General features: G+C 45.0%; 5 protein-coding genes and 1 pseudogene across 7 annotated transcripts; 2 read left to right on the forward strand and 4 right to left on the reverse strand.

The window, feature by feature from the left end:
- Window positions 1-19,586: 19,586 nt before the first annotated feature.
- LOC146178704 (multidrug resistance-associated protein 1-like) lies at window positions 19,587-95,785 on the reverse strand. The gene is made up of 26 exons (XM_084580013.1): window positions 95,630-95,785; window positions 93,432-93,566; window positions 89,030-89,170; window positions 86,024-86,155; window positions 85,642-85,709; window positions 82,736-82,852; window positions 80,837-80,965; window positions 76,065-76,221; window positions 73,722-73,979; window positions 70,976-71,179; window positions 70,222-70,368; window positions 67,984-68,077; window positions 65,750-65,946; window positions 59,506-59,682; window positions 57,759-57,926; window positions 49,412-49,590; window positions 47,923-47,998; window positions 46,400-46,607; window positions 43,970-44,280; window positions 40,276-40,623; window positions 39,505-39,606; window positions 28,438-28,644; window positions 27,477-27,635; window positions 23,433-23,599; window positions 21,617-21,811; window positions 19,587-19,755 (listed from the first exon to the last, which is right to left on the reverse strand). Exons 1-26 carry the CDS (start codon window positions 95,783-95,785, stop codon window positions 19,587-19,589), a joined length of 4,401 nt encoding a protein of 1,466 aa, XP_084436139.1.
- A 13,627-nt stretch (window positions 95,786-109,412) lies between these two features.
- LOC146178705 (uncharacterized) lies at window positions 109,413-110,696 on the forward strand (annotated as a pseudogene).
- A 15,548-nt stretch (window positions 110,697-126,244) lies between these two features.
- On the reverse strand, window positions 126,245-269,077 carry LOC146178706 (multidrug resistance-associated protein 1-like). 3 transcript variants are annotated; one of them, XM_084578467.1, is made up of 27 exons: window positions 268,922-269,077; window positions 265,939-266,073; window positions 258,685-258,791; window positions 256,706-256,742; window positions 253,438-253,569; window positions 252,213-252,280; window positions 244,865-244,981; window positions 244,046-244,174; window positions 228,696-228,852; window positions 224,791-225,048; window positions 222,592-222,795; window positions 219,871-220,017; window positions 218,549-218,642; window positions 202,916-203,112; window positions 201,720-201,896; window positions 197,591-197,758; window positions 188,770-188,948; window positions 180,990-181,065; window positions 157,165-157,372; window positions 154,847-155,157; window positions 152,626-152,967; window positions 151,886-151,987; window positions 143,555-143,773; window positions 143,248-143,406; window positions 129,379-129,545; window positions 127,978-128,172; window positions 126,245-126,413 (listed from the first exon to the last, which is right to left on the reverse strand). In XM_084578467.1, exons 1-27 carry the CDS (start codon window positions 269,075-269,077, stop codon window positions 126,245-126,247), a joined length of 4,410 nt encoding a protein of 1,469 aa, XP_084434593.1. The 3 variants fall into 3 exon arrangements, with proteins under 3 accessions (XP_084434593.1, XP_084434594.1, XP_084434592.1); XM_084578468.1 differs by lacking the exon at window positions 256,706-256,742 and having other exon boundaries at window positions 258,651-258,791; XM_084578466.1 differs by lacking the exon at window positions 256,706-256,742 and having other exon boundaries at window positions 253,438-253,590; window positions 258,651-258,791.
- Window positions 269,078-285,844: 16,767 nt separating this feature from the next.
- On the reverse strand, window positions 285,845-386,339 carry LOC146178707 (multidrug resistance-associated protein 1-like). The gene is made up of 27 exons (XM_084579791.1): window positions 386,205-386,339; window positions 375,581-375,762; window positions 374,482-374,613; window positions 369,933-370,073; window positions 365,838-365,969; window positions 364,821-364,888; window positions 357,728-357,844; window positions 355,641-355,769; window positions 353,025-353,181; window positions 351,763-352,020; window positions 349,125-349,328; window positions 342,912-343,058; window positions 336,032-336,125; window positions 332,213-332,409; window positions 331,192-331,368; window positions 321,192-321,359; window positions 316,638-316,816; window positions 310,507-310,582; window positions 306,701-306,908; window positions 303,765-304,075; window positions 301,133-301,474; window positions 300,357-300,458; window positions 294,236-294,454; window positions 293,929-294,087; window positions 289,829-289,995; window positions 288,391-288,585; window positions 285,845-286,302 (listed from the first exon to the last, which is right to left on the reverse strand). The coding sequence occupies exons 2-27, from the start codon at window positions 375,734-375,736 to the stop codon at window positions 286,134-286,136; spliced, it is 4,404 nt and encodes a 1,467-aa protein (XP_084435917.1). The 5' UTR covers window positions 375,737-375,762; window positions 386,205-386,339; the 3' UTR covers window positions 285,845-286,133.
- Window positions 386,340-441,077: 54,738 nt separating this feature from the next.
- LOC146178708 (nose resistant to fluoxetine protein 6-like) lies at window positions 441,078-485,701 on the forward strand. Its single transcript, XM_084580015.1, has 15 exons — window positions 441,078-441,288; window positions 450,475-450,686; window positions 452,536-452,647; window positions 454,489-454,573; window positions 457,195-457,286; window positions 457,834-458,013; window positions 460,303-460,396; window positions 460,909-460,995; window positions 464,004-464,169; window positions 469,710-469,792; window positions 473,255-473,380; window positions 476,086-476,206; window positions 477,724-477,913; window positions 478,092-478,234; window positions 485,489-485,701. Exons 1-15 carry the CDS (start codon window positions 441,078-441,080, stop codon window positions 485,699-485,701), a joined length of 2,115 nt encoding a protein of 704 aa, XP_084436141.1.
- A 14,354-nt stretch (window positions 485,702-500,055) lies between these two features.
- On the reverse strand, window positions 500,056-555,450 carry LOC146178709 (nose resistant to fluoxetine protein 6-like). The gene is made up of 15 exons (XM_084580016.1): window positions 555,063-555,450; window positions 544,510-544,721; window positions 542,222-542,333; window positions 541,223-541,307; window positions 540,061-540,152; window positions 535,071-535,250; window positions 528,151-528,244; window positions 526,155-526,241; window positions 523,838-524,003; window positions 522,188-522,270; window positions 520,570-520,695; window positions 514,787-514,907; window positions 505,436-505,625; window positions 505,122-505,264; window positions 500,056-500,276 (listed from the first exon to the last, which is right to left on the reverse strand). The coding sequence occupies exons 1-15, from the start codon at window positions 555,430-555,432 to the stop codon at window positions 500,169-500,171; spliced, it is 2,169 nt and encodes a 722-aa protein (XP_084436142.1). The 5' UTR covers window positions 555,433-555,450; the 3' UTR covers window positions 500,056-500,168.
- Window positions 555,451-570,723: the final 15,273 nt, after the last annotated feature.

A 570,723-nucleotide genomic window follows, 5' to 3' on the forward strand; every position in this document is an offset into this window, starting at 1 on the left:
GCATCACTATGGAGTGCGGGAAGAGTTATTCCAAAGAAATCGATACATCACATCACATATAGATGCCTGCTGTTAAGGCAAGACAATGGGAGCCTATCATGGTTATGTTGAAGCATGTGAACGTGCAGTTCCTTGTCTGCACATTGGACCGGGCCCATTTATTAGAGGTGTGTCTGTGCCTCAACTTTTTTGAGGCCGAAGCGAGAGTTTTACCCTCAATATCAAGGGAATAGTCCATTATGAAGGGTACTAAAATGAAAGCTAGCTAGAGAGGATGAGGCTATATCTTAAGGATAAGAAATGTCTGTAACCAGATGAGGAGGAGAATGATCAAGAAAACGAACTTTTCTTGTTCACTGCTCACCCCAGAAGACATCAAAGTGCTCAAAGGAAGCCGTACCAGACTCCTTCGTGCACTAAATAAGGATGAGAGAAGATTTGACAATAGTTTTGATGGAGACGAGGTCAACGATGAAGTGGAAGAAGACGAAAAGGATGAAGATGAAGACTCCTCACAAAAAAGTCTCAACCTTCCTCACATGATAAGGAAAAGCTCCCTAAAGTCAAATCGTTATACAACGATTCACCATAAGGGGAAAAGCGCACTTCCTCTGCACCTTCAACTTCCCCGAAGAGCTTTCTGTGAAAACGAAACTCAAGAAAAACACAAAGCTAATGTGAACGTGGAAGAAGAGAGAAGTTACAGGAAAGAAGCTGGAGGGTATTATCTGCACCGCCTAGCGGCTCAGCAGAGGCCCAGTAGTCAAACCTGGCAATATTGTGTGAATGTGGGTGGGAAGCATTGCCTCGTCAAACCAAGGTACACCGTACTGTCACTTCTGTGTGACAGAGGAACTCCTCTCTTGGAATGTAGACTGAAACCTCTATATATCGAACTATTTCCTGATCCGTTTCAAATTATAAATAACCTGCATCATACTATGCGAAACCACTACCGCCTGCCATTGCTGGCATGTCAGCGGTCAGTTTTGTACTTCTTCCCCCCAAACTTCCCCCAAAGAGGCTTCTGTGCAAGAAACTCATGAAAAACACGGAGCGCAGTAAAAGTTCTACTGGGCTCGGAGTTTGAGAATCACCGAGCACCCCATAATGGACACATGCAAGGAAAAAAAACGTGTTAAGGACTGGAGGTTGTTGGTATTGTTAGCACTGGTTACCGGGTCAGCAGTTGACCTATGGTCCAAACTGGCCATAATGTATGAACATGGCAGGAAAGCTTGGCCTGGTTAGTCTGTGTACACCATATTGACACCTCTGTATTATAGAGAAAATTCTCTTTTAATGTAGGTCGATATATCTACATATCGAACTATTTCCCTATCCCTTTAGAATTAGATATAGGCTGGGCTTTTGCAGTACTCAAAAGCACTTCCTCTTGTCATTGCAGGCATATCGTGGCCACAGTTTTGGTTCGTTGCAGACTGATCGCACACTGTGCTATGCTGAGCTGCAGTCTATTGAGATAAGTCACAATGTATAGAAAGCCGTTCTGGAAGACTATGTATTTTATTTATCCAGATATGCCACCAAAGAGTGAAAGCACGAGCAAACCCTCACGGTGCAACTCTACTCTCCGCGCGGCTTCAGCCGATATCAGCAGCTGGGGAGCCTAAGCAGGCAACCCTGCAAACAGTTAGAACCTGCGTACACACATTAGCTCACCCACCTTGATGGGACCTGCTCAACCTCTATATTTAGAATAAAAACATCAACGACAGTGCCTCTGAAAAATCATTACAGAGTACTTGAAGGAACGTGCACATGAAGTAACATATATAAAATATTACTGCATCATGTCGACTACTGATGTTTGGGTCATGAACTAGGTCAAAGGAGTTGTTTGTCAATAAGCATGTTACGAGGATAGCTGGAGAGTTGGACGGTGCAATATGCCGGGCTATAGCGTTGAGGAGGAGGAGGCGAGCACAATGCACTGCCTGATTTGCAACCAATGGAACATCTCGGCATTGCTGGACTGTCCTCGCTAGCCACTGTTATGTCGGACGGTTCGGTGCTGATAGTAGCAGGGTTGGCTGAGCAAGAGACCACGCTAGCAAGGACAACCTATGTACACCTGTGAGCTCACCCACTTCATTAGGGACATGCACTACCTCCACTCTTAGTATGAAACATCGAGAAAATAGCCTCTGTTTAAAAGTGCTTGCAGTTCCTAAGGGCACCTGCACACACTTTAACCAAATTTGCAGAATCATGGCAACGTGTCGATTAAAGCAATCCTGCAAGTGAACGAGTGTAAAAGTTATGATTGTCGACAAGAATGAAACTTAGGCGACTGGAGAGTTGGGCAGTGCAATGTACTGGGATACCGTTACTGAGGCGGCCGCCACAACACACTGCCTGATCTCTACCTCTATCGGCACCCCTGCTGGCTAGCCAAAATGGTGTGTGATGGAAAGAAGTTTTAGGACTCCAAGAAAGTTTGTACTAACAGGTGTACAAAGCATCTCTCGGCAAAAGGAGAAAAATCTTGACCAGTGCTCAGTCTACCACGTATACAACTGCCTGCCGAAAGCTCATTAGGTTAAAATGCAGGAGTTCATTGATGACCGTCACTGCACAGTTCGTTTATAAGAGACACTGCAAAGGGACATTGAATTTTTTGCAGAAATGCTTGCCTCTTGCAAGGAATTTCGGTAGTGGTTGCAAGGGCTATTTATGGTGAAAAGCATGGAACATCGAACAGATTCAGGCACTCATTGTATCTCACGTATGGTTGTATGCGATTTGGTATTTATTAGAGACCACAATTGCCTCTAAAGAACCTAGCAGTTTCGCTTGTATGAACTGGACCACCTAGTCTCTTCTTTATTTAGCAATGAAGATAATGAACACAAAGAAGTTGTAGACAATATCTGACAAAACTCTGCATTCTCAAGTCTTTTCTCAAGTATTATATTATTGTTAGCATTTTAAGTTGTTCTCTGCATGCCTGTATATTATTTTCTTATCACTTTGCAGTAAATTACTCGCAAATTTTATTAATTTATTATAGGTCTTCCAGACAGCTTATACTTCGTGACCTACTTCTGTAATACTGATAATCATGGAAGAGACCTACGCGATACGGAGGCTTCAGTTGGGATTGACCTGACTTCTTTCAGGACAATGCACACCAAACAGTCTTTTTTCTGCTCTGCTGCCATGTTACAACTGACTGCATGGAATTTGGAAAAATATTTAGTAATAATGAAGACTGAATATTTATATCATTTAGGGCATTAGCTCTACATCGTTCATTTCCGTGTTTCACTTTATTCTAACACCTAGTACCTATACGTTCCACAGAAGGCGTTGCATACTAGTGTGCTCCATGCTGTTTCATTTAACATTGCGCAGCAAGCATCGTTCTCTTAATCTCATTCTGCTCCGCAAATGTCGTCATCCTCGTCATCGTGCCCGTGTAGAGGGGCGCTATTCTCTCGCTGCAGCCGATCGCGCTTCGTGTAAATCTGGAAAACAATCTTATGTGCATTGGACATCGTTGCCTTCATGGAATTCAATTTGCACTGCTTCTTTATTTAAAATAGATAATTACGCCATGCTCATATGCCATCTCACTTAAGAAGAGGCCATAGCTGTTCCAGGCAGGCTGCTAATGAGAAGCCAGCTATTGGCGAGTTGGTCACCAAGTGCGGAAGTGGCCCAAGATTGAAGCGGTCAATGTCTAACGCTCGTGACGGCTAATGTACATGAGGTTCATGCTGGACATTACAATCTCCTTCATTCTATTTTTCGGTCCATGTTTTGATGGAAAATGCAATTCTATGTATGTGAGCGTGTTCGCGCCAGCAGGTGTTGATGACGTTTATACTGTGTCCATGACTTCCGGAAATATATTGGGGCAACTAACTTCAAACGTCAGTCAAACAGAGTGCCTCGAAGGTGCGACCTGCTCTATTTAACAGCGCCCGTTTCTTGTAGAAGATGCCTTACAAGATCATGTGCAAGTACACGGCAGTCAGCATTGTGCCGCTAGTCACATTGGATGAATCCTGCAACTCGTCAATAAATGAGCTCAGCATGGACTGCTGACGCGTGAGTCTCATTTCTCCTTGCGGCCGCCTCATTCCTAACGCTGTATTAACAATGCTTCCATTGAGCTGCTTGCAATCCCTGGTTACAGCCGGAAGGAAGGAGACCATTGTGGATAACCGGCCATATGATTCATGGGAAAACTTGCTGTAGAAGTTTGCAACATGCAAGCGCTTGATGAAATACCCTGTCAACAGCTCGAAGAACTTGTTGTGCACACGTGAGGTAGTCTGTCGCTTGATGCTACGTTGTCAGCCACTCTGACTAGTCAGGCGATTGTGTTAAGCCTTGTAAATTATGAAAACAGGTATTCCAATGCGTACATCAGGATGCAGATATCTACACAACAAATGCCTGCGACCATTTCCATACCAGCTCATTAGCCTTAATAGGCTCGCTGTGATGCAGGACCAGGAACTGAATGATATTCTTTCTTATGAAATGGGCCTGGTAAAACTATCTATGCAATTGCATCATTGCCTTATTTACAGGAGCAGGGAGAGGCCAGGCCACATTTTGTCGTGGTTTCTTCCACCACGAAAAACTGAGGAAGTTTCCAATGTACTGTTCTTCTCGACGTACTTGTCGATCACGGCAGTTAGAGAGACCAGCGAGAACTGAAGCACAGGATTCTTGCAGGCAGAGTGGGAAACTTCGATGTCATCATACTATGTACAACATGATTTTAGGATATGGGGACAAGGAGCCTTAATGAAATACCATCTACCTGCTATGTCATTTTTGATGAAGCCCACATGCTCAAAATAATGGGTTCAAAGTGCTATGGCAACCTTGGCAAGATCAGCGCAAATCGAAACATTCTGCATTCTGATACTCCACTGCCAAAAAACCCGGATGAAACCCGGACACCGGACAAAACTGAATCTAGGATAGAATGAAACAAAGTCCACTCTAAAGTCAGCCACAACCAAAATGTAACACATACATCACTGCACGTTGAACATAACATTCTGAATCTGAAATTCTCCATACATCTAACTGTAGCATGAGCCAAAAGGCAAAGCAAAACAAGGGAAAGCTCCAGCTGGCTTTCACGTTCATAGAAAACATTGGACACAAACTCTCATCCCATGAGATTGCTCCAGACCCGTGAAAAATGATAGCCACTGAATCTATGTGTGCCATCAAACAAGCAAGAACTGCAGAGGTTTTTTGGATTGGTCCTTGCTTTACATAAATCATTGCTAATTTCTCGAAAACCCATGGACGCCTTTTCGTGATCTTGTAAACGGGGATGTCCTCTGGCATAGGAATGAGCGATACACTGACACCGTCAATCTCGTGAATTTGAGGTTGATTGCGACACCTTGCTTCGCTATTCAGATTCATAAAATCCTGGAACCTTTATATGGACGTTAGTTCTTATTGAATAAGATCACTGTTATTGCAAGGAATGCGTGTGGTCTATACTTCAGCAACTCTGAGTGATCCTGCAGCTATACACACATATTGAGAAAGAACTTATAGCCATAGAGCTGAGACCTGCCTTAATGCCATCAGACACCATTAGGTCAGTCAGCGCCCCTACTGAATTGACCTAGCCCGGATGTAGTATGCTAGGTATGTTTTCACCGTGACGCAAACTGAGCCCATGTCTCATCCTTCCTTTTTACTGCATTTTCAAACCTTTCCAGGTACTCAGTCTGGGTGAGTTTTAGCTCAGTTAGAACCACTGCTTTCACTGCCGCATAGTCCATGCATTCCGCTCCGTCGAGGTTACAAAGCAAGTACCGGACTCGCTTTGTCAGTGCCGGCATAATTAAGTGCACTCTGTTACTGTACGGCACACTGAAAGTGATGAACAACTTCTCCACTTCATCAAACCATAGTGGCACATCAGCATCGCATGGCATTTTGTAGCCTTTCAGGACTTTCGCTCATTATGTTATTGAATCTGAGCCTAAACTTTGCTCATCACTCCGTCCCGACCCAAGCGGTGATAGTCGACCACTCGACAGCCCTAGCTCCTAATGCTAGTCGCTCCTGAGATTCAATTCACGCGTTCGTAGCTCCATTCCCATCTTTAACTCCATACAGCGAATAGCCATCCTTTCTCTCTCAGTTCCTGTCGCGTCTAGTGACGTCTGCCTCTGGTCGCCGGCCTGTTACGTGCTCTCCACACTGGGATCACGCTCCATAGTCATTACCTCACTCTGATCAGTAACCTTTTCTACTCCGACCTCTAGCGATTGCTGCTCCTGTTGAGGATTCGACCTCGATTTACTCTCAGGATTAGATTTGCTTTCTTTAGCGGCTAGCATTCTCCTCGTCTCAACCAAAAGCGTCGCAAACCAACCACCATGCCAACTTCAATAAACGCAAGAAATCCTACTCAGCCGGCGCAGATCTTTTGCTGTCTGCTGCCCAGAGCCCGGAAGATGCATCCGCTCCAACAGCGTCGGTGGCAACCGAGGTAGTCGTCCCTTGACGGCTGCTCGCTGCTCCGTGTTGAATGGCCTGTGGTTGCTGGTGCGATGCTTGACCAATTAGCCGAACCATGTCAAACAAGAACACTTTACTCTTCAACCTAACTGGTTAGAGCCTAAGCAGAACAGCCGCGTTATGTGCCTATGCATGGAGCCCCAGCTCAGACTGGACTGAACTCTCTTAGATCACGTCCCATTTTACACCTTCACAAAACAAAGAAATAGGGGCAGTCATTTTCAGAGGCCAGCCCCACACATGAAACTATCCGGTGAGGGTGTAGAACCCTCTCCTGTCGGGAGACTTTCTTCCCACTTGTCTCCCGCACACTGCTGCTGGTTAAATCTTTGCCACAGTGCATGCTCCGCACTACCCGTGTTTACTGCTACGAACAACGACATGGAAAGAGAAAGATCACCCCAGCTGCCATGCTGAAGGCCCGGTGCCATATTAAAGGGGAGCTTCTGGTTTGCCCACTCTCAGAACAATGCCCAAGTCAAATCCTGAGTGCTTCTGCGGGCGCTCTTTGTCGTATCAGCGGACAAGATAAACGACACTGCCTTTCGCACTGCTTAAAATCGCAGTGTAAAAAAAAGGCTTAAGGGTCATTTGGGTGCTCGTTACCGGCCAGAACAAAGGGTACCATACAGGCGATCACCCAGCAGCGCGTTCCGCTGCGATGGTCCGGTCGGCCTTCCCCACGTGTACCGCGTGTAAAAGGGGGACTGCATCCACAAGAAGCAAACAGGCGGGTGGCAGCAGCAAGCAGAGACGCGCACCTGGAAGTGATCAGCCTCAAGTGCAACCCTACAGCCGTCCTGTTTACATATATAAGTTTATATTCCTACAGCTCCGCACGAGAGGTGACTCATAGTCAGATCACAAATCACCAATCGGCGTTCTAAGTAAGGAGCTGTAAAAAATGCCACTTCAAATTCAATTATTGCAGTACATTTTCTTTTAATCTCTCATGCGCCGACTGTCTCAAAATTCAAATTTTCACGCTGACCATGCTGGTGAATGCAGGCATTCCCTAGAGCATCAATATGGCTCCATTTTATGCTACTGCCCACAAAGACTACGTATAGCACACCTGCTCGCCGACATGGAATCTGTTGAAGTGGTCACTGCATGGCACTGGCAACCGGTATCGGCAGCAGCAAGGACTAACCTCGTAACACAGGTGGCAGAACTAACTTTCGGCAAACAACTACACGTGTTACTAAAGCGCCATACAAAGGAAGAAATTTTTGCCACAAAACATTATGCAGCGACTCACACTATAACATGTTAGCCTTCAAGCAAGAGTATGAGGCGAAAGATGTCCGCGGCGATTAGGACAGGACATTCGTAGCATTTCCTCCGCTGTACCATTGATGACAACAACAGCTGCAACGTCTCTGGGGCACGCCGCTCTAAAAGACCAGCTGTCAATATTTTTTTCGCTCTGAGCAAAAATAAACACAAAAATGCTTCCCTACCCATAAAGATTCTTCAGAATTGGGGGGCTATGGAAGTCCCAAATATGGGCTGGCAATGACAAGCTACTGGTAACTATGCTATGGTAACTACCTGCCTGTCGATTAGATGTGAATATAATCATTTTTAATGGTGGACATAAACATTCTGTGGTTGCAATAAATGCATGTGCTGTAGTGTTATGAGGACACAGCATGAAATGTGTACCCGGCTTAACCGAGCTCTCCAAATCCCATGATATTTTGCATGATTTTATTCCCTGTTGTGTTATTGATGCTGTACAGTTGGTTGTGTCTTTGTTATGGCTAGAAATAAGCCAGAAGTTATTTTCTGCACGCTACATGTTTGTTTTTGTGTAAGTTCTATATGCTTTTATTTTATTTTCAAAATATTCCATATCAAGTCTGACATATAGTCTATTACTATGACATATAGTATATTTCTATTAAATATAACATGATTCCAGTGTCATAATTATATATTGTTACCTGGATTGTTGTGAACTTTTATTGGGCTCACAATGAGCGACTGGTTATGGAACCCAGAAGTTATTTGTACATTAAGAACTGCGGAATGAAGGAAAGATAAAACAAGTGTCGTCAGTTTGTCTGACTGCATTTGCAGCCTATGTCCCTGTGGCTCACCTTTTTAGTATGTGGTTAGTGCAGATGGCAGTCGATGTGTGCACTAACGAAGCGCGTCATAACGAAGAATCTGTTACTGAGTTGTGGGCATGAACTCTTGACCTGTCGGCTGCGCTGCATAAGCAATTTAGTGGGAAAAGTATTTTGGGCGCCATTTTGGAGAGCGAGAAATGTTATTCTCGGATGATCGACAATTCATATCACATACTATGGCTGCTGTCAAGGCAGGACAAGGGTGTGAGCCTGTCATGTTTGTGTTGCAGAATTAGAAGGCGCAGTTCTCTGAATGATTGAACCAGGCCCATTCATGACACTTGCATGTGGGCATTAACTTTCTAGAGCGCGAGCAGATATTTTTACCTTAATATCTAGGGAGCTGTGCACATATGCCCTGCATCCACATACATGGCTAGCATTTTTATCAGCGTTCTGTTGACGCGCTCAGTCAAGCCATTTGTCTGGGTATGGTATGGCGTCGAATGTGGGGACGTTACGGCACATAAACGCATGAGCTCTTCAACAACATCAGCAGTTAATTGTCGACCCCGATCAGTGATGGCAATCCGTGGCGGCCCGTGTCGTAGGATGACTGAGTGCAGCAGGAAAAGCGACACCTGATGCGCCGTAGCAGATGGAAGGGCGGCCGCATCAGATTTAAGGGCATGTTATCATCCAGAAACAGTGTACGCCAACTATGTGCTCCAATTTTGAAACTTAGTTTAGGGATGGGCTATGTGCGCTGCAGCGCAAGAGTGTTTTTTGGTTCAAGAAGCAGTGAAAAAATGTGGAGAAGATTATGATAGCTCGGCCCCGATTACATCCACTCTTATCACAATGTAAGGCGTATGAAACAAGAAATTGGCAGTCTATACAATGGATTTTGACGACAACATAATTACAATGGGATTTTCTTAAATTGACATGCGCGCAAGTGCTCGCGAAACGCGCGCGATGTGCTTGTGCAGGCCGGCGCCGCGTGCTTTTTGCCCCTTGCAACATGGCCGCCGCTGGCTCGGGCGGATTCATCCGCTCGCATTGGCGTCCATGGGGGACCGCCACTCTAGCTTTCTATCTCCTAGTCAATCGAGCGTGTCAAGCTAGGGCCGCACGCACTTCAGTGCAAGCGTGGACACTTTATACCACACAACCTTAGTAGTGAGCGTGAAGGCTTACAGCGCGGGAGGAGAGGACCCCCTTAGTTCACTGTGTCATCAACTTTTATGGCCCCCACAGCCCAAGCAACGTACGCCGGTATCCCATACGGCTTTCCCGTGCTCTAAGTTGCCCTCCTATTGCACCCATCAACTCCTCATAGAAGTTGATGTGGTCTGCTGGCTCCTCTAGCCAGCTTGCAACCTCCTGCAACTCAGCCTCGCTTAGTCGTCCTTGAAGCCATCCCTGAGGTTGTCTTCGCCTCCGATGTTCGTGTCCAAACACCAGCCGGATCCGGTTATGGTCACTCTTCAGGTTCCCCTTACCGTCTTCATCTACCACAATCTTCTCAAGCGCCTCGTACAGCTTCTCTGTCATGAGGCAATAGTCAATCGAGGATTGCATATCTTGAGCTGCCCATGTTATGCACCCCTCACACTTGTCCGAGCCATTCACGCAGACTAGCTCCGTTTCCTCTACAATTCTTATCAGCAGCCTGCCATTTGCGTCTGTGTGCATGTAGAAGTCCTCAAAGTGGGCATTGAAATCCCCAAGGACCAGAATCTCTAAACACTCCCGGAGCGTACGCATATCCTGTGTGATGACATTTCATGCCAGGGTTGCCTGATTTGGCCAAAAACGGCTGTCAAGCTTGGTGGGCTGCTATGTTCCCCAGCTTGCGAATGGCACGCTTTGTATATACAGAACCAGACTGAGGTGAAAGGATAATTCAGGCGCATTTGCTGATTAGAAACCTACGTGCTTTTTTTGGAAGATCATGGCTTTGTAATTAACCCAAAATGACATTTCTTAGTAGGAAATATTAGACAGTTTTAGTTTCACGTGCGTACAGAGTTACGCACGCAAACGTGAGAAGTCTACGTGCGCTGCGCGCATTTCGCCAGGACTACTTTTAGTTTCACGTACGGGGTGTACGTGAAGCAAAATGTATGGACCTTTCAACAATCCTTGAAAAACTGCGTACGTGTTATGCCGCGCCATCTAGTACAGATGAACAAAACTAATTTTGTTTAGTCGAGATGCCTTGAGCCTAGCCACGCTGCGGCCGTAGCCAAGAGTCGGTCGGATTTGAAATTGCTGTTCGCAACGTCGTTGCTCTACAGTATAGTGAACTAGAATACTATCCTAGTGGCGCGACCGGGGATGCCTGGCCGTGCTCTTTGGCGTAGAAGGCACCAGATGGCGCCACCGCAACCTTTTTTAGCGGCGTCGTTGGTGCTGCTTTGGGAGCTCGCGTGTGTTTCTCCATGTCGTTGCCCGTTGTGGTGCACTTATACACCTTTAATAAAGAAACTGCATGCTGCTGGCTTCAAACAGCTTCAGTGTAATTATCTACGCCTTTATTTTTTCTTGCCTCGCCCTTTTAAGCAGTTCGGCAATGATGAAAAATCCCGTTATACCATGTCATCTGCTACCGATACAGGGCGATGTGAAATGCTTGTTTTGCTGGTGGATGTCAGTTATTTACATGCACATCTCGGGCTAAATTTGTTTACCTGCGTATATGGTGAACTACACCTGTGATTCATCTGTAAGTGCGCTCTACTTATGCGCACTTTCTTCTTCTGAAGCGGTTCAGGGGCCTCAGAAACCCATTTGATTCGCAAAATTTTACCCACTATCGTAGATATTTCCAACCGAATTGCCGGCAAGTCTTTGCAGCGTGTGCAGATGTTGCCAGGTTGACAATACACGGGAGGCGAGCGTTTTATTGTTTATTGTCAAATGCAAGGAATTTGAAAATAAATATTGAACCAAGACTTTGTTTCATGGGAGGCAGATTATTGTTGTAACCAGCTGAAATTTGGTTACATAGAAATTTCATGCACAGAAACAAGGAAACAAGGCTGGGCTTCTAGCCACTCAAACAAGGTGCTTTGCAGATCTAAGTGCACTGACTCATTTTCAGGTACTTAGAAGATTGGCGCTTCCTGTTGTTGCTGCTATTGATACTCTTCATGAAAAAGTGAAGGCGGGTTGTTAAGTAAAAGGCAGTGAGCTCAGCTGCCACATTTTCACAGTGGTCAGGACAGCCAAGTCTGAGCTCTGTTTTTGCCTTAACTACTTCCACAACATCAAGGATACTGTCTGCATGTAGTTCTAGGAGGCTAAAACATGTCGTGAAGGCATTTTCCAGGTCAGATACAAATTTGTAAAGGGGGCAGCGGGATACAGAAGACCACCGTTGTCTTTCATGCGAGTGAACTGGGCTAGGTTTAAATTCCCAGCCGCTTCTTTGGTGATTAGAAGCAAATTCAGGCAGCTTTCGCAGCCAGTCTTCAGAACACATTTTCTGGCTACATAACCAGCTATATAGAAAATTAGCCGGCTGTCGCTTGATGCTACAGTGCAAGTAGAATGGTCTGGAAGTACTTTCAGGAGCAGTGCGTCTGCTGCATCTATATTGCCTGAATCTAGCAGTTTATCAACAAGTTCCTGCCTTCCACTCGGAGAGCTTTGCTGGCCAGCATCTGCATCCAAAAGGGAACTGAGGATGCCAGGCTCACAGTTTCCCGTTGTGGGGCCCTGCACCACATATCCGTAAGGCCCGTGTGCACCGCGCATTTGAAGGTCGCGCCACTATCACAATGCCCCCTGCGCGGTGCCTGTTTCCCTCTCCCCGCTCGTTCGGGGATAACCGGTCCCGCGCGAGGGGGCTATCAAGGAAGCCTCGCTCCGCCGTCGCTCTCTCTTGGTCCTTGGTCCCTGCCTCCTCGTTCCTGCTTCGCTCCTGGCGCTCTCCACAGAAACGACCCGCAGCCACCCAGACGACAACCTAGCACCGACTTCGACGATCCCTGTGAGATTAAAGATGTTTGTCATACGGCCCACTGTGTGTTTGTCATGCGCTTCCCTCGGGCAGAGAAATCGTCCACAACTGGCACCCAACTGGGGCTGAATTAGCACCCATGTGGACAATTTCTCTGCCCCGAGGGAAGTGCACGACAAACACACAGTGGGCCGTATGACAAACATCTTTAATCTCACAGGGATCGTCGAAGTCGGTGCTAGGTCGTCGTCCGGGTGGCTGCGGGTCGTTTCCGTGGAGAGCGCCAGGAGCGAAGCAGGAACGAGGAGGCAGGGACCAAGGACCAATAGAGAGCGACGGCGGAGCGAGGCTTCCTTTATAGCCCCCTCGCGCGGGACCGGTTATCCCCGAACGAGCGGGGAGAGGGAAACGGGCACCGCGCAGGGGGCATTGGGATAGTGGCGCGGCCTTCAAATGCGCGGCGCACACGGGCCTTACGGATACGTGGTGCAGGGCCTCACACCGTGGACACGGAGTGGGCCAGGTTATTAAATGCAAGGCAGTTCACAGTAACTACGAACTGCTGAGGTGTTGGGTGGGTATTGCAACCAGAAGACTGGCACACAATCCCAAAAAGATGCTCAATCGGATCTTGGCTCAGCCTATTGGTCATTAAGTACTTGAAATTTACACGTTCTGATAGGTACTCCAACAATGACAGCGCACTAGACAGCGTCACACGTAGCCCTGTGGCTGTTGACTGGCTTAAAAAGCCCTGCTTTCCATTTATGTGGTTTTCCCATGCACTCAGGAACGACAAAAAGGAACGGAGCTTGTCAGCGGATGCAGAATTTGGACATAGAGCCTCAACAGTGAAGCGAGACGTCATCACATGGATAAGGTCACGGATGTTCCTGAAATAGAAATAAATTCTTGAGCACAAACCAGGAAACAGTCTACAACAAGGAGGCTGTCTTGTGGTTAGGTTACGATGAAAGAATTTTCAGCAGCAAAGAAATAAGTTTTGCTACTTACTCAAAAAATTGGATGGTAGCTGAACTGTTCCCACAGGTCTCTTCAATCCCAGTCCTGTGCAGCTGCAGTCCCTTTACAACTTTGTCGCTGAAGAGTTGAAAGGCTAGAGACACCCTCTTGAACTTCAAAACTGTTTGGATTTGTGTGGCCGGACGTGATACCATACAGGGCTTGCAATGCCACATTTTTGCCATCTAGAGCAACGGCTCTGTGGACACTATTTAGGGACACCTGAAACGTAGAAAATCTGTAACATAATTATTCTCTATCCAGAAAAAAAAAAGAATATGGTCATAAAGAATGTGGTTCAACCGGAGTACAGCACTTACACGACCCTCTGGCAGCAGGTAGTCAGAAGCCAGCAAGCAATTGCGTAGACACTTTATCAAGTGCGGGAAGTCCGACAGAAAATATAGCCGGCGTTCTGGATCAACAGGATGTGGTGCACCACATTTTGTGCTTGTTGGAGATGCACGAACGCCCATCATTGTCCACATCTTTCTATTCCAAGCGGCTCCGTCAGATGTGATAAAGTCTACCTTCAAGCCTGCCTTTTCAGACAAAATCACAGCTTCCAGCATTATTTTTGTGAGAAGAGTTCCTTTTATGTTTCCTTTCGTGGCAAATGCTGCAAGCACCCGAGTCAACTTGCCAACAAATGGGACGAACATTACAACCATCCCATGGTCGCAGACTGTGTGCTTATCTTCTTGTGATGTAAAGGGGCCAAGATTAACAAAACCCTCAACGTGACCTGCAGTATTGATTGTCAAATGCTCAGACAATTTCATCTCGTCTACAATGAGACCTCCATGTCGTCTGAACTCATCCATTGAGCTAGTCTTTTCGCTCAGCACGTCAAATACTTTCATGTTGAAGTCAAAACCCGTCTTGTATGACTTTAAGTACTTCCTGAGAGTTGTTTTGCTGGGGATTGCAAGTATGTTTTCTTTTCTAAGGTGCTCATACAGTGCGGGGCTCTTCATTTTCATCATCAGACACTCAAGCACCCACTGATTTGAATACCTCATGCCATGACTACTTTTACGCGTCGAGGCTTTAAAAACATGATGCACTGCTTCACGCTGTTTGGCAGGAAGACTTGCAATTCTTCTATTGAAGTCATCTTCGGAAATCGTTGCGTTTTTGGCCTCCATTGCTGCAAGCTGGTCCTGCATGGCTGATGCACGCCTTAGTAGCCGTGCTCCCTTTTGTTTTTCCAGCTTTAGTCGCCTAGCTGTGACTTCTTTTTTTGACACATGAAGCCTAGGTTTTAAGGTGCGCGATTTCCTACTCTGAAGGCTTTTTCGTGTGGATTTGCACGCTTCACAAATTTCACCTGAAAAAAAAAAAACGTGGTGCACATGTATGACTTATATGTAAAATATAGGCACAGAGAGGTCAAAAGCAGTAAAGGTTGCAATGAACAAATTACCTTGAGAGGAAACCTTTCCCAGGCACTTTGTGCTGAAGGGGATACCTCCAAATGTAGCTGTTGCAGACCGCAGCTTCGCAGTCAGAATCCGCGACACGCCACTAAACTCCACACTCATCATGGCCCCTTTGCAGGTTGGGATGGCATCAGTTTCCAGCAGCACGCGATTTGCAGCAGTGAGTGAATCAACAGTATGGTCTCCGCACAAGACGCCCCGGATAAAAATTTATGCAGACACTTTGTCTTCATTCGCACAGAAGAGTGCGCATTTTTCATGGAGAATTTCAAGTCCCATGTCTCTTCGTACAGTTGTTGTTGCGAAGAGCACGCAGGCGTCACTGCTGCAATTCAGCCGGCACCAGTGCTTTGAAGGAAGCGCCACTCCTTGAAGCACATCAAGTGTAAAGGGCACACACTCGGTGGGGCCTGAAGCTTCATTCAGAGTGTTAAGCTCAGGAGCAGAATCATCGCTTAGGGGCAGACGAAGCTCTTCTTTCGCGCTATATGCGCTCTGTCGTGGCTTCTTGCTAGTCGCCGAAACGCTTGCTTTTGCTGGCCTTTTTCTTTCTGGCCTCTGTTTAACACTTCGCACAGAGAGGTAAGAGGGCAGTCAGGCAGGAGTGTAAGCACCGCACCAGGTGCCAGTGATGGTTTCCCACGAGGTAGTCGCACTTCGGAGCCATTTATCACGTGCACATAGTCCCGCAATATGCACTCGGGCTGAAAGTGGCGCTCGCAGACCGCTGAGGATTCTGTTAAAGGTCTGTCCTCTCTCTGCAGACTGCGCTGCCACTTCTTCCTGAGGTCATCGTCAACGGGTGCAGCGAAAAAAGACGCCTTGGGAACGCCCGGATAACCACTCCGACAGGCCGGTGCAAAGCAATGGGAGTCCGTCTTCCTTTTCGGCATCGTGCCTACATAGCACTGAAGTCATACGGTAGCACACACGAGGCTATTTTCCTCTGTCTCTCACAGTTGGTTGCTCGAAGAGCCACGGCGAAAAGCATAATGTACAAAAAACGCAAGGGGCCACCGTCCGGAGAGCCGTTTCGACTGTGCTCAGCAGCACGGCGGCAGCGGCGCGGGGCCACCGGGGCTAGTAAAAGGTGCAGCAGCGCCCCCTGCGGGCCGGAGAGGCGTTTTGCTTCAGCCGCTCCGCTGGCGCGCGCCGCCGTTCGCGCCACTAGGATAGTATTCTAGTTCACTATACTCTACAGTGAACAATTAGCAGTTCACACTATGCCTTCGAGGCTTTGTTTTTTGCCTCCGACAGGCGCATACCTATATGCGTCCACCACACTGCGTGTCGCATGCAGTCTTCGAATGGATTGCATTCTCTCACGTCGCGAAGCATATCCAGATCGTCGCTTCTGTTGCCAGCGAATTCGCTTCTCCAAAACGACAGAACCAACAGAACTCATGCTTACAACTTCAAAACCTTCCCACTACAACGGATTGGCTCTGGTTGGCTGCCGGCTTGCATCTGGCACTCTAGCCACTTCTCGCTCAACTCTGGTCTGGCGTGATCTCTCGAGATCGTTGCTATGACGACGACAAACACTTCTGCGTCAGGCTTAACAGCTGAAAAATCGTCCTTCTATCTAAAAAAAAGGCTATTTGTCACTTGAAACTTTACGCGAGGGTAAGATTGGCTAAGCTGAAAGCGCATACAACAGCTTAGAACACGATATCGCGCCGAGGAATTAGCGGCGAAGCTGTTATTGCTGTGAAGCGGGCGGGCAGGGCGTTGCCATGTTGTCAACTCTACGTACGCCAGCTACGTGAAGACGCCAACGTGAAAATCCGAATCTCATGTACGTCCGTGAACCTCCCGCGGACTCTTCACGTTCTGCGCATGTGCACTGGTCACACGTACGTGAAACTAAAACTGTCTATTGTGTGCCGACGTATTGTTTTAATGCATAGCATTATTGGGCTGATGACGTCGTGTACAAAATGAGTGTCCGCAGTAAATGTAGCTTTTCCTATTTCTTCATTCTGTTCAACCACTGAGCAGATCAGTTGAACTCCTATGGGTACCTGCTCATGCGGGTAAGCCTGGGATTGAGCTGCCCACAACACAGTTCCAGCGCACGTCAACCGAGCAGAGCCTGCTACAGACCCAGACAGTGCACACGAACGCCTGGTGACTTATAATGAAATTACTCTACAAAGATGCAGATCTTTTAATGCTTTTCGAAGGCTTTCGATCACGTATCTTATAATCACCTGTTTGCAAAACTTTCTTGCCTCGGGATTCCCAACTAATCTAATAAACTGGATAGAGCATTTCATCAAGACTCTCACAGTTCACCTCTGCGAATGACTTTCAATCTCCACTAACAGATGTGACGTCGGGTGTCCCTTAGGGGGCTAGTCTTATCACCGTTACTTTTCTTAATATATGTAAACGTTGCCTTCTAACATTATATGGAAATTATGACTCTTTCCAAATGATTGTGTTATAATACGATCCGTAGCCCGGCTTATAATTACTTGCAACAGGACCTGAGCATCATTGCATGATGGTGCGAAAACTGGCAGATGCCTTTAAGCCTTACTAAGTGCAAATCATTGTATTTCACCCGCAAACACATGTTGATCAACCAAACTTACAGCATTTCATCATTCCCTATCATCCTAGCACGATCCTACAAGTATCTTGGTGTACGCTCATCCAATTTTTTAACAGTATCACGCGAGCGTCGACCGTTCGCTTGCTAAGCGCCCTATGACGGAACGAACCGGCAGACTTTCCGAATTTCCGCATGTGCACCAAGACCAGGCCACGGTGGCCGTCGCCTGCTAGGCTACTGCAGGAGCTGCGCGCAGCCCCTTTCCCTTAACTTTGATAGCAATACTTCTGGCACACGCCCCCGATATTAAGGAAGCGCCATGGGCTGCACAGCTGCAACCAGCGCACTAAATGTTTACCGAACGAACTCTTTGATCAATCCTTCACTTGCTCTTGTTTTGTATGCGGCTGTTCGCGCATATGGCTATGGCCCACGATTTTGATAAGCGCGAAACGCAGATAGTGAGATTTGTTTGAGGAACGCTTACACTGCTACTATCGGCAATCTTTCTTACACTTTTTGCTGTGTTAGCGGCTGGAATGCTAAGCAGTGCGGTTGGCGAAGAAAAAGGTTGGGGGCTGCGCGCAGCTCTAGAAACAGCTTAGCAGACGTCGGCTACCGTGGCTTGGTCCTCGCGCGCATGCAGCATTTCTCGGTGCCGGTACCGTCATAGGGAGCTGATCAAGCGAACGGTTGACGCTCGTGTGATATCATTAAAAAATTGGAAGGGTGTACATCTGGCCTCGTCACTTTCATGGGTCACTCATATTGAATCAATCTTCTCCGATGCTTCAGCTTACTTAGCTACCTGCGACGTAATCTTGAATCTGCGTCTCCTGAAATAAAACAGCGTACGAAACATTTGTACGCCCAAATTTAGAGTATACATCATCTATCATACATCTGGCATCCATGACAATCATATCTCACCATTGGATTGGAATCAATCTAAAATCGTGCTTCTCGGTTCATCATTTCATATCACTCACGAAAATTCGATGTGCCACCTCTCTCAAGCAGTTCCGTCATCTCTCAACACTAGAATCACACCGTGTCATTTTGCGCCTATGTTTATTTCACACATTTTATCATATAACAGAATCACGCCACTGATTGATAACTGCCCCACTAAGAACGTTCTCCCGCCTCAGCCACAATAACACTATAGCACGTGTAAGCGGCCACGCGTCTGATTATAACAACTCATTCTTTCCTAACGATATAACACTCTGGAATTCGCTGCCTAAGGACATCGCTTATGCACTGATCGTAAAACATTCCGCGAAAAACTAAAAACCATCTCACTTATATATCGACTGTTTTGTATACCTTTGAAGAAGTCTTATTTTATAGTGTTGGATAATCTTGTGCTTAACACTTACATGATTACCGTAATTCTCATGCGTGCTGCACTTTGTATTTCCTTTTTTACTTTTCCTTGTCTGCTTTATATTCGTTTTTCCGCCTTTCCAAAACAATATGCCCCCATTATGTAATGCTTTCGGGCCCCTAAGGAATCACTATAGGGAACAAAAAATGAAAATGAAGTTTCACCTCGATTAAGGGGCCTATGCATCTTTTCATTCCTAAAAAAAAAACATGTACCGTCATGTTTACGAGGCCTTTCATTGATTTTTTTCGAAAACAAGTCTGCGACAGGAAGATTAAGGCTTCTACCTCTCTTCTAATGCAGGAGTAATGTTCCCGCAGTTAATAGCGGGCAAATGTTTGAAAGAGAGCGGTGGAAAGCAAAGCCCACTTCACAGGATTTGCACAAACAGATGGTAAAAGAAAATTAGTAGAATAAGGTCCAACAAGTTGGGGGGAATCTTCCACTATGGATTGTATTTGAAATTTTATTTACTTATTGACAACCGCTTTACAAATACGCAAAAATAATCCTATACAGCTTTCACGAAACTTCGTATTTTAAGAAAAGTGAATTCATTTAGTTCAAGTTATGAAATCAGATATGACTAGAGGCGCGTGATGGCTTCCGTGAAAAGGGACCTATCGTCTTGGGATGCGTGGCAGTGGGTGATTCCTGCCTTGAGTGCCATGTTGTGGAACAGAGAGGTACTGTCGCAGAGCAGTTTTCCGACGGAGCCGTATTCGGCGACGCCACCGTCACTCATGACCAGGATCCTGGGATAAACATGAAAAAAAAAGAGAAAAGTTTTTTATCACTTTGCGTGACCATTTCACTCCTACATAGTTGGTACTCCAATATATAGCGCTGTCCAGCAGCCTTTCGAAAATGTAAACGGACGCATCTAAATAAAGGAAACATTCATAGAGGACGAAAGGCAGCTATGCGGAGTCAGGACATCAAATATAGTCTACTTCGTGCCAGCTAATGCAGTGCGCACACATCGATCGGTTCTGACGCGTGGCTGCTCACCTGCTTAGTGAAAACATTGTATGAGTCACAACAACCTCATACAATTTTCTCATACTGAGCTCATGCTAAACTCATACAAATGTCATGCATTCTCATATAATTCTTATATGTTGAATGATATTTGTATGAGATGATAGGAGATTTGTAAGAGCTTATTATGAGAAATGCCTATGAGGTTAATGTGACTCATAGGGTTTTTTTCGCGCGCGCGGCGCAAGATGCCCACCACCTGTGCGCAAGCCTGCGGGATCGTGATCAAGCAGCGCATGCGCACTACCAATAGTCGGGCTCCTGGCACTACGACAATGGTAATAGGGTACATGGTACAAATAACGGCGTCAGTGTTGTTACAGAGAACCCGTCTTCAGTGCGAAACAGTGTTTTAAATGCGCTTTGCTGAAGTCGCATCTTGGCTCCAGAATGTGACGACCATCTAAAAAACCCTGCTGTCTATTTACGCTTCTGCGCCTACAAATGGTGCCCCATCAGTTTATTGTGCCCGGTGTCCTCGTCTGACTTTCCACTGCGAAACCTGCGAAGTGTGAAGATGATAAATTATGTCATTGTGAACGAAGAATAGTATGTGTGACTTGTGTACTAATGCTATTGCATCCTAGCCTAAGGACGGAACCTACCTGTCCACTCACAATTTTGCGTAATATTGTTCTGGGCAATAACTTTAATCGAATTATCTTTGGAAATGCATACTTGCAGGCAAAATTTAAAATTTTACATCTGCAAGGGGCGCAACCACTCTAAATATTATGAACAGTTTGACATGTACTTCCACTTTTTTGCAGTCATTTTCATCCCTGGACTGTCAGATAAAGTCTGCTTCTTCTCAATGTTTCTCAATCCGCCGTTGGTGCAAAGTTCTCTGACATTCTCGGCCATCGCTACTAACCCTGCGCAACTTGGTTATTTGCTTGATATATGTATTTACTACAGAATAATTTAGGTCATTACTGTTCTGAGCTTAGTGGTCTGTTGTGTGTTGCTTTGTTGTTCTGTTTTTGCAAAATTCAAGTGTTGCTGGCTATATTTGCGTTCTTTCTTTTATGCGGTCTATGACCTTCGTATCCCCACTTTTACCCACAAGGCTATATTTAGATATGGGTAATTAGTATTTATTAATTAAATTTGGTGAATGAAAATACTGCACATTAGCATAGGCAACTCTGAACAGCTCTTAGTTTGACCTGGCTAGAACACATCTTATTGTTTTCAAAACCTTGGTTACATTAGCTGATACACGCGGTACATGCACGCACGCACACACACTGTACTGGGTGTATCAGCTAATGTAACCAAGGTTTTAAAAAATACCATGAGGTTCAGAGTTGCCTATGATATATATATATATATGTAATATCACGTTTAAACAAATGATTCTGTGTACACTACATTCACCCTTTCCCTATTCACAGCCAGCCACCGAAATATCACCTTGTAATTCAGTGGCCGTACCAGAAGCACTGTATACGTAAGTGCCCTATTGCGGGTGATGTCGTGTGAATACTTTTAGGACGGCCCTTCAGTTTGGCTTATGTGCTTATTTCTAGTGAGCGAAAGCTCATTCAATCTGGTGATCCTTCGATAGCTCACCGGTCGTAGTCCAGCACTGTCTGCAGGCGATGTGCAACAGTGAGCAGGGTGAAGTTCCCGAAGCTCTCTCGGAGTGTTGCCTGGATGAGGCGATCCGTGTCTCCATCCATCTGCGAGGTGGCTTCGTCCAGAACCAAAATGCTTGGTCTCCGCAGGAGGGCACGAGCCAGGCATACAAGCTGCCGCTGACCAGCACTATTTAACCAAAGGTGAGTGTTATTTGGGGTTCATTGTGACCTAGCCATGTAAGGACACTGCCTACAAGTTTGACACTCCGTGGAGTTTTCAGTAATAAAGGGAGGGGATGACTGTGAACCTTTTTTTTCTACGGGCGAACTTAGATGGCCATCTGTGGCGAAACTGCTGAAAATGGGACAGGCGACAAGCGAAAAAGATGAGGCAGGCTGCTGAGGCTCATATTGGCTACTATTGCTCTGATGAGGCTATTTTTAGTGACTTGATTTGGCTGTTAATGCAATCACTTTCAATTTTTTCTCAAGTTCTTGTTTGCTCGTATACAATATGTTTATCACAACACCTTTAAAACCACCAATTATGTCACCAACGCATTGTCTTTCCGGCCGTTCTGATCACACCAAGGCCGTCTGCACTCCCCCTGCAAGAACTATTGCCCACCCGCGATCTTGATCAGAACAACCTACTACTGGAGCCGCAAACCTTATCAGATCCATTCAATTCAGGAAGAGCAAAACTACAGGCTATCACAACTGCATCGCCCATTTCTCGTGTAATGCCGCATGCATAGACAAAGACGTTGATGTAAAAATATGAGAAATACGTTTATGGTTCACTTTCACATAGGCATCATAGTGCCTTTAACACTGCCTTGCCATTAAGGTAATTAGAACGAATCCTTGTTTAAATTATATTAAATTATTACTCCTGTAACATACATGCCCATCCCATGCACTTTTAAGTTGGTTATACATAAAAAAAACACGTTCATCAAATTCTTTAGCGGTTGTACTGTATTTGTAGTTTATTAGGGTTTGACGTCGCAAAGCGATTCAGGCTATGAGATACGCCGTAGTGGAGGGCTCCGGAAATTTTACCACCTGGAGTACGGTATTTGTGTTGACACAGGCAGCAAAGAAAAGAACATTCCCGGCCTTGCACTGAGTGCCCACCTAGAATGGAAAGGGCTTCGATTCGAGCTCCAATGCCGATAAATGTGTTTTGTTACAATACTGACTCTTTGCGAAATGCTCCCATCAAGAAAATGTCATTGTGAATTTTCGTTTCATTTGCATCCTGTCGCTACTTTTTACCTTCATTTCAATATGGGATATCTCAAAATTCCCGTGCGAGGTCACGTGGTTGGGACCTCGTGACGCTGTCGACCAATCAGGCTTTTTCGCGTCCGCCGTGTGCAGCACTGACTGCGGCTCTTCAGTGCAACGAGCTGCATACGATATCGCGGAATAAATCAGTGGAATATGCCTCTCTCGTCATCTTTAATAGGTAATCTCGCGCTTAGTTCTCCTTTCTCCGCTAATTAAGCCACGGTGTCAGAGTAGGCGACCTTTTCACTGTTTAACACTGTAGGCTGTTCACCACGAGTGACTTAGGCCTAATCCTGAGTTCAAATACTCAACCAGAAAAAGCTGTGTGGTCCGCTCGCTTTTAGCGCTACGATTTATTCTGACCTCGCATGTACCTGCAGCCGTGCTGTGATAAGTTTTAGTTTTGCCATCTGACGCATGAGGATTTTTCTTATCACATTGTTAAAACGTTAATGCTAAGTAGGGCGTGAAACGAACGTGCGTGTGGGTACTTACTACCTGGGAACTCTTACCTGAGGTTCCCACCTCCATCTCCTGTTTCGAGGAGCAGTTTGAGCGGTTGCTTGGATACGAAGTCCGCCAGGTGCGCCTGCTGCAGCACCTGCCAGAGCTCGTCGTCAGAGTGCTGCTTTGTCGGGTCCAGGTTGGCGCGAAGTGTTCCCCTCACCAGACTTGGGTCCTAGCGGTGCATAAGACGGACATGATGAGTCAGGTTAAGCCCATCGGAGGAGGTGCCGCGCAGTGGCCCCATGACTTCACTAAAACAAATTTCTCTACCCGACCACAACGATGGGAAGTCCATTGTTCACGGTTTTAGAGCACAGATCTGAGGCGCCAATTCCTGGCTCGGGCCGCTTCGGCGTCATTGCCAGCGTAAACATGGACAGTTATAAGGGATACCCTATAGCTATCCACTGGTTACGCTGTGACAGTTGCCCACTGGTTACCCTTAGCTTTCCACTGGTTACGCTGTAGTATATAGGGTGGCCCAGGGTTACCCTACAGCTGCCCAAAGGGGCCACCATATACCTGCCGACTGGTGACCATGTGACAGCTGCCCACCAGCTACGCTGGAATACAGTGGCCCATGCGGCTACCCTATAGTAGTCTGCACCCGTCAACTCGGGGCACAAATTTCTGCTATGACTCCCGCAGGCAACAATGGTCGTCCGGAACAAACGCGTTTCAGAGAGCCTGGTGAATGACAGCGTGAGCGTCTTTGTGGCCTTAACACTATGGTATCCTACACTTGAAGGCGAATTTTAAGCGTACCGCTGGTAGATTGCCCCCTGTGGCCACCATATTGCAAACATTGCAAACAATTTTAAACTTGCTGTCATGACGCCTGCAAAGTAAAGTGGGCAGCGGCGGAAGATGGAAAGGCGGAAGGTGGAAAGCAGAGGAGTAGACGGGTATTGGGTAGCGATGGGCATTTGAGGGAAAATCGCGAGTGTACCTGTGACATATAGGAGAGTTGGTAGGTCAAGTGAACTGCACGGCTGGAAGAGGCATAAATTGCTACACTAGTTTGGTTTGGTTTGTGGGGTTTAAAGTCCCAAAGCGACTCGGGCTATGAGAGACGCCATAGTGGAGGACTCCGGAAATTTCGACCACCTGGGGTTCTTTAACGTGCACTGACATACAGCTCACGGGCGCCTTGCTTTTCGCCTCAATCGAAAAGCCCCCGATGAGGCTGGGACTCGATCCCGTATCCTTGGGAACAGTAGTTGAGCGCTGTAACCATTGCGCTGCCCCGGCGGGACAATTGCTGCGTCTAACTGGGCAACCGTCAGATAGGAAGTTGGCGTGAGATACGAACTGCGGACCTTTTTGGTATCGACTCAGACATGCAACCTTAAGGGCACGTAGCGGGCACGTAGGCTTGCGTGAAATGGGGTGCCATAACTACGTCGGGTGGTCTTTCGCATAACGCAGCAACTAACTCTATACTGTGTGTGTTTAAGATAACGTGTTGTAGTACAATAGGGGTGCACATTACGAAAGTAATGATGTAGCCAGTAGCAAGGCGCGTAAAAGGGAATGTAACTCAGCTAGGGGAGCTATTAAGGCCGTCGCAGTATGCCCTCAATGGAAGAGTATGCAATGTACCAATCATCTGCCGCGAAATATGTTTGCTCAGGAGGATAAACTCTCCAACGTTGCCTACGCGGCGCCGGTAGGTGCCATGAGAACGCCTCCTGTATAACTATCAGGGAACTATCAAATTGAAGAGTTGTCGGGATGAGCACAGACTAGGCTCAAACTCGGCGTATATAAAACATGTTTCTTAAATTCTTTAGAGCAGCATATCTCAAAGTTGAAATTTTATCTGGACAGCTGCACTCATATTTCGCACTAACGAGTAGCGTAATCGTCGGCCTATTTTGTAGTGGAACTACGCGAAAGAATACATGAATGGAACAAATATGTACACAAACTCGATTCTCCCATCCACTTGTCACTGCGATGACCTTTTTCGCGCAGTGTTTCTCTGCACACGAGGATCAGCGCTTTTCTTAAAGGGGGCTCGTATCATAAGTAGTGTTGTTTACGACCTTACTCAATTCATTGAAGTGCAGGAAACAAATATGGCAGCTCAGGTGCAGCTTAAGGTGTAAAAAACAACAAAGCGTGCCGTGACGTCAGGTCCATTTCATGCTGCGGTAGCAGATGCTCAAAGATACCTTACAGTGGAATTGCCAAAATGGCAGCACGTTCAGAAATTCAGCTTTGCATTGAACTGCTCAGCATTACTCTGTCAGTTCGCTGTATATTAGGCACAGGCCAGGCTTTCACTGTGTTTTACGTTGCCTATAACTAATTTCAAGGACGATGGACTGTTTTTTTATTCGTCGTACGATTCGCCAATAGCGCCACCATCACTGGCGCTGCTTTTGTGCCTCGTTTTGTATACTTTTACCGATGGAACATGGTGTAATGTACCCAAAATGTAAATTTTTTTTAGCGGCCCAAATACTAATTTAATTTATTGAAGCCCAGTGGAATCGGCTTTAAATTGCCTCTTTATAATGCCATATGGTACACGGCAAAAAATGTAGCTTAATGTTTTGTTTGTTACATTCTGCGTATGGACAAATATCAGTAAGGCTACCAGGTGCTTTATTTTCGGCTCCTGGAACGCACATGTCTGCCGCCGCTCACAGCTGTAACGGTATACACATCCGCTTCTTGAATTTCGACCATTCAAGTGAGAGTGATAGCGATACCTTTTATAACCACAGAGCATGGGAAATTGACCCCATGCAATTTGTAGCTGTAGTATGGTATTCTCTCTTCTGTGAATTGAGAAGGATAATATTTGTGAAAGCATGACAAGAAGATAATGATAGCTGTCTTTAGTCAGTGTATGGGTCCTTCTACAAGGAGGTGTGCTATGTGGCAGAGTTTACACATTGAGCATGCGTGCCTGTTGAGAATATCAACTGACGTATGGTTTGAAAGGTGGTTTATATGTTGGTATGAGAGAAGGTACCTGAATTTGGTAGAGACCTTAGAGCATTAGAAATTTCCATCCACTTCTCGAACAAAAAAGAATGCCGGGACCATCAGCTCTTATAGCACTTTTTCTACAAGCATCAATTCTTATACTGTTGGTAGACGGGCAGTGTTAGTGTTAGGGCGCCTAAATAGAGAAAAAATCAAGGGCAGCAGTACCAGGCGCATCGAATTTCAAGTTGTCCGTGCGCTTACCAGCAGCTAGTACTGAGCAGAGCAAAACTCTGAGCTATTAAGGGAATAAATATTGCAAAAACAGTGCAGTCTAAACAAAACAAACAAAAGGCAGGAAGGAAGACACCATATGAGCTGTTGTGTCTTCCTTCTGGGTTTGTGTATTTCGCCTAGTTGCCGCTGTGTTGCGCTGGTACGAAACTCTGTTAATAAAAAAGAAGACTGGTGTTCTCCCTCTTGTGAGAAATGGTACTGGTGTTCTCCTTGTGAGCAAGGCACCTACTCAGCAAGTATCTGTCATGCCGATACTGGAATCATAAGAGTACTGCCGATGTTGTGGACACTGATTTCACCTGCCCAGAGCTGGGAAACCAAGTAATTTGTTTACAGTTGTAGACGTCCTTGTGGTTTTAAAGAATACACCAGGATTATTTTTTATAGTCCACGTCACAATTCATGGAAAAATCAGCAGTTTGCAAAATGCATTATAGTCCTGGCAGTTTGTAGAGGTAGAAAACTCTCTCTGCAATAAGGTTATACACGCATACATAAGTTTAACATTTTGGAGGATTTGCCATTTAGTGCAGCTGTGACATTGCTGCAGGTACGTAATACAAAAAAAGGAAGAAAAATCAGACTTCTTATTTGCGGCAATTCACTAGTCTTCTCAGGGAAGGGATTTGGGAAAGAAGCGCAGAATGGGATAAATGCAGCACACGGGAAAGTATAAAGTAAATATAAATAGAGGTAAAGAAATGTGACCTTGGCGTTTGATATGACATGCATTGAAGTGGAAGGCTACAAGGATGAAGTGCGTCATGATGAGGAACATATAAGGAGGTTAGCGTTTGTCTAGAAGGACCTGCCTGTGGTATGACGGTGATGGCTGTGCGGAGCCTAGAAAGCGGAATCGAGGCGATGTCCACTCCATCGATGAGGATGCGTCCTCCGGTGCTCTTGAGCACTCGCAGCAGGGCCAGTACCAAGGAAGACTTGCCGGCCCCCGTGCGGCCGACGATGCCAACCTGGCAATGTAAGCGGATCATGCTTTGCCTCAGATACTGCGGAGACGCTGAACGAAAATGCAATAAGGTGCTCGAGTGGACTGAATTGCTTGTTACACTGGAAATGTAAAGTAAACGCGCGCCCAGCTATAGAGAGGAATGAAATCAATGTTACCATGCACGGAAGCACGCACTTGAAAAATTTCGGCCTAATAGCGTTTAGTGCAGTGAGCGCTAGTGAACCGTACTCAGGACGCAGTGTTCACTGGTACGGCATCAAAGGTAATAAACTATAAACTAAAACGACCTTAAGTATTTGGCTCTGTTCTTTTGTATTGTCATGGTGGTTTCACTGTCGAATCAAATTACCCCTCGTCAGAAGAACTACTTAAAGAGCAGGCTTAATGGAGGTTGGTTATGCTTTCATAACACTCTTGTCTAAATTGCGGAAAAAGTGTGTTCCTGGACACAGTGGTGGTGGGTCATCGGTGCGACATCGAAATCAGCCTTTAGATTTTACATTCCAAAGGTGACGGCATATGGCATTTCCGCACAGAGAAGAATATCTTACACGCTCCGTCTTACAGTCGCGTGTGCACCTGAGCTTCATCTAGCCGAGCCGACAATTGTCACCTAAGACAATCGCGAGAAATTATCGGTGGTGCTGGAGACCATTCGCTGTTGTGTTGTCATTAACGCTTGTGAGCATTGCAGCTTACTCTTGGGCAGCTATTGAAAAGTTTACTTTAGCTGCGCTAGTTGTTACGCGTAGTTTGCCTTTTTAACAGTACGAATGCGCCGCAGTAGCGTACAACATTCTCACCTTCTCACGCGAGCACACGGTGAAGGTGACGTGCTTTAGTGAGTCCTCGAGCACCGTTGGCCGGTAGGACGCGGAGAAGTCCTGGAACTCGATCCGACCCTCTGTAGGCCACGTCGGTCGAAGTCCGTGGATAGGAGCGCCAGCGTTGGCCTCATGATTCCAGTTGCCGTTCGGCGTTCTGTCGGTGGACTCCCCTTCGACCTCTTCCTGCGTGAAATATAGTGTCCTAATTGTCTTGGTTGTCACGAAACCGATTGAGAACTTGAGCACGTTCTCCGCGAAGGCTTAACTTCGCAGGGAACACACTATTCGCGTTCAACCAAAGGTTCCTCGATTAGGATTAGCGAAAATCACACTTTTACTTTGTTCGAATTAAGTTCCCTATGGAGGGACAATTATAAAATTTAACATCAGTGAAGAAATAAGCATTTGTTAATTTGGACATACTGAGAAGGAATTCCTTCAATGATGGAGCAACGCATTAGCCATCTCCATATTTACTCATATTTAAAAACGCCTTTGTACAGAGGCTCCTTAGCCGCCTCCGACATGAGGATAATCATTTAGGCGCACCGCTTACAAAGCACTGTGTTCCTGGTGCAGTTGATAATAAATAAACTTTAATCAGGATGTAAAATCGTATTCGTTTTTTGGTCAGACACCCTTAGATGAACCTTTGTAGAAGAAGTTATTATTGTACCAGCAATGGCGTTTTTCGTCTATATCGGCCAAAAAGAAATCGATTGCCCTATATCATCAATAATTACTGCTCCTGATTGCAAATGCGATATATTAGACAGCAGCACTTCTATCTTTGACTGCACGCTGTGATATCTGCGCTATGCTGCATCATGCGCATTGAGCAACAGACGAGTCGAACAGTATTTGTTTTCTGGAAACTGCACACGTAAACCTTTACTCAAGTACGTTATCTGTTTCACATCACGGCCGCGATCACCTCACATGCATGACGTGTGCGGAAGGTGTGTTTGTCTTCTTGCGTTGCTTATTAGAATGTACAGAGTTCCCTCTTCGAATCAACCTGAGTGTGCTTCAAAGCTCGATCGCTGGCTGCCGTAGAGTTTATTTTGATGTAGGGGCTTTTAGCGCAAACAATACAAGGACAAGAAAGGCGAAACACACACACACGCACGCACACACACACACACTTGTCCTTGTGTTGTTTGCGCTAAAGACTCCTACAACAAAATGAACTACCAACTCGCCGAACAGGAACTTTTAATGTCGAGTTCATTAGTGGTAGTGAAGAGAGGCTGCTGAATATGAGTTCATTTCTTTGGTTCCGACCATCACGGCTGCATTTGAAAGCAGCCAAAACGCATAAAAACCCACTCTTGTGCTTGACCGCGGACGAAAACGTCACGGGACGAGTAACCCTCTGATCGCCTGGTACCATGTATCATGCACACAGCGTACCGTGAGAGGGTAAGACAGAGGTGGCTGACAGCAAATTTCTCGAAAACTTTGTGCTTCTCCCTTCCTAGCCTCTCGAAGAGCGAGACAGGTAGCGTGTAGGACAACTACCCCAGCGCATATGAAATGAAAACAAGGCTTCAAAACACATCCATTTTACTGTATTAGAGAGAACGCGCCTAAAACTAGGAAGAAAAGCGAGGTTTGGTATTGCGTAGAGCTTTGTAAATAAAGCACTATCATCAGGATTCGTAAGGCGAACTGCGTTCGTCCCTGTCGCCTGCGGCGCTCGCGGTCGAGGCGGGACGGTAACGATGATGATGGTGATGAAATATTATTTATTGAATTGAAGTTTGTTGGTCGCCTTTTTATTCCACGAGTTTGCTGGATCTCTCAGCCGCTCTTGCCCGTACGTTCATCTCATGCTGCTGATTTGTCGGGTCTAACCGAGCCTCGCAGCATTTCCTCCCTCGGCTGAGTAATCAGCTCCTCTGTATTTTTTATTTCGTGTTCTACGTCCTACTCCGTGTGATATAGGTGTAGGACGCCGAAGCACGTGGTGTGGAGCCCGCTACAGGAGTCCGCAATTTCGTCCGCCCCCCCCCCCCCCCCCAAAAAATATATATATATATATATATATATATATATATATATATATATATATATATATATATATATATATATATATCCGCGTGTCGCTGGAATTGCATAAACAGGTTTGGGGTGCGACCTGATGCCGGTGAACACCTCCGGCAACGCACTCCCTCACCAGAACAGGAGTTGGCCACCCTGGTGCAGTAATTGGCCGCAACCTCCTTGATAAGCTCCATAAAACCCCGGCCCTCAGTCACCAGCGGCTGCGGAACAACTGACCACGGCGGCGGTCAGACCTGTGACGCAGCAGGGGGTGCTAAGAACTTCTAGCTCCGCTGGACAGGCCGCCATTGGAAACTGATCCTGGCAACGTTTAACGTTAGAACCCTAGCTAGTGAAGCTAGCTTAGCAGTGCTGTTAGAGGAACTAGAAGGTATGAAATGGGATGTCATAGGGCTTAGTGAGGTTAGGAGGCCGAAGGAGGCATATACTGTACTGAAGGATGGGCGTGTACTGTGTTATCGAGGCTTACCAGAGAGGCGACAACTAGGAGTAGGTTTTCTTGTCAATAAGCATATAGCGGGTAATATAGATGAATTCTATAGTATTAATGAGAGGGTGGCAGTCATCATAATTAGGCTTAATAAGCGGTATAAACTGAAGGTTGTACAGGCCTATGCACCTACAGGTAGTTATGATGACCAGGCAGTTGAAAGCTTCTACGAAGATGTATAGAATCGGCAATGGGAAAAATAAAGACGCAGTATATTGTACTAATGGACGACTTCAATGCCAAGGTAGAGAAAAAGCAGGCAGGAGATCAAGCATTAGGTGACTATGGCATCGGTTCTAGGAATAACAGGGGGAGTTACTAGTTCAGTTTGCAGAGCGTAATAACTTAAGAATCATGAATACCTTTCAGCAGACGGTAGAACCGGAAATGGACATGGAAAAGTCCTAACGGGAAGACTAAAAATGAAATTGACTTCATAATGTGATCAACCCCAGCCATTGTGCAAGATGTAGAGGTAATCGGGAAAGTGCGATGCAGTGACCACAGGATGGTGAGGTCCCGAATTAGCCTAAATCTGAGGAAGGAATGCAACAGATTAGTAAGAAAGAAACCCATCAACGAATTAGCGGTGTGGGGGAGGGCAGAAGAGTTCAGAATCTCGCTACAGAATAGATATTCAGCTCTAACCGAGGATGCCGATATTACCCTAGAAGCAATGAACAATAATTTCAGAGATATCATTACTGAGTGTGCGGTAGAAGTAGGTGGTAGGATAGTTAGAGAGGATACCGGTAAGCTGTCTAAAGAGACGAAAGATTTGATTAAGAAACGCCAGAGTATGAAAGCTTCCAATCGAACAGACCAGATCAATTTGGCCGAAATATCAAAGCTAATCAATAAGCGCAAGGTGGCTGATATAAGGAAGTATAACATGGAGAAAATTGAACTTGCTGTAAAGAACGGGGGAAGCCTTAAAGCGGTAAAGAAGAAATTGGGCATAGGCAAAAACCAGATGTATGCGATAAGGGACAAGGCGGGCAACGTCATCACGAATATGGACAAGATAGTCAAAGTAGCTGAGGAGTTCTATTGGCCTCGAGATCGAGCAGAGTCGCCACCTTGCGGCTCAGCGGCGAAACCTACTGAGCGTGGATGCGTTTTCGCGTCGCGTGCCAGCCCGCAATGATTTACGCGCGCGCATGTGGCCTGCACAGGGGTGTTTTTGTTTGTTTCGCAGTTCCTGTGAGCTTTTGCTTACCTATATGCCTCTTGCAAAATAAATATGAGCAGTCTATAAACCCCACGCTTCATTAAAAAAAATATACTTGTCCGTATCGAGCATGTCATGCTTGGATAAGGACATCATCCATCGCGGTCTTCGGCGCTTGAGATCCTTTGACATGCAATGTCTCAAACGAAGTGGTACTGTCGTTACCGCCGTGTCAAAGCAAAACAGGTCATTGCCGTCAATAAAAGTTAACGCTCAGAAATCGCATATTCTCGTTTCTGTTTGGAATATCGCAGCTACTAGAACATATGCCACCCTGCTTCATATAGCAGAATGCAGATTGAACAGACCACTCTATGCCTACTATGCCGTCTGTATGCACGATAGAGTTGTGAGTTTTTTTTTTTTTTTTTGGCTTTTAAACCTTTGTCGCGGTGTCTCAATAATAAGGGCTCTCGACTGCTGATTTCGAGAACGGGGGATTCAATCACAACCGTTTCGAAAGGCATCCCTCTGCTGTGGGATTTGACTGCACAATAAAATATCCCACGTGGTAAATGTGGTGTTAATAATGAAAAAAAAACTACACCAAAACCAGCCTCTGCAATCATCCGTCATAGCCGATATCTTTCATGCGTTAAACCCGGGCCAATATATGCATCTCTTTTCTTTTTTGTTGTTGTTGTTGAAGGCTTCTGTGCATTCGTAAAAGTTTTAGTGAGCACATTTTGCTTTAGAGAAATGTTCGAATGTTTGGGAAACATATTCCCTGCACCTAACTGTTACCCTAGATATTACATAATACACCTAGATCAATGTACTTTATTGATAGCCTATTATAATCATTATAATCCCTTTTCGTCCAAGTGCTGTCTTCCGAGCAAACTCGTCATTTCTGACAAAGGGAGTAAAACAGCTTCATGCGGGCTTAAATATCGGTGTTTAATTCGGGAATAAATACATTTTTATAGTCGCATGATAAGATGACCTCCATTTCTTTCGGAATAGTTTTATATACGGCATCTGTTTTGGAAGCAACCATAATATTTTACTTCGCATAAGATTTAGTCACTGCTAAACAATTAGTGATAAAGAAATTTTCAGCCTGTAAAATTGCTTCCCAGAACATGACAGTGCCCATGCGCAGTTTATAACGATGTCTTCGCAGCGAGCAATTCGTAGCTTGCACTTTAACGTTACTGAAAATTAATCGCTGATTATTGTAAATTCTGTCAAGTGTGTAAAAGTTCTCTCACACGGTGAAACTTATTCGCATTGCAAAAGAAAATAATTACACTACTAATTTACCATTATATATTAACATCACACACATCAGAAATCCCTTATACTTTCCTCGGTTTCAGGAAATCATTTACAGTTAATGGCGCATGCAGTAATACACTATCACATTTTATGGCAGTGGCCGCAAAAAGATCTCGGCAAATTCAATCCACTCAGCGCTGTACACGTGAACAATCAGCTTTCCTGTGCGGCGAGGTTTCCTGTATAGTGTCGGCCGGTGATCTCATTTTTGGGGAATGCTTGTGCGTGTTTGCTTGGGCCAGAGTTGATGCGCACTCAGTCTAAAGCAACTAGCCATGCAGTGCGCTGCCAATGCTACATTTAACCTGCTTAATCCTCGAGTCAAGTACGATTAATGAACCAGCCTTTCTCGATTCAATCTAAAGTACTGCAGGTCAGAGCACGAACCTTGTATCTGCGTGGGCTTGACACTAAATTCGCCGGTCTCACTCGCATGAGACACGCGCAAACTGTTTAAAAGTCGATAAGAAAAACAAAGCTGTCATTACGCAGGCCCAAGCATTAAGCGCGTGAGCGCGGTACAGCGCAAGAAACGTGCAAAGTAAATCTAGAAGACTGGTGGTTGCGTGCTTTGTTTTCCTAAAATCCGCACTTCTGCTGCATTGGCGAAATCCTTGGATTTTTTTTCTGCAATATTGCAGAAATACTGCAGAAGACACGTTTTCATCGCCAACAAACCCGCCGTAAACTCGGAAGCAGACCTACGCAGCGTGCGTTTCTGCGAGCGCCGCCGGCTGCCGATCCACACTACCGGAGTGACGGTGGCACCACCTCTAGGTCGATCTCGCGGAGAATACAGATCTCTACAGCAGCCAAAGTAGTCAGGATCGTAACGAGGTTGGCGGCAGGGAAAAGCAGTCAGACGTTCCACCAGTGACGAAGGACGAGGTCAAGAAAGCATTAGAAACTATGAAAAGGGGGAATCAGCTGGAGAGGATCAGATAACTACAGATTTGCTAAAGGACGGGAGGGATATCGTGCTAGAGAAACTGGCCACCCTATATACGCAGTGCCTGGTGTCATCGACGGTACCGGAACCATGGAAGAATGCAAAAATTATCCTCATTCATAAGAAAGGGGACTCTAAGGACGTTAAAAAATACAGACCAATCAGCTTACTGTCTCTTACGTAGAAGGTATTTACTAAGGTAATCGCTAATAGAATCAGGGCAACCTTAGACTGCATTCAAGCAAATGATCAAGCAGGCTTTCGGAAACGGTACTCTACTATCGATGATATCCATACCATCTGTAAGGTCGCGGTGGCCCTTTCTGTAATGTTTCGGCGCGCGCGCTGCAGAAAACGGCGATAGAAGGTTCTCCAAGCTACGAGAAATCGACGCGACCGATTGCGTAATCTCGGCCACCGCGCTGCGCCTCCTCGCCCTCGTCGCCATGCGCGGAGTCAAGCGTGCATTCCCCCGCACGGTCCCGGCCCCCCTCCTCGCTTCGCGCGGGAGGGCTGCGCGTGTTAACCATGTTCGAGAAAGTTCGAGGCCTCTCCAGAAGGCCAGGGGGGAAGGCATAGCTTTGGCAGCTCTAAGCTGTTTTCGGTTCCTCCTCTGCATATAGAAGGTTCGGCGCTGGCTATTTAAGAGCGCGCCGCGCAGGCACCGACGGTTCTGGTTCCGATTCGATTCTCGCTCGGTGAAGACAGCGTAGCAGGCGTCGCCTCTCTGTCTGGTGTGAATAAGTTTTTTGTACCCTGTGCTTCGTGTTCTTGTTATATAAAGTTATTCGTTTGTTACGGCAAGTTCGTCGGCCTTCGTCTCGGTGTGTTTGCGTGTGAACTACACGTCGCCTGCCGAATCGAGGAGCACCTAGCTTGGAGAGGTGCGGAAGATTTAAAGAAGAAGAAGAACAACAAGAACCTGTGATTTTTACTGGCGCAGTCGACAGTACGATTCGGCAACTGCAGCACTCCGCAAGCCCAGCCCGTTACTCGAGCCATCGCAACGTTATCTTCGCTCACCGAAGTCTGCCGGCCGTTCAAGGTGGAAGAGCTTCGCCGCGTGCAAGGACCTAGGGACCCCAAGAGGAGACGGTCAGAGGCATCGGCGAATAGGAGTGCCCACAAGACAGGAGCGGCGCGGCAAGGAGGAAGCAACCGTTGCTGAGGTGCTGAGATCTCCCGGTCGTTCGGGGTAGGAACTTCATCGACGCGTGCAAGGACCCAGGGACCCCCAGCGGTGACGGTCAGAGGCAGCGACGATCGGAAGTGCTCCACAGCGAGGAGCGACGCGGCGAGAAAGGCGGAACCGTTGTTCAGGTGAGCGGGATTTCTTGCGTCCGTTGGTGTGCGTGGCTCAGACATTAGGAGCGGGAGGTGCGCGGTGTCGACGTGTAGTTAGGTTAGCAAACATGAACACCAGAAAGTCAGTGTTTTCCGGATGGACCAGAGTGTCCGTAAGAGTCCCCATAGCCTCACTGAGACGGAAGAATTGCGTAACAAAGACGAATAGTAAGGACCTAGCGAAGCGTCGAGAGGCAGAGGCGAAAGCAGAGACTGAATTAGAAATTGGAAAGATGGAGATAGAATTGAGAAAGATGGAGGCAGAATTGAGAATGTACGAACTAGAAACTCAGTGATAGCGGAGGCAGAAGCTCGAAAGGTACGAGCAGAGGTCCAATTATTGGAAAGAAGACGAATGCCTCGTGGTTTCCAAATTGAAGCAAGTAAAGTAGAAGAAACTAAAAAGAACCCTTCGAAAGAGCGGCCCCGAACAGTACTTGAAGGGAGCGTGTCAGGTGACGAAGCGGCCTTGCTGGCCGACACTGCCGCGAGCACTGCGCCGGCTGAGACAACCTTCGCCGGAGCGAGCGATGCTGTCGGCGTGCGCGATGCGTTGCCGACCAGCGAAGTAAACAACGCCAAAACATTGGCTGAAGTCTTCCCAATAGAAGTGCCCGCGTGCGATCAGATTACCGAGGGCGTCAGCGTTCAGCCAGGCGCACCGGAAGGCGCGCGGCAGCAGGAGACCGAACTCAAACCCACGGTAGACGAGGTAATTGAAGAGTGTAAAGCGGCCGCGTGTTTACAAACTGATCCTGACGCGTTAAATGTAGCAAATGGGGCTGAAAGAGCGGCACCGGGCGCGAGCGCTTACCAAGAACAGGGCGCCACAGTTGATTCAGTGACAGCGGTCGCGAGCCATACTATCGGCGAGATCAGCGATCACGCGTTGACCGCGACAGATGCTGTTTGTATGGCAGAAGTCCCAGCAGCTGTCGCGAACATCAAAGTCAGCACCGCAACAGGCGCTGAATTGGCCACCGTTCGCACTCGTGAACCCGAGACGCTCGGTGAAGCGACGAATCCCCCATTCGAAGGCGAGTGTTTAGCATGCTGCATTTTTCCAGACCTACACGAGCCACATGATGCCGCGCCCCTCCCTAGCTCTAACGAGTGTCGAGATAAAACAAATTCTCCACTTGAGCCTGAGCAGCGTTGCGCCGGCGGGCGTGAGCGGTCCTGCTCGCCTGTGCATGTAAGTGTGTGCGCTCGCGAGCACGGAGTGACAAGCGAAGCGCGCGAAGAACACTTGCCAGACTTTACCACATGTGATGTGTGCGGAACTCCAGGATCTGGGACTTACCCTGAACGTTTTGCATGCTGTGCAGTGACTGTGTGCGAGAGAAGTGCCTTTGAACTTTGTGCTCGTGAACTTTGTGCGCAAGGAACTGCGACTGGCTTTGAACATCATGCATGCCGCGAAGCGACTATGAACAGGAAGTGTGCGTGTAGATTGTGTTATAGCGGAAGGAAAGTCGCGGCCTTTAGTATGTATTCGGTTTGGCTGGGCAAAAAAGCCCAGCAATCCTCTTATGGTGGGGCGTGTAAGGCCGCGGTGGCCCTTTCTGTAATGTTTCGGCGCGCGCGCCGCAGAAAACGGCGATGGAAAGTTCTCCAAGCTACGAGAAATCGACGCGACCGATTGCGTCATCTCGGCCACCGCGCTGCGCCTCCTCGCCCTCGTCGTCATGCGCGGAGTCAAGCGTGCATTCCCCCGCACGGTCCCGGCCCCCCTCCTCGCTTCGCGCGGGAGGGCTGCGCGTGTTAACCATGTTCGAGAAAGTTCGAGGCCTCTCCAGAAGGCCAGGGGGGGGGGAAGGCAAAGCTTTGGCAGCGCTAAGCTGTTTTCCGTTCCTCCTCCGCATCTAGAAGGTTCGGCGCTGGCGATTTAAGAGCGCGCCGCGCAGGCACCGATGGTTCTGGTTCCAATTCAATTCTCGCTCGGAGATGACAGCGTTGCAGGCAGGCCCCGACTGAGAAGTCGTTAAAAGAGCGATGTGCTCAGTAGTTTTTCGCTCAGTCTCTTTTTGTAAAGTGTGTCGCCTCTCTGTCTGGTGTGAATAAGTTTTCTGTACCCTGTGCTTCGTGTTCTTGTTATATAAAGTTATTGTTCGTTTGTTACGGCAAGTTCGTCGGCATTCGTCTCAGTGTGTTTGCGTGTGAACTACACGTCGCCTGCCGAATCGAGGAGCATTTAGCTTGGAGAGGTGCGGGAGGTTTAAAGGAGAAGAAGAAGAACCTGTGATTTTTACTCCATCAATCAGGTGATAGAAAAATGCTCGGAATATAATCAACCTTTATACATAGCATTCATTGATTACGAAAAAGCATTTGACTCAGTTGAAACATCGGCGGTGATGCAGGCATTGCGAAATCAGGGGGTAGACGAGTCATACGTGAAAGTGCTGGAAGATATGCATATATATATATATATATATATATATATATATATATAGTGGCTGCACAGCAACCATAGTTCTGCATAAAGAAAGTAACAAAATTCCCATAAAGAAATGTGTTAGGCAAGGAGACACTATCTCCCCAGTACTATCCACAGCTCAGCTTGCTTAGAGGAGGTATTCAGACTTGGAATGGGAGCAGTTAGGGATAAGGGTAGATGGAGAATACCTCAGTAATCTGCGATTTGCTGATGACATTGCCTTGCTAAGCAACTCGGGAGATGAACTGCAAATAATGATTGATGACTTAGACAGGAAAAGTAGAAAGGTAGGCTTGAAAATCAATATGCCGAAGACTAAGGTAATGTTCAACAGCCTCGGGAAGGAACAGCAGTTTACATTAGGTAGCGAAATACTGGAAGTAGTAGGCGATTATGTCTACTTATGACAGGTAGTAACCGCAGATCCGGACCATGAAAAGGAAATAACAAGAAGAATAAGATTGGGATGTAGCGCATTTGGCAAGCACTCGCAGATTATGACTAGCAGCTTACCGGTATCGCTCAAGAGGAAAGTATACAACAGTTGCATCTTACCTGTACTCACCTATGGGGCTGAAACGTGGAGGCTAACCAAGAGAGTTCTACTTAAGTTGAGGACAACCCAGAGGACTATGGAACGAAAAATGGTTGAGGTAACATTAAGGGATAGGAAGCGTGCAGAGTGGCTGAGAGAAATAACTCAAGTTACCGACATTCTAGTGGAAATTAAGAAGAAATGGGCGTGGGCAGGACATGTAGTGCGAAGAGAGGATAACCGATGGTCGCTTAGGGTAACAAACTGGATTCCAACAGAAGGAAAGCGTAGCAGCGGGCGGCAGAAAGTTAGGTGGGCGGATGAGGTTAAGAAGTTCGCGGGCATCAAGTGGATGCAGCTAGCACAGAACCGGGTTAAGTGGAGAAATATGGGAGAGGCCTTCGCCCTGCTGTGGGTATAGTCAGACTGATGATGATGATGATGATAAGGAATACCAATCTTTTTAAACGAATCCAAGCGTACAAATGGTTCGAAAAAACTACGCTGATTTTTCATTTTTCCAAACAATTTTGCGTACACGAAAAATCTAAGGTCATGTGGGAAGAGGTTTGTAATTATTCTTGCAAGGTAGTAATTATCTGAAGAAAATCACAGATTCGATGTTAGTTGGACCGGATTAGAGAATTGAAATAGCAGTGTCCATCGAATGCGGATTGAGTGCGACGCAGTGTCTGATGAAACTCACCTCTTTCTTGAGTTCTGTAAACTCCAAGTTGCGTTCCAAGGCAACCATAATTTGTGTCATCCCAAGGTACGTGACACACAGCATGCCCATCGTCATCGGTATCTAATGGGTGGAATACCAATACAAACAATGTTAAATGTATTGAAGAAAAACGTTTCTTTAATGAAACTGTTTCCTCGTTGCGGATTCCCTCCAATAGGTCACTGTTTGCACCGTAAGACATTTTAAGCTTCAAATACATTGCCTTGCTGGATGTTGTGGAATCGTGCTCATTTTCAGGTACAGAGAATCGAAGGTGCACCTAAATAGTGACCAGTAAGCCACAGAAAAAATAAAACCTCGCGTTGCAATGAATATAATCAAGCAGAGAGCAATTTCGGTTTAAATAAAGCTCTTAGAACTCTGAACACTGCGCGAACGCAATGTGGTCAAAGTATGATAAGCCTCTGCACCAAGGTTCCATTTTCCACGTGTCCACTAGTATTTATCACTATTTCGCTTTCACTATCCATAACTGTACTTTTGTTATTTTTGCATAAAAAGAAACAGTAATGTCGTCAGTACGCGAAGGAAAATTTGAACGAAAGTCCCGTCCAATATTCATCAAATAATCACTAATAAAGACAATAATCATCCTGCGCCCGTAGGAATGACTTGGCTCGGAGACCGGCTGCGAAACTTTTGCAAGAATCAGGCCCCACGGTTGTACACTGGTTGCCATAATTTGGTGCAAAGAAGCCTGTCGGCTAACTGGCCGCTGTGACCACTCACCGACAGCGACGAGTTAAGTGCCAACCCGATGCTGCTTGATCGTGACACGTTCCCGGTCTCGTCCTCTGCGCCACCCAGAGCCACGGTGAAGATAAGCGTGGCCAGCACCACGGACTGGCTGCACCCCACAGCGAACGTCCTCGTCAGTCGGCTGCACGTCACCGAGGCCAAGGAGAGGCGCAGGTTCTGGTCTGCTAGGCGGCAGAAGCGCTTGTAAAAGCGCTCCGTCATGCCGAACACCCGCACTATGGTCAAAGAGTCGATGGTCTCCGTCACATGCTGAAGCATCCGCGAGAAGTGGGCGCTCCGGATGAAGCGCGTCGCATTTACTGCACGCGTCAGGAGAACCTGCGACAGAGCCATAAGTCATGAAAGCGAAGACACAAACGATTATTACAATCGCTATTCTTTTTGCGATGGTAGATTCCACAGCTTATTAACGCTGAATATGCAATGAGACAGCTCAGTAGATATCGGCTTATTTCCATCGCTTTTACAGGTGGCGACAAAGTATTGAGGCGACTTTCAACTCATATCTTCTGTAGAGACCCGGAAGATAGACAGTCGGAGCCATCCTTTGTGTTCTGTGACAGCCATCAGCCGTCAAACATTAAAAAAAGTAACGGCTTGAATGCCGGAGTGCAGACGGACTTATATTTCGTTTGTTTCTACGCAAAAAAAGAATCCTATAAGGGATGCTCCAAAGAAGACAATAAATTCATCTTTTTCTCTTTGTGATCTCTCCTCCCCCCCCCCCTTTATGTGATCTCTCTTCCTCCCCCCCCCCCCCCTTTACCGTTTTGCCTACGTGTTGGGTAGCCACAGCTTTCTTGTTTCTTGTTTTCGAATAATTCGTTTTTAATTCCCGATACGCATAAATATTCTAGATCTAGTGACAAAACGGTAAAAGATTCATGTGAACAGGTTAAAAGAGAAGGAAACGTATGGTATAATTCGGAATTTATTCAGTCGCCATGCTCGATGGCCGTTCTTTTCTAACGTCAAAGTATGCGCTTAACCGTCTCGAGCGATGTCTTACAAGGGGCCTGTATTGTAGGACTCCCTGCGTTCTTTAGTTAGCAATGACATCACGCAGCACACGAGAGCTCTTGAATTGCGTATCTTTCTAAACGCGACCACGGCGGTCGAGAAGCCATTGCGCGAACTTGGGATCAGCGGCTGAGTGTCAGACCACTGAGCTACCGCGGCGAGTCGAGATACCCACTGTTAGCGTGCAGGTTGGTTATAGAATAAGGCTAGTTGCCCGATGCTTAGCGTGACAGGAGACACTGGCAACTATGGCGCGCTCGACGCAACATCAAAGAGAGAGTAAGAAAGAGAGCGAAATGGACTACGTTGGAGAGATCCGACCTCTGGTTGCATGGCTGGGCGGTGTTGCAAAGCGTTTCAGTGTCGGACAAACGAGACGCGCGAAGCGGGGAGGAGTCGATTTACTGTTGTCTGACAGCAGCCGATAGACCGGCGCCGACGCGTCGGAAACATTTGTTTTGTTCGCTTTTAGTTTCGAACCACCCAACGTTATGGCAGCCCGAAATACACGGTTGCCACAACCGCTGCCTGCCAAACCTGACAGTGAAAGTCAGGTTTGCAGTGTCTATACCCAAGAACGGGAGATCGAATCCCGGCCGCGGTGGCACTTTTAGTTCGAGGCGAATAGCAAGGCGCCCGTGTGCTGTGCGATGTCCATTGACGTCAAAGAAACCCAGTCGGTCAAAATTTTCGGAGCCCTCCACTGCGACGTTTCTTATAGCCTAAGTCGCCACAATTGAAGCTATGAACAAAACAACACAGGAATCAGTCGTGAATACCCCTCAAAGGATGCCCTTCAAACAATGGCGTAGACCAATGATGACTATTTTTAGAGATCTGTAAGTGAGCTTCTCTGCAAGGCATTAAACGTTCTCGTTCCCAGACGCCACTCTCGCATTATTCTAAGAAAGAAACAGGGGCGAATTTCCCGTTCTAAGTAAACTCTTGAATGTCTTCAGTCAACTTCAGGATGACTTAGGGAAAGGTGTCGAAAAGGTACAATGGTTGATTACCCCCCTCCCCCCCCCCCCCCATTTATAAGTAAAAAAAAGATGAAGGGGGTTGAGATTATCCAGCGAATTGCTTCACAAGCATGACTGGTTTCGGCCCATTCCTCACGCTCCCTGCCTGTCACACTTTCGCGAATCCCCAGCGTAAATGCGCCATAAAGATGCGCCTGCCTCTTTTCATTTGAACAAAGACTGCGAGAGTGGAGTATGGGCACGAGACCTTTTGGTTGCAAAACAACCCTTGCAGAGAAGCGGACTTACAGATTTCTGCAAATGGTCCGTTGCATGACGTCGTTCGCAATCCTAATCCCACTAATCTCAGACTCGGTATTCATCTGCAATTGCACGCTGTACGTGCTAACTGCGACGTTGGGACAATTGGTTGCCGCCATTGGCTTCGGGTCCTCCTTTCAGGGATGGTCGCCGCTGCAGTCTTGACTTGTATCAGAATATTCGTTTCCTACATGCGACCTTCATTGGCAATTCATTGATGGCAGCAGGTGCTGTTGCGATCACAAATTTGTGGGACGCGGTAAAACGTGCCAAAGGTTCTCCCTCCTCAACGTAACGACGCACGCCCTTGCTCTCATCCCTCGCTTCCACAGCTCCCACATTAAAGGTACGCCCACTTGATCGACAGCGTGAATTCCCTTTTCTGCAGGTTGTCATTGCGAGTGTTCGTTTCCGCATATGCCCCTTGATATTCATCATCATCATCATCATCAGCCTGATTATACCCACTGCAGGGCGAAGGCCTCTCCCATTATTCTCCACTTAACCCGGTTCTGTGCTAGCTGCATCCACTTGACCCCTGCGAACTTCTTAATCTCATCCGCCCACCTAACTTTCTGCCGCCCCCTGCTACGCTTTCCTTCCCTTGGAATCCAGTTTGTTACCCTAAGCGACCATCGGTTATCCGCTCTTCGCACTACATGTCCTGCCCATGTCCATTTCTTCTTCTTAATTTCCACTAGAATGTCGGTAACTTGAGTTATTTCTCTGACCCACTCTGCACGCTTTCTATCTCTTAATGTTACCCCTACCATTTTTCGTTCCATAGCCCTCTGGGTTGTCCTCAACTTAAGTAGAACTCTCTTGGTTAGCCTCCACGTTTCAGCCCCATAGGTGAGTACAGGCAAGATGCAACTGTTGTATACTTTCCTCTTGATATTCGATCAACCACTAATCCCTAATTTGTTCCGAATTAATTTTGAATATTTTTACGCTGCATCTTCTGTTGGTAGTGCAGCTTTTTCTTATGCATACTCATTGGCATACATTATAGGACAGAGCACTGGACGTGATGTTCTGCTTCATCGAAGCCGTGCGAGCTTGCTCACTTGGCGTAGGAGTGCCGTACATATCTAACTCTGATCCAATGGTACCAGAGGTGAAATTCAGCGCCCCTAAATTTGTATCCAGCACCTGCTGGCCTTGAACGAGAATCAAAATCATATTTATGAGTGTGTCAAAATAATACAACATATTTATGTACAGCAAAAAGGGTTTGTATGGCGGGCAATAAAAATGTCATGAATAGAGGTGCTGTGTGGGCCGTCACCAGTTATTTATGCATTTGGAACAAATACAGTGATCAACATAGCTGTCTGTGAATGCAATAAAGTACAACGTACCATACCGATGAAGAACACTATCAACACGACGCCTCCAAACGCAATGACAGCGAGGCTCTCTGTACCGATGACGGCAAGCCGCGAGATGGCCACCATGCTGTTCTGGATCAGCTGTCTACCCAGCGTAGCCATGCGCATGTCCACGCTGGTCAGGTCAGAGGTGAACCGGTTGAGTATCCTGCCCCGCGGCGTCGCATCGAAGAACGACACCGGGCTGAAGAGAACGTGCTCCAGCATCCTGTGGTGCAGGACCCAGGACAGCCGATGTATGGCGAAAGCCAGCAGCATGTTCCCCGCCATTCTTGTGACCACTGCGAAGGAAGGTGCACGTCGTAGTAATGGACATGTTTTTCAGGTTGCTGGAAAAACAGCTAACTTGAGGGCTTATGGAAAAACAACCAGGGGCACATGAGTTCTCTGGATAGATCTTGCACCAGTATTAAACCAGCCGGAACGCGCTTAGAGCGGTGGTAGGCAGAGTTTAGTCACCAGTCACACGCCCCATTAATAAGACAGGCCGAAATCATTGAAGAACGCATTATCGGCAGCGCAAGAGCTCATGCTCCACTCTCTGTGGTCCGGATGATGGCTATGGCTTGTATCATTACAATACGATGTACAGAAATTTTCTCTTCAGCGAGTTCACGACGGTCGCACTGAACGTCGATGAGCGGGCAAAAGCTAAATTGCGCTTCTCTAAAGTCTGTGTTCTGTTTTTAGAAACATGCTGAGTACACTCATTCAGAGTCATGCTGGTCTTTGAGCAAGCGCGAACAGAGGTATCAGCAGCTTATCGGCTTCGGCACTGCGGCAGACGATGCGGAGTCGGTGTGTGCGACGTCACCAATTGTCTCAACATGGCAATCGCTGTCGACGGGAGGAGCTTCGCGGTCTCAACTTCAGTCACCTATATGGAAGTAAAGAATGCAAAGAGCTTTCAAATTTCGGAAATACAGTAATAGGGTGCAGTATAATCTGCCAGACTACAAAATTATATATTGGATGACCATGGCACGACACCTTTAAGGTACAAGATTACGTTTGTCTCCTGCCCAAAAAAACAAACATGAGGTATCACCGCGGTTTGCCGAGAGCATAGCCACAATTTAATGTTGCCAGACGTGTACAATCGTTTTCTGCACAGAAATCAAGAAATATACTTACAGTGCTGCGTATTCTGTTACAAAAAGTAAAATTCGCCTTCTTCATATGGCGCTCTTTGAAGTGAAAGGTCTTGTCTTTTTAGGCTCTTCTCATTAGGCAATTTTTTGTCTGCGTGCATAATAAATGTGCTTTCTTGGAAGGTAGCTCTTATCCGATATCCCCACATATGCATCGGTGTGGGGCCGGTAGCAAGGGCTTTCGTGACCAGTCGTGACGCAGTGACCAATCTTACTCTGCGATTATCACGTGACCAGCACCGCGACATGGACAGGGCTAGCGCTCTCGGCGGTCCCGTGGCCGTATGAGCCATGCTATCAACGGAAACAGAGCCGTTCGGCCCGGAGCCTTCTGGGCAGATCACGTGGCCCCGTGGTCATATTCCCGAAAGTAATGCATTGGCACCAGGATTTTCTTAGAAATAACCCCCAATACTACATACTTGTTCTACCTCCATAATGCTATGTGCTTCACTACGGTGGCGTCGTCTCACCATTTTTTTGTTTCCTTGCTTTTTCAGTGTTTCTGTACTTCGTTCACCCGTATAAGCCTAGATACTGGTACTTTGATAGACCTCCGAATTTATGGCATCCTATTGAAGGCACCTCATTAAAGGAATCGTTAAATATCATCAAATCGGGCTTATTGGTTTGATAGCCCGTACTCGTCTAGAAATCTGCAAGGCTATCTGCTAACAATGCAACGTTCGCATGCAAAAAATCTGAGTGCTTTTTCTTATTTCTTGCAGAACGAAGCCTGAAGTTGGATAACATTACAAAAACGAAGCTGCAGGTATGCACCTCGCCGTGTTTATACTTTGAACCGGCCCTCTGGAGGTGGGAACGTTGTGTATAATACCAAGACAATGAAAATGTAACGAGGAGGACCGTCAAAGCTTTTTGTAAGTTAAGCTAATTCTTGAACTGAAAAGTTTTATCGCGATCATATTGTAATCTACTAAAATAAATGAAAAACAAATGGCTATGCAGTCTCACGTTACAAGCAATCGAGACACGACTGCCGCATTATATGACAGTCGGGCGTTAAAAGTATGTCAGTTCGAGAGTCGAAATATGCCGAAATAAGTCCTCGAAGGAGGATATGAAACAGGTACATAAAGGCGAACAGTGTGCTGTGCTGCGTATTAATAGCAATGGAATTGCGTGTTCTGGTAGGTGTACTGACGGTGATGGTATATGCATGCAAGTCAGGATGTGAGACGAAAATGACATGTCATGGAAAGGGTGTTCCCCTCCTACCACTGCTTACCAGCACTTGCAGAGAGCGCAACCAGGCCTTCGATCCAGCTGCTGTCATGCGGGTTAGTCTGGCTGTCGGGGCTACTGGCATCGGTCCAGTCTTTGATCCACACCAGCTGCCAAGATGTCGCGACCGCGCTGGCGGCCAGAAAAAGCGTGCCTGGCCATAGCCATGCACCGCACAACTTCACTGTCTTCCACATCACCTCCAGGGCACTCTAGGGAAAGAAGTCGCACAGTCGTTGCTTACGTACACCCGGCAGCATCGATAGTGCTACAGGTGCTGTAACACTGAATTTCAGTTTGAGCACTTTCCATAGCCAGCCTGGCTTTCTGAAGCAGTTGCCGGCGTGCTGGTGGTACGATGGCAACTCCAATACTTATTCTCCCGCTGTACCACTGCCTTGTAGCTTCTTTTCAACAAAATTGGCGGCTCTTTCACTGAATGTTGCATCGTGAGCAAGATCTACTGCTTGGTGCCGCTCACACAAGCTAGCTTTTCTGGTATGAATCAGGGATCAAACGACGTGTTACATTAGCAATGACGGGAGCGCAGCCAATGACCATGCGTAATAAATTCTAGGGGGCACTTTCCACGGAGGCGAAATCCTTTATTGCGTGATGGTAGGTAGCCGTTCACTACGGCCTCTCTTTTTATTTTTGTTTACTCCCACATTCCTTCCTTTCCTCAAGGCACGGTTCAGGTGTCCGCTGAGAACTGTGACAGATATTGCACCTTTTCCTTCCTGTAAAGCAATTTCAATCGCCGCTGATTCCTGCTTTACTGTGACTTCTTCTGTATGCTGTTGCGGCACGGATGCCTGGATCAGACGCCAGGCGGGGTCAGTTTCGTATGTGCATGAATGACGTCGACTGGATATAACGTCATGATGACGTCAGTTCCGAATATTAAACATAACCGGATGTGACATCATAATGTCACATCCGGTCATGACGTCACCTCACGGGCAATGACGTCGCAATCGGTTGGTTTGCGGGGCTTAACGTCTCAAAGCGACTCAGGCTATGAGAGACGCCGTAATGGAGGACTCCGGAAATTTCGACCACCTGGGGTTCTTTAACGTGCACTGACATCGCACAGCACACGGACGCCACTCCGTTTCGCCGTCGCCAAAACGCAGCCGCCGAGGCCTGGATTCGAACCCCTTTATTATTATTATTATTTCTTTGGCACAGTAGTCCAGCGCCGTAACCACTGTGCCACCCCGGCGGGGCAGGTTTGGGTGGATTCATGTTTAGTGTGAACTGTGCTTCCCAATGTTGTAAGGTCGCCAAAGTGGCACTGCACCAGGCGATATTCACACGATGGAAGCGATACAAACCCTGCCAGTCTGATTCCCGTAGAACTTCGTCATTCACCAGCTGCACACACGCAATTGAAATGCGAAAATTGTCGGCGGAAGTGAAAATGTTGAAAATGTTATCATCCCTGTCCTGAGATAACCACATATATTTTCGTAACTCAATTTACAAAAAACAAAGAGTGGCGAGAATACATGAACGCTCGTATACCTTTGTAGAGACACTTTGTTCCTCTTTGATCATTTTCCCTTTGGATTCGTCTCCGCTGAAGTCTTTGACGTCAGTGCTGGAAGAACACGAGTTTAAGAGGTTACATTCTCATTAAGGATGCAGTAAATGTGTGCTGCAGTCGCAAATTTCGTGATCGTCGTTTCACAACTGGAACCAAATAACACAAATCAGGTGTCGTTTTGCCGAATGCTCTTGGGGAAACAGGACGTATAAATCTAGGAGTCTTTAGCGCGAAATATCTTTTCTTTTAGTATAATTGAGTCTATTCGTCTTTACTGCTGCTAGTAAAGATTCGTGCCAGTATTTTTTTTTCTTCGCTGCTTTATGAGGTGCAAATTTACAATACTCTGCCCTGCCGGAGTGGCACAGTGTTTATGGCACTCGACTATACTGTGCCCAAGAATGTGGGATCAAAACCCGGCCTCGGCGGCTGCTTTGCGATGCAGACGAAAGGAAAGGCACCCGTGTGCTAAGCGAAGTCAGTGCACGTTAAAGAACCCCAGGTGGTCGAAATTTCCGGAGTCCTCCATTACGGCATCTCTCATAGCCTGATTCGCTTTGGGACGTTATACCCCCAAAACCAATGCAAAACCAATACTCTGTCAGTTCGTTAGGGGAAATCAACCTACCGAATAAGCGACTCACTGCATAATGCTCTTTTAAGCTTAAATGGCCTAGATGATCATTTTTTCTACAATTTATTTTATTTCAATAAATTACACATATAAAAATGAATGGAAAGCGCATAACGTTAGTAGACATATTTTCGGATTAGAGGCCACTAACATTGTTTTTTGGAATATTTCATTGTCCAGCTGCAGCAGCGATAAAACGTGACTAAAAAGGATTCGGCTTCGCTCTTGCATGAGACATTAGCGTCAACTGTAGCTGCCGTAAAGATATGGGCTGACTCATGAAGTTAAAGCTAGCTATTAAACTTAGTGCATAATTCATTTTCCAATTCACACGCAAAGCCACGTGAACAATATCCGCCTTTAATACTGTGATGCTACGTTTCCCTTTTATTTCTTGTTTTCTAGCTGCGGAAACGTGCTGTCTCGATTTTGGCAAGTTTTGTTTTTGTCACTCTAGGAGCAATAAACTTGTGAATTATGCCGTCCATATATAAGCACGTTATGCGCAGCATTGACTGAAAGTCTCGTTAGGGTTACAACTGACCTTAACCCCTGCTCTTCACTCATCTGCTGCCCTATTTTAAACGCGCGAAGTTATATTGGTTGGTTTTTGGGGTTTAACGTCCCGAAGCAACTCAGGCTACGAGAGACGCCGTAGTGGAGGACTCCGGAAATTTCGACCACCTGGGGTTCTTTAACGTGCACTGACATCGCACAGCACACGGACGCTTTGCTTTTCGCCTCCAGCGAAAAGCTGCCGCTGAGGCCGGGATGCGCGGAATTATATCTGTTCGTGCAAGCGTGTAGCGTAAACTTCGTGGAGTATGGCTCACGTGTTCTCCTGTTCCAACGCTGTGGCGCCGGAGAGTCCCAGAGCCAAGGTTGCCGGTGCCCGGATGTCTTTGAGCAGCTGCGAGGTCCTGCTGTACGGGACACCGCTCTTGCCGCACATCAGATACAGCTGGTCAGCATGTTTCAGCAGATATCCCTGGTTGGTCACCAGCAGCCGTGTCTGCAAAGTAGAATATTAGGACATCTCTCAGCCAGCTCCGTAACACTACCTCGTTACGGCACCTTCCCACACATGAATTTTATGTGGTCGAAATTCCCGGAGTCCTCCACTACGGCGTCTCTCATAGCCTGAGTTGCTTTGGGACGTTAAACCCCACAAACCAACCAACCAACCAACCAACCCTCGTTTCGTTTTCTTTCTTTTTTTTTTTTTTTTGCTTTTCGTCTCGGGGCTAACAGTTCTCAATGTATACCGACTAACCCCAAGCGCGAACATTGAATCCACCTGTGCCCAGTTGATCGCCGTATTATTTCCGGCGCGGCTTTGCTTTCGAAGCGCGCAGTATATTAAAATGTACAGCAGTTGGGCATTCCAGTGTTGCTGAAATTACGCTTAAGTTATTGCGATGTGGACTAGCAGCTATGGCGCAGTAATTAGGGCTCTGTAGTGCTGTGACCCCGGCTTCCGCAGCTGCTTTTCGGTGGAGGCGAAAAGTTAGTCGCCCATGTGCTGTGCGATGCCAGTGTACATTAGAGAACCCCATGTGGTCTAAATTTTCTAAGCGCTCCACTTCGGCGTTTCTCATAGCCTTAGTCGCTTTGGGACGTTAAAATACCGTGAACCTAAACCTAGTGCGAAGTGGAAAGGGCGCAGTTCACCCTTATTTGACCGATAAAGAAAGAGAATGACGCTGTCTGGATGTTGAAAGGCTAGTCATGCCGACAGCGGCCTAAATGAGCTAAGGGATCCTGAGGGATACCTTATGGCTCTATCGCGTCCTACACTTAACAGAGCAGTCTATGTGCGCGCGGAATACACTACTGTAGGAGGCCAGCCCACTACAAGTGACCTTTGTCACTGGCAATGACACAGCATGTGGGCGAGAAAGAAAAGTGTAGGAGGGGGACGCAGCTGGAGAGAGGAGAGTAGTGGCGGAAGAGACAAATGCTGGTACGTAAAGCAGCAATTTGAGGAGGGGGAGTGTTGCGAGGGAACGGAGGAAAGAGTAAATTGCGTTATGACCTTCACGGAAATTCTCCATGGCTATCACTAATATTGTGGATGAAATATCACTGATTATAATTGTCTAGTTATAATCACTGCAGCTTTTTATAATCACTTTTTCTTTTCTAAGAAAAAAAAATGCTAACTGAGCAGAAGTAAATTTATCAATCGGATGCTTACACATCCACAGTTTCGGAACACGCTTATCACTCCGGTGAACGCGTCTGATCTTACGTCGCATAGCATAGTACTAGAAAAAAGAGCGAGACGAGAAGAGAACTGCTGAAACTAGTTCTTTTCGCTCATCGATAGTAGGGACGTGTTACACCATCTGGCGCCCCTCCCTACCAGCAAACATTCTTGATGTTTTTCTTCTTTGATTAGTTTTTCTCACGTAAATAAACTGTAAAGTGCCATTAAACCGTATTGGCTCTGTTGTCCTAATTTCTAAGCTTCACTCTTTCGTAGCTCTAACGTTCCTATACGTTGTCGTGACGCTGGGGCTATGTCGACCCGGCCTTCACTTGGTAGCGTGCAGAGACTCGGGGTTGAAGTAGGATTGAATCTTCGAAGTTGGTGAAATATGTACAAGCAGGTTTAATGGCACTTTGAGAAACTTATTTACAAGATTATTTACACGAAAAAGAAGGGTACATCAGCAAAATGGCAAGCGTTAAGAGTTCATAGCGAGAAGCGACTGGATGAGCCGTTTACCCAGGGCTCAGAGCGACATTTCGTGCTCTGCAGCGTCCTTAAAAACCCCCTATGTCCAGCCCCTCTCTGAAGATGCTGACCAACCAAATCCAGGGCACGCCCCTCAGGTATCGGCATCCAATCGAACACATCACTGCACTGATGGTCTGAAGCACTGACTGGTCCGGCATTCATTCGTTGGGCGTGATCACTTGTTGGCGGGAAAAGCTTGGGAACGGCGAGGAGAGGAGGTACATTTCTATTCTTCAGCAAAGAAACCACAGGCTGGTTCTGACAAGGGGTTTTACTTCTCAGAAACCCGAGTGCACGTGGCGCCGCATAGGGCTCCCAACATGGTCCCTTTTCGACAATTGCAAATCTTTCCTGCATTCCCGGGAAATCACTTAATGGCCGTATGAGTCATGCTCCTTTCTTGTCCTGCACGTCAGCGGACATGTCACTCTGTCGTCTCCTTTGGATAGGAGGCATTCATCACTGGAGGATAGCACTTCTCGACTGGAAGGGTGAACAAAAGAAAGAAAGCACTTCCTGCTATTTCCCGCAGGGGGACGTTTCTTTGTGTTTTTCCAGACGTTCTCTTGACAGGGTCAATTTGGCATTTGCAGGTTGTCCACAAAGCAAAACATGCTTACAAAACAGGATTCCTGGAAACAGGCTCACTTAGAGCCATTGGACCATCACCACATATTCACAAAACTTATCCATGCCCACAGGCGAACAATAGAGCGCGCAAATGCGGATGCACGGTCGTAACAGCCTCCTCCCCCGCCAGAAGAGTCTCGGAGGGCAGCAGTCGCAGCTGCTGCATGAAGAGACGACTTAATGGCCTGCACGTGAATGCTTGAAGCTCGCTGTTGCTTGTCGCGTTGTCTTGATTGTTGTAGGCCAAATTGCTCGAGCTGTCTGAAACTCAACCACATGTCTAAACAAGCACTCGGCTCCCGTCTGAAGAGACCAGGTCAAAAGAAAACTGCCATTGTTGTTCGAGAAAAGCCCACTCTCAAGACGTTCAGGACCCACGTATTCCTAGAAAACCAAACGTGCTGCTTTACATAGTCACACATATACAAGCGCACGAAAAAAAAAAAAAACCTGATTATCAATTTGGATACATGGTGAGGAACATCTCGGACCGCTTAGAAAGAGCGGCTAAGCGCGTCCGCATTCCCATTTAACTTCCCCTTTTTGTATCTTATTTCAAAATTGTACTGCTGTAAAATCAAGCTCCACCTAAGAAGGCGACTGTTCTTCGATGTCGCAGTTTGCAGCCAAGCCAGGGGACAATGGTCCGTCTCTACGGTGAATTTGGCCCCTCCAAGATAGCACTGCAATTTTTGAATGGCCCATACAATGCAAGCGCACTCTTTCTCTGACGCGCAATAAGCTCTCTCTCTAGAACTCAGTTTTCTGCTCAGGTAGAGCACGGGGTGCTCATTACCGTCGTCATCTCTCTGGCAGAGAACAGCACCTAGCCCTCGATCACTGGCATCACACTGGACCGTGAATTCTCGGCCATAGTCTGGAGCTCGCAATATCGGACGGCTAATCAGCACAGCCTTCAGGTTTACGAAGGAGGCTTCCTTTTGTTCGTCCCAGACTACATTTGTCGGTTCTGTCTTGTGGAGAGCGTCGGTCAGAGGGCTAGCCAAAGATGAATAGTTAGGGATGTAGTGATTGTAGTATCCCGTCAGACCCAGGAATGCTCGAATTTCCGTCTTCGTGCTCGGCCGCGGGTAGTCTGCTACCGCAGAAATCTTAATCTCGCTGGGTTTCCTGAAACCTTGACCTACATTGTGACCCAAGTAGTCCACGGTCGCCCTTGCCAGGCAACATTTCTCGGCCTTTACGGTTAGTCCAGCTTGACGCAAAAGGCTCAGTACAGCTCTTAGATGTACCATATGGTCCGCCCATGAGTCGGAAAAAACCGCAATGTCGTCTAAATAAGGCACCGCGAATGTTTCACACCCCTTTAAAACCCTATCCATGAGTCGGGAAAAACAAAATGGAGCATTTTTGAGCCCGAAACTCATCATTGTTGGCTGGTAGCTGCCCGTCGGAGTGACGAAAGCCGCGTATCTGCTGGCGCGTTCAGTGAGCGGTACTTGCCAGTATCCTCGAGTAAGGTCCAGTGTAGTCACATATGCCGCTCTACTGACCTGTTCTACTCTCTCCTCAATATTCGGAATAGGATACACTTGATCCCTGGTGAGAGAATTTAGCTTTCGGTAGTCTACCACAGGCCTAGGGTCTTTACCTGGAGCTTCTACTAAGATCATAGGCGAAGCATAATCGCTTTCCGAGGGTTTTATTACTCCCAATTCCAGCATGCGAGTTACTTCCCTATCCAGAATTTCTCTTTGCCTTGGAGAAAATCGGTAGCACCTTGATCGCACTGGCACGTCTGAAGTCAGCTCAATATCGTGCTCAGTCAAATCAGTTCTGCCTGGCCTGTCCACGAAGCAGGCCTCAAACTCTGTTATTATTTCGCCCAGATTGGACAGCTGGGATTTCTTTAGTTCTCCTCTCTGCTCCGTCTTTCTGAGAAGCTCCTGAGCGTTGCTTCCTTTTCCGCTGAGGCAAATCAAGTTATCCCCCATCTCCTCGGGAAGGTTTAACGTTAGATTTACCACGGCTTGCTCCATAGCTAAGTCCTCTCGGGTTCCACTTAAAAGTCTCGTGAGATTACTAGACACTGGCGGCAAGATGTTACTCTCAAGAACGTCCTCATTCCGCGTCTCATCAAGCTCGCTTTTAAGTTGACTTATCTGAGATGCCTCGCTCTCAAAGTTTTCCGACCCGCTATCTTCCGCATCGACCACAGTTTTAACTGCCGTTTCTTCCGCTGTGGATTTTTCTGGAATGAGCAGTGTAGCTAGTTCTCGCGCCTTTGAACGTGTTAAGGCTGGCACAACTCTGTCTCCGAAAAGGATGCCCCTCTTTCGCAGTAGCATGTCCGATTTGTTGGAGAACAAATACGGATAGCACTTAGGAAGCTTTCCTGAAACGGCAGCCTCGGTTGTTAACTTGCCGAAAGGGCCCTCGATGACCACGTTCGCGATTGGCAAGCACACACTCTGTTCCTCCACTACCTGGCGGATCCACGCACACTGTCCTGTATAGTCGGAAGGCGACACATACACCGGATGGACAACATCCATCGTTGCGGCCGAATCGCGCAGTACCTTGCAAGGCTTCCCGTTGACTACTAGGTCATGCAGGTAGGGTTCTAAAAGCTGCATATTTTCATCGCAGTCCCTGACATACGAGAAAGCAATCTTCTCTTTCCGGCAGTTGACGGCAATGTGACCCTGCTCATTACACCTAAAGCATGTGAGCGGCTTCCTAGCCCCAAGCATGTTCTTTGTGTTCTGCGCGTTGGTCACTTCCCCACTTTTCTCACTGCCGTCCTTTCTAGGGCGTTTGCCTGAAGAAGTCTTCCTTTCTTCGTTTGCAAATCTAGCAAAGTGCCTTTTCTGACGGTTATTCACCCTCAACTTGGGATTGCGGGGCCTATCCACTGCTGGGTTGCTGAATTGTCGGCGCGAAGCGTACCCCTCAATGAGTTCGGCAGCTTCAGTTGCCGACTTAATGTCGCCTCGGTCCTGTAACCAATTTCTTTCTTTTTCTGGCAGGCAGTTATAAAACTGCTCCAAAAGAATTCGCTCGACTACAGCGTCCCTATCACTGTAGGAATCTGTGCTCTTTAGCCACTCGCCCAAATTTACTCTTAAATTGTACAGGAATTCAGGGTAACTCTCGTCCCTGGACTTAGTAGCGTTCCGAAAACGTTGTCTGAACGCCTCGGCGCTAAGCCTATACTTTCTCAGAAGGCAAGCTTTGACCTTCTCGTAGTTGTCCGCGTCCTCCTTGCTTAGTCGCGCGACAACCTCCGCTGCCTCGCAGGGCAGAACCGTCAATAATCTCTGAGACCAAGTGTCTCGCTGGAAGGACAGTTTTTCGCAAGTTCGCTCAAAGTTAGCCAGATACAGACCGATATCCCCTGATATCACATATGGCTGCATGTACTTTGACATCTTGAAATCTGTCTCCTTGTTGAGAAGAGGTACCGCTAGCTGGGGACAATCGCCCGACCTCTTGCTCAACTCTAGTTCTAATTTCCGGAGCTCAATGTCTAGCTTCTTTGCCTCTCTTTCCCTCTCACGTTCGCGCTCCTTTTCCTCTTTTTCCCGCTCCTTTTCCTCTTTTTCCCGCTCTTTCTGCTGTCTGAGCTGCTCCTTTTTTTGACCGATGAGGTTCCATGCTTCACTGAGCTCCTCATCATCGGTTCCCAAATCTGTGATTGCCTTTATAATCAAAGGTTTTCGTGCCAAACCACTTGTATCAATTCCCAATTCCTCACACAATAGCAACAATTCCGGTTTCTGCAGCTTTTGTAGGTCCATGATCGCTCCGAGTGTCGGCTACTTCCAAAACAACAGTGCAAACTACCAAACCTAAAGGCGTTTCAACACTTTTTACCAGTTCTAAAATCTAACCCTGTTCTAGAACCTGGTCCACATCAGAAGAAAAGCCAAGCACTCACCCACACATGCGATCGATGTTCCGAGCTGCTCTCTTGTTGGCCGATTGTTGCTCCTGCTTGTTGCTTGAGATGCCACCTCCGATCACCAGATGTTGTGGCTTGTAGATTCTGATCCACCTCGAATCACCAGATGTTGTATCTTGTAGATCCAGATCCCACCTCCAGTCATCAGATGTTGTGGCTTGTAGATTCAGATCCCACCGCTGCCACCAGTTGTCGTGACGCTGGGGCTATGTCGACCCGGCCTTCACTTGGTAGCGTGCAGAGACTCGGGGTTGAAGTAGGATTGAATCTTCGAAGTTGGTGAAATATGTACAAGCAGGTTTAATGGCACTTTGAGAAACTTATTTACAAGATTATTTACACGAAAAAGAAGGGTACATCAGCAAAATGGCAAGCGTTAAGAGTTCATAGCGAGAAGCGACTGGATGAGCCGTTTACCCAGGGCTCAGAGCGACATTTCGTGCTCTGCAGCGTCCTTAAAAACCCCCTATGTCCAGCCCCTCTCTGAAGATGCTGACCAACCAAATCCAGGGCACGCCCCTCAGGTATCGGCATCCAATCGAACACATCACTGCACTGATGGTCTGAAGCACTGACTGGTCCGGCATTCATTCGTTGGGCGTGATCACTTGTTGGCGGGAAAAGCTTGGGAACGGCGAGGAGAGGAGGTACATTTCTATTCTTCAGCAAAGAAACCACAGGCTGGTTCTGACAAGGGGTTTTACTTCTCAGAAACCCGAGTGCACGTGGCGCCGCATAGGGCTCCCAACATGGTCCCTTTTCGACAATTGCAAATCTTTCCTGCATTCCCGGGAAATCACTTAATGGCCGTATGAGTCATGCTCCTTTCTTGTCCTGCATGTCAGCGGACATGTCACTCTGTCGTCTCCTTTGGATAGGAGGCATTCATCACTGGAGGATAGCACTTCTCGACTGGAAGGGTGAACAAAAGAAAGAAAGCACTTCCTGCTATTTCCCGCAGGGGGACGTTTCTTTGTGTTTTTCCAGACGTTCTCTTGACAGGGTCAATTTGGCATTTGCAGGTTGTCCACAAAGCAAAACATGCTTACAAAACAGGATTCCTGGAAACAGGCTCACTTAGAGCCATTGGACCATCACCACATATTCACAAAACTTATCCATGCCCACAGGCGAACAATAGAGCGCGCAAATGCGGATGCACGGTCGTAACAACGTTACCAAGTAGAACACTGGTTCGAGCAATCCTGAGCACACGTCATAAACTATGTCTTCGATGGTATTCTGATGTGGGCACTTGCCATTTGAATTTGTCCTGTGGGTGCAAGCTTACTTCAACTTTAGGGGCAATGTAATTTGCATCAGCAAATTCCAAAAAAGCTCATCGCCTAATCAAGTTTCGAATATTTGAATCGCTTTAGTCTGGGAAGTGTAAGACTTCTGGATAGCTGAAGCACTTGTTTCATTGCCCCTCTTCCTTTCCTTTTTCTTCCTTTTCCCCTTCTACGTGTATAGGGTTGCCACTGGACATCGCCTAGTTAACCTTCCTGCCGTTCTGCTCTTCTGTTTCTCTTTCTCTGGACAAGCGATACTTGCTTATGGTCTATTACGTAGAAAGTATTTCGCACACCATTAATCGTTGTGTGTTGCCAGGTATGTTTCATGCTCGCATTTCACCTTTAAATACAATATTATCTGGGGAAAGTAATTGCCTCACCTAAGCCAATAAAGTAAACGCAGCAGTGGGCGCTTGAGCCTCAAAACCATTTTGTGCACCGTGGAAATTTTGTGCGAACGCACATTTTTCGCCACGTGCGGTGCAGGGAATTAAACACTGCCTAGATTCGCTGAGTATAAGCCGTGCTATTCGTTCGTGCCCAGTGTATGGCCGCCTACTATACCTACTTATAACGGGGCCACCTACCTTGTTCCTGAGCAGGCCGTTCTTTCCGAGCAGCTTCTTGAATACCTTGGAGCCGACGTTCGGGTCGAGCGCGCTTAGCGGGTCATCGAGGACGTAAATGCTGCTCTGATGATATGCCGCCCGGGCCAGAGACACACGCTGCTTTTGGCCACCGCTTAGGTTGTAGCCCTGCGGAGTGATGCAGATGTGTGCAAACTAAGTGGCGCATTGACCATTGCACTGTAGTCGCGGCTTGACGGGGGTCACAAATGACGAATAGGGTGGCTGCCTAGACGGCGTTTTCACAACGATCCCTTGATCTGGTAAAGGTCGGGAGGAGCCTGTGAACGCACTTGATCGCGCTTCATCATCGGTTGTTCGCGCGAAGGCAGCCACCAATTTCTAATATAATTGTTTGTTTTTTTTGTGTGTGTTACTGAAATGGCTTTCGAGGGATAGTATAAATTACCAGCTTGCGTCATTGTACTGTTAACTACATCATAAAAAAACTTCAGTTAGCTTTTATTTATGACGTCCATTTTGCATTTTTTGAATGAATTCTTCCGCCATCTTCATCAGTCAGCAGGGTGTTACGCTCAGCGGCCATGAAAATCTTTGGCACCGCTATGGGAGAGCCTCGTGCTCACGGCCGCCTCACTGCGGTGCTGTCTGCAGAACTGCGTCATAACTTGGCATTGTCTCGATCGCGAGGGAACATTGCGATTGATAATTTGACAGAAAATTTCTGCTTTGAATTTAATTTTGGGCATTCCGGTAATTCAATATTTGTGCCTGGAATCATGTAATCCAGTTGTTACTAGTTGGCATGCCGTCCCGGCTACAGAGGCTCGACCGGGAAGTCTCGTTCGTTCCCTGCGAAATGAAACTCTGCTGCCGTGGAAAACAAAGCAGTGCGCTCAGGTGCTCCGTGCTAGGAATGTTTTGAGGATAAATGAAGGGACACTGAAAGGGAGTTCGTGCATAAGGATAGCCATTGGTACTCATAGACGTAGAATCGATTATCATTCTCCTAGAAGAACTTTCAACCCAAAATGGGCAGCACCAGAAGTATTGGTGATTTAAACGGTCCGTACGTTTCTCCTGGCAACTTATTCACCAAAAAATGTGCAATTCAAAAGAACTGCAAATCGCTACCGCGCTGCGCTCAGAAAAGCGCCAGAATCCAACCAGGCTCAATTGTAGTTTTGTTTTGGCACGTTTCCCGCCACGCCGCATAGGCAACATATGATACGGTGGAAAGGGAGAGGCGCCACGATCTCGTGTCAGGATGTGGCGTCACCACCGATAATCTAACATTGGTGACGGCTGGGCTAGCGCAGCGTGTTGTTTATTGCGATGCTAGTGAACTAATAATCACATCGTGAAGCAGACTTCGCATACGCTAAATGATGCCATATGCAGGGTATTCGGATGAAAGCCCAGCGCCGCGGTTTGGCACAATTGAGGCGCGAACGGGACAGATTTAAAATGTCTGAACAATCAACCAGCTTTCAAAGCCTTGTACGTGTGTGAATGGTCAGTGGTCTTTTTAAGACATAATGCTCATATCTGACAGTCTTTTACGGTGCCTTTCTGAAATACTAATTTGTCGCTGTTGATTATAGTGTATTACCTATTTGTCTTAGAAAGACCAAATGCAAGTTAACTTAGAGCGTCATCGCATTATTTTCACAGTGTTACTTTGTGAGAGCACTACAACCTCATTTAAGTGTAAATATGAAATTTACGCTACTCAAAGTCCACTCACTTTTTCGCCAATTTCAGTCAGGTCTCCGGCAGGGAATGTGCCCAAGTCCTTGATCAGGTCGCACGCCTCAAGAACATCTCTGTAGAGGATAGGGTCGTAGTACTTGCCGAACAGGATGTTGTCGCGGAGCGTTGCGTTGAAAACAGTGGCCATTTGTGGCACGTAGGCGATGCTACCCTGAGAAGTGGCATGCAGGCTATTCAGCAGACGCAATCTTGGAGTGGTTGTTATAATCAGTTAGTGGTGAATCGCTTCAAACTACGGGGTACCTTTATTTCGCCTATGAAAGGACAGTCTATATGCATTTGTTTCTGCATTTTAATCTAACTAACCAAGCACGCTATGTCCAATTAAGCTTGTACTCGTCTGTATAGCGTTCAAAAATACGACAGAACAATGTAAGCAAATGTTTAATACAGCAATGTTGCTTTCACGTGCGAGTAGGTGTTTTCAAACATTAACACAATAGGCACATTGATGCGGTGAGTGGCAATAAGCGTGACATTAACCGAGAGGCTTAGCTGAGTCGTGTATGAAACGGTGGCGGCTGGCTCGAATAAACAGACAAGCAAACTGGAGGGGGGGGGGGGGGGGGTACTAACCTTCGACTTTAAGACGATAGCACGACAGTTTGAATGGCTCCCGTTGGCCGCGTCCCCTTTGCGGATCCTCTTTTGCGCGCATGCATTCTTCAGACCAGATCGCTAAATATGTAGTTCATGAGCCCTTGCGTTGTCTTAGTTTGTCCACATAGGCTAGAGTATCAATTCTTTGGTACTGATAGATTTATCGTCATATGCTCATGTGGTCAGGTTTTGCGCACCTTGGCGTCTACTTGCTACCTGAATGCTGTTCACTGCTAACACTGCTTGATTATTCTTATTGATAACATCTTCACCCCTTGTACATTGTCTTTTTCTGTTCAGTTACAGGCTTCTCATATACTTGTATTATCTGATTTATTTAGATACGTGTTATTGCCGCAATGTGCATTTTTCTTGCGTTGTGTATTCAGTGTAAATGTTCTGTATGCCCACCTGCTTGGGTCCCGTAAGTGAGCCAGCAGTACTGAAAATAAATAAATGTGCCTCCAATGTTTCATACACAGTGTTCCGCATCTTTATCGAAACCATTTTACGAACTTTTTCTGCCTCAACCGAGGGCTTTTTTGTGGTGAATCCTTGCAGAAAGCTTGTGCCTTCTTGACCCTTTTGTTGCCTAGTAAGTCAGAAAAGGTGCTTCCTTATTTTTTTTCGCGCATGAGGAGAAGCCAGATTGAGAGAGCAAAAGACGCCAAGGCCGTTTCCGGTTGGATGGATGAATGGATAGAATTTGGGAGCGTCCCCTTTGAAACGGGGTGGTAGCAGTTGCTATCATGCTCGTTTTTTTCGCTGTATCTTAATTGTTGTTTTAGATCAGTTAACTATGCCATCATTCCATTTATTGATTTTTTTCTTTCTGCATTAGTACCATTATGTTACTTTTCTGCTTTTAAGCCACCAATCTTCCAATCGTTTGTGCTAGCTTCCACCTTAGGTTCATTAATCCGGCCACTGGTATCTCTAAACCCCAGGGACTAAGGAATAGTGACTGTACCTGCATCGACTTCCGGATGGATACCATCACATTCGAGCAAGATGGTTAATTGTTTCTGTGCATTTACCACATACTGCACATGTGTCATCTTCATGGTTGAATTTCTTTTTGTAGCTGCGTGAGGATTAAGCATTGTTACAAGAACAAGTGCGGAAGTTTGCAGAACAAAGGCACCCTGATTTAGCTTCAAAAAGTAGGGCGCTGCCTCTTGAGTTATCAAAGAAAGCATCCTTCCTGATCTGCCTTTTCCACTTCCGGTATAATTCCACACTCTGTTTCTTTTCCATCGAATTTATCCAATTCTTACACAACAGATGGATGAATGGATGGAATATAGGAGCGTCCCCTTTGAAACGGGGTGGCAGCAGTAGCTATCATGCTAATTTTTCTTCCTATATCTTAATTATTGATTTAGAATGGTTAACTAAACCACCATTCTATTTATTAAATTTTGTTCCTACATTACTAACATTATGTCACTTCTCTGCTTAGCCACCAATCTTCCAGTCGTTTTTTGCTAGTTTCCACCGCCGGTTTATTCACCCGGCCACTGTTATCTCTAAAGCCCAGAGCTTCAGGAACAGTGATTGCGCCTGCACCAACTTCCGGATGGATACCATTACATTCGAGTATAATATGGTCAATTGTTTCACTGGAGTTTCCACATACAGCACATGCGTCATCTCCATTGTTAAATTTCTTTTTGTAGCTGCGTGTTCTAAGGCACCCTGATCTAGCTTCAAAAAGTAGGGCACTGCCTCTTGAGTTATCAAAGAAATCTTCCTTCCTGATCTGCATTTTCCAGTTTCGGTATAATTCCACACTCTTTTTCTTTTCCATCGAATTTATCCAATTTTTACCTTCTGTGTTTTTCACCTGTTGCTTAATGCTCTTTATTTCTCCGTCCTTGTTACTAGTATACTTACTAGTTAGTTTCCTAGTTCTTTTCCTCCATTGTGAGTCAACGCTTTTTAGGTACAGGTATTTAAATACCTTAGCTGCGCATCTGTTACTGTCCAATTTCCTCAGGGATTCCTCATATAATATTTTACTCTGAGCTTCCCGTACTTCGAAAGATGCCCAGCCCATATCTCCCTGTACCGCCTCATTTGTAGTTTTGCCGTGGGCACCTAGTGCTAATCGTCCAACGGATCTCTGATTTGTTTCTAATGTCGACTGTACCTCTGATTTTAGGCACAAAACCGCATTTCCACAGAACAAATATTTGTGGCGCCACCTGGCGTCGCTGAAGAAAAGCGGCGATCTCTAAAGCGCCGAGGCAAAAGTGGCATGCTTAGTGATGCTAGATGCCGCCACTACTGCCCTTATCCGGAATATAGGCGTTAGTGCCTCGTCACAGATGGTTCTGGCAGTTCTCGATTCGCATCATGCGCTGACAAACCAGGTGAGCACCACTGTAAAACTTTCTGCGTATTCAAAAGGGTCAACAACGCGCAAGCTCTTTGCGCAGTGTCACCGAAAACGAGGCTGTGTTTTGAGGCGGCAAAATTTTTCAAATCGAGTCAGACATAATTGCAGAACACCGTATACTTTGAGAACGCATTCGTAAGCTACTGCATAGTGTGAAGACCGTCTTGCATAGGTATAAAGTCCCACTATAATCAAGCCTTACAAACGTGCGTGTGTGGTCTTGCGTGGTCTCAGACTCTGAATGCAAGGGTCCCAGTGGGTTCTACCACCCGACTATAAATTCTCGCTTTAGCCAAGTCGTATGGAAGGACGTTCCTGCGCGTACGCAGGCGTGTCCATAGGCCACACACAAGCTATAGGCAAGCTGCAATGAAGTTTGCTGTGTCGATCGCCGCGCCGTAACACATATCCTTGCGAGAAGAGTAAGTACTTCTGAGGTGGCTTTTTAGGGCGTTCTCACGCCACCTGTATGATCTTACAGGGATCATATTGCATGCTCCGTCGAAGCTTTGCGTGGCGTGTGTATAATAACTGGGCTACATCGAGAGCACCTGGGAAAGGGCGTTATCTGTCACACGCGTATCTATAATGTTGCTGAACATGCTCGGTCGTTTATCGCGAACCAAGCTGCTAACAGCAACATTTTTGAGGCACGCTGCGGTGCAGTTGCAGTGCCACCAGGTTCCCTATAGGTGTAGCGTGCCTGACACGGCATCCGAGACCACTGGAAGGTTGAGTCTTATTCCAACTTCCGCCCTCAAATGAGTAACTAGAGTTGGCAGCCGCTCCCAAACTTTTGACATCATGTGGTCTTGTTAAGTCGCAAAAGAATCAGTGCCCGGCCGTGCCAACTGCCAGCTACCACCAGACAATGCCTTGCCCGTGATGTTACGCTCAGGCCGCATTTTCTGAGTAACAGACCTTGAACGCTATCGTGTTAAAACTAGCCGAGATAGTGACGGTGCACCGCCGGTGCGGCTCGCTCATGCACCAGCTGCACTCTAGATTCAAGAGGCTTTCCCAGGCTTTACGCTCATATTACGCCACACCATTCGAGCAATTTAGCTTGCTGGAGATGTACTGACGTAGACGTATACTGGTTTTCCGGACCCCTCCTGCGCACGCGCTCTGACACGGGTGAGTGCAATCGCGGCCACTGCGCCTGCGTCGAATGTGGTATACGGTAAACCGGTATACGTCTACGTCAATACGTCTCTGGCAAGCTAAATCTCTCTCTTAACCGGGAGAGCGACAGGGATATTTGGCATCGACATTATGGGCGTCGTTGCCGGCGCTGGCGCAGTAAACAAAAAACCACGAGCATGGCGCTACGTCTGGCAGAAGCTGTCAACCTGGGCCTCTCCTTTCACGTGGAAGGATGATATCAGAGTCAGCTTGCCAGGATCCTTGTATTCACATTACCTCTAGGCCACGCAGGCACGCTTATATGGCTTAGTTAAAGCGCGGCCTCTTATGTGGGCTGGTTTCCTAAGTTACCGCGTCATGCCCCTAAAGGCGGTGCTCAAGTGTTCCGCGTAAAGTGGTATGATGCCATTAAAGGTTTGCTTGCGCTTACAATACAGTGACATCAGTATCAATCGCGCTAGCGACAGGTCTTGATCACGAGATTGAGCATTTGGATCTTCTTTTTTTCCAAGCAAAATAAGATGTATTTCAAACATTTGTTGTGTTCAGAACTTTACTGTAATGGTGTTTGCATGAAGAGGAAGCTCATAGCAGCCTTTTTTAGTCCTAAATTTTATCTCATGCCCTGGAAATGCATATCTGTCCTTGTACTTGGGTGTATGCCGCATATTGTTTAGCTTGACATACCTTCGGTTCATCACACTGAACACTGAAGAGCAAAGAAAGAACTGTGCGAAATAGACAAGGATGGCGAAGAGGCGAAGTCGCTGTAATGAACCCACTAGCCCGACAATTTCGTACTGCAGAAACATCCCTAGAGTGTCTTTTTCTCTCGGATACTAATGGCCTACTTGGCTTTCAGAAGAATGCAACCGATCAATAATTATTAGGGTTATGTCGTTGTGTAAATTAGGATATTATTTTCGTAGCTCGAAATATTTCCTGTCTTTAATCTCTTCTCCTTGTATAATTATAGAAGTTATACTATATGGCACATGAAATGTAAACAGTAACCCAAAAAATTGTATTGGCAGAAACAGAACATCGGGCAAGCCTGCCACATAGGACATGTCTGTTGTTACGCGGTGCCTAAATAATATATGGCAGGTTATCTTTTAATTCTTTTGTTTTATTTCTTTTCATTCGTCGATGAATATCATTCCCGTCACTTTGGTAATGATAAATATTTTCGATTGGGAGGCTTTAGGCAGGGCTAGTTGTGGCCACTACAGTCATTTCTCCCATCTCGTGTTCTTGAAGGCGAACCAGGATTATACTTCGCGCTTTTTTAATAAAATAACGGACCTGCTTAAATAGCACTAATGTGCTATTGCATCATTTTTGTTCTTTTATTTCTCAATTCACTGCGTGCATTTGTTATAACTGTGTTTTTGTTGGTAAACTTGTTCCTTTATTGATTGCAGTCCACTCACGCATTTATTCTTTGCTTCATTGACATCTTGCATTTGTAGCTGATGCTCTGCTATTGTATAGGGGATGGGAGTCCAGTCAAGCTATATAATTAGCAACCATTTCTCTAATAAAATAAATTGGTTCATTTCATTTTAACGTTATTGATGGCAATGTCGGCTGCAATGTGCAGGCGTACATCATTGATATGTGCCCTTTGTTCGGTCAGCAGGGCCCGCTATGTCCCGAGTAAATTCTTTAAATGACTTTTTCTCTGCGAAACATATTTAAAGTTCTCGTACGTAAAACAGCTGCCAAGCTACCTAAATGAAACTCGTGACCTCTAGTGGTGTAGCTGCAGACTTGCCACTAATCCATTGGATAATGCTTTCAGGTAAGATGACTCTGAGAAGTGCTTGTAGCTGGGCGTGTTTTTGCATATTCAGGAAGACACAGGAGCACGAAAAAGGTACACGGATGTAGAAGCGAGCAGGTCGAGCGCTAACTTCCAGCGGATTTTTCTGGTACTTAGTGCTCGTCCTGTTGACTTTTACGTGCGTATAACTTTTCCCGCTTCTATGTCTTCCTGAATAAGGTGACCCTGTCCGGCCTATATCATTACGTGCATGCTGTATTCATGTATTCTGTGTGTCGCACTCACACTGATGCGAACGGTGCCTTCGACTCGATGCAGGTCTCCTAAGATGGCGGAGAGGAGGGTGGACTTGCCACTACCCACGAACCCCACAATGGCTACAAGGGAGCCTGCTGGAATGCTTAGGTTTATTCCTTCGAGAGCTGGCGCACAGTCGTCCCTGCTGCTCCGGGCGAAGGTGCAATCCTTGAGGAACACTTCGCCTGGATAGAAAATGGCTGCGGTTGCTTGAGGCTTCACAGGCTTTCGCGCGCTAAGCTGCAAGCCCAGCCTCCCCCTAATCGCGCGCAGTTGTTTATATAGTCTCGTCGCTTCAGGAAATCACAGGCGATAGATACGATCGATGGCGATCAGAATGCCATATCATATGGTCCCCGTCTTTGTATGCGATTTGTGTTGAAGAAGGTTCAGCCCCAGGAATGGCAAGTTCTATTTAGACTTTACATATTATGTGTTTGTACGCTTTTTAATTCTTTGAAAATATTTTGAAAAATTATCTAGATTGAAAAATGTGACACTCGATAGTCTTGAAAAGTAGGATTCAGAGCGGCCACGTTCTCGAATTTGTGTTCGCAGGTTCAAGCATCAGCCTGCTCTTTCGTTTGGTATCACTTGAAGGTGAAAGTTCATGACTGCCACGATTAAGGAACATATTGGATGCATCAGCCATCTTAAGAGTGGACTATTCGGTTGGGTTAACTGCAATGTTCTCAGTATAGGTTTTTATTTTTTACAATCATACGCGACTGTTGCTGCTTTTTAGTGCACTCTCTCTAAGCTTTTGTGCGGTCCCGCATACCTTGGAAGAAGTGAAATAAATGCAGCCTCAGCTGGGCTCAAACCAAAAGAAGCACGAAAAGATCACTTTCTATGCATGAGAGCACTGTGCGATTGCCGCTTTTTTTTTTCTTTTACGGCATTCAAGTACAACACTGACAGGCTTCTAGGTGTACATGACTCGGTGCATCTCGGGATCCGATAATGAATAGTGACTCCGGCATCTTGTTGTCACTCTGCCTCCACATCGAACTTTCAGGAGACACGAACGTGCATTGAATAACTTTAGCCGGTTTATCTTGCGCAGGATAACATCACGAAGGTCAGGGTTCGGGCTAGTGGTAATATACATGAGGTTCCATAGCGCAAAACACAGAGGGGACACAACGCGAGCGCTGCTGTATCATGCTGCTTTTAGACAAAATAAACAGTCCCATTAACTATAAGGGATCACATGGAACTGCCTTAGAACCTTCCGCTGTGACAAAAGTCGCAACATATAGTGTCTTTCCGAGAGTCCTTTGCAAATGCCTCCCCCCACCCCCCTCGCGCCTCTGCGTGACAGAAGAAAACGTCAACACGGCAAAGCACCGATGTAGTTTCAGACTGCTAGCATAAGCTACAGTGCCCTGACCATGAGCCTCTGATTAGCGGAAATACAAGTTCCCAGAGGCAAGGTCGACGCAAGAAGCTTAAAAAAGAGTGTTTGCGGCCTACTGAACACACAGTAAAAGAAATAGCATGCACTCTCTTTAGTACACTAAGCACACTGCTGTCAACATATGTCACGAGAAGCTGTCATTAAATCGGTACAGGAAATAACACCTCAGAAGGAACGTGTGTCATAGTTTTCTAGAGAAACTATATCAACCATCTAATAAAAAGGCACAGTATGGGAACGGAATGTCTCGGCGACTACTTTAAAAAAAGCTGCACTGAGGCCCTACACGTGTATGGCCAGTGGATAGAAACATAATGTGGAAATGGGCATTCAATGTCCTTTTAACTAGAGCTACGAAGAAACGTGACAGCTGCTCACAGGGACTATATACCACTGCGTAGGAAAGGGCGCGTTTCGACTGAACAGCTCCGGCTGCATTGCCGAAAGAAGTTGTTGCGAACTCTATTTGCTCAGTAAACATCACACGCTATTTATCAGCACACTACTACGTGTTTGTTGGCTGTTTGCTTTTGTACGCACGTTGTGTACGCATCGTTTTAGTATTTTATTTCTTAAGTTTGACTTTGTAGTTCCTGCAGTGACCACGACTGATTTAAGGTGATACTCCACAGGAAAACACAGGCAAGTCTTTGATCATAGGGAAGAACTTGCTGTGCTCAAAGTGCGCGAAAAAATGCTTAGGTCGAGAAAATTGCTTCCGCTGTAATCGTAGCATATGGTTGCTGTTTGAAGCGCTTATAAAAGCTTTGAATGTTGATATGCTTGTATTTGAACGCCATACCTTTCTCAAGAGCAAGGTCTGTGCCCTGAGATTTGTCGTCCGAAGCATCTTCACCCGTACAGAGCCCAGCCACTCTGCTCAGTGCCATGCTTGTCTATTGAACAAAAATAGGCGAGAAAAGCTTACTATAAACTGTGTGAGCTACCTTTAGGTAGTAATCTAGTGAACTACCCCCGCATTTTGTTTAACTAGTGCTTGCTGCAGCAAGACACAGATTTGACAGCTAACTACCGTCAGCTCTTGGTACTTACTGGTGCAAAAGTTTTCTAAAGCGTAACAATAAAAAGTGTAGTAGCAGAAAAGTAAAAATAACTGCCATAGTAATGAATATTATGTCCTCCTTATCAATAAAAGATATGGCCTAGAACGGTGACCATTTGTGCCGCGCTGCCTGAGTATAATTACTTATTTATGCACGCTTACGCAGTTCTAGGCTCGCACAGTGGCTGTTCTTTCATTTTACCGTATGATTAAGCTGGCATGTTCTTGTCACAAAGCTCCGCCTTCACGGTAGACAGAGGCGCGGGGTCCCGTTTACAGTTAGCCATCATCATCATCAGCCGGGAAATACACACTGCACGGATACCCGCCGTCCCTCTAATGAGGCAGCCTAGTTCGTAACTAGTAATAAAAAGGCTAGAATGAACTAGTAAAGAAGACAAGGGACAAGGAAGTAACCAACAGGACAAGGCGCGGAACTTGAACTATTTTATTACAACGGTGAGTCACATTTTATACATTCATCGCAGTCACACTATAACCTAAAAAACGATCATCACATAACACTGGTGCGCAAGCGTGTACTGGACATTTCACGGGGAACGCACACACAAGCGGACGACAGGTGATGATCGCAGTCAAGTAACAATGGTAACGGAGGGATTGACACCGAGAAAAGAAGGTAGAACAGGACCCATTGAACTAGAAAGTAGCAAGTAATAATATATAGGCTATAGAGTGATTGCGACTAATGTATAAAATGTGACGCACCGTTATCATAAATTAGTTGAAGTTCCGCGCCTTGCCCTGTTAGGGTCTTCCTTGTCCCTTGTCTTTTTGCACGGTTTGATGATGCCCTCTAATGAGGTTTGCGGACACAATTGGCGTCCGCGACAGTTTGACAGTTATGTCACAAACCGCCGTCTTTATGGTGGGCAGAGGTGCGCGCCGCCACCGACTGGTGAAATAATGAAAATGTCTCATCGCGCCACGTGCCAGTGAGCTCTGGGGAGATTCAGTCTCTCGGGGTTCACTCTTGCAGTGAACCGCTCTCAAGATTTCAAAGCCCGCGATAAACTCGGCTAGTCAACTCGTATCCTGTCGCTACCGATCGACACTTCGACTACGGAACATCATCGGAACTTCAAAGCTGTGAGAGAACATATTGCCACAGTCTGGCTGTTGACTGAGGAATGCTTTCGCCCTTGTTTAAACGTTGATTCTATTCAACATTATCGCTGCATCCTGCGCGTAGCACTTTGTTTCTAATTACTCTATTTGAATACCTGTTTCTGGCAATACTTTATAGCTTTCTTTATCATTGAATTTTTTCATATTCTCCACTTTCATTCCCACCTTCCTCCCTTCCCTTACGGCGCGGTTCGGGTGTCCACAGAGCAAGTGTGACAGTTACTGCGCCTTTCCCTTCCTGTGAACCAATTTAACTTAACTTTAACTTAACTTATTTTGTTGTGTAGTTAACTGTGTCGTCTTTTATCGTGAACTTGTCGTTGTAGCTTTTGTAGTGGTCTGGTCATTATACAATGTCATTCTAACTACTCGACATAAATATGTATATGTTCGCCACAAAAGTGCCTCTTGTAAATTTATTTCTCAGTAACACGCCGACACACATGCTTTACGTGTTAACCGGCCTAACTATTAACTGTGACCGCAAACCTCATTAGAAGGACTGCGGGTAACCGTAAAGGGGATCCCTCGTCTCTGTCTACCGTAAAGGCGGATGTTTGTGACAGTTCTGGTAGGAGCAAATAGCGCATTAAAACACTGAAGCTTATTTTTGGGGGTGTACATTGTTAATAACGCTAGATTTATTGATGCATCTTTGTTACGGATAGAGAAACCATTCGTTCGTTTAAAATGGCAGACCACAGTGAAATCATTTATGGCATTGACATCTCATGAAAATGCGCTAAAATGTCTCTTAATGCGCGCTCAATGAACTAGAAGGGTCATCGAAAGCATGGAATGCTGCTATAAACCGAACATGGAACTCACCCCATTCATAGATCTCATGGCCAAAGTCAGGCTGCCGCAGAAGCTTTCGATGAGAGAGAGCAGATACATGCAGGAAAAGGCCTCGGAAGCTGATAAGAGCCTCGATGGATCGAAGAGGGCCAATGTCCCGTACATAATCATAGTTAGCTGTACGCGAATTCGTAGGAAGGAAGGCACATAAGTTATATTGTCTTAACACCTAGAGCCGTAAACTTTGGCACTGGCTTTTTTCATGCATTTAGGGTATACGATAACTTCTACCGCAAAAGTGCGTAGAAGTGAATGTTGCTACGAAGTGTGCACAGCACCAAAAAAATTGCGGTACATTCTAAATACAGTTAAAATTGCGTTACCGCGTTTCTTAAATATATTTACTTGAACTGTTGCAAGTGTTAAGCGGCTAAAAATCTCTATTGGCTGCTGAAACAAGCACGGATCCTTTTGTTTTTTTTTTTCGATATCCAGTAAAAATTTGGTTGTACTGACTTCTGCTTTTTTGACATATTCTTAAGAGGAGAACAAGTTATCACTTTGTCGACAGTCTCTAATTATGCTCTGAAAGTAGCTGTGAAAGCTCTTTAAGCCATAACTTCCTTCAGATGCTCTCCCAAGTGTGGTCTAAGATATTAGATAAGTGTCAGCTGTCTTAAGAGCTCATAGTATTTTTTACTTTATTATATTACTTCGCAAATCTCCTGCGGCGCATTGGCGCTGAAAGAGAATTGCTGCAATAACTTGGCACAGAGTATCTTACCAGAGAACTGATGGCGCTGTAAATGGCGTCGACTGCTCCGTTCGTGACGTTGATCTTGAGCACCTCCGTTAGTTCCCGCTCCCTGAGCCGCTTGATGATCTCCAGATGGCTCTGCTCCCATGCGTACATCTTCACCGTCCGAATAGAGCTGAGCAGGTCCATCATGCGCTTGACTCGTTCGTCCCGAAGTTTTATGCTGCGTTTCTGCAGCACACAGCCGTTAACAAATATCAATACGATGAAATTACATGCGCGCTATAAATAAGAGCTATTATTTCACATGCAGTGCATAATTTCGCCGCTTAGTTCACACTGGCTAGTTCGCCCTAATCCTTCGGGAGATGTGTGGCATGGCTGTTCCACCATGCACGCTGGCAACCACTTCCTGGAACATGCATAATCATCTAGGAGTTCTTGTGGCCATTACCTTCGGCGCCGTATGTTTCGTCGGCAAGTTGTTGACTCGCCCTTGAAAGCTCCCTCTTAAACTGGGGTACGACGGCGGCTTTTGGGCACAAGTAGCCCAGCACGCTTCTTGTAATACACCCTCATACAAAGAGTATTGGAGCAAGTGCCAGTCAAGCATGTCAACACAGCGAACACGAGCATGTGTTCTCCTGCAGATTTGTAAATACTCGAACCGTTTGCATAGAGTTACGCATTCTCGAGCCAGTAGGCTGCTACGTTCGCGTCTATGAACAGAATTATGGCTACGCGGAACGCCCCCTTCTATCCATGGTCGTTGCAGTGGCAGAAATGCAACTTATACGGTTAAAAAGGGACTTAAAATGAGTTAAAAAGAGTTACAAACAAGGTGAATTGGAAAGGCAGCATTGCCAGGTTCATCATGGGTATTGAAGCGAAAAAAGGACAAGGCATACTAGTATGATACGCACAATAAGCGCATGTGGTGCCTGCCTTCATGGCATGTGTGGATCTTTCTCGAGCGTTTCGTCGTTTTTGGGCTGCATATGCGCTATCTAACATGAACAAACACCAACATGGTCTACTTTTCGACCTGGTAATATTGTAAACTCTGCCGCAGGGGACTAGAAAATCTTTGTGTTATTGGCGACACCATTCGCAGTCTCGCTTAATTCCATGTTTTCCTCTAGCTGTTACATAATCGGCACAGGACTCGCACGACTGAGTGGTTTCCATGGAAAGCAGCGTGTACAGGCGGAAGTGAGGTTCGGAAGAGAAAAACTGCAACGTTGATCAAGAATGTGATTGTTACGAATTGACGTTCTCCATCACCTACAAATCCCTCCAGCCCTCCTAGACGTCTTCGCAGGTGGCTGTTCGAAAAATAAAGGCTCGCCCGGTGTCCTTCGCATCATTTGTATCACCACGAGATGGAAGCTGCTGTGGAATCCACGCGCTGTTATTTCGGTTTATTTTGTTTCTCCAGCTGACCGTGGACAGAATCTTAGCCGGAAGCTTTTGAAGCCCTTTCGCTTCCGATTATAGCCAGTCGCAGCGATGATGAACATATTAAGGCACAAAGGTAGACGCAAGTGAGTAAGGCTTGAGTGTAATGAAAATCTCGCTGCAATCGTGTCAGCGATGAGGCGCCCCCCTCCCGAAAAAAGGCGAAAAGCCGCGCTGCGCTCTGGTATTGCTTTGTTTTATCTTTTTTTCTCGGTCAGCGCAATCTTCTTTTGTTTTCTTTATCTACTTGCTCTACCCGTTTTCTTATTTCAGCTCATACCGGTTCTCTTACCTTTCTTGTCAGCGCAATAACTGAATGGAATGGACTTAATTCTCTCGCGTGAGCGTTCAAGGTGTGCTCTTCATGTATAACGGCTCATGCTATAAAGACGGCTTGTTCCTAACGAAAGACGCAGTACGTAGCCTGGCTATTTTTGTTTTTGAAAGTAGATGCGAGTGCTTTTCGCACTGCTGTAGGTATAGTCAGGATGATGATAATGGTGCAGTACTTGCGAAGCTGCATTGAAGGCTGACCTACCCTTCCCTAGCATCAAGAGACTTGCGTTCCAGCGCTAGTGCCAAAATGCAGAATAGAAGCAGGGACGCATAAACCGTATGAGAACACCTTAGACAGATATACGGTAAAAATGACTTCTAGCTGGTTCTTCGTATAAAGAGACCGAGCGCAAGTGACAGGCGCGTTCAGTTCATCATAACCATAAAAATAAATACACAAACATAAATGAGAGACCTGTCAAATCAAGGACAGCTTGTACTTTCTTCCTCTGCTCGCCCTGTCACACACCTAACAGCAATTGAATTTGCACGGCATGCGAGTTCTTGGATGTTGTTGCCGTAGTAGTGCCCTCCAAACTGCTTCAGTTGGCGGAAAAGAGCAATGTAATTCGGGAAGAAATCACATGAATCGACGAAAAACAGTAATCAAACATCAGCGTGGTATATATCACGCGGCGCAGAAATATACATAACAATTCTTATGATGGGAATTTGACATTGCTTTTATCCTTCTTAGGAATATACTGTGTTGTCTGACACCTATTTTTGTGTTTGCACTAGAAGTATCACTCCATTCATTCATTGTACACTACAGACAACTGTACCAGACAGCAACGGACACCTGCACAGAAATTACAAATGCACGTCGATATAGTAGTGTTTTCAACCCCCGGCGGTACCAAGTTGTACCAAGGATATTTCGGGACTGCAGTTGGCGCCTGCGATTATTATATGTATTCACTTGATTGGCGAGCATTGTTTTGGCTCAGCACATGCCTGTGACGAAAGAGGCGTTTACCTGGAAGGTGTAGAAAACTGCGACGAAGATCCAGAAACCCGCGAGGGCCACAACGAGCACCGATGCACAAGACAGTCCTGGACCAACCCCCACACGGACAGCGAGCATGTAGATGACGAGGGGCATGCTGATCATCCCGGGCAGTGGCGACAGCAACAGCTGACTGCTGAATGCGATTTGAGAGCAGTCGACTCCCATCACGGACACCACGTATCCCGAAGAGATGGAGGCCCGCGCTGAGGGAGAGTAACTGAGCACCTGTATGAAATGAGAGTGCGGGGCTCTCTAATACTCGTATACTAATTCCACGAAAGAACAGTTACACCTCACAGCTGTTAGTAACGTCAGATCCACCCATATCTTACAGACCATGGGAAACGAATGATAGCACAAAATGAACAAGGGCAAGTTTAAGTATACTGATTGACATTTCGGCACAATGACCTTGCATGGACCTAGCACGTGCACTTGTCGAAGCGTTGGCTAACGTACTGAGGAATCCCAACTGCTGCTATGCGCCTACTGAACGCAGATATGACAACTATCGCAGTCACATGATTCGGGATTGCGGTGCCATGTATTCCGACAGCCCGCGCTCTGCCCTTCGCGCATGTTTGATGATCAGTGCGCTAAAGATTATGGGACAATTATTTAGCATAATGCGACATTGGCTTAGAATTAGGGCTTCTCTTTACTTTAAATGAGTTCTATTTCTTATCTATAGTTTTCTTATTTCTTTGCAATGCATTTTCTTGTGCAAAGAGGTTCTTTGCTGAGCTTTGCTGCTCATTTTCTTCATTTTGGTTGGTTCTTTCATTTTAGACTTTGTTGAGTCATTATTATTTGTTGCAATTTTTGCTCAATCATTTTTTGCCGCTTTCATTTTTTCCTCGGTGATTCTTGGTAAATGCCAGAATTATTTATATATGGTGTTATTTTTTTAGAGGGAGAGGGGGCGGGTTCTGGCGACAGCCACATTCTTGCCTATTTGTCTTTTTCCTGGAGGGGATTATATTGGCTAGAAATAGGCTACAAGAGGACAAGAAAAGTTCCCTTGAAATATTTTTCACCTGCCAATCTGTCCTTGTGGCGAGTCTGCACACGGCGCTGAACGCGATCTTTTCTTCAAAATTTGGCTCGAAACGCTAGCGCACTAATGACAGGTATATGCTGCAGTCTAGAGTGAGCATTCACGTAATTTTAATTTTGAATTCCTTAAGGAAATACACTCCACTGTGGCGTCGCTTTTGTCAACATCGTCTTGCCCGTACAGCCGCTCACCGTGCATGCCAATAGGGCAAAAAATATTTACTAACTAAAGATTTTGTGTTTATTCCCTTAAGCACAATATGTTGTGCTTCAGACTGCGTATTACGTGCAATGTGCAATGCTGGATGTCTTCATGTACCAGAAGTAGAGGAGGTAAAGGTACGGTTCTTCTAGTGACTACTAAGAACTAAGCCACTTAACTTGCTCGCGGTAAACCATCAGTTTACCGGCCTATGGCGATTTTGATTCTGGGTGGTCATGATGTGCGTGCTACTTTATGCACACCACGTGCATTTCAGTATATTGTTTTCCTGATTAAAAGCTTCACATAAGATGCGCAACAAGTGGTAAATGTATAGATTTGTAATAAATCTTTAGACATCTTTCACACCTATAGCGTTTATCGCGAAAGCAAAGCTACTACATCATAGTGAAATGCAAAGTAAATGCCGTTTTCGGTTTACCTACGTTACTTTTATCAAGATTTGATATTGACAGAAATGCATTACAACATGAGTGCTGGATAAATTGGTACAGACGGAAGTTCCAAAGCTAAGCTTTCAGGGAAACCTTTAGTAACATTCTGCTTAATGCAAATGCGAAAAGTGGCAGAGCTACAACGTGATAATTCTTGTCACAATACGTCAAAAAAAAAAAAACAAACAGCAACGATGTTTCCTTGAAGAAAATATAACAGCACAGCATTGCGGTTATAATTTCGCAAATGAAATTTTTTTGATGCTATTAATGAAAAGTTCGGACAACTAAACTGCTTTAACGCTTGAAGGTAGTGAGTTGAAAGATGGTATTGCAGAAAGGAAAATAATTTGCTAGCAATAATTGGTGTTAACTTTTGGAAGCAACAATGTTCTGTTAAAATTTGGTCAGATAAGTTTCTGAGACAAACTGAGGAAACTGAATCAATACAGTGCCCTCATTACGAGCAGTGTAGTTTAGCAAAGCTAATTTTGACTGATGTGTAATAAATAAGAAAATAAATTTCTAGAAGCAGTAAATGACACAAAGGTAAGGATTAGAACTGGAAGATGCAGGAATACTGTCATTGTACTTTACCTTGCGCAAAATAGCACCCTGTGTTAACACCTGGACCCGCTCGGCAAACCGGAGATTAAGGTGGTTCGTATAGCAGGTCAAGGCGCCCTCTGCGATACATGTTATCGCGAAGAGGAATACCATTGATGATGTGTTATTTGCTCCCGAGATCAGTGTCCTGCGAAAAATGGATCATACCCGGATCTTCATTTTTTTACATCACAGATATGAGTGGGCTCTGGTAAAAAGAGAAATGATCTCACATGAGGTATATCAGGCGCCGTATACAAAATATACAGCATGAAACGCGAGTACTGAAGAGTTGTGAGCTCGTGCAGTTCCGTCGTCGCCTCTTGTGAGGTGTGTTTTGATGGCGCCTCTAAATAGTTACACGTAAAAGCTAGCATTTCGCCAAACAAGATGGTCCCTTAAGCTTAGTTATAGATCGTTGTTTTGTGACGTCACCGCTTGTAAGCTTCAATTCTTCCCTTTCTGTGCAGTACTTCGTCCAAACTACACACAGGGATATGCTCCTGCCAGACTCCAAACCTGACGTTCTTGCAGGAACCTTCCTATAGTGCCTTACGAGGGACCACAGTACGAAAAATTTCTCCGTAGGCTTAACGGAAGCAAAACAATCACGTGCTCAATATTGAGCGTTTGCTCTTTCCATCAGGCCTAATGCGACTGCTAGGCAAATACTTTTAAGAGGCTTTTCAGTCGAAAACCTGAGATACACTTCTGCGAGATTAATCTTGGGGAAGTCGGGCCTGTGCAATTTTTGTATAATTTGGAAGCATAATAGTTTGAGCAATTTTACTTCGCCGTTGTAATTCCTGTGTGTGACTACAAGCGCTTAGCGCGTGGGAACGCAAGCTACCGCCGCTCCAAGACCTTTAACATCTCCATAGAGTTTCGCACTTCTCCCTTGAGACGGTAGGCTATTGCCTCGATTGTGAATGAAGCTGCTTATGTAACACAATTCAACTAGCCATTGAAGAGGCAGCCTGCAGACTATCGTGCCAGTGTCCTTCAGAACTTCTGTGATTTCATATAAATCTGCTCGGTCTTTCTTAGGTTTAGTCTGAGGGCATAACCGGCTTGCCAAGCTCGTAGAAATTTAAATTTGCCATTGTCTCTTCAAGCAAGCACTTCCTGGAAACTCCCCCACATTGCAGGTGCAAAGCCCCTTGCATCGCGTAAACAATGCCATGCGTGGCAAGGATGCTTCATCAAACGCTCGCTGCCGTTTTGCATTTGTTCGCAAAACTCACCGTGCGTGCCGTACAGGTCATGGTAAAGGTTAAGGATGTTCTAAGGGGGCCATGAAATATTGGCTTAAAAAGTAAAGACGCTAGAAACGTTTCTTGACTGCGCTGAACTGTCACAGGCAGATTTTAAACAAGACACACTCTGAACCAGCGAGGCTTTAAAGGTTCATGGTGAAATGCGTGATACTTCAAACCATAAAATGGACTGGTGTCGGTCTGCGCAGCGTGCCATATGTCTTTCCCGAAATCTGTCCTGCTCATACTACTACCTATCCTCTTCACCGCGTTATGATGTAGTGCTTCTGTATAAAACCAGCGCTGTCTGTCTTTCTTTCTAATACATGCAGGTATGCAGAATGCACTGTAGATTGGTTGTCCATACTTTGTGTCTCTAAAGCAGATCGTGGACTTTTTGCAGAAAGTGCGGACTGCTAGCACGGTGCCGGCCGGGCAAGCACACACGTGTTTTGGCGCGTCGGTGGACATCAAAGATGACTGCACATTGGGGCCCCTTCGCTTCCAGTGGCACCTTGTATGGAGTGCATAGGATATATGTAATGGTGGTTCTCTGATTGGGGTGATTGATCGTGTGATTGATTGACTGGTTGATAGTAAGTAATGGCTAGTGATTACTGAATGAAATCGGTGTGGTGTACACAAATAATCTCGTGCACATGTTACTGAGTTTTAACATGTGCGATGTAACATGTTTCTGATACTTGTGCGACAGCGTCGTCTGGCATGGTAGCAGATACAGTAGTGAATGAAATCAGAGGTTTTCACAAATAATCTCATGCACATGTCTAAATTTCAACACGTGTGATGTAACCTGTTTCTAGTACTAGTGCGACAGCATCGTCTGGCATGGTAGCAGATACGGTAGTGAATGAAATCAGTGTGATTTCACAAATAATCTCGTGCACACGCCAGTGAGTTTGAACATGTGTGGTGTATCCTGTTTCTGGTATTAGTGCGACAGCATCGTCGTGCATACAGCAGTTATGGTAGTGAGTGAAATCAGTGTGATGTACACAAATAATCTCGTGCACATGCCACTGAATTTGAATATGTGTGATGTAAATTTCTGGTACTAGTGCGACAGCGTCGCCTAGCATAGTAGCAGATACGGTAGTGAATGAAATCTTAGGTGTTCACAAATAATCTCTTGCACTTGTCACTGAGTTTGAACATGTGTGATGTGACCTGTTTGTGGCACTATTACGACATCATCATCTGGCATAATAGCAGTAACGGTTGTGAGCGAAATTTGTGTGATGTACACAAATATTCTCGTGCACATTTTACACAGTTTGAACAACTGTAACGTAACCTATTTCTGGTACTAGTACGACAGCGTCGTCTGGCATGGTAGCAGATACGGTAGTGAATGAAATAAGAGGTGTTCACAAATAATCTCGTGCACATGCCACTGAGTTTGAGCATGTGTGATGTAACCTGTTTCAGGTACTGGTGCGACAGCGTCGTCTGGCATACTAGCAGTTCTGGTAGTGAGTGAAATCGGTGTGATGTACACAAATAATCTTGTGCACATTTTACACAGTTTGAACAAGTGGGATGTAACCTATTTCTGGTACTAGTACGACAGCGTTGTCTTGCATGGTAGCAGATACGGTAGTGAATGAAATCTGAGGTGTTCACAAATAATCTCGTGCACATGTCACTGAGTTTGAACATGTGTGACGTGACTGTTTCTGGCACTATTACGACAGCATCATCTGGCATAATAGCAGTGACGGTTGTGAGTGAAATCGGTGTGATGTACACAAATATTCTCGTGCACATTTTACACAGTTTGAACAAGTGTGATGCAACCTATTTCAGGTACTAGAGCGACAGCGTCGTCTGGCATACTAGCAGTTCCGGTAGTGAGTGAAATCAGTGTGATGTACACAAATAATCTCGTGCAAATTTTACACAGTTTGAACACGTTTGATGTAACCTATTTCTGGTACTAGTGTGACAGCGTCGTCTGGCATGGTAGCAGATACGGTAGTGAATGAAATCAGAGGTGTTCACAAACAATCTCGTGCGCATGCCACTGAGTTTGACCATATGTGATGTAACCTGTTTCTGGTACTAGTGCGACAGCGTCGTTTGGCATACTAGTGGTTACGGTAGTGAGTGAAATCAGTGTGATGTGCACAAATAATATTGTGCACATGTCACTTAATTTGAACACGTGTGATGTAACCTGTTTCTGGTACTAGTGCAATAGAGTCGTCTGAAATGGCAGCAGATGCGGTGATAGAGTGGGGGCTTTTTTTGAGAATGCGTCTTCTCATTGTGGTGGTGGTGACTTCATACGGCGCGAAGATCGCTCGGTACGAGGTAGCTGGACGGTTGAAATGATTGCGGTGTTCCGAACATTATAAATGAAAGCTGAAGCGTCCTCATGATTCCAAATTTTGTTTTGAAAAATGACACGCATATTAGAAACGGCAGGACTTCTGGCTGCCATATTGCTTGGTTCCTCATTGCGTGTACCATTTCAGTACTAATCATGAATTCGGGATGATACACGAAAGATTACATTCATGATTTGACGGATTTCAGTGAGCGCATTTTTAGGCCTCCAATATGTTAATAAAAAAAGTTGTCACATGAGTGCTCGTGACAGAAAGGTTGGTTTTATTTTCTTGCTTCAGTTGGTGAGCAAGATCAGTGCCCTTGATTGCACTTAATATTCTGCTCATGTTTCTGTCACATCGACCAAATAATCATTTCTAAACGTTATTTTCTTCGGCAAGGGTAATTTGCTACTGAAGCAATAAAGCTTCATGAACTAAGTTTTAAATATACACTTTACAAGGAACCAAAACATAAACTTACACGATAATGTAGGCCTAACTGTATGAATAACTTTTCATTACGCCATTTTGTAGAGCTGCTTAATATGTTAGACTTTATATAATAGCTTAGATAGCTGCAAGGGCACAACTTCTAAGAACTATTAGTGTTTTTCTCAGTTAGGTTTTTAGGCACATGTCGAGAAAAGAACTGCCCGAATATAGATAGTATGCGGCTATGCGGCGTGCGTTTCCTCGTCTTTCACGCCAAAGGCCACGTACCAATACTGTTCTGAAAGATTTAAAATAGGATTGAGGCAGGTGCCGATCCTTTTTTATAAATATTTCACTAGTACATCTACATCGTAGTGGTGTTCTACATCGCAGCTCCAGCGCTCACACTTAATACCCGGCCGACAACCTGTGTCCTGGTTTGCATGTACGGTTAGTAGCGTGGGAGCACGAGAACTCTATAACCTGACACCTGTGGCTTTGGTGAGATTAGCAGCCGGCGTATTTGTAGAGCCGCAAAAGTATGGTGAAAGCGGGACAAACTGTCGCTGACGCTAGTTCGCTATGGTGGAACTCAAACATTGCTGTGAGCTTCACCACATATCTTGCGTTTCTTTAAGGCGCTAAAGGTGATTTTTCTGCGTTGCATTTTCCAAATACCACATTTATTGAAGCTCTTGTTCGAAAAAAGTAGAGTACTTACTCTAGCACGAGAGCCCTGCCTATGATGACGAGGTAGTAGGCAAAACCGGAGGCTATAATCCACATGAGCTCGGGCCAAATGATGCACCAAAGGGCGAACAGGAGATGCCGTTTGCTTCTTGAGGGTGTTCTGCAATTGTTCCCATTAGCACTATAGTAATTTTTATTTAGAACACATCTAGGATACAGCGAAATATAATCCGTGTGCGAAGTTATTCGAACCAATGCATCAAAACAACCTTCGATGCCATATACCCGTACAAGTCATCGGACTGAGAGGGAGCCGCTCACCTACACAAGTTCCTATCATTTCAGACACCATTGAGCCCTCTGTGATCGGGCAGCGCAGGTGCGCAGGTGCGCAGTGGCGTGGTTTTGTCTTTTGGTTATTTCTTCCTTTCCTGTATTCATTACAATCTGAAGCACAGGACCGCGAAGAAGGTAATTGGCTACAAAAGGGTCGAACCGGCTACTTATTAAACCCGTATAGAACGTAATAAAACAGTCTCATGTCTGAAACAAGTTATTGAAAATTTTTAAGTATATATTCGTGCAAATAGCTTATTTAGCATATTAGGAAACATCCTAGGCTGTGCATTCCTCACAACGGCAAACAATAAGTTGTAGGCAGTCCATTGGTGAAACCAAACACTTTCTTTAAGCCCTGAACCATACGTAGAACATACTAGGAACACACGTGGATCGTACTTGCATGCCAAGAGCTGAGGCCCTAACTTTAATTTTGTTTTGCAGTGCAATAATAGGCACACGTTAGTTTTTTACTTAAAAGGCAATCGCTAAGCGATGCTGCCACCAATGAAACCATATCACCTATTCTAGGAGAGCAGGCAATTTTCCGTTTCTTTTCACGCTCGCACAAAATACTCGTGCCTAAAAACCTGAAGGGCCTCCTTTGTAATTTGATATGTTTTTACAAACTCTGTGATGCTCCGTCTCATGTGCTTCTTGCTAATCACAGCCGGAAATTACTAGGCAATGCTTCTCTGCAGTCTTGCCTCGTCCCTTCTTCATCTAGTGTGATCGCACTATGCTACTGTATGAAAGTACCTCGTCTTCGATCTTGCTATGTCGGTAGTCACATTGAAAAGTTTTATAGACTGAAGAGTTAAATTTGCTGCACATAACAGTGGTGCCAACGTTGAAATTGCAAGGTATATGTGTGTTTATTCACATGCCGTATAAGTCTCAAGGGGCATTGCATAGGGGTCGTATAGAAGCCATGAATAAGAAACAAAGATATACCCATAATAAAACAAGAAAAGGAGCAGAGGTTTTTGTAAATAAATTCACCGTTGCTCTTAATTGATGCAACGTCCAATGAACAACCAGATTGTTCGCTTTAATAAGATATTCGCACGCTGTTCTGAACTACACAATAAAACAAGCTGCAATTTATCCTGTTTTATCTCCGCTCTTCGTAGGCGGGAGAAAGAGACGAGTGGCAGGATAAACCGCTCGAAGGAAATGCACGCTCAACTTAGGGTCCTCATTTTTTTTCCCCGCCATCTACCAATGTGCTTACAAATGAAGACCAAAGAAAGCACTCTGAGAGGTGTTCGGTACAGGCCACGTCAGCTGTATTGAGAGAGGCCAGCGCAATGCTAGTAGTTCACTCACACTCTGAGCTTTCAGCTGGTGCTTGCATCTACACCCCTCTGTTCAACCTCAGTCAAACCTATAGTCCATTATTCTGCTTCTAAGTGTCCTATAGCCATCATTGCATGTTAACTTTTGCTAAAAATGTTTGCCCATACTGAATTTTAAACAACACTGTGACATGCACTTCTAATCTAGCCTAACACAGAAATTGTTTTTTTAGAGATGTACATAGCCGCACGAACGTTCGAGCACACGAAGCATACATTGAAAATTCACATACCCTTTTTTAACTATGGTGTATAACTTCACGACGGTTCTTGAGCACAAACTATGCAGGCTTGGCTTAACGAAACGATGAATTTCAGTTTTTGATTTGCTGATGATGTTCTTCAGGTTTCTGGAAAGCAGCAAGGTTGAAAGGGTGATGCTCAGCAATGTCAAGTTCATCACAGAAACCAACCTTTGACATTAGTTTTGATAAGCTAATTAATAACAGTACTAACAGCGCTAACAACAGAAGGCGGTCACCGTTGGCAACCAACACCGCGCAGGAGCGTGACCAACAAGGAAACAAAACATTCAGCTATTCTCGTTTCACCGCGTACTCATTCATGTTGGTAGCCAATCATTTACATTTGGCGTCTACTTTGACGATCGCTGGGGCAAATTGTACGTCGATATTTAAAAATGTTATTTAAAAAATGACACTATAAGTGTTTGTTGTGAAGCGCTTGGCAGGTGTTATGTGAGCTGATGTATCTTCCAGTGGTAAAATATTCAGTAGGAGTCTACGTGATGTTACTTGCGCTCCACTGTTCAAACTGTAGTCATTGAAAGGCACGCACGATACCCCGGCTGCTAAGGTTGCTCGCCCACAGACGGCGGAAGTGACCGGTGTAAAGTCTGCGTCGTCGTCAGCAACGGTGCATGCGAATTTTATTTTCGTTCTAATGTCATGCAGCTTGAGAGCTCCTTTACGCCTACAATATCTAGGCTGCCCTATTTCAACGACCGCAATATATAACCTCACGTACCAGCGTGTTGCGTGATCTAAACACGCGATTCGGAAACACTAGCTGACAGAGGGCCTGTTAGGGGTATGCCCAGCATTGCAACACACTAGTTTTAAACATGTAGACTTCGAAATGTCATTGCATAATTTCCCAATGTTTCTAAAAGCACATGTCAACTGTGAACGAATGGCCGCCTACATGAGTACACGATAAAGCGAGAAAGGTGTTCGGAAAATTTTGGTTGAATGTGATCTCTATGCATTGCTGTCCCGTTCACTGCCGGCCGCCAGGTGACTACCACGTGCGCGTATCGTGATATTTTAAAATGCAACTCCTTCGGAACGAGGTTTCATGTTTTTTGCAATCTTTTTTAGGGTGTACTGGGCTTTTCTTCATGAAGGGCTGAAATCGTACTAACACTGGGAAATAATAAAAATGCCTTTGAAGCTTTTAAGCACATGTATTCCTACGGGGCGCATTCCTACTTTGGACGCAGAAGCGGCCACCAGTGGCGCTGAACACAGCTCCCACGTAAACTCCCACGTTGCGCGCCTGACGGCGTGCACGGAACCTATAGCATAACCTTCGTGATCCGAGCAAAAACCGTGTTCAATGCACCATTGTTCACCTGAAATGTGTGCGACTGATGGCAATATCTGTACTTCGTGACATTTTCCTGAGTGTAAAAATTGATTTCTCATCCAAGAGGTGTCTTTGTCGTTATAATGCAGTAGGTTGTCTATGCAGGCCAACTAGACTCTGTTTAGTGTCTCATTTGAATTCTCTAAAATGAAATTCAGCCCTGTAGTTTGCTTTTAAAACCTGCTCCATTTTTATTGTTTGAATGCGCTTTTTCTGTCATACCATTCTAGCCCTAACACTATATTGTACTGTGCCGGGTCCAGATATGGGACGTAGTTTAAAGTAAATGAATCTCCCAACAAACGCTCTAATGATACAGAATTTCCCAGTGGCAAAGGGTTGCAATTCTAAACGCTCCCAGAATAGTGATGCCCTACGACAGTACAGGAGCAAGTAACTACATTTTTCCTTGCCTGGTCTATAAAGACATGTCAAGCTAACTGTTGTATCATGCACAAGTTTCGGTTTCGCTTCCATACACGAGTGCTACCATCATCAGCACTTTTCTCTCTTCTCACGAGCTCAGACGCTCACACTCTCTGTCGTAAATAAACAGTCTACCCTGAGCTGCCGTCTGCGCCTGTTCGTTCAATCCGTCCGGATACCAGACACCACAGAATGGCGACGAGGACTCGAGCATAGTTTTCAGTTCCGAAAACTGTACTTTCGCCATCATGACGGGCGGATCCTTCCCGCCACCTCCACTGTTCCTGCCTACGCCAGGAAAACCTGCAGTACCTTGGCAACAGTGGAAGCTGACCTTCCTGAACTTTCTGAAAGCGGTGGGAAGCGACAGCCCAAGCGTCGTAAGGGAATACTTGACGCGGTGCTAAGGCCCCAACATTTCGAAACGGTGACCTCGTCCGAGTAAGGAGTCCCACAGCTGGGTCCATTTAAACTAATCAAAAAGAGAGGCCGGAATTCATTTCTCCTAAAGAACGGTCGCATCTGGAATGCATCTAAATTAGTTCGCGTTCTAGAAAACAGCTCTGACACTACACCGCCCTGGGCATCGCTTCCAGACAACGAGCCAACTACTTCTGGAGATCGCGCGGAACTGGCACCAGCTGAACCTTCGCCCACCTGACAGACTTCAATACTGACTTTACTGTTTCGGTTCTCGTGCATACTGTACTTTTACGCGTGTTTCGATTTTTTTTTTTGAAGCAGGAGGTGATTTTGTATCCCGCACAAATTTAGGTTTCGTTTCCATACATCAGTGCTATCATTATCAGCACTTTTTCTGTCCCTCTCTTCTCTTGAGATCAGACGCTCACGCACTCTGTCGTAAATATGCAGTCTACCCTGAGCTGCCGTCTGCACCTGTTCGTTCCCTCCATCGGGATACTGCTTTTCTGCTTTAGTATTAGTAACGAGTGAAAAGGCTGCTCCCTCAGCGATTTTAACTTTGAACTTTGAAGTACAGTAGTCAACATGCGGGCGTGTTAATAGGAGGCCATCGTTTGAAATGGATGTGATAGGTTTTATCAAAACAGCATAAAAAACATTAAACATTGACTGGATGTCTCACCTGTGTACAGGAGCGCAAGCGAACAGGCCTAATGGAGACCATGACTCCTCTTCCCCAGTACGTTTGAACTGCAGTAAAGAAGTATGCTTCATAGCTTTAGGCGCTGAGGTTACTGGAAACCAGAAACTTCATCTTTATACGACGCAAAACTAACTGAAATGATGACTGGGTTCCTCTGCTTGTAGGGACATTTTCCTTTTACATTGCGGCGAGTTGTAGTCGTCGGTACTAACCTTGATGTCGACGTTGACAGGGCACTAAAAAAGGCACCGTCGGCAACACTATTACTCTTTTTTTTTGTACATCGACATCGTATCAGCCTTGCGTAGTATACAGCGCGTCTCTATATTTCAGTTAGATATACGCAAGATATGCACCCTACCTTGCATGATCGCCGATCGTAGACGATGGTGTCTCTTAGTGCGCAAAATACCATGTTCCCAGTCGTGGTGCAGAAAATCAAGAGGTTTAAGACAAGGAGACCGTTTTTGAAGTCGTCCTCTTCCGCAAGTGCCTGCAACAAAGTCACCACAATATGTCAGCAATTGGTGCACGTGAAAGAGTACAAAGACGTTTTCAAAACATCATAACCAGACAAGTAGCCTAGAAATAAGTTGCTGATTGGGGAAATTGCTCGCGGAAGTCGAGAGAAATCTAGCTGTTAGGCTTACGCTACCAGCAAGTATAATAACCAAAATAACGCTATAGCTAAAGAAACAAATAATTGAGTGTTTCTTTCTAGAAAATAGTCATATCGGGAAACCGAAACTAAACCATATTACACTGCAATAACAGGATAATTAACGAATCTTTCACATTGAAAAATGCTTCTAATAAAAGAGTACCTTAACGCCTTGGTAACGTCCATGGGGACCTTTTTTATTCATAATTTGGCCAAGTATTGCGTTATACAGGCCAACACGAATTCAATTCACTCATGGCAGTCTTTGGCGTCTTGAACCACATACTTAGGTCGCTTTTGATGACGCTCGCAGACTATGACTAGCAGCTTACTGGTATCGCTCAAGAAGAATGTATACAACAGTTGCATCTTACCTGTACTCACCTATGGGGCTGTAACGACGAGGCTAACCAACAGAGTTCTACTTAAGTTGAGGACAACCCAGAGGGCAATGGAACGAAAAATGGTAGGGGTAACATTAAGAGATAGGAAGCGTGCAGAGTGGGTCAGAGAAATAACTCAAGTTACCGACATTCTAGTGGAAATTAAGAAGAAGAAATGGGCATGGGCAGGACGTAGAGCGAAGAGAGGATAACCGATGGTCGCTTAGGGTACGCTTAGGGTAACAAACTGGATTCCAAGAGAAGGAAAGCGTAGCAGGGGGCGGCAGAAAGTTAGGTGGGCGGATGAGGTTAAGAAGTTCGCAGGGGTCAAGTGGATGCAGCTAGCACAGAACCGAGTTAAGTGGAGAAATATGGGATAGGCCTTCGCCCTGCAGTGGGTATAGTCAGGCTGCTGCTGCTGCTGATGATGACGCTTTCATTTATTCCATCACGAGCATTAATTTATGTGCACTGGCGTAGGATATGAAGACGGCGGAAGATTGATCTAGAAGACGACGATAACCAAAAGATACTTTCCCGTCACCGATGAAGCTAGGATGCGTCTGCGATACATTCATCTTTGAAGCATTCTAGTCGGGCTAGATGGTATTGAGTTCTGAATTCATTATTACGAGCAAAATGGCAGAAGCTAGCAAGACGTGGCAGTGTTCGCGTTTCTCGTGTTGTTCAGTGTCCCATCCGCATTTTGTGGTTTATATCGTCACATAATTCTTGACCCAATACACTAAAGTTTAACTTTCTGCTTCTCAAATAGCAACACAAAAAAAGAACGATGTCACGGCAGTGCTTCTGACAGAAACCTGCGATTCAAATTTATGCGCTTGCGTTTTTAAGGTCCCGCTAAGCCCCTGATTGCGCGAAATAAACATTCAACCAGATTATTGGCGCATTTTACTGCATATGCATATTCATGATTACTGGCATAGGCCGAGATTAGAAATAATATCGTAATATAAAAGCACCCCAAAGCACACCCAATACAAACTCGTGCAGACTCTCGCTCTCTCTCTCTCTCTCTCTCTCTCTCTCTCTCTATATATATATATATATATATATATATATATATATATATATATATATATATATAGTTTTAGGCAAATGTCTAAGAAACAAATAAATAAATAAAGAATATATATTATTTACCAGCCCGTATATTCATTTACCTTAGCGACATCTACCTACCGGAGTGTGTGTATATACATATATATATCGTGCAGACGGTACTTTTATGCCAGAAAGGTTAGAGATTTCCACACTCCGTATAGGTAGATGTCGCATAGTAAAAAAAAAAGTATACAGGCTGGTTGGTACATGATCATGAATGGAATGAAGCTGCGGTACTAAGACTGGACAGAAGAGCACACAAACACAGCGCATGTGTCTTTTCAGCTCTCTTGTGTTGGTCTGCTCTCTTATCCCGTCTATGTAGCGCTGTTTCTTTACATTCGTGAAACAATATACACTCCTTTTGTGTGCCGGTGTATATGATGTGTTTTTTTATGCGTGCAAAATATATTTATCTCATTGTGCGCGTGCCCACCGTTTGAAGCTTACATAGTCGTTTCAAATTTTCAAATCTGTATTTTGTCAGACTCCAATCTTGCGATTTTTTTTAATCTTACATGACAGCTATATTTTAAGCCTGCGCTCCTCGATAATCTCTTTTTTATTCAAATTAATTATTTCAACATTATTACGCAACGTCACCGTTTCAGATTTAACATTATCCGTAATGTTAAAGATATGCTTTTGTGACTCATCTAGAGTAAGGAACTAGCTGTTAACTTCCGATGCCAAAGCAGCCGGTTAAGGTTGTTGAACGTTGTGCATTGCACTTTACAGAATGGCGCTAAGTTTTTACCTTGTTAAAGTGGTTTTATGATTCAATTCACAATAGATGGATTTCGGAGATGGTCCATCAGTATTAATGCATTCAAAGTGAGGGCCTAACAGAAGGGAAGGTAGAACGAGAGGAAAAAGATGGCTTAAGGTAGGAAAGAGCACTGAACAACGGTAGAGTTGGGAAGCCTCAGTTCGCAGGTCGAGCCAACGTTTCGACAAGTGGACTTTTCTTCGCATGTCCAGGCGAAGACTTTACAAGGTCTAAAACTGAACGCCATTCTATACCATGAAACTTAGCTCGACCTGGGAACTAAGGCTTCCCCCTCCCCCCCCCCCCCCCCCCCCCTCCTGCTCTACCCTTTTTCAGTGCTCTTTCCTACTGTAATAGAAGGCAAGTTTGACAACTGTAAAAAATGAAATGCGTTTCGAGTTAATGAGAAGTATGCAGCTGCTTGCCGACCCCAGAGTGTCTCAGTCGTCCTATGAACCTGCACAGGTCCGTGGCCGAGGCCGTGAACACCAAGGCGAGCACGAAGAACAGGAACGCGGATGTGTATTGCTGCGTGAAGTATCTGTACAGGGACACCAGGCAGACGATAACCTGCGTGACACAGAATCCGGGGGCAGAAAATATCAAGTTACAGTGGGTGAACAGGAAGACTGTGCGCCTTTCGGCTCAGTCACCGTAACTGTAATAAGTGCACGTGTAAACGTGCGCAAACTCTTTCTTTAGGTGCATAGAACGCGATCAGCAAAAATATGCCTGCATGAGTAATCATAGACTTTGGTGTAGAGAACCAAAAGAAGTGAAGAGTCTAGCCAGACAAATCAATATACATACGCATGCATTGTGAAAGTACCGATAAGAGCCACAAGTACAAGATCTTGTGTGTGAAGTAAACAAACCCTGCGCGCAGCCGTAACGGTAGACTGCTTTCAAAATTCATTTAGTTCCTTCACTATTGCCAAAATATTCTAGCCTTCTCGAGAGCGAACTGCGTGCGCGTGGGCCACCAACCTTCAAATCGCATTCGACCTGATCACTGAGGCTCATGCTCGCTCGTGGGTACCATGACCGGAGCACTAGAAACCCTCTCCCCAAGCGACCTTTTTTTTTTTTTTTCAGTAAATTGCAAATCATGCATCGTCTTCACGAAGTTCATCAGAGGTGTGGCATTAGGAACGCTGAAACACCGAGCGCCGGATAATCTTGGCCCACGTCTACTGAAGGAGATGAAGATTCTCTTAAAGTGGCCGCGGCAATCATCAGCGGTGAAAGCCTGCCAGGCACTCCTCCGTTTCCGGAGAGTGTCGGGCTTGCACAACAAGCTGCAACTTTGCCATGTGCTTTTCGCTTATTGACTTATTCTGCCCCGTGCTTCTTTTCTTCCTCATTGTCATATCCCTTCATCCCTTTCCCCCCAGCGAAGGACAGGAAAAACAAGTTATTTTTCTGGTTAACCTTTTGTCACTGTGTTCTTTGACAGAAGCTGGCCTTGCACGTTCAAATTCGTTATCAACATCGCTTAGGTGTTCGTCTTTTAACTTAAGGCAAGCCCCAAATGCTAACCTTGACAGGCGGAAACCCAAGCTAGAGCCGCGATGCCAGCTCTCTTTGCTGTTTTATTCGAGCTGCCCACGTGCAGATATCCATTCTGGTTATTGAAGTTTCACTTGCCTTTTTTTTTGACGCCAGCCTTGGTGGGTTATCTTTAATACAGGAAGATCTTAAACTATGCCAAGGTTTGGTTCTATGTTGCGCTTCTTTATTGCCATGATTACAAATCATGTTCTTGACACACCAGTCTGAGACGGAGAATTGAATGCACATGCATCGGGGCTCTTCAGAACGAGCTCATGAGGCAGCACACTAACTCTTAGTGTTTGTTCCCTGCATTGTGCATCCTCTCAGCAAGATTTCAACTGCTTGGCAAAAACGAAAAGCTTTTAGGTATGCCCCTTTAATGATGGGCGCCTGGTTCTCCCGCCAATGGCAATTGTAAATTTTTTAGGCGATTCACGTGCACCTGTCTTCCTCGACCAGCCACCGCTCTCATGCCATCGGCCAAGTATAACAAGGTAGAGCATATGAGACATCTAAACACCTGTCATTTTGACTTGCACAGATCGCTCTGAAGTTATAGGAACAACAATAACGAGAACACTGTCATGAGCTATAAATCACTTTGTGAACTTAAAGGAACAGAGTTCCTGTTGTTTTATTCGAGCTATTTGCGCGAATGGCAAAGAGACAAAATTTGATGTCAAGTTTTTCTGCGCGAAGCAGGATTTATGCTATAGAGCTTATTCACATGGCGTCATTGCAGCCTTACTGGCAACTATGGCCCGTACAACGTAACATCGGAGAGGGGGAAAGAAAAAGAGAAAGAGGGCCTACGGCGAATCATGACACGGCGTCGGTGACATCCGAGCACTGGTTGGACGGTGTTCCAAACGGCGTCTCGAGTGTCCCGACAAAAGGGCGTCGCGCAGCAGCGAGGAGGCCGGTATATCGCATAGAAGTTGTTACTCTTACCTAGAGGGAAAGCTGTACTGCCGTCTATGGGAGTTTACATGGAGTTTCCAGACGGCCAGTTCAGCCACCATGGGCGCTCAAAGCATCATGGGCCGGAGAGCTACCGAGTGCAGAACTACAACTTTTGGCCAAAACTAATGCAAAGATAAACGTTGTTCTACCATAAATAATGTCCTAAGATTGAATATTGTGACTATAAATTGCAAAAAGAGAGAGAAACAGCATGTCAGTGTGATATTTATCCAATATAAGCGATGGCTCTTTCTCCTATTGGCTTAGTTTTGAGCAGCACTAATACCAATATTTCGCACTTAATCGGCAAAATTTGAAATAAAAAAAACGTTACAAAAATATTTATGGTTGTGCAATCACTGAAGGAAGTTTTTAGAGGCATTTCGGGAAACAAAAACCATTTATTGGCGACGTCTGCTTTTGCGCCTTCGCTACTATGGCTTTCGCGGTCTACGTACGCACCTTCAGATGATGATGATGACAAAAAAGAAACATCGCAGTAACGCCACTCCACGTACTCGAAAAAAACCGACTGTCCCGCAACAAGTAGCTTACCGGTCCATGATTCTTAGCGCGCCCATGGTGGCTAGTGTTCCTGTAGTTAGTGTAAGGAACTCTATGTATATCGGCGTCGATGCGTCGGAAACATTTTTTCATTTGCTTTTGTTTCGAACCGCCCAACGTTATGGCGTCTCCACAGTACAGGGTTGCCAAACTGCCGCCAGCTAAACCTGATAGTGGATAGGGTCTATAGGCTTTGGATTTGGTATATAGTGGCCATTGGTTTCGCTTATAAGCGTACATGTTTTGTGACTGTTGTATTGTTTGCGGTAATAAAAACTTAATGCCGTTCGAGTTCAGGAGTGATGGCGATGCTGCTGCCGCGTAATTGGTGCTATTGGTAACACCGTATCCCACGGATACCTTCGTTAATTCTATTTTGAAGTTAGGTGCGAGTGCTGCATACGTGTCGTAATTTTTATTGTCTTGTGAGATAAATGCAGCATGCATTGCGCAGGGTGTTGAGAGGCCTCAGTACTGTTGTATTTTGATCGTCCTCTCATGTGGTTCACGTCAGGTGTTGAGCTTAATTTTAGAATTAATTTTCAGAATTTTGAGGACGGTGGTTGATGACAAAGGTCTGCTCTTATGCCTAACTGCATAAATAAACGGGATCAAAGTCCCTGTCTCGTAACGCCGTCCGCAGAAATGCAACTTATCAACTGCACAGTTCCTGTTAATATTCAATGACAGTGTCGATTTTCATATGCACGTACGCGGATATTAGCGCACTCGAATAAGATAGCATATTTTTATAACTGTTCTGCTTGCATAGCTCGCCATAAAAATAATTGACGGACTTATGCTCAGCACGTGATGCAGGCAAACAGAAATAACACGGCGAACGGCGACGTGCTCATTGTATTTAAGGTTCGAGTGTGGAAAATTCTAGCATTTGCTACAAGGCATGTGCGAAAGCAACCGATGCGTCGACGTTTCCGGCCGATTTCACTGCCGTGTAATGCGCGTTTCCGGTTGCACAGAGCAGCTTGATTTTACTTTTCGTTATTTAAGCGTTGCGCACAGGTGCACTAACAGAAGAGCCTTCGTTGCCAGCCTAGCCATCTACGCGAATACTGCCAAATTAAACATGGCGCCACAGAAATCCATGCGTTACACGGAATGAATAAGCGCATTCTGTCTTACGAAACACACTCATTTCAGGTCTTTTTGATCTTAGCATGGTGCATGCTCAGACATAAAAGCGCGGCATTGTGCGGAAGAGCGAATCCTTTCATTTATTTTCCTCATATTGTTCGTCTAACTTTGCATTGTCAAATAAAATTTCAGAAATTGAGACACTTCAAACTCGCGCGAATATTCGCTGTCCATGTCTATAACGCTCACTGCTTGTGGCGCTGGAAGGGAACCATGAAGAATATGGCATTCTTGCTTCAATAGTTGTAAATGTGACTCAGATATAATAACTTGGAGGCTAGTAGGGAGGCAATGGACACTCCTTGAAATACCCAGTGACCATTTATCCACTACGCTTCGCATTAGGATAAACTTCGTGTGAATTGAAATTTGTGGTTACGTTTGTAAGTTTCATCTTGTGAGCTAATTTGTGCAGCCTGTGCGCAGTCCCAGATCCGAATGTGCAACAAGAAATACTAAGCATGCCAAACATTTTGTAAAATATCTGAATTATATTTATGTTTTTCATGTTAGCACGGAATATACGGCCAGAAATATCAACTGCATGTTTTGTTGGTGCAGCGTCTTTTCGTTTTAGAGGTGATAGTTTTCTTACGATGGTGATAGACACCAGGCAGTCTCCAACGGCCCCTCTGAGCACAGCTTCTTGACTTTGAAGATCCAGCGGGTCTTGTGGCCAGAGAATGTAACACTTTGCGAAGTATAGGATCGCTGAGAGGATGCATATCACCTGTGGAATAAATGGGAAGCGTGGTGCTTTAATGCCTTGTGGCGCGTTGGGGCCGCTTGACAAAGATATACAAAGTGATCTAACCTGACTTCTCCAGGAACAAAGGATTGCAAAATGCTATGCTGTTCAAATCAAGAAATGTTGATCGGTTGCCTTTCAAGGAGAGAAGAGGCCAGCTTCGCCTGATTTTTGCTGAGAGTAGGAATTGATTGTATTGCTCTAATTCCCTACCTTGAATATCGCTGCCCGGGAGCAAATGAGAAATCTATTGCAGACACTTGATTAATCAATCCCTTTATTACTGAGTGAACAGCTACGTATTATGGAACTTCTGCTCAGCTTCGCGCCCGTCAGATGTTTGAGAACAGTGTGGAATCGTACCACCTGTTTTCTTCCGCTACGTAAACGGTTTTCACTTTGTAGTTTCCTACAATGCGCGTTAGCATTTTATCGATTTTGCATGCTATTGATTCTTTCACTTCCTTTCATTTTCATTTAATGTTCTTGGTTCTGTTTTACGGATCAATTACTTTTGTATTGAATGTATATGCTTGTTTGCAGTTTTCCATCGAAATAGTACTGAGCAATGTTTTAGTGGACGGTGCCTTGTCAGGAAAAGTGAATTGGATTTTTTCCCGTCACACTAAACAATGTTTGCCTGAATGAAAGACTTCATATAATTAATCAAATAACCAAATAATTACCAATAAATTACTTTTGCGCCCGAATCATCACTCTTGGTTTTCTTAAAGAAAATGGCAGGAATGTTATGGTATGTGGGCTATAACGCTTTAATCAAACACTGGCTGTGGGACACTTTAATAGAGTGTTCCAGTTTAATTTGTTTTCAACGGGCACTGATATCGCACATTACACGAGTGCCTTCCGTTTCGGCTGGATAGGAAAGCGACCGCCGCTGCCGACACCAAACTGTCGTTCTTAGAATCAATAGTCAACCAGCCTAACCACTGACCCACTGCGGAGCAGTCGGGATAAATAGCTCAGAGTGGTAATGGCTAGATTGCTGAATGGAAGCTTGCGTAAACATGGTGGTCGCACGTTAGAAAAGAGCTTTACAAGGTTGTCGCTTTTCACAGCAGCTCATTCATTCAGCGGCCATCATGATGCCTTGCCGAAAGATCTCGGCAGAAACGCTCACGGCTGTTCATTGAGCCTTCATACCTGTATGTATGAAAGTATGATGAGAAAATTTCTCACCAGTGAAGAACTAAAACAGCGCCGCGGCGACGGATACGAAAGAAGAAAGACAGGGGCTAAGTAACAACTCAAGTTTTATTGAAAAATTATATATTGATGCACTCTCCAACACAACCAGCACGTATGTAGCTCCACTAACAATTTTTATCAAGAAAATAAAGATATTCAGTCATGAAGGGGCACTGAACCATTTACATGGATGTGATAGCACTAGTATATTCAGTGGTTATTTTAAAGCAAAAACCTTTCTAGGCTCATGACGAATATCTCGCGTCCGCGAGATGCATCCGCGAGATTCCTCGAGATGTGTCAGCGAGACGTCGCAATAGGTTCTGACGACGAAGCTAAAGGAAAGAGCGCAATGAAATTATAACGAGTACACAAATACGCAAAACAGCGCAAGAAGAGAAGTGTTGTTGTTGTTGTCCAAATAACTTATGGCACATACCCACAGAGGGGGATCGGCCAAGAATTGGGTAGCAAAGAATTTTTTTTTTAATATACTTGCATAAAAAAAAAATGATTTGAGGGGTAGAGCAAAGGAAACAAAACGGGAAATAAGTGAAATATAAAATGAAAAGTGGTAACACTCACGGGAGATTGACACTACAATTGTAGTACAATTGTAGAAGAGAAGCGGTAGACAGAATAGGAAGAAGAGAAGTACGAGGAAAGGCTTTCACAATTAGGCTTTTAAGCGATGCTAATTGCAATCCTCTAAGTTTATTGTCTTTATGCCTGAAAATAACCTCGATTTCTATGAAAAAAGGTGTGCACAATTCTTTGTCAGGCAATCTCTGGGGCAATCTCTGTAATGTAACGCAAGGTTAGACGACGGAGCTTACCAGATTCCCTACGTCAAGCATCGTTGCTCCTCGCGTACGGCCCTGAATTTTGGTCTCCTTGTGACCTAATTCCGCCCAGCCGACCAGAAGCAGCGTAGCCAAGCCACCTGCCTTTAGGGCAGCTGAGACATTTTCTGTGGTCAGTGTGACGGGCATCTTGCTTCACGAAAAAAGAACAAAGAAGAAATGTTATTGAAGACGTCAGACGACTGTGAGTAATCCAAAACAGTGAAAAAAGGCCGCATTGATTGTCTGCAATGCTGTCACAGAATTACCTCGCGTGTAGTAGATAACACGAGAAATGGTAAGGACATGGAGGAATACGCCCCTCTTGCCGCAAAAGGAGGTAAAGAGTGCCGAAAACATGGCGCAGTAATGCGACTCTCGGGACGGTCAAAAAATATTTTGAGGACCAAAATTAAGCGAGGTGTTTAATTATTATTTTATGGATTGTAACATTTTATCTAGGTTGAAGCTTAAACAAGTCAGTTTCAAATTAAGGCTCGGATGCCCCATTTATTATCATCAGGTTTACTCTTCCCTATATACTCTCCTTATGTATGTCGCCATCCGAACATATCTGATATATTTTCTGCATGCCCAGCAATGCTGCATCGCCGCAAAACACACAATTATTATTTTGTGAACAAATTTGGGGCAGCAGATACGACGAAATGGAGGGAGGCATGAATCTCTCCAGAACGGGGAGCATGCTCCGGCATTTGCTGGGCCCAACAAAGTAAAAAAAAAAAACGCATTCGAGGATTAGACTAGCCAAAGTTAAGCACGAATTCGAGGGAGACAACGCGGCGTTTAATGATAATAATTTAAAGACGTAAACTGGGGACACCCAACGCTTCCTTCTCAAGGAGTACGGTCGGGCGTCCAACATGGCTTTAGACGCTCCCATCACGACTACATAGGAGCGGGAAGAGACAGCCCGGCTCAAATGTAAATCCGCCCCGGACCCTGGCGAGGTTACGAATAAGATGCTTAGAAATCTAAACTATTTCTCGATTAGGTACCTAAGAGAGAACATTCCAGAGATTTGGGAGAGAGGAAAACTTCCAGAGCAGTGGAATCACCATACCAAATCTGGGCAATACCAAAGCTGGGCAAGCCGCCGCAGCTAGATAATCTTAGACCAATATCCCTGACGTCATGCGTAGGGAAATTGACGGAGCACGTCGTCCAGACGAGGTTGGCGGCATTCATAGCGCAGATCCATCTGTGTCCACACGAGAGGGTCGGGTTTCGACTACACTTGTCCACGCAGGACGGAATGCTCAGATTCAAACATGACAAAGTGGACTCGCACTCTAAAGACGCGAATGTGGTCATAGCATTGGATCTCGTTTGATAACGTCAAACACAACGAAAACATCAACGGCCTCAAGGAGTTTGAGATAGACAAAAAACATACAGGTACACCAAGGACGTTCTGTCGGGCAGGACTGCTTGTATAAAGTTTCAAAATCTAAACTTGCCTTTGATAGAACTAGGAAGCACTGGTACGCCGCAGGGCTCGGTGGTTTTCGCCTTTCTTTTTGGCGTGACAATGAGAAAGCTCCCAGGCAAACTCACGGAGTTTCTGATTAACATTCCTGCCTGCCGCCCTCCTTTTCTCCTCGAGGGGCTAAAACTTAGCATCTACGCGGATGACATAAAAGTTTGGGTAAGCCAGGGGAGCGATGCGGAAGTCGAGAGCCTATTGCAGTCTGCTACTGACATCATTGTCGAGTATGTGGCGGACAGGGGGCTCGCGTGCTCGCCGCTAAAATCGGATACCTTTCTTTATATTCCAAAACGCCTGCGATGCAAAGCATCGACGGACATAAAGATTGGGGTGGCAGAAATAGAAGTACAGAATGCGGAAGAGCTTTTAATATTAGGGTTGATCCTCCAGGCCAGTGGGTGCAATGAAGAGGTCATAAAGATCTGGAGCATCAAGCAATACAGAATCTCTGCCTCATTAGGCGCATAGCAGTCATGGACAGAGGACTGAAAGAGAGAAACTTCATGAAGCGAGTACAAGTGTACGTACATGATTAGCTTAATGAGCTACGGGACGCCGTACTTGGAGATAAAAGCGGCAGAGAGGGCGAAAATAGATGCCCAGTACGAAAATGCACAAAGAGAGCACTAGGGCTACTTATGTGTACCTCAAACTCAATGGAGTGACTTCTCGCTTTGGGAGTACATAATACATGGAGGAAGTTAGCAGAGGCGGTTAAGGTTTCTCAAATATAGAAACTTGGCACGCCGAATACAGGCAGGGTAATTCTTGCAAAATTAGAAATTAACCCTTAGAAAGGTTTGAGAAAGAAAGTGGACAAAAAAAAGTGATATAGGGAACGACCTGGTAGTCATCCCACGCCCTAACAATATTCATCTGAAGTTTAATAAAGTACGAAGAGAAAAGCGAGCTGAGGCCTTAAAGCTAAGGTTTCGGAAACATGGAAGCCAATGAGGTAGATTACGTAGATGCGATCGGAGGCAGAATCTCTATGGTTTGTTTTTTCGCATCGTCAGGACAATTATCTTTCCAAGCACCATTCTCCGCTCCCCAATAATCAACGGCAGCACAAAAACAGGTGTCGCTTTTTCGCTCATGAAATACTGACTGTCATGTGTTTTTCTGTTTCTGTTTTTCTTCCTTATTATTAGACTTAACCTCTTCTGCACTACACATGACCTGCGTCAGCAAACTCACTGTTCTGGCGCTAAACTTCAATGGTTATCGAATTTTAACCAAATCATATGCAGCGATTGCAGAGCTGACGGCACCAACTACAGACGACGCAGTGGCCAAGGACATCAGAAAGAGGCTGAAGGGAATGCGGGAAGTTGGAATAGAAATTCAAATTATATGGACACCGGGACATACTGGCACGGACGGGGGAAACGCAGCCGCGCAAGCGGGTGGGCTTGCTGAAACGTGCAATGCCCCACGCCCCAACTCCATGCTTAAACCGATAGACTTAAATCCTTACCAAACAATGCTCACTAAAGGCTCCTCTGGTAGATCGATGATGCACTATGTACGCACCAAAATAAAACACGACAGTAAGCTCAGATTACATGAAGCGACACCAACGCCGGTGTTTGAGGACACGAAAGGGCTCACTCGACCACAAGAAATATTTCTCAACAAAGTAATAACAAACGCTGCTTACACACCGCACATACTTGACAAGTGGTTTCTCCGAAGACACGAAACACTCAAACACAACATCTGCACGCACTGTCAGGAACACTGTACAGCAGACCTAGAACATCTTATATGGCAATGTCCATCGTTTTCACAAGGAAGAAACAAAATATCGCATATTCCACACGACGACATGCCCACATTAGCAGGTCAGGTTATATCAAGCACCGAAATACAACACTCCATTGCTACATACGGCAGTGAGAGCGGCCTGCTTCGAGTAGTGTGAGAGAGGTCGACTTAGAGCGCGAAGATCGGCCGCATGGCAAGCAACAAGCAACAGTTTGAAGAACCGTTAAGACGAAGAAGTTACACTCCCATCCCTCCTAACTCCCCAAGAACCCAAACAGCGGCCGAGAGCCATCCCTTCCTTTCAATAAAGGCTTCATTCATTCATTCATTCATTCATTTCTAAGCAAGTGCAATGAACACGCTGGCTCGGCACGTAAAGGAAAAAGATGTTGCTGAAAACCAGCAAAGCGAATACGAAATTTGCCCACACTATGACATTCTGCCTTAGAGGAACGGAATTATATCGGTCTGCCAAACAGGGCTTGCGGTACCTTAAATTCTGAATTAGACTGCTAATAAATATGCATCCTCACATGCGTCATCTTAGTCCTCGCAAGATAAACTCGAAAATTCTTGTAGGTCGTTTATGCTTCGCTTTAACAGGGCAATGAGATAGTGCATTTTCCTTGTTCTTCTTTGCAGTTTTTATCTTTTTTATAATGATAAATTACGGCTTACAAATCACCGACCAGGTTATACTGGACGATATACTACACCACCGCAGCACCTGTGAACATATTACACTGCATGATGTAATTCGCCACGGCAGTACTCATAGACGAATTACACAATACCACATAGAACAGCGCTGCAGTTCCAACCAAGAATTGCCTTACACGACATAATACGTTGCTTCAATAATCACACGTGATCTACATTACACGACATATATTACGCCGCTGCGGTACTCATACAGGAATTACACCATACGTGTCATACTGCGTTGCTACACTACGTATACACGAATTAAAATACGCGAAATACTACCTGCCTACTATAATCAATCGCAAATTACACTACGCGACATACTGCGCTACTAGAGTACGATATACACCATTACAGTCCTCATAGACAAAATACACTACACGATGCATGCTGGGTAATTAAAGTAATCAAACATGAATTGCAGTGTCGTGCATACTACGCCACTGCAGCACTCATGCACATGCCGCTGCGTCCCACACATTAAAATGCATTTGCCATGCCTCCCTATAATACGCTTTTACCAATGAGCCTCTGTCTCCCATACATATGCTGCACACACGTCTGTCACGCAGAGTGCCCGGGCCGGATCCCGAACAGGAGAAATTGCCCCACATTACTTTACGTAATAATTTCTATCCTCTGAAATACCAAACGTATAGGCTGGTATTTACCATCATTGACTGACTATATTTCGACCCTCGCCTGATTTTTCGACTTCTTCTTCAGATTCTGGAATTAATTCTGATGGACGCCGCCGCAGATTACGCCGGTGTTTCGGCCTTTCGAGCTTATTAATGCTCTTGCCGTAAAACAAGGCTAAAACGTCCTTGCGCACATAGTTAAGGAGAATATTGGTTTACAGTGTATGCGGTTGAAGTTGAGAGTGAATCAGTCTTTGAGGGATGCCGCAGTTGGAGGCAGCGGTAATTTTGATCATCATCATCATCATCATCAGCCTGATTATACCCACTGCAGGGCGAAGGCCTCTCCCATATTTCTCCACTTAACCCGGTTCTGTGCTAGCTGCATCCACGTGACCCCTGTGGACTTCTTAATCTCATCCGCCCACCTAACTTTCTGCCGCCCCCTGCTACGCTTTCCTTCCCTTGGAATCCAGTTTGTTACCCTAAAAGACCATCGGTTATCCTCTCTTCGTACTACATGTCCTGCCCATGTCCATTTCTTCTTCTTAATTTCCACTAGAATGTCGGTAACTTGAGTTATTTCTCTGACCCACTCTGCACGCTTCCTATCTCTTAATGTTAGCCTTACCATTTTTCGTTCCATAGCCCTCTGGGTTGTCCTCAACTTAAGTAGAAATCTCTTGGTTAGCCTCCACGTTTCAGCCCCATAGGTGAGTACAGGCAAGAAGCAACTGTTGTATACTTTCCTCTTGAGCGATACCGGTAAGCTGCTAGTCATAATCTGCGAGTGCTTGCCAAATGCGCTCCATCCCAATCTTATTCTTCTTGTTATTTCCTTTTCATGGTCCGGATCTGCGGTTACTACCTGTCCTAAGTAGACATATTCGCCTACTACTTCCAGTATTTCGCTACCTAATGTAAACTGCTGTTCCTTCCCGAGGAACAGCAGTTTACATTAGGTAGCGAAATACTGGAAATACTGATCACCTCACTTCAATTCCACTGAAACCCGGTGTCCGCGGAACGGGGTCGAAACCGTCTCCTGTCAGAGCAGCGGTGTGTTCATATTAATTAGCAACAGCGCCGGGTCTAATCCGAGTGTAGATAATTTACTTGCTTCTAGGGGCATTAAATGGTGACTGACGAAGAATGGTACGCAGGTATATATTTATGATTATTTGTACAGCGCAATGTTCGATGTTATTTCCGTTCGCTACTGCCTTCTTTTCTAATGCATGGGATAATGCAGGTTGCTCTCATTAGCACACCTCACAACACGCCGCTTCATTGCGGGGTGCGCGATTAATTTAATTCATGACGAAACATCATGTGGACTGTGCAACCTGCGCACAACCGCCGAGATATCCTGTGTGGCACACGTGGGATGCTTTTGAAAGCTGCAGACTGCCAATTTCCACCTGCGCAGCAAGCTAACGGAAGGACTGCGCCATTTGTAACGCGCCGTAAACAAAGCTAAGTCGTCATGATTGGCTCTATAGGGAACACACAAAGACGTGACGGAAGTTGTGGAAAGTTCTATGCTTACAGGCGGCTAATGAAAAGCTAGGAGAGCAGGGGACGTCTGATTGAGCAAAAGGAAAAATATTGGTGGCTCAACTCGATTAAGCTTGGATATGCGCAGCGAAAGCTACCGAACGGGTCGTTCACAAAGTCCGACACGAATGTTCTCATCGCCGATGCACTGGCTGCAAACAGTGTGTTGTGATCGGTAATTTGGCGCATTTTCTTGGCTTCTTGCTTCATTTGACCGACTTATTCTTCCTCTACGCTCTCTTCCCGTGTTCGTTTACCATTTTTCTGTCGTCCGAACCTGATTGCGGCATGTCCACCTTTTTCTTTTTCCTTTCTTCTGTGCCTCGGAGCAACTAGCTGCCATTGTTACGGCGCAGGCGCTGTAGCTACTAGCGAGGCTTATCCGAAATTCTCCGCTCACTACTTGCCGAGTATAGCTTTTACTTGCAAAAAAAAAAAAAATCTTAACCGTAATAAGACTCCATGCAATGGTCTGCGAAATTGCTACGTGCAGATTAACTACGGACTACAAATTCTTCGCACGCAAATATCAACCGCTTGTATGTATGGTGTGCGAACAAAAAGTTTGCAGTGCGTTTTCTTACTCGCGAATGTTTATTGTTTACTGAGGTCTAATTAGCTTACTTTGTAATTATTGAATTGAGGAACAAACAATCAACTGAGAAGTTGTAGATGATCAAGAAAAACGATTAATTTTGTTATTTCCGTCCATCAAGCTTTTGCGTAAGCAAATTCTTTATTGCGTAATTAATACTACGCCACGCCGCGACGCAGAAGAGGAAGATGAAGAAGAAGAGGACGAAGAAAAAGAAAAAAAAAACGGAAAAGGAAAAGAAGTTGAAGAAGAGGACGAAAAAGAAGAAGAAAAAGAAAATGAAAAAGAAAAAAGAAAACGGAAAAGGAAAAAAAGAAGAAGAAGAAGGAACAGAAAGAGAAGCTACGTCGGCTTTGCTTACGCAACTTACCGGGTGTAACTAAAGCTAAACCACAGCTAATTTGTTTACCGGCTGAAAGCGATAAATTGCGCAATTAAAATCTCCCTCGTGAAGGCGGCATCAACTGAAAGTTCCGAGACGTTTCCAGAAAACAAATCCACTTTGAGTGCGCGCTGAGCAAAAGATTTTGAAAAACAGCTGGCTACCTGATAACTTTCTTATGCATGCGCGTGAATCGTACCGTGGTGGAAACAAGGTAGCTAGCCGTTTTTTGAGACTGTCTAAAAATATTGCTCTGTTACTCTTTCCTCAAGCCAGGCCATTAAAAGTTAGCTGAATAGTTTCTATTTATTCATTATTGTAAGGAACGAAAGATACTGTATTCTAGGAGAGGCGGCTCAGAGCTTATTTTATTTAATTTTACAGAGCGAGGGCTCATTGTGTTTTCCAATACCTTGTTTACATTTAGCTGAGACTCCCTGTAGATACATGTATATATTAGAGATAACAAACGTTTGAAAAGCAGATTATCAATAGTAGCATGTAACACGCTACGTGTCACTTTGTGAAGCCGCCTATCACGGTGACATTTTTGGACCTTGCAACGCTAGCTGAATTGTTTTCAAGAATTCTTTTTCTCGGTATGCGATTTGGAGGACGAGTTCGAATCCTAGAAACACAATATACGCCTGAAAAATGAAGTGACGGCGTTAATTAGCGCATATAGGTAATTAGCGGCCTAATAGAAGCAGTCTGCTTACTACCTGGTGTCCACCGTGGCCCCCAATATAGCCCCAACAAGAATCACCTTATGTAGAGCATCGCTTGTTGCCGGCGCTGTCTGCGTTTCTGGGTGCCCTTGCAGGTTTAATATTCAATGGTGAAATGCAAAGCCTTGAAACTAGAAACCCATGTTTGTACAGTGCTGTAAGAAAGACGCTTCTACCATATAGAGTGTGATTTATTCTTGTAACTGTCCTTAGCAGACGACTTAATGAAAACTTTAATTCCAGACGGTAATTCAACAGACTTAAAGCTTGACTGTGCCTCTGCCATCTCAAGTTCTGCCTGGACTTAAAATAGTAACTGATACTTGGAAAGTTACATAACAGAGTATTCGCTTTTACGTGGAAATAAACTCATTTTTTCCATTGAAATTGGAAGATAGCAATGCCAAAAACTTCCCAACACTTTTTCGGCGTATGTGGCCCCCTCCCTGCCCCGAATGTGTTTAGTTAAGGACTTAACATTACTTTTCAACATTGAAGGCCTTTAACATTTAAGGTGACTGCAATTTGTAAAATGTACAAATCGGTATTGGGATTCCAAATATTGAAATAAAAACCGCAGTTGGGTACAGACTGAGCTGGCGTTAACGTAGTACACATTGTTAAAATGGCGTCCCTGCGCTGAATATTGTCATGGAAATCGCGTGAACGGTTTCATAGTTAAAACTACGTGTGCAGCGCCGGTGTTTCTATAAAGCAGTGCAATTCTATCAATGTGTAGGCTATGAAAGCCTACTGGAAGAGCTCCCAATATAGCTTTTTTTCTAATATTGAGTGCTTGGGTCATGATGCCGGTTAAGGAGTTTTGGAAACTGCGCTCACATTCTACTGCCATGAATTTCAAGAAATGATAACTTTAGGTAATCCGTATTCTCGCTGCACTCAGCGCGAATAACGCGTGCCCTATTATACAGTCAAGCAGCACAGACTACACTGCAGGAGGTACCTTGAGCTGTTTGGAAAGAAAAATGTCATCAATAGTTTAAAACAACCTGCAAATCAAAAAGTGATTTTAGTTCGCAACCTTTGTCAGCTTTGGCACATCAGGGAAAAACAACGTCTGCTTTCAAATGTGACACCTTTATTCCAATATTTTGTTGGCGTTGCCGTTGTTCATTTGCTTGAAATTTGCATGTTTCTTAAGTCCCTGGGATGTTTTTGGTGACCTCTCAGATCCACATTTCTTTCCTTCCTTAGCCAGCTTTGCGAAAAATTTCGGGACATTAGATTTAACTTTCCCATTTTGCTTAAAAATACCGAATGGTTCTCAAAATTAGTTGGAGGCACTTGGATGCTTCGCAATTGCTGTAAAGCGATAGCCGTTATGCAACTCTTTGTGCTAATTTGCCGCGTTTTACCTCATCTGTTTTTTGTGCACTCATTTTCTGCCTCCGTTTTTACTTCGTTTTCATCTTTGCTTATTTTCTTTTTATTGGTGACCATTTTTATCTAATGTGACACGAATCAAGCGATTTTTATTATTTTGTGAGATCTACATTTTCCCGACGTCTTTCCTCCGTATGTGATGTCATCATCAGAGTGTCTTCATTTTTCACTTATCATAATTACACGTTCTGAATATAATTACCTAAAAATACTCTCTTTCTAACTCAATTTTGACGTTTTTAGTAATATTTCGATGCCACAGCTGTCCTAACGTTTCCTGACTGTATCGACGTCCGGCTCTATTTCTACGAAAATTTGACAGTTGCGGCTCAAAGTAATTGATTAGTGTACAGTCATTCCACTAAATCGTTCAAGTGCTAACCAGGGCGAACACTTAACGCGGACGTACACTTTCTGCACACACCAATGAGACGTGTGGCTTTCGCCTTAAAATCTCACGATCGAATGGAGAGCTTTGTACTTTTCACAAGTAGGGTCATGAGTGCTCCAATCCATGCCCTTGACGAGAGATCTGATATAAAGGATTTCTGATTTGAAAAAGGTATAACAACAATCTCTTTTGAATTATGGATCATTATTTTTTGCTTCTTTTGTGCATATACAGAATAATGAAGTGACAGTTCATTTTTAACAGCATAAAGATACTTCGGATAACGTAACTTCTCAATACAATACTGCGTAAACGTAATTTCAATCACAAATACGGAATTGAGGACAGATGTGCTAAAGTCCGTCGCAGCAAATGAAACAAGATTACATACCAGTTTCCAAAAGGTGAAGTGCGTGATCTGCGATGACAGTCAAAACGTCCGTAGCACAGTTTTTCGTTACTCCACAAAAACGTAACAAACCTCCAAGCTGTCCAGGGCTGAGGTGACGGCTATGACGGCTTAATGTATCCGAAGCACTGCGTCTGCCATTCGTGAGCGCCCAAGATTAATCCTACACTAATGTTAGCCTGACTTTGTGCCCTGAGCTCAAATCACCGAACACTGAGTGCATTTGATGCCTTACCTACAGTGTCCTCAGAGCCGAGCTTGTTTGTACGCGTGCAGTGCAGCTTTCGAACAGCTGCATCAAAAAAGACTAGGGCGAACTAGAGTTTTGATTTTTGCAAGGTTTTGCCAATGTTTCTGTGCCACGCGCCGATGGTTCGTGGGGAGCGTGAAAGTTTCCAGTAGTGCCAGCTGTGCCTCTGCAGCCAAGCATGAAAACACAAACTGTGCACAGCATGATCGAGGAAACCTTTTATGACGCACGTCCGCAAGCGGCCTTCTCTAGCTTTTGGGAGGCAGTGGCATATCGCCAACTCATGCCTTTATTTCCGGGGAGAGCCATGTCGTGGGTTTTTACCTTAAAATAAACGCAACTTTTGCATTTCGATGGTCAAATTTAAATAAGTACAGTGGAGGGAGAATTTGTTTTTTTTTGTTTCTCATTATGTCGTTTACCACTCTCAACCCATCAGTGCAATCATCTGGAAGACATTTATAGAGTGCGTTTAGAGCCAGGCTCGATAAATAAATGAATGATCGACATGCTAGTGTTTTGCCCCGGAGCTTTGTACTAATAGTTTACTCATAAGCGCTGGCACGCGACCTTTACGCTTTGTGACGCGAGACGAGACCACGTTCATCTGGGATGATCTCGGACGTGAGCAATTGCTTCTAAAATATTTCAGATTGTCCATTTGCTTTTGGCACCCAGTTTCCTTGGTAGTTGAGCGCTGTCGAGACTTGAACCAATCATGAACCTGAACGAACACCGATCGCGGTTGTTGCTGTTGCCACGGCAGAGTTGTTCAGTTCTTTGTGGACACAAGAACACCAAAAAAGAATCAATTTTAGTGTTACATCAATCTGCTCGTTTGTAGAGTTGAGTACGCATCGTCACCACTGCGTCATGACATGCGAGGAGAGCAGACGCCGCCTTTGCCGGTTGGACACTGCTGAAGTCGAATTGGTAGGCACCCTTCCTTGGTTAATTAGCCAAGTATACCGATGTCAGATCGGGTAGCTGCTTTTAGAGAAGCTAGACGCTGACGTAACTAATCGCCTAGGTGTCCGTCAAAACCACCTTTACAACAGTAGTAAACAGGAACATCGAATGCTCATATTTATTTTAGCGCGAAATCACTAGTACGGAGGTTAAGAGCCTGGGATGACCGTCTAACTGCTATGTTCTCTTGCGGTACGTTCTAAAAAAAAAAAAAAATAAAAACGTAACGTAGGAGTGGAGTGTATTTGAACCCGGGAAATGCTTGAAAGCGAGTACAAAACAAGTTTATGTGTATGGGACATTGCTTCACTGCAATAAATATGACTTCGTAGCTATTGCCCGGCGTGCACACTGCAACACACTTTAGCACTAAACGTTGCACCTAGTCGTCTCCACGAACTTCCATTTCGGCGCAGGAGCTTTCGCATTTCTACTGAAATTAACTTGGTGTTAACTCTACATTTTCTACTAGAACTAGCCATGTAGTTTGGAAGACAATCATGACTTTGATAAGGATATACACTGCGGCTTTTATTGAAATTTGTGAGCATTGATGACGGTGCTGCTCTCACAGGTGCACTGTGCGGCGGGCATATAGCGTGTCACAATAACTATTTTAATTTTGTGCGATTATTATTTTCCTTCTAGTTCTGGGAAATTAATAAAAATCAGGGGTGGGGTGGTACATCCATAAATGAAAATGAATTTAGGGAAATTCGCATATAGAGCGGGTTGTATGTGCCTGCTTGTTTGCATCTAAACACAATCACTCTATATGAATTTCCAGATGCCAAAGGTGTAACACGTGAACATCCTGACAAGCTTCAAGTCAAGTACAGTTTTTTTTTTTAAATTTAATTCGGAACACTGGTTAGCAGAGAGTGAAGAAGGGCAACGCACACAACGATGATCGGCCGAGATATCCGCACACCTGAAGTTTAACACTCTAGGATGCAATGTAGGTCAGTTTAGGAACAAACATACATGCAGAGCAAGCTCCACATCTTTTTCCGTCATGCTGCACATATGTAGAGGTCACTGCTGGGTGAGCGCTGAAAAACTAGAAGACATGTAAGGAGACTGGCAATATCGTTTAAAGTGTAAATATGGCCTTCTGAATTGTCACCATGGCAGATGTCATTCTTCAAAAGGGCTACTTACTTAAAGGGAAGCAAACCTATTTGTGGAATTACACATATGCAGTCTAAATCACTCGAATATATTTTTAGAACTGCAGTAAACTGGAAGCGACTACCAAAATTAGAAGCGACGCAAACAGCCAGCAAATACAGGATTGTAAGCTTCACTAGTCGTCATGAACCACACGTGACTTGTCTCGGGCCGGCCACAATATTTGAAAGCGCTATGCCGGTACTTTCTTGGCCAAACTTAGGACTGTCTGTATAGGAAAGAAAAATTAAAACCCACACGAGCAGCCGGAAAACACGTCCCTCAATAACTGCCTCCGGAAGGTATGGCCCATGAAATAGACCCTCTTTATCAAATGCTACTGAGGAAGCGGAGATTTCAAAAACGTTTTCTGTAGACCATCTTGACAAACATTTTTGTTCGTTATTGTTCAACTTCTGGAAATTCAAGAAAAAAGTAAACATACAGGATTTTGCTATACCATATCACACCACTCGTATGAAGTGCAGGCCATGCTAGAGAGAGAGAGAAACAACGTTATTGCCAAAAATGGGAAGAATGAACCTCAGTGTGAACCCCATACAGGGGTGACCTCCAAGGCCCACTTAACAAGAGCTTTCTGTGTTGTTTTCTCCTGTTTAAGCAGCAGTCGTTTCCAGCTCCCTTCGAAGAGAGCTGGCAGGAGCATGCGAGGCGGAGGCTTCACCACACATATCCGTAAGATGTGATCTTGGGTTGCCAGCTGCTTGCAATAGAGGCATGCCGGGTTATACTCCCCTTTATTAAAAATGACAACCTGTGGGGGTTTATAATAGATTGAGTCCGGATCCTTCTTGCATCGTGACTTGTGCCCGGCTACTGTCTGCATGCGAGGCTGATAATTCCGTCTTCTCTCTTTACGGTAGTTATCTCATTGGACGCGGTCAAAGCTTCATCAAGAGGGTCCAAGTCCCAGAGCCTGATCGGCCGGTTCGTCATATCTCAGGCTATGCGATTTGCCATCTCGTTCCCCGTGTTCCCTGAGTGAGCTGTGACCAATAGCAATTTGAATTAGTGTTCTGGAGTGCAAAGCGCGAATTGCGTGCTGCCGCCTTTTCTGCTGCACATTGAAAGAAATTTACAATGGTCCGCTTGGAGCCGCACCAAAAAATCACTGGCAAATGGTTTCGTGTTTCCGCATGCATCAGATCCCCACCGGCCATTTTCTTTGTCATTGACCCAGTGCACTTGCTGACGTGCGTGCGCAACAACTGGATATAACAAAACGACCAGTGTTTCTGGTTCACTCAGTTTGCACCAAGCACAACGGGGTAGCGGCGCATGCACTATGCGGTTTTCAAGACCATCAAAGACGCATATAATTTAGAGAGTGAGCAGTTACTCCGCTACGGCTACACTCTGTCCAGGAAAGCTGTTTCTCCAACAGTTATTGAGAAACAGAATGTTAAACTTGCTTTGCAGGTATTCAGTTATTCTGGACCGAACGTATTTCGAGTGATTGGAGCCAAGGACAATGCAAAACACCACGAAGAAACCGCCAGTTTTATAGATATAATAGTAAAATGGTGGAAAGTGGTCATCGTCAAAACTCTTTTCAAAAGATTGAAGCAAAGGGGACGAATACCAAAAACCCGTCTACCCTTCTCCATTTGACATGAGGCTTTCCTTTATGAGCGATTGCTTGGACTGGTTGCAGGAATGGAACGAAAGGAGGGCGGGCGCCTGTAAGTTGTCAGTAGAAACTCATGGCGCTTTGAATCAGACGAGTAAAGCATTTATTGATATTTCAAGATACTGCTTTGAGGAGCTCAAGAAGTCCTTGGTGCTTCTTGGGAAGTTCCAGACCGACGTTCTAGAAGACTGCTTTGGATGTTACCTACGACTGGCTGGTTCGCAATATAATTTGTCAGTAAGGCAAATCTATGAATGTGAGAGCACGTTGCGACTACAGAGCACACTTCCACAAATAAGCGCGGTATCTGCAATCGACAATGATAAAAATCAAAATTGGGGAGAGCTCCCAACGCAAGCAGTCGTGCCAAGCGGAAATTTCAACATTGTTGTGACCGAACAGGCGCTGTCAAAACCGAAGGATGACATTCCAGTCATTGCATATGTGGCTGGTTACTCGGTGCACATCGCTCTGAAGAGGTTCAAATGCGAGATATGCAAATGGCTTTTGACAATTGGCAAGACTGTTGTAGTTTCGCCTGACAATCACATGTACAGTCTTCTCAAAGAAATTGACAGGAGAGGCTGGTTTATTCAGCAATGCGAGCTGTGAATGCTGCGCCTCACAATTACGTTCTGGTGGAAGTGTTGTCCAAGCGAGTAGAATTTCTAATGGTCCAAATCCAACGGCAAGTAGCTACGGAACTCACACTCCAACTGCTCAGCGATGAGGAGCCTTCAGACTTCAACGTCTGTGAGCAGGGACACAGGAGTGAGATAGCGCTGAAATATGTGTTTTGGTGCAGCACAAACTTTCTCGTCAAAAATTTCTGCCGACGATTGAATAACAAAGTGTCTGACCCGAACAACAAGAGTAAGAAGCGGAAGCTACAAACTCTGACTAATAAATGCGTAAAACGCCGAGGCCTGTAGAAAACACATGGCTCTCTGCTGTGTTTTAATGCCTGAATTTAGACAGAATACTAAATAAAACTTGAAATTTCTCCAACCAACACTTTTATTTTATAAAACCCGACGTTTCGGAGCCGGCTCGGCTCCTTCTTCAGGGGTGCATGACGCGGGGCTGCGTGCAGCTATAAGTAAAGGAATGGTCGGGGGGAGAAGAAGGTGGGGAGGAGGTGAGATGTGTGTGAAAGGAATGAGAAGGAAGGAGGGGGGTTTAGACGAGTGAGGGTGCCGCAGGTGCAGGTGTGCTCGCTGGCGACTTTTTTCTTTTCTTCTGTGAAGTGGCCAGGAGAGAGCGAAGACCTTGCAAGTATACAGCAGGGAGGTTGCCTATTGTCCGGTTGATGTTATTTGCGGTCGACTGTATGTGCCATGACTCGAGGAGGCGTCTTTTGCGGTAATTGGTCTCGGTCTCCAAGATGAACGTTTCTTCGAAATTTATTCTGTGGTCGGAATGTTCTGAATGTTCGGCTACGGGGTTGCGTTCTCTTGAAAAATTTCGTACATCGTTCTTGTGTTGCCGAATTCTTTCTTTTAGGTTTTTTGTTTCGCCAATGTAGCTAGCATCACAGTCGGCGCAGGGAATTTTGTAGACAATGCCTTGGGCTCTTTCTCTTTGAGGGTGCCGCAGGTGCAGGTGTGCTCGCTGGCGACTTTTTTCTTTTCTTCTGTGAAGTGGCCAGGAGAGAGCGAAGACCTTGCAAGTATACAGCAGGGAGGTTGCCTATTGTCCGGTTGATGTTATTTGCGGTCGACTGTATGTGCCATGACTCGAGGAGGCGTCTTTTGCGGTAATTGGTCTCGGTCTCCAAGATGAACGTTTCTTCGAAATTTATTCTGTGGTCGGAATGTTCTGAATGTTCGGCTACGGGGTTGCGTTCTCTTGAAAAATTTCGTACATCGTTCTTGTGTTGCCGAATTCTTTCTTCTAGGTTTTTTGTTTCGCCAATGTAGGCATCACAGTCGGCGCAGGGAATTTTGTAGCAACCCAATCAGACAGGCAAATCTGTCGAAATGTTTAGCAGACAGAATACTGCACGCGTAGCAGAAGAAAAAATGGCAGTGGCTTAGGTCTGGTTAAGCTTGGTAAATTGCGTTAGCAATGGCCGCATGGCTACGCTTGTCTGTTCGCTTGTGGCGTAGCTTGTGTGGTTCGATAATTTGTCTACAGAGTAACACATGACACACAATGGTTACGACTGTTCTTTTGGCGTATCCTCAGCGCGCTGTCTTCGCTTGGTGGCATTGCGGTGTTCCTGAGCAGTCATGTGTTCATCAGTAGCCGACGAGGTGGAAGCACTCGGAGAGCTAGAACGTAGTCACCGAGCTTCATCTTGTGCACGACGCTTAGCACTACGTTCTTGACGTTCTTCCACTGTATCTTGTGCACGTTGTCGTTTCCTTGTCGCATCTTGTCGCTGAAACCTCTTTTTAGCAGCCTGCATAGCAAAGCAAACAAGGCGAGGCCGAAGAAGCGGCAAACTATCTGTTCGGCGCGGCAGCGGCGCCGCTGCAGCGCGCGGCGCGCGAATGGTGCTGCCATCTGGCGGAGCTCGCTGAAGCGGTTGCTGTTCAAGGTCAAACACGGCGTCCGCCCGAGGATACGCGACGGCTCCAAACCTGGCGCAGTATTGCTATAGCAATACAAATGTCAGTTGAGCTCTCTATTATACGGGTTGTGTTGGAGCGCTCCTTCACTTGCGCCGGATGGCGGCCCTGTCCGGTCTACGTCACGCTGCCAGCCCCCCGGCCTTGAGCCAGTCTGGGTGGCGTTGCTCCTCCACTCACGTTTCGACCGTGTCTCCACCTACGGGGAGCACGTCTAGCACACGCTCTCCGGAGGAGGCGCCGGGTCTCACCAGAGCATTTCAGCTTGCATTTTATCACAGCGTGTTCACGTTGAATACTCGCTGCTAAAACGTCAATACAGAACGTCGAAAGGAATTTTACACTAAAATGAGGTTTCAGCGGTCAGTGTGTTACACCTTACGTACGCGATTGCGGCATCCATTCAACTCGCCTTCACCTCTATGTGTCCGTCGCTCGTCACCTGTTGGACAAATTGCTCGACATGCTTTAAAATAATTCTAACTAGGTGGCAGAGCAGAACTTAGCAAGTCTGTAAGGAGTTTTTAAAATCTTTGACTGACTTGTGAGCTGCCGATAAACATGAAAAGCGTGGCAGCAGTTGTCTTCCCTGTGGTTTCGACTTCTGCTGCAGATCGATCAGCGCTTGCATGCGTGGCGTGCGACATCGAGAACTAGCACACAAACTAAAGCAAAGCACGAAATGTGTGGCTTTTCCCGGCCGCCTAAGAACCGTCCCTGCTTCGTTAAATGCGGCGACACACTGAAAACATGCACTAAGCTTACATTCACGACAGTGACAACGCCTCACAAAGCATGGCTGAATCGTTAAAAAGAGGGACTTTATTTTTTACTTAATCGAGGTAAGTGACGAAAACTGTAAAACTATGGTGCACAGGCATATATGTCACTTGGCAGGACGAAGAAAATGAACGAATCCGTACGCATTGTGTGGTGGTATATTAGGTTATTAGAGATGAGCAATTACTCACTTAACTCACACAGCCGCGACCATGGTGTTGAGTTAAAGTCCGCCCGGCAGATTGGGCGCAGAAAATCTTCCCTGCGCGCTACATCTCGATTAGCGGAGAGTATTCTAAACAACCGCTCGCCATTATTCTCACGTGTGTTGCACCTGTCAGCGCAGCATCACGGTATCTCGTACAAAGGACTTAAAAGAAAACAGCGCGAAAGAGGCTCGAGCCGCAGCAAAACACACGATGATATGCGCCGCGCGCGTGTCGTTTGGCACCGCGGAGAGATGTCAGCAACACAAGCAAGAAAAAAGCGCGCGGAAACACGTGACGGCACTCGACCAATGGGAGGGTCGAATGCCGAAGGAAAGCGCTCGAGAGGAGGTGGGCGGTAATATTCACATGTTGGCGCTACGTTTAGTTTATTGAGGGGTTTTAGTTCCACGCATGTTGAACGTAAGTGGCGTTTATGACTTGCCACTTCTCGCAATGACTGCATTGTCACGAATTCAAAATTACTTTCTGTGTGAAGAAGAAGATGGACTCCTTCGCTGGACGTTGATGAAGAGGAAGCAGTCTGTGCAATTGTTGTCGCGCAGAGCATCGTGCCGATATGAATCGCCCCGCTTCCTCGCCGACCTCGACGCCAACCTCGACGCCGTCCTCGACGTGTAAAATAAACCTTCTCCTACATTTGGTGGAGGTGCGGCTTGATACCCTTGCCTCACGCTGGAGCTTCGCACCCGCACGCTACCGGCAATTTGCATGGCCGAAGACGAACGCCCACCAACCGCCCCGATGACACTGCCGGTCGTCTGCTCTGGCTCCTTACGCCAGCGAGACCCTGAGCTCTTGAGTGGGACTGACGACAACGACTGTGACGACTGGCTTGCGTCATACGACCGAGTGAGTTCGTACAATAAATGGGACGACGCTACAAATTTAACGTCATCTTTTATTTGACCGGAGTCGCCAACTTGTAGTATCGTAACCACGAACCCGATATCACAAACTGGGACTCGTTCAAGGCGAACCTCACCACCGTGTTTGGTCGTCCTGCTGTGCGCGAGCTGCGAGCCGAACAACGCCTGCAGGATCGATCACAGTGGCTCGCCGAGATATTTACCAGTTACATTGAAGCTGTGCTCCACCTGTGCAGTCGCGTAAACGCTCAGATGTCCGAGCCACAAATGATAAAACACATCCTGAAGGGCATCGAATATGACGCTTCTCAGATGTTAAACTCCCGGGATTTGACTACTGTTGCTCAGGTTGTCGACCTTTGCCAGAGCTACGATGAGTTGCGCAAGCAGCGCATCCTTCTTCGACAGCCTTCCGCGCCTGCGGAGTCACTTTCTGGCCTCTCCGCTACGTCTGAGACCTCGCTGCTGCAGCAGCTCAAAGACATCATCCGGGAGGAAGTTGATCGCCAAATATCTCTGCTGCCCACAGACTGCGAGCTGCCCCGCAATTTGGCGCCCATTCTACAAGTCATCGCGGACCGCGTGGCAGAGACCCTTCCATCTGTCCCTCTGCCTGCGCCCATGCCTCAGACCGCGCCGGCTGTGGAGCCCCTCGCATACACCGACGTCTCTGTTGCTACACCGATGACATGCGCCACCGCTGCTGTCGCACCACTGACGTACACTGCCGTCGCTGCCCGACCGACGCTACGCCTTCAGGGCCTGCTCAGGACTTTGTTCAATTTCCACAGCCATTGGTTCCACCTCGTCCGCAGATCCGCAATCCTTGGCGAACGAGTGATAACCGTCCCATCTATTACTCCTGTGGATTTGCTGGCCATATTGCCAGATACTGCCGAAATCGCGCTGCCGACGATTTTCTGCCGCGCCGAATGTCAGCTTCCTGGCAGCCGCCCCGAAATCAGAAAGCAGCCGGCGAACCATCTGCAAGTTCTGTCGCAAATGACCTTGCCACCTATTCTCCTCGCCGCTCAACTTCGCCGCGTCACCGCTCGCTATCTCCTCTGCGACGGCGCCCCAATCTTGCTCAAGAGGTAGTTTAGAACTTCTTGTTGGGCGAGTTGGTACATTGCTTTAAAGGAACCAAGATGCGCTATAAAAAGACAGCCACAGGAAAAAGCCAAGGAGACAGACAGAGCGCAAAAATCGTCTGGAGCGTCTGTCTCCTTGGCCTGTGGCTGTCTTTTTATAGCGCATCTTGGTTCCTTTTTGCTCAAGAGGAAAACTGAATGCTGCAGTTCCTGAGGCGAGAACTGCGCAACGAGCGAACTGTCAAAGGCCTCACGAATCTCTCGCAAATCTTCTTGAAGTTTCTGTTGAGGGCGTATTAGTACTGGCTCTGGTCGACACCGGCACTGCTGTTTCTGCCATGTCTGCAAGCTTTGCCGTTCATTGCGAAAAGTTACGGCACCTTATTCAGGAGTCTCATTATGCACGGCAAGTGCCCAGCCTGTAGAGCCTATAGCGATGTGCACAACTAGAATAATCATTCAAGAAGTTGTAAACGCAATAGAGTTCGTCGTCTTGCCTTCCTGCTCTCATGATCTTATCTTGGGTTGGGATTTTCTGTCGCGCCATAATGCGGTGATCAACTGTGCTCGTGCCGAACTGGAGTTTTTTTGCGCGACCAACCGTCGCCGGACGTTCCTTTTCCCAAAGTCGTCGTTGCCGAAGATACTGATCACCCTTCGTGCCCTTTCGTTCTTGTGCCCACCGCTTGTGCTTTTTTCCGCAGTACCGATGCACTTTTCACCCCATCGCATACCTTTCTAAACAGCAAAAATCTTCCTCTGCCTTATGCCGTACTTACTATATCTGCTGGCCTCACCGGGCTCTGGATTTCTAATTCGTTCTCATTTTCCGTATCCCTGCGTCGCGGTGAATGCCTCGGCACCATTCAGCTCATTGATTCTAATCTCACCGGTGACGCAACACCCGCTTCGCAGCCAGCTGACTTGGCTGCACTCACACCGCCTCTTCTTGCGCCCGACAAGTCTTCTGTCGATGGTTTCCTCCGCTCCATCGATCCCAGTCTTCCTGGGCCTGAACGCTCTGAACTTCTCACACTGCTTCATCAGTTCCGTTCTTCATTTCACTCGCACCAGCCTGCTTTGAGCCGCACACGAACTGTTGCTCACCACATTAACACCGGTTCCAATGCTCCTTTGCGTCAGCGCCCTTATAGAGTGTTTGCCACCGAGCGCCAAGTTATTGAATCCCAAGTAAACACTATGGTTCAGAATGGAGTGATTGAGCCTTCTAACAGTCCCTGGTCCTCCACTGTTGTCCTGGTGAGGAAGAAAGACGGTTCTATTCGCTTCTGCGTTGACTACCGTCGCCTAAACAAAATCACGAGGAAAGACGTCTAACTTCTTCCGCGTATAGATGATGCATTGGACTGCTTACATGGTGGTGAACTCTTTTCTTCGCTCGATTTACGATCCGGTTACTGGCAGGTGCCCATGACTGTGGAAGATCACTCTGAAACTGCATTTGTCACCCCCCATGGCCTCTTTGAATTTGCCGTCATGCCTTTCGGTCTCTGCAATGCCCCTGCTACATTTAAGCGAATGTTGGATACTATACTGCGTGGCCTGAAGTGGAAGAGATGCCTCTGTTACCTTGACGACATTGTGGTGTTCTCGCCTGACTTTGCGACCCACCTCTCTCGCCTGAGCAGGTCTTGGCATGTCTTGCGGATGCTGGTCTACAGCTCAACTTGAAGAAGTGTCATTTTGCTGCTCGTGAGCTAACCATTTTAGGCCGCGTTGTGTGCAAGGAGGGTATACGTCCTGATTCTGCCAAACTTCGAGCTGTGACACTTTCCGAAGCCTACTACCATCAAACAACTAAAGAGTTTTTTGGGCCTGTGCTCATACTCCCGCCGTTTTATACGTAACTTAGCTTTATTGTCGCCCCGCTGACTGTGCTCTTCGGCAATACCTCAGATATTTCGCTGTGGTCACCAGCATGCGATGACGCCTACAACACCTCGCGCCGCCTCCTCACAGCCCCGCCCATTCTGCGCCATTCTGACCCTCAGGCGCCTACCGAAGCGCACGAAGACGCCAGTGGTGTCGGCCTCGGCGCTGTGCTTCCTCAGCGCCCCTCTGGATTCGGTGAATACGTAGTCGCCTACGCCAGCCGTACACTCACGAAAGCCCAAGAGAACTACTCTGTAACGGAAAAGGAGTGCTCTGCAATTGTATGGGCACTCACAAAGTTTCGCCCTTACTTTTATGGTCGTTCTTTTGATGTAGTCATGGACCATCATGCTCTATGCTGGCTTTCATCGCTTAAGGTCCCCTCCCGTCGCTTGGCACGATTGGCTCTTCATCTGCAAGAATACGATATCCGCGTTATTTACCGATCTGGCCGCAAACATAAAGACGCCGACGCTTTGCCTCGCTCGCCGCTTCCAGTCGACCTTGCGGGCCTCTCCGTCTTGGACTGCGCGGAGTCTTCGATCGACGTCAGTGACATGCCCGCCGAACAACGAAAGGCTCCATGGGTCACATCTCTTATTGACTACCTTTCCAACAATTCAGCGATTACCCCTTCACGCGCCCTTCGCCGTCAAGGTTCCCACTGCGAGATTCGGGATCACCGTTACCGGCGCAAATACACCTCAAGTGGATGGAAATGGCTCCTCGTGATTTCGCGCTGTCTACAGACTCAAATATGTACAGCTTTTTACGCCTATCCGCAGTGCGGTCACGCCGCAGTTTTCAAGACGTACACTCGAAGCGGCTTTGCGACTATTGGCGCGGTATGTATAACTCGGTCCTTAGGTACGTTGGATTGTGCTTGACTTGTCAACGCCGCAAACCTGCCTCTCACCGTTCGGCTGGTGAGTTACAGCCTCTCACATGTCCGCTTAGACCCTTTGACAGCATTGCAAATGACCTCTATGACCCCCTTCCGTACACAGCTGATGGTAATCGTTGGGTGATTGTCGCCGTCGACCACCTGACGCGATATGTCGAAACCGCCGCGCTTCCAGCTGCAACAGCCCGAGATGTGGCCGGTTTCTTATTGAAAAACTTGAGTCTCCGTCACGGTGCTTCTCGTGAATTGCTCAGCGACAGAGGCCGTGTTTTCTTATCTGAGGTCGTTCAAGCCCTGCTCGCGCAGTGCAAAATCATTCACTGGACTTGCACCGCCTACCACCCGCAAACAAATGGCCTAAATGAACGATTTAATCGCACCATTGGTGACATGCTCGTGAAGTACGTCGGATCGAACCACACGAACTGGGACATTGTCCTTCCTTATATCACCTACGCGTACAACACTGCTACGCAATCCAGCACGAGTTTCTCTTCGTTTTTTTTTTTTGCTTTACACTCGACATCCATCTGCTCCCCCTGATAATGTCCTGCCTTACAACCCTGACCCATCGGAATCTACTACAGTGACCGAAGCTGCACAGTACGCCGAAGAGTGCCGCCAGATTGCCCGGACGTTCACGACCGACTCTCAGTGGCGCCAAAAATATCACCATGACACCGATCAGAATAATGCACTGCATTTCGAGCCCGGCTCACTCGTGTAGCTATGGGTTCCATCCGGCAGCCCCGGCCTCTCAACAAACCTGATCTCCAAGTATCATGGGCCCTACCGTGTCCTCAAGGGCACTTCACCAGTGAACTATATTGTTGAGCTGCTTACGCCATCTTCCCGACGCCGTGGCCGCGAGACTGTACATGTACAGCGCCTTAAGCCGTTCTACGACTCCATTGTATCTTCGTCCCCTTAAGTCGCCAGGATAGCTCCTTTTTCTCTGGAGAGCATAGTGAAGAAGAAGATGGACTCCTTCGCTGGACGTTGATGAAGAGGAAGCAGTCTGTGGAATTGTTGCTGCGCAGAGCATCGTGTCGATCTGAATTGCCCCGCTTCCTCTTCGACCTCGACGCTGTCCTCGACGTGTAAAATAAACCTTCTCCTATACCTGGCATAAAAGGAATATCTGGCAGTCGTTGGTAGACGTTGCTGCACAATTTATTCGCCTGCGTTCTACGGTACTTGCACCAGTTTCAATAACAATCTCCAGAATGACTTTTCCCTATCCCGCCGTAAAGAAAAAAACCCTCTGCAAAAAGAAAGACGAAAAAAATAGTTGAAGCACCGAATTAGGTTGCCTAGGCACACATGAACACGCAGAACAATAATTTATCACTCACCTTGCTAAGTTTTGCATCGTTAATGTTTGCTTTTCCGTGCTTTCTCAAGTTTAGGTAAGCATATAACGGATGCCTAAGCAGTAAACATATAAAGGGGGTCGAAGGTCCCCCTAGCTTCAAAGGTTCTGCATTTATCATGTTTGCTCTCATCTATCTGGGTGCGAAACAACCAGACAGCGTTTGGAAACTTTTCGGCTTGTAATCGCCTCTTTATTATTTAAGCTAGGATCCGTTGGTGGCATCAGACGTCTTCCTAATCTATAATTTTCGACGATCCCTTTATTGGTTTGCAAAGGTTCGTCCATCTCCTGGAAGTAGGGCGGGTCCGCGTTTGCCCGGAAGTAGCGATTCCGTGCTAAAGAGTGAGCCGTCTCGTTGCGGGGGTAGACGTGCGTGCTGGGACCCAGATTAGGGTGATTTTGCGATCGAATTTAGTTGTGGATATAATGCGGGTGGTTTCTGCACAAGACGCCGCCTTATCTGATATTCCAGATAGTAGTTTTAGTGTCGCTAAGAATCAAGGTAGCCTTCGTTCCGACACAAGCGGGCGCTAATGTTTCTGCTCCGGATGGTGGCGGGGACGGCTGGTGCACCGCGACCATTGACTACAGCTACGACTGCCGTCCCCGATAGGCCGCTTGCAGTTTCTACGTAGGCTATTCTTTTTTTTTTTCTTTTAACCAGCGCTGCTGCACTTTTTTCTCTTCTCTCCTTGTATTATTCTGACTGCATGTTGCGGGAGAGGACAGGGACTAATCATAGTCCCTGTCCGCGCGAATACCAATTCGCACGACATCGTGGCACCAGGGCGAACTTGCGCCTGTGCTCCTATCAGTTTTTCTGCCCACCCATTCTAAGATGGTTACAACCCGGCTTGCCGTATTTAGTATTTCGTGCTAGGTGATTCTCACCGCTTCAGTAAGTTCTGTCCAGCTGTAATGCACCTCCATTCCTAGAAGGCGGTCCGTAGCGGAGGAGACGAGTAGCCCTATAGCCCCTTTGTGCAACTCCTTTTCGTTGGTCCTCATGTTGAGGAATAGTGCGGCATATGATATTCGGCTTAGTATGAATGCCTGCACCAGTCTCAGGAGGCTTCTTTCTTTGAGACCTCCGCCTTTCGTTCCGATCCTCTTGAAATATCTGTTACTTGCGCAGCGTATTTAGCGAGTTTTTTTATAGTTCCGTCGTTATATCCGTCCTCTTGAATAAAAAGTCCGAGGATTATATTTGGTGGACAGTTTGTACGGTTTTGCCGTCGACCTTAATTTTGAAGTTAAGTTCGAGCTCGCACCGCATCGCGGTTAGGTTATATATGAAAAGTTTGGATTTTGCGGGAGGCATCATCCTGATGATGCCATCAGAAAAATAATAATCCTGTCTCCAACGAGAATCTAACCTCCACCGCTCGGTTCTCCAGTCGAGTGCTTTAACCAACTGCACCACGCCCTGGATATTTTTTATACGTGTGCTTGACAGACACCATAATAAATTTAGCTGTGCTTTTGTCTGGGATGTTCTCAGATGCCTCCGCCTTTTCTAGATATAAGCAAGAGCGTTTGCCGCTTATCTCACCGAGTCAAATTTTTGTACCCTCGTGGCCGTTTTCAGATTTACACAACTTGAACGTTAGGCTTTTCATAATATTCGCGAACTCTTTACACTAATAATGGTCCTTAAGAACACTTCTAATAAGACCGGCATATCGGAGTCTTGGTAATCTTAGAGCTATAAAATTGTCTGTGGTTTAGCGCTGATTAAACCGGGTCGAATTGCGTTAGCAATACCTCCATTGCTGCGCTTATGGTTCAGCATCTAGTGTACCTCCTTCTCTAGTCCTTTTTTTTTAGTCCGTGTCCGGTCCCCTGGCAGGAGCTGCCAACATGGGTCTCTCGTTTCACATGGGACGCTTATGTAAGAATCAGCCTGCCAAGATCCTGGCATTCACGTTACCCCTATAGGCCCCTAAGGCATGTTCATACGGCTTGGTTAAAGCGGGGCTCTATATGCAGGCTGGCAGGAGCTGCCAACTTGGGTCTCTCAAGGTCAAACGTGGCCCTTCCCGGGATGACGCGACGGACTGAAACCAGGCGCACTATTGCTAAAGCAATAAAAGATGCAAAACTGGCCTCCAACATTTTAGCAGAAACATTTTCCACCTTGAGTAATTATGAAACATACCTGAAGCGAACTTGAGCTCCTTAATGCACTGATGATGTGGTCGCCTTTCACGTACTAGTCATCCCTATTTTTTCTGATGCCCTCCTAGCCTTTGGAGCCACATGTCAATATGTACTTCAGTATTTATGAATACCCTCAACTGCGTATGCAGACCTCCTCGTGCTTCCTTTTTGCATTACGCATTCCGTCTTCATGGAGGAGGCGGCTGAGGCTGTCCCTAATTGTTTCCCTCCGACTATCTGCATTGATTTTTTTCTGGTTTGCAACTGCAGTTTCCGCATGAAAACTGCAATCTGTGCAACCACCGTGACAAGTTTTTGTTTTGTCACTCTCTCCGTTAATGCTGCATGCATTCTTGTACACTGCTTTTGTTTACAGTTGTAGTGCTGTGTAAGTGGCATTTTTCAGATTTGTTTTTAAGGACACACTCACATACCAATTGCGTCATCATCATCATCAGCCTGACTATACCCACTGCAGGGCGAAGGCTACACCCATATTTCTCCAATTAACTAGGTTCTGTGCTAGCTGCATCCACTTGACCCATGCGAACTTCTTAACCTCATCCGCCCAGCTAACTTTCTGCCGCCCCCTGCTACGCTTTCCTTCCCTTGGAATCCAGTTTGTTACCCTAAGCGACCATCGGTTATTCTCTCTTCGCACTACATGTCTTACCCATGCCCATTTCTTCTTCTTGATTTCTACTAGAATGTCAGTAACTTGAGTTATTTCTCTGACCCACTGTGCACGCTTCCTATCTCTTAACGTTACCCCTACCATTTTTCGTTCTATAGCCCTCTGGGTTGTCCTCAACTTAAGTAGAACCCTCTTCGTTAGTCTCCACGTTTCCGCCCCATAGTTGAGTACAGGTAAGATGCAACTGTTGTATACTTTCCTCTTGAGCGATACCGGTAAGCTGCTAGTCATAATCTGCGAGTGCTTGCCAAGTGCGCTCAATCCCAATCTTATTCTTCTTGTTATTTCCTTTTCATGGTCCGTATCAGCGGTTACTACCTGTCCTAAGTAGAGGTATTCGCCTACTACTTCCAGTGCTTTGCTACCTAACGTAAACTGCTGTTCCTTCCCGAGAGTGTTGAACATTCCCTTAGTCTCCTGTATCTTGAACTTCAAGCCCACCTTTCTACTTTTACTCTCTAGGTCACCAATCATTCTTTGCAGTTCATCTCCTGAGTTACTTATTGCGTGCCAATTGCGTACCGTTATATAATGTAACATACGTTGATATCATTTGAATACAAGCAGTACTATCCCCAGTGGCAGCGTCTTGTCCTTTGTCTTGAGTGCTGGCTGCCTCCAACAAAAGTAAAATTTTGGTTTGGTTTGTACGTTTTAACGTCCCAAAGCGTCTCAGGCTATGAGAGACGTCACCGTGGAGGATTCCGAAAATTTCGACCACCTTACCTTGTGTTCTTTAGCATGCACTGGCATCGCACAGCCCACTGGTGCCTTTCTTTTCGTCACCATTCCGGGATTTAATTCCACATCTTTCGGCACCGCAGTGGAGCACCCTAACCGAAGTTTTCGCTACTTCTAATAATGCAGCTTCAGGGATAGTAACAACCCTCAATGAAAGAGCTTGTGAAATCACTTATTGCGTGCACGACTGACATGCGTAGGCGCATTTCGTTTCACTTCGTTTTCAAAAGCAAAGATAGTAGACAACAGCTCCATTCATGAGAGAGTTGGCGCGGGTGTTTTCCTCCTAATGCTAGCTCCACCTAGTGGCCGCTACCCCACTCGCTAAGTAAGCCAACTACGGCTGCAATGTCTAAAAGCGGGGAGGGTAGTTAAAAGTATCAGAAAACCGAAGGCATGTTGATGCATTTGCAAGTTCTCGGTGGGGGTGGTAAATATTTAATGTACAACATATACAGGATAGGCGACAACCTATCCGCCTGTACGGTAGCCTGGAGTTCTTGACTGCGATACATAATTTGCTTTGTATCCGATTCCACTGTACGCACACAAAACGGACACAAACGGACACTGTAGGCACACAAACTTTTTCAACAGCATAACAGTAGACAACAGCTCCATTCAATAGGAAACTGTCGCTGAAGTTTTTCTCCCAGCGCTAGCGCCACCTAGTGCCCGCTGCCCCACTCGCTTAGTATGCTAACTACGGCAACCCTGGATGAAGGCGCGGGAGGGTGGCTAAAATTATCAGAAAACTGAAGGCATGTGCTACATTTGCAAGCTCTTGGTGGTGGTCATAAATATTTAATAGATAGATAGATGGATTTATTGAAAGGAAAAGGCAGAGAGGTTGGCCGGAATAATTCAAATCTGGCCTGCTACTCTGCACTGGGGAAGGGGAAGGAGAGAAGAAAGAAGGTCATTATGGGTGACGATGTGGGCGAAGGCATATGAAATCCATATACAGACACAGTAGCTTGTTTACAAGAGCGAATCAAGTCCGCTGGCGCAGAAAAAACGGCAAAGAGCACGAACTGCCTGAACATCCTTCCTCTTGTCCTACCAAACGCCCAGCAGCAGTTCCTCCGACAGAGGCCTCTTGTCTAAACGCCTCAAGGAAGCGGCTAGCACACTTCTTTCGCGCGCATACGCTGGGCACACCAATAATATATGGTCCACAGTCTCTGGGATGCCACAAGTTGAACATTCCGGCGTAAATATTTAATATCCAACTAATGCAGGACAGGCGTCACCCTATCCGCCTGTACTGCGGCCTAGAGTTCTTGACTGCGATAAATAGTTTGCTGTGTATCAGATTCCGCCGTAGCCACACAAAAGGGGGCGGTCTTGTTGGACTCTTATTCCTTAACTAGTCGCTAGGTAGTTCTAATTTTCGTTTCTGAGCTGGTTTATCCCTCTGCATGATGCGATCATCCTGTCGCACTGTACGTATAAGTAACGTTTTGTTGGTTGGTTTGCGCAACCACCGGGCCGCCGAGAGTGGGTCTTCAGATTCAGTAGAATATTTCGAGATATAAGGGAAAATGTTGATGTCAAATTCAGGCGAGTAAGGCTGACGTACGTGACGTTCTAGTGTTGATGTGCGACCATCTAGATGGTAAACCAAAGCAATCAATGGCCACTCCGAATGCGCAGTGTTTCGTCGGACGGGCTAAAAAAAGGTAATGCATCAACTGGCATGCGTTGTAGTTTTGCCTTAAATAGATTGAATTAGTACAATTGGCTTTATAATGGCTTTAAAAAGTATGTGCCGTTACCTGATAATTGACTAATTCAATCTATTTAAGGCAAAACTACAACGCATGCCAGTTGATGCATTACCTTTTAGAAAAAAGCTTTAACTGTGGTTGAACTCGTGTGGACCTAGTTATCTAGAGCGAAAGCTTGGTTAATTGCTTCGTTGAATACGTATTTTGGCCTTGGTTTATCCTTTATTTCCCAACATGGTTCTGCGAGGCGGTCGACAGCCACCGGATCCGCGCACCGCATCTGCAATAGAGAGGTACAAACCTCTGCTGTGCCCCTAGAAAGTAGCATGTTCGTCCCCTGACGACCTTCGGGTTGCGCAAGGAAGACTTCCGCTTTCAAAGCGGTGCAAATTATCACTGACGACTTTGTATAAAGGTATGGAATTTTGATGTCTCCGAAAGACTCTGGTATAAAAATCTTTTATTCTAATTTAAAACTGCAGAAAAAGATAATACGAGAGAGTTCATTAATGGTAAAGGCTGAAAGGCTTCGCAGTGTTTTTTACCCGTGTCACACTAGCAAGCAAAAGCTCTTTCACCTAAGCGGCCTTTTAGAGAGTTTAGACTTTTTTTCAAAAGGAGTTGCATAGCAGACACACGGCTCTGGCATTCCCTTTTTACCATTTCCTACCGAGGACGCTATCAAAGCGTGGCGCAAGATCTTGAAACAAAACCACTCAGAATAAACTCACATATCGAAACATATAAATCAAATACGTGTGTTAGTACACGTTGCCTATAGTAAATTTAGCTACAGTATGTTCACAAACGTTAAGTTAAAGAAAACGGCGCGCATACACATCAGCGGTTAGCGTATGCTAAGCGTAGCCTGCTTTCCCCATTATGAACCAGTTCGAACTGCACCCCGGGAATATTGGAAGCGCGCAGTACAGAAAGGAGGCCAAATAGAGAAAGCGATGAATAGGATAAATAAAGTGAACGGCTTATTTAGTACTTTGTAGTGTTGAATATAGAAGGATGTGGTACTAGGTGTGAGAGCCTCTATCTGCAAGCACTTCAATGAAGTAAACAAGCGTCTGCTCCGCGTCTCTGACGAAGGGCTCAAAAATCGATTGTCCACTGTCTGGAGAGACGCAGAAAAACACATAGTGCTTTTTTTTTTATTTTGGCATGCTGTGAAATTCCAGCGTCTTCAAGCCCAACTCGTTTCTGTCGGCGACTGTGTGCTTCCGCATGCCCCTTTTGAAGGCGCTCGAATGAGGTGTGACTTTTTACGACTTATTCGTGTTACCTGGCAAGAAGGCAACCTTCGCGGTGATGGCTCACGTGCTGGTTGCCCCAGGGCAGTCAGTCTAGCGACCGTAAGCTAGCAATATGCACTTCATTATAGGCTGTTGTGTCTTGGAAAACTTAAACATGCTCGCTTAATTCAATGCGAAATACCTAGAGGCGAGTGCTAGGCTCAGAAGAGGGATAAGGTTGTGCGCTTTTTGAGTCATTGGTCGTGATTCCTGCATTGCGTGCCATGTCGTAGAACACGGAATTGGCGTCACTGAGCAGCTGCTCAATTGTTCCATATTCGGCAACGGTGCCTTCACTCATGACGAGGATCCTATCGGAAAGGGAAAAAAAGATCGGCTTAGGAAAGAACACTGATTTAATGTTACGACTCAACACGGCAAGAATTCACCAAACATCTGAAACACAAAAATCATTTGCACTCGGTCCGTCCTTGCTCTCATGGACAGCGTTTTTTACTGCCACATGATTTTATGTTTGCTTGGCATAGATCGCTGCGATTGTTCAAAAGCTAAGAATTTGAAATAGCTAATGCATGATAAAAGCTATTAAAGATATAGAAAACGATTTCATTTTTTGCATGTTGGCGTGGTACGGCTCAGAGGTAAAAGGTCAGGCTCGCCATATCTGATACAATCATTTTTGTCATTCATGTACGAAATGTACGAATAAATGTAGTAGAACTTAAGTACTCATCACCTCAAACACGAATTTCCAAACACTAAAGCACCTCCCACCAGGCTCCCTTTTTATTCCCGCTCCGCTGTTCCCATTTTAGCATACTCTTTAAGGAAAAGTACACGTGCCCTCATTCCCCCGTTTACTTTCCCCCTCCCTCATAATAAGATTGGAGGATGGTTCCCTTAGCAGGATTAGCTGGGGCGGCCCTTACCACGTCGGTAATATGCCGATGGGAATCTCAAGAAGAGATCGGACCCACCACATGCCCGAATTGTTTCACACCAGCTGCAGAAGTGGATGTTCGCCACCTGCCGTGGACTTGTGCAGGGAGAAGGGCATCAAGGACATAGATTCTGCAGGAAGAGGGACTAATCGCAAAAAGGGAAGAGGACCTCCAACTAGCTCACCAACAACAATAAGAGAAGGAGCCTTCTCCGGTTCCTTACGAAAAATAATTTACATGGTTTATAATATGCCTTATGGCAAGCTTGCGCAACAAAAAAAAAAAAACTTAAGTACATTACCCTAAGGATACCAAACATGTAAATTATGTCATGTCCTTGCTTCTTCAAGCAAATGGACTAATATGACAACTGTATCATCAGCCTGACTGTGCCCACAGCATGGAGATGTACTCTACCCTATCTCACCCATTAATATCCCGTGCAGGCTGTGAAGACCAGCTTTGCTCCGGAAACTTTCTAATCTGATCATCTCATTGAACTCGCTGCTGCGAGCAGCTACGCTTTCCTTCACTCGGAATCCGTTTCGTTGGTTCTGATTTTGGTTGTCGTGTCTGAGCATTATACACTGCTTATCTATGTTCATTTCTTAGTTTCTTTCCGACAGTGAAGGTTAAATAGGCTAGTGAAAGGCGCAAGGTGTCCGCGCCAAACATGTGTTGCGAGACCTAGGTGACATAGCCCGTGGTGTGCTCCAAACTAGCGGAGCATCACTTGGGCAATGTCACTGAGAAAGTGGCAGGTAATATGAGTGCCGCCTACTGGCCCGCCCTTCTTTCCCGCCTGCAGAAACAACTGAACTACAGTTTCAAGAGCTAACTGGTTCTCGCTGGCGTTGCTGAGCCGTGCGGCGGCGCTGTTCACAGTACGTTGGGAGCAGCTCAGGAAGTGTGCATTATTCTAATTGCACCTGTGGCTGTAGCTTGTTGCCCGACACCAATAATTTCATCATACCTGTCATAGTCCAGCACTGTATGCAGCCGGTGCGCAACAGTGAGCAGAGTGAAATTCGCAAAGCTCTCCCGGAGTGTTGCCTGGATGAGGCGGTCCGTGTCTCCGTCCATCTGCGAGGTGGCTTCGTCCAGCACCAGGATACGTGGTTTTCTTAGAAGGGCACGCGCCAGGCATACCAACTGCCGCTGGCCAGAACTGATCGATGAGAGGTAAAAAAGAACGCAGTGACGAATGAAAAACCATCGAGTGTCCTTCAGCGTTTCTAAGAGGCGACAGCGTAATCAGGCTGTGCCACATAACTTGACCAAGGTTTTAATTTTAAAGTGATCCGGACGCGAGTAGAACCGGTTGCATAATGTTAGCGCTAGCCTAGTGCCACTCAGTCCATTCTTAATTTGCTCTTACCTAAGTGATAAATCACTCAATTTTCTAGGTAAGAGCTACAGACTACAAATGTAATATGAAAAGCTGTAAAGCACTTTCTTAAACCTCGAATAAGTTGATTTTGATATATCCCACATGTTCCATTTTTCAACGTTCTAAAGTCTAGTTACGGGACGCTTGTGCAATCATATAATCTCGAGGGTGCAAAGCACAAACAATGCCAGCAGCATGGTGACAATTGTCACGGGAAAGCGACAAGGCTTTGCTCCGTAAGTGGGTGTCTGGGCCTCCGGCTGTCTTCGCATGACTCCGCAATGACATGCTACTGACCTTGAGTTATTTGATGAGAAACAAATATTGTTTTTCTTTTATTTTTTTTTCCACAGTCTTGGAGGCTCTATTCTTTCCGCGACGGCAAGCAGAGCGCATTTGCGTCATCATGCGACAAGAATTAGGAAGACCAAATTTCTAAAGCTGGTGGCAGAACGGCTTGTCGCTTCCCTGTGGCTAACGTCACACTGTCTGTGAACTTGCTCACTCATTGCATGTTTAAGAGCTGCTCAGAAGCTCCTTCACAAGTTTGTTTAATTTTTTTTTTATATTTCGCGGGCTTCCTTTGGATGGCGTCTTGAATAGCAAGTCATCGTTACAAAAGTGCCAATGGAAACATTCGGATTATAAAACATGGCGCATGCTTTTTTCTTTTGTGGTTCTGCGACTGCATTTTTTTTTTCATATCTTCTTGCTGTAGCATTGCACTGAGAAAGCAAAAAGAACCTATTCACATTGCCTAATTATGGTACAGCTGTATTAGACTGCTCACGTCCACTACCATTGCCGCGGGCTCAGCATATATCATCGGACTGAAACCGGAGGGCATAGCATGGCCTACATGTTAGGAAACTTCATCAAATTCCTCCTTTTGATGCATACGATTTACGCTATATCACACGCCCCTCCTGATGTACTACTAAATGGTTCGATAAATTCTATATTTAAACAAGCTGCGGCGCTCACCTGAGGTTCCCGCCGCCATCTCCAGTCTCGTGGTTCAGCTTCAGAGGCTGCCGCGACACAAAGTCTGCCAGGTGCGCCTGCCGGAGAACCTGCCAGAGCTCGTCGTCCGTGTGTTTTTGCATGGGGTCCAAGTTGGCACGCAGTGTACCTCGCACAAGACTCGGATCCTGTGTATTTCAGATCAGGGTGTGAGTGAAGGAGCTGAAGTAAAAAACCATCATCATCAGCCGGACTATACCAACTGCAAGGCGACGGCCTCTCCCATATTACTCCAATAACCCAGTCCTGTGCTAGCTGCATCCACGTGACCACTGCGAACTTCTCGACCTCATCCGTCCAGCTAACTCTCTGCCGCTCCTTGCTACGCTTTCCTTCCCTTGCAATCCAATTTGTTACCTCTAGCGACCATCGCTTATCCTGTAAATGAAATCCGGTAACATAGACAGTAAAAATTAGCAGGGGGTGTTTGCGGTAAACCAAGTTTGACGAACGACAGCTCTGTCTGGCTTGGTTTTGCTAACACCGCCAGTTTACTTGATGTCATTTGGTGCTTGTTATGTGTCCACAGACTCTGTAGAGAATCAGTCACATTTAGGATCAAAGTTCAAGTGCAAGGTAAAGGTGAAAGGTGATTAGGCATGGTCAAGGGCTCATATAATCATATTTTTACGGGGATTTACTTAATGTAACAGCGCTGCGATGGGCTGAACTCGACGCTGAGACTTCAGTAGCCGTGCAGTGTTCACTCTGTCAGCGTCGTTCTCTTTCTCAACGCTTTGACGTGCCCGTGTTCCTCGGTCGTCGTATTTGTCAGTGAGCACATCACTTTGGTCCCGCGTTTCCCGGTAACACTATCCCCCTCGGCAAAAGGCAACGTCCCGGTGCGTATTAGGCGTGCGATGTGCAGGGGGAGTAATATGGCTTTAGGCGGGCGGCAGTACGATTTCGGAAGTGGGTGTAGCAGTCAGTGACTTTGGGTGGAGCGGTGCAATCTCATAGGTCACGTCGGTCACTGGGCGTAGTACACGGTAAGGACCTGTGTAGTGGGGCAGAAGGTTTTGACACAACCCCACACGACGGCACGGAAGCCAGAGCAACACCAGAGATCCGGGAGGATAGTGCACATCGCGGTGGTGAGCGTCGTAGCGTCGTTTTTGAGTTTCTTGAGAGATGGTGAGATTGTGACGAGCAATCTGGCGAGCGGCGTCGGCTCGGCGATGGTATCGCGGGCATAGGTTGTGACGGGGCCAGCGGCTGGAAGCAAAGTGTCGAAGGGCAGTAAGGGGTCTCTTCCAAAGAGAAGATAGAATGGAGAGTACCCAGCAGTGTCATGACGCGAAGAGTTATATGCAAAGGTGACAAATGGCAGACTAATATCCCAGTCGCGATGACTGTCGGATACGTACATTGCGAGCATGTCGGTGAGTGTGCGGTTAAGACGCTCCGTAAGGCCGTTCGTCTGAGGGTGATACGCAGTGGTGAACTTGTGCCGAACGGAGCAAGAACGAAGTATTTCCTCAACAACTCGGGAGAGGAAACAGCGGCCACGGTCGGTAAGTAGTTGACGGGGAGCACCATGGTGAAGTATGACGTCGTATAAAAGGAAGTCAGCAACGTCTGTGGCGCAGCTGGTTGGAATGGCGCGAGTGACCACGTACCGCGTGGCATAATCGGTGGCCACAGCGATCCATTTGTTTCCTGACAAGGACTCGGGGAAGGGCCCTAGGAGGTCAAGGCCAACACGAGAAAATGGCTCAGTCGGGATAGCAATCGGCTGCAGGTGTCCAGGGGGTAGCACAGGGGGTTTCTTCCGGCGTTGACAGAGGTCGCAAGCGGCTATATAACGTTGGACAATATGATCGTGCTTTCGCTTGCTACAGCATAACACACGCGGGCGACTTGTTACACAGGCTAGGTATTTTACCTTAGCTCAGCTCCAAGGTTACCCGAACGAAACCAAGTATCCCCTTAATTCTTACATGTATCATTATAGCTGTTGCTCTAGATGTAAATAAGGCAAAGTTTAACTGGCTCGTCGAGCTAAAACTACCGTGCAGAGCCGAAGTAAACACCAGCATCTAATCTTGACCAGCGAAATTCACAGCGCGTTTTATGACCTGCCAGTACGTACAGTCGTGAGCAAAAGTGGAGAGACCGCCGTTTCGGCGGCGGGAGCAGTTGCGGGGCCGCCCCACGGCGCTGCTATCTCGCCGCGTTCGCTCGCTGCGAGAGTGCCCCCAGTGACGACAAACTTCCCCCTCGCTCTCGCGCGGGTTCTTATCACGACTGATAAATTCCTAGTGCGAATTTCTGCTACTCTGAACGGTCTCGTCGAAGAGTAGTGTGAAAAGTGTATAGTTCCCAAAAGGAAAATAGCGGCAGCTGCTCCCACTGTCGGCGCGCTTCGGCGGTAACGCCGTCGGTGGTTTCTCTGCCTAATCAGTCGGCGGCTGGCACGCTACAAGAAAAAAAATGCACGGGAAACTTTGCTCGAGCCTTGAGAAGCCACTTTTCAGGCCTGATTTTTTTTCTTCAATCTGTCAATAGCCGTGAGAATGCCAAGTTGGGATCGCGGGCAAAACACAAAAAAGAGCTGTTCTTCAAGAACTAATGCATCCGCATAACGAGAGCGCGTGTGAAATGCAAGCAGAACCTTGATGTTGCGCCTTAAGTGTTGCAAAATTAGCATAGTTTCAACCCTTCACTGTGTCAAATGGGCATAGGGCACCTTTACTGAAGTTATTCGTTATGCGTGTGAATGGTGACGGCCTTTTGATATCAGTTCTCTGTAAGAGAGCTCACTATGCACGGAGTCATGTTTCACATTTGTGAGTCTGATACGCGCGATTGACAATGTCCATGAGGGACAGGTTTTTTTTTTTTTTTTTGTAAGCTTGGAAGGTACTACAGACCAAAACGCACAGAACATTATCTGTTATTTTCGTACACCTATGATAAGCTTTTTTTGGGTACAGTGTAAATGAATGGGACACTACCGCCAGGGCTGGCTGACAAAACCGGTGAATTCTTGGAAAGAAGAGAAACAATTCCCCCTTGGCGTTAGTAGTATTGTTTCTTGAAATGCTAATTTTATTTCTTTAGGTTGCGGGCCTGTGAAATGATTCGCGTTTTGAAGGCAGGTTTCTTTACGAAGCGGCGCACAGTTTACTAGGGTGCTATGAGACGTGAGATTTTTTTTAAACTCTATTCCCGATAACTGCAAGCTCAGTATGCATTTTGCTGGATCTGCAGAAGAGTGCCGTGTTATAAATTACAGCGTCAGGTAACTCGGACGTTCTGATGACAGCAGTTGCACGATGACGCGTTTTGGAAGGACTACAAAGACAGAGCTGAGGTTCCTGTCTATAAAGCAATCGAATTGAAAAATCGCTTTCTCCGGTCGTGGGGTAACGCAAAACGATTCGATATTGAATGAGGATGTTTGCTGCTGTTGGTAACTGTTGCAGCTTACGGTTTTATTGGGTTTAATGTCCCGAATCAACTCGGGCTACGAGGGACGACGTAGTGGAGTGTTCTAGATAATTTTGACCACCTGTAATTGTTTAACGACCGCTGACATCGCACGGTACACAGGCGCCTTGTGCTTTGCCTCCATCGAACGTGGCAGGATCGAATTCACCTCCTGTGGCTGAGCAGTCGAGCGAACTACTGAGTCACCGCAGTGGAGAGGTAACTGTGGGAATTGTAGCCGCCACTCGGAAATGGGTAACATGGCATGCGATGGAAATAAGTAGTAGAAGGAAATCTTGCTCTCGTAGGTGTCCGTTGTCCCTGACGAGGCCCTATCCATGCATATCAGGGATAGTTGTCCTTCGTAGGCTAATATATTGCAAATACGTGCGAGCGTGCGGTAAATTTGCATTACCGAAGTTTTGAGCTTTGCACAACTACGGCCAAGATTTCCTACATTTTGGTCCAGATTGAAACACGGCCTGACAGGGAAACCACAGGTTCAAGCATTTTGATGGCGAAACAGGGCATTGGTGATACACTGGGCGACCGTTTTATCCATCGATCCCTATCGTGAGCCGCTATCGCGGAGAAGCTTCTGCGTCCAAGAACTGCGCTTTCTGAACCATCGCTCAGCGTTCACTTGGTGCTGGCGATTCCCACGTGATCATGGTCCGATATGACGGCTATATTAGCCGTTGGTTCATTCTAAGCTCTGTCTTTTGCAAGTATGTCGCCGCCGGTGCCTATCGCCGAACGAAGACGAATCGTCGAACTGAGCTTGCAGGGCACTTCGCAGCGTGAAATTTACCGGATTACTGGCCGTTCGAGGAATGCAGTAAGTCGAACTTTACATGCATACCGGGATGAAGGTGGCCGACTTCATGACGCGGAGCGCAGTGGCCGACCACGTATCACCGACGAAAAGACAGATCAGCTGATCGTCGCAGCTGTTGTGGCAGACCCCTTCAGTACTTCCGGCGAGATACGTGAAGTCTTGGGTCTTCAGGTGTCATCATCCACAATGCGAAGACGCCTCAAAGAAGCAGGCTTAAGCAACTCTGTTGCGGCCCAGAAGCCATACCTTACAAGCAGGCAACAGCTTCAGTGGCTCCAATTTGCACAAGCCGTGCAGCACTGGACGACCACCGACTGAAGGGAGGTGGTATTTTCTGACGAGAGTACTTTCTCCAGTCGTTGGGACCAGCAGCAGAAGGTCTGGCGCCCCTTCAACTGCAGGTATGCGAAAACCGTTTCTCCGATGCTGGGTATCCAATTCGATACGCATACTTAGCAGAATTGCGGGTCTAATATTGTTTTCTTTCTGTGATACTAGAAACGCGTAAACGTTACCACGTTTCATAAAAAGAGTTGAGCACTGACGTTAAAGTAAGCGCCCTTCAGTCATTTGTACCATTGCTTCAAAATAATGTAATTCTCACATTTCTTTTCGGCGCATCAGATAAACATGTTTTCAATGGCTATGGTCTGTCACAGCGGTAGCGGTGTAATTAATCTTCTCTTATTCAATACCGGCCCTTATGCAGTACCCGTTTGCAAAAAAAAAAAAAAGAAGTTAAGGTCTTGATCTTAGGTTGTCAAATATCAGATGTTTCTCTATATAGGTTTATAATATAACATTCGGCCTTTTTTTTTTTCGTCACCTCCGTCCACGCTCCTGTTTTACAGATATCTACCAGAGTACACGTCAAGCGTGCTCTCAAGTGGCAGGTGCGCTGTGAATGTGTGGGGTTGCATCAGCAAGGATGGCCTGGGCCCCCTCGTGCGCATTGACGGCCGCTTCAACGCATCCGCATATGCTAACATCATTAAGCAGAAGCTGATCCCCCATGTGCTTGGCGGGCCCTTCAGTGACGGCTTTTTCCTGTTTCAGCAGGATCGGAGCCCTGAGCACACAGCTCGCGCCGTGGGCACACTTCTGAACCAGCTGGGAATCCGCACGCTGGAGTGGCCACCAGCAGGTGCTGACCTAAACCCGATTGAGAATGGTTTGGGAGGATCAAAAAAGAACTGGCAGCCCAGAGTTTATGCACGGCTACATCAGATGAACTGTGGAGTGCCGTGCAACAGGAATGGGACAGGCTGCGCGAGAGCGTTGTGCCGACATTATACGAGTCTATGCTGCGCCGTGCAGCTCGTGTAATTGCCGTGAATGGTCAATTTACGAAGTATTAGAGCACTATATCTTGCGCCCAATAAAACCCTTGTGAGTGCCCGGCATTTTGTGGTAACTTATTTGAAGGGGGTGCATGAAGCGGGAAGCCCGACTGCCTTGCGTTTTCCTTTTGATGTATTCGCTGTATCAAATCAATCTGGACTCGTGTGGGAGGCGCACGTTTCTTCTGCCAGCGGGCCGAGCCTATTCCGCAAACATGCACTCAATACCAAGCTATCTGATCTTCAGCTTCGCCGCGGGAAGGGCTCACAATGAGGATCGAGTGATATAAGGCGGCTGGCTCGACCAGACAGTCTCTCACCATGAGAATAATGAGCCGTACCTTGCGGTTCTGTATACAACGACACTGCCTCGTGGAAATTTTTATGCGAACAGGAGAGCAATATTTAAAAGGACGCACTATGCACATAGGCACGGACCGTGAGATGACGCTGCCAAGCAGTTTTCTCGCAGTTCCAGCGGTATGTCTCCATTTTGCCTTAAGCACGATCTGGAGCAACACAGTGAGCAAACGAAGAAGCAGAAATACTTCCAGGCGTGGCAGCAGCCTTTCAGAACTCGTCATCTCAATCCACATCCTTCTTAGAAATGCGCTTTCCGTTTAAGGAAGCAAAAAAAGCTTGTTCCAGATCTCCGACTGGAATTTACTATTAGGTGCATTAGACGAGAAAAAACACAGAGACGAGTTCCCAACTGACGATAAAAACATTACTATTTTTATCAGCATGGAGAAAACGCGAAATATTGGTGAAACTAAAATCAAATCTCCCTTTACCACTCTGGAGCCAAGTGGTTTGACGCCCCGTTTCCGTCCGCTTGTTCCGTTACTGTGCGAGTTTCATTTCATGTGCACCAGTCGCTCATGGACATCACAAATCGCGCGCATCAGACTCACAAATGTGCAACATGACTCCGTGCATAGTGAGCTCTCTTACAGAGAACCGATATCAAAAGGCCGTCACCATTCGCACGCATAACGAATAACTTCAGTAAAGGTACCCTATGCCCATTTGACACAGTGAAGGGTTGAAACTAGGCTAATTTTGCAACACTTAAGGCGCAACATCAAGGCTCTGCTTGCATTTCACACGAGCTCTCATCATGCGGATGCATTAGTTCTTGAAGGACAGCTCTTTTCTGTGTTTTGCCCGCGATCCCAACTTGGCATTCTCGCGGCTATTGACAGATTGAAGAAAAAAATCAGGCCTGAAAAGTGGCTTCTCAAGGCTCGAGCAAAGTTTCCCGTGCATTTTTTTTCTTGTAGCGTGCCAGCCGCCGACTGATTAGGCAGGCAAGCCACCGACGGCGTTACCGCCGAAGCGCGCCGACAGTGGGAGCAGCTGCCACTATTTTCCCTTCGGGAACTATACACTTTTCACACTACTCTTCGACGAGAGCGTTCAGAGTAGCCGACATCCGCACTAGGAATTTATCAGTCGTGATGTCGTGATAAGCACCCACGCGAGAGCGAGGGGGATGTTTGTCGTCACTGGGGGCACGTCTCGCAGCGAGCAAGCGCGGCGAGATAGCAGCGCCGTGGGGCGGCCCCGCAACTGCTCCCGCCGCCGAAGCGGCGGTCTCTCCACTTTTGCTCACGACTGTACGTATTCATCCACAGCACAGGTTATTAAAACTTTGAGCTTGGTTGTTTCCTTTGCTACGATTGTGTTCTCACCTGCTATCATCGCGCTGCTGTGTGAATGCACTGGTCGAGTTTCGAAGAATTGGACAAACTTTTTATAGCGAAAGCTGTTATAGGCAGCTCACCAGTACGGCGGAAGTGTGATCTCGTCACAAGCGCACTCACCCTATCCTCGAGCTCTACTTACGCGCTGTACAACCAAATGTGAAACAGAAAGGACGGACGATGCAGTAATTGATGCTTACTGAAAAGATGTCGCCTTAAATTAGCAGCATACAGTCGTAGCATCAGCGATTCCTGCGTGTCAACCTGATGAATTTACGACGTAAGCCAATCTCCGCAACCCGTTCTCTTTCTGTCACCGGGTTGCATGCTTAGCAGCCTTCCTCAACAAATATTTTCCCTCATTACCATGCCCACCACCCATGAAAGGGCAACTCCGGTAGAAAAAGACAGATTCGGCTAGAAGGAAAACCACAAGTTTTGTTATTGCTACTCGCTTATTTGCGGACGACGGACCGACAAAGCAGCCGGCAGTCTTCAGAGAGCGCGATCCTTGATAGACTGCTCTACCTCGAAAGAAATGGGGTGAAAAAGCGGCGCGGTGCCTTTTCAAATGGGCATCAAATTTTCTCAGTTAACACACTGCACTAGCGATAGTGTTGTCCACAAATAAAGTGTCACAATCTGCCCTTGGTGCCCTACGTAATCCGCCAAATATACCCTTCTTTTACAACCATACACTACAATATTCTCTAATCCAACTTTCTTTTGAGGTAAGCACTGTCGATGAAGTCCCATTTTATTTCGGGCCATCTCGGTACGCACAGACGTTGCCGCCTTCCTCACAATGGCGAAGGGAGGCTTTCGCCTTAAGACGAAATGAAAAATCCCGCTTTGCAACGATTGTACATGCGAAGCATATTTAGACCAGAGAAACAAGGCCTCGATCGCCACTGCAAAGCGCCGTATCTCAACTATGGGAAGGAGGAGGCCGCTGGCTGGGCTCAGCCCGCTCGAAAGCCGTGTGTTTTGGACTCCGGCTGGGCCCAGGTATAATTGTCCCGGATTGGCCGAGCCCCCCCTTACCCCCCCCCCCCCCCCCTTCAATCTAGTCCACGCGGAACTTCCATGAAAGAGTGATTGTGACTAAAGTGCAAAAGGCGTCTCGAATGCACAACAGGAAGTGATTTCCTGTGTCTTCCTCGCGCAAGGACATCCGAGTTTCCTCCCGACGTCGATACCCTTTTCCTCAATGCGCCATTCCTGTGAACGGATCCTTGCTAGCCGTCAGTGGCCGCTTGAGGGCTATTGAGATTTACTTTCTCGTTTTCCACTTCGGTAACATTAGCGCTGTTGGGAAAGGTTGAGGGTCGCCGGAGAAGGGGTAGGCAGCGAACGCGATGGTTAGATGGCATCCTCTAGGCGCTGCAGATGAAGTTATGTGATGTTAGGAAGATAGTGAGAGACCGGAAAGCGTGGCGTGACGTGGTCTAAAGGGTCACGAAGAGTCGGACACGACTGAACTGAACATTAGCGCAGGTGATCAGGTATTCATCTCGAGATTCGCTCTGTGCTGTGGTCCCTCGCACGTTTTTGTGGCTTAACCCCACCTTGGCAGTACAGTGGTTAGGGTGCCAGACTGGTGCGCCCAAATGTGCGGGATCGAATCCCGAGCGCGGGGGCCGCTCGTCGAAGGAGGTGAAAGGAAGACGTCCGTGTACTGTGCGATGTCAGTGCAAGTTAAAAAACACCAGATGGTCGAAATTTCCGAAACCCATCACTACGGCATCTCATAGCCTAAGTTTCTTTGGAAGGTTAAAACTTATCGTCCTAAAGTTATTTACTTCAGTACCATCACTTCATGCGTATTTATAGAAGGATGAGGCAGGCCAGGTCCGGCGCTGAAGCCTGAGCATAAGGCCGGGCCGGGCTGAGCTCTGGCTCATTCAGTGCCGATTCGGGACGAGCTCCTCACCTCGCGTCCGGTCTAGACATAGGGCCTGGACATGACGCGAGCTTAGAATGCATCGTGTACACCTCTAATCTCAGCCGCTCCCCGACTCTAGACTTGCTGTAACTGCGGTAAGAGAGCACAGAAAAGTGGATTCTCCTTGTCATTAAACATTTGTTTTTTGCTTCGGTGCACGCACAGCTAGCGCCACCGTACAGAGGGAAAAACTCAAATATTGGGCACCCTCCCTCGTTGCAAACGCCGAGCAGAGTGTTCTTCAGCCCTGTTACATGACAACACGAGAGTCATCATCATCATCATCATCAGCCTGATTATACCCACTGCAGGGCGAAGGCCTCTCCCATATTTCTCCACTTAACCCGGTTCTGTGCTAGCTGCATCCACTTGACCCCTGCGAACTTCTTAATCTCATCCGCCCACCTAACTTTCTGCCGCCCCCTGCCACGCTTTCCTTCCCTTGGAATCCAGTTTGTTACCCTCAGCGACCATCGGTTATCCTCTCTTCGCACTACATGTCCTGCCCATGTCCATTTCTTCTTCTTAATTTCCATTAGAATGTCGGTAACTTGAGTTATTTCTCTGACCCACTCTGCACGCTTTCTATCTCTTAATGTTACCCCTACCATTTTTCGTTCCATAGCCCTCTGGGTTGTCCTCAACACGAGAGTGAGGGTGAATTAAGGTCGTCTTCACATATGGCTCTCTCGCCCCCATACCCCGACGCTAATATCGGGGTGTGGCGCGGATCCGCTCCGTGCACTTTAGTCGTGGATCGTATATATTTGAAAACGACTGGACGTGTCTGCGCTGCCTAGGAATAATGTGTCTCCTCCATCTCCCAAGGGTCTCTAATGGATCTATTTTGATCTCACTCTGACATCTAAAATGTGAAACCCAATAAGCAGCGTCTGCTATATCACGTGGTCTGGTAACGTCACACCGCTCGTCGGCCAATCAACGCCAGGCCATGGCACCTGCAAACTACCACCTGCCGCAGCCATGTCCGTGATTTTTCGTTCACAACGCCAGCAACACTACATTTTCTGCAGAAAGGGTTCTTGCACGCTACCCTTAATACTTGTGGTAGAAGCGGTGTCAGTGAGCAATGAGAATGTAGTAATCCGTACTCGCTACCGACGAGGATGAATAAGTGAGCGGAAGTGCGTGTACTGCAAGAGCCGGAAGGCGGATGTCGAGATGGAGAGATTCCACTCTTCTCACAAAGCCGCTCTGCGCATGCGCGCCTCTCCCCTGGTAGAAAACAAACCACCAGCCCCAGCTTGGCATGCGCAGTTCTTGGCCTCTGCATTCTGTGGAGCCGGAGCTGATCACGGGGGCATGCGCATTCATACTCGTGGCAGGCGTATGCGACAGAGGGCGGTAGTTACCAAGAACATGCATCGCCATTTAGCAGGCGGCAGCGTCTCCCAAAGACGTTTTCAACCGGTAGCAAACGAATTTTCAACCACTACCTCACATTTTGTGGGGCGTCATATTTTGTGAAAAAGGCGGATTGTGCGGGCGTTGTTGCAGGCAAACGAACTTGCCTCATCTGTGCTCATACAGCAGTAGCGTCCCTGCTGTGTGTCGTCCACAACGCCCTAATGTGTGAAAGGCCGTCTGTTGCTGTCTGCGTACGAATGTGCAATGTTTGTATGGTTACAGCATCGTAACAGCCTTCGTATAGTCTGAATCTAGCATTCGTTTGGGCAGCTCGGAAATGGTTTGTGAGGTTGTCGGTTTTATAACCAACTAAGTCATGGAGTAAAGTGCAGAAATGAAAACATAACCGAACAGAAACATTTATGGAACAAACAAGCTTGCACAAAAATGTACTAAGTGCAGTGGAAAAGAAAGAGATTATGTGGGAAACTGGTTTAGATATTATACACATGCCTTTTTGTAACAAATTTGTAGACCGAGAAGTATCCATTCCCTTTAACGTTATCAATGTGTTGTAAACAATAAAGAATCTGTTGCAGGAACCGGCGACACTCGGAGATCAGCAATGCTTTTTTCATGCATTTTATGCTTAGTGAAAAACTGGCCACCCTGTATACGCAGTGCCTGGTGACAGCGACGGTACCGGAACCATGGAAGAATGCAAATATAAACCTCACTTATAAGGGGACTCTAAGGACCTTCAAAATTACAGACCAATCAGCTTACTGTCTGTTACGTATAAGGTATTTACTAAGGTAATCGCTAATAGAATCAGGACAACCTTAGACTGCAATCAAGCAAAGGATCAAGCAGGGTTTCCGAAACGGTACTCTACTATCGATCATATCCATACCATCAATCAGGTGATAGAAAAATGCTCGGAATATAACCAGCCCTTATACATAGCATTCATTGATTACGAAAAAGCATTTGACTCAGTTGAAACCTCTTCGGTGATACAGGCATTGAGAAATCAGGGGGTAGACGAGCCGTACGTGAAAGTGCTGGAAGATATATATAGTGGCTGCACGGCAACCGTAGTTCTGCATAAAGAAAGTAACAAAATTCCCATAAAGAAAGGTGTTAGGCAAGGAGATACCATCTCCCCAGTACTATTCACAGCTTGTTTAGAGGAAGTATTCAGAGACTTGGAATGGAAGCAGTTAGGGATAAGGGTAGATGGATAATACCTCAGTAATCTGCGATTTGCTGATGACATTGCCTTGCGAGGCAACTCGGGGGATGAACTGCAAATAATGATTGGTGACCTAGACAGGAATAGTAGAAAGGTAGGCTTGAAAATCAATACGCTGAAGACTGAGGTAATGTACAACAGCCTCGGGAAGAAACAGCAGTTTACATTAGGTAGCGAAGTACTGGAAGTAGTAGGCGAATATATGTCTACTTAGGACAGGTAGTAACCGCAGATCCGGACCATGAAAAGGAAATAACAAGAAGAATAAGATTGTGATGGAGCGCATTTGGCAAGCACTCACAGATTATGACTAGCAGTTTACCGGTATCGATCAAGAGGAAAGTATATAACAGTTGCATCTTACCTGTACTCACCTAAGGGGCTGAAACGTGGAGGCTAACCAAGAGAGTTCTACTTAAGTTGAGGATAACCCAGAGGGCTATGGAACGAAAAATGGTAGGGGTAACATTAAGAGATAGGAAGCGTGCAGTGTTGGTCAGAGAAGTAACTCAAGTAACCGACATTCTAGTGGAAATGAAGAAGAAGAAATGGGCATGGGCAGGACATGTAGTGCGAAGAGAGGATAACGACGGTCGCTTAGGGTAACAAACTGGATTCCAAGGGAAGGAAAGCCTAGCAGGGGGCGGCAGAAAGGTAGGTGGGCTGATGAGGTTAAGAAGTTCGCAGGGGTGAAGTGGATGTGGTAGCACAGAACCGAGCTAAGTGGAGAAATATGGGGGAGGCCTTCGCCCTGCAGTGGGTACAGTCAGGCTGATGATGATGATGATGCTTAGTTGGGTCTATTAAGCTTAAGGAAGCCTAATCAAACCTATTTAAGCTTAGTAATACGTAATAAGAGCCAACGTTCAAACAACAATGTACTGCTGTAATGTGGTTTTAACACAGTTAGCATTTAGTTATATGTCTATTAGGAAAGGTTCTAAGACACTGATTACGCAGTCGGTCACGGTCATGGCATTCATGGTAACCAATTCACTCATATCAAGGCGTAGTATAACGATGGATATCAAAGCTGTTCTTGATTGTTACCGTAGAAACGTTACGCTTGGCTACTGGTATAGCAACAGAAAGGCAGCGAAATCTCGAAATCAAAGAACTCCATCGCGATAAGCTAGAAGTGCTTTCACACAAAAAAAGTGTAAAAGCAACATTTCACTTCATGATTGTGGAATAGTAAAATGAAGTAGGCAAAACAAAAATGTTGTTCAGGGAACAAACTTTAAAAAATATGGAACGAGAAATATACAATCAACCAGATATTTAGAGAATAAAGTGGAAAATTACCAGTTACAGATAAACAACCGTCTTATCCGTCGAGGAGATAGACAGCCGGTTAACGCAAATTTTCTGCGCTGTATATAGACCTCTGAAGACTTCCTATTGGTCGGGTTGAATTGATATGTCAACGTGGTAGTGTTCAGAAGTCACTGCCACATTTAGTTCAGTTTCTCGTCTGGGAAGTTGCTAGAAGACGCTGGAACCTGAGAGGCGCTAGTATACATGGTCTGAATAACAATGCACTCTTGTTTATTTCTTTATTTGTTTTCTTGTTTCAATATTTGTTGCTCTGCGTTACAAAAAGCCGGAGCGAAAGCTCTAGGCTATAGTGCCTAGCAGAGGCTTTTGCTATGACAATCAGCGGGAAGCTTTAGGAACGCATTCAAACAACATTCAAGAAGAGCACTTGAAAATACAAACACAGAAACTTGGGCGCATCAATCTGAATCACTCGCAAATAATAGAAAGAATAAAAAAAACGAAATGCATAGGCGGAGCAAAAATTAATTTGACATAACATTGCTGATATCTTTGCGATTAACAAACATCAATCTATGAAAGAATGAAATAAACCGCTACAAGCGTTATTGTTAACTATTTTCTCATTTTGAAGTTATTAATGCGTTATCTACGAGAAGGAATTATACCTGAGGGATGACGGTGATGGCTCTGCGTAGTCGAGGGAGCGGGACCGAAGCGATGTTAACTCCATCGATGAGAATGCATCCCCCGGTGCTCTTGAGCACTCGCAGCAGTGCCAGCACCAGAGAAGACTTGCCAGCGCCGGTGCGGCCAACGATGCCAACCTGGCGATGGACGAGATGGCCGCTTTTAGGACTAAGCCACCACATCGGTGATGCGGGATGCATAGTACGAGCATATTTTGTCCGATTCTCGTCGTTATTTTTCTACCATGTGTCTTGTTGTAGAACCTTGATCGCGTCGCGGACTCACCTTCTCTTTCGACTGCACGGTGAAGGTGACATGCTTCAACGAGTCTTCGAGCACCGTTGGTCGGTAAGAGGCCGAGAAGTCCCGGAACTCAACGCGACCCTCGGTCGGCCACTTGGAACCTAGCATGAGCTGTACTGTGCCCGCCGAGTCTCCGCCTCCCGGTTTAAAACTCGAGCTGCCTGGAGCGTCTTCATCGGTGGCAATCGTTTCGACCTCAGCCTGCGAAAAAGGCGACATTTGCAGTTAGCACTGTCAGCGCCCTTTTAAAAAGCGCCGATACTGACGGCATTGTACAAAAATGGAAACAAATAGGGAAATCCAGACGAAGGAACTGGTATTCGTATCTCGAGATATAAACACAGTGCACATAAAGTTTGTGCTTCTTTTACGTTGTAATGACACTGCGTGCGTGCAAGCCCGATATTTCATGTGGAGGGACAAAAAAAAGCGTAACGACGCGGCCACGGTTCCTAAGTGGTTAGGGCGCCCGGCCACTGTGCCCATAGATGCGGGATCGAATTCTGGCCGCGGCGGCTGATTTCAAAGCAAGTCAAAGATCCCCAGGTGGTCAAAATTGCCGGAGCCCTCCACTGTGGCGTCTCTTAATTACAGCCTAAGACGTTTAACTCCATAAAATGATGTGCATAACGGTACACGTCCTTAGTAGACGCGCTTAAAACAGAAATCAGCGCGATGTATTCGAAGAATTGAGAATGCAAAAGCGAGCTGCCAACAACTTCTTTAGAGCAATGTTTTATTTAGAGTGAGGACACTTTAGATCAAAGGTATTTACCTAAGTTTTAATGCGCGGCACTCGGCGATTTCGCTATACAGTCGTTACACATTGATACACCTCCCGATAGGAGCGCCTCTAATTGCGGACAGTGTTTCTGGGGACTAAACTTTTTGAATGTATTGATGCCTTGTTAATCTGAAAATTCTCTGTCCGGACGGAAGGTAAGGGGGAAATGCGCAGAGCGCATTAGTGCCCATGTTTATTTCATCGGTTTGCTATGGACAGATATGACATGAGACTCTAAACTGTTCCAGTTAGATATTTCAGTTCCTGCGCTTTGAGTGGAGGGCCTGTTGAGGAAGACAATTAAAATTGTAAATCACTTAGTAATGATCGTTGTTTTTTGTGGTTTCATGCTTCGCAGTCCGAAATCGCTTAACGCACCATTACACCTTGTTATTTTCCGTATTGCATGAATGGCCGGAAAGGTGATTATCTCTGCAGAATGTGCAATGTCGAAAACTAAATGCAGTCGCTTTAAACCGACTGAGAGCTGATGTCATGTACGTAAGCAATTATATAAAAGTTCATTTATTTTTTATACGACCGTGGGTTATCATAAACCGGTAGGCACGTCAAATTGCGCCACATGATTTATATCATAATGGTCGATACCAATGAGCTTGTATAGATTTGAAGGTTAATTGCTCAATTTTATCATAACTGATCTCCTTGCCCCCCCCCCCCCCCCCCCCCCCCCCCCCCCCCCCCCAGCGCCCCTTTACAGAAAAGATACCTACCACAGCGTGTTTTCCTAAAATATTTCTTCGCGATGTGCTATGGTGGACAATACCCGTTATGAAGAAGGTTATTCGGAAACAAAATGTCCATTTTAACGAGATATTTCTAGGTGCTTTCTACATGAAAGCTGCTTGCGCGCCTTGGCTAGGTCCAAGAAACGACTACACGCGTAGCGTACAGAATGCAGCAGCGAATCACAACCATCACTGACTACAAAATGTAACGAGCACAACAAGCAGTGCATACAAAACCCATTGCAAAGGAAGCGTTTACAGAGGACAAGAGAATCTCAAGTATAGAGAAAAAAGAAACAGTGCAATATAGACGGCAGGGGATTCAAACAATGATGACACAACATGTAAGAAAGAAAGCAACAAATACGGCACGCGAATAGCAATATCATCAACGGTGCATAAACATTCATATTGCGACAAATGAGCTCTGGATTTCCTTTTTGATAAATCTGGTATGTCTAAAATTGTTATTCAGATTCTCTACCCAGACAGTAACCTACAGGTGGAGAACCTGCCTTGGATTTAGACTGTTCTTTTGCTATAAACCGAAGTTCCACGCCCTCGTGCTGGCCGGTGATCGCTAAGAAGTATGCGCCCAGAGAGCTTATGTGGTTCAGTTCAGTTCAGTTCAGGCGTTCAGTCGTGTCCGACTCTTCGTGACCCTATGGACCATGTCACGCCACGCTTTCCGGTCTCTCACTATCTTCTTAACATCACATAGCTTCATCTGCAATGCCTCGAGAATGCCATCTAACCATCGCGATCGCTGCCTACCCCTTCTCCGGCGACCCTCAACCTTTCCCAACATCAAATCTTTCTCCAGCGACTCCTCTCTTCTCATCAGATGACCAAAGTAGCTGAGCTTTAACTTTAGAATTTGACCCTCCAATGAGCAGTCAGGGTTTATGGTCGACAATATCGACTGATTTGATCTTCTGGCAGTCCAAGGAACTCTTAAGAGTCTTCGCCAGCACCACAATTCAAACGCGTCAATTCTTCGGCGGTCAGCCTTTTTCACAGTCCAACTCTCGCATCCATACATCACAACTGGAAAGACCATAGCACGGGTTATACGGATCTTGGTTGGCAGACTAATGTCTCTGCTCTTTACTAGGCGGTCAAGGCTAACCATTGCTCTCTTTCCCAGAAGCAGGCGTCTCCTAATTTCATGGCTGCAGTCTCCTTCCGAGGTAATCTTGGCGCCCAAGAACAGAAAATCTGTCACAGCTTCCACTTCTTGTCCATTGATGCTCCAGGACTTGATAGGGCAAGATGCCATGATCTTCGTCTTTTTAATGTTCAGTTTAAGCCCAAACTTCTCACTCTCTTCTTGTACGCGCATCAGAAGTCTCTTGAGATCAAATTCACTTTCTGCCATTAAAGTGGTATCATCCGCATATCTAAGGTTGTTGATGCGTTTTCCAGCGATCTTCACTCCAGCTGAAGACTCGTCCAGACCGGCCTTCCTCATGATGCACTCTGCATATAGGTTAAATAGGCAGGGCGACAGTATGCAGCCTTGCCTCACCCCTTTCTCAATCGGAAACCAATCAGTAAGACCATGCCCAGTTCTGACTGTGGCCTCTTGCCCTTCATAAAGGTTCCTGAGGAGACAGATGAGGTGAATTGGAACTCCCATCTCTTGGAGAGCTTGCCACAATCTGCTGTGATCTACGCAGTCAAACGCTTTCGCATAATCAATAAAGCAGAAGTAAATGGGTTTCTGGAACTCTCTTGCTTTTTCCATGATCCAGCGAAGGTTGGCAATTTGGTCTCTAGTTCCTCTGGCCTTGCGAAACCCAGCTTGCACGTCCGGAAGCTCCCGATCCATATACTGCTGCAGCCTACCTTGCAGGATTTTTAACATCACCTTGCTAGCATGCGAAATAAGCGCGATCGTGCGGTAGTTGGAACAATCTTTGGCACTGCCTTTCTTTGGAATGGGGATGTAAACTGACCTCCTCCAATCCTGTGGCCACTGCAGGGTTGTCCAAATCTTTTGACATAATGTATGCAGTGTGTTAACAGCGTCGTGGTTGAGGTTTTGAAGCAACTCAGCTGGAATACCATCAATTCCGCTAGCTTTGTTCTTAGCAAGGCTGGCTAAGGCCCATTCAACTTCACTCTTCAGGATGCCCGGCTCGAGATCAGTAATCACAACCGTCCTATGTTGGGTTTGCACATCCGGGTCCTTCTTGTACAGTTCTTCTGTGTATTCCTGCCACCTCTTCTTTATCTCTGAGGCTTCAGTGAGGTCCTTGCCTCGTTTGTCCTTTATCACGCCCAGCTTAGCACAGAAGCTTCCTTTGATATCTTTGATTGTCTTATACAGAGCTCTTGTGTTCCTTAATTGGCTGTTGTCCTCAACTGCTTGACACTGTATGTTCAAGAAGGCATTCTTATCTCTCCTTGCTATTTTCTGAAAATCCGCATTGAGAACCTTGTATCTTTCTCTTTCCCCCATACCTTTTGCCATCCTCCTTTCCTCAGCTATTTGCAAAGCCTCTTCAGATAACCAGTTTGCTTTTTTGCATTTCTTTTGCTTTGGAACTACCTTAGTAGCAACTTCTTGTATTATATCACGAACATCAGTCCACATCTCTTCGGGCTCTTTGTCTTCTAGATCTAATTCTTGAAATCGATTGCTCACTTCCACAGCATATTCTAATGGAATCTGATCCAGATCATACCTGAAAGGCCTTCTAGTTTTCTGCGTTTTCCTCAATCGAAGCTTAATTTTGGCAACAAGAAGCTGATGATCGGTGCCACAATCGGCCCCAGGCCTTGTTTTTACTGCTTGTATAGCGCTTCTCCATCTCTGCCGGCAAATAATATAATCGATCTGATTCCTGTACAGACCGTCCGGTGAAATCCATGTGTACAGGCGCCTCTTGTGCTGTTGAAAATGAGTATTCGCTATGGTCAGGTTGTTTTCTTGACAGAACTCTACTAGCCTCTGCCCAGCTTCATTTGGCTCACCAAGACCGAACTTGCCTGTAATTCCGGATATTTCTTCACTCCCGACCTTAGCATTCCAGTCTCCTATGAGAAAAACGACGTCTGATGATGGGGTGCGGTCTAAAAGGCATTGTAGGTCCGCATAAAATCTCTCAATGTCAGCTTCTTCAGCAGCAGTGGTCGGTGCATAGACTTGGATAACTGTTATGTTGAAAGGGTGACCTTGGATCCGAAGTGAAATCATTCGGTCGTTTTTGGGGTTGTACCCTAGCACTGCTTTGCCCATTCTTCTGTTTACTATGAGAGCGACCCCATTCCTTCTCTTGGATTCGTGCCCACAATAAAAGACATAATGGTCGCCGGAGTTAAATTCTCCCATTCCGGTCCACTTGAGCTCGCTGATACCCAAGATATCAATGTTCAATCTGTCCATTTCTCGCTTGACGATATCCAGTTTACCTTGCGTCATAGATCTTACATTCCATGTTGCTATGTGATATATCTCCTTGCAACATCGGACTTTCCGGTCGCTTCCCGACACATCCACAACTGAGCGTCCTTTTGGCTTTAGCCCAGCCGCTTCATTCGTCCTGGAGCTACTAGGAACCGCCCTTTGTTCATCCCCAGTAACATGTGGGACGCCTTCCAACCTGGGGGGCTCATTTTCCGGCGCCATATCGATAATGGTATTGTGACTGGCCATAGGGTTTTCTTGGCAGGAAATACTGGAGTGGGTTGCCATTACCTTCTCCAGTGAATCACATTTTGTCAGAACTCTCTGCCGTGACCTGTCTATCTTGGGTGGCCCTACACAGCAGAGCTCACGACTTCATCGAGTTTCGCAAGCCCCTCCGCCACGACAAGGCAGTGATCCATGAAGGGTCTCAACTTAAGTTTCAGCAGGGGGCCTGGATCCTGAAGAATTGTGCGATGGTACGAATACTTCTAATCAGTGGAACCTTGGTTGCTCCCAATGAGACGGCATCGGCAAAGCGCCATTCGGAGTGTGGGCTCGACAATATCGCTACACAGCTAGACTGCCTGATTTATCAAGCGTCGAACGACGACAGACAGATTTTGTGTGCCTCGTTTACTTGTGAGGCAGACGTGGGAGGTTTATGGCAGCAGCCACACAGCAGCGTCGCTCCGTCGAAGCTACGCCTAGTGATAATTCTTGGTGTCTCTCGAAAGTTTCCTTGTGTTAGATCGTTGCCATAACGGGAAAAATAGAAACGGCATATTGCCAATCCATTGGTACGGCGATACTCCTCAGTGTAGCCCACGAAACCGCACCGGCGCTCAGCGCGTACGGCCAGCGAGTGTCAACATTGAGCCATCGCTCTGCCGTCGCTATTGCAGCGGAACAGTGTGCGGGGCTCTCTATCAGATCAGGCTTATTGATGCGCTGAGCCAACAAGCTTAGCTCTATAACAATATTTGTTTCACTTTTGTCCTTTCATGAGAGCTTGCTTCTCCAATATTTCAGTCTTGACAAATGTGTTGTAACTTCCTGTCATTTTCAGTTGACTGGTGTGGCGGATGCACATATTACAGCCTATGTTTAGAAGCAATCGGCGGATTTAAATGAAAACCTAATGTCATCAGGACTGTTATTTCCTCGTGTCTGGTATTACACCACGTGATCTTTCAGTCCATTCGAAAGTAAAGCAGTCAGCGGCTTTAGAGTTCTGGAGTGAAACAGATTCGGACATGGTTTTCTTTTTTGATCTTTACTAGGGCACGCCAAGTTTGCCAACTAAGTTATAAAGATGCAAATTACTCGCAAGATCCGACAAAAGCTTCTAATGTTTGTTACCGACTTTCCCGAAGCAAATTAGCCGGTATCATGCCCCATAGTGGTTCCATGAAATTTAAAAAGTCATCTGCACAGATAACCATTTGTTAGTGACCCTCTTTTTTACTACTGCGCAATTCCTTCCCCTGGGCGGCGGCTGGTCGCCCTTTGGGCCCTGAGTGGTGCGTTGACCCGATCACCGCTTTCCCGCACGTCCATGCAACCTCGTACCTTGCTCGCATCGCATGCGGTGAGAGGGTGCGATCTGGGGAACGCCAGGAGTGCAAAGCGCGTGAGAACAGAGTGCGCGGTGCGTCGTGATTGAGAGCGGACGTTGAGAAAATGTGCGAAGAGTGAGCACGGAGAGCGGACGTTAGAAAACTGTGTGACGTGCGTGTGCGAACAAAGAGTGTAATTTTAAATCCAGTGTTAATTGTCAATATAACCGCTGTACTTTTACGCATTTTATTTGTGTGTAAAGTTTTTTTTCTTTCACTTCTTTTTTTTTTTTTCATTCAAACAATAACACGCTCAACTCAATATTCAGACATCTGTGAAAGTTATTGGATATTTAAAATAATGCGTTGACCGATGAACACTTTGCATTTATAAGCGCCCTATGAAAAATTGGGACTTCGTCAGACTAATTGAAGTTCGTGGGCCGCTGGAACTCCAAAAAGCACTTTCTATACAGATTTTGTCATGAGCGTTCCACTTTAAATCATAGAGACGGGAACATAACTTGAAGGGAATGATTCTCCGTACATGTGCGCATCTCTTTAAGTGAGATCAAATGACAGTTTAGGAAACAGGTTTATCAGAGAATCGTTGGAAACATGATGATTCCATAGGCACGCACGACTGTCGCTTCGGATATTTGTTGAAAAAGAACGATGACCAGAGGCACCTTTTTACGTTTGTAAACAACTGGCAAGAGGAAAGAGTGGACCTTAAGGCAGAGCCAAGCCGCTGTGGTGACATCATTTCAATTGAAAATATTTAGATAGGCTGTGCACGTCGTCCAAGTGACAAAAATACACCAGTGCTGAAGTGAGCTTCTCAGAGAGTCGGAAATGGCAGAATATCAGGCGAGACTTTGATTGATAGGTTCCTAGACATGTTTCGGCGACAAGTAGTGACCGAGGAATAGGCCTTTGTAGGAAAAACTGACATGTTTTGCGTTATGTGGAATGCCACCTTCAAAAGTATTGCCACGTTTTATAGTAAAAACACATATTATCATCGGTACTTTAGCCGTGTGCAAAAGCAGTTCTTCAAATGATTTGCACTGACATTAAATAAAACCCTGAAATAGTGATTATATTAGGTTACTATTGATTAAAACTCGCACGCCATCATTACATCTAGCTCATGTGCATGTTCTACCTTGCACACAGAACGTAAACCTAAAAACTTTATATATCGCATCATAATGTTCACCACTGCATGCTGACTTTTACGAACACTGTGATGGCTCAGTATTTGTAGAACGCTCGACCACTGATTCTAAAGATGCGCATATGATCCTGGCCTCGGAGGCCGTGTTTTGAAGGAAATTAATTGTAAGGTGCCCGCCTACTCCGCAATTTTAGAGTACGTAGAAAACCTCAGATGATGGGAACTTGCGGAGCTTCTCGAACTCATAGCCGATATCGTCTTGGGACATTAATTTTAACAATCGAAACCAAACAAAACTAAACAAGTTTTCCTTCAGCCTATAGGCAAAAAATGTGCCCCATAAAATAGAATGATATACAGGTTTATTTCGTAAACCGGCTCACAAGGCAATGCTCAGATGAAGACAGGATGCCAAATGTGTCATTTTTAGGATATAATGTATACCACACAGAAAAAAATGTAGGCTATTGCGTGCAAAGGCACGAATTATTGACGTGGATAACCATTAGTTAAATGGATGGTCACTGTGCTGTACAATGGTTCCGTGATTTAGCAGCCTCAACTTGAAGCAGAAAATACATTGTATATCATCATGCAATATTCGTAGTAGAGTTTATGGTCATGCTTACCTCTTTCGGTAGTTCTGTGTACTCTATATCCCGCTCCAAGGATACCATGGTTTGCGTCAGTGCCAGGAAGGTGATGCAGAGCATAGTCATGGTCATTGGAATCTGGTGAAGAGATCAAAAACGCAAGACGTGCACCTGGGATAGGAAATGCGAATACATTTTACTATCGGACGATTTTTGGCGCCCTATGATGTTAGTTTATGCTCACACTTCAGTGGCCAGATAGTTATGTTGCAGGCTTGTCTCTTCCAACACACTGTTACCTCCTTGCAAACCGCACTGGCCTTTTCTGCGTTGCGAATCGATTAATTTCTTCTTAATTATTTCTATTAAAATCTTTCTTGTTCGTGACATAAGTTATTTTAGCCCTGTTTTCGGTCTAATAGGAGCTCAGGGCACCTTGTAAAGTTTTGACACTCTTTAATACTTTCAGCGCTGTTACCAACGCCAACGCGCGAAGAGCATTGAAAAGAGGCTGCAAAACCTTTTCACAAATATATAGCGTTTGCGGCATGATTGCATATCATTCCGCAGCAGTGCACAAGAATGCACTGAAACATTTCATATTCGTAACCGCAACCTGCCAAACTGCCCTGAAAAAAAAAGTGGTGTATTTTGTGAGGCAAATTATTAATGCTAACTTTAAGAAAACAGAAATGAGCACCTCAACCAAGACAGAAACAAAGTCCGGATCTGTTGGCGCTCGACGAACTCTCCCCTGTGAACGTGGAGGTACTCACCGACAGCGACGAGCTGAGTGCTAGACCGACGCTGCTCGAGTGAGACACATCTCCCGGTTCGCCGGCGCCGACAACCACGGTGAAGATGAGCGTGGCCAGCACGATGGTCTGGCTGCAGCCCACGACGAACGTCCTCGTCAGTCGGCTGCACGTCACGGAGGCGAGCGACACACGCAGGTTCTGGTCAGCCAGGCGGCAGAAGCGCCTGTAGAAGCGCTCCGTCATGCCGAACACCCGCACGATGGTCAGGGAGTCGATGCTCTCTGTGACGTGCTGAAGCATCCGCGAGAAGTGTGCGCTCTTCACGAAGCGTGTCGCGTTGACAGCACTCGTCAGCACGGCCTCCATGAAAGAATTCGAGAAAACGTGCACCTTTAGGCTAACGTGGCCACGTGGAATGGGCAGTGAACCATCTTCAAAACTCTACGGGGTTGTTTTTTTTTTTTAACATAGACCTTCAGGTTTGCGAGGAGGACCTTCCCGACAGTGGGCGCAAAGCAAAGTACTTGAAGAAACCGGGAAATTAATATCTTTCGCCCTTGTATTTCTTCTGAAAGGCATACAACTGTCGTACAGGTGTTCATGAGAAAAAATTGCAGTGACGCAAACGGTTCGCGGCAGTTTTTGTTTTCAAACCCATTCGATAATACGAGCTTTAATTTCATTCGGACATTTTTGTCGGTTCCTTAAAGGCAAAATTAACGAGATTGAATTGCATCTCAAATATATGGACTTTGAGACATTACATTATTCGCTGTTCAGGGCACTGTGCTGAAAGAATTGTGCTGTTCGCGAAACAGGAGTCCCTCATAGGAGTCATATAGTCCATATTCCACGGGACATCAGGACATTGTCTACGCGTGCGGATACCGGTCTTGTAAAAAGGAGCTTACCCTCCATCTTTTAGTTTTCCTGCAGGACTCGGATCAGGACTCTAGATGATGACTATGCAATTGAGTGTATGTGCCTGACTTAGGGACAGTAATTAATATTTAAATGGTATTACCGCGCAGCAATTACAGGCACAACCTGCATGGCTAACCCCACCTGCAGCCACCAACAACCTCAGCCTTTAGACCTCTGGTTCACAGTGACAGTGTGACGATGATAGAAGAATCCGGAGGCACGTCGGTATATTCAATGATGCATAGTTTTCCACAGATAGGGGCCACGGTACCACGTCTATGTCAGGCAAAGTAGAATATTCAACCTCGGCGCGTGCGCGGTCGATAACAGCATTGTGCTAACCAGGAAGTCCCTACCCAGAATGACGTCATAGGTTCATGACGACAAAAAAACAAATTGAAATGTGTACAGTACGTCCTGAATGTAAGCAGCACCTGTACACACAGCTAACGGTGGGACTGGGTGCGCTGTCGCAGCACGTAGAGAAACAGAATACAGCGGAGTGGTCATTTTACGCAGTTTACTGCAAAGACAGGCAAAAATAACGGAAACGGGGATACGGGTATCAACAAAGCCTCGTGTTTTGACACAGGGCGCCATACAGTGCCCTGAATGCTCGTAACTTCACACTCTCTAAATAAATCCACCTCTTACGATTGGTGGCGTTTGCGGGAAACGTGAACCCGCGAGAGCAGCAGCCTGGAACTTCGCACCCACAAGTTGCCAGCGACAAGGACGGTGACGACCTATGATCAAATGCGAGCGGCTACGGTGCCTTCCGTCATGTGAGCTGGGCTCATACGCCGTCATCTCCCCATCTACAGTGGCACCGATGACAAAAATGTCTAATACTAGATTGCGACCTACGAGCGCTTGAATACGCACAATAAATGGGACGACGAGATAAAACTCAACAACGTTACTTTCAATTTAATTAAAGTTGCCAAGCAGTGGTTTAAAAATTACGAAGCGAGCCTGCCTAACTAACCCTATCCGACAGTCAGGTTATATATAATCAGTCAATGAGCGATCAAATTTTCATTTCTATTTAAAACATAATAATGAATTAAATAAAAAAGTATTTGGCAAATACATATCCTAATTTTGGAATCGGTCACGTGGTCAGAACAAATAAATTGCTCGCTCCATCAAAAGTTATACCTGTAAACGTCGTTTGGTCGCTTGAATCCTTAATTGCGTGTTCTAAAGTGTTTTGGGAAACTGGTAGTTACAAAGTATTGGCCAAGAACCGATATTTAGCTCTGATTTTGCGAATTTTTCATTGGACTCCATGGTGAAGAGTGCCATAACTCACCAGACCGATAATGAAAACGATGAGCACGACAATGCCCACGGCTATGGCGGCGATGCTCTCGGTTCCGATGACAGCGAGCCGAGCCAGTGCAATCAGGGTGTTTTGGATCGTCTGGCGGCTGAGACTCGCCATGCGGCTGTCTACGTCGTTCAGGTCCGCGGTGAACCGATTCAGGATCCTGCCCCGTGGAGTTGCGTCGAAGAAGGACACCGGGCTCAACAGTACGTGCTCAAGCATGCTATGGTGCAGCACACGTGACATTCGGTCGATGGCGAAGGAGAGCAAGATGTTTCCCACCATGCGGGCGACCACTGCGAAATGGAACGCTTAACAAAGTCAGCTAGAGTGGCACCGACACATGAATCAGTTCCGCCGCAAAGCACTTGTTAACGATCACACGAAATATAAGTCAAAGACAAGATTGAGGTGAATTGTAAGTTTACGTTAAGATGTTTCATATGAATTCTAGCAGAGCGGCAAACTACCAACAAAACTGCTAGCTGATAACTGTTCGCCGCATTTTAAGGCACTTCAGAGAAGGTCAATTTAGAAGAAATGGTTAAAAAGTTGGAGACAATAAGACGGTGAAATATGCAAAGCTATTGCGAACATGAAGCTCTGGCTGACTTGGTTTCTCACATAGTTAATGTAATTGGTATAAAATGATGTAGGAACGCGCGGAATAAAAAGAAGCCTGCATTAAAAATAAAAAAAAAAATGAAAGGCTCAATTTATGCAAGACATTGTGCATTTCAGTCTTTGGCTGTAAGTGAGTGGGATGAATGCAAATGTGTTTCGTTCAAAAAATGTGACTGACGTGCAGTTCTTTATTGTCGATAAATAGTCATGACAGCAGGGATGTGCCAGGACGGTATGCGCCGAAGTGATCTCGTTTTGGCATTATGTCTTAGGTATTTATTTTACCGTAATAAAGTGCTGCAAAAAGTAGTTAATAAAGGAGGTCTCATTACTGCCAATTCGCGTATTTGAAAAACGCTAACAAATCGAAAGATAGGTAAAGAAATTTCAACTGTTCAAACAGATGTGTCTCCTCATCTGTAGTTTTTTAACAGCGTTTCAGCTTCCTTTCCACTTGGCAAAAAGAATCAGATGAAAGGCCCTTTCGTTGGATAACATGTATTGTATTAGTATAATAATTGCAAATAACTTTGCACCTTCACGTTGCTGAATACCGGATCCAAAACACTGCATGCAGTCAATATGATAATTGTGGTAGTCATTAGCATATTAGCTGACAATAAAAAAATATACGCACAAGATGTTTTTTTCCTAGCACACTGACGTTGTTCTGCTCTTTTGAGGGCGCAAGAAGGCCATTCGGAACACCGTGTTTATTTGCCCGCACTCAATATTTTTAGCCAGGAGCGGAGCGCCCTTTCCCAGAAAGCTTATTATTTCTGGTGCACAATTCAGTAAAAATAGACCTTTTAAAAACACACTCTAGAGATCTACGCAGACGTTAGTAACTGATCAAGAAACAGCAGCTGGATGTCTGATTACTAAAGGATAACTTTACGTTTATATTCGCATGGCGGACGGTGCATAAAAAATAAAGGCAATATAATAAACAACATACAAAGACATAATGAACAACAATAATGTGCAGCGAATAACGTAATTGGAAACAATAACTTGAAACGCAAATTGATAACCGGGAAGAATATAATTTAGCAATTGCTTACTAGCAATTTCAGGTACTCATTATATCGCTACTGACCGTCGCTTTTCTCAGCGGGGTGATTGTTTACTTTTAGTCTTCGTAGTTTCTAAGGGCATTTCAGATTATAATTAAACCATCTAACACAATCTGACACCGAAGCGATGAAGCAGTACTTCGGGTGGTCGACTACTGTGCCCAAGGATGCGGGATCGAATCCCGGCCTCGGCGGCCACTTTTCGATGAAGGCCAAGAGCTAGCCGCCCGTTCGCGATGCCAGCGCACGTTAAAGAGCTCCAGGTGGTCGAAATTTCCGGAAACCTCACTACGGCGTTTCATTGCCTGAATAGCTTTTGGACGTAAAACCCCACGAACTAAACCAAACATAATTCAATCTGAGCGCATTTAATCTTTCTAGATTTGATAGCCGATCAACCTCCAGTTGTGTCATCTTGCGGACAAGTACGAAGAATTACCTGAAATAAAACGAGTGGCGCGACAGTGATGCTGCAAGAGGTAGCGAGAACGCACCAGCCACTTTCGGCAGCTATTTGAATGGACGGCAGCAGCGGGGCGAGTACTTGCACGACAATTGTGCGCTGGACACTTTACGTGGCGTCAATGGAGTCACGTCCCTTACCAGCGCCGACGCATAACCCGATTAGTCCCTGGATCCAGCGAGGGTCGTACGGATTGCTGCCACTTCCCGGGCTATTGGCGTCGGTCCAGTCTTTAATCCACACCAGCTGCCAGGAAGCGGCAACGGCGCTCGCCGTCAGACACAGCACGCCTGGCCAGAGCCACACGCCGCACATCTTCATCGTGGTCCATACCACCTCCGCGGTGCTCTGCGGAATAAACCATGAGCACGGGGCTTTCAAATTCAGCCTTTTGAATGTGTATTTCAGAATACGTCCGGATCGAGGTAATATGCCCCACCACTTCGTGGCCATTCTACAGCATCACCTGCATTCTACTGCCTTTTACCCATAAAATACCAAGATGATTACGGTACACAACAATGCGAAATTCTAAGCAACTTTCTAAGTCACAGAAAATCTACTCTTCGTCGTCAGCAAATGTAGTGAGAAGCATGCATCCGTTCTGTCAACGCTTCGATCCTATATTCTGCAGTAAATCCTGTTGGGCAGCGTCACAATGTGGACAATGGGAGAAATGTTACGAAGGAAAGCTAGTGATCAAGTCCCAGAGCTTCTGGTTAAGCAGCCACTTAAAACTAATAATGAAAACGAATGAGCGCTCAGTTACACGCGGTACTTCACGACGGTTCTGCGACGCCTTCAGTTCGCGCTGATGCTGTGTTTTTTATTTTCCCTTTTTGGCGGTCCATTCTGCTCCGTTTTAGGGGTAAGACGAGTCAAATTAAGAAATCCCTCAGGATCCCGATGTTGTCATTCACTAAACTGTCCGAGAAGTCTGTTTTAAGCATGAAATGCTTTTAGCGGCATTATTGACGACCTTGACGTGACATTGCGCGAAAACCGAAACCTGTCCTACAGGCAAAGAAACAAGAGCACCCGGACACCGAAACTTATGTTACGAGATTTAACGATACGAGTTCTCTGCCCTCGTACTGGGCCAGCTTACGAACGCTGGGGGCTCCCCATACGAATGCCAAAAATCTTTACAATTTATCCTCAATGTTTCTTTGAGATATCACTGAAGCAGTGCATTTAGGATACAGTGAATTTTGATTTGATCGTTTTAATTAATGCAGTGGAAAGTGCACATTTAGAACTCAAAATTTATAGTTTGTCGTTCTCAATGACGCCATGCAAAAGGAAGATACATGCCACTATGTACATCAGCATCATCCATGTGCTGTCAGGAGTTTATGAGAGTGGGTTGCTCCAGGTTGGGAGGGGTACAGCGGGAAACAGTGGCTTTCGCGGTGTCTCAAAGATGGCGCCACGTTCGCATGCTTACATCTGCTCTCGATTTCAGGAATAGCAGCAATTTTTATGAACTTGAAAGGTCGACTAGAGCAGAGCATGATCTTGGGCCCAAGGTATCTCTTTTTCACTTACATTATAATGGCGACTCGGGTCACCCTAACCTCGGTGCAATTAGACTTCGTCCTTAAAGGAGCCCCGAAACGATTTTTAAGCACATTGTTTTGCCTCTTGGTTACGTAGATTGAGTTATAGTGACACTAATAACGGTGGTTGTTTTGTGTATTATCCAGTATTTAATATTTTAATTTGTTCGTGAAAGCGAGTTCGAACCACTGATGGTGCCGGCACACAGCAGCCATTTTTTGGCAGCGGATATGACGACATTGGGTCCGATTCGATGATTGGACGAACAATAAATTCACGGCTAAATGAACTCATGATTAATGATACGCTCTGTCACGTTCTTGCGTTTTCTAATATACTTACAAAACCGACATATTTATTTTAGATTAAAGCACTTTATATAAAATGTTACAAAAAACCCGCTAGAGGCTCTGTCTATTTTTCCGAATCCAAGAATTTTGCACCCCTCTAGTAGATATAGCTGCACATGTAGCTCCTGTTTGCTCGTGGTTTCATGGTGGTTTGTTGTAGGTGGTGTGGTTCTTCGTATCCTTCGCTGGTGAAGCCTGGTGCCTGGTTATATTTCGTGCTGTCATGAAGAAATTCTGTGCAGTCCCAGGCTGCTCGAGCAGCGAAGGCGTTGGAGGAGTGTCATACCACAGATTTCCTTTCCATAATGAACTAAAAAGAATGTGGTTAGCAGCTCTGGGCATTGTGAAAGAACCGAATAGGCGTGTTTGCTCGGCGCACTTCACTCCAGACGCCTTCGAGTGTTCATCGGTAGCTTATGCGTCCGTAGTCTACAAGCAACGGCGGCTACGCAGCAACGCGGTGCCAACGATGCCAGGCGCTCTGCGAAAAACAGTAGAAGACGTAAGTATCGTGACGGGCTGATCAGTGAAAGTTGTGCCAATGACCACGTTTTAGAGCGCAGCTCTTTGACGTCCGTTCCTGGGTTTCGCGTCGGCGTCGTCGTCGGCCTCGTAACCAGCTCAGCTCCCCTTTCATCCCCCCAGCACTAGCAGCGACCGACTGATACTGCTGGATGCCGCTGACGCCGCTAGAGAGTCAAGATAACGTGACTGCATAGAACACCATCGCCGCCATGCAGAAAGAGGAGGGGAGGGTCCCCCCCCCCCCCCTTCCTGTTCCTGTGTGGCGGATAGGGTGCTCTTCAGTTGCCGACGCGGCGGTTATTTCACGTAGGCCCCGGCACGTCGACGAATACGTGACCACCTTCCCACGGCTAGACCTGGTTCTTGGCGCTGCGGAAGCGAGGGTATCATATTGTTTGCGTCGGCATCGGCGGCGTTGTCCCTGAAACCAACTCCGCAGCTGGGGTTGACTCACTATCGGCGTCAGCAGCATCAGTCAGTCGCTGCTATCTCTTCCCTCCTCCCTTTATCGCGTTGTCCGCTTGCTGCGCGCGCTTCTGCCCCCATCGTTTGTCGCTGGGTGTAAGCACAGTTGATAAAGAAAATGAAATTCGGCACCCCACGCTAAATATTATTTGGAATGTACACTTTTTGATTTTCGTCCAGGTAGCAAAATAGGGACGCAAAAACAAAGGTAACCATCCTATTCGGCTTGAAGCGACGTAGAGCTATAATATAAAGCAGCGCTTCTTTCGAAAACATGTTCCCAATGTATTTTTTTTAATGGATAGTGTGCCAGACCTTGATAGTAGTATGTTGCTACCAACGATCTGGGCAAGTTGCGAGAGGCTAGAGCTACCACTCATCTCAACGGTATATGCAGTTAATGTTTTAGGTTGGTTTGTGGGGTTTAACGTCCCAAAGCAACTCAGGCTATGAGAGACGCCGTAGTGGAGGACTCCGGAAATTTCGACCACCTGGGGTTCTTTAACGTGCACTGACATCGCACAGCACACGGGCGCCTTGCTTTTCGCCTCCATCGAAAAGTGGCCGCCGAGGCCGGGATTCGATCCCGCGTCCTTGGGAACAGTAGTCGAGCGCCGTAGCCACTGCGCCACCCCGGCGAGATTCAGTTCAGTTCAATCGTTCAGTCGTGCCCGACTCTTCGTGACACTATGGACCATGTCACGCCACGATTTCCGGTCTCTCACTATCTTCCTAACATCACATAACTTCATCTGCAGTGCCTCGAAGATGCCATCTAACCACCGCGTTCGCTGCCTACCCCTTTTCCGCCGACCCTCAACCTTTCCCAACATCAAATCTTTCTCCAGCGACTCCTCTCTTCTCATCAGATGACCAAAGTAGCTGAGCTTTAACTTTAGAATTTGACCCTCCAATGAGCATTCAGGTTTTATGGTCGACAATATCGACTGATTTGATCTTCTGGCAGTCCAAGGAACTCTCAAGAGTCTTCGCCAGCCCACAATTCAAATGCGTCAATTGTTCGGCGGTCAGCCTTTTTGACAGTCCAACTCTCGCATCCATACATCACAACTGGAAAGACCATAGCATGAGTTATACGGATCTTGGTTGGCAGACTAATGTCTCTGCTCTTTACTAGGCGGTCAAGGCTAACCATTGCTCTTTTTCCCAGAAGCAGGCGTCTCCTAATTTCATGGCTGCAGTCTCCTTCTGAGGTAATCTTGGAGCCCAAGAAGAGAAAATCTGTCACAGCTTCCACTTCTTGTCCATTGATGCTCCAGGACTTGATAGGGCAAGACGCCATGATCTTTGTCTTTTTAATGTTCAGTTTAAGCCCAAACTTCTCACTCTCTTCTTGTACGCGCATCAGAAGTCTCTTGAGTTCCACTTCACTTTCTGCCATTAAAGTGGTATCATCCGCATATCTAAGGTTGTTGATACGTTTTCCAACAATCTTCACACCAGCTGAAGACTCGTCCAGACCGGCCTTCCTCATGATGCACTCTGCATATAGGTTAAATAGGCAGGGCGACAGTATACTGCCCTTGAAATGGTGGTATACTCTTTTTTTTTTCAGAGTGACTTCAAGGTGAAGAAATGAGGTGCAACTCCTGCAGTTCCCGGGCATGCTGTTGGCCATCCTTTTGACCCATCTGGAAGACCTACATATGATGGGCTGGTACACCACGATGCTGTGTGATGCTGGCTAGGAACTTGAGGTGATCTGTGTTGTCCAGTCTCATTGATGGTATGTTTCCGATGTCACAGTGAAAGCTTATGACTTGCAGTAGTGCCCATATTCCGAGTTTTCGTTGTTATCGAAGTGTCGCTAGCTCACGTGACCTCGAGTCATCCGATTGGTCGAAACGGCGGAACTGGGTGTTGCCACTGTGGAACCGGAAGAGGTGGCGACATCACGTTCTAGCGTTTTTGCCAATCAGGTGACTCGAGACCGGGAGATAGCGACACTTATGATAACAACGCAAACTCTGAATACGGGCCTAGGTTTCTCATTTCTTGGCGTATCATGGCTAGCGGTGAAACTTCTATGCGCCATCTTTGCTGTTGGGTTGTGTTTATTGTGACAAGCCTTTGTTCATCAGTGTCGAGTTCTTCTCACTGGTTTTCAAGCCTAGCCTTTTGAAGTTCCGGCCTGTTGATAGCTTTGCTCAGGACTGTCGTGAATATGTTAACTTTTCAAAGAACAAGCAATGGATGAACAAAGAATAACTGAATTTAATACTGGGTAAAATATAGGGTGATGACACAGAATGATATAAACACTGACAAATCATTCCCTTTGATATGTAAAGGACCACTCCAGTGAACACCACTGACTTGAAACAGATGGGTCTTGTGATTCTGACTCTTGGAAGTGGCTTGCACATCTTGTTGGCTGGTTGCACATCGTAGCTCTGACAGATAATGTACTCCTTGACTATTTGCTAATTGCCTTGTGCTGTTCACCCAGAACTTCCCTCCGAGTGTAGTGAAAGTTTCCTGCATGCCTTCAAGCAGCACTTGTCAGTGGCGGGGTTTAGCAATACACTTTAGCAATAAAGTCACTGTGCTTAGGCAGAATGATGGGCCATTTGCCATGATAATTAAGTTTTCTGTGTTGAAGTCTTCCATGCACTTTTAAGAGCACCATGACTGTCGAGCTGCAAACAGTCACAGGCACATTCTTTTGTTGCCATGCAATGCTTCTCTTGAAGCTCCATTTCATGCCGGGTGTTGTTGAACTAGTTCTCTCGACGCGTTTACAGCTGTAGTCAAGGAGGATCGTTTGTCATGTGATAGGCGCCAAAAGTAAGATATAGGGATTCTGCTTTTTGTCTCTAAGCCCTTCATGTGTGTGGCTAGAGTATTATACAGACGGCAAAGTCTGAGTATGTCGTCTGAAGACCAAACTAGCTTTACGTGAGTCAACTTCTTCATATGCTCTTGGATTAGAAGCTCTGCATTGCCGAAGCACTTCTTGAGAAGCTCTGTGGTGCTGCTGTAGCATCATGGAGTTGGTGGAAGTCTGGCAAGTGCAGTGGCTGTTTGTGACCAATGCCTTCAGGTAGTGGCGCTTGTCAACAGATAGCAGTACCTTGTTCATGTCGGCGACTTTTAGAATTCCTGCCAGAAGGGCTGTCAATCTTGTCGTCGTCCGCTGCTGCAGCTTTGGAAGCTTGATCTTTATCTCGGAGGTCGTTGGTGTCTGGATGGCGTTATTTTCTCGCTGAGCCAGTTGATTTCCTGCTGGATTTAAAACACACTGTCATAGCTTTGCTAAGGCAGTTGCGATACGATAGTTGTATTCAGGGAAGTGGTCTAGAAGGTCAACACATACAAAGCCATTGTTCTACGAAACAACTTTCAGAATCTTCAACGTTGACTCGTGGCATAGGAGGTCTGTCGCGAGGGCTGACAAAAAACAACTTTTGTTCTCTTGATGTGTTGTTAGCTCTGGTATTTTATTTTACGCATTAGAATATCGATTATATGACTTCCAGGGGCTGCGTAAAACTGTTATGTGATAGGAAATCTCACAAAACCAGTTCATTCACATTGTGAGTGCATCTGCTACTTTGACTGCCAGTTGCAGTTGCTTTGCCACACTGGCTGTGGCTGTGGGTAAATGCAAGAGAGGTGGTAATAATTGTGCAATTTTATTGTAGTGTTTGCAGACTTGGAATACGGCCACATCTTCAAGGCAGTGCTGTCCCTATGGGAAGGATATGGCTGCTCCAGTATGAACATTTCTAAGGGGACAGTGACAACCAAAGGAGGCCAGTGCTGAGGAATCGGCCGTGGGTTAATGGAGCTGCCAGACCATGAGAATCAGCAACAGTTCAGCACGGCCACATCACTCAACGATCACGAGAAGTGACAAGATAGTGGCTGGTATAGCAATGTGGGCAATAAGGGTCTGAAACAATGAATGGCGTGGATCTCGGTGACACTTATTCCAGCGAAGAAAGGCATCATTTTCAAAAGGCAAAGCTTCATCATGTTCCTTATGAGCCCATAGTACTAGTACTGGGATCAGCACCGACTCGCAGCTGATTCTCAATGCAAGTGCTTGCACATAAATGTTCGTACAGAAGAGCAAGTCACATTCTTCTCATCTCATATAGCCAACATCACAGTGAAAGCCTGGTTTCTGCAAGCCACATAAGAGGAGATGTGTTATCAAGGTGTTATGACATGATACATGAAGAATGACCTTGCTCACTGACTGCTACAAAGTGTTCGTGCACTGTTCTACTGTGTTCTCCTGACATTTGCCATAACAGCATATGCCACAGAAAATTTGACTGCGGGTTCAAAGAGCATGCAGCCATCGAGCTTGCTGAAATGCTTTCCCGTTGCCTTGGATGCAAAATGTCTTAGACAAAGTTTTGTACCAAGAATCATTGCTGCACATTGTGTGGTTTCATCCATGACTTCAAAACTTGCAAAATGGACTTTATGCCAGCTGTGGTGATCATCCAGCTGGTTTCGATAGCTGCTCCTACTGGTTGCCACTACACCATTGAAAGTTCCTTGTTGCCAGTCCCAAAATCTAGCCGTGCCTTGTCGACCGTGTGCATGACCTGTGTGTTGAAGATGGATGTTTTTCTGCATCTGCAAAGTGTGTTCATGTTTTTGACCATCTGCATTTGATCCAGTCCCCACTAGCCCCTAAGTGCAAACAAGTTCAAACTGCTGTAGCAAAAATGTTCTTGTTCTTGAGGGACCAGGCCACTGCAAGATGTCATAAGTCGCATGCAAACAATCTGCTGTGGTCCAGTGTGCCCCAGTCAGCATCTTTTTTCGACGTTGTGAGGGATTATGGTGTGCAAATTGCGGAGCTCAGAAATGAAGATCTGTCCTTCTTTCCTTTATATTTTGTTCGAAGCCCTGTGTTCATATGTCCAGCGAGGCTGGACATATGAACTTTAACCATATATATATATTACCTGGAACCTTAACCAACTCCCTACAGCTGTGCTTTTCTTGTAGTTAATGATTAGCACTTAGAAAGCAAAGCTTGTTGTGCTGTAAATGACCCTGTTGAACTTTGCAGAACTCAAACTCAGCGAAATGTGCCAGTTTTAATGCAGCGCAGCTGTGCTGGGACAAACCTGAACTGAAAATATTCTTGAACAAAACCTGTGGTCCAGATTGTGGCCCTCTCTGAAACTGGCTTGCTAAAATGAAGATCTCTGTCTAGATATATGACCGATAAAAACTGCCTCGTAAACTGTTTTTCTGATTCAAGTCTCGCTGCTATACATACTCCAGGAAATTCCGCATGTGTCTTTTGATAACATCACCAATCTTTGGTTGGACGTCATTAAAATAGCGGCTGTGAGGATACAACTCTGCTCACAAGCTCTTTCTATTGTTTCTTTGTATGTGCTTCTACAGAAAATTTCAACTGGAGCTTTATAACTGGTGCCCATCTCCTCAGATCACATGTGTTGATTTAAATTTCTATCCATCTCTCAGGGTGACAGAACGCAGATTCCTATTTGTGAAAACTTCTAGACATTGCTGACAGTGATAGAGGCCACGCTTCCTGCCTTCATGACTCTGTTCCGTCACCCTGTGCACTGTTTTGCTAAGGAAAATTTAAAAAATAGCCATTAACATGGCCACAGGGGAAGCATTTGCTTTTCTTGGTTCTTCCCGGTGTTGCAATATGGTGTTGTAGTTTGGCCTCATGGTTCCGGAAAGTGTAAGACCAAAAATAAAGAACCCTGAAAAAAATGTGTTTCAAAAGTTGTATATCTGTGTAGCCCTTTTCTGTCTTTGCCTGACATACTATTTGCTTTTTGGCTTAACAGTACCACATGCTGTAATCCGTGCTGCAAGCTGTGCACTGTATAAACAAATGAAGCTTGAAAAAACAAGTTTATTTTTTTTACCCCTCACAGTTAGGACATTTAACTCTGTGTAGCGTTCCGATGGAAACGTCTTCCTAATCATGGTCACTGCACTTGAAGGGATCACTCTTTGTTCTCCAGTTCACTCTCCCCCAAACCCATCTTGCAAACTGGTGGTAGGCCACATAATATTTTCTAGAATGAAAAGAAGAGAGACATCTGTGAAAGAGCAATCTCGGGATTTACAAAGCTCTAGTCCACATTGGTTTGACTCAAATGTCTAGCATACTGCAAGAATAGTACCACCACAAGTGACCTGCATACCTTGAGACAAAATACCCTATGCAGTGTTTTTTTAATGTTTTGTCTCCTCAAGGAATAAAAGAATATAAAAGAAAAGGTTGTACATTCTAATAAGTTCTGCAGTAGATTAGTCATTACATTACTGATAGTGCTTTGTACACATATGCAATGATAATAAATGAGTAAGCTGCACTAGTAAATCCAGTTAAATACTGTGCTTTTACAGCATGCACACATGTTGGAAAGGTTCAAATGTCCTTAATGTGGAAACCTAGTCTGCCAGTTTCTGGTGCACTGCACCCTTCTCATTTTTGAAGGGCATGCGGTACGCTTTTAGAAGGCCTCATTCCAAAGAAGAAAACGAAATGCAATACGTGCACAACGCGCGAGCCACCATGTTCTGGATACCCATTTCAGGCTCCTAGCTGGCCCCTCTCGATGAGGTCGCCGTATGCGATTTGCAACACCTCTGTATCCAGGCAGAATAATTATATATATATATATATATATATATATATATATATATATTAATCTGCCTGGATACAGAGGTGTTGCAAATCGCATACGGCATATATATATGAAGGAGGAGGAGGAGGAAGAACATTTATTTCCGCCGAATATGGTGCAGCAGCCACCTACGTGTCCGCACGCAGGCGTCCAGGGAGGCAGTCTGTCACACCGCGGCCAGAGGACACCCGGCCTCGTCTAGGAGAAGAGGTCTTCAGCCTCGGCCGCCAGGCGGACGCCGAATCGCTGTGTTTTTTCGTCGGAGCTTCTTAGCGTGGTCTCCCATTCATCGCTAGTTTTAATCGCGTTGCGCCCTGGGGCACGAACGCATCTCCATATTATATGATCTAATGTTGCCACGTGGCCGCAAAATTTACAAATTTCGGTTTCTGCACCGTCCCTCTTCCGCCCTCTGGCACCCGTCCAACTCCTCCACAGGGGCGAAAAGAAATTTCGACCTTGGAGTCTTCTCCAGTCGTACGATTCCTTTTTACTCAGGGATCTAACCGGTGGCGGATATATCCTCCGGTCTTTCTTCAAGTTGTCGGTTACATCCCTAAAGGTACCTATACATTCTTTGGTTTTAGATGTTGTGGAGGCGTCCGCAGCACCCCGAGGTAGCGAGGAGCGGGCGAGCATGTGGGCAGCCTCGTTGCCGGCGAGACCGGCGTGTACTGGGGTCCAGATTATGGTCACGCTTTCGGCGAGAGACGACTCGTTCAGAAGTTTTGCAGCACGATTGCTGACTCTACCCTTGCTAAAATTTCTAACCGCCGCTTTGCTATCGCTGATGACGTGTTTCACGCCTGGTCGTGCAATGGCAATGGCTATTGCAATCTCCTCCGCCTCTACCGGCGGTAGATCTCGATTTCTTTCTATTCCTATGGCGATCCCAGTGTCCAATAGGGCGACCGAGGTTACGTCGCCTTCTTTCCCGATCGCTGCATCGGTGTAGGCGACCGATCCCGGCGGGAGTTTGTCCAATTTGTTAGCGAGATGCTTAGCTCTGCTTTTCCTCCTCCCCTCGTCGTGTACGGGGTGCATGTTCTTCGGTATGGGTGAGACGTATAGATGCTTTCTGATTTCTCGATCTATGCTTTCTCTGTCACTTTCGCCTTCCCCGGGCGCTAGTAGGTTTACCCAATCGAGGATTTGCCTACCCGCCGCCGTTCCTGCGAGTCGCTCTCTCTGGGACAGCTTGACCGCCGCAGCCAGCTCTTTCCACTCATTATGCAACCCCATTTTCTCTAGAATGTCGTTAGAAGTAGTTATGGGGAGTCCTAGAGCGCACTTCGTGCATCTCCTAATTATGGTGTTTAATTTGTGTTCTTCGATCTTGTTGATATTTAGGAATGGAGTCGCGTAGCACATTCTGCTCGTGACAAAAGCTTGTACGAGTCTGAGTCTACTAGCCTCCGTGAGACCACTCCTTCTGTTGGACGTCTTCTTAAATACTCTGACTACGAGCTCCGCCTGATCTTTTAATTTCTTAATTAGGCTTTTGTTACTACCCCTGCGGTTGATAATCATACCTAATATTCTAATTTCATCTACTTTCCGGACTTCGTTTCCGTTGACTTTAATTTTGATATCTGGAGTTATCTTCCCACTACTGCTGGTCATTACCAGGAGCTCCGATTTTTCTGGCGAACAGCATAGACCTACGTCCTCTGCGTGATAGCTGATTATATCTGCTGCCTCTTGGAGCCTGGATGTGATGTACGAGTCGCTCCCTTCGCACATCCAGACGGTCACATCGTCCGCGTAAATGCTTAGTTTTAAGTCATCGAGATGGCCAAGCTTACTGGGGAGCTTCCTCATTACGATGTTAAAAAGGAAAGGTGAGAGCACAGCCCCCTGCGGAGTGCCTCTGTTACCCAGCGGGAACTCCTCCGAACATAAGCCCTGAAAGCTGATGATCGCCGTCCTGTCTCGCAGGAATGATCTAATGTAGTTGTAGGTTCTTTCGCCTACTCTAAGCTCAGTGAGCCCGTCGAGAATGGCGTCGTGGCTGACGTTGTCAAAAGCTTTCTTAAGGTCTAAGCCTAGAATAGCTTTCGTATTTTTTTTCCTGAAGTCTCTGACAACATCGTTATGTAGTCTGAGCATGGTATCTTGCGTACAAAGGCCGGGCCTGAATCCGACCAATTCAGCCGGCCACGCATCATTCTCTTCGGTGTATTTGGTTAGCCTCCTCTGAATAACTTTCTCAAGTAGTTTGCCTACGCAGGATGTTAGTGATATTGGGCGGAGATTCTCCAAGCCCGGTGGTTTTCCCTGCTTGTGGATTAGGGTGATCTTAGCCCTCTTCCACTCTTGGGGTACTTGACCACTCTCCCACACCTGATTTAAATATTTGGTTAGGGCATTGATCGATTCGTCGTCCAGATTTGCGAGCATCTTGTTATTAACGAGGTCCGGCCCGGGGGCCGAGCGTCTTTTTAGGCCGTGCAGCTCCGCTCTGACTTCTGCCACTGTTATGGACGCGTCAAGCTCGCTGTTCGCCGGTCCGTTGTAATCTCTGTAATGCGCTGTGGCGGGGGGAGCTACGTACATGGACTTGAGCTTGTCAATGAGCTGTTTGTCCGCAACCTTAAAGTTATACCTCGCCTTGACCTGTTCTATATTGGCGACCGTATTGGTCTTAGTCGGGTCTATCAGGAACCTGAGCAGTTGCCACGTCTTGGCCCCATTCATGGTGCCCTCCATCTCGTCGCATTTGTTATCCCAACGTTGCGACTCGAGTTTCCGGGCGTATTTTTCTATTTCGACGTTGTGTCTGGCTATCTCTCTTCTGAGATTGCGGTTCCACTTTTGCTTTTCGAGCTTCTTCGTTAGCTCTTCTTTCTTTTTGAACATGCCGAATAGCCTGCTATCCATCGCCTCAGGTAGAGCTTCGCCTTTAATTTCTTTGGTGGCCTCGTTGACATGGGTAATTAATTGGGTGGCCCAATTTTGAATGCACTCTATATCTCCAATTTCTTCCCGTTCTCTGATCTGTCTGAATTTATCCCAATCCACTTGGGTTTCCGTCCGACACACAGCGCGGAGGAAAGAAGCCAACAGTCGGCGAGCCCAAGGAAAGCGTTGGGGATGGTACCTTATTCTTTTCTTTAATGTTTACTTGGATAATCACAGAAATTAGTAATGTGATTTGTTTAGGGGAACGATAACTAAACACAAAGTAGAAGAAAAAACAACGTGCCGATGGTGGGAACCGAACCCACGACCTCCGAATATCGCGTCCGGTGCTCTTCCAACTGAGCTACATCGGCCGCTGTCCCCCCTGCTACTTGCTTGGGTATTTATGTTGTCTGTATACGAACTTTGAGAGTGTTCACCAACGCCACCCTCAGCCATAGCGGCGGACGTGGAACGCCCTTTGTTACCGCCAGCGTCACGTAGAACGTGATCAAGAGCGAGGGCGAAAGCTGTGCTAGAACCCTCTTGCGGTACCTATGGCTTCAAGACTGCCAGAACCGAGACCCCCGTAAGCTACAAGCAGATCAATTAAGGGGAAATGAGGGTGCTCGTTGTAATACATGAAGGAAAGAAGCCAACAGTCGGCGAGCCCAATGAAAGCGTTGGGGATGGTACTTTCTTTTCTTTTTTTTAAATGTTTACTTGGATAATCGCAGAAATTAGTAATGTAATTTGTTTAGGGGAAAGATAACAAAACACAAAGTAGAAGAAAAAACAACGTGCCGATGGTGGGAACCGAACCCACGACCTCCGAATATCGCGTCCGGTGCTCTTCCAACTGAGCTACATCGGCCGCTGTCCCCCCTGCTACTTGCTTGGGTATTTATGTTATCCGTATACGAACCTTGAGAGTGTCCACCAGCGCCATCCTCAGCCATAGCGGCGGGCGTGGAACGTCCTTTGTTACCGCCAGCGTCACGTAGAACGTGATCAAGAGCGAGGGCGAAAGCTGTGCTAGAACCCTCTTACGCTACCCATGGCTTCAAGACTGCCAGAACCGAGACCCCCGTAAGCTACAAGCAGATCAATTAAGGTGAAATGAGGGTGCTCGTTATAATACATGAAGGAAAGAAACCAACAGCCGGCGAGCCCAAGGAAAGCGTTGGGGGTGGTACTTTATTATTTTCTTTTTTTTTAAATGTTTACTTGGATAATCACAGAAATTAGTAATGTGATTTGTTTAGGGGAAAGATAACTAAACACAAAGTAGAAGAAAAACAACGTGCCGATGGTGGGAACCGAACCCACGACCTCCGAATATCGCGTCCGGTGCTCTTCCAACTGAGCTACATCGGCCGCTGTCCCCCCTGCTACTTGCTTGGGTATTTATGTTGTCTGTATACGAACCTTGAGAGTGTTCACCAGCGCCACCCTCAGCCATAGCGGCGGACGTGGAACGTCCTTTGTTACCGCCAGCGTCACGTAGAACGTGATCAAGAGCGAGGGCGAAAGCTGTGCTAGAACCCTCTTACGCTACCTATGGCTTCAAGACTGCCAGAACCGAGACCCCCGTAAGCTACAAGCAGATCAATTAAGGGGAAATGAGGGTGCTCGTTATAATACATGAAGGAAAGAAGCCAACAGTCGGCGAGCCCAAGGAAAGCGTTGGGGATGGTACTTTATTATTTTCTTTTTTTTAAATGTTTACTTGGATAATCACAGAAATTAGTAATGTGATTTGTTTAGGGGAAAGATAACTAAACACAAAGTAGAAGAAAAACAACGTGCCGATGGTGGGAACCGAACCCACGACCTCCGAATATCGCGTCCGGTGCTCTTCCAACTGAGCTACATCGGCCGCTGTCCCTTCTGCTACTTGCTTGGGTATTTATGTTGTCTGTATACGAACCTTGAGAGTGTTCACCAGCGCCACCCTCAGCCATAGCAGCGGACGTGGAACGTCCTTTGTTACCGCCAGCGTCACGTAGAACGTGATCAAGAGCGAGGGCGAAAGCTGTGCTAGAACCCTCTTACGCTACCTATGGCTTCAAGACTGCCAGAACCGAGACCCCCGTAAGCTACAAGCAGATCAATTAAGGAGAAATGAGGGTGCTCGTTATAATCTTGGTGGGCATTTGACCTCAAAAACATCGACCTCACCTCAAACTAAAAAAATATTTGACGATCTCACTCAACCTCAACCTCATCAATTGAGGTTGAGGTCCCCCAGGCGACCTCACCTCACTTTTCAGGTGACCATTGGCGACCTCACTCAACCTCACCTCAAACTCAAAATGTGAGGTTGAGGTCGGGTGCTCGACCTCAAGAAAAAAAAAGAATCAATAAATTCAACCGTAATTTAAAGCAAATATACATTTCGCGGTAATCCTAGGGTATATAGGCTAGCCAGAATTTTGTCGTATGAAGGCTGTATTTTACTCCTAATTTTTACAACAATTAATATCCCGGATAAAAGCAGAAAACCTCCGGACACTACATGTCCAACTCTGCACTAAAGTGGCAATCCTCTCCCCCTCCTCGCCTACCCTTTTGTGGTCGGTTTCAATCTAAGGCCCACATGGGTACCACGTTACTACGCATAGGCCCATAATGCAATACAAAGAGTTTATCCCATCTGACCCACGTGAATAAGATTCGTATTAGAAATAAAACAAGCCAGTCCTTAATATAAACTGAAAAGACAAATGCTGTTGACCCTAGTGACGACGACAACGATGACGACATGCTCTTTTGCGTTTCTTGCCACATAGCGCTAAACAGACAGGGACACAGTGAGACACACGGCACGGGCGCTTCTTTTTCCCTGTCTGTTTAGCGCTATGAGGCAAGAAAACCGACACCAACGAGCCCAAGCTTTCATCCTTGCTCTTTTTCTTAATTCGAAAAAAAAAATTGATGATTGCCGAGCTTTTTTTTAATACAATATACATTGTTTTGCGACAGAATACATTAAATTAGGAACAAATAGGAATACAGTCGTGCCTCGTTAGTATGGACGCTTTGGTTTCCGACCAAACCTGTCCATAAATCGAGTCATCCATAGTAAAGAGTCATGAATAAAAACGAAAAGTATATAATTGAGAAAAAAATTCTAATTAATGGCTGCTGTTTTAATTAATTTGGGTATATAAACACAGCCGAGATGTCGATGCTGCCCTCTTCTCCATAAATCCGTCGACCCGAAACGTCATGCCTGTTCTTAAACCTTGTCAGCCATCCTCGTGAGTAGCTGAAGTCAGTAACGCCTAGACAGAGCGTAGAATAATATTTCTCAGTAAACATCCCCCTGTTACTGAACAAAAATTCCGTAAGTCATCACAGGTAAAACCTATCAAGACGGAGGAGAAGGAAGGGTGCGCACCCATAATGTTACCGAGGCAGCGAGCCTTCTGTTGAAGCATTTCGTCGCTCACGACAGCACCATTCGCGCACACATTTCCGAACCACATTAACAAGGCTGACTCCATTTCTTCGAACTGTGCTGGTCGCTGTCGGACTGTAGCTGACGCTGCGATGAGCGATGCCGACGTTGAGCCATTTATCAGAGCCCTGTAGTATCGATGCCACCGTCGACCTGGCAAGGCTGAGGCCTAGTTGAACTTGGGTCCAGTCTTTCACGGCTTGGATTGACTGAGATGGCTTTTCCCGCTTGTATTGACAGATTTCCCGCTTCGCGCCTAAGTTCAGCTCTATTCTTTTGCGTTTAACTCCCGCCATGCCAAAAGTCAGACTAAAGTTGAGGGTTACAGGCTTTTGCTTCTTTGCACTCTTTTTCCCTAGTTAACCTCCCTGACTTTCCGTTCTTCTGATTCTCTTTCTTGCCTTGCACTGTTTCTGTAAGGAAGCGACGGAGTCAAGTTGGCAGGCTACTATACAGAGGGCTATCAAACAGCCCTTTCCTGTGCCGTTTGTATGTGTTCCTATGAAACAAACACATCAAGCTGAAGTACAGTTTAGAACGACGGCTAGCCGACTACGAAGAGCTCAGACCTTGTCAAGGCCGCATCGTTGACTCAAGGCGAAACCGACATGCGGATCGCTGTGGTGCAAAATGTGGTAGTTCGGCAGCGAAACAGTGACGAAAACCAGAAGCATGAGAAGGAAGGGCGTCCAGGACGGGACGCCCGGTTCCGGTTGCGTGCTCGTCGCCTTTCTTTTGTCGCTCTACTTCGTGAGTGTGTCTTAACCCTGACCGAAAAGCGTTAACGGCTTCGTGGAACACACTTTGTGTTCTGGGATAGAAAAACTTCAGTTCCCACCCCCAATTTTGGCGCTTGTCGTTCTTCTTATTATTTCTTTCTTACGCTTTTACCGGCCTCTCTTCTGTTCACGTTCAGCAGAATTTATTGCGACCACATGTTGCTATTTTCCCGACTGAGGCCTGTAGTTGTGGCGCTGCCGCTGCACCCAGAAATCTCCCGGTTCCCTCCTTTTTGGGCCTTTCTTAGTTAGCTGACCCTCGGTTTGCTGTGTACGATCTCTACCATCCACCCTCCTTTTCTCCTTCTCCACCCTTCCTTTCCGCTCTTGCGCCCCCCACCCCCCCTCACCTTCTAAAACGACGACACGCCCGCTTTGGTTCTTTCCAACTCCACAGGACTAGTTCAGGCATCCGACCGTATCGGCTGTTGTATAGGTTCCCGGCCTGCGCACCCTTCTTAACTTGCGTTCGGACTCCCCTGCTTTTTTCAAACAATGTCCGTATTGACGAGACAAAAATACATGGGCCGATTAGGCTGTGTGCATTCATCCCCTGTCCATTGTTCAAAGAGCGAGTTTCTATATTCATCATCATCATCAGCCTGACTATACCCACTGCAGGGCGAAGGCCTCTCCCATATTTCTCCACTTAACCCTGTTCTATATTAACGAGGCATAAATATATTGAAAAATCTTCGCCCCCAGAAAACTGTCCATAATTCGGGCCCTCCATATTCACGGATGTCATATTAACGGGGCACAGATTTTCCATAATAGCCGCTCATGAAACGACTTGTGAAGACTAAATCCCCAACAAAACAAACAAAAGAGGAAAAGACAGCAAAACACCAATTAATCATAAAACTCGGCCAACGCCGAATAAACCTTCAGAAAATTTCGAAAAGGAATGCTGTTTATCTTATGAGGTCCCAACCGGCCACTCCTGGGCGTTTGTTTATAATTCTGTGATCCCGTGGCGTATTGCAAGAATTGGCGGAATTGCTTCTTCGAACACCACGCTTACATTAAAAAATTACAAGGGTCGGAACTGCTAGGAAAGAGGGTTAAACGTGAACCACTTGTCTGTCGCGAACATTGGCTCGCCCGTCAAATTTCGCCGGAGTAAAATGTCCAACTCCCACCCGCCTAAAATAAAAAAACACACGATATAACTACTTGTACGTCCGAACTGAATACTGGATGCCATTTCGCCAACAATTCTGAGCCGAGCTTCTTTGTGGTATTCGCTTGTTTTCCTTTGAAGACTGAACTAATATTGCACGGTGGTGTCTCCGAAGCTGCTTCGCCGCATGCACCGTACGTGAACCTAGAGAAACCGTTTCCCCGTTAGTTTCCCGTTTCCCTGTCGTATAGTCACAGCACATAAACGTAAAATAAAGACAAGAACAACAGAAAGGAGGCGAGCAAGCAGCCTGGAGGGACCGCGCCCCCTGCTGTGCACGCGCTCCTTCCTTCGCCGTCCGCCTCCATGGCATCTGGTTTTGCTCATGCAGTGAATGCCGAACTGTCACCAATACACACCAAAAGGCAGTGGCGTATGTGTGCCAGCTCCGCTTTCAGAGACTAGATCGCGCTTTCCAATACTTGGAAAAGAAAAAAAAAAGTCTAAATGACCGCGCCGGTAAGTGGAAAGGAGGGTTGTGCTATGGGCCTCTGAAAAGATGCCAAAGAAAGAGCCTAATGTGAGGGAAGAAGCCTGTTCTCTTTTCGGCAGTGTACGAACTTAATTTACATACAAGAAAATATATATAAAGAAATACCATGTTGACAAAACTAATAACAAATGTTGCACACTAAAAACAGAAGAGAACTGCGCTTCCTAGAGCGTATAGAAGGTTTGAGACATCGACTTAGTACTGCATTCCTCAGTGCTAGCATGTAATTGGCTTCATTCACGTATATCTAAATTGATTTTTAAAGAAAAAAAACAAATGTCTGAAAAAATTATTCCGACATCTGGTCACTAAAATTTTCATCCGATTGATTTGTCCGTCTCGAGCAGACGGGAGCACAAAAGAGACACGCTCAGTTCGCCACACCAATTCGTCCGTCTAGACACCAAAATGTCGAGCCGGAAACCATCTCAATACTTTCTAGCTCATAAAAATATGTAGGAGAACGTTTTTCTCTTTTTTATCTGCGCCTGAATAAGAGATTTCAAGAGAAACCTGATATTATGAAGCTAAGGATCCTTTACTCTCCTCCTTCCTCCTGCATTGCTTGATTTTACTAAACTTTGAGAGAGAAACAAAGGGCCTTAGCGGAGCGAAATCATTTTTTTTTTCATTGGGCTTTACTGTATGCAAGCCCCATATAATTTTTTTGCCTCTTCTATCTCGGCAAATAGTTAACATGCGCAGGCTTCTTTCCTGTATACAAGCTGCGCCTTATAAGCTGTGCCCTCCGTTTCATCCTCTTGCATGTTTTACCGGTACACTAGCACCTTCATCCCATTGCAGTTGTTCGGGGCCACCTGTGAATCTGTTAGAAGAAACAAGCAGCACAAGAGCAAAGAGAGGTTGTTCTGGAGAATACAAGAATATAAATTTACAGGACCGGAATATAGAACGATGACGTACAATTCGAAAGGGAGGACTTCGATAAAATGCTCAGATGGTATTGTGCCGGTTTTCCTGGTTTGTTCATGTTTTCCTTTTTTTTTTATCTGTCAGTATCACGTCCTCTAACAATTTCGCTGCACCATTTTCTGTTAAGTTTCCGTGTAATTTACAGAGGGGTCCTTTATCGAATGTAAGGCAGCAGCCGTGACGTTAGCGCCTGTAAACGGGCATGCACACGACCAACAGTTCTCCGCGCCGTCTACGCAAAGACAGTTTGCTTCGCTTTTTAGTTTGCTTGTTTCTTTGCGGCATCCGACAAAAGCACCGCGGGTCAACGTGAGCTACGTGCTTTGCGCGCTCCTGGGTGTTTGAGTATGCGGCAAGCATCGGCACAAACAAGTCAGAGGAAACGGGGGTGGCGGGCGGGGAGCATGAGGAGTTCGTGAAGTAAAAAAAAAATATCTCCTTCCAAGAAGACCAGAGGGAAGCGTCCTCGGGCTGCGGACATTACGGTGGAATGCTGAAAGCTGGGCAGGGGCTGCGGCATCCGGTCGTCCGAACGGGGGGTAACCAAACACCGAGAGTCGGCGGGCACACCGCGGCAGTACGCTCGAGCTCCACGTCAAAAGGGGCGCTCTTCGAAGAAAGCCGCGGCAACAGCAAAAAGCCTCGACCTCACAATTTCGACCTCACACAATGACGACCTCACTCAACCTCAAACTCACGCGTGAGGTTGAGGTCCAATTTCGGGACCTCACTCAAAAAATTGCGAGCTGTCACCGACCTCACCTCAACCTCACCTCACTCCTTGAGGTTGAGGTCATTTTGAGGTTGAGGTCGACCTCATGAGGTTGCCCACCTCTGGGCAACCTCATACATGAAGGAAAGAAGCCAAGAGTCGGCGAGCCCAAGGAAAGTGTTGGGGATGGTACTTTATTATTTTCTTTTTTTTAATGTTTACTTGGATAATCACAGAATGTATATATATATATATATATATATATATATATATATATATATATATATATATATATATATATATATATATATACATATATATATATATATATATATATATATATATATACACGTGTCTTGGCTTATTGACGAAACATCGTTGCGTACCGAGAACGACTTGGCGGAAACGATCTAATCGAGCCACTGCATTCTACAAGAATTCATTTCAGTCACAAGAAAGGATGCACAAAAAGTGCTGCGGTTCATATTTACCAGTGCGCATCGTCAGCTTGGTGGTGATCTGGTAGCGTTGCTGGGCGATCGTCGTCAACACCGCGCGGTGGTCGCTGCTGGTCGGCTGCTGTTCGTCCCCTTTCGGCGTATCCCCGCACGGAATAATGCGCAGGTCATCGCTCCGTCGCGATATCTCGCGTTCGAGTTCCGATTAGTCTGGCAAGTCCATTTACGGTGACTTCTTATGCACTCCTAAGGTGCTAGCAGTGCTGATATCGGATGGTGAAGCGTCGCTGACCACCCACCTGTTTATCACCATGGGAGCGACGCTGTCAACTTACGCCCACGTGTTCCTTGTAACCATAGAAACGACGCTGCCATCTTTGTCAGGAACGAGTTAAGCAGGCAACCATGCACTGATAACTTCCGCGACGTCATCGGTTCGCCTCTTTTGATTGGTCGCACCCAATGACGTCAATGGGAGAGTGAAATGGGAATTGGAAGCCCCGCAAAATTTGTGTTGAGGGCAGTTTTTTGTTTGCTTCTATTTTTAAATTTCTTCATTGAATAACTCCCGTTTCTGTGCACCGATTCTTGCAATTCCTTTCGAGCTAGCATCCCTGTGACATAAAGAATTGACCTGAAGCATAACCGACATCACATTGCGAAGCGCTTCGCGGCTCCTTTAAGTGTAGGAGGCGACAATGGTAAACGGCCTTTCTTTTTTATCCCAACGCTGCCATTTCAATGCCGGATGAGCACAACGAGTAGATGGAGGCCGAGCACAATATTGCACCCTAGGTTGCCCAGCGCCAACTGCGATGAGGTCGGTACCTATAGACCACTGTAGTCATCTGCGCCCAGGTTTCGCTGATGGCGATGCCCCTCAAGCCAGAAACGGGCGCCTAAGAGTTGCGCTTTTTAATGTACAGGGTCAATCATATTTAGCGGGACCACACCTTCGCACGGCCATGCACCTGTGAGGCACCCTTTAGTCTAACCCGGCCACAATACAATGCACAGTAGCGCACGAGGTTTACCTCGATCTGGTGCTTCATGCCGTCGGCCACTCTGCATCAGTCGGCCACATTCGAAGCGCCATTGTACCAAGACGTGTAGCAGTGTTCCCGCTAAGTGTGATTGATCCTGTACTCATAGAACACAGGAGAGCAAGGCGCGATCATCGCCGACAGCCAGATTTTGCCGAGTGCTGGACGTAAACCTCTCTCTCAGGTGTGTTTCGCCAGCCACGGTGACCATCTCTGAAATAATCTCTCTGTTTCAGTTTCCTACCTGGCTCCTCAGCATTTATAATCGCCCGCAACTCAATACTGTGCCTATTGCCGGACAACGTCCACCGAGTTATTACATGTCAGCTGCTGCCATCTTACTTCCTAAAATTCCTAATCTACCACTGATGCGCTCGACTTCTTTCGCTATCAGCAGTGTTTAGGGTTAGACTGCTGATTATCTTTTATGCTTGAAAAACTTTTCAGAACACAATAGTAAACACCATATAGTGAACACATTGAGTGCGAACACAAAAGCAAGCGGGAAATCTATGCATAAAATCTTTGCGTGAAGCCCTTTGAGAAACTAATAGTGTGTCATATTACAACCCTTTTCGTGTTTTTCATAGCAAAATATTTAGTACGCCCCTCAGTAGTTTGGTCGGCGTGTGTTTCATATGATTAATACCGTTTCTTGGGCTAGTTGATTCATATTTGTACTGTGAAAAACTGCGCTGAGCGCCTTTATCCCGTCTCCTTTCTTGTGGTGTGTTTAGTTCGGCGCAGTTTTTCACAGTGCTTCATATGACCTGAACATGCCTAGCGGCGCACAGCCTCCACCCAGCCCGCTTCTTCTTAAGCATTGCCTACCTATGTCCCCTTCACACACTTTGCGAGCTTCATTCGTACCGATACATACCTCCACAAATATACAAAACTGACTGCCACAATACCACATAGCCTAGCATTCACCTGCCTACCATTTACGGCCATCGCTGCCAATTTACAGGACAGTTAACTCAAGGCTAGTTCCCGCTATACAGGGTTAGCAATATTTTTTTTATTTCTTTTACCCTCATGGTATGTATACATATACATTTCAGATGGAAGGGGAAATATATCTAGAACAATAAGAATAAGCGATGAGAACGGTAAGCAGAATAACATTTAGTTTGCAAAGAGCAAAATCAAAGAAACTGAAGGGCCACAGCACTAATCAAAGCAAGCAATTCAGGTGCAATAGGCTACACAGAACGAAATCAAGTAACAAAAAAAAAAGGAAAATGCATAAACGAAAATATGATTAGGGGTAGACACTTGAGTAATACGTTACGGTGTCTTCGGCTGACGGGACTCGTGGAGCACTGTTGTAGTGCCTGACAAACAAACTCCGCCACAATCGCAACATTTTGCAGCATGCGCCGGCGTCTCTAGTTAGCACTAGCTCTACACACCATTTGTAGGAACGTAGGATGGCCTCCGAGACAGATAAGGATCTCGGCGGCTATGCAGGAGTGCAGAGAAAACTCCACGCGTTCCGTCAGTCGAAGACACTATTAGTTATCGCGTTTTTGAAATCTACTGTGTCTTTTGTGGATGGATAGCTATAAATATCAGCTGTTACCGCTGCAGTGCCAATTCTGAACGATTTTGCTTGATGGTTAGTAAATACGCACAACCTCCCCTTCAAAACGCCCTCGACACATTCGTGTCGTCTCGACCCGACTGTAATGTTCTTGAGGTTCGCAGACATCCATTGAGGAGTCGCGAGCTTTCGCTTTGTTTTTTTTTTTTTTTAGGTTTAGTCCTCGCAAACCTTTCCTTAATATTTTTTTTATCTGGTGCTTTCACAAAGCAACGTTCTCGATAAACTCATGGTTATCCATGGTGCGAGGGTAACGCACTTGCTTTTCGACACTAAGGACTTTAGGTCAGCGGCCGCTTTCTTATAAATAATAAATTTTCTAATGCACAATTGTTTAAATTTATTTCCTTACATATCATTTGAGATTTTGGGCTGATATCTGACCTCACGAACCGCCATGTGTCCTATGACCTTGAGGTAAATATCTGATTCCTTTCACAGGGACGCGACATCACAGACCAATGAAGCCGGTTCGCAGTTACAATGACGCTGTCGACTTTCTCGTCGAAAACACCGCTGCCGTTACAGAATAGTCTCTCGCGTACCTGGCGCTTTGGATGACAGTTGAAGTATATTTTGCTGTTTTGGTATTGAGCAGTATGTAATTAGGGCAGCGTGACCGAATTTTTTACGTGTGTCGTGAAGGCAAACAATTCAAGGTCTCCTCCGAACAATTATTTCAGCGCGCGAGGGTTGATAATGACAAGATATAGACATGACCTTTAGTGAGACAAGGTAGGATTAGCGAGCAAAATTAAATGAGAATAAAAAGTAACTTTTCATATTTGTACATTTTTTAATACGCTTAAATAGCGGAAACTCTTACCTTTGTGGACACATTTTTCTCCTCCTTGATAATCTTTCCTTTAGACTGGTCTTCGTTGCTAGCGCTGGCTTCTGTGCTGCAATGATGACGACATGCATTTGACCTGTTACATCTCGGCGAAGTTTCTTTGGGAGGTTAAGTAGCAAAAGACATATCAATCTTATTTCTTAAAAACTGTTTATTCTGCCTGAGTATTGTGCTCCCTGCTATGCCATGCCACCTTGATTAAATCCACCTGATACGCGACTACAACATGAAGAAAAATTACATAGGCTAATCAGTTGTTTAACAAGAACAATTGAGTCAAAAGCAGCAGCTTGAAAGACGGCAGGCTCTGTGCCGCTGAACTGTGCGCGCAGTGGTGGGGAGGATTTGTCAAGAGGGGTATGCTGGACGAGGGGAGTTATTATCCGCCAAAGTGGATGCAGGAGCTGCAGGGGAACACCGACCAGTATGCCTTGATAGCAGCGCAGCCGTTCAGAGGAGGTAGGAGGTACCACGGAGCTTGCGTTACTATCGAAGCACCCTAAAGGCCGACCCACATGGAGCGATTTTTCTGCGGCAAACCTTGCGAGCGGCCGCCGGCGCAAGCTATCAAGCCGGGCCATATTTGCGCCGGCGGCCGCAAGGCGGATGTAAAATGGTGGCGAAGGCTGGGCCCAAAAACTGTCTAGCGCGACAGCAGCACAGCCACTTTGGGTAGGCCGAAACACTTAGATAATGAAATTCAAAAGCACGAATAAAAACGCTATAAAACAACGTAAATAAATAAATGTTTTAATGCCATGTTTTATAAAATAGGTAAACTATTTTAGCAAAACATTACGCCGCATTTTTAATTTTTTTTTCAACGTTCTTGTTACGCCCCCTTTTGTTGAGTGTGCGGTGAATTTGCAGCTTGACTTTGCAGGCCTTAGTTCCGGCACCCGGCCACAGTGGCCGCGGGAGCTCACGAAGCGGTTTCTTATCGCCAGCTGTCTGCAATAGCGCGCCTGGTAAAGCTTATAAATTTAGCTCGCCGGTCTCGAAATGCCCCTTTTGCGAAGTTTTCGTCGTCCTTTCGCGTCGCTTCTCTCTCACCGTTTTGTAAAATTTGCACCCCGCCGCACCGCTGCGGCAGTTTTCTCGGTTTTGTCGTTTCCTTCGACGTGCGGCCAGTGCGAAGTCTTTTTACGTCTCTGCACGCTTCGCGCTGTTCTTTTGAAGCGCTTTATTTCAAGATGAGCTTGCGGCGTGTGAAGAAACGATGCTCCGTGGCACATTGCGACAGCATGGACAGTACCGTCGGTGTCAAGCTACACCGCTTCCCACTGGACTTTCACTGGCGAGCTCTTGTCAGCGTCGTCTGCTACAAGGAGTATGCTCTAGGTATGCTCCGAATGCTTTCGTTGGGCTGTTCGCTTCTGTTTCTGTAACCAGTTCGTGCGCACGTGGCTCCATTTTTTCGAGGATATTTATGTACTACACTACAGGGCACACACTTTAAGTGCTGCGCTGTGCGAAAGAGGCCCACCATTTGTCTGATTTATGGTGAGTTTCATGCAGCCGGCTATCACCAGCGTTAACTTGATACCGGGCTCTCAGGAGCAACGACGCGCATGCCACTGACCGGAAGGCCAATTTAAAACCAATTGTGCTGCCTGACAAGTCGGAGCACAACACTGTTTAGTTTTCCAACACCGCGAAGCCAATTTGACCCTCGCAACTGGTAGTATCGAAATTCAGCCACGTGTATATGCGCGGCCTTGAGGGTGCTTTAACTGAATTCACTCAGCAGGAGTTACTGCCTGTCTTGTTATTGCTATTCTGCATATGCATCACCGCGTTAGGGTAACTTGAAACGCACTTCATTCTCGTCAATATTAACCATCGAAAAGTATAGCTACCCGCATGGCATGAGGACGAACGTACGTAACCGCACACTTGGGCGCTGAGAGCTTGGGGCGAGCATTTACTACCATAGTTCATATATAATGGAAGTATATTGTACTGCAGTTAGCATTGACGGGAATAATGACGCATTGGCGTTTGGAGTATGCAGTATTCCATACGGCGCAATTGTGAATAACGTGCACGTTGCATCACGTCCAGGTGCCGAGCGTGGGTGCAGTTCTGCCACAACGTCAGCCTGGAGAAGACACCATGGCAGCTGCGAGACTTGCGGGTTTGTTCCAAGCACTTCGAACCGCCTGCGTATCTATCGTCACAAAGGCTGCGACCCGTGTTGATGCGCCTACTTATGTCATGTCATGTTTGCCTCAATTGAATCTGTCTTAGCACTGTCTTCTATGCTTTTCAATTTCCTACCTGGCAACATTCGTGGAACTGCAGGGCTTTTTTCTATCCGCACTGTGACCATTGAGATGAATAGCCAGCTTAAAGAAACTACTGCTTGAGCTGCCTGTGACGCATATTTTTTGTTGGTGCGCTTTATCACTGTATTTGTTTGGTTGCTGTAATAAACCATGAATATTAAAACCATACTTGCCGTACACTGTATTGCAAACTGTGCACTTGAGCCTGTGCTTTGTGCACCATACCTTGTACTCACCCCGCCGGGGTGGCGCAGTGGTTACGGCGCTCGACTACTGTTCCCAAAAACGCGGGATCGAATCCCGGCCTCGGCGGTCGCTTTTCGATGGAGGCGAAAAGCAAGGCGCCCGTGTACTGTGCGATTAAAGAACCCCAGGTGGTCGAAATTTCCGGAGTCCTCCACTACGGCGTCTCTCATAGCCTGAGTTGCTTTGGGACGTTAAACCCCACAAACCAAACCAAACCATACTTTGTACTCAAAAGTACTAGCACCAGCATTTCCACCAAGGTTTCCACTACGAATCATCCATGATTGCATGCTTGGCCAGCCAAGGTAAGCCAGCGTCTGAAAGTGTTGCTGCCTTTCTATGCTGCCTTCTTTGCCAGTCACTTTCATTGGGTGCCGAATTGCACATTAACAAGGCCATAACTAGCAGGAACTCGAGCACATTTGACTGGCAAAGGTTGGTGCGCACTGAAAGGCAACCTTCATGAGATACCGGCTTGAAAATGCGGGTTCTATAAAAAGACCACTTTAAAATTCGCGCTAAAAACATACGTATGCGTGACGTCATTCAACGTCACTCATACGTAGTTGCCCCCCAATATGGCGGTGCCCATGAGCCGCCATTTTTTGGACCAATGGGCGTCTATGAAGCCTCCGCTACCATTGTATATATACCAACGGCCGGTCTCGAGGGAGAGAGCGCTTCGCTCTCCCACGAGACCGGCCGTGATATACCTTCGGCCGCTCCTGGGCGCGACCACCGTGAGATGGCGGCTGCAGCTCCGAGTCGTGAGCGCCGACGCTACGCAAAACTTTAGAAAAGTGCCCTAACGTTTGTTGTTCCCGTAAGTAATAAGCGAAATGTCAATACTGAATCCTTCCTGAGGATCGCTGAGCCGTACCGAGTGGCTGATATAGAAGTGACAGCCGCGATGCAAGCAAAGTTCTGCTCACAACCAACTGCCGCCGTCGCGGCACGATTGCTCCGGTCCGCTTGCACGCCGCCTCCGCTAAAAAGTGGAGCCGAAGTTAATCATATTTTGCTTTTATTGTTAGGGAATGAGATTGAGGGTTAGACAGTTTTATGAGTAGACCATTTACTATAGCACGAAGGAATTTCTTAGCGCATTTTCATGTACTGTACCATCGATGCGAAACAAAATAGGCCTCGCGACGACTAGGGAGCAGCGCACGGCAGAGCACTGTCGTGCAGCGGGCGGCACTGCTTTGGTAAGGTCCCGCCATAAGGTGCTGTAAGCGTTGCGAGTTTGCCTACTCTGATGATACAGGTGAAGCGGGAGCTTTTTCGACGTTCCGCTCAACACTGGCTGAAACCCTGCTTCAACAGCGCCGGCAGTACGCTGTTGCTACGTCGTCGGACGTACACTATAGGAGGCAGTATACAAGCGCTGTCGGGCGCAATTTGAGACGCTAGCTAATTTATATGTTGCTCTTGAAATGTCATTTAGTGTGAACAGTGAGTTGTTGAATCGGACCCAGGTCGTGAGTTTTCTCACTCGGGCGCCGATCGCTGCTGACGCCGCCAGTTTTTCGGTGCATGTGGTTCGGCAAGACGACGGTGCGTCGGCGTTCCGCCGCACCGCATGAAGTTCGCAGAGAAAGTTAGCTCCATGTGGTTGGCCCTTAACGCTGGCAGCGTGGAGCAGCGGCGTGCTAGGGGAAGCCGCGCACACCCGCATGAAGGCCGTGGCTTGTGACATCAAACCGATATTTCTTTTAAAATTTGGTGCACAGTGGGAAAGACGCACCTAGCGGCAGCGCGAGTGATCTTCTAACGGGACCGAACTTTCAGCGTTGGTGAGCTCCCTAAAAAACTTACAATAGTGAAGAAACTGCATTGGCAGAATGCGACAGCAGTAGCGCTGCCGGTAGGTTATTACTACAAACACCTATCACTAATTGCTTATCACTAGCACTAATTATCGTAGAGTGAATGTATTGTCACTAACCACGTATCAGTAATTCTCTATCAGTAATTAGGTTATCACTAATAATCTTATCACAAATTTTTACCACTATCCGTCACTACAGTTAATGAAAAATTGTTCAATATGATATCACCAAGGGATGACGTCACATTCTGTTAGAAGGTTTGATGATGCTTGGAGGACGCAGTGTGCTGACACAACACAGCCTAGTAAGGCTCTTGCCTCAATAGAGATTTTCGCTGTGTAAAAACGATGACTGACAATGCCATGCGCTGCCTTTGAGCTTCTTGTTGCATACACTGCACACGGTTCTGTACTTCGGCGAATATGATTGTAGCGAATGTCGCTCATGCATGGGGGCCGCTCCGAATTACCAATTCCCTCATCAAGCATGCCTTTTCACGTTAGTCGCTTTTTTATTCCTTTCGCGCATTTTTTCTTCCGTTTAATGAGTCACAATTACTTGCAGTACAATGTTTCTCAGTATATCATGTGTCTTGTTTTCAGCGCTCTGTGTTTTCCCCAAAAATGGGTAGACTTCTTCGTTGCACTGACACAATTCGACGCTAGGTGTCCGGGGTACTATTCTTCAAGTTATTATTTATTCTTTCATCTTCGTGTTTATACATTATAAAAGCTTTCGTACATATACTTCCCGCATATTATTTTGATGGGATGTAACATTTGCTCTTTATAGTTTACAGATCTTTCTTAATGTGGAGTTTTACAATTTGTCTTTCCATCTCTTTTTGATCAGAACTAGCTGTCCCAGAACATTTGCCTTCCCTCTCAAAGCTGTCCTCGCACTATAAAAACAAATAAGGATACAAAGGAGTAAAAAAAGTGTAGAATGTGCTCTAGCGAAGTCCCTTGTAGGGGCACGGTATTCTCTAAAAAACCCTTTGATAGATTTTGACACCTAACTGTGCGGAACGCTATTTTTGGCACAGAAGCATATTCCCTTCATAAATAATATTTTTAAGTAAATAGCGATAAAAGCAACCTTTCAACAACTGCCAGAAGTTTTGAAGTTTGCAAGTAGAGGATAGAGAAACCTAATTGAAAATCTTCGTAATTTTTTTTTTGTACGCAAGCTTGCCATAAGGGATATTACATCCTCGTCATTGTTAAAAATTAGCATATTCTTAAGTGAGTATTGACTTCCATATGTCTATGCCCCAGGGCTTGGACAGCATGCCCTTGACTTTATTAGGGAGTGCGCTTGAGGACAAGCTACTCCCTTTCAACTTCATTATAGGGGTCTTGGTGTTTAGAGTGTATACACTCTTGCCACTGTATTTTCTATAAACCTGCACGTTTGCACACTATGTATGCCTATATCTGCAAGGTTTATGCGAATGTAATATTTGCACTTGTAACATTTGCAAAACATACAGATACAAAGGTTACTTCTATTTCTCGAAGATTAGCGACATTTTATTCGAATATGTCGGGCGAGACCCTCAAGGTGGAGTAGATTTGTAATAAGGAAGCAAGTACTTATTGACATCCACCCAAGCGTAGTGATACGGCTGCAGAGGATAGAGATACAGCTTTCTCAGAAACTTCGTAGTATCGAATCCGTGACCACCGCCTTTCCGGGGCAGTCGCTCTACCTACAGAGCTAACCAGGACGGTTAGCAGAACAGATGGTAGGACGAGAGCGAATTGCTCAATGTCTCGAAATGGGAAATGTGTTGGTCGAATATTTGGGAAAATCCCCCAAAGTGGAGTAGGTTTGTCATAGGAGAGTACACAGAAACTTCTATATTCTCCACACTTATTTCTTGCTAGGTCCTTTTTGCTTCAGAGCATTAAGTGGATGATTGCCTGAAAGGAATTTATTCCGCTAAGGCTGGTGCTGTTTGCTTTTTGAAGCTCAAAGCAGCGCGTCTTGACTTACGACGCTTTTTTGTAACCTGATGTACGACCGGATTTATCTCAAAAGTGCGATCTCACGCAGATCTTCGGGACATCGCACGAGCCTTGACGAATTATCCTGATCCTCCCTTTTCAGCTTTAAATTCTGCGCGGCCGAGAGCTCAACGGATTCTGTTCATTAACGAGCGCCGAAAACGTTTGTTTTCGAGTTGTACCGCCCAGTCGAACAGTTATTCATAGTCTCAAATCATTAGAATAAATTGTTTCATTTGGAATAATATCAATGTCTCTGTGGATGGGACTACTGCCGCCTTTGCGTGAAAAAAAAAAAAAAAAAATTGGACATCAAAGATGATATCTAATCTTGAGGCTGCAAGTACCCAGGAATAAAGACAAGAATGCTGTCCGCCAAGAATACCTGGCGCCCCACTAAACGATTACAGCTGAACTGACTGAACACATACAACAACACAACAAAGAGCTTGATTGCAAATGAAAATTTAGTAGGATTGAATAATAAAGGCGGGATACTGAAGTAGAACTTGTTACTGGGCTAGATGGGCTAGGCGGGCATTGGTGCTAGCTTTAGCAAAGTGATTTATAACATGTATGTATATAATATTATTTATAAAGATTATATGTAATCTCGAGGCTGCTCGTGCACAGGAGTAAAGGCAAAATATTGCCTGTCAAGGCCACCTGGTGTCCCATTAAACGATTGCAGCTCAACAGGCGGAACACATAGGGGAGCAAAACAGAGCTGACTTGCTATTGAAAATTTAGTAGTGTTGAATAATAAAGGCGGATTTTGGATGCTGGCTTTAGCAAAGTGGTTTATAGTACGCGGAGAGAAGAAAAAAAGACGGTGATGCGTTGAGCAAGTGCTGAATTCCCTTTGTTATCACAATATCAGAAGTGTACAAAAAATGTAGCAAACCGATGGAACCAACAGGTCAGGTTCGAACTAGCTTGTTTTTTTTCACCGCTTTTTCTCTATTCCACGTGCTTAGAATCCAGTAAAGCAGTTTCATTCAAAACGTTAATCAACTAGCTCTTGTTTTATTCTTAATTTCGTCCTTATTAGTATGAAACAACACACATGTGTTTACACAGCAGAATAGGGTGACACGTTTGCCTTTACAAGGTGCACTTGAGTGGTGGTCTGCGAAATCAATGGGAAAAAATATTTTCATTGCACGAAGAGACATGCTGAAGTTTGTGAAAAAAGATATGTTTTAGCGCTGCTCCCCTTAAGTTTTCACTGAATACCACTACTTCGTTCTTTGCGTGGATGCGAAGTCTTCTAAATGAATCTCTAACAATATGACCGTTCTTTTCAGAGTTTTTTTTTTTTTTTTTCACTCGGTAGCAGCACCATATGGCGGCCTGTGATTGGCAGTGCCTCACTCACGTTTTCTCGTTCTCAAGGGCTGTGATCTCTGACAGCCCCAGTCGAAGCGTAGACGGGGCCCTACCGTCCTTGAGAAGTTCAGACGAACGGCTGTACGAGACGCCGGTCTTGCCGCACATTAGGTAGAGCTGGTCCGCATCCCTGAGCAGGTACCCTTGATTTGTGACCAGGAGCCGCGTCTGTGCGCAAGACGTTTTTGATTTCTTCCTTTTATGGCAGCAATTTAGAAAGCCTCACAAATTTTACATGCTGCCATAATATTAAGGCGAAACCATTTAATGGCTCATACTGTCGTATGTTCTCAGAGTGTGTCACCCCTGTTGCAGAGACCTAAAAATGGCCATAAACATTTTCTAACTCCATAACTCATCATTATTATGATGATGATGAGTTATTAGTTAGTAGACTAACCACAACGTCTGTTAAGAATTACTATTAATTAGCACTGATTGGGTACTAATGAACACGAATCGTTTAGCACTAATTTGGTACTAATTACCAAGAATAAGCTAGCACTAATTGAAGTTTGATTAACACTAATTAAATTAGTTAGCACGAAAATTGTGCAGTAGATCTGTATAGTAAGACATGTGTGGTTGTTTCTAGAGCTTCATAGACAAGCAGTGAAACAACATCGAAGCAAAGGACACCACAGAAGTCACCAAAGAGTTATAGCCTGCAGCGCCTCACCAACACATGTGTTTCAGTTAAGCATTAACACATTCTGAACAGTTGTCGACTAATTTCATCGCAATCCAGCACTCGCAAACAGTAAGCAATCATTCGCAATTACTAGGAGCACGCCAAACATTGGCTTCCATCTCTCAACACTTTAGTCGCCAAAGTGTCTCGTAATTTTCATAGAACTTACAGCGTCCTAAGGATATTTATAGCACGTCCACTCTAGTTTAGAATATCGACTTCGAATGGTTCTTCCATCGCTGGCCTCACAAATATGGACTTGCGCGGCTGGAGTTTCCATTGATATCTGCTCTGCGAACGGCCTCGCCAGCCTTTGAAAACAATTAGGACATAAGTTGACCCAAGAAGCTAGATTGAAGTACGTTCTTCCTTGTTTAAGACATTTTTGCATATAGACCGGGAGGCGGCCAATACCGACAAATTAGAGCGTCTTATTGCGATTCTTGATTAGGTACCCTTGATTCGTGCTCACGTGTGCTCGCTTCAATGTTGCGAATGCTATTAGGTGTTTAAAGTTGAAGTTTGTACCACCTGTTGGAATGCAGGGGGATGCGCTTGGTTTTGGCTACCACCGCTGTAAACCGTGCTCAGTCTGATCCCGATGTTTTGAGGCCCTCGGAAGGTCAGACACTCGGTACCACGTTTAGCGTCCTGGCTAGGCTCTATTCAGTCTAATTTATATATTTCATGGCTATACACTGGAATGGTGTGCCACGGTCTGGAACCTTAGCTTGGTCACGGAGACGTTTGACAGAGCAAAGAGGCCCATTGCCCTATAAATATAAAGGGCGCGGATGACATAGATAAAGGGAGCAATGTGCGCTCAAAAATAGAAACAAGCCATAGCCACAGCTGTTATTTAAAATATGATGCGCCACGTGTTTCGTTGCAGAACATAACGAATCATTTTTATAATGCCTTCTTACAAAATAATGCAGAGACCAGACGTACGCGCTGCTTGCGCGCATCGGATAGTAAGCAAATAAACAAATAATAAGTCAGAAAACAATCTATAAATGCAATTTAGTTTGAAAAAAATATGTAAAGGAAAGAATGAACATACATAAAATTCTCTCGGGACTGTAACCGAACTTGATTTGATTTTTAACTTCACATGTAGCTAACCTCTTAGCCAGGTTCCGGTTCCTGATGCGTTGGTATCTTTGCCACCGAGTCTTTGTAGCCGACGCAGCGCTACTAACGTTTCATTCGCTTGAGCCAAAAACATAAGCTTGTTAAACGTAGTGTGACTTTAGACGTAGGTTTTAAGCGAAATAGTCTGATAACAAAATACGAGAAGTAATTCAAGTAAATACAATATCATTATTTTGACGACATCATTCTGGTTGCCTGGCGAGGAGCTTATACGAGCTGTACAGCATATTCGTAATCACGTTCTTTGTAATTTGCGAAAGGCTCAAAATAAAGTGAACGGAACAAAAGGACCACGTTTTCTGAAACTGTTTGGTGCATTACTGCACGACAGAAAATGATTATGCATTGCTGTAATTTACGCGTCCTAACGAATCTGCGCAAAGTGTATTCCATATTGAACACTTCATTTTTTCTGTTCATTCAAGCCGCCTTTGTTGATATTGTAGCGGCGGCGTAGCCGCGAAGGCAAGGAAGCAGGTTTCAGGGATTTAATGCAGGGGGGAATTAAGACAGTGCGCAAGCTACCCGTAGCGGCCACTAGCCTTCTGCAGGACGCCCGTTTTTAGTAAACGTTTTCCGCCTAAATAATATTACGAAGGGGAACGTCACTGACGAAGTATAGCGCGAACCGAGTGACGCACGCAAGCCTTAATTCCCAACTGGGCTTTATTGAGAAGAACAGGTTTCGTGGGAAGCCGGGTCGAAGGGAGAAATTAATCACAATGCAGAGGGTGTCACATTCACCGTTAAAGTGAAAAAAACAAACCTTTCTCGGGAAAAATGCGAGTCGGTGGCTAAGATATTAATTTCACAATCTGCTGTTGCAACTGAGGACTGGCTCATACCTAGACTTTGACAATTCCATTTGTGATATGCCTCCTTCCTGGATCAAAAGGTGAAAATGTCTGATATCCCAGATTTCTCTAACATCTGCTTTAACTCTGAGGTATAGATATTGCAATGAAAAGATGTAAAGTATTCTTGTGCAAATATTCAAGGGAACGGCCGAATCTTCCGGTGCGTAGCAATATTGCTTTTTAAAGTTGCTCCTTTGCTTGCATCAAGTAAAGAGTGCCAGACACAGCCTATGGGAAACGCTGCTGACCACAATAAAAGCATTACTAGCAAACATCTGGGAGCCAGCCCTTGGGGAGACCTCCGGATATGCTAGTTGTTACCTTTGTATTATATAATGGGCGAAATGATACCGTTAATAAATAATTTTCCTCAAAATCAGCGTTTTTTTCAACACTGCTCAATATCGAAGCATGATCTTTCGTTAAAATACAGACGTACAGCCTTCGTCAAAAGTGTAGGGCCCAACGTGTATGCTTCAGAGCGGTGAAGTGGCGCTGATTCAACATTAGAAGAGACCTTCCTATTGGAGAGAGTAGGACACCAAATGCTCTTATCATCAAGAGATTCGGAATGCTGGAAATGCATTACAAGCCGAACGAAGTAGCTCGGATGCAGACCCCCTGAGCTCTACACTTTTGACAAAGACTGTACTTTCTTTTAAAAATACAATTCTTAATCTCTAGGTGCCCTAGCTCCAAACTACACAAACATTTGATGTAGTGTTTAACTGCCAGTTTCTTCTTCGGATTATCTTCAGACACCTTTTCCGAAAGTCTAAGCTGGCAGGAACGTCATGAAATGAAGCGCCGCGGGCTCCTTCGGTCACCGGACATCCGAAACGGAACACAACACCCACGCTTATTATTCGCCCGGTATTCGTTCCAGCAAGTGCACTTCATCGGTCCGCCAATAGTTAAACGATTATGCTAAGCGTAACACACAAACAATACCAAACAACAGCGCACCATACGGCTAACTGTTTGCTGCAACGACCGTCACAAGGGCATTCTGCGCCACCACAGTGTCGTCTGCTAGGATGGATGGATGGATGGATGGATGGAATATAGGAGCGTCCCCTTCGAAACGGGGTGGTAGCAGTAGCTATCATGCTCATTTTTCTCCTTATATCTTAATTATTGATTTAGAATGGTTAACTAAACCATCATTCTATTTATTAAATTTTTTGTTCCTACAATACTAACATTATATCACTTCTCTCCTTTTAAGCCACCAATCTTCCAGTCGTTTTTTGCTAGTTTCCAACGCCGGTTTATTCACCCGGCCACTGTTATCTCTAAGCCCCAAAGCTTCAGGAAGAGTGATTGCGCCTGCATCAACTTCCGGATGGATACCATTACATTCGAGTATAATATGGTCAATTGTTTCACTGGAGTTTCCACCTACAGCATATGCGTCATCTCGATTGTTAAATTTCTTTTTGTAGCTGCGTGTTCTAAGGCACGCTGATTTAGCTTCAAAAAGTAGGGCACTGCCTCTTGAGTCATCCAAGAAATCTTCCTTCCTGATCTGCATTTTCCACTTTCGGTATAATTCCACACTGTTTCTTTTCCATCGAATTTATCCAATTTTTACCTTCTGTGTTTTTCACCTGTTGCTTAATGCTCTTTATTTCACCGTCCTTGTGACTAGCATACTTACTAGTTAGTTTCCTAGTTCTTTTCCTCCATTGTGAGTCAACGCTTTTTAAGTACAAGTATTTAAATACTTTAGCTGCCCACCTGTTACTGTCCAATTTCCTCAGGCGTTCCTCATATAATATTTTGCTCTGAGCTTCCCGTACTTCGAAAGATGCCCAGCCCATATCTCCCTGTACCGCCTCATTTGTAGTTTTGCCGTGGGCACCTAGTGCTAATCGTCCAACGGATCTCTGATTTGTTTCTGATGTCGACTGTACCTCTGATTTTAGGCACAAAACCGCATTTTCGAAAGTAAGTCCGGGCACCATAATTCCTTTCCAAATACCCCTCAAAACCTCATACCTATTGTATCCGCACAATGCCTTATGCTTCATTATCCCGGCATTCCTTCGCCCTTTGGCCTTAAGTGATTGCTCATGCTTTCCAAATTATGCCAATCCTTCGTTTACCCATACCCCCTGATATTTATATTCTGCTGCTCTAGGCATTTCATGGCCTTGTATTTTAAGACCCTGATCAGTTGAGCCGTTGAAAATCATCAGACCCTACTTAACTGCGCTGAAACTGAAGCCTAGAGCGTCCCCTTCGTCTCCGCAATACTTAACTAGAGTTTGCAATTCTTCCAAACTCTCAGCTAGCAGCACAATATCGTCTGCATACATCAAACCGGGGAGGCGCTGCTCTACCGCCTTTCCACCTAATCTATATGAGAGGTTAAAACCTAGGTTACTGTCTTGTATCCTCCGTTCCAGGTTTATCATATAAAGCATAAACAGCACCGGTGATAGAGGACAGCCTTGCCTTAATCCTTTGCATACTTTGACATCCTCCGTACTTCTTGTCCCTTCCCACGTAATTTCTACTTTGTTATCCCGGTATATTTCCTGTAGGAACTCTATTATCTCATAACCGATACCTTCTTTTAATATGTTCCACAGGAGTTTCCTACTTACGTTATCGTAATCGTTTATGGCCAGGAAGGCCAAATACGAAGGTCTATTTTCCACTCTAGATATTTCGATGCATTGGGTAAGCACGAACAGGCTATCATCTAAGCGCCTATCATTTCTAAAGACGCGTTCTGAAGTTCTCCGACTATCTTGTTACTTTCTACCCATGCTTGCACCTTTAATTTCACCGCCTGCATGGCTAACCTGTACATAACAGATGTTATGGTAATTGGCCTGTAGGATTTAATGTGCATCCTGTCTCCTTTCCCTTTATAAATCAAATTCATTTTACTCTGCCGCCAGCTGTCTAGAATTTGCTTATTCGTTATGACTGTTTCCAGAGCTTTTAGCAACGTTTCCTTAATTTTTGGATCGAGTTCATTAATCAGCTTGATCGGAATTCCATCTATTCCTGTAGATGTGTTTTTAGGAATATTTTTTTCTGCCTTTTTCTAGTTTAGATTGGTAAGTTCTAAGCTGCTTTGTATTCTGCTACCTTGTGTTGCTTCCTGATTTGCGGAGATTACCCTATCGTCGCTCTTAAATGACTCGGCTATAACTGATGTAATGTAGTTCACTGCGTTGTCTCCATTTAAACAATTTCCCTCGTTATCTTGAATCCGATCCTACTCTCTTTGATTCTTCTTCCCTAGCCAGCTTATATGGTTCCAGAATTTTCTTGCTCCGTCTCTAGAGGCATCGTGTATGTCAGCCATCCAGCGATCAGTAGACTGCCTTATTTTACTTTGGACGAGGGCCTGCACCTGAAGTTTCTTTCGTCGATATGATTCCCATTTTTGGTCGATTTCCTCCTGAGATACCTATGCTTTCTTTGCCATTCGGTGTTCCCTTGAAGCAGCCGATCTCTGCTCCCACCCTTCTGTTAAAATGAATGCCATCTCGCTGAAAAGCCCTACCAAAACCTGCTTTTGTACCTCCCTGTTTACCTCAACCACTTCGAAACGCTTCTCCAGGCTTAACTTTCTTATGTCCTGATTCACTGTCACTACGTCCTTTTCCAGCTTTCCGTTCAATCTTAGCACCTCTGGTACTGTGCGTACAACTATCTGCGTTTGCTGTGCTATCTCCCTGATCTCTTCAACTCCCTTAGCTAAACTTTCCACCCCTCCTGCAGCGTCACCATTTAGGACATCGTTCAGCCCCACGGTTACTATTACCATACTGCGCTCTGCGGAATTCTTCAAGAGCCAATTTTTACTTTCTTTCAGCACTGCCCTCATTGTTCTCCCTGGGAAGGCTCCAACCAAAACTCTCTTATCACCCTTTACACGTTCCAAGATATCTCGCTTGCACCTGTTCATGTTAGAATATCCGGCGATAAGCACCTGGGCCTTCTCTCTCCCTCTCCCAACTGTTGGCTCCTGCTTTCGGTTATCTGTGTCCTTATCTCTGGGATTTTCATTCTTCCTTACTTCTTCCTTTTTTTCCGGCTTCTTAGCTGCTTCTAAATAACTCTGACGGTTTGGATCCGCCTGACCTACTTTGCTTATGCCTTCCATGCCAGTACTGGCCCCAGCCACGTGGCCCGCATTGGAATGTTCGTCCTCGTTGGTTTCAAGGATAAATTCGGCCCCTTCTTTTTCAATTTGAGGAAGCTGTCCAAGCAGTTTCTGATTTTCCGCCCTTAACACACGTACTTCATTTTCTAAATCATCCACACGAGACACTAAATTGCCCCTTTCTTGATCAAATCTGTCTAGACGCGCACTCAGTACGCAACACCGACACAAAAAGTCGCTGCCTTCCGCTTCACCTACAGAGTCAAAACGCGTTTCCTTGAGATTAACCTGCGCCTCACACTGAGTACGCTTTACCTTCTTTTGATTGCACATCTTAAGCGCTCGTCGACTGAACTATATCTATTACGAATTCTCAGATTATACAAATTGCCAAAAGAAGACACAAGAAACGACTTGCAAACAAGCGGTAAAAACCAATTCTGCTAATGCCAATAGCCTAGAAAAAAAGTATTTATCTAAACAAGATATTTAAAGAATGAATGTCAAGAAAACCTAGCTGCCGGCACGAAAAACCAGGATGCTAGGACCAAGAGCTAAAATCTATTCTTTAGGCTGCACCTAACCAAACTAGTTGAAAACGAAATAAAGTTAATAAAAGAAAGAACTAATCTATTTAACGCTTCGGAAGCTCCCGTCGTCGCCAGTCCGTCCGTTTCTGGTAGCCACGTGCAATCGGAGGAGCGATGGAACACGCGTCCGCACCACACGGCTGTCAACTGTCAACTCGAGGGTCATCTGACAGCGCCGCCACATGGCGGACGCGCGCTCTCCGGCGGACAGAAAAATCACTGACGCTGCAGGCATTTTCTTCACGAGGCATTGCTTACAATGTGGCCGGTAAAGGTTACTTCGCGTTTTTAACACCATAGGTAGCACGCGCTGTAATTTCGATGCTTTACGCGCTTCGACTCGTCCCTTCCGCAATCGACCTGTTACCAGTTAGAGCTTAAATGCGCCCGTCTTATTCGTGCTTTTCTTTTATTTCGAGCTAATTTTATCATTACTCTCAATGAATGCATCCAAATATCCTAATTGCTGGAGAAGGAAAGCATCGTACTACGTAAGAAATGTTTACATACCGCAAAAAGTGTGAACTTGTAATGTAATTTCATCTGCAGAAATTCAGAAATCGAGCCCTCTTTGATTTACTTTAGCTCCATGACGGAACACGCATATGTACAAAATGTTCAGACAACCAAGTGCGCATGTTCGCAGATAGAAAAACAGTTCACTTCAACCAGTTTCGTCAAGATATGAGTTTTTGCGGGGGTGAATGATGATCTATGGGGTGCTTACACACGTGTCAGAATTCTTGTGAACGAATTAATTATCTTGTTAATTTTTCTTTGTGCTTGTAATTGACAAGAAACGACGTGCAGGTCATAGTGGATGCCATGAAAAGGATAGTGTAGCTTTTCTTGCGTGAATGAGCGGTGCACTAGGTACCTATTACATGCGGCCAGAATTACATTGGTCAATCAGGCAGGTGTCTCAAAATAAGGCTAGGAGAACATGAGAATTCCTTAGACAAAGGCCCGTCATCGAACCTAGAACTACACCAAAAAGAGTGTAGACAACAGCCCCCTTCGCACCCTCCTTGCACCCACCTGTTAAGAAACAACAGTGTTGTACAAGCACAGAGAAAAATTAACAAGAGAATTAAAAGCGGCTTACCTCACTCACAAGAATGCGTATCCTCGCAAAATCTCATTTCTTGACGAAACTGGTTGATGTGAATTCTTGTCCTTATCTGCGAACATGCGCACTTGGTTGTCTGAACATTTTGTACATATATGTGTTACTTCAATAAATCAAGCAGTTGATAGCTGCATGAGGAAGTTAGCGCAAATTGCGAACATTATTTCATTCTAATCTGAAGTCTCGTGTCTGACTTCCACCTGAAAGACGTTCTTCTTTCGTTTGCCACTAGGTGGAAGAAGTTAGCGCGACTACCTACCTTATCCCTGAGCAGGCCGTTCTTTCCGAAAAGCTGCTTGAATACCTTGGAGCCGACGTGTGGGTCGAGTGCACTCAATGGGTCGTCGAGGACATAGATGCTGCATTGGTGGTACGCCGCCCGCGCCAGCGACACCCGCTGCTTCTGGCCGCCGCTCAGGTTATAGCCCTGCGTTGAGGCGAAAGCTCAGCGCTTGTCAAATTCGTGCCGTGCTCAACTCAACTTCTGTCCCGCCACGGTGGTGCTGTAGTTAGGGTGCTAGACTGCTATTCTCGACGATGCGGGACCGAATCACGGCCACGGCGGCCGCTTTTTGATGGAGATGAAAAGCAAGGCACCTGTGTCCTCTGCGATATCAGCGCAAGTTAAAAGACCCCAGATTGTTGAAATTTCCTGAGCACTCCATTGCGCTATCTCTCATGGCCTGAGTCACTTTGAGACGTTAAACCCCGCAAACCAAACAAAACTGGAATTCGCGCATTGCTTTCAAACTGCGAGGTCAATTAATAATTTTCACTCTGCTACGTGTGTTTAATATACTTACCGGTGCTCTTGTTCAGGTTTGCACTTTTTTGTCCTACAATGACTTTCAAAACGAAGCGATTGAGCCTTTGCAGTGGCGGCAACTTCGGCGCATATGTGACGCGTAATGGCAAGCAATTCAAAAAAAGGCAGCAGAGTATGAAAAGCAGCCCTGCTTCTAGCGAGATTGTGCACTGGTGCGAGGTAGGGGATACGTCGCACCATATCATCCAGTTAGCCGTCATACCTGTTCGTATATTTTCCTGGAAGCTGTAACGCCATGCATATTACTGTATGCAAACAACGTCGGAAGCGGTGCACTTAAATTCGCCTTTAATGCCAGCGCCGTAAACGGCATTTGGTTTATTAAACTTACCTGACTAACCTATGAGACTAGGCAGAGCCAGTACGCTTTGTTGGCGTTGTAAACGAAACCGACAGTGGGCACGCTAGTTCTGCATTCTTTGCGAGCTGACCGACAGAAGGCCTTTCGTGGGATAGCATCTGTTGTTATCGGCATCTTCACCTGCCCACCACGTGAAAAAATGGCGCTCCGTTTTCTGTCTGATTTTGAGGGCCCTATGCCAGGGGTGATCATTTAACCACTTCAGGCTTTGTAATGTAATCATAAGAAATAATTCTGTGAAACACCCTGCCATACTTACTTTACGTTGGAATCCAATTTGTCGCCTGTCAGTCATCCTCTCTTCGCATTACATGTCCTGCCCATATCCACGTCTTCTTCTTGACTTCCTCTAAAACGCCATTAACTGTAGATATTTCTCTGATCCACTCTGCACGCTCCCTATATCTTATCGTTCCACCTATTATTTTCCGGTCTATAGCACTATGCGTTGTCCACAACTTCTTCAAGGTGCACTCACATCACACAGTGGATGGGTCCCTTGCTTTTCGCCTCCATCGAAAAGCCGCCCACCGCGATCTTGATTCGATCGAACATCCTTAGGCACAGCAATCGAGTTCCATAACGACTGCACCATCACAGAGGTGAGTTTCCAGGAAGTGAGCGGATGAAAGAATGCATGTGCGCTTATGTTCGGATGAGGCGTGCTTCAGGCGGCGCTTTTCCATATAGCGCACTCTCTTCGGTAAGGTGAACCAGGTGTCCTTGAGTACGTGTTAACATGCAGCTTTTGTTTTAGAGTTTTAAAATTTATTCGTTTATATCTTCGAACAATATCCGGTATGGACATTGTGGATACATCGGAGAGGTTCCATGTTAAAAACGAAAATAACGTTGATCAACGAAGATTTAAAAAAAGGCCGAGTGCCAAAGGTGACTGGCTCGGTTTAGATTGGCATGTATTGGCCACCAGTATATTTTTATTTAGAGCAACGTAGTTAGCGAGAAGTGCTCTTTAGTAAGCTTTTTGAACATTACGTCAGGAATGAAGCGTGGACTTCCTAGGCTTAAATTGCCTCGAAAAATGCCGCCACATGCTTCTGCATTAAGGTACCGTTTACGTCGTTTATTATCGGCGCTAGGAACACCCGATACTCAACAAAGATATCAATCTGACGCTGTAGCATCCGATGAGTATATCTCAAGTAGAATACCTTTTTTTCGCAGGGTCGAAGTCACGTGCTAGCATTTGCCTTTATCTCACTGTGTTTTCAGCTAATAAATTAAGCTCCGCAAACGGCAACTTCATGCAAACATTTTATGCAACTGCTTTTAAAAGAGACATACGTCTTTGAGCTGCTGTGCGATGTCAGTGCACGTTAAAGAACCCCAGGTGGTCGAAATTTCCGGAGTCCTCCACTACGGCGTCTCTCATAGCCTGAGTTGCTTTGGGACTTTAAACCCCACGAACCAACCAACCAACTTTATATTTGAAGTCGGTATTCATAGATCCAGCGAGGTAGTTTTTACCTGCGGCTAGCCTGTGGCCGACAATGATAATGTAGCGCCCACGAATCCATGCTATACTCTTGGCCACGTTATAGATTTCTTCACTCGGTTCAGAGATTCCATCCTTTGTAAAATGTTTATTAGTTTCAGCTATGACATTTCTTGCATGGATTTGCATCTTTGAACCATGATACAGAGCGAGAAATGCTTGGGGTACACATACGCTCCCCTTTTGAAATGATCAACAAACAGCGTAACGGCTTTTGTCTGTTGCTTTACTTGCCGCCCCTCGTCATGCGCACATGAAGTTGCCACTCAATCACTGGCGTTTAATTTGTGCCTCCGTTATCTCAGGCCCACTTTTTAGCATAAGGCGGAAACTACCTTAGTACCAGAAAAAGCGGCTGACTCAGATATAAGGCCCCGCTTCTACTAAGCCGCACGAACCTGTTTCCGCGGTTAAATGTTGCGTGTATACCTTGTTACGTTTCTCCACCGACAAGTGGGACAGCTGACGCGGCCACCGCATAGCAACAGGCAGAACCGCGAGCGGATCGGCCATTTCGGCGCCGTTCATCGGCCGCGCAACGCTTCCTCCCGCGGACATGTCTCAGCGTGATCCTGCCACGCGCCAAATGTGTGTGCGTGCGTGTGTGTGCAAACGCCGGCCAAGCCTGGAGCTCGTGAGAGAGTGCGCCGCCCTCGCCCGTCTGCAGGAGGTGGAGGAGATGCGTTCGGACCACCTGCGATTGAGTCATCGCCGTGTTTGATCATGCAGGGCTTTCTCCCGTTCCCTGTGAACTGGAAAACCTATAAAAAGCAGCGGCCGACTCCGCTGAGGAAGAGACTACTTTGACGCGCCGTTGTTACGACGCTAGACACCAGCTGTGTGAGAGTGTCTGTATTCTCTCCGGGTCAGCTTCTCTGCCCGCTCCTTCATGATGTTTTAGTAAAGGTTGTTTCGTTAGAAGACGCCTCGTCTTTGCTGGGACCGTTCATGCCGTCCGCCGGTCCACGGAGCCGCCAGGCCAACGCTACCGAGGGGCCGCGCGCCGCACGTAATAACTGCTGGCAGCGGTACGCTACCCAGGCGCACGCGACCCAAACCGAACAACCTCTTGATGCGACGGTCCGTGCTCCCACGTTCATATATGCCATCCTTCCTTCGTACAAGAGCACCACAAGTTGACAATTACTACCAGCTTGGTACCGTGTAGTCTCTTGATGTCGCACAGCCAGCCGACCGATCAGTGTCCAGCCATGTGATCTGCCATCTACCAACTATCAGAGGCATGGTCGTGACTTTTTGTTTCCAACTTCGATGCCACAGTTTATAGGGAACGTGTCTTTAGCCTTTTCGCGTTGTAACTTAATATTGGCAATATCTTCTACATAGCAGCAGCAGTTTTCACATTTTGGGCCTTCACTTCATATGCTGGAAAGCTCTGAGCCTTTCATGCGACCGAGTGCGCACCTGACATTCATGTCGCCTGATGCCCAACTTCTCTCGGATGAAATTTTTGAGGAAGTTTACCTTTGACTACAAGTTTTAACAGACCACGTGGGCCTACTGAAATGAGCTCATCACCCCAAACAGATATACAAGGGAGGTCACAATAATAATAATATGCAGAAAGGCTTAGCAAAACTACAGGATATATGTAACTGTCTCTTAAAGTGCACCCCTACCACATTGTGCAGTGGCGAAGTAAACGATAGAAAATGCCAACAAACCTTCTCTCCTATCTCGGTGAGGTTGCCACCTGGAAACGTGTTGATGTCCATAATAAGCTCGCATGCCTCCAGCACGTGCCTGTACAACTTCGCATCGTACGGCTTCCCGAACAGGATGTTGTCCCGCAGTGTGGCATTGAATACAGTGGCCGCTTGCGGCACATAGCCGATGCTGCCCTGGGCATTGCAGCAAAGTTAAATTAGCCTTGGATATGCTTTGCAATCCTACGGGTTAACGGTGTGAGCGGTGTGAGCACATCGAAGAAAACTCTTAATACACTTAAAATTACTGAAAAAGTTACAGAAGTCGTAAAACCGGAGTGCGATAGCGTCAAGGCAAAGTTGCTTCTCAGGATTCTCTCAGTCAGACCCTACGTGGTCGTTGTCGCTAGCTAACGCTGGCTAAGAAGCTTTTTAACACTTATACGACGTTGTAGGCCCAACGTACAGCTATAGCTGTCGAGCGTGTCGCGGGAGCAGCGCGCCAGCCAGCTTCTACCTAACCCGCAAACTCCGTCATATTACGCAACATCACGACTTCACACCCGGCGGTCAGTCGAGCTTGTTAGCTTACGAGAGCGGAAAGTTGGGCGAGTTGGTTGACATGCATACTTAAAAGTTTGCGCGTGGAGACTAGGAGAAGTGAGGAGTGTCTTGAATAAACTATAGTTGTGAGTCAGCGCTCGTCCTTCTTTTCCTCACTTGTCCTTGTCCCCACGCGCAAACTTTTCAATAGACCTTGTTACCGCCGAATACCCTGAGCGCCTGCCTAATCAGCCGTATCACGTGTTCTGATAGCGTCACGCACTCTGATGATCAATAGGCGCACGGCGCTGTCATGCGACCTTGGAAAGCAATCGTCATTTTTATCAATAATGAAGCTTCGTGAGACCGCCTGATCTGTGCTCAAGTTCAATCTATTTTATAAAAGCATAATTTGCACGCTCGTAGACCAGCCTTGAGCGAGCACTATATCATCATCGCCTATGATCGTGGTAATCGGCCTAACTACGCCAGTGCAAGAAAAAGAACCATCCCACATTTTTTATTCAACTTAGTCTTCTGCCAGCATCGAGGTAGCTTGTACCTGGCAGCTTTCCAATCTAATTCTCCCACCTTAATGATGTTTGCGGCCTTTGATACGACTGTATACTCCAGGAAAACACTGTTGACCTCAGCCACCTGGCTTCACTCACACTGATGCGCATGGTGCCTTCGACGCAGTGCAAGTCTCCTAAGATGGCGGAAAGAAGGGTTGACTTGCCGCTCCCTACAAACCCCACGATGGCAACTAGGGAGCCTGGAGAAACACTCAGGTTGATGCCCTTCAGGGCCGGCGGGCACTCTTCGTTGGCTTTTCTTGCGAAGGTGCAGTCCTGCAGGAGCACTTCACCTGCAGGAATACGCCTTTCTATGAGGTGGGACAGCTTTCACAAGACATTTTAAACAGTACCAAAGCATACGACTCAAATACCAAGTACTGTCCCCTAAACGTCACCGCTTGTTTTCTCTTGCATGTGTTACATGAACACTATATATATTTGGAAGAATAAAATGGACGGAAGAGACGGTTACACAGCAAAGATAGGACGACGCTGATGTGTGAAGCTCGACTTTTAGGACACACCTATAAATAATAAATGCGTATATCTGGAGTGCCTTATAGATCTGCGCTAAGCAGTTTATCAATTCTAATCAACACCACTGCCGAAACCGTCGATAAATGTGTGAGACTGAAGTTGTTTGACGACGATTGCGCCCTGTACAGTGTTGTAGACAGTGTTTCGAAACAAACTTTGTTCAATGAAAACATTTGTTACCTTCCGGACTGGTGTTAGGAGAACGGTGTGAAGAATAATTTTGCAAGGACTGAATCTACCAGGAAAAAGAAACAAAAAGCCACTTGGTTACAACTATCACATGAGAGACCAGTTAGTTCTGTTTCAGCTCCTAAACATCTAGAGATAACTATTAGAAACAAGCTGAGATGGGGCACCCGTACTGGAATTAGCACGAAGGCGTTTAATAAGCTTTTTCTTTGTTTCTTAGCAGAAAATTAAAAGGCGCAACTCTTTATGTCAAGTTGAAAGCGTATCACTCTCTAGTCAGACCAATTCTCGAGTATGACTCGATAGTGTAGGGTCCGTACAATAATAAGGAAAGTTTTTAAGTAGAGCGCATCTAACGTCTTTTTGCCACCAGACTTATTTTTGCTGATTAGCATGTAACATCGTCGGTCACTATAATGCTAAATCAACTCAACATGAAATCCTTTAAGTACGCCGGTAGGTCTTTAGGCTGAAATTCTTTAATATGCTCTACAACCACAAATCTGTTTTTCCGCGTGATACCTATACTTTTTTCTGTTCGTCAGAGATCCTATAGGTTAAATCACTCCAGAGAGTACGTCCATATTTCGCAAAGACCGAACTTAAGTCATATTCATATTTTCCTCTTAAACCCATCAGCGGATGGGTTTGAATCTATGTCATTGTTGAATGCTCCAATGAAAATGTCCTTGGTGAGTTGCTATCAGAACAAATATAATTGTTTCCTTCTCCTGCTTGGGCAGCGCTGCCGCCTATAGTATTTGGTAATACACAAACGTGCTTTGTGTAGCCAGTCTTTGGTTTGATATTTTTCTGCCATTCCAAGAAAATTCCCGTGTTTATCCCGCGTAGTTTCTTCCCTATAAGGTAAAAAAAAAACATGCAAACATGCAAACATGCAACTGAATTAATGTCACTTGATGAAAGAAACAATGAAATCCTGTGTTCCCTTGGGGAGTATTTGTCCCACTGTGCACCAAATCGCTCGACCCTACACTCTCCTATATCAGTCCACATTGAGTGTATTGGTAAGAACCTCGACACAGGTTTCTTTTTGCTGTACCACGGAATCCGATAGCTCGACCGCATTCAGTATCCCAGAGCGTCGTTGGGATAAAAGTGCGCACGGGAAACAAGGAGTGCGACCGGACAACTTTGCTCATAGGCAATGTTGCAAGGCAATTATTCGAAAAAACGTCTCGATTGTGAATAGTTTTAATGGTCGCTTGGGTCGAAATTTTTATTTACGTACATATTCAGTTCAGTTCAGTCGTTCAGTCGTGTCCGACTCTTCGTGACCCTATGGACCATGTCACGCCACGCTTTCCGGTCTCTCACTATCTTCCTAACATCACATAACTTCATCTGCAGTGTCTCGAGGATGCCATCTAACCAACGCGTTCGCTGTCTACCCCTTCTCCGGCAACCCTCAACCTTTCCCAACATCAAATCTTTCTCCAGTGACTCCTCTCTTCTCATCAGATGACCAAAGTAGCTGAGCTTTAACTTTAGAATTTGACCCTCCAATGAGCAGTCAGGGTTTATAGTCGACAATATCGACTGATTTGATCTTCTGGCAGTCCAAGGAACTCTCAAGAGTCTTCGCCAGCACCACAATTCAAACGCGTCAATTCTTCGGCGGTCAGCCTTTTTCACAATCCAACTCTCACAAGCCTTGGGTCCCCCTATTCTAAAACTCTGGAGTTTTAGAATAGGGGGACCCAAGGCTTGGGGCTCCCAAGGAAATAGCGTGCGGCGGCGCAACGTGCTAGCCCAGCGGCGAGTTTTAGAATAGGGGTTTTCCCGACGCAGCGGAGCCGGGCTTGCGTTCGTCGATTGCAGCGCCACGACGGTAAACCAAGAAAACGCATTTAAATATATAAGAGCCAACAACGCTATTTTGTTCATCAAAAAGTGCTACTATTGCACAAAACTATATTAAAACTACCAGTTATATAAACTGTTTTTGTCATACAAGACGAAATCGGCCAATTGTCAATCCAGGCCGAGGCCGGGAAAACTCATTTGAACCTTTATCAAGAACGCCCATGAATGTAGCTTGCCGTACAATAATTTTGTATTTATTTCCCCAACTTTATTACAGAGCCCTCTGCAGTTCCATTGTGTAATCTGTTGCCACTTGTTTCGGCTACTTCTATCCATGATGTAAGCTGCTCTGAATGAGGTGTGTCAGTTGCGTAAGCGTGTCCAGTACCGCCTTCCAAATAGGTATGTTATCGGCAGGTTTACAATTCGGAGCATCCACTAACCTTGCTGTCGTACTGCCTGCAAGCGTTTCTTTCTGTTTTTCTGAGCTCTCCTTTCGTCGTTGGGCTATATGTGCTTTCTTTTGTCGCAGCTGTGCAATTTGTGCTGAAAGCATCGCAATTTCTTTTTCTATTGCATCCTGCTGGCTTGTGCAGTCTTTAAGGTCCGGAAAATCATCAGTAGTGAATGCCACTGTGCTCCGTTTTGTGCGTCGTCCATGTTTTAGCGTAGTAGCAAAAGATGCACTGTTCTGTGCAACCACCTCAACAGGCTCTTCTTCTTCTAGCGGGTCATCAAACAGCTCTTCGGCCAGAGTTGCAAATCTGTTTTTAACCATTAACGGTGCATATTGTTTATGTCGTCCAGCCCTTGCTAACTCGAGCTTTCGCTTTTTTGTCGGACACTGAGATGAAGTGATATCGTGATCATCAGATTTGCATAGGCCGCATTTGAATTTCGCTTCTCCAGATTCAGTTATGTATTCTTGATACAGGAGCACAATAGGTTATATTCAATAACAGGATATATAGGGTACCATTGTCCTTCTATCCCTGATAAACGAGCAAGAGCAGATGCCGAAACACCAGGAAAAGCTGCCGTTTACATTAGGGCCAACATTCCCCAAACGCCACTTGACTTGAGCAAGTGGTGCAACACTCAGCAGGAAGTAGTTGCTGTACTCACGCGTCCGAACAAAACGCCCCTTATATTAGTGTCCATGTACGCTCGGCCAAGAAACACAGTGCTTAATCTTGGATGGGTTAAGCATATTCGCCATTCATACCCTGGAATTGCGATACTAATCGGTGGAGATTTTAACGCTCCGCACACCGTATGGGGATATGATTATGATTCTAAAAGGGGTGATCAAGTTCATACTGCCTTCACAGAAATGGAATTTACACTGCTAAATCATCCAGGAGTCGCAACACTACCTGCAACACAAACACGCTCACCAGACTTGACGTGGTGGAAGGGCCCTGGTGCACCACAATGGCAGGCGGAATTAGATGCGTGGGGTAGTGATCATGTCCCCATTGGTATTGGTCTTAATTTGGGACATATGAAGAAAATTCGAAAGAAAGCGTCTGTTACACATTGGGATGGTGTACGGCAGGATACTCGAACGCATTCAGTTAGCCCGAATACTCTCGTTACCACTCTTCAAACGGTACTCAAGGATCACGCCATTACAACTACAGTGAACGAAGATCAGCCAACTCCCGACCTGCACCTACTAAAACTTTGGGCACGCCGAAAGCGGGCCGAGATACAGGCTGGTCGCCATCCTGAAGACGTGCAAAGAAGAATTGAGGTAAACAGAGTGACGGCACAGGCACGCCGATATGAAAAACAGCTGGCTCATAGGAGATGGGATGAGTGGTGCAGTCGTTTGGGCTCAGGAACGACTAACAAGGCCCTCTGGAGGACTTTCCATGGCATGGAAAAGAGGCGGCAGGTTAAAGATCATGCAGAAAGTATTAGACTCGCATTACAGCTTACACCAGAAGAGTTTGCAGATCAGGCTGCTGCCCTTTTCTTCCCGAACCGCGCACATTATCCGGCGCCTTCACCGACAGTGGATGCGGTTGATAAAACAGGAATAACATTACCATTTACCAAATTGGAGTTATTGGCTGCTATAGAAGAAGCGAATGGTAAAACTGCGCCTGGACATGATGATATTCCTTATGAAGTATTCAAGAATTTGGAAGGAGCCGTAGTTGACGGCTTGTTGGATGTGGTAAATGAGGTATGGCAAGGAGGAGACATTCCACTCGGCTGGAAACACTCGGTGGTGGTAACAATACCAAAGGCGGGGAGACCTCCCACAAGTCTAGAATCTTTGCGGCCTATCTCGCTAACACCCACAATTTGCAAAATCTATGAAAAGATGATAGCCACCCGCCTGTCATGGTGGTTGGAAAGTAATAAAAAATACCATGCTCGACAAATTGGGTTCCGAACAAACCTTGGGACAGAAAATGGACTGGCTGTGCTCGCTGAAGAGGTCATACACGTGTCGCCTTATAGCCACCTAGTGCGCACTGTAGTGGCTACCGACATGGCGAAGGCATACGACAACGTGTTACATGCCAAGATTCTTAGCAACATGGAATGTATGGGCATTCCCTTGCAGGTCATAAAAGCAGTACATAATCTGCTTAAGGACAGGACGTTTTCTATCCGGATAAACGGAAAACAAATTGGCAATTACACCTCGAGCAGAGGCGTGCCACAAGGGTCAGTGTTAGCACCTTTATTATTTAATATCGCACTGATCCCATTGGCGTGGAAATTAGCTAAAATACCAGAAGTGGGGTTTATGATATACGCAGATGATGTCACGATTTGGTCTGTTCATAAACAAATTGACAGACAGAATCGGCATCTGCAAGAGGCTTTAAATACCATAGATGAGTACGTGCAAAGTGCAGGCCTGGAATTATCACCTCAAAAGTCCAGTTACATTCACGTTGCCAACAAGAATGGAAGAAAACAATTGGCAACGCAAAGAGTCTCCCTAAAGATTGGAAATCAGGCACTGGAAGAGGTGGACGAGTTGAGAGTTCTTGGCCTAGAAATTCACAAATCCGGCAAAGGAACACAATGGCTTCATAAGGTGAAAAAAGTAGCTGCGACTTCCTTAAACTTGATAAAACGCATTTCGTCTAGGGGAGGAGGAGCTCGAGCGGACATGGCAAGACGTCTTGTACAATCAGTGTTACAGCCGAGGATACTATACCAGGCCCAATTCCAAAGACTCACGAGGCGGCAATGGGCAAAATTGGAAACAATAAATCGAAACGCAATGCGCACTATCACGGCCTTACCAAAACTTACCCCTATCCCTATTTTCCAAGAGTTTGCACAGACAAATACGTTGACAGAATTAATTGAACAACGAGAGGCAACAAGGGATATGAAGCGAAAGTACGTTACGCCCATAGCATCCTTGTACAACGAAGTGGCAGTTCGAACACCACCAATGGCTGACCCCCCTCCTTGGGAATTCACTACTATCACGACAAACAAGACCACTCGGCTTCGTCGTAAAGAAAAGCTGGCATCTCGACCTCTGGTTGATGCACTTCCAGGTACCTTAATTGCATATACGGACGCATCAATTATAGAAAATGGCGGTAGAACAGCAGCTACTAGTCCAACACACAGCGAACTAAAGGTACATAAAGAATATCTTTTAGAATACCCGGACCCGCTTGTGATGGAACTCTATGCAATCCGCGATGCTATGGAGGCCATAAATAAAATAGATTCGATAACAGAAGCCCACATCTATACAGACTCCTTAGCCGCCATAAAACAACTAAAGAAAGTGACGAAGACGCTATTTGTTACCCAGGAAATCCACGCACTCAATAAAAAAACAAAGATAAGCATCCAGATACATTGGACACAAGACAATGCTGAGAACGCTGAGCAGAGAAAAGTTGACCACCTCACACACGAAGTTCCACACACTAATGCGCCCCCCACCAGGCTCCATTTCGATGCCCGCTCCGCTGTTTCCATTTTAGCATCCTCTTTAAGGAAAAGTACACGTGCCCTCAATCCCCCGTGTACATTCCCACTCCCTCGTAACTTAACGAGATTGGAGGAGGTTTCCCTTAGAAGGATAAGAGCTGGGGCGGCCCTTACCCCGTCGGTAAAATGCCGATGGGAATCGCAAGCTGAAATTGGACCAACCACATGCCCAAAGTGTTCCACACCAGCTGCAGAAGTGGATGTTCGCCACCTGCTATGGACTTGTGCAGGGACAAGGGAATCAAGGACAAAGATTCTGCGCGAAGTGGGTCTAACCACAACAAGGGAAGATGACTTTTCTAAATGGCTCACCGACAACGCTAAGAGCGGGAGCCTGCTCCGGTTCCTCACGGAAAACCACTTACATGAGTTTATATAATATGCTTTATGGCAAGTTTGCGTACAAAAAAAAAAAAAGAAAAAAAAATTTGAACCTTCCGCGCTTTCCGCCGTCTGGTCCCCATGGCAACCAAACGAGGCGAACTCGCTAGGCCTAGCAGCTCGGTAAATTCGGAAGCAATCAGAAAATATAGGGCGTTTTATTGCTAAAATTTGGTGGTGCGGGCATTATGAGACATAGCATAAGCTTCGTTGGCCTTTCGTTGGTCTTTCGTATTCTAAAACTCCTTCCTAGAGAGTTTTAGAATAGGGGGCCCCAAGCCTTGGGGCCCCCAAGGAGCTTGGGCCGTCGAAATGCGCATGCGCAGAACGTAAGGCGCGCTTGGGGTCTTGGGTTAACGCTAGGGGCGGCCCCTATTTTTCGGAAATAGCGTTCGCCCCAAGCCGCCGTTGGGTCGCTTGGGTTACGGCAACATGGCGGCGACCGGCCAAGCGGCGGCCGCTCGCCTCGGCACACATTCGTCGTCACCGCTTCATGGTGTCACGCGTTCATGAAAAACGAAAGGCCAACGAAGCTTATGCTATGTCTCATGATGCCCGCACAACCAAATTTTAGCGATAAAACGCACTATAATTTCAGATTGCTTCCGGATTTACCGAGCTGTTAGGCTTAGCGAGTTCGCCTCCTTTGGTTGCCATGGGGACCAGACGGCGGAAAGCGCAGAAGGTTCAAATGAGGTTTCCCAGTCTCGGTCTGGATTGACAATTGGCCGATTTCGTCTTGTCTGACCAAAACGGTTTATATAGCCGGTAGTCTTAAGATAGTTTTTGCACAATAATAGTACTTTTTGATGATTAATATAACGTTATTTGCTTTTATATATTAAAATTCTTTTCCTTGGCTACCGTCGTGGCGCTGCAATCGACGAATGCAAGCCCGGCTCCGCTGCGTCGGGAAAACCCCTATTCTAAAACTCGCCGCTCGGCTAGCACGTTGCGCTGCCGCGCGCTATTTCCTTAGGGGCCCCAAGCCTTGGGTCCCCCTATTCTAAAACTCCCTAATAGCGCGCGGCAGCGCAACGTGCTAGCCGAGCGGCGAGTTTTAGAATAGGGGTTTTCCCGACGCAGCGGAGCCGGGCTTGCGTTCGTCGATTGCAGCGCCACGACGGTAAAACAAGAAAACGCATTTAAATATATAAGAGCCAACAACGCTATTTTGTTCATCAAAAAGTGCTACTATTTCACAAAACTATATTAAAACTACCAGTTATATAAACTGTTTTTGTCATACAAGACGAAATCGGCCAATTGTCAATCCAGACCGAGACCGGGAAACCTCAATTCAACCTTCCGCGCTTTCCGCCGTCTGGTCCCCATGGCAACCAAAGGAGGCGAACTCGCTAAGCCTAACAGCTCGGTAAATCCGGAAGCAATCTGAAAATATAGTGCGTTTTATCGCTAAAATTTGGTTGTGCGGGCATCATGAGACATAGCATAAGCTTCTTTGGCCTTTCGTTTTCCATGAACGCGTGACACCATGGAGCGGTGACGACAAATGTGTGCCGAGGCGAGCGGCCGCCGCTTGGCCGAGCGCCGCCATGTTGCTGTAACCCAAGCGACCCAACGGCGGCTTGGGGTGAACGCTATTTTGGAAAAATAGGGGCCGCCCCAAGCGTTAACCCAAGACCCCAAGCGCGCCTTACGTTCTGCGCATGCGCATTTCGACGCCCCAAGCTCCTTGGGGGCCCCAAAGCTTGGGGCCCCCTATTCTAAAACTCTCTAGTGTTGAACGCACCCTTCGTCGGAGAAAAACGCGTGTAAACTTTGCTGAATATATCCAGTGTTTTTGTTACCGTTAAAGAGTTTTTGTCCGCGTATGATTTCTTCACTTTTATTCGAATCCCCTAAAGTTCAAAGTTGTAGTAACAAAGTTCAGTCTAATATCAAATCAACAACTATACATGGTGCCGAAACCCGGGATGAGAAGACAGTGGCGAAATCCGGAAAGACCACGACGGACCAAAATGGAAAAGCTCAAAGCGAAGAGGCGAAGTCGACGAGGGCAGAACACAATTATCATCAACGAGGCCACAACAGCACTGCCGACAGCCAACGTCCAACAGTTGACAGCTATGCTTCACAGACTGGAAGTCAGCAATGATGAGCTGCGGAAGATCAACGACGAGTTGGAGAACTATCTACCGGAGGAAGCATTCGAGATCGAGTTTACAGAAAGCGTCGAATACGATGACCGGGCCATAAACCTCATCGGCCAACTGAGGGCTCGGATCGCAGCTTCACAACAGACTGCGTCCGAACAGAACGCCGAATCGACGCAAGCGTCCGTGCCGACGCCCAGACTAACTGCTATCAGGCTTCCGAAGCTGCAGCTCCAGTGTTTCAATGATGAGCTTGCCAACTGGCAGTCTTTTTGAAAATGTTTTCGCGAAGCGGTGCATGATAATGAGGCCCTGACCAAAGCGGAGAAATTTCATTACTTAAAGAGCCTCCTCATCGGGCTTGCCGCATCGGCAGTAAAAGGATTGCAGGCAACTGAGGCCTGCTATGACGACGCGGTACAGATACTGCAGCGCCGTTTCGGCGACAAGGGGTTAATCGAACAAGAACACCTGACCAAATTAAGGACGCTACCGCCAGTGTCGTCATCAGATGTCAGAGGACTCCGCAGGCTCTACGATCATGTTCAAGCCCACATTTGCGGGTTAACGGCTCTCGGAGTGACCAAGCATGCTTACTGCGCAATGCTTTGCGATATTATCCTGACGGCGCTGCCGCGAGACATGGTGGTGGAGTTTCACCGCCTGGCAAGCCGAGCGACCAAGACAGATGTATTGTCGCCGCCCGATAGTAGTCCCGCGTCACCAGCGCTGCAGTCCTCCGCCTCGACGCAGGCAGCAGACAGATCAGAGAGAAGGCTAGAGGAGGTACTACATTTTCTGCTGGTAGAAACAGAGTGTCGAGAGCGATGTAGGTGTTCCCGCCTTTGAAAAGCCGTCTTACAAGGAAAACCTCGGCAAACGCGCCTGACAGCCGACTCCGAGTGCCACTGTTCTTTATGCGCAAACAGAGAAGACAGAAAAATGCGCATTCTGCGATTCGAACAGGCACAGCACAGAGATCTGCACGGCTGCACTGACAAACGAAGAAAAGACCGAAAAACTTGCCAGGGCGAAAAGGTGCTTTCGATGCACAAGGTGGGGACGCCGAGCAAAAGACTGCAGGCGAAAGATAAAATGCGGGAATTGCGAGAAAAGGCACGCTACCTCAATGTGTAACCCCAATTGGGTAGCGATCAAAACTTCCGGGACAACAGAGGTCACCGCCACTAATGTGCATGCAGAAGCCAAACCAGAAGAAACGCAAGAGACGGCACTGCAGACTTTCCCTGCCTTTGCTTTGGGGAGCACCAAATACAGCTACATTCGGGGCGTCATGGACGGTGGAAGTCAAAAAACGTTCATTCGAGCAGATATCTCAAAAACACTTGATTTGAAGGTTTTAGGAAAGGCTGACTTCCACCTAAACACTTTTGGTGCTGCGGCCGCGCAAGTCCAAAGCTGCCGGCTGGTAGAAGTTCGCCTTCGGAGCCAATACGGAGATCACGAAATAGCAATAGAGGCTATTGAGGTGCCCTTCATATGCAAGAACGTCAGGCAGGTGCCCACAGATCACAGTTTTGTGCAAAAGATTGAAGTTCGAGGAGCACTGCTCGCAGACAGACTGATCCATCCGGGCATGTCTTCAGTGGCAGGTATTGGATTACTAATTGGAGCCGACCACCTTTGGAAATTTCAAACGGGAGAGGTGCAAAGATGCAACGAAAATGAAGGATTAGCAGCGGTGAATAAGTTTGGTTGGACGATTCAGGGACCGTTCAGTGTGACTTCAAGCCTCGCAATCGCAAACAATGTTTGCATACTAAGAATAGGCTTGGAAACTGCAGACCAGGTCCACACTACGTTGCAGAATTTCTGGGAACTAGACGCCATCGGCATAAAAGATTCCCCAGAGACACACGACGAAAGAGCACTGAGCAAGGTAAAGTTGGAAAAGAAAGGTCAGCGCTATGAAGTTGCCTTGCCATGGAAAGACGCATCCAACGAACTCAACGACAACAAAAATATGGCAATTCGGCGACTCGACAACCTGACAAAGCGACTATGCCGCAATCCAGAACTCGCTGAGCAATACGACGACGCCATCAGGAGTTATTTCGAGGCAGGGCATGCGGAGCGGGTGACCGAAGAAGTAGTGTCTGGGAAAGTTTATTACATGCCACATCAGCCAGTCGTACGTAGCGAGGCAACTACGACGAAGCTGCGTGTCGTGTTCGACGCATCATCACACGCTCCGGGGAAACGGTCACTCAACGACCACTTGGAAAAAGGACCTAACCTCGTCAGTGATTTGGTGCAGATTCTCTTGCGGTTCCGCCTACACAAGGTCGCTCTCGTAGCAGACATCGAGAAAGCATTTCTGCGGATAAGCGTGCGGCCTGAGGATAGAGACGCCCTGCGGTTCTTCTGGTACAGTAGCCCGCCGCTTGACCCGTCAGCATTGCCGGATATCGAAGAATGGAGAATGACTCGGGTACCTTTCGGTACGACAGCCAGCCCGTATTTGCTGACCGCTACCCTCCTCCACCACCTTGAATGCGCGACAAAGGAAGTCTCGAAAACGGCGAGCCTCATGAAGGACTCCTTTTACGTGGACGATCTGGTGACGGGGGCGGCTACAGTAAACGAGGCGTTGATGGTTGGCTGGTTTGTGGGGTTTAACGTCCCAAAGCGACTCAGGCTATGAGAGACGCCGTAGTGGAGGACTCCGGAAATTTCGACCACCTGGGGTCCTTTAACGTGCACTGACATCGCACAGTACACGGGCGCCTTGTTTTTCGCCTCCATGGAAAAGCGGCCGCCGAAGCCGGGATTCGATCCCGCGTCCTTGGGAACAGTAGTCAGCGCCGTAACCACTGCACCACCCCGGCGGGGCAAACGAGGCGTTGAGAATAGCCACTGAAGCCACCGACATAATGAGCGACGCCGGCATGCGCTTAAGGAAATGGTCCTCGAATTCCGATGCAGTCCGCGCGGCGTTTGGGGACGACGAAACTACACCTTCGAACGGTGAACAGAAGATCCTGAGAATGAAATGGAACGCAGCTGACGACAAGATGGCAATATCCCTGGCCAGTGTGATCAGCTCATTAACTAGCGGAGCTGCGTCGAAGCGCGCGGTGCTGCAGGCGTCGGCAAGAATATTCGACACCTTGGGCCTCGTCGCACCGTTCGTGGTGCGAGCAAAGATCCTTTTTCAAAGGCTATGGGAGAGAGGTATTGAGTGGGACGATCAATTACCGAGCGACTTGGAAGCAGACTGGAGAAGTTGGTGTTTAGACCTCGCCAATCTGAGACAACACTCCTTCACACGTTGCATCCTACAGAACGACCACGTTTCCGAGCAGCTCCACATTTTTTGAGACGCAAGTCCGACGGCCTACGGGTGCTGCGCCTACCTCCGCATTGGAGAAGACAACGAAACGGTGAGCGTCAACCTCATCCTTGCCAAGTCACGCGTGGCGCCTCTGAAGGCCTTGTCGCTGCCTCGGTTGGAGCTGATGGCGGCTGTAATTGCATCACGCATGGCCACCTACTTTCAAGGAGCAATTGATCACCAAATGAATGTATTCTATTGGACTGACTCGATGATTACGCTCCTCTATCCCTTGGAAACGCGCATAAAATGAGTTGCGCTCATTTTTTTTTTTTTTTTTGGGGGGGGGGGGGAGGGAAGATGTAAGGAATATATAAAGAAAAAGAACCGACAATCCCGTAGCTCGACTTCAGAAACGAAAAAGGGCCATTAATCTGAGCACAAAGCAGAGAAGAAATGCCGAGCTCTTGCTCCCGAAAGAGCAGCCAGCAAAAGTCAGCGCGTTCCTAGGTTTCAAGTTACAAACCGAAGACGGCATGGTCCACTTTCCCGGAACGACCGGGGAACGCGCGATTGGAAACAAGGGTCGGCGTGGCACCCCGCTGAGGAGAAGGAGGGGCCTGGGCCGGCGACGAGGAGGCTGTGCGCACGTGCGGGGTGCGAGTGCTGCTGGGAACGACTGGCCGAGAGAGAGAAGAGGGGACAGAGGGGACGAGACAGTGTGGAACGCACCCTTCGTCGGAGAAAAATGCGTGTAAACTTTGCTGAATATATCCAGTGTTTTTGTTACCGTTAAAGAGTTTTTGTCCGCGTGTGATTTCTTCACTTTTATTCGAATCCCATAAAGTTCAAAGTTGTAGTAACAAAGTTCAGTCTAATATCAAGTCAACAACTACTACACCTCCTCTTACGGTCTGAGTACTGTCCTTGCATCATTCTACATTATATTGTATTTCTGCACCTTCACGTTCACACCCCAACAGTACCAGACACGTCATAGTAGAGAATATCTATAAATATCACTTCTAATTTTCTCCCGGTACAAGATGTTTTCCGTGTCATGCAGACATCCTTTGCAGTCACGTCAGCTCCAAGATTATATGTCGTGGTGGTGTAGTGGTTAGGGCACTCGACTGCTAAGCCCAATGTTGCGGGATCAAATTCCGGTTGTGGCGGCCGCATTTCGACGGAGGAGAAAAGCTAGGCGCCCGTGTGCTTTGCGACGTCAGTGCATGTTAAAAAAACTCATGCGGTCGTAATTTCGAAGCCTTCTTCTAAAGTGCCTCTCATGGCCTGTTACTTTGGGGCTAACTTCAATAAACAAATCATGTCCAAAGCCTTTATATGATTTGCTTTAAAGGTAATAAAACTTACACTAAACCATAGAAAGCACCTAAATAGAGGGAAACACGGAGAAAATAAATTGCAATTTTGTTGGCACTAGAAATTTCGATTTACCTAAATTAAAAACATATTCCAGTTCAGGCATGGCATGCAAACACAGCCTTGGACATAACTGACGCCATTTTAGTGCTTTTACACTATTACATTAAATCTTCAAGCGCAAACTACATAACTAGTTTTGCATACGGAAATTACCGATATGTGTGCTATATGTGACTAATAGGGTCCTGGTACTCCCCTGATGGGGCTAAGACAGGTAGGTAACTGCCGCTTGCGGCAGGGGCTCGCCTGCCACAGAATGTTTGTCTGTTGTAGGCCGTCATTGCACCCGCCACCGTTTCGGCGGTTGTTGTTGTGGCTGTAGGAAGAAGGAAAAGAAAATGCACGGGCCTGCTGCTGGCTCTGTAGCTGAGCCACCTCCGCTGCCTCGTGCAGATAGAAGAGAATATAGAGAAGAAAGAAAAGGAAGAGGGAAAGAAAGACACTCGCCGCAGCAATAGCCGTCGCCCACAACCAGCGGTGGCGTGTGCAATGACGGTCGAGAACAGATAAAAATTCGGCGCCAGGCTAGCCCCCGCCGCAAGCGGCGGTGACCCACCTGTACCAACCCCATCAGGGGAGAGCACTATCCCAGCTAGGTGGTCGACGGCTGTTGCGGCGCGCGTCTTTCTCCCCTCTTCCTTTTCTTTCGTTTCTATTTTCTCCTCTTTCTGCACTTGCAAAGGCCCTTCAATGGGGCCTTTGAGGTCGAAATAAATAAATAAATAAACAAACCACAACAACGACAACAACATATGTGACCAATTTAGGTGTTACAGAACTAAACTACTTTAAGACTGATGAGGCTTGTGAGGGACTATAGGCTCTCCCCTGATGGGGCTGGTACAGGTGGGTCACTGCCGCTTGCGGTGGGGGCTAGAGTGGCACCGAATTTTTATCTGTTTTAGGCCGTCACTGCACACGTCACCGCTGGTGGTGGACGACGGCTGTTGTTGCGGCGCGCGCCTTTCTTTCCTTCTTCCTTTTCTTTCTTCTCTATATTATCTTCTATCTGCACGAGCCAGGGGAGGTGGCTCAGCTACAGAGCCAGTAGCAGGCCCATGCATTTTCTTTTCCTTCTTCCTACAGCCACAACAGCATGAGGCTTGTGAATTGATTGTGCTGGAATTTTATGCGTAAGCATTGTATGGCTGTGTCTGCTGTTTCGTGCCTGTAAATTATCATCACTATTACATTCGAACGAAACGAGTTCTAAGAATAATGCTTGCATGAAAGGATGAAAAAACCTCGCCGTGGAAAACATTTCGTCAGGTGGTTTAATTAGGTATATAATTATAGCTAATAATTCAATCAGAAGTCTAAATAGCTGGGAGAGGTAATAGCGGTTTCCAAAAATGGTCACGTGGTACTCCACTTTCTAAACGCTGCACTACTTTCAGTGGCGGGAGAATTGAAATATTTGAACGTGACCAAGCAGTAAAGGGCGTGATTTCCGTGACAAATCGGTGGGAATGGTTAACCGAGAGGTAATCAACCGACTTCAATATGACCAATTTCGAAAGTACTGCCGAATCTTTAGTGGAGAAATGCGAAAGCCTGAGCGTTGCTGCTGCACATGGTACATAGTCGCCCCTTGTCGGACACAACTAGCGTTCAGTTGAACGCATCAAAGTATACCGGCATTCTATAATTGGTTTACGGAAAAGGAAAGGCGCGGCATCTGTCGTTCGCTCAAACCCACTGACATATGAAAAACGCTGCAACGTTTATTCTTACGCATTTTTCCAGAGCAGCTTCTGCACTGTTGTCGAAAATATTTTCTTCTCCTCCTCTTTTCTTTTCAAAAAAAAAATAGTAGTAATGCCGACCGATTGATTGAGGTGAAATAAAAATGTGCTCATCACTGGTAAACCTCAATTTGAACTCTGATATTTTCATTAAGCGATATATAAACGTATCCAGTGCTTAGAAAACCAAAAACTAACATACCGTTTTTAACGCACGAGTCCATTATTAATTTTTCGTCGTCCGATATTTCTTCGCCGGTGCAGAGTGTGAGTATTCGGTTCAGTGCGATGAAGGTCTGCGACAAGAGGTACAAGGCTATGAATACGCGGGCCTAGGGGCAAATTGCACAGCGCTCTCTGTAATTAACCTTCGCACCAGCTTTTGCGCCATCGCATATAGCTTATGTTAGTTTTAATGTCAGTAACGTCAGCTATTCTTTGTGATCAAAACGAATCATGCAGTTGACGCACAGCTGTCTAAGGGGAAAGCGGGGGAAAAGCTTCAGCTGTGAAAAAATTGCAATGGAGTTCTGGGAAATTGTACACCACAGATTTTGAAACCTGAATGTTTTGAAATATGTGCACATGTTCACACTCAGTCAACCTTTGTAGCTTTTTTATTCTCACTGCATCAATCATGTTTACTTCTACTGATGAAAATAAATTCATTATTATTTTTACCTTCTCGGCTGGAAATATATGCAAAGTTTACTCATTTAAAACCATTTGCAGTGTCTGCCCCAGTCACACTATTTTTCTGACTGACCATGTGAGCTCAGGTGTCATCAAACAAATCACCACAGTCCTTCCCGCAGCGTTCTTGCAAAACGAATTATGAAAATGGAAACTGAGAAACAATTTAGTCGCCAAAAAAAGGCCTTATAGCGAGTACTACGACGAATGACTGATTATCAAGACTTTTCTTTTCACCGCGTAAGCCTCCTGATGGTTTTAGATTAGTTTTTTCGAAAACAAAAAAATTCTCTTTTGTAACCAGTATAGGATTGATTCCTCCTTAACACTTGATTTTGAAGAATAACGTTTCGTGAAGGCACCGCAGGCATGCCATTCGCATTGCCGACAAGATCAAACATCATCCACTAACAGATATTTGCTCAATTACATCTTCTTGAACACTTCTGGACGCCTTGCCGTGGTGCTGCAGTGTTTAAGATGCCCGATTACTAAGCCGGAGTGCCCCGGTTCGATCCCGACCGCTGGCGGCTGCATTTCGATTGGGCGAAACGCAGAGCCGTTCGTGTGCTGTGCGATGTCAGTGCACGTTAATGATCCCCACGTGGTCGAAATCCTTAGGGCACGGTACAGGTGTCCATAGAACAAGTGTGACAGATACGGTGACTTTTCTTTCCTGTGAACAAATTATTATTCAACACTGGTGGCAGAGCACGCATTCAAGGCATGGGTTTTACGAGAGGCTTTTGATGACCCAGTAGTGGCTCCTTGTTATGTCTGGCCGGTATTTTTAAACTGCCTTAAATGCAAGAATACAAGACAGGCACTTACCGCATTCCCAACCCTCATAGCTATGGTGAGGGTGGCACAAAAGCTTTCGACGAGAGAAAGCAGGTAGACGGTGCAGAATGCCTCGGATGCTGACAGAAGCCGCGTTGGATCGACAAAGGCGAGCGTTCCATACATGATTATGATGAGCTGCGCAAAGCAAGATTCAGTTCGTTGAGGGCTTCCCGACGATAGAATATATTTATGTCCTAAACTTTTTGAAGCGACAGCTTCCCTACGTAATGTAAAGCCAAGGTCGCTATAGTGTCGCACCCCATGGTAACAAAGGTCAGGCCAAATGTCAAAGCAGTGAACTAAAACTATGCCGAACAACGCTTTCATGCGTCTTAATCGGTTTACGTGGATTTTAATTCCCACATACAGATTCAATGATAGTATATCTAGCCACTGTGGCGGAGAAAACATTCCTAGTGGTTTAGCTACGATTACACCTAGTGTGTACGCTATACGTTCATTCGTGTCCCTCTCCTTATATGGAGAGGGACACGAATGAACGTATAGCGTGCACACTATATAGCGAATCATGATATATACGTACGATATATAGCGTACACTCCTTAGCATATGGTTCGGTGTGATGTGATGACTGGCGTCGCATTGTGACTGAGTACTTAGAGGAGCGCGCAGTGCATCAGCCCATTCGGGGGAAGGGTGGCTTTTCCTGGCCCTTCGCAGCTGGACGGTAGGTCAGCGCCGCTTGCGGCTGGGCAAGCCAGCCACCGAATTTTATCTGTTGTAGGCCGTCATTGCACCCACCACCGTTTAGGTGGTGGACGACGGCCGTTGTGGCGCTCGTCTTTCTCTCCCTCTTCTTTTCTGTCTTTTCTACTTTCTTCTGTCCGCACGAGGCCCCGCCGGGGTGGTGCAGTGGTAAGACGCCCGACTACTGTGCTGGAGTACCCGGGTTCGAACCCGACCTCGGCGGCTGCGTTTCGATGGAGGCGAAACGAAGAGGCGTCCGCGGGCCGGCGTTGCTTTGTATGGTGTCACCTGTTTGACAGCCCCTAACAAACGTTGAAATAAGTTTGAATTAAGAAGGCTGCTACAGTTTGAAGTTGAAGCGAACTGTAATCGCGTTTACCGAAGATGTTTGCCAAGTTTGTTGGCAAGATCAAATGTTATTTCTGGCTCCAGTCGCTTCAATATATCTGCGAGAAAATGGGGGGAGGGATATTTTATATTTTTCGAAATAAAGCACCTCGTCACCTCTAGCATCGCGATCGTGAAAAAAAACACGGGCTGTTTATAATCAAGCGAATATGGTATATTGCGAAATATGTTGACACATGCATCAGCCTCCTTTCAGCTACACTGAGAATACCTGAAACTGCACTCCTTCATGACAAAACATTTTGAATCCGGCTTTTTATTTGCTGATGTTCGCTGCTTTGCTTTAGGTTTTATCGTGTGTGTGTTTCCACGTCCTGATTTACGATTCTTTGTGCGGCACCTAGTTTTGTTTTCTTTATGTTTTCCCTCTTTTGTACTCTTAGTGCTGTATTTCCGAATAAACCATTCAGTTCGAGTGAGCGAGTGCATTTAATTGTTGCATGGGGCCAATTAAAAAAGGAAACTTTCAGCGAGAGAGCGGTAAATTGGTCCTGCTATCCGAAAATTGGACAGAACTGGCGGCGTCGGAGTTGTGAGGCATGGCGCTGGCAGGTTGTAGCTGGCGTCTTCCGTGGTCGAACACTCTTTCTTCGAAGGTTTGTGCGACTTAGAGAGACCCCGTAGCTCCAGAAAGTTGGCCGAAGCTTTGGCCATCTTGGGTTGCTCATTTTTTGTGTGAAGATATAACTTGAATCAACCTTCCAGGGCTCTTGAATGCCAAGTTACGCAGGCTTAGGCTACGCAGGCACGATCATACGGCTTGGTTAAAGCGGGATTTTATATGTCAGGGGGTCTCCTATCCTACCGCGTCATACCCTTAAAAGTGAAGCATAAACGTCCGCCATAATTTTCGGCACAGCTCAAAGGCGAAGCCAGACACTCAAATAATTACAACTAGCTAACATTAAAACAATTAGAAGACACTTTGGCGACTAAAGCGATGAAAGGCGAAAGCCTGAGTTCTGCATTCTGCTACGCGACTGTTGCGCATGTAGCGATGAATGCTGGTATACGAGTAAAGCGAGCGACTACATACTCTCACATTCTGCGAGCGCATTTATTCAGTGATTTCTGCTTCGCGGCGAAGAGATCGCGCTCCTTGTATCTGCGCAGTTGTACGTTTACAGTTGTGTTGTTGATTTATCGGGCGGGCGGCATGAATTAGGAAGTAAATAATTAATTACACAACTGTTACTAATTAGTAATATTAGGTAGGCGATATTTATTAATTAGCAATTAATTAGCAGTAAGGAGTTAGTAATTATTTGATTAGCAAAAATTTGTAGTTGGTAGTTAGCAAATAAAATAAATATTTATTAGTCATAATTAGTAATTAATCATTGATTGGCATAAGAGCATATAAGGCACGCATTCGTGTATACTGTCGTGGTGCTCTGTGATTGGTCGAGACCTCCATGACATCATCCCGTCTCGAACAATCAGAGCCGCTACAAAAGCGTGACACTTTTACTGACGACAACGATGAGGCAATAAAGTATTTCGCCTTAAAACGGGCACATTTGCTTTACGCTACCTGTTGATGATAGACGCATTATGCTTCAGTGTGGACAAAACAAATAACGGTTGTCTCACCACAGAGCTGAGCCCACTATACACCGCATCGACGCAACCGTTGATGAGGTTGACCTTGAGCACGAGCCTCTGCTCGCGTTCCCTTAGTCGCTTAAGGGTATTGAGGTGACTCTGTTCCCAGGCGTAAATCTTCACCGTACGGATGGAGGTGAGCAGGTCCACCATCTTCTTCAGCCGCTCGTCCCTGATCTTCATGCTGCGCTTCTGCGCTCGGTAAATAATGCAACATTAAATGCAAATACATTTCGTGAAATTCAACATGTGTTTAAAATCTCCAGGCGAATAAGAAGGGAGACAAAAGTCACTGGAATAAAGGAAAGTATGCGGAATGTCTTTGTGTGGTTTGAACAAGGTGAAATAATAATGTAATCATGGATAATTGATTACAAAGTAGAAGAAAAGCAATCAAATGCCACTACGGGAACCAGATGCGACGACCTCAGAATTTTGCGTTCAGTCTGCGGCATCCGTGGGTTCGGAAAAGAAATCTTCCGTTCTTGACCTTATGTCAGAGGCTGTTGGCTCTGTGGTTAAGTGCCTCATAAAAAAGCCCCTCATTTTCATTAAAATCTACAGCAAGTTACATGCCTCATTTTAATAAATTGTGCACTTGTGTGATGACCTGCTGGTAGACAGATGTTTTCTGTTAAGCCGCTCTACGCACACAGATTAATTTATAATAACTTAAAAAGGGGTAACAAGTGTGTTCATGAAGGGAGACAACAGAAGACGATCTGCCATTGGAACAGGCTAGGAGATTAGATTTCGTCAGGCCGGAGCAACAAAGTATAAGACACTGATCTTTAAACCTGCAATTTTGTAACTAACGGCCCCGAATAAGTTTAATCTTCAGGTTTAATCTTCAGTGAATTGTGCGCAGAAAGGATGGAGCAGAGGGAGGGGCTTGAATTTCAGGTTTATTAGTAAGCATGTTGCCGAGTCACATATAAAAGCAACTGCGTGAACTCAAATAAGTACGTGAATAGAACGCAAGAGTAGACTATAGACGGCACTTGAACTAACGCAAGGTAATATGTCCTAAATTGCGGAGAATCCAAAAATCTCCTTTTATTTGGATATAGGTTCATTTATGGATACCTCACACTACCATCCCATTTTTTTATGACAAACGCATCACAAAGCTCGCGTGCCACCTAGCCATATCTTTTCCTTAGTACTTCTGGTATTAATTGCAAAGGTCAGTATGCCTTCCCGCCTGCAGACTTCGCGCATGTTCGGCAATGTAGAGGTGAAATCGATCCTGGCTTCTTTCTTCATGAGTATTTTTTCGACAGATTCATTTATGAGACGTCCCGTCGAGTCATGTGTACTTTCCCATAGATTAAGGGGTCTTCATTCTCGCCCCCCAAGACGCACCTCACCAGAGTGGTACGACCCTTCGCGTAATCGGGAGTGCTATTCCCTTCGGACATGATTCGGTGGCGCGATAAGGCGAACGATGCACGCGAATAAAAAAACACTGCCGGTACTACGAAACGATTCGACGCATCCTTCGTGTAATGGGACACCCTCAGAGCGCAAGGTAGAAATGCTGGTCTAACTTCTTTTTATTGACCCCCTTCCTCGCATCTCCTATAGGATTCAGTCCCTGCAGAAACTGCCTAGCCCCTGCGACAACAACGGTCATGGCAAAACGAGTTTTAATCAAGCTATCATCCCCTGATAACTGCATCAGGTATACACGTCATGTATAAGCTTTGCCTTACGAGTAGGCGAGATAGCGCCTTTAACACCGCCTGTTGATTAAACAAATTTTCTTTGTAGTGACTACGCTATCCACTAGCGTATACAGCCGAATGGCAAAGCGTACAGTATATTAGACGCACCATTTATGCGGCTTGTGCGCCATCTGTAGAGCGGTCGCTTAGTACGATGGTGGCTTTTATCTGCGGGCGCAGGATGCTGGCGCTGAGTTTTTGCGTTGCAACAAGGCAGAACAATACCAACGCCGACATCGACTCTTTTGTAACTCGGTGTCCTTACACTCTCGCGTAAACATTTGCCAAGGAGTTGTCCACGGATTTATGAACGACAGACTCGCCCAAAAATGTGCTCGCTTATACCCATATTTGAGGCTTATTCTCGTACTTGTGTTATTTCTCAATAGTTCCGGAAAAATAATAACATGACACTTTACAGACTCCAAGTACATGTGCAGCCTACTGCGATGGCTCTTACCTGGAACGCGTAGTACATGGCCACAACGACCCAGAATCCCAAGACCTCTATGATGAGGGCAACACCGATGTTTAGGCCCGGAACGATTCCCACGCGTTGCGTTACCATGTAGATGACGAGAGCCATGGTGAGAAGTCCAGACAAGGGACTCAGTATAAGCTGAGCGCTGAACGAGAGGATGTTGCAGTCGACTCCCATTACAGACACGATGTATCCTGAGGCGATAGTCGCACGGGCTGTTGACGAGTAGTTCAATACCTGCATGTGGAAAGGCCAGAACAGTCATAAATTCAATGAATGAAATGATCATCAACATCACCATCGTAATCAGCCGGACTATGCCCTCTGCATTGCGAAGGCCTCTAATATATTCCACCAATTACCCGGTCCTGTGCTAGCTTCATCCGCTTGAACCCCATGCGAGATTCCTTATCTCATCCGCCCACCTAACATTCTGTCGCCCCTTGCTACGCTATCCTTCGCTTGGAATCCAATTTCTTACCCCAAGCGACCATCGGTTATCCTCTCAACGCCCTACTTGCCCTGCAAGTAGTGCTTATTTGCATATTATTAGTAATGCTTGTTTCTTGGTTTACACTTGAATGTCATTAACTCGAATAATTTTTGTGACCCACTCTGCGCGCTTCCTATCCCTTACCGTTTCACCTACCAGTACAAGCATTGGATGCAATACAAGCGGGTAAAATATACCAAAATGGGAAGCTTTGAGAGCTCTCTGCATAGACAATCTGCAAGAATTGTATAAAAAAGGATGCAGCGCACAAAATATAATTGCTTTTAGGACGCGAACCACAAGGTTAGAACCAGAAGAAAGTAATCGGAAAGGTACGAAATTAAAAAGAAAAAGAAACCATCACAAAAAACAAACCTTGCTCGCAGAAGGAGAAAATGACCAGTACCCGCTCCTTCCTGTCGGCATTACGTTTGTTCAGTTTGTAAATAATTTTGGTGCATCCAAAGCATCCTACGCAACTAAATGTAGTGTTCGCCCTAATTCAAAATAAGCTAATCAGATCAATGCTAATATTTTACAATATTGCCAGTGGTAGTGATATCTGGTGGAGGTGCTAGCCTTCATGTCCCGCACTCGTCAGTCAAGCCGACACAAAAGCCCTGTTAGTGTCAACCCAGGAGACCGGCCCAGGGCCCATTGAGCTAGCTACTGACACAAAGGGCCACCGTCTGACGACGGGTTACTGCCGGATCCCACTCCGCCCCGGAATGACACCTCAACACTGACAATGGCCCGGAACCAACCATCTTTACTTCTGATCTTCCAGCAGCCTCGACAGCCGCCAATTTTTAATGAAGCACATGGAGAAGATCCAGAGGACTGGCTGGATCAATACGACCGGATTGCTGCATTTAACAGTTGCGACGACACCTTGAAGCTTTTAAACGTCTCTTTTGCACTGGATGAGGCCGATTGAATGTGCTAGTAAAACCACTAGTCCTCCCTAACGACGTACAGGAATCCAAGAAGGAACTTTTCCAGGTGTTAACCAGCTTTGTGAGGAAGGAGAGAGTTGAACTACTCCTTGAGTCTAGAGTCCAACCCCCTAATGAGTAAGTACTTGTCTACGTAGAAGAAATGAAACACTTTTTTTTGTCGCGCAGACCCTGAGATGCCCGAAGAAAGAAAGGGGCAGCTTTTGATGTGAGGCGTCAAAGAAACACGTTTTGCCGGCCTAATCAGGAACCCTCCAATAACAACTGAGAGTTATTTCCGGGAGCGTCCACTATGAGGAGGACCCTTGATGCCCGAGCTACGCAGTGTCAATCCCCCAGCTCACGTATTACCTATCCACGCCGCTGAAATGTTTCTGGGCAACGACAACCTGCTGGATATCATATGAGAGGCCGTTTGAGAACTCCGGGTGCCACCATTGTCTCAACAGCTCCAGGTAGTGACTCTAACTGACATCGTCCGTGGTGAAGTGCAGCAAGCGCTGGAGAATCATACCATGACGGAACAATACAACAACGACAAGCGAAAAAGCTCTCCCTGAACGCCGCTCCTTGGCTCCCGCACGACAAGAATATGAATGACTTGGCAGCCTCAGAAAATGTGAAGCCTAAAGGACATCGAAGAACCGCCCAATCTGTTTCCGCTGCGGTAAGGATGGACACATCCTTCGCCACTACCTATACCAACGAATCGGCCTTCGAGGTTTTGCAATTGACTTTCAACAACCCGACTACGATGAGCGACTGCACGAAACGGAGAACTATCTGCACAGCGTAGAGTTCGTGCCGCCAAGCCACCGGTACCGCTTCCCATCACTATGGAGCGCCATATTTGCGTCTCCGGCCCGCAGTTACGTCCAAGGAAGGTCCCCTAGCTCCCAAGGAGAAACTAAGGGCCGCAACCGTTCGAGGTGAGGTTGCTATACAGAGAAATAACGAAGATCCTCCGATAACGAATGACAATGCCGCAATTTACACCGCTGCTGCAGAACACGGCGAAGCGACATGACCTCAAACTAATAAGACGCCCACTGAAGTGACGATGGTGTGCCCGGCCGCGAACTCAATAAACGACGGAGTCGAGAGCGGGCACCAATGCCGACGTGCAATGCGAGGCAATGAACAAGTGTCCTTGAATTGACTGTCAATGGACGCATGATTACTGTTTTCGTGGACACAGGAGCTGACTACTCAGTCATTAGTGAACCATTCGCCACCGAGCTCAAGAAAGTAACATCCATTTGGGATGGCCCGCTGATACGAACCGTGGGCGTAAGTTTATTACGCCGTCATGACGATGTACTGCAGGAGTGACGGCAAATGGATGTACTTAACCTACCAGCTTTGTGGCCCTGCTGCAGTGCTCGAGCGAAGCAATTTTTGGGATATACTTTCTCAATGAACATCGGGCGATCTTCACCTTCAATGACAGCTCATTAAGCTTTCGACGAAGAAGCCATACCTGCTGCTGCACCTTCGACACATCACGTTGCTGTAAACGTCCCCGATAGAGTATTGAGCGTATCGCTCCGATCAAGCATTGTCCTCTCCATGGTTACCTGCGAAACAACTGCAGGTGTCGTCGAAGGAAAGTTCCAGTTGCTCTTGGAGCTTGGTCTGAGAATCGCAAAGGCGTCGCCCATTTCCGTTATAGAGAAGCTGAAGTCCTGGTCGCAGACATCACCAAATAGTACTGGCACCTGAACAAGGGCATGACGATCGTTTGCCTCGACGAGCTATCGGACACCCGAGACATCTTCGCCCTCTTTAGCCAAACGGAAGATGATGCGCCCAATCGAGCCAAGCAGCCCCCGTTCATGACGCCAGACGGCCCCTTCTAGTACAAGGTAATGATGACCTTCGGCCCTGACTCCGCGCCAGCCATGTCCCAGCGAGTAATCGATACCGTACTGGCTGCCTTGAAGTGGCAGATTTGTCTGGTATAGCTAGATGGCGTCGTTGTCGTCTCTGCGAACTTTGAAGACAACCTGAAAAGGCTTCGGACATTGCTCGATATAAAGTTGTCAGGGCCCACGTTGACAACAGAGAAGGGTCACTACACCTACGAGCAGCTGTAGTTTCTGGGTCATGTCGGAAACAAGGAGGGAGTTCGCCCAGACCCGCTGAAGAAAACTGCAATTGCACAGTTTCCACAGCCCAATAAAGAGTTTCATTAGTGCACTCTCAGACTCTTCATTTTGTGCCGTCGGCCTTGTCACCACTACGTGACGATATAATCACGAACGGTACAACAGCGTTTACAATTTTCCTGTGTCGGGGTGCATCACGATATGAGCCCTCCTCCTACATGGCCTGCAAAGGTGTTTACGACACTGAATATTTATTGAAGAAAAACTAATGAGGACTTGCGCGCGCTTAGCACAATGGAACCAGGTTTAACACTGCGTCCTCCTTACCCTTCGAAAGATGGCTCCTTGTGTGAGCACCTGAATACGCTCCGAGAACCTCAGGTTGAAGTGATTCGTGTAGCAGGTGAGAACTCCCTCGACGAGACACGACATCGCGAACAGCAGTATCATGCATGACAAACTCGATGTTCCTGCAATTAGAGCCCTGAAGAAAGAGCAAATCAATGTGGTAAAATTCTGTGAGGGGTAATATGTGGCTTTTTAATTTAACCTTCCGACTTTTCCATACTCCTCTACCTGTCATCTCTATTCTCATTATCGTGCGCGACCTGAAATACAGTGTCTACAGTTGGGGGCCGATCAGCATTATGTTCTCGTTCTTGGACTTCACGGAAATAGCATGCTTTAGCTAATGATTATCGACTTGCAGTCTCCGTCCTTCGTTATGAATGCAATTCAAAGTCTGTCATTAGCTAGAAAAAAAAAATGGTAAAAACTGTAGAAAGGTTTCTTTTATTGAACATTTTCCTCTCGCCTGTTCTTTTCCCAGGCACTTTGGAGATAGAAGATAAATGCAAAGCGAGAACCGGCACGTGCAGCTAAATTGAGTTGGTTATGTCACGTCTGTCTGTTTTAACAGTGCAAATTTCCGCGTTCAGCTTCCAGGCATGAAATCAATTGCATGCACATGGCAATTTTTCTAAATACTTGCTTAAAAAACCAATGAGAAATTCGCCGGTGCGGTTTACTCCGGAGGATTATACCTTAAGGCAGACATTAAGGGCGTATTCAGCAGAATTATTATTAGAACAACGTTAGCAATAATAAACAAATCAAAATTTTAATTTTTTTTTCATGGTCGCTTGATTATATTGCAGAAATGAAGTCTGCTAACTTAGATAGTCACATCGGTTAAAAAGTGCCATAGTGGTACAGATTATAAAAGGTTGAAAATGCACCCATTTATGTAGTATATCCTACTGGCCACATAAATAAAACGGCGTCTATTGAAATTGTAATTCAGCAAATACCTTAAGAAATTTAGTAATTTAAAATGAGTAGAAATATAGTGATCGACTGTTATACCCCTGAAAATGAGGCCATTATATCAATGAACAACACGCAATACTCAAATATTGACGTTTTGAAAATGCCTTTTTTACGAGAGATATGTCCAACCGTGATCCCGAATCGGTTTTGGTAATGTACACTTTCTGTGGTTGAAAGTGCATGTACATATGAAAAATGTTTCAGTACTTTAAAAGTCCGTTCGAGAGCTTGGACGTGAAATTGTGACAGAAGCAGCTGACCATTGTGCCCGAATAAGTGTATGGCCGCGTAGACCTGTCGGGTCAAAGGTACACTGCACGTCTCGCTGCATTGCAGCAAATGACCGCATAATCTTCAAAGGTAATTCCACTAATAGTTTGCAACGACTTGAACCTCGGTAAAATCTCGTCTCGGCCAAACACAAACCTTAAACCCAGCGTCGTTCGAGTATAAGAAAAATTCCGAGATCACTTTGGAACCAACCCTCCAGAAATGCGAAAGCCCGTTCCTTGCTGGAGTACACGGTGCATAACGTTTGCTCTCAATATCATTATCAACCAAATTCACCGCCATTATCATTTCTAATGCTATCATTGGCCTTATCACTAACTGAAGCGTCATTTTCATCACTATTATGTTCCTCAGTGTTGACAAAGATAATTATGAGGTGTGTTTCACGATTCCAGGCGTGGCGCAGATCTCACCGGTTAGGCGACAAACCCAGGCGTAGGGAGCTGTCTCTATTTGCACGAGCACAAGTGTCCAATGTCTTCTTGATTTCGAAGTTTATGTCATGAAAGATGCAGGTGTTACATTGTTTTCATTGTGCAAGAAATAAAGTAGAGTGTTTGCATAGAAATTTTGCTACTTTTATGTGGCGCTGTCAGTGGAGCCTAAGCGACGAGACAATTGTTTCTCTCTCTAGAGGCTGGTGGAGTTGGTCTTTGGAACTTGTTTGTTCATAGCTTGTTTCAAGGTTTTTCTTTTTTGAAGCAGCAAGCCATCCCTTCTTCCTAGCTGTGTTTATTGGACTACTAAGTGCCTATTTTCGTTGCGCCCACTTTACATAGGAGTGATGGTCCTTTGTGAGGTTTTCTTAAGGAAGTTGCCGACATATCCTATTACCGTACCATACTGTCTTCCTTATTATACGTATACAGTCTATCCAGAATACAGATGGCAAAAATCCGCCGGGGTGGCGCAGTGATTACGGCGCTCGACTACTGTGCCCAAGGATGCAGGATTGCATCCCAGCCTCGGCGGCCGCGTTTTCCTCCAGGTGAGAAGCAAGGCGCCCGTGTGCTGTGCGATGTCAGTGCAAGTTAACGAACTTAAGGTGGTAGAAATTTCCGGCATCCTCCACTACGGCGTCTCTCATAGCTTGAGTCGCTTTGGGATGCTAAACCCCAACACTAGACCAAACCAGACCAGAAGACAAAAGTTCGCATTGACATTTCATTTCCTGTACCGATGTATTGGCAGCCTTACCTCCCATGTCTAGAGAAGAGTGTATTAAAATGGGTGCAACGGACGTATATACAATCAGCCGCAAGACTTTCGTTTTTAAACTTAATACTCAGCCTTACCTGTCAAAACGTGGCCGCGTGCAATTGTGCCATAATAAGGACTGTCGCCGGTGGTAGCAGCTATAAACTACAGATCATTGTTTTGTGCATTGTCGTGATGCAGTGTTTTTTTGGACATTCTTCAGCAGTCTCTCAAAAATGACATTGATTTTAGGCCATATACTATAAGATATTTGCATGTAATGGACGTTTTTGATTTTCAATGTGATCATTTGTGCTCATGGGACAGTGTAGCCCGTGGAAGAGCTGCATTACAGATCGCCACGCAGAGCCACCACGTTTATCCTAGTCTCTTATCAAAGAACAGTGTGCTATGGTGCGGGATATATATATATATATATATATATATATATATATATATATATATATATATATATATATATATATATATATATATATATATATATATGCATGTTAAAGAACCTCAGGTGGTCGAAATTTCCGGAGTCCTCCACTGCAGCGTCTCTCATATCCTGAGTTGCTTTAAGACGTTAAACCCCAGAAACCAAACCAAACCATGTATATGCTGTACAGGAGTGACCTCCTGTCTGGTTACCTTATAGCTCCCCACAAGGTCGTGACAATACTCCGGCTGGGGCCCAGTGTCCACCCGCTAGAACACGACAAGCGTACACGGCCTTTTCCGCCATTAGTTGCGTATCGATGCATGAGCCTACAACAGCGCTGATTATGCAAAGTGTGCCGCAATGCATTTTGGTCATGCGGGACGAGGACTAAACGTGTACCGCTGGGACTGCATTAAACAGGGCGTAGACATCTAGCTGCTATCGCACAGCGTGGGAATTGATGCATACGCTGCACCATATGTTATCAGCACAAGACGAGCCAATCTGGTTTGGTCAAAATGCACCACGCAATCCTCTCGCCTTCAACTCCCCACCTTTTCAATTAGTCCAAATGCGTTGCGCGCTTCGAAACCGCAATAGTGTATGGGAACAAGTTTCATCTTAACCCATCGCCGCAAATCTCCGACCTCAGCTGCCGTTGCCAGAGCGTCGGCAGCGTCGGACTAAAACGCACATTTACGCTGCGACTGCGAAGAGTAGGCACGCATCAGGGAGTCATTAACTCGCGTTGCACGCAGCCTTCCTCGTGGAGGCTTGCAATTTTAACGCGGTAGCGTTAAGGAGCTCGTGTCGCAGAAAAGCCGGTGTCGTCGGCGGCGTTGGCCATGAGCCATAAATCTCGGCATGCACTTCATAAATAAAAAGCAACTTCCAAGATTGGCTGGGTGGGAATCGAACCAGGGTCTCCGGAGTGTGAGACGGAGACGGTAACACTCAGCCACGAATTCGATGCTTGAAAGCGGTACAAAAGCGCTTCTAGTGAATGCGGTGTTGCCTTAGAAACGTGCCGTAGAACGTTATACTGCGGTGTATATCGGTAATTATGAGCATGTTACTTACAGAAGTCGCAGTTACACGAGTAGCGAAGTACGTTTCCGCTACATTTCTTCTGCGCTCTGCGCACATGCAGAGCCATCTTGCGGCAAACACAGAAGAACCCCTCCTCGCAATGTGTGGCGCTGCCCCGACACGTGGCGCGCCACTCGCCCCTGACGTTTCGCCGTGCACCCTCACGGGTTGTAGAATCAAGCGTCTTTCCTTTCTTTAGATCACTATCTTCGCTCACCCGCTTCTCCCCTTCGGGCCGCGCGGGTACCGGTGCGAGGATGCCCCAATACCCTTGCGTTTAATAAGTTTTCTCGACGAGGTGCAATAACGCTATCGCATTCCACTCTTGAAGGCGAAGCTTAAGCGTCCTCCAAATTTTTCTTTTGAGGTGTCGGAGTTAGATACCGCAGATGGCCGGGCATAAATATCTCTCTGCTAAGAAAGTGCGTTTTTAGGGTGAAAGCTTTACTAATCTCTTCTGCAGCTTCGTAAAAAACTGTGTCCGCTTCTTTCAAAATGTTGGTGGGACCATGAACCAATTAAACGTTAGTGTCCACGACTCCATCCTGTTACCTAAAGGTATACTGCGGCTTCTTTTCCCGAAAGGCTAACTTCAAGAATAAATAGAAAAAGGAGACCTGGAGCTGATTAGGTGTTGATAAAAGTAGCATGACTTTGACCTGATTAAGAATAGGTGTCTACCTCGGTGGTCCCCTAAAAGTGTCCTATGCCTTCCATTCTACAAAATCTGGCTTAATCGGACAGGCAGTCCTGTTTACTGCGATGTGAGAACACGTTACAGGCCCCCAGGTGGCCAAAATTATCTGCCATCCTTCAGTACGTGACCTTTTTCACTCGTTTTGCTTTCACTCCCGTATTCACCTCTTTCCTTGCTGCGCTGTTCAGGTGTCCCTGAGAAGACTCAGTACAGCGTCTTTCATTTCCCATAAATCAATTTACAAGAAAGGTATGGAAACTTAACCCAGGTAGTGGAAATTACTCTGGAGCCCTCCACTACGGTATAGTGCTCTAGAATATTGGGCAGTGTGACGACCGGCGCCGGAGAGCGGGCCGCTTTTGCGATGACAGGAACCGACTACCGCGAGAGAGCGCGACGTGCAACAGGGGTGCCACGTTCGCCGCTCGGCGCGTAGCGGCCGCGGGGATAGCGGGGGTACAGAGGAGGCGTGCAGTTCTTTTTGGAGCTATTTTGACACGCTACGCAAATGGTGCGATATTTAATAAAGGGGCTACTTATTACAAGTGCTTAAACTCATCCCTGCCATTCCATTACGTTAATCTGGAGACGCCGTGCTCGCTTGGGCAGTCCTACGGAGCAGCGCGCGATGTTTTAATCGCTACTTCAAACTCTTTCAACATTTCTTCCTGCGGACAGCCATCAATCGTCCAGATGAGCTTGTACTTAATGTCTTCAACAAAGCGTGATGTTTTGCATTCGTTCTTCCAGCAAGGGAAAAAAGGCTACTGCCGAGGAGCCCTATTAACACGCGGAGAATAACAGTATACATGCGAATCAAAGCTTGTGCTTCGTAAGGTCTCTTAGGAACAGCTTATTTTTTACGAACCTTATTTACTAACATCTGCTTACATTTTGCTGCTTGTGCTTATTAATACATAACAACGTTTATCTTAAATCGTCAGTAATTTGTAATATATCTCTTTAATAGGTGTTCTTTATGTGCCCTATAATCACCGCCTATATAAATTACAAATACAGTGTGCGAGCAAAACACATTTATTTATTACCGTTCTAATGTAAAGCACTGTGGTATTTAGCGGCAAAAAAAAAAGGAAAATATACGTGACCCAAGCATTTATTCTCTGTTCGTGATTAACAAATATATATATCGCGGACATTTGTTTACGTGGCCGCTGACCAAAGGGTGAACCAGCTGTTTAGATTTTAAAAATGTCAAGTACAGCTAGGACAATACTTCAGATAAAATATGAAAAATTAAACGTGTCACATATTCGTATACGAGGGAATACGTTCATATGGGCACTTGAGAGCGGACGCTTTATTGGCATCAAATGGTACAGAGCAAAAAAAAAAAAAAAAGAACACTTATAATTGCGCGTCGTATTGGCAGATATGATGCAGTTCTTGGCGCGCACCGAAAGAAAACGAAAAATGCGAAAACGGTGACGGGCACCAAATGCGCATGCAATTAGTATAAGGCCGAATTCAGATGCGGACACTAATGCGTGTTTATTCTTCGAGTGTGTGGTATGGAAATGTGAGTAATCAACTGAATAAACTCGCCAACTACTGCTTGCCGGACTATAATCGGGCTACTTGCCGCGGGTACTCTTTGCAGAACTAATCAGGCTATAATTGTTAACAAGGTTGATATTACACGTGGAATACTCCAAGGGAATTCAATTATTTTCCCTTTGAGAACTCTTGTCGTGGTTCGCTTACTTCGCAAAAGCGAAGCCGCAAAAACACACGAACTTTTATTATTTCAAGTGTGAGCTTTCTGGTGCTCTAATAGGTAACATTTTTGAACCTCCACTTTTAGATGAAGGTTGCAAAATCTCAAGTGCAAAGGCGTCCAAAAGGATCGTACACCTGAGCCAAATTTTTGGGTAAATTGCAACTATAGCTTGGAGCCTATGGCGTAGTTTTTGTTCGTGGCGAAAAACCGTGCCGACCTCACAACCTCTCTTTCGCTGAAGAATTATGTAGCGGAAGCGAATTAGGCGTACACTATAGCCTCTGCGTCCTCTATTTTCCATCGCTCTTTTTTTTTTCAAAGCTATTCTTTTTTTCTTTTTTTTTTCATTTTATATGTGCACCAAAACGACTAGAGCGATCTTCCGGGGTCAATGACTTACATATTACCGGTTGCTTGAGCACGCAGAATAAAAACTACCTAGAATGAAAACATTTTCTGGAACAATTAGGTCATTGTCAAACTATAATGCATTGAGATTAAATGTCTAAAGTATAGCGCGCATCTCTGGGTACTTAAAGCTACCCGTTACAGCAATGTTCCAATTTATGGAAAGAAAATAAAATGGTTTGTTCTTATATTAGTGTACAGTTTTACGAAGCTGTTGACCTAAACTTCGACGCTTATATCTACGCGTTCGATTGCAGCCTTTTTGTGTGCTTTCTTCTTGATTCCCAGGCCTTCATTTGGTTCTTAAGCTCGACTGTTTCCCTTTTTTTATTGCCTGTCATATTTCTCCATTTTTCTTCGTCTTTAGCTGCCTGCTTTCTTCTCCGCCGTGCGTTTGCTGCGCCGCACGACAATTCCAAACGTTTGTTCACATTCGCGGTCGCTCTTTTCACGGCGCTGCGTGCCTCCTTCCTCCCTCCCTTGTAGGCGACACGTCTCTTTTCTTTTTTTTTTCTGTGCATCCTTTACTTCCCACTTCTTCCACCTTTTCTGACCCACTGTGTTTAGTTATTTAGTAGCCGTTTACCTAGTGTCGTTCGTTTTTCATGTTTCTACCTCTATGCGGGGTATTCCATATTTCATTCATTCGAACTGAATGCCGACTTTTCTTGTGGCTTCAGGTAACTTACTGTAGTCGGCATAGTCTGCGCGTGAAACAACGGAATATACTATTCTTGACTGTTTTGATAATGGGGTTATACTGTGGCCAGCTTTAGTCAGCGCTCGAACGCACATGTTGCATGTTTGACTTCTTCATACATCCTGTCTCCACACTGCCCTCTTTTCAAAACGAGTGCATTTCTGGACGTCAATTAGGTGCTTCAGGAATGCTAAAGCAAGCTGTACGGCGAGTGAAGCGTGGTGTGCGAGTCTGAATTTGTACGCCCTCTCCAAGCTGTTTTCTTCGGAGCCCAGCTCCTGTACATGTTGCTTTCGCGAGGTGTTGCCGACGGCCAAAAGGGAAAATAAATTAGGTGATTGCTAACAGTACTGAGCCCCATTAACCGGCATATTTATAATATCTTGTCGCGAATAGCTCGAGGCGACGCACAAGCAAACAAGAACGTACAGTGCGCGCGGTATCCACCCTGTTGCACAGCGCGCATTCGCGGGCGCCCGGACGGCTGACACACCAGTTGCTGGTGGCGCCCTCTGCGCTGAGGCGCCTCCGTCATCGCAAAAGCGGCCCCCCGCTCCCATGCATTTCGCGGCGCGGTCGACACACTGCCCAATCTTCTAGAGCACTATAACTACGGCACCCCTTTCTCTCTTTTCTCTTTCACTCGCACCTTCCTTCCTTCCCTTATGGCGCAGTTCAGGTGTCCATAGAACGTGTGACAGATAGTTTTTCTTTCCCGTGAACCGATAATAATAATTATTATATTATGACCTAATTATGTGTAGGTGTGCATTATTATCTGCTTCCACCAAAATCTATAAGGTACCTTCCTTTCCCTAAACTTAACTGAAATAGAGAATTGACTCCACTGTGGTGGTGGAGTAGCCTGGTTTGAACCCGACCGCCAGTAGCTCCGGTTTGTTGGAGGCGAAACGGGCAGACCTAAATGGGCTGCGCGATCTCAATTGTTGTTGTTGTTGTTGTGGCTGTAGGAAGAAGGAAAAGAAAATGCACGGGCCTGCTACTGGCTCTGTAGCTGAGCCACCTCCGCTGCCTCGTGCAGATAGAAGAAAATATAGAGAAGAAAGAAAAGCAAGAGGGAAAGAAAGACGCGCGCCGCAACAACAGCCGTCGTCCACCACCAGCGGTGGCGTGTGCAATGACGGCCTACAACAGATAAAAATTCGGTGCCAGGCCAGCCCCCGCCGCAAGCATCGGTGACCCACCTGCACCAGCTCCCCAGGGGAAAACCCTGCCCGATCTCAATGCACGGTAAAGATACCCTGGTGATCGAAATTACTCTCCACTACGGCACCTTTTTCTCTTTAGTTTTAGCTCCCACGTCCCTTCCCTCGCAGCGCGAGTCAGGCGTCCGCCGAGAAATCTGAGATACTGCGCCTTTCTTTACCTGCAAACTAATTAAATAAGAATAAAACAAAACAATAGCAAACCACAGATTACACAGACGGTATCCCCTAAATACAGTCTTTGTAATCCGTACTTTGCTTTTTTTTTCTTCTTGTTTAATTGGTTTGCAGGTAAGGAAAGGCGCAGTATCTCACATTTCTCGGCGGACGCCTGACCCGCGCTGCGAGGGAAGGGATGTGGGAGCTAAAACGAAAGAGAAAAAGGTGCTGTAGTGGAGAATAATTTCGACCACCTGGATACGGTATTCAGGGGCTTGCTCCACCGGTGTGGTTGTTGTTGTTGTGGCTGTAGGAAGAAGAAAAAGAAAATGCACGGGCCTGCTCTGGCTCTGTAGCTGAGCCACCTCCACTGCTTATCTGATTGATTGATTTATAGGAAGAGAAAGGCGCGGTATCTGTCTCACTTGTTTTTTGTGGACACCGCAACGTCAGGGAAGGGAGGAAGGTAGGAGTGAAAGTGGAAAGAGTGAAACATGAGCCGTAGTGGAGGGCTACGCAGTAATTTCGACCACCTGGGGATCTTTAACGTGCGCTGACATCGCACAGCGCACGGGTGCCTCTTCGTTTCGTCTCCATCGAAACTCAGCCGCCGTGGTTGGGTTCGAACCCGGGTACTCCGGCACCTCCGCTGCCTCGTGCGGACAGAAGAGAAAATAGAGAAGAAAGGAAAAAGAAGAGGGAGAGAAATACGCGCTCCGCAACAACAGCCGTCGTTCACCACCGAAGCAGTGGCGGGTGCAATGACGGCCTACAACAGATAAAAATCTGTGGCTGGCTAGCCTCCGCCGCAAGCGGCGTTGACCTACCGTCCCAGCCCCGTAAGGCCGGGAACTGCCACCCTTTACCTCGCCGGGGTGGTGAAGTGGTAAGACGCTCGACTACTGTGCCGGAGTACCTGGGTTCCATCCCGACCTTGGCGGCTGCGTTTCGACGGGGGCGAAACGACGAGGCATCCGTGTGCTATGCATGTCAGCGCAAGTAAAGATCCCCAGGTGGTCGAAATTACACCCTAGCCCTCCACTACGGCTCCTCTTTCTCTCTTTCCTCTTTCACTTCCACCTTCCTCCCTTCCCTTACGGCGCGGTTCATGCGTCCGCAGCAACAAGAGTGACATACACTGCGCCTTTTCCTTCCTCTGAACCAATTATTATTATTATTTTTTTTTATTTTTTTTTCTTTTTTTTTTTCCCCCAAGATGGCGCCCAGTAAGGACGCATGTGCGCTGTGCTCCCGCCCGTTTTTTGGCAAGCAGCAGTTTTTACGATGTGCCGACTGTGCGAAACGTGTTCACACGAAGTGCGTCACCTGGGCGGATGACGAGCTGCAACTTCTGAAGTCCGGCTCTCGGCCATTCTTGTGTAATTTGTGTGCGTCGTCGTCGTCTGACGGTGTTAGTCTTAGCGACGGTGGTGCTAGAGTCCCTGGTGCCCCGCTCCTGCCCAGCCACCCGACCGGTTTTCCCCCTTCAGCCGCGACCGGCGAACATGGCGGTGAGTTTGCCTCGCTACGGGCTCTCCTCCTCGACGCGCTTGAGGGAATCTCTTTTCTGAGCGATGAGGTTGCCCAGCTACGGGAAGAGAACGAGCGCCTTCGTGTAGAGAACTCGCGGGCTTTCGTACAACAAGCCGAGGTTATCGCCTCTTTACGTGCCGATGTTCGCGGCCTACGCCAGGAGCTTGTGCGGTGCGCTGCTTCGCAGTGTGAGCGTCCTCTCGTCGAGCGTCCTCTCGTTGTCTCCGTGGGCAATCCTACCCGTGAGGAGCAGCCATCTGTGGACTACTCCGCCGCTCTTCATCGAGGGATGACTCCTGGAGATATTCCCTGTTCATCTTCTGCCTCTGCTCCTCGCCGTGCGGTTGACTTACCCAGTGAGATGAAGAAGCACCGAAGTCGAGCCATTACTGGCGCATCGAGCTCATCTGTCTTGAACGTTGCCATTTACCAAAAGAAGCGTCCGAAGACTATTTTCGTCTCTAAACTCAGTCCCGATACTACATCGGTAGACCTTACCAACCATCTAAAATCAGTGAATATTACTCCCATTTCCTGCCGGCAGCTGAAAACAAGGTACGACTCCTACTCGTCCTTCCATATTGAAGTTGATGAAGAATCCTACAGTAAGCTTATTGAGCCTTCGATGTGGCCGATGGGTTGCATATACAAGGACTTTCGTGGGAAGCTTTACGACGATATGCTTCATCCCTCTGAACTGACGCAAAATTGCAGTGGCCCCTAATTTGGATATCTGTTATCAAAACGCCCGAGGTCTTCGGACTAAGGGATCAGAATTTTTTTCTAGCGTCTTGTCCTCTTGTTATACCGCTGTTGTGGTTACCGAAGCCTGGCTGTCAAGTGATATTCCTTCCAATGATTTCTTTCCAAATAATTACTCTGTTTTTCGTAGCGACCGCCCTGAAACAGGTCCCAAATCAAGAGGAGGTGGAGTGCTCATTGCTATTGACAGTTTTGTGAAGTGTGTTCGACGTTCCGATCTGGAAACTGTTGAAGAATGTGTGTGGCTCGAGCTCACTTTAAATCGACATGAAAAACTTTTACTTGCAGCTTTCTACATTCCTCCGAATCTACCTCCTTCAGCCTATGATGATGTTCTGCTCTCAATCGAACATGTTATAACCCGTCATAGCAAACACAAACTTCTTATTTTAGGTGATTTTAATACTCCTGGTATCAACTGGAACTCGCTTATTTCTTCTCACAACAATCATTACATATTAAGTAAGTGTAACGCTCTACTTGATTTCATAGCCTTTAACTCTTTGCAGCAACACAATTTCATTGAAAACTGTTGCGGTAATATTCTTGACATCTGTCTATCGAATTTTGAAAGTGTTCGAGTCTCGAGTTCGGACATACCGCTGACTCGCTGTGACAAATTTCACCCTCCGCTTCTAGTTACTACTGCTGTCTCTGCCTCACCTTCTACTAACTCAGATCGGGTGGGGAATTCGTCCCGTTTCGCGTATGCACGTGGTGATTATGTCGGTCTTTTCAATTTCTTCTCTTCCGTCGACTGGTCCCTTTTAAATGACATTAATGATTCAGATGGACAAGTCAGTCGCTTTACAGAAATAGTTCTTGATGGTATGCGTCGGTACATACCTTTGCATACTCCTACGCGTAGGAAGTTCCCTTCCTGGTTTTCAAGGGAACTAATAACGGCGTTAAAGCTCAAGGAACGGGCCCATCGTAAAGCGAAACGCCCTGGGTTTCACAATTGGGCAGATGAGTTTCGCCGTGTGCGTTCTCTTTGCAAACGCTTATACAAGCGGGACTACGACTCCTATCTTGAGTCTTTAGAGAGGAATGCCTCAAATCGTCCTAGTCAGTTCTGGCGTTACATTCGCAAGCGTTCCATTAAATCAGATTTAAGTATCAGCTTAGTTGACTCTCAGGGTTCGGAAATTCGGGATGTTGCCGACAGTTTTGCACAACATTTTTCCTCCGTTTACAAACATCCACATTGTGATTCCGTTTGCCTCCCATCTGGTGCACTATCTAATTCCATCCTCTTTGACGAGGAGTTGATAACTGAGAGTCTTAAGCGTCTGAGACCATCTTTGTCTCCTGGACCTGATGGCATTCCAGCTGCCATAATAAAAGCCTTCAGTTATATCTTCGTACCAGTACTGACTGCCATATTTAATAACTGTTTAAAAAATGCTGCCTTTCCTCGCGTGTGGAAAATGGCACGCGTGTTTCCTGTCTTCAAGTCTGGAAACAAAACTGATGTTTCCAATTATCGTCCGATTTCTCTTCTATGTGCAACCTCTAAGCTTTTCGAATTAGCTTTGTACAGCGTACTTTCCTTCCATCTCAAACATATCATAGTACCGAATCAACATGGCTTCATGTCGGGTCGCTCTACTTCCACCAACCTAGTCACGTTTATGACGTATGCCTCTGCAGCAGTCCTTCAAAGGGGTCAGGTTGACACTGTGTACTGTGATATGAGCAAAGCTTTCGACGTTGTTACTCACTCACTACTTCTTGAAAAACTTCTACTCTCTGGCGTTGAAGTCTCTCTCGTAGCCCTCCTACGCAACTATCTCCTTGATCGCTTCTGCTTTGTCAGTGTCAATGGACAGACTTCTTTCGTTTACCCTGCAACGAGTGGAGTTCCTCAAGGTTCAGTACTAGGCCCGCTTCTCTTCTCCGTTTTTATTAATGATGTTTCCTCGGCGATAAAGAACTCCTCGTTTCTTCTTTATGCTGATGATATAAAAATATTCAAGGTAATACATTCTTTTCAAGATTGCGTGTTGTTGCAATCGGACATATCTGCTTTTTCTGATTGGTGTGCGATGAATCGACTTACCCTCAATTCTTCCAAAACTAGGGTTGTGTCCTTTACTCGTAAAACACATAGCTTTCTCCACCATTATTCTGTCAATTCTGTGCTGTTGGATAGGGTTGATGAAATTAATGACCTTGGTGTACTTTTTGACCGCACCCTCAGCTTCTCCTCTCACACTAAACGCATTGCTCAGCGGGCTATGCGCACACTCGGATTCGTTTGCAGACTTTCGAGAGAGTTCCATACTCCACTTCCGTTCCTAAAACTGTACCTGTCCATATGCCTCCCGGTCTTGGAGTATGCGTCGGTTGTTTGGAATGGCACTTGCAAATCGAACTTGGACAAGGTTGACAGAGTACAAAAAAAATTTTTACGGATATTTCATTATCGCTTTCCTTTCGCAACTTCCCCCTCTCGCTCCACCAGGAGCGCCCAACTGAATCTTCCTTCCCTTCACTGCCGTCGTATCAGACTTGATATCATATTTCTGTACAAACTCCTTCATGGCCACATTATGTGCCCTCAGCTCTTAGAGTACATCCTACTGCGCGTTCCGCGAAAGAGCATGAGGGAATTCAGACCATTTCAGGTTTCTCCTCTTCATTCCCACTCCCCTCTGGACAGGATGCAGTGGTTATTTAACTCTTTTTGTCCTCACCTTGACATCTTCCAAAACTCGCTCTGTTCATTTACATTGGATGTTCGTAGCGTTGTATTCTAAATAGTACTTTATCACATATAACTCCCACTTTCTAGCCTTAAATTGTATTTACTTCACTTTTTGCTTTTTCTCCTGTTCAATGCTGTCTGTATCTTGAACTACTTTTTATCCGTTTCTTGCTTATATTTCAACTTTAAACTTTCTATTCGAATCTTACTGTCCCTTGTTCAATTTTACTTCTTTATTGTATTATTCTGTATTTCTAGCCTGTGTTTTAAGTACCATGCACTTGTTGCGCCTGGAATGGTTGTTTATTTTATGTATATTTCTATATTACTATAATCAATGTCAGTCATCTGTTTTTTTTTTTTTCTACCTACCGTTCTTTTTTTTTTTTCTTTATTTCCTGGTGTGCTAAAAAATTCTCTCACTGTGTATATAAGTGATGATACTCATTGTTTGCTTAATTTCCGTGATACTTTTCGTCTCAGTTTCATTTCATGTATTATTTATTTCTTTTTTTTGTGTTCTCTCTGTGTGTGTAAACATGTTTGTGCTTTTTCATTTTTTTTTTGTGCTGCAGCACAAAGACCACATGGTTGTTCCTGCGCACATTAAATAAAGATTGATTGATTGATTGATTATTATTATTATTATTATTATTATTATTATTATTATTATTATTATTATTATTATTATTATTATTATTATTATTATTATTATTATTATTATTATTATTATTATTATTATTATTATTGTTATTATTATTATTATTATTATTATTATCATTATTATTATTATTATTATTATTATTATTATTATTATTATTATTATTATTATTATTATTATTATTATTATTATTATTATTATTATTATTATTATTATTATTATTATTATTCAAGGGCTATGACTGAAACACTAATAGTTTCACTCCTCTCAAAGGGGGCATGCCACTCAATTTTAATATGTAAGCAAAGTAGTCTTGAGCGATTCTTTTTCCTTCGTACAGCAAATGTTGTTTATATTAAGCACTGTCGCGCGTAAGAACAAATTAGTGTTCGTGCAGTGTTTCGCAACCTTTCTCACCTAATGCAACGTTGAATTGTTCCACTGCAAGTCTGCACAGTGCCACAAGAAAGTCTATATGTTAGAAGTCTTCCAATGCCTCGAGGTTCAGACAGCGTACAGGATTGTTGCTTGTTTTTAAGCTGCTTGGTGCGAGAAACGCTGTAGACAAGCTTCACAATGTGGTTCGAAGATATCTGATCATTATAAGGGCAGCCTGAATACTCTTTGTTAGATACACACTTGCTTACTAGGTTTGCACTTTGTAAGGACCAGCCTTCGAATCTCATACACTTTGAAAGCATGGTAATGTCGCACTTTATCTGTACTCACTCCAACACAAGAGCCCTGGCGATGATGACGAGGTAGTAGGCGAACCCGGTGCTTAATATCCACAGAAGCTCCCGCCACATGACTCGACAGAAGGCGCAGAACACTTGAAGCTTGCTTCGAGTGGGCATCCTGCATGGCAATTACATTTGTGACATAAAAGAGCAGTATACAAAGCTCCAGTTGTCATTACAAAGAGTGTAAGCCACTATCACAGCGAGCTAGTTACAACTACGTCTATGGCTTCATTTCTTCTATGACAGTCTGCCGTCATAGAATACTTCATTCTTGTTCTGCGTGAAATTTTCAGCAATTTCTTTTCAGAAATTTTTTATCTTTCGCTAAGCATCCAGTTGCGTAACGTAAGCTATTTTTACTAATGCAATCAAATGGGATGGTGGTTTTTTGTTTGTCATTCATTTACAGGCGGGTATGAGGGTAAATTAGGCCCGTTTATCTTCTTACTTAAACAATAGCACCAGTAACAACACGAAAACAGACTCAAGAGGGTGCGGATACAGGCGCTGTGTTTCTTCAGTGTGATTTTGTGTTCTTAGCGCTGCTCTATAAGTATGCAATACTTACTAGCCCGGCACCTAGCACTTCTATTTTCTTACACTGAAATTAAACCAATAGACCACATTGATCTCAGTGCACAAATTAATGACCATGATACGTTTAATGTAACACGGGATCTTATATATTCTGCCTCATTGATAATGTCCTAGAACATGTGGGATAAAGAATAGCGTAGTTGTCGCGCTTAAATTATGACAACCTAAACGAGATGCGAGCTCGAAGAACAATGTAGCTTATACGCACCCTTTATTTGCGTAAGCGTACAGCTTGCCCACGCATCTCCTGCAGACACTATTTATGCTTGGTTTGACGAGATCTCGAATCAATACAGCCGACTTTCCTAGAATGTTCTTGAGATTCCTGTAAAATAGAACGGCGGTGAGTAAGGCGCCAAAGTTCAAATATATATTTAGGTGTTAAAAAAACGTACTTCTCTCACAATTTAATGAAAGCAAACTAGCAACTCAGATATGTTTTATTGGCAGAGAACGTTCCTGGAATTGTTTGCTGTGTTACAATTGCGGCTTTGTAAAGCGATGAATCGGAACTAAAATCGTTGAAATGGGGGCGATGATGATGATGACTTCATGAAACGCAACTAACAGATTAAATTTAACATCATCAGTAACCCGCCGTGGTGGTGCAGTGGTTAAGGCGCTCAATTACTGTTCCCTAGGATGCAGGATCGAATTTCCCTAATCGGAATTTCCCTAACTTGAAGAACAAAGCTAGTAGTCCTTAGTACATACGGGTACAATCTGCGCAAGTGGCTGAAGGAAGAGGCCTTATTTATTCATCAATCTATTAGGACCTTCTTCAGGCGCCTTTGTACGGTCCTGAGGCATTGTTCAGAAAGACAGGATAAATGTACCCAGATTTAAAAGGCTTACATCTAAGGAAACAATAACGGTCACTTGTGCTCCATTTTCACAATAGACATCGACATGTGCTATGTTAAAGACTCTTGCGTATTTTGGATTCCAGTCTAGGCGCAGCTAGAACTACCTCAATGATATATACTACTTCCTTAAAATTTACCCTGTTACAAGATTAATATAGATCGAAAACAGGCCACCTATCCAGTTTGTGAAATCATAACCGGTTAGCTAGCGTACAGAAGGTAAATGCAGCGTCACGTACAGACACTCGAAAGGTCGCTGTGGTATAAAATTTGTATAGTCACTTAACTAGTACATTTAGTCTAGAAGAACGCTCTTGCACGTTTACCCAAATTCGCGAAAAGCGCAGCTTCAAAGGAGTGTCACTCAGAGCAAACACTTCTGTTCGCGCATGCCTGAAATTGCTTCGAAATTCGTTTAAATACTTCGTAGCATGTGGTAGCGGATCCGCTACCACATGCTACGAAGTATTTAAACGAATTTTAAAATTTCGTCACTATAAGAACTCGAATTTATTGATCACGAATACATGTAAATAGAAGTTGTCAACGGATTTTTATAATTTCACAGTACAAGTAAGATGCTGGAGACGTCGCAAAATTATGAAACCTCAATACGAAGGTGGTGTATTTTTCAAACACTACGATACTTGCGGGGGGGGGGGGGGGGGGAGGGGTCACCGCTGGCCATTAGCAGCGCACGAGAGCGTGACCCACAGGGAAACAAAATATTACGCTATTCTCGTTTCACCGCGGGTTCATTCGTGTAGGAAGCCATTCATTTCCATTTGGCGCTCGCTTTAAAGAGAACTGGGCAAATTATACATAGATATTTAGAAAATTGATTTCCAAAACTGGACGATCAGTGTGGGTTGTGAAGCGTTTAACAGGTGTTCTGTGCGCTGATGTATCTTCCAATGGTGAAGTTTTCAGTAGAAGTCGACATGGTCTTATTTGCGCTCCGCTGTTCAAAGTGCGGCCGTTGAAATCCGCGCACAATGCCCCGGCTGCTGAAGTTTCTCGCCCGCAGATGGCAGGAGCGGCCGGTGTAAAACCTGCGCCGTCGTTAACAACGGTGCGCATTTTGTTTTCGTTTTATTGTTATGCCGCTCGAGAGCTGCTTTACGCCTTGAACATCTAGGCTGCGCTATTTAAACTACCAGAAAATATAAACAGTGTAGCTCACGTAACAGCATGTTGCGCGAGCTGAACTCACGCGATTCGGAAACACCAGCTGACGGAACGCCTTTTAGGGGCATGTCCAGCATCGCAACATATACACTTTTCGTGCCGTTTTAAACATGTAGATTTCGAAATGCCATTGCATGCTTTGCACCAATATTTCTAAATTCAGATGTCAACTGTGAACGAATGGCTGCCTGCATGAGTACATGATAAAGCGAGAAATGTGTTCGGAAAATTTCGTTTGAATATGCATCTCAATGTATTTGTGAGATAGCTTTTCAGCTTGGGTTCGACATTACACAAAAATGAAGAGACAACTGCGTTTTTTGAGGAAAACAAAACAGAGGACTATATTACGCACAAATACATGGCACGTCCGAAAAGGACGGGGTACAAAAAGCTTCTGGCTTGTGTCGCCGACTTGAAACGCTTGGCTGCCGTCTTCCTCCTTTCCCTGTTACTGCCGGCGCTCTCCTCTTCAGCTCCGACAGCCCTGCGCCGGCGCCGCGGTCTCACAATTTATGAGCGCGGCTGTTTACAGAGCGGCGTTGGTGAGTAGCCTTCGTGGAAAGCGCTCCCGTTGCTCCCTACGACCGGGAACGCCCTTTTCGTGTTCGAGGCTTCCTGTCGGCTTCGCTTCTTCTGAGAAGGTCGCTGCTGGCTGGAAAGACGGAGGCCTGCAGCCGTTACATGTGTCTGCTTCACAACACACTCCCCCCCCCCCCCAATGAGTATACTCATTTTAGATTCGTCTCTAGAGAGTAAAGGAGTTGCACCGGTCGCCGTAGCTGCGTTCGCCATCGCTTCCAAAAAGAGTTGACGATAGATTGTCGGTACTTGAAGCGACGAGTAATATCCGAAGCACTGGCTGATGGAACACGGCCTGAGCGTGTTTCAGGGAGGGGAAGTCAGCCTCCTGTCAATCAACAAATGTGACGGCGTCAGAATAGATGGCTCACCCGGATCATTTGTCGTGTAAGTTAGCGGTCGGGAGTTTATGGTGGCTTCTACATCGGTCAGTACGGTAGCAAACTCTTCGAAGGAGAGGCTCTGACGACCGAGGATTGTCCGTAGGGCGATTTTTACGGATTTAACCATCCGTTCCCACCAGCCTCTCCACCAGGCTGCTTTTTCAATTATGAACTTCGAGCTGATTTGACGTAAACTGCAGTAGTCCTGCGTTTCTCTACTGCGAGCAATGTTCCACAGTGTCTTGACGTCCTTTGATGCCTTCTTAAATGTCAGTGCATTGTCGCTATAAATGACCGATGGCATTCCTCTCCGCTATGTAGGGCTATGTAGGGCTATGGAACGAAAAATGGAACGAAAAATGGTAGGGGTAACATTAAGAGATAGAAAGCGTGCAGGAGTGGGTCAGAGAAATAACTCAAGTTACCGACATTCTAGTGGAAATTAAGAAGAAGAAATGGACATGTGCAGGACATGTAGTGCGAAGAGAGGATAACCGATGGTCGCTGAGGGTAACAAACTGGATTCCAAGGGAAGGAAAGCGTAGCAGTGGGCGGCAGAAAGTTAGGTGGGCGGATGAGATTAAGAAGTTAGCAGGGGTCAAGTGGATGCAGCTAGCACAGAACCGGGTTAAGGGGAGAAATATGGGAGAGGCCTTCGCCCTGCAGTGGGTATAATCAGGCTGATGATGATGATGATGATGATTCCTCTCCGAGCAACAAACCGTCTCAAGGCCAGCATAAAACACTCTGTAGTTAAATTGGAGACAAGTTCCAAATGAGTGGCCCTCGTTGTAGCGCAGGTAAAAAGGACAATGTAGCTTTTGGAGCTAATTTTCTTGGTCGTTGTGTATAATGGTCCTGCGAAGTCAACGCCAGTGACATCGAAAGCATGGCCACCACTCACTCTATCACTTGGGAGAGGCGCTATTGGAGCGGTCGCCGGCTTTATTCGGTCTCGGAGGCAATCAGGACACCTGGCTGTTATCTTCTTTGCTACTTGTCGGCAGCTTTGGATTCAAAACTTCTCGCGAAGTTCTGTCATGGATGTCTGTAGCCCACCGTAGAGTGTCCGCTGCTTGTATGACAAGTTTCGTGATCGCATGGTCTTTTGGAGGAAGCACTGGGTGTTTGATATCTTCAGCAAATGGTGAAAACTGAAGTCTGCCAGTTACACGTATCAAACCGTCTGCGTCAAGGAAGGGCTTGAATTGTATTATCCACGATGATGTCGGTAGGCTCTCCCCAAGAGACAGAGCATTCATCTCTAACTGGAAACACTCCAGCTGAGCCTTCCTTATCCAGTATTTCTCAGCGTCACGTATCTCTGCTGTTGTGAGGTATGCATGAGCGGTTTTGTTTTCCGTGCGGCAGTTTTTCACAAATCTCAAGACCCATGCACTGACTCTCAGCAAGCGAGTGTAATTGCTGAAAGTGTCTGCCTGCAACAAAGGTGGCAGATGCGATGCCTGAATCAGGAGCTGGCCCGACTGCTTCGTTCTTTCGTCATCTACAAGTGCGTTGTCGCACTCGAGCAGACATTTCGATCGCCAGTTACCTGCGGATTTCGCGAGCCATTCAGGACCGTTCCACCAATATCTGCTTGTCAAGAATGTCTCTGCTTTCATTCCTCGAGTGAGGCAGTCGGCTGGATTGTCCACACCTGGGCAGTGGATCCATTGTTCTGGGTGGCTGGCACTTTGTATCTCTTAAACTCGATTCCGCACGAGAGGTTTCCAGGTTTTGGCTGATCTCTTGATCCAATGTAGACAAATTGTTGAATCAGATCAAAAATACGTTCCCACTTTCTGAGGGACTATATCTTGCAAATATGTTGCCGTTCTTGTTCCAATCAGGGCTGCCATTAATTCGAGTCGAGGTAAAGACAGAGCTTTCAGAGGTGCTACTCTTGACTTTGCAAAAAGAAGGCTGACGCTCACCTTCCCATTGTCGTCCTGAATCCACAAGTAGGCGCAGGAGCCGTAGGCCTGTGGGCTTGCATCGCAGAAAATGTGCAACTGCCAAGAAATTTCATTGTTGGGCACGATGCAGCGTGGGAAGTGTAGCTGCTTGAGCTTCACGAGTTCTGAACACCAATGTGTCCACTCCGCTTCCAAATCAAGGGGCAAAGGCTCGTCCCAACTTAACCCCTTTTCCCACATTCTCTGAAACAATATTTTCGCCCGGACGACAAATGCAGACACAAGGTCCAATGCGTCAAACACTCTTGATGACGCCTGCAATACCGCACGTTTAGTTTTGTTGCCTGTGCTCACGTTAGTTAGCACGCTTGTGAGCGATATTGTCATGCTGCCATTCGCGGGAACCCAGTGAAGGCCAAGTACCTTATGTGTCTCGTCAGAGGCAGCGCAGTCCTCACTGCTCAGGGCACTTCGTACTGCGGCCGAATTTGAGGTCCACTTTCGCAGGCACATTCCGGCATTCTTCATTATGTCTGCTGCTTCCGTTGCTATCTTTAGTGCCTCGCCGTTTGATTTCGTTCCCGTTCATAGAATGACTCCTTCAGTATGTTTGCTGTTTCGTTCAGAGCACCCGTTTCCTTCTCGAAGTGATGGAGAAGTGTTGCTGTGAGAAGGTAGGGGCTTGCTGTAGTGCCAAACGGCACTCTACACATTCTCCATTCTTCTACGTTGGGCAATGGTTCTCCGGCAATAGGTAGGCTGCTGTACCAAAGGGCTCTCAATGCATCTCGGTCTTCAGGTCGGACACTGATTTGCACAAATGCCTTCTCTATATCAGCAACAAGGGTTACTTCATGCAGGCGGAATCGCACTAACATGCGCACCAAGTCACTGATCAGTTTCGGCCCTTTTTTTAGATGATCGTTCAGTGACTCTTTGCCGGGAGCGTGCGATGAGGCATCGAACACTACGCGCAGTTTGGTAGTGGTCGACTCATTTCTGAAAACTGGTTGGTGTGGCATATAATACACATGGCCGGTCTTCGTTCCCTGAGGAACCCTTTCCGCGTATCCGGCTTCCATGTAACTTCTAATTGCTGAGTCGTACTTTTGCATCATTTCCTTGCTGCGACTAAGGCGCTTTGTCAAACTGCTTAGTCGATGCACCGCCATAGTTTTGTTATCCGCCAGCTCGGCACAGCCTTCTTTCCATGGCAGCGCAACCTCGTAGCGGTCGCCTGTCCGTGCAATATCTAGAACTGACGGTTCACATGTTTGCTTCTCGGACTTGTCATTAATGCCGATTGCATCCAACTCCCAAAATTTTTGTAGTGTAATTTGGTCTGCAAATTCGATTCCAATTTTCAGCACACGCACGTTGGTTACCAAAGTTAATGCGCTGGTGACGTTGAAAGGACCTTGGAAAGTCCACCCTAAGGTGGTCGTCACGGCAGTTAATCCTTCGTCCTCTTTGGAACGGCGAAGTTCTCCTGTTACGAATCTCCACAGATGGTCTGACCCGATTAGTATGCCAATGCCAGGCACTGCTGGCATGCCGGCGCATAGAAATTTGTCGGCTATCAATGCCCCATTCTTCTCCATCTCTTGTACAAAGTTTTGCTCCACTGGGACCTGCATAACGTCGCTGCTAATAAATGGTACTTCGACAGCGTCCACATTCGTTTCTTTTTGGTCGTATTCTCCCCGTAGGCGAAGCTCGACAATTCTGCATTTTCGGACATCTGCATTAGCACCGCCGAATGTGTTTAGTTGGAAGTCCTTCTCTCCCAAGACTCTCAGTTTCAGCGTTCGTGAGACGTCTTCTCGGATAAAGGTGCGCTGACTTCCTCCATTCAACACTCCGCGTATGTATCCCTGCATACTGTCCCCAAAAGACCATCGTCTTGCGTACTGCGCTTGGGTTTGTGACTTTCATGCACAACCATTAAAATACATTAAAAAGTATATACAGGCCAACTATAACTTGGTTTAGTGTCTTATTTGAGTTCTGAAAAATAAAATTCACCCCTGTAGTTTCCTTTTAAAACCTGGTTTATTTTTAATGTTTGATTGCGCTTTTCTCGTGATACCATTCTAACCCGAACCTATTTTGTAGGGTGCCAGGGTCCAGATATGCGAGGCAGTTCATGTAAACGAATGTCCCAGCCAACGCTCTAATGATACAGAGTTCCCCAGTGGCATTTCTAAACGCTCTCTGCACTAGTAATACCCTGCGATAGTACAGGAGAAAATTGCTGCATTTTTCCTTGCAAGGTGTATAAAGACATGTCAAGCTAACCCTACGCAACAAAAAAAAAAAAGCATATTGCAGAAGGTAGAGGTATCCATTATTCATTTAGTAACACAGCATTTGAGGTACTACAGTAGTTACGGCTGGTGGTGTAGTTTGAAAACTTGTTAGTGTGCAACGTACCTGCTTTTCTGCGTAATTAACAGTAACGAGTGGAAAGGCTGCTCCCTCAGAAATTTTAACGTTGAAGTTTGAAGTACAGTAGTCAACATTCGGGCGTGTTGATAGGAGGCCATAGTTTGAAATGAATCCTTCAGGTTCTATCGAAAAGAGCAAGGCAAAAGTAAAATATTGACTGGATGTCTCACCTGTGTATCGGCGCGCAAGCGAACAGGCCTAATGGAGACCATGACTCCTCTTCCCCGGTACGTTTGAACTGCAGTAACGAAGTAAAGTAGGCTTCATAACTTTAGGCGCTACGTTTACTGGGAACGAGAAACTTCGTCATTGTACGACGCAAAACTAATTGATATTGTTACGTGGTGGCATTACAAGCAATGGAACACGGAGACACAACAGAAACAGAACGACGTGATGACATGACGATGAAATATGCTTTAATGGCCAGCGGGCCTGGCGTGAGCTCTCCGCCCCGCGCCACTGCCCGTTTCGTCATCTTCGTAGCATTACCCGGGGCCACCGAGTGATCGCCCCGATCGATTGCTAGAAATCCAATGCATGACGTGACGATGAATACAGACAGGATTGGGACATGAAACGCTGGACAGCACAATGAATGCGAAGATGGGAAGAATGCTTGCACCAGAGCATCAAGTCCAACCTTCACCGTTTGCCGAAGGTCAAGGCTTATGGACACGCCGAACGGCTTGGGCGGGGGTGCTGTCTTCGCTCGAGTGGTCGTGAGGTCGCTTCGTCGTGGGGTCAGTAGGGTCGGTAGGGTCGGCTTTGGGCTCTTCCTGATCGTCGTGTGTGGTGGTCAGGGCTGGGGACGAGGCTGGGGACAGCGGCTGATCGGGTCTGAGTAATAAGGGCTGGGCAGAGCTGGGCGGCGATCTCCACGGGCTTTCGGCAGATAGACCTGGCGTACGGTTGGCTTCGACGGTGCAAGGCGAGGATGGGGATGAACCACACCTCCAACCAAATGTTACGTGGTGGCATTACAAGCGATGGAACACGGAGACACAACAGAAACAGAACGACGTGATGACATGACGATGAAATAGGCTTTAATGGCCAGCGGGCCTGGCGCGAGCGCTCCGCCCCGCGCCACTGCCCGCTTCGTCATCTTCGTAGAAATATGTTGATGTCTTTGCTTGCAGGAACATTTACCAACTGCGCTCAAAAGCAAGTGTTGGCGGCCGGAAAATACTTTACATTGCGGCGAGTTGTAGTCGTCGGTATTAACCTTGATGTCGACGTTGAATGGGTGTTAAAAAAGGCACTGTCGGCAACACTATTACTCTTTTCTTTTGCCCATCGACATCATCTCAGCCTTGCGCAGTATAGAGCGCATCACTATATTTCAGTTAGATACGCAAGTAGGAAGGTTCGCACTTCGCAACTGCTCCCTACCTTGCATGATCGCCGATCGTAGACGATGGTGTCTCTTAGTGCGCAAAATACCATGTTCCCTGTCGTGGTGCAGAAAATCAAGAGGTTTAAGACCAGGAGGCCGTTTTTGAAGTCATCCTCTTCCGTAAGTGCCTGCAACAAAGTCACAACGATCTGTCGGCTCTGGCACGTGAAAGAGTCTAAAAAAGTTTTCGAAACATCATAACCAGACAAGTAGCCTGGAAATCAGTTGTTGATTGGGGAAGTTGCTCATGGAAGTGGAGAGAAATCTGACTGTTAGCTTACGCTATCTGCAGGTGGAATAACCAAAATGAAGCAATAGCGTGAGAAAAAAAATTAAGTTTTCGTTTTAAAAATCAGCTATATCGGGAAATCGAAACGAAACCACAGTACACTGGTAGTTGCAGTGGCGGTCAAATTTAGTAAGGCAGCTGTTGTAGTTGTGTCAGTCTGTGTCAGACCTGGCGGTGGCTCTTCCGCATAAACCTGGGATGGTTACTGAATGTTAGGCAACAATACCCCGAATGTCCAATTTTAGTTGGTGGTGATTTCAATGCACTTTACAAGGACTGGGGATATCCCATCTTAAGTGCTCGCGGCAGGCGAGTGCGGGACGCCTTTACGGATGCGTTGTTTATTCTGCTGAATCACCCAGACGCACCAATGAGGACTGTGCTTTATACTCGGAATGGAACATACGCTCCAGATATTACGTGGTGGTGAGGATCCGGCACTCCCTCGTGGCACTTAGAGCCGGACTCCTGGGGGAGTGGCCATCATCCTATCGTCATCGGCCTCTATCCACCACAGGCCCGACGATTGCGCCGCAAGTGTTGAGTTGTCCATTATGACAATTTCCGTGCCATTCATCAAAATCACTCTGTGGAGTCGGCACCATCGCTTCTAGACCGCATAAAAAGCGCACTAAATGAGGCTACAACCATTACCTGGGTGGAGGTTGGTCGACCAACACCGGATGTGCCTCTACTCAACTTGTGGGCTGCTCGTCGACAAGTGGAATTGACTGCCACCAGAGACCCAACTTCTACGCTAGCACATACAAAATTAAATACATTACTGCTAAGGCGCGAAGGTATGAGCATGGTCTCTCACGACGACAATGGCATCTGTGGTGCGACACTTTCTACACACTGTCATCGAATGCTTATCTCTGGCGACGTTTCCATGCCATGCAGCACCGGTTGTCGTCGTCCTGATGCAGCGACCACAGCATGCTTTGCAGCAAACTTGTCCCAGAATAATTTCGCAAGACAAGCAGCGCGCAAGTTTTTTTTTCCAAGTACGACGTGTTGCCTGCACCAGTTACAAGAACTTACTTGTGGGGCATGCCAGCCCATGTCGATAAGCTGCCATCTGCTGCCGACACCGAGGGAACCGCGAGCCCGTTCTCCATGTCCGAATTGATTGCAGCTATAGATGAAGCAAACCGAAAGACAGCGCCCGGTCTGGACTACATTACATACGAGGTTTACAAGAGCCTCAGTGGTGAGGCACTTTCTCTACTCCTTGACACCATTAACAAGGTATGGCTAGATGGCAATGTACCAGACAGCTGAAACTCGGCTATTGTTATTCCTATTGCAAAGCCCTGGAAAGCACCAACAGGCCTAAGCAACTTTTGACCTATTTCCTTAACCCCAACAATTTGCAAGCCTGCTCAGAAAATGCTCGCCACACGAATTTCGTTGTGGCTTATTGAACATCACGGTTCCTACCACCCGGCCCAGATTGGCTTTCGACCATCTATAGGCGCAGAAGACGGATTGGCTGTCTTGGCGTCCTCAGTATTATCATCCACTCGCAGCCACAATGTACGCATCGTCCTCGCCATGGATGTAGAAAAGGCGTATGATAACATCAGTCATGCTGCCATTCTGGATTCAATTGACATGATCCATTTACCACTTAGAGAACGCAATTTTGTAAAGTCTTTCCTTGAAGGTAGAAGATTTGCAATACGCCTCATTGGCGAGGTCATAGGATTATTTGTCCCTCTTCGCGGCGTACCCCAGGGATCTGTGTTGTAACCAAGATTATTTATTATTGCGTTTATCTCCCTTGCATGGCGGTTACATAAAATTTCTGATGCTAAATTCTTAATATACGCTGATGACATCTCGGTGTGAAGCACGCACAACCACCTACTGACTCAATCATCTGCCCTGTAATCAGCTTTAGATATTAGGTGTACATATGCATCCTCCATTGGGCTTGAACTTTCCGCCAGCAAAACTACGTTCATATCACTCACCAACCGCTGGGGCCGCCGTAAACTACCGGCAACACCTATTCGTCTGCATCTATCCGGAACCCCACTTCAGGAAAGTTCAACAGGAAAATATTGGACTTAACAATTCATGAGCCATGAACTGGAACTTCATGGCTGCCTGGCGCTACAAAACAGGCATTACTGACTCTGGATCTGATTAGATGCATTGCTTCAAAAACAGGCGGCGTTCGCTCAATGTTGTAAGACTGTTAGTTCGGGCAGTTGTGCAGCCGAGCCTTGTTTATCAAGCCCAATTTCATCATTTCACAAGTGCACAATGGGATCGATTTGAGGCTATAAATCGAGAGGCAATGAGCGTCATCACTTGCCTCCCTCGCATTACACCAATCGTGGCGCTCCAAGAAAACGCACAACTAAACACAATAGATGAACTGGTGCAGTAACGACTTGATGCACGCAGGCTTAAGGCCACACGCTCTCACGTAACGTGCGTGAGCAAGTCTTTACTGAACAAGATGTCAACATTTCAATTAGCGGAACCATCTTCTTTTTGTGCGGAACTGCTTGCTGTGCAAGAGGCGCTTCGCTCTGTGACCGCCATTCCCATGCTTCCCACGGCCCGTATTGTCATACGTACTGATGCCCTCCAGGTGACAAAGCTACTTCGACACGTTAGTAGTAGCCCGAAAAATTGTCAGAACGTGCACAGTTTAGCGGCTCGCATACCAAATCCAATTCATATTGAATGGACCCCGCGTGCCCTTTCAAGTGCTCAAAGCGATGCGGATGCTGCGACCCGCCTTTGAAACTCAACCTCGACATCGCCAAACCTCATAAAATTGGGCAATGCTACCCTGCTTTTAACAAGAAAGGAGCATCTCCGGCGCCGTACACGTGCTCTTGTACCTCCGTATACGGTAAGCCTCCCCAGCGGTCTAACCCGTGCAGAGGAGATGGCGCTTCGGAGGATTAGAGTTGGGGTGGCTCTAACACCAACAGTGATCCGAGTGTGGCCACAATTTCGGTATTTATATTCAAACCCTGGGTGCCCCATCTGCAAGTCTAGAAATATAAAAGCTGACATCCATCATCTACTGTGGGAATGTCCAGCGTTGAAGCTAACGCGGATCCGACACCTGGTGGCAGCTGGCCTCTCCCCCCATAATCCGCAGTCATATGCTGTTCGAACGCTATAGGACCGCATCATCGTTCACTCCTCGATTTCATTGCATCAGCCAGCCTTTTTTAATTTATTTGACCGCACCCTTCATCCATCATAACATTTCTTTTATGCCCTGAGACCAATAAACTTCGCAAAAAAACAAAAAAAAGCAAAACATTTTTAACAGAAGAGCACCTTAACGCCTTAATAACGGGCATGAAAACCGTTTTTTATTCATAATGTAGCCAGGTATTGTGATATACAGGCCAACACGGATCCAATCCACCTATGAGAGTCTTTGGCATCTTGAACCACTTACTTATGCCGGTTTTGATGACACTTTCATTTATTCCCTCACCGGCGTTCCTTTATGCGCACCGGCGTAAGATATGAAGACGTTGGCAGAAGATTGATCTAGAAGACGACGATAAAAAAGGGATACTTTCCTGTCACCGACGAAGTTAGAATGCGCCTGTGATACATTCAGCTTTGAAGCAGTTTTGTAGCGATAGATGGTATTGAGTTCTGATTTCATTATTACGAGTGAAATGGCAGAGCCTAGCAATACACGACAGAGCTAGCGTTTCTCGTGTCGTTCTTGGCCCCGTCCGCGTTTTGCGCTTTATTTCGTAACCTACTTCTAGACCCTATACACTAAAGTTTGTTTACTTTTCCGCTGTTCAAGTGGCAACACACGCACAAGAAAAAACGAGGTCACGGCAATGCTTATGACAGAAGCCTGCCATTAGACAGAAGCCTGCCATTAGACAGGGAAAGATAATTAGACACAAAGTAGAAGAAAAAACAACGTGCCGATGGTGGGATCCGAACCCACGACCTCCGAATAACGCGTCCGGTGCTCTTCCAACTGAGCTACATCGGCCGCTGTCCCCCCTGCTACTTTCTCGGGTATTTATGTTGTCTGTATACGAACCTTGAGAGCACCGGACGCGTTATTCGGAGGTCGTGGGTTCGGATCCCACCATCGGCACGTTGTTTTTTCTTCTACTTTGTGTCTAATTATCTTTCCCCTTAACAGATTACATTACTAATTTCTGTGATTATCCAAGTAAACATAAAAAAAGACATGAATTACCATCCCCAACGCTTTCCTTGGCCTCGCCAACTGTTGGCTTCTTTCTTTCATTTATTATAACGAGCACCCTCATTTCCCCTTGATATATATATATATATATATATATATATATATACACATCTCGTGCATACGGTACTTTAATGCAAGAGAGGTTAGAGGTTTTCGCACCCCGTTAGGTAGATGTCGCACAGATGTCCTCATGTATGTCTCCGTATATGATGTGTTTTGTATGAGTGAAAAATGTTTTTCTCTTGTTTGAATCATAAGTGTCTCGTTTCAGATTTTAAAACCTGTATTTTGTCAGACTGCAATCTGGCCAATTTTTTAAATGTTATACGCCCCTATATGTTAGCCTGTGGAACTTGCGCTTCTCGATAATATCTTGTAATACAAGTTAATTGTTTCATATACTAGGATACCGCTACGGTATTGAACGTTATTCGCCCCTTTTTACAGATCTGCTTTTCTGGTTCATCTAGGGTCTTAACTTCTGATGCTAAAGCAGCCGATTAAGGTTGTTGAACGGTGCGCATTGCACGGTATAGAATGGAGTTCAGTTTTCGACCTTGTTAAAGTTGATTCCAGATTCAACTCATTATAGATAAATTTCGCAGATAATCTAACAGTATTTATGCATTTAATGTGAGAGTAAAGTATATGGAATGCGTTTCGAGTTTGTGAAAAGTATGCAGGTGCTTGCCGACCCCAGAGTGTCTCAGTCGTCCTAGGAACCTGCACAGGTCCGTGGCCGAGGCCGTGAACACCACGGCCAGCACGAAGAACAGGAATGCGGATGTGTATTGCTGCGTGAAGTATCTGTGCAGGGACACCAGGCAGACGATAACCTGCATGACACAAAATCCGGTGACAGGAAACACTAAGTTACAGTGTGTGAACAGGAAGGCAGTGCGCCTTTCGGGTCAGCCACCGTAACTGTAATAAGTGCACGTATAAACGTGCGTAAACTCATTCTAGATATGCAGAGAGCGCGATCAGCAGAAATATATCTGCATGAGCAACCCTACTTAAAAACATTTAGTCGGAACAGAGCCTTTGGTGTAGAGCACCACAAGAAGTGAAGAGTCTAGCCAGACTAATCAATATATATATATATATATATATATATATATATATATATATACGCATGCATTGTGAATTTACCGGTGAGAGCACCAAGTACAAGATCTTGCATCTGAGGTATACAGAAACCCTGCCCGCAGCCGCAACTGGAGACTGCATTCGAAGTTCGTTGAGGCCCTTCCCTATTGTCAAAGTATTTTAGCCTGCTCGAGAGCGAACGGCGCGTGTGCCACCCACCTGCAAATCGCATTCGGCCGTATCACTGAGGCTCATGCTCGTTCGAGGGTACCATGACAGGCGCACTAGAAATCGGCTCCCCAAGCGATCTTTTTTTTTTTTTTGATAAATTGCCAATCGGTGTATCATCTTTACAAAGTTCATCAGAGGTGTGAAGAACCCCAGGTGGTCGAAATTTCCGGAGTCCTCCACTACGGCGTCTCTCATAGCCTGAGTTGCTTTGGGACGTTAAATCCCACAAACCAACCAACCAAGAATATTGAAACGGCAAAAATAAAGATAAAAGACTAAGGTAAGTAAAACTAGCAAACACACACGCGCAATAAGCTTAGAGCTATAAACGTGAGTCGAATACTCGCAACGACTATGCCTAAATAATGTTTTTGCATTAGGATATAACCCCGCCTACTGTTTACAGGTTCTTTTAAGACTGGCGCAGGCTGGCACTAAGGATGAGCAGCTAATAAGCGCACTTAGTTGTGAGTATGCATTTTTTTTAACAAGTTGTTCTGCAAATTTTACTTTTGAGCATGCTAGAGCTCCTCAATTTTGATGGATGAAGGAAGCTTTGAAGGATATTTCTGTCAAGGGCGTTCAAGACATTTTGAGACCTCTTCGCAACTGTTCATGCACTGGTTCATGCACACGAGTCTGCAAAATATAACACTTCTTGTACTTTACAGAAGCATAAGCTCTCATTACAGAGAAATGTACAGGGATAGTCAAAAGTTCTCAGGCCACAGTGTTTGCTTCTGGGCAGTAAATTCATGCAGCCGAGGGCCGCAAATCTCAAAATATCTGTGGAAAGCAGAAACATTATTCTAACCTCCGAGGTAATTGATAACTTTAATAGGATGCCAGAACATGCCGGTCAGAAGCAGATCCTGGGACCTGGAAACTTTTGTCTTCCCCTGTGCGTATACATTCAAGTTTCCCAGTCAAAATTAACACTGCCAATACTGAAGTTGGTTATTTATTTCAATAAGAAAAACCTCAGCGGTCGGCTAGTGGTATGCGCATCCGCCTAGCATGCGGGAGGCGCGAGGTTCGAACCCCAGGGCCGCCGGGTGACCACCGAGGACACATTTCGTATATTTCCTTTGGTCTGGTGCTTTACGTTACTAATATGAATTTCATGAAAATTCACATGATCTTTGCGATTTTCTGCAACATGGTACCGAAAGTCAATCTCTACACCGAGCACTGCATAATCTTGACCCACGCCAGCTGAAGGGGATGACGATTATCGTACAGTGGCTGCGGCGATCATCTGCAATAAATGCCTGCCAGGCACTCCTCCGCTTCCCCGACAGTGTCGGGCTTTCACAACAGGCTGCAACTTTCCAATGTGCTTTTCGCTTACTGGTGTATTTTGCCGCCATGCTCCCTTTTCTTCCTCATAGTCATATACCTTCATCCCTTCCCCCCCCCCCCCCCCCCCCCCCCTCCAGAGAAGACATGAAAAACGAGTTATTTTGCAGGTTAACCTTTTGTGACGGTGCTCTCTGCCAGAAGCCGGTCTCGCACTTTAAAATTCGTTATCAACATTGCTTCGGTGTTACTTATTCACTTACAGTAATGCCGCAACTGATGACCTTGACAGGCGGAAACACAAGCCGCTGTGCCTCCATTCTTTGATGTTTTATTCGAGCTGGCCACGTGCAGACTTTCCTTCTGGTCACTGAAGTTTCAGTTCTATTTTTGTGCTGCCAGCCTTGGTGGGTTACTTATATTGCAGGAAACTCTTAAACTATGCAAATGTTTGGTGCTCTGTTCTTCTTCTTTATTGCCATGATTACAAACCATGTTCTTGACACCTGTCCCTGAGACAAACTGAATGCATATACACCGGGGCTCTTCAGCACGCGCTCATGAGGCAGCACACTAACTTCTAGTGTTTGGTACCTTAGCATTGTATACACGTGCTCTCAGCAAGATTTCAACTGCCTGGCAAAAAAAAAAGGGCTTTTAGGTATGCCCCTTTAATGGTGGGCGCGGGTTCTTATGCCAATAGCGATTTTAAATCTTTCGCATTTCAAAACGAAGTATGCTGGTAGAACGAGAGGAAGAAGATGGTTTACACAGTATGAAAAAGCACTAAACAAGGGTAAATGGGGTACGCCTCAGTTCGCAGGTCGACCCAACGTTTCGACAAGTGGACTTGTCTTCGTCTGGGCAAAGCGATCATCACTGGCAGGGGTTTAAATACGCTTTTGCTTCCGAAGAAGAAAGGCTGGGGAGGGGAAAGTGGGTGAGAAGAAAGTAGGTGTGAAGGAGTGGGGAGGGGAGGATGGGTGAGAAGAAAGTAGACCATAGAATAAACAAAAAAAAATTAGTCCGTATGTATTTCTCAGACTGGAACCAGGGATCCTGTGGCCTGCAAAAGAAGTAAAAGCGGCAGTACCAGAAAAAACTACAATATCCGGTATATTATTAGTCACCACTTAGGCGGGTTTGGTGCAGATACACCTTACAAAGGAACATGCTTTGTAATGGTCCTGATAAGGCATATACCTGAGGGGCAAAATTCTGAAAACTTTCTGCAAAGGTGGGGAGGGGGGGGGGAGTACAAAGTCACAGGATAATAACCGCACAGTGAACCACAACTGACAAAAAAAGAAAGGAAGGTTCGAGGACAAACTCAAGCAACAAGTTATAAGGAGGAAATGTGTTTAGAGGAACATGTACAGGCTATGCTATTGCGGAAGGGAATAGATGTACATGCGTTGTGAATAAACTGTACAATTAAAGCTATGAGGGATTGTTTTCCCGAATAGTTATGATGCAGAGGAAATATTCCTAAGGGATTCTAACGTTCCCTTAGATATATTTATTCCTGCTGGTTCCAGTGCTCTAAATCTATGAATTAGATATAATTCTCTATATTTTCTGTCCCGTTGCAGATTTAAAGCCTGACTGGGGAATATATAATTTAATTTCTTCGAGCTTATAGTCTTTCTGATTGCAATGCTGGGAAACTGCTTTCGGAAGGTTTTTGCCTGCGTCTGGCCGATGTCCATTAAGCCTTATGTTCATTGGTTGCCCTGTCTCTCAGATGTACTGTTTATGTCAGGAGGGGAATTCTAGTAGGTAGATAACGTTTGAAGATGTGCAGTTAAACCCTGATTTTATGTGAAAAGTGAAATCGATTGCATTACTTTGAACCGTGATGTCTTTTTGTATATGACACCATGTCTTATATCTAGGTCGAGAGCAAGGGTGTGGTTGTGTTGGATGTTTGTTGTCGAGTTCTGAATGTACTAGAATATCTCTGAGATTCGCGTTACGCTTGTATGGTACCCTGGGTGTCTCCAGAAATATTATATTCTCGCGTTCATTACACGTTAGCATGCAATGGCATTTCCGCAGAATATTGTTTATGTTTGGAAGGGCATTGAAGCATTTAGTTACAAAAGAAGGCTGGCGTTCAGTGTTGGCCAGCCTTCTTTTGTAACTAAATACTCCAATGCCCTTCAAAACATAAACAATATTCTGCGGAAATATCATTCTATGCTAACGTGTAATGAACGCCTGAAAAATATATTTCCGGAGGCACCAAGGGTAACATACAAACGTAACACAAACCTCAGAGATATTCTAATAAATTCTAAACTCGACAACAAACATTCAACGCAACCACACCCTTGCTTTCGACCTAGATATAAGACGTGCAGTCATATACGAAAAGACACCACGGTTAAAAGTAACGCAAGCGATTTCACTTTTCACGTAAAATCAGGCTTTAACTGCACATCTTCAAACGTGATCTACCTTCTAGAATGCTCCTCCTGTCAAAAATAGTATATCGGAAAGACAGGGCAACCAATGAACATAAGGCTTAATGGACATCGGCCAGACGCAGGCAAAAACCTCCCGAAAGCAGTTTCCCAGCATTTAAATCAGAAAGACCACATCTTTGGCGAAATTAAATTATATATTCTCCAGTCAGGCTTTAAATCTGCAAGGGGCAGAAAATATTGAGGGACATATCTAATTCATAAATTTAGATCATTGGAATGAGCAGGAATAAATATATCTTAGGGAACGTTAGAATCCCTTAAGTATATTCCCTCTGCATCAAACTATTCGGGAAAACAATCCCACATAGCGTTAATTGTACAGTTTATTCACAACGCATGTACACTCTATTCCCTTCCGCAATAGCATAACCTGTACATGTTCCTCTAAACCCATTTCGTCCTTATCACTTGTTGCTTGAGTTTGTCCTCGAACCTTTTTTTTTTCATGTCAGTTGTGGTTCACTGTGCGGTGACTATCCTGTGCCTTTTTATTATCCTCCCCCCCCCCCCCCCCCCCTCCCTTCCTTTGCAGAAAGTTTTCAGAATTGTCCTCCTTAGATATATGCCTTATCAGGGCCCTTTGCAAAGCATGTCTTTTTGTAAGGTGTATCTGCACCAAACCCGCTTAAGTGGTGACTAATAATCTAACCGGTATTGTAGTTTTTCCTGGTACTGCCGCTTTTACTTCTTTTGCGATCCACAGGATCCCTGGTTCGAGGCTGAGAAATACATACTGAAGAAAATTTTTTTTGTTCACTTCATGACCTACTTTCTTCTCACCCATCCTCTCCTCCCCATTCTTTCACACCTATTTACTTCTCACCCACTTTCCCGTCCCCAGCTTTTCTTCTTCTGAAGCAAAAGCGTATATTAACCCCTGCCAGTGATGATCGCTTCGCCCAGACGAAGACAAGTCCACTTGTCGAAACGTTGGCTGGACCTGCGAAAAAAGTATGGTGACTCTTGGTAGGCGATTCACGTGCATCTGTCTTCGACCAGCCACCGCTCGCATGTCACCTGTCAAGTGTAGCCTGATAGAGAACAGGATGCATTTTAACACCGGTCATTTCGACTTGCACCGACTGATCTCATGCTAAAGTAATAATATTAACGAGAACACTGTCATGAATTATAAATCACCAGTGTGAAGTTAAATGGACTAAGTTTGCTTTATTCAAGCTATTTGCTCGAACAGCAAAGAGCAAAATCTGTTGTAAACGTTTGCTGTGCGAAGTAAGATTTATCCTAAAGGTTTTGGATTCGATATATCGTGCCCATCGTTTCCGCCTATAGGCGCACTTGTTTTGCTATTGTTTTATAGTTTCCAGTTATAGTAACAGAACCCCGTTCAAGGTGGTCAGGAGAGAGGGAGCTGCTGTCGCGTAATTAGTGCTTTTTCATGTCTCTCAATGTAAATGTCCCAGGGATACCCTCGTTAATACCAACGTTACTAGTTTGTTCTAGTAACGTTGGTTAATACTAATGTGAAGCTGGTTGCGAGTTCTTCATAAGTGTCGTAATTTTTATCGTCCTGCGAGGCAAATTCTGCCTGTGTTGCTTAGAGAGTTGAGATCTTAGTACAGCCGCATTTTGGTCGTCCTATAATATGGTTCACGTGATGTGTTACACTGAATTTTGGAATGAATTTTCTGAATTGTGAGAAATGTGATTAATGATAAAGGTGTAGTGTTATGCATAACCGCATGACTGAATAGAATCGTAGGAAGACAACTTACTAACTGTGGACGCATTCGACACAAATGATTAAATCTTGCTTGAGCTATTATACGCAAGTGCAGTCACTGCTAAAATATAGCGACATTATCGATCGCAAAATGAAAACTTACGGGGATGTTAGCGCACTGAAAGATGATAACATATTTTTATAACTGTCTGCTTCCATAGCTTGCTATGAAAATAATAGGTGGACTTATGCTCCAACTCCTGCTCTAGGCAAATAGAAATAACACGACGAACTCTGATGCACTCGTTGCATTACTGGCTGTAGTGTGAAAAATTTTAGCTTTCCCGACAAGGCATCTGCGGAAAACAGTAGATGAGTCGACGTTTCCGGCCGGTGTCCCTGTCGTGTGTAAATCGCTTTCCCGGTTGCACATAACAGCATGATTTTACATTTTTTTATTTAAGCGTTGTTCTCATGTACACTAATATATGAGCCTTCGTTGTCAACCTAGCCATTTGTGCGGATACCAGAAACTCACACACGGTGCATCAGAAATCGCTGTGTTACACGGAATAAACAAGTGCATTCTGTCTTGCGAATCATACTCATTTCTGGTCATTTTGATTTTATAGCATGGCTGCTTAGACATAACGCTCGACATTGCGCGGAAGAACGAATCCTTACATTTATTCCCCTCATATTGTTCATCTGACAGAGCTAAGCCAAATAAAATTTCAGAAAGTGAGACACTTCAATCTCGCACCATTATTCGCCGGCCATGTCTGTAGCCCATACTGCTTGTGGCGTTGGGAGGGAACCAGGTGGAATATAGCATTCTTGCTTGAGTCGCCTTGAAAGTGACTCAAATATTGTAACATAGAGGCGCGTAAATACCTTGAGATACCAAGTGAAAATGTATTCGCTAGGCAGTGCATCATGCGAAAATGTATGTGAATTGAAATTTATAGTTACGTTTGTAAATTTCACCTTGAAAGGTACTTTGTGCAGCCTCTGAGCCATCTGAGATTCGGATGTGCAACAAGAAATATTAATCATGCGTGCCAGAAATTTGCAGGAAATTTGAATTTATATTTGCTTTTTATGTTGGCACGTAATAAAGGGCGGTAATTATCAACCTGGGCGTTTTCTTGGCGCAGCGTCTTTTCGTTTAGGAAGCGATCGTTTTCTTACGATTGTGATGGACACCAGGCAGTCTCCGATGGCCTCTCTGAGCGGAGCTTCTTGACTTTGAAGATCCAGCTTGTCTTGTGGCCAGAGAATGTAACACTTTGCGAAGTAAAGGAACGCTGAGAGGATGCATATCACCTGCGGAATAAATGGGAAGCGTGGTGCTTTAATGCCTTGTGGCGCATTCGGGCCCCGTGACAAAGATATAGAAAAGTGATCTAACCTTACTTCTCCAGGAACAAATTAGGATTGCAAAATGCTACGCTCTTCAAATGAAGAAGCGTTGTTCAGTGGCTTTTTAAGGGAAGAGGAGGAGAGCTTCATCCGATTTTTGTTGAGAGTAGAAATTGATTGTATTCCTCTGTTTCCCCAAGTGATTATCGTCGCCCGGACGAAAATGAGAAATTTCTTGCAGACACATTATTATTCAATTCCATAATAACTAAGTGAGCAGCAACTAATTATGCACCTTCTGCGAGTGCTTCACGCCCGTCAGATGTTTGAAAACAGTGTGGAATCTTACCACATGTTTTTTGCACTTTGTAAAGGGCTTACATTTTGTAGTTTCCACAATATTCTTTAGCTTCTTTTTATTTTGCATGCTATTTATTCTCTCACTTCGTTTCATTTTCATTTATTTTGGTTGGGTTTGTTTTACGGATCAATTACTTTTGTATCGACTATATATGCTGGTTTGTAGTCTTCCATCGAAATAGTGCTGAGCAATGTGTTAGCTGACCTTGCCTTGTCAGGAAAAGTGAATCGCATTTTGTCCCGTCACTTTAGACAATTCTTGTCTGAATGAAAGACTTCTAACAATTATTCAAATAATAAAACAATTATCAATAAACTACTTTTGCTCCCGAACTATCACTCTTGTTTCTATTACAGAAAATGGCAGGAATATTACGGCATGTGGGCTATAACGCCATAATCAAACACCGGCTATGTGAGATATTTAATAGAGTGTTCCAGATTAGTTTGTTTTTAACGTGCACTGACATCGCACATTACATGAGTGCCTTCCGTTTCGCATGAATCGTAAAGTTGCCGCCGCTGCCGGCACCACACTACCGTCCTTAGAATCAATAGTCAAGCACCCTAACCAATGACCCCCTGCCGAGGAGTCGGGCTAAATAGATCAGAAAAGTAATGAATACATTGCTTAATGGAAGCTTGCGAAAACATAGTAGTCGCACGTTAGGAAAGAGCTTTACAATGTTTTCGCCTTTCACAACAGTTTATTCATTCATCGGCTATCACGATCCCGTGCCGAAAGATATCGACAGAAACGCTCACTGTTGTACAGTGAGCCTTCACATGTCGGTAAAAATGGTGGCAAGCATTCTCACCAGTGAAGAACTAAAAACAGCGCCACGGCGATGGACACGAAAGAACGAAGACAAGTTCAAATTAACAACTCAAGTTTATTGAAAAAAATATATATTAATACTGTCTTCAACACAACCAGCACACATGTACTTCCTCGAACACTTCTAATCAAGAAAATCAAGATATGAAATGTCACAGTTATGAAGGAGCACTGAACCAATTACACGGATGTGATAGGACTCATATATTTCAGTGGTTATTTTAAAACGAAAAACCTTTCTAGGCTCGTGGCGAATATTTCTCGTCTGCAAGACGCGTCCTCGAGATTCCTCGAGATGTGTCAGCGAGATGACGTAATAGGTTCTGACGACGAAGCCGAAGAAAAACATTACGGCCAATTTGCATAGCTAGTCAAATGTAAAATAGGTGCGTATCACTGCTTGAACGTTTTACTTCAGCACGTCAAGCACGGTGAACCTGCGCAGCAGTGCCTGCCTGCCCGGCTTCACCCATTACGACGCGAAGCAAACGCACGGAGTAGCCGCGTCCTCAGCTTTCCTTACACCATCTTCAGAAATGAAAACAATGTACCTCTTTACAATGCACTGCTCTGTGGCCAAAAGGTCTGGAGTGGGATCATAAGGGGAGAGAGAGAGAGAGAGAGAGAGAGAGAGAGAGAGAGAGAGAGAGAGAGAGAGAGAGAGAGAGAGAAATGCTTGAAGGCGAGCGCCAGTTAAGGCGCGGAGGTAAGCACAGGCAGCTTCACGACGCGGCGAGCGGCCCGAGTTCCAGGGAGCACCGCGCGTTCTCGTCTGCTGTCCGTGAAGGCTGAGGAGTGACTGATGCGAGGGGAGAGATGCCGAAGATGAGGACGCGCTAGGGAGTCGCGACGTACGACTGCTCACTCCGTCCGCACGAGACTGCGGAGGTGGCTCAGCTACAGAGCCAGTAGCAGGCCCGTTCATTTTCTTTTCCTTCTGCGTATAGCCACAACAACAACAACAACGGAGCAACACACGCTTCTGGAACGCTGCCCTGTGACGGCCGCCACGTCTGCAACTCACACGCGCCTCTCTCACTGTCTTACTCTCTCACTGGGTGCAGCTATGCGGACGCTCCGCCCCCTCAGTGTTAAGTCGCGTTATGTGGGCGTTGTCACTTTCCCTTCCTCCTCTTCAAGTTGCGGAGAGACTGATAGACAGAGAGCGAGAGAGCGGCTTCCGCTGAAGCTATGCGGCCGCTTCGCCTCCTCAATGCAGAGCCGCATGACGTGCGCGTCGCCACCTTCTCTTTCTCCATTTGAAGTTCACGGAGAGAGAGAAAGAGACAGTGAGCGGCTTCGGACAGACATCGGCGAAATCAGTGATTGCGGCTAGTAGTACTACGCACTAAATGTATTGGAATTATAACGAGTACACAAACACGCAAATTAGCGGAAGAAGAAAAGAGGTAGACAGAAGAGGAAGGATAGAAGTACAAGGAAAGGCTTTCGACTTTAAGGTTTTAAGCGATGCTAAGTGGAAGCTTGTAATTTTTTGTCTTTATGTCTGAAAATAACATTGGCTTCTTTGAAAAGAGGTGTTTATAACTCTTCACCAAGCAACCTTGGAGGCAATCTTTGTAATATAGCTCAAGTTTAGACGACGGAACTTACCAGATTCCCTAAGTCAAGAATCGTTGCGCCTCGCATACGGCCCTGAATCTTGGTCTCCTTGTGGCCTAATTCCGCCCAACCGACCAGCAGGAGTGTAGCCAGGCCACCTGCCTTTAGGGCAGCCGAGGCATTTTCTGTGGTCAGTGTGACGGCCATGTTGCTTCAGGAAAAAAGAAAAACGAGCAATGTTACTGAAGACGTCAGACGACTGTGAGTAATCGAACAAAATAAAAAAAAGGCCACATTGACTGTCTGCAATGGTGTCACAAAATGACCTCGCGTGTAGTAGATAGCATAAAAAATGGTAAGGACATGGATGAATACGACCCTCTTGCGGAAAAGGAGGTAAAGAGCGCAGAAAATGCAGTGAGCTTAGTAATGAGACTGGCGGCACTATCGAAACAAATATTTTAGCACAAAAATTACGCGAGGTGTTCAATCATTATTTTGTGCACTGTGACATTCAATCTAGGTCGAGGCTTAAACAAGTCGGTTTCAAACTAAGGCTTGGAGGCCTCCTTTATTATCATGATGTTTACTTTTTCCTATATACTCTCCTAATGCATATCGTTATTCGGCCATATCTGATGTATTTTCTGCATGCTCGGCAATGCCGCATTCTCACAAAACACAGATGTTTTATTTTGCGAACAGATTTGGGGCAGCAGATGCGATAAAATGGAGGGAGGCATGCATCTCTCAAGGATGTGGGGCATGCTTCGCATTTTCTGGGCCCAACAAAGTAAAAAACGCATTCGAGGATTAGATTAGCCAAAGTTAAGCACACGTTCGAGGGAGACAACGTGGTGTTTATGAATGAGATTATAAAGACGTACATTGAGGACATCCAATGCTCCCTCCTCCCGGAGTACAGTCGTGCGCCCAACGATGCCTTTGACGCTCCCATCGCGGAGACGGAGGAGCGGGAAGAGACAGTCCGGCTCAAAGCTAAATCCGCGTTAAAAAAACCCAGCTGGTCGAAATTTCCGGTGTTCTCCACTACGGCGTCTCTCATAACCTGAGTCGCTTTGGGACGTTAAGCCCCACAAACCAAACCAAAACTAAACGCGCCCCGGGCCCTAACGGGGTTACGAATAAGATGCTTAGAAACCTAGACGATTTCTCGATTAGGTACCTAAGATAGAACATTCTAGAGATTTGGGATATAAGGCAGTTTCCAGAGCAGTGGAAAGCGGCAAGTACCATAATCATACCAAAGCCTGGCAAGCCGCCGCAGCTAGAGAATCGTAGACCAACTTCCCTGATTCCATGCGTAGGGAAATTGATGGAGCATGTCGTCCAGACGAGGTTGGCGGTTTTCATGGCGCAGAACAACCCGTGTCCACACGACATGGCCGTGTTTCGACTACATATGTCCACGCAGGACGTGATGCTCAGACTCAAACATGACAAAGCGGACTCGTACTCTAAAGACGCTGCACACACAAACGTCCTGCGTCAGCAAACTCATAGTTATGTCGCTATATATTTCCAAGCACTTCCAATGAATATGCTGGTTCGGCATCATGTGTTGCTATGTAAACGAGGAAGATGTTGCTAAATACCAGCAAAGCAAAAAAAAAAAAAGAAAAAAACAATTGCCCACCATGGGACATTCTGCACTAAAGGAACGACATTATGTCGGCTGTGACTAAAACGGTTTAGGTCCATGCACCTAATAAAACAGGGCTTGCGGTACCTTAAATTCTGAATTAGATTGCTAATAAATATGCATCCTCATACGCGTTATCTTAGTACTCGCAAAATAAAGCAGAAAATTCTTGTAAGTCATTTATGCTTCGCTTTAACAGGGGAATGAAACAGTGTCTCCTCCTTTTTCTCCTTTCCCGTTTTTGCCTGTTTATGTGAATAAATTAAAAATTACAAATTACTGCTCAGGTTATACTAGACGATATACTACACCGCCGCGGCAGTCGTGCGCATATTGCACTCCACAACGTAGTTTTTTTTTTTAAGTCGATATTTATTGCCTCAGGGCATCAGTAGGTTATGAGATGAAGGATGATTAAATGATTAAATCAATGGAAAAAGGAAAACGTAGTTCGCCATAGCAGTAGTCATACACGAATTACACAACACGGCATAGAACGGCACTACAGTTCCAGAACAAAAATTGGCTTACACAACATAATAATTTGCTACAGTATTCATACACGAATTATATTACACGAAACATATTACGGCGCTGCAGTACTCATACAGTAATTACACCACAGGCGCCATACTTCGTTGCTACGCTAGACATACACGAATTAAAGTATACGAAATACTACGTGGCTACTGTAATCAATCGCAAATTACAATACACGACATCCTGTGCCACTACAGTGCAATATACTATACCAAGACAGCCCTCATAGACGAAATACAGTATACGACATGCTGGGCCATTACAGTAATCAAACACGAATTGCAGTGTCAGGCATACTATGCGACTACAGCACTCACGAAGAAGCCTTTGCTTCACGCACACCACAATGCATTTGCTATGCCTCCCTATAATGCTATGCCTCCCTACCAACGAGCCTCTGTCTCCCATACATATGCTGCGCACACGTTTGTCACGCAGAGCGCCGGGCGGGATCCCCAACAGAAAGAAACTGCACCACATTATTCTGCGTTATAATGTCTGTCCTCCGAAATAACAAGCTTATAGGCGGTACATACTATGATTGAGTACATTTCGATCCTCGCCTGATTACTCGCCTGATTATTCGACTTCATCTTCAGATTCTGGAATTACTTCTGATAGACGCTGCCGATTACGCTGGGGTTTCGGCCTTAGGAGCTTATTAATGCTCTTGCCTTAAAACAAGCTAAAGGCATTAAGGCTTGGAGTTCTTGCGCACATAGTTAACGAGAATACTGGTTTATAGTTTATGCTGTTGGAAGTCCAGAGTGAATCAGTTTTTGAAGGATGCCGCAGTTGGAGGCTCCGGTAATTTTGATCACCGCTTTTCAATTCCACTGAAACGCGGTGTCCGCGGAAGGGGTCGCCTGGCAGAGCAGTGAAGTGTTCTCATCAATAAGCAACAGCGCCGGGTAAGATCAGAAGGTAGATAAACTACTTGTTTCTAGGGGCATTAAGGGGTGACTGATGATGTTTTGTTCACCACAACGCGCAATGTTATTTCCACTCGCTACTGCCTTTTTTTCTAATGCATGCCATAATGAAGCTTGCGCTCATTAGCACAGCTTACAACACGCTGCCTCATTGCGGGGCACGCAATTTTTAAATTTATGACGAAACATCATGTGAAGCGTGCGACCTGCGCACAGCCGCCATGATTTCCTGTGTGGCTTTCGTAGGCGCTAGGATGCTTTCGAAAGCTGCAGGCTGGCAGTTTCCACCTGCGCAGCAATCTAACGGAAGGACTGCGCCACTTGCAACACTCGGTAAACAAAGCTATGTCGTCATCATTGGCTCTATAGGGAACACAAACACCTGACGGAAGTTGCGGAAAGTTCTATGCTCACAGGCGGCTAATGAAAGGCTAGGATACCAAGGAACGTCTGATTGAGCAAAGGCAAAACATTATGGTGGCTCAACTCGATTAATCCTGGATTTGCGCAGCGATAGCTACCAAACTGGTCGTTCACAAAGTCCGACACGAATGTTCTCGTCGCCGACGCACTGGCTGCAAATTGTGTGGTGGGGTCGGCAATTCGGGGCATTTTCTTGGCGTCTTCCGAATCTTATTGCTTCATTTTACCGACTTCTTCTCTCCCTTCCCCTCTTCGCCTTCTGCTTGCAACTTCTTCTTTTTCCCTTCTTCTGTGGCTCGGAGCAACTAGTTGCCATTGGTACAAAGAATGCGCAGTAGTAACCAGCGACACTTACCTGACATTCTCCGCAAAGTACTAGTCCAGGACAGCTTTTACTTACAAAACAAAATCTTAACTATAGTAAGACTCCGCGCGATGGTCTGCGAAATGTCTACATGCAGATGAACAATGGACGAGAAATTCTTTGCACTCAAATATCGACCGCTTGTATTTATGGTGTGCAAACAAAAAGATTGCAGTAATTTCTTTTACTCGCGAAAGATTTTGTTTACTTAGGTCTAATTAGCCTACTCTGTAATTATTGAATTGAGGAACAAACAGGCAACTGAGAAGACGTAGATGATCTAGAAAAACAATTAGTTCCGTTGTTTCGCTTCACTCCCGCAGCCAGTGCACTAACGAAAGCGTCCGCATGTATGTGGAGGACATGACGCGCCTCTTCAAACGTGCCGACCCCTCCATGGGGGAGGAGAAGAAGCTTCGCCACCTCATGCGTGGGGTCAAGCAGGAGCTTTTTGCCGGTCTTGTGCGTAGTCCACCGCGTACTGTTACCGAATTTCTCACTGAGACAACCACCATGGCAACAACGCTCTTGCAACGAGCCAGGCAATACAATCGGCATGATAGCACGCTTGGCCTCACTGTTTCTTCGGTGTCGCTAGGGACCGATGTGGCCACTTTACGTGACCTAATCAGGTCGATCGTCAGGGAGAAACTACAAGCCCTCCAGCTGCCTTCCAGCGCGCCTTCTATTACATCGCTGTCGGAAGTCGTCCGGGACGAGGTGCGCCTAGCAGCGCAGCAACAACTCCCTGCGGGTCCTAGCCAGAATGAGGTCAGACCTACCTACGCATCTGTCCTCTGCCAGGCGCCAGCACCTGGCTACGACGTCAATACTGTCAATACTACGACTCAAGCAGGGCAGCAGTCTGGTTTTGCGCGGGTGCCTGCTCGACCAGTCTATCAGAGGCCACGGAAATGTGAAGTGTGGCGTGCACCAGACCGGCGGCCCCTCTGCTACCACTGTGGTGAGGCGGGTCATCTTTACAGGGCCTGCCCATATCGCCGAGAGGGCCTGCGTGGTTTCGCGCCGGAAGATCCTTGCCCACGGAACCGCGAATGACCATTCGAAATCGAAGCTCACCTGTTGGCTCATCAGAGGCATGTAACATACGGCCGTTATGACTCTAGATCGTCGTCTCCTCGGCGCTACCGTTCCCCAAGTTCTCGCCGAGACGCTGGCTATCCTGAGCGGCGTTCTCCCAGTCCACGTCGGGAAAACTAATTCCAGCGGTCTCCGGAGGCAAGGGCGCTGCTGTCGGGAAAACCGAAGATCCTCCGCTGCCGATACGCCGAAACGCTGATTTCTCACAGGGGAGGATAGCGATAGCATCCGATGTGCTACCTCTGATTTGTGTGTGAGAATTGACGGTACTGACGCTGTGGCTTTACTTGATACTGGTGCAGATTAATCGGTGATGAGCCACGCCCTCGCCCAGGGCTTGAGCAAAGTTTTGATGCCATTAATGGGCCCTAGCATTCGCACGGCTGGAGGTCACGTCATTAGGCCGGCCGGAAGGTGCGCAGCCCGAATCAGCATCCGCGTTTCGTCTCTGGCGGTGAATTCGTCGTCTTGCGCGAGTGTTCGAGAGATTTGATCCTGGGCCTCGACTTTCTACAGGCAAACGGTGCTGTGATCGATCTACACGAGACGCGAGTCACATTTTCGACAAAGCAAGTCGTGGCTCACAGAAGACCCACTGTCACGACCCACTGTGTCACTTCTGTGTCACTCTCGTGACACAGAAGACCCAGGAGTCAACGGTCTGCGTATTGTCGAAGACGACGTAATGCTGCCATCACGGTCCAGTGTGCTGTTGTTAGTGAGGAGCGACTGGTTTCAAGACTACGAAGGTATTGTGGACAGTAACTCTTCGCTGTTGCTCGAGAAGGGAGTGGCTGTTGCGCGCAGTCTTGTCGACCTGAATGACGGCTGTGCGACAGTTTTCCTGACGAATTTCACCAATGAAATTCAGCACCTCGCGATTTTCAGCACCTTCCTTTACGATGTAGATGGGTTGCCGAATCTGTGTCCCGTGGAGATCAATCTTCACGACGATGCCGCACCACGCAACGCCCTTCAGAAGGTTAAAATCAACCCGGGTTTTTTAGCTCATCAGAAGAACCTTGTGGCGTCTCTGCTACTTGATTTTAAAGATTGCTTCGCAACCAGCTCCAAGGTCGGACGTACGCTGGTAGCCAAGCATCGCATCGTCATCGATTCGGCCCCGCCACCAGTTTGTCAGCGTCCATACCGTGTTTCGCCTAAAGAGCGGGAGGCTATTAGAGTGCAAGTTGATGAAATTCTTACAGACGATGTTATACAGCCGTCAACAAGTCCGTGGGCGTCGCCGGTCGTCCTGGTGAAAAAGAAAGACAACACGTTACGATTCTGCGTTGATTACAGGAAACTGAATCATGTTACTAAAAAGGACGTGTACCCACTCCCCAGGATCGATGATGCGCTTTACCGACTCCAAGACGCCAGATTCTTCTCTTCCTTAGATCTGAAAAGCGGATATTTGCAGATCGAGGTGGACGAGCGAGACAGCGAGAAAACAGCTTTCGTGACGCCCGACGGTTCGTACGAATTTAAGGTGCTCCCGTTTGGACTTTTCTCCGCCCCAGCCACGTTTGAACGCATGATGGACACTGTTTTAGCTAGTCTGAAGTGGCAGTCGTGCCTTGTGTACCTGGACGAAGTGGTCATCTTCTCGTCTAGCTTTGAGCAACACTTGCAGCGATTGCGCATTGTTCTTCAAGCTCTCCAGTCTGCGCAATTAACTATGAAGCCAGAGAGATGTCATTTCGCCTTCGAGGAGCTGCGTTTCTTGGGACATGTGGTCAGCGCACAAGGTGTTCTCCCAGACCCCGACAAGACTTCCGCCGTCTCTAGTTTCCCACGCTCAACAGCCAAGAAGTCCCTCTGACGTTTTCTGGTCCTCTGGTCCTATTACCGCCGCTTTGTTAAATATTTTTCTAGCCTACTTGAGCCATTGATAGCCTTGACTCGAGGTGACACACCCTTTTTATTGGGGAGTGCCTAAGACGAAGCCTTCAAGGAACTCTGTCGCCGCCTGGAAAGTCCACCGATACTAGCTCATTTTGACGAGAATGTAAACACTGATATCCACACTGACGCCAGCAATGTCGGCCTCGGAGCGATCCTCGTACAGTGGCAGGATGGTGCAGAACGACTCGTTGCGAACGCGAGCCGTGTACTATCTGGTTCGGAAAGAAACTAACTATTCGACGACAGAAAAAGAGTGTCTTGCCGTCATCTGGGCTCTGAGTAAGTTTCGACCGTACATCTACGGGCGACCGTTTCGTGTTGTCAGTGATCATCACTCGCTATGCTGGCTAGCCAGCATTAAAGATCCTTCTGGCCGGTTGGCCAGGTGGAGCCTCCGGTTACAGGAGTACGACATGACAGTCGTCTATAAGTCGGGTCGGCAGCACCAAGACGCAGACTGTTTATCGCGAGCGCTAATGGAACCGCCTGCGCAAGACATCACCGAAGATTGCCCTATCATTTGTGCCGTTAGCATCTCCCGTATGGTGCAGCTTCAGCGGACCGATCCTGAGTTGTCACCACTCATTGAGTACCTGGAGGGTGTTAATGCTAGTGTACCCCGTCTGTTTCGTCATGGGCTGCGGTCCTTCACTCTGCGGCATGGAGTGCTCTACAAGCGCAACTTTGACAGCACCAGAGAGATGTTTCTGCTTGTTGTGCCATCCCAGTTACGGCCCGAAATCTTGAGCGCTTGTCATGATGGACCATCCTCCGGCCTCTTGGGGGTCAGTCGCACACTGGCAAAGATTCAGCTGAAGTACTACTGGCCCACTTTACTACCATCAGTGCGTAAATACGTAGCAACATGCCGTGATTGCCAATGGCGTAAATCTCCTCCTCTGAGGCCAGCTGGCTTTCTGCAGCCTATGGCACCCCCAAAGACCCCTTGTCAGCAAATTGGCATAGACCTCCTCGCCCCTTTTCCGAAGTCGTCCACTGGAAAACGGGAGGATTGTGGTCGCGACGGATTACTTGACACGGTACGCTGAAACTGCGTCACTTGCAAGTGGTACTGCTGCTGAAGTCGCCGAATTCTTTGTCCACGACATCGTCCTGCGTCATGGCGGTCCTGCAGCTATCGTTACCGACCGTGGTGCTGCATTTACGGCTCGCTTCCCTCAGGCTGTAATGAAGCTCACGCACACCAGCCATAGACGAACAATAGCCTACCACCCACAGACAGATGGCTTGGTGGAACGCCTGAACAGGACCTTGACCGACATGCTTTCCATGTATGTTGACGTCGAGCACAAGACAGGGGACCAAATTCTTCCATACGCAACATTCGCGTATAATACCGCGCAACAAGAAACGACGCGGTTCACTCCGTTTGAATTAGTTTTCGGTCGCCAGGTAACCACCTCCCTGGATGCTACCTGTGGACCTCCCTGACAGTGAGACTGAACTTGACGTCGATGCCGCCACTTAGGTTCAGCGCGCGGAAGAAGCGCGGCAACTGGCCAGACAGCGTGTTCTCCGCCAGCAGGAGATCGATGCTGACAGCTACAACCTTGGACGCCACTACTTTACCTACAACCCGGGCGACTACGTGTGGGCCTGGACGCCCGTTCGTCGCCGCGGGCTGTCCGAAAAGTTACTGCGCCGCTACTTCGGCGCTTACCTTGTTGTCCGCCGCATCAGCGACGTAACGTATGAAGTTGCACCAGCCTCGCCGACTCATTCATCGCACAACAGCAAGCGCAGTGACGTTGTGCATGTGGTGCGAATGAAGCCATACTACGAGGGAACCCCCGACTGACTTTCAGGCTGTATGCAGTCTATTCCGTGATGCCAGGCTCGTAGTGTAACTCTTGAACGCTTTTTCTCCCAGCTCGTACCTGTGTGACGGTAACACCGCATCGGGGCGATACTACAAAGGAGGGGGCAGTGGCACGTGCATTAGAGCTAGAAGAAGAAGGAGCGCAATGGGACGAAGTAGACGACGTTGAAGTGTCGGCCCCGTTCCTGGTGCCCTCGTTCGCTGGTTTAGCTGTCTCGGTGCTCTCGCTAAGCGGTCACAGTAGTTGTTTCTGTGTAACAACTGTTACAATATTACGTTCTGTGAGCTAGCTCCCAGTCAGAGGGACGTGCAGTTATGCCTGACATGATGGAAGTGGCACCTGTAAAGCCGATTAGGCTGGCAAACGTGCGGTCGCATGTATGCGTATACCTTGATTCCGTGCGCGTCTACAACGGTGCGCTGGCTGCAGAAGGGCACGAAGCAACATGCTGACATTCCTAATACAGCTTGGTTCTAGCAGCGACTGCTGTGATGTTCAAAAATGAAACAATCGCTTGTGAGCATTCAAACGCAGCTTGCGGTCCATGCACGGCTTCCACGAAGGCGCACGTTGGCAGCACTCTGTGAGAGGCGCGTGCGGACCAACGCGGGCAGACGGATCAAAACATGGCCGCCACGCACAGTTTGTGTTTCTTTCACTAGATGGCGCTATCTTTTGTAAAGCCTCTATTGTGGTAAGGCGTTAGCCGTTATGTGACTCTTTGTACTAATTTGCCGCGTTTTACCTCATTTGTTTCTTCGGCACTCATTTGCTGGCTACCTTTTTGCGTTATGTTTGATTTTTGCTCATTTTCATTTTATTAGGGATCATTTTTTATCTAAAGGGACACAAATGAGGCGATCTATATTAATTTTGTGAGATCTCACATTAGCTCGACGTCTTTCCTCCGTATGTGACGTCATCATCAGTGTCTTCATTTTCCACCTAAATTATTGGTCCTTCAGTGATCGTAGGTAACAATACTCTTAATGACGCGTTCTTACTATAACTGTATAAAAGTCAGGTCTTTCTAACCCAATTTTGATGTTTTTTTTTTACTATTTCGGCACCACATGTGTCTTCCCGTTTCCTGACACGCAAATGACAACGCAAATTTGCATTTGTGGCTCTAAGTAATAGATTACTCTACAGTCCTCAAACTTAACTTCTGGTTTCATTTTTGCGTCCTCTATCTCATCAATCATTCTTTCTCTCCCAGCTTCACTCGTTCAAGCGCTAGCACGGGTGGACACTTCGCGCGGACGCACACTTTCTGCGCATACCCATGAGCCCTCTGGCTTTCGAAAGAAGAGCTGTGTACTTTTCACAAGTAGGGTCATGAATGCTCGAATCCATGCCTTTGACGAGAGATCCAATATAAAGCATCTCAGGCTTGAAAAAGGCATAAGAACAATCTCTTGTGTTTTACGGATCATTATATTTTGCTTCTTTTATACTTATACAGAATAATGAAATGAAGAGTTCCTTTTTAACTGCATAAAAATATTTGGCATAACGTAACTCCTCAATCCGGATTGCGCTAACTTGATCACAATTACCAATGTGACATTGAGGACAGAGATGCTGAAGTCAGTCGCTGCAACAGATACAAGATTACATACCAGTTTCCGAGAGGTGAACGGCGTGATTTTCGATGAGAGCCAAAATGTCCGTAGCAGTTTTTCGTTACTCCACAGAAGTGTAGCAAACCTCAACGCTCTCCAGGGCCTCTACGATGGAGGTGACCGGTACGATGGAACACTGTGTCTGCCATTCCTGAGCATCCCAGATTTTATCCCACACTAATGTTCGTTAGCCCGATTTTGTGCCCTGCGCGCAAATCACCGAAAACTGAGCGCATTTGAGGCAGTGCCTACTGTGGCGTCAGAGCCGTGCTTGTTTGTGCGCTCGCAGTGCAGCTTTCGAACAGCTGCATCAAAAAAGACTAGGACAAACATGTGTTTTTACTTTTGCAAGGATTTGCCAAAGTTTCTGTGCCACGCGCCGATGGTGCGTGGGGAGCGTGAAAGTTTCCAGTGGTGCCAGCTGTTTCTCTGCAGCCAAGCATGAAAACACAAACTGTGTACAGCATGATCGAAGAAACCACCAATGGCTCACGCCTACAAGCGGCCTTCTCTAGTTTTTGTGAGGCTGTGACATATGACTAACTCATCCCTTTATTTCCGGGGACAACCATGTTGTGGTTTTTTACCTTGAGATCAACGCATCTTTCGCATTTAGGTGGTAGAATTAAAATGAGTGCCGTGGAGGGATAATTTGTTTTTCGCTCTGCCGTTTACCACCCGCAACCAATCTGTGAATTCATCCTGAGAAGATTCACAGAGTGCGTTTATAGCCAGGCTCGATAAATAATTGAATGATCGACATGCTAGTGTATGGCCGTGGAGCTTTGTACTTTTAGTTTGCCCATAGGTGCTGGCACGCGACCTTTGCGCTTTGTGGCGCGAGACGAGACCAGATTCATCTCAGTCGTGAGTAATTGCTTCCAAATTGTTTCAGATTGTCCAATTCCTTTTGGCGCCCAGTCTCCTTGGTAGCTGATTGCAGTCTGGAGCGGAACCGATCATGAACCTGAACGAACACCAATCACGGTTGTTGCTATAGCCATGGCAGTGTTGTTCAGTTCTTTGTGGACACAAGAACACCAGAAAGAATTAGTTTTAGTGCTACGTCAGTCTGCTCATTTGTAGAGTAGAGTACGCATTGGGGAGTCACCACTGCGCGACTACACGCGAGATCAGACGCCGCGTTTGCACGGTAGAACACCGTTGAAGTCGAATTGGTACGCACCCTTCCTTCGTTAATGAGCCGTGTATACCGATTTGAGATAGGATAGCTGCTTTTAGGGAAACTAGACGTCCACGTAACTAATCACTACTACATTTTCAACAGTAGTAAACAGGAACATCGAATGCTAATATATATTTTAGTGCGAAATCCCTAATACGGAGGTTAGGTGCTAGGAAGATTGTCTAACGCTATGTCCTCTTGTTGTGGTACTTTCTCAAAAAAACAAAGCAACGTCGGAGCGGAGTGCATTTAAACCCAAGAATTTCTCGGAAGCGAGTAGAGAACACGTTGATGTATATGGGACATTGTTGCAATGTAATTAATATGACTTCGTGGCTATAGCCCGGCGTGCACACTGCTACACACTCTAGCCCGGTGCATTGCACCAGTCGTCTTTATGAACTTCCATCTCTGCGCAGAAGCTTTCACACGTTCTGCTGAGATTAACTAGGTTAAAATTCTGCATTTTCTACGTGAACTAGCCATGTAGTTTGCAAGGCAATCATGATTTTGATAAGAATATACACTGCTGCTTATATTGAAATTTGTGAGCATTAACCTCGGTGCTGCTCTCACAGGCGCAGTGTGCGGCGGGCATATAGCGTGTCCCAAGGAATAGTTTTAATTTTGTGCGATTCTTATTCGCCTACTAATTTCGTAAAATCAATAATAATAAGGGATGGGGATTGTTATAGCGTTGTGTATTTCGAGAAGGACGCTCGCTGTGTATTGGCGTGGCTGATCGCGTTCGTCATGTCAGCGCATGCGCCGGCAGCTCACGCAAGTATAAGACGGCACGCGCGTTCTCCATGTATGAGAGTTGTTGGTTTGAGGCTGCGAGCTTGCACCTCGTAATAAAGCCTCCTGTTCTTTAGCCTGGCACATACAACAGTGTTGTACATTCTTAAATGGAAATGGATTTAGGGAAACTCGCATATAGAACGGGTAGTATGTGCCTGCTTGCTCGCACCTAAACAGAATTATTCTATATGAATTTGCTGATGCCAAAGCTGTAACGTGTAAACATCCTGACAAGCTTGACTTAAAGAACAGGATTTTTTAAAATTTAATTGGGAACACTTGTTAGCAAAAGAGTGAAGAAGGCAAACGCACACAACGATGATCGGCCCAGATGTCCGCACACCTGCAGGTTAACACTCTAGGCTTCAATGCAGGTCAATTTAAGAACAAAAGTACTTGTAGAGCAAACTCCACATCGTTTTCCTTCATGCTGCACATATATAGAGGTCACTTTCGGGTGAGCGCTGAAAAACGTTAAGGCATGCAATGAGACCGGCAATATCGTTTAAAGGGTTAATGTGGTCTTCAGAATTGTCACCACAGCATATAGCATTCCCTATAACATTTCACTAAAAGGAAAATGATTCTTGGAATTACACAGATTCAGTCTGGATCACTCGAATACGTTTTTGAAACTGCAGTAAACTGGATGCGCCAGCCGTAATGAGAAGTCAAGCAAGCAGCCAGCAAAGGCCTGATTTTGGGCTTCATTAGTCGTCATCAACCACACGTGACTTGTCTCGGACCGGCAACAATAGTTTAAAAGCGCTGTGCCGGTATTTTTTTTTGGTCAAACTTAGGATCGTCTATATGGGACCGGAAAATCAAAACCCACACAAGGAACCGGAAAACATGTCCCTCAAAAATTGTCTTTGGAAGGTATGACCCATGAAATAGAGCATCTTTATGAAATGCTACTGAGGAAGCGGATATTTCAAAAAACGTTTTCTGGAGATCGCCTTGACAAACATCTTTGTTCGTTATTGTTCTACTTCTCCAAGTTGAAGAAAAACGTAACCATAAATGATTTCGCTATAACATATCACACCACTCGTATGAAGTGCAGTTCATGCTAGAGAGAGATAGAAACAGCTTTATTGCTAAGGATTAGAAGATATGCTACTGAGCCTCGGTGTGAACCCCATACAGGGGTGACCTCCAAGGCCCACTTAACAAGAGTTTCCTCAGTTCTTTTTTCCTGTTTCAGCAGCCGCCGTTTCCAGCTCCCTCCGAAGGCAGCTGGCAGGAGCATGCGAGGCGGGGGCTTCACCTCACATCCCCATAAGATGTGATCTTGGGTTGCCAGTTCCTGGCAATTTAGGCATGTCGGTTTATACTCCATTTTATTAATAAATGACAACCTTGGGAGGTTTATAATGGATTGAGTCCCGAGCCTTCTTGCATCGTGGCCTGTGCCTGACTAATGTCTGCATGCGTGGTTGATAAATCCGTCTTCTCTCTTTACGGTAGTTATCTCATGAAACACGGTCAGGGCTTCACCTAGAGGGTACAAGTCCCAGAGCCTGATTGGCCGGTTAGTCATATCTCAGGCTATGCGATCTGCCTTCTCGTCTCCGTGTTCCCTGAGTCAGCTGTGACCAATAACAATTTGAATGACTGTTCTGGAGTGCAAAGCTCAAATTGCGTGCTGCCGCCTTTCCTACCGCACATTTAAAGAAAATTGCAATGGTCCGTTTGGAGCCGCACCAAAAAAAATCACTGGCAAATGATTTAATGTTTCCGCACACATCACATCTCCACCGGCTATTGTTCTTTGTTATTGACCCGGTGCACTTACTGAAGTGCGTGTGCAACAACTGGTTAAAACAAAACGACCAGTGTTTCCGGTTCCCTGAGTTTGAACCAAGAACAACGGGGGAGCGGTGCATGCATTATGTGCTTTTTAAGACCATCAAAGACGCGTATAATTTAGGGAGTGAGCAGTTACTCCGGTGCGGCTACACTCTGTCCAGGAAAGTGGTTTCTCCAGCAGACATTGAGAAACAGAATGTTAAACTTGCTTTTGCAGGTATTCAGTGATTCCCATCCGAACGCACTTCGAGTGATTGGAGCCAAGCACACCCTAAAAATGGTAGGGGTAACATTAAGAGATAGGAAGCGTGCAGAGTGGGTCAGAGAAATAACTCAGGTTACCGACATTCTAGTGGAAATTAAGAAGAAGAAATGGACATGGGCAGGACATGTAGTGCGAAGAGAGGATAACCGATGGTCGCTTAGGGTAACAAACTGGATTCCAAGGGAAGGAAAGCGTAGCAGGGGGCGGCAGAAAGTTAGGTGGGCGGATGAGGTTAAGAAATTCGCAGGGGTCAAGTGGATGCAGCTAGCACAGAACCGGGTTAAGTGGAGAAATATGGGAGAGGCCTGCGCCCTGCATAGGGTATAGTCAGGCTGATGATGATGATGACACCCTAAAACACCACGAAGAAACCGCCAGTTCCATAGACATAATAGTAAAATGGCTGAAAGTTCTCAAGTCAAAACTCCTTTCAAATTACTAAGACTGAGAGATGAATATTAAAAACCCGCCTAGCTTTCTCTATTCGACTCGAGGCTTTCCTTTTTGAGCGATTGCTTGGACTGGTTGCAGGAATGGAAGGAAAGAAGGGCGGGCGCCTGTAAGTAGTCTGATGAAACTCATGGTGCTTTGATCCAGACGACTCGGGCATTTATTGAGATTGCAAGATGCTGCTTTGAGAAGCTCAGTAAGTCCTTGGTGCTTCTTGGGAAGTTCCAGGCCGACGTTCTAGAAGACTGCTGTGGATGTTACCTGCGACTGGCTGGTTCGCAATATCATTTGTCTGTAGGCAAATCTATGACTATGAGAACACGTTGCGACTACAGAGTCACTTCCACAAATATAGGAGCGTCCCCTTTGAAACGGGGTGGTAGCAGCAGCTATCATGCACATTTTTCTACCTATATCTTAATTATTGATTTAGATTGGTTAACTAAACCATCATTCTATTCAATAAATTTTTGTGTTTGCTGTGTATCCGATTCCGCCGTAGCCACACAAAAGGGGGCGGTCTAGTTGGACTCATATGCCTGAACGAGTCGCTAGGTGGTTCTGAGTTTCGTTTCTGAACTGGTTTATCACTCTGCATGATGTGATTATCCTTTCGCACTGTACGTATAAGCAACGTTTTGTTGGTTGGTTTGCGCAACCACCGGGCTGCTGAGAGCGGGTCTTCAGATTGCGTAGAATATTTAGAGATGTAAGGAAAAAAGTTGATATCAAAGCAAGGCGAGTAAGGCTGACGTACGTGACGTTATAGTGTTGATGTGCGACCATCTAGATGGGAAACCGAGGCAATCAATTGCCACTCCAAATGCGCAGTGTTTCGTCGGACGGGCTGAGGAAGGTAATGCATCAACTGGCATGCGTTGTAGTTTTGCCTTAAATACATTGAATTATTACAATTGGCTTTATAATGGCTTTAAATAGTTAGTGCCGTTACCTGATAATTAAATAATTTCCGGCCCCTACTGTTTTAGAAGAAGCTTTAACTGTGGTTGAACTCGTGTGAACCTAGTCATCCACAGCGGAAGCTTGGTTAATTGCTTCGTTGAATACGTTTTTTGGCCTTGGTTTATCCTTCATTTCTCAACATGGTTCCGCGATGCGGTCGACGGCCCCCGGCTCCGCGCACCGCATCTGCAGTAGGGAGGCTCGGCGAGTCACGTGATATGGCATCGCGCACAAACCTCTGCTGTGCCACTCGAAAGTTTTGATGTTCGGCCCCTGAAGACCTTTGAGTTCGCATGGGAGACTTCCGCTTTCAAAGCGGTACAAATTATCACTGACGACTTTGTATAAAGGTATGGAATGTGTATGTCTCCGAAAGACTGTGGTATAAAAATCTTCTAATCAAATTTAAAATTGCAAAAAAAGATATTCTGAGGGAGTTCATTAATGGTAAAGGCTGAAAGGCTTCGCAGTGTTTTCTACCCGTGTTACACTAGCGACCAAAAGCCCTTTTACCTAAGCGGTCTTTTAGAGAGTTTAAAGACTTTTTTTTTTTTCAAAAGGAGTTGCATAGCAGACACACGGCTCTGGCATTCCCTTTTTACCATTTCCTACCGAGGACGCTATCAAAGCGTGGCGCAAGATCTTGAAACAAAACCACTCAGAATAAACTCACATATCGAAACATATAAATCAAATACGTGTGTTATTACACGTTGCCTATAGTAAATTTAGCTACAGTATGTTCACAACCGTTAAGTTAAAGAAGACGGCGTGCATACGCATCAGCAGTTAGCGTATGCTAAGCGTAGCTTGCTTCCCCCATTATGAACCAGCTCGAACTGCACCCCGGGAATATTGGAAGCGCGCAGTACAGGAAGGAAGTCAAATAGAGAAAGCGATAAATAGGATAAATAAAGTGAACGGTTTATTTAGCAGTTTTTTAGTGTTGAGTAGAGAAGGATGTAGTACTAGGTGTGAGAGCTTCCATCTGCAAGCACTTTATTGAAATAAACGAGCGTCTGATCCGCTCTCTGACAAAAGGCTAAAAAATCTATTTTCCACTGTCTATAGGGACGCAGAAAAACACACATAGTGCTTATTTATTTTTTTATTTTGGCGCGTTGTGAAATTCCAGCGTCTTCAAGCCCAACTCGTTTCTGTCGGCGACTGCGTGCTTCCGCATGCCCCTTTTGAAGGCGCTCGAATGGGGTGTGACTTTTTACGACTTATCCGTATTACCTGGTTAGAAGGCAACCTGCGCGGTGAGGGGCCACGTGCTGGTTGCCCCAGGGCAGTCAGTGTAGCGACCGTAAGCTAGGAATATGCACTTCATTAAGCCGGTGTGTCTTGGAAAACTTAAACAGGCTCGCTTAATTGAATGCGAAATACCTAGAGGCGAGTGCTAGGCTCAGAAGAGGGATAAGATTGAGCGCTTTTTGAGTCATTGGTGGTGATTCCTGCGTTGCGTGCCATGTCGTAGAACATGGAATTGGCGTCGCTGAGCAGCTGCTCAACTGTCCCATATTCGGCAACGGTGCCTTCGCTCATGACGAGGATCCTAGTGGAAAAGGAAAAAAGATAGGCTTAGGAAAGAGCACTGATTTAATGTTTCGACTCAACGCGGCAAGAATTCGCCAAACATCTAAAACGCAAAAACCATTTGCACTCTGTCCATCCTTGCTCTCACGGACAAACTTTCTTACTGCCATATGATTTTATGTTTGCCTTGCATAGATTGCTGCGATTCTCAAAAGCTAAGAATTCGAGAGAGCTAACGCATGACAAAAACTATTAAAGATATAGAAAACAATTTCATTGTTTTCGTGTTGACGTGGTAGGGCTCAGAGCTAAAAGGTAAGGCTGGCCATACCTGATACAGTAATTTTTGCCATTCCAGTACATTTATTCAGTGGTGCGAAATGTACGAATAAATGTAGCATAACTCACGTACCGACTACCTCACACACTAAGTTCCAAACACTAAAGCACCCCCCACCGGGCTCCCTTTTGATGCCCGCTCCACTGTTCCCATCTTAGCATACTCTTTAATGAAAAGAACACGTGCCAGGATGGAAGCTTGGGTGAGTTGGGGATCGTTTTCTTGCAACATAGCGCTAACCAGACAGGGGCACAGCAAAACACACGGGATAGCGCCCGTCCCGTGTGTCTCGCTGTGTCCCTGTCTGTTTAGCGCTATGTTGCAAGAATACACGTGCCCTCATTCCCCCGTGTACTTTCTCTCCCCCTCATAATAATTTCCCTTAGCAGGATGAGCTGGGGCGGCCCTTACCCCGTCGGTAACATGCCGATGGGAATCTCAAAAAGACATCGGACCCACTACATGACCGAATTGTTTCACACCAGCTGCAGAAGTGGATGTTCGCCTCCTGCTGTGGACTTGTGCAGGGAGAAGGTCATCAAGGACACAGATTCTGCAGGAAGAGGGACTAACCGCAACAAGGGAAGAGGACTTCTCCAAATAGCTCACCGACAACGACAAGAGCCGAAGCCTTCTCCGATTCCTTACGAAAAATAATTTACATGGGTTTTTATAACATGTCTTATGGCAAGCTTGCGCAACAAAAACAAATTTAAGTACATTACCTTAACGATACGAATCATGTAAATTATGTCATTTCCTTGCTTCTTCAAGCAAATTGACTAATATGACAACTGTATATCATCAGCCTGACTGCGCCCACAGCATGAAGATGTGCTCTTCCCTATCTCTCCCATTAAAATCCCGTGCCGGCTGTGAAGACCAGCTTTTCTCCGGAAACTTCCTAATTTGATCATCTCATCGAACTCGCTGCTGCGAGAGGCTACGCTTTCCTTCACTCGGAATCCGTTTCGTTGGTTCTGATTTTTATTGTCGTGTCTGAGCATTATACACTGCTTATCTATGTTCATTTCTTAGTTTCTTTTCGACAGTGAATGTCAAATGGGCGAACATGTGTTGCGAGACCCATTCGACATAGCCCGTGGTGTGCTCCAAAGTAGCGAAGCATCGCTAGTGCAATGTCGTCGAGAAAGTGGCAGGTCATATGAGTGCGGCCCACTGGCCGGCTATTCTTTACCGCTTGCAGAAACAACTGAGCCTACAGTTTCAGGAGCTAATTGGTTCTCGCTGGCGTTGCTGAGCCGTGCGGCGGCGCTGTTCACAGTACGTCGGGAGCAGCTCGGGAACTGTGCATTATTCTAATTGCACCTCTGGCTGTAGCTTGTTGTTGTGTTGCGTCGTGTTTTACGGCACATAGACAACTAAGGCCATCATGCGCCAAAAGCAAGGCTTAAAATCTGGACTTTGTTTAAGGGCTTTAAAAAGTTATTACAGGTTCTCTAACTTATTTAGGTACTTTGCTTCTTTTAGGAACGAAAATATATAGGAAATGTAAATGAGTGACCTTCCTCCTAAAAATAAGCTTGGGTGGAATGGTATATGTTCATTGTAAAGTTATGAGAAGTGCTTCTGTAGTAGATCTTCAAGTCTTGTACAACTGATTAGGATATGGTTGATTGTGAACACGTCTCCACATTCTTCACAGGTAGGCTGATCGTGTTTCGTTAGTAAACATTTATGTGTAAGGTGTGTGTGACCGATACAAAGACGACATAGAACCACCCGACACCAATAATTTCATCATACCTATCGTAGTCCAGCACTGTATGCAGCCGGTGCGCAACCGTGAGCAGAGTGAAATTCGCAAAGCTCTCCCGGAGTGTTGCCTGGATGAGACGGTCCGTGTCTCCGTCCATCTGCGAGGTGGCTTCGTCCAGCACCAGGATACGCGGTTTTCTTAGAAGGGCACGAGCCAGGCATACCAGCTGCCGCTGACCAGCACTGATTGATGAGAGATAAAAAAGAACGCAGCAGAAGAATGAAAAACCATCGAGTGTCCTCCAGCGTTTATAACTGACGACAGCGTATACAGGTGTCCCACATAACTTGAGCCAAGTTTTAATTACAAAAGGCGCTAAGGACGCGAGTAGCACCGGCTGCATAATGTTGGCGCTAGCCTAATGCCACTCAGGCCATTCTTGTTTTTCTCTTAACTAAGTGATAAATGACTATTAGTAACTCAATTTTTCAGGTAATGGCTACAGACCAGAAATGTGAAACGCAGAGTTGTAGAGCACCTTCAGAAACCCAGAATGAGTTGTGTTTTATATGATATATCTCACAAGGTCAATTTTTCCGCGTTCCGAAGTCAAGTGACGGGACGCTTCCGCAGTGATATTGTCCTGCTGTCAAAGGTGTAATGCACTAACAAGGTACGCTGCATGGTGTTCGTTGCCTCGTCAAAGCGACAAGGACTTGCTCCGGGAGCAGATGTCTAGGCCTCCGGCTTTCGTCGCATGACTGAGCAGTGGCCTTGTGTTCTTTGATCAAAAAATCAAGTATTAATTTTCTTGCATTTTTTTTCCCGCATTGGGAAGCTCTATCGCTTCGGCAACAATAGGCAAGCAGTATGTATCTCCGCCATCATACGACAAGAATTAGGAGGACCAAATTTCTAAAGCTGCTGGCAGAACGGCTTGTCGCTTATTTGTGGCTACCGTCACACTGTGGGCGACCTTGCTCACTCATTGCATGTTTAAGAGCTCCTCAGGAGCTCGTTCACGTGGCTTTGTTTTAAAGTGTTCATATGTCGCGGCCTTCCTTTGGATGGCGAAAAAAAAACCAAATCGTCTTGATGAGCAATACTTTGTTGCAAAAGTGCCAGTGAGAAGATTCGGAATATAAAACAGGGCTCAAGTTTCTTTTTTTTTGTTCCGCGACTGCATTTTTCTTTCTTGCTGTAGTGTTGGACTGAGAAAAAAAAAAACTATTCCAATAGATTAATCATGGTCTAGCCGCATTAGATGATAAGACTGCCCAGGTGCACTACCAAACCAACGAGCTCACTATATATCATCGAACTCAAAACTGAGGGCATAGAAGGGCCCTATACCTACATGTTAAGATATTTTATTAAATTCCTCCGTTTGATGCATATCATTTACGCTATATCAGCGCCCCGGCTGATGTACTACTCCATGGTGCCATAAACTCTATACTCAAACAAGCTGGGCGCGGCGTTCACCTGAGGTTCCCGCCGCCATCTCCAGTCTCGTGGTTCAGCTTCAGAGGCTCTCTCGAGACAAAGTCTGCCATGTGCGCCTGCCGGAGTACCTGCCAGAGCTCGTCGTCCGTGTGTTGTTGCATGGGGTCCAAGTTGGCACGAAGTGTACCTCGCACAAGGCTTGGATCCTGGGCAGTTCAGGAGGTCAAGGTGTGATTGTAAGGAGCACAAGTAAAAATTAATAATCATCATAATTATCAACTAGACTATACTCACTGAAAGGCGAAGGCCTCTCCCGAATTACTTCAATGACCCGGTCCTGTGCTAGCTGCATCCACTTTACCCCTGCGAACTTCTTGACCTATCCGCCCACCTATCATTCTGCCACCACTTGCTACTGTTTCCTTTCCTTGAAATCCAATTTGAACCTCTAGCGACCATCGCTTTTTCTGTAAATGAAATTCTGTATGGTAGAAAGTAAAAATTAGCAGTACGTAATTACGGTTAAACCAATTTTGACGAGCGACAGGTCTGTTTGGCCTGGTTTCGCTAACACCGCTTGTTTATTTGATGTGCTTTAGTGCCTATTAGGTGTCTGCAGACTCCACTGAAAATAAGTCACATTTCTAGGTCAAATTTGAAGTGAAAGGTCACGGTGAAAGGACATTAGGTATGGTCAAGGGCTCGTATAATCATGTGCTCATTCTCCAGCTTATTATATAGCATAACACATGGGGAAGACTTGTTACACAGGCTAGGTATTCTGCCTTAGCTCAGCTTCACGGTTAGCCGAACGAAACCAAGCGGCGTCCTAATTTGTACATGCTTCATTAGAGCTGTTGATCGAAATGTAGATGAAGCAAAGCCTAACTGGCTTGCCGTGCTAGAATTACCGTGAACAGCAGAAATAAACACCAGCATCGAAACTTCACCAGTGAAATTCACAGAGCATTTTCCGCTCCCCCCCCCCCCCTGAAAAACAAAGAAAAAGAGAAAATATATAGGACGCGTAGCCGGGTTTTTCTTCGGTATTGAACACATCGCAGCATATCTTTACGATCACAGTTCAGCTTGGTTGTTCCCCTTTGCTACAATTGTTTTCGCACACGCTAGGATCGTGCTGCTGTGTGAAAGCACTGATCACGTTTGAAAGCTTTGGACGAGCGTTTTTAGAGAGAAAGCGGTTTTAGTTCAGCTCAGCAATACGGCGGAAGTGTGATCTCATCACAAGCGCGCTCACCCTTTCCTCCAGCTCATCGTGCGCTCTGTATAGCCAAATGTGGAAGAGAAAGGACGGACGAGTTCCCTCCTAATGTCAACCCCCTTTTCCTCCACACGCCGTTGCTGTGAATTGATCCTTGCAAGCCGTCAGTGGCCACGCAAAAGAGCCGCTTATGGGCTACTGACACTTTACTTTCGCGTTTTTCTCCGGTGAATTGGGTACAGATGATCAGGTATTCTTCTCGAGGTTCCCTTTGCCCTGTGATCTCTCACGGGGTTTTGTGGCTTAGCCCCTGCTTGGCGGTACAGGTTAGGGCATTCGACTGGTGGGCCCAAAGGTGCGGGATCGAATCCCGGTGGCGGCGGCCGCTCTTCGATGGCGGAGAAAAGCTAGGCGCCCATGTGCAATGAGATCCCTCTGCCCGTTAAAGAACATCAGATGGTGTAATTTTCCGGAGCCCTCCACTACGGTATCTCTCATAGCCTAAATGGCTTGGGACATTAAAACTCACAAACCAAGAACCATTTTTGGTGAATTCCAGAAGAGGGCAAATACGAGGCTGGTTGGTACATGCTTAAGAATCGAGTAAAACGGCGCTAGGGGTACGGGACACGCGAACGACAGACACATGCGCTGTGTCTGTCATTCACGTGCCCAGTCTCCCCTAGCGCTGTTTTACTCGATTCTTAAGATTTTTGGTGACTCGCTTCTGGCCCCGACATAGCCTCAGTGGAAGCTGAACATTGCGCCTGGTCAAAGGGATCGCGGAGCTTGAGTTTTCACTTGTTTTTATGAGAAAGGCTTACTTGTAAGGCCCACAGCGAACGAGATTATCTCACCAAGTACGCTGCCATAGAATCAGCGTCTTGCCCAGAGTTCGAGCTAGCGCAGTTTTCGAGAAGCAAAGATCCCGTGTATCCAAACATTGTTCTTCTTGATAAGTAAGTATTGCTCATTCGCTCGTCTAGTTAAAACAGCGAAGAACGAAAGAGCTGTGTGGGATTCATACCACAGAAGCACGTCATATAGAAGGCTTGAGGCATATATTCACAACTTGTTCTCGCACAACAACTGAAAATGATAACTGTGTGTATGAGCTGTGGATATTTGTATTCCACAAATTCGTCATCCAAAATATGAGCGCTCGACAATTAAAGGTACTAAATAAACTGATCGTCCTAAAGTTATTTACTCCAGTGCGATCGCTGCATCTCTGTTTATAGAAGGATGGGCAGGCCAGGTCCGGTCCCGAAGTCTGAGAAAAAGGCCGGGCCGAGCCGTGGTCAGGCTCTTCACTGCCGGTCCCGGTCGAGCTCCTGACATCGCGTAGGGTCTAGACATAGAGCCTGGACACGACGCGGGATGAGAAATTTGCCTCGTGCACACCTCAGCGCTCACCGACCCTAGACTTGCTGTAACGGCTCTAACAGAGTACGGCAAAGCGTATTCGCCTTGCCAATGCACTCGTTTTTTTTTTTTGCTCCGATTCACGCACAGCTAGCGCCACCGCACGGACGGAGAAACTCAAATATTCGGTGCCCTCGTTCGTAACAAACGCAAGCGGCGAAAAGGACTAACGCTGACTAACGCTGAGTGTTCTTCAGCCTCAGTAATGCGCAATAAGGGCCAATGCTAAAACAGCAATGCAGTACTGCAATGTAGTTTTAACAAGGTTAGCTTTAGTTATATGTCTATTAGGTAGTCATAAGACTCTAGTTTGGCTTTAGGAAGGCATAATTGCTTCAGACAAGTTAGGACATCATTTTCTCACCTGTGCATCATGCAAGTTTAATTAGCAATAATCAGGTTAAATTTGGAAACAGTACCATTTACTCTGAACTTGGACATTGCCATCGCATTCACGGTAGCCAAGTCACTCATATCAAGTCATAGTATAACGAATATGGAGAAATATGGGAGAGGCCTTCGCCCTGCAGTGGGTATAGTCAGGCTGATGATGATGATGATAACGAATATATAGCAAATCTGTTCTTTATTGTTGCCATATAAACATAACGCTTGGCTGCTGGTATAGCACCACTCAGGCGGCTGAATCTCGAAATCTGCGAAATCTGTCCTGCTATGCTAGAAGTCCTTCCACACTAAAAACTCCAAGAACAACATTCTACTTCATGATTGCGGAATAATGAGATCAAGAATTACGCAATACATTAAAAAAATGTTTCTCAATGAACAAACCGTTATTAATACAAGAAACACACAATCAACCAGATATTTAGAGAATAAATAGGGAAATTAACAGTTACAGACAAGCAACCGTTTTATGCGTTGAGGCAATAGACAGCCGGTTGACACAAGTTTTCTTCGCCTCATATAGACCTGTGAAGATTCCCTATTGGTCTGGTTGAATTGGTATGTCAACGTGGCAGTGTTCAGAAGTCACTGCCCCATTGGGATCAGTTTCACGTCTGGGAGGTTGCTAGAAGACGCTGGAACCTGGGAGTCGCTGGTGTATGTGGTCTGTATAACGGTTTACTCTTGTTTCTTTCTTTATTTGTTCTCTTGCTTCTTTATCTGTTGTTTTCCGTTGTAGAATACCGGAGCGAATGGTAATGGCTAGAGTGACTGGCGGAAAACGTTGCTATGAGATGCAGCGGGAAGCTTAAGGAACGCATTCCAACAACATTCAAGAAGAGCACTTCAAAACACGAACAGAAATTTGGTCACAGCAATCTGAATCAGCCGCAAACACTAGAAAAACAAAAAACGAAATGCATAAGCGGAGTAAAGAAGATCAATTTGGCATAGCATTTCTGATATCTTTTCGATTAACAAATATGAAATAATGAAGCAATAAAACATACCACTACAGGTGATATTGTTAACTATACCCTCATTTTGAAGTTATCATTGCGTTGTCCATGAGAGGGAATAATACCTGTGGTATAACGGTGATGGCTGTGCGTAGTCGAGGGAGCGGGACAGAAGCGATGTTAACTCCATCGATAAGAATGCGTCCCCCGGTACTCTTGAGCACTCGCAGCAGTGCCAGCACCAGAGAAGACTTGCCAGCGCCGGTGCGGCCAACGATGCCAACCTGGCGATGGACGAGAGGACCGCTTTTAGGACTAAGCGACCATATCGATGATGTGGGATGCATGCGGCGAGTTTATTTTGTCCGCCAGTCGCCATAATTTCTCTACCACGGGCTACGTTGTGAAAGCTGTATCGCGTCACGGACTCACCTTCTCTTTCGACTGCACGGTGAAGGTGACATGCTTCAACGAGTCTTCGAGCACCGTTGGTCGGTAAGAGGCCGAGAAGTCCCGGAACTCGACGCGACCCTCGGTCGGCCACTTGGAACCTAGCATGCGCTGTACTGTGCCCGCCGAGTCTCCGCCTCCCGGTTTAAAACTCGAGCTGTCTGGAGCGTCTCCATCGGTGGCCATCTTTTCGACCTCAGCCTGCGAAAAAGGCGGCATTTGCAGTTAGCACTGTCAGCGCCCTTTTGAAAGCGTCGATACTGACGATATTTTACAATGATGGGAATAATATGAAACGCAGGTGAAGGAACTGGCATTCGTGTCAGGAGATATAAACATAGTGCACAGAATGCTCGTGCTTCGTTTCCGATGTAATGACATCGTGCGCAAACAAGCCCGATATTTCATGTGCTTGGACAATATACCAAAACGCATAACGACCCGGCCACGGTGCTGAAGTGGTTATACGGCGCTTGGCAGCTCTGCCCAGGGATGCGGGATCGAATCCCGGCCGCGGCGGCAGCTTTTCGATAGAAGTGAAAAGCGGGCTGTGATATGTGCCGCGGTGTGTCCGATGGCAGTGCAAGTGAAAGAGCACAGGTGGTCTTACATGCTGAATCGGTTTTGGGACGTTTAACCACATAACCTGATGTGCATAACGCTGCAGTTCCCTAGTACGCGCGCTTAAGACACAAATCAGCGCGATGTATACGAAGAATTGAGAGTACAAGAAACGCAGGCAAAAAGTGCGCTGCCAATAACTGAGTACTTTAGAGCACTGTATTTATGCCTGGTTAGTATGAAAATTCGCTCTCCGGACGAAAGGCAGGGGCCAATACGCAGAGCGCAATGGGGCCCATATTTGTTCCATCGCTTTGGTATGGACACTGATGACATCAGTTTTGCAATTAGATAAATCAGCTCCTGCGCTTTGAGTTGCCAGTCTGTTGAGGAGGCAATTAAAAATTGTAAATCACTTAGTGATGATACTTTTTTGTGTTGTTGTTTCATGCTTTGCAGTGCGAAGTCTCTGATGCACCAATGTGCCTTGCCATTTTCCGTATTGCAGGAATGCCCGGAAAGGTAACACTCTCTAGATAATGTACAAAGTAGAAATCTAAATACACTCACTTTAAGCCGAATAAGAGCTGATGTCATGTAAGTGAGAAGCTGTAGTAGCTAGCTCACTCACTTGTCATACGCCTTTGAGCTATCATAGACCGGCAGGCACGTAGAATCGCTCCAATATGGAGCGATTCGACGTGGAATCATAATGGTGTCCAGGATAATAGGCTTTTATATATCCAAAAATTATCCATATCAAAATTCACTCCTCGCCAACCACAGAAAAGATGCCTTAATCACATCCGGTTTCCTTAAAATATTATTGGAAATTTGTTTTCGCGGACGACACGCTTTATGGAGACTTTTTCTCGCAAGCAAAAGTGTGCATATTAAAGAGATATTTCTAGGTGGTTTTCTACATAAAAGCTTTTGGTGAACCTTTGCTAGCTCCAAGAAACGACTACAAAGTGTATACCTTACAGAATGCGGCAACGGGTTAGAACAGTCAGAGAATACAAAACGTAACGAGCACAACAAGCAGTAAATACAAAGCCTACTGCCCAGGAGGAGTTGGCAGAGGTCAAGAAAATCCTAAGTATAGAGAAAAAAGAAATTGGGCAATATGGACGGCAGGGGATTCGACACAACATGTAAGAAAGAAGGAAACAAAAATGGCACGCAAATAACAATATAATCGACTGTACATATGTATTCATAATTCGAGAAATGAGTTCCGGATTTCCTTTTTCTAAATCTAGTACGTCTAAAAAACCTTTTCTGATTCTTTGTCGAAATAGTAGCTTACAGTTTGAGAATCTCGCTTGGATTTAGAGTGCTCAGTTGATATAAACCAAAGCTCCACCCCCAGTACTGGTCGGTGATCGCTAAGACGTATGTGCCTACAGAACTTAAGTGGTTCAGGAAGTTTTAAATTAAGGTTCAGGAGGGGCCCATGATCCTTAAAAAATTGTGCGGCGGTGTGACGATTGCAAACCAGTGGAACCTTCGTTGCTCCCAATGAGACGGCATCGGCAAAGTGGCATTCGGTGTATAGGCTATATATCGCCATAGACCTAAAATGCCTGATTTATAAACCTCTGCACGACGTCGGGCCATTTTGTGGGCCACGTTTACTTGTGAGGCAGATGTGGATGCTGTAGGATACTGTTATGCACATGTTGATGGCAACAGCCACACAGCATCGTGGCTCCGTCGAAGCTGCGCCTAGTGATTCTCTCGAAGGTTTCCTTGTGCTAGATCATTGCCACAACGGGAAAAAGAGAAAAAGGCCTATTGTCAATCCATTAGAATGGCGATACCCCTCAGTGTAGCCCAACGCCTGCCCCAAAACCGCACCGGCGCTCAGTGCGTACGGCCAGCGAGTGTCAACATCGAGCCATCGCTCTGCCGTCGCTATTGCAGCAGAAAACTGTGCGGGGCTCTCTAACAGATTACGCTTATTGATGCGCTGAGCAAATAAGCTTAGATCTATAGCTATTTTTGTTTCATTTTTGTCCTTTCATGAACGCTTTCTTCTCCAATATTTCAGTCATGACAAGTGTACTGTAACTTCCTGTCATTTTCATTTGACCGGTGTGGCGGGTACACATATTACAGCATATTTCTATAAGCAATGGCGGAGTGCAAAGACAACGTCATCAACACTCCCATTTCTCGCGTAACACCACGTAATATTTCAGTCCATTCCAAAGTAAAGCAGTCGTCGGCTTTAGAGTTCTTAAATGATAAAGATTCGTAGATGGTTTTCTTTTGCAATGACAGCTACACTGCATTAGGTTTTCAAGCCGTCGGCGTGGCACTGTGGTACGTGGCCGTTGCCTAGCAACTGTCACGTGTATAGACCGAGAGCTGGACCAGGAGTTGGAGGAGGAAAGAAGAAGAAAATGAGAAAGAAGAAGAAGAGAAAGAAGAAGAAGGACGAGTAGGAGAAGACGAAGAAGAAAAAAAAAAAACGGAAAAAGAAGAAGAAGAAGACAGATAACTCGGTAGTTGGTAGAGCCATATGACAACAGCGACCTGCTAGGACAGAAGGTTCGTTCGAACGTTGTGACGGTGGCACATTAAATCCAAGTGACCGCAAAAAAATTTGCTGCAATACCCACCGCTCTCGCTCTATCACTAGGTCGAAGCCATGCCTAAACCTCCAATTGTTTTATCTTTACTGGGACACGCCTAATCAACCAACTAAGTTAATGTCGTGTTTGCGCGTCGTCGATGTAGAAAATACGTACGCGCTACTACCGTCGGCTACCGTTTAACTGTTAACTTCGTTTATTCACTAGATAAGAGGGTGCGACCAGCGTCGGCCGAGGCGTAGGCCGAACTGCGGGCGAAGAACGGAGGGAACGGAGGCCGGGGATGGGGATGCGGCTTGCTTCCCAGAACCAGAGGAGGGCGAAGGAGCCCGGCGTGGGGGGCGTCCCGCTGAGCGCAGGCAGGCGGCCTCCCGGCGAAGCGCGAAGAGGGGTGCGGGGTTCATTAGCGCGCACTGCTCCATTCACAACACAACGAGCACAGCACATCGTGCACAACAGTTATCAAGATCGAACTTTCTCGTAGGAGCCGACAAAAGCCTCTACTTTTTCTTACCAACATTCCCGAAACAAATTAGCCGGTATCATGCTCTATGGTGCCTTCATGAAACTTCAAAAGTCATCTGCATATGAATGAGAATAGGGCAACTCAATGTTGAGGCTTCTATGAAAAGAATTGGGATTCTAGAATAATGCATAGACAAATGAACACTTCGCATTTATAGGCGCCATATGAAACATTGTGACTTCGTCAGAATAATTGAAGTTCTTGGGCCGCTGGAAGCCCAAAAAGGACTTTATGGTTTTTGTGATGAGCGTTCCGCTTTAAATCATATATACGGGAACGTAACTGGAAAAGAATGATTCTCCGTGCATGTAGTCAGTCTATTTAAATAATATCAAATGATAGCTTAGCAAATAAATTTATTCGACAATTGTTGGAAACGTGATGCTTCCATAGGCACGCGCTATTGTTGCTTCGGATATTTGTTGGAAAAGAGCGACGACCAGAGGCATCCTCTATGTTTGTGAAAACTGGCAGGAGAGAAGGGTGGATCTTAAGGCAGAGCCAAGCCACTGTGGTGGCATCATTTCATTTGAAAATATTTAGATAGGCTGTGCGCATCGTCCAAGTGATAAAAACACGATCAGTGCTGAGATCGAATAACTAGCTTCTCAGAGAGTCGGAAAGGTCAGAATATCAGACGAGGCTTTTCATTGTTAGCTTCCTAGACACTAAACAAGTAGTCACCGAGGGATAAGCCTTCGTGCGAAAAACTGACATAATTTGCGTTATGTGGAATGTCACCTTTGAAATCTTTGCCTCGTTTTATAGTAAAAACACGTATTATCATGGGTACTTTAGCAGAGTGCAAAATCAATTCTTCAAATGATTTGCACCGACTATAAATAACACCCTGAAATAGTCATCATAATAGGTTACTATTGATTAAAAGTCTCACCCCATTATTCCATGTAGCTCGTGCGCATACAGCTAGCTGGCATACAGAACATAAATCTGAAAACCTTATATACCATAGCATCCCCTCTCCACCCTCCGGATATTATCTCGCTTGAGGTCCTCTCCATCAATCATGCCATTCAAAGTTTCCATTCTCTCCCACCTGTGCCTCAGTATATTATATACACCGACTCCCAGGCTGCTATCTAAAAGTCTAACACGTCATCTGTCCACGGAGCTCGAGGTTGCACTTGTTGCGCTGCAGCCCTGCTCCGTCTTCCTCCGATGGATCCCTGGACACTCGGGGATTGGCGGCAATGAGTTGGCGAACCAGCTCGCCCGTGAAACTCGTAACTGGGCACCGTTCATCCCCTGGCCAAGATCCTTGGAGGGCGGGTCGAGAGTGTCTCTTCGCGCCACCATCAGCGAATACTTCATAGCTGCTCGCTTAGACCCCAAGCTCTACCCCGACTCTCATCCTAATCTCTCCGTTCGGGAGGCTCATGTCCTTCGGCAGATACAGCTGAATACACTCATAACCCCTGCACGGCTATATCTCTACAAATTTCGTCGTGCTCCATCATGCCCCAACTGCCCTTCCCCTTACGCCAACCTTTCACACTGCCTATTTGCATTTCCGGTTGCATTGCAATCGGGATTCTTTCCCACCTCCTCCCATACTATATGGACCTGGGTGGACTGGCTTGGTGCTGAGGGTGAAGAAGAACAGCGCCTGTTCGTCCAGCAGGTCATCGATGTATTAGGCGCCCAAGTGTTGCGCCTCAATAAAGTCTTTTACTACTACTACTACTACTACTACTACTACTACTGCTACTACTACTACTACTACTACTACTACTACTACTACTACTACTACTACTACTACTACTACTACTACTACTACTACTACTACTACCATAGAATAATGTTCACTACAGTATGAAGACCGTTTCGAACACTGCGATGGCTTAGTAGTTGTAAGACGCTCGACTACTGATTTTAAGGATGTGGATATGATCCTGGCCTCGGAGGCTGTGTTTTGAAGGTAATTAATTGTTAGGTGGCCGCCTACTCCGCGATGTTAGAGTATGTTAAAACCTAGATGATGGGAACTTGCGGAGCTTCTTGAACTCATAGCCGATGTCGGCGTGGGACATTAATCCCAACAGTCGAAACCAAACAAAACTAAACAGGTTTTCCTTCAGCCTATAGGCATGCAACCTGCCCCATAAAATAGAATGATATAAATGTTTATTTTGTAAACATGCTCACAAGGCAATGCTCAGATGAAGACAGGATGCCAAACATGTTATTTTTAGGATATAATTTACATCACAAAGAAAACATGTACGCTATTGGGTGGAAAGGCGTGGAAAAAAAGTGACGTGGAATAAAATTATAATTATATGGATGGACACTGTGCTGCACAAGGGTTCCTTGAATTAGCAGCCTCAACGTGAAGCAGAAAATACATTGTATACCATCGTGCAATATTCGTAGTAGAGTGTATGGTCACGCTTACCTCTTTCGGTAGTTCTGTGTACTCTATATCCCGCTCTAAGGAGACCATGGTTTGCGTCAGTGCCAGGTAGGTGACGCAGAGCATAGTCATGGTTATTGGAATCTGGTGAAGAGATCAGAAACGCAAGTAATTTAACTGGGAGAGAAAGGGCGAGTACATTTTAGTATCGGTCGTATTTATAACTGACCCAGAAAACGATTTTCTTTTTTTCCGCCGTATGATGTTAGTTAATGGTCACACTTCAGTTGCCTGATAGCTATGTTGCAGGCTTGTCTCTTCTTCCACCACCACCTCCTTGCAAACCACACTGGCCCTTTGCTGCGTTTAGAAATCGATTAATGTCTTCTTTTTTCCTTGTATTAAAATCATTCTTGTTCCTGAAATAACTTATTTTAGCCATGTTCTCGATCTAATAGGAGCTCAGAGCACCTTGTAAAATTTTGACACTAATAATTTCAGCGCTTTTACTAACAGCAACGCGCCAAGAGCATCGGAGAAGAGGCCGCAAAACATTTTCACAAATACACCGCGTCAAACGTTTGCGGCATGATGGCATATCATCCAGCAGCAGTACACAAGAATGTACTGAAACATTTCGTATTTATAGTCGCAACCTGCAAAACTGCCCTAAAAAAAAGTAAACACTGTATCTTGCGAGGCAAAATATGAATGTTAATCTTAAAGGAATAGAAGTGAGCAGCTCATTCAATACAGAAACAAAGCCTGGATCTATTGGCTCTCCATGAACTCTCCCCTGTGAACGTGGAGGTACTCACCGACAGCGACGAGCTGAGTGCGAGACCAACGCTGCTCGAGTGAGACACATCTCCCGGTTCGCCGGCGCCGACAACCACGGTAAAGATGAGCGTGGCCAGCACGATGGTCTGGCTGCAGCCCACGACGAACGTCCTCGTCAGTCGGCTGCACGTCACGGAGGCGAGCGACACGCGAAGGTTTTGGTCAGCCAGGCTGCAGAAGCGTCTGTAGAAGCGCTCCGTCATGCCGAAGACCCGCACAATGGTCAGGGAGTCGATGCTCTCTGTGACGTGCTGAAGCATCCGCGAGAAGTGCGCGCTCTTCACGAAGCGCGTCGCGTTGACAGCACTGGTCAGCACAGCCTGCATAAAAGAATTACAGAAAACCTTCAGGCAAACCTGGCGACGTGGAATGGGCAGTGGAGCATCCTTAAAACTGTACGGGGCCGTTTTCTGAACAGGGACCTTCTCTTTTGCGAGGAAGGCCTTCCCGACAGGGGGCGCAAAACAAAGTACTTGACGAAACCAACATCGTTCTCCCTTGTATTTCTTCTCAAAAGCATACAAATTTCGTGCAGATGTTTATGAGACAAAATTACAGTGACGAAAATGGTTCGCGGCAGTGTTTCTGCAGGCCCATTCGTAATTCGAGCCTTCATTTTTTTCGGATATTTTTTCCGATCTACTGAAGGCCAAATGAACGGAATTGTATTGCATCTCAAATTTATGGAATTCAGACATTACATTATGCGTTGTTCAGGGCACTGTGCTCAAAGAATTGTGTTGTTCACGAAACAGGAGTACCTCATGCGACTCCTATAGTCCCTATTCCACAGGACATCAGGACATTGTCTACGCGTGCAGAAACCGGTCGTGTAAAAAGGAGGTTACACGCCTTATTTTAATTTTCCTACAGGACTTAGATCTGCACTCTAGGTGGTGACTATTACGTGTGCAGGTGCGTGACTTGGGGACAGTAATTAATATTTCAGTTTTGCTACATTGGAGCAGTTACAGACAAAACCTGCAAGGCGAACCCCACGTGTAGCCACCAAACACCTCAGCCTTTAGACCTCTGGTCCACAGTGACACTGTGACGATGACAAAATAGTGCGGAGACACGTCAGTTTCTTCGATGACGTATAGTTGCGTAACGGTGCCGCGTCTATGTCAGGCAAAGTAGAATATTCAACTTCGGTGCATACGCAGTCGATAACGGCATTGTGCTGAACAGGAATTCCCTACCCAGAATGATGTCACAGGCCCATGACGACAAAAGAAGAAATTGAATTGTGTACGGAACGTCCCGACTGTAAGCAGGGCCTATACACACGGTTAACGGCATGACGTACTGAGTGCGCTGTCGCAGTACGTAGAAAAACACTGCACAGTGGAGTGGTCACTTTACGCAGTGAACTGCAAAGAGAGGCAACAATAACTGAAACGGAGGTATGAGTATCAACAAAGCCTCATGTTTCGACACAGTGCGCCACACAGTGCCCTGAACGCTCGGAACATCACACTCTCTAAATAAACCCACCTCTTACAATTAGTGGCGGTTGCGGGGTACGGAACTCGCGAGAGCAGCATCCTTAACTTCGCACCCACAAGTTGCCAGCGACAGGAACCTCTGCTATGGTGACTTAGGATCAAAGGCGAATGACTATGGCGCCTTCCATCATCTGAGCTGGGCCCATACTCCGTGATCCCCCCTCTACAATGGCACCAATGACAAAGATTGTCTAAAACTGTATTGCATCCTACGGACGCGTGAGTGCTCACAACAAATGGGACGACGAGCTAAAACCCAGCAATGTCGCTTTCTATTTAATTCGATTTGCCAAGCTGTGGTACACAAACTGCGAATTGGACCTGACTAACCGAAACACTTTCAGGACTCACTTTTTGTGTGAGGTAATCAGTGAATAAATTATAAATTATAATTGAAATATAATATTCAAACACTTTAGCCTGTATTTGGTAAATCATGTCCTAATCAAGGAAGCAGTCATGCGATCAGTACTATTAAATTGCTTCATCAAAAAATTGGTGCAGGCTTAGCTTGGTTAAGCCTGAATATCAGGAGCGAAAAGCTTCGGCGATGCCATGGCTTAGCTTGTGGTTCCTTGGCGTAGTTGTGGCTTACCTTGTTGTTCACCGTTGCACCTTATAGATATTCCATGGCTTATCATCACGGTGAAACACTGAGAACAGCCGTACACCACATAAGATTAAACGTCATTCCGATTCCACATTATCATCACCGTTACACTTCTGTATAGACATAAACACAGCCGGGTGTAAGCACGCGGCACCGGCTAAAGGTCAACCGGCGGAGACGCGGCGGCGGTTGCGGCGGCAGCGCCGGCTCCGACCATCTGCGCCTCTCCTGTGACGTCACGTGGCTTGCGCATGCGCACTGTGGCTTTTTCTAACGACGGAGCACACGCGAAACTCGAAGTTGACTAGCCTAGTGAAGATTTTCCCTTCAAAACATACCTGCAAACGTTGGTTGTTCGTTCGAGTCTGTAATTGCGTGTTGTAAGGGGCTTCGGCAAACAGATAGCTACAAAATACTGGCCACGAACGAATATTTAGCTCAGCTTTCGAGAATTTGTCATTAGGTTCCATAGCAAAAGGTGCCATAACTCACCAGACCGATAGTGAAAATGATGAGCACTACGACTCCGACAGCGATGGCGGCGATGCTTTCCGTGCCGATGACAGCGAGTCGAGCCACTGCGATCAGGGTGTTTTGGATCGTCTGGCGGCTCAGAGTCGCCATGCGGTTGTCGACGTCGTTCAGATCCGCGGTGAACCGGTTCAGGATCCTACCCCGCGGAGTTGCGTCGAAGAACGACACCGGGCTCATCAGCACGTGCTCGAGCATGGTATGGTGCAGCACACGCGACATTCGATCGATGGCGAAGGCGAGCAAGGTGTTTCCCACCATGCGTGCTACCACTGCGAAATGGAACGTTTAACAAATTCAGCTAAAGTGGCATCGACACATGAAAAAGATTCCACCACAAAGCTATTGTTAACAATCACAGGAAATATGACCTAACTACACCCGGTCGTAGCTTGAGGTGAATTTTTAAGTTCATGTTGCAGTTGTTCAATGTTCATGTGTTCAATTATGCAGTTCATTGAGCACCACATATGAATTCTAGCAGCGCGGCAAATCGCCAACAAAATTGCCGGCTGATAATTTTTGTGGCGGCAGTGGCGTCACATTTTGTGGCACTTCAGAGAGGGGCAATTTCCAGAATGAGCCGAAAATAAAAACATACAGTATGACGGTAAAATATGATATATATATATATATATATATATATAGAGGGGCAATTTCCAGAATGAGCCGAAAATAAAAACATACAGTATGACGGTAAAATATGATATATATATATATATATATATATATATATATATATATATATATATATATATATATATATATATATATATATATATCATATTTTACCGTCATATTGTATGTAACATGAACAACTGCAACATGAACTTAAAAATTCACCTATATATATATATATATATATATATATATATATATATATATATATATATATATATATATATATATATATATATATATATATATATTTATGTATATATATGCGGACATGATCCTCTGGCTGACATCGTTTCTCACAGAATTATTGTAATTAGTATAAAATAACGCAGGAACGCGTGGATTAAAAAAAAAGAAGCCAACATTCAAATAAGAAAAACAAGGTTCAATATACGCAAGTCTTCCAGTCTTTGTAACTGAATAGGGTGAATGTCGAATGTGTTTTGTTCAAAAAGAGCGGACTCTGACGTGCAGTTCTCTATTGTCGATAACTAATCATAATAGCAGGAATGTACCACGTACGGTGGGATGTGCCGAAGTGATCTCGTTTTGGCATTATGTCCTGTGCATTTGTTTCTCCGTAATAAAGTGCTGAAAAAATTAGTTAAGGAACGAGGTCTCATAATCATTGACGATACTGCCAATTCGCGCAGTTGAAAAACGCCAACTTGTCGAAACATAGGTAAACAAAGTTCAACAGTTCAAACAGCTGTGTCTCCTCTTCTGTAGTTTGTTTTTTTTTTACAGTGTTTCAGTTTTCTTTCCCCGAGGCAAAAAGAATCAGCTGAAAGGTCTTTTCGTCGGATAACATGTATTGAATTAGCATATTAATTGCAAATAATTTTGCACCTTCACTTTACGTTGCTAAATACCGGATTCAAAACACTCACTCGTTAGCATATTAGCTGAAAAAAAAAGCACGCACAAAAATTTTTTTCATGGCACACAGACGTTTTTATGCTCTTTTGAGGGCGCAAGAAGGCCCTTCGGAACACCGTATTATTTTGTCCGCACTTAATATTTTTAGCCAGGAGCAGAGTGCCCTTTCCCAGCAGCATTACTATTTTTGGGGCACGATTCCGTAAAATTAGTTCTTTTATAAATACAACCTAGAATTTTATGCAGATGTTAGTAGCTGATCGAGAAACAGCAGCGGGAAGACTGATTACTAAAGATTAATTTTACGTTGATGTTCGCACGGCGCACGGTGCATAAAAAGAAAGGCAAACATTTCACAACATACGAAGACATAACGGAAAACAATTTGGGTGCATCGAATAGTGTTCTTGGAAACAATAACGTTTAACTCAAATTGATAACCGGGAAAAGATGGTTTAGCAATTGCTTACTAGCAATTTCAGGTACTCATTTTATCGCTACTGACCTTGGCTTTTCTCAGCGTGGCGCCGGTTTACTTTTATCTTTCGTAATTTCGAAGGGCATTTAAGATCCTAATTGAACCATCTAACGCAATCTGACCCCGGCGTGGTGGTGCAGTGGTCAAGGCTCTCGACTACTGTTCCTAAGGATGCGGGATTGTGGCCCGGCCTTGGCGGCCGCTTTTAGAAGGAGGCGAAAAGCTAGGCGCCCGTGTGCGATATCAGCACATGCTAAAGAGTCCCAAATGGTCGAAATTTTCGAGACCCTCCACTACGACGTTTCATTGCCAGAATAGCTTTAGGACGTTAAACCCCACAAATCAAACGAAAGCTGATTCAATCCGAGCGTATCTAATCTTTCTACAATTGATAACATTATGTTCTTCTGCCTTGCAACCTTCAGTGGTGTCATCCTGTACACAACTGCGAAGAAATACCTGAAATAACACGAGCGGCATGACAGTGATCTTACAAGTAGTAGTGAGCGCGCGCAGACCAGTTTCGGAAGATGTTGCGATGAACGGCAGCACCATGGAAAGTACAGTCGTGAGCAAATGTGGTCTGCAACACAGAGGGTGGCGGAGTTCGGAAAACCTGCATTTGAACGCCGTCTAGCAACAGCTGTCTAGGATTGAGCCAATCCTAGCGGTGGCCTATTTTAACTACCTGCATATGTCGCGGTCACTGTTCCTGTCACTGTCGCTGGACGGGGTTTGTATGCCGTTTTCCGGAGCTCCGCCACCGGCTGCGTGCTGTATACCACTTTTGCTCACGACTGTACATGCACGGCAATCTTGCGCTGGGCACTTTACGTGGCATCAATGAAGTTGCGTTCCTTACCAGCGCCGACGCACAGACCGATCAATCCCTGGATCCAGCGAGGGTCGTACGGATTGCTGCCACTTCCTGGGCTATTGGCGTCGGTCCAGTCTTTAATCCACACCAGCTGCCAGGAAGCGGCAACGGCGCTCGCTGTCAGACAGAGCACGCCTGGCCAGAGCCACACGCCGCACATCTTCATCGCGGCCCATACCACCTCCGCGGTGCTCTACGCAACAAAACGTGAACACGTGGCTTTCACATTCCAGCCTTTCTAAATATGTATTTCTAAATACGTCCGGAACGAGGGAATATGTCTCGCCACTTCGTGATCATTCTACAGCTCCACCTGCAGTCAACTGCATTTTACCCATACAAGACCAGGACGATTACGGTACACAACAATGTGAGATGCTAGGCAGCTATCTGATTCGCAGAAAACGTGAAGTTCTCGTTGTCAGCAAAGGTAGCGATAAGCATGCAGCCGTTCTGTCAACGTAACGGTTTCATATTGTACAGTATAGCCGGTTAGGCGGCGTCACCAAGTGGGCAATGGGAGAAATTTTACGAAGGAAAGCTAGTAAAGTCCTACAGCTTCCGGTTAAGCAGCGACATAAATTATTAACGAAAACGAATGAGCGTTTTGTTACACGCGGCACTTCACGACGGTTCTGCGACGCAACCTGTTCTCGCTGGTGCTGTGTTTTTATTTTACTTTTTTGGCGGTCCCTTATGCTCCAATTTTAGGGGGAGGACGAGTCAAATTAAGAGATTCCTTAGGATCCTGATGTCGCTAGAGAAGTCTGTTTTAGGCATGAAATGCTTTTAGTGACATTGTTGGCGACCTTGAGGTGACATTGCGCGAAAACGGAAAGCTGTCATGCGGGCAAAGGAACCGGGACGCCCCGGCACCGAAAGCGATGTGACGAGATTTAACGACGCGAGCTCTCCGCCCTCGTACACGGCCAGCTTATAAACGCTGAGTGCCCACCAAACGAATGACAAACACTTTTAAATTTGTCCTCAATGTTTTTTTTTAAAATATCACTGAAGTTGTGCATTTAGGATGCACTGAATTTCGATTTTTTCTTTTTAATTAACGCAGCAAAAGTGCAAATTTACGACTCAAAATTTATAGTTTGTCGTTCTCAATAATGCCGTGCAAAAGGCAGATACATGTCACCTATACATCAGCATTATCCATGGTCTGTCAGCTGTGTGTGCGAGAGGGTTGCTTCACGTTGAAAGAGGCACAGCGGAAAACAACGGCTACCGCGCCGTCTCCAATGATGATGCTGCCACGATCCCTTGCTTACACCTGCTCTCAGTTACAGGAATGGCAGCAATGTTTATAACCTTGGAAGATCCACCGAAGCAGAGTATCTTTGGCCCAAGGTTAGCCTTTTTCAACCGCAAAAAAATGACCATTCGGGTCACTATAACAACGGTGCAATTCGACGTCGCCCTTAAGTGTAGGACGCGACAACGTTAAACGGTCTTTTTTTATTCCAACGCTGCTATCCGAGGCTATCCGAGACGTTTCAATGCCGGATGAGCATAACATGTAGCGGGAGGCCAAGCACAATATAGCATCCTAGGTTGGCGAGCGCCAAATACGATTGGTTAGGTGCATAAGTCACACTATACAGTTGCGCACATGTTTCGCTGACGGTGATTCCCCTCAAGCCAGAAACGGCCGCCTAAGAGTTGGGCTTTATTATGTACAGGGTCAGCCAGCCATATTTAGCGGGGCCAGGACTGTACGTGGCCATGCACCTGCAGAGCACCCTTAAATCTAACCTGGCCACGAATCAATATACAGTGGTGCACAAGATTTAATTCAATGTGGTGCTTTCTGACCACTCGGCATCAGTTGGCCACATGCTGAGGGATATTGTAGCAAGACGGGTAGCAGTGTTTCCGCTAAGTGTGATTGACCCTGTACTCATAGAACACAGGAGAGCAAGGCACACTCATCTCCGGCTGCCAGATTTCGCCGAGTGCCGGACGAAAACCTCTCTCGCAGGTGTGTTTCGCCTGCCGCGGTCACCATATTCTGAAATAATTTCTCCGTTTAAGGCTCCCAGCTGGCTCTCCGCCGCTGCCCAGCATTCATAATCACTCTCAACTAGTACTGTGCCTATTGTCGAACAATATCCAGTTGTCCAGCATCAGCTGCAGCCATCTTATATCCTAAAATTCCTAATCTACCCCTGATGCGCTTGACTTCTTTCGCTATCAGCAGTGTTTAGGTTTAGATCACTGATTATCTTTCATGTTCGAACATTTTTTGAGAACGCATTGCTAAACACCATGTAGTGAACACATTGATATGTGAACACAATAGGATGCGGGATCTCTGTGCATGAAATTGAAGCCCTTTGAGAAACTAAAAGTGTGTCGTATTACAACCCTTTTTGTGGTTATCTTTTTAAAGCGAAAGGATTAGTACGCCCTTAAGTAGCTTAGTAGGTGTGTGTTTTATATGGTCTGAACGTGCCTGGCGGCGCACGGCCGCCACGCAGCCCGCTGCTTCTTCAGCTTCATCCACCTATTTTATTTTCACACACTGCAAGCTTCATTCGTGCCGGTACATAGTTCCACAAACATACGAAATTAACTGACAAAATGTCACACAGCCTACATTTACCTGCCTACCATTTCCTGCCATCGCTGCCCAGTTACCAGGGCAGTTAGCCGAAGGTTGCTATCCCTCTATACAGGGTTAATAATATTTATGTATTTATTTTACCCTCAGGATATGTATACATACACATTTCAGAGGGGAGGAGCAAATATTTACCTCAATAAGAGTAAACAACGAGAATAGTAAGCAAAATAACATTTAGGTAGAAAAAGAGCAAAATCAAAGAAACTGAGAGATCACACAGCTAATAAAGGCAAGCAAGCAGGTGCAATAGGCTACAAGGAACGAAATCAAGCAAAAAAAGGAAAACAGAGAACGCATATATGAAAACAAGACTAGGTGTAAACACCAGTCTAATAAGTTAGGTATCGCGTTCTTGAAATGAACTGCGTCTTTTGTGGATTCTGAACGATGTTACTCAGTGGTCAATTACTACGCAAAACTTCCGCCTTCAATGTGCCCTCGTTACATTCGTATTACACCCGGCTGTAATATTCTTGATGTTCGTAGACATCCACTGAGGAGTCGCGAGCTTTTGCTTTGTTTACATAGGTTTAGTCGTGGTAAACCTTTCCTTAGCTTCTTTTTTTATCTGGCGCTTCCACAAACTAATGTGCTCGTTGAATTCATGGTTATCTATGGTGAGGAGGTAGACAACTTGCTTCTCGACACTAATAACTTTAGGTCAGCTGCCGGTTTCCCATAAATAATCGATTTTCTAATGAACATTCTTTTACATTCATTTCCTGACATGTAATTTACGATTTTAGGCTGATATTAAACCTCATAAACCGCCACGTGACCTGTGACATTGAGGTAAAAATCTGATTCCTTTCCAGGGACGCGACATCACAGACCAGTGAAGTCGGTTCGCAGTTACAATGACGCTGTTGACTTTCTCGTCGAAGCCACCGCTGCCGTCTCTCGCGTACCTGGCGCTTTGGATGACCATTTAAGTATATATTACTGTTTTGGTTTTGGGCAGTATGTAATTAAGACAGGGTGACCGAATGTTTTCACATGTGTCGTGAAGGCAAGCTATTGAAGGAAAGCGCGAGAGTTGATTTTGACAAGATATAGACAGGACTTTGAGCGAGGCAGGATAGCATTAGCGAGCAAAATCAAGTGAGAATAAAAATTAACTTTCATATTTGGACGCCTAAATAGCCGAAACTCTTACCTTTGTGGACACATTTTTCTCCTCCTTGATCATCTTTCCTTTAGACTGGTCTTCATTGCCAGCGCTGGCTTCTGTGCTGTAAAGACGAAGACACGCTTGACCTGCTCACATTTCGGCGATGTTTTTTTGGAAGGTTAAAGAAGAGGTGGCAGAAATACACAGAAGAACTGTACAAGAAGGACCCGAATGTGCAAACCCAACATAAGACGGTTGTGATTACTGATCTCGAGCCGGGCATCCTGAAGAGTGAAGTTGAATGGGCCTTAGCCAGTCTTGCTAAGAAGAAAGCCAGCGGAAGTGATGGCATTCCAGCTGAGTTGCTTCAAAACCTCAACCATGACGCTGTTAGCATTCTGCATACATTATGTCAGAAGATTTGGACAACTCTGCAGTGGCCACAGGATTGGAGGAGGTCAGTTTACATCCCCATTCCAAAGAAAGGCAGTGCCAAAGATTGTTCCAACTACCGCACGATCGCACTTATTTCGCATGCTAGAAAGGTGATGTTGAAAATCCTCCAACGTAGGCTGCAGCAGTATGTGGATCTGGAGCTTCCGGACGTGCAAGCTGGGTTTCGCAAGGGCAGAGGAACTAGAGACCAAATTGCCAACCTCCGCCGGATCATGGAAAAAGCAAGAGAGTTCCAGAAACCCATCTACTTCTGCTTTATTGATTATGCGAAAGCGTTTGACTGCGTAGATCACAGCAGATTGTGGCAAGCTCTCCAAGAGATGGGTGTTCCAATTCACCTCATCTGTCTCCTCAGGAACCTGTATGAAGGACAAGAGGCCACAGTCAGAACTGGGCATGGTCTTACCGATTGGTTTCCGATTGAGAAAGGAGTGAAGCAAGGCTGAATACTGTCGCCCTGCCTATTTAACCTATATGCAGAGTGCATCATGAGGAAGGCCGGTCTGGACGAGTCTTCATATGGAGTGAAGATTGCTGGAAAACGTATCAACAACCTTAGATATGCGGATGATACCACTTTAATGGCAGAAAGTGAAGTGGAACTCAAGAGACTTCTGATGCGCGTACAAGAAGAGAGTGAGAAGTTTGGGCTTAAACTGAACATCAAAAAGACAAAGATCATGGCGTCTTGCCCTATCAAGTCCTGGAGCATCAATGGACAAGAAGTGGAAGCTGTGACAGATTTTCTCTTCTTGGGCTCCAAGATTACCTCGGAAGGAGACTGCAGCCATGAAATTAGGAGACGCCTGCTTCTGGGAAAGAGAGCAATGGTTAGCCTTGACCGCCTAGTAAAGAGCAGAGACATTAGTCTGCCAACCAAGATCCGTATAACTCGTGCTATGGTCTTTCCAGTTGTGATGTATGGATGCGAGAGTTGGACTGTGAAAAAGGCTGACCGCCGAAGAATTGACGCGTTTGAATTGTGGTGCTGGCGAAGACTCTTGAGAGTTCCTTGGACTGCCAGAAGATCAAATCAGTCGACATTGTCGACCATAAACCCTGACTGCTCATTGGAGGGTCAAATTCTAAAGTTAAAACTCAGCTACTTTGGTCATCTGATGAGAAGAGAGGAGTCGCTGGAGAAAGATTTGATGTTGGGAAAGGTTGACGGTCGCCGGAGAAGGGGTAGGCAGCGAACGCGATGGTTAGATGGCATCCTCGAGGCACTGCAGATGAAGATATGTGATGTTAGGAAGATAGTGAGAGACTGGAAAGCGTGGCGTGAAATGGTCCATAGGGTCACGAAGAGTCGGACACGACTGAACGACTGAACTGAACTGAACTGAAGTAACAGAAGACGTATCAATCTTATTTGTCCTAACTCTTTCTTCTTCTTGAGCATTATGCTCCCTGCTGTACTCTGTCGCCTTCAATAAATCCACCTTATAGGCTACTATAAGATGAGGGAAAACTACATAGGCTAATTAGTCATTTAACAAGAACAAATGAGTCAAAAGCAGCCGCTTGGAAGACGGCAGGCGCTGTGCCACTGAACTGTACGCGCAGTGGTGAGGAGGACTTGGCAAGCAGGGGTAGCTGGTCAGGGGAGTTAATATCCGCCAAAGTGGATGCCAGGAGCTGTGGCGAAACACTGACCAGTATGCCTAGATTACAGCGCTTCCGTTCAGAGTAGGGACGAGCTACCATGGCGGCTTGCGCTACAATGGAAGCACCTTAAAGGGCCACTGTCCAGGGTATGACTTTTTAAGCAAAGGAGCCCAATGCTTCGATCAGGTACCGAAAATAGTGTGTAGAAAATGCTACAGCGATACGCGCGCCGCAAAGCAGCGAAAATACAAATCAAAGCTCTCTCATCCTCCCCTTCGGGAAACCAGCTTCCTCGTTCTCTACGCTGGCCCGCCAGGCCCCTAGGCTTACGTCAGAAGGCAACGGCATCCATTGGTCCGTCTCGCAGGCTTACGGGTGAAGGATGGGCCTACACGACTAATTGTGTCCGCCGGTCGCTGGGCGCCTTTCCCTCCCCACTACCGGACTGAATGCAATGAATACAGTGGCTCGTGCTCCCTTGCGCGTTTCGTTCTCTCGCGCGCGCAGTGCCACGCCCCAGCTCCCGCCAAACGCGGAGGACGAAGGGGAATTTGGCTTGCGGAGGCTAGATGACAGGGCAGGAGAGTGGAAAACATATGCGAGGGAACGGGAAAAGAAAAACAAGACAAAATAGGGTGATTGCGGTGGCTTTAACTGAGTTAATAAATACTCTTTTCAAAAACATTTTTCGGACTTGTTTTCTGGGGGCGAAGCCCCACAGTCACCGGGAAAGAAAATATTTTCGACCGGAGCGTGGACAGTGGCCCTTAAGCGCAGGCAGCGGGGAGCAGCGGCCTGCGAGGGGAAGCCGCGCACACCTGCATGAAGGACTTGGCTTCTGACATCAGGCCGATCTTTCTTTTACAATTCGGTGTACGTTGGCTAAGACGCACCAAGCGGCAACACGAGCGCCGCTCTAACGAGGCCGAACTTCCTGCATTGGTGAGCTTCCTAAAAACTTAGATTACTGAAGAGACTACATTGGGAGAATGCGACCGCATTAGCGCTGCTGGTACGTCTTTACTACAAAAACCTATCACTAAGTAATTATCACTAGCCCCACATCACTAATTATCTTAGAGTTATTTTATTATCACTAACCACGTATCAGTAATTCTCCATCAGTAGTTTGGTTATCACTAACAATGTTATCGCAAATTTTATAATCATTAGTCGATACCAATAATAAAAAATGGCTATGTGACATCACCAAGTGATGACGTCATATCCTGTGACAAGTTTTGATGACATTTGGAGGACGGAGTTTGCTGACACAACACAGCCTATTAAGGCTGTCGCCTCATTAGAGCTTTTCGCTGTGTAAAAACGATGACTGACAACGCCCATTTGCTAACTTTGAGCTTCATGTTGCATATCCTGCACATGTTTCTGTACTTTGGCAAGAATGATTGTAGCGAAATGTCGCGCATGCATGGGGGCCGCACCGACCCCTTCCCTCATCGTGCAAGCTTTCTCGCGATAGCGGTTTTTTTGCGAGTTGTACGGAATTAGTGCTCTCGTGCATGCATTCTTCCGTTTAATAACTCACACTTACATCCAATATAATTTTGCTCAGTATATTATGTGTCTTGTTTTCAAAGCACTGTGCTTGTTCTAAAAATGGGCACTCTTTATCGCTGCTTTGAAACAATTCGAGGCTAGCCGTCCGAGCTACTATTCTTCAAGTTATAATTTATTCTTTTAGCTTCGTGTTTATACATTCTAGAAACTTTCGTACATATACTTTCCGCATATTATTTTGATGGGATGTAACATTTGCTCGTTATAGTTTACATATCTTTCTTAATTTGGAGTTTTAAAGTTCCCCTTTTCATCTCATTTTGATGAGAACTAGCTGTCCCAAAACATTTTCCTTCTCTCCCAAAGCTCTCCTCGCATTATAAACACAAAAAAGCATACAAAGAAGTAAAAAAAGAAGAGTAGAATGTGCTCTAGCGAAGTCCCTTGTAGGGGCACGGTATTCTCTATAAAAACCTTAGGTGGATTTTAACATATAACCGTGCGGAACGCTATATTTGGCATAGAAGCCTATTATTCCCTTCATTAATAATATTTTTTTAGTCACTAGCAATGAGAGGAACCTTTTAATAACTGCAACAGAAGTTTTGACTTTAGCAATTACAAGACACAGAAACCTTATTTAAAATCCTCGTAACTGGTAGAAATTCGCGTATACTTTACAGAGAATTGGCTTTCATATGTCCATTGATACAAATCTGCCCCAGGGATCGGACAGCATGCCCTTGGCTTTAATAGGGAGTGCGCTGGAGGACACGCTACTCCCTTTGAAGTCCATTATGGGCTTATTAGTGTTTAGAGTGTATACATTCTTGCCACTGTATTTTCTATAGACCTGCACATTTGCACACAATGTATGCCCATAACTGAAAGGTTATGCGAATGTAATATTTGCACTTGTAACATTTGAAAAGCATACAGAGACAAAGGTTACTTCTATTTTGTAAATATTAGCCACATTTTAGCCGAATACTTAGGGAAAACCCCGAAGATGGACGAGATTTGTGGTACGGGAGCAAGCACGTATTGCCGTCCACCAGCTTTCTCAGAAACTTCGTAGTTAAAGAAAAATTCGTCGTGATCCGAGGATCAAACCCGTGACCACCGCCTTGCCGGCCAATTGCTCTACCAGCTGAGTTAACCAGAACGATCAGCAGAACAAATGGTAGGGCGAGAGCGAATTGACCAATGTCTCGATGTGAGAAATGTGTTGGTCGAATATTTAGGAAAATCCCCCAGGTGGAGTAGATTCGTCATAAGGGAGTACACAGATACTTTTATTCTCTGCACCAATTTGTGGCCATTTCCTTTTTGCTTCATTGGATTAAGTCGATGCTTGCCGGAAAGGAAAGTAATCCTGCTAATGCCGGTGCTGCTTGTTTTTTGAAGCTCACAGCAGCGCTGCATGACTTATGCCGCTTTTTTGTAACGTAAGATACGACCAGATTTATCTCGCATGTTAGCTGTCACACAGAACAGCGTTTATAGTTATCTCGGTTTGTTTAGAACATTCTGAATTATTTTGATTATCTTTTCTCAGCTCTAAACTCAGCGCGGCCGAGAACCCAATGAATTCTGTTCATTGACGACCGCCGAAAATGCTTGTTTTAGAGTTGTATCACCAAGTTTTACAGTTAGTCATAGACACAAACCCTCCCAATAAATTGTGTCATTTGGAATAATATCGATGTCTCTGTGGACGCGACTGCCGCCACCGTTGTGCGAAAAAAATATTGGACATCAAAGATAGTATCTAATCTCGAGGCTTCAACTACACAGGAATAAAGATAAGAATGCTGTCCGCCAAGACGACCTGGCGCCCCATTAAACGATTACAGCTAAACTGACTGAACACATACAGCAACACAACAGAGAGCTGATTTGCTATTGAAAATTTAGTAGGATTGAATAATAAAGGCGGGCTTTGATGCTAGCTTTAGCAAAGTGATTTATAATGCACGTTGGTTATGCTAATAGTGTGAGACACACTCACAGTGCACCGACTGATACCCACGATTTATGCATTAAGTGCTTCATGAAGTACGTGGACAGAAACAAAAAGACGGTAATGCTTTGAACAAGTGCTGAATTCACTTTGTCATCACAATATCAGAAGTGTACAAAAAATGTAGCAAACCGATGGAACCAACAGTTCAGGTTCGATCTAGCTTTGTTTGCACTGCTCTTTGTCTATTCCACGTGCTCAGAATCCAGTAAAACAGTTTCATTCAAAACGTTTAACCAACTAGCTCTTGTTTTATTCTTAATATCCTCTTTAGCAGTATGAAGCGGCACAAATCTGTTTACAGAGCGGAATAGCGTCACATGTTTACCTTTACAAGGTGTAGTTGAGCGGTGTTCTGCGGAATAGATTGAAAAAAGATTGTCATTGCACGAAGAGACATGCTAAGTTCGTGATAAAATATGTTTTAGCGCTGCTCCCCTTACGTTTCCACAGAATACCGCCTCTTCGTTCTTTGTGTGGATGCGAAGTTTTCTAAATTTATGTCACATTATTGTAAAGTCAGTAGGAGCTCCATATGGTAGCCTCTGAACAGCAGTGCCTCACTCACGTTTTCTCGTTTTCAAGGGCTGTGATCTCTGACAGCCCCAGTCTAAGTGTAGCCGGCGCCCTGCCGTCCTTGAGCAGCTCAGACGAACGGCTGTACGAGACTCCGGTCTTGCCGCACATTAGGTAGAGCTGGTCCGCATTCTGGAGCAGGTAACCTTGATTTGTGACCAGGAGCCGCGTCTGTGCGCAAAACGTTTTTTTTTTTGTTGTTTCATTTGGTGGCGGAAATTTAGAAAGCCTCGCAAATTTTACAGAACGTTCACTCTAGTTTAGAATATCGACTCCGAATGGTTCCTCCGTTGCTGGCCTCACTTACAAATATGGACTTGCGAGGCTGAATTTTCCATTTAGATCTGCTCTGCGAGCGGCCTCGCCGGCCTTATAGAACAATTAGGATATAATTTAACCCAAGATGCTAGATTGAATTACGTGCTCCCTTCTTTAAGGCATTTTGGCAACTAGACCGAGAGGCGTCCAATACCTAGAAATTTGAGCGTCTTCTTCACTTACGGATTCCTGATTAGGTACCCTTGATTCGTTCTTAGGTGTGCTCGGTGCAATGTTGCGAATATGATTTGGTGCTTAAAAAAGTTTGTAAAAAGTAAAAAAAGCCAAAAAACAAAAGCTTGTTGAACGTAGTGTGATTAAGGCGTAGGTCTTAAGCGGGACAGTATGATAACAAAATATGAGAAGTAATTCTTATAAGTACAATATCATTCTTTTCACGACATGGTTCTGGGTGTCTGGCAAAGAGCTTATACAAGCCGTATGTCATATTGTAATTTGTGAAAGGCTTTAATAAATGAGCAGAACAAAAAGACCACCGTTTTCTGAGGGTGCTTTGTACATTACTGCTCGACAGGAAATGATTATGCATTGCTGTAATTTATGCGTTCTAACTAATTTGTGCCAAATGAATTCCGTATTAAACACTTCATTTTTTCTATTCATTCCAGCCGTCTTTCTTGATATTGTAGCGGCGGCGTAGCCGCGAAGGCAAGGAAGCAGGACTCAGGGATTGATACAATGGGGAATTAAGACATCGCGCAAGCTACCTGGAGCTGCCACTAGCCTTCTGCCACAAACCCGTGTTTAGTAAATGTTTTCCACCTTAATATTGTTACGTTAGGCGATGCATGCGCTGATATGCGCATAAGAAAGAAAAAGAAGAATCTCGGGAGTTTTTGGCGAAGACGACGACGAAATTCGAGCAGTGTCGACTGGTGCCTGCAGGAGAGGCCTGTTGTGTGAAAACCTTGTCTCCCGTCTCCACTCTCTGCGACCTCAAACTGAATTACCCCCCCCCCCCCTCCCCCCACGTAACATCTTGGTGAAGGAGGTACGGGGTAGTTCAGGTATTACAAAGGGGAGCGCCATTCACGAAGTACAGCGCGAAAGGAAGGTATAAGACGAACCGGGTGAAGTACGGGAGCTCTAACTCCCAACTGGGATTTAATGAGGAGAACAGGTTTCATCGGAGGCCGGGTCGAAGGGTGAAATGACTCACAATGCTGAGCGTGCCACATTCACCGTTCAAGTGCAAAAACAACCCTTTCCAGAGGAAAATGCGATCCGGTGGCTAAGATATCAATTTTACAATCTGCTGTTGCATTTTAGGACTGGCTCATACATAGACTTTGACAATTCCATTTGTGATATGCCTCCTTCCTGGATCAAAAGGTCAAAATGTCTGCAATCTCAGATTTCTCAGGCGTCTGTTTTAACACTTAGGTATAGGTATTGCTGTGGAAACCTGTAAATTATTCTTGTTCAATTATTCAAGGGAATGGCCGAATCTTTCGGTGCGCAGCAATATTCGAGTAAAGAGTGCCAGAAACAACCGACAGGAAACGCGGCTGACAACAAAAGAGCGTTGTTAGAAAAAATTTCACAGGCACCCTTGGGGAGACCTCCGGATATGCTAGTTGTTACCTTTGCATTTTATAATGGGCGAAATAATACTTTTAATACATTAGTTCAGTTCAGTCGTTCAGTCGTGTCCGACTATTCGTGACCCTATGAGCCATGTCAGGCCACGCTTTCCGGTCTCTCACTATCTTCCTAACATCATATAACTTCATTTGCAGCGCCTTAAGGATGCCATCTAACCATCGCGTTCGCTGCCTACCCCTTCTCCGGCGACCCTCAACCGTTCCCAACATCAAATCGTTCTCCAGCGACTCCTCTCTTCTCATCAGATGACCAAAGTAGCTGAGCTTTAACTTTAGAATTTGACCCTCCAATGAGCAGTGAGGGTTTATGGTCGACAATATCGACTGATTTGATCTTCTGATCTGATCTTCTGTCCAATGAACTCTCAAGAGTCTCCGCCAGCACCACAATTCAAACGCGTCAATTCTTCGGCGGTCAGCCTTCTTCACAGTCCAAGTCTCGCATCCATACATCACAACTAGAAAGACCATAGCACGAGTTATACGGATCTTGGTTGGCAGACTAATGCCTCTGATCTTTCCTAGGCGTTCAAGGCTAACCATGGCTCTCTTTCCCAGAAGCAGGCGTCTCCTAATTTCATGGCTACAGTCTCCTTCCGAGGTAATCTTGGAGCCCAAGAAGAGAAAATCTGTCACAGCTTCCACTTCTTGTCCCTTGATGCTCCAGGACTTGATAGGGTGAGATGCCATGATCTTTGTCTTTTAACGTTCAGTTTAAGCCCAAAATTCTCACTCTCTTCTACGCGCATCACAGGTCTCTTGAGTTCCACTTGACTTTCTGCCATTAAAGTGGTATCATCCGCATATCTAAGGTGGTTGTTGATACGTTTTCTAGCAATCTTCACTCCAGCTGAAGACTCGTCGAGACCGGCCTTTCTCATGATGCACTCTGCATATAGGTTAAATAGGCGGGGCGACAGTATGCAGCCTTGTCTCGCTCCTTTCTCAATCGGAAACCAATCAGTAAGACCATGCCCAGTTCTCAGTGTGGCCTCTTGCCCTTAATACAGGTTCCTGAGGAGACAGGTGAGGTGAATTGGAACTCCCATCTCTTGGAGAGCTTGCCACAATCTGCTGTGATCTACGCATCCTTGCAACATCGGACGTTCCGGTCCCTTCCTGACGCATCCACAACTGAGCGTCCTTTTGGCTTTAGCCCAGCCGCTTCACTCGTCCTGGAGGTACTAGGAATCGCCCTTTGTTCATCCCCAGTAACAACCTGGGGGGCTCATCTTCCGGCGCTATATCATTAATGCTATTGTGACTGGCCACGGGGTTTTCTTGGCAGGAAATACTAGAGTGGGTTGCCATTACCTTCTCCAGTAAATCACATTTTGTCAAAACTCTCTGCCGTGACCTGTCTATCTTGGGTGGCCCTACACAGCAGAGCTCACGACTTCATTAAGTTTCGCAAGACCCTCCGCCACAAGGCAGTGATCCATACAGGGGACTTTTAATACATAATTTTCCTTAAAACCTGCGCTTCTCCACCATTCTTCAGTATCACATGACGGTCGTTCACGAAAATACAGACGTACTGTACATACAAAAAAATCCGTTTCTTCTCTAGGCGTCTGTGTGCTCCGCGATGTCAGTGCACGTTAAAGGACCCCAAATAGTCAAAGTTTTCGAAGTCCTGTACGGCGTCATCTCTCATAGCCCGAGTCGCTTTGGGACGTTAAACCCCACAAAAGAAACCAAAACTGTTGTTTATTTTACTCCTTCTTTTGTCCTTTGGGCGCATCGCGGCATTCAAAAACATTGTCAGGTTGGTTGTTCAGAGAATATTAGCGCTTAGCGCGCGTTAGTGCATCACATCTCCCCGTTTGTCCTGCATGCACTGCACCTCATGACTAAGCTAGGTTTGCTCTACACGTACACAACAGGGAACAAAAAGGAGAGAGAAAGAAAGAGCGAAAGAACTAAACTATGTTGGCAAGACCAATCGTTCGTTTTATTTAAACCGTGACTAGCTCGTCTGAGAAATTATAGACGCTTATCACACATGGAGATGCCAGAACCTATGCATCAGCCAGCTTTCAACTTCACTTGGATAACGGGAATTTCACTTCAAAACCTGCGTCTTGCATTGTTGGTGGTAAAGGTTTCTCCGCTTTTTTAATACCATAGGTAACACGTGCTGCAGTTGCGACGCTTTTCGCGCTTCGACTTGTTTTCCAAGGGAAGCCTGTGTTGCAGGGTATAAATTGAGCGTATTTGCAGTCTATACCTATTACCAGCTAGCGCTCAAATGCGCCTGTCTTGTCCGTGCTTTTCTTTTATTTCGAGCTAATGTTATCATTACTCTCAATGAACGCATCCAAATTTCCATATTGCTGAAGAAGGAAAGCATCGTAATACATAATAAATGCTTACTTACGTCAATCGCTGTGAGCTTGACGATGTCAGCTAACCTACAGAAATCCTTAAAGCGAGTCCTCTTTGATTTACTTTGGCTCCATGAGGGAGTTAGCGAGAACTGCGAAAGTTATTTCATTGTAATCTCAAGTCCCGCGGCTGACTTCCCCTCGGCATTGGGCCCAGCTGCAAGATGTTTTGCTTCCGTTCGTCACTGTGTGGAAGTAGTTAGCGCGGTCACCTACCTTGTCCCTGAGCAGGCCTTTCTTTCCGAGAAGCTGCTTGAAGACCTTGGAGCCGACGTGAGGGTCGAGTGCGCTCAACGGGTCGTCGAGGACATAGATGTTGCACTGGTGGTACGCCGCCCGTGCTAGCGATATCCGCTGCTTCTGACCGCCGCTCAGGTTATAGCCCTGCGTCGAGATTAAAACACTGCGCATGTCACAGTGGCGCTATTCCTGCTATTCCCAATTCGACTTCCCAAACTGCTGCACCACCATGGCGGGAAGTTGCCACGAAGTGAGCTGGTGAAAGAATGCATGTGCGCTTATGCTCGGATGAGGCGCGTTTCAGGCGGCGCTTTTTGTATAGCGCACTCTCTGTGGTAAGGTGAATCTGTTTCTTGTGCGGATGCCTTCAGTCGGCCACGCTGGTGTATCTTTGGGAGGCCGTATGTACGCTAACCGTCCACAAGTCCTTCAGCAGGTGTTGAAATTCCCACTTTTGTTTTATAGTTATCAAATTGTATGGACATAGCGGACAAGTCGGGGAGGTTTCACGCTCAAAACGCAAATAAGCTTGATCAACGGAGATTTAATAAAAACCAGTGTCAAAGGTGACCTGGTGCGAAACCTACGCTAAAAAAATCTGCAATGAGCCAATTCAATCAACCTGATAAGTTTTTGTCATAGAGGATGCCATCACTACCTTCACTAGCCACCATACCTTCACGCTTCTGCGTTCTCCATAATACCTACGGCTGTTATGTGCTGATAGCATTGTTTTTGTTGCGGTTTGGTGCGGCTGGCAGACTTTGCACACTCGCCGATCCTAAAGTAAGTATTTCACCAAACTTTTATTTTTTAGTGCAACTTTTCGATGAACCGACACATTCACATTGAAGGTGGTGCTGCTTAAACTTGGTGTGCTTTCAGGTATGGGGGCGTTAAAGGAACTGCTCTGTACTGCAGTTTAACGGTCGAGTGTTTTAAGCGAGACTGACAAGATGGCTCCAGGCCAACTAACTAAAGTGCAGCCTCATGTCTGAGGGCCATACTTCTCGGCATTGCTGGACGCCGTGCCAGTAAGTCGCGCAACCTCTCTGTCTCTGATAAAGGAGTGCCTGCCTGAGCTTTAAATCAGGAGTTAATTTGTAAACCACGCGCAGCATGCTGAGTTGTAAAAACTATAGGGCAAAACGTTTGCACGCCAGCCAATCGTGCGACATGCTTACACTTGTGGAAACGTCGCGAAGTTTTTTTTAATGTCAAGCTGTTGATGTTTCTTTCTTGAGCTTTACGGCAACTACAGTTTATGGAAGGAATGGCTGTATGCACTGTGCAGTAGCGGCTAAATAACTAAACGTTTAGTGCTTTCCTTCAGCTTTGAAAAACCAGGACAGCACCTTGAGCGTGTTGGTTATCCATATGTGACCTAACAGAGTATAACAACCGGACAAGAAGGAGATATTAAGAGAAAAAAATTAATAAAATCAACACTTGTATTTTTCTTGGGGTCACTGCCTTATCGTGGCGGAGGGGCTTGCGAAACTCGATGAAGTCGTGAGCTCTGCTGTGTAGGGCCACCCAAGATAGACAGGTCACGGCAGAGAGTTCTGACAAAATGTGATTCACTGGAGAAGGTAATGGCAACCCACTCCAGTATTTCCTGCCAAGAAAACCCTATGGCCAGTCACAATATCATTAATGATATGGCGCCGGAAGATGAGCCCCCCAGGTTGGAAGGCGTCCCACATGTTACAAAGGGCGATTCCTAGTAGCTCCAGGACGAATGAAGCGGCTGGGCTAAAGCCAAAAGGACGCTCAGTTGTGGATGTGTCGGGAAGCGACCGGAAAGTCCGATGTTGCAAGAAGATATATCACATAGCAACATGGAATGTAAGATCTATGACGCAAGGTAAACTGGATGTCGTCAAGCGAGAAATTGACAAATTGAACATTGATATCTTGGGTATCAGCGAGCTCAAGTGGACCGGAATGGGAGAATTTAACTCCGGCGACCATTATGTCTTTTTTTGTGGGCACGAATCCAAGAGAAGGAATGGGGTCGCTCTCATAGTAAACAGAAGAATGGCCAAAGCAGTGCTAGGGTACAACCCCAAAAACGACCGAATGATTTCACTTCGGATCCAAGGTCACCCTTTCAACATAACAGTTATCCAAGTCTATGCACCGACCACTGCTGCTGAAGAAGCTGACGTTGAGAGATTTTATGCGGACCTACAATGCCTTTTAGACCGCACCCCATCATCAGACGTCGTTTTTCTCATAGGAGACTGGAATGGTAAGGTCGGGAGTGAAGAAATATCCGGAATTATAGGCAAGTTCGGTCTTGGCGAGCCAAATGAAGCTGGGCAGAGGCTAGTAGAGTTTTGTCAAGAAAACAACCTGACCATAGCGAATACTCATTTTCAACAGCCCAAGAGGCGCCTGTACACATGGACTTCACCGGACGGTCTGTAGAGGAATCAGATCGATTATATTCTTTGCCGGCAGAGATGGAGAAGCGCAATACAAGCAGTAAAAACAAGGCCTGGGGCCGATTGTGGCACCGATCATCAGCTTCTTGTTGCCAAAATTAAGCTTCGATTGAGGAAAACGCAGAAAACTAGAAGGACTTTCAGGTATGATCTGGATCAAATTCCATTAGAATATGCTGTTTAAGTGAGGAATCGATTTCAAGAATTAGATCTGGAAGACAGAGAGCCCGAAGAGATGTGGACTGATGTTCGTGATATAATACAAGAAGTTGCTACTAAGGTAGTTCCAAAGCAAAAGAAATGCAAGAAAGCAAACTGGTTATCTGAAGAGGCTTTGCAAATAGCTGAGGAAAGGCGGATGGCAAAAGTTATGGGGGAAAGAGAAAGATACAAGGTTCTCAATGCGGATTTTGAGAAAATAGCAAGGAGAGATAAGAATGCCTTCCTGAACATACAGTGCCAAGCAGTTGAGGACAGCAGCCAATTAAGGAACACTGGAGCTCTGTATAAGACAATCAAAGATATCAAAGGAAGCTTCTGTGCTAAGCTGGGCGTGATAAAGGACAAACAAGGCAAGGACCTCACTGAAGCCTCAGAGATAAAGAAGAGGTGGCAGGAATACACAGAACTGTACAAGAAGGACCCGAATGTGCAAACCCAACATAAGACGGTTGTGATTACTGATCTCGAGCCGGGCATCCTGAAGAGTGAAGTTGAATGGGCCTTAAAGCCAGCCTTGCTAAGAACAAAGCTAGCGGAATTGATGGCATTCCAGCTGAGTTGCTTCAAAACCTCATCCATGACGCTGTTAACATTCTGCATACATTATGTCAGAAGATTTGGACAACCCTGCAGTGGCCACAGGATTGGAGGAGGTCAGTTTACATCCCCATTCCAAAGAAAGGCAGTGCCAAAGATTGTTCCAACTACCGCACGATCGCGCTTATTTCGCACGCTAGCAAGGTGATGTTGAAAATCCTCCAAGGTAGGCTGCAGCAGTACGTGGATCGGAAGCTTCCGGACGTGCAAGCTGGGTTTCGCAAGGGCAGAGGAACTAGAGACCAAATTGCTAACCTTCGCTGGATCATGGAAAAAGCAAGAGATTTCCAGAAACCCATCTACTTCTGCTTTATTGATTGTGCGAAAGCGTTTGACTGCGTAGATCACAGCAGATTGTGGCAAGCTCTCCAAGAGATGGGAGTTCTAATTCACCTCATCTGTCTCCTCAGGAGCCTGTATGAAGGGCAAGAGGCCACAGAACTGGGCATGGTCTTACTGATTGGTTTCCGATCGAGAAAGGAGTGAGGCAAGGCTGCATACTGTCGCCCTGCCTATTTAACCTATATGCAGAATGCATCATGAGGAAGGCCGGTCTGGACGAGTCTTCAGCTGGAGTGAAGATTGCTGGAAAACGTATCAACAACCTTAGATATGCGGATGATACCACTTTAATGGCAGAAAGTGAAGTGGAACTCAAGAGACTTCTGATCCGCGTACAAGAAGAGAGTGAGAAGTTTGGGCTTAAACTGAACTTTAAAAAGACAAAGATCATGGCGTCTTGCCCTATCAAGTCCTGGAGCATCAATGGACAAGAAGTGGAAGCTGTGACAGATTTTCTGTTCTTGGGCTCCAAGATATCTCGGAAGGAGACTGCAGCCATGAAATTAGGAGACGCCTGCTTCTGGGAAAGAGAGCAATGGTTAGCCTTGACCGCCTAGTAAAGAGCAGAGACATTAGTCTGCCAACCAAGATCCGTATAACTCGTGCTATGGTCTTTCCAGTTGTGATGTATGGATGCGAGAGTTGGACTGTGAAAAAGGCTGACCGCCGAAGAATTGACGCGTTTGAATTGTGGTGCTGGCGAAGACTCTTGAGAGTTCCTTGGACTGCCAGAAGATCAAATCAGTCGATATTGTCGACCATAAACCCTGACTGCTCATTTTAGGGTCAAATTTTAAAGTTAAAGCTCAGCTACTTTGGTCATCTGATGAGAAGAGAGGAGTCGCTGGAGAAAGATTTGATGTTGGGCAAGGTTGAGGGTCGCCGGAGAAGGGGTAGGCAGCGAATGCGTTGGTTAGATGGCATCCTCGAGGCACTGCAGATGAAGTTATGTGATGTTAGGAAGATAGTGAGAGACCGGAAAGCGTGGCGTGACATGGTCCATAGGGTCACGAAGAGTCGGACAGGACTGAACGACTAAACTGAACTGAACTGAATTTTTCTTGACCCGTTGTTCTGCGCTGTTCTGGCACAAATTTGACATACCGCCACCGTGAAAGAGTTAGGCTGTGATGATGATGATGATTTATTGACTAATTTTTTTGTAACGTGTGGGCACCGTTTTGGTGCCCCAGTCGTAAGAAATGAAAAAAAAAGAGCAAAGACTACACAACACCCATCTAACACTTTGGTGACGGCAGCTCCTTCTGTTATTCAATACAGGCATACTGGCAGGTCATGCAAGCCTCAGGCTGTATAAAAAAATGAGCTAAGCAACAGTAAGATGAAAACAAAATTTTATTGCTGTGTCCTTATAGATATTCAGAGGCTCCTCAAAACTTCACTGCATTGACAGCGAGATAATGCCAAAGTTACAGTAGAGCCATGCAGCTCCTTATCGCGCATGATACTGAGCTTATGTCTCGCACTACAAGCTCTATCATAATGCTCTTAGATTATTATATTGAAGCAGCTTTAAACCCATGCTTGTTAAAGCGATAGCCATAAATTTAATCTATAGCATCATGCTCGCATGCAAGGCTTCTGATAGCCGTTGGGAATGTGATGTGGGCTACAGTAGAAATCTGTACCTGCATGGTACAGATTTCTACACAGAAATACAGATTGTACAGAAATCTGTACAAGCAGTTGTGCAATAATACTTTTAGTGTGTTGCAAATGTTTTTGTGCTATGTTTCTGTATAGCAGTGCTTTTCTTACTGAAGGCTAACATTTGGCATGCTATACCAAAAACCCGTACCTCCTAATTACAGCTGTGCAGTTGGTGCTTTTAGTGTGTTGGTAAAGTGTTTGTGTTCTGCTTCTGCATGAAAATGCTTTTCTTCGTTGAAGACTAGCATGTGACTTCTTTAAATCGTTTCAGATGCCATTTGCTGTAGTCGATTTCGTAGGCCAACATGCAGCAGCACTTTGAGCATGTGGGCAAAAGTTCCTTTGGCTAAACTGTCATCTAAGGAGAAACAACAGCAACATCCCTTTGCGTTCTCTTTTCTTTGGCTAAAAGTAAGTATTTTATCATTATCTATATTAATAATAATCAACTATGATTGTCAGTTTTGAAGTTGTTTGAGCATCATAAGGTTTTAAACACACAGTACTTCCCTTGAACAGTAAAGTTTCTAGCTTCTTTACATGTAGGATGTAGCACTGGCTTAAACAATCCTTATACAGCACCATGTTACTTTTTGTAATTGTCCCTTGAACTAAATAGCTAGTATTTTAGGTTTACATGATCGTCCACTTTTAGCTTGAATATGGGAATGTGTGGCATGCACTTTGTGAAATGCCATTGCAGCCGTCGCAGCCGTGCATCAAGGCTAAGTGGCTTGTTTGTAGAGGGACCAGCAGCTGCAGCTTCCCGTCATCTGCCTCTTTGCTCGGATGTGCAGACGAGCATTGAGGAAAATTGGCACCAGAAGCTTCTGTGTCACACCTGTCTGTGTTATGGTGTGCAGACGCAGACTGATGCAGAATGGCTCATGTGTAGAGGAACCAGGAGCTGCTACTTAACGTCCTTTGCCTCTTTACTACGGTGCACAGCCGTGCATTGAGGCTAAGTGGCTTGTGCATGGAATGCCCATGTGCTGTAGCTTCACGTTGTGTGCCTCTTCACTCCGGTGCGTAGGTGCGTATCTACACAAAGTGGCTTATGCGTAGAGGGACCAGGGGCTGCTGTGTGACATCGTCTGTGTATTTGCTATGGTGCGCATCTGCGCATTGAAGCACAATGGCTCATGTGTAAAGGTACTATGAGCTGCTGCTTCCTGCCGACTGCCGTTTACTACGGTGCGCAGACACGCGTCGAGGCAAAGTGGCTTGTACGTAGAGGGACCAGGAGCTGCTACTTCACATCTGGTATGGTGCGCAGCTGCGTATTGAGGGTGCTGGGGAAAAACATACCGGATACAAATACAGGAGGGTACGCACGAGCTGACCTTGAGGGGCCCAGCTCTCACAAACACTAGGTGGAGGTTCCTAGTTCGGGACCACAGTGGCAGTAGAGAGACTAGAGGCTGCTACTTCACGCTATCTGTCTCTTCGCTACGGTGTGCGGCTGCGATGGACGCAGTGGCATTTCAAAAAGTGCGTGCCACGCATTCGCGTGTTCAGGCTAAGAGTGGATGATTGTATGCATGTTATAGCTTTGTTATTCCTAGAATGAAGCTAGGCAAAGTTGGATAAATTACAGCGCACTTCATATGTGGCCAGCAAAGAAAAGCCTCTCCAGAAACTCAGATGCATTCAATGTCATATGATCCTTATTCATATACATGCTACTGACAAGTCAGATTATTCACTCTCAGAAATGTCAAACAACCGAGGGTGCGTCTGTAAAAGTCTAGCTTGCTCTTTCTCTTCAGACTTGAGTCAGATGTGTGTTCCATTACTCTGGGAAGGACAGGTGTGAACCTTGGAATTTTAAGCCAGCATCAAGTATGCTATGGTCGTTTCAAGGCAAAATGGTACTAATAACCATAACTTTATCCCCTTACATTAGTGTTGTCAGACACTGAAATATTAGTTTACTCTGCATTGTTTTTGTCTAGTTGATGTGCAGAGATGTAGACATATTTATATGACTTGGAGTGGTAGACTTTGCACTGAGAAACATGGTCGTGTTATCTGATGTGTGTTTTCATTCCTTTAAATATGTTCATTTCTATATAACATGCCGTTGTGAAGATGGTAAGTTCTTTTGTCTAATCCTGCAAAAAAGCAGCAAAGGGCTCCCAAATCTTCCACAAAGCAGTGTGATATCTTCACTAGCCTTGATATTACAAAAAACATGCAGTATCTGTTAAAGTAGCTTCCTATGCCGTCCCCCCCTCCCCCCCCCCCTCTCCTTTCTTTCCCGTTAAAATGAGGTGCAGCGAACACTAACTCTAGCATTGGTAATGCCGTAGGCCCTGTCCTAAGCCAGTACTCCAATGTCGATACCATTTTTATAGCTATGGCTGTTGCTCAACATTAATGTACGTCTTTTATACACTTCTTATTACTGATATCTTACCCAAGTGGTGGTTTATACCATGGGGGTAAAAGTCTTTGGACTGTACGTCCGTAGATTTTGGACTAAAATCGCGATGTAAACGAATTGTGACCTTATTTCTCTAGCACACATGCGAGTGTTATGCGCTTTGATAGCAGTTTCTATGGTCCACACATTTTGTCCCCGATAACATAGGGGCAATATCTGGGCCGTCCTTGGGCAGAGGCATCTCATTCGGGCCCCACTGCCTTCCCCCTTAAATCAGGTACAGTGTTTCTTGTGAACAGCTGTAAGCATCTATAAACTCCATATTTTTTTAAATTCGTGGTGCCTAGTTGAGGAATCCATGTCATGCATGCACAGGCGGTTGCCAAAATTACGCAATAATATTTCAGTAACTATTTAACATTCATGGTGTATACTGCCGGTAGTACTTCAGGAGCTTATGGTTATCAGCTTTTTTTTTGTGTTTTGTGTAACTGTAAACCTTGCTATTGTAATGTCAAATATAGCACTGTCGGTAAACAAATAACTTTAATTTTAACTCTTGTAGAAGGATTAAAACCGCACTGTCACTGTGGTTGGCTATGCTTCCAGATTGGGCTTTGGCCACATGTTAGATATCTATCTTTATCCTGATGCTGCAGCTTGCATACTATCAGTTATACCAACATTAGTTACTTCGTCACGGCTGCTCTAAGGAGACGCTGTCTAGACGCTTTCGCTAGCCTATACGCTGATGTCGACATACCCCTGACACGCTCCGGGAGTGTCTTCGGGAAGGGTGTATAAAACTATCAAAACGATGTTCAGTTTACGCAATAAAAAAGGTGACAATTTTAAATGATGTTATTATTGATCACTTCCTTTCATAGCTGGAACAAGGACTTTAGAAATTTGTCTGTTAAGCCACTCAAAATGCAAGTTTCCGTCACTAATGCGTACCTGTGCAATACTGCGAAGCTCTGGCTTTGCTTTATGTTAATATGCAGCATTATTCATGCTTATTTTCTCTGCATGTGCACTCCATGTCTTGGCCATTGCTGAATGCACATTGCAGCACTCATTTATAACATGTATGTTTGGTCAGAGCGACATGTTGAAAAAGACGACATGAAAACATTAAAATACTGAATGCCAGGTTCGGGTCAAACTACGTTTGTATCATTTAGTATTCTGCATAGGTTTTACGGCGGTTATATGACCTTTCTACGTAGTATATGACCGTTCTGAATGGAGATGCCCACATATAGTGCTATCTGGAAAAAGCAAATTAGGAAAACAGAAGTTGCCCTTGGAGATAACTAATCAAAGTTAAGCACAGATAACTTGAATTTCATTTTCCTTTCTTTTGCAGGAGGAGCCCAACTTGCTCTTCCCAGCTTAGACCTGCAAGAGAAGCAACAGCTTATCGAGCGAGAGCGCAGGAGAGTAGCGACTCCCGGAATACCGGCCTGTGGAGGCCGCCTACACAGGACTCGATCACCTCCTGACCAGTTCCCAAATATTAGGATTCAATAAATACATTTTCCTCCTCCACCTCCCCGATGGAGGTCATGGCCAAGGATATTTTTAAAAACAAGTAGATTGTTAATACTCCAGTTGGCCTGCGTTTTACCATGCCATTCCGTCTGTTTTTGTATGCAGGTTTAACATGAATATTTTTTAGTGTAGACTATGCAATGTTTGCAATAAAGCCAAAAAAGAATCGAAAATTCTGTTTTTAAAACCACGCATGCTGGTATGCCTATGCACTTTGCACGTTTTCACAGATGGTACATTTGTGTAAAGCTCAGCTAGCATATGTGCTTCTGGGATGGGAGTTTTAATTGCACACTGCTGTTAAGTGCTTTGTTGTGTTAAAGTAAAGCAGACAACAGCAAACGCGAACCTGTTAAATATACTGTTATCTGTTTTTCCGCCACGACAAAGGCACTGAGCACTAGTATGTGACTGAAATTTCCATGGCACATGCTTGCTGACCTTTATACGAGTGCTATAAGCAAGTTTTTACACCAATAGCGGGCCCTGCAAACAAGTTCCGGGAGACGTCTGAATGTCGCCTCCGGCTGTCCGTCGGACGTCCGTGAGATGCGATCCGGATGCACAAACGATAGTTCGATGGTTGTCCGCTGTACGTATGTCGAACATAACCGGATAACATAACGTCCGAACCTCCGAAAACGGACCTCCGCTGGTCATCCGTCGGACGTCTATGGCCCTCTGGATGTCTATTGTCGTGCACCTCTACCACACGGCGCACTGGCGAAGTAAATGATAGAAAATATCAACAAACCTTCTCTCCTATCTCGGTGAGGTCGCCACCTGGAAACGTGTTGATGTCCATAATGAGCTCGCATGCTTCCAGCACGCGCCTGTACAACTTTGGATCGTACGGCTTCCCAAACAGGATGTTGTCCCGAAGTGTGGCGTTGAATACAGTGGCCGCTTGCGGCACATAGCCGATGCTGCCCTGGGCATTGCAGCGAAGTTAGATTAGCCTTGAATTTGCTTTCCAATCCTACGCGTTAACAGTGTGACTTTTTGGATACATCACATACAAGAAAACTATTTTAAAACACTTCAAATTACTGAAAATGTTACAGACGTCATAAAACCGGAGTGCGATAGCGTTATAGGCAAAGCTGCTGCTACAGTATTCTGGCAGTGCAGCCCTACGTGATCTTTGTTTTTGGTTAACTGTTATTTTTGAAAGCTTTTTAGCACGTATAGGTCGATGTGGACTCAACTTACAGCTATCGCTGTTGAGCTCGTTACGCGTCCACCGCGCCTTGCCTGCTAGCTTCTGCCTTACCCGCAAACTTCGTCATATTACGTGACATCACTACTTCACATCCGGCGGCCAGTTGACCTTGTTAGCCCCCAACACCTTGAGCACCTGCCTACTCAGCCATATCACGTATTCTGACAAGGTCGCGCACCCCTCTGATCAATAGGCGCAAGGCGCTGTCATGCGCCCTTGGAACATCATCCTTTTTATCAATGATTAAACTCCTTGGTACCGCCTGATTTGGGCTCAAGGTCGCTCTATTTTACACTCGTAGACTAGCTCTGATCGAGCAATATGTCAACATCGCGTATGATCATGGTCGTTGGCCTACATACGCCAGTGCAAGGCAAAAAAAAAAAAAAAACTTCCCACATTTCTTTGATCAACCTAGTGTTCTACCAACATCGAAGGAACTTGTATCAGGGACCTTCCCAAACTCATCCAACCAACTTAATTTTTACAGCAGTTACAATTGTTTACTCTGGGAAACTACTCGGTTGGCCTCAGCCCCCTTGGGCGTACTCACACTGATGCGCATGGTTCCTTCGACGCAGTGCAAGTCTCCCAAGATGGCGGAGAGAAGGGTTGACTTGCCGCTCCCTACAAATCCCACGATGGCAACTAGGGAGCCTGGAGAAACACTCAGGTTGATGCCCTTCAGGGCCGGCGGGCACTCTTCATTGGCTTTTCTTGCGAAGGTGCAGTCCTGCAGGAATACTTCACCTGCAGGAAAACGCCTTTCTCTGTTGTGGGATAGCTTTCGCAAGACATTTTAAATAATACCAAAGCATACAACTCAAAATACCGAGTACTGTCCCCGAAACGTCTCCCTCTTTTTTCTTTTGCACGTGTTACATGGACACTATATGAATTTGAAAGTAAAAGGACGAAAGAGACGGACACACAGCAAGCAAAGATAGTATGACACTGATGTGTCAAAATCGACTATTAGTACACACCTATAAATATTACATAGGTCTATCTGGAGGGTCTTATAGATCTGTGCTAAGCAGTTTATCATTTTAATCTAACACCATTGCCGAAAACGTCGATAAAGTGTGAGAGTGAAGTCTGACAACGATTGCGTCTTGTACAGTGTTGTGTAGACAGCGGTTCTCAACAAAATGGTTTCAATGAAAACACTTTTTAACATGCGAACTGCTGTTAGGAGAGCGGTACGAAGATAAATTTTGCATTGGCTGAATCTATCAGGAAAAAGAAAGAAAAAGCCACTTGGTTACAGCTATTAAATGAGGGACCAGTTAATTCTGTTCCAGCTCTTAAATTGTAAGAAATAACTATAGGAGACAACCTCAAATGGGACACCCGCCCTGACAACATTTCGGCGAAGGCGTTTAATGAACATTTTGTTAGCAGAAATTTAAAATGCACAACTCTTGATGTCAAGTTGAATGGATGCCACTCTCTAGTCAGACCGATGCTCGAGTATGACTCGATAGTATAGGGCTCGTACTCTAAATAAGGGCAGTTTTAAGCTATAGCGCAACTATCGTCTTTCTGCTACCAGAATGTTTTTTTTTTATTACCGTGCATGTTCGGTCACTAACATGCCAAGCCAGCTCAACTTGGAACCCCTTAAGTACGCTGTCAGGTCTCTAGGCTGAAATTTTTTAATATGCTCTACTTAAAAAAATCTGGTTTTTCAAGTGAAGCTTATATTTTGCTGCACCTCAGTGATCCGATGGACGGAATCACTGCAAAGTAGTACGCTCATATTTCGACAGGACCAAACTTCATCCGAACTCAAATTTTCCTCTCAAACACTTCAGCGGATGGGTTAGAATCTATTTCATCGTTGAAGGCTCCAATTAAAATGTCCTTGGTGCATTGTTATCAGAACAAACGTGATTGTTTCCTTCTCCTGCTTGGGCAGCGCTGCAGCCTACAGTATTTGGTAATAAATAAACGTGCTACGTGAATCCTATCTTTGGTTGGGTATTTTTCTGCATTTCCAATTAAGTTATCATGTGTTCTTTGTTAAAAGATAAAACGGACAACGTGAACATCACCGAAATAAAGTGACTTGATGAAAGAAACAGTGCAATCCTGTGTTCCCTTGGAGAATATTCTTTCCACTGTGCGCCAAATCACTCGACCCTACACTCCTCTATATCAGTCCACACTGAGTGCATTGAGATCCAACTCGACACATGTCCTTTTTTGCTACATCATCGATTTCGATAGCTCGGCCGCATTCCGTTTCCGGAGCGTGGTCGGGATAACAATGCGCACGGGAAACAAGGAGTGTGAACAGACAACGTTGTACGTATAGGCAATGTTGAAAGACATCCTGAGTGAAAAAGCTCGCTTGCAAATAGTTTTCAATTTCGCTTGGATCCAAAGTTCTATTTACGTACGCTAGCCCTATTACCAACTTATCCGCGTGACTATAATCAAGGCTGGAACGTGAGCAATACTGCACAGTGCAAGGACATGCAGCATCGTCTGTCTACTAGAACCAAAAGGGACCGCTTATGTAGAATGTTTTTTTAATTCTTAAGAATGTCAGCGCAGATGAGCGTTAACGTGGATTATATAGACGTGTGCTACTGAGGCACGAATAACTATTTAGTGAGTGTCTGAGTGTCTGTTCTTTCAAGGTGGGAATATGTATTGTAGATCACTAGGGATTTCCTTGGTGTTTACGTGGAGAATGTCATAGAAAACAGTAACCAGAATTACATGCTCATAAAATCTCCTTTTACGGTCTGCATACTGTTCCTGTGATGTTCTACATCCTATTTTATTTCTGCAACTCCACATGCACACTCCAACAATATCAGACACATCGTAAAAGATATTGCCTGTAAAGATGACTTTTAATTTTCTCAAGATACCAGATATGTTCCGTGCTGGGTAAAAATCCTACTTCTTTGACCACGACAGCTCATGGTTTTATGTATTGTGGTGGTGCCGGGGTTAGGGCGCTCAACTGCTGTTTCCAAGGATGCAGGATCGAATCCAGGCTGCGGTGGCCGCTTTTTGACGAAGGAGGAAACCTAGGCGCCCGTTTGCTGTGCGACACCAGTGCCCGTTAAAAAAACTCAAGAGGTCGGAATTTCCGCAGTCCTCAACTACGGCTTCTCTCATAGCCTGTCACTTTGGGGTTGTTAAACCCCATGAACCAAATCATGTTCAAAGCCTTTAATTGACTATCTCCAAAGTTAAAAAAGTTCACTCGACCATAGAAAGCACCTAAACAGAGGGAAACATTAAGAACAAAATAGCAATTTTGTTGGCACTCGAAATTTCGATTTACCTAAATTAAAAAACTCTTACAGCTTAGCCATGACATGCAAACACAGCCTTTCAGCTGCCACTGACGTCATTTTAGTGTTTTTACACTAGTGACAAGCCATTAAATCTGCAAGTACAAACCAAATGACTAGTTTTGTATATGGAAATTACCAGTATGTGCGCTATATGTGACCAATTTAAGTGTCACAGAACTAAACTACTTCAAGGCTGGTGAGGCTTGGGAAGTGGGCGTGATCGATTTTAATGCGTAAGCATTGTATGGCTGTCGACATTTTCGTGTCCGCAGAATTTGTCATCACTTTTACGTTCGAACGAAAAGATTTATGAGAAAACGAATGCTTGCTTTAGATAGAGGATGAAAAAATCTCGCTGGTTAAAAGAATTGGCGCATGTTGGTTAATTTGGTCATTAATTAAAACCAGTTAAGTCAGTCAGAAGTCCAAATAGCCGGGAGGGGTAATAGCGACATCCAAATGAAATCACGTGGTACTTGACTTCCGATGGCGGACAATTTGACATGTTTGAACGTTAACAAGCGGAAAGGGCATGATTTGCTTGCACAAATGGGTGGTAATGGTTAGAAAGGGTTTAAAGAGAGATAATAAACCGACTTCAGTCTGACAAATGCAGAGATCACTGCAGAATTAGCAGTGAAGAAATGCGAAATCCTGACCTTTGCTGCTGCACACGGTACATCGCGCGCTCCTTGCCGAACACAACCACCGTTCCGTTTAACGCATCGAGTGCACCGGCGTTCTATAATTAGTTTAAAAGAAAGAAAAGGAGCAGTATCTGTCACTCGTGGGATCCCGCTGACACATCTCCCAGACATACAGCAACGCTCAGGCTTACACGTTTCTCCAGTGCTGATTCTGCAGTGTTCTCGGAAACTGTTTTCTTCCCTTCCTCTCTGGTTTTTCAAAACGAAACAACAGTAATGTTGACTGTCTGATTGAGGTGAAATATAGATGTGTTCATCCCTGGTAAACCTCAACTTGGAATGTGACACCTTCTTTGAGCGATATATAAACGTATTCAGTGCTTAGAAAACGAAAAACCAGCATACCTTTTTGAACGCACGAGTCCGTTATTAATTTTTGGTCGTCCGATATTTCCTCGCCGGTGCAAAGTGTGAGTACTCGGTTCAGTGCAATGAAGGTCTGCGGGAAGAGGCACAGGGCTATGAATACGGGGCTGAGGGCAAATTCCACACTAGTGAAGTAATCGACCTTAGCACCGGCTCCTGCATAGCTTAAATGTCCGTCACATCAGCCTCTCTTTGTGAATAAAACAAAATCATGTCGTTGACGCACAGTTGTTTAGGGTGAAAGCAGTCAAAAGCTTGAACTGCGGAAACATTGCAAAGGAGTTATATAAAACTGTACAATACAGATTTTGAAACCTCACGGTTTTCAAATATGTCTACACATGTTCACACTCACTCAACCTCTGTTGCTGGTTTTTCTTACCGACAATCATGTTTACTGTTAATGATTGAAATAAATTCATTATTATTTTTATTTTCTGGGCTGGAATCTTTCTCAAAGGTTGCTCATTAAAAACCATTCGCAGTGTCTGCCCCAGTCACACTTTCCTGGCTTACCATATGGGCTCAGGTGTCACCAAACAAATTAGCATGTTCCTTCCCACATCGTTCGTGCAAAACGAAATATGAGAAGAAACAATTCTAGTCGCCTAAAATAGACCTTGTAGCGAGTACCATGACCTACGACTGATTAACAAGATGACTTTTCTGCTCAACCTGAAAGCTCCCTGATGGTTTTAGATTAGTTTATTCGGAAGCCTAAAAAAAATTCGCTTTTATAACCAGTATAGGATTGATTCCTCTGTAACACTTGTTTTTGAAGAATAACGTTTCGTGAAGGCACCGCAGAGATGTCATTCGCTATAAGGACAGCATAAAAGATCCGTCCCGCACCTAACGAATGCGCACAAAATTAGCTGATAAAACCATTCACGTGTATGGGGTGTAAGCATATTTGCAACAAGAATATAGTGTCACTTCGTAGCGACGACGCAGGTGGCAAAAGAAGAAAGACTAAGGGAAGACGGCTGAAAGAAGTTGCCACTGCCGGAAGCTTGCACCGATAATCTGATGCACGACGTCACACCCCTATTCACCCATGCACCGAGCCACCAGCGCTCTCTTTATTATTATTATTATTATTATTGCTTTCTGAGCTATGCACGCACTCGGATTTATTTTCAGGCCTTCGAGAGAGTTTTGTGCCCTCCTTGCTTTCTTAAGGATTTACTTGTCCATATGCTTGCCGCTTTTGGAGTATGCGTCTGTTGTTTGGTATGGTACTTGCAAATCGAATTTTGATAATGTCTACTGAGTACATCATAAGTTTTTAAGCATATTTTAAAATCGCCTCTCCTGCACAACTTCCACTTCTCGCTCCACCAGGAGTAGCCCGCTGTAGCTTCGTTCTCCTAACTGCCATCGTATCAAGGCAGAGATCCTTTGCTTCTAAAAATTCCTTCATGGCCGCATTATGCGCTCTGAGATCCTTGAGTGTATCCTACTGTGAGTTTCGCAGTAGAGCACGAGGGGATTAAGACCATTTGAAGACTCTCCTGATTTCAAGACACGCCCGAGTGAATTAAGCGTGCAGTAGAACGCAGTCCGAAAACTGTCTATGTGGATGCCGCTCTATACGAGCATAATCGAACGCAGCTGCAGCCGTGGTGGTTGTCTCTTCTTACACAGAAGTCTTCTTATTCGCTTGTGCTTTTGCTCCTTTTTAATTTTGTATATTGTCTCCTCAACTCATTCTTACCTTTTTTAAACTGTTTTTATGTATATTAGGACTTTAAGCTGTGCATTTGTACTTTTTTGTTCCCGTTCAATTTTTGTTTCGTGCATTGCATTTCACTGTATTTCTAGCTTGTATTTTAGGGAATACATATTCGTTGGCTCTTGACACGGTTGATTATGTTCTGTATAATTCTGTATTATTATATTCAACTACAATTTCTGTCTTTTCTCTGTTGATCGCTTTTTTGTGATTTCTTCTATAAGATATGTTCCTCACCGCTCTCAATGTCTACGCAGCTTTATTTATTTATTTTACATGTACTGCCAACCTTATGCAAGGTCTTGGACTGGAGTGAATGGCCATGACCAAAGAGAACCTGTACATATGGCAAGAAAGTGCAATCAAGTGTGTTAACGTCTGCGTCTTTCTTGCTGCTAAATAATGGACCAAGCGAATTTCGCATGGTTCCTTTTACAACGCTGCATTGTGATCGGGAAAAAATGTGTCAAGGGTGTAAATGGTGGACATAGGGTACAACAACAGGTTCACAGCAGATTGCAATACGTTTTCATTTTTACGCAGGAGTGCGTCTGTGAACCCATCAAGAGCGGAGCATTCAACAGTTAGGGCATCCAGTGCTTTCCAGTTTCGTGTCGTCTTGGGAAAGAAAAAGGGTTCTTGAGCACGTTGGTTTCGCACGTGAAATCCTAGACCTTTTCGCTATGGAATGATCGAGTAATACGCGCATTTGCGGGTTGAATGTATCGGTTTTGTTATTGTTCAATCTATATTTCACTTTTTGTGTTATTTCGCTCTTTTGTCTCTCATCTCTGTATGTGAAGTTCTGCTGTGCGTTTGTTATTCTTATTTGTGCTGCAGTGTCAAGATTACATGTTTGTCCCTGCTCGCGTCAAATAAAGATCGACTTTTATTATTATTATCTTCATCAATATCTGTCTCACCTGACAGTGGAAAGTTTCTTCGATTACCAAAGCGTTAAAAAGAAGCTATGCAGATGTTTATTTCTTTGCAAAGATGTATAAGGCGAAACTCCGGCATGCACCAGCCGGAATTGTTGAACACGAATCATTTTGCTGCTCTTACCTGCAGTACACTTCAATCTCTAGATTAGTATGGATGGAAATTATTGTCCTGGCTATATTCAATCATTTCTACATCGAATAAAACGCTTTAGAGGCCACGTTTAAAGGCAATTTGAGCGCTTAGTCCTCCTAATGTGACAGTCTGAGTTAATCATCGCATACATCGACAGGGTTGGTTATGAACTTAAACAAGGCGATATGACCGCCGCTGTCTTACGAAAGAAGTAACCATCGCGGTGCGTTATTTGTCGCCAGCCAGGGCAGTCGTTTACTTCCGGGGATGGGGCGAAGTGCAAAGCGTGCGGGATAATGTGAAGCAAAGCGGACTGCTGCTGAGCGCGGCCGAAGGGAAAAAGTAGTTGTTGTTTTGTAGCGAAGGGTCCCAAAAAATTTCGACGATCCATGTTTCTGAAGTATATAAGCCCAAAAGCAACAGATGCAAATGTTCATCAAGGCCTGATCCGACCACGGTCTAACCGCAAACTCTTTTCGATTCGGAATGTTTGTTATTTGGATGACATGTTTTTATCACATCACCGTCCTCATAAACAACGGTAAGAAAACAATGAACGCTCGTTACAAATTGGGGTACGTGGTATAATCTTTCACAAGGATGCGCCGTAACGTTTCGCTTTTCGGTGGGGCAACTAATATTTTGCTCCAGGCCCTCATGCTGTGCCTACGGAGCTGTTTTATGCATAGATTAACCTTTATACGAACTTGTCTCTGTTCATGTGCCTGGCGGTAGGATATGCCACATAATCCTAAATCTGGGATTACGCCTCCGCTGTTGGGCAAGAATTCAACAGAGAGCAGTGAGAAAAGATGCTATCTGTAACCGTTCCACAACTCTCTGCATTCGCCAAGGCAACGCCAATGCCCGCCGGAAGGTTCCTTTAATGAGCTTGCCTGAAGTTACTAAAAACTACCCAATCGCCAATCAGCCTTACAATCAAAGTAAAAAAAAATATGCTTTGATAAAACTGAAATCAAAAATTAAAGAGCGCTGCAGAATCTGCATTGGAGTGGAGTATTGCGAAAGCAAGGGATGCTGCTGCTGGTTGCTTCATGGTTGCTGCAGGTCGCTTAATTCCCGTCTTGTTCGCCAATTTTAGTATTCGGTGCTTTCAAATTGAGCGCCAATCCCTTCCTATGCCCTTTTGCGGCTCTACTTCCGGTGGCGTGACGTCACATCCTTGATTTCACTCTAATTGATTGCCTTAATTTACTACGTTAGTGTTTGGTAGCTTTGAATTGCGCGCCAATCCCTTCCTTAATTGACTAATTTCATTACTATTTTAGTATTTGATACATTCAACTGTGACGCCAAGCATTGACTGATGAGACCATTTTCGCCTTTACATTTACATTTTTGCCTGTTACCTAATTAATTTATTGGCCTAATTATGTTTTCGGCAACAACATTACGTCACTCTCTATCGATTGACAATACTTAATAACGTCTACCACTTCTCAATTACTCACAACTGCTGCAGACACGATTTTGCTGACGCGGCCTGCTGACGCGGTCTGCGGACAGAAATCTGTGAACATATGAAGCACGCGTTCGCATTAATAAAATGGGAATAAAGGAAAATGCATAAGACGCGTGCACAAGATAAGTTAGACACGGACGACGGACGTCTCATCTTGTGTACGCGTCTTTTTCATTTGCTGGTACTACTATTTTGTTTCATTTCAAGATACACCAACTAGTTCAAGAACTTGCTCTTCTGCACCTCATTTAATAAAATTGTCGAAGTGCTCGGTTGCGAAACATATTCTGCATATTTTGTTTTCTACAGAAGGAAGACACATCGCACTGCAGTTTCCCCTTCCATAAATGCGCTGTGCAGCCATTCATGCAATTTATTTTTTTAAATATTATATTGACAAGGTATTCAACAAAATAGATTAATTTGTTTTTCAGACTGCCCGTATGACATCGTTCTACGTGTCTTTATCGCAGACCGCTAAACGAGCGCAATAAGCCACTTTATTCCAGGTAATCAATAGAGAGCGATGTTTTCATTAGCTGGAATAAAGCTGTAGTGATATAATATTGGACTACCTAGCAAAACGAAGAAAGGCATGTCTTAACTCTCCTAATATTTTTGACAGAGTGCACAAATACAAGAAAGTGGCATTTCTGCACGCTAAGAAGTAAACATCCATAATGTGATTTCAGGGCTTGTATTTTCCGGGCCTATAAAACATTTCTTTCTTTTTTTTCTTACTCGTCTTGCTCTCTTGAGTCCAGAGTTCCTTCTTCATCAATAGAGACTTTCTGCATAGCGCTGAAGTCCTCGCGTATACGTATACCGCTTTAATGTGAGTCATCTACGTACGGGCAGTGAAAGGGCCGGGTGGGGTTAGGTGGGGCTCTGCGCTGTGCATCGCAGCCAGCGCCCGGTAGACTTGTGTACGAGGCGCTGGTACGCTTTTCTGCGCTAAAGATCTTTGTTAGCTCCCGTATCGGCTACTGAGACAATCACAAATGTCAACAAAAAGAATGAAATTGATCAAAGTATCATGACCGGGCACAGGATGCGGCCCAGATTCGCCGTCTTACTGCGGTCGGAAACTCACATTTTTACAAAATGAAGATTTCTTAATTTTAAATATATTGTCTTCCAGGTTCATAGATAGCGGAAAATGTTCTGTCTTCACAAATTAGAAAGGTGCTGAAAACAGTTTGTTTTTTAGCTTGCTACAGCATAAGTATGGTATAGGTAATGGTATAAAACATTTATTCAGGAAAAAAAAATCTTTACAGGTTTGGGACGGGGATGCTCGGATCAGTAGCGCTGGACGCATTAGGCTGAAGTGGCTGCCTGAGCTATCGCAGTCAAGAATATCTGTGCCGCGAGGCCGGACCTCGAAAGGGCCGCCCCCCCCCCCCCCCCCCCCCCCGATCAGCACACGTTTGGGTTTTATTAGCGGGGTATAGGACTTGGCTTTCTTCGCAAGCCCATTCCTCATGATGAAGGTCTGTATTCAGGCCGCAAAACGCGCTTTCAGCTTCAGAAGAATCTGAGCTAATTGCGTACGGGCTACATGGGATGTTGGATTGGAGAACAGTTTACAAATGCCTCGGTGACACCCCTTCTGATTAATCCACTACTTTTGCAGGTTCCAGAAATGTTTGCCTAGCTAAGCGGACGTCTTGGGGTATCTTGCGATATGTATTGTGAGATAGGGAGCAGTCATGCGACACTAGTGATGAGGGATTCCGAGAGAGGAATGCTTGGGCTGCGGTGTGCAGACACTTGTTTCTCTTGGTCCTTGAAGACTAGGTACCCATATTACCTTATTATCTGAGGCCTGGTGTCTGGCTTGGGATAATATTTTACAGGGCAAAGGCGATACCTTGCATCGCATGTTGTGTGTGCACGCGGTTTTGGAGTCGGTATCGACGCATGTAGTTTCGATGTATGTTGCATCTAGTGCGATCGCTTCGTTCGCAATCTGTGTGGTGTCTGAATTGCTAAACGGTGGTCCTGCTACCGCATGACTAGGTGATTGGCGGCTACTGTAGTGATGCCTCTTAAAGCCATGAAGGAATATTTTCTCAATTACGTTTGCTTCAACACTTCCCGATGCCTTGCCGTGGTGGTGCAGTGATTTAGGTGCCCGACCACTGGGCCACAGTACCCCGGTTCTATTCCTTCCGCCGGCGGCAACGTTTCGATGGAGGCGAAACGAAGAGGCGTCCGTGTGCTGTGCGATATCAGTGCACATTAAAGATCTCCAGGTGGCCGAAATTATTCCCGAGCCCTCTTCTACGGCACCCATTTCGTTATTTCCGCTTTCACTACCACCTTTTCTTCCCTTACGACACGGTTCGCCTGTCTAGAGATCAAGTATAACAGATACTACGCCTTTCATTTCCTGTGAACTAATTATTATTCAGCACTGGTGGCAGAGAACGCATCCATGGCTCGCTCTAGGTTTCAAGAGATGTTTATGATGGCCCAGCATGCATCTCGCTGTTATCTCGAGCGAGTATTTTTATACTGCATTAAGAGCAAAAGTACAGGAATGCAAGACAGGCACTTACCGCGTTCCCAACCCTCATAGCCATGGTGAGGGTGGCACAAAAGCTTTCGACGAGGGAAAGCAGGTAGACGCTGCAGAACGCCTCGGATGCTGAGAGAAGCCGCGTTGGATCGACAAGGGCAAGCGTCCCGTACATGATTATGATGAGCTGCGCAAAGCAAGAATCAGTTCTTTGAGGGCTTCCTGACGATGAAATATATTTGTGTTTTGAAACCTTTCGAAGCGCCAGCTTTACTACGCAATGTAAAGCCAAGGTCTCCGTGTACAGGAATATGGCCTTCAAGTGAATCAGAGCCCAAACCCCGAAACATTTGTAGTGTCGTTATGGTGTCGTACCCCATAGTAACAAAGGTCAAGGCCAAAGGTCCAAGCGGTGAACGATAACTTGGGCATATGGTCCGGTGTCATGTGATAATTGACGTCATATTGTGACAGTACTTGGAGGAGCGTGCAGCGCGCCAGCCCATTGCTGCAGCATGGAGCCCGAGTAGAGCGATGCGAATGAAGGTATCGCGTACACACTTGGTTTAACCGTAGCTAAACCACTAGCAATGTTTTCTCCGCCACAGTGGCTAGACATAATATCATTGAATTTGTATCTGTGAAAAAATCTGCATAAACTAATTAAGGTGTGTGGAAGAGCTGTTTGGCATAGTTTGGTATGGTTTTGCTTGGCGGCTTAGCATTGGGACACTGGTACGGAGTCATCTTTTTTATGAAGAGGTCACTGTAAATTAAAAAGAAGAAAAAGCCTCTGGCAATGTGTTAGTCGTCTTTATTGAACAGCACACGGAGAAGTTCTATAAGCACCGGATGATAAGCGTAAACCGAAAATATGAACTGGATCTAGCCGTTTTAGGTAGGATGGCCTGGCCGAGCCGTATAGTGTAACATAGATCGTATTAGTGAACGGTAGATATGTAAAAGGCTTGCCCTATCAGACCCCAGTGTTTTCGTGAGAGTAGTTTCATCGCATTAAGGGCTTGGGATGTCTTTTTTTTTTCTTTAAGTTGTTTATGTGTTGGAGAAAGGTTGGTTTTTTGTCAAAGGTGACACCTAACCATTTATGTTCTTGTTAAATAGGTACTGAATTCCGGTTAAGGTGAAGTGTAGGGTCGCTTTGCATTCCTCGTCTCAACGAGAATAAAACAGCTGCTGTTTTTTGTGGAGGGAACTTGAATCTATTTTTTGTCTGCCCACGCCGACATTTTGTTTATAGTGATTTGTATTTGTCTCGCAAATTGACAAGTAGGAAGACGTGTTTGCTATTTGGACATCGTCTACATAAAGGGAATACATTATGGACCTTGGGATCACTTTTGCTAAGGAATTTATCTTCATTATGAAGAGTGTGGTGCTTAAGACACAGCCCTGGGGAACGCCGTTTTCCTGCACGAAGCTAGTTGTTAGCCTAAGCGGACTTGTACGGCTAAGTCACGCAGGATGCCAAACCTCCACTTTGTATCGTAGGACTTCTCCAGGTCGAAGAAGACCCCGATACAATGCTGTTTGTGGATGAACGCTTCCCGACTGTGTTTTCAAGGTGGACCAGGTGATCAGTTGTAGAAGACTTTTTAAACCCGCACTAATGAATAGTAGTTCCCGGAACTGGAGAACAACAGTAAGTCGGATGTTTATTATACTTTTGAAAGATTTTGCGATACAGCTGGTTAGGGCTATTAGTCTGTAACTGGTTTCGTAGGGGGCTTTGCGCATTAAAAAATGGTACTATTACTGCTATTTTCCACGCCTCAGGAATTATTTCAGTTTCCAAATTTTATTAAAACATTTCAACCGGGCCTCTATGGCAGCTTCAGAGAGGTGCGCAAGCATAGCATAATGTATGTTGTCTGGGCATGGTGCTGTTTGTTTACCACGTGATAAAACTGCATTTAGTTCTTGTAATGTGATTGGCCTGTTGTATTCTTCATTTGTGCCTGTACGAAAAAGAAGTTTTTGTCTCCCCGTTATTGCCTTGTGTTTTTGTAATGATTTAGTTCTTGTAATGTGATTGGCCTGTTGTATTCTTCATTTGTGCCTGTACGAAAAAGAAGTTTTTGCCTCCCCGTTATTGCCTTGTGTTTTTGTAATGTGTATGTATAGTTTGAAGAGCTCTAAACGTTAGAGAAAAGTTCGCTCAAAATGTTCGCCGGTTCTTCGAGTATTGTTTGTGTTCCGGGTGTCGTCAACATTGGAAACGTGAATGGGGTATAATTGCCGGGGAAATTTTGGACCTCATCCCATATTTTCTTTGCAGGGATTAAGCAGTTAATGGTTGTTTTATAATTACGCCACGAGGTTTTCTCGGCATTTCGCAGCACATACCGCGCTCTGGCTCTTGCCTTTTTAAAGGTGATCAAGTTATCTGCAGTTGGGATTCGACGGAGGATGCCCCACGCTTTGTTCTGTTTCTTTTTTTTGTGCTATGTACTCCTCCGTACACCATATCTAGTGCTTTTTCCTTGCGTGTTGGGATGTTTGTAGAACAGCTACTAAAGCTGCTGATATAATGCATGTAGAAAACTTTTCATTTATTTCTATTCTTAATTCTTCGGAGTACTGCTTTTCTATGTGGCATTTGCTTTAAAAGCTGATCAATCAGCGAGGTGAAGCTTCCAACGCTGTGGCCTTGTTGAGATAATGGATGTAGAGGATGATAATTTTAAAATGAGTAAATGGTCACTACCCTCAGGGTCGTCTAAAACATCCCAGTTAAAATCAGTAAAAAGGGAAGGTGATGAAAAGGCTACATCTAGACAGGTAAATTTGCCCGAGCAGGGGCAGTAGTAAGTGGGGTTTCCTATGTTTAAGAGATATATGTTGTTTGATAATATAAAAGCCTCTAATAGTTGACTTCTTGTGTCATTATGTTCACTTCCCCAAAAGGAGGAATGCCCGTTAAAATATCCAGCAACCACGAACGGCTCCGGTAGTTGTTAAGTTTCTCTAAGTCACTGACTGTACAGTAATGCCGGAAGTTTGGTTTGGTGTGGTGGTAAGTATACAGAACATGTTGTAATTGTTTTCTGGCTGCTTATGGTAATGGCCACTGCTTCGGACTTTTTTTCAATGGTATTTCTGTTGCAGGAACGTGACTTTGTGTTATGATTGCGACGCCTCCTGAGAGTCTGTTGGCCTGTTCTCGATCTGTTCGGAAGGTTTTATATTTCTTAAATATGTTTGCGTTATGTGAGCCAAGGTTAGTTTCCTGGAGGCATAACGATGTCGGTGCCATTGATGTAAGTATATCTGTGATGTCTGTATAATTTCTAAGTAAACCTCTACAATTCTATTGTATTATGTAAGCCATACTGTGGTGTGTTGCAGATTTAAAGTTTAGTTTCAGGTGGAATTACCCTTGTTTTTTTTCCTAACGAGTTTCGCCGCCCTGCAACGCAGTTGTGTTGGGGGTGACGTCCATCACCTCACTGGAGGTACTGGAAGCCCGCGGTGATGCCACGGACGAACGAGCTTGAGGTCTCCCTCTGGAAGGGGGAACCTGACGAGTTCCCGACTCAGAGGTCGGCAAAACCTCCTTTGGAGCTCGCAGAGCAGCCTTGGCGGCCTCTGCCTGAGGCGGCTTGGATGGTCCTGCCACAGAGTCCGAAGACGTCTCGGTAGGTGCCAGGTTGCGGTCGTCAGAAGCTTCGCCCCTGCGCGCCATATCCGCATATTGTGTCTTTGCGGTGAAGACAAATGTATTGCTTTTTTGCCAGCCGTTGTCTTGACTCAGTGTATGATATGTTTTTTTTTTGTCTTGATTGTGATAATTTCTTTTTCTTTCTTCCAGATTAGACAAGATCTTGAATACGATGGATGTTCTCCTTCACAGTTGGCGCAGTGTGGCACGGGAGCATCACAGTTTTCAGCAGTGTGTTCCGCAGCACATTTTGCACAAGGTTTCTATCCTCGGCTTTTCTGGGACCCATGACCATATTTCCGGTGGTCGAAGCATCTTCGGGCATTTGGTTTGTATGGCAGGACTTTGATTTTTAGGTATCCCACTTATATTGTCCCTGGCACTGTAATGGTATTGAAAGTCAAGAATGCTTTGAAGCGATTTTTCTGTTGACCTTTCAGAGTTTAATTCTGTGAAAGTTAACTACAGTTTGGTCAGTGAGGCCTTATAGCATTTCTTCTTCAGTGAGATGTAGTAAGTCATAGTCTGATATTACATCACGAACGGTGTTCAAAGATCTGTGTGCAGTTACGGTAACAGAGATACCCCCAAGGTATTTGATGTTGCAAGTTTCTCTTGTTGGTCTGCATGGCTGCGCGCGAGCAGCATGTCTTAATTTGCTATTTTGCTCACTTTCTGCTTTGAGCCTAGGGCATTTGTTAAGCATTTGGACACTAGGTATGGTAAGAGGGTTCGGCTGGTTTTTCTTCGACTTCGGAGTGAATTACGTGAAATTTGGCATAGCTAGTTCTTTGGGTTTCCAAGGAAATTTGCAGTGACCAAAGTCCGCCTCCGTTTGACGGGGCGATCGGTTTTCGAAGAGTTAGTAGCCATAAAAGCAATTTTGGTGTTCGGCCAGGGTAGCGGCCACCTACCATGAAGCCAAACAAGAGGACGTGACGGGAACCTGCAATGCAGTGCAGTCCTGCCAACACCAGCCGTACACCCTGACTATAGCCGAATATGGCGTAACGCATGGTGCTTAGCCACACAAGGTTAACCCTTGCCGCCTGGGAAAGGAAAAATTTGAGAAGAAAGGAGGAGACATTACAGTTGTAAGAAAGAAGATAGGAAAGTAAACGATGGAGGGGAGGACAAGAAAAGGCGACTGCCGATTTCCACCGGGTGGGTCAGCCCGGAGGTGCCGTCTATGGGAAGTGTGGGCCAAAGTGGTGTGTTGCCTCCGCCGAGGGGCCTTAAAGGTCCAAAACCTCGGCATCGGCTCAAGCACCAGGATCCCCTTCTCCCAATCCACGGTGATGTAAGGCATGACTAAACCTCGGTGCTCGGGGTCCGTGGTGTCGCACAAAACACACAAACACCTGCTTTAACAGGTACCCCCTGCGGGGTGAGCACATTTAATTGCTGCATGGCACCAATTAAGAAGGCAAACATTTAGCGAGATAGCGTTAAAGGTCCCGCTACTGGGAAATTTCAGCCCTGCTGGCGGCGTCGGAGTTGTGAGTGAAAAAATCTCGAGCATGATAGTTGCAGGAGGCGTTAGCTGGCATCTTCCATGGTAGAGAACTGTTTCTTCGATTATTTATGTGACGTAGCGAGACCACGTGACAGTATAAAGTTGGGTGAAGCTGTGGCCATTTCGGGCCACTCATTTGACGGGGAAAGATGGAACAAGAATCAACCTTCCAGGGCTTTTGTATGCCGAGTCTACATTTAGGCTATGCAGGCACGGTCATACGGCTTGGTTAAAGCAGGATTTTATATGTCAGGGGTTCAGCTATTCTACCGCGTCGTACCCTTATCGGCGAAGCATAAACGTCCGCCATAATTTTCGGCACAGCTCAAATGCGAAGCCAGAAACTCAAATCATTACAACTAGCTAACGTGAAAACAATTCGAGGACACATTGGCGACTAAAGTGATGAAAGGCGAAAGCCTGAGTGCTGCATTCTGCTACACGAGTGTTGCGCATGTACCGATGAATGCTGCTACGAGTAAAGCGAGCGACTACGTACTCTCACGTTGTAAGAGTGCATTTATTCAGTGAACTGCTCCGCGGCGAAGAGATCGAGCTCCTTATATCTGCGTAGTTTTACGTTTACTGTTGTATGGTCGGTTTTATCAAGTGCGCAGCATGAATTAGTAAGTAATAATTAATTAGGCAACTGTTACTAATTAGTATTTTAATATAGGTAGGCAATATTTATTACTTAGTAAGTAATTAGTAGTAAGCAATTGGTAATTATATAAATAGCAAATAATTAGCAGTTGGTAGTTAGCAATAAAATGTATAATTATTAGTCATAATTAGTAATTAACCATTGATCGGCATATGACCATATAGGGCACACATTCGTGTATACTGTCGGGGTGCTCTGTGATTGGTCGAGACCTCCATGACGTCATCCCGTCTCGATCAATCAGAGCCGCCACAAAAGCGTGACACTTTTGCTGATGACAACGATGAGGCAATAAAGTATTTCGCCTTAAAACGTGCACGTTTTCTTCACGTTACGTGTTGATGATAGACGCATTATGCTTCAGTGCGGACAAAACAAATGATGGTTGTCTCACCACAGAGCTGAGCCCACTATACACTGCGTCGACGCAGCCGTTGATGAGGTTGACCTTGAGCACGAGCCTCTGCTCGCGTTCCCTTAGTCGCTTAAGGGTATTGAGGTGGCTCTGTTCCCAGGCGTACATCTTCACCGTACGGATGGAGGTGAGCAGGTCCACCATCTTCTTGAGCCGCTCGTCCCGCATCTTCATGCTGCGTTTCTGCGCTCGGTAAATGAATAGAACGTTGAATTCAAATATATTCCGCAAAACTCAACGTGTATTTAAAATCTCCAGGCGCATAAGAACGGAAGAAAAAGTCCTTGACATAAAGGAAAGTATGCGGGATGCTTTTGTGAGGATTGATCATTGTGAAATAATAATGTAATCATGGAGATAATTGATTAGAAAGTAGATGAAAAGCAATGGAATGCCAATACATCAACCCGGTGCCACGAATTCAGAGTTTTTCGTCCAGTCTCAGGCATCCGTGGGTTCGGAAAATAAATCTTTCTTGCTTGACTTTATGTCAGAGGCTGCTAGGTCTGTGGATACGTGCCTAATAAAAAATCCCCACATTTTTCTTAAAATCTACAGCAAGTTATATGTCTTCTAGAAATAAACTGTACACTTGTGTGATGCCCTGCTGGTAGCCAGGTGTTTTCTGTAAAGCAACTCAACGCACACAGAATAATTTATAAGAAATAGAAAAGTGGTAAAAAGTGTATTCATGAAGGGAGAGAACAGAAGGCGATCAGGTGCAGAAACAGGCTAAGGAATTAAGTTTCGCCAGGCCGGAGCAACAAAATACAATATATACACTTACCTTTAAACGTGCAATTTTCTAACTAACTGCCCCGAATATGCTATGACTTTGCAAAACCATATGTACATGGTCTAATCTTCAGTGAATTGTGCGCAGGGAGGAATGGGAGGGGCTCAAGTTTCAGGTTTAATCGTTAGCATGTTATCGAATCACATATAAACGGAATTGGGTGAACCAAAAATAGGTACACAAATAGAACACAAGAGTAGACTGCAGAAGGCATTTTAATTGAATTAATATGGGACGTTTTATACCCTAAAACATCCACAGCTTTAGCTGCAGGGAATCCAGAAATCTTCGTTACTTTGGATACGTATTCATTCTTGTTTACCTCACACTACGATCCCATTTCTTTCTGACAAATGCATCGGCAAGCTCGTGTGCCACCTAGCTTCTGCTTAGTACTTTTGGTGTTGATTGCAAAGGTCAATATGGCCTTCCACCTGTAGGCTTCGCTCGTATGCCGCACTGTAGAAGCAGTATATTTCTAGGCACTATAGTAGATGTGAAATTTATCTTGCCATTTTCTTCTTCACGGTGATTTTCGAAACATTTATGAAACGGCCCGTCGAGAGATGTATACTTTCCAATAAATTAGGGGAACTTCGTACTCGGCTGCCACATTTTACCTGAACAGAGTCGTATGACACTTCACGCAATCGGGAGTACCATTCCCTTCGAACATGATCAGATGACAAGATGTGGCGAACGGTGCACGCGGAGAAAAACACTGCCGGTATTACGTAAAGATTCCCCGCATCCTTCGTGTAATGGAGCACACTCAGAGCGCAGGGCAGAAATGCTGGTCTGATTTCTTTTTATTTCCCACCTTCCTTGCATCTCCTAGGATTCAGTTTCTGCAGAAGCTTATTGGTCACTGTGACAAAAGCGGTCGTGGAAAAACCAGCTTTAATTAAGCTATTGGTCCCTGAGAACTTTACCAGGTATACACGTGAAAAACAAACCAAGGCACGCCCTGCCAACGCAGGCACCTTTCGATTGACGCGAAAAGCAAGGCATCCGTGTGCTGTACGATGTGAGTGCAGGTTAAAACCCCACGTGGTCGAGATTTTCGCATCCCTACCCTACAGCGTCTTTCATACCTTGAGTCGCTTTGGGACGTTAAACCTCATAAATCAAACCAAACCAAACCAAACTTTTCGCCAAAGCATTTTGAAATTCTTCCAAGGAAACCATGTGCGTCATATGAGATTTACCTTTAAATTTTAGCCAATATAGGTCAGCACTTGAATAGTTATTTCATCGTTCAATGCGCTCACAGTGTGACGATAAAAATTAGGGGGGAGGGGGCAATGCTCAAGCTTTGCCGTACGAGAAGACGCGATAGCGCCTTTAGCACCGCCTGTTGATTCCGCAATTTTTTTTTTTTTTTGTAGTGACACCACAGTTCATTAGTATTCAGCCGAATGGCAAATTGCATACTAGACGCATTTATACGGCTTGTGCGCCATCTGTGGTGCGGTTGCGCAGTTCAATTGTGGCTTTTTCCTGCGGGGGCAGGATGTTGGCTCTGATTTTGCGTTGCAACAAGGGAGAACAATAACAACGCCGACATCGACTCTTTTGTAACTCGGTGTCCTTACACTCTCGCGTAAACATTTGCCAAGGAGTTGTCCACGGATTTATGAACGACAGACTCGCCCAAAAATGTGCTCGATGATGCCCATCTGTGAGGCTTATTCTCGTACTTGTGTTATTTCTCAATAGTTCCGGAAAAATAATAACATGACACTTTACAGATCCCAAGTACAGCATGGATAGGTACAAGCGTACCATTGTTTTGTGCAGCCTACTGCTGATGGCTCTTACCTGGAACGCGTAGTACATAGCCACAACGACCCAGAAGCCCAAGACCGCTACGATGAACGCAGCCCCGATGTTCATGCCCGGAAAGATTCCCACGCGTTGCGTAATCATGTAGATGTTGAGAGGCATGGTGAGAAACCCGGCCAAGGGACTCAGTATAAGCTGACCGCTGAACGCGAGGATACTGCAGTCGACTCCCATTACGGACACGATGTATCCTGAGGAGATAGTCGCACGGGCTGCTGGAGAGTAGTTCAGTACCTGCATGTGGGAAGGCCAGAACAGAGTCATAAATTCAGTTAATGAAATGATCATCATGATCACCATCATGATCAGCTGGACTATATTCTGTGCAGGGCGAAGGCCTCTCCTGTATTCCTCCAAATACCCCGTACTGTGTTAGCTTCATCCACTTGACCCCAGCGAAGTTCTTTATCTCATCCGCCCACGTAACCTTCCGCTGCCCCTTACTACGCTACTCATCGCTTGGAATCCAATTTGTTACCCCAAGTGACCATCGGTTGTCCTCTCTACGCTCTACATGCCCTGCCAATACTTATTTATTCTTCTTGATTTCCACTAGACTCTCGGTAACTCAAGTTATCTTTGTGTCTCACTCTGCGTGCTTCTTAACTCTTAGCGTTACACCTGCCAGTACAAGCGTGGATGTAATACAAACGCTAAAAACATACTAAAATGGGAATCTTTGAGAGATCTCTGGGATTTTACAGAAGAGGATATGATATTTTCGTCGCACTTAATCTATTACGGGAACGAACAAAATAGACACAGAGAAGATTGAGCGCAAACTGGCATCGGTTCACTGATAGAGACAACCTGAAAAGCCTTTGGACGTTGCTCGACGTAAGTCGTCAGGGCTCACTTTGAAAGTAGAGGACTGTCACTTCGCCTGCGAGGAGCTGTAGTATATGGGTCATATCTTAAACTAGTTGGGAGTTCGCACATACCAGCAGAAGAGCACTGTGATTGCACAGTTTGCACAGACCAATAAAGAGCTTCATTAGTGCACTCCCAGACTCCCCATTTGTTGCCATTAGCCTTGTCACCACTACGTGACAATACAATAATGAATGGTACAACAACGTTTACAATCTTCCTTTGTCGTGCTTTATCATAATATGAGCCCACCTACTGTATGGCTTTTAAGGCTATTTACGGAACTCAATATTTATTGAAGAAAAACTAACGAGGACTTGCGCGCCCTTCGCACAATGATACCAGGCTAAATCCTGCGTCCTCCTTACCCTTCGAAAGATGGCTCCTTGTGTGAGCACCTGAACACGCTCCGAGAACCTCAGGCTGATGTGATTAGTGTAGCAGGTGAGAATTCCCTCGGCGAGACATGACATCGCGAACAGCAGTATCATGCATGACAAACTCGATGTTCCCGCAATTAGAGTCCTGCAGAAATAGTCAATCAATGTGGTAACCATTGCGTGAGGGGTCAGATATCGCTTTCGAATTTAACCTTCCGATCTTTCCATAGTTTCTCTACCTGTCACCCCATTTCCCATTATCGTGGGCGATTCTGAAACACAGTTTTTCTTCGGTTGCGGGGCAGCCAGCATAATATTCTGGTTCTTGAAATTTACGGAAATAGCATGCACTTCATAATGATTATCGACTTGCAGTCTCTGCCCTGTGCTATGAATGCGATTCAAAGCCGGTCATAAGCATGAAGAAGTGGTAAAAACTGCAGAAGCGTTCATTTTCTTTAACATTTTCCTCTCGCTTGTTCTTTTTCAAGGCACTTCCGAGACAAAAGGTAAATGCAAAATCGAGAGACAACAGCACGTGCAGCTAAATTTAGTTCGTTACATCTGGCCTGTCGGTTTTAACAGTGAAAATGTCCACATTCAACTTGCAGACATGACAGAAACTGCGTGCACATTGCAATGTGTTCTTAGTTTTTGTAAATTTTTGCTTATTTTTGCTGAAACCCAATAAGAGATTCGCCGGTGTGATCTGTTCCGGTGGATTATAAGATAAGGCAGACATTAAGTGCTTATTCAGCACCACTAATATTAGAATGATGTTAGCAATATTAAACAGATCAAGATTTTGTATTTTTTTCGGGGGGGGGGGTCGCTGGACTATATTGAAAAAGAAAATGTAGTTTGCCAGTCACATCTGCAATTCGACAGTCACATCGGTTAAGAAGTGCGATAACGGTACAGAATATAAAAGGCCGAAAACGCAACTATTGAATCTTGTTAAATAGTATTTCCGACCGTCCACATCAATAAAATAGCGTCGATTAGAATTGTAATGCAGCAAATGCATTAAGAAATTCAATAATTTAAATATAAGTAGCAATATAATGAAAGGCTGTTATACCCCTAGCAACGACGCCATTATATCAATGGGTAACATGCTATACTCAAATGTTGACCTCTCAAAAATGCATTTTTTTACGGGAGATATATCCAACCATGATCCCGAATCGGCTTTGTTTATGAACACGTTTTGTGATTGGAACTAGACGTATGCATGAACGGTTTTTCAGTACTTGGAAAGCCCATTCGAGAGCTTGGACGGAAGTTTGTGACCGAAGCAGTTGACAATTGTGCGAGAATGATTGTATGGCCACGTAAACCTGCCAGGTCCAATGTACACAGTACGCCTCATTGTCGCTGCATTGCAACAAATGACTGCACAATCGTCAAAGCTAATTCACTAATAGTTTGCAGCGAGTTAAAGCTCACTAAAATCTTGTCTCGGCCAAACACAAACCTCCCTAACCAGCGTCGCTCGAGTATCAGCAAAATTTCAAGAGCAATGTTTTATCTACACTGCAGAAATGTGAAAGCCTGGTCATTGCTGGTGCACACGGCGCATCACGTTTGCAGTCATTATCATTGCTAGGGACGCTAGGGATGGAGGTTAAATTCCAGGATGGAGACTAATTTGTTTTTTAATGAGGAGGAATCTCACACCTTTTAAGAGTTGCTAGGCAACGCCGGCAGAGCTTGGCGAGGGGGCTGCGCAGCTGGCCTGTAATCTGGCCGCAGTTGGCCTGCTGCGCAGCTGGCCATTTGGCTGCGCAGTTGCCCCGCAAAATGTTGCTTATATTAAGCTCTGCTTCGTAAGAGCAAATTAGTGTTCTCGCAGTGATGCGCACACCTTCTCACGTATTGTAACATTGAATTGTCCCACTGCTAGTCTGCAGACATACGCACCCCCTGCCTCGAATCTCACAATAACACATGCTGCCCATGGGCGCAAGCTACAAACACGCACAGCCCCATTCCCCATCCTTCTCCACGCACACTTTCCTGACCAGTTTTGTTCTTCCTGCAAGCTCTGTGGCAAACGTGGCGACTTTCTACACATATTATTCACCTGCCCCTCATTCCCTCATCCTCCTTCACCAGAGGTGGCCCTAGATTACTGGGAGAAGCTACTCACCAGTACCTCCTATAAGGACCAGCGCAAGATGCGCTCTCGCTCAGATAGCCCTCCAAGGGTTTTCCTTTGCTTTGTAAGAGGGCCCTCCGTACTGGGAGGGGACTCTCAAATGCCGTGCAAGGGGCAACGCCCCCTCCCTCTGTAATATTGGCAGTAAATGTTTCTATCACCACCAGCGCCACAAAAAAGCCTATATGTTAAAAGTCTTCCAACGCCCGCCGCGAGGTTCAGACAGCGTACAAGATTGTTGCATGCTTTTAAGCTGCTTTGTGCGAGAAACGCTGTAGATAAGCTTCACAGTGTGCTTCGAAGATATCTGATCATCAACAAGGCAGCTTGAATATCTTTTATCACATACGCACTTTCTTACTAGTTTTGCATCTTGTAAGGAACTGCCTTCGCACTTCATACACGTCGAAAGCATGGCAATGTCGCACTTTATCTATACTCACTCGAGCACAAGAGCCCTGGAGATGATGACAAGGTAGTAGGCGAACCCGGTGCTTAATATCCACACGAGATCCCGCCAAAGGACTCGGCAAAAGGCGCAGAATAATTGAAGTTTTCTTCGAGTGGGATTCCTGCATCGCGATTAGGTTTGTGACACAGAAGAGCAGCATAAAAACCACCAGTTGTTTTTACAAAGAGTGTTAGCCATTGACACTGCTTGCTATGTCATTTCAGCTATGTTATTACAACTATGACCCTGGCCTAAATTTTTCCACGACAGTCTGCCGTCATAGAATACTTCATTTTGTTCTTCGTGCCCTTTTCATCAAATTGTTTTCAGAAACTTCGTACCTTTTGCTAAGCATCCAGTTGCATAACCTACGCTATTTTTACTTATGCACTAAAGAGGATGGCCATTTTATTTTGAAAAGAGTGCTAATATTGCTTAACCTGAAAGTAAACAGCTGCCCTCAGTAAGGAATACGTGAATATGTTAGCGGCAGCCACTTTTATTTTTGACCTTGCGTTGACAGCCGTGCGTTCTTTGTTTCCTTAACAATAAACTGCAACTAAGCGTTCATGCACGATAGAATTTAATGACATCTACAATAACTTTCACCCGGAGGTGAAATTTTGTCATTATTTTACAGGTGAGTATGAGGGTAAATTAGGCCCGTTTATTTTCTTACCTAAATAGATGCGCTAGTAACAAAAAAACACAAGCAAGAAAGGGTGAATACAGACACTGTGTTTCTCAGCGTGTTTTTGTTTTCTTAGCGCTGCTCTTTAAGTATGAAATACCTACTAGCCCGGCACCTAGCACTTCTATTTTCTTACATTGAAATTACACAAAGAGAATTCATTGTGTACATACATACATACAAAAACGCACATTATTCACAGATCAAAGCACTATACAAAACACTATAGGGTACTTATAAAAATAAATACATGGTTCCTCAGAGAGGGGAAAACAATAGAAAGGGGGAAGGGGGGTTCTAATAAAGTACGACGGGCATCTCAAGTCTGCTCCCCCGTACAACATAGAAGCGCGTCTGCCAGCGCCGCAGAAACCACGTCCCGCCATCTGTTTCTAACTGTCCAGACAGATACTTCCAGATGACGAGGCGCAACCTCTGTAAGGCTGGGTACACTGCGCGGGTGGAAGTGCGGCGCGCCTCAGCGAGGCACCTGCGACGCCACAACACAAACAGAACAACAGTGAACTCAAGGTGTTCGAAAGTGTTGCATCAGAGCCGGACGCCGGAATTCTTCCGAAGGTTAAACATCCTATATGCGAGCCGCCACATTGTTCTCGCAACTACATATGCGAAAAAAAAAATAAACATTTAAGAGGCTCTCGGGAGCACCGTAGTTGGCACACTGGTCACTGGGTACAATACTCCATCTGGCAACGCGCTGTCTCGTGAGGAGGATGCCCCGGCGCCTAAGCCAGTCAAAATCTCGCACTTCAGTTGGCAGCCAACAAGCTGGCCACCTTCGCCATTTGGAGACAGCGGTCTCTTGTTGCACATCCGCTGAAAGTCTGCTAACGGCAAGTAGTTCGCTGATGCGTATGGCTGGTAGGCCGCCTACATTAACATATGACAGGTCGGCATCGAGAGTCGACTTTGTCTCGGCAAACTCGCGGTAAAAAGGCAGAGGTCTGACGGGCTATGGACCGAAGTGATGTTCGGGTGTAAGCACACCACGCGCCATGCTCATCAAGTACAGGATGAGCGAGCAACCAGGGTAAGACTGGTCAGATAATAGCCTCTCCACCAGCCTTAACGCGAGTACTCGAGCCACTGTCGGGATGCACGGCAGGCCAAAGCCTCCCGTGCTCCTCGGAAGGTGAAGGATATGACGGGCGACTAGCGTTGTCCTGCCGTCCCAAACTATAGCCAACATTGATCTTAGTGCACAATTTGATGAGCATGGGAGGATTAAAGTAACATGGGGTCCCATATGTCTTGTCTCATTGATAAGAGCCTAGAACATGTGGAGTAAAACATGCAGTAGTTGTTCGTTTACAGCATGACAACCTAAACGAGATGCGAGCGCGAAGAACAATGAAGCCTATACGCACCCTTTATTTGCGTAAGCGTACAGCTTACCCACGCATCTCCCACAGACACTGTTTATGCTTGGTTTGACGAGATCTCGAATCAACACAGCCGACTTTCCTAGAATGCTCTTGAGATTCCTGTAAAATAGAACGGAGGTGAGTAAGGCGCCAAAGTTTAAATATATATTACGTGTTGAAAAACGTATATCTATAAAACTTTAATGAAGGTAAACTAGCAACTCAGAGATATAGTTTATTGGCAGAGAAAGTTGGTGGAATTGTTCGCTGTGTTACAATTGCGACTTTGTAAAATGATGAATCGGAACTAAAATCGTTGAAATGGGGGCGATGATGATGATGACTTTATGAAATGTAACTGATCGAATAAATTAAGCATCATCAGTACCCCGATGGGGTGGCGCAGTGGTTACGGCGCTCGACTACTGTTCCCAAGGATGCGGGATCGAAGTGCACGTTAAAAAACCCCACGTGGTCGACATTTCCGGAGCCCTCCGCTACGGAGACTCTCATTGACTGAGCCACTTTGGGATGTTAAACGCCACAAACGAAACCTAAATTAAACATCAATTATGATTTGTATTTAGTGCGCAGAAGATGCAATGGCAGAAATCAGAAATATGGTGATGCTTAGCAACTACACGCTCCCATAACTGCTTCGTGATAAATTCTTACTGATACTTGTATAATGTAGGTATAACAAAATATTACAAATGAAAAGAAACCTAAATGGTCGAGAACGGTATCACGTATGTTCGACAGTAGATAACCAACCTAAAGTCCAATATTTCCCTAATTTCAAGAACAAAATTAATAGTCGTTAGTACTTACGGGTAAACTCCACGCACTCTGACAGCAATATATATATATATATATATATATATATATATATATATATATATATATATATATATTTATATATATATATTAAAGGAAGATGAGGTTTGGCGGGATGAGCAGAAGAAGAGGAAGCTGTTTCTACCCCGCACCTCCACCACACCTGTTACGACGTTTATTTAGACAGATCTTAGGCTGCGCTAGAGAATAGCACACAAGAGCGGGGCAGAACCAGCTTCCTCTTCTTCTGCTTATCCCGCCAAACCTCATCTTCCTTTAATAAGGACCGCGGGAAGTGCGTGACAATATATATATATATATATTACAAAGATGCATATGTACAGTACTACGCAACCGCAATCCTTATTCGTCTAAAAAGTCTACCAGGGCGGTGCACCAAAAGGTACATCTGTAAGCTGTGCTTTTTTGTAGCTATGAGTATTTTAGGAAACCGAGTTTCGGCCCGTGACGTCAGCGCCGCGTCTCCGCTAGCGGCGAGCCATCGAGACTAATGAGGAGAAGCGGTGCGGGTGCGGCGGCGCTGCCGGCCAGAAATACGCGCGCAGGCGCCCTACAGTGCTAGTAGGCAGTAGGAGGGGATCGGTACCGGGCTCGTGCTCTCTGAGTAGACGCCTTTTTATTAAAAGGTAAAAAGATTTGGTTCAATAGGTTCTGTTTATAAATGCTGGTCTCCTTCCCTGTTTTAAAGGATGAGATAAGAGCTCAACAGACTAATGGTTCATTCAAAAAGTTACATCATCAGGCATTGACTTTTTATTCTGAACACTTTGATACTTTTGAACACCCATTTTCATACTTTTTTCGTTTCTAATTGAGCAGATATTTATTTAATTACATTGATTTCATTAACTCGTCATCGCCTCTTACGCACAATCAATCATTAATCAATAGAACTAAAAATCAGAATGCTACAGTTTCTTTTAAGGAGGCCCCGATTATTTTCGATACGCGGTGCCCACTACTACCAATACGCCAGCAGCTTTTCGACTGGACGAGTTGTTTAAGCTAGCGCTTAAAAGGACAAACTAATACAAATAACGCGGTGTACGCGATGTGAGTTCTCCTTGCGCTGCCGCATTCCCGCCCCCTTGAGTACTCGTGTAGAGCTCTCGCGCTGCATATGCGACGCGTCGCAGTGTACCGTCATCGGCGCGGCTTCAGAAAAATCTGCTTGCTTGACTTATCTTCTGTAAATCGAACTTGCATAAGCCTGAAAGTTCCATTGCTAACATACTCTCTGAAGCAGACAGTTGACAACTACGATACAGGAAGTTCGCTTCGAGAGTATGTTGTTGTTCTTGTTGTGGCTGTACGAAGAAGGAAAAGAAAATGCACGGGCCTTCTACTGGCTCTGTAGCTGAGCCACCTCCGCTGCCTCGCGCAGACAGAAGAGAAAATAGAGAAGAAAGAAAAGGAAGAGGGAGAGAAAGACGCGCGCCGCAACAATGGCCGCCGTCCACCACCGAAATGGTGGCGGGCGCAATGACGGCCTACAACCGATAAAAATTCTGTGGCAGGCTAGCCTCCGCCGCAAGCGGCGGCGACCCACTGTCCCAGCCCCATCAGGGGAGTACTTCCCTCGGGAGTACGCGATGTGATCGCGTTTGTTTATGACCGCTGCTTAAATGAGCGGGCCCTTGAACACAATAGGTCGACCCGCACAGGTACTGGTAGCAATTTACCACTGCTTTGCAGGAAATGCGGATGCGTCCCTTAGCTGAAAAAAAAAAAAAAACTTTCCTCTATGAGGCACGAGACAAGGCTGAAAGGGAGGTCATCGAAGGCTTCCTGATTGCCAAAAATGGTGACGAATGCGTCAGTTCGCCGTCAGTATCCCTACGGAGACAGGCGATTTAATATTTTCAAGGGTATGTTCGGGTTCCACAGCCGCTGTGATTCTGCTATAAATTAATGTCACTATTTCGAGCTTTTTTTTTTCGCGATAGTGCGTTTCTTGTTTTTTTCACTGGCTTTATAATTCACCTGTTTCGAAACTAAATTTATTTGGAAGTCTGCGCATTATTTCTTCCTGTGTGTTTCTTCAGCCCGTCTTTCGCGCAGTTTTACTTGTTCTCTTCAAATGAAGCAACTAGCCCATCTAGATAATCTTAGCTTTGCAGTGCCTCTGAATCTATTGTTGAATGGAGAGGCCTCGCAATGAAGACAGCCACGGGAAGTTATACTGCTTGTATCATGCTAGTGAGACCGTTAGCATGAAGAAAGGGCCTCATTACAAACCACCGCAAAGGTAAGAAACAACATCTGTGAGCTGTGAACCGCAAGTTCATAATCTAGCGGACTTTTGGTTTCGTGGCTGTTTTATGACCTGGGGGATTTGAGTCCTTCTGGCTAACATAAAAGGATAGAATTAAAACAACTTCATGGTCCTCAATGCCTTTCATCTTATTGTAATTCTGGACCAACTTGCGCGGTTTGAAGCCGCTTTTTTTTTCAGCTTAGTCTCCACCTATCTCTTCAAGAACGCCAAGGCTTTATAGTTGCGCTTCTGGTGATCTTAAGTCCTTGAGGTCGCCATCTACATATATGCGTCCATTCGAATGCTTCAGTGAATCCCTGTTTTAAAAGCCAGCATTAAAACATTCTCAATCAAATACGGGAACAAAAAGCTATCAAAGTAGCAATGACTATCTGAAGCTAGATACCACGAACGCATCAACAATTTCTGCCGCCGAATGCCCCCAACTTCGCCTTTATTCGAGCAGCAACAGCACTCTATGATGACGCAGAATGTTCTTGCGGTCAACTTAGAGGATTGCATACTGACAGGCGGGATATTTAATGCGGTTTACGGCGCCAGGCAGGCTACTTTTGCACGATAGCGCGCAAGCGGCGTTTACTGCCGTATCTGGTACAGTGTTCTAACACTGAAGATCTGTACGGACCAGGTCTTTACGGGCCATATGAAACCGGAAGCGGTGGCTGACGCGAGACTGCAGTTTCGCACAGTCATCTTTTCCGGTTTTCATGGATTTAATAAAATCAGGTTCGCTGTGGTCTTTTCTTCTCTTCTTCCTCACCTCTCTGAGGTGATCGTCGATTCAGCGGGCAACGTGTAGCTCGCACACAAAGATACGAAGGACGACGATCTTGCAGTAAAAGACTAAATAACCTTATATAACAATAAGAACGCGAAGTAAAGTTAGTTAACAAAATACAAATAGGCGACTACACTACACACGCTACACAACGCTACACACCGCTCCGCGAACTGGCTCGTTAACTGAAACATAAACTCCTAGTTTTCTTTTCAGGACTTCATCTAAGTCTGGGCCTGCCTGCTACTGCTACCGTAGCTTGGCCGAGAATCGCTCGAGAACATTCCAGACGCGGAGAAGGACTGCTGGGAGAGAGCAAAAACACCACCACAGCTATCGCGAACTATGCTCCTGCGCCATTTTCTCCGGTGGGCGCGCCGAAACTTTTGGAAATGGCCATTTGAAAATGGGCCATGGCGGCCTTACATCTTTGGTGGCCGAGGAACTACGCAGTGATTTGGACACGGAATTGCGATTATTGTCTACAATGGTATGTCCATTTCTTTAGGAGACAAGACCTGATATCGGAGCGAAATTGCTGTTTCTCCTCTGTACCGACATGTGTCGAAGAACGCTGCGACGCTGGTATAAACTGTTGTGCGGGCATTCCGATGTATGCGTCCTCATCCATTCGAGCACGCGAGTCACTGTAGAGACTTATATACGTTTGCTACAATTAGTACAAAGGCGTCAAATTGAACACATTATATATTTAAACTGATGGGACAGCGTCACTGATCTCTTGGGCCTTGCTTAGCCGCTATATGCCACTTGTTGATCAAATTAGTCTTCGTGTCTAAGGACATGCGGTTGCGCACATGCACCTCTTCCCGCCATGTATCTCCAGCCTGGTGTCGCGTCGGTGCTTTTCTCTACATAAACATTGTTGACAAAAACCTTGCTAATATTCCGCTTTGCATGACATTCTCAGTAGAATGTAAGATAATTATGCTAACATTTTTCATATCCATACGATGGACATAATTTCAGACTGAGGAATGTCTTGTGGTCACAATTGTGTAATTTGACGAATGCAACTACGGTTTTTCCTTTATATCTACATTAAATGCGACTGTTTTCAGGCTGCTTCGCACATTGGTCAACAGGAGAGTATGAAATGACCCCATATTGGATATTTTGCCTCAAGGTTAAAAAATCTCTCTGGCAGTTTCGGCTTTTCATGGATCTCAAACGCGCAATCTTTCAGAGTTGGAATGGTGATTTATCTGATAAATTCGGGATTCGCATTTCTTCTGAACTCCCAAGAGAATTTTAGCATGACGACGCCACAACCCACCTGGCTGATTGTTGTATTAATGAATGCTCATTGTGCCCTGTCAGTGGTTTTGTGTATTGTGTCGAAGTCAGGCAATAAATAAAAAAAAAGTGACCCAGTGTACCTCACTTTTTCTAAGACTCCTCTCTGATAAAATCAGCTGGACACAAGATTACAGCACAGGTCTCACTGTCAGCCTTAGTTTTTATTCAAATGTTGTTTGGCCTCAAAAACATGTTTTATTGTAGGGTCTTGGAAGCAGAAGGTACATAGTATTATCTTAGGAGTGGCTCTAAGTGAAAGGGTGTTATGTTCGTCATCTGTATTAACAGAAGATGCATCTAGCATTAAAAGAATGATATCGTCGTTATCTTCTATTTATCCCCCAGGTTCTGTTCTTTTGGGCTTGTGCAAAAAAGCTCGAGGAAAATTGTTTGCATACCACAAGTTTTATCACTGCTTTTTGCGAAGAAATAATTAGCTATATCTCAATAGTATATTAAGGAAGTGTGCATAATGGAGCGAACCACCAATGTAATCGGTTTGGGGTGATTTGCAACCCCGAAGTAAGTCAATATATCAGATATGCCTGGTTCGGTATTAGGTTTTGAAAACATATGAATATGATAGACCTGGTCCGTCGAGCCTCTGGTGCAAAATTATCGCAGAGTCTTATAAACACTAAGAAGAATATTCTGAGTGGGGAATCCGAGATTGATTGCATACACTGTTCAAAAGTGTAGCCGATGGGTGCTTTAGGTCGCAGCACGATACAGCGGGCAATGCTGTGAGCAACAGAGAAGTTTCTAACCAACTTGTCTCTGTAAAACCGACTGGCACTTTCCCAAGTGTGAAAGGTTTATCCTAAAGCAAATACAAACCGGGTCACGCATCGTCCCGGCAGTGCTGCATGTCCTTCACTGAGACGTCTAAATGAGTGATGTGTGCAGTGTATACGAAGTGGGTCCGTCGGAAAAATGGCACATCATGTAGGACTGTGCCAGCTTTCCGACCCAAGTTACATTCCAGACATACCCGCCCGAACTTCAACGTGCTGTGTAAAGTACCGACAAGGACAGTCAACAATGGGCCATCCAGCAGGCCCGGGGTGCCCTCGAACCCTCGAAAAGCACAAGCTTCACGACCCACTACAAATAGACCAAAATAAGGTAATGCAGAGTAGGTAATAACCCCGGGTCGACGCTTGGTCCTTGTCACTACGCATTAAACTGTCGTTTGCCGGCGTTTCTTTGAAGTCATACATACATACATACATACATACATACATACATACATACATACATGCATACATACATACATACATACATACATACATACATACATACATACATACATACATACATACATACATACATACATACATACATACATACATACATACATACATACATACATACATGCACACATTCATTCCTACATACATACATACATACACATAGATACATACATACATACATACATACATACATACATACATACATACATACATACATACATACATACATACATACATACATACATACATACATACATACATACATACATACATACATACATACATACATACATACATACATACATACATACATACATACATACATACATACATACATACGATTTTAAGTGAGGAAGTGCAGCAATTCCTCTAGTGCAGAAAGATGCGTACGGGATGATTTAGCAAAGGATGCTGTTGGTTTTCAAAACGTGCTTCTCGCATCGTCTAATTTGCCGTATTGGTACATCAAATAATGGTCACGTTAGAACACGTTTTGTTGTACATAAATAAGCCCTGAATAAGCAGCCATGAATAAGCAGTGCTGTTTATCACAGAACATTTGATGTAAAATGAAACAATTCGCGGAAGTTATTTGTGTTGTGCACTCACCTGTGTATGGGAGCGCAGAGGAAGAGAGCAAAAGGTGACCAGGATTCCTCTTCTTGTGTACGCTGGAACTGCGATACAGAACAATTTGCAAAGTTATGTTCAACAAAGCTTTTTTTGAACGAAAGCGGGTCGCATTATGTCACAAGTTGTTATAGAAAAAAAACGGCAATACAGTTATTTGCAAGGCTATTTTTTGTTTTTTTTTTTCTTTTCTGCGACACAGACACCTTTGTTTTAATAGTAGGCAGATCACGCAGCTTGTGCATGTACAAACTGCAAAAGTTCCTGATACTGCTTTCTTGCTCACAATGCTCTGTAATAGCATTTTCGGAATTGTTTTCTTTACTATTTGGAATGAATAATTCTAAGTTTGTACCCTCAATTATTTCTTTACAAACATACTTGCGTTCCGGAAGACGGGATGCAAACTGTTTGCATATTTCTTCAATATCCGTGCGATATAACTGTTGCAAGAATCACTGAGCAACATATCAAAACTTCAAGGATCAGCCAGTCAGCTGTGTGCATAGTGTTTCATTTCATTCAATAAAAATATTGCTGCAAAAGGTAGCTGGTGTGGTAACTTTCACACCATGGACAAATATTCAAGATATTATCTGATATATTCTCGAAGACGGCGTACTCTACCTTAAAACATTGCCTGAGTAGTTATTCTTAGTAACTCTTTAAAAATTTAATAAAAACTTGTGTTTGGTTAGCTGATACACCGTATATATTTGAACACACTAACTCATAATAACTACTTCACTACTGCTGGTCCTTAACCGTGTCTAGAACAAGCGAAATTATGCTTTGTGAAGGAACGCGCCCTCTTTGTCTTACAGTGCTTGCACCGGAACTCATGAAAAATCACCAGGTGGAGCCACATGTGATTTGCTTTCCCACACATGAAGTTTACTGAGCACATTTGAAGAGTGATACCGGCCGCCCTCCGATTGAAACGATTGCATTTTACGGAGTATCGAAGAAGAACAAGATGGTAAATTCCCTCTGTACCTTGTCTGAGCGGCGACTGTAGACGACGGTGTCTTGCAGTCCACATACCACAAAATTACCAGACGTTGTGCACACGAGCAGAACATTCAGGACAAGAAGGATTGGTTGGAAGTTGTTTTCGTTTACAGGTGCCTGCAAAAGGTTTGTGTTTTAATGTTTCACTAGAACAAAAAGTGTCAGAAATGCTTTTGCACAGCAAGGTGAGCACATGCAATAAAAAAGCTATGCTACCCACTATCATCTATGCCTCCCCTCTAAATTAGAAAAAAAAAAAAAAGGCGTCTTCAAAAACGCATAGGATGGCTTTCAGAACTGCTTTTATATTTTGATCCTGAACTGTTTTAAGGCATCACGTTTTTAGCCATTGTTTGTTTTTAGGTCCCTTTATTACAAGGCGTTTTGTAATGGTAGCTAACTGCGCCTAATTCTGTTTTTTAGTGGCAGCATCCGCCCATTACAGTATGTATTCAGCTTTCTGCGAGTGCTCGGAATAGTCTTTCAGTGCTATGTAAATGCACGGAAAGAAATGGGTTTTCTTATTGTAAGTGTTCTATTCTCGTCATTCTACTGTGAGTGAAAAAAACTCAAGGACGTATGTGAACGTCGGCTAAGCCGCTGTAAAACGTCTTGTACACCTGGCATTCTTTTTTTTTTCGAAATCTGTTCATATTTCACCCCATGCAGGTAGTTAATTTTGGAATATTTCTTATTAGGCTTTCAAACCAAACCAACTTGGCCATGCTATGGCATCCTCTTGCCTTAGCAAAAATAGTTACCATAACCATTTGCGCCAGCGATAGTGGCACTGATGAAAACTCTGTCTAAAAAATTCAAATACGGAATCAATGATTGCACGCTGCCTCCCCTCTTTGCACTAAAGAGGAGCTCAGGACTCTTGAAACACACACACACACACACACACACACACACACACACACACACACACACACACACACACACACACACACACACACACACACACACACACACACACACACACACACACACACACACACACACACACACACACACACACACACACACACACACACACACACACACACACACACACACACACACACACACACACACACACACACACACACACACACACACACACACACACAAAAAAAAAAAAAAAAAAAAAACAGGCGGATGTAAGTCATAGCTTTCAACTCTTGCGGAGCCACCCCATAAGCCATAAAGCGAAAATGCATTTCGTTTTGGCGCCCATTCCCAAGATATACGTTCTGCCGACTGAGAGAGGTCCTACACCTTAACTTTCCATTTCTTTATAGGTTGGATTCTTTTCAGCCGGTAGTGATGCATCGGGTCGTCGTAGCGGTTGAGTTAATGAAATAGGGTGTCGAATCTGTTTCACGGGGTGCAGAGAATCTGGCGTCAGTCGTGCGATTCACGCTCTACTGGTCTGCAATGCTTTAATAACACCAGTAGCAAAGGGCCTAAAGACAACATTGGGAGCTCCGGCCTAAAATCGAACAGTGATACGGGTAAAGGAGAGCAAACTGCCAGCTTCTGTTCTCTACAGATCAAAGTTTACGCTGCTTTCTCTATTATCTAAGGTTTCCCAAAACAACGGCAAAGGTACAGTCTTTGAAAAAGTTTTGGAGCCCAGGGGGTCTACTTCTGAGCCATACTATGCAGCTCGTAATGCATTACCAGGTTTGCAAACTTGCTGCAGGCCACATCATTTTTCGCCCTACCTTCTCCAATGGCTAGGAAATCAACGACTGTTAAAGAAGTCATAATATACGGCTTAAAAGCAAACCCTCTGGACTCTAAACTTTTGACAAAGGCTGTACCTGTCCCCAGCAGAGAATCCTATTGAGTTTTTGCTAAGGCTAAAACCTGATATATACTTCAATACATGAATGAGGATATGCGCGTGACTCTAAAAAGCGGGTCAAAGATCATTTTGAGTGCCCTAAACGTTTTCCTATTTTTGATGGCCCAAGCGGTAAAGGATATTTGTGAAAACGTAAACAAATACGTTTGAACATATTCCAACTTCTCAATTTGGATAATCTGCAAGAAGATAACACTCCCCCGCCCTAAGCAGAACACCAGCTATAAAGAGCCGCATAAAAGAAAACACTGCAAGCTGCACTGCAAAAGGAAAAAAAAAAAAAAAAAACGACGGCTTGAGGCTTCTGTTCCCTGAAATTAATGCAAAGGAAATTTGGGTTTCATCTTTTCCAGGCACTGTTTTATTCAGTATCACAAACACCGGACAAATAAAAGACTGGTCAATACATTTAGGAAGGAACACAAAAACCGTTGCAGACAAGCCTTAGAAATTTTGCCACTTTGTGTGGAGAAAAGAGGCAATGTACCCTATTTTGTATATTCTAAAATAATTTTTTTCCTGATTTGGACTGTTCTATAGAAGTGGTTCGAACTTTTCTTCCTTTCGCTTTTGATGGGCTTAGTAGCCTATGGGCTACAAAGCAAACTGAAATTCATATGTGTCAAATATTTATTTTTCACATTTAGTTTAGGCATTTGAATGTTTGCTTCGAAGGCTGTGGGAAAATGAATTTATTAAGCAGCACTTTCCAACACATACTGACTGTAATTTAACGAGACTTAAACCAACAGATAGATGGGCGAAATTTTCACCATAGGAAAAGGGGTCATGTCGCATATTTTCTACTTTTCAAAATGTTTTAATTGTTATCTTTAGTTAATATTATTTACTGTAAGTACTATTACTTTTCTTGGTACCATTCCTTCCATTGCTTCTTAGTGGTTAATCTTACGCATTTTAGTACTAGTGGCGTAAGGTTAAGAAGCCTCCAGTTTTTTGAACATGCACGCTCCTTTCTTCCGATGCGTTCTCACATTTGTTGTAGCGAAGTTGTTGAAAAACTACATTTCATAAAAGTATTTTCTAACGTCTATCAGGCTTCTCTGGTTTTTCTACGGTTCCGAAATGATTGAAGGAGAGTAATCCCCTAACTTTTGAACGAATGTTCTCGTTCAAATTCAGCGCTATTAATAATTGAACGTAAACGCGGTATTCACCTATGGTCGAAAAATCATTTATATTTGAACACGTTCATTGAAGCAGCCTCGTTTCCTTCCGTCAGCTTAACGATCACTGCGACGTTTAGTTGATGGTGTCACTTGAAGCCCAGATTGAGCATGAGGAAGCGCTCCAGGAAACGCGTAGACAGGAACTGAGATAAGCACAAGTACCTACTATACCTACTCCAGGGACAAGCACAGGAAAATAAAACTACAATATAGTAATTCATGCGCAGTTTTAATTACCTACAAAACATAAGCCACGCTCCATAAAGGACTGTATTAACAAGGAAGGCAACATCAGCCGTCGTACTTCCTTTTTTATATTGTGGGGTGGTACCTCGGTACCAACATGACACCAGAACCATCATTCGGATGACAAAACAAAAACCGAAGCAAGATCAAACAATAACATCAATTACGGGTTATTTAGCGGTGGCAGCCGAATCGCACTCAGTGACACGTGTATACCAATACTTAATTCACCTTTAAAATAAAATATGCGAGCGAAAGTTCGATGCCTTAACTCCTCTAATTAGGCAATAAACGTTGGTCGGTACGGAAGTGGTAGTTCATGGTAGTTACTGAGAGGCTACGTACCCTCACCGAAACCTATGCTGCGCAAGACGAAGCAAGGAACCTCAAGTGTAGCCGTCACCGGTGCATACTCGAGTTAAATTTCAGGTGTCAATATTGGCTTTTCGCCGCAGATTTCAAAAGTTGAGCTTAGCTGTCATTCACTTCCGAACGATAGGAAGCCGTTTTTACGTATTGACATCAGAAGTTTGAATCCACTAACGGGACGGTTTTGGAATCGTTTGTTTTTCGCCAATAAATGCATCTTTTGTTGCCGAGACAGCGCCTACGTAAAAACGCTAATGATTGTTGACTGCAAATAATAACAGGATACAAATGTCCTCACTGCCCCTAAATAAGAAATAGCCGCCTTTTAAGGTTCACCTGCCTGCAGATCTGAAGATAGCATGCGTAATTCATTTTAGGCACTGGGTCTCTATAAAGTAGCCGTCAGCCTTTGCCTGTACATACCGTTGGGTTCTTGATTTGTCCTATAAACCTGCACAGGTCCGTGGCCGAGGCCGTGAAGACTACGACGAGCAGGAAGAGTACGTACGCAGACGAGTACTGAGCGCCGAAGTACCGGCGCAGAGACGTCAAGCATATGAGAACCTGCACAGCATAAGAAGCAAGAGGTTTACACTCAACAAAACATTCCGAGAGCACTGTGGAATCTACACCGCAGAAATGCGAAAGCCGGAGCGTTGCTGCTGCCCACGGTGCATCACGTTTGCTCTCATCATTATCATTATCAACTAAATCCACCGTCATTGTCACTGCTACTATCATCCTCACGGTAGACAAGGAGAATTATGATGCGTTTTTTACAATCCCGTCATGGTGCATTTGGTTAAACGCTAGGATGGGGATGCGAGGGTGGTGGTTCGATTCCCTGTAGAGAAGGGATTTTTGTTTTTCTGATGACGTCATCAGAATGATTGACAAGTGACACATCAGCGCACAGGTCCGATGGACAGATCCCGTGCACAACTCTCGCACACGGAATTTCGTGCTATGAGCCTAGAACGACTTTCGCTTTCAAAGAAAAATGGATGAGTTAGGTTATTTTCGAGCATGAAATTCAAGCAAGGCATTATTTAAGAAACCATGCAGCAGAGAGGAGAACCGTGTGTTCAATTATAGTTGCTCGCTCAAGTAGAAATCAAGTAATGACGCAAGTGAAGAACTGTGCCCTCAGCAAATCTCCAAAAATCATAAATAATTGGTTGTTTTTTTTAACCTGCAAGCCCTTGTTCAAGCAAGGTACTCCTTTTCTCTGCCGGGAAACCCCAGGTTTCACATCACTTAACTAATTGACATGGCAACCGGGTACGCCTCTTAATTATGAGCTCCAATTGCACTGTAGTACTTTAACATAAGTCTAACATGTTACACGCGTAACAATTCGGTGAGCGACTCATCTTCGTTTGGAGTCTTGGAGGTACCGCGCAAGATTTCGCGGTGGCGCTGCTTTCGAAGGTGTGCTGTCTTAGCGGCTCACTAATGCCCGGTTGCCTGCTGATCTATGGTAAATATTTTCGGTAAAGCAAAATCAATTTTCTGAACGAAGTAAATGCAGTAGGATGAGCAACCATGCATCACTTTCTTGCACTGGTGGTGCTCTTGTCTCACCTGTCTATTTTTTGCTTCCTCACGCACTGCCAACCTTGAGCTGAACACTCAGCTCCTCTGCGCATCGTAGACACCCCTCCATTAAAGACCCTCCAACTACTTTAATAAATGCTGGCAACAAATCAATTTGCCGACCCAGTAGAAGGAGGCAAAAGTAGTCTTCATACCAAAACCACGCAAACCGCTTCTCCCCACCAAGCTCCGACCTATTTCTCTCACTTCTTGTGTAGGAAAGTTAATGGAGCATGTGATTCATACGCGAATACGCAGCTTATTTAGGAACATGAGCTCCTGCCTATAACTACATGGTTCGTTTCCCTTCGGGTCTGGCCACTCAAGATATATAGTATTGCAGCTAAAGCACCATATCCTTGATTGAAAAAACTGCCGATGCACGAGCTATTTTTGGAGTTTACCTCAGCAAAGCATTTGATAATGTAACAAACTCTGACATTCTTAATAATCTACAAACACTCCAAGTAGGCAGCCATATGCATAACTACATAAGGGTTTCCCTCAGCAATCGGCAACCGAACAGCGATTCTCACACTAGGCCCTCACATGCTTCCAAACATCAAGTTTGGTGCTCCTGGTACACCTTAAAGGGCGGTCCTTTTACCGACTCTTTTTAATATTGCTCTTATGCATCTCCTCAGACAACGTTCTGAAATTGTAGACATATATTTCGCTTTCTATGCAGATGACATCACTGTCTGGGCATGCCGAGGCAGTGACGGTCACCATAGAGACCCACATCCAAGCAACCCTCAACATTATTGACGCCTATGTGAAAGAGAGAGGCCTATCATGTTCACCGTTTATATCTCAACTCTTCCTCTACCGACTCAAATCCGCTAATCTTAATAGCCCACCAATCACTCTGACACTCGGTCCACAACCGATACCCTTAGTAATTCAAATCAGAGTGATAGGAATCACTCTCTACTTCATGAAGCCCATAGGGTTGTAATAAAAGTCCTCCAGACTCATCCTCAAGAATCTACTCGGCTCATCCGTCGTGTAGCACATCGAAAAACAGGCCTTCACGAAAGAAACACACATCGCCTTACTCAAGCATACACTACTAGCAGAGCCGTTTACGCTTTTCCTTACTCATCCCTCACCAAGCAAGGAGCACGATCGAAATACCTCCGTGAAGCCACGCTAACAGCCTTTCGCGTATACTAGCAGGTCACGCACTGCTCTCTTCACTGCACATATTCCCAATGGGACTTCCATGTGGAGGCACCCATTACCTCCTTCAAATCGCTCAAACATTTTGGTGCCCCCTCTGCCTAAAAACATGAACCTGGAACGGGACGGGAACCGCAGAATAGCCAAGGTGCAAGCCTTACACAGAAAATATGGAGAAGACCCCAGTGTGGCATATGTGGATGCGGCCACTTATGCAAACGTGCATCGTAAGATACTAGCAATAGAAAACAATTATGCAAAACTTCGCTCTGTTTGCTCAATTCTCTCCTATTCTACAGCAGAGGCGGAGGAGGCAGCGATTGCGCTGCCGTGACATCAACGCCCGCCACAAACATTATCTCGGATACTAAAACGGCTCTCCTCAACTTTGCCTATGATTTAGCGTCCACCAACACCCACCGAATTTTGCTTTTTTGGCAACCCCGACAATCTGTCGCACTTACTTGGACACCCGCTTATGCAGGCCATCCCTAATGAGAAGGCTCACTCTCTGGCCCGAGGTCTCACTCTCCAGGCTTGTGAGGAACGGCCTTCCTTAGTTGCCCGGGAATGCCTGCTGTCCTTTCCTGACATCCTTAATTAATACCGCGAAAGTGAGAGATCTTACACACCCCCTGGCCCAACTCTCCCAATAACACATGCTCCTCAATGGCGCAAGCTACAAACGCTGCGCAGCCCCACACCCCATCCTTCTCCACACCCGCTTTCCTGATCAGTTTCCTCCTTCCTGCATGCTCTGTGGCAAATATGGTGACTTTTTTCACACACTACACACCTGTCTCTCATTCACACATCCTCCTTCACCAGAGGTGGCCCTATATTACTGGGAGCACCTACTCGCCACTACCTCCGGTCAGGACCAGTGCAACAATATTACTAGCGCTCTCGCTAGGATACCTCTCCGAGGGCTTTCCTTTACTTTCTATGAAGGCCCTCCACGTACATGGAGGGGGCTTCCAAATGCCAGGTGGGGGGCAGCGCGTCCACTCCCTGTAATATTGGCAATAAATGTGTCTACCACCACTACCTAACATGTTTATTCTCTTTCCGATTATCATCATTTATTCTTTCATCATCATTATTTTACGGATTATCATTTTACTCATTTATTCTTTCTGGTACTTACAGCTGACATCGAGACTGACTTGGCTTACTTTCATCTTGGGGATTACGACGTCGGCTATATCCGCTAACCCTTTCATGCCACTGACCAAAAAAGAAGAGTCTTCAGAGGACCCAGTTGGTTCTCAGCTGCAGCTTTCGCAACAAACCAAAAAGCCAGACCAGAGAAAAAAGAATACATAAAGCACTATCCCGCACGCGTCAGCCGCATTGGAAGGATGAAGATCGTGTTTGCTGTCTCTGTGGCCTTCAATTACCGGCTGTTACGAAGACAGTGGCATTGAATGAGAGCGTAGTTTTACGCACGGCGCAGGTCGTAGGACGTCTGCTTTAGTAATAGTATCTAATGCATAATTCGGTGTCGATGCGTTCTCGCGCGTTTTGCATTAAAGCATTGATTAGTGCTGATCGAGTTTCCTCATATACAGCATTTGATCGAGCACGTTTTATATTTGAAAAACCGCCCCAGCTACAAAAAAAAAAAAAAAAGAAACGCTATAGCGCGTTGCACAATTAGAGGCGCGTTGTAGAATGCTTCGCCCAGCTAAACCGCGGAATCCTGGCAGTTCAAATTTCGCACAGAAATGGCACTTTGTAGTTAGTATTTTTTAATATCAAATTTGTTTGGGGTACTTGCGTGATTCAATCAAAGGAAGTCAGGTGTTCTTACTAAATACAGCAGCGGAGAAGCAAAAGAAATAACCACCCTAACGATAACACTAGGGGCGCCATGTTGTGCTGTTTCCCCAACTGTGTCAGAAAAAAACAAGAGGCAACGGAAGGTTGTTGCATAAGATGGCACCACCAGTGTTGGCGTTGGGGCAATGATTTTTTTTTTTTTTTGCTTCGCCGCCGCCGCATACAGTAGGAACATCGGACTTATTTTGATTGAATCAAGCAAAACCTCAAGCAAATTTGGTATTAAAAAATACTAACGACAAAATTCCATTTCTGTGTGAAATGCGAACTGCGAAGATTCCGCGGTTTAGTTGGGAGAAGCATTCTACAGCACGCCTCTAATTTTGCAATGCACTGTATAAAAATATCTTACTATAGTGATTGCAGTGACGCAGTCGCATACAGCTGCAGTCAGCAGCACATGTTGATCTGGACCCACCGGGCCTTGTGGCCATACCAGATAAGTCTTCGTACAGTAGAGAAATGTTGACATCAAAAATAGAACCTGCGCAAAAAAAAAGGAAGAAAAAACATGTCGTGATTAACGTTTATCAATAAATATCACAATCTCTAACACTGAAGGAATCTTTTTTTTTTTTTTAAACCAAGAAAGTTTGAATGAAAGCATGAAAATACGAAAGATTACGTTCGACATCATTAACAAAAAAAATAATAAAGCAAAAATCAAGTTGGCTTTCCATCAATCTGCTATTGCCGTAAACGAGGCGTGTTCGTAATAACATGCAAGCAATAGAAGACCTTGATGATGCCTCCAGAAATTAACAGATGCACGGATCAACTAATATTCTTCCTGCACTTATAGTGGGCGCTTTCATTTGACCAAATTAAAGTTCATTGTCAATTTACCTATATTTCCTGTCAAAACAAGTAACGCTCACCTTATAAATATTGTCTTCTAAGCGTCCCCCTTACAAGGAGAGAAGAATAAAAATATTCATCCACCAACGGAACACGAGGCATCAATTAGGCAAGTGAAACCACCCGGTCTCATGGACGACATTTTAGCCCATATAACCTAAAAGGGAATATAATATGGTCTCTATAGAGCACTAGCTATTATAAAAAGGGTTCATTGTCAAAACAAAAGCCTGATGGTAGGTTTACCTTATTAAAATATCAATAAAATATGGCCGGCCACGGAAGCAGATTATGGCTTCGAAACACGCGAACAGCTCGCGGTTAAGAAGATTTTAACCAGAATTTCAATTTTTGTAATTGCCCATGGCAATATGTCATCATCACTATATGACCCACTTCTCAGTGGTAATTGCTGCTGTACGCCCTCCCATTTCCGAAAATAAGGATCACGTTTCCTCCAGCTAACCGCTCAATCTTCTCTATCATTACAGTTCCGTTTATTGCGCGACGCTCACCCCTGTATCTCCTTCCGGTCTGCACAAAGGGAAACATTCGGCCTCGCCAAGAAGGAATTGCTGCTTAAGTCGCCTCACCAGGTGCGCAATGTCGAGAAGCGTGGCTCCGCGTGTGCGGCCAGCGATCCTGGTGCTCTTGCGATTCAGCTCCGTCCATCCAACCAAGAAAACCGTAGCCAGAGCGGCGCTCTTCAGGGCAGCTGAGGCGGTCTCTGGCGTCAGCAACACAGTCATGTCCGTATCTCTCCTTGTCACCTTTCCTGGCGAAGGGGATGATTCAAGCAGGTTGAAGCAATCATAATAAGAATGCACCATAATACGGTTTTCAATTGGAGTGATAGCGTACCTGACCGGTGTTATAGGTGCTATTTCAACAGGAAGAACAGAGCACCAATATTTTGCATGCATCAATTTACCGATTCGGACAGAGCGCCTCGGTTATAAGTCATCATTTTAGTTTATTCTAGGCTCGAAATCGGCTCAAAACACGCACTTCGATATGAAAAGCAAATAAAACATTCGCTGTGGTTTTGCTTCGGTGAAACCTAGTGTGAAGCGAAAGCTGAGCCATGATTACACACGGTAAAGCTCCTTATTCAGCAGAATGTTTTCTTTCTGGTTATGGCTGGGAAGAGGCTGAGGGGTTTAGTAAAGAAGTTCATCTTGGTTTCAGGTTTGAACTTGGTGTACTCCGGGACTATGGCGTGGTTGCGCACTTCATGTTGACGTCATCGATTGTGGACACCTAAACATAACCAGATCAAGATTATTCTCGTATATTTATTTCTCGTATTTGTACATTGATTTATACGAAATGAAAAGCGCAGTATCTGTCTTTGATCTTCAAGGTTGTTCGGGTGAAAATATCCAAGACTCTGACGGCTCATAAATCAGGTTTTCGGGATAGGAAGGAACTTTATACTTTTGAATGGATGCCAAAGAATTGTGGATACCTACACCTAACCAGGCCAAGATCGTGTTTTCATATTTTGTGTGTATTCTACTTTGATTTCTAAGGAAGGAAAGCCGCTGTATGTCTTTGACCTTCAAAAGTGTACAAAGTGACATTGCACAATCCAGGGCGGGGGAGGAGTGGCTGCTCCTGGCCCTACGGGGCTGAGTATGATAAGTGACTGCCGCTTGCGGCGGAGGCTAGCCTGCCACCGAACGCATCTGTTGTAGGCCGTCATTGCACCCGCCACCGCTTCGGTGGTGGACGACGGCTGTTGCGCCGTACGTCTTTCTTCCTCTTCTTTCTCTTTCTTTCTTCTCTATTTTCTCGTCTGTTCACATGAGGCAGCGTTGGTGGCTCAGCTACAGAGCCAGTAGTAGGTTTGTGCATTTTCTTTTCTTTCTTCCTACAGTCGCAAAAACAACACCAACAATCCAGGACTCACTGTCAGGTTTAATTAGGTTTTAAGTAAACGAAGGGACAGTATTCATTTAGGTGTACTCTACAAAATCGTGTACAACCACACTTAATTAGGTCAAGATCATTTGAAGGGCAAAAGTAATGTCACACGAAGACCTGCTATACCTAGCGGAGTGAATATTTCGCTTCCATTGTTAATTGGTTTATAAGAAAGAAAAGGCACAGTATCTGTCGAGGCCACTTGAAGGTGAAAACATTTCATACCCAACAGCTTGAACTACCTGGCGTAGTGAAGCTTTCGCTTCAAAATTACAGAGCACTGCACATCCTGAACTGGAGCACGGATGATCATGCGCATTACTTGCTTGCATAGAGTACGCAGCTTAGTAATCATTTGTGCTTTGGCAACCTTATTAACTAGTAGCCTCTCGGTGCGCACTGTTTTCACCTCAGGAATCACAACATCATGCAGCGTAATTCTGGCAGGGGCTTCATCTCCTGGACTGCGCATAATAATGAGTTCTGATTTCTCCGGACTGCAGCGAAGCCCACCCTCTTCCGCATAATTCTGGACAGCCGAAGCAGCCTCTTGGAGCACCTCTTTTATGTCCGGTAGATTTGCCTGCTGTCACCCATGCATTGATGCCATCTGCATAGAGGGAATGCTGAATTCCCTGTATGCTATCAAGTTGTTCTGGTAAATACATAATGGTAAGTTTGAATAGCACATGAGAGAAGACTGCTCCTTGTGGCGTACCTCTATTATCCAGAGACGTAGGATGTGACCGTACATCGCCAAATCTTATATGGGATCTTCTGTCTTGTATGAAGTCTTTAATGTATTCGAAACTTCATTTTTTCATGCTGCGTCTTCCGCAGGTGTTCCAGTATCTTGAAGTGCTTCACATTAGAAAATGCTCCCTTGAGATGCAAGGCTAAGATGGCTCTATATTACGTTTGGGGGGCGGGTCAATAACCACCATCTTGTGCTGCAGCAGTACGCCTTGCGTGGATAGGTGCTCCTTGAAGCCAAACATGGTGTGAGGATTGTAATCGGTTTCCTCTAAGTACACCGAAAACCTTCCATGCACTGCTTTCTCCATTACCTTGCTGGCACACGGAGTGAGAATGGACAGAGGTTTTTAATATTCACCTACTTGCCTAGTTTAGGAATAAGGGTGACGTCTGCGGATTTCCACGCCAGGAGCAGTTTGCCAGCTCTCCAGTAACCCTTGATGTATTCCGTCAGGTTGCATAGAGCCTTTTCATTCATGTTTGCAAGCAAGCCCACCGTAACTTTGTCGTGTCCTGGCGCCGTACCCTCCTTATGAAGAGCGGAACCACCTGCATTTCTTCTACCTTGAAGTCCCTGTCAAGTTCCGGATTATCATTTCCTTCATACTGTAATACAGGCTCGCCATCTCTGGTTGTACATAGGTAGTACCAGAATAGCAATGGAGTCTTCTCTTGCGGTTCTGTTGTTGCTCTCCCCGCGCTGGGATCAATCAGGCATTGCAGGAGGTTCCATGGGGACTTCACGCCATGCCCACCGCAATGACTCGCACTTGGTTAGCCAGTTGTTCTTTGCCAAGGTCTACGCGTATTCCCCTGCTTGACTTCTGATTTCAGCGATTTTATTTTTCAATTTATTACTATGTTTTTGCTTCTTCCATCTTCTGGTAATGCCCCTTCTAGCGTCCTACAGGTGAAATGCGTGGTTGTCGACGCCCGGACATCATCTGAGGTACGCAGCGTTCTCGTACCGTGGTCCCTGGCAGCTAGCAATGACTCAGCCCATTTTTCATATTCTTTTATACTCGAGTTTAGGATCCTTGGACTTCCGAAAAAGCGACCGATCCGTGCTCCCGCATGCCCCTTGTGTTTACGATGCTTTTTGTGGTCTAGGCAGATTTGGAGCATATAGTGGTCGCTGCTCAATGCTTCTTGCGTATTTTGCCTCGCGTAGTTTTTAACATTCTTAACCAGCGTAAAATCAGGGCGTGTGTTCCTCGACGCAGTATTGCCTATTGTCGTAGAATGCTGCGGGGCCGTCAGTATAATTAGAGCCCTATCCGGTATTGCTGATGCCAGTTTTTAGCCTACATTAAGTATGCACATATTAAGTATGTACGCCTCTTCAGTTGAACGAGAGTTAGGGAGAATGTGAATAAACATATATTCTATTGGCCGCTTCTCAGCTTGGTCTCCCAGGCTTCTCTACTTTTGATGTTGTGCCTAGAGTCCGGAAATCTAGGGGCTTCCCAAAATATGTGGTCTAAGATTCCCCTGGCTTCACGGATTTTACATTTATGATCTTTTCCCTCATCAGTCTGGGTTTGAAACTACCAGACAGTGTTCGGGAAGTTTCCAGCTTGCAATCTCCGCCAGGCAAAGGCCTCTTTATTTTTAAACTAGGATCCGGTGGCGCCATCAGAAGTCTTCTTAATCTATAACTTCCATCGATTTCTTTATAGGTTTGCAAACGTTCGTCCATCTCCTGGCAGTTGGGCAGCTCCGCGTTTGCCCGGAAGTAGAGATCTCGGGCTAAATCATGGGCCGCCTTGTTGCCGGAGACGGACGTGTGTTCTGGGTTCCAAATTACGGTGATTTTGCGATAGATTTTACCTGCACCCGATAGAATGCTGGCTGCTTCTTGCGAGACCCGCCTTTTCCGATATTAGAGATAGCAGTTTTACTGTCGCTAAAGATCAAGTTAGCTTTATTCCGATACAAGCAAGGGCTATTGCGGCCTCTACAGCCGTGTCTATGTTTCTCCTCCGGACGGTAGCAGAGACGACTGGTGCGCTGCGACCATCGACTGCAGCGGCGACTGCCACCCCTGATCGGGCGCTTTGCCGCAGATCTGACGCCATCGCTTTTCAAATCATTCTGAATGATGTGGAGTTTCATTGTCAGGACAGGACAGTGTGTTGTCATTGCTTTTTTGACGTCATCCTGAATTTAACGATATTTTCTCGAGTGATTCAGATGACACGTCACCACTTTTTGCAAGTCCTTCTGAATTATAGGACAGTTCTTCGCAAAAAGAATCCGGTGTGATGTGATAACTTATTTACATGTCATCCTGAATCACGGGATACTGACAAGGGACATTTCTTTTGGAAGTCATATTGAATCACATGGCATCACGTGGATGCGATGTAACACTGTTTTTCAAGTCATCACGAATCACGTCGTACTGGTGGCACTTTTTCACTTCACTGCGGTGTGACGTCATCAATTTTTTAAGGTCATCATATGACTCAAATGACAACATATGACTCAAATGACGCTGGATAAGCTATTTTTCACAATTAATGTTTTCTGCCCCTCTTGACGTATCATGTCATCATATGACTAGTCGTGATTACGTGACACTTTATAACGTCATATGACTGAGTATAAACGCTATATAACTTAGCATTACGCTACCAACGATGACTGATGAGATGACATACACCTTCGTATAAAATCAGGTTATTCTTTTGGGATCATGACTTGTGGCGACCGATTCTGTGCACACTTTTGGCGACAGCGTTTTCTTCTCGTGAAACAAAGAGGGCCTTCCGCTTTAATAAATACATCATCTTGTCAAACTGATCGCGAAACAGTCATATATTTAAAAAAATATTCCCCGCTGTTCTCGCTCTTTAGCGGCCTTCCCTGACCCGGGGAGCAGTAATTTGCGCTTCGCTGTTTTGTCCGAAGTAACAGTCCCAAACACACACACACACACACACACACACACACACACACACACACACACACACACACACACACACACACACACACACACACACACACACACACACACACACACACACACACACACACACACACACACACACACACACACACACACACACACACACACACACACACACACACACACACACACACACACACACACACACACACACACACACACACACACACACACACACACACACACACACACACACACACACACACACACACACACACACACACACACACACACACACACACACACACACACACACACACACACACACACACACACACACACACACACACACACACACACACACACACACACACACACACACACACACACACACACACACACACACACACACACACACACACACACACACACACACACACACACACACACACACACACACACACACACACACACACACACACACACACACACACACACACACACACACACACACACACACACACACACACACACACACACACACACACACACACACACACACACACACACACACACACACACACACACACACACACACACACACACACACACACACACACACACACACACACACACACACACACACACACACACACACACACACACACACACACACACACACACACACACACACACACACACACACACACACACACACACACACACACACACACACACACACACACACACACACACACACACACACACACACACACACACACACACACACACACACACACACAAAGAGACAGTAGACTTTAATGAACCAGATATCTTAGCCGTTGTTGATGTTTGTTGGCATGCTACTTTGCATAGGGAGGATTAGGGATAAAGTTGAAAGACGGGATAGAAAAGAGTGCGGTCATTGAAGAAGGCTGGATAGAAATATTCCAAGAGAACGACATCCATGACATTGGCACACAAGGATGTGGAAGAAAACGACGTTCCTGCCCACAGTTTACTCTCGATTCCGGGGATTCGCAAGGAACTGCCAGTAACAGCACCTCCGTCTGCCTTTGTCTCCATCGCAATAGCTGATGACGCAGTGTTACGTACCAAGTCAGATGCTAGATACTTTTTCGAAATCAACGTGAACTCCGCTTTGTCATAGAGCGTGCGGTTCTGTCACAACATTGTTTAACTCTTCCCTAATTATAAGCTTTTCTTTTTTTCTAGCTTGATGCTTTGTGTTCTACATCCGCTCCGCTGTTTTGTGCGCTTTATTTGACGCCTAAAATAGGCTAATAAAGCTTTCGGTTAAATGAAAAACATCTCAGCGATTTCCGGGCTACTATGGCGTTAAGGAATAGCGCGGTAATTTATTGGACGGAGTAAATTTTGTTCTTGGCACCAAACCTTCCCTTCAAATGTATTCTTCCATTTCGGTTGTCGCGAAGACCGGATATCCTGTACTCCGGTACTGTATTGGGGGCAACATGCGGGTCACATTCATGTGGAGTAATGAACGCTTGGACGGAGTATTGAACACATTTTGCTTTTTTGGGGGTTGCGCATCCTGTAACTCTATGTCAGCAGCTTCCGCAAACGACGCTGTCGCCCGCACCGGACAAGTGGTCAATACTGTGTACGTTGCACACCTTGCGCTAGTGTAGAGTATATCTACGAGTGAAGCCAAGATTACCGCCACTTGATGGTACTGTACAATGATACGGCATACTTTGCTGATTATATTTCTATCAGCAATAACTTTCAAGTTTGCAACAAATAGACCCAGAGGGTGTCCTGGTAATTCCGCAGGTATAAGATCAGTAAAGGCGCAGCATATGTCTCTCGCTTTGGAGAGGACGCCTGAGCTGACCCAAAAGGGAACTCATGGAAGAGGAAGTCAAAGGAATTAATGACGAATATTTGCATTGTTCGATGCATGTGACCTAATTATTGACGATGCGGTGCTCGCTACGTTTCACTAGTCTACCACAGCACACAAGTGCTTTTGCATTTGGCCCTCGTTGAAATATGACCGCCACAGATGGGGTTAAATCATGAAACACTGCGACTGTGCGACCTGTCTGACTATCAGTAATCCTGGTTGTTAAAATTTTAAAGCCTATCATTGTATATACGGCCACCATGACTGCTTTTTTCAATGGTATTGACACCTTTATAAGACATAAAATAAGCAGCTCACGCTTTGTCTCATTATCACACGCCTGACTAGATTCACTGCGGAGCGAAGTCATATCTCATATTTCCTCAATTAAATACCCAATCCTATGACAGCCTAATCTCACAAGCTCACCCACCTTTTTGCTGGCCTCTGCTACGCTTGACTCTTGGAGTCCGGTCTGTCAGTCTTAGCGTCCATCGGTAATCTTATTTTCGAGCTACATGCCCCAACTATACCCATTTCTTCTTTATCTCGGCTATATAACCATTAAATGGTGCTTGATCTCTGACCTGCACTGCTACATCCCTGCCTTCTAATGTCCCTGTTAAGTTAAGGCAAGTTCATTTCCATAGCTCTCGGCATTAAGTGCCTTCATTTTAGGTTAAATTGCCTTTAGCCGCGTTCTTTCAGTTCTACAGATCTGTGCTTTTCCAATTGCGTTGCATCCCATCCTTACCTGCATTTTACCTTTTCGTCTCCCTCCTACTTCTGCATGGTCATCTGCTTTCCCAAAGAATGTCTAAATCAATAAAACAGATATTCTCATCAACACGCTTGGTACACACACATATCCTGTGAAAAATCATTACTCAGCTGGAACATAGCGAACTGGAAATAAGTGACCATTATGAACAAAACCTCAATGTAATTAAAGCATTTATTTGGTTTCAGATGCCTTTAATTCACCTTGTCAAATTTTGGTTGTCTAACACTATCGCTGTAAAGAAATATGCGCTTTCGAAAAGTTGTGAATGCTTCGCAGAGAATCAGCCCTCTACGGCATAAGTGCGAATGTAATAATGTAGCTTTTCAAAACACCTCGGTGTCGCCTTAACCTGATAAGTTTCTGGATGCCTCTTTATGTCACTGTGACAAATTGGCTGTTTTTCTTTGAAGCCAAAGCAGTACCGAATGAAAACTGAATATGGTCACTTTTCCTGAGCTTGTTTGTCTTCCCGGACCACGTTTACTGGCGCTACGAGGTACGCTCACGAAAGGAGAACCTTTTATTCACCTCGTCGCACTCAAAACTCCTAAAATGAGGCATTGCCGAGACCGTTATGAGCAGCGTCGCCGAGAAAAAACATGTGCAGGTACATGTACATGCAGGAAAACAGGTACAGGAAATCCTGCCCACCTGCCATGGAAAACTGCGGAAATATTTCCATGAGACCTTCGAGGCAACTGCACAGCCAAGGCGAATTACTGTACAGAGGTAAAGACCAGATTTTACGCAGGCTAAAGCAGATCGTTGGCCAAGCAAGTATTCTTAGTGTTTTCAGCCTCAAACAAACTTACATAAATTTGCAGCAACGCTAATCTGACACAAAAGGAGAGTAGGGGATGCTAAGAAGCACGGAACTCGCTTCGTACCATGGATGACTGGAGTCGCAAACACGATAACCCCTTCATTCGTAAATGCTATGTGAGCCAGACATAGCATATGAACATCCTCCGCACTGTAACCGGCTGTAACATGGCAGTGCATTGTGCGTCGTGCTATGACAACTGCTCATCCATGTGTAGCAGTATGAAGAGGCCCACTGATGAATGTACACGCAAAATATTCCAGCTCTTGTGCATGCAAATATAAGATTGGTGAAGATTGTGCCAGCGCCATGACTATTACATCGCACAGTACTGAACTACCCTCACTCGATTACCACTTCCATGCCGGCTAAAAACGGCTGTGCTTATCGTTCTTATCATCATCGTTGACGCCCAATCTGACGTGCTAGTTTTCTCCTGTCTTTTGTCTAGTCACAAATATAAATATATTTACCTGCATCACATGCGCATTTTTCCGCGTAAAAATGCATTTCTGACACTTTGTAGGTTGTATTCATTTCTTTTTTTTTTTTTTGTGGGTGGCTAATTCCCCTAGTCTGTCAATATACCTCAGTGGTTAGTTTAGCGCCTGTGTTGCGCTGCCACGTCCTATTTTTGGCGCTGTTTTTGTTACCATACACGAATTCACCAAGTAGTCCGCCAAAGTGCCCTCTTTGAATTTCTGATGACTTTGGTTGGGATCCAATTAGTGTCTTGCGGTTGTTTTTCTTCTGTTTCAAAACAACTGTCTCAGTTAAACGAAGGTAATTTCGGTGTCCCGTCTGGCTCTGAAATTGCATTCTGGCATACAGAACGCGTGTTTCCCATCTGCGCAATGAATAGTTTTGGCGGTCGGCAGGCGCTCTCGCGCGCGCGCGCGCGCACACACACACACACACACACACACACACACACACACACACACACACACACACACACACACACACACACACACACACACACACACACACACACACACACACACACACACACACACACACACACACACACACACACACACACACACACACACACACACACACACACACACACACACACACACACACACACACACACACACACACACACACACACACACACACACACACACACACACACACACACACACACACACACACACACACACACACACACACACACACACACACACACACACACACACACACACACACACACACACACACACACACACACACACACACACACACACACACACACACACACACACACACACACACACACACACACACACACACACACACACACACACACACACACACACACACACACACACACACACACACACACACACACACACACACACACACACACACACACACACACACACACACACACACACACACACACACACACACACACACACACACACACACACACACACACACACACACACACACACACACACACACACACACACACACACACACACACACACACACACACACACACACACACACACACACACACACACACACACACACACACACACACACACACACACACACACACACACACACACACACACACACACACACACACACACACACACACACACACACACACACACACACACACACACACACACACACACACACACACACACACACACACACACACACACACACACACACACACACACACACACACACACACACACACACACACACACACACACACACACACACACACACACAATTACTTGCTATTTACCATAGGCAGGCTAGGCACCTAACGCAAACATCTCATCCAATTATTTCATTGATACTCGAGGTTATTACGATTAGGTGTATTAGGCTATTTGGTATGTGATTTGGCTATATTAATGACGCGCTGCTATTAAAACGTCGATTGGAAAGTTTTCCTTTCCTACAAAACTTTTCCCAACCCACTACCGCAAAGCCCAATCTTCAGATTATAAAGTTGACTAATCAATAAAATCCGGTATTTCTGATTCATATTTTTTCTCTGCCTGAATGCATAATAACAAAGTTTAGACTTGCGATAAAGCTATGCGGCTGAGCAAAGCGAACCTATCCACGTTCGCTAGCACTGGAAGGTTACGTACCGTTGTGAAGCTTCAATATGCCGTAGTCTGAATCCAGGAATGTCCAAAAGTTTTCTTCTAAACAGCTGGAAACTTCACACCGCTACCGTTCTATGTGTTAGGAGTCGACGCATTGCCTTTTGAATTCCTTCATGCTGTCGCTTCTCATGCCTTGGAGTCCAGACCTGTTTCTGCACCTCTCGTCGACAGCTGTGTGCGTTGAAGCAAGGGAAATGTCTGATGGTTTTACCCTGGACCAGAAAGTGTATCGTTCCTGTCAGGGTGCTTCATCGCACCTGTTCGAGCGGCGCCGGAAATTGGTGCAGTTTTTTCTCTGTACGCCTTTACTGCTCTTTTTGTGACTGCGCTCGCGGCGCGCGTCACAGGCCATTAAAGCTGCCTATGGGAATGCATGCATACTTGAATGCATGCCCGAAAATCCCTACAAGTCTTTCAGGCGGGACGAAGCCTGACTGTGAGCCACATTGGTGAAACAGGTTTTTGCGTAATATTCCATCACGCACAATCATCATCAGCACGATAAGATTGTCGACTTTCAGGGCAGGGATACATCTCTCTGAAGACTGACACCCAAGTCACTCTGTACCAAGTGCGTTCACGTTCTCCTTGCAAGCTGCCTAATATTATCCTCCCGGTGTGAGTTTCTGACGTCCCCTTCTATGCTCACTCTATTACCTCGAAAACCGACAGTTTTTATCTTTGCTTTACATGCCCTATCCATGCTCAATTATCCTTCTTGATTTCCAATAAGTTGGCAGTGACTCATGTTTTTTTTTTGTCAGCCACTCTGTTGTATTTCTGTATTCCAGCATTGCACCTATACTTTTCTTTTCATCAGCTTATGGCGCCGCCTTAATGTCAAGTTCAACCGCTTCTCTAAGCCTCCACGTTTCTGCCTCATAAGTGATTAACAGTAAAACAACACAGCAGCTTAGCACTTTTTTCTTGAAGGGTATATAGTGGTAAAATGCAATTATCAGCGAGCACCTGCATTCCAAGCTTTCCATCCCCAGTAAACATTATAGGGATAGTACCTGAAATATTATGTCTCCTTGTCTACATAACTATAATATATCATTGTACCCTTTCAGGTGACCATAGTTCACCTTAGATAACGAACGAGAAGGATCAAGAGGTTGACAATCCCAGGTATGCCAGTCTTGAAGACAGAATTTTCAAAGTAGACTTTCGCACAGCTCCATCTTATACCTCAGTGAGCGTCTCACGCTCGACTTGCACTACAATCGAACATGCCGCGTCCATCTCTAGTTTTGAGGGGGGCGGAGGGGAGGAGCTAATGAGCTCAGTTACCCTTTGGCAACACTTAATCAAGCATGTACCAGGTCGTCCGCACTTAGCGAGAACACGCGGTAGAGCGTTGATTTTCTTGTAACACCACTGTGTCCGTCCTGGCCGCGCATGAAGACGCGAAGCGCCGCCTTGCCATCCCACTGCGCCGGCGCTACTTTGCTCCGATGTGGGGCCGGGTCTGACTCAATGGCGATTTAAATGCATCGACCACATGCTCTCGTGTTTGCACTAAGCGTGGACAATCCTGTTCGCTTATCAAATTTTAATCAGGTGCAAGTATCGCGCTTCTCATTCTGGAGAGAAGAGGATGCGACGTGTAGATGAAATGCGTTTGGGGCTCATTCGTGGCTAGTTTTATTTCTTCCTTTCTTGTTAATAAAACAGTTCTTACTCTATCTTGTCGTCGATGGCAGATAATAATAATAATACCTTTATTTTCCATCATAGTGATGGGGGAGGCAGGGAAAAAAACCCGAGCTATCGGCTTGATGATCTCCCACCCTCCTGGCAGGCAGGCGGTTGTTTTCTCTTCTCATTTGCTACTTGGCTTTAATATTATTTGCCGGGTGTCTTGGTAGCCGCGTTACTCGGAGGAGCCCGGTAAGACCTGGGAGAATCTCCGAGTGGCCTCGTTTCTGGGGGTCCGTGCTCTTGGATCGGTTTTTTCTGCGTTCTGGTCTGTGGATGCTGGCTGGTTAGGCCTACCGACTGCCTGTTTGGCCATGGCCGACGAGGCTACTCGAGGAGCCCACCGTCTCTTGCGACGCGTCCTCATGTCGGGCGGCTCCTAACACCGTTGTGAACCTGGCTTCGTACTAACCCGACTTCCTTGCACCTTTTGGTGTGCTTCGTGCGTCCCACCCTGCCTCCACCTCCGCCAGTCTCCATTTGGAATGCGACATCTCTCAGCTGTCTGGGTCCTGGGCCTTCCGCCACGGCCGACTGCGGACTCGTAGTCACCGCAGTCAAAACGCTTGGAGCTTGGCTCGGACACTGACTCCATGAAGGTCCTTGAGCAGATCGTTGCGGCTATTCTGGACAAGGATAACAAGATTGGTCCCGCAACCAGGGCAGTCCTTTTGCCTCTGGTCTGTGCCCTGTACCGTCACACTGCACACTTCTTTGCGTGTGCGGTCGCTGAACTGAGTCATTCAGAAACGCTCCAGACTTCTTTGGCTGCTCGAGAGCACGAACTGGGTGTCCTCCGAATACGGTTTTCTGGCGTGACTGCCCAGGACACCATGACTGCGGCGAACCTTTGCGACGTGAGGAGGCAGCCCAGGTCAAGCTATATTCACGGGGAGAAAAACAAGTGCACGGGGAACGGACGCACCTATGGCGCTACAGCCGCCCTGGAAGCACTCGGGCATGAAAAACTAAAAATAGAAACAAATCGTGCAAAGGCAGTTTGGGCCATGATGTTGAAACCTAACAGAGTCTGCTATTAATAAATGAGGAGATGGTGAATTTTGCTTGCGAAGGCTGGGCAACAAGGCCAAAGGGTGACTAGTGGGGAGTAAGGCAAATTTTATACACGGGGGGGGGGGGGGGGGGGGCGGAAGCATAACGGCGACCAGGTGGGAGATAAAAAAAAAGCTTTGGAGGTGGACCGCACTCAGAAAGGAAGGGTAAATTTGGTCTGATTATATCTAACTTCGCTTTTATAGCTCTTTTAAAAACGTTTTTTTTCTGCCGTTCCAAGGCAAATGTGTCCCAGCTACTGCCATCGAACACAATGTCCAGTGAAGGGGGGTCAGTTGACTTTAAAGAACCACAGGTGGTCGAAATTAACGGAGCCCACCAGAACGACAAGTACTAGTATCAGCCATTACCGGGGCGTAATGGTCGTCCAACTTGCTTAGCACTTTAAGGACAATAACAGGGAAAAACACAGACCGCGATATTGTGAACTAGTTTTAGGAGGTAAAGCGCGCTTTTTGATGAAGAATTGTCAACTATGGAACACAAAACACCAGAATCCATTGATAGCTAATATTACAAACAAATTCACAAGAGGACACAAAATTCATTTCAGTAGCCTAAGCAGTCTAAAGTCTACCACAGACAAAGATACAATATATTGATGATGCCTACTTTGGGTACCAGCAGATCTAATTTCCAAGAAGCCTGCAATTACCCTTTCTGTTTTACTGCTTTAATACGAAATGATTGATATTCTTTTAAATAATGGCTTCCATTTTTTTCAGCGATGGTAATGCTCAGCTGACCTTACTGAATGCGTAATAGAACTATAGTTGTTTGCGTGATCATTTAACAATTCATTTGCGTAACAGCGCGCCTGTTCGACATCCCTTATACCTAGAGAAAGCGATATGCAATATAAAACACCTTTGTCGCAAGTGCCACTCATGTTCCTGCTGTGCTTTTGAACGAAAAAAAAAACGACATTTGAAGCATAGCTACTGTTAATCCTATTAGCATATTAGTCTATAAACAAGGTAAACTGTGGTATGATATGGTATGGTAGGGTTTATGCGGTTTAATGAATTAAAGCGAATCAGGATATGAGAGATGCTGTATAGGAAAGCTGTGGAAATTTCGATTTTCTATCGTGCAGTCACATCGCATGGTATACAATCGCCTTGCCTTTCGCCTCCATCAAAAATCGGCCGCCAGGATTGGAGCATATGGGGCGAAAATCAGGGAAGCCTCATCGTCTGAGCTCTCTGTCAGTTGACATTAGGTAGTATCAAGCACTGCCAGCATGAAAATCGGGGCGTTGCATAGTGCGTTTGAGCCCCGCTCAACCTTAGCAGCATGGCTAGATTATTTACAATCGAAATGGTTTTGGCGTAGTCTGCAAGCAATCATCCAATATGTCTGCCGGAACAACTGCATGCCGGAAGTGTCAAATGTCGCACGTTTTACTGAGCACACCAAAAAGGTGTACCAATCGATGCAGGCCTATGAGGGGCGTTCATATGGAACGGGCAGCATCACATGAAATACCGTCGAAGTGATAGATTATATAGAAGTTTCCATGTGCTGTACTCATGATTTCTTCAAATAATCACCGTTGAACCTTTCTCGTTGAGGTGCAAGGGTGCTTCAGTGGCGTTTATGTCCCCCTTTCTTATCGCGATCAACACGCTCTCCGTAAGCAAGAGTGCGTATGCCTACTCCTGTTACGCAAATCCAATAGAAAAATAGACCCCGATCGAGTAGGGAATAGAATCAAGACACACTATGTTGTGTTCCGGCCGGGTAACCTCTTGAATAGTGCTCAGAACATTGTTACTGCTTTTAAAAAGCTTCATATCTTTTAAACCTAGAACAATGCGCCTGCTTTCTGCGTAAAAATTCCGTCCTCATATGTCACACTAGCAAATAATTCACACGTCTCTGTTTCTCAGTCGAATAAAGATGAAGCAATTCAAGCCTTAGCTGCACACATAGAGAATGTTTTTAACTCTGCTTTTAACTGCGTAAATGTTTTAACTGCGGATAAGGAAGGGGACTTTGCTGTGCTTTCAAGGAATGGCTTCGAACAGAAAGCAGATTAAGCGGTGGGTTCTCTGTTTAAAGAGTGTAGAAAGACTTGCCTCGAAAAAGCTAGATTGCAAGCGAAAACAAATGTGCAAGAAACTCAATTTGGAAGCGCTGTTATCCTCCAAAGAAAAATGTAAAAAGCTGAGCCTTAATATGTTCTTCAGCGCAAAAACACATAAACTAGGCATGCCCTTACGCGTAATCGTTTCTGAGAATGGCACATGGCAAAAGTGCTTAGGCAAGTTTTTGCAGAAGAACCTAGCTCTGCTAACCATTGACGATCCTTATCGGGTGAAAACGTCGCAAGAAGTAATTGAATTCTTAAAAAACGACCATGCCAAGCTACTGCAAGCATTTTCTATTGACATTAAATACTTGTTTTATTCCATTCCTCATGACAAACTATTAGAGTGCATTTGTGAAGAAATTGACCGCTATGGAGCGATAGCATTTCAGAATGCCTCTGGCATTGCGGCAGAAAACTTTTTAGAACTGCTACTTCCTTACCTTCAATCTACCTATGCCGAATGGGAAGGGAAATTTTTATACAATATACGTGATGCATTGGTTCATGCATCGCGCCGTTGCTCAGCGACATTTATCTTGCAATGTTTGACAAGGCACTCGAAAAACGTCTTGTGGGTATAAATGTTAAAAGTGTGTTTAGGTTTGTTGATGATTGTCTTGTTTTAGTAGAATGTGACTCGGCAGGTGTGACAAACAACGTGGATTACCTTTGTTATGTTTTTTCTGGTCTTATGGCGCCACTGGAAATAACTCACGAAGTGCCAGAAAACGGTCTTATAAAGTTTGTGTACCTGACATTGCATTTTACCGCTGTTCATTGTTGCTGGTCATTTGAGCCCAGAAGTAAAACGCCATTGCTTCCAAACAGCTCAGCTCATTCGAAACTAGTTAAAAGGGGCATAGTGACGTCATGCTTAAGCAATGCTGCGAAAAAATCCTGCACCCACAAAGTTACCTGCAGCTTTTCAGGTCAAGTAGATAGGCTTGTTCAGGCTGGATACCCTCTTGAGATGCTTGCTTCAGTAGCAAAAGAATGTTAAAAAAACTGAAAGTTGGTGACAGGGTCAAACAAAGCAACATCGAAAAGAATGTGGCCGTTATACCATACATCCATGTTCTGTCCCATAATTTGAAAAGAATAGGAAAAAGAGCTGGTGTTGATGTGGTGTTTTCAGCCACTGTCAGATTAAGTTCCATCGCGTGTGAATAGAACTGGTAAGAATAGAGAAGATGATGTTAACAATTGTAAGAAAAATCATCTCAGCAAATATGTGTCTTGTATAAATAATGTTGTTTACTCGATCCCCTTTCCTGCGGTTTTTCGTACATCGGACAGACTGGCCGTTGTCTGACTTAGGGAACATTGAATTAATGTTAAGAATGGTGCTTGCCACATAGGAATTCACTGTCGTGACTGCTCGTGTTATCCTTTATTGAACACAAGCCAGATTGTCACCACCCACAAAGATCAGTTAACAAGGGAGATCATTGAGACATCGGAAATTAAGCAGCTTGGTGCGAACTGTGTCAGCACACCATCCGTTGCCATATCAGAGAAAGAGCTCAACTATATGCTATCCTATAATCGCCGGACTTGAAAATATCAGCATGCCAGAGTGATACGGGTTGACTGTGCTGTCCCATGTTTTCACTTCATGTTATTTCTGAGGCGCCAGGGTATATATAGCGTTGGCACCCTGAATAAACTTATGTTGTCAGTTCAGCGCTGTGTCTGTCCCATTCTCTTGTCTAGGCTTCGTGCCGTTGCGCTGCACCAATTGAAGAGAATGTTTTATTTGGGAGCCTCTGAGAAATGTTACGAGTGTGGTATATTGAAGATTGACGCTTCGTGAACTGAAATCATATTTCGTCCTGAAGTTTCATCGCAGTAACAAACATGCGCCTTGTCAAACATTCTAGAGTATGCTACTCAGTCTGTGCTAGCGACTGCTATGTGATCTACCTACTGGGCGGTTTCGTGGACAATATTGAAGATTTACGGGCTTTGAGCAACTTTCCGTTACCATAGGTAAGAACAGGGGGAAGGGGGAGGAGTTCGTATCTGCTCGCTTCCGCGGAACGTTTTTCTTCGGATGCTTGATGTCTCCAAGCAAATGCAATATAATGTAATTTGGACCCAAAGTGTCACAGAAATGTTTTCACTCAATAATGTAACTACGTTATTTTCATTACTCAGAATCGTTTACCTTTAATGGAAGGCTCGTTTCAAAGTTGCTTTCGCTGAAGTATCATTACGTTAGCGACAACAATAGCCTATTACACAAACTGTGTGGCAAATGCATCTACCCTAACCCTCCAACTAACCTGGTTCTGTTCCAGCTGCATCCATCCAACCCCTTCAAAGTTCTTAATCTCATCCGCCCACCTGACTTTCCGCCGCCACCTGGTGCACCCTTGGAAGCCAAGCTGTCGCCCTTAGCTGCCAACCATTATCTTGCTACCTTACATGCCTGCCTATGCCCCTTTATTCTTGTTGGTTTTGACTATAGGACGTTGGTAACTCGATTTGTTTCCTGACCGACATCCCATGCGTCCTGTCTCGTAAGGTTACAAACTTCGTTTACTATTCTATAGCTCTCCGCGTTGTCCTCCTTGTACTCAAACGTATGACTTTGTTACCACCGTTCAATAAGATCTTTTCATTTTTATTGAGCAGATTCAGAAGGGGAAGTACTTATCGACAAATGCAGGGCACAGATAATCTCAGCAGTCTGACGCACTGCGCCAATAAAGAAATGCTCTTTGTTTTTCAGATAACTTTCTGGAGGGTTACGCAGGTAGCTCTAGACACTGCTACCCTGTGCCTATAATGATATTTCAATCTGTATTCAATGTAGGCCTTTTTAACGGCTTCCAAACGGAGTATAACCGCTTTTTCAATTTCTTGATAGTCTACCAGGTCTTGTAGCGTATACAGGACTCAGGTTGCTACACCCAAACTCTTCTTTAATCCTCCGATGGATACGGATTGTCTTGCTTCGAGTGAAATGAACGCTTGACCTCTGCTGGGGCATTTTATTCTTTTTATCAGAATCTAAATCGAGATAAGGCCTACTCGTGTGGGCCCGCTAAACTAATTTGCTCTTAATTTATCTTGCTGTTATCTTGGTGGTGATGTACCCGGCGTCGAGCTTGCGTAAGGATACTTGCGATTACTATTCCGTTGTGGTACGGCTGCAGTTGTGTGCAATGGTCTATTTTTCCAGCAGTTGATTGTTCCAGCACTCGCATAATCCGAGCGGAAAGGCTTTTTCATGCTTTATTCACAATGCGCGTTCTTAGTGCTCGCGCGAGGACGACGAATGCTCCGGATGCACAGGTACGTGATAGCGAGTTATGGCCGGAAACCCCTGCACTGCGCGTCGCTGTTTAAGGCCTCGACTTGGCCACATGCGGGATGCCGGGAATCTTCAACGGTCATTGTGGCGAAGACCAGCCTAGGAATTATTATTTTAATGGGCTGCTGCTGTATCGGCGTCGTCTTTTAAGACAAACAATCGCAGAGTAATGTGGAGCTGCTTATAGTATTCACCAGATGCTTATTGCGCATCTGCGATTACAACGGCAAAAAATGAATGAAAAATTACAGGATTTTACTTAGCTTCACTTAAGAGGTTAATGGCGACAGCTTTTCCTCCTTCTTCCTGTTCTGTCTACCTCTTCTCTTCTTCCTATATCTTGCGTGTTCGTCTTCTCGTTATAATTTCATTACTTTCTTTTTTTTTGGCTTTTTCGTCAGAACCCATTGCAATGTCCTTACCAGGGAAATGACGTTCATGTCAGAACCTGTTGCGACGTCTCACTGACACCTCTCGCGGAATCTCGCAGAATCTCACTGACACATCTCGCGGACATCTCGCAGACGCGAGATATTGAGACCGCTTAGGCTTTGCCTTAAGAGTACACGCGATAACGCCTCTAACACCGGCTTTTGATTCCGCTTTTTTACTTTTGCTGTTTAAATTGTGAAGGAGAAGACGGGCATTGCCGAAACGCCACGTTGCTACAGCTCAAGGCGAGAGCCTTTCGACCTGAATAAACGAGGATTCTATATCACCATTGCCCCCCACCAACCTCGACGTCACCGAATACACCTCTTGTACAATAAACTCAAATTTTCAAAATTATTACCGTCACTTCCGCACGCACACCAAGCACACGATTGTATATCATATGGGCCACAGGGAGTTCACTAGGTGCTCCTATAACAAGCTTGGTACCAATGAACATCTCTGACATTTTCTGGAAGGGTTATCAATGATTTATGGAAATACGATATATGAGTGCAATAAACGTCATGCACCAAAGACCCTTGGTGGCCTACACACTGCGTGGCCGCCTATCGCATTACTATCTGTTGGCTATTGGAGCAAGGAATGCTGGCGTATATATGAATAGCAGCAAAAATCGATAAAGATTGATTGATTGAAACATGTTTATTGTCCAACACAGATGATTCTATAACGGTAACACTGGGCCGGGATAGCAGGCTTCACCGCTTTAGTCTCTGATCAAAAGGTCTGGGGCCCCGGTGGACCCTTCGGCCGATTAGACAAGGAGGAGCTGGAGCTCAGGAACAGGACAACGCAGAAGGGTCTGCTAGGTTCCTCTTGAATGAATATTAGGTGCTCTCCCAGAGAGGGTGGCACTCACGGATTATACGGTCGAAGGACCCTCTCTACCTGTAGTTTACGTATATGTCCGATCTTATTTCTGGGAACGTGTGGTTCACCAGAATCGGGTGAGAATGAATACGTTCGGAGCTGGCTCCCTGCTATCTCCTATTTAGTATTTAACGATGAGTCTGGCAGAGGTGCCAGCAGAAACAAAATTTATGCAATATAGCCCGCCTGACCGCATCGGGTCGTCGGTCTGCCAATACCGAACTATGTCACTTTGCCCACTTGAAGCCGTGTCAGCCTCGCACGAGTCATGAGCACGGCCGGAGGGCTTGGGCTGAGTAGGGGGGAAATGTCACACTACTGACGACGATGAAGGATTATGATTGCGTAGCAGTAGAGGAGGAACAGGCGTTGGTGTTTTTGGGGCCAGTAGGCTTCAACTTGTACCGCTGCCACAGCACTGTAAATAAACACCCCTTTTGTTATTTCCCCATAACAATATTATTTTTCGTTTTATTTTTATTCTATTTTCATTATGAGTACTTTTGAAAATATTATTTTTATTTTTGCATGGGTTCCGGTTATTGATTACCCACTGTTCAAAACTTTAGAGAATTTAGACAATCTTGGATGATTATGTGGCTACTGGTGAGTTGGCTATGGATCTATCTCGTTTGACGAATTCATCATTAAGACATTATAGTCAACTAATTATGGCTGGATTCGGTATTTTGTCTTCTTTTGCTTGTTATGTGGATTTCGTTGGATTGGCTTTGGATCTGTGTCCTGGCCATGTATTCCGCAGACAGTCGCTTTACTGATAAACCAAGAAATGCATTTGCCTTAAAAATGGCGGCAGCTTAGCTCGACTAAGCCTGGCTATGCAAGCGAAAACGAGAACTTGCAATGTTTGTTGTGCCCTGTTGCTAGGCCAGGTTAGACTCGTATGGGTAATCTAGGTAGAGAACGGAAGCTAGATTATGCATGGTCAGACACGGTTTGCTGTTTAACTCTTACATATAGCTCTCTGCGAACGTCTAAGAAACGCAGCCGAAGCCTTGGTTCCAGTTGCGGCGCACGACTCCTCCATGATTCACTTCGAACCTCGACACCACAGCCGGGTCTAGACGACACGAAGCTGTGGTATAAAGCGACATTTTCCAGATGGAAGCCAGATGGGCAGCGGTGACGGTGGAAGAAAAGGGTAGGCAGGGGACAGGAAGGCTGTGCGGCATTGTGTCAGGCAATGTTATACATTTGAGGAGATATGCACTGGTACGGATAAACGTTGCTAGGTGTGTGAAGAAGAAGCAGCAGAAGAACAAGCCAGCGCAGATTGCTCCGCGTTCGGCACGTGCGATGAAGCGCAGTGCCTGCTCTGTGCGCCCCATCTGAGGTCAAATTGTTGGCGTCTATGGTCTCGGCTCGACCAGAAAAGTAGAGCTTTCACTTTAAAGATTTCGATGTCCACCAGTAAAGAAGTGAGTTTGCAGGATATTGCAGCCATTACTGTGTATTGTACGTATTTATAACGATTATGTATATGTAAATCCGCCGCTGCAGCTGGTTATGAGATTTGGTAAATTAATCGGAAGGGAAGAGCCGTTGCAAACCATGGTCTGCGTACTCCTTGTTATTGCGGATTGAGTCTTTTTTTTTTTGTATTTTCAGTCCCCTTTCCTAATAATAATAATTGGTTCACCTTTAGGTTTTTTAGCGAGAGATACATTGGCCACCGTGTCGCCATATTGCCATGCCTGTCAGTAGAGCGAAGAAAGAAGAAGAAGGAGAAGAAGAAGAAGAAGAAGTCGTGGAAGGCGGTAGTTGGCACCTGAAATGGCCGAGCACTAACTAGACGTAGGGCTTCCTGACATTACGTTTGGCATTAGCTGCGAACTCGGGCCTCTCCTTTCATAAGGGAGTGTGATATCAGACTAAGCCTGCCAAAGCATTTGCATTCATTTTATACCTAGGCCACGCAGGCGCATTCATACGGCTCGGTTAAAGCGGAGCTTTATATGTTGGCTGGTATCTTACGCTATCGCGTCATCGCTAAGGTAGGAGTGAAAACAGAAAGAAAGAGAGGCTGTAGTCTAGGGCTTCGCACAAGCGCGCGAAAGAAGCGTTCGCCTCATCGCAGTTTGGTGGTCAAAAGTGCCCCCTACAGATTAATAAAGCTGAAACCACAGAGTAAACTATTATGTGAAAAAGCCATGAGGGAGAAACGTTTCTGTGGTGACATTTTGGTCTTCATTAACTATGATTGGTCCTTATGGTCTTTATTATCTGGTAATGCAAGCTATGCGGTGCACTCAGCGAGTACATACAAAGGGAGTCAACAGCTACTGCTACCAAGGAAGGAATAGGAGGCTTTCTAGTTTTGAATAACGTGATATTATGTAATAATTATGAAGATAGTTGATAAAAAGGAAAAAAAATTCACGCCACGCAAGTGAGATCTGAACCCAGGGATTTCGCCTACTTCTCTACCGACTTAGCTGCCACGGGTGCCAAACTGGAAGCTTGTCTAAAGGGAGAGTGGGAGCTTGTGTGGTAACCCTGGTAAACTACCTATGACATTAAGGCTGACGGATTCGATGTCGTCGTTAGGCTAGTCAGAAATTAAATGCGGCAAAAATGAGGCGCTCGTTGTGAGATATGTGCGAAGGAAGCCTACACCTACTGACGCATGAAAATCGTAGAGAATTTTTAATTTCTGTTGACCAATGTCAAATGATAGTGCTATCATAAGTATTATCGATTTCAGATAAGAAGAAAAAAGAACTGCATGCTGCCAAGGGCATCCGAAATCAAGACATCAGAATTCCCCCTTCGATGCTGTACAAATTAAGCTATGGCACTGCCATTCAGCTTTCTACTTTGTTTAGGTATTTATGCTGCGTGTAGCCTGTCCTTGAGAGCATTCGCTTGCGCCACCCTGGTCGATGGCGGCAGACTATGAAAGTAGAGTAGGACAGAGGCCTTTGTAAGGTGACACAGCATTCAAGCAAAAAATAAATATTGTAGTATTCGAAAGGGATTAATGTTGGTGGCAGCAGAAGTGGGAACGGGTAAAGAATAAGTGCAGCAAGAATGTTACACAAAACTCGGGACTAAATCATAAGGCAATGCACTGGCGAGTTATAGCCACGCAGCTTTCCTAGAACTGTCAGGATTCCTTCCGTTGATACATGAAGAGGAGCTAATCACACCCCAGTTCAGTTCAGTTCAGTCGTTCAGCCGTGTCCGACTCTTCGTGACCCTATGGACCATGTCACGCCACGCTTTCCGGTCTCTCACTATCTTCCTAACATCACATAACTTCACCTGCAGTGCCTCGAGGATGCCATCTAATCATCGCGTTCGCTGCCTACCCCTTCTCCGGCGACCCTCAACCTTTCCCAACATCAAATCTTTCTCCAGCGACTCCTCTCTTCTCATCAGATGACCAAAGTAGCTGAGCTTTAACTTTAGAATTTGACCCTCCAATGAGCAGTCAGGGTTTATGGTCGACAATATCGACTGATTTGATCTTCTGGCAGTCCAAGGAACTCTCAAGAGTCTTCGCCAGCACCACAATTCAAACGCATCAATTCTTCGGCGGTCAGCTTTTTTCACATTCCAACTCTCGCATCCATACATCACAACTGGAAAGACCATAGCACGAGTTATACGGATCTTGGTTGGCAGACTAATGTATCTGCTCTTTACTAGGCGGTCAAGGCTAACCATTGCTCTCTTTCCCAGACGCAGGCGTCTCCTAATTTCATGGCTGCAGTCTCCTTCCGAGGTATGTTCCGATGTAATACCATGTTATTTGTTGTTTTTTTTTAACCGAAGATTAGGTTGTGGGCGCCCGTTCTGAATTTTGTGTCCTAGCGTATGTACTGTTCCTTTACGTTTATTCCAGTATGCTGCTTTTAGCATTTGAATAGTACTTATTGCACCGCTTAGGCGTTGTATCTCCATAGAAATCACGCTTCATAGTTGCTTGCACTGTATGGAGGTGCACAGGCGCCACAAACGGGAAATGAACGTGCCGCGGCTTGATTTTAGTAATGGCTGCAAAAGATTTTAGAACTTATAATTGGAACGAACAATGGAATTACGAGTGCTGTGACTTGTTTGCATAAATTTGTCTGCCTTTATTCCCGTGATGTGACTGTTAGACTGGATCAATTCAGTGCTCTGTGGATTGACGACTTTGATACGCGAGCTATGAAACGCAAAATTCGCTCGAAATGTTTCCGTGTCCGTGACACGAAAATCGAGCTGCTGCCCGCGCCAGGTGATTATCGTACGGCTGCACTTTGATAAGGACATGCACTCTTTAATTTTTAAAACGAATTAGGAAAGTGGTAGTTGACGCAGTGAATGCTAGGGGTTCTCCACTTGCATTGTGCAGACGCAGGGAACAAAATTAATTTCAATGCCAGTTTGAGCGCCCTTTCTTAATCAGTACATTAGGCAATGAGGCTGATCGAACCTTACCTTGTATATCACGACCGGTGCGCCCTCTATTCGCGATACTAGGAACGTGGACACAAAACAAAAAACAGTCATAAGACCGATAGTTGCAGCGAATACATTTATTGGCTTGAGAGTGTGGTCGTGCGTCGGGGCAAATTTTGTTCGAGCCAGAAGTGCCGCCGTTAAAATGAGAGGTTGATTCATCTTCCGTAGGGCTGGTGAGCAGAAAAAGAAAACGCAAGTAAGAAAACCAGTGCAGAAAAACTTCTCTTCATACTGTTCGTAGTTGAAAACATAATTATTTCAAAATACATGAAATATCATGTACTCAAATAGTATTATGAGAGTAAACAAAAGGAGCACTCCTTTGCGCCCCTTAAGGAAATTTGGCGCCCTTAGGCTCTTATTCATGGTTTCCTTGCATAGTGTGGAACGGTCTCTGCTGCATTTCTAATCCTTTGGGCTTTGCAGTAAAACATGGCTACCAGAAGAAAGTAGGACATAACTTTACGTTTTAATATCTGTGCCTAAAGGAAAACGAATAATATTGAAAATTCATTGGACCAGAGTCGACTTCTCAACGCTCCGCTCAAAACGTGCGACAAATCTGACGTTTTCCCGGAATATTTGGCCCAGAATGCTGGTTTGCTCCATGCGTAATAAACTTGTAGACAGACGTCAGGGCAACTGCATGCTGCTTTTCAAAAGACAGCACTTTTTTAGCAGAAGCATTGAACTCTAACTAAAAGTTGAGACGTTGAAGTAGTAAAACATACATGAGAAGTGCGAAAAAACGTTGGGCACTACGGGACGCGAATGATTAAAACAAATCAAATCTTCACAACTGGCAGAAGATAATACACGCCTTACGCAGTTACAGTGCCAAATATTTGCAATTTCTTACACGCCTCACGAATTCTCTATGTTATTTTCATCATTAAGCACATCGGCTAGCAATAAATCAGAATAAGGTAAAAAACTATGTTCAGTTCAGTTCAGTCGTTCAGCCGTGTCCGACTCTTCGTGACCCTATGGACCATGTCACGCCACGCTTTCCGGTCTCTCACTATCTTCCTAACATCACATAACTTCATCTGCAGTGCCTCGAGGATGCCATCTAACCATCGCGTTCGCTGCCTACCCCTTCTCCGGCGACCCTCAACCTTTCCCAACATCAAATCTTTCTCCAGCGACTCCTCTCTTCTGATCAGATGACCAAAAACTGTAGTAGTGGCCGGCTATCTCCACCTTCATCACCTGCCTGACTAACACAGCACGAAAAAGGTATCACTCCCATATCGGACCAAGTAACTCCCATATCTTCAAAGAAGGAAAGAAAAACCAAATGCTTACTCTTTGTTCTGCGGAAGAAAAAAAAAAGATCTTAGGTTAGTCAACGCGGTATGGCCAGGACTATTCAAATTCACGAAAGCGCAGGCGTTAAATTATACTTGTACAGTTTTGACACCAAATATGTCTAAATGAACTACCCTTGCTGGCTTTGCTTTAAAATTAGAGCCAGTTAATTGTAGTGCATGTGCATTCAATACTTACGATTGTAAACGGGCTTGGGGGGATCTGGAAGAGCAAATATAACATGTACGTTACAAGTGTTGTGGAGCAGACTAAGTTCAAAATCTTTCTACTCAATTTTCTCCTTAAGGTAACAGCTTTCGAATGTGCAAGTGTGAGAACACCCGGGTACACGTAATATATTGCTGTGTTTTTTAAATGCTTACTTCCCTTTAGAATAATTAAGCTTAGTATTATATAATAAAAAACAGAATTTTCAATGAATAAAAAGGTTTGGAAAAGCTTAGATAAATTCTTAACGCTTACTTAGCTTGGTGTCTGATGCTCATGCGTAATGAGCGGTAGAGAAGCTTAGCATTTATACTGTTATGGGGGCAGAGTAGTGCATCGACATTGAATACTTACGATGGTAAACAGGCTTCGGTGGCTCTTTTTGTAGAAAGAACGAAGCAAAGATCAGAAATTTCGTAAATAAAGGCTAGTTAAAAATAAGTAAAGGGCTGTTAACTTCCAATTTAAAGAGAAAATTGTACATGTGGTAAAATTAATCTGTTAGTTATTATCTCGGCATAAGTAATAATTAAATAGATGATGCGAAAGCATAGAGAATGCAAGAAGTTGCATGTTTCTTTCTTCAAAACTGTAGCATTTTCTCGTTGTCTCTAGAAGCGTAATTTTCTATTAACAACTGAACAGTACGGCGACATTCCCCGAAAAGGGCGGCATATATTAGTTTCAGCAACTGCAGCTTCGACCTTTAAGATGAAAGACATTGGCCTGGGCTAGCTGGCTGTTCACAGTCAACAGAAAACGCAAGCGAAAAAAACAAGAAATCGAAAGCGTCTATCATGTGTTGAGTGTTTTTTAATGCCTTCGTGCTTCGCGCTACTATTGCTTTTAATAGTTTATTAAAATATGTCACCTTTGTTTCTTGGAAGACAAATATTAGAAAGGTATACATACGGTGGTAGACCGGACCTGCAATAAAGAAATGATTATGGAGTTCTTACGTATTTAAAGGTGGTGGTGGGAAGAATCCAGCTTGTACTAGCAGTATATGCTGGCGGATACCAGTCAATTTCTTAACATTTCGCTAGGTTAGAGAACTGAAAAATTCCGAGCTCTATACAGTAATGAGTTGTACATTCTTTGGTGTTTGGAATACTTGCATTAGTTTCAGTCTTGTGCACGTTTCAGAAAGCGACCGATTGCATATAAAAGCAATGCATTTTAAATGTAAATGATTCCAGCAACCAATTACAGCCACATAAATGTAACTGATAACTACAGCACCGTAATCAATTTTGAAATTCATTAATTTTCTTCAAACTCCTTTGCCATCACACAAGCAGGATAAGATTGGAGTAAGCGAGTGCTGCTTGACTGAAGGATTTTTACACCAAGGTGATTTTCAACACGAGCTGTTTTGTAAAGCTGTCATCGCTGAATTTGCTACATTTTGTGCTGAAGACGTCAACCGTTCCACTGACCACTCTCTACATGTAAGCGCTAGGCGGTATAGAGCGGCGTTATACGGTACAAAAAGCCTGCGCACCTGCTCCTAGTTGCACAATGCTTGCGTGCCAATTTCTACAACCTATGTATCCCGCCTCATTGGCTCAAAAATTAGGGCGCTCGACCCTGACGCGGTGGCCACATTTCTTTGAAGGACAAAAGCAGAACGCCCGTGTACTGCGCGATGTAAGTGCACATTACAGAACCCCAGGTGGTCTAAATTTCCGGAGCCGTCAACTACGGCATCTCACGAAGACTGGATTGCTTTGGGAGGTAAACCATAAAAAACAAAACAAACATGCTGTAGTACGGCGCTTTCTTTCTGCCACTGTGAAAAGCACCGCTGTTAAGGTGGCTAGAAAGCTGAAAAAATTGTGCAAGTCTCTCCTTTACAACATCACAGGCGGCTTCTCGAGTGCAAATTAACAAAGCTGGTTACATTCATCGGCCATTAACTGGTGGAGCCCCTGACGTCGCCTTCACTAGACACACATTTGGCCTTAAATCGAGGAATCGCTAAAGATGCCAGCAGATTTTACACCAAGAACGAAGACCGCGGAGAGCGCGACACACAGCGCAGGCACGCACAGCGTTGCGTGGACGAAAAATTTGACCCAGTCATAACGTCACAAAATCTTCGACTTGTAGCCTTTTCTGCAAGAAGTAATTGATAACTGGTAATATCACCAAAAAATCAATTGAATTGCCCGAAACTTTACTGCTTGAAAAAGCAATCAATTGATTAAAAATTACTGGAAAATGTCATCATTCATTACGAATAATCAGTTACGTTCAACTCTGCTCAGCTTTCAATTCATGACTATAATAGGCTTACGTTGAGGAGCGTACTGCATGGGAGGAGGCTCTGAAAGTGCAAAAAAAAAACAAAGTTATGATTTGCAATATATGCCGAACACAGACAATAGAGAGAATTAGCACACCGTGATCCGCGATCCGCTACCGTGAACCGTCACCGCGCGTTCTATTGCGCATGCCCAGATCACTTTCATGCCGATAGATGGCGCCACATACTTGATGTCGGCACATTGACCTGGCGCATCGGAACCAATCAGCTTGTACGCCCCGCCCACGAGCGGTAGAGTGTCACGGTGGCGGATCGCGGATCACGGTATGCTAAATCTCTCTAATATTCTGTACACTACCGTGCAGCAGGCTTGGAAGACAACCACACTAAATACGGTCCAACGGCTCCTAGTTAATGTTATGTTTCCACCGAAACTCGAGGCACTATCAATATGCCTGCATTTTAAGCTCATAACCAAGCCAAATGGGTTCGTAGCTTTGTGGCTATGTTTGCAGCGTTTTGTTTGATTCTCGTGTGATTTCGTGCCTGCGATACGAGATTGCAGGCACGCACAAGTCAAAACAAAAGCACGTATATAGGGAACTACCTTGCTAGACTAAATATTTACAATATACGAGTACGCAGTTTTTGTTGGCATGTTTTTATTTCTGAAAAGTGCCACCAGTCAACCTGTTTTGTCACAGCTGTATTCACTCCCCTCTTAGGCGTACACATTTATGCCATAAAAGAAGGGCCAGAGAAATAAATTCAGGCCATTCTTATCGCCGGAACATTAAACAATCTTATCTTATGCAGGAAGTATTCGATAAAAGCGTATTTGTTTTTTGCAGTGTAAATGCGGAACGTAACTCTTCGCAGAGACGGTTCAGGGCTTGGAAGACATGCACCCACTTGCTATAGAATTATATGCAAACGGAAACATCTCATTTTATTTTGATTTTGCTGAAATGAGAACCTGAACCAAATGTAAGTAGTTTACTGCTTGCACTTGTTTCAGGTTCTTATTCCACGTCGCGGCAGTTTACTGCTATCACCTGTGCGTGCATTGGCGCTCGAACTAAGTTCCCCAGCTTTCAATTCATGCTCTAAAGTGGCTTACGGTGGAGGCGCGCGCTACAAAGGAGCACGCTATGAAATTGTAAGGGAAATCACATTATGCATTGCGATCGGCATTTAACACAGAGAAAGCTCTGTACACCATGATAAAAAGGGTGAACAAACTAAAAATCGGTCCGCACATTCAGCTACATTATAAATTTGCAGTGGCAATATAGGCGGTAAATTTTAAAGCTGATAACATACCACAACGAAAGCTATACGTTCTGCAGGATTTTTCTCATTTCTTTTTTATGCGCATGGCCCCGATACTTTCTTTCGCATTTTTCGTTGCCTATATTTTCGGAAAGTGCTTCCACTCAACTTACTGCAATTCCCGTTGTATTAACTGGTTTTCAGGTCCACACCACTAACGGTGCCACAAGCAGATATAGTTTTTAGCGAAAGTTTACCGAAACAAATTAAAACATTTCCTTTTGCTCAAACGTTACACAATCCTTTATGAGGCAATCAGTAAAGTTAGCTCTTTTTTTTTCTTCCAAAATGAATGTAGGACGTGGCCATTCAAAATGACACGACTTTAACCAAAGAAGTATGAAGTAATTGAAGCACACAATGTTTTTCTGTAGCTACGGGACTGGAGACTTACGGACGTATACGGGGTAAGGCACTGAAAAGTGAAGAACACGACAAACGTATAAGTCAGAGAGTCAGCAAACCGCTTTTTTTTTTTAATTCAACATACATGTACAGGGACATTCCCGGTAATCAAAAATTGTCCTGCTCGCTACTTCTTCCTTTCTTCCATTTTTAAAAAATGCAAGTTAGAAGCTGTGCTTGAATCTATAGGGCATGCAGAAGTTTACTTGTATTAGCTAGAGCTCGCTTATCTGATATCTGTTTCATGATCCCCTTCGGAAAAGTACAGCACCAAAATCAGCTTTACTAGGAATTCAAGAAATATTTCATACCGAATTCATGAAGCTCGCAATGCCAATCGTTTTACCCAAATTGAGTTTTTAGGCTGAGATACATGCACCGGTTTAATGAAGCAGCGAAAAAAATATTATATATACAAAAGCTTTCCGAGCATCAACGTACCATTATGATGAACAGGAACTTTTTCTGAAATAAAAATGAGTCAATTTGTAGAACGAAAGCTCGGTAAGAGTTACACGTCGACATACATAAAAAAGCGATTTGCATTGTTGATACGTGGTGGCATTCACAGGAATTCAAGTAATATATCAAAGTATTATTTAAAGTACATCAAAAGAAAACCAACCATTTGCACGATTAACAGCGATAATGATACTCTGTATTGGGCAGTAGCCAACCTTGACTACAACTGTCGTTTTATGCTTTTTTTGCGTCCCATGAGCATCTACCCGATACCATACAACTAATAATGTCGCTGTATTCAGAAAGTATTTAACGTAAGAACATTCCTAATGCACATTCATTCTCATCAACTAATACGAAGTGAGAACCATGGATGGTAGTGTTAGGCATTACAAAATATAATGACAGTGTAAGTTGACAGTGGTACGTGGTAAGTGGGGTATATTTCATTAACAATGACAATCCTACCATAGATAGAAGTGAACAAATTAAGACTTTCCACATGTAGTACTCTACAATATGCATGCACCAAATTTCCATTCTGGGAACACACAAGCAGTTTCAAGTTTGGTTCTCAGGGCCTAAACCCCAGGACAGAAAAGAAGTTCACTTACGGATGCGGTCTTTATACACCGCTGCAATGGAGAAACGAAGGACAGTAATGTGAACGTTGGCGGCGGATAAAGTATTACTGATGCCTGCTGACTAGACAGCAGCGCCGATTTAAGCGGATAATAGTGCTTCCTAAATTCATAGCACGAGCACAATATGCTGTCTTGTACGTTTTCATGGTAAAAGGTTTTATTTTCGCACTTTTATGTCTAGTGGGCGGTTTTTTGTTTGTGACGTAACAGTTGGTGAGACTATAACTGAAGAAATTTTTGTTTATGGAGTCACACTGGTCGCATGACATTTTCTTCAACGTTCCTTAGCTAACCACTCAGATGGGTAGGTAAAGAATCACTGCAAAGTCATTGCGAAGTCGTAGACCTTACTATTAACTAAGGGCAACTAGTTTTGGATCGGAAAATCACAATAGGCCACTGATCCTGTAATTAATGATTCTTACTCAACAGCTAAAAAAGCATGTTGTAAAAGCTTTTCCTGAAGCCGCATGTACGCCGATAGACCAAAGTTTGCCATTCTACGCTTTTAGGCATCAAGGAACCCAATATGTACTGATGTCTGCGTAAGATTGTATTGGTATAGTTGTTTTCCTGCTATACAAGACGCTGCGAAAAAACAGTGAGCAAAAGAGGCACAAGGCCAAGCATAAGGTACCCATAAAACTGTGCCGCACTTGTGAAGTTTCCTGTGAATGATTGCCGTTGTTTAGCAATCACAAATTATGTTTCATTACGAACTGGGGTAATTTATTGGCTGTAAATGTCACTAGACCTACGTAACGTTGCAGCTTCCGCCTAAACAATTTTTACAAGAAGTAAGGATGAAACAAACTCACGGATATACACAGGCACTGCATAGAAATGAAAAAAAAAAGCCGGTTAGTGTTGCATATAGAGCATAAAAAGTAACGAAGAAAACAGTAAAAACAAAAAATGCAGTCCTAATTCTTACCTTGCTGTATTTCCTTCTCTGAGGTTGGAAGTGTTGGGCGGAAACAAGAAAAAATGGTCAGTCTGTTTTCAACAGTGAATGAAAAGTAAGCTGATTAACATAGCTGAGACACCAGAGAAAAATATTTCAAGCATTTTTAACGAATCGAACAAACGCGCGGCTGTTTTCCTAGTTTTACTGCCGTTAAATTAATCACTTCGAGTGAACTAGTGTGGCTACAGAGGCCCATTATTCTTATGTTGTAGACTGTCGGCAATCATGCGCTCACAAGAGTCAAATCTCGCACACAGTGCGATTAAATTGGCAGTATCACTTTTAAAAATAATTTTGTTTGAAAACATGCATATTGTTCCCGCTGAAAACAAGTGTTTGGAAGTAACGAACTTTTTGACGAGCCCAGAAAAGGGTAGAGGAGGGAGGAATTAGGCCTCAGTTCGCAGGTCAAGCCAACGTTTCGACAAGTGCACTCGTCTTCGTCTAGGCGGCCCAGACGAAAACAAGTCCACTTGCCGAAACGTTGGCTCGACCTGAGAACTGACGCTTTTCCCCTCCTCTACCCTTGTTCAGTGCTCTTTCATATCGTCTAGCCATCTTCTTCCTCTCATTCTACCTGGAACATTTGACGTGGCATTTAACAACTAAAAGAAACGCTCTTTGCCTGATGCCTGTATGGAATACTTGAATTAGTGGTCACAACTTATCAACACAATGGTTAGACATCTTTGACCAGAGAATGTTGTGATACCAGTGCTTTTTCTAAGTTCACGATTTACTAAACTTACAATGAGTTTGTCTTTGTTTGAGACGTCTATGCGACAATAGAATGAACTAAAGCGGAGAGTCTGCGTAATAATGGATGGAAACACGGCATGGAAATTGATTTCGCACTGCAACTCTCCACGGTGGTAATTATTATTATTCGCGATACTTGTCAGCCGTTTTAGCAAGAAAAATAATAAAGTCTCACTCTTTTCACTCTTTGGGCTCACGACTGAAAAAGAAAGCAAGAATATCACCAATTAATGATCCTCAGTATTACTTGTTCCAGACCTGCCGACTTTTCTTTACCTTTGATGTGCAGGTCTGAAATCAAAAAGAAAATAAAATCTGCGATTACCACATGTATTAGGGTTGACATACCGTCAGAAACACCTGAACGGAAAGATGATGAGTACTCACTTATCGGTTGCGCTGATAGAACAACAAAAGAAAAGAGAAAATTACAATTAGTTGCCGTCCTACATACCTTTATAATATTGTGTAGAAATGTCAGTCGCAATAATTATTGTTCTGAAAGTTTGAGAGGAATGATCCTAATATATTTCAATTTCATTTTGGCAGCGCGCAATCTTATATTCATCCTCGAGTGCGGTTTCTATGGTGACAAATGGTTAGATGCCCAGAACCAGGCGAACACCTAAATCTTAATAAATGAAACCGACATGGGTCAGAAATTCAAAACAGTTGCACAATTTTTAAATAATTGAGTTGAAATAATTTTTGTGTTAATGAATCCAAATCAATGTGTAAATAAACGAATTATTAGACATAACTAGAATCTACTGCCCTTTGACATATATGAGCACGCTGATGTTTGCAACATACATGGCAGTAATTGAATTACAGTAATGAAATTACTGTAATTTATTTACTTTTCTCGGTAATTTGTAATGTAATGAATTCCCTTTTCGGGTTGGTAATTTAGCAGTAATTTCGCAGCAAAAGTAATTAATTGCTTTCGAAATTACTTTTAGTAAAATGCGCCACTACTCTTTCAATAGACAACGAAGTAGAGTGCCGCGAAAGCAGGAATGGCGTGCGGCAAGCGAAGCCAGCGTAACGGATCGGCAAAGGGGGACCAGTGCGTCTGAGACCTCAACCATTTTCCAAGCAGCAGGATACAAGGAGTCAAGGGAATGCTGCAGGGAGAGATTGTGCAAGAAGGCTGGAGCTGAAAAATAGTTTGGAGCGCGGCTGCGTCACTCCCTGTTGCGTCGGCTAGGGCACAGGGGTGCCTGGTTACACTCGTCGCCACGGGGCGAGGGAGTATTCGGGTTGGGGGAGATAGGGAGAAGGGTCTATGAAGTGAGGCACCGTGGCTTGAACCTTACTGCGCAGTGAGTACAAATGTGCCGACATCGATTCGTGGGACTGCGGAAGCAACAAATAACCTAGCTTCAGGCCTTTCAAATGGCGGAGACCGTTCCAGGCCAGCAAGACGCTGGGTCCGCCGGTCATTTCAAGACCGTTCGACCATGCTTTTTTTTTTTCTTTTGCGGTAGTCTTGTTTTAGTAATCGCCCGTACTGCAGGAGAGAGGGAAGGAATAGCTCTCTGGGACGGAATTTGGCGGGAAGACGAAAGAATGGGTGTGCGTCGCGTCTGGAGAACAAGTTGTTTTAATTACTAGCTTTGCTTAGTTTTTGCATAAATGGATGAAAACTAGTAATTTAAAAGTAATTTATATACCCAATAGAAGTAATTGTAATATAAATTCATTACTTTTTGGAAGCAGTAATGAGTAATGTATTTTAATTACTTTTCTGCGATTTTCAGCAAAGTAATTAGTAATGTAATTTAATTATTTTTCAAAAGTAATTTTGCCATGTATGGTTTGCAATGCAAGACTTTCTCATAAAAATGCGGAGATAAATAGAACACAGCTGAGAACATTGCGCGTGGAGCTCACGTCAGTATCGTATTCAAGGATACTCGACGTCAGCCAGTAACAGTAATTTTTTTTTTCTAGAATGGTAGAATGAATATTTTCATATTGATTTCCGCTCTTTTTCTTTTTCTAAATACCGCCCGTGTTGTCTTTCTGATATGGCTCTATCCACCTTGCTACGAATCCTCAGTACCACGGGTATCGTGAAGTTGTTACCAAAGCCCACCAATGAACCTTCCAGTGCTTTATTAAAAGGGCAAACTTCGAGAATAGCATCCGTGATGAAATCAAAGCGCAACATGTAACACATGATATTTAATGTGCGCTCCGTTTTGTTCCTCTATACAAGGCCGTATTGATTCATGCCTTATATTTTGTACCTTGGCGGATAAAACCACCTGTCTTTTTTTTTTTTCAGCCGAACAAGGAATGCTTGGTTACTGCTACCTATCGCAAGCTTTTTATTTTTTACTTGAAGCTAAGAGTTTGCGGATAAAAATGCTCCTGTCATGGACATTTGTCGGCGTTGTGTGCCAAACTATATAATTGGCAGGTATTGGCAAGTATTAGCAGTAGTCAGCAGGTGACATGGGCGGGTACTGATTGGTCAGCGTTTGTTACGTCACGAGGCCACATGGCATTGGAGCCCAGGCAGACAAAAACTACAGAAGCTTTTTTTTTGTCACAACAGATGTTCTGTGCGATTGCTGACAGTTATTTCCCCGCCACGGTGGTGCAGTGGTAAGATATTTTTGTTGTTGTTGTGGCTGTAGGAAGAAGGAAAATAAAATGCACGGGCCTGCTACTGGCTCTGTAGCTGAGCCGGCTACTGTGCCGGGGTACCCAGGTTCGATGTCGACAGCTGGCGGTTTGCGTTTCGATGGGGGCGAAACGAAGAGGCATCCGTGTTCTGTGTGAGGTCAGTGCACGTTAAAGATCTCCAAGTGGTCGAAATTAATCTGTAGGCCTCCATTACGGCACCTCTTTCTCTCCATCCACTCCCACCTTCCTCCCTTCCCTTACCGCGCGGTTCAGGTGTCAACAGAAACAAGTGTGGCAGATACTGCGCCATTCCCTTCCTGTAAACGAATTATTATCAGTATTATTGATATTATTATTATTATTATTGGCTGACAATTAATCTGTCATGACAGTAGGAATTTGTGTAGTGAGATCAGAATGGTTGTGGGGTTACAGCAGAAAAGGACTACATAACTACCGAAAAAAGAGCAACACTTGCAGGTACTGCAAAACTACGGAATATTTTGTCACATTTTTGACACCTTTGTGTAGTTTGTTTTTACTGGGACGCCCTGCCAAAACGGGCTTGCGCATTTCAGTTGTCGGGAGGGGGGGGGGGGTGCTGTGAAATTGCAATTGCACCTTGCATAACGTCTGGGTGACAAGCTAGACATGTTACTCTTAGTTCAGTCAGGCAGGTCCGTACGGCTTGATTAAGGTTTGAGTTTTATATGTATCCATGTCAAGTGGTCATCAATATACTGTGTGGCTTGCAACTGCATGTTAATGAATATATTTGGCATAATATAGATACAAAATGAGGGATTCGTAACTAGCCAGTAGCGAAGTGCATGTAGGTTAGCAACAATCCGCCAAAAAACACTAGAACGGGAGCCAAAACCTTTGAGAGTACTGCAGAGATCTGCATTATAAAAATGCGTAAGCATGTGCGTTGGCTCCTTTTTAGTAGCTTGTAGATCGTTATTACTAAGCAATTTAAGTAGCTCCTAGACTATCACGACTCAACACTGTGTCATCACTCAGCACTTTTGAGTCATGACTAGACACTAGTCAAGGTCATGACTGACTTACACAAGTCATGGACTCTATATTTACGCATATTAGATCTCAGATCTGACTGACTCATTACAAGTGGCTATGACTGATGACTCAACTATAATGACTCACATGATATGACTAGGTATGACATGACATTGACGTACCACTCTTCGTTACATGCACATTCACTACTAAACTCGTCTTAGTGTGACGTCATATCACACGTTCATTCTGCTTCCATATTAAGCTTCTACATTTCGCTTCCATGTTTTGAGGCCATGTTTTCAAAAACATAGCCAAGTCAGGCTTTCGCCTTAATAACGAATTAGCGCACAGAACTCGCGCTAAAAGGTGGAGGTTGTGCGTCCTCTCATATCTCTTTCACAGCACAACACGCACACTTGGGTCCCACATAGACTCAGTTTGAGTGAAGAGGCCGATCAAACCTAGGCATAACAAATTAGGTCACGTTGTTCGGCCTTTGTGGGTACGATACGAAGTATCTATGGTTTGCCGCTCGACTGCGGATATACGTTCGCGGATATACACTTCGCTATTCACTTAATAAATGATACCTTATTGGTCGCCTCAGTTATCTCAGGTATATTTATTAACCTAGTGTCGTTAAGCACCAAATTATGTAAAGGCCACCAGGCAACTAAAACACCCCGCATTTAACTATTTCATACATTAGTGTCTTCGTGGTCTAGGGCTAGTGTGTTTGACTCCTGATTAAACGATCCCCGGCTCGAATCATATCTCAAGCTCCAATATCCAAGCAGTTACACTTATCGGGGAGCTCCTTCTATCCTATCCATGCCACGTGTTCTCATGATGTCACGTAACACGCCGACCGATCGGTGGTTGGCCATATATCAACTGCTAGCTGTCGTTTACCAGGTGAATGCCAATGCTGTTTCGCTGTGAACGTGAACGTTCTATTTCAGTTTAGAACGAGACCTGTCAATACTAAATAAGGCGACGTGCAAACGAAACGGGTTTGTATCGTTCCGAATGTGTGCCCACAATGACGATGTAGTGTGCGTCCCTGCGAAGTTGTTTTAGCGGTGATATTAGGAGTGGCGCCCAAGATTGTACTGACGCCAGCTTGTCTATCACCGCCTTCTATTGAGCAAATGAAGAAATGCAAGTGCGTGTACTGTGCTTCCGTACAGAAAGTACTGAGGGATTTTTATTTTCTCTACAGTCTTTTGTCTTTAATAATATTGCCGGTTACCTTTCTTCGGTTCTTCGTAGTAAACGGGCTCCCGGTATTGACGGTAGGTTCTCGTGATGTGCTTGGCTGAATACAAAAAGGGCGTTTGTTATTCATAGGTTCGTGATGCTTTCGTAGAGCTTTAAGTAATGATACGGAGCAATGTGAACGGCGTAAAATAGTAGGCTGCCGTAATAATCACTAACAGTTTTATTGCTTGCACTCCTTGTGTGCCGTCCTCTAAAAAATTCTTAGCAAATATGCTGTAACTGCCATCTTGGTACCATGCCTAAACATAGCTTAAAGGTTTATGCTACTAAGGATCTCTCGAAGGCCAATATTCAAAAGCAATATGAGAAGCTTTTTGCAGCAGCCTAACGTTTTAGGATGAACAATAAATTACGCAATTGATTAAAACAAATATATATTACTTTCAGAGCACTATGCTTTAAAAGCACACTTCTGAGCAAAATTTGAGCAGAATCAATTTCTCAAATGAAGGTAGCAAATATTCTTCTTGAAATTTTTAATATTTGTTTTGATTGAACCTATTACGTAAATATTGACATTAATCAAGTGCAGCTTAATTGTAGTCTGCAACTGAGCAGATATTGAGGGCAGTGCAGGCTTCATGCGGCAGTGGCATACGAGCCAGTAAAGCCCAGACAAGCAGAAAAAGTCCAGCTGTAGTAACCCGAGAAGAATTTACTTCGGTATCATCATCATTATTTCTATCTGTAGAAGTTTAAAAGTTAATATATGTTACTGAATAACAAATCCTCCTCCATCCCTCGTCTCCAATTACAGCACCATTGATGAACGGCTAAAGCACAGGTAGCGCTGCAAATTGTTTTCTATTATGTCAACAAGGAGAAGAAGGCGAATTTTACACGGGAGGCATATAAGTAGGGAATATTCAAACCACCTAGTTCACTTTCGAGGATAACGCTGCATTTACGGATTTACAGGATGTAAAGGGTTGTCCTCACCCTTGGTATTTTCACCAAGTGAAGGATACTGCGCAGTATGCAGATGAAACGTAAATAGGGACTGAAATATTTTCCCCACCGACGTAACAAAAGTTGTCTGTTGAACCAGCTGCGTCTATAACTAGATTTTCAATCATGCGATATTGCTCTGAGAGATGGCTTGTTCTCTCCACGTGCAAGGAAGATTTCACGCACTCCGATGCAACCACCATACACTATTCATGCAGCTATATTATTCTCATTAGCATACTTTAGAAGTAGAGCAATGTTGGTACAAAGCTGGCCTTCACTCTGCAATATCACTTCCTGAGGAATATCACAGAAAACGTGAGCGAGGGAGGAGACAATGATATTAAGAACATTGCAAGTGATGCCTAAAATAATGCGGCAGAGTGAAAGTACCGGTGCCCATCAGAAGCGTGTTCATAGGTTTCTAGCACATTTTGCATATAAAAGACACATCAAAGGTGACACGTCAGTTGAAGAATTAAACAAATTAGTATACATTGGGGAAATCTTTGGAAGTTTATAGACTGCCGTTTAGTTGCGCAAAACGAAAGACACGAAATCCATCGCAGAAAAAAAAAACTATTGCTAGGGGTGATGAACGGTTCTTCAAATGCTGTTCATGATATTCTCATAAATCGCCTAACGATTTCTGTGGAAGATATTTTTACTCACTTTTCTTGACCTTGGGCTCAACGTAGTAGTCATCTGCGAAGAATGCGATATTTTATTACAAACACTAAAACGCTGAATGAGCACGTAAAACTACTGCTAAGAAAAATGTTACCGCCCATTTAGGGCACTAAAACGACCTTTCGAAAATCTTTCCTTACTCCTAGCTATCTACTGAAAAAAACCGAACGAAGAAATTGAGGTAGTCTTGGCCTCCACCTTCAAGGTTATGACGCGGAAGCGTCATCGTCATCATCATCATCATTATCATCATCATCATCAGCCAGACTATACCCACTGCAGGGTTAAGGTCTCTCCCATATTCCTCCAAAAAATCCGCTCCTCTGCTAGCAACGCCCACTTCACACCTACGAACTTCTTAATCTCATCCACCCACTTATAACTTACTGCTGCTCCCTGCTACACTTTCCTTCCTGTGGTATAGAGTTTGTTACCCTAAGCGACTATCGGTTATCCTCTCTTCGCACTACATGTCCTGCCCAAGCCCGTATCTTTTTGATTTTCACTAGAATGTCAGTAGCTTGTGTTATTTCTCTAACCCACTCGGCACGCTTCCTATATCTTAATGTTACCCCTACCAATTTTAGTTCCATAGCCCTCTGCATTGTCCTCAACTTAAGTAGAATCCTCTTCGTTAGCCTCCACGTTTCAGTTCATAGGTGAGTACAGGCAAAATGCAACTGTTGTACACATTCCTCTTGAGCGACAGTGGTAAGCTGCTAGTCGCAATCTGCGAGTGCTTCCCAAATGCGCTCCATCTTAATCTTATTCTCCTTGTTATCTCCCTTTCATGGTCCGGATCTACGGTTACTACCTGTCCTAAGTAGACATATTCGCCGACTACTTTCAGTGCTTCGCTACCTAACGTAAACTGCTGTTGCTTCCGAGGCTATTGAACATTAGCTTAGTTTTCTGCGTATTGATTTTCAAGCCTACCTTTCTACTTTTCCTGTCTAGGTCATCAATCATTCTTTGCAGTTCAACCTCTGAGTTCCTTAGCAAGACAATGTCATCAGCAAATCGCTTCATCAGCGTACTGTCATCAGCGTTATGATGGCTACCATTCATACATAGCAAAATTACTTTTGAAAAGGAATTAAATTACATTACTAATTACTTTCCTGAAAATCGCAGAAAAGTCATTAAATTACATTACTGATTACTGTTCCGAAAAAGTAATGAAATTACATTACAATTACTTCGACTGAGTAATTCAATTACTTTCAAATTACTTTCTAGTTTTCATCCATGCAAAAACTAACTAAAGCTAGTAAACTAAAACTAAGACGCACTATTCTGCTCAATTTTGTCTCCTTTTGCTGATCCGTCACGCTGGTTTCGGTTTGCCGAACGTCATTCCTGCTTTCGCGGCACTCTACTTTGTTGTCTATTGAAGGAGCAGTAGCGCACTTTAGTAAAAGTAATTTTGAAAGGAATTAATTACTTTTGATGCGAAATTACTGTCAAAACGTAATTCATTACATTACTAAATTACCAAACCAAAAAGTAATTCATTACATTGCAAATTACCAGGAAAAGTAATTAAATTACAGTAATTTCATTACTGTAATTCAATTACTGCCATGTCTGCTACCATTTGCCGGTTCTCTGAGAAACTTCGTTCTCGTACATGCGCTTTCTTACTCTTTAAATAATAATATTTTAATTTGTGCCTCACTTATCCAAAACATACTCTTCAGAATACATTCCAGTGCTATCCCATTACCTGAGAGGCTGAGCCCACCAGAAATAGATATAAAACCTCCTTTAATATACCATGTAAACGTGCTTACATCGCCTAGGTTCAGATTGCTTGAGTAGGCTTACAAGAGTGCAAGAGAGCTGGATTCCGATTTCCGCTACCATATGAAAGACGGAACCGAGTAGGCAGCGCATGCCCATTCGACCGGACCACGTGGTTTCGTGACGTAACGCCACCCGACAATCAATCAGTGCACGACCATGGCACCTGATAACCATCAGTTTCTAAAGGCATGCTCATGTGGTCTCGCTGTTGCTGTACCCAAGGATACGGGATTGAATCCCGGCCGCGGCGACCGCTTTTGAGATGGACGGATATGACGACAGAGGCAAAAAGCAAAGGTGTCCGTGTGCTGCACGATGTCAGTGCGTGTTAAGGAATCCCAGGTGATCGAAATTTCTAGATTCCTCCACTGCGATGTCTCTCATAGCCTGAGTTGATTAGAGACGTTGAACTCCACACGCAAAACAAAACAAAAAAAAAGCATGTTAAAAAAATCGCGGTATGAAATCTAATAGTTAAAGGCAGTATCGCGGCTACACTTGAAGCGATGTTGAATTGTCCTCGTAACTTTTCCTTTCTCATGTAGAAAACGCACGCAGCCATCTTCCTGTTTAGCAAAACTCCTGACTCGGCACTTCCTTCTGCTTTCCCATCTCCGATCTCCCGCAGCAACGTCAAAATTTATCTCCCACTATTCTTTAACAAGACAGCTCTCCTAAGTATTTTCGACTATCACCCTCTCTCGGCTGCTGAGGGTAACCACCGCGTAATTCTATACTATACTTTACTTGAAATTGAAAGAAAACTACTGAGTGCGCTGATATGCATCATTGACATGCTGATAGTGACAGCTTAGTTTTCTAAGTGCAGCAGTGTGCGACTTGTAGAGTGGCTCCAGCGTTTGCACCAGCTACAAGCTGGTACATCTCAAGAATATGGCCAAAACTGCTCAAATTAAATGGTTTCCAGCCACTAGCATCATTGGACTGCAGCCTCTCTCAATGTAAGGCACCCTCATTTAGCGCTATTAACAGCGACATCATGACTGCAAGTTTCTAGGCTTCAACTTCGCGCGCTAACAGCTTGCCAACTTAGACCACTTTGGTCCATATATAATGCAAATTTGGAATGTACATACGTAACCTTTCATTATATACCTACATTACTAAGTGATGTCATCAAGCGGCAAACAGGCTGATTATTTTGGATTATCTTTAGACATATTGGGTTATCTCTTTTTTAATGCTATTTTCTTGAACTCCCTTACGTCGTGGTTTATGGGCCTATCGAGAAGCCTGACAGGTATTGCACACTTCTATCACTATACTAATTGCCATTTTGGGGTGTGCTGCGACCACTTTTTGACCTAACGAGCTCTGCACGCTACCGCGTAAACTGGAAATGTTCTGCAAGCTGATATTTTACGTCATCAGTGGACATAATGTAGCAAGACGCATTTTGCTTTCTTTCGCTACTTAAACAATTTCTTAGAAGTACGGGCGCCTTTAGGAGCCTTTCAAGGTGGCTCATTTTTCTAAATAAGTTACCTGCTCATGGCGGCCAAATAACTCCCGTTCTTCTCCAAAAGGTTATTTGTCAATTATATATACGCATATTGCAAGTATGTCTCGAAGTAAGCACGCATCAGAAGACGCTATTACACTTTTATGAGGGCAGAGTTTCGCAAAAGTGAACATGGAGGATGCTATCAGAAAATGCAGTACCTGCGGCTGCAGACAGATTTAGAACGTGAATGGGAACACCCAGAGCTGGGAAATAAGTTTTTATTAACGTTGAAAAATGTAATTTTCCCTCAGGGTGCCAAGGAGATACTCTGCTGCGAAGAGAATGCTTGAGTAGCACAATTATTCTGAAATTCCATTTACACCATCAGCCCAACGTCGTTCTTCCACAGAGTCTCATTTCTTACCGTAGTTGTCGTAAGAATTTCCGTAGTCATAGTCATCGTAATATGGTCTCGGTCTCTCCACGTAGCGCACTGTATGGGGGACAAAAACAGGTAGCTAAATTTCTACTACAGCGACAAACAATCTCTGCAACTGCACCAAAAAGGAAAGGGATGAAAAACGAAGACCAAGTTTTGTTTACGAACCTCTCTGCTTCTTCGTTTTGGGTTCTGAAATCAAAAAGGGGCTGTTAGAAATGAAATTATTACAACTGGACGATGCATATCAGAATATTTATTTCGCTAAAGGATGAACGTTTCTATTCAATGCTCCCTCAGAGTCGCTTTTTTTTTTACCAAACCTATCAGTAGGCACAGAACATTTACACTCATTTTAAGTGCTTAGTGATTACAGAGACAATGACACTCAGTAGCAGTTTCATTATCATAATGCACCGAGCAGGCACGTCTAGAGGGCTCTCACATAAAATAAAATGTGCTTTTTTGCCTTGTCCTGACTTACAGCGCAGCTAGGGAGCCGAGAGAGGAGTGTCATCAATTCGTGCATGCAAAATGTCGAAAGCTGTTTCTTGAAATTGTAGAATCCCATCGTTTTGATCATTAAGAAAAGCAAGCTCGCGAGACATCGTGAGAAACGAGGAAATAAAGGCTTGTCTTTTGACATATCTGAGGTGTCGGAAGGTCGATCAGTTTTTCACTCTTGTTTTCGATCATTTCGTTGTTGCTCAAACACGTGCAAAGGCAATGATTAGCCGAGTATTTTGAATATTCACTCACTCTTCTGCTTCTTCATCCTCACAGGAACCTCCACGTACTCTGTGGGATGAAAAAGAGTTTGATGTGCAGTAATATTTATGCGTTACTGAACGCCCGATCCCCCGCCGTGGGTATGGGCCATATACAAAGAAGAAGAAGAAGAAGAAGAAGAAGAAGAACAGAACGCCATTTGGAAAACTGAATATAACTAAGGGATTTCCATTTGAAGCATGCGGCGCACTGTGCACCATTTGAAGATCATCTGAGAACAGCATTATTGCTGCTTACGTTCGAAGCTAAATTCGACACTGATTTTGTTTGCTCGGCCATTGTCTCTCTGCACCAAAAAAATGAAACGGTCGTCAGTGAAAGGACTACAGTTCATGTCGAAATTCTCCTTGGTGGTACTTTGTTAGATCAAATTAGTTTTATTGCAAAAGCAATACTACGCCATACCCCGCCGGGGTGGCGCAGTGGTTACGGTGCTCGACTACTGTTCCCAAGAACGCGGGATCGAATCCCTGCCTCGGCGTCCGCTTTTCGATGGAGGCGAAAAGCAAGGCGCCTGTGTGCTGTGCGATGTCAGTGCACGTTAAAGAACCCCAGGTGGTCGAAATTTCCCGAGTCCTCCACTACGGCGTCTCTCATAGCCTCAGTTGCTTTGGGACGTTAAACCCCACAAACCAAACCAATATTAAGCCAGGTTTCGAGCCTTCAGCGCAGCGTGGCCCGGTAGTTACGCTTTACACCACTTGACTACTGACGTCATACCAGCGCAAGAGCTGGGCTACCGAGCCGGTTCTTCAGCGTAGCGTGGCTCGTAGCCACGCCGGGCGTTTTGCGCTCCTCCAACTAGGTGCACTGTGGTCTAACAGGTGGTGTAGTCTTCCTTTGGAGACACTTCGCTTCTCTTCTCTCTTTGGTAAGTACAGGAGGGGAGGTTGCGCGGCATAAAGCATGCCATTTCAGCACTTGTAAGACAGCTCTTCATGCTGTCTGAGAAGCAGAGGGAGTAGGCGGCTCGCCAGTGTAAAGCCAGGAAGCGACAGAGAGCTACGGAGACAGAGGAACAACGTGCAGAGTGTCGAGCCAGATGTCGTGCTCAAGATGCGGCTCGGTAAATGCGTGCTGCTTCTCAAGCCACCGAAGCAGTTGCTTTCGCAATCTCCTAGGCTTAACTACAGCTAAGCGACCGTGAATGCTTTCAATAACACAAGTGTGTCAGCCTCTGCGATCATCGCGTGCAAGGGGTTTGGCTGGGTGCACTGCTTTAATATGTTCATGTTGAAATTTCAAGTCGCACTTGAGCAGTTTCTTCTGGTAATCGCCTGCAGCTTATATTTCATTCACTGGCATTTTATGGGCTGTAAAAGCTGCGTGGCGCTTTCAGTGATGGTAGCCTTTCTCGAAGCATAAAGGAGTGACCTATGAACTTCAGCTGTAGGATTCTATCAAGAACCAAATTGTTTGCCGACAATTATACGAGTGTTTCGTGAACACTTTAAAGCTCCCTTAAAACATCAACATCAAAATATAATCAACATCAAAATAAAAAAAAAATCAACATCAAAATCAACACTGCGCCCCGCCGGGGTGGCGCAGTGGTTACGGCGCTCAACTACTGTTCCCAAGGACGTGGGATCGAATCCCGGCCTCGGCGGCCGCTTTTCGATGGAGGCAAAAAGCAAGGCGCCCGTGTGCTGTGCGATGTCAGTGCACGTTAAAGAACCCCAGGTGGTCAAAATTTCCGGACTCCTCCACTACGGCGTCTCTCATAGCCTGAGTCACTTTGGGACGTTAAACCCCACAAACCAACCAACCAATCAAAATATAACAAAGGTGTTTGTAAGGAGGAACTCTTAACTGTGGCTAATGTAAACAATTTTGCAACAATATAAGCATATAATTAGAGCGCACCGACTGTATTTTTATGGTATGTCAAGTGCCAGTAGAGAGTATGATGTTGTGGAAAAAATGATGCATTGGAATATTTTTTTGTGGCGAATAAAAAATTAATTCCTTTCAACCACTGTAGTTGGGCGTATACGGCACATTTGATTGTCACACTGAACAAAACTGAGTGCTTCAGACACGCAGTGAGGGCGAGGAAAAATGAATGTTTGCTAATGATATATGTGGTAGTGATTACAAATCTCGGGTCAACACCTGTAATTACGCAACTGTATAATTGCATCAGAGATCAGCATATAAAGACGACCACATCAGGCATAAGAGCTGCTGCATGAAACATGCTATAGTGCTCATGATTACAAATGTTTGGAACATTTATGAGAAACTCTAATTTTATTTCTTCATGGAAACAATAAGACTCAATTTTTTATGTATCCGAAATGATGGCATTTACTTCCTTCTTCATCAAAGCAAACAACTCGAATCTGACCTTAGGTGTTCACTTCCTTAGTTGAACAGTCGCATCCTTCAATTCCCCTCCCCTCCCCCTCTTTCCTTCTCTAGAATACTGAGCTAAATTTATGGAATCTATTTTAGAAAGGTTACGGGCTACTTTACGTACGAAGAAAACTGCATCGCGCAAGCATTCATTGCTCATATTTTTCAACACAAAAGGCCCTCAGTTAATAGTTCCTAAAATCAATTCACTTGGGTTACAATGTTAGCTACTAGAAGCTTACTGATCTATTGCAGACAATAGCCACTGATTGACCAGCTTGATGGAATTCGCCGCTAAAAAACATGCTTTATTATCAGTGAAGAGGAGAGCGCCTTTTTATTGCCGGCAGGAAGAGAGACTTAAAAGCCAAAACGCATGAGCATCGTTATAGAAAGGAAAGGAACCTTGAAAGAAAACTCACCATAGCTCGGCTCATAGTCATACGAGGGCCTGGGACGAGGGTAGTCGTAGACGGGCCGCCTCTCGGGATACGAGTCCAACACAATCACTGCGTTTCCTAAAGAGTTTGATCCATGTTTGCAAAAGGAGCAGTTCGCTTTTGTACATAGGCAACTCAAACGATCACCGGAGCAGTCTCTTAGTTACCGTTACCTCTCTATAAACACGCTAGCGTGTTCATTGTGCTTTCGAACAAATAAGGGGCTCTCGTAAAATATTTATTGTATAAAAATATTGCTTCAGACACGTAGTTATTTACTTTATTTTGAAGGAAAATGACGTTGTTAAAAGCGGCCATTATTACAGTCTTGCAGTGAATTTGCTTACAATCTAGATGTCATGAAATATTTGTCACAAATGTTTAAATCTGTCGCAGTAGGAAGGCTGGCCCTCTTTCTCGATCTACTGGTGGCCAGCGCTATGGAACGTTGCGTTATCCGTAGCAGTGGTGCACTTTTCCCCTGCAATAGTAGGCGCTTTAGGCCGAAAGGCGGCAAAGTTTTGATTAACAAACATTTGTGATTTTGGTGCTGACACATTCAAACACAAATCACAACGGTATACTATAGGCTTTTTTACGCTGTGCGCAGTACTAGAAAAGTAGAAAATCAAGCTTTTTCACCGTAGCTCAAGCTCGAGCTACGGTAACACCCCCCCCCCCCCCCCCCCAATTGTTTTACAAAGCGCAAAGCAATGTCGGGGAAGCTTATCATAGATATTTTATATTTCCTACTTCGCTGAATCGTTCTGGGAACATCCCAGGAAAAGCACACCAAACCTAACTACTAACCTTAATAAGCTAACAAAACTAACCATAATATAAGCCTTGCGAGCATTGATTGGTAGGCAAAACTCAACTAAGGCGATAATAAACGGAAAAGCACTATATAATCATTTGAGAATAAAATCTTATCTTTGTTCCTTTCAAATGCTGTTCAAAATTTCGTTACGCCGTTTATATTCTCCAGCTTCCGAGATCAAAGTCCCTCAGTTCGTAATTAGCGATATAAAGGATAAAATATCCTTGTGTTTGTTGCTGGTGCTGATCAGCAGGCATTTTTAAAAAAAGTAGATCGCCCTTGTGCAGAAATGAGCTCTAATTAAAAACGCCCTAGATTTTCATGGCAGAAAAATGTTAAGTAGAAGTTACAGGAAAAACGCATCAAAGGTAGTTTTACACGGTCGTGTTTCAGGACAAGTTTTTGTCAGAGGAAAATGCTTTTTTTCTTTTTACTGTACGAGGGACTTAGCCAAAAGAGTGACTAAATTACAAGCTTACTCAAAAATGCAGTCTCGTCTATCTGGCATACTTACTTGCCACTGTCCTAATATCAACTGTAGAAAGAGAATTGAAATTTCATTTCTATGCCAATTGCACAACATAATTTTGTGTCAGCTGATGTGATAAAAATCGGCGCAGTAGTTAGAAGCTGACTTTTAAATTGATCATGTTGTTTTATTTACCTTACTAGTTTAGTTACCTTACTAGTTACTAGTCTCTAAGTTGATGCCATAAATATTGGCGCAGTGATTAGTTGATTTGTATCCTGAGTATGTCCTTTTAGTACTTTCACTATGTTTTTGCTATTATCTTATTACTACCAAAACGCAGATGGCAGCCTATAATAGTGAGAAGCCCAGCTTAGACAGAACAATAGCACGATTAGCATACACGGACAGATGCAGTGCACAGTTTACAGAATAAATCGTATGTTATAAGCATTACCTTGCCCTTTCTTGGAACCTTTGCTCTCTGAAATATGAAATGAGAGAACAGGATATTGTATATTACAAGCATCTGGCAGCTGATATGAAGCTGACGACGTTGCTTATTTACGACTTTCCATGTGTTTAAATTTCACACTGTGCTTGCTTCTCATACCCGCACACGAGCAAAATGGTACCTCATTAAGCGATTCACATTAAGGTTGCCACAGGCAGTTAGCGGGACCTTTGGGTCTCTCGTTTCACATAGGACAGTTATGTCAGAATCAGCCTGCCAGGACCCTGGCATTCACGTTACCCTTATAGGCCACTAAGGCACGTTCATATGGGTTGGTTAAAACGGGGCTCTATATGTGCGCTGAAGAAGAAGAACGCTCGGTCACCCGCTGCTAATGCTTTCGCTCAATATTTAGTTCAGCAGCGTTGAAATCTCGTAATTTTTTTTTCATTAATCGCTACCTTTGCGCTTTGTCTAGTGAGAGGTGGGTACAATTACGTATGACAAGTATTATCCCCCCCCCCCCCCCCCATTATATGTATCCTGTGGGTTTAAACACAGAAACTAGCATCACAGAAAAATGCAACATTACGGTGGTCTGTTAAATTGTTTGGGGTTCCTCTGGCGGCTTATGCCAGATGGAAAGGGTAACTTTAGTAATGCTGAGCTATGGCGTCAGAAGAGCATATTTTTATAATACTGATGGGTAGGGCAACTATCACACTAGACCTCGACTGAGTGCCCTGATATCACCTCCTTGCCATTGCCAGTTTTCCTCCTTTTCCGCGAGTATTCTCGTTAAACTGGTGTGGTCTTACCATCATCCCTCCGTAGGTACTGTCACACCTCGCCAGCTGTAAAATAAACCTAGCTCATGCCTCCGTAGCTTCCCGGATCCTGTGCTTTGCTGTATTCTCAACCGGAAAGTTGGCTTCACCGCAGTGCGCAAATCTAAGCCGGTGTCTCTGTTGTGCTTTTTTCTTGTTAGTATCAGCACTAGCTGATAGCAAGTGGTGATGCGTGCCATAACTACACATAATCTAACGCACAAATTAGAAGCCAAACCATTTAAAGTTAATTATCTCGCAAGAGTAGTGCCTTTGCTTCAACAAAAGCGTAAATGCGCCCAAAAACGCGTGTTTTCATTAGACAGACCTTTGTCTCTCCTACCCTATGATTCATTTTCTGTCCACTATCTTCGTAAAGTAACAACCTCTTATGTAATTTCAGGGTTTGAAAACAATATTCCTCGAAGCTTTGCTTTTTTAGTATCTCAACAAGCTGCAGACAAGGTGGTTTCACCTCTATTATTGAGCCACAAGCTGCTGTCGACTAATAGTACCAATGTGCTGCGGTCCGAGGTGTTATTTGTCAACATGAAACAAGGGCGGGCCCAGCCGAAGGCTTCACCGAAATTTTGATGACTAGGAATGGGCTTGAAAATCGGCCATCACTCCAATGTAGCCCCGTACCAGTAAGGTTAAGCTACTGAGCCTAAGCTGGCGGGAACAAAGTCCCCTCGCTGTGTCTACCTGATTCAATGTTGGCGAAACGACGAAATCGATACGAGCTATGTAATGTCAGTGAGCCCTAGGCGTCCCATGAAGCCTAAATAATTTGCCATTCCTAAATTCTAGAAGTAAATGCGAAGGTTTTTATGTTTATGCTGTCCTTCCCTCATCGCCCCCATCGTATGACCACTCCCCACCACTCACAACATACCACGATATAATACACGTCCATTCACCGAGGCAGACTCTCCTAACATCTGATGTCTGTGGACCCGATGGAAAGGGCGGTCTCGAGACTCCGAAGTCGGAGGATTGGGAGGCTGCACCTTGCTGTTCCTACCTCGCGACAAGCAAAGCTTCGTGGTTACGAGAGCTCGGGCGCCGACTTCAGCCTACGGAGTCTCGGAATGAGGAACCGGCAAACCCCGCCCCTTACGCTTTAACCATTTTCGTAAATAAATGTTCCTTTTCTGCTACGTGTTGATATCCTACCGTTTGGTCAGCTTGAAGCAACCACTACAGCCAGCTAAAACGCCAGCTAAAGTTATTGGTCCTGAGCCACAAGCCTCTGGTAACCGTGACCAAATGCGACTCATATTGGCTCAGAGTTGGGAAATCTGCAATTACCTTTGCTAAAGACCCTGTTCCGTTTCGAAAGTTACAGACCATAGCGGCTTGCACATCCCCCCAAAAAATTCCATCCTCAAAACCTGTTCTTGACATGACAACTAAATGCACGTCCTGAATTCGCAGCGGACCTACATGCGAATTCACCGCTGGTTGTAACGACAGAATGTATACATATCAACTACAAATTTTGTGTCAGTGATACTCACTGCCGCCCTTGTGTGCCACAGTCAGCGCCACCAAGGCTGCCAGAACAGCCACAGTGTAGAGGAGCTTCATCTTCAGCAGTTTGTTACCACTTCTGTAATCGCCGGCTCAGAACCAGCGAGAGCGCTGCCGTTTTCTGAGCCCCCTGCATGCCCTTTTTAAGCGCCCTATGCGAGGTGTCGTACGGCGGGCATGTCTAGCGCGGCAAGGATGAACAAAAGGCGCGGACGCTAAATGCACGCCAAGATTCATAACCCTGTTTTCACGCGCGTTGAAACCTTTGTTTTGCTGTGCACACGTTTGTCATCCAGAGCGTTGCTTCTTACGTTACTGCCTAGGCTGCTGAGTTAATCGTGACTTCCCCAGACAATGGAAAGCGTACTGACAAACACCTCGCCGCTTCTTACTACTTGTTGCGAGTCGCCAGCCACTCTCGACTTTTAGCGTTTGCTTGTGAACGGTACCGGTATGACTGTACCAGTACCCAACATTACCGGCACCGGTAACGGAGGCACATGACTAGTGCTTCCTCCGGGTGGAGCATAGCAGAACCACAAATACAGCTTCCTTGAAATGCGCCCCAATGAATTAGCTCTCGTTGACAAATGTCGTATATATATATATATCTATATATATATGACATTTGTATATATAAATATATATAGCAGAAACTTTGTATTAGAGATTTTTGTAGATATTCCCATGGTGTTTGATTCGCTCAACCGTGGCATTCAGAAAAATTGCAGCACTGTGGCTTTCGTGCCATAGCTCTTAGTATTCTGAAAAAATATCGCAGTCATCGCAAGAAGTATTTGGCGTTTGCTTGTGAACGGTACCGTTATGACTGTACCAGTACCCAACATTACCGGCACCGGTAACGGAGGCACATGACTAGTGCTTCCTCCGGGTGGAGCATAGCAGAACCACAAATACAGCTTCCTTGAAATGCGCCCCAATGAATTAGCTCTCGTTGACAAATGTCGTATATATATATATCTATATATATATGACATTTGTATATATAAATATATATAGCAGAAACTTTGTATTAGAGATTTTTGTAGATATTCCCATGGTGTTTGATTCGCTCAACCGTGGCATTCAGAAAAATTGCAGCACTGTGGCTTTCGTGCCATAGCTCTTAATATTCTGAAAAAATATCGCAGTCATCGCAAGAAGTATTTGGCCATAAATAATTATACATTCTCTATTAAACCCATTTTGTGAGGTGTTCCCCAGGAGGTTATATTATGCCCATACTTGTCAAACATCTATATTAATATTATAATAAATAATGACCCTCATGTCTGTGGCCGAAGCAGCATTCTTGTGAGAAGGTTAGAATTAACAAATTATTTAACCGAGACATTAAATTTTGATAGAGCTTTAGAATTGGTGCACCTGTAAAGGGCTGCTTATTAAATATGACAAGACCAAAGCTGTCATTTTACGATCGAAAGGTCGACAATTGAAACAGTATTTCTCTCTCTATTTTAATGGAGATAGCATCAATTAGGTAATACTTCAAAACTTTAGGTGCATTATTCAAGAACATATACTTTGAGATGCACAAATAGATATGGCAATAGTAAAATTATCAAGAAAAATCGTATGTTGTAACGACACAGGGATATTCTTCCTGTCCGTTCACGCCTTTTTATTTAGCATTCACATTTTTTTCATTCCACATTCCATATTTCATAATGTTTTATGATATCGGGTACGACTACATCCATTATTATTTAGAAGCTAGTGCGACTCCAAAATAAAAGGGTAAGAGCAATTTTAAATTCTGCGATATATCACCATGCAGCTCCTTTAGCGTAGAAGCTTTTCTTGGCTAAAATAAGCAGTTTTTCCAGTTTCCGTTTGTTCAATGCACTGAGAAATGGACCAAAATTTATACTTTTACAGCACGATTAACAGACATCAACCTGACTTCATACACATATACGGCACAATATTCAAAATATTGCAAGGTTATTTCAATTGAACCTTTTACGGCGATGTCGTCTCGCCTTATTTACCCCAAAACACTAAATATTTGCTTCAAATGGGCACTGATGTAATAGCCTTCCCTACTTGTGAGTTATATCGGATATTTTTGTATGGTTAAAAACATAACGTGAATATAATTGTTGATTGTTGTTGTTTTGTGTTCGTTGTATGTTTCTTTGCTCTGACAGTGTATTCATGTAAAATATTCGTGACCCACAAGCGTTGATATGTAGTTTTTATAAATTGATTTATGCGTGTTCAAGACAGCACGAGTATGCATATTGTATAATTCATAGGCTCTTATTGTATATATTTCTGTGCATTGTGTATGCCGTTCTTTTCTCTGTAAATGATGGGCAATACGTACTCGTCAAGCTGTCTAAAGTAGCAGTTTTTTCCCCACCTCCCATGTTCGTGGAAGGCATGAAATTACAGTTTGTTTTGATTTCAGATAATAATATATCAAGTTCTCTTCAGTGCGGGATATCAGCATCATATAAATGTTTTGCGACTGCCTAGCGTGAGCTTAAGGAAACGAAATCGATCAGTTTGTTTCCAGCAACACGGTTTGCGAGAGTAGTATTGAGCGATGGATGTGTCTTTGGTTTTATACTGTTCACGTAGTGCTAATACAATCCGAGCCCTCCGCCCACTGACTCCTCGGCCCACATGCCTGTGCGCCCCGCGCCCTCACACTCGCTTCCTCTTCTTTGTGCGAGTGCAAGTGCACTAGAACACGCACGACGCGCATGTCCGGTCATTGCGTGAACAGGTATCTGACGGTGGTATGTGACGGATCGCGGCAGCGAAGGTTAATAAGCACGAAACGAGCCGCTAACATGGGGCATTTCTTCTGGAGCGCTGCTGCGACCCGGGATTTTTTTGTGCTTTATGAAGGTGTAACCTGAACACCACCGCCACTACCACTTGAACCAGACGAGACGGCGCCGAGAGCATCATGTGTCTAACTTTCGTTGCAGGCCGGGACCATTATCTAGCCTGGTGATGGAGTAAATAGCTTCATTATAGCAGTTACGCATCTCAGCTGGTATGCAACCAGCTAAGCTTGATGCCGCTTTTTTTTTTCTTTCTTTCTCTTTCTTTTTTCTTTTCCTTTCTTTGCTTTCTTCCTTTCCTTCTTTCTTTCGTTTCTTATTTCTTTCTATCTTTTCCTTTCTTTCTTCTTTTCTTTCTTCCTTTCCTTCTTTCTTTCTATCTTTTTTTTTCTTTTTCAAAGCAAACATGTGATTACATAAAGACACTCGCCATGCATAAAGACATTCGCCATCCCCTCGAAGTGATTTGGAGAACACATCCTGTTTAGCCAGGCCGAGGGGAGCGCGTCGGCTGTCGTGCCTTCGCGACGCCTGAGAAGTAAAGGAAAAAGGCGAATAGAAATACCACATTCTCGGGCACCCTGCTGGGCGCGGTCAGGTCCGGCGGAGGCGAGAAAAGAGAGAAAAAAACACAGCGCCATATCCCTCGCTCTTACTGGCGTGCTGGACCGCCGTGCCGACGCCACGTTTGCTGAGCGCGAAAGCGGAATAAACAGCACAAAGAGAGAGAGAGCGAGAGGGATCGGTTTGACCGCGGCTATTCAGCGGGCGCCTAATACCTTTCAGGATGGCGCCTCATGATCAACAGTGAAAACCAGCAGACTTAGTTTTGTTATAACGATGTTAGCTTCCTCGCGGTCGATGTGTCCACGATTTCGAACATCGTCCACAGTGCAGCTCCATATATTGTTTCATTTCATCCGTCTCATCTTTACGAGGAGACATTCTTCTTCCAATGTAAATAGTGATGACACGGCGTCCGACGAGAGCGTCTCTGTACAGATCTCTGTGCTACCGACAGGTCTGATTTGTGCACAGTGACTATAGACGACGTCGTCATTGCCAAGACTTTTTAACACATGAAGAACATATTTGTGTAAATGTTTAGCGCTCCTTGCTCCATCTTTCCATGGTTAAATACTCTTGCTTATCTTCCAGGTCGAGAGAGGAACCCTGCTCGACAGTAGCAGAGATCCCGTGTGTAGGCTAAAGCTATAAATCTGCTCCAATAAAGAAAGAATATTTCTCTTTAGAAGTTCAAGGCTGCTCTATATTTCTCGCTTTTATTTCATTTGAAACATCGTTCAACTCAGCCGATTATTGTCTGCAGTTCAGTCCTGGAGTTGCTTAGGGTGAAGGATGTCATCAGAAACTATCACACGGCTGAATTATCCTGTATTCAATATTCTCATGAACTCTTCCCAACCCAGTTCTTTGAATGTCTCCTTTAGGACCCTGCCTAAACTATTCGAGGAGTGGTGTCTTCGTAATTGACGTTTTGTCAGTTTCGCTACAGACATTTTCTGGCACTCTGTTTACGCGATGCATACGCGACTGTTGAGGTTGCGCCTGGGTACATAATGCTCACCCGTAATCGCTATAGTGGTTGGTCAGGTCGTACGCATTTCTGTTTCACTATATTCTTGGCGTAATACTAGTTTTTAGTCAACTAGCTTTCCCGAAAAGCCAATCTGGTTCATTGGGTGCCTCAAGTATAAGGTCAGTCTAATTTCCTTTCGTAACATTTCTAAACTATTTTAGAATACATACACTGGGCTTTTTTGGTCTAATTTATCAAGTCATTGTTGTCCTCTTCTGATGTATTGATATAATAATGTTTTCCGGTCACTCATGGCGTGGTGAGGAACTGCGTATGCAGAGTGGAAAGTTTTTCAACTATGATACCACCAACAACCGGCACCAAGAAATTTTAGAGGGTGAAAACCATTGGTACTGTTCAATGGCGTTTTTCTGGGAACTGATACAAGAATAAGCCTCAGTTTACACGGTAAATATTGTCGCTAAACCAAATCGCAAGTTAAATCGCGCCTTTGCGTTTAACATGACAGGAAACAAACTTTGAGAGGTCTGCAGAGATCTGCATTGGAGAAACGCGAAATCATGTGCATCGGCTGCACTTCAGTAGGTCCTAGACTGTCATGACTCTGCAATTTTGACAGTCATGACTAGACACTATACAATAGTCATGACGGACTCCATAGACATTCGCACTGGTTCTCCAATCTGACTGACTCATGACTAAACTGTAATGACTCACATGACATAACTAAGCATGAGATTACAATCATATATCATTCGTCATTACATACACATTCCCGACTACCAGTCTCATCTCAGAGCGGCGTCATATCACACGTTACATTTTGCTTCAATATTTTGCTTTTAACTTTTGCTTCCCGTTCTGCGGGCCCGTTTTCAAAAGATGAGCCATATACGACTTTCGCCTTAATAAAGAAAAAGCGCACAACAACCGCTCTTAAATGTAGAGGTTGTGCGCCCACTTGTTTTTTTTTTTCTTTTTCGCCCACAAACGCAAGTAAGGTTTCGCCTTAATGAAGATATATGGAGTTCCAAATTTGTTTATAGGCCCTTATTATGGCACCCCTTTCTTCCTTGTTTCACACTTCTTCAGTCTCTGCGCTCAGCGTCGCTGAAGTGTCGACCATTAATGCGGACTTTCCTTTTCGCAGAACTTGTTTTTCCGATTGTTTTCTCTTCAATTCATGTGGTTTCGCATAACACATGGGAGCAAGCTGTTCATAACAACAGCATTATACGGTTTCACCGCATGACAATATTTTATTGTGATAGATATACGTGCCGGACAGATCATGACAGCCCTTTTCTCAGCGGAAATAATGATTTGATTTCGTTTTCCGGCGCTGCCACTCAACTTGACCTTCAGGAACCTACCGTGCGTCAGAGCTGCCAAGCGTATCACACTACTAAACAATGAAAGAGCGCCTAGTCGCCACTGTAAGATAGCCAATACAAGTACGCAGTGAACAGGCAGTGTGCGGCGAGGAGGTTGCAGGACGGGGAAGGTCCGCTGACTTTGGCAATTGTGGTCTTCATTCCAGCTTCAGTTTCTGGCGTTCCCGTATTTACATTTTCCGTTAGGACTTTTTCGTTGAATACGCATTTCATGCATATGCCTGGAGTAGGGCAGCGTGTTGGTTCGCATATGAAAAGACAAGTATAACGGAGTTGGAAAGCGTTCATAGGAAAGTGATCACAGTTAACTCGAATCAGTGCGATCGCTACATTTCGAAACTCCTGGCAATGGCTGGTTTATCCGCGTGGTCTAAGTTTCTAAGTTCAGAACTTCTTTATCAGATCTACGACAATTTTTAATACATACTGGTGCATATGATTGTTGTACATGTTTATATTTATTCTATTTGGCAAATTTTCTACACTGTCTTTACCTTCATGTACATTGTCATTCGAAATTGTATATATCATCATCACGAACTGCCTAAATTTTATTCTGTGTGTAAATACTGATATGTGATGTATTTGTTCGGTAGGATATATTTTATGTACACTTTCCTTTGTTGTTAATCATGTGCAATTCCTGTTTTGGTGATTTGTCGCCGCTCATCTGAATGTATAATGTGAATGTCTTATGTCTAATAAAACTTTTTCTAAACACACGAAAATTTACTCAGTACAAAGTAAGAAGTATCATTTTGTTTCAGGCGCGACAGCTACGCGGTACAAACAGAAGGAACACCGAAGAACGGAGGTTCTACACAGATGCTGTTCGTTATCACGCAATAAAGTATGTGACTCGTTCGGGCGAAACTTTTGTCGCTGTCACCATATCCTAGAATGAAACTATCGCCTGGGGGAAAAAAAAATAAAATAAAGCGAGTGGGAGGCTTCCTTCGAGGTGTGATATATAATTTCGAGTCCAATTTGACATCATTCTGTTTTTTGCACTCGATGAAAGTTTGCGACCGATATTGGAACGCACGACATAAGTATTTTAATTCATTTGTAGTTAATTTTGATGTGTCCACCGTGAAAAGAGATCTGCGCTTTTCCTCCACCCAATACATCATAAAGCAAGAAATGTTCACAAATGAAAATGCCTCGTCAAAGGCGATATCGCGTCTGCTCTTAAGGCTAAGCTTGGACGTTCCACTAATTATCACTTTTCCCATATGCAAATCCAGAATCAAACTCTTTTCCGCTATGCCTTGAAAATTCTTTTATCTTTACCAGCGTTCTTCATCAATCTTTCTGTTTATATTTCAAGGAGTTTCAACTATCCCAAGAAAGGCTTATATGAACTGTACTTACACAACAGAATATCATCTATTATCGATAGTGCCAAAGTGCAGTACGGTTTTTTTTTTTTATTCGTGTGAACATTTTATGCCGCTCATTTTCGTCTCAGTTGTGTCAGAGTGCACTGTTGTTTTCCGATTCTTGGAAATTATGAGTTTTGTCTAACATTATTCTCCATTCCTGCCACCGCCCCCTCAAAGAGACTGGCTATAGTTACCTGTAAATAAATAAAGAAATGATGAATATATTAGGTTCCCTGCATAAATATCATCTGAAAAATACTGCAGCTTGCGTTGTTTAATTCTCAACGGCGCAAAGCACTAACAGCGCAATTCCTAAATTCATTCACCAAATGTTTTATTTGAAATAATTATTTCCTGAAAGTTTTACTACTTCTTATACGTGTTCTTTCCACGATTTAACATTAATCCTTTTGTCTCAGTATGTGCTATCTCAATTTTTATTTTTTGTAACCGTGTTCACTGCTTTCTAGATAGACCTAACTTTTTTTATGTTTTCTTTAATTAGCCAACGGCTTTCCAGTATATGCCTTGGAATTTTTCCCGCTACCTTTTTTTTTTCAATTTTATTAACATTATGTGCCTGTTTCAGTTCAGGTTTTCGCAACAACCTTTTCAGTCTTGCTACGGTTTTAACAAATCAAGAAATTTAGAAGAAATTTTAGAAAGCAGTTTTTGATTGTAGTTTACATTTCTATAAGTTGCTCATAACCATAAATATATCTGCACAACGTGGTGACTTAGTTTGGGTCCAATTGCGAACTTCTGACTTTCAATAGATGTGCTAAATTTCAACTGGCTTATCTCGCCGAAGCCTAAGCTAGTCGTTCGGAACGCAGGGCTACTTCAAAGCAAAGTTTCGCACGTATCGCTTGCTTACACCATCTCTATCAATAAGATCATAAATGTATTTTAGTCTTTTCTACAGATTCTTCACAGATGTTTTCAAACTCTCGCACCAAAGGTGTTGTATGTAATTCTGATTGCTCCACGGGAGCACAGCAAACACATTAAAAGCAAAATTTTGCCCATGTTCGCACCTCAGGCGGTTCCCATCAATATGTGCATAAAAATATCTAAAATTATACCACAGTCGCCTAACAATTAAAAGACGTACCATTAAGCTGCATGTAAATTTGTTATCACAAATATTTGCTAAGAGCCATTTCAGAATAATAGCTTGTAGGACGAGTTGTGAGAGGATGTTCTGCTTGGGTGTGAAGGAGGAAGTTAGGTTCCATTTTGTATTACACTTGATAGTGTGCGCCGGTGTTGTGTTTCTCTCTTCTTGTTGTCTTCGTTGTCCCGCTGTTCTGGATAAGAGCAATTTCTACAGGCTGATCATAACACAGCCTCTACACTATGGTGCTGCAAACTGACCTCATCTGATATGTACCAGCAACCGGGAGCTCACTGAGCCTGAGTTTGTAGTGGCGATCGTCTCGTTACCAGCGTCTTTGCACCCATCCGCCAGGATCTGCAAAGAGGTGATCTTCGTCTGCCATTGCAGAGCACCTTTACACTCACATGATATTCAGCTTTCCTTGAAGCGCATCATGACCACAGACTGGAGATTTCAGATCAACTTTCTCATTGGATGTACCTTTCTAGGCTACGCTGCATAGCAGTTATGAGTGACGTGTTGTAACGCCTAATCTATGCAGCGAATTTACTTCCGGGCTCTTCAGAGCCAGAAACCTTAATATCTCTAAAGAGAGCATGCCGTTCCCTGAAGAACTGCCCTAGTTTTGTGCTCCGTTTTCCACTGTGCAATTTCTGTTTATTTCTTTTACCCTGTTTCACTTCTCCACGTTACCAAGTAGCCATGTTGTAAAGGGGTGAAGAGAACAACTAGCGATGTTCGCCTCCACGCGACCGCATGAAATAACCCGGTAAATAACCCGCGGTATGAAGTTCCTTACCAAAACAAATTTTCATACTAATTTACAGTTTTTGTTTTGCACTTAAAGCTCCACGCTGCCTGGTGAGAGCGATAAGTGGCATGCGGGGCGCGTACAATCAATGCTTCATCCGTACTTTGGTGGATTAGTTTGAGATCGTAAGCTCTTACTCGCACGTTTGGCGATTTCTCTCGGTCTGTCGGTGCGTCCAAATTCAAGATGGCGGATGTATCATGTGACTATCAAGGGCTTGAGTTAGAAATTTCCCTTAAGTCTAAATCAATATTCACCCCCTAGTTTGTCGCCCTAGCAATCCAAGATGGCATGCCCCCTAAAGGTCCACCCTATATCACGTGCTGCTACCCGAAATACTTGCCATCCTCAGGCTAACTCTTGGTCACGTGGTACCTCATTGCCCTGCTGGACTACTTGGTGCACCACAAATATTTTGTTACAACATAGTAGGAGCATGTCAAAAGTTAGTTATTTAAGCAAATCTAAAGCAATGGTGGGCAGTTTTTTCTATAAAGAAAAGGAGACGAGATCGCGAGTTAATTCGGTCAACATTTTAATTGTTCTTTTGCAGCAAACAAGTAAGCAAGAGCAGGCGAGCGGAACCTGTCACTTGGAATAAATCCAAACGCCCGCCGGTCAGCGTTTGTTTTCCTTCTGTTTACATGGTGTCAAGAGGGGTTGCGCGATGCTTGTTTTCCTGGGAGGAAACAGCTTATGAGTTGACATCTTACAAACTCACGAGCAGTCAAACACACACACACACACACGCACACACACACACACGCACACACACACACACACACACACACACACACACACACACACACACACACACACACACACACACACACACACACACACACACACACACGCGCGCGCGCGCGCGCATGCACGCACGCAAACTCAAACTCAATTGTGGGCGGAAAACTATGTGCCATGAAGGAAGTTCTCGTGACTATAAACGCCTTGCGGGCTGGCGTTCGCCAAGGTGAGCTGCTACGGCACGCCATAGAAGTATGCACAGGGAAGTACGTCAAGTTCACATACTGTGTTGCTTGCATATCGCAAAGAAGGTGAGGCGTAGTACGAACGGTTACTTAGAGCGGTGGTTGACCGAGGCTTCGCTAGTGGTTGTTCTTGTCGCTCCTAACTTCCGTATCATTAGCCATAATTGAAGGAAGCGTGTCCATGTAAAGGTAGAATGAGGTACCTGTGATCGTTCAATACACGTCTAACGCAACCCATCAATAACAGTGGAGACTCCCGCAAGTAAGGCTCTCCCAGAAATTACAGCCTGGCACGTTAACCACTACTTGGAGACTACCTGACGTCATTTAAAGTAACATGGTGACCATTAGGGCACGTTGATGCGAAAGTAACATATTGAACCAGCGAAATACATAGAATGCGCAAAAAACGAATTTGTTTCCTTGAAACAAATTCGTTGGTCCTTGCGAAACAAGCAGCGTTGGTCCTTGTGTACGTGTCTTCCTTCTGTGATTGTGTTTTTTTCGCTGCGGCTATGTCGAATGAAGCATATTTCTTCTACAGTGGGCCCCTCTTTCTGTGTCAAACAAAAGCAGCGTTGGTCCTTGTGTACGTGTCTTCCTTCTGTGATTGTGTTTTTTTCGCTGCGGCTATGTCGAATTGTTTCCTTGGCAGGCCGTTTCTTCGAGCAAACCCTAGTTCTTAGTCCAGCGCTCTCCCGTGTACTTCTTTTCTTGTGTTTCGATGTCGTTCGCTGCTTCAATATGTTAGATTTGCTTAACGTACACTGTTTCCGAAAAGCGGCCGCTGCGGCCGGGATTTTATTCCTCGTCCTTAAGTTCATCATTTTGTCTCCCTAACCACTCAGCCACTGGCCGAATGTGGTTGTTTTTATTCTTCTATCTCACCACTTAACTCCACGATTAACTGTTCTTTCACATCCGTCAGCACAAAAAACAAAATATATATATGCACTTTGATTTTTATTGATTGATTGATTGATTGATTGATTGATTGATTGATTGATTGACAATCTTTATTAACTGAAAATTGGGGGTTAGGGATTGTGGGTTAGGAACGAGTTTGTGATAGAGCAATGGGTGTAGACTGGTCCAGGAGTTCGTTGGCCTGAGCTGCGGCTCTGGCTTGCTGTGCTAGCATGAGCATCCGGCTACGCATCCGGGTTGAATGGAAAGTCCTCCCACTGTTCTGGACTAGAAATATATATTTCAGACATTATAGGGCTAACCATACATCACCTAGGGGATGTAGGGCTTACATTGCACCTTCAACGCTGCTCCTCAAGAAACTAATATTCCGATATATAGATCATTCATTCATCCAATCTTCGAATGCGCTTGTGTTATTAGGAATCATTTATAGTGTGACATAAACTGGAATGCTTATAGAAGAAGGCTGTGCGATTTGTTTGCAGGAGATTCGACATAGATTTTTCACCGTCTGCTTTTCTTTCATAACTAGGCCTCAGTAAACTTGCTGCACGTCGTCATCGTCAATGCCTGAAATTCCTGCACACGTTACTCAATTCTCGCTTATCTTCTTTACAATATTATCTCACATTTTCCAAACCTTAAACTTCTCGTTATAATTGTCTTCTGGTATTGATTATTAGCGTTTCAATAAATTTACTAGAGCAGGCAATCGTGTCATATTATACAATTACCGGTACCGACGGTACATATTTCACTCAAGCCAACACGATTTAATAAAAGGATTTTGTTTAGTTAGTTCACAGTATATATAACTGATCTAATCTCCAACGTTGATTCCAACTTTATAGGTTTCCAAAAGGCCCGAGTCAAAGTTTCGCAAAAGGGCTTTCTTTTTTTTTGAACTGTCAGTACGCGGTAACAGTTCGTCCTCGTTAATAAATTATCTCCCACTTCCGGTCTCTTCCTGTGCTCTACAGGGCAGAGTCCTGGGGCGCTTTCTTTTTGGAATATGTATAAATGACGCACCATTTTACGTACTTTCTGGCATAAGTTAATATTCTGAAGATTGTGCTTTTTAATACTCCATAATGACTAACAATGATCACCACCTTCTTCATTCCGATAAGGATTGCATATACTCTTAAAGCGAGAAATGGCTAATGTCTCTTAATATGAAAAACAGCCTCTCTAAATTCCTTCCATGGGCGTCACTCAGAATCAACTTAAAAATATTTATTACTTATTTAACAAATTGCCGCTGTAAGAAAGCATTAACCCCTAGGCCTTCCTTTAACGCATCACATAAAGTAGACACACCCTTTAGGTGGTGGCGGTGGTTGTAGTGGTTCACTAAAAATTAAAAAAAAAGAGAAGGAGCATAATGATCCTGGCTGCGGTAATTACTATTTAATATTTGAAGCTCCCGAGGTGCGGCCGGAAGAAAGAAAGACAAGGAGAGGATAACAAGGTGGAGTACATGGGAGCGAAAGCAGGAAAGTACAGCAGAAGCTGTGTACATTATTTGCTAAATACAAAAGGTAATTATTTACAGAATGTAAGGAAAATATGCCGTATTTACTTAGTCGTGCGCACACAAGCTTCTTTCGCAGTCTGATTGCGTGTTCGACACACGGCAAAAGCTGCCGAGTTTGGATGCTAAAAAAAATGCATCTACGGTAGCAGGCACAAAGCGTTGATGTCACGCATGCACCAGCTTACGTAGAGCAAAGGCAGCCTCCAGCCGCTTGCCCAGTGAACGCGCAGGGTAGCTCCACCATGTACGAAGAGCCCAGGTATGCCACTCTTCACTGGCGGTGGATGTTGGGAAGTTGCAGGGCGAATCTCAAACGATGCTAAGGAAGCTTATCGCGTTGTCACGAATTTTAAGTATTATCGGTGAGCGCTACTCCTTGCACGACCCTCGGTAAAATCCTTCACCTACCTAACACTTATACGACCGAAACTAGAGTATGCTTGAGCTGTTGAGACGCAAATCAAAGCAGTATTAAGGATAGACCAGAAGTAATACAAAAAAAAAATGCCGCTGCGTTCGCCTACTCAGCTTATTCATTTCATGTAAGTATAACCAAACTAAAATATAATGCTCATCTCATAAATTGAACTCACCGTAGTCATGACGGGAGACTATGCAAATATCACAAATATTATCAATATCACTCTCATTTTCCGCGCGAGTTGTCATCACCCCTGATTTTCAAAGGTCCTGCCGCACAAACGATTAAAAAAATAAAAACCGCTTGTTCTCCGTCTGGCCGGATATCTGCGATAATGGCTTCATTTTTTGTGCGAATTGCGAAAGACTGAAGTGGACTAAAGGCAAAGCCGTGCTCCGTGCGCACTCGCCTTTATTATCAATCAAAATGAAAATTTGACCAATCGCTCGCGTAAAACCCCTTCAACTGGACCTTGGAGCTGGTAATATATATATATATATATATATATATATATATATATATATATATATATATATATATATATATATATATATATATATATATATATATATATATATATATATATATATATATATAGATAGATAGATAGAGAGAGAGAGAGAGAGAGCCACAGAAGGAAACATTATAACTAAAAAGGCTTATAAAAATATTTTACCTTCGCTGAAAAGCCCGTTATTGTAGGCTGCAGAAGATATCAACTGAAAAGCCTGCCCTGCATGTTTTTATTTTCGGACCGCAACAAATAAACCAAATTTTCGTTTCCGCTAGCCTATTCCTACAATAAATGCTCCGGTATAAAGTGTATTTTGTCAACAAGAGCAATACTGATTCAAATTCCTTGACTGCCGCCTGTCGGCGGAGTTTTTAGTTGTGAGATGGTAATTGAGATTGAGAGGACTTATTGTGCTTTATACGCAGTTTTCGGAGAAACAACAATAGCACTTCCCACGCCAATACTTTGCGAGACCAGGAAGAGAACGAAAGTCGAAGGTTACCTGTCAAGAGTGGGCATTAGACTTACACGTATGAGGGTTTATTGAAGGGGAGGGTAAGCTTCCACTATCCACTGACGCTTACTTCGTCGCGAGCGTCATTAGACGGGCGCTTGTCACTTGGCTCCCCGCCGGCGAAAGGCGCTTCAGGCGAGTAACGACAGTGAGCTTGTGATTCGCCAAGGACAGTGTCCAGCTATAGTCTCCTTCGCTGTTAATTCGGTGGCTCAGTGCGGATGCGTATTTGAAAGCGCAAAGACGACAAGCTCCTCTGAGCTACCAAGAAAATCCTTACTATAGCTAGTAGTAAGAAGACGTCAGTTTTTGTCGTTGCTTGTCCAGGAGTGCTTTTTTATATTTCGTTGAAATTGATTGCCTGCAATGCATTAATTGCTGACGACGAAAATTTGTTGTCGCGTCTTCCCTTCAGTAATGATGCCTGTGGTTACGGCAGTACTACTCGTGTTACCGGTAGTCGTCGCAGAGAATGTTACCGCAGCCAGCTTCAAAGTCGAGAAAGCACTTGCAATAATGTCGGCGGGAACGACATCAGCACCATCGTCGGAGTGGGACAGCGTGGACTACACGAAAGCTTTCCGAGACGCTGCGTCCTGCGCCATGGCAAGCATACCGGCGCCGATACAGAAGAAGCTGCTCGGAGCGGAGATCAGCCCCGAGTGCAGTGTCGCCCTGCTTCGGACTGTGCGCGCTTTTCAGAACTTCGAGCTGTGGGCGTTAAGGCGTGAGTGGCAGATTATTTCTGACTTTTATTTTATTCCTAGATATCGGATCTGAAGGAATTAGGAGCTAGAAATTGTTTTCATGAAAACCGGTCATACTTTTATTCGCTATCTAATACTCTTTCTTGTCAAATATCTCAAAAGTTCGAAAAAAACAATAACGTCTTATCGCTTCTAGTTAAATACATTTCACTAGTAGCAGCATACGTACTTGTGGTCACATACACCCCTTAGCCTTCAAGGTATTCAGCTATACAGATTTTAATACGTTCTTAAGCAAATACAAGTTCAAATATAACTGTTTTAGTGCTTGTAGTCGCGTGTTTCGAGCCCACAGGGTGGACATGTATGTTCCAATGTGACCAGCACTATCTTTGAGTTGCTTTTTTGTTTGTAAAAGTCGATATTTTCAAATTTAACTACGCATGAAAGACGCATTATTTCTGATGGCTGGACGTTGGCCAGAAGCAAACATTTACTGAACTTTTAGCGTTCCTTTTCAGCATTGTTGTGTCTTGAGCTTGAGAGTGCCGTTATTGTATGATATGTGGCAATTAGAATTAACTTGGTTTTCTTAATATTCGTGTTTAAATTTACAGCCACATGTAATCGGTGTAGGTTACAGTAGTGCCCACAGAAATTCACTCTTGAATTCGCGTTAAGTAACATTAAAAGAGCAAGTACAGTCTTGGTCAAAAGTTTTAAGGCCAAAGGATTTTTGTCTAAGCCGCAACATGGAGCCGTCATGGCATCATTAAAGTTCAAAGGGCATTTTAGTGGCTACGAAATGTCTTATAACAACAAGAAACTCTCTCAAAACGTTTCACGGCCCTATAGTGTTTAATGGCGCCGTTAACGGCTTCATTTTGCGGCCGAGAAAAAATATTCTTTCGCTTCAGGACTGTTGACCAAGGCTGTAGATAGTTTAAAAACAAGCTTTTCTCCTGCTCTACGATTAGGAATAATAACGCACAGCAAATACTCACGTGTTTGAAGGCAGGCCTTTTAATATGTCCAGTTATTGGAGGTGCAATGTATAATATTCCATAGTACAATATTTACGTGTAAAAAATTAGTTCTCGATAACTATTTTAGTTTCAATTAATGACTAGTATTTTCGGGAGATGTGTACTGACACTAAAAGGCGTCGTTTTCTGAGCTGGACTGAAACGAAGCGAACGCCTTGCGGAAAATTATGAAAATTTAATTTCAAGTCCAAAATGTGGGACCAATTATAACCTCCTCTTGATCTTCTGACATTCTGCTTGGTGAATGAGTATTTGCGTCTAAAACATCGATTTCTACTGTTATTAAGCACTTTTACCATATTTGTGATATGCTTCTGTATGTGCGTTCGAGAGTACCGCAAACGGGAGGAAGCTGTAAATTTAACGTAGTAGTCAATATGACACTTCGAAGTTCATTTCTGTCTCATTTAAATAACACAAACGCAGATGAAGGGATTAAATAGTCAATCTTCGTCCACCCTTAAGGGAAAAATTAATGTGATTAACTTAAACTAAGTTCTTAGTGGTTTGCTTAGGATCTTGTTGCCAACCTAGACGACGGTCCTCTTTGGCTAATATTTCGAGCCATATTGGCAGCGCTTTACGGAGAAATAAGAGTACTTGCGATTTGACACTTTCGTCCATACATCGCAGTAAGAGCGGGACTTATCTAGCGTAGCCTGCGACGCATACCCATCTGTTCATTTTTCACCTCATGTGAAAAAGCAACTTCTTGTGCAGAAAATAAAATTCGAGCGCCTAATGTCTTCCGTATCATCACTAATAATAAAGATATCAGGGGCCTGCCCCCAATTCTTTATAGTACTGTGCACAATGATTCAGTACTCCCCGATTCGATGTCATTAACAGCAACAGTTTGCGAAATACCTTATAAAATTGCCTTAATCAGGCTGGCAATACATTTTGCATACTAAAGGAACATTTTTTTTTGCAGATGCAGTGCGTTGACTATCAGCGAGTGGAAAATAATTGAAAAAAAAAAAAAAAAGGTTTGTGAAGGCCGTTGGCTCGGTGTACGAAATAACACAGATAGGTCCTTGCGAATTGTCTGAGTGCTCGAAGGTTTGTGCCTCCCTTCAAAATCACTGGTGAGATAACATATGTGCAAAAAGCACAACCCCGCCACGGTGGTGCAGTGGCCAGGACGCCCGACTGCTGTGCCTAAGGATGCGGTATTAAATCCCGGCTGCAGTGGCCTCTTCGTGATGGAGATGAAAAGCGTGGCACCCATGTGCTGTGCTGTCAGTGAAGGTTGATAACACCAGGCGGTACAAATTTTCGCACCTCTCCACGCGTTATGTGTCACAGCCTAAGCCACTTTGGGAGGTTAAACCTCATAAACCATGAACTAAAGGCAAGGACAAAAATATAGCGTGCTATGTTTACATGTCCTAAACGAAGGACGTCCGGATTTTATGTAGATGAGGAAAAAAAGCATTTAAACAGCCCATTTGTTCTATTGTTTCCACCTGAAAAGGCTTGCTTTGGTTTATGTGGTTTAAAGTTTCGAAACAACTCAGGCTATGAGAAACGCGGCAGTGGAGGGCTCTGGAAGTTTTGACCACTGGGGGTAATTTTCCGCGCTCTGACATCGCACAGGATACGGGCGCCTTGCGTTACGCCTCCATCGAAAAGCGGCCGCCGCGGCCAGGGTTCGGTTACGCCTCCCTGGGTCAGCAGTCGAGACATTTAACCATTTACTCACCACGGCGGAGCACACGTATACGAAGGTCTTCCTTGTAGTAGTTCGAAGAGAGGATAACCGATGGTCGCTTAGGGTAACAAACTGGATTTGAAGGGAAGGAAAGCGTAGCAGGGGACGGCAGAAAGTTAGGTAGGCGGATGAGGTTAAGAAGTTCGCAGGGGTCAAGTGGATGCAGCTTGCACAGAACCGGGTTAATTGTAGAAATATAGGAGAGGCCTTAGCACTGCAGTGGGTATAGTCAGGCTGATTATGATGATGATGATGATGATGACAGGCGGGTGGGTTGACGACACACATTAGAGTTAATATAGCTTATTATAAAAGGAGAAAGAGGGACCTCTCACATTATTTAAGTGTCAAGAATAAGCCAAATGGCGCGACTGGCATTGAAATGGCATTCTGCTTCGTGCTGGTCGTTTATTTCAAAAAGATCACATGGAGATTCCAGATTTAGCCACTAAGCGAAAGTAAGGGGAACATGGAGGAGATAAAAGGTAAATTGACGAGCAGAGCATGCAGACAATAAGGTAGCAAGAAGAACGCTTGCAAAAAATTTGATGTATGAATAAACAAGTATGATTAGATACAAAGTATATAGTGCAGCAGAAAAATTGTCTTATAAGTTTTAAAATAGTCATATCACCAAAATCTACGGTTTTGGAATACAGCCTTGTACTTAAGAAAACGGCCCTTTTGAACGCGTTCTGCCCCTGCAGCCGAGTAGTTAGGGCGCTCGACAACTGAACCAGGGCAACCGGGTTCTCTTCCGACTGCGACGGCCATAATTTGGGGAAGGCGGAACGCCATGAGACTGTACTCTGTGAGGTCCGTGTGTGAAGAAACCCATATTGTTGTAAATATGCGTAACAATATGAAACCCTTGAGGGAACGGCTTCTTTTATTACCTATATGTATTTGGGACATTAAGCCTAATAAATCAAAGCGCATTGAACGAAGATTAATAGGAAGCCTGGAAACAGAAGAACTGAAAAGAAAACGACTGAGAATAAATACACTTTACGTATACTTTATGAATATAAACGGCGACAGATATCCAGAAAGGCTTGTATCTATGTACTACTTTTTTTTTTCATCCAATGCCATGGGAACCACACACACAAAATCCAGACACCAACTTTCTGCATATCTGCACCTAGTACATGGTACTTTAGCTCATTGTTTGTCGCATACAAGTAACTGCTATAAGGGAAATATTAAAAAATGTCAATGTTTCGCCTTTTTGGTGCCAAACTAGGTTGAACTACCAGATTTTTCGAAACAGTATTCGAGAGTACACAACATAAAACATAGATAACAATACTTGAGATTACTACGCATCTCATATATCATCTTATGTGCATACATAAAAAAATAAGTGTTGTGGTTTAACTCCTCATTGAATTGCGATAGCAACAGGGGAAGCTGTTTTCCCTGCGACATTATATTCCCCTATCACGCCGTATTAGTGTAAGGTGCTACATTATTGGGGACACTTAGTCTCATCCTTTAAGAGTATGACGCGAAAGCGTGAGATACTAGTCCACATATAAATGAGAAGCGTTCAATGCAGCTGAACAGAATGTGGAGCGAAAGCATTAGATGCGGGTGAACGACCGTTATTCTTCTTCTTTTTCTTTTAGTTCTCTTTCTTCTTTTCCTTCTTTTTCTTCTTCTCTTCTTCTGCTTCTTCGCGGCTCTTCGAGTTCAAACGTGGGCCTTCCCGGGACGACGCGACTGGCCGAAACCTGGCGCAGTATTTCTATCGAAATAAAACTTTCATTATCTTGCGTGCGCAGAAAGTTGGCTTCATATTTTAAACGTAGTTCTATCAGATTTATTTATAATACGTACCTTCCAAGACAATCAAAGTTATCCCAGAGGAAATCTAAAACAAGAAGTAATCATAGTAATAAGAACGGCATAACGCCCAGTTGGTGAGTAGCTCTCAAGTTGTGCGCCGCAAACAGGTATACTAGTAGCGTACAGCCACAGACAGAAAGAAAAATACAATCTCTGTCTGTATCTGTTCGCACTACAAATGCCAGTTTAAATAAATTACCAGATAGCCGAACCATAGACTATTCTATGTGCAGAACAGCTCACCAAGATACTTGAAAAATATGTGTGTGACGCAGATATCTTGTTTGTGCACGTGCGTGCGAAGAAATATGGAGTCTGACATATATCCGCAATTGCCTTCCACTCATGAGGCTAAGCACAGTGCGCGGTGACACCTGGGCAATGGTTGCATTATTTGTTTGTTGCCTTTTTTCCCTTAGGCTTGCACAGGGATGTCAGTTCTTTGATCGAGAAAGTGGGCGGTTATGTCAGGGGTGGCCTTGAATGGAAATTGAAGGCGAAGACGTTACAAGTTTCTCTGCACGTTGTTGTTTCCTTTTGTTTCATTCCTGGAATGAGACACTCGGATTTGATGTTCGTGACAAGTTATTCGCCTTTTGTTTTGCTAAGGATATGCGACTGTGACGACCACGATGATGAAATTGAGGAAGCGTTTCTGTGTGAGAAGGATGACATGTTTACCGACAAGGGGGAAAGGTGCGGGAGATACTTCGCCTTTTGTTTTGGTTGCAAGCACGACTCCCACATCCTCTTGCTCTTTACTAAGAGAAAGCTATTTCTAAAAAGAGCTAACCAGCGCTATAGCAAAGCCAGCTTTACAATGACTCAGTAACCGAATGACTGTAGACAGGATGGGTGCGAAATGCTAATTGACAAAAAAACAACAACAACAGCACAATAAGATGCGGCAACAATTGAGCAAGGGGTGTTAGTGGAGCTGGTGAGGCCAAAACAGAACAACAGCGCGTGTGCCGTACCCTGTGCAAAGAAAGAGGACAGTAATATCCAGAAACGAAGAGCAAAATACACCAGAACACCAAGAAAACGAAAGGAATCAAAAAGTATCGTCACAGAAGCAGGGTAAGGCTAGAAAAATGTACATTTTTATAAAAACGATTGACAACTCGAAGCCAAAAGGTGATATTGAATCAAAGAATAAAAAGAAATAATGCATGGGTTGTAAAAAAACGCCAGAAAGTCGAAGTAAAAGCTTAGCCCCTATATTTTAAAATATCACAAAAGCTTTTTATTCATTTTTAGGAATGCCAACAAAAACGATTGGTTATTAAGAATCAAATGAGCTAGAGCTCGAAAAATGTAGCAAAGAAAACGGGCGAGAAATTGACAGGATCAAAGTAAATGCCAAATTTCCATGACTCGGCCAATAAGTTCATTTTTTCCTGTCGTGTTAAACGAAATTTTATGTTTTTTGTCCCTTCATATCTATCTCTCCTGATTTTTTAACGGTATTACAACGCTTTAAAACGTCAGACCCACAGCGCATGTTTAGTAAGATTCGGGTCATGTGACAATCGTCCCCTGACATTACCGTTACAACAGGTGTTCGCCTCAGCGCCGAGAGAGGTTGCCTGCCACGTGACCCGGTGTACACCACGTAATTATATCATAAGTAAATAAAAAATCAAATAAACACCTACAATAAAAAAAATTAAGTAGCTAAATTTACGCAGGTGTGCCCTGAATGGTGCCATTCCATGAATATCAATGTTTGGCGGTGTCGAACGACTTGAAATTTATTTTCTTGGCTTTCCTAACGATTGAACCTATTTGCAAAATAGGCCAAATGAACCGACAAGTTCAGCTAATTCTAGCAAATCGGCACAGAAGTAAAAGTATTGTTTTACAATTTGCTCAGTTATATTATTTTCCCAAAGCCGCATTTGATTTAGCTGCTATTAACGTGTAATAGATTAACGTATTAACGTGTATGAACGTGTAATTAAGATTTGAAGAGCAAGATACTAACCTGCCTCAAGATTCCATAGTAGTGTACTTAGATGGAAGCCTGCAAGGCTGTGAAGCCAAAACGGCAATCTACTGTCCACGGAGACCTAGCCTGAATCAGACAACTACGTTTCAGCTTTCGGAACCACTTACATCTTTCTGCGCTGAGCTTGTGGCAGTTCAGGAGGCACTCTGCTCTGTGACTTCTATAACCATGCTCCCTACAGCCCACGTTGTCATCCGCACTGACGCACTTCAAGCAGTACGTCTGCTCCGACGTGTCAGCCGCTGCCCTAAAATTTGCCAGGACATCCACCAGCTTGCGGCGCGCATCCCACAATCAATACGCATTGAGTGGGCCCCACGGGATCTGCTGCCTTCCCAAAGTCAAGCTGATTTTGCAACCCGCCTTGTGAACCAAGACGCATCAATCCCACGGCTTCTCGAAGTCGACGACGCTACCCTTCTTTTGTCAAGAAAGGAGCACCTCCGGCGCCACACACGTGCACTTATCCCTCCGTGTGCGATATCCCTTCCCCGCGGTCTCACCCGTGCAGAGGAGGCTGCGCTTAGGAGGATCCGGGTCGGTGTTGCCCTTACACCAGCTGTAACTAGGACGTGGTCATACTTCCAACACTTATATCCTCGCCCAGGATGCCCGATCTGTAACAACGAAGATGTCGAGGCCGACATCCACCACTTGCTGTGGGACTGCCCAGCACTCAAGCCAACAAGAATCCGGCACCTGAGAATAGCTGGCCTTTCAGCAACCAATCCTGCCTCATACGTCACTTGGACGCAGGGACCTCATCATCGTTCACTTCTGGACTTCATAAAATCAGCCAGCCTTTTTCCATTCATTTAATCATTTAGTCATCCTTCATCTCATAACCTACTGATGCCCTGAGGCAATAAATATCGACTAAAAAAAATGTACTTATTCCCCTTTTCGTCTTGCGTCTATCACGATGCCTTAAAATTCATTTTGCTACAATGGTATTCTGATGTCGAGGGCTCTTGCTTTCTAGAAATAATCGCAATCTCTGTCTGCTCTAAAATGGCACGTGGGTGGTACTGCACACGCGCTGCAGTTGTAGTGCTTTGGCCTCACTGGCTTTCTTTTTATCACGTAGTCTAATGTAATAATTTACTGCGTTGCGATCCTTGATAATGAACAGTTTGTAGTCGCCGCGCCCAATGTATTAAGCTTTTTGCCCGCTTGATGTCTTTCGCTTCTCTGTAGCGTTTAGGTTTAACGCATGGTGTCCTACGTTTCAAAATTGGGTATCCGCTTAAGGTGTGCTTTTAAAGGTGTGACTCGAAAGCTTAAGGTCTGATTTTAAGGGTATGACTCGATAGTGTAAATTGAATATAGAAGCATGGCGATGCCTGTTGTAAGCAGCAGGTTTTAGGAGCAGAACATATTACTATTCAGGAGCAGAGTTTTTGCAGAAATACCAGGCGCAGTTGGAGTGCCCTCTCGCAACTCCACAATATCTGATATTTCTGCATGCGGCACTACGTCAAATTGAAATTCCATTACTATAAATTTCAGTGAATATATCAGGAATCCTTCAAGTACGTGAGCAACTGAAAACTAAATCTTTAGGTTTTAGCAAGTATAATCGAAATATTTCAACAGTATTGAAATATTTTGGTTTTAACAATCCAGGATTTCACTGCGGATCGTTCGCTTGGGGGTTTCATTTCAGGCAACATTTGCCTTTCAAGCATATTTGTGTTTTTATTTCATCCAATTGTGCCCAAAGGTGGCCTTTAGCCTCCTTCAGAGTATTGACTGCATGAATTTTATAACAATGACGTCAAGTTTTGCTTTCTGTCGGCTTTACAATAGCAGAATTAACGCTTAGGTGCAGGAAGCAAAACATCATGCCTGAAAATACCGCTGGCTTCTGCTCAAAGATTGCGTAAGTGTGAACCAGAAGCTTACGACTGTTTGAAACCAAACTTAAGCGTCGTGGCATCAGTGGGCACAGGAGTTCAATGGAATAGGAGATTACAGCTCTTGTTCTTTGTCTCTTTGTAAAGCCGTCATAAGGACAGGTTTATATGGCGTCGTATGATTTGGCGTCAGTATCAGCCACCTGTGTTAATACTCTAGTCCCTGGCGCACTGTTAGCGGTCTATATTCTGATTACGACCAACCTTGTAGAAGGCCACATTAGGTATAAAAAAGAGGTTTTGCTAGCAGAGTTCGCTTAAATAAAGCATCTTGCTAAACAAAACAAAAACATGGTAATAATTGATCTGGTACCTTCAGTGGTTCTATTTTGTGTCCCATACTGAAAGGTAATGTTTCACAACAGACCTCCACTGCCACCTTACTATTGATCAATGTATTGAACATTGGGAACTACTGTTGAAAAGTTCGCACACATTCGTGTTAACATCTTACTATATCGCCATCTTCTGTTCGACGCCTATCCTTCTGACCCGTTTGATGCATGCGCAAACGTTCAAGCGTGCAGAGACCCCAGTTGTATTTTTCTTTATTAATTGAGTAAGACAACTACTTCAGGTCAAGCTCATAGAGCGAATGCCAACACTCTTGTATATCGTAACAGCGTGCCTTTTTTGCAACTGAAATTTGTGCTTGTTTGTGCTTGCAGTGTTTGATGCGACGGGAAAATACCCGACAGGACTACTTCAAGGATCACGATCCGATCCGGGGGCCTTCGACGAATGCATCGCCACCGTCGTTCGGGACAGCTACGGCAATGACGTCTCGCATGGCCAGTATTGTAATGTAGTCGTCTACCCCAAGAACGCCACAGCCATTGGAGAAATGATGGATACCACCTTGGACATCATGCACCCCATAGTGAGACCGCATGCGACCATACGTCTATGGGTTGTATGGAAATTAAGAATGTAGACAGCTTGCAGCGATACTATTTGTACTAACGCGATTGAACGCAAATTTGCGGCATTGAAGGTCTGAGATATACGCCATTTCTTTCTATCAGAGGAGGTGCACATCGTGTCAGGGCATACGACAAAGTGCATCTATCATAGACAAACTTTCGCAGGGATTGAAATAGGGACGTGAAACATTTATTGGTGACACTTGAATTCTGTCTTTAAGGGTAACGTAGGCTCCCCGGCCAAATATAAAGACCCGCTTTAGGCACGCCGTATAACATGGACATGCCTGCATGGTCTGCCGATAACATGAATGCAAAGTTGCTGGCAGGGCGATTCTAATGTCACTCTCCCATATGAATGCAGAGGGCGAGTTGTCAGCTCCTGCATAAACATAACTCCAAGAAACTCTACGCCAAGTCTGTGTGTGTCATGTCAGCTACCTCATACCGCCAGCCAGCGCCATGCTAGCGATTGTTTGACCTCAACGTCAACGCCTGCGCTGACGCCGATGCCACATCATCAATGAATGGGTCCCTTAACTTGATAACATTAAATGTCAAGGAAGATAACTAGGAAATGAACCGGTTTACATCCCTTCGTTGGGGTTAGGTGCGGGAAATATGCAGGCGATTAGTGCCAGGCACCATCTTTGCTTAACACGTATCACAATGCTCTAAAAGAAGAGAAACGCTGTTCGACCACTGATAGCCGACGATCCCTGCATCTACTGTCAAAGAACTCTACCTCTGGCCAGATGAGCCAATATAGAGTTCAAGTACTAATCCTATGTGTAGGATAGTGACTGACTGCCGGTACCTTGGCAACTTGACAAGTTATACAATGATTTCTGAGGACCTTCCATCGTATCGTTCTTGATATCCAGCATTCTACTTCCATCAGCTGCTAAGCAGCTGTTGGTGATGTCTGAGATACTTACCAGGCAACGGAGGAACTAAAGATATCCAGCTTTGACACACTACAGCTGAGGACTGAATGTAGCTTCTGACGAATCTGGGTCATCGACAATTCTACCGAAGCTTCAATCCCACTCAGGTGACGCCACCAGCAAAAACGCGGGTGCGATTTTGGTAGCACCTGCCGCTTCCCGATGAAGGCGGTAAGCAAAAAGCCCGGTTACTGCGCGATGTCAGTGCACGTTAAACAGCAAGGGGTCAATATTTCTAGTGCCCCTCTTTACCGACTTCCTCATATCTAGATTTGTTTTGGGGGATTAAACCCTATAAACCAAACCAAACAGAACCACATTAGCCAGCGGGTTGTAGAAAGTAGAGGCCAGCTCGAGAATGAAAAAATAAATACAAGTGGTAAGGCAGATTGAGTTAACTTATAGACCTTAGGTAAGTTTAAGCAGTAGACATAGTCTCGATGCTGCACTTCACACGTTTTGCGCCCAGCAAATGAATTGCCAGCAAGTGAAAGCAGCATTACCAGCCATCGTCACACATACTTGCGCCATCAGCCCCCAGAGGGCGCGTCCAGATTTCGCGTCGCAGCTTTGAGACATGAGCAAGTTTGTCCTCGAAGCGTTCGAGCCTTCATTGTGAAGAGCGAAGGAGACGAAATGTTTGGGCAGGTGTTTTGTCAGGCAGTTTACTCGCTCGTAAGCGATGTTATACATAGAAAAGCAACAAACGAGCATATTGGCCTAACACAGCAGATGAGCGCTAGGATTACTTTCGCAGCACACCGTTCCAGCGCGCTTAGATAGTCTCCTCACGATTGTACATATTCTCGACGCTTTCCAACCCCCACCTCCTTTGACATGAATTTCTGCTGTTTTCTAGATGAGTTACTACAAAGCACACTTGGTACAACCAGAGCTTCGCCTGCTTCGGCTGGGAATCTGTTTTTTAGATGATTGTACTCAAGAAGATCTGCAAAACATGGTCAATACAGGTATGTTCTGAACATCATCAGTGTAGACCTAGTATAAGATATAGTTAAAATTGCATGCAGCATCTTGTCACAATAGTTACACGAAGGCAAACCATAGCTTTAGGGGTGCTGCAAGCGTGCTCATAGAAATGCAGAATGTTCTGAAGAAAATGAAGTCACGGTGATTTATCAGGCAAAGAGACGACTGAGCTGTACCGTTTATTAGAGACTTAGCTTAGCGCTGTCACTTATCGCGGCCGTCTACCACTACCTCGCACCGTCAGCACAGCACGCACTGATTGGGCCCTGCGCGCGGAGTCAGCTGGAATATGACCGGAATGTGGTGAAATCTGTCGCCAGCGTGGTGATCTGTGCATACTTACTAACGCTCGTGCAGTAGCACTAAACTACACGTCTCTATTGTCGCTGTAAATTTTTTATCAGATAGGATGTATTCGCTATAAAACATGGAGCAGAAAGAATTGTTTGGTTGATAGCGGGTTGTTTCGTTTCGTGCTGGACAACACAGACATACAGTCTACGCGCGCAGTATAAGGGCTGGTAGTAGTTCTGGCAAAAAAAGAGAGGCCGAAATGCATAGCTGCCCCACTCAGGGCACAGTGAACGTGACGGTGAACTAGGCGCAGTGAATACGTTTTCTGTTCCTTGCTTAACAGATGAGCGCTTACTTCACTTAAACACTATTTCTTGGTCTTCCTACGAAGAGACCTAGGACGGTGCTAGTTTAGCCAGTGGTTTTCACGTAGCGACCAAACATTGACTGCGGTTACTAAAACAGATTCGGTGCGAATTTGAATCTTTAGTGCCTACGAAAAACTTGTTGTAAAGAGGCTTTATTAGTTGACCTTGGATGACAACAGCTTAATACAAAAATCATAGCACTGAAAACCGTTCCCCTTAAGCTAATGCAATCTAAAATCTCTGAATGTAATCCTCAGCGCAAGCTGAGGCAAGATTAGCGTTAAGGGCTCAAGGGGAAAGTATAAATGCAGCAGTAAATCGGGACGATATTGGGAGGTACATTCGTATTTTTCATGAGTAGGATTTACACTTGACATACGTGTAAGATCAAAATTAGAGCTTGTGAGGCTTAAAAAATATTTAAAACAGCACATGTTTGCGACTCTGTAATTTAAAAGGAGAGGCTTTAAGAACAATCAAACAAAAGCCAGCAGTTTACGCCTCTATGAAGGCAAGCAGGAACATTAAACGTTGGTGAGCACAGGACCTCGGAGTAGAGTTCATCGTGTATTTTGACATTAGTTCTTGTAGCGGTGAAAGGGTGACAGTTTCGCATGGTAACTGTTCCAATTGGTCGGCTATATTTCCAGGTCAGAAAAAAAATAAAGAAAGCTTTGCGTAAGGTTCCTTTTTTTACAGACGCAAGCCGACACTCTTTACTGGTGTGTGCAATTGAAATTGACACAATTATCCAGAATGCAAAACCGAGTGTTAAAACCATGCTGTATATTTGTTAATAGCTTACCTAGGCACAATAAGAGGAGTTATGTAAACTACGCCAAGCATCGTAAATACTACTCTTAGAACACACTTGCTTTTAGGCAGCCTTAGTTGCGTCTGGTTTAGAATAACGTTAGATGCAAGCATAAGATTATTACTTTGCAACCAATGAAGTGATCGCGCTTGGAACAGGAGTACCATTTTCAGGAGCAATGTCATTCTCCTCTGTAATGAACACCAACCTTCATAGAGTACAAACCTATGGAAACCAAGCGCGACTGTAAACTTGGTCATATATATGCAACGTAACTGAATTGTGACTCTACGTGAGCCTAATAACTCCAAAGTTCCCCAGACTAATTGCTCTTTTGTTCTGGCAGTAACACCATCAATGGTAAAAATTCAAGTGTCAGACTGTGTCACGGGGAAACCGCATCAGTGGAGCACAACAGAAAAAGCAATTGTGTAAGTGGTTTATTTTATATTTTAGAGTAGGACATATACAACCTTGGTATTTATTAGCTATCGCACTGTCATTAACAATTTAAAATATCAGAACCAACTCCAAATATTTGCTTTAGTCAAGTGTTCACATATTAGAACGAAGCAGTATTTAGAACGTATCCGGACAAGAACACCCGGAGCATTAAATATAGGGCCGATCAGTGACGGGGGCAGAAGCGCTTGCGTCACACCAAACGAAATTTCATTAAAATCATCTTATCGCAAGCCATCATGATCTTTCTTTACTTTCTTGTCGGCCCGTAACATTTAGGTGGAACCTTCGGGGTAGGTTCTTCCTATCCTGACCTTGAATTTCCGACGGTCGAGCCCAAAGAACACATCGAACGGTGTGGGCAGGGACGATGTCTCCCCACTTTGTTCACCGGATACGATGACAGACAGGTGACACGCGTCAGAGGACGCCACGGATTCGAAACGTCATCCACATCTGAAAACACGACCACAAAGCACGACGAATAGACCCGACTAAAGGACTCCAGCGGCCTGTAGACGCCCCTATTCATGAGGACATCATCCTGCCCACGCCGCTCGATGCGCTCCTGGGGCTCGGCTGTCAGATGTGTACGATCCGTGGTGCACAAGCTTCCTGGGCCAGATCTCATTCGGTGATCATAGCAGCGGCAAGCCATTACCCATTAACGGATAGTGGCGTCGCACACCGCCGGCATTAAAGGAAACTGCGTATAAGTTATAAACACTCGAATTGTTGAGAAGTGCTCAACCACTTCGTAAGTAATGTCAGCTGAAGAGATGCACTCACAAAAATTATTAAACGAAGGAGCTGTAGAAATATTTAGGAAAGAAAAGAAATAGAAAAGCGATTGTCAGAAAGCAAGGGCGACGAGGAAGGAGAAGCGGGCAGTAGTGAGAGCTGGAGCGCTCAGGCTAGGCCCATCGACATGGCATTAAACTTATCTCATCGTCATCCGTGCTGATCTTTCTTCACTGGCTTGCCGCCCTGCAACAATAGATATAAAAAACAAGAACAACACTCATTAACTCTATAAAAAGATCTGCAAGCTGTTTCCCAATATTTAGCGCTGGTAAGATGCCATGAATGTTTGCGTGAAGACCGAAACATTTTATTTCAATCTTTTTTTTTCTCTATTTGCGCATTGAGTGTGTCATAAATTAACGTAATCGGTTGTTGAACGAATATAAATTTGGAGGACATAAATGCGGAGTTATGCGAATAATTTAATAAATCATACATTATATTGCATTACAGTAAAGAGACTTCAAGCTTGCTCTTACAATTCATTGTTCAGAAATGGCCTCCTGTACTGTGTAAAGTCCACTGTATTTTCGTCAAGAGGGAGATAAGTCATAGCCAGCGCCTCTTCTAATTTTACATTAACGGCCTAATCTATAACTATCCTAACACCGGGGCCAGTTGGTTGATCATATTGGAGAGGTACGCGCTACGTACTAGATTAGGGGACGGATGAAGGTCAATGCTCGACATAAGCTTGTGTCGTGTATGATCCTTCATCCATCCCCTAGCCTGGCATTTAGCGCATAAGATATCGCTGGAAATTCGAAACAGTCTGTTTAGAGTTGTCACTGTATCTTTCAGTGAACCACGGGGTAAGCAAAATGGGTAGTTGGACTTGACGCCATTATAAATTGTTTTGCCAACTAAGTAGTTCCATGGTCCACTTAACTAAGAAAAACTGTGAGCACAGATAAACTCCCCCTTATGACGAAACTCAGTTTGTGGCTGCCATTTTCCAACTCTCCTTAGTGATCCTTGTTAACTCTGCTACCGGTCTAATTAATAATTTCTTAATTTGTTCCTCTAGTATCTAACACATAATCTTAAGCAATGTCGTATTTCAGAGGCTACCCGTCATTATAGATATAACGCCCCGCCTAACAAAGGTGTTCGAAAGTGCCTTCGTGGGGCAAATGAGCAGCCGGATTAGCCGTGTCTGGCTCGTAATACGAGGGTCCTTGAGGCCGGATACTAAAATTCAAGGATGCCACTGGGTTTTATTTCTATCCGAAAAGTGCTGCCCATGTTGGCAGCTCCTGTAAGATGTTTTGGACAAACCAGCCGACCAACCGATAAACATGACCAAAATCAGTGAAAGGGGCTTACTATTAGAGGTCAAAAGTAAAAATAAAAAGCAGCATGAGTATCCGTGAAGTGACATGCAAATTGAGGCCTAGGCCACTGAGAAGACCAATTTATCGCTGCCACGATAGTCTTATCTTTAACCCCGCAATACGGTGTCGCTTAAGCGGCCTTCGGATTTTGGAGGCACTGGATTAAAGCTACGAAGCTTCAGTGCATTTTCACTTCAGTTTGCAGGTAAAAACTACATACCAAACCGATTCCCTTTACTTCCATTCATGCTGAGAAAACACTTAAAATATTTCGGCGCATAAAGCACTTACAGCACAGCGCGAAAGATTAAGCTTTGATGTGACGATCGCTTAAAGCAGAGTTGGAGAATATTGTAATATATGGGTAATCCTAAGCGAAAGGAAGAGGCAACAATTATTGATGAAAAGCATATTGTGTTTCATTGAACTAGTGCATTTTGCTATGTGTGCAGAATATTTTTAGGTTTCCTTGGCGTAGTCATCGCAGCTGCCACCTGTGTGGACCTCTTCATGCCGATAAAGCTCAAAAGTGGGACAGAACGAAGTGAGTAGAAATCCCTTTACCTCTGCTCCTAAAAGAATTTATGTGGTTATGCTGACCTTGTGTGCTAAATTGGAGGTCTGTCATGTATAGCATTGCATCCAAGTGGGTAATGGTTCCTCTGGGATCGGAATAGGCTTCAGAAGAAAATGAACATGGTCTTGATGGTATAGGCACAATGGGAAAAAATTAGTCGATGTCATTAACGTTGGTCGAAATGAAGAATGCTTTAGCAACGAGTAATCACCATGTCTCTAAGAGGACCGGATGATTACTGATAAAGGTCCAATAAAAAAATATTATTGTAGCCACGTCCCACACACCCAACCCGTTCGTCACTTTTCCTCTTGTTAGCTTGACACCCCCCCCCCCCCCCTCGTTTTGCACATGATTTCACAGAAAAGATCCACAACGAGCGCACCTGGCAGATCACGCTTGGCGACGTCCATCAAAACGCACCATTACGTGGCACACATGCCATTGACTTCGTGTCGCGCCTCGACTCATAGTCCCCACCCGTGTGCAAAGACGACCTTGTATTTTCCCCCAGGTGCGTTTTTGCCGTTCGTGATGGCCTTTGCGGCGACCTCGAACACACGCCTCCTGCTCAGGGTTGCCGACCGGGCCGACGCTGACCGCTACGCACTGCAGTTTCTGCACGGCTTCCGTCTCTTCAGCTTAAGCCATATCGTCTTCGGCCACTGCGTCTTGACAGTCTCGGACAACGTGTGTAAGCTTGTGGTGCATCTTTCACTTCCTTTGCATACGCGTCAGTTGCAGTGAATGCTTTCTATGCTCTGGCTCATTTTTTGAAAAGTTAGCCTTATAGGCCCCAATCACCGATAATCAGGCGTCGGCGGCCATCCATCGTAGTAAGCGTTGTGAGCGAAAAACCCCTAGCATAGCGCTTCCAGGCGGTACCTTGTAGCTGACTTGACCGAACGCTCGCTGGATGTAGGGTTGCCTGGTGTTACGTTTGGCAGGAGCTCCATACTCGAGAAACTCCGTTCACATGAGAGGGTTATATGAGAAGCAGGGATATATGACGACCTTTGCATTCACGTTACCCCAGGCCACGCAGGCATGTTCATACAGGTCGGTAAGCGGGGCTTCATATATGGGCTGGAAAGGGTATCCCTTACAAGGGGGAGCTTAAGTGTCCCCCATAATTTGTTTTTATTCTGAACTGTTGTCTAGGAAGAAAAATATAAGCAAGTCCCACATCTATTACTCCCACCTTGAACCAGCAACTGACAGCGCTAAGCGCATAGTGGAAATTATCTAGAGGGTTCAGTTTATTTTTGCATAAATTAAAATTTAAATAGTGTGTGTTTTGCAAGAAGTCAATAATACCGTAAAAATGATGCCAAAACTGAAAAATCAATTCTGCTTACCGCCATACCGACTGCCTGATAATTGTTTACAAGCCCGTGCTGTTTCAATGCTTCATTTCACGTTCCGAGTAGAGCAAAGTATACAGTCACAAATAAACACCTTCAAGTGGGAAAATAACGCTTGTTACAAAGAAACGAGACAACTATTACTAATTGTCCAATATAGGAGTCGTTAATTTTTTAATCATATCATACTAAACACTAAAACAATTACGAGACACTTTGGCGACTAAAGTGGTGAAAGGCGTTTGAGTGCCGCATTCTGCTACGCAACTGTTTTGCATGTAGCGATGAATGCTGCTACGAGTAAAGGGAGCGAATACTGTTTCACATTCTGCTAGTGCATTGAGCTGTCAAGTGGTGACGAGGTTCGAGAATGTTCCAAGCATTGTCTACACAATGTCTAGAAACATCTAAGTTTCTCTAAATATTTATTTATTCATTAGTCAGTAATTATATGTTCATTATTTAGTAATTATTTTAGGTACTGGTAACTGGTAATTAGTCATTTTAGTTAGTATATTCTTGACTTGTCAATAATCGAACTAATTAGTCATTAATTAGTACTTTATAATTAGCCATGGTCATTTTTAATTGCATCATTATTTACCCATTGATGATTGATCATCAGTCATTGCTACATGATAATTAGTCAATAATTAGCCATTATTATTTAGTAATTATTCATTGATTGACAGATGGTCATATAAGGCACACATTCACGCATACTGTGGTGGTGCTCTGTGATTGGTCAAGACCTCTATGACGTCATCCTCACCTCAGCCAATCAGAGCTACCGCAAAAGCATGACACTTTTGCTGACAACAATGAGACAATAAAGACTTTCGCCTTAAAACTCCAATATACTAAACCATCGGAAACTCCCGAGATGGTTTCCGGTTGAAAGCAGAGAAGGCGCTGTCCCTTTTCTTGAGGATCAATTATAATGATTTTAGCCAATTCGAGGCGAGTGAGATGACAACTATCTTAGTGGAGAATACAGGCATGATAAATTTGAGAGTTGCAAAGTTAAAATTATTAGCTAAGTGACAATTGCCCAAGCAGGCTATACCCGCCTATCTGTCCCTTCGTCCAGATATCTGTCTCTCTGTCCCTCACTCAGTCTGTCTCCCAGTTTTTACATCCACGTGTAAGGGCACCTGCCATCGTAGTTCCTTGTTTGTTAGTTTACTGCCTTACGGACGCGTTCACTGCGGTCAAAGCGCTAAATGCAGGCAGACTATATTTATTCCGCAAACTCATTCAGCGCCAGTCGTCTGTGTTCTGACTAGCACAAAACTGTACAAGACATGGGTTAATAAATTAATAGTAATTTCACAAAGCATAAACCTCTTCCACCTTATTAGCTGAGTCATGCTTCCTAAGCACGTTCTACGTGGTCTCAGCGCCTCTTCTTTTCTCCTTCATAAAGTAATAGTTACAATTTTCACCGCCTAACTCGAAAGCAGCCATGATGCACTGAACAACTTAACATTTAGGCCATCCGCGTATTCACATGTGTAGCGGAAGCGCACATGTCCTAGTATCTTTTGGCCCAAGGAGGTAGACTCTTCCTCTTAGAGATGCAGAAAGAATGCAAAAAATATGCCCTACTCTCCTCACAGCACGCTACCTGAATTTCCTCATCAACTCCCAGTACTGGCCTTCCATGCTTGTAGTAGGAGCCTTCAACAGCGTCGACACCTTCTTTTTCCTCAGGCAAGTAGTACTGGTAAAGAGAGAGAGAGAGATGTAGGAGAGAGAAAGGTTAATAAAAGATACAGACACTGAAATAAAGTATCAAAATCGCAATCTTGGAGAAGGACTAGAGCACATTGTAGCGGAATCATGTTCTGTACAAACCCTTTGGCTTTACTCAATAATGAAACTTTAACATTGGCGCAGCTAGACCAAATTTTTATTTTTTTTTCCAGGTGTAAAATTATGGCTTACCGTAACCTATTTATAGAGAACCAGATGAAATTGCTTACCTTAAAGATGCAGGGAAACTGGTAGCCGCCACCGCAGAAACGTTCCTGATACAACGCATTTATGCAGGTCACAAGGATCGTTGCACACGCCTAGCGCAGGCCGATAAACAAATGAACTTATAACAAGAGCACTGCTGTATGAGATTTATTTGTTTGTGAATACTGCTTTAAGTGGCAATAGATAATTTATACTAAGCTATGACCTGATGAATTCACACTGCTCCTATTTTCCTATTACAGTGGATTCTTCCTGTGCCTTATTATCACGAGCCAGAAGAGAAATGGCATGACTGTTTTTGTGATCGCTGTGTTTCGAAGGCTGATTAGGTAAGATCAGACATTTTTCATCATATGCGGTAACCAACATTCGACTAGAGCTACAATGAAAACAACCGCAGTTGCGGAGGCATTACACACACACCTTGGAAAGATAAAGACAAGTGTTAGAACCCTCAAATAATTTTTTCTCCTGCTTAAAATTTAACAAATAATTACCCTCTATTAAGAAACTTCCCCTAGCCCCCTACTTGACAAGAAAATAATAATAAAATTTATTTCTTAGTGTTTCAAGTGCTTTGCGTCTACAATGCGTGCTGAACGAATATAGTTTGTCCTGGATATATCGAACCCTGGTATATCAAATTACTGATTATATTGCTGAACAAAAATAGTCAAAAGATGAAACACAGAGAAGACACGAGGCACACACAAGTTGTTGTGTGCGCCTCGTCTCTTCTCTGTGTTTCGACTTTTGACTGCTTTTTTTTTTTTTCATGACAATGTGCCATCTGACCCAGCCTTCAACTTCCCGAATATGCCCTTGAAAATCATATGCATGTGTATAGGAGTGATATTCGCCTATATCGGTAATTTCTAAGTAGGCATAGGCCCCCAAACACAGCAAGTTCGAGCTTCTCTCGAGCCGCAGCCCCGATCAGCTGTCACCACGCGCACACTGAAACAGCGCAGACCGCACTCCAGCTTTGCAGGGAGGAGATCGCTCGGCTGCAATGACATAAGCCTTAAAGCTCCCAAATAAGCCGTTTATTTAACACCATTTTTAAGTGAAAAACAATCCGTCACCGCTACCCCGGAGCGCGCGAGCAGCAAGGCTCTGCGGCGCGCTCAAGTGACGATGAATGCGCGCTGCAAACACGCAGTGGCGGGCTGTGATCGGTCTCTCTCTCTCGGGGTGACCAAGGGCAAGAGAGTGGGCAACCAACACAAGATACGCCTCTCGGGGATCGTTTACATCCCGACTGACAAGCTCGAGCGGCGCTCTCAAGTACGACCCTGAGCGGGCAAGCTCGAGTGCGCACTGGATTGTGCGGGCAAAGGCGAGCAGACAAGAACATGAGCGATGTACCTTGCGATATCTCGGAGGGCGCACCCCCGCTGACCCGCGCGGACTGTCACGCGAGTGCAGTGGTCGAAGCGATGCCGTGTTCCTGCCCACAAAAGCCCCCAATTGCAAAAGCCACTGAGACTCCGGGGTGGAGCTGTGGTCGAACTACAGTGACAAATCGTCCGGACATATCTCCGCCGCCTGAGGCGGACGACCTGTCACTGTAGTTCAACCACAACTCCGGAGGCGGAAAAAAATAGGTGCGCGGGTAGCGGCCGCACAAAAGGCAACAAAGGAAAGCTCGAATCCCCCCAAATCGAACTCCCGTTCAGGGGAACATTCGATACATCGAACTGCGCGCCTTGCGTTAGCGAACGACGTTTCTTTATTGGTGCCACACGGTTACTGTTAGCCCGCGCAGCCTTGGTCGGCTGCTCTGCTGGCAGCTTGAACGCCGTATAACCGCTGGACGAGGTAAACATCAAGTCCAGTTGAAAGTGGAGATTGGTCTGGCATGACAGTTTTTAAGCGACACTGCTTCTATGCGGGAAAGCTGGGGTTCGGTACACTGGTTGTTAGTTCTTCTCACTGAAGACCTGCTGCGGCTCTTGCATGGCCTGCTTTGCTGTTCAAGTAGAAGTTAATCCTACGGTGATAGTGATAGATATGCCGTATGCACACTTCTGGTGTACACAGGAGCTGACCGTTTAAAATCTTTTTTTGTGTAATTATCAATATAAAGAACTATTTCGCGATCCCCTTCAAATCCGATATATTTGGGATCAGGTGTACACTTCGCGATCCCCTTCGAGTCCGATATATTTGGATTCGGGTGTACACATTACTGACGATCCTAAGAGAGTTAAAAGGTTAGGGCGGAAAATATGTGATGTCTGCCACATTAACCGCGAAGGCAATAACTGCGACAGCATGCTTTCACTTGCGTGCTCGCAAGAAGAAAACATATACCTCAGAAACGGTTTGTACATTTAGATTACTTTTTTGTTGGCCTTATTGTAAACCAACGTGAGCTTGCGCCTCCGAACTGTATGTTCGTTCTGTCGCAGTAAAACCCACAGTTGATGTTTAGTGCTGCTCCTGCTCTTTTTGTGCGTCCTTGTCTTCGTTCTGTACACTAATGTTTTTAAATAATTATGACACACCAACCGTCTTAGCATTCTGCCTTAAATGGAGGAAAAGACACGAACAAGGCGCCAGCCTTCAATAGGAACTTAACAATAACGTATTTGGTACGTTGCGGGAAAAAAAAGCAGTGCTAAACGTCAAGCACAGTTACCGTCTATTCAGTGTCATCATCCTTATACCATGAGGCGACAGCCGCGTCAAGCAGCCTCGAGAAAAAGCGCAGTTGGTATTGCTTGCCCGGCGCCAAGCAGACGCCAGGTGCGCTGAACCTCCAGAACAAGCCTCGGGAGGATTGGGTATCGTATTCTACCTCCGTAGTAAAGATGAGTATTTGTTCCTCTTAAAGATGGACAGAAGGAAGGCGTGCGACAATTGCTGGGGGACTACGTTTGTCAGTTCCTTTTGTTCGTGATGTACGGTGTTTAAATAAACGGTGATTGTTCTGTTGTAGCAAAACAGTGTGCGGGGTAGAAGGATAACACCCGTATCGAGTAACACTGTTGCTACACTGCTTTCATTTTGTGGCCGCATATTGCTGCGTATAGAAGGGAGGTATTTGAGGTAGAAATGTATTTGCCGCGATAATTAGTTATGAACCTTATCGTTCCTTCTCTGTGGACAATTGTCACCATATTTTGTCATGCTGTTTCTGGCATCTAATAGTACGAATTTATCTGGGGTGTTTGTGTCCCAGGCGCACGTTTTAGCGTGCAAATGTAGGCTCCCAAGATACAATAAACTGAATGAGCAAATGAAAGAAAGCTGTCAAAAGCGAAACGGCGCGCAAATAATTGAACTTTGAGCTCCGTATTATTTGTAATCGTTGTGAATTAATTTTTTTCAGGACGTGCATTCCTTTGTTTTTCATTATCATGTGCTTCTACATCCTCCCGCTGTTCGTCATCGGGCCCGAAACGAAGACATTCTTCACCAGATTTCACAAGGAGGTCGTCGAGCACTGGTGGCATTTGCTGATTCAGACCAAGAATTTATACGACATGGATCCAAATGTAAGTTTGCTATATAATGATGAACCCCAGTCAGAAAAAACTACAGAAAATTTTCTGATGTTACGACAAAATTGCTGTGCGGTTTTTGACGGGAAACCTGTTGTGACAACAGAACATTCTGCAGTAACATCATAAATTTCTGCAGTTACAACAGAAAAGTGGTACAGAACTACAGACAACAGAAATATACTACAGAAAAACTACAGAACTACAGAAATGTAAACAATACTACAGAAATAATTGATGGTTACGACAGAACTACAGGATATTTTGTCGCATTTTTGACACAGTTCTGTAGTTTTTTCGACTGGGAGTCATACAAGAAAACGCCCCGGCGAGAGAGCAAAACACTTTGCTGTCATGGGCTTGAACACAGAACCTTATATTTGCGAAAGTGCGAAAGAAGTGGACTCCCTTTGTATTTTCTAAGTCCAAAGGAAGTATGCACCCAAATCACAGTACCAGTTATTTCGTGCGGTATGAAGCAAGGAGAGAGGCTGAAGGTATATCTAACCGACTTATCGTTATCTGTTTCGGCCTTCACAGCAAAAACAGTGTTTTTCACCACAATATGGCTCCCATGACATCATGAGCATACCTCTTATACACCCAAAAATGTTCGCAAGTATAGTCGCGCGTAAAGGCATCACTGACAAACTTCATTCGGCACCGCATTTTCAGTTCTTCGTACCAAAAGTTTGACGCAACCATTTCCGGACTGCGTACCGGGCGGTTTCATACATTTTCGATTTAGATTGAGCGTACATCTGCTAAACAAGTGTGTGTGTATATATGTGTGTGTGTGTGGGGGGGGGGGGGGGGTTAGTTTACGAAAGGCCGTTGGAACAACGGCATATGTACCTCCAATTGTATGCTATTATCAGCACGGAGACGAATACGGACAAAGTGAGGTGCTCCATCAAGTGCAGTGGGGGCCGTCAGAGAAGGACTGGAGAGGAAGCTGTCGCAGGAGAAAGGGGTGTGGAGAGGGTACCTTTATAGAAGCAGAACAGGTATAGAGGGCACCCCGCTACCGGTCACTGGTGGCTTGCGCCACAGGAGGAAGCGGTGTGACACACTTCACTGACCACACCATGAGGACCTCCCTCGACCCCATTACTGCTTCTTCGCCTCCAGCTTGACCGCTCTGTCAAGATGGCTGCGCCCGCGACTGTTCTCCCAGTGACGTCCAGGACTTTGTGGAATATACAAACAGAGATAGCGTTCGAGATTATCTTCCCCCAGATACTGAAGAACACATCGCGTGAAACAAACGACCATGAAGTCGTCAAATCAAACTACTACATACTATTAGGTCGTACAAACTCGGTACCACTCGTCGCTTTGCAGCGGGAACTCACTAACAACCGTGGTATAGTTCGTAAACGTACGTAGATACGTCTTCAGCTACACTGTAGCCACTCACCGTGTAAGCAGTTTAAGTTCTGTCTACCAAATTTTGGCGTCCACTTTTTACACTTTCTGCTCAGAGGAGGCGAAGAGTATTCTCAATCACACATTTCATTAATGGAATCAACGTTACATAAAGATCTAATCGTTAAACCATTAGACCAACATATGCAAGGTCTGCAAGACAAACATAGCAACACTTCAGAACATACTCTGCGAGTGCAAGGCACAATGTAAAGGCGTTAATCCAAAACCCTCACGTCAAGGTGGTCCGCCGTTCTGCGCAGCTCCAGCCTCAACGACTAACTCTAGCTGTCCAGCAGGCCCTCGTGACGGCGGAGAAACATGATCCAGACGTTCCCATGTGGCAGACCTAGGCCAAGTCGCGGTAAACCCTGCCGAACATCAAATAAAGTTATTCCTGCTCTTCCTCCTCCTAGACCTGTTGAATGCAGGGCATATACGTCGAAAATACAACAAATATCGAGAAATGTGCCGGAAGAATATACCATGGCGTAAAAGCGGGAGAAAAGCAGGAAAATATCGAAGGTTTCACAGACGATTAGTCTTTAAAGCATGGCGGGAAAAGGGGAGGGAAACTACCCGAACCGTATACACACCTAAAAATTCTGAACAAACACATTTCGCCCTCAAGTTTTGATGAGTGCAATTTCTTCGCAGGCCGTGAAATTCTACAACAATAATTAACATATCTGCAGATCTCCCTTCGGGAGGCCCCAGTATTTTGTTATTGGGCCTAACATTTTTTATTATATTAAATGAGAATAATTGATTCACCGGAATGGAATGGCGTCGCATCTGTCACACTGTTTCTGGGGACACCTAAGCCACGCCGTAAGGGAAGAGAGGAAGGCGGAGGAAGATATATATGGGTGTGCATATATACAACAGTAGTCGCGACCTCATGACAATTTTTAGCTTTACGGTGAAAATTTTTATACGGCAATGAAAAATGTCCTGACACAAAGGAATGAGGATTACTTTTGTAAGATATTGCACAGGTTTTGCGCGACAAAGATCGTCTATCACTACAGGTGGAAAGGGCTATTTTTTAATTTAAAAAATTTCCAAGTGTTGAGACCTACTACTTGCGGGCTAGATTTTTTTTTTCATGTATCTCTTGGTGATTAAATCTATGCAACATTTAATCTTAAAAGAGGTATTACAGGTATTTTTTTTTCGTGCAGCAGTTGATTAACTAAAATATCGTACACAATACTACTGGAGTGACGGACGCGCTGTAAAAAATGTCAATTTTTAACCTCACATTTTGCCTTGATGCATTGCGTTATTTCGAATACAACCTTTTCTCTTTATTATTCAGGGGATGTTCTAAATTTCAGACAACATTGTGATCTCTACAATGCCAGGCGTGTTCTCCAGAATGCATCAAAATCCCTTCCCTTACGGCGCGGTTCAGGTGTCCACAGAGCAAGTGTGACAGATACTGCGCCTTTCCCTTCCTGTGAACCAACCAACCACCCAACCAACGAAAAATCGACAACCTTGATTACAATTTAAAAAAACTTCGATTTTTAATAAAATCTTTCAAAAATTCCTCAGTTCCCCTAAATTAATAAAAACCTAAAACGAGTTTCACTATATTGTTTATAAAGAACATTTTAGGCGGAGCGCTTCTCCTGAAAATTGTCAATATTCAGCCTTTAATTCTGGCACGATTCAATAAGGTGTTGCCATATAAACTGTCTCGCTACATTATCCAGCCTTTGTTCTTTATTGTAGGAATTATTTGTAGCTCTAGCTAGAGTAGGCCGTTCTTGCTGAATATTATTTCGAAGTTGGACAAAATTCAAAAATACAAAAAAGTGGAGAAATTTGATTTCACTTTACGTAGCTATCACATCTTCGTTCATTGATACCTCCTAAATCAATCCTAAGAACATTATAAATATCACGCACCATATAATATTTATTATGTGAACTAGAAATATGAAGTGAACTGCAAAGCTGAAGGCATGTTTTTATTCTGTGGAAGTGCTTAGGGCTTCCCCTCAAGAGTAGGCTTCAAAATTTCGAGTGAGTTTTTGATGAATTCAGTTGCATATAATCGTATGTAATATCTATATATTATATGCAGATATTATCTCATTGGTGATATAGTTGTCCTCAGCTTGTTGACAGGGTCAATATTAGCTAAATATAGGATAAATTCACTATTTCGTGCAATCTCATGGCGGAACGCAATGCACACGACAGTCGAACTTTTTCTTTGTAGCGATGTGCAGGGGAATTCAATTACGTCTGAGTTATACTACTTCATTTCTCGGCGATTGCAAATGTGAACAATACTATATATGTTTGAAGGCGAGTTTTCTATTGCGCCGATTTTCTAACACGACAATTATAAGAAAAACGGTTTGCAACATGATAGGTTTGGTGGAACTATAGTGACAGCAGCACAAATGAGCAAATTTGACGGGTATTCTTGGCAGAACTAAATATATATACATTACCTCATTCCTAACCATTCTTGTGCATATATAACACAGGGACGGTACAGTATACACCCCTTGTCGAACACAACCAGCATTCCATTGAACGCGTCAATGTTCACTGGCGTTCTATAATTCGCTTACAGGAAATTAAAGGCACAGTATCTGTTGTTGTTGTGGCTGTAGGAAGAAGGAAAAGAAAATGCACGGGCCTGCTACTGGCTCTGTAGCTGAGCCACCTCCAATGCCTCGTGCAGACAGGAGAGAGAAAGTAGAGAAGAAAGAAAAAGCGGGAGAGAAAGACGCGCGCCGCAACAGGCATCGTCCACTACCTAAGCGGTTGCGGGTGCAATGACGGCCTACAACAGATAAAACTTCGGTTGGCAGGCTAGCCCCCGCCGCAAGCGGTGTTGACCTATCAGTCCCAGCCCCGTAGGACCAGGAACAGCCACCCTTCATTACCTTCCCCCACACAGTATCAATCAGTCCCGGAATCCCGCTATCATTTTCACGGTAGACAATGGGAATCATGATGAACGTTTCATGATCCTGGGCGTATCGCATCTGTAAAGTGCTCGGCTGAGGATCCAAGGGATGGAGGTTCGATTCTCGGTGGAGAAAAAGTTTATTGATTCATTTTTATACGGCGCGCTTTCCAAAGTGTGACAGCCTCTGCCGACAGCTTCCTGTGACAATAATAAGGCATTAAAGGCTTTAGCACTGAAAATGAAACCAGAACACCAATCCGTCCCATCAAGCCGTCGCACTGTCGTTACACTGTGACGCTAATGCTCAATGAGAGGGCGCACCTAGATGACCCGGTTACCCTGTTACGTCAGCCGGAAGAGAACGGCTAAGAACGAACGATGACATGTAGCGCTGGGCAAATTAGTTGAGGAGGGTTGGGAGGATCAATATCTGTAATTAATTTAGAAATTATAACGTGAACACAGAAAGTGTATATTACATTCTAATGCTCACACTTCCACCGCTCCTGATGCGTTGCATTATAATATTACGTAATACGGCCATATATATCCTTTCGAAGTAACTCTGGGCCTCTCGTGAAATACTCGACAAATACATTGATATCGACGGCTATGTCTTCTCGCGCTTGACAGAATCTGACTTATATGATTTTTCCTGCACTCATATCGAAGGGTTTTTACAACCATATGAAGTCACAGGATGGTATGAAACTTTGAGAACTACAGGCGAAATTTCTCATTCTTAGCGCCAACCAAAACATGGTGGAATCTGGCTTCCACTGCAGTCTACATATTTTTAGTTCGCAATTTATTTCTGAAACTGTGAACGTTGTGAGACACCCTCCCGAACTCTGCCGTGGCCGACCGCCACTCGTGTGCATGAGCGCTATGAACTTATTATTGGGCCTTTAGAGTATTTCAAATAAATAAATAAATTACTTCCAGCAAAAATATTTTTGTAATGAGCAATTTTTAATCATGTAGCATGTGAAACGCTTCTCTAATGGAAGCTTTGCATCAGATTGTACAGCTCCAGCTTATGTTGTAATATTTTTATAGCAAACAAAACTGGCTTCTTTCAGGTTGAAATATATAACCGGGCAAAATAAAAGTAAACCGGAGAAGTAAGTTTCGTTTTTTTTTTTCCTTCTTTCTTTTGAATAAATAGATCCTCCTTGCTCACCTATGGTTCCTGTCTGCGGATTTCCAGCTTTTCATTGTCGCACTTCCCACTCTACTGCTACTGAAAAAGTAAGTTTTTATTTAAAAAATGCAGTATTTAGGCAGTAAAAGAAAGAATTTTAGCCGACTATCTCAGGCACAATGTGTATAGTTTGCTTCAGAGTTACAATTCATAGAGTCCTTACAAAGCGTCGTAAATATTCAGTGTCTGTTCGGTGACACACGATAATTGCTGCACATATTTCCCTGTGCCTTTATGGTCAAGACATGGTACTTACACTCACAAATTTTTTACACTGTCTTTTCACATATTTTCGGTTCAGCTACTTTGACGGCAGCAATTCGTAATAGGCAAAAATTACCGCATTAGAATTTTGCCACTTCTTTTTATATTTTCTGCTCATGTTCCTAATCTGTTATATTTCATTTTAATTACAGTGCTCATGGGTTGTATATAATATTTAACACGCTTAAAGCGAAAAAGACAGCCATGTTTTAAGTCCTGACAGCTAGCTTAATGTGCTTGTCATGCATAAACAGCGTATCTATATTAGTATGTCATCACATTAATACTATTCTACTGATTATTTGCTCAAATAGCTGACTGATTGTACGGCATACTGTTTACTCTCACCCCTCCGCACAGTTCACTAGCAAGCCAGGCTAAATGTTTGCAAACAGAAAACGGCAGTCGAAGCCCACGCGCAGCTCATTAAAAATGAAGAGCGCGAAAAACTGCCCGATTATTATATTATGCCGCGAAAACGGTGAAACACTTACGGCCCAATTCCTTAAGAGGACGTCAGCGTAGCGCTACTCCATTTCTGGAAATGCGAGGAGACTGCTTTTGGAAGCATCAGAATACACTATGTCATATATCAAAGACTCGCTGTTGCAAGGACAGAACAACGAAAAGGATACAAAAATATTTGCAGAAAATATTGACTTTTGTCTGTCCTTCTAGAGTAATCCTTACGCTTTAACATCTTTGGCGGCTCCTTACGTGTGGCTCAGAAGATCAACATAAGTTTTTCGAAGACCCGCAGAATAAAGCAGTCTACCAGGGATAAGGAGCGGGGAAGGGGGACTTGCAGTTTTTAAGAAGGCACAGGTGGAGATGTAGTAGAGTAAGGGGTAGAAGCCTGCCCAACTTTGATAGTATAAACTAGGTAGGAGGGGCAGGGGGAAATCGGTGAATTGACTAAGAGTTTATTCTTTCTCAGTGATTGTGCACTCTGGGTTAGTTAATGCGACATTATTGTAAAACTCAAAACTGCCCAGATGACATGCCATAATACCAGCATGCGGGATAAGCACCAACATACAAGGAGTTTATAGAATAATCTTTTTTTTTTTATACTTGAACAGCGAAGTACAGTCTTTATCATATGTTTAGAGCACAAGGGGTTGCTTCTGAGATATACCTTGATTTTCGGAATCAATTCCTAAGGTTCCAAATCGAATGAATGTGATGAGTTATTTAGATCTGCCTTTTAAGATGAGTAGGGCTTACGCGAATGCTAAAGGAGCTTATGATTTCGAAGGAAGCACCCTGGTGTGTAAATATCACAGCCCCCTGGGCTTTGTAATGTTTTTGTACGCCTGTCGTGATAAACCTGCATGGAGTAGGCGCCATCTGCACTGCTGCTGTCATCTTTGGCGGAAACGTGATCGCTCGCTGTCGTTGAGTCGGTCCCCGAACCAGGTCGAACAATGGCGCCAAAATAACACTGCCTGTAGCTGCACAGTAAAGCATGTCTTAAAACAGCTATAGCCAGAAAATTATGAGATAGGCTTCGGAGCTAAGCACTCTCTTCCTTTCTTTTTCCAAGCTCAACTCCACGGAGGAGACTAGTGAAATGCACGAATTAAACGAGATACCGTGTCTCCGCTGCACCTCCACAACAATGCCCCCCCCCCCCCCCCTGCACTATCAAGATTTCCACCTTCAAATGAGCGAACGTGATACGTAAAACGTAGTGGAGTCGTTTTGATTTTTTTTCCGAAATCTCTTGCTCAGGTCGTCCAAGGGGAAATACGGCGAAGCAGGTTTGCCACTCTGAACTAGGAGAATGGTACATGTGGACCGGAGATAGAAGGAGGGAGAAGAAGAATGCTCTTATGAATGCAATGGGAGCTCAGTCGCAAATGCAGCACTTTAACGCGCTCCTTTTTCCAAACCACCAATAAAGGATATTACAAACACTAATAGCAAGTATTAGGAACTGGAGCAAATATTTCGTTCCTCTTTAATATAGGATCGCCGCTTACTATCAAATTATTTCAGAGGCACAGAACCCAAAATAGGATTAACATGGGTCAATCCGCGTATATTTGTATCAGTGAGGGCGCGATGCCACAATGCACAGTAAGGCACATATATGAAGGGAAACACAGTAAAAAATTTAGTAGAAAATGACAGAGCGTACTGACATGAAAATAACAATGAAAGGCAAGGAATATGCGAGGAAAACAATCAGCGAACATGATATAAAGCATTTTTACAAATATTTAGAGGGAAAAGAACACATACAGGAAAGTAACGATTGAAAACTGAGGCGTGCAAGAATTTAAAAAAAATGAAATATAAACCAGTAAACGACGTAAATGTGGAAGAGACATTCAGGCATATCGACGTAACCACACATAAGATGATTTATGCTGGCGACGCAAGTACGTGACGGCCGTTATTTTCTGCAATTTTCACGTCTTATAACAACTCTTTTGGATTCAGGGCGTTACTTGCGTTATGAAGTTACGGTTTTCTTAACCCATCTAATTTATCAAGCTTTCCCGCGTTTTTACGCCACACCGCAAACACTTACACAGTCCTAATCAACGAATTCACTAATGGCGAAGGATACATCAGTTTAATTTCTAATTGGCCATATTATGTCAATATGACGCTTCTTTGCCTTTCTTATGGTTCATTTGCTGCAGTACATCTAGCTCACAAAATATAATGTCCATATTGCACTTCGTGGTTATTCGCATGGTTCATTTCTTCTTCTTCCTCTCCTCCGGTGTATATGGCACATACCTACAGTGGGGGTATCCTTGTGTTCGTCGCTCTGCACACAAGAATAGCGTAGTTATTAAGCAAAAAAAAATAATTTGCAAAACATTTTTGTTAACGGCTGTGCAGAAAACAAAAATGTAGTGGCGCCCAAGACGAATGGTCCTAAATAATTCACCGAACAGTCGTCCACTGTCTCTTTGCCTCGAGGTATATTCAAAGAAGTAAAGTTCTGATGTTATATAATACAGCCTAACTTCAAGCGCGATATTTTTAACCCGTGGAAGGAAGCTCAACATCCCTGCGACGCTTGTGACCCATACCTGCTCTACATTTAGCAGTATTTAACTTCAAGACTTCTAGAAGTCGTTACGTGCCTTGTTATAAGCTAACTATAAACTGCAGTCCGGAAATTAAATAGGCAGAAGTGAGCGTCAACAATCCTGAGGCACGCTTGATTTTATATAAGAGTGAGCTTTAAATACATGAAACCACCTCGCATTACCTTTTCCCAGCCGGAAAATGCTGGCCCTAGGAGCGTTCCTGCTGCTGTCGTTGATGAGCTATGCTGCCGCTGCGTGGACACTGGCCAGGAATCCTCACATTCAACCGTTTCTGGTCATCCCTGGTACTACATCAGAGTGAGTGACTGTCTCTATATCCATATGTATGCTTGTCTTCCGTATTTAAGCCGCTCTGCACGTCTGCCTACCTAAACGGCAGTGATTTCCTATATCAGATACCTAACTTATTTTTGACTGAGCCCGTAGTTTTCCTAATACTCCTATGAGGCAGCTTCGTAAAAGCTTTGAGGACAGACGGGGCAGTGAAGAGTTTCATGAGCAACAATCGGACAAATGGCAAAGAAGGCGGATGCAGTGCGCAGTAATCTAGCATGTTGATATTGATGCGGAGCTTTGGTTTCCTCGTTTTAGCGATTATTACCGCGTTGAGTTGCCCTATAACTATTTCGACATGGTAGAAGAGGAAAGATCGATGGCCAGCGACTGAAACGGTTCCAACACATTCTACGACACTAGTCTACCTCGAGAACCCTTATTCCCATAAATTGACCATAGGGGACATTGGGGGCGCTGTTACTTCGACGGCCCTCTGGCACACTTATCATCCAGCTGCGATTTGTATTTGTTCGAGGGCACGGCTTCGCCCACTTTTTGCCCATCTTAGTCTGCCCCGTGGCATTAACATTTTCTGGGCTGTCATCCCGGTCATATAGTCGCTACTTTGCGTGTTCAGACATAGAAGCTAGAATTTTAACTGCGACTTCATCATATCGCACATTCCTATAAGCGACTGCGCAGCCATTTGTAACCAATTTCCCTGATTCGTTGAGAGAGGTGCCGGTAATTCTAGACATCACATTCGCTCCCACCAGTCAGCGCACTGCCAGGTCATTGAACATTGTGCCGTCTTTAAACACTAAATATTTCAATTAGATCGCTCAGGTTTGTTGGCAGGGGCTCTGGAAGTGTTGGTCTGAGAAAAGACGATGCCAAAGTGCTTCGAACTTTCCCTACTTGGTCAAAAAAGGTCACGTTGTCTCGTGATGTACGCCCCGCCGACCAGTCAGGTCTTGACCTAGTGGCGTGATGTTCTAAAGTCATGAATTTCTCTACAGCATGGAGCTTCCTAGCCGAGTTGGCAAGGGACTTGGATGTCTCTGTAGGGGTGTGTGGTCCCTGGCCGGCGCGGAATCCACAACAAAGTGCATTATAAAGTGACTCTGAAGACACACACACAAAAAACACATGCTCGCCCATGCAGACACACACACACACCCGCACACACACACACGCAGATACACTCTCGCCACACACAAACACACACACACACACACACACACACACACACACACACACACACACACACACACACACACACACACACACGCATGAACATACGCAGACACACACACACTCTCGCGCACGCACGCACGCACGCGCGCACACACCACACACACCCCTGTCACAGAAACAGCAAAGCAGTAACAGATGTGGATTTGAATGATATCGCAGTTCCACTTTTCAGAAGTGCTAATTGTGCCCGCGGCCAAAGTTATTGTGTTGGGCGTAGGGTATAAATTGCACGGAACCGTGAGTGTGGGTGCCTAATATTTATATCGTAGTGTATTTTAGAGTTCGTGGCACCAGAATGTGCACAAGTAAGCCTTCTTTTGGCTTATTGAGTAATTCCGCTTGCGTGTGAGTTTAGGCAGGTCACGCTGCAGGAGTTGTTGGGCATTACATATTTTTTAAGTTCGACAGTACATGGCAGCGGACCATGAGGACAGTTGAAACTTTCAGTATTTCACGTCAAGGATTTTTATATATCTTAATTGCGAAGCATTGCAGGATATAAGACAATATGCACATATTGGTTATAATAGTATAAACGTCCAACGCACCGAAAAATTTGCTTACAAAGTTTTACCTGCGCTTGCAGCCGGTAATTAATGCTGCGATTGAAAACGAATTGTCTGCATTTCTGGGCATAAGTGTTACGCAACTGCGGAATGTTGTAAGATATGCTTATGAAAAAAAAATGGGTTGATATGGCCCGAACTTCCAATGCTTACTAGAAGTTTACTTTCCAAGCTTGTCTGAAACTCACAACATATAAGTCAGGCTATCATAAGTAAACAAATGGTTCATTTTTTTTTTTAATGATAGCACAAAGCTAGAAGTCTGGCAAGAGAAAAACGTCGGATATATTGCGTACAATCACCGAATTAAAAAATATGTGAAAAATGTAGAAAAACCTATTTATCGAGAATTGCCCACAATTTCTGTACATGGTTTGGGGGCTTTTTCGTAACCCGAGATACAGTCAATTTCCTTGCTGAATGTTTATGACTGGCTTGAAACACGCGCGCATGACTGTCCAGTATCTTTACGAAGTGACAGAAATTACACCTTTCTTGATACTCTAATTGAAAATCAGCATGAAGGACTCGTTCGCGACGCCGTTTCCAACTAGCGAGGTAGTGTAGTCAGTAGCTGAAATACTCAAAAGCGAAGATCCATTCTAATAAATATGTTTTGTTTTAATGCTCTAAATAGGGCCTGGCTCAACCTGCGTATATAATAAATGTGCATGCATTAACCCTGCCCAGCCGGAAGATGATTATCCGAAGAGATTTCTGCATGCTGTCGCTAGTAAACTATGATGTCTTTTCGTAGATTTAAACTCTAGCCAATGGGGCCCTAGAGAGGACTAAGAGTTGCAACAAACTGAAGCTAAATAGATTCCGTAGCCCCTAAAATAATATTGCTAGCACTGCCTGGTTAACACGCATATATCTATCTGTCGGTTTCTTCTTTTGCAGAGGAACAATAGAGACTCTCAATAAGTATTACCAAATGCCCTTCTTCCATGGAATTTGCTACTTCAGCGGATGCATCACATGCCTTCTGATGGACAGCTTCAGGCAGCGTAATATTTCAAAGGTGAGTGACGAATGAACGGCGGCCGCCCTCTACGCACGCTATAACCGTTTCATGTAGGGCAGAAGCGCTGGTGACACCATGGGGGGTGACCTTCGTTGTCCTTTTCGCAAATGATTTTGTTTGCATATCTCCAGCGATGATTGAATTTTTTGCTTTGTTTAGATTTGCGTGACTTTCTTTCTTTGTCAGAATCACCCCTTTTAACGTAAATCTGAAATAATTGGAACCTTTGTTGATATTGTTCAAATTCTAATTACTCAGAATCAATAATTCCGCCTTCGTTCGACATTTATGAAAGTAATATTTTGTGAGAATATCCTTTCTTTATATCTCTATGGCGCTCTCGAGTATGCCCTGCTCTGAGTGCTAGATGTCAGGGGTGAAGGAGGCATTCAGATGTTTGACACAATAGCGTAAGCGCAAATATTGTAAGTGCAGAAGAATATTTGTAAAACCTCTCAACTTTGTCAGTGTGTCAGCCCTGCTTTCATTAGCAGCAAGTGTGACAAAAATGCGGGCTAACTGCTTGTAGCGATCTAAGCCTACGTCACTCATTGAGTGGTGAACTAGCGATACTGCTCATTCTTACCGAATATTTTGTTTCCAGCTTCTCGTGAACGTGAGCCAAACCCTAATGCACAGAAGCACGTGTAGCCTTTTATAATACGTAGCGTAAACCATCGTGTATATAGAAACCAAGGATTAAACTTTGCGGCAAATGACCAGGTTTCTCGATAGAACGTGTCAGCATTCGGACAGGGTTTATGCAGTGTCGTGGGTCGTATTTCCCTGTGACACTTGGAAAGCAGGAGTAGTGAACAGGTTCAAGGACTCGTGAAAATCGTCCGTGTTTATTGTGGTGTTTCGCAACCCACTTCACAACATCCGTGGGCGCAGAAAACAAATATCGCTTTTTGGAGCGCATGCAGGTTGCCATGAGAACGAGCAGGAACGGCGCGAGATTGCGTGAAGCTCTATCTTCGCTTGTGTGGGCGGCACGGCCACTTCGCCGCCTACATGCTAAATGAAGACGCGCTGGTCACGGCTTGAGCACCGTATTACTTTTTTTTTTGTATTAGCAGTAAGAGAGGCCGCTTACACAGAGCTAAGTGCGCGTATTAGTTAGATTTTTTATTAGCTGGAAACTTGACTCTGGACAATATGGCATGAGAAACTAGAGCCTTTGTTCAGCTATGGTATGTAAATAAATAACACTGGAACCACCTTCCTGGATCCACAGTAAACATTGCTAACATAAATAGCTTCCGTTTTATTCAACGAATCTTATGATGCTATTATTGTTTAAGAGTTTATTTATTCATATGTGCTGAATTAATCTATTGTATTATTCCACTGCCCTCTATAATGCTTCGGCCCTGAGGCTATCTGTAAATAAATAAATAAGATGAACAGAGTCCGATTGCACCAAGAACGTTCAAGCTACAAAATGTGTCCTAATGCATTTCACCGCCTAGATTAGATTCAAACCCCACTAAGTTTTCTTTTCTTTTCATCAGGCTGTGGAGCTTGCGGGGTGGTGTGCGGCCGGATGCAGCATGTTATGCTGCTTCTTCATGAAGTTTCCCTGGTACACGAGTTCAAACCCAACCTCACACTTCGGAACTCAGCTGGCTGCGTTTTCTGACCGCATCCTCTGGACGGCCTCTCTAGCCTGGATAACGCTCGCTTGTTCGACGGGAAGAGGCGGTGAGCATGCGAAATTTTCGCCCTTTGTCGATATTGAATGCAATAATATTGAAAGGCGAAGTGTACCAAGCATGGAGAGAGCAGATCAGCTTAAATGACGAATGTTCCGTTCGCTATTCGACTTGCTTCTTGTGCTTCAAGGCCTGAAGCACAACTTCCGCATATTTATTCTTTCCAGGCATTTTCGGCAGGTTTCTCTCCAGAGATGTTTTTGTGCCGCTGAGCAAGCTCTCTTTCGGAGTCTACATCATCCATTTGCCCTTCATTGAACTATTGCTGTTCGCATCCAGGGAGCGAATGTTCTGGTCTCACTTCAATCAGGTAAGTGAAATCGTTTTCTCCGCACGTGCTGTAAAACGATGGAACCGCCCGTGAAACGATGGAAAAAGCATGATTTTTCATTACGCTTTATCATCATCATCATCATCAGCCTGATTATACCCACTGCAGGGCGAAGGCCTCTCCCATATTTCTCCACTTAACCCGGTTCTGTGCTAGCTGCATCCACTTGACCCCTGCGAACTTCTTAATCTCATCCGCCCACCTAACTTTCGGCCTCCCCCTGCTACGCTTTCCTTCCCTTGGAATCCAGTTTATTACCCTAAGCCCCCATCGGTTATCCTCTGTTCGCACTACATGTCCTGCCTATACCAATTTTTTTTCTTGATTTCCACTAGAATGTCAGTAGCTTAAGTTGTTTGTCTGAACCACTGTGCATGCATTTTACCTCTTAACGCGACCTCTACCATTTTGTGCATTCCATAGGCCTTTGTAGTGTCCTTAACGTAAAGGGAAGCTGCACCGGTTTTAGATTTATTTGAGTGTCGAGCGGTTGAATGATTATAGCTTCCACCTAAAGTATGCGAAATATCTTGGCTAGCATTTGAAACAATGGCACAATTAGCGATTGAAACCGCGACGGCTATCAGGCTTCACCTCACTGCACAGCGACGGGTGGGGGTCGCATGATGACGTCATTGACGGTACCGGTACGTGTTCTGCATAGTCACACTTGGTTTGAAGAAATAAAAACAAGGCTACTGAAAACAAAGCCCTAGAAATGTTGATTAGCACTGCCAGAAAAGACGCAGCAGGACCTGGGCGAAGGCAACGAACATCAGAATTAGTGCCGTCCATGACGTCATCACTGAGCCTCTCCGCAAAACTTCAGTGTTGTGAAGAGAAGTTCGAGGTTTAATCGTCGATATCTCCATCAATTTCAATGCTAGCGCAAAAACATTTTGCATGCATTACCTACAACCAATGTAGATACGAAAAGTGATGCAGCTGCTCTTTAAGTAGAACCCTGTCAGTTGGCTTCCGTATTTCAACTCCATAGGTGAGTACACGAAGCTGCATCTTGTATACAAAAATATTTTGCCTAGGTCTTTTTCATATAATATGTTATAACATTTCATACTTATTACATGTGGGTTGAACCACTATATTTTGCGCGAGCGCCACAATTGGAGCGGATGGCGTTAGCGTCGACCTTGGGGAGCAAGTGGGATCACGTGACTCCTCTTTCCGCTGCTGGAGCAGACGTTCGATTGAATATGTGTGTTTTAAAAGCTAATAGTACCGTTTATTTCTGTTGTTTTGCATTATAACGAGTGCCACCATTGCACCTCTTGATCTTGCATTATTGCTGAGGTGGCTGAAGTGTTTTGAAGCTGTTGCCACGGTGCGTTACTGCTCTGCACCCGGACGTAAGTGACGCAACCTGGCACGAACTCCCATTGCTACCGGAAAAATAAGCGCACGGAATCTTCCTTAATCAATATTTTCATTGGCAAAGAAGCAAGTGGTCATTCTCACGGTTTCAGCGCGCATTTCAGCGAGCAAGATTTCCTCCATGAGGTTGGCGCCAAGCAGTTCGATGAGTGGCAGAAGGAACGGTGTGCGCGTTTTAATTTGCACTTATCACTTGTGAAGCTAACGATGACCTATTGCTGGCAGGATGAAAAAGATGCAGACTGTTCACGGAGAAGTACTGCCCCCGCTAGAACAAGAAAAGATTGTGCGAAAGCCAGGTCCTAAATTCTTCCGCATGAAGGCATTGACACGGAAGTTTCACTGCAATGAACCATACGATTCTGCTTGCCACGGGTAGTGTGGTACTCTCCTTCGCGACATAATCTTCTTTACGTACTCTGTCATTTCAAATGTATAGTACGTGGATAAGAGTTAGAGCATTGCATACATGCTGTGATGTGCTCGGGTATTCGTCAAAAAACTACTTTTGCCGGGAAAACATATCCGCCCTAACCAAGAGTGCCAATGACGGTATAATCAGCGCTCAAGATTTCACGGCCAGGAACGCTTCTTCACACTTGTTCTAAAAATTAATGCACATCTTGTCCACTGTCCAATCTGTCTGATGTACTACGTTAAAATGAGTGCACGGACGGAATCCCTCCTGCCGGCGCTATTCGAAGGCGCTGCAGAGGAGCCTTATAACCCGGATTCAGTGACCGCTTAATTCTGACTGGTTGTGTGGCATCTTCAGATTTTTTTTCATAACAGCAACAGCAATGCTGCAGCCGTTGCGTGTCATCTCAGTAATTAAAACTCGCCAACTCTGATAACTCTAATTCGGTGAAGGGCTTTCTTACCGAATGAGTGGGTCTAATACATCCAAATAATCTTATACAGGCGAACATCAAGGTGTATAATAAATAAATGAACATAATAGCATAGTCCCTATTCAGAGACTCAGATAATACTAACGCATAACTAAACTGCCTAGGGAAGCACCCTACAGCAGCCGTTAAACGTGCGTTATCCCACTTTATTCGTCACGCGGGCGCTTTCGAGAGGAGGTGCTTTGGTATGTCCTAACGCCCAATATTTCATCTCACCAAGATCACCGCAAAAAGTGAATATTCCGCATTGTAGCATTGCAAGCTATCCGTATTCATTTCTTCCCCGGGCAAGCAAGGTTCGGAATATCTTACCTCCGTCATTCACCCAAATAACCAGCACTGACAATTTTGTGTAGGCCATTGAAGCCTTTTAGCTTGTAAGCTGTTATAACAAATAACTAATTGTGGATAGTAACAGCATGTGTTTACATTGTATTTTGTACGCATAGTTCCGCTGGGGCTACCATGTAACACTCGGGAAATTTTTCTCTCCTTTACATTACCATCCTTGTTGTGTTTATCTTTTTGTTGTTTTGAATTTTTTATTGGTACTTTTATATTTTTAGTCGTGTTGTGCAATTCCCCTTCGTTGTTTGTCCCTCCCTCCTTAATGCGCTATGTACGTAAACTTATGTAAAGCGCAACAGAGACACCACAACAGACAAGGGAGACAGGACACGGCACTACTTGCAAGTAGCGCCCTGTCCTGTCTTTCTTGTCTGTTGAGGTGTATATATTGCGCTTTACACAAGTTTACGAGCATGAACAAACTTGCCCCGCAACGCATTTTACTGATGCTATGTGGCATGAATATTTAATAAATAAATAAATAATTACACACAGACACCTTTTTGCACACCCTAGCTTTATCATCACTTAATCCCTGACTATTTTCTACATCGCAACAGTTAATCAGTAAGCGAACGATGTCCTACATGACTCAAAGGCATCCACGGCACACCTTGTGGCACAAGTGCAACAGTCGACAAGAGTCCTTTTGAATAGCACTCCTGCTACTTGGGACGCGCTGAAAACACGCTGCTGCGATGTTCTTGTGTGTGCGGGAACGTGCGGCGTGTCCGCATTACGACCATGCTGAATGACGTTCTGCGCCATATGCGCATCGTACGTGGCGGTGAAACACTTACGTTCGCGATGCGAGAATATCTCGAGACTGCGTGAGCGTTATCAGTGCATCCTCGAGGACAGTTCACGCGCATCACTCTCCGCGGATCCATCCAACGTGCCACTTGAGGATGGCGCGGACCTCGGACACGCTGGAGCCGCTGGCCAGCGCACTAACAGGCGAACTCGCGTGGAGAGCGTCATGCTTGCGGTCGGTATTACGTCTTCGGAACCCACAGACATCCGCAACTTGTTTAGCGAGCATTTTGCGGCGCGTTTTTCGTAGAAAGGCCTTGACTAGGAGGAAAATTTTCAAGAACCTCTCAGTTCCTTCTGTGGGCCTCTTTTTCAACTTTCAGTCGACGCATGTTCGGCACTTAATGAGCCAGCAACTTTTGAAGAGGTGCGTTTTGCCTTAGGCGCCATGAACCAGTCGACCGCTCCCGGTCTTGACAGGCTGCTAGCAGGTTTTTATTCCACTTTCTTTGGCATTCTCGGTCCTTCTTTACTTAGGCTCGTAAATTGCTTCCTCGAGAGCGGAGCCAAGTCACCCTCGTTCAGCGTAGGCCTTATTGTTCTAAATCCGAAGGAGAGCATGACACCGTCGAGTCCCTCATCGTGGCGATCGATTACCCACCTTAACACCGACTATAAACCCGTTACCACATTGCTCGTCTGTAGGGTGCGAATCTACCTGCATGATTTCGTCAGCCCATACCAGTCCTGCACGGTACCTGGACGATCGGTGTTCGCTTCGCTGACACTGACGAGAGATGTCTTTGAATATGCCTGCGCCAAACGGATCGCTGAAACTCGTTGCCTTGGACCAGGCGAAGGCTTTGGACTGCGTTGAACATGGTTACTTGTTATCGTGCTCCGCTCATTTCGTTCTCCTGACGAATTCGTTCAGCTCCTACGCGGCCTTTACACAGATCTTAGCAGTGAACTAGTACTGAATGGCCAAATTGCCGGCAGCCTTCCCATTACGCGGGGACTGCGTCAGGGGTGCCCGATCTCGCCGGTACTCTTCATACTTTCGTTCGACCCGGTGCTGCGTAGGGTCGCCGCGGACAAGCGTATTCGAGGTTTCCCATCAGTAGGACAGGAAACGGTTGTTGTATCTGCATACACGGACGAATTTCACTCATCGGGAGTGACACTGACAGTTTCATAGTTTTTTTGAACATCTTTTCGGAATACGCAGCTGTATCTGGAGCGTAGCTCAACACGAAGAAAAGTAACACACTCCGCTGCGGTCAGTTCTCGGGCCCTTTATCCGCCACCGTACCACTTGTGGACGAAATGCGTGTTGTTGGCTCGCTGTTTGAGCCAAGCGGGGTTTCTCCTTGTACCTGCAACGTAGTTCTCTCGCGAGCTATGCACGCCCTTTCTGACGACGCAACGCGTTTCAACCTCAAGCACAATGCCAAAGTCAGTGTCGCCAAGACACGAGCGTGCGCTTTCACCCTTTATGTGGCGCGTATCGCGACAATCCCACGACGTGTGTACGAATAGATTCGCGTCCCTTATAGGGACTTTTGTTTGGGATGGCAGGACAGCGCTAGTCGCCTGTCACATCCTACACCTTCCGATGAGCAGAGGAGGCCTTGGCCTGCCATGCATCCCGAGAGCGGCTCGAGTACTCGCGTTAAGGCTTGTTGTAAAATGCTTTTATCAAATTAGTTCACAATGTCGAAGTTATCATCTGCGTAGAAAATCTTTTAATAATGTTAGTTGTTGACGCAAACAGTTTCGCGAAGATTTCTGGGAATATGGGAATATATTCTTTGCTATAGGGGTATCTTGTAAAGTGCGAAACAATATCGTTAATACATATCTTGTCTGAAAATGCACTTGTTCCATATCCCTAGATCCTTTGCACAATCGGGAATGTTTTTGATGAACGGGATCCTTTCACAGTTCAGAAAAATGCACTATACCATTAAACACAAGCGGAAATCATATTGGACAACCTTTCATTTTCCCCCTATTTTCAAACGCGCGCCCTGTCAGTTTGCTATATCGCTTCAGCTATTCGCCACAAGCCAGAACAAATTCTAGAAAGACAACTTTTACTACACGTCGGATGTCAGGGCCATTGGTATTTATATATAATCATGATGATATCTAATAATGTTCAACTGTTACGCGTGTTTCAGAATTCTCAGTGGCGGAGCGGTATTATCGAACCCAACGAGGGAATTGTCCCCTTTCACATACACTATACACGTTGGTTTATAAAATTTTAAACCAGGTACTATGTTCCGTCCCAATAAATTATAGCACTTGTTCTGCTTCTGAAACGGCACCGTTACTTCCACGCAAAGCTGTCGTAATATATTGCTGAATTAGAAATTGCCATTTTTTCTTATTTTCTTACGCCCCTTGTACATATCAAAGCAGCAGCAATAGGAGCACAGTTCTTGCCATTTATCGCCGTTCATGTAATAAGATAAAGCCTAGGCGAAATGCATAATTGTCATCCCGACGATGGGTGTTACGCCACAACCTCTGCCCTGAGTCATATGATTTTCACGCGGCTACAAGAGGCGGCTGTATTGCAGTTAGTGACCATTCGGGGCTATAGTGTTAGCGCAAGATATATGTTGTTGTGAAAAAACAAAACGAGTGTATATACAGGTTGCATGTTTGCTGCCGTCTTAAGCGATTGAGCTCATTTCTTTTGGAAACATAGGCAGGAAACAGTACGGAATAGAACAATACAGGTAAACTCCGCAGCTATTTCTTCCTTACTGCTAATCCCCAATAACAATTATTACGGTTTGCGTAGCTTCTTCTTGTCTTTACCTTAATAGACGAGCTTTGCTTGTTGCAAAAATAATAAATACCGGTCTTGCTGACGTATTGGTGTGTTTTAAAATAGATATTTTTGGATGGGTCGCGGTTTTCTTGATCTCAACAATGAGAATTGTTGGATTTCATACGTTTTCGATATTATATCTGTAGACAACAATCTCAGCATACACACAGCTAGTGAGCGGTTGCACATTGTGATAATGTATGTGAGAAAACAAGTCTTCAGATGGCTTCCACAGCTTGCTATGAGGCAGGGTAATAAGAAACATTTAGCAGATAATCGGAACGGCGGAAGTTAGGCGGGTGTACCGTTTGAAAACTGTGGACGGAAAGGTTGAGATTGTGGTATAGGACAAATAGAACAATACTTGATTGCAATCAGTCCAAAAGATATCATTCTGTGCGCGTTAATCATGGCATTTCTGAGGGTTTGTAGCTTAATGTTACAAGAACACGATGGGTGCTCCGTCCTTGTTGAACGTTTGCTTTCTGATAATCCTTGGAGGACGCCCGTCATTATCGTATGGTACTTTAGTCCCGTGTCCGTTTTAGCTGAACCATATATAAGCAGATTTCACTTCTGAAGTCATCAAAAGTGGAATTTGAGTAGCAGTATATTTTTCTGCCGCCCCCCCCCCCCCCAGAAAGTTAGATCAGAAAGTTAGGTGGGCGGATGAGATTAAGAAGTTCGCAGGGGTCAAGTGGATGCAGCTTGCACAGAACCGGCTTAAGTGGAGAAATATGAGAGAGGCCTTCGCCCTGCAGTGGGTATAATCAGGCTGCTGCTGCTGCTGCTGATGATGATGATGGTGATGATGATGGTGGTGGTGGTGATGATGGTGATGATGATGATTGTAATTTTCTGAGGTTCTTTTCGTTAGTTTAGTTTTACCCTCGCTTTGCGAATGCGGCGTGGTCGACCTTCGACTAGAGAATGCCATTGGGCATCCTGTTTTTCACAAAACTGCGCTCTGCGGTCCCTTTGCAGGTTTCCCTGTTTTTCTCGGTGTCTGTATGGAGCCTGCTGCTTTCGTATATCTCCTACGTGGCGTGCGAGGCACCGACCGCAGCGCTCGACAGGCTCGCCTTTAGCAGATTCAGAAAGAGCGGGAGTGAGCACAAGAACCAGTACACCCTGGAGAACGGCGTCAGCTCTGGACCACATAAGAAGAAAGAGAACGTAACCATTTCCCGCTGCTGACGAAAAGAAAGACGCAACTGACTGTCAGCACAGTGAATGCCACGATGGCCACTCATTTTACAGTGGAATATGTTTTTAGAGAGCAATGCACATGTGGACATCCGATTGGGTTTGAAGTCACCTGATGCCAAAATATTCTGCTCTTACAATGTGCGTTTTTTTTTTTCTGCGAAATGCATGAACCGATGTTTGCTAAAAACAGCGTGCATGACATGGGAGAATAAGGCTGGAAAGCTATCAGCGAACTAGTTTCACTTTTTGTTCTAGCCCGGTATTGATTTTGACGGTAATAAAGTGATTTTCGTATCAATGAAACAACTGATGTTGAGAAACGTATTACGAAATGACTGGCTTCCATTGTTATACCGATTGTTATCTATCAAGTGCACCATCTCGAATATGCCTTCTTAGAATGCTCACACGTATTGCCAAGGCTTCCACCCCCCCCCCCCCCCCCCCACCAAAAATAAAACGGCGCTTATAAACAGTAGTTTAAACTGTTTTCGCATCAAGATCGTAACATTACAACAGGACTGTTGTAGCTTGACCAAACCTAGCTTATAGTCCATGGCCTAAAGAGGTCGTATCAATAATTACATCCAGATTTCATCTTTTGATATTGCAAAACAAAATTTACTCGCTATTTGGTGCTGCTTCAACAAATTAGATGTCCGAAAACACTTTTTGGCGTGGTCAGGCTTGGTTTTTAGAAAACGTACAGCACTGAGACAGTAGCACTCAGTTTGGCAAAATTTGAAACGTGTTAATAATTGGGTCAGAGAAATGGAATTGCGCTCTATCAGTAGAGCCCCGCCGCGGTGGTGCAGTGGTAAGACGCCCGACTACTGGGCTGGAGTACCCGGGTTCGAATCCGACCTCGGCGGCTGCGTTTCGTTGGAGGCGAAACGAAGAGGCTGGTTGGTTGGTTGGTTGGTTTGTGAGGTTTAACGTCCCAAAGCAACTCAGGCTATGAGAGACGCCGTAGTGGAGGACTCCGGAAATTTCGACTACCTGGGGTTCTTTAACGTGCACTGACATCGCACAGCACACGGGCGCCTTGCTTTTCGCCTCCATCGAAAAGCGGCCGCCAAGGCCGGGATTCGATCCCGCGTTCTTGGGAACAGTAGTCGAGCGCCGTAACCACTGCGCCACCCCGGCGGGGTGAAACGAAGAGGCGTGCGCGTGCTATATATATATATATATATATATATATATATATATATACCACCTGGGGATCTTTAACGTGCGCTGACATCGCACGGCACACGGACTCCTCTTCGTTTCGCCTCCAACGAAACGCAGCCGCCGAGGTCGGGTTCGAACCTAAGAAACTACAGAAAAACTAGAATATATATATATATATATATATATATATATATATATATATATACATAGTTTTTCTGTAACTTCTTGTTTTTTCTTGGCACCTCACTCTAACTGTGCCATGTAGCTTCATGGTGTAATAAATAAATAAATAAATAAAATAATTAAACGTGGACATCTCTCTGCACACCACATCTTTATTATTAATTTATTCTCGACCGTTTTATATCGCATTACTTAGTACAGCAAGCGAACGATATCCTAGCTGACACAAAGGCATCCCGGATATGCAAACCTTGTAGCACAAGTGTAACAGTCCACAACAAGAGTTCTTTTGAAGTGCGCTCAAAATATTTCACAGAAGCTCAACATTCACAAATGTCCTACTGAACTATTTTTCGTGAAGAAACCTTAATTCAGCCTGTAAGTGTTTGCCTGACACAAGTCAAGGATTCTAGGACACCTTATTTGCTGGGGTAATGTTAGGGTATTGTGAGATACTGTTATACATATGTTGATGTGCATATCAGAATTTTGTGTGCAAGAATTTTCTGCTCTCCACCACAGCGGTAAACCTACCACAGAAAATTAATGGGCTACGATTTTTGCAATAGTTTTCATTCAACTTGTGGTTTTCACAGCGGTAGAGGCCACCAGCCACCGCGAGCCGCTACCCCGTATTAGCTGTCACCACAAGCGACAATGCAGCGCGCAATCAAACTCCGGAGAGACGGCAGCGCTTCGCTGCGATCACACAAGCCTCCAATTGCATAAAGGAGATGAATATTTAACTCCGTCGTTCAGCGGTACACACACACACACACACACACACACACACACACACACACACACACACACACACACACACACACACACACACACACACACACACACACACACACACACACACACACACACACACACACACACACACACACACACACACACACACACACACACACACACACACACACACACCCTTTCACCCCGTAAGGAAGGCGCGAGGCGCATGAGGAGCAAGGCTCTGCCACGGCCGCTCGAAGTGACGAAGAGGAATGCTTGCCGCTAGCATGCAATAGCGTCCTGTGATCTGGTTCATGGTGAGCGCAGGGTCACTTTCAGATAGAGTACGCGACGAACGCAAGGTACGCTTGTTCGAGACTGCTGAACCTCGGTCAGTAGCCTAAATAGCTGTCACCGCACGCTTACTGAGACTCTGCTGAGCACGCGCAACCTTCTCAGGGAGGAGAGCTATTTACAGCAATGAAACACGCCTCCAAGTTCACGAACAGACCTTTATCAAGCCTGAAATGCTTTAGCTCACGTTAACAGCAACCTGGAATGAAAAAATAATATCCAACATCCCAACAATAATTCTCTTTCATCCGGGCATTAAATCGTGAACTTCAGCGCACAGGCAAGGTTTCATGAGACGATTTTGTTCCGCCTCCCCACGTTTCCACGCTCGCGCGTAGGACATCGCCCGACACCAGCAATCGAGGCTGTAGCCGCTGGAACATCGTTGGGGCATTTGGAACCGTGTCTGGCATAGCGGTCGTCATCAGCGGATAGCGTTTTTGTGTTTAGCAGACAGTTGCATATACGCTCTGGAAGCATTCGAAAGCGCTGCTTCTCTACGCTCTTGTCAGGCTAACGTACCTTCATGGCCACGCATGCATCTAGATGGATCGTTCTTCATTTCAATATCGCCACTACCAGAGCTGCTTACGACGAACAATGAAGCCTGATGAATGGAGTGGTAGGAGGCGTATTGCGTAAAGCGATCGCTTTGCGAGTTACGCGCGCAGGAGTAGACCGCTCGCCCGTTCCAACAACGCCTTGATTATGTGGCCACTCACAAAGGTCCAAGGCCACCACTTACCGTAAAGGCCTACTTAAGGCATCGCAATTGCAGATGATCGCTTCGGCGTGACAAGGGAGACCAGCGATAGACGGTGAGCGTGCTGCCTTGTTGGGCGAAGAAAAGCTGCGTTGTGTACTGTGTACTAAACCCCTTTCTATATTGTGGCTAGTACCATCTACATCTGCAACCAATGTGCCATGCCTGTAAACATTTAGGCATTTAGGCATTCTACTGTCGACTACAGGAGAGGCCGTGGTTTCACTGAGGGCCAACTAGCAGTGTCTACATGCCCACCATCCGCTAAGCGCCGATAATGTTTTAGTGCACATAGCACGAAAACCGATTTCACCGATGTCAGTCCCCCGCCGGGGTGGTGCAGTGGTAAGACGCCCGACTACTGTGCCGGAGTTCCCGGGTTCGAACCCGACCGCGGCGGCTGCGTTTCGATGGAGGCGAAACGGAGAGGCGTCGTGTGCTGTGCGATGTCAGCGCACGTTAAAGATCCCCAGGTGGTCGAAATTACTCCGTAGCCCTCCACTACGGCTCCTCTTTCTCTCTTTCCACTTTCATTCCCACCTTCCTCCCTTCCCTTACGGCGCGGTTCGGGTGTCCACAGAGCAAGTGTGACAGTTACTGCGCCTTTCCCTTCCTGTGAACCAATTATATATATATATGTCAGTCCAAAGTCTCTCTCTCTGTCTCCCTATTTATGGCTATGTAGGCAGCTTAGCATGGACGTGATCTTGTCGGAGCTGTAAACGCGGAACTAGATATCGGAAGAGGACTGGTACCATCAGATAGAACGTCAGGGAAAGGTGTGTGACGAAATATTCGATGTGGGTGAATTAGGTAAATAATTGGGAGCCAAGAGAAATTCCAGCCGACTTTAGGTGTCAAGTCTCGGCTTCCGGTGATGTGTCTCAGAGGTGAGGTGAGGTGATGTGTCCCTTGTTCCTTTGAACGCATCATGTTCACCGGCGTTCTATAATTGGTTTACAGGAAATGAAAGGCGCTGTATCTGTCAGTCGCGGAATGCCGGTGACAAATCTCGCTACAACACGGTAAAGCTTAGGCCTACACATTTCTCCAATGTAGATTGTGCCGTGATATCGGAAAATGTTTTCAGTGTGTAGCTACAATCACAGATTTCGCCGATGACTGTCCGAAGCTTCTCACTCTCTCTATGCGTTGGCTTGAAGTAGAGAACGAAAAGGAGGCCACACACGTCGTGCGGTTTACCGAATCCTACGGCCGGCGTCTGCGTTGATCTATAGAAAAGAAATGAAGCGTCTACGGTGTGTGCAAAATCAGGGGAAGTTAAAGATCCCCGGATGGTCGAAATTACTCCATAGCCCTCAAGTAAGCACCTTTTGATGTCCTTCCGCTTTACCTCCCACCTCCTTGCATTCCCTTGCAGCGCGGTTAAGGCATAATCATACGTACTACCTACCTAAGCGTTTCTCTATGGCTAAGATAGCGACAAAGTATGACAGACCTTTCCTTTTCTATGAGTTAATTTAGAAGTTTACGCGCGCTTCACACGTTTTAGTTAAGGCCAAGGCAGCGCCACCACAGTGCTGCTAGAGAGAGAGCTAGGGCGTGTACAGTTACGGACACCACGGCCCAGGTTACAAAATTTGTGCTATTTCATTTGCACCGAAATATGAAAAATTAAAATGGTTGGTTGGTTTGTGGAGTTTAACGTCCCAAAGCAACTCAGGCTATGAGAGACGCCGTAGTGGAGGACTCCGGAAATTTCGACCACCTGGGGTTCTTTATGCAGTGACATCGCACAGCACACGGGAGCCTTGCTTTTCGCCTCCAACGAAAAAGCTGCCGCCGAGGCCGGGATTCGATCCCACGTCCTTGGGAACAGTAGTCAAGCGCCGTAACCACTGCGCCACCCCGGCGGGGTTTTTAATGGGATCTCAGCATTAAAAAGTAAAGAATAAAATAAGACAATGGCTCCGCCATAATGGCATAGCGAGGGAAGGGAGGAAGGTGGGAATTAAAGTGAAATAGTTGGGCAGTAGTGCAGGTATCCGGGTAATTTCAACAACCTGGGATCTTAACGTGCACTGGCATAGCATAGCAAACGCTTCTCCGTTCCGCCTCCATCGTAACGTAGCCGCCGCAGGCGGCGCAAATCAGCTTTTCAGCCGTCAGTTCTGGCTAAGGTTGAGCCAACCTTATTCTTCCAATGAACGATTCTGGGCTTGCTGTTTCGGAGTCATACTTTATTGGTTATTAAGAAAAACAGCAATGTAAGCCGTACACTTTGATATGCCTTAAGAGCAGAATCTTTGCTTCCCCTACAACGCTTAAAAAATATAGTCATATTGAATGCGCACCTCCCTCGTTCTTTTAAGCTCGTTCTGTTATGTGACATGAAATCAAAATCTAAATAGCTGTTGAAACCGCGAAAGCCATCTACTCACATTTCTTTCTGTCCAGCACGGCATACATTCTCGATGACGTATACCCCACTTTCTGCTCAGGGATTTCAGTTATGTTCTAGACACAATGCGGAAATCAGGAGCCCTGGTCTGGGCACCCCCAATTACCACCCGAAAGAACCTGGAAAGCTAGTGCCATCATTACGCTTAGACGCGTAGGTCACTCTTCACAGAGGCCATGTTGAGGCAACACGAGTCTGGGCCAGAGCGCGAGCCGAATGGATCGAGTTTATATCTCTCCGCAACGGCACCTGACTTGATAGTGTGGTTTATTGCCTTTCCCATCAGGCTTTAAACTTAGCGATCACCTCTCGGTTATGGTTATTCTGCGGGCAGCCACGAGCCGTGCGAACAGCCCCCAAATGTGGCTCATGGATGCAGCAGTACTCCACGACAAACGGTGCATTGCTGATATACGCCCAGAGTTGTGCTTTTCTGTGGCTGCAGTTTAGTGACATAACTCCTGCTACCTGGGGCGCACTGAAAACACGCTGGCCCGGGGAAGGCGCGGCGTGTCTGCACTACGACCGTGCTCAATGACGTTCTGCGCCGTATGCGTATTGTACGTGGAGGCGAAACGCTTACGTTCGCGAAGCGCGAATATCTCTAAACGCTGCGCGAACGCGAAAGTTATCACCGCATCCTCGAGGACAGTTTACGCGCCTCACTCTCCGCGGGTCTATCCAACGTTGTTGTTGCCGCGGCTGTAGGAAGAAGAAAAATAAATGCTCGGGCCCACCACCGGCTCCGCAGCTCAGCCACCCCCGCGGTCTCACACGGACAGAAGAGAGAAAGTAGAGAAGGAAGAAAAAGAATAGGCAGAGAAAAAAGCGCGTCGCAACAACCATCGTCCACCACCCAAGCGGTGGCGGGTGCAATGACGGCCTACAACAAATAAACATTCCGGGGCAGGCTAGCCCCCGCCGCATGCGGCGTTGACCCACCAGTACCAGCCCCGCAAGACCAGGAACAGCCACCCTTTACGCTTTACGCTTAACAGCCACGCTTGAGGATGCTGTGGACCTCGGACACGCTGGAGCCGTTGGTCAGCTCACTAAGAAGCGAACTCGTGTGTAGCGCGTCATGCTTGCGGACTGTACTGCGTCTTCAAAACCCGCGGACAGCTACAACTTGTTTAGCGAGCATTTCGCAGCCCTATTTACGTCGCAAGGCCTCGACCAGGAGGAGGATTTCCAAGAAGCTGTCGGCTCCTTCTGCTAGCCTCTTCCTCAACTTCGAGAAGACGCATGTTCGGCACTTGAGGAGCAGGCAGCTTTTGAGGATGTGCATTTTGCCTTAGGCGCCATGAACCAGTCGACCGCTTCCGGTCCTGACGGACTTGTAGCCGGTTTTTATTCTACTCTTTGACATCCTCGCTCATTCTTTACTTAGGCTCGTAAATTATTTCCTCGAAAGCGGTGCCAAGCCACCCTCTTTCAGTGACGTCCGTATTGTTATAATTCCGAAGAAGGGCATGACTTCGTGGTGTCCATCATCGTGGCGACCGATTACTCTCCTTAACACCGGCTATAAACTCCTAGCCACATTGCTGGTCCGTAGGGTGCGCATCTACCTGCAGGATTTGGTTAGCCCATACCAGTCCTGTGCCGTACTTGGACGATCGGTGTTCGCTTCGCCGACACTGACGAGAGAAGGTTTCGAATACGCCTGTGCCAAACGAATCACTGGAGCTTTCGTTGCCTTGGACCAGGTGAAAGCTTTGTACTGCGTTGAACATGGTTATTTGTTCGCTGTGTTCCGCTCATTCGGTTTTCCTGACGAATTCGTTCAGCTCCTACGCGGCCTTTACACAGACCTTAGCAGCTAACTAGTACTGAATGGCCAAATTGTCGGTTCCTTTCTGATTGCGCGGGGAGTTCGCAAGGGGTGCCCACTCTCGCCGGTACTCCATACTTTCGCTCTACCCGCTGCTCCGCCGGGTCACCGCGGACAGGCGTATTCGAGGGTTTCCATTAGTAGGACAGGAGACTGTCGTTGTATCTCCATACGCGGACGACATTTCACTCTTTGTGCGTGACACTGCAGTTACATTATTTTACTAACATCTATTCAGAGTACGCTGCTGCATATAGAGCGCAGCTCAACACGGAGAAATTAACGCACGTGCTCCGCTTCGGTCAGTTCAGGGGCCCTTTAGCCACCGCCATACCGTTTGCGGACGCAGTGCGCGCACTTGGCGTGCTGTTTGAGCCAATCGGGGTCTCTCCCAGAATCTGGGACGTAGTTCTCTCGCGAGCAACGCACGCCCTTTCAAACACAGCACGTTTCTACCTCACGCTCAATGCTAAAGTCAGTGTCGCCAAGACACGAGCGTACGTTTTCGCCCTTAATGTGGCGCGTATCGCCACAATCCCGTTCCGTGTGGGGAACCGATTTGCATCTCTTATAGGGACATTTGTTTAGGATGGCAGGACAGCGCTAGTCGCCCGTCACATCCTACACCATCCGTAGAGCAGGGGAGGCCATGGCCAGCCGTGCATCTCGAGAGTGGATCGAGTACTCGCGTTAAGGCTGGTGGAGGGGCTAATAACTGATGAGTCAAACTGGTCGTCCGCACATCCTGTACTGTATAAACCCGGCGCGGCGTTTGTTTACGCTTGAACGTTACCTCGGTCCACAAGCGGACAGACCTCAGCCTTTTTACCGCTATGTTGCCGAGACAAAGTCGATTCTCGATACTTACCTGTAAGATGTTAATGTAGGCGACTTACCAGCCATACGCATCAGCGAACTAGTTGCCGTTCGCAGGCTTTCAGCTGATGAGTGACGAGAGACCGCTGTCCCCAAATGGCGAGCGTGGGCAGCTTGTCGGCTGCAAAATGAAGTGCAAGATTTTGACTTGCTTAGAAACTGGCGCGTCCTCCCCACGAGACAGAGCCTTGCCAGATGGGGTATTGTACCCAATGACCAGTGTGCCAACTGCGGAGCTCCCGAAAGCCTCTCGCATGTCTTTTTCGAATGTGTAGTTGAGAGAACAATGTGGCAGCTCACATATAGGATGTTTGACGTCCGGATGAACCCCGGTGTCAAGCGCCGGTGCCACCCTTTCGAACATCTTGCGTTCACTGTGGTTCTGTCTGGACAGTTGGAAACGGAAGCTAGCCGCAGTTTCTGCGGCGCTGGCACACAAGCATCTATGTTTTATGGGGAGCAGACTTGAGATGCCTGTCATACTTTATTAAAAAAACCCACCCTTTCTATTCTTTTCCCTTCTTTGTGGAATCATGTTTTCGAGTTTATTATGTATAAGTACCCTATAGTGTTTTGTATAATGCTTTGATCTGTGAGTAATGTACGTTTTTTATGTATGTACACAATAAATTCTCTTTGTGCGTTAAGAAATGAAATCGGTAATGCTGGTTTGACCAGATTCATGCGCGCCTCACAGAAAAGAGAATAATAATAAAGATGATAATAATAATATTAATGATAATTATAAAAATAATAATAATAATAATAATCTGTTTATTTCCATCAATGATGGAGTGGACTGCGGGTATAAGTCGCTTTAGAAGCAAGCGACTTGACAGAGCCCGCAGCCTCATTTAAAAGGCAAGCATTGATAGAAAAGGAAGCAGACATACTTAGCACTTTACCCTAATGCGAAAATATATGAAAAACTAGAATCATAAATAGAGACAAATCACCTGAAAATTGCTGCTTAGCTATTTAAAAAGGTATAATGAATAAAATGTTCACGTAATACTCGTGCTTGACATGTATGAAAAACAAGACCTAATTTTTGAAAAGAATTCAAAAGTGTTGGCAAGGCAATGTGCGTGATATGTTTTGTGTAGAATAATTTGCTCGCGAAGTGACCTCCTTCCACTGTTCTGTGCATCTTGCGAATAAGAAAGTGTGTTCCTCGTAAGATTAGATAACTTATGAAGAAACTTTAATATTTCTTTTACCTTCTGTTTAAAAGCTTGACTTAATTTCTAGTTATAAAGGTTAAACACGGGTATGATATGTGCTTTCGGAAATAAGTCTATTGTGTGGACATTGTAAGATAAGTTAAATATATCTCGAACAAATGTTTTCTGCAATATATGTATCTTCTATAAATTCGTACGCGAGGTGGTACCCCAAACAAACATACAATAATATAGCGTACTAAAAAAAGAGGATGTTATAAACCAGAACATTTGTTCTGTAGGATAATAGAAGTCTCAGCTGAACCAATATACCAACTACGCGAGATAGCTTGCCCAAAATTTATTCTGTATTCATGTCCCAAGCCATATTATGAGTGAAAATAACTCCAAGTATTTTAAAACTATCTACAACTTCTATATTTTGCTCCAAACTCCAAACTACAACACAATTATTTCTACTGATGAGCCAGTGTTGAACTGAAATCCCGGACTTTTGTTCAGACTATAACACCTAACGTTTCACACTTGACGCAGCAATTAGATAGCCTCTCACTACAGTTTAATATTTGGATATACTAAACAAAAGCAGTGGGGAAATATTTTCTTTTGCTCAAAGGATGACTGTCATGTATTTCTTTCAACTTTCTGTGTCCTGGTCAAAGCCGAAAACCAAGCCTTTCCTCAACCTTTAACTAAACAGGCCTTACGAAAGGGCAGATGGCGAATTCTTGGAAAGGGCTGAAAGTCCAGAAGGAAATTTTAATACATAAATTTGAAGTCATGGCAAGCTAGCATTTGTATAAAACGTTCCAACATAAAAGCAATGAACTACACTATGAAATAACGAAAATGTAAATTGTGTCGAAGGGAAAAGTTGCGTTCCCAGGAATTTCTGGAAGCAGCCGCAAATTATGTCTAGGAGGTGATGGGTGTTTAAAACTGAAAGACGTTTGCCCATTCAGGACAGCTTATTCAAGTGGGCATTACTGCGTTTAACTACAACCACAGAAAAGAGATGTATTTTATCTCTGGAACATTTCGAATTTGTACAAAAGAAACAAAATCACTCTTATTGCGCTGCTAAAGCTAATTCTGTCCAACTCAAACATCACCTACACGATTGTAAGGAACCACAGGCAACGAAAAATGCCACACAGAAAGGAACGCACGTACGCCAGGCTGACTAACAAACGAGCCTTCGGAAAACAGCTACATATATAGTGAAATGAGAGACAGGACGGACACAAACAGGGAGGGGTTGTGTTATGTGTAAGGCAGCAAAAAAAGCAGCGTCGCCACAGAATAAAAAAGTGCAACAAAGAGATAAAACCGCGAAAATACTGAGGAGTAGAGGGCCACTCTGATTGATTGGTTGGTTCACAGGAAGGGAAAGGCGCAGTATCTGTCACACTTGCTCTGTGGACACCTGAACCGCGCCGTAAGGGAAGGGAGGAAGGTAGGAGTGAAAGTGGAAAGAGAGAAAGGGGAGCCGTAGTGGAGGGCTACGGAGTAATTTCGACCACCTGGGGATCTTTAACGTGCGCTGACATCGCACAGCACACGGACGCCACTTCGTTTCGCCTCTATCGAAACGCAGGTTTCTCCTTCTGTGGAAACCTTAATCGTTTTGGTGTGCCATCAAATCCAAACACCAGCGACCGGATTTTCACGTGTTGAGACTATGGTGGTAGTGTAAAACGTTTGTTTCAAAAGGGGATAGAGGTATGTATTAGCCGGATCTAGCATTAGCCCACATCGTGTGGGCAAGCCCACACGATGTGGTATATGTCCGAACACTTCACCGCACAGTGCGGACAACTGCCGGTGAAGGAGGATTTAAAATATTTTAGTGCTGCCAAGCACAGCAGAGGGTTGTATAAAAACGGAGTAGAAACCGCTTTTCCATCTCGGATAGACCTTTACACGGGCGAGGGTAAATGCTATGGCAAGATTGATAGTGAAGAACAATCCTTAAAAAGAATAAGCAGGTTTCAATTCGAGATCCTTATTTAGGTAGTCTAGAGAGGAAGCCCGGCAAGAAAGCATGCGGGTGGCGGCGTTGGCTACCTCATTCCCCTCAATACCTGTTAAATACATGTCAAATACAGTTAAATACATGTCAAAGCAAACAACAGGCGAAGGTAACAAAAGATGTTGAGAGCAAGCGCGAAGGTGGCCACAAGCCAGGCAGAAAATGGCGTTCGCCAAAAATTATAAAATTGACCGAGATATTTAAACTATATATCTGTCAGTGCTACAGACTGGGTGCTGATGCACGTCTCCTTGTGATCAGCAATCGCCACTGTTTCCAAAACTTCGCTTGTTAGCGCATCGTTCCTTTTAGATATGAAAGCAGAATTCTGCAAAAGGAGACTGCATCCGCTTAGCAGAAAATGCTTGCAATGCAGACCCAGGGTGCTTCTGTGAACGGTCTTAACCGACCTCGCGCATTTCATCGCGCGCTCATTGAAGCATATACCGGTCGGGTTAATATATAGTATACCACACGACACAAGAAACTTGTATACTACGCCTATCTCATATGGCGTATATGGCTTTTGACGTCGCTTACCACATTTGGGCTCCGCTACTCCATTGTGCACCTCCGCGCGCATAGGAATGGCTTTCTAAGGTGCGGAAAAGAGAACAGACACATCATACTTGGCAGCAATCTTCTTGAGATTGTGCGCGAGCCCACGCGAGTATGAAATAATGACTTTTAGTTTTCGGGCACATCCTTCCGTTAATTAGCCAGACGTTCGGTTTATGTTTTTGCCTTTGCTCCGCCGCAGCAACTTTTCACACCGAGCAGATAAAATATTTGCGAGATAATGACCTTGTATCAGTCTGGCTGTCTGTGTGGCGAAGCTAGAGGCAACCTAATGTTCGCTAGACCGCTCCAGCGCAATAAAGTGCCGAAGACGTCACAGCTCACTTGACAATATTTGATTGGCAGGATTCGTAAGGAAAGAACTGTTTCTTGGCGCGGCGATCATACTTACAACAAAGGTGGCTAGGGCCGAAACTCAAAACTAGGTCCAAGAACCGGATCCACGGTTAGTAAGGAAGCTCAGATGTGAAGGCCAGATCAGGACAACATGCATGGAAGGTCCCCAAAATGTTGTCTTTGCAGACACTGCCTTCCTCAGCTCACAGAACAAGAGAATCACTGATGTAGTGGAAAATCGCCACCACTCGACTGTTGCAATCTGCATCCTGCACCCTCCTCCCAAAGGCAGCTAAATATACTTTACACAAGAGCGAGGCCACCCAAGAACTGTTGCAGACACCACTTTTCTGGATGAAACACCTACGCTTGCAACAGATTACCGTTGTCGTCAAGTTGGTGCAGAGCAATTCAAGAAGGAATCCAGTGTCATGCCGGCTGTGTTCTGGAAAGCAATAACACCTTGCTCTTCCACCGCTGCCCGGACTTCTAGAAGACAGCTTTCATGGGTATAGAATAAAGCATGCCTTCTATATTGATGGAAAATCCAGATACAAGACCCTCACCATGCTCCCGTAGGAAGCTGGCGACAGGGAATGAGTCGCTGATCTTGAACGGATCTTTCGGCCTTAACTGTGAAAGGTGTTTTGTGAGGAAGGTTCGAACATGACCTTGCCCAGTGCCCCTCACCGAAACTATGGCACGAAACGTTACTGGATTCTTGTTTGTTTTGGCTGTGAAAAACACAGAAAGCGCGCCTTTTTATCTCCGGCAATTTTATAATTTCTTGGCTTAGGCCTTTCTTTAGCTGGCCTGTGGCCACCTTCGCGTTTCCTCTCAGCATCTTTTGTTACCTTCGCTTGTTGTTTACTTTCACGTGTATTTAACTTATGTCTTCCTAGCTTTTAAGAGTGGCCCTTTACACATCCCGTATTTCAGTCATTTTATCACTGTTGTACTTTTTATGCTGAGACGAGACTACTTGTTTGCCTGCATTACAGAGCATGCAACCCCTTCCCGCTTGCTTCCCTCCTCTACCTCATTTCACTATATATGTATCTCTTTTCCATCGATAAAGCTCAGTTGTTAGTCTTGTGCACGTGCGTTCCTTTGTGTGTAGTGTCTTTTATTGGCTCTGGTTTCTTACATTCATGTTCCACCAACTAGCTCAGAAACAAGTCCTTCATCATCTACACGGCTGTTTCGTGCTATTTATCATGTGCATTTTACTTTGTCACACATAAAATTACAGCGAAGATAACGCACAGCCTAACCAGTGTACTAAACGGTGCAGTTTACAAGAGACTTTTCCCCGTATGATTGTAGGAGGATCAGGTTTCTCAGTTGTATTGTGTTATCTCAATTTGTGACAGGAATATTCAAGCTGCTTCTTTTTTAAGTAAGCAACAGCAGTCGGCGTACGTAACACATTCGTGTATTAGAACATATTCCAGTCACCTTACGTGTAGTTAATAAAATTACAAGGGTTCAACGCTGCTTAACCAAATATTGAGCGAAAGCATTAGCTGCGGGTGACCGAGCGTTCCTCTTCTTCTCTTTTTCTTCTTCCTCAGCCCACATATAAAGCCCCGCTTTAACCAACCTATATGAACGTGCCTTAGTGGCCTAGAGGGGTAATGTGAATGCCAGGGTCCTAGCAGGCTGATTCTGACATAACCGTCCGATGTGAAACGAGAGACCTAAGTTGGCAGCTCCTGCCAGCCCGTGTGTCACTTGGGGTGTGACGTCACAACGTCACGTGGGTAACACGTAATTTCGGCCGGGTCACGCGAAGGCTTGGAAGTGCGAGTAGTATTGCTCTCGCAATAAAACAAATTAACTAGAACGCACAATGGAAAGCCGTTTGTTTCACACACCTTTATTACTGCTTCACTTCTAGCAGTCAGTTTAGCGTCAGTGCAATAATATCTCTTGTTTTATTTTCAGCCATGTAGATAATGTCGATGGATGAGCAGAAGAATTATCTGGCGTTGCACAGCCGTTCATTAATTCCTGCGCTCAAAACTGTAAATTCCTTTCTTATGTGGAGCATGCTTCGTGTTTCAGCTTTAAATGAAAAGGCACAGTCCTATGCATGCAAAAGCAAGAAATCAAAATTATTACCTCAATCAGAGAATATTTCTTAAACAGAGCTCATCATAGAGAACAAACACTGATTGCATAGATTTCACAGCTCATGTATTGCATTGAAATGGCAAAATTTAAACTACAAATGCCGGACTTTCCTAGTAACAGCAATGAAAGAAGAAGTAAAATTTAAGAAAGAATGACATTGGACATGGCCTAGGCATTGCTGTTCACTTTACCAAAAAATAAAGCTCAAATTGCTTTCACATAGCTTTCTCATGACAGTGATAATGGCTGCACTCTTAAGATTGTGATCATCTAGCCCCGATTCATCACACAGAACACAATAAATTCCTTCAGTGTGGGTTCAGAAAAATTGCCAACACAAAGCAGCAGAACTCTATCGCACGGAACAGCAACCAGGGGGAGTTCCACAGCAATATCTGCAACAACGGTGATCACTGAATAGGTGGTTGGGGGTACTGTCTTTTGTGTGTGTGTGTGTGTGTGTTCAGCAGTGAGAAAGTGCATCTTCACTATTCTTCTTGTATTCACCCTTCTGCGGGATATTGTGGTCCTTCTTCGGCTCATCTCCAGTCCCTCTAAGCCTGCTAAAAGCGAGACTGTCAAGAGCACTGGTAGGCCCTTCGCAGGCCACGTAGGAGATGTACGAAAGCAGTGTGCTCCAGACAAAGACCGAGAAAAACAGGGACACCTGAAAAGAGTTTCATAAAATCTGTTAATATTTAACAACAGCATTTAGGCGGTCTCTTAAGGAGTTAATTTTTCCAAGTGAGATGTTACTGCACAGAATACCCAGACATATACAGGCTGTTGGCCAAGAACTTACAATCGCATTGCGCATTAAGTTTGTTGCCCACCAGATGGCGAAAACGCCACAGAAGAAAAAATCGAAAGCATCCTAATTTCTACGCATGTTAGGCATACATGGGTAGCCATACAAACAATGACTAGGAGCACCGGCGTAGAGGGAAATAGTGACTGGATGGAATGCACGCATCGGCAATTCTACAGCCTTGCTTCCTGAGGCAGGTATTTGAAGAAGCAGGTGTCCAAGCAAATTTTGAAGATGTATAAATTCATAAGACTCGATATATATCGTTCAGTGAAATATTTTGTGAACGTTGTAGGTGAATTTAGGTGCGTGGCAGAGGGTTCGTAACTAAATCAATTGATGCCGGGGCTGAAAGCATTGATGAGTGGTAGTGTCTTAACATCACATTTGTGCCTCGACGCTTACGCCCATTTTGCCCAGCCGGTTCCAAGAGATCCGTCCTGACGTTTGCCCCGCAAGTCAATGAGGAGGGTCCCCCCCCCATGATCGGCAACAAGAACACTTCCAGGAAGCCACATAAACCCCAGTCACGCCCTAACATAACTAGAACGTTGCCGCGGTTTGGCTAGAAGTCAATCGGGGTGACACGTTTCGCCATTTTAGGTATGGCTGTTTGAGAGTCTTGAATATGACCTTTTTTGTGTGAAAACTTGGATGGCATGCACGCTGGAAGCGGTCTCAATTTTACTGGGGTTAATTGGGTGCCGTCTAATGAGCAGTTGTATGCGTGGCTTAGAGAAGCTTCGGGGCAGGGGGAGGTTTGGATGGTGTAGCTAATAGAATTGTCATCTTAAGTGGCTAGCCGACCAATTACGTCCGACGTCTACGTCACACTTCCAAAGTGTAGTTTATTCGTGCAGTTAAGCTTTCAGAGGTGTCCTTAAATATCATTTGCTGCTGAAATGCGAAAGCGTTCCGAGTTCTGTGACTAGCTCGGTTACGATCTCCTTGTGAATCTCGTTGCTTTTCCGATGTGCTCAAGTTATATTTCTCATTTTATGCCTAGTGTTTTTTCATTTGCTTTTTTGGTCTCTGTAAATAGTTCACTTTATAGTGTTAACTTGTTATTACATTTTCGACATGTTAGGAACTAAGAACTGAGTTTTATAAATTTTTGTCTCGCCTTTTGTGATTATAGAATCATTTCTGGTTACCATATTTTGCGGACAACGTCCGGCCACAAATTTGACGCCTTGTGGGCCATATAATGCTTTCGCCCTAAACACCTTTCTTCACCGCCTTCTCAGCCAACTGGCATGGCGGCAGCTGTGCGCATCTGTTATAACGACGACACCGCCCTTCAGTTATTAAGCTGCGAGTTCTATCTACTGTATCGGTTAGGGCTCCCTACACCCTTGACTTCCCTTCCAACATCATGCGCGCGGGTGAACGATATAGCATCGTGTTTGAGTGCTGTGAGCACGACAAGCGATGATACCTAATCGAAGCATTGCACCATTCTGTCGCCAAGTAGAAATGTCGTGGGTTCTACCTCAATCATGCCTACACAGTTCGCAACAAAAGAATGCCTAATTTTCTTTCTGAAGATTTTGGGGAGACCTCCAAAGAGGGTATTCGTGTTTTTGGGGAAAATGGGCCGACGTTTTTCACGCGCGGGGGATTCAGCACGAAGAGGTAGGTGCCATTTTTGTGATGACTAGCGGACGAGCGCCGACGTATCATTTTAATGCTTACAGCTGTTGCAGCAAGGGAATGAGCTTCGTGCCTTGCAACCGTGCGGGAATTTTCCGTCCCGTGGTATAGTTCAGATCAACAGTCATCCCCTACAGTTTGGTGAATACGTTTTAGATAATGTTACCTTTAGATAGCTGCTGCTTAGAGCGCAGTGTGAGGCGGTTTTTGAGCTAAGGTTTAGAGAATAATTTGCGGAAACGGGTTGTTATATAACGTAATATCTGCAATCACACGTAAGAACTGTTAGTTTGGTCGCACTACATTGCACCGCATGGCCTATGCTCTTGCAGCTACTGCTTTTTGTTTCAGCGTTTCTGCTACGGTGTCGGTTTTCTAAATCACCCACTTTATTAAAATGAAGGGTATCCGAGTATCGAAATTTGATATTATTCTTCCGATTGTGCTTACTAATTTTTATAGCGTCTTGCTAACTGTGCCTCAACCGCATCTATTCTCTCAATGAGGGCTGCTATTTGATATGAGGTCACTTTGTGAAGATTCCTTGAGCAGTTTTGTGAACTTCTCTTTAAGAATATTCTCAAAATTTTGATAGTAACACTTTTTTATTGGTCTCCGGCTTTTCTGTATCGGTCTCCGGGTTTTTCCTTATGTCACTTGAAAGCAATATATTCGTAGGCAAAGAAACTACATGCGACAAAATGCTCCTAGCACACAGTGAGCACAGCAGCAGCAACAAAAACCGGCCATCTCTACGGTAGCAGTAAGTGGGCATGTTCGTACTAACCTGTAAAACAAGGCAGATATACGCAGTGAACTTGTTGCCGGTATTGCTGCTGGCCTGCCCACAACTTTTTTAAAACTATTTGTAAATTATAGGTTCCAAGCAAAGACTTTATATTTGACTCTGATACTCGCGGATCCCGTCGCTGTGGAATTTTTGCATTATGGTATTACCGCTATCATCGCTATTATGCCTACGCTTGTGCACGGGGTTTCGCGTCAGCTTTGGTTCGCCTGCATAATGCAAGTTTAACCTACACTAACGGCGTTTTTTAAGGCAACTGTCAATTTACTGGAAGCGCCTTTATTCAGTTTCAAACGTCGAGGCATTGTGGCGGTGGGCGTACCGTCACTGAGCGGTATATTTACCGCCACGTTCAGTTTTTATTCTGGCCGGCCTGGAATCAAACGTTCTCAGCGTCTTCGTGGCATCACAGGTGAGCCACCGACTTCGTCAAAGGCCCCACAGCCACTAATAAGTGTGTACTGGGCCTTGACTGCTTAAATAATAATTAGCAACGGCATTATATGCTGACGTGCAAATTAAACGCTTTCTCAGCAGAATGTGTGGTATTTATCTTTGGTAAACCTGCCGAGACTTGCATAAGTTCTCTTTTTATACTACTAAGTGCATCCCGTTGTAGCTCTTCCAATAAATAGACATCTTAAGCTCTGCGCGCCTACATTTCTACCCTTTTCCGCCGCTGGTCAAGACTGGACGGGCGCCAGTGCGACTGACTGGAATCTTGTGCCATCTGGAGGCGTCAGAGCAATCTGCGCATGCTCAATGGCAACGCTCGGCACAGTAAATGGTAACGCGGTGTTTATACGCCTAGACTGCTCCTACTGCTCGAGTGTGGTGGCATTATTCAGGCAATCATGATTCAGGAGGAAGCGCGCATGTTACCCAGCATACGCAAAACGTTAATAAGAAAGAGAACGCATCAACGTTAAATCCCAGCGCAAAGGAAGTTAGAACCTACGACAGGATTGATATTAGCCACTTGATATCTCACTTTAGCGATGTAAGGAGATCCCATGCTCTAAATTGTAGTGACAAGCGAGCTATCTGAATACTAATATATTGTAGAAGATTGTTTTAACTTGATAAAGAAATGTTAGCCGCAATATGGGGAAGTATTCATTTCAGCGCCATGAAACATCCTTTTAAAAAATAACGCTGAACTGCGTTGTCTCCTGTAGCATGCAATATGAATTCAGGATTGTTAACGCATAGAACTGGCTGGTCCAAGATTATTTTGCACATTCTAGGATTGCCGCATGACAATCCATCGTCATAATCGATCTCCCCTTCATACAGTAAATGCAAGCTCATTAGCCAATTGGTGGCTACCATCACACTTTTCATCTACTCTGTTATATAGTGTGTTGCACAGACATGTAATGCCCAGACTCAAATTTGCAGCAAGGCTACAACGTGTTGGGCCCTGTCAAGTGTGACTAATCCGACCTGTGCACCTTTGAATAATACTTCTGTCCTTCAGTGAACAGTTGGTCCCGCTAGAGCTATCGGAACGAAAATCTAATTTTTACCTGATTGAAGTGCGACCAGTATATTCGCTCCCTGGATGCGAACAGTATGAGCTCAATTAGTGGTAGATGGATAATGTAGATGCCAAACGATAGCTTGCTCAACGGCACGAAAACATCGTAGGACAGGAATCTGGCAACAATACCTGAAAAGAAAAAGAAACGCAATCACATTGATTTTCAAGATGTCGTATAACGTTGTACTAATACGAATAACATGGGCAGCGAAATATGGGTAGTAGCCCACACGCTTCGTCAAGTTGAATTTATATTGCTTAACCATCCGTTTATATACTGCAACATTCAAGCAGTCTCACCGCCTCGGCCCGTGGAACAGGTAAGCGTGATCCATGCCAGGGACACCGACCACAGGAACTGTCCAAAAAACGCAGCGAGCACATTTCCGGCCACGGTGGTTGGTTGCGGACTGGTGTACCAGGCAAATTTCATGAAGATGCAGCACAGCATGCTTCCAACGGTCATGCACCAACCACCTATCTGTACCGCCTGACCAGAATAAATGAACACCGCAGGGAATAACGAACATTAGTGAGAGGCCCACAGAAGAAGTACGATATTCTGAAATGTGCACCTATGACATGTAAAGAGGTGAATTACTTAGTGTTACTCAGTACTTCGTATGACCGTCTGCCGAAGTTGCGGTCGACTAGCCAGCAGGCATGCGAAACTGGCCAAGATTAAGTCAGCTACTAACTAGCTCTCCGGTCTAGACTAAAAAATAATTGGTGAGAATCCCCTCAGAGAATAAAAAACAGCACGAAAGTGTCGGAATAAAAAAAAGTTTCAGCTGTAGCCTTACCTTACGAAACAAGTAGGCAGGATTCTAACGCAAAACGTTTGCAAGGAGAACATCAAATCAATTTGGTTCGGGAACACGCCACTCCCCATTGATTGGAAGACCACTCGGATCCCTTTCATTCCCAAGCTGGCAAGACCATCAACGCGGACAACCTTTGCCTCATCTCTCTCACGTCCTGTGCGGTCAAACTGTGAGGGGACGATGGTGTGTGAAAGGTTGTCCGAGTTCACGGCAAGTCAACACATCATCGCAGACTCTATGTTCGGATTTCGCCCGCACAAGTCGGCACAGGATGTTCTGCTACAACGTATACGGGAAGGTCTTTACCTGGTCGAATGCCCCCATAGAGCATCGTACTCGCCTTAGACTTCAAGGAAGCCTTCGACAACGTTACTCATGAGGTAATACTCATTCATCTTTCAGACATCGGCTGCAGACGCCACAAGTTTAGATACATTCGACAATTTTTAACAGATCGCCAAACCTAAATTAAAATCCAAGACTCTGAACATGGCCTGTTCCAACTTGAAACCAGAGGAACACCACAGGATGCAGTGCTGTCTCCTCTCTTATTCAATCTGGCTATGATGCACCTGCCGGCTTAATTGGGTGCCGTCGCTAGAGTGCAGCATGCGCTGTATGCTGATGACATCACCCTGTGGGCCAGGCAAGGCTCCCTGGGAGATATTGAGCCCAATCTGCAGCACGCGGCAACCATAGTGAACCGTTGCGCTTGCCGCTAGGGCCTTCAATGCTGCGTTTAAAAATATGAATTTGAACACATACGCCCCTCAAAAAAGGGCATGGCCAAAACTGGACTCTTTGAAGACAGGACCAATTCCTGAACACAAATAAGTCCGGGTACTGGGGCTCTTCATTCATTACCATAGACGGTTGGACACTACCCGGTCCATACTCCGCAAGGTGGGGGACCAGGTGTGCCGCCCGGTTCACTGGGTTTCTAACAAACTTGTGGGGTTGTGGTGCAAAGACGCCTAGCGGCTGGTGCATGCATTTGTATCCAGTCGAGTCCTTTATTAGACTCCTTGCCTTTACCTTCAGAAACAAGACGAGGATGCACTCAAAGTAATCCTGCTCAAAATGTTTACGTGAGCCCTCGACCTCCCCTTGTACACCTCCAACCAACTTCTGTGCCTGGGAATGGTCAACACGTTCCGGGAGATCGAGAAGCTTACTTGGCAAGACACTGTCGGGTCGCAGCCTGTTTGCCCGGCTAGACATCCAACATACCACCCTTATGGAAAAGCGCGCAAGTCTCTCTTTTGAGGAGCGAACGCGCCCTCAACGTGCGCCCTCTTCCTAACAAAATGACACATAAAGACAACAATGGCCGGCGCCTGGGCAGGCGAAAGCCCTGCGCCGCCATTGTGTCAAACCCAGTACTTATTGCGTGGACGCCTCCCCCCCCCCCCCCCCCACCATGGGTGATGGTATACGCAGTAGTCCACCAGTCCAAAACAGTTAACAGGCGTACATTTTGCGCCCACGAGGTAACTTACGCGAAGGCTACTCACAATGATTCCAAAGCTATTATCTCCGACTCGCGTGGGGCCTGTCGAAAAGTCAAGCAAGGTTGGGCTCCACACGTAGCCTACCGACTATTACAAAATTGCACCTATACCGAGGACCCCGCTCACTGGAACATTGCATGGAGTCCTGCTAATATAGGCCTTGAGGGGAATGTAGTAGCCAACGTCGCCACCCGCATGCTTTCTTTTCGGGCTTCCTCTCTAGACCACCTAAATAACTATCTCGAATTGAAACCCGCTTATTCTTTTTAAGGATTGTTCTTCACTATCAATCTTGCCATAGCATTTACCCTCGCCCGTGTAAAGGTATATCCGAGATGGAAAAGCGGATTCTACTCCGTCTTTATACAACCCTCTGCTGTGCTTGGCAGCACTCAAATATTTTAAATCTTCCTTCACCGGCAGTTGTCTGCACCCCATCGTGTGGGCTTGCCCACACGATGTGGGCTAATGCTAGATCCGGCTAATACATACCTCTATCCCCTTTTGAAACATTTAACGTTTTACACTACCACCATAGTCCTAACACGTGAAATCCGGTCGCTGGCATTTGGATTTGATGGCACACCAAACCGATTAAGCTTTCCACAGGAGGAGAAACCTGCGTTTCGACAGAGGCGAAATGAGGCGTTCGTGTGCTGTGCGATTTCAGCGCATGTTAAAGGGGGCCCCAGGTGGCCGAAATTCGTAGCCCTCCACTACGGCTCCTCTTTCTCTCTATCCACTTTAACTCCCGCCTTCATCCCTTCTCTTACGGCGCGGTCCATGTGTCCACAGAAATAATTGTGACAGATACAGCGCCTTTCCCTTCCCGTGAACCAATTATTATTATTATTATTCTACAGAAGGGAAGTGTCACAAATACAGCACCTTTCTCTTCCTTTCAATAAATTCGTAAGGCTTTTGATGGAGACCAAACGAAGTGGCGCTCGTGTGCTATGCGATATCAGTGCACGTTAAAGGTGCCCAGGTGGTCAAAATTACTCCGAAGCCCTCCACTACGGTCCTCTTACTCTACTTTCGCTCTAAATCCTACTTTTCTTCCTCCCCGTGGGTTAAGTGTCGACACAAGTGTAACAGACTACGGCATACACTTCCTGTGAACCGGTGCAGTGGTAAGACGCCCAATCTACTGTGCCGGAGTACCCGGGTTCAAACCAGACCTCGGCGGCAGCGTTTCGATGGAGGCGAAACGAAGTGGCGTCCGTGTGTTGTGCGATGTCAGCGCACGTTAAAGATCCCCAGGTGGTCGAAATTACTCCGTAGCCCTCCACTACGGCTCGTCTTTCTCTCTTTCGACTTTCACTCCCACCTTCCTCGCTTCCCCTACGGCGCGGTTGAGGTGTCCATAGAAATCAAGCGAGACAGTTACCGCGCCTTTCCCTTCCTACAAATAAATCAATTTTTTCCTGTGAATTATTAAGACGAAAGACTTTCGCTCATAGTGTAAATCTCGCGTCGGCGAGATTTATTCGCGAGATAGCTAGCTAGATTCCGCATGACGGACACTGCGCCTTTCCTTTATTACAAACTAATTATAGAGCGCCGGTAAACATTATTGCATTCAATGGAACACTGATTTTGTTCTACAAGGGGCACGCAAAGTACCGTGTGCAGCAGCAACGTTCAGACACGCATTTTTACAGTTCAGATTCGTGTCTGAATGCGTGTCTGAACGTTGCTGCTGCACACGGTACTTTGCGTGCCCCTTGTAGAACAAAATCAGACACGCATTTTTACAGTTCAGATTCCCCGCCGGGGTGGCGCAGTGGTTACGGCGCTCGACTACTGTTCCCAAGGACGCGGGATCGAATCCCGGCCTCGGCGGCAGCTTTTCGGTGGAGGCGAAAAGCAAGGCGCCCGTGTGCTGTGCGATGTCAGTGCACGTTAAAGAACCCCAGGTGGTCGAAATTTCCGGAGTCCTCCACTACGGCGTCTCTCATAGCCTGAGTCGCTTTGGGACGTTAAACCCCACAAACCAACCAACCAACAGTTCAGATTCTTCAGTGCTCTCGGGTCGCGTTACCCCTTTTTAATCAGTTGATTAGACCACGACTTGTTCAAAGTAAAAACTACGCTGCCATTTCTAAGTAACAAATACTTCTAGAGGGACAATTACCTGAATTCAAGAACCTTTAGTGAAGAAGACTATGCGGATCATTTCTGGGAAAAGTCGTCGAGTCGCTGCGGCAGAAACTGAAACCCGAGAACAGGAGGTGCTGAAAAGTTACTAAGCTGGAAAAGGAAAACGTCTAAGTGGTGCCCTATCTTTACGGCATTTCCCGTAAGGTTAGAAGGGTAGCACAACGGCCTGATGCGAAAGTGGTCTTTTCGGAACCCTATAAGCTTTCAGATTTTCAAGAATTGTTCACCGGCAAAAAAAAAAAAAAAAAAAAAACGAATGCAAGCAGCCAATGGCTGTTCTGTCAAGTACGACAACAAGTTCGTTAGTTGTGTCATCCGGTCATATATAAGATTCGCCTCTCTTGTAGTAGGGCCTATACGTGTCAAACTGGCAGATGGGCGAATGACCGTTCAGGGGAACACCTGAACCCACTGAAAAGCGAGTAAGACCAAAATAAGCTTCCTCGTTCCTGCAGAGAATGCAAAAACTGTGTTCCTGACTTTGACAGTATTTCAGCAATCGGAAAAGGAAAAAGCAGACAGGAAAGAAGGCCTATCACATAAGGTAGCAAGGCAGTGACAAGTGCATTAGCGCACCGTGACTATTACTCACCAATAAGGAGGTTAGATTATTAAGCAACAGTGTGCGCATGAAGTAGTAAGCGACATAGGTGACGGTTTTCGCGCCTATGTTGTCGTCGTCCTCGCAGTATGTTTTGAACTGAGACTTACCTGTCCTGTTCTGAGCGTTTGCTATGCACACTTCATCTGGTTCCTTGGCGGACCGTGTTTTTCCAGTGAACGGTTGTTAGTAGTGAGCGGTTGTTAGTGCACAGACGTAACTGAGCGATCAGTTTCAGGGCACTTTACCCGCCGCCGTACCATTTGTAGACGCAGTGCGTGTACTTGGCGTGCTGTCTGAGCCACGCGAGGTTCTCCACGTACATGGGAAGTAGTTTCTCGCGAGCAATGCACGCCCTTTCTGACTCGGTGCGTTTCAATCTAATGCTCAATGCTGAAGTCAGTGTCGTGAAGACACCGTGCGCTTTCACCTTTTATGTGGTGCGTATCGCGACAATCCCGCACCGTGCACGAGCAGGCTCCCGTCCCTTATAGGGACTTTTGTTTGCGATGGCAGGAGAGCACTAATCGCCCGTCACATCCTACACCTTCCGAGGAGCAGGATAGGCCTTGGCCTGCCGTGCATCCCGAGGGTGGCTCGAGTACTCGTGTTAAGGCTAGTGGAGAGGCTATTGGCTGACGAGTCTTACCCTGGTCGCTCACTCATCCTGTACTGGATGAGCACGGCGCGTCGTGTGCACAAAATCTCGTTTACTCTCGCTTCCCTTTCTTTTGCTGTAAGCCGCCGTCATAAACCATCTTTGGCGAGGAAGCCCTGGGCGTCAAGAGCCTTTTATTTGCCACAAAACGCCTCCTGCTATGAAGGATGCGTAATTGAATGAATGAAAGGAACGAAAGTTTTTATTTCCCATCAAATACAGATGGGGAGATTGTAGAAAATATGCTGCCCTTGGACAGCTTGGCGGGTCGACAATCGCTTATTTAGGCAGAGTGGCAGTGTCACATATGCATACATATTCTTCATAAGACACACATACCTAGTTAATATTATGCAAACATAGCTCTCATTAGTATAAATGTAAAGGAAAACAACAGCGTGTTTGATTGCTACAAATGCAAAAGGAAAGCCAGCATGGCTAGACAACATTACCTAGAAGCCAAATACATCTGCTGGAGGTCTCTGTAGGATGCCGTGAAGAGATCAAAACGGACCAAATTATACTAACCTAAATGTGTTGGTATTATGTACTTAAGGCACTGTTTCCCGTAATGTGAACGTAACGTCGGTACTGACCAATCCTCGCAGTGACTTTAATGCAACTTTTAGTTCTCTCCTGTAGACGGGGTAGGTTACGTAGATTGTAACATTTCTGTGGATTTCCTACTTATATACACGCCTTAAGCAATATATATAAATATATATATATATATATATATATATATATATATATATATATATATATATATATATATATATATATATATATATATATAGATCCTGTTTATATACACGCCTTCAGCAATATATATATAGATTGTAAGATGGAATTACTCGAGAGTTCTGAAAGAAAGTTGATCTCGAAGCAGTATAAGGAGCATTATATGTGTGTCGGAAATACTTTTTCTGCAACAGGTGGATATGTTCTATATTAGTGGATGTTGTGTTTCCCCATACTAATGAACAATAGTTGATGTTTGATTTAAATAGTGAATTATAAAGCAAACGTTTGATGCGTGAGGGAAGGATATATTTTATAGGACCTATTGCACCAGTTGATTGACTTTCTTTTGCTGAGAAAATACTTGATGTGATTATCCCAGGGCAGGTGAGCGGAAACAGTTACACCAAGGCATTTGGAACTCTCAGCTAAAACGATGGATCGTGAGTTTAATTTATCTTGATGCAGAGGTATTTGCTTCTTTTGCGGCCTAAATATAATCGCTTTGTTTTGCTTTCATTTATCTTCATTGTATTTACTAACGAACATTCTTCTAAGGATTTGTTTGCGTTGTTACATTGTTCAACAAGGAGAATAATACATTGCCGGTGACAAACAACTAGCGTCATCTGCATAGATGATAAATTTTGCTTAGAAGTTAATAGTGACGATATCAATCAGATAGAGATTAAAAGTAGAGGCCCTAAAATACTTCCCTTTGGCCATCCGCAATGAACAGTTTTAGCCTTCGATGTAAAGTTATCTATTTTCACAACTTCAGTTCTATTGAATAGCTAGGATTTATTAATAGGTAGTGAATGGCCTCGTATGCCGTAATAATTTAATTGTTCCAGCAAAATGTTATTGTCCACTAAATTGAAGGCTTTAGAAAAGTCCGCAAAAATGACAACAGCTATTGCTTGTTTTGAAACGCCATTAATATATATATTCTTTCTGCTATAGCAACGCTAACTCGGCTCATTTGTTTTCACGAAAAGCGAGCTGGTGTGGTGTTAACAGAATATGATTTTTGGTGAAACTTGCCATCCTCGAATGCAAAAAGTTTTCAAAGAGGTTTGAAAATATTGGTAAAATAGACACCGGTCAGTATTTCTCAGCTCTTTACGAGCTCCTTTTTTGTAAAGAACAGTAACTTTTGCACACTGCATTTTAGCTGGACAAATTGCTGATTGCAATCACACGTGAAAAATATAGGTGAGTATTGGGGCATTAATGTCAACTACATGTTTGATTGTGCGTGCTCAATGTCACCATCGATGTCACAACTGCTACTGTTGCTTAAGGCTTGTATAAATGACACTATTTCGTCCAATGTTATGGACAGAAGGTTTGGTGTTGTTAATATAAGTAAAAACATAGTTGCTAGGATGAGAGGATGTAGTACGAGCAGTAGCGATACTTGTGAAAAAACATTGTTAAAAGTATCAGCTAGTTCAGCACCGAAAACTTTTTTTCCCGTTAATTTTGTAAATTCAGTAAAGACTAATTCGAGCGACCAGGATTAAGGAGTGTTCATCCTCAACCATAACAGTCTTAAAGGCCCACAATATACAGCAAAGATGAGTAACATGCTAAGCGTACATTTCACAACTTTTTTGTTAGCTTATCACGAAGCTTTTTAAATTTCACATGTATGAAGAAAATGTGATATAGCTTGTCCCTCGTTTTCATTTCATTTAGTAATTCGTGTGTAAGCCATGGTTTAAGTGCTCTCTCACATTTTTGCGTGTTCTTGACCAAAACTATTTCAGTATAGCTGCGTCGGTATATCCAGAAACTTATCTGCTTCACTGGCATCTGGGAGATTAGTGATCATGCGCCCCTCTACTGACAATAGAACGTCACGAAAGGAATTCATTGTTGTCTTATTAGTTGGTACATTAATGATTGGAACTTTTCTCTTGTTGACTTGCTTGTTTCCAAACACAGGAACCACGGTAAATTATCGCTGATAGAACACGATAAATCTCCAGATTTAACGTTCGACAAAAATGAATTAGTAATAATTAATCCATGGTGGACTGGCCTTCAGGTATAATCCTGGTTGATGTATCAATTAAATTCGCAAAACCATTCTATAATAGGACCATAATGAAAGCACTTGATGACGGACTGTTGACGCTCATGTCAACGTTGAAATCTCCGCCAGCTATTAGAAGTTTATAGTTATAATTTTGAACAACATATGCCATAAACGGATCATAGAACTTCAGAAACGCAGGCAAATAACTATTGGTGGTCGATATCACACGGAAAATACCATTCTAGCAGTGCACAGGGTTAATATTTCATAGTCTGTTGACAGAAATGTTTAGGAATCTATGATTTGACATTATACATCGTTTGTAATAAGCAACGATACTCCGCCCCCTCGAGAGTGCGACTTATTTAAATAGCAAGTATTATAATCAGGCAACCTAACAACATCACATTCATTAGTGCTCCACGTCTCGGTTAGAATGCTAACCGAAAATTGAAAAAAGAATCCAGTAAATAGCTCTCCCAGGGATGACACCTTATTTCTGACCGAAGGCGTATGCAGCTGGATACATTTTGTAGGTGCTGTAGGAAATGCTGCAACAACTTTATCTACATCATTAGAAAAGTACAATATCATTTCATCATGCTTCCTTTTGTTGGAAAAAAAAAGCTCCTGGATTCCTATAGGGAGATGCAAATTAAAAGTCATAGCAAGAATCAATGTAGAACAGCTTGAAGTCCGATAATTATTGGTTACAGTGAGCTGAAAAGAAATGCTTCAAATTCCTGCTCTGTTCTACTGATAGCGAATATCAAGTGCAAACTAGTTAGTTATGCTTTTCTGGTGAATTGTACCACACGTTTATGTTGTAAAATAATAAGTTATTAGCTTGAGAAATCCATGACGTGTCAGTAGTACGTCGTGTGCTGTAGGCCGTCTTCGAGAAGCCGAACAAACAATAAACAAGGAGAAGAAGCAGAAGCTATGTAGACCTCAGAAACCCTGTGAATAAAGGCCCCGTTACGTGCTCTGTACGAAACAGTACGCGCCAATCTGCATAAGTCAGAACGAAGCGAGATGGGTGTGTAATGCAGCAAAAGCGGTATAAAATATTGTACGTCGGGTTTACGGTAAATCAGCCTATAGCCCACCTTGGTCAACTTGCGCTCCCTGAAGTTTTCCATGATGAGGCAGGTGACGCATCCGCTGAAGTACGTCAAACCATGGCAGAAAGGCCATTGGTAGTATTGATTAATGGTATTCAAAGTTCCTCTGCAAAAGAAAGGCAAAACGCATATATACGATGATGAAACAGAAACCGGTACTTTTACTGCAGATGTTATTTCTCGGTACAGTTTCACTGCACCTCAACCATCTTATGCGGGATGCCCTTCAATGACAAGATTCAATGACATCCGTTTTTCTCTTACAATAGCAAATGTTTCATATTATAGTCCAATCATTTTTTTAAAGTAAAGGCGTCATTTGTTCACAAAACAGATTATTCCGCAAACCACGTACGTGCTTCAATACGAAAAGCCGCATAAAAAGCTCAGCAACGAGGAGGCCATAGATCTGAGGCGGCTACAGACGGGCACCTTCATTTATTTACACATATTACACATGATGCATCCCACGACATTCAGAGACGAGTGCCCGTGGTGCGGGAAGACCCCTACCCTGTACCACATAACATGGGAATGCAGCTCACATCAACTACAAAAAAAAATTGAAAACCCAAATGAAAGACAGTGGGAGGCTTTGCTGGCCAGCTCTGACCCGGAGGCTCAGTTCTAACTGGTCACAAGAGCTCGCAAACTGGCGAAAGCCAGTAGTGCCGTGGACTGGGGGCGCCGACCACTCGTCTCCCCTAGCGCTGTTTTACTCAATTCTTAAGTAATCATACTTATTTGTTATACGTATACCTACAAATGCATTAACCGTATTTACTTGGTAAAAATCATTTATTGCACCGTTTTCTTTCCTTTTTGGGGGCCTAGCACAAATGACACCAGTACTAGCCGCCGGGTATCAATGTCAATCACGGGCTTTGGCATGAGGATCACCAGCTGTAAGCTTAGAATGGTTGTTTTGTAGGTCAGTTGGTGATCCATACTTCAAGAAATGCTTCGGCGCCGCAAACAAGGACAAGACGTAGAAAACAAAACCACAGAGCGCCTGTGGTGTGTTTTCTACGTTTTGTCCTTGTGTGCGGCGCCTAAGCATTTCTTGAAGAGCTATAAGCATTGAAGAGAAGCAACAGAAGTGTGTTGCCTAAAGATTCCTATTGAGCGGACCCCTCAATGAATATAGAGAGAAGTAAAATAAAAGTAATAAGAAAATCACTTAGCAAAAATGCAGTTCATATATATCTCTCAAACGTTCAATATCAGCTCTCCTGATGCTCTAACTCAGGATTTCGGAACTGAAAGCGCTGTGCAGACCCATGAACTCTACCCACCCGTATGAACACTAACATTTATGAAGCGCAAATTGGAGATGGAATTCAGTTTTCCAGAAAACAATCGCATAAAGTGTCATTCAGCACGAATTATACTGTCATGAATACAGAAAGCTGGGGCCGCCGTTACTTAGTCCACCGCACAGATATGATATACATTCCATATGTATACAAAGCGTTTTGAGTTTGGAATATTTCAGCCCGGCAGCAAATAGTCACAATACAATTATTCCTTCTAATGCCAGGATACAACTGCGCGCATCATAGCAGTGATAATGACGCCACAAGCAATAGCCTTCCGAGGATTAGTTTAAGCTCGAAATGAGCGAAAAGAAAAATAATTTCGCAATGGCATTCCAGCTTCCTTTCGTGCCACTGCACCACCTTCGTTTTCCGACACCTACGAAGAACAACACCGGCTCTGCAACACCTCTTGCTGTAGACTGTGTAAGGAATACAGTATGAGTGAGGACACTTTGAGTGCCTCAGTATATTATATACACTGACTCTCAGGCTGCTATCCGTGCCATTCAATCTAAAAGTCTAACACATCATCTCTCCACGGAGCTCGAGGCTGCACTTGTTCCGCTGCCGCCCTGCCCCGTCTTCCTCCGGTGGATCCCTGGACACTTGGGGATTGACGGCAATGAGCTGGAGCACCAGCTCGCCCGTGAAACTCGTAACCGGGCACCGTTCATCCCCTAGCCAAGATCCTTAGAGGGAGGGTCAAAACTGTCTCTTCGAGCCACCATCAGCGATTATTACAATACTGCTCGCTTAGACCGCAAGCTCTACCCCAACCCTCATCCTAATCTTTCCGTTGCTCATATCCTTCGGCAAATACAGTTGAACACACTCATAACTCCTGCACGGCTATATCTCTACAAATTCCGTCGTGATCCATCATGCCTCAACTGCCCTTTCCCTTATTCCAACCTTTCACACTGCCTATTTTCATGTCCGGTTGCATTGCAATCGGGATTCTTTCCCACCTCCTCCCATACTATCTGGACCTGGGTGGACTGGCTTGGTGCTGAGGGTGAAGAAGAACAGCGCCTGCTCGTCCAGCAGGCCATCGATGTATTAGGCGCCTAGGTGTTGCGCCTCAGTAAAGTCTTCTACTACTACTATAGTACTCGGTGCCGGGTGAAAGCCTATGGTAGTGATGGATGACTTCAATAACAAAGTTGCCAAGACGTATGCTGGATACCAGCCGAGTGGGGTATATTGCATTGACTTCTGGAATAACAGGGTGAGGTGTTAGTTGAGTTCGCAGAACGCAATAACTTACAAATATTATACTGTTCTTCAGGAAACCAAAGAACCGGAAGTTTACATGGACATGAAAAACCTCTAATGGGGAGGCTAAAAATGAAATTAACTTCATAGCACGCTCTAACCCATGGATTTCAAAAGATGTAGAGGTAATTAGAAAGGTGCAATGCAATAACCAAATGATTGTAATTTCTCGAAATATTCTAGATTTAAAAAAAAAAAAACAGGTTAGCAAGAAAGAAGTTTATCATCTAATTAGCAGTAAGAGTGTAGGTACAAAAGTCAGGATCTCGCTACAGAATAGGTATTCAGTTCTAACAGAGGAAGACGACGCTAGTATAGAAGCAATGAACGATAACTTCAGATATATTATTATTGAATGCGCGGCAGAAGTAGGCTGGAGGATAGTTGGATATGACACCACTAAATTATTTAGGTAGATATAAGATTTCATTAAAAAACGCGAATTTACAAAAGCATGCAAACAAAAAAGAAAGGGCAGGACTGGCGGAGCAATGAAGGATAATAAATAGGGGCGAATTGTCCAGCACAAGAAAGTACACCATTGAAAAACTTGAGCATGCTTTAAATAATAGTGGTAGCCCTAAAACGGTGAAGCGGAAATTAGGCATAGACAAAAATTAGATGCGTGCTCTAAGGAAGAAGGTGGTCAGTGTCATTCGTAATATTTAACTAGCAAAGTAAAGTATCCTAGGAGTTCTGTACTGACCTATATACAGAAGCCGAAGTAGTCAGAGTTAAAAGGTTGCCACTACGGAAGTTGAATCAGATGTTCCGCCACTAAAAAAGGACGATTTTAAAAAGCATTTAGAAACTACGGAAGAGGGGAAAGCAGCTGGAGTGACTTGTTGAGTGACTGTTTTAGAAAAACGGCCATTCCGTATGAGCAATGCCTGATTGCATGGACGGTACCGGATGCTTGGAAGAACGTTACCATTACCTTAATTAATAAAAAAGAAACGCTCAGGACTTAAAACATCAGAGGTCAGTCCGCTTACTATCCGTTACGTGCAGAGTATTCAATAAGATAATAATGAAATTAAGAGAACCTTAGATATCATTAACCAAAGGATAAGGCCAATTTTCGGAAAGGTAAGTCTATCTACCATCGATCATATCATACTATCAACCAGATGATAGAGGTGTGCTAGTTAAGTAGACAGCTCCTACGTATAGCATTCAATGACATGAAAAAGCATTTGACTTCGTCGAAACCTCATCAGTGATGATGCCATTGCGAAATCAGGATGTAGACGACCCATGTATGAAAGTACTGAAAGATTAGTGGCCGCTCAACAACCGTAGTTTTACATAAAGGAAGTAATGAAATTCGAATAAAGAATGTTATTAGGCAAGGAGATATGATCTCCGAGGGCTACCAACCGCTTTGTTTAGAGGCCCTATTCATATAATCACAGTAGTGGAATGAGAGCAGCGAGGGATAATGATTGATGGACTCAGTAATGTGCGATTCGTTGATCCCATTGTCTTGCCAAGAACCTCAGGAGAGACGACCTGCAAAGCATTATTGAAGGCCTGCACAGGACAACCGGAAAGATGGGCCCAAAAGCAATATGCAGAAGGCTTATTTGATGTTCAACATCCTCAGAAACGAACAGCAGTTTACATTGAGTAGCGAAACACTGGAAGTGGTACGCGAATACCTCTACTTATCAAAGGTATAGTAAGCACTGATCCGGACCACGAAAGGGAATAACTAGGAGAATCAGATTGGAATGGAGTGCATTTAGCTAGTACTTGGAGATTATGACTAGCACCTTATCGGAATAGATCAAGAGTAAAGTATATAAGAGTTGGATCTTACCAGTGCTTAGCTACGGACTGAGTGTGGAGGCTGATGAAGAGCTCATCTTAAGTTGAAAGTAAAGCAGTGGCCTATAGAACGCAAAATGGTAGATGTAACGTTAAGAGATACGAAGCGTGCAGAGTTGGTCAGAGAAATAGCTGGAGATGACATTCTAGTGAAAATCAAGAAGACATGGGCATTGGCAGGACATACATTGCGTAGAGAGGATACGCACGATGGTCGCTAAGGGTAACAAATATGATTCCAAGGGAAGGAAAGCGTGCCAAGGAACAGAGGAAATTAAGTTCGGCGAACGAAGTTAAGTTTGCAGGAGTCAAGGTGATGCAGCTAGCACAAAATGGGCTAATTAAAGGATATGGGAGGGGCATTTGCCTTCAGTGGGCATAGACAGGCTGATGATGATAATGTGTTATTATCGTCGATACAGGAAACGGCACGAAGGCCAGAAGGTGGCCAGAGGGTGAAAAGGTAGGCGAGGGCACGCAGGTAGGTTGGAGGCAGGCATGTAGGCAAGCAGACTCATAGGCAGGGAGGTAGTCGAGGCAGGGAGGGAGGCGAGGGTGCCGCGAAACATGCAAAGCTATTTATGTTGTTTTTAGCAGCCGGCGGCATAGAGCCTTACCACTCTGGTTTTGGCACGCTAATCACTTCTGCATTCTTTGTCTGTTCATGATTGTTGTCACTAGGCGCAGTTTTATCAGTTTCTTTGTCACGCAAGATGCGCCGAGATGTTTCTCAAAGATTCCGACCACTAGCGTGCTTTTTTGTAATGTTCCAGGTTGTGCTAGTCACTGTTTGCGGCTTTATCTCGATGTTTCTTCGCAGTCTTTATTTCGAGCGTTGACGAGCGCGACGAGCATTCTTTGTTCGACGACCGCTGAGCACGAGTTTTGTTACCGCCGAATAACTTACTTATTAAGCGGGCGCAACTCAGCCGAATAAAGAATTTTTTCAATGTACTCCCAGACTCTTTGTTGGTTGGTTGGTTTGTGGGGTTTAACGTCCCAAAGCGACTCAGGCTATGAGAGACGCCGTAGTGGAGAACTCCGGAAAATTCGACCACCTGGGGTTCTTTAACGTGCACTGACATCGCACAGCACACGGGCGCCTTGCTTTTCGCCTCCATCGAAAAGCGGCCGCCGAGGCCGGGATTCGATCCCGCATCCTTGGGAACAGTAGTCGAGCGCCGTAACCACTGCGCCAACCCGGCGGGGCAAAAGATTGGAGGTGCGGGGTGTCACCGGCCATGTCAACACCACGTGACAATATACAGAGAAAGAGAGAGAGAGGGAGAAGGAGGGAGAGAGAGAGAGAGAGATGTGGGTAAGCGATGAACAAATTTCACTCACTGAGGTGTAGTGCCAGGAATGATGACGAATGGTTGGATGTCAGGATGACTGGCCAACGTCCACGCAGCGACGGCGTAGCTGAGCAAGGCCAGTAGGATGCACACTCCCAATGCCAATGTCCTCCGGCTGAGCAGAAGCAGCGCGTGGCACAGAAGTGTTTACATCACTGGGACGCAGTTGGTCAATGACGAACATAAATCGTGTCTTTGTAAAACGAACATTTTAATTGTACTCATAATGCTCTTCCAGACGCGTTACGATTAGTTAACAGGAACTTTGTTTCCATTTCTAACTAAACAGGCATCTACGTAACATTTGATTGCAACTAGTTTTGACTTCTTTTCTAACCTTAATCTACATTTCTTTCTCACTTTTTTACTACGCCGTGCAAACAAAACTAAGCAAGGTGAAGGCGCCCGCGTTTCTCAGGGGTAGCATGTTTGACTCGGGGCCCAAGGGTACCACAAGGTTCGATTTCCAAATCCTCCTCGCAACTCAAAGAACCTACCGGAGTTGGCAACTCGGCAATGTGATATGGGCCTATGACGTCACAAAACTCGCCGTACAATTATTATATTAACTACCAAAGGCCACGCAGGAAAGGCATGGTCTTTATTTTTCGCTGGCAAATCCGACAAAATGAACACCAGATATTCCCGAGAAAATTGGTTTTAACACCGTCGCTTGAACAATGACCCGCGGTAGGCATGTCAGGGTTTTTTCTTACTTTTCTAATAAATTGCCACTGGAGGCGAGTGGGACAATCTTTTAGTTGACCATTCCTCCCACACGCTTTCTGGATGAGGCGGATCGAAGCCATTACACAGCAAAAATAAATTGCGATGCCTTCACATCATTACTATTGGCGCTCCATAAACACGGCTTCATGCTGAAAGTAGAGTCGGGCCGTATATCAGGAAGCATTTGTGGAACTTAAAATGCGTCTTCTGCCCAATTAATCAGCATTCGATAACGTCTGAGCTTCGTTTCGAGCTCCAGGCAAGTTAACTTTGGATATTATGGCGAGACTTGAAAGCAAGCTTAAAATAGCGAAATCGTAACAAAGTTAAAGCTGAATTTGTTCATTTCCTGAGCAAATGGCGCTACTTGTGCAGAATGCACAGGCTAAAAATTAACAAATATAAAAACAAACCTGTCATCCTGTGCAGTCCCAGGTAGATCAACCATAAACTGGTGGCGAGTACAAAAGGTCCGTCAAATCCTTTGCATATATAGCAGCACTAATACCGAAGAATACTCAGAAATGAGATTCCTGAAATTGTAGTTGCTGTCCTGGGAGTTTTGTAATGGAGGTCTCGGGAATGTTTATCCCATACAGCTGGTAACGGTGCAATGATTATACTCCAGTTGAGATAATGTTATTTTTACATTTTGAATCTATCGGAATAATTTTGCAGCAGCACGGATTCGAACCCACAGCTTCCGCAGTCTATCTAAATGCCGCAGCCGCATACATACATCACAATGGGCACTCATAGCACTGAGTTTCAGGTTTAGGCATGTATATAGCTTGAAGTAAGAGTTTATGCAATCCGATTGCGAAATCGGCGATTCTGGAGGAATGTTCCGTTATAAATGAAGTAAAATAAAAATCTACCTTTTCAGCAACAGTAAAATGGGAAGGGCGACGATGAAGAGCTGGAAGTCCGCAGAGAGGAACCATATATGGCCAAGGAGGATCTGTATTGAACAAAAAAAGAATGCTCACTTGACACCTTTCCAGTACGGGTAGAGTTGAAATTCTGTCCTCGAAAAGCTGAACGAAGAAGTTCAAGTGTCCTTGCGAGCACTGCCAACTGTTCTTTTGCACTAAAACAAATCGCAGGTATGCAAACAGCAACGACAGCCTATATTTATTCAACAATATTTCTTTGCATAATTTTAATGAATGTAGTTAATTGCTAACATTGATTTAACCGGTATGTTATCGTTATGTGATAGAATACTGAGCAGAAGTTGCGCTCCGCATATAAATACTACTTTGCATCACAAAGTCCTATGAAAACACGGAATATACGCAACTAAAACCGCGAAAAAAGATCTTGTCATTATGATGCAGAAAATGTTACTCCTTTTTATTTGGAAGCTTTGCGTTTTGGAGTAAATGGAAAGGTAATGTTTAATTCACATCTAACTCCCCGCACTCTGTTGTGAACGGAATTAGAATAGCGCCTAGCACGTGACCTATCCGCTTTAGTGCGTGTGTGTGTGTGTGTGTGTGTGTGTGTGTGTGTGTGTGTGTGTGTGTGTGTGTGTGTGTGTGTGTGTGTGTGTGTGTGTGTGTGTGTGTGTGTGTGTGTGTGTGTGTGTGTGTGTGTGTGTGTGTGTGTGTGTGTGTGTGTGTGTGTGTGTGTGTGTGTGTGTGTGTGTGTGTGTGTGCGTGTGCGTGTGCGTGTGCGTGTGCGTGCGAGCACGGTGGAAGATTAGGTCAGGATCGTCAGAAGGTTGCGAGTCGGCTAAACCTATGGTTGTCCGCATCTAGGCAAGGGACGCCCAAAGCTTCTTTGCAGTCTGTGTTGTGCTCTTCTCAAAGCAACGATGCATGGTGCGACCGATTGCCTCCCATCTGAGGCCTGCAGTTCAGGCGTCGCGTTCACGCATTCCAGCTTTTACCCCACGCCGTAGACGGCGATCAAGAATACGCGATGAACCTCCAATTTGTGTCATAAATTAGCAGTAAAATTTTTAATTCGCAGTAGTTATAGCATCGACGAAGCCATGCCCCTGCCCTCCCCCCACCTCTTTGCTTCTGCAAGTTTGGAAGTAAAAGTACAGGCAAGCTCGTTAAGTAGGAGAAAACAACTCGCTTTGAGAGAGCCAAAGACGCGAACACATTAGAGGCAGATTTCAGGCAGAGAGAAAGCAATAAACATTCTGCGCGCAGCTCTGTTTCAATTGGACAGGCGTTTTATTCTGTTGTTTTTTTTTAAGCTGTTCCGCATTTCTCACCCGCCCAACTGATTCATCCGACAAGGGTTTTTTTTTTTTCTTTCGCCTTTATTTTTCTCACCTCTTCCGCGCGCTAGGCGTTGTAAAAAGGTATCTGCCTGTACTTCGCGTGCTGGAGTGCTCTCGCTCTTACTTATGTGTAGGTTCATGCCATTGTTCCTTCATTCCTCCTGCCTCCCTGGTTTTCCCATGAACGATGCTCTAAACGTGGACGTTCTGCGCACGGTTCAAAAAATTAACGTTTTGGCCGTTTATCACATCATATCTCCTTAAGGTCAAAAATGAATGGGAAGCTTACCCGCGGATCTTTCTTGTAGTAGTTTTGGATGTGAAGCAGGAAGTGCCACCAATGATAGGCCACCTCCTCGCGGAAGGTAAGGAAGAACGTCTTTGCTTCTGGCCCGGTTACGAAGAGAGGTACGATGTAGAAGCACATGAGGATGAAGAATAAGGGAACGCATGTCCTGCGGAAAGGCAATGCAGAGAGTTCAGAAAAGAATGCAAGATTTGCGTTTCAGTTGCCGGCGAACATTGCTGTGTTAGAAATACTTTCATTTATGGTCTATATTTGTGCCATGCACCCACTATTTCACCTGATGGTTACTAACCAACCGGTAATAATTTGACAAAGAAAAGCAAAGCCGCAGTACGAGTAGTAGTTTGGGTGCGGTGAATCTGATCTTAAAGGCCATCTCGATAAAACAATATTGCTATCCAAATAAATTATGCGCAAACAAAGAAAATAGAGAGATTTAGCACACCGTGATCCGCGATCCGCTACCGTGATCCGCCACCGCGCGTTCTATTGCGCATGCCCAGATCACTTTGATACCGATAGATGGCGCCACATACTTGATGTCGGCACATTGACCTGCCGCATCGGAACCAATCAGCTTATGCGCCCCGCCCACGAGCGGTAGAGGGTCACGGTGGCGGATTGCGGATCACGGTATGCTAAATCTCTCTAATAACGCTCTCTGTAGATATATGAACTTTTGAACGAGATTTTGCAATACGTTATTATAGCATGCGTGGAACTGCTGCTAGTGGCCAGGCGGCTTGAGTATTCTTTCATCTAGAGAAAATAGTTAACCTTGTGTAATTAGCGTAAAAGCTTAGTTTTATTTCTAAACCAACTGACGCTACTGCCTTTAGAACAGAGGTTTGAAACTCGCAGCCAGAGAGATTATTTGGAAGTCCGCACGCTTGTAGGCGAGGACAGGGGAGACATTTTTCCTTCTGCATGGAATTGTGCGCATGAAGAATGATATTCCAGATGACTATGACCATGACATCTTTTTATTTAATAAATCATGTATATATTTATAAAGAAACCAATCGCACACAGGATTTTTGCAGCGTGCGATATAATATGCTACATAGCATTAGAGGTAAAAAGACACAATATAATACGCACAGAAAGCTTAATACAAAGGAACAACTGAAATAAAAGCAATTATGCCAAAGAGAATCATTGTATTGCTTATAGAACCGGTCAAAAATTGAGACATCAGTAAAACAGGGCCAGTGAAGGTAGAAAAAAGTGTCATTCTCTAGTTAATTCTATTCAGTAATAGTTCGGGGAAAGAAAGAAGATTTAAAGCAGTTATGGCGATTGGAATACGGAGCTAGTGTTCGGGCGTGTGTTTGTCTTGTGACATATCATGCAGAAAAGAAAATATATGACTATAGCGTCTGCTTCATAACGACCTTTGATTAACTGAAATAAAAACGTTTTTTTCTCAACAACACCTGCACCGTTAACATCTATATCCGTTACAGGTTCCACGATTTGTTGTTGTATCTTTTCTATACGGATACTCTGTCGGTTAGGAAAACTGTAATATTTTGTTTCAGTTTGATAGTGTTCGTCCTTAATGATTTCCCAGTTCTTTCTCCAGGCATGTGTGTGTGTGTGTGTGTGTGTGTGTGTGTGTGTGTGTGTGTGTGTGTGTGTGTGTGTGTGTGTGTGTGTGTGTGTGTGTGTGTGTGTGTGTGTGTGTGTGTGTGTGTGTGTGTGTGTGTGTGTGTGTGTGTGTGTGTGTGTGTGTGTGTGTGTGTGTGTGTGTGTGTGTGTGTGTGTGTGTGTGTGTGTGTGTGTGTGTGTGTGTGTGTGTGTGTGTGTGTGTGTGTGTGTGTGTGCGCGTGCGTGCGTGCGCGTGCGTGCGTGCGTGCGTGCGTGCGTGCGTGCGTGTGTGTGTGTGTGTGTGTGTGTGTGTGTGTGTGTGTGTGTGTGTGTCTGTGTGTGTGTGTGTGTGTGTGTGTGTGTGTGTGTGTGTGTGTGTGTGTGTGTGTGTGTGTGTGTGTGTGTGTGTGCGTGTGTGTGTGTGTGTGTGTGTGTGTGTTCTCTTAAAATGCCTCACTGGAAAATCTGCATAGCACGGAAGCATCTTCTGTATTTCGGAACGCCTCCCTCAAGGATGTGGACCAATGTTTATTTCTGGCGCTGGAATCCTCTGTTGCGCCTTAGTGGCGGCTCAAAATAAATACATGATGTCCTTCCACCACCCCCTCCTTCCCTCATTTCTGACTTGTCTCAATACCCAGCCGCTTTCTTTCTATCGTTTTTCTCGTTGCGCGAATGGCGAGTTCAACTACACGTTAGTTATTCTTACCTGATCAACCTGCGTACCACACCGATAACGAAGATGATGGGGCTATTTCTCTTCTGCTTCAGCAGGATGAAGCAAAGGAAGAATCCGCTGCAAAATGGCAAGAGGATAAGTGTAAAATAATCAAGCACCAAATTAACGCTCTATTCTTAACTATATGCATCCCACCACCATTTCGTTTTGGTTATGGACTGTGGCCTATTGTGAATTTCCAAATTTCGCAATCTATGAAAGGAAGAATTAGCCGCATTTATCAACTGAAAATTTCTACGTTCCGAAAGTGAAACAGGCTGCACGAATTGGAAGCGCACACAGCGGACTATATATTTTATATAAAACCTGGACATGCTGACCTTTTGAATGCATACAGTAGACACAACGAAGGTCCATCAAGTCAATACACGTACTGTCTTTGCCTGAAGTAACCATAGGGTAGATTCGACTTCTCAGTCGCATAGTTGAACATTTGTCCCATGCTTTAAACTTTGTAAAATTAGGCGTGCACCTGTTTTCACTATTACTAGGTGGCCTGCATCCACGGAAAAAGGAAAGCATAGAGAGGCCCTCGCTAACTAAGCTGAACAGCAAAAACTTCACAAGGGTTCAACGCTGGTGAACCAAATATTGAGCAAAAGCATTAGCTGCTGGCGACCGAGCGTTCTTGTTCTCTTTTTATCTTCCTCAGCCCACATATAAGTCCCTGCTTTAACCAAGCCGTATGAACGTGCCTTAGTGGCTTATAGGGGTAACGTGAATGCCAGTGTCCTAGCAGGCCGATTCTGACATAACCGTCTCATGTGAAACGAGACACCCAAGTTGGCAGCTTCTGTCGACTGCTTGAGTTGGTAGCCCAGCTCTCACCCTAGTGTCACGTGGGGTGTGACATCACAGTGTCAGGTGGGTAAGACGTGGCTACCGGCTGCGCTACGCTGAAGGCTCGAAACCTAGAGTAGTATTGCTTTTGCAATAAAATGGGGCCGAAGTAACATACTCTCATAAGGACTTGGGATTCCTCGTTAACACTTCACCTCGCGCATCGTCTGTGTAACCCATAATGACTAGACTGTTGAAAGAGGTGGCCAGGCAGACTTGAGAATCCTCATTTTATGCAGTATTTACGTTGCGCGGATGATGCATGGTTTTAGAGAACTGCCGAGAACATTGGGTATTCTCTGTTACGCACATTACTTTTTTCATTATGCCCTCGTAAGAGGTTTCGGAAGCCCATGACATCAGGCGGCAGCTCGGCACAATGCGAGTTCGTCTGCACACTTCGATCTTCGTGGCGCTAGAGACGAATGCGCAAACGTGCGAAGACACAGTAGATACCTGTCCAACTGTCCAAGCAGAGCCCTTAAGTTGGCTTCAGAAATGCCGCATAATGGCCCCTCTTAATGTTTTTTCCTTCTTCGACGTCTGCATCTCTTGAATTTGCGCCTATTTTCGAACCCGGCCTAACCAACAGTACGGGTGGCAAGCTTGCTGCTCTCGCTCTTCTCCTTAAGGCGCTGAAACTGTACGTCAACCTCTCCCACTCCCGTCTCCTCTCAAATTGACACGACATATGCCGTCCGTTCTAGGGCCAAGATTAAGACACCGGTTTCCTTTCCTCAAAAAGAGGCCTCCGAGTCGACGCAGCAGCCCGAAGAGCAAGGAAGCGACAGCAAGCCGGATAGGGGCGTCAGGAGGTTGCACTGTCGAAACAACTGGCGTTAGATACGGCTAGGTTAAAGTGGGTGTTTATTTCGGGGCTTGTATCGTACGCTATTGCGTCACATCTATATAGGCGGAGCCTAAGTTGGCGCCATAATATTTTCAAAAAGGAAATATGAAGTTCAAACGAATCCATTTATTTCAGATACGAATATTGCACCGTTCCTGTTCACTCGTGCGCTTGTTACATTTTTACTATTATTTTTCGTAGCAAAAGGTGCTCTTACTCCTTTATTTCATGTCTTAATTACGCTGCTCCCATTAAATTTTACCTTACCATACTTGCCTGAGGAAAAAGAATGTGTCAACGCTGTTGAACGCTGCTGTTATAACCAAGGATGACCAATGGGTGGAGTCAATGAGGAAATTCAGGAACCGCGCTGTGAGAACGAAAGAATGCTGTTAATATAATTATTTGTTCACCAAAAGCAGTGCCGGCATACATAGGTCCTAAAAGATCGCAAAAAATACGGCAAGCAGAAGTAAAAAAGCGAGTTGAGAGGCAAGGTTCTTATTAAGTAGAAAACCGAGCACAAACTCAACAAAATCGTGATCTTAGCTAAGCATTTTTGCGTTACATTGAGATAACTCTGAGAACATTTCATATTTCTATATCGTCACTTGGCCTACAGATCCCATACAGTAAGATTATATATTCTTCCTTGATTCATTTATTTATTTTAAGCATATAGCAGGCTCGTCTGTGCCCATGGAGGAGTGCTGATTGTGTTTAAAAAGAAAAATCATAATTACGTTCATTTACAGGACATGATAATGGCATTGATTCCAAACCAGAAGTTATCTTACCACTCTCTGAAACCAAAATGCCACACATCAGGTAAGTACGACGGATCAAGAGTTCGTACCGTGAGGGTAAAACATTAGAGAGGTGATGGTGTTTACTGCAATAAAGCTTTAAAGATAAAAAAGGAAAGATAAAGGAGCACCGCATGCTATGAAACAAGAAACAAAACAAGGAGAACATGGTTCAACTGACATGAACTCGACGTAATAGAGCAGGAGACACGTTTTCAAAAGCGTCGACAAACCAGTGCACAGTGGGGATCCGAAAATGGTAAAGTTTAAATTGTTAACACTGAAGAGGGAAGGTTGTTCCTGTCCGCAGACGTACGAGGTATAAATAGATTGGGAAGTACTTTGGTGTTACATGATATTTGGCCAACGTTGTGCAAGTGATCGAGGTGGAACCTACATGCATATAGGCGATATGAGCAATTCATTCTGCAGTACTCTGGTGAGCTCGCTACCGTTGTCAGATGGGGAGGGGGACTTGACACCCTAAAAGACCCCATAGTCTCACATTACTCATCAGCCGATCATCATTCGTTCAACACCGCCAGCAGCTCCCCGCCCCCCTCCTCCCCCAAGACGAAGTGGGTCTGGTGGAGTCTGCCGCGCGATTCCCCGCAGGACTGGGTTGCATCGAACGCGAAGACGGCCTGCTGCACCATCGTGGCATTCTGCCAACGAGGCGTTGAACCTTCACGACCACGCAGCAGGTATCACCAAGGGCGACAGCTTTCTGCGATGGGATCGTATTGAAACATTGTTCCAGCAGTACCCGAAACAAAACAGACGGCCGACACCAAATCTCCGACAACCTCCGCTTGCAGAGAATGCGACGTTCCCCCTGCAGATGGAACCAGACCTCTTTTCGTACCTCTGCAGGTACTTCATGGAGGTCCAGAATCATGCTGCACTATACGGCCGCGAAGCGTGCCAGGCATACTTTCAATGCGAACCCACTCGCAGGAGGACGAACTGGTTAACGACTTCGCCTGGCAACGGATTAAGGTATCGCACAGTCTGATACGATATACCCGGAAGCTGGAAGAGATCAGTTACACGACGGAAAAGGGCTTCAGGAAGAGGACACTGTGCAAACATGTGCACACTGTCCTCTCTAACGTCATAAAACGGACAATGTGGTCTGGTCTCAAGCTGGCCCGTGTAAACATTGGGGCCGTAATATGGAGAACTCCGCTGGCGAAGCGATACATAAAGGACGCTCTGCTTGCTTACAAAACGTCCGCCGTAAAGTGCCCCCCGCTTAACAAAATCATACTTTGCGCTTGTTTGCAGCGTACAGCTATAGCGGCGGTAAATCAAGGTTTGATTACATGGTAGATACATTGGAAGTCCGAAGATAGTTTGATCAAACAAAATGCGCTGATATGTCCCTACTAATAGTTCTCGTATCTGGCGTACTAATATTTCGCTAGCCAAAAGCCTCTTTCTTGACCAACATTGCACTACGGTCCTTTATTATTATTGCAGTTTCGTTGCGGTTTTGTGTTTAAGAGAACGAGGATTACCCGCTACAAAGGGGAACCAAGGCTTGAACTATTCCCAGGCGTTTCTCCACATTTACACTAACCCCTGTTTAATGTCTTGGTCACAAGTGGAATCTAAACATGTTTTCTAGCGTTTCAGCAATTGATAAGGTCTATTTGATATTCACACCCGTCAGCGCGCTTAGCACGAATGCTCGAGCGCTCCTCCAGGACGGACTCTTTCATCAGTCTGCGCGAGCAGCCCACCCCGAAATCAAGCAGCACGATATGCACGGGTCCAATCGAGATCTTTGAGGCTTATCCTGCGGATGACGTTGCTACTGACTACATGAGATCATTGGTGACATTTAGCCGCCTTGGGAGGCTGCCGGGCCCTCCGGCAAGCGCTGAGCGGTGCTTTAACTCGTCAAGGCCAAGCGTTCGTACATAGTGAATCGCTGGAGGTAGCTCGCAGTTTGAGCTAAGAATTCCTTGATAAACTATGCAATCGTCTTCGAATTTTCGGGTTTTAAATGGTGCATTGTAAGTAATGTAATTATATACACGAGAAACAAAAGAGAACGAAAGGAAAAAGGTTGGCTGATCCCTGCGTCCAAGTGACATATTCATTTAATCATTTATTCATCTATAATCTCATACCCTACTGATGCCCTGGGGCAATAAATATCGATAAAAAAAGAGAACCTTACACTGGTGGCTGCAGAATACAAGATTACACCGCGACAAAACCAAAAGAACACAATCAAAACTGCACCTTGATATCTTTCTAAAATAAATACGTCAGTACAAGAAACCGATATTTCATTACAGTGTCTCACGCCTGCTATAACCTCCGATGGCAGATGCCGCTGAACGAGTTCTATATAAAGAAGAAATTATTAATAACATGCTTATTGCTCTCTGATGTCGACACTAAGTTATGAGCCGCCCCGTCGTGGTGGTGCAGTGGTTAGGGCGCTTGACTACTGTGCCCAAGGATGCGGGATCGAAACTTGGCCGCGGCTCCTGCTTTTGGATTGAGGCGAAAAGTAACACACCCGTGTGCTAAAGAACCCTATGTGGTCGAGACTTTCTCAGTCCTCCGCCACGGCGTCTCTAATAGCTTGAGTCGCTTTTGGAAATTGAACCCCACAAACCAAACCAACCGAACCTAAGTTATGAGCAATTGAAATGATGAACTGCTGCACTGTCCAAATGCTTACCGAACCCGATGAGGGTTATTAAGAGCTTGCTTATTTCTTTGCTAGAACATTATGAATTTACGGATTATATATTCTGGCAATTATATTTCTGTGCACAGAAGAAAACTTGGCCTGTAGGAAGAAGGTACTTCCTGTTTGTTTTTTGAGAGCTTCCGTGATTTTGATAAGTTGCGGTTAGTCAGGAACTCTCAGCACGCTAGTGACCTCAAAACTATTAGATTTAAAGGTCCACTGTCCACCCTCCGGTCGAAAATATTTTCTTCCCCGGTGACTGTGAGACTTCGCCCCTAGAACGCAAGGTCGCAAAATGTTTTTGAAAAGAGTAACTAATAACGCAGTTACAGCCACCGCATTCACCCGATTCTGTCATGCCTCTCTCCTTCCGTTCCCTCGCAAAGGTTTTTCACTCTCCTGCCCGAGGTCATCTAGCCTCCGCAATACAAATTCCCCTTCCTCCTCCGCGTTTGGCGGGAGGTGGGGCGTGGCTCTCCGCGTGCGCGGAAAAAAAAAAAACGGTCGAGGGAGCGCGCCGCTGGATTCAGTCTGGCCGTGGTAAGGGAAAAGCGCGCTGCGAGCGGTAGACACCCATCCTTCTCCCGTCAGTCAGCGAGACGGACCAATGGACATCGTTCGCGGTACGTACGTCATTGCTGTGGCCCGTCGGGCCAGCGCAGGAAACGGGGAAGCTGGCTTCCCGGAGGAGAGCATGAGAGAGCTTTGAATTGTATTTTCGATGCTTTGCGGCGCGCGTGTCACTGTAGCATTTTGCACAGACTATCTCCGGTACCTGATCGAAACACTGGACTCCTTTGCTTAAAAGGGCCTTCCCTGGACAGTGCCCTTTAAAAACTTGCCCCACAATTGAGCATACGACCTAAGAAACGTGTTGCGTATTTCATCAGTGCCTGGAGATGTCTTGGAGTCCAGCTGAGCAGAAATCCTAGCACACCTTCTTTTACTAATATTTTGTTCATTGAATATAATTCATCAAAGAAACGTTAGACTTAGATGTGCAAGCGTCATCGCGGGTAAATGCCTAACAGATATGCGACGGCTAAGCGCCTACGCAACATCTAAGTTATTTTTAACAGCCGTGATGGCTATGTATAAACGAGGACATATTTCTTCATAAAAACAAGAGATATTCAGAATTCATTTGATATTAAGTAGGCAAAGTTTGTAACGTCTTGCAGCTTTTCGGTGGAGGCGAAAATCAAGGCGCCCGTGTGCTGTGTGATGTCAGTGGACGTTAAAGAACCCCAGGTGGTCGAAATTACCGCAGTCCTTCACTATGGCGTCTCTAATAGTATAAGTCGCTTTTGGACGTTAAAACCCACAAACCACAAACCAACAAACCAATATTTCCCCTTAAATGTGATCCAATCGCGTATACATGTAAAGTGCTTGAATTATCATAAAATATGTGTTTCGATTTGTAGCGTTTTGCCATCCAAATTCCAAATACTTTACTTACCTATAGTACCCGCATCATTATACAGTTCAAACTCGATTTAACGAAGTTGAAGGGAGCCGCGAAATATTTTGTTAAATTGGGAACTCCGTTAAGTAGAGGGAGGGATTCCTCGGTCAGTTAATCGGATACAACCAATTAATATATGGTGTGACGGCATCAAGGAAGTATCGCGGCTTCATATTTGCAAAGAGTTGAGGCGCTGAAAATGAAATCGTATTTTGAAAGCATGTAATAGCCAACCTAAAAGAAGGCCCAAAGAAGCTGCACTGTTACGTAATCTTTAAGTGCAATAGCAGTTTGTCCACAATGCTATGTTGCTGCAATGAAAATGCGACCCGCGCAACCACCGACACCTACAGCGCGCATGGAAAGTACGAACGAAATTTTTACATTGGCAAGGGGATCAAATTTTTTTCCCAGCAAAGACGTCACTGACCTTTGCTTGCTTGCGGTTTGTAAGCAACATCTGCTCGGAGGTTTCGTGCGTTCTTCCCTCATGTGTTCTGGAAAACTGTCGCAGCAGATTAAGGGCAACCATGATTTGCACCGGTTTTCGTATGCGGCAGCGCTGCCAACTACGCGGTCGACGGGCCGGCTTTCTACCACTGACAAAATGTCGTGAATTAAAATCACTATAACTCGCGTTTCGCTCCGCGAAGTTTAGTAAAAGCGGGATGTATTTACCACACAATGTTACCGTTGGCTCGCAGTCAATACATTCTTGAGATTTTTATGCAAAATAGACCAAAATTGACTTTTACGCCTTCAATTTTCAGCAGAACCTTCGTTAAAACGGGATGGATAGCGAAATCAATTTCGTTATATCGAGTTACTCAAAGCATTGGAGCATATGAGAGTCTAAGAGGGAATTGGGATGTCTTCATTAAATCGAGACTTTCGTTAAATCGGGACTTTCGTTAAATCGGGTTTCGTTAGATCGAGTTTTGATTGTATTCAAATAAGCACCGCATGGGTATAGCATGGGTAACAATTAGCTAGGGTATAACCTTATGTACACCGAATGGGAAAGAGACCTGGTTGGCACGCGTTTTGGGAAAATCGGCTCAATGATTGTTACTCCACCCTAGTTGAGCACGACTGATCATCATCAGCGTAACCAAGCCCCCTACTGGAAAGGCCTCTCCCGAATCTGTGTCATGGCAGATTCGTCATTTTATTATCTCGCGATGCCTAACTCTGATTCCTATCTATGTTTGTGACACCCCCCTCCTCCTTCTGCTACGATTGCCCTGTCTTGGAAACTAGTCTGTTAATCTTTACTCATATCTTTTAGCTTCGAAGTAAAGATCCTGCCCATGACCCTTTACTATAGTCTGTTTTTCTAGGCCCGCCGCGGTGCCTCAGTGGTTACCCCGCTCGACTTCTCAACCCCAGAACCCTGGATGAAATCTTGGCCGCGATGCAAACTTTTCGAAGAGGCGGTAAGGAAGGCGACCTTTGCATGTATGCGATGTCAGGGCACGTTGAAGAAACCCAGGTTATTGAAATTACCAAAGCCCTCTACTACGGCGCCTCGCATAGCCTGAGAACTTTTAGGACGTTAAACCCCGTAAACCAAACAACCTTTATTTAGGTGATATCCACTTCCTTGATCTCATTGCAATCTTTCGGCTGTCCCACGTTTTATATTAGTTTTAAATATGACATAACTTGGCAATACTATAACAAAAATTACATGCTCTAACATTTCCATGAATAAAATATTGCTTTTCATTATTGTCCTGAGCTCGCACCGACTAGTTAAGGCTCCCTTAAAAAAACGAGCAGGGCAGGGTGTGTTTTTGGAATAAATGGCAGAATCTACTCACATTCACAGAGAGGAACTGCTATTATACTGATTCCTCTAGCACACTCTTGCGATATGGGAAAATATTGCGATCACTAGCAACTCGTGTTGAAAACATTACACTAGGTACATTCTGGACACGCTTTCCTTTATTCCTTTGCACACTGCACACTCCGAATTCAGGCTTAAAGCTTGCCTTTTCAAGAGAATTTTCTAAATCCTTGATGTCACTTTTACGACGCCCTAGGCATTGAACTTCTGTCCATTCCATGGGATGAGGCTGAGCGCAGGACTTCCTTATGTCATAGCCTTCAAAACAACGCTGCGGCAATGACTAAAGGGATTTCAAATTGAATGCGTGCGAATGAGATATCAAAAGAATACAAAAAGAAGGTGGTATATACTTACACACGCTGTCCGATACGGTCATGAAGCAATGACCAAGAACTACATGGCCTAAGCTGAAGATTCGTAGGCCGTGGAAAAACTGCAGAGCGTAGCGTTCGGCATCAGCCCTGCTGGCTGCCCTCATCAGATGGCGTGTGTTAGATGCCGCCGAGAACGCCTTCATGAACTTAACCAAACTGCCTGGAAAACAAACACACCATTACGTTAGCACAGAGTCTCAGTTTCGCTATTGACAGCCATGAGAAGCAAATACAAATGGACAATTATTCATGGTTTGACCTTTGACAATTGCTTTTCTGTCATGCTTATGGTACCGGTAATGTGAATCACGAGCTCTGCGTAAGTATGTTTCTATTGGTTCTATTGTTAGCTTGTTTCTATGAGAAAATAATGGCAAAACGTTGCAGTACATGCTCAGATAGTAGTGTGATATTTTTTTCCTGTTATTGCCTTATAATTTAAAGGTGCTGTTCTTTGCTACGTTTTGAACTAATTATTATGACCGTTACTCGTTTACGACTAAACGTAAAAGCGCAGCAAATAAATTTTGCAATTTTCATATACAATAAAGCGGTGTTTGTCTATCACTCTGTTTTTCCATTGAATATGTTCCACAAACTTGCCCGTTTGGCTATAGTGTCGAATGGAGTGGCGCGGAGTTATATTCAGAATTACCAGGGACTGCTCTAAACGAACACTGAAAACAATACTTTAGAGCTAGAGCAACTTTGTTAATTGAGAGATAAAAAAAAACGTTTGATTGGGACATGCCCATGACAGGAGTTTTCAGTGGCAGCAAGGCGCAGTGCTATTGTCGGCCACGACTCAGCTGACAGTATTGCTCGTCCGAACAATTGCGCCCCGCGTTCACTTGAAACCATCGACATGGCGCAATACGTACGACTGCGTTCCACAAAGTAACATCTACGGCATGCGTGGTCGCAGTTTGCACAATCACAGCTTTTTTCTCCAAATAAAGCTACCATCCGGTCTCTCCCGTTGCGATGCGTGGTTGTTGTAGCAACTGTTGTAGCTGGCACTTTCTCTCCCGTTGCGATGCGTGGTTGTTGTAGCAAATGTTGTAGCTGGCACGTTTTTTTTACGAATGCTTACTCCGACGACTTCAGAATAGCATACTCTAAAACATGGGAGTACTGCTGGTGCGAGGAGAGAATTCTGCACCTCAGATGAGACTGCGCTCGGTTTGGGAGTTAACGAGTATTTCTGGATAATAGCTTGAGCGTTTATACGCCCGTAAGCTGAGGGAAGCCACAACCATCGTGTCTGGCTCTACTTTTTGTTTTGTCTCTGAAGAGAGCCATCGAAGCTCTCTTGAAAAATTTCAAGAACACAGACCTCGCCTGCACACTGCTGACGCTCTGTGTGCAGTCTAAATGTTTCCACACACGTTCTTATTTTCCTCCCTGTTCTGATCATTCATTTTTTTATCCTTCATTCGCTTCCTTCAACCTTCTCAGCACGTATAAGCTAGAAAAATGCTCCTGGCCTTGTTAACCTCCATGCGTTCTCATTGCGAAAGCTATAATACTCCAGGTCTAACCGCTCGTCGCTGTGTGTCGTGTCCGTTTCCGTGTCCGTGTTTCAGGGTAGCAGTACTCCTCTAGTAGGGCGGCATGAAGTCACACGACTCCGCGCACTGTCTCCCAGTGGAATGCACTTCCAAAAGATGTTTTCTCCGCTAATAATGTAACAGTTTTTGAAGAAGGTGTACGAAAAGCCCTGCTTTGATTTTTTGCTTCCCTATTTGCTGATTCAATTTTTTTTCCCCCATCATATGTTTGCATTGTACCCTGTTCATTTTATATTTTTCTTGCCGATGGTGGCGCTGAAATGCATTTTCTTTTGTCCTGTATTGCCCTCCTGCTTGGTCTATATTGACTGCAGTATGTTCTAAATAAAGAAAAAATAAATAAAGCAAGAAGAAAAAGAACGCATGGGTCACCCGCAGGGGATTTTTTCGCTCTATATTCGGTTCAGGAGCTTTGAACCCTTCTAATTCTTACTTCTCTTATTCTTAAACGCTTGCTGAATTGCGCAATAGCATGACTGCATTTTTCGTTTTTTTTTTTTTAAACTACACCAAGAAGCAAAGATCAACCGGTGTCGAAGGTGTGAAGAAAGACCTGGGGCTTTGCAGGGAACGAGATCACCATGTCACAGCCTGCTGGCTCTCGCGCAAAAACGCAGAAAGTACCTCGCTTATTTCTTAATTATTTTATCTGAAAGCAGTATATAATGGCGGCCAGCTGAAATAAACTACGTTTTTTCCCACTATAAAACTAAATTGTGCTCAGTGAATCGAAAACCAACGTACGGTAATATCAGCATTATATACAACAATTTCCTGGTATACGCAAATTATCGGAACTAATGGTGTGCAGTACTTGTAGCTACATTCTCGTATTTTCGGGCGCGCATACGCCGTCCGTCTAGTCGATGTTTGGCAAAAAGCTTTACTAAATACAGCGTGGAGTCTATAGCAGTAAGCAACTGCTGTTTAAGCTCGAAAAAACAACACAGGCAGCCTGGTTAACTAGGGCCTGGAGGTCACGCCTGTATGGCAGTCGTACTAAATTATAGTCGTCCATGATCTTCCAATCTTTAAAATAAAGTTGTTTTTCTCTCTCCCTCTCTCCCTCTAGTAGTTATGGAGGGCATATCACGGTCTCAGGTACTTAGTGAACATGTGAACGAACAATACGTGACACCTCCCGAGGCTCCGGCATAAGAAATATATGGACGAGGAAGACAAAGAAATGGGCAGTAGCGTGGGCAGCAGAGCGCCAAGAAAAAAAAGAAGGAGCGCTCGCACCAGTCCCGCTATGAAAACATTACAAGGGTTCACCGCTGCTGAACCGAATATTGAGTGAAAGCATGAGCGGTGGGTGACCGAGCGTTTTTCTTCTTTTCCTCCTTCATCTGTTAGGCGCAGCGCCGGCTCTGGGGCCACGGATAAGGCACACAGCGACGAACGGTTAGACCTGGCGTAGCACTGATGTTTTTTGCTTTCGCAATAAAACTTAACTCATCGCCGTCGGTCACGTTCCCTTTTCACTATGCATCTTGCTGTTCCGTAACATTTGGTGAAGATTGTGTGGTACCTGCATACCTTCTTAACCTGGCATTGGAGCTTCGCCATCCTGCGTCCGCTTAAAACGCCGCAGCTGGTTCCTGGTGCACATCTCCCAGCTGTTTTCAGCCTGCCAGACCCTACCTTCCCCTCCCGTGACCCGAATACAAGGCGCGATGAAGGAGAGACCCGACCGGAAGACCACACCGATGATTGTACGCCGCTACATATGAAGGCATCCCCCTACACATGTCGTTCGATACGCCCCTAAGCCCCGCCTATCACCTCTTGGCGACATGTTACCCGACATCTTCTAATACTAAGAAGCGAGTAATGCTAAAAGTGGGCAGTGGTATGAACAGGAGCGGTCGCTCTAGACCCAGTACTATATATTGGCGACCTAATTCGATCTACTCCGAGATTACTCCACAGCAAGAATGCATGCGTGCTAGGCCATGTTCTGACGGCATAAACGGAGTAAAGATAGCGAGGAAACTTAGTTTAAATCACGCATGGGATCCTCTGTAACCGCACAGGATCCCATGCACATCGACATGCCGTGCAAAGTTGTAATCACTACAAGATCCACTTCTGGTAAAGACTTGAAGTGGGTTATTGACGGTAACCATTGCTCATAGCGGTATAGCTACATAGGTGGCAGTTGACGAGTGGGATGTCAAAGAGAAAAACAAAATTGCAGTTCTAGCACGAAGATCTGATTAGCAGAGGATATGGCAACTTTTGGGCAAATTGTGCCATCTAGTGTCGTCTCCCCGATCCGACCAAAATTGTGTTCTAGGCACTCTAGTGTGGCGCCACATGGCGAATAGGTGGCCGCTAGCGGCAATTCTTGGCACTAGACTGGAAGCGTACTATACTAACAATCTTGTACCTGCGCAACGTCATTATTGCTGGTAGTAAATTAAAAAGACTATTACAGTTAGTAATTTTTCACCTGACATTACTTCGAATTAAGACTTACTCCAAAAGCACACGAGATTTTCTGAACATTTTCTGATATTAACCGTGCCACATATGAATGTCCATCTGCCCTGGGGGACGGAACCATGGCAGAGAATGGGCTGCTCCTGGCTTTACGGGGCTGGGACAGGTAAATCAGCGACGCTAGCGGTGGGGCTAGCCTCCCACTATATTTCGATCGGTTGTAGGCCGTCGTTGCACCAGCTACCGCTTCGGTGGTGGAAGAAGGCTGTTGCGACGCGCATCTTTCTGTCTCTGTTTTTCTTTCTTCTTTATTTTCTCTTCTGTCCGCACGAGGCTTCGAAGGTGGCTCAGCTGCAGAGCCAGTAGCAGCTCCGTGCATTTTCTTTTCCTTCTTCCTTCAGTCGCAAGAACAACACAGAATGGGAGCTGAATATGTAGCCGTTAAATGCATTCCTGCATTAAAATCATTTCATCGCCATTTGTCATGTTCTCTCTCCACTGGCTTGCCGTCCTGTAATAATATCGTTAATTCATCGGAGCTCTGACCATTAATAAGTAAAGGTGCAATCGAGGCATTAGACATTCATCTCTCGTACTGATGGCGACATGAAAGCAGAAATTATACATTGTTGTTATAACCTACAGTGGTATAAGCTCTATGAGCTACAATTCTGCTAAGTGGTTCAGTTTATTTACTTTGCTGAAGTCTGAGACCAATTTTTATGCTGTCCCCTCAAGACGCGCTTTATTTTTTTAGCAGAAAAGCTCCTCGCCTTAGTTTATACACCTAAACTTCTGTTGTTTTGCCGCAATTCTGGGTCGCACTGATATGTTTAGTCTGCAATAAGGACGCCAAGATTTGGGAGAGACGGTAAAAAGGGCAAGGAGGAAAAACATACTGCCGCATATTTATTTACAATTTCGGTTTTAAAAATAAGAGGTTGATCCGCTTACTCTGTTTTGGATCACTCTTTGGTTGTACAGGCATGAAGAGGTCGATCCCGGTGGCAGTCGCGATGGCAACACCTAGGAGGCCTAAAAATATTCTGGACGTAGAACAACGCAGAATCACTGAGAGAGGGAGAGAGCTGCAATGTTTCTTGAGAAAGAATAGTTTTGTTTCTCTTTTAAGACTTTAAATACTATCGACTATCAATCTATTTCTGATTTATGCGGTCGCTAAGATAAAAGTGCACTTTACACCCTGCATATTTTATGTCGTTTAGCATGAAATATAAAAATGCCCTCTTTATCCGTACTTTTGTACAACAGTACAAAATCTAGATAGCCCGTTACATGCCTTTGGTACTTAGTGGCGCTGCTTTGATATAATAATAAACCTGTGAAATCAACATCTGGTGCCTTTTTGTTGGTAAAAAGCTACTCTAGCATGAAGTCGGCTTAACACTGGCTAAGGAAAATGATAATGCATGAAATGCACAGTTCAGATTAAATGTGCTCAATTTATACTGCTGAACAAGAGCATCTCGTTCTGCTTTAAAAACGAAAGAGTTTAAGTAACAAACGGTATCAAAAATACTGAAGAGGTGAAGCAGTTTGAGATGAATGTGCTGTCATTCGTCTTTGAAAATATGTGCCTCCATTAACTGGAGGAATAACACAGCTGCACTAAGCAGCTGCGGTCAGCGTGAGTATTTAGATGTTTCACTAGGGCCGGTCTTTAGCTGCTTACCTATATTATTTTGTAATGTTCGTCTTGCGCGAAGCACAAATGTTAGTGGTGTAAATTAGTATCGGAGCTTATTATAAACCATTTTAAGATATGTAGCGGCTACTGGTGACGCGGAAGCAACATTTGTCTTTTGTGAGCCTTTATTTTGCGATGCCATATCTTTTATACCAAACATAGAGTATGTCTAACACGTTTTCACGCATTAAGGGTTTAAATGTGGAAAAAATTCCAAATCTAATGTTTGATCTTCCAATCAGCAACGCCACAGAAAGTTGTACATGAATGAAAACTAGACCAGAAAAACGTTATTAAAAACTGCCTTGCGCCCCAAGAGTATGAAGGCGGAAGTAATTAGCAGTTGTACAGAGCAATTCTAAGAAAAAAATGCCTTTCGCTTCTCAAGAAATGAGTTGAACCACTTACACGATTGCTTTCTGTGTAGTACTCCATGGTACAGGTTCCGCCGTAGCGCAGTTTGTGACAACAAGGTCTATTATCGAAGGTTTCACTGCAAAGAAAAATATATAGGCTTTTTAGTGTCGAACTTTGTGAAGTTGGTTGGATAAGCTCAAGCTATGCGTAATGCGTTTCCCAGGCTAAAAAAAAATCCTTGGGCATTCGTGATGTGTGCTTTCGGTACGGTCTAGAAATCAGTGCGCTTATCCCACACTGCTACTTTAGTGCATCCTATTCTACAACCAAAGTCTAACCAAGCGAGATGAATTTTGAATTCATTCCTGACACGCACGTGCGAGTCTCAGGTAAAGTAACAAAGCCTTAAAGGAAAAGAAAAGGGGGGGGGGGGGGGGGGGGGGAGGCCAAATTCAATTCAACGTAACTAACTGCTGCTGAAAGTCGCTCGTCTGTAGTATAGTAGAACTTAGTTAATTTTTTCGTATTATACTAGGTATTACTTAAAGATCGGAGCAGCAATAAATATTCTTCTGTATCTATCATCTTGAAAAAAAAGTAACATACTTTATTTCCACCTCCTTCCCTGCTCTCAGAAAAGTCATCGCATTGCAAAGTTACACTCTGATATTGCCACATCCACTATCAGGTTAAAAATACTGAAACATTTCAACCGAGTTTACATAGGTCCGAGCAATATTTTGTTTCATTTGCATTATTTATTCGGGCATTCAAGAAGTAATGCTAGCCAGGCTTAAATGCGTATTTTGTAGATTTACGCTAACCTTATTGTGTCGTTTTATTCTGATTGCATACGACTAATATTTCCACACATAATGGTTTCATTTCTGCCCCGATAGCCTCTTTCTACCTCATGAAAAATCACCTAAGAAGCGCAACGCACGGTCTCCGGCAAATCACTACAAAGAGGAGGTCCAGTACAATGCACGCAAGTCCTCTGACATTATGCTTGGTTTACAAGATTGGTTTACAAGGTCTAGAGACACATACCTGAATCCAACATGTTTTGTAGATCTTGTTTGTTGCAGTCGTCTAGAAAGCAGATGCCAAGCCGGAGAATTGGAATTTCCATGTATGTAAAGTGTCGTTTGTAGTAGCGAATCTAGATAAAAAAAGAAGCCCACGCTAATCATGCGACAGGTTGAAGAGCCCCAACTGCAATGATTGTTGAAAGTGTTCAGCTGTCTATCCCTTAGATGCGCTTTTCGCTGCAAGTGACGGTCACAAAATTGTGAAACATACGGTTGGAAAAATATGATCCTGATTAAAGTTGTCCGGAATGTGCAGTTCCACTCTTTGTGCTGTGCATTTCAAAGGTAATATGGTTCAAGCTTTCTTCTTCGGAAAGCTCCAGATTGATTTTGCCAGCATAGAAAGCCTCTCTCTTGTCTATCTCAATGTGGTAAACTTGCTTATTCGACCCAGATGATATTGGGGTTAATGTCTTGATGCACTTCTATACACAAATAAAACACAAATGCACACTGAAGCAGCAAAATGCAAATTCGCTTTAAGAGAAAACAGAAATCCCAGTCACACTGTTAGGCTAGATGTCATTGCGCCAGGAGTCGTAAATGACACCTGACATCGCATCGTTCAACCACATCATCGACAAGGCTATCCGCGTAATCTATAGATATTTTTCCAATAGCTTGGTGCATATTTAAGACCTCTAGCAGCAAGGTATTGGGTTTCATTTGCCGCCACTAAAATTCTAGACAAAAGAAGACGGGACTTGTACGTCGGAGAAATGCAACCACACGCACTTCAGGGGCTTCCTCTTCGCTTGAAATCACATACGGTCATCCAGAACTTTAATGAAGGTGCCAAGGCCAAGATTCCCACCGGTGGACCAGAAGGCATTAGGGTTTGTACGTTTTTAGGGCAAGAGTGGCCTAGACTGTAACCCCGTAGAGCAGACACTAATACATCAGCAGGCGGAAAATAAATATCTGCCAATGGTCGCATCGTCACCGTCAGCCTCATCAACCTTATGATGAGCTCCACTGCTCTAAAAGGACCTATGGCTTGCGCAAAGAATGCCCATCAAAGCTGAGCGGGGCTCATAATTAACATTTCTGCCCTTGGTGTTAAGCCACCTCATGGTGAAATTTTGATTTCATTGGAAACGGTTTTCCTAACATACTCTTGGTTTTCTGTTCGCCAAAATACCCATCCCTCGAAAATCAAGCTCTTATTGGATTTTAACAAAATGTTATTAATTGCAGCTTCCTCTATCGCTTGCCTATGTGTGTGTGTGTGAAAGGTATTCATTCAAATTTTGTTACCACATTTTACTGGGCTCTGTTCCATTTCAAATTGCTTATTCATTCGCCTTTAAGTTTACGCACAAGATATTAATGCAGTTAATAAAGCTATCTGTCCAACTGATATATTATGTGACACGTATATCCCCATAAAAATGTATGCGTCACTTTAGGAAGAATATGTCTTCATTTATTCTGCCCTTATATATATTTTCATCTGTTCAATCTAAATATATCACCTTACACATAGAATCACTCTATAGTTCCGCCAAGAATATATGAAGAGTGAGTGGAGGCTGGTCTTTACCTTTTACACAAAGCTTTCTTTATTATTTGTGATCTTCGATAGCTCGCACACTTTAAATTGAGAAGTGTCCTTGACCCACATGACTTCTGCTAACCTGAGTCCGGAGTAGCGGTATACGAAACTGTTATGTCGAGCACCCGAATCGAAGACGCTGAACGGCTGTCAACTGTGGCTGTAGTGATTTCCTTTCCTACTAAGCTTGTCATTGCATCCACTGGTCTTGGCACTCTAACCTGATATCGTGTCTTATTACATCAGCTACAAGTATTACTGCATTTGCAACGCGTCGAAATATTATCCGGCAATACTATCATGGCTCCTGTTATGTAGGCGTATTCTTATAAATCCAGCCCAGAAACTACGCCTGAATTAGAGTGCGAATATTGAAGAGTAGTTGTCTGTTCCCACCCTTTGATTCACTGTCAAGTACTTATTCAAGGCATCTAACCTATGCCAAAACGTTTTATATGCCTAACCATGTTCTATAGACTAGTTTGCAGTCTTGGTGCTCTGCCTTATTCCTCTACAACCACAGTTACAACTCATCTACATCATCAGTGGTTTCAATCTCTAGCACAAATGGATCCTCTTAAAACCTTCGCAACGACTTAAGTTCGTAGCTCGGCATAGTGCATCGCTCCAAGCCGGATCCACTGTTCTTAGTCTGCTTTAACGCATCGGCTTCTCATAAGGTGCGTTCTCACCGCTGGATGCATGATGTCCAAGGCAGACTCCATCATTCCTTCGACGGCTGTTGCGTTCTTGATGTAGATCACCAGGCTGCAGTACTGGCCATGCGATACGTCATTGCCGAAGCTGTCTCGGACGACTGTTTCAATGCACTCGTCAAAGGCTCCTGGATCCGCGCGGGACCCTTGGAGTAACCCTGTCGGGTATTTTCCTGTCGCATCCATCACTGCGAGGGCAGTAAGTACAAACTGGTCAGATGCGGCAGGCTAGCGATGGCGGAATATAGTGGCATCTCAGTCTGCGCTAGCACCCACAAGAATATTTTAATAAAGAGAACAAACAATGTATTTAAACACTTCCCGTGCGGACAGAAGCAAAAACAAAAAAAAAAGGAAAAGGAAGTGAGAAAGACGCTCGCTGCAACCGCCATCGTTCACCACCGGAGCAGTGACGTGTGCAATGATGGCCTACAACAGACAAAATTCGATGGCAGGCTAGCCCCCGCCGCAAGCGGCAGTGACCTATCTGTCCCACAGCCCCATCAGGGTTAGAATCAGCCACCTGTCAGCGCACGTTAAAGATCCCCAGATGGTCGAAATTACTTTGTAGCCCTCCACTACGGCTCCTCTTTCTCTCTTTTCACTTTCACTCCCCTCTTCCTCCCTTCCTTTATGGGGCGGTTCAGGTGTCTACAGAAACAAGTGTGGTAGATATTGCACCTTTCTCTTCCTGTGCGCCTTGCCTGATGTCATTCGTGCTCCGACATACGCCGGCTCACGCGAAGCGCGGTGTTGACTAACGTAGTGAAGCTTTTCGCTTCAAACGTGTGACAGACGCATGCGCTTTTCCTTTCGTTTAAACCGATTAAACAATTTTCGCCATGGCTGCGGCAAGTTACACACAACTACGTGCAATGACCATAGGTGATCGGTGCGGATACGTCACACATTTTAACGCGGTAGCGTTAAGGAGCTCGTGTCGCAGAAAAGCAGGTGTCATCGGCGTCCAGTCAGCGATAAATCCCGGCATGCACTTCATAAATAAACATGCACTTCATAAATAAAAAGCAAGTTCCAAGATGGTCTGGATGGGAATCGAAGCAGGGTGTCCGGAGTGTGAGACGGAGACGCTACCACTCAGCCACGAGTTTTTTTTTTTTCTTTATTGCCTCACTCAGCCACGAGTTCGAAGCTTGAAAGCGGTACAAAAGCGCTTCTAGTGAATGCGGTGTTGCCTTAGAAACATGCCGTAGAACGTTATACTGCAGTGTATATCGGTAATTATGAGCATGTTACTTACAGAAGTCGCAGTTACACGAGTAGCGAAGTACGTTTCCGCTAGATTTCTTCTGCGCTCTGCGCACATGCAGAGCCATCTTGCGGCAAACACAGAATAACCCCTCCTCGCAATGTGCGGCGCTGCCCCGACACGTGGCGCGCCACTCGCCCCTGACGTTTCGCCGTGCACCCTCACAGGTTGTAGAATCAAGCGTCTTTCCTTTCTTTAGATCACTATCTTCGCTCACCGCTTCTCCCCTTCGGGCCGCGCGGGTACCGGTGCGAGGATGCCCCAATACTCTTGCGTTTAGTAAGTTTTCTCGATGAGGTGCAATAACGCTATCGCGTTCCACTCTTGAAGGCGAAGCTTAAGCGTCCTCCAAATTTTAAAGTTTGACTCGCTTAGAAATAATTAAAACAAAAAAAATTTTGTGTGCATTAACCCAATGAACAGTTCAGCAAAGATCCGAACCTAACTACTAAAGTGGCATACCACCACAATCAGCACTGCTGCTTAGTAATAATAATAATATTATTATTAAGTTCACAGGAAAGAAAAGGTACAGTATAATAATAATAATAATAATTGGTTCACGGGAAGGGAAAGGCGCAGTAACTGTCACACTTGCTCTGTGGACACCCGAACCGCGCCGTAAGGGACGGGAGGAAGGTGGGAGTGAAAGTGGATAGAGAGAAATAGGAGCCGTATTGGAGGGCTACGGAGTAATTTCGACCACCTGGGGATCTTTAACGTGCGCTGACATCGCACAGCACACGGACGCCACTTCGTTTCGCCTCCATCGAAACGCAGCCGCCGCGGTCGGGTTCGAACCCGGGAACTCCGGCACAGTAGTCGGGCGTCTTACCACTGCACCACCCCGGCGGGGCACAGTATCTGTCAAACTTGTTTCTATGGGCACCTCTACAGCACCGTAAGGGAAAGGAGGAAGGTTGGAGTGAAAGCGGAGTAAGAGAAAGATGAGCCGTAATGGAGGGGTCTGATTAATTTCGACCACCTGGGGATATTTATCGTGCACTGATATCGAACAGTCCTCGGATGCCTGGTCGTCTCACCTACACAAAAACGCACCCGCCAGCGGTCGGGATTGTACAAGGGGCCTCCAGTACACTTGTGTGGCACCTTAACCATTCCACCACAGAGGAGAGGGGAGGGGGGGAGGGTGATGGTGGTGGTTAAAACATTTATAAATAACAATTAAATGATTACAGAGGTGTTTGGGTTAGAGACGTATCGGTCTCCTCCTCACAATACTAGGTGGAACCCCTATTCCGGGGCCCCATTGGCAAGCAACGCCGCCCGCGTCCGTTGAACCAAGGCCTTTTGAGCCTTGAGGTCTTGACAGCCGAGCAGGGCCGCCTCCCAGTCCTCTCTAGTTGGATTGGGGTTGGGGGGAATGGATGGGTTTGACTGGCACGCCCAGATCATGTGAAAGGTGTCTGCCACCTTCCCACAGTACTGGCACGCACCATCAAAGGACGGGTTGAAGTGTTTAAGCACCGCCGGGCACAGTACTGTATTGGTAAAAATTTTGATGAGGAGGCGCTCGTCAGCGCGATCCAGTCCCTTACAAGGGGCCGGGTAGCGCCTGTGCTCCTCCTTGTAGTAATCGGTGATGTCTTTGAATGTAAGGGCCAGATTGTCTGATTGGGAGTAGGCTTCCAAGGACAAGGAGATAGCCCGGGGAGAGAGTGCGCGGGCGGCCTGATCGGCCTGTTCGTTTCCCCTGAGTCCCTGGTGACCGGGTGCCCAAATGAGATTATGCGGAGTTGGGTCTATGTATCGGCAGCTAGATTGCAATATACGCCGGGCAAGCGGGGGAGCCCATCCCAGCCTATATTTCCGACTGCCCCTCGCGAGTCGGTGATGATGTGTTTCGAATTGGGAAGCCCTCGAGAAACCGACAGAAATCGCCAAACTTCAAGTCCAAAGCAGTTTCCTCCTCTCCACCCCAAATGTGAGAAGTAGGAGCTTATGCTCTTTAAATTTGTGGGGGTTTAAGCATAGCTTCAGCCTAGTGATAGAGCGAAAGCTTTGAGTGTTGCAACGGATTTTTCTGCGAACACCTGGATTTATTCTACCGCCATCACAACGTTCGAACGAACCTTCTCTTCTAGCAACTCGCTGTTGTCGTTGGCTTCTACCAACTACCGAGTTACCTTCTTCTTCTTCGTCGCCTTCTTTTTCTCCTTCTTCTCCTTTTTCTTTTCGCTCCAATTTGTCTTCTTTGACTTCTCGTCTTTTACTTCTTCTACTTCATCTTTTCTTTTTGCTTCTTCTTCTAAGAACGTTAGTCTGTACCGCGTGACAGTTGATAAGCAACACCGCCGGGGTGGCGCAGTGGTTATGGTGCTCGACTACTGTTCCCAAGGACGCGGGATCGAATCCACGGCTCGGCGGCCGCTTTTCGATGGAGGCTAAAAGCAAGGTGCCCGTGTGCTGTGCGATGTCAGTGCACGCTAAAAAACCCCAGGTGGTCGAAGTTTTCGGAATCCTCCACTACGGCGTCTCTCATAGCCTGAGTCGCTTTGAGACGTTAAACCCCACAAACCAACCAGTTGATAAGCAACGGCCACGTGGCACGATGACACCCCGACGCGTATTGCCACTCCCGAAAACTTCAGTAACAGAAGTGCCGGGTGCGTCAGTAAAATTAAAATACAGCAAAATGGAAGTCAATAAAGCCATATGGTTTGTTGAGTATACAATACAGTATATAAACTAAATTGCATACGCAAGAAAATTGTTTGCTGGAATAAAACTGCTTTCAGTAATCAGCTGATCATGCTAACTAAAATTACTCACAGTAGAGAGCTTAATACATCGGTTGCGTCCGTCGCGCCATCCTTGCTACGTTGAATAGATGTCGGTGGGACGTAATTCTATATATATATATATATATAGCATAAGTAAATAGACGTACTTGGTTGCTAGAGGTTACATAAAAGTGAAAAATTGCTTCATACTGTTTCCAAGTTTATTTGTAGTCGACGTTTCGGCAGGAGCCCTGCCTTTAGGGCTCCTGCCGAAACGTCGACTACAAATAAACTTGGAAACAGTATGAAGCAATTTTTCACTTTTATATATATATATATATATATATATATATATATATATATATATATATATATATATATATATATATATATATATATATATATATATATATATATATATATATCACCAATCAATCACCAAATTGATCGCTATTGACTTACTTTTTTGGACATCATCATAGATTTATGGTGACATTATCAACTAGCAGCCATCTTAGGTATATATCAGAGTCGTCACAAATCAATAACTAATCATGTTGCTATATTGATTTACTTTGATTTACTATGGTGGCCAGCATCATGAATTTCTCGGAGTGAAAATATACTATGGCATTAGCAGGTTGCAGCGACGCCAATAAATCAAGAAATGTGGTGAGTTCACGCTCCTAATGAACCGTGTGGCGCTGGCGGACCGCCTCTTCTACCAGTGTTACGAGGCCCAGGTTGGTGTGTTGGTTGTCAGGTTGCAAGAGCCAATTCGTGTAAAGCAGCAAATGTTTCTAGCCCGCTTCTTAAAACGTTTAATATGCTTGCAATTGTGTTCACTAAAGTTTAAGATAACAACTATGTTCGTCGCAAGATAAACCATGGGACAGTATGAGTCTGCCTTACAGAACTGCTCTTTAAATAAGAAATACAGAAAGAATTTAAGCAGCGCCATTTTGTCTAGGTGCGTCTTTTTGCATGGCTTGCTGTGACCACCCGCGGAGTTTTCGGCTTTGTTTTGGTGTTATTGATACTTCGAAGCTTGCGTTCTGTGGGTATTGATGAACACGGAATGACTATTAATATGTGATTGTTGCCAGTTAAGGAGAATATCGCACCTTTCGTTGTCCTCCCATGTATGTACTACAGTGCTTTTGTGTGTATATACAAGTACCTATGTGTGTGGAAGACAATTCCCTCTACTATTGATGTGTAGTTGAGCAATGTGGCGGCTCGCATATAGGATGTTTAACGTCCGCATGAACCCCGGCGTCAGGCGCCGGCTCAACCCTTTTGAACACCTTGTGTTCACTGTGGTTCTGTTTGTGTTGTGGCGTCGCAGGTGCCTCACTGAGGCGCGCTGCACTTCCGCCCGAGCAAGTGTGTTTTTGTATGTAGGTATGTATACCAATCATTTCTCTTTGTGTGGCTAAGGCGCTGGGGCATCCTCCCCACGAGACAGTGCCTTGCCAGATTGCTTTCGCAATCACTCAGGCTTAACCAGAGCTTAGCCACAGCTAATTTTTTTCAAATGTGTAGTTACGAGAACAAGTCGAAATGATAAATCCGTATTTGGTAGGTTTTACTGTGCTCAACGTAAACACTCGAAGCAATAGTTTTTTTTTTTCTTCGTCGTAATCTCGTGAAATGTTTTCACCATAGTTCGATAACATTAATAGCGTTTCGAGTTGTGTCGAATGCAATGCAACACCTATAGTATGCGACCCGCGATTCTAGAGGAACTTTTAGAAATCAGAATTGCGCTCTAATTGGATCAGTCCGTCATTATAGGTGGGTTTTGCACGGTACAGTAGAATACGAGAAGGTTGGCAATAGGGTTAGAATTGACATTGAATGTGCGTTTCGGTCAGTACTGGGCTTTGTTTTGGTGTTGTTGATGCTTGCGAGCTTGTGTTCTGTGGGTATTGATGAACACAGAATGACTATTAATATGTGATTGTTGCTAGTTAGGGAGATGATTGCACTTTTCGTTGTCCTCCCATGTATGTACTACAGTGCTTTTGTGTGTATATACAAGTACCTATGTGTGTGGAAGACAATAAATTCCCTCTACTACTGGCTTAGGCGCTGAAGCGCCCTCCCCACGAGACAGCGCCTTGCCAGATGGGGTATTGTACCCAATGACCAGTGTGCCAACTGCAGTGCTCCTGAGAGCCTCTCACATGTGTTTTTTTTTTTTTTTTTTTATGTGTAGTTGCGAGGACAATGGGGCGGCTCGCATATAGGATGTTTAACGTCCGCATGAGCCCCGACGTCAGGTGCCGGTGCAACCCTTTTGAACGCCTTATGTTCACTGTTGTTCTATTTGTGTTTTCACGTCGCAGGTGCCACGCTGAGGCGCGCCGCACTCCCGCCCGAGCAATGTACCCAGCCTTGCAGAGGCTACGCGTCGTCATCTGGAAGTATCTGTCTGGACAGTTAGAAACGGATGGCGAGACGCGTTCTACAGCGCTGGCACACGCGCTTCTATGTTGTACGGGGGAGCAGACTTGAGATGCATGTCGTCCATTATTAGAACCCCCCTCCCCTTCTATTGTTTTCCCCCCTCTGGGGAATCATGTTTTTCAGTTTAATATGTGTATGTACCATATAGTGCTTTGTATAGTGCTTTGGTCTGCGAGTAATGTGCGTTTTTGTATGTATGTATGTACCCAATAAATTCTCTTTACACACCTCTTTTCGTCTATTGTTTTCCCTTCTATGGAGAATGATGTTTTTGAGTTTATTGTGGATATCTAGATGGCGCGAGGACATATCGTGGCGCCACCTCTTGACAGTGACGCAGAAAGTGGGATAACGCGCGTTGAACTGCTGCTGTGTGATGCTTTTCTAGCCAGTTTAGGTGCCCGTTAATGCAGAATGTATTTTAACGCGAAAGCGTTACTTCGCTATGTTCGCAGATCTTGTCCGCAGACCGCGCCCGCAAAATCGTGTCCTCAGCAGTTGCGGATAATTGAGAAGTGGTAGCGGTTGCTACCTGTCCTAAGTAGACATATTCGCCTACTACTTCCAGTGCTTCGCTACCTAACGTAAACTGCTGTTTCTTCCCGAGGCTGTTGAAAATTACCTTAGTCTTCTGCATATTGATTTTCAAGCCTACCTTTCCACTTTGCCTGTCTGATCACCAATCATTCTTGCAGTTCATCCCCCGAGTTGCTTAGCTAGGACCCACGCCAGGTGAGTCCTTAATAACTGAACCAGTACAAGGGGGCGTTAAATCGCAACAAGCACGTCTTCCTTACTTCTTATAAAATGCTGCATGATACAGTTATGGTTTACTTACGCAATAATTACGGTTTCCTATGGGGTGAAAAAAAAAAAAGGCAACCAGATTTCAATAATAGCGGGTGTTAAATGTTAATAATTGCAGATTTTGTTGATGTTGATCGTACGGCTAAGTAAACATTGCTTTCACGATAGGCTTCAGTTACCTTGCACTTATTTATTAGGTATTAACTGATAAGATTTATATTTGATTGCATCGCACATTTAAAACACCGACCCTGTCCTAGGAAAATGCCAATTAAGAAATATTTATTGCTTTTTCACGAACAGGCACGTAGGTGAGGTTCAATTTAGGACAAACGAACAATATTATTTCAGCCGAAAGTGCCAAGTCGTCTCATAGTTTATCTGCCTGAAGTAAACGCAGCAGAGAAGCCTGGGACCGTATATCACAGGAAAAAAATTTAAAAAAAGCTAATGACTGAGAATAATTTACGCACTTTATTTCTCACGCTATCTTAAACAATCATTGATATCTGAAATGTCAACACGTCGTAATTTAAAGGGACAGTCTTCTGACGTTTTCAAAACTTTTTTTTTTCTTGCTTTATTGGTGAATTCCATCCTAAATTTACGAATACCTGGCTATGGATCTGAGAAACATGGCAGAAGCATTTAAAACTTACTTTTTTATTATGGCAGTCTCAGTTTTTCACTAGAGTTCTTCGAACACTGACGTTGTGGACACGACATGCAGTTAGTACTGTAACTCTATGCAGCTCTACGAACGCAGCCACGGTCGCGCCGCTCGAGTCTCGTGCGTAGGATTTTATTAACTAACAGGCGCAAATTTGGTTAAAATTGTAATTGAGTCTACCAAACTAACTTAAAATAGAATGAAATGAATGAACTGAATGAACCCCCGTGATGTCTCAGCAGACAGTAGAAATCTTTTTCGCCGATTGCATTGCAGCTTGCAGGCACGGCTGCGTCTTTTGTTGTGTAGGTTTTGTTTTGAGCGCATTAGATAGGATTAAAGAATCAAAGTAGCTGCAATTATCGAAAAAAAAATAAATTAGCCTCGCTTAAATTGGTATGAAGACCTGTCTGCATGATGCTTTGGTATAGTCCTACATTGTGGTACATTCACCTCAAATATTACAAATCGATTACACTGAAATAGCAACGAAATGACACCATATATATGCCAGCACTATTTGCTAAAACGTTACTTTCATGTACTATTTTCATTACAAATTTCTAATGGAACCCCGAGTTATTTCGTCGATACGGCCACCAAACGGTAAGATCTACCAGACTATGGCAATATTTTTGTACTCGTCTCCTGCAGTAGACTGCCCATTTAAGCCTTTTCTGCGATCCTATATGCCTGTAAGCATATGTTTTTAATAAATGTAACGTATTTCTTTTTCCTTTCTTCTTAACAGCGTCTGCGTTATTTCTCCCGTGAAAGGTAACGTGCATACTTGATTTTACTATGAAATGCTGAACTTACCTTCATAGTTTAAAAGTGGACTTTAATTCTCAGTGTCACGATCTAGTTTGAGCATCGCCCTTTTTCTAGCTGCTAAATTTAAAAGATGCCAAGGGGCTTCCAACCTGCATACGGGCTGTTTTTATCTGTGCCTCCTTAATTTTTTGTAATGGAAATTAGTAATGTAGAGAAAGAGAGAAAGAAAAAATAAACAAGAAAAAAAGAAGAGTAGGTTTTCTTTCACAACTGCTAGTACCCTGTTTTCGTGCATCATTCGACATTTCAAAATTGGATCTCAATTGAGATTGAATGCATAAAAGACGGGAAGAAGAAAACCTGAATGATCAAAGCTTTACCTCCCCCAACAAAATAAGCAATATAAAACAGATAAAACTCCCCTCAGTATAGGTGCAGCTGGCGAGTTAAGTTTTTGGTTGTTTTTGTTTCGGCGCCTCATGGCTACGTTGTTTGCACGACCTGAGGGTTTCTTTTTAACGTGTCTTATTCTTTAATCGCGGTAAATAGCAGAGGAATCCCAAATTCCACTCGAACAAAGTCCATGCCTGGAACGTAGGCCCCCATTGAGACATCCGGTTTGAAATGGTATATGACGCCGGTGGACCGGTTTATTTTGCAGGATTCACCGCATGGAATCAGGCGTAGTACTCGTATAGGCTGGCAGCGGCTGTTTCCAACTGTTCGAAGCGTTAGATTGCCATCGTCGTTAACCAATTATTTTGTTGCTGGCTCTTCCGATGAGTCATGGGTATCCCACGCGCATCTTTATTAATTAAGGAGGATAGCGATGTTAACAGATATTTTTCAACATTTAGTCACAGTATAAAATCTGGTTTAGTTTATGCTTTGTGGAAGCAACTCCGACCATGAAAGAAGCCGCAGTGGAGGGCTGTGGAAATTTCGAGTACCCGCGCTCTTTTAACGCGTACCGACATCGCGCATTAGACTGGTGCGTTGATTTTTCGCCTAAATCAAAAAGCGGCTTCCGCAATCTTGATTCAAACAACACTTTTGACTCCCACAATCTACCGCTGCTCTGTGCTTTGAGCCATTGAGGCCAGGCCATCAAAATAAAAAAAAAATGTCAAAAACAAATTCTGGTAGAACATTATATCTTGCTAACATCCAGTGACAAAACTATAGCTTCACAGTATAGAACTCTTCACAAAACATAATGTCGCATACTACTGCATTACATCTATAAGGAGTTCCTGAATTGAAACTTGCAGCTGTGGTATGCACTTGCTACCAGTAGACCTAGTGCGCTTTGTCATAGGAAAGCAATGTTCCTGGCGAAAGCATAATTTTATTTTGATCTGACAAGAGTGCTGTTTTTAATTATATCTGTACTGGTTCCTCAATACGAGGCTGGCAAATCGTATACAACAATGAGCATTCTTAAAGCCTATTTCAAGAAAAAAAGAATTATAAAGGGGCCAGAAAAGAGGTCGACATTTCTTTGGTTTTAGCAAATGCGTTGTGCTTGTAATGTTAAACAAAAAAATTTTAATTGCAAAGAATGCACACGTACCCTCCTATAATGGCTACATTATAGCTAAATGAATATCAGCTTCAGGGCTCTTTTCCTTGTAAACAGACCTTTGACAAACGGAGGCCGTCTTTGTGGTAAACCCCCATTCTATCTGTGCAGAAGCCTTTGATCCTCAGTTTTTTTTTTTTCCCCTGGCTGCCTTCATTCCTTCAATAAAGGAAAGAAAAAATTCAACATCCGGATTAATTAGTTACTCACGTCTCAGCGCCCACGGCTCCAGGTTCTGGAAAGCGCGCATGATCCGAAGCAAGGCGACGCTGCATTCCGGACGGATCTCCGCGCCCAGCAGTTTCATCCGTATTGACATCGGTATGGCGCTCATGCCGCAGGCCGCGACGTCTCGCAGTGCTTGCGAGTAGCTGTCCCAGTCATCTTCCGAGGCCGCTGACCTTACAGCTCGCAGGAGTGCCGATGACTGTCCGCGTTTGAACTCGGTCGTTGTAGCATTTTTTGCTGCACACAGCTGACCTGGGACGACCAGCAGCAGAAAGCACACTGACACGAGCACGGACAACGTCTTTGGATGGAAGCTGAGGCAACATCTTCTTGTCGCCGGCGGCGAATGCATTGTGGACAGCAGCCTTCGGACTATAAATTGCAGAGAAGTTCATATAGATAAGAAAAATCAGCAAAATATCTTCTTTTCTCAGGAACACACCACCACGCTGCAATTAATCAAGAACTAGGGAGCTTTTTGCTGATAATCAAGATTTCGCCGTCTCTGCACTGTCAAGTATGATCGCCCTGCCGCAGACTGTGCGCAGACCGCTGAATGAAGGAAGAATGGCAAGGTCTGGTTTAGACCTAGGCGAGTCGCAACCGCACTGCCAAAATGTTCCTTGGGGGCTTTGTTTCTGACGAAAAGCCTAGTGACATCCAGACGTTGAAGCACCTGTATTTCATTCATTTCCTTTGTACCTTCGCTAGCTTCGCTGATGACGCACTGTCTTCACAGGTCCCCCTCTACTCTGCCCCTCCCCCTCAATGCGCCCACCGCTTCCCCATAATGAATACTCTGAGTTACCATATCCGCGTATGAGAAAAACAGTCCGCACACGTGCAGAGGCCGCGTGTTTGCCTGATTTCTTGTTATTAGAGAAGCATTTTAGTGAGAGCATTAAGTGGCTAGGAAATATTATGCGTGTGTCTGCAAGAGGGTTTTCACCTAATTCCTTTCATAATAGTAGTCTAAACAATCTGTCGCATGTTGCAAGACACTTCTGCCTTAGTGTACAGCATGCGTTTTCCTTAGGCCTGGCCTTCTTCTCTATACATATAGGGCTATAAATCGTGCGTTCATAGAGCCCGGGTAATGACCGGCTTACTGGTAATCATATACTGTGTATTACATCAAGAGTTACCGGAACTACACGCGGAGACAGCTCTCCCTGGGACGGAGCTGTCCTCGCAGTGTTATTACGCCAAGCAGCTGATGCGGTTCCGGCATATCTGGCCTCAGTTATGGTTTTGGTTTCATCTAACCGTCGACATTAAGACGACGACACCTTCTTTGCTACTGTCCCCTACTTGTTCTCGCGAAAGGAAAGTTAATTTAAATAGTGTCTCCGCATCCGTCGCGCCCGTGACCCCTATTATCAGGCGAGCGCATCGATTTTTGTAATTTCAATACTAGCCGGACGCCATGAAGGGCCCTATATCATGCACAACGTTACTGGGTTAGTGTAGCTCAGTACAGTGCTGCCCCGTGTGTGTTTTAAACCGAGGCCATTAATTTGCTGTTCGATTTTTTTTAATGAAAAACCAAAGTTTGGTGCGTGCTGCCTCATCTGGGAGCATCATTGATGAGTAGTAAGGCTGCAAGGAAAATTTGCCCAAGTAGACGTGAAGAACAATAAAAATAGAATAAAAGTTGCTTTAGAGGCCCATAGCACCGGTTGTGTATAGTTGGCAATAGTGTAGGTTGACCCAGGCGATATGTTGAAAATTATTTTAAACTATATACTTGCGCTACGTGGCTGTAACGGGATTATCTGTGTTAACATTATACTGACACATCATTGCTAAGAACATAATTATGCACCCACTTAATATTTGATATCTATATACGTTTTCAAAGAAAACTTGCAATTGTTATGCAATAATCTAGAATGCTCACTGAAAGATGCAGAACAACATAACAATTGTCACAGAAAAATACAAAGCAGAGACAAGCCAAAGACTGCGCATAAAAAATGTACGGCGCCAAATGATGAAAAATTAAAAATAGGCCATACAGAATTGCATTTTTCCCGATTACTGACTAGTTATGTTTAACTACTAAGCTCTAAGTATCGGCTGCAGACCTCAAGTGTGGTACACGATATTGTTGAGAACCTTCAGAAACCTATCAATCAAATAATTTCTACACAAGGATTTCTCATTTGAGCTTTCTTTTTTTTTTTTCACGCGTTTAAGAGACCGTGAAATAAGAAATGAAAGAAGCCACGTGACGGAGTGCTTACACACCGCTGTTATGCTTCCCTCGAACGTGCAATGCATGAACCAAGTAGGTCGCTGTGTACACGTTTCCTGGAAACTAAGGGCTTCTGACAGACCTCCCTTTCCCGTCAGATGACGACGAAAGTGCGTTCTGCTCAATGAGCATCGCGGAAACGATAGTACGTCCAAGACTGGGAGGCAAATAAGAAAACTGCCCTTAATGTGTACGTTCGGCAAATAGCATGTATTTACGCCACTATGTAACGAAAGCCGGAGGCTCATATAGCTAGTACCTGTGCAAAGCCCTGCTCCTTTCCGGTAACCCCGCTCGCACTGACCTTGTTCGTCTACAACTCGTTTCAGAAGCACAGTAACAGTTCGTGAGCGCCCCATCACTTGGCTTTTTTATATTTTCTCTGGCGTACACTGGGACGCGTAAGAAAAGACCACGTGATATATATCGTACCACAACACAACTTATTCAAAGATTTCTGAAGGTGCTCTGGACCTTCGTGTATCGTACTTAGCTTCTGCAGCCAATACTTAATATAAAATATGAGTAATTAAACTCAGTAGTCCAGATTGCAAACGAAAGATAAAGTTAGCCTTGTAAGAATGGGGGGTTTATTCAGCAGATCAACAGGACTTGATCAGCAGGACTGAGCAGATCAGCGGCGAATACAGCGGCAGCGAACACAGTCAGATCCAGCACGCGCAGCGATCACGATGACACTGACTGGCATGTTCATTGTGCACTTCTTCCTCTTCACAATTACCCGCGGGACGAAGAGGAGACATCCTGGCGACTTACGGCGTGAGCAAGACGGCAGGGTCGTAATAGGGTTTGAGACGCTGGACGTGAACAATCTCGCGTTGTTCACGATGTTCACGATCTCGAGCGATCACGATGACACTGACTGGCATGTTCATTGTGCACTTCTTCCTCTTCACAGCCTCATTAATTTTATATCAATGCCATCATTATGCGTCTGGACTCATTCTCGTCAGAAGTGACTTTCGTTTTTAAAACCTTGGCTCAATTTGCGATATGTAAGAAACTATGCAGACTAGGTGCAAAATATGGCTTAGACGCGTTACGGGCGTGTTTGCCACGCCAGAGCGCGCACACGCGGTTGCCAGCGTGAATGTCGCTATTGCATGTCGTTTGGCTTCTTCGCTTGACTGGAGGTTGTCGGGGTTGTCAACGAAGCGACTAGGTGAACGACGGCGTTCGTTGCTACGCCTCCTTGTCCCGATGTACTCATTTTCTCCACACACAGTTCACTCTTAATGAGTGAAGGCGCGCGTAATCGTAGCGGCGCCCCCTTGATCAAATTTATTATCTTTCTGAACCGCCAACTGCGCTCCAGCATGTTCTTTTACGTGACGAAAATGCTGTGGAAGCGTGTTTTTGTGAGTTGTTAAAACACAAGAACACAAGAATCTTATTAAAACACAAGAACTATGAATCCTGTAACGGGCATTACAAAAAGCGTACAGCAACCGGCGGGGAGACGCAGACGCGGCGTCTGGATGAAGCTTCGTTGGTTTTGCACTCACTCCGTACTGAGTAGTATTTTACTGTAACTTTTTAATAATAATAACGACAACATGTCCATAGTTATATGCCGTGCACAAGCAGAACAGTGAAATTTGAACGGGTACTATATTTCGCATGCAGTTATATGGTTCGTTTCGAGTCTGTTGATGGGATGATGGGCGATAGGAGGGGTTAGGGTGATGCGATAGAAAAAGTGATTTCGAAGTTTTTTTGCCCTGGTATACATAAGTTGATTTCACCTCTAAACATGCGATAAAACAACTGAGCAGCACCACATAACAAAGTACGTGTAAAGAAGAAAAAAAGAATATTAAACACAGCAGAACCTGCAGTGGAGGAGTGCGAAAGCCTGATTATTTCTGCTGCTGCTGCGCAATTCTTATACTGTATAATGTATATGGCTTTTTTCATGACTTATTCTGATTTGTGTTACATTTATTATATAGTTATCATTATTTGCCTTACAGCCCTCCGGCATCCTTACGCAAGACAAGGAGGCATATGGACAAGTTCGCAGGAGGTCTGAGCTCGGCTGGCACACGGATGGATAGTGTTTCTTATCCTGGCGTGGACGCCATTTTTTATTATTGAGGAAAAGCTCAGATGGCCCGCTTCGGTAACGTCCCTCATGAGGAAAGCAATGTTTTCCCACTTATAAAACATAAAGAGCACAACAACACCAAGGGAGAATGCGAGGGAGGACAGGAAGATCTATTTCATGCCAGGGAATCTCAGAAGAAATTGAAAAGAAAAACAGGAGAACGAGAGGAAAAATTAGTAGCAAAGAGGGAAAGGGAAAGATATCAATAGTCGAAGCAATTTGAGGCATAATAGCGCAATAGTTAGAGCAGATATGAAAGAAATGAGAATAAAATACTTGCAGAGCTAAGCTTAACAGCCTAGCGCCTCCGTGAGACTTCAGCAGAGCTTCGTCTTATCAAACATTCAACGCTCCCTAAGGTGATTACGTGTGTGAGAAATTAAAACGATACTAAGTGTGTGGCGCAATAGTTGATCTACGAGAGCCATAATGTACATCATAAAGAAAACATTTATGGCGCATGCGTTGCGGCGAAGAGATATAAATGCTCAACCACAACAGGGAACTGATAATTATTTAGAAGAGAAAGGTTTGTGGAGATCATTAAAGAGCAGATGAATAAATAACAGAAAGAGAGTTAGGAATGGCATAAGGGTTGATCAGGAAAAGTAGAGACAAAAAAAGACAGGGGGGAAGAGAGTCATGACAAAATAATGTAAAGCGTGAAAGTGTAGTGAAGATAATAAGTAAGAATCACATCCAAGGCAAAACGATAGAAAATATCCACAGCCAACCAGCCAAGCCGAGCACTTTGCGCTCTCTGCGGTGACATCGTGTAACGAAACTACATGTTTGAATTATTGACACTTTCTTGTTTCCACTAGCCGATGCAAGTGAAATATCATGTGCGTTTTTTTTGACAGCCTAATTCATAGGAAGCGGTATCAGAAGCCCTCTCTATTGATCTATTGACACCACAGTTTATCGCATCCCAAGATTTTCTTCAAGTTCCCTGATTACGAAATATGAATGCAGCATAATTTTAGTCACAGTTTTTTATTGTCTCGCTATATTAACTCCTTTGGGCGTTGTGCGCATGACATAGCAATGTGCCATAAAGCTTCCTTTTAGGCGCGTGGAGAAAACGAAACACTGAAACACGGTCTCCTAAGCCCCGTCAAGCTGCTGATTTGGCTTTATGATAAGGCCATTCAGTTTTTTTTCTCTCGAAAATACGGTATATTAATGAATGAATTGATGAACCAAATAATTATAATTAATTATTTGTTTATTAAGTAATTATTAATTATTTGAAAATTTTGACGACCCACCCAAACTGGTTTTCTGGTCTCCGGCGTCTGATTCTCTCAAGTAACACACGGCTTTAGCCGTTACCACTGTGCCAAAAAACAACGTGCCGATGGTGGGATGGAAAAAACAACGTGCCGATGGAAAAAAACAACGTGCCGATGGTGGCGACCGGGTTCGGTCCCCACCATCGGCACGTATTCATTCATGGTGTGGACCTGCCCACACAATCCTCCAGATGATCCGAACGCAGTGCCAACAATTGAGGGGTGGGAGGCTGCCCTATCCAGCTCTGGACTAGAGGCCCAACGGGCCCTCGTGACACGTGCGCGGGTAGCAGCGGCAGCCGCTGGAGTACCGGACTAGGGACCCCACCTACACATCCCCCTTCCTTAAATATACTTAAGTTTTTCACTCACTCACTCGGCACGTTGTTTTTTCTTCTACTTTGTGTTTAATTATATTTCCCCTAAGATGATTACATTACTCATTTCTGTGATTATCCAAGTAAAAATTAAAAAAATAAAGACATAAAACATAATCCCCAATGCTTTCCTTGGCCTCGCCGACTGTTGGCTTCTTTCCTTTATGTATTATAACAAGCACCCTCATTTCCCCTTCATTTATCTACATTTCAGTAAAGCATTTAATAAAGTCCCTCATGAAAAATAATTGTGAAACTTAAAACAATTGGCCTTCCTGACATGTTGGTTAGTTGAATTTCAGACTATTTAACAAACCGCAAACAGTATGTATCAATTAACGGAGAGGAATCGGACGATGTTGCAGTCACTTCTGAAATGCCACAAGGGAGTGTACTCGGGCCATTATTATTTCTTATTTATATTAATGATAATGTTTAAACAGTTGTTGCTGGCGTGGAGATTCGTTTGTTTGCAAATGACTTCGTGCTGTACCGGGATATTAGATGTTCTATTCACCAAATTGATCTTGAGATTTCTCTACCTTGCCTGGTGCTGGAAATGAGACATGGTCATATATAAAGAAAAGACCTATTTCCTTTGCGTGACACGTAAAAAAAATATGTTTCTTCACAGGTATCACCTTGTGAAACCACCATTATATGAAGTATCCAATTTTAAATACCTAAGTGTACCATTTTCAAGCCTACCTTTCTACTTTTTCTGTCTAGGTCATCAATCATTATTTCCAGTTCATCCCCCGAGTTGCTTAGCAAAGCAATGTCATCAGCAAATCGCAGAATACTGAGGTACTCTCCATCTACCCTTATCCCTAACTGCTCCCATTCCAAGTCTCTGAATACTTCCTCTAAACAAGCTGTGAATAGTACTGGGGAGATTGTGTCTCCTTGCCTAACACCTTTCTTTATGGGAATTTTGTTACTTTCTTTATGCAGAACTATAGTTGCTGTGCAGCCACTATATATATCTTCCAGCACTTTCACGTACGGCTCGTCTACCCCCTGATTTCGCAATGCCTGCATCACCGCCGAGGTTTCAACTGAGTCAAATGCTTTTTCGTAATCAATGAATGCTATGTATAAGGGCTGGTTATATTCCGAGTATTTTTCTATCACCTGATTGATGGTACGGATATGATCGATAGTAGAGTACCGTTTCCGAAACCCTGCTTGATCCTTTGCTTGATTGCAGTCTAAGGTTGTACTGATTCTATTAGCGATTACCTTAGTAAATACCTTATACGTAACAGACAGTAAGCTGATTGGTCTGTAATTTCTAAGGTCCTTAGAGTCCCCTTTCTTGTGAATGAGGATAATGTTTGCATTCTTCCATGGTTCCGGTACCGTCGATGATGAAAAATTGTAGGGGTAACATTAAGAGATAGGAAGCGTGCAGATTGGGCCAGAGAAATAACTCAAGTTACCGACATTCTAGTGGAAATTAAGAAGAAGAAATGGACATGGGCAGGACATGTAGTGCGAAGAGAGGATAACCGATGGTCGCTGAGGGTAACAAACTGGATTCCAAGGGAAGGAAAGCGTAGCAGGGGGCGGCAGAAAGTTAGGTGGGCGGATGAGATTAAGAAGTTCGCAGGGGTCAAGTGGATGCAGCTAGCACAGAACCGGGTTAAGTGGAGAAATATGGGAGAGGCCTTCGCCCTGCAGTGGGTATAATCAGGCTGATGATGATGAAGTGTACCATTAACTAACAACCTGTCTTGGAATGCACATGTTGCGAATATCCGCTCGTTCGCATTTCGCAAGCTATGTTTTCTGCGAAACAAACCATCGAAAGCTCCCGCTGAAGTTAAATTACTCGCCTATAATTAATTACTCAGGCCTAAGCTCGACTATACATGCGTGATGTGGGACCCTTATACTAAAACCGATGTTAAAATCTTGAAAGAATTCAAAGAAAAGCCGTAAGATTTATTTATTCCAAGTTTTCGCCGTTTAATTCTCCCTCTGAGCTAATGAATATTAACAATATCTAACCCCTTGACACACGAAGAAAAAATATCCGTCAAGAATTCCTTTCCCTACTCATAAATAACAAGCTGGTACTTGATCGTGCACCCTATTATCCTTTTTTAACTACACGCTCTACACACCCTAAACGTCACCATCATCCCAGCGCCCTTACTCCATACCTTGCTCGAAGTGACACATTAAAATTTTCCTTTTTCCCACGTACCATAGCAGAGTAGAATTTTCCTGCGCAATGACTGACAGCTCCTAGTCACGCTGCATATTTCATTTTGTTTATTTTGTTCATTTTGCTTTGCGCTTTTGTATTTGTAATAACTACTTGTGTATTTGTTCTGCTTGGATCTGTACAATGATCTGCAGTATGAAAGAAATGAATAAGCAAGACATATCTTGTAAGGTACTGGTACAACAGTCCAATTTGCAGCGCCGGACAAGCACGGTTCTATTTCTGCTTTATTATACCAGCCGCACAAATAGAACGATAAAGCACACCAACAAAATGTACCACTAAACCAGCACCGTGCAGTATATCAGTTCAGTTCAGTCGTTCAGTCGTGTCCGACTCTTTGTGACCCTATGGACCATGTCACGCCACGCTTTCCGGTCTCTCACTATCTTCCTAACATCACATAACTTCATCTGCAGTGCCTCGAGGATGCCATCTAACCATCGCGTTAGCTGCCTATCTCTTCTCCGGCGACCCTCAACCTTTCCCAACATCAAATCTTTCTCCAGCGAATCCTCTCTTCTCATCAGATGACCAAAGTAGCTGAGCTTTAACTTTAGAATTTGACCCTCCAATGAGCAGTCAGGGTTTATAGTCGACAATATCGACTGATTTGATCTTCTGGCAGTCCAAGGAACTCTCAAGAGTCTTCGCCAGCACCACAATTCAAACGCGTCAATTCTTCGGCGGTCAGCCTTTTTCACAATCCAACTCTCGCATCCATACATCACAACTGGAAAGACCATAGCACGAGTTATACGGATCTTGGTTGGGAGACTAATGTCTCTGCTGAGCAGTATATAGCAGTGACCAATGCTCGTAAGTAAAGCAGGCTACACAGGAAGACAAGGACTTACGTTTGAATGCCTGACTGAAAGCAATGTAGTGGAACACCGACGGTAAAGTTCGCGTCGTCACTATGAGCTGCGATGCATCAGTATTTCGCATGCCGCGAGCCCTTTTTCGTAAGCGCCAAGCGCTTACGAAAAATAGCTCTTTACGAAAAAGAGAACTTTCTTCTCTTGAAGCGCTTGGGGCTTCAAGAGAAGAAAGAAGCCTACCACACGACGCCAAAAGATTTCACGCTTGCTGAAACAGACTAAAAAAAAACGGGGAAGTATCGCACCAACAAAAATGCAGTGACTGAGAAGCAACTAGCGCTGAAGATGAAGACTTCACTACCCGCAAATTTGGAGACAAGCGAAGTAACATTAGACGGCGATACGGCAGCGAGATGACAGCGATAAGAAACTGGTTCCTTGCCTGCTTGGAGATTACTGAAGCAAGGCCTGCAAAACCACGCTGCGCCGTTTTAAACAGAGAGTGCAATAAGCCTTTCGTAATAAAACTACAAATTTAGCACAATGCTTTTAGCAAACTACTTTCGATAATTCACAAAATTAAGTATTTTATATTTTATATTATTCAGTTCGGGCACAATAGTCTGTTCGTAGTCTAATCATTTTTTATCTGAACGTTTTGCCCCCAGACTACTGTCGCGCTAAACAGCTTTGGGTGTGGCACTCGCCACCACTACCGCCTTGGCAAACTTAATGACAGAACCGCTCAAAAAATACAGTAATCCATCAGTGCAATATTCTTTGAATGTCCGATCTCATCAAGGCTGCAAAAAAGCAGGTATTGCGACGGTAATAACACAACCTTGGGCTTCTCTTGGATTGCCGCAATACATACAAGATAGCTGCTGGCGGCGGAGCCACTCACATACACCCTAACGAGCTACAGCCCAAGACGTCCCGTGCCAGGTTTGCTATTAAAGCAACAGAAACACTAACAAGCGGATGCAAAGCAACAAGAATCTATCCTATAGCTCGCCGCTTTAATGCAGCCGCTAACTGCAGGGATCGGTTGCGATATTGCTGCACTGCCCTCGCCGACTGAGCGTGGCTGCAGAGCTGAGAAGGACACTGCACTTGCAGGTAGCATTCAGGAAAGTCGTGGGTGGCATTCCTGGAAACCCGGAACCGCAATGTTCACGTCAACGATCTGCTCCTGCCACGAGTGGTAGGTTGCGTTCTCGGCATTCACCAGACAATTTATTTATTTAGCCACCACCGCCGACTCGATAACTAACATGCCTGACGCAAACGCGGCAAAACGCCACTGTAACGACCTATAGGCAATTTCGCTTTCATCATAAGGACAGTGAAAAAAGGATGCCTACTGTCTCGTAAAGCGAAACTTAGTGTACAGTTCTTAAAACCGCAGCGAACACGGCGCAAGTCTTCCTTAGTGGGCGTACTTTATTTAGGCATTTTAATAATTGTTAATAAATTGTCGGCTTGAATGCATTTACACCACAACTCTTACATAGCAGCATAACACCACTACACCTTTGACCTCAAGCGGCAGATATACATCATTAGCCCTGTTCCCTCTTATAGTTGACGGCGTCCTCGACCTCGTTGTCTCGGCAATTTCATCGCTGGATAACCATGCCTTCCCACGTCTAAACTGCAGCTTAACCATAGGAAAACGACGCTTTCGCTTCTCCTAATATTAGCGGGGTTAAACTGCAGCCATTTTTTAAATAAATATTCTCCCAGATGATACGTGTTATAACTACTTTGAAACATTTTTTTTTATTATTTCACGAAAGTTTATATTTCAAGAATGTGATGCAATCTCATATCTTAAATATTTCGGGGTAAGTAAGCGCAAACAAGAGACAAACCAACTAGCCCAGCAACAAGTTCTATTTCGGGGTCTTCAGCGAGCATTTAAAAAATTTCAAAGAACAGGAATTTTACAATATAAACAAGAATTATTTTCAATAACAAATCACAGCAGTAGCAGGTGCAATTTACTCTAAAATTATTCTCTCTTGACACGTAATTAAAAATTTTTACTAAAAAACTCTTTGATTTAGCAATGTTTTGTGCGTATTCCTAATTGGCAGTTCGAAGCCGAAGACACATACATGCCGTACCAGTTTTTGAACAAAGGACAACCCAGTTTAACAATCAGGAAGCCCTACGTTTTTCCATGCAAAACCTAAACTAAACGCATTAGACATCAAAAACCGATAGGACGGTTGCAGTGACTCCATGGCTGTAAAATACAACGCTGCGCATTAACGCCTGTGAATTGGGCGCCGCAGTGTGTGCTACGTGCCAGGAGTGGACGTCGCATTTTTAACCGAGTTTCCTGCACGTATAATTGCTCAGTTTCGGTTTTGGTTGAAAAAATAATGGCGAATCTGTTTCACAAAGTGAGTTTGCTATTCTAAAGACGCAAGCGTGTTGTCCACTGCTTAAACTAGGCTTTGTCATTAAGCACAAAACAGACCAAATTGAAAAATAAATGACTAATACTTTTAATTTTAAGCTAGTTCCTGTATATTTTTCTTTTCAAACTACCTGCTTTTAGGAATTTTGAAAATGTGGTGGTGGTGAACTCTTTTATTACGCTCAAAAACATTGCATTTACAGAGTAAAAACTGCAGTGCAGTTCTCGTCGGATTGGTAAAGACCAGTCGTGTCTACCTGTTCCGATTTAAGCACATACTTTGACCGTACCTACCGGTTTACTCTCCCCTGACAATTATGGCCGCCACAAAGCGATGGCATGTGCGCCATTCTTTCCTCTCTGCCCCGCCCTTCCTTTTATGCCACTTAAACAATGCAATCCACGAGCGGCCAGCCGGAATATGCAGGAGGTTAGGGCGCAGCTATCTATTAAGGTATGCCAAAGGTGAGTGAGTACCGCAATTTACCCTTGCATCTGCTGCCACTGTCATTAGGGTCACGAGGGCTTTTGTTATCATTACGTGTTGTTTTCAGTCGACCGTAAAAGTCGTTTCTTTCTTCTATGACGTCGCAGCATGCGAGTACACAAGCTATTAACTGTGCCTTTAAAGAATATCGCTGCATCTGGCGGCCCATGCTAAGAGGGAAAGAGGAAAATAAGCTGGGGACACGAAAGAACAGCCCACAACAACACAGCATGCATCAAAACAGGCCACAAATAAACAGCGGAGTGACAAAACAACTCAAGGAAAAAAAAAGCCGTGGTGTAAAAATAGCACAGCTAAATAACAGCGCGCGTTTTAACAGCATGCCAGAAAACCCACAGATACAAAACAGCGCGCAGGCATAACAGCGCAGCAAGGAAACAAAAACAGCAAGGCGACCAATCAGTGCTGTGCAATACGGTGCAAACTGAGAGAGTGGTGAATCATAATAGTCGTAACCGCGAACAGTAAAGGGCAACGCATACCGCAACAGAGCTTGGAGAGAGAAATTGTTGTTGTCACTGATTAACTTACTGGAAAGTCGGTAAGGTGATTCCACTCTACAAATCGGGTAACCAGCAGTCTCCTCTCAATTACCGACCTATCTCACTCAACAGTATCCCGTGCAAAATATTAGAACACATCCTACATTCATGTCTTGCAAATTTTCTCGAATCTAACTCATTCTTCTCCAGCTCGCAGCATGGCTTTCGAAAATCTTGCTCCTGCGAAACACAGCTCGCTTCCTTCACACATAAACTAAATCTTATTCTTGATAATCGTTTAATGACAGACTGTATTTTTTTCGACTTTTCCAAGGCTTTTGACAAAGTGTGTCATAAACTGTTACTTTAAAAACTACAACTAATGAACATGGATCGCAAGCTTCTTACTTGGATTGAATATTATCTTACTAACCGTTCACAGTACGTGTCAGCCAATAATCATAACTCTCACTTCAACCCCTTCACTTCAACCCGCATCACGTATCATCAAGACTAGATCACGCCTACAAAGTCGGTGTACCATTTCAGAACTAACGCTTTCTTTCAGTCCTTTTTACCTCGCACTGCAGCAGAGTGAAATCACCTTCCGGCACCGACAGCAACCATCAAAGATCATCAGCTTTTCAAGGACGCCTTAGCTAACATTGTATGATTAACCACATCTGTAACCTTTCGACAATTGGTCCATTTTGTTTAATTTCTATTTATGCCTGTAACCACTCCCCTCTCTAATGCCAACGGCCCTGAGGGTACTTGAAATAAAAATAAATAAATAAAAAATAAAAAAAAAACAGGATTATGAGTTAATATATCAAAAGAACAAAAAGCTTCGCGAGTGAGATGATGCTAGGCAAACTTTGGCCTCTTCCCTGTTTAATGAAAGGGACACGGTAATGAACGTATATATAGGATAGAGAAATGGGCTTGTTGAAGGCTGTTTGAGATGTGCCGATGGCATTGTGGTGTAATGCAGGGCCAGAGACGCTTATATGTTTGCCTCGTCCTTGAATGGAAGCCAACTCGTGCCCGAGATTTCGAGTCGAACAGCTGCAGACCACACAAACTGGCTAACAGAAGACAATTACAAAGATTACAATACTTCTTCTAAAGCACAACGCAAACGCAGACAAACGCACCGGACAAGAAGAGTGGCACGAACAGCGCTCTATGGTGTGTTTGTGTTTGAGCTGTTCTTCTGAAGCTTTTTCATCAACTAGCCTGCCAATAAGTTAGATTAGTATACGAGCTATGCTAAAAAAGTTACAAATTATGCTAGCGTGTGCGTGAGAGTTCCTGAAGCATGCATGGTTTGTTTTAGGTGTACTGAAAGTACTGAAGTTTGTGCCAGCCATTCCAACACATCTGATTAGCCTTGCAGAAAATTTTACGTACTGAGTAGAAACCCGAAATATTTATTTTCAAGGCTTGATATGCAAGATTGAGAATTATCATGCTATTTTCAAAAATCTCAGACCGTGAATAAATATTGAACATCAATTGCACTAGTGCACTTCTAGAGAAACTGACTATTTTCTTACAATTTTAATTTTGCTACATTTTTTCTTAATCCTAGCGCAAGGTACTCAATCTCTTAAACACTCCCGAAAACACTGACAAAACGTCGGTTAGAACAGGAAAAGCTGCTATTTTCCAACTAATTTTAGGTCATGAATATGAAAAACTGAATATGAAGTCAAAAGCGGTGCCAGTATAAGGTGATTATTTCCGGATTCGCAACTGGCCTAAAAACAGGATTATAAACGTTCAGTCCTGCTTCTTTCCTTGGTGCAGCCGCAATGTGTTGAGTTATTTAGGGAATCTTATTCACAAAATCACTCCAGGTGAGGTGCGCGTAATTTTCTGAAATGTATGCGAGTTCAGATACGATAGCTGTCGGTCAGCAGTTAGAACAATCACTTTTCAGTCTTCTTTCATATAGAAGAGACATCTGGGCGAGTTGGTACGGGTACGATGGCGCTACAGACGTGGACGGAGGTCCACTTCTGTAGCGCTGTTTTTTCATTATGTTTCTTTCATATACAGGCCATGCTACTGCGGTTTTGAGTTCTTATGGCTTCATTTTATTATCTCATTTAGTATTCGAAAAAGTACACCTTTTAACACGTTCAAGTTGTACTCTGATAATTACATTGGATCTTATTAAAACATTGTATTGTGAATCTTTTCATTCTGCAATATTCTTAGCGCCTGGCAGTCGCGAGCTGTATTGATTTTAGTAGCAATGCCGTGCCGACCGAAAGGGTTCTCTAATTCCATGCGACGAACCCCGCCACAGGTGACAGGCTCCAACGAGTTCAAACATCGAATTCTTCAGCTCGGAAATAGGATATTTTTTTTTTTCCTAGCCCCGCTTGCTCCAGCAAAAGGGCAAGCGGCCGCCAGTGTCTGCCATGTCATTGCGGTTCAGGTGTCCTATCCGATCACTTTGGAAACTATACTGTTCCCCGGCAGCACCTAAAACTCCAGGGAATGTCTGCCTTTGTTGGCACCGTCGCTAGAAACGCCCACCACGACAGCGTATCTTCAGTTTTCTCCGATTTAAGCCGTGGAATGCGAAGAATGAAAAACAGCGGAACCTTTACGACAGTATTATGTAACGATGAAGGAAGCGTTTAGACTGTTCCAAGAAGCACAAGCCGCGCTATGTACTGACGGTGAAAAGCTGCCGAATGGATTTATATTTGAAGATACGTTTTACATCTCACCTGAAAGACTGAAACTCTGACAAACTGATGTGCGCCAATTGCGACAAAGCTATTTAAGGAAGAGGAAGCGACAAATACAATTTAACTCGGCACATTAAATAAGATATATTCTTTCTATTTTGCCATTTTGCGTTAATGGCTCTTTGGGGTTGCTTGAAGTGTTTTGCACAGTGAGGCCTATATTAACAGCCAGTTCATTGCCCTGTGATCGAAATTCTCGTTTGATTTTGACCACATTGCAGACCCTCCATCAATATAAACTTTGCAACAGTTCGCTCTGAAGCGAACCTTTCCTGGAAGCATTCCAGAAGGCAAAAAGTATACTCTTATGACGGCTTTATTACATAGTACCAAAAGAAAGTAATTA

This window comes from Amblyomma maculatum, chromosome 9 (genome assembly GCF_055883805.1).
Source record: "Amblyomma maculatum isolate TAMU_Amacu chromosome 9, ASM5588380v1, whole genome shotgun sequence".
NCBI classification, from domain to species: Eukaryota; Metazoa; Arthropoda; class Arachnida; order Ixodida; family Ixodidae; genus Amblyomma; species Amblyomma maculatum.

Bases quoted from the DNA above. Each gene is read 5' to 3' on its own strand.
- LOC146178704 (XM_084580013.1), bottom strand. From the start codon at position 95,785: ATGCCCGTCACACTGACCACAGAAAATGTCTCAGCTGCCCTAAAGGCA. The intron at 65,947-67,983 runs GTATGGCGTTCA...TTTTCTATCCAG, and splicing joins AGACCTTGCTCTTGAGAAAG to GCGAAGTGTTCCTCAAGGAT. The intron at 28,645-39,504 runs GTGAGTTTCATC...TATTTCACGCAG, and splicing joins TTACAGAACTCAAGAAAGAG to GAAGAGGTCGAAGGGGAGTC.
- LOC146178706 (XM_084578466.1), bottom strand. From the start codon at position 269,077: ATGGCCGTCACACTGACCACAGAAAATGCCTCGGCTGCCCTAAAGGCA. The intron at 244,982-252,212 runs GTGAGACATCCA...TCTATTTTACAG, and splicing joins GCTTGCGCGCCGATACACAG to GAATCTCAAGAACATTCTAG. The intron at 151,988-152,625 runs GTGAGTACCTCC...TCTCTTCACCAG, and splicing joins CACTCAGCTCGTCGCTGTCG to ATTCCAATGACCATGACTAT.
- LOC146178707 (XM_084579791.1), bottom strand. From the start codon at position 375,736: ATGACTGTGTTGCTGACGCCAGAGACCGCCTCAGCTGCCCTGAAGAGC. The intron at 364,889-365,837 runs GTACAGAGGGAA...TCTGTATCGCAG, and splicing joins ACAGTCGCCGCTCAGACAAG to TTCCAGCGTACACAAGAAGA. The intron at 343,059-349,124 runs GTGAGACAACCA...TGCTTTGCGCAG, and splicing joins ATAGTGGGCTCAGCTCTGTG to CTCATCATAATCATGTACGG.
- LOC146178708 (XM_084580015.1), top strand. From the start codon at position 441,078: ATGTCGGCGGGAACGACATCAGCACCATCGTCGGAGTGGGACAGCGTG. The intron at 458,014-460,302 runs GTAAGCTTGTGG...CTCTCCTCACAG, and splicing joins GACAGTCTCGGACAACGTGT to CACGCTACCTGAATTTCCTC. The intron at 460,397-460,908 runs GCAAGTAGTACT...TTCCTATTACAG, and splicing joins GACACCTTCTTTTTCCTCAG to TGGATTCTTCCTGTGCCTTA.
- LOC146178709 (XM_084580016.1), bottom strand. From the start codon at position 555,432: ATGCATTCGCCGCCGGCGACAAGAAGATGTTGCCTCAGCTTCCATCCA. The intron at 524,004-526,154 runs GTAAGAATAACT...GCCTTTCCGCAG, and splicing joins GTGGTACGCAGGTTGATCAG to GACATGCGTTCCCTTATTCT. The intron at 520,696-522,187 runs GTAGATTTTTAT...GCTTCTGCTCAG, and splicing joins ATTTTACTGTTGCTGAAAAG to CCGGAGGACATTGGCATTGG.